Source organism: Stegodyphus dumicola, chromosome 1 (genome assembly GCF_044657685.1).
Source record: "Stegodyphus dumicola isolate Sdum_Otavi_A_Nest chromosome 1, ASM4465768v1".
NCBI lineage: Eukaryota > Metazoa > Arthropoda > Arachnida > Araneae > Eresidae > Stegodyphus > Stegodyphus dumicola.
In genome coordinates this window covers 184442928-184906564 of record NC_140768.1, presented here as the reverse complement: position 1 = coordinate 184906564, position 463637 = coordinate 184442928, and the positions used below count along the sequence as shown (strand labels likewise).

The 463637-nt window shown below is 34.2% G+C and overlaps 2 protein-coding genes and 1 pseudogene across 3 annotated transcripts; all 3 read right to left on the bottom strand.

Moving 5' to 3' along the window:
* Positions 1 to 57233: 57233 nt before the first annotated feature.
* On the bottom strand, positions 57234 to 111288 carry LOC118181832 (very long chain fatty acid elongase 7-like). The gene is made up of 8 exons (XM_035351036.2): positions 111132 to 111288; positions 80546 to 80694; positions 78225 to 78415; positions 73896 to 73976; positions 66305 to 66361; positions 63789 to 63894; positions 63416 to 63552; positions 57234 to 58002 (listed from the first exon to the last, which is right to left on the bottom strand). Exons 2-8 carry the CDS (start codon positions 80601 to 80603, stop codon positions 57490 to 57492), a joined length of 1143 nt encoding a protein of 380 aa, XP_035206927.1. The 5' UTR covers positions 80604 to 80694; positions 111132 to 111288; the 3' UTR covers positions 57234 to 57489.
* Positions 111289 to 188293: 77005 nt separating this feature from the next.
* Positions 188294 to 459109, bottom strand: LOC118181964 (uncharacterized). 2 transcript variants are annotated; one of them, XM_085823604.1, is made up of 41 exons: positions 458717 to 459105; positions 367193 to 367249; positions 360396 to 360530; positions 358327 to 358371; positions 355640 to 355702; positions 347416 to 347496; positions 346225 to 346302; positions 346063 to 346125; positions 343021 to 343098; positions 339248 to 339364; positions 338987 to 339040; positions 333797 to 333859; positions 331817 to 331915; positions 328647 to 328700; positions 323857 to 323953; positions 314857 to 314979; positions 301110 to 301286; positions 296961 to 297170; positions 295445 to 295542; positions 291595 to 291795; positions 275277 to 275445; positions 273745 to 273855; positions 272828 to 273030; positions 264389 to 264542; positions 257963 to 258076; positions 257112 to 257282; positions 256351 to 256440; positions 255601 to 255762; positions 253297 to 253482; positions 243753 to 243886; positions 242658 to 242784; positions 229360 to 229539; positions 226389 to 226442; positions 223675 to 223863; positions 222564 to 222694; positions 216477 to 216621; positions 212771 to 213007; positions 210425 to 210637; positions 203707 to 203912; positions 199298 to 199384; positions 188294 to 190189 (listed from the first exon to the last, which is right to left on the bottom strand). In XM_085823604.1, the coding sequence occupies exons 1-41, from the start codon at positions 458783 to 458785 to the stop codon at positions 189923 to 189925; spliced, it is 5292 nt and encodes a 1763-aa protein (XP_085679730.1). In that variant the 5' UTR covers positions 458786 to 459105; the 3' UTR covers positions 188294 to 189922. The 2 variants fall into 2 exon arrangements, with proteins under 2 accessions (XP_085679730.1, XP_085679737.1); XM_085823611.1 differs by lacking the exons at positions 188294 to 190189; positions 199298 to 199384 and having other exon boundaries at positions 203805 to 203935; positions 458717 to 459109.
* On the bottom strand, positions 303455 to 303517 carry LOC118181965 (U6 spliceosomal RNA; annotated as a pseudogene).
* Positions 459110 to 463637: the final 4528 nt, after the last annotated feature.

The following is a 463637-nucleotide window of genomic DNA, read 5'->3' as shown; positions in this document are numbered from 1 at the left end:
CCACAAATTTGTTCACGGCTCCCAGGTTTAAATTTTGTAAAAAAACAATATAAGTTATCAATTGCATTTTGGAAAAAAAAAAAAAAAAAAAAAAAAAAAAAAAAAAAAATGATTTTGGGCTTGTCTTCAACAGAACAGCATGCAATGGAGTATTTTCAAAATTACGGGAAAGTACGACTTGTGTGAAAATTGATAAACATTGGCTGTCCAATGTGAAAAGTGAATTACGGTTTAATATTTTATGTTCATAGCTTGTGTATTTTGATTATCTAACTGAATACAGAAAATTTCTCCCATTTCAGATGAACAGAAAGCATTTTATTCTTATTCAAAAATTACAGTACTCTCGCATAATACTTACAAGGAATAAGTTAGGTTATTTAACTAAAGTGCAATCAATTTTATTCCTGTGTAGGCTGGTGACCTAGCGATGATGACTCAAAATGCATCTCTACATTCAGGCATACACTCCTTACAAGAATATAACCATGCACTGGAGTCCTAGCTTCAGCAGGTACATTTTGTTGTGCTGTGCAATCTCTGTGGGTCCTAAATTCTAAAAACTTTTCCAGTCCTAAATTCCAAAAATTTTGCTACTTGATATTTCTGTAAATTCCAAAATTTTGCACACCTGCCATAACCGCACTGGCTGTGGCTTCAGTTATCCAAAGTTCTAGCAAAATCAAATATTGTAATGTTATTTCAGACGACTTTCTTAAACTGTAGATCGCAACCCCCATCTACAGCAGGGAGTCGCAAAAATTTTTATTAGTTTTGGTATTTCTTAAACTTAATATAATAATTTTACAATTACCCAATATTTTTACACAATGTATCTAAAAATAGATGAAGATAAGACAATACAGACAAAGAGTAAAACAAAAATGTTTCAACGCATTCTTTTTATAATATAAATGTTCATTTTACTTGCTTTGCACATGACGCTGTCATTTCATCTGTTACTTAATTAAAATTTTCACATTGTTTTATGTTCATGCGATATTGCTGTTGAATTTAATTTAATTGTTTAAGCGGGAAGAACATGATATTTAATAAATAAAAGTAGCACATGAAACTTTAAAAAAAATGCCCCTTTGGGCATAACAGATTTTTTATAAAGCTTTCAGATATTTTGTAAATTTCGTATGAACTAATTTTGCCCCTCTAGCCATTTACTTGCAGTAAGTTTCTCACTGGATTTACCCTTGTCTCGTTTCTGGCTTGATTATTCATTTCCTTTTCATTATATATTTATTTCATGGATAACTTGTATGGCGCTCCCTCCCCCGATCATAGCACAGAAGGAGAATATTTTGTCTGTTTGGTTAATTAAGTGGAAATTTTTTAAGTTAATTGCTCTTATTCTTTTATTTTCATCTTATTCAGTGTTTTATTGCCAATCAAATAACGTTACAGAAAGAGCTATTTTTTTACAAATTTTGCAAAAATTTTTAAAGGTTTAAACAAAAAGTAACAAATTATTGTTTACATTTTCATTTTTTTTATTTGTGGAGGAAATTTATTCTGTACTATTATAGCTTGCTAAAAATATTTATTCTAGTTTCTTATGACATTCGGCGTCATCCTTGGCAGACAAAATTTAAAATTTCTCGTCTCAGTTGCTATTTGGAATGATATACTGATTCATGTAAACCACGCGAGTAAATTTTGCAAAGTATAAAGACGAATCTGCAGTCAGCTGTCGGAGCTCTGCAGAATGAGAAAACATTTTTAGAAAGTTGTAGAAGTGATAATAATAATTTAATAATTTAAATAATAATTTAATAGATATCATCTCCGAAGAAAAGTAAATGGCAGAAACGTTAGAAATCTACCCTTCCTTTAGCCAGTCCATCATACCCTAAGGCGACGTAGATTGTTTGAGTACGAGGCTTCATATGAAAACATACAAAGTGTTGGAAGAGTAATTTAAAGTAGAACTGTATTGCTACACGTTAGACATTGCTATTCGTTCTGTAGAAGAAAGATTTGAACTTACTCGGGAATACGGAGCATACTACGGTACAGTTTCCTGTACGATGTAGGAACCCTCAAACATCTTTCAGAGAACTTTTGAATAGAAGCAAAGACTAGAAATTGAAACTCACAAATAAACATTCGAGTAATCTGAACGCTTCGGAACTTTGTGATGAACTGGAAGATCTGTCAAAATACATCGTTCCTGGAGCGGAGCCCTTGTCATTTTAGAATATGTATAAAATCTGGAACGTTTTGCAAATATACTGGAGTGGAACTTCGAATTTTGCTGTCCTTTCCTATAATAGCTGCAAGTAGAGAGAGATATTTTTCAAAATTAAAATACATACAAACTTGTTTAAGATCTTCTATGACGAAGACTAGGCTGACAAATCTTACTCTAATTTCTATTGAGCAAGATACACCTAAAGAAATTGATCTTTCTGACTATGTTCGAGAGTTTTCGGAAATGAAGGCAAGGATCTTTTATAAAATTATAGCTAATATTATAAAATAAAAGTTGATACCCTGGTAAAAAGAATCATTCAAAAATAAATATTTACACATATTTTGGTGCAATTGAAAAATATGACTATTCTTCAGTCTTGTAGATTTCTTTACTTCTGACGAAGAGGGACCTAAACCTGCTTGCCCTAGAAATTGTTTGAGATCTTAACATAAATCTACACCAAACTTAAGGTTATTGTGTTACTAATTTTGTTTCACTTGGCGTTTTTCTCTTCTATTTTCACAGAATATATTGTTTTCAATGGGTGGCCCAGAAGTCACTTTACATTTTGAAAATTAAATAACTTTTTCTTAAATGACTGTATTTAATTAATTCTTTTTTATTTTTTGCTTATTCACATGTCCATTCAAATGGAAATGAGCTTCATCTCCCATGATCAACTTGTGAATAAACTCATTGTCATTTCTTGCAGTTTTCTGAAACCTGACAGCATAATTTACTCGTTTCTGAAAGTCTGCTGGTTTTAAAGATTGCACTAATTGAACCTTGAAAACGCGTCACTAAGTTCCTTATTGCAGGCCTACTAGGGGGATGTCGAACATTAAAATGGCGCATATTACGATCTTTGCGTTGCAACAATTGACCGTCCATTTTCAAAGTAAAATTCAATTATCTTCACTCGTTGTTCTGTTGTAAACTTATCCATGCCAAAAATTTCTAGGGATTATATTTTTTAATTCTGAAAAGAGAAAAAGAAATATATTAATAGAAAAAAAGTTATTTAATTTTCAAAATGTAAAGTGACTTCTGGGCCACCCTATAACCAGTTATTTAAGTTTGCTAAATTAAGCGAAAAAAACTTATATTGGTGCAGATTTTATATAAAAATTCAAAACATATTTGTATGTAAAACCTCTTGGATTTTATATAAAAATCTCTGTAAAACTAAGCTTTCTTACTTTTCTTAATGCTATACTTTATGTGACATGTTCCATTTTTTTTATATAGACTTATTCATTTATTATCAGTATGTATCTCAGTGAAAGGAGAGAAAAGTCTGTCTCTCGCACGCACACAAAAAGTCTTAAATAACTGATTAAAATCATCTGATATCAAATACCCAGACTAAAGCAAATTTCACAGTTGATCAAAGGAAAATATTTTCATTTTTGTTCTTTCTTCATGTTACGTACCTTTCAACTAGTTCCCTAAGGATGTGCTTTTATTTTTTAACAAATAATCCAGATGTAATAAAATTCATCATAAAAACAATGGCTCGTGAAATCCTTGATTTTTTTTAACTTTTTAAAAATTTTAATTTTAATTTTTATGCACATTAAATTTATTGAGGGGGGGGGGCCCAGGAAAAATTTTTTGCATAGGGGTCCAAGAGTTCTAGTTACGCCACTGTATATAAATTACTGTTGTACTGTACATAAATTACTTTTTTCTGGGAGTGTAGGAGTTCTTATATATATAAAAAAAAATTTAGAACCAACTTTTCACAAAGACTAAAAAATTGAAGTTCATAAAATCCTATAAATGTAGAATAAGAATACTTTAAAATGTAAAAATTAACACGATGACTGCCGTGCGCATTTTACAAGATTTGCCCATGACGCCAACTTGAAATTTTTATTATGCGATATACAGTGTCTCAAAAAAGTGATGGGACACTTGTGCTTTACAAAAGGAAACTGCAATAAAATAAATTTAAAAAACATGTAAACTTTTTGGTGGGTGTGTTTCATACTTAAATTTAGTAACAATTATTACATAAGATACATTTTCTCAAAATATTAAAATATTAATTTAATAAAAATAAAATTGTTTAGAACGGAGCAGAAAATGGCTCACTTAAGTGATGGGACACTACGTACTATGCAACAAAAATCGTCTGAAGTAAGCAATAAAAATATCTTTTGGGGTATTTATTTTTACTCAAAAGCAATTGCCAATAATTTATAAAATCGTCTGCAGTATTTCTCTCCAGTTTGTTTTGGAATTTTTGTGTTTTTTATCTCTGTGCAGCCATGAATGCTAAACGAAAAGAAACTTTGCCTGGAATTCGAAAATTAGTTATTAATTTGCATATTGAACGTGGAAAATCTATTAGAGAAACTACTGAAACAGTTAACTTCAGTCATTCAACAGTTTTCAATATCATTAAACGATATAAAAAGAATCATATGATTCAGGATAAAAGAAGACCTGGCCGACCATCAAAGCTATCCAATGGAATAAAGCGAATTATCGTTCGAAATATTAAAAAAAAATCCAAGAATGAGTGCTCCTAAAGTTGCAACTGATTTAAAAGCATTATATGGAGTAATTGTTAATTCTGAGACTATTAGAAGAGTAATTCGATCTACTGGATATCACGGTAAAGCAGCCAGGAAAAAATTCTTCGTAAGTGAAAGAATAGAAAACTCCGACAGGCTTTCGCAAAATCCAATATAAATAAGAATTCTGATTACTGGAATGAAGTTATATTTGCTGATGAGAGTAAATTTAATATATTTGGTTCTGACGGTAGAATCTTGGTGTGGAGAAATACAGGGAAGAATTTCGCAAACAGAACTTGGTGCCAACAGTAAAACATGGTGGAGGAGGAGTTATGTTATGGGGGTGTATGTCGTCCGCTGGAGTTGGTAATCTTGTTTTTATTGACAGTATAATGGATCAGTACAAGTATATTGACATTTTAAATCAAAATTTGAAATCTTCAGCACAAAAATTGAACCTTCATAACTATTTTAAATTCTACCAGGACAATGACCCCAAGCACAGTGCTCTGAACGTTAGACTCTGGCTGCTGTATAACTGTCCTGAAATAATAAAAATACCTCCACAATCTACACAATTAAATCCCATAGAGAATATTTGGCAAGAATAGGAATCAAGAATTCGCAAACACACCTTTTCTTCAAAACAACAATTAAAATCGGTGCTTCAAGAAGAATGGGGTAAAATCACTCCAGAAATCACAAAAAAATTAGTCGAATCCATCCCAAGAAGATTAAATCATGTTTTAAAAGTAAAAGGAAATCCAACAAAATGTTAAAACCTTTTAAAAAGTAAAATTTTTGGATAAATATTTGATGGAAAAGTAAGTGTCCCATCACTTAAGTGAGCCATTTTCTGCTCCGTTCTAAACAATTTTATTTTTATTAAATTAATATTTTAATATTTTGAGAAAATGTATGTTATGTAACAATTGTTACTAAATTTAAGTATGAAACACACCAACAAAAAATTTTACATGTTTTTTAAATTTATTTTATTGCAGTTTCCTTTTGTAAAGCACAAGTGTCCCATCACTTTTTTGAGACACTGTATATTATGTTGAAATTTTATCTGCAGATGTTATATATAATCGTGCTTAATGCATTTTTCATGCTGGGGGTCACCGGAGACCCCCCAAACATCTGTAGACCATTTTTGCGATTTATAATTTAAATTTTTACAATTTATTATTCTTCAAATCATTATAGTAACAATGGTACTATTTAAAAATTTATCAGTATCAATATTTATTCTAATTATATCCGGTATCACCCACGGCGCTGTAGCCAAGTCGAGTGCTGGTCACCGGTGACCCCCACGACAGTCAATGTGTTAAAAAATACCTTCACAAGAAAAACCAAAAAATAGTATAAAAGAACAAGAAAGGTGAGGAATCCAACCAACTTCAACAATAATATCGTCAAGACGAGGTATGTCAAATTTAATTACATTTCCCCTTCTAAAACAAAATCCTTGCTTTTCTGTATCCAGAATCAGTTGATGAACCATTTCAATATATTTTTTATCTTAATAGTTCACCCGAAAATTCTAGTCCTCCTCCTCAAAGCGAAGGAAAATCATTAAAAATATCTTCCAATTTAAAAAATATTTTTCTAATTTAAAAAGAATCTTTTTAAAAAAAAAAAAAAAAAAAAAAAAAAAATGGAAACATGCCCTTAAAAATGTAGAAAAAATTAAAATCCTGCAGTGGAAAATCTTTGAAAGTTCAAAATAATCTTAACTCAAAACTTTACTAGAACCTCTTATCAAACAGCAGTAGCAAAGAAAAAGGGGGGAAGTAAAATCATTAAAATTATCTTACAATTTAAAAAGATTTTACTAGTCTAAAAAGAATATTTCATATTCCACATTTACAGGATTTGGTACAACTCTAATATACGCCCTAATTTCACCAAATGTGGCGATATATGTTCTGCGCTGGTTTTTGGCACGATTGCGTGTTCTATGGCAACCCTGTTGACGTTGAAAAATCTTTCGCTGGAGCTCGTTGATTCGCCTCTGTGTCTGAGAAGATGGGAGGGAAAGATAAAATGGTAGTTGTTGAATTGAAGTTCGGCAAAAGGAAATATCATTGGGCTATCCTGTTGAGGGGTAGTGGGTATTTGGAAGTGTGGAAAGAAGGTCTGGGAGATTATTTTTAATGGCAGTGCATGATAGAAGTAGGGATTTGTGATTTTATTTATTTGTGAACCATAGTATAAATTTTCTGGATAGTGTGTCTGGCTGTCATGTAAATACGATAGTGATTACGTGGCGGCATGTTAAAGGCGGTATGAAATTTATATTTCTGCTATTCGAAAACTCATTAATTCATGGTAAGTGCATTTTATTTTATCCTTGTTCTTATTTTGTAGAATGTTATGTTCATTGGTTCTTTAGTATGAATTTCTGTCGTTATTGTTGTTTTTTTAAATTGCTTGAAATTTACTTTAGTTTATTTTGTTGTTTAGTGTCTAGACTGTGCAATTCGTAGATGTTTTTTATAGTTGAAACAGAACGCTGTGTACATGGTATTATTTGAAATTTATTGTTATGTTATTTTATTAAAGCGAGGAGTGCGTAGATCATAGATTCCTTCCTTGCCTAAATTGTGCAATTCGTAGAATTTTTTTTAAGTTTAAACAGGATGCTGTGTACATGGTATTCTTTGAAATTTATTGTTGTTATGTTAATTTATTAAAGCGAGGTGTGCGTAGTTTGTAGATTCGTTGCCTACATTGTGCCATTCGTAGATGTTTTTTTAAGTTAAAACATGTCGCTGTGTACATGGATTCTTGTCAAATATTTTTGGTTAGAAACTTTACGTTTTTGCTATCTAAATTTTTTGTTTTTGGATTTTTAGCTAAATTGTATGTTGAAAACGTAGTTTTTGCATGTGCAAAAACCGAGTTTTTGGAGACATTTTAGACTAAAAGTTCGAAATGTAGACAAAAAATTTAGATAGTAATATGGCAGCGTGAAGTTTCTCGCCAAAAATATTTGGCGCGAAATTTGGCGACTTGAGGGCGCATATCAGAGTAGTTCCCAGGATTTTATCAAGTTAATTTGAATTTCAATTTTTATTCTTTCTGAAAAATTGGTTCTAAATTTCTTTCTTTATATGGAACAGCTTTAGTATAGCCCACCTTCAAAGTTTGGCGAATTTGGTTTGGCGCCAAAGCACATGAAACACGTTGTTTTGAAAAATGGTTGCCATCCAGATTTTCGACGAAACTCCGTGTTTCAAAAAATGGCGGCCATCTTGATTTCACCAGAAATCGTGGATAATAGAAATAAGTTTACGGCTATTATACACGATTTTAAGAGAAAGAAATATTAAGAAATGATTAATAAAAATGATTAAGGCTAAAAGGATGTAATTTTAAAAACAATACCAGAAACCTCTAGCTATTTCACCTTTAATAAATAATTTGGTGTGACGTCACAATGTATTCTCCATGCTATGCGTAATTTCTATTTTCTCTTTAAAAAAAATAATGAATTGTTTATTATTGTAAATTAACATCAAATTCTTTAAATTTACATTTCTGAGCTCAGGCGTAACTGAAAATAAGTATAATAAATTGTTTATATTTAAAATTATCATGATACACTAAGCGAATTCTACCAGTTATTACAACGATAAAGAACGTCGCAGTCTCTAATACTTGTATTTCATACAGCGTCAGTATTTTCAAATATTTTTAAGCTTTAGCATTTATACAAATAAAAAAAGTTTTCTTTAATTAATACTCTGGAACATATCAATTTTATCATATTTACAAATTAACGTTTTGCTACGTAACAACATAATCCCTTATATACCAGTAAGTAGACAATTTTCATTATTTTTAAAAAATTTTAAACTTCACATTAATGAAAAACAGGTTCTTAAATTCCTAAATCACATTATATTCTCCGTAGGCAGGCATACTAGAATTCTACACATAAATAAATAAAAAATTTATTTTCTCGCAATGAAAGAAAATATTATAAGAAAATAAATACTACAAATTAGGAACACTAAACAATGCTTCACATACACACACACATACAGTGTCTCACAAAAGTGATGGGACACTTGTGCTTTACAAAAGGAAACTGTAGTAAAATAAATTTAAAAAAAAACATGTAAAATTTTTTTGTGGGTGTGTTTCATACTTAAATTTAGTAACAATTATTACATAACACACATTTTCTCAAAATATTAAAATATCAATTTAATAAAAATACAATTGTTTAAAACGGAGCAAAAAATGGCTCACATAAGTGATGGGACACTTACTTTTCCATCAAATATTTATCCAAAAATTTTACTTTATAAAAGGTTTTAATATTTTGTTGGATTTCCTTTTACTTTTAAAACATGATTTAATCTTCTTGGGATGGATTCGACTAATTTTTTTGTGATTTCTGGAGTGATTTTACCCCATTCTTCTTGAAGCACCGATTTTAATTGTTGTTTTGAAGAAAAGGTGTGTTTGCGAAATTCTTCCCTGGATTTTCTCCACACCAAGATTCTACCGTCAGAATCAAATATATTAAATTTACTCTCATCAGCAAATATAACTTCATTCCAGTAATCAGAATTCTTATTTATGTTGGATTTTGCGAAAGCCAGTCTGAGGTTTCTATTCTTTTCACTCACGAAGAATTTTTTCCTGGCTGCTCTACCGTGATATCCAGCAGATCGAATTACTCTTCCAATAGTCTCAGGATTAACCCTTCAGCAGACGCGCGTCACTGCGTAATGTTAGTACACGCGCGGGACAAATTTTAACCCAGTGTTTGTTTTTCAGAATTCATCCCCCAATGTAGAAATAAATGCATTTTCTTTGTTTTAAATGAATGTATAAATGACTAATAGCTTTGTGAATTCTGCTAAACCTTTTTTACAGTTTTAATTTGAGATAATCTTACTTTAAGTTATACAAACATTTCCATACTGGTTACCTAAAGTAAGCCATAAAAATCGCAATTTATGCAAAATTACTAACTTATATAAGATACATATATGATTTTTATATTAGAAAAATCATATGTACATATTTTTTAAACATAAGTGTTTATTATAAAGAGTGGTTTGATAAACGCACTAGAGGAATATGAAAAGACTGCATTCTTACTAGCTTTTTTCCTTTAAACTCAATATAATGTCATACAATTATTCATATCAAAGTATAGATTCTAAATACGAATGTTAAAAAATATAAATAACACATAGGTTTTCTGTCCCCCCCGCTCCTACCTAAGTTTAATTATTCAAATAATCTCGTTTTGAACAATCCTCACATAGTGTGACAACTTATTTTTACAAACAATTTCTTAGGGTAAAGGTCTGCTGCATCTTCTAATTCTGCCAACATTTTACTCCAGTTTTCAGTTCTTTCGAGAGAGATAGAATTGCAGCCCTTTTTAGGACATGTTCTTTTACAAGATCTAATGTTAAATCTTTGAGAAAAGCTCTTCGGTTCATATTCGCTTAGTCTTTATTTGATCGATTAAAGTCTTTATTTGATCGATAAAAGCATTTATACCTGCAATGTTCATTAGTCCGAAAAATACCGTTAGAAGCCAGCGGCAGTAGACTAAGTTCCACATAACTCATCAACAGTATAAATATCACCTTTTGTAGAGTGCAAAAAGTTATCATTTCGAGCTTGAGCTTCTCGTCATCTTTCGCTCTGTTTGTAAATTTATGTCATCAAACCTAATATACCTCAACAGGAAGTGGAATCGGTTGATAGACATTGTTATTTGAAAAACAGTTATTCCGCTTCCGTCAGCTGACCACAAATCTTTGCTTTGAGAAGTGCTGCTCCCAGCACTCCAGCGTAATATAATATTAAAATGAACGCCTTCAATTCAGCTACGTTTGTCTCAGGTGCATCATGTTCTCTGGAGAATTTGTTTCTTATTGATGAAATGTAAATGTTTGTTGATTTCACTAAATCTTCCATTATTTCTTCATCAAAAATTTGCAATAAACACTCAGTTGGATTTTTCAAATTTCTAAAGCTTTTCTTGGCACCAGGTAAATGTGTCACTATATTGTACAGGCCGTGTCCAAACGTTTTTCGAGGGTAATTTTTTACTTCAAATCGTTCCATCCTTTCAAACATAAAAACCATCTGAGGTCAAAGAAGATATGCTTCCTAAATCATGTGAATCGTCATATTACTGGTCAGAATCAGTTTCGTGAGAACTTTCAGAAATATTATCGCACTCAGAATACGAATCTTCAATTTCGCTATCAGTTTCAACACTAGCGAGAAGAACCTGCAGTCGTTGCTGTTATCTCTCGTATGCACTTATCTCAATAAATGTCTCTCTAGAAGTGAAACGTTAGTACACGCGCGGGATAGCTACGATCCCATTGCACATTCCTTCCCCAAAAACACAAAATCCTAAAGACATGGGAAAAATTCCTCTGGATGACCCCTTCCTAACCTTGATTTTGAAAGGTACATGAAGTACTAGAAAGGTCATGTACGACCTTCCCTTATTTTCTAAGACAAGACTACACGTGGGGTGGATTTTACCCCAGCGCGTGTGCTGACGGGTTAACAATTACTCCATATAATGCTTGTAAATGAGCAGCAACTTTAGGAGCACTTATTCTTGGATTTTTTTTTAATATTCGAATGATAATTCACTTTATTCCATTGGATAGCTTTGATGGTCGGCCAGGTCTTCTTTTATCTTGAATCATATGATTCTTTTTATATCATTTAATGATTTTGAAAACTGTTGAATGACTCAGGTTAACTGTTTCAGAAGTTTCTCTAATAGAATTTTCTTGTTCAATATGCATATTAATAACTAATTTTCGAATTTCAGGCAGTTTCTTTTCGTTTAGCATACATGGCTGCACAGAGATAAAAAGCACAAAAATTCCAAAACAAACCGGAGAGAAATACTGCAGACGATTTTATAAATTATTGCCAATTGCTTTTGAGTAAAAATAAAAACCCCAAAAAATATTTTTATTGCTTACTTCAGACGATTTTTGTTGCATAGAACGTAGTAGTATCTAATGGTGTCCCATCACTTATGTGAACCATTTTTTGCTCCGTTCTAAACAATTGTATTTTTATTAAATTGATATTTTGAGAAGATGTATGTTATGTAATAATTGTTACTAAATTTAAGTATGAAACACACCCACAAAAAATTTTTATATGTTTTTTTAATTTATTTTATTACAGTTTCCTTTTGTAAAGCACAAGTGTCCCATAACTTTTGTGAGACACTGTATTATCAAAGAACTCATATTATCAAGTGCGATTACGATTACAAACACTACGTATTATAATAATGAGGTAAAAGTTACTTATAGGGTCAAAGTTTACAGTTACTTATAGGGTCTACTTATAGGGTCAAAGTTTACAGTTTTGCTACTGTTGAGTAGATCATCGGGCTATCGATATATATCGTAACTCGGAAAGCGTTATAAACATATCAAAACCAAAAAATTAAAAATACAATTTAAATGAAAAATGATGTCTTAAATATAATTCACAATTAAAACAACAATACAAATTTAAAATACACGAACGATATGTTAAACATTGAATATAAAATACGTTACATTACAGCTCGTCATCACACATTATCTCGTTTTCCTTTATACACAACGATCCGTATTCGCTCGAAAAACATCAAAGCTCGGTGTCCATGTACATATCCATCTATTTCCACCTTAAAAATATCAGAGAATTGCACAACCTCGGCATTGCGCACAACCTTGGCTCTGCCCATGTACACATCGATCTATTTTCACTTAAAAAAACATCCTATAATTGCACAAACTAAGCACCGCGCACAACCTCAGCTTTGCGCACTACATTGGCTTTGCCCATGTACACATCGATTTATTTTCACTTAAAAAAACATCCTATAATTGCACAAACTAGGCATTGCGCACTACATTGGCTCTGCCCATGTACACATTGATCGATTTTCACTTAAAAAAACATCCTAGAATTGCACAAACTAGGCACCGCGCACAACCTCGGCATTGTGCACTACATTGGTTTTGCCCATGTACACATCGATCTATTTTCACTTAAAAAAATCCTAGAATTGCACAAACTAGGCATTGCGCACTACATTGGCTTTGCCCATGTACACATCGACCTATTTTCACTTAAAAAACCATCCTAGAATTGCACAAACTAGGCACTGCGCACTACATTGGCTCTGCCCATGCACACATCGATCGATTTTCACTTAAAAATACATCCTAGAATTGCACAAACTAGGCACCGCGCACAACCTGTTTGATATTGTTGGGATAGAAAGCAAGCCAGCGAAATTACATATTAGCACAGTAGAGAGCAAAAGCTGAAGTGCGTAGTTATGAAGGATGGAAGCACGCGAAGAGGAAAGTTTTGTTTGCAATTCAGTGATTGGTCGTCAAGAGGCATCTGGTATTAACGGTTACGTAAGATCGCATGATTAATTTGAATGACGCAATGCAGATAAGTTATTACGATTTTAGAATAGAGAGGAAGAATTAATGCTTATAGTTATATTATAATTCTGATTCATACATTTTTATCTTACATATATATATTGCTAAGCTTCAAAATTGGCTTCTGTCAATAACAGTTACCACTATTTTAAGAAAAAAAAAGTTTTAAATAATTTTAAAACAACGTGTAGCAGTAATAATTGGTAAAATCCAAGTATACGGTGCGGCCTTGGCGCGATTTTTAAAATTGTCACCAATACCAAAATGATGCGTTTACGTTTGTCGCCAAATTTTTGGCAACCTCAAAGTAAAGCGTCGCCTCAAGTTTGAGTTGGCAAAAAAAGTAAACAAAATGATAATCATAAGATAATAAATCCTAAGCATACGGTGAGAGATACAAGAAAAAAAGCAAGCATTTAGAAATTGAAAATAATTTTTAACAGACTTTATAACAAATAAAAATATAATTTTCAACATGCATCGCAACAAATACAAAACATTCACATATCAAATATAATAAATTAAATACCATGGCTCAGTGTCACATATGTTTTAGGGTCTATATCATAACTCAAATACCATGGCCCTCAAACTCGGGTGACGGATATATTGCTTTTATTGCAAATATAAATTCTTTCATTTTTTCGGATGACGATTTATTATTTTTCAGCCGCCGCCACATCCGCCAAATAAGAGTCAAACTCTTCACTTACCTTTTTCGTCTCCTTCATCCCACGCTTAACAGCACTAAACGTTCCTTCCAAATCCTAGTATACGGTGCGGCCATGGCCCGATTTTTAAAATTCGGCAGCAATCCGACATCTACTGCCCACTGAATTACAGCAAGCTTTCCTTCCAGTTCTAACTTCCAAAAAAATTTCGTGTTTAAATATTCGCAATTCATAGCACTGCACATCATAATCGAAAAGTAACTTTATCCAACTGTAGAACAAAATACGTTAGCAAATAGAACTGTAGAACAAAATACATTAGCAACTCGAACTGTAGAATAAAAGACGTTATCAAACTAAAATCATATTCAGTATCTGACCAAAAACCGATTAATTAAAAAATATTAACCAATCAGAAACTCGGCGGAACCACTACTGTTATTTTAAAAAATATAAAAAATAAAAGATAAATACATTTTACCTGAACATACGTTATCCTTTCTCATTCAGTTCAGCCGAAGACTGAAGATTAACGGAATTTCAAACAATGGTTTGAAATAATTCTTCTCTTCCATCTTCACCAATCAAAACTTCTCAATTTAAAATATATATTGAGCATGCGCGAAGATGCTCCCAAATGCACTCACCTCCAGAGCATTCAAAATCGGCTTGGCTACCACTATTGGCGCGCTGATTAGTCTCTTAAATTCGAATTTCGCCAACTCTCATGTGCACCGTATACTAGGATTAAGCCTAATAATTTTTCTTCCAACTTTTAAATTATTAAAACGCCGTTAAGCGGACTTGTAGATACCGGCATTGCGCACTGCATTGGCTTTGCCCAAGTATATAGCGATCAATTTTCACATAGAAAAACATCCTAGAATTGCACAAACTAGGCACCACGCACAACCTTGGCATTGCGCACTACATTGGCTTTGCCCATGTACACATCGATCTATTTTCACTTAAAAAAACATCCTAGAATTGCACAACCTCAGCATTGCGCACTGCATTGGCTTTGCCCATGTACACATCGATCTCTTTTCACTTAAAAATCAGAAATTGAATAAACTCTGCATTGCGCATATACAGTCAAAAGTCGTTAATTCGGACACCCATAATCAGGAATGATCTATAATCCGGGCCTCAAAGCTACAAAATTTCTGCGCATGCGTCGCATCGACGCATGCGCAGAATGCGCCTAAGACCTTTACGGCTGCGAATATGCGTGTGCGCATACCCAAAATACGTTTACGCATGCGCGTTTAATGTATAACGGACAGTATAAGCTGAGCTAAAATTATCTAATTCAGTTAATGTTGCAGATTGCGTCGTTCCTTAATCTTCAAATTTGATCCGGCTTATTATTTTTTGCAGACTGTTAGAGCAATTTTATAAAAGTAAGCTTGAACTTTTGATTATGTCAAATAGAATTTCCGATATATATTTGCTAATATGTAAAGGATCTGCAAAGCGAAAGTATGTTTCGAAGTTCATTAAACAAAAAGTGGAATTGCTGCAAAAAATGGATAAAGGCATATCATTTGTTTATCTAACCATTCCGAAATCTGCTTATCAATTTCACGCTGCTCTGCGGCGGGGGCACGCCGCGGCGCGCAGTGAATTGGAAGTTGATCTGTTAGCACTATCCTTATCTTCAGGGCAAATGTTTTTATTTTATTTGGCTTATAATTCCTTACTAAATGTAGTATTTCATTTCGATGTACTCCGTCTTTGATATGATTTAAATCAAATTCCTCGTCATTATAATTCGCTTCCGATAGCGAAGAAAGTAAAGTAAATAAATAAATATTAAGCTTTTTTATGTAAATTTTGATACCCTTTAGATTATAATTGTTCTTTATTTCATAAATTACGGTTTCATATTTTTAATGTTATAATTTCTGCATGCCATCTTACCAGATTTAAACTGATGATCTATAATCCGGAAAAATCGATAATCCGGAATCGCCGAAGTCCCGACGAGTCCGGATTAACGACTTTTGACTGTACTAAGAAATCTGCTTTCACATAAAAGGAATCGGAGAATTGCAGAAATTCGTGCGTAAGCAACTCCATTGATTTGCGTTGTAAAAAAAATTTTTTTTTTCTAGAAAAATTGAGCTTACTACAGGCGAATCAAGATCCTAGCCTAATTGATTTCTCAGCCATACATTTCTTGCAAATACTACCATTCGATGACTTTTTCTGACTAACTAACCAGCATGGTAACTTAATTTTTCACAGAAAACGTTATCCTTCAATAATCGACAATCCATCAAAAATCCTCTATAAAGTTCATACTCTATTGTTAATTCATACATAAAATAGCTGTTCCCAAAATTTTACGCTTGTTTGGAAACTCCTACCTTAAATTTTCGGTTGATCTTTACATTATGGTAACTTGGCGATTTTTTGGCGAAAATTTGGCAACCAACTCTCCTACAGCAACCCTCTACTTTTTTTCCCCAGGCGCCATTTTGTCTTCACGAAGTAAAGACATGTTTCTTTTCTTTTTATGTACTGAACACTTCTTCCAACAATCTAGTAGCCGAATTACACTTATGCTAGAAATTTTATCAAACAAAACTGCTTAATCATGACAAATATTCACTGCAAAATTGGGAAAAAGTGCACAATACCATACTCCTTACGCGTTTTTCAAAATAACACATACACATAAACCATGTACACGCCGACTTATTTTTACTTAAAAAAACATCCCAGAATTGCACAAAAATGGCATTGCGCACACTCTTCACTATATCCATGTACACTGCTTTTTTCTCATAAATTAGAAAAATTTCACGAAAATACATGACAATTTTCTCAATCTTTAAACCCGGTAAAAAGAACATATATGAAATTACCTGATCGCGAAAAAGTATTTACCCTTTACAAATATGAACATTTCCACATATAAAATAAATAAAATATCCAAAAACTTTTACCTCTAAATCATCTATTACATTATACACGTCACCAACGAATTCATACCGCAACCATTACAAATACTTAGTAACACATACACATAAACCATGTACACGCCGACTTATTTTTACTTAAAAAAACATCCCAGAATTGCAGAAAAATGGCATTGCGCACACTCTTCACTGTTCTCACGCATGTACACTGCTTTTTTCTCATAAATTAGAAAAATTTCACGAAAATACATGACAATTTTCTCAATCTTTAAACCCGGTAAAAAGAACATATATGAAATTACCTGATCGCGAAAAAGTATTTACCCTTTCCAAATATGAACATTTCCACATATAAAATAAATAAAATATCCAAAAACTTTTACCTCGAAATCATCTATTATATTATAAACGTCACCAACGAATTCATACCGCAACCATTACAAATACTTAGTGTCAGATATTTAAATTATTTCCATGCACGTTTACGTCAACTAAAACGTATACCAAATTCCTACAATAATAAAATTCACAAAAAAACTATCATTTCATTAAAATATAATTAAATTCAAAAACACTACTTAAAATATAAATGAACACATACATTAAATTAATAAAAATTACCTTACAATCCTAATTACTTTAAACTAAATCATTGCTAATAACAATTTTCCCAATAATACCAAATTCCTTTCCACCTTACATTTAGAACAATGCATAAAAATAATATCCTCAAATAATTAAAAATACTAACTTACCTAATCTTCTTCAGAATCTTGATTACGTGGCGGATACACTTTTCTAATTCATTCAATAAAATTATTGAAAGATTTTTTCTGCGAATTTTTCCTCCATACTTCCTCCGCTAAATAAAAAGCAAACTTCTCTTTATCACAATGCCTAAATACCCATTTCGAATTCACTTTAGTTAGGGCCATGGGATCCAAAAATTAACCAACACTCTTTCACACAACACAGAATAAAGCTAAATACAAAATTTCCAGATTTTTTCCCGATTTCCCCCTTTTCCGATTAAAGAACCGTAATTCGTCCATTAATATCACATGACATATCCCAATATCTCTCATTTCCCTCACGCAAAATAATGCGTAATCGGAACTGAGTACTGCTCACATTATTACCAAAGTCCCAGACCTTTATCGCCTCCAAAATGTCGCCAAACTACCAGTTACCATATTGTAAAGATCAACCATAGCATTACATCTCTTTATATGAGGTTGTTCTCTGCTAATATTTTTGATCAATTTCCACAGTTTCGTGTCTAATGATCTAGCATCAAGTTCCTCGCATGTATCCATCCAATTTTTCCTCTTGAGCAGCACATAGATTCGTTTTATTTCTGCATTGATTTTATTCATCTCTATCCTGTTTTGCTCTATACTATTATTTTTCAATTCGAGTCGCAGGTTCTCTCTCTTCCGGAGCAAAGGCAGGAAAGCCGGCAAATTATGAGTAAAGTATGGATTAAAGAGCTTTACTTTTCCTCTAGGTATAGTTCTTTTAGCTGCCTTGAAGAGCATGTACTTGAAAGTAATCTAGTTAGTATCAAGGTCATTTGAGTGAATGCTAGGTTCAGCCAGTGTTTCAACGAGATCACCAAAGGCCTTCCAGTCTGCCTTAGCAAAATTCCAATATTTTTTACGATTGAGGAAAGTACTCTTTCTTCTTTATTTCAATTAAAATTGGAAAATGGTCACTTCCATTATTCTTCATAACTGTCCAGGTGCAAATTGGAAAGATAGTGGGACTTATAATGGACAAATCAAGGGTTTCAGACGTGTTATAGCAGTATAAGGAGTGCGTTGGAGTGCCATCATTAAGGATCATGAAACCCGAGTCATCTGTAGAATGAAGATCAATTCCTCTGATTCTGGGAAGAACATCCCTACGCTGGATGCTTAGCATTTAAGTCACCCAGAGGTAGAGGTTTCCAGATAAAAGATTATCAGAGACTCCAGGCAGATTACCAATGTTAGGAGGGTATGCATAAATTAAAGATGTTTAGTGGTTCACCTCTCCACATAACAATGATGCCTTGCAATACTAAATCTGAACCAGTGGGTGCATTATATACGTAGCTTTTGGAAATATAGTTAATATATCTGATAAGGAAAACGAGGCCACCGCCTCCTTTCTCATATCTATCTAAACGGATGATGTTGTATCCCTTAACTTTTAGTTGAGAATTCTCTCTCAATTTAGTTTCCTGTAGAGCGATAATTTGAGCTCCCTGGTCTTCAGCCAACTCCAATATTTGGTCAAGTTTAAATTTCACTGCCAATGTTGCCAAGAGTTCGTAGCCTAGGAGACTAGATTATTTTTCGTACAAGGTCCTCTTCCTAAACCTCGATTGCGCCCCTTCTGAACCTGCGCGACGGGCGGTGCAGTATGGATTATTGTTTTAGTAAATGCTCATAATGAAATTCCACGCATACTCTTAATATGCACGAACTTATAGACTGACCCGATATTTTAAGCTTTTTCGAAGGCTGCATCATTTTTTAGTGCTTCTTGTCGAGCCCAGTATAATGTAAAAACCTTATTTTGTATAGTCACAATAATCGCTAAGTTGCGTGAGTAGTAGATCACAGCGCAGTACAACGGGTCCAAATATTTTGGAAAAAATCGTTTATTCGTTCTAATGTCAGGAACTTGCCAGATTTCCGCTGTAAATAAATTTAAAACCGCTGTAAAGGTTTAAAACAGATATTTAAACCTTTTCTAAATACATACACTATTTTTATTATGTTTGAGAAAAAGGGCTTTATATTTTTAAAATAAAGGTCTATTTCCAGTTAGAAAATTTCTAGCAATATAAGTAGAATTGTTTAAAGTCATCTTCCCAACATAAGATTCTGCAAATAAATCTTAACTTTATTTGTTAGGGATACAGCAAAAGCTCTCGGTGCTCACCGAAAGCATTGAAGCAGAAACGTCGCAAGCAAAATAAGGCAAAAAGAAAACATCGCGATATAAAACATTTCATATAAAACAACGCGGGAAAAATGTTTAAATAAAGCAATTAGAAAAAGGAAAATGAGTAATTATATGAGCTTATCTACCTTAAAATTACTTAATTACTGAATTGTCTGTTCTTTGAACTAAACGATAATTCGCTTACCATTTCAGTACGTTCCTCGACATTTCATTTAACAGGATAAAAGTGAGGAACTCTATGGTTATTCCCTCTTTGAAATTCAATGACGTTGTTAAGAAGCTTAGTTGTAAGCCGACCAGCGGCCGAGCGATTAAGTCGCTGAACACTGGTAGTTCGGTCCGAGGCTCGAATCCCGCGAACGGGCTGGCTGCATGGGCGTTTTCGTGGTTTTCCCCATGTGTAACGTGTATGCGAGCCAGTTTCCCTTGGAAAGTCCTCCACCAAGGCATCCCTCCCCTTAGGCAAATAGCCCTCGAGGCCTTGCCATAATCACACACACGCCCTTGTGGATAAAGACTATCATGGGACTCTTACTAGACGCATAAGTGAACATAAAGTGCAGCGCTAGGTTGTTTATCCAGAAAAGGTTAGACCGCTCAAAGTTGTACTTCAAGGCTTACCTGAAGATTGCTCGACTAATGAAATTAAAGACGAACTCGTTAAGTAAAATGACGAACTCGATGATGAAATCAAAGACGAACTCGTAAAGTTTCAATATCCTTAAGGCTGCACAAATGATTAGATTAAAAACACGCGTTCTCATGCCAGTGTTCCAATTACAGCTAGTTAATGAACCTGGTGCGGAAAAAATTTACGATGTTGGAAATCTGTTGCTCTTCTCTATTTCTGTGAAACTTCACAAATTCAAGGGGAGCATGGACCAGTGCCATAATTGTCAATACTTTTTTTATGCCTCGGAGGAGTGTAAACTGACTAAATTTGCACTCTCGCACAAAAATTCTGACTGCCAAGCAAAATTGATCAAGAATCTTACCTGCTATAACTGCTGTGAGCAACATGCTGCCAGTTTTCCAAAATGTCCGAAAATCCCAGCTAATAACAAGGAAAAAATATTTGGAAAAACTTATGATCATGATTAATAAAATTCTCGACCACGTGGTGAAGCCATGCAAAAAAAAAAAAAAAAAAAAAAAAAAAAGTTACAAATACCAAGGAACCAGTTCTTCATAGTAAGAGAAGAAAGTACCAGCAATGCCTGTAGAAAATAAAAATATTCCGAAGGAAAAAAAGCCTAAAATTCTTAGATCAGAGACACCTGAAATCTCTACAAATAAGAATAACAAGAATTCCAATAGCATACAACCCTTGCAGATATATTTAAAGTAATTGACGAAATCAAAAAAAAAAAAAAAAAAAAAAAAAAAAAAAAAAAAAAAAAAAAATATATATATATATATATATATATAGAAAAATCAGTAAATATATACATATATGTTAGATATTCTGAAAACCATTACTTGTAAATTAGGTGAGATTAAGGTAGCTACTACATCCATTGACAAAAATACTTGTATTGTTCAATTATTATGGGAGAAGTTTTCAATGGTGGTGCTACAGGTAGTCTTACTTAAATTTTGTGTTGATAAAAAATTTTGGTATTTAGCTGGTACTTTGTTAATTCTTTAGGTAATTTTTGTGTATTTTATTATTGTTTATATTTTTCTTTGCATTTTCCCCGGAATTTTAGGTAACTGATTTTAAAATTGTTATGATGCCCTTTAAAATTTTCACACTGCCTTTATATGTGTTGTTTTGAATGTCTCCGCATCTTTACTTACCAGTACAACAGCTTTGCCTGCATTTTCTCAGTTGGGAATGATTTTCGTAAGTGACATTTACTTCAGCCTTTAGGGCTATATGTCCAACTTAGTGACTTTTATGTAGTTTACTACATCTATCTTTACTTCGTTGAGAAATATTCGCAAGATATTTCTCGATTGATATAAGTCTTAGGAATAAGGTGTATTTTGGTGTTGTGTATTTTAATTATGGCAAAGCACACTAGGGCTATCTGCCTAAGGGGAGGGATGCCTTCGTGGAGGACTTTCTAAGGGTAACTGGCTCCTATGCACGTTACACATGGGGAAAACCACGAAAACACCCGTGCAGCCAGCCCGTTCACGGGATTCGAACCTCGGACCGAACTACCAGTGTTCAGCGACTTTACCGCTCGGCCGCTGGTGGGCCTTAGGAATAAGGACTCCGGTGTTTGACACCACTCGTAGATAGGACCTATCTCACCAGCATAATCCTATGGTAAAGCACGTTTTACTAAGAAAAATACGAGATCCCCGATTGTGACGTCACATCATGTGATAATCAGATTGGAGCAGGCCAGTAGTTATCTAGTTTGTCTTGTTATGGCCCATTTATTCTAGCGCATCCTTGAGTCCAAGAAATGAGCCCGAACTTTCTCTGCTACAGAGAAAAAAAAGTCACTTGCTCTTTTCGAGAGGAAATCTCTGCATTTTCTGTATTAAACAAATAGAAGCTTAAGCAAAATCGTCTTTCAAAATTTCAAGAGTGAAATATTTCCTAATTAATCAGTTTCTTAGACTGGTGCAAACACCGGCGTACTTCGTCTGTAACGACATATCTCCCTCGAGTAAATAGCTTTCGAATGTACTGCGAAGTAACAGATGTGCTTCTAAGTGCTGAGGAATAGACACAAAAAATGGCAAAACTTCTAAGCATAAAAGAACTGCGGTTACACAGCACTTTTCTTACGAACGAAATATGTAAAGCGAGCTGTTGAACTGATGATCATGTAAAAAAAAGTTAAACATGTAAAGGCAGGGTGAGTCTTAAGAGTATCATAACAAATTTTAAAATAATACAAAACCATAAACGGTTTCAAAATGCAAACCAGGAAATCTAGATACCAAAAACACACCATCCACGTTAATAGATACGTGTGAACAAATCGTAGATATATATACACCAATGATAATTACCAAATGCATACAAAAACAACCAACTACTCACAACTTCAGTACACATGAAGTAACCATAGTAAGGGAAGAAATATTTTAAATGAAACTCTCCGAAGTTCCCCTTCCCGATTGAAGATTTCTTCCAGTATACTAAATAATACAAATATCTTCTCAATAGAAGTAGGGGGCTTCTCTTATTTCATTACGTTTACTAGTGGTAATTTTGGTTACATCAAGGTTTGAAAATTTGGAAAAGGTTGCTTTAATTACATTGTAAACTTTAAGCATATTCACGAAAGTAGCAGGAATGCTGTCTGAACTTTTATCATTTTTTTTTAAAATTAAGACTTTGGCCTATCAGAAGTTTTAGCAGCGAATAATCTACTACCAGTAATATTTATGCTTTCTCTTTGGTCCAGATTTAGACTTATCACAACGAAGAGCAGGTAGCCTCGGCGATAGTTTCCCGTGCTTGGAATGGTGGCTACCCGCCACGTGGTCCAGACCTGTTTTTGCTAGAGTCAATAATTTTCTCAGAATGATTTTTACGCATGTTCATAGGACGTTTTAGGCCCTTAGGAAAACTGTTCGTATATTCGCCGCCACAGTTGCAGCAGGTCAATTTTCGAGCCTCAATATATGAACTTAAGTATATTAAAAGCCGTCAAGTTCGCCAGCGAGGTCAAATTTCGAAATAGTCCTGAAATAAATGGAGTTTCTTTGCCAGTAATAACACAAGAAGGTACACTAAATCGGAAAATCCAATGTTCTTAAAACGCTCACGTCAAACAATATGTGTATCCATTAGAAGGTGAATAAGGACCAATTAAATCAAAGCACACGACACTAAATCTTTCGTCTGGTGCTTGATATTGAGAATATTCTGATTTTGTATGTTTAGTTAGTTTATTTTTCTGACAGTCGATACAAGTTTGAGCCCACTGTTTAATGGTTTTTTTTTTTTTTTTTTTTTTTTTTATCCGGTTGAATGAATCTTTTAGTAATTTATTTTAAGGTACTGCGGATTCCCGAGTAAGCTAAACCATGAATTGTATTAAATACTTTCATACGAAAGATTTTAGCTATAAATGGTATGATTTTGGAAGTAGAGGTATCGCAATAAACAAGGTCTTTAGAATAGAAGAAGGGAGGGTTTGCAGTTTCCTTCAATATCGGGAAATGAAATCCCGCCTAACAAGCGACGTCCATGTTTGTAATGTCAAAACATTGCATTACGGCAGTGAAACGTACGTGTTTCTAAGCTGTTCCGTGCATTTATTTTCCAGTAAAAATTTGTTAAATTTATAATGCAATGCCTCGCTATTGTTAAATTTTTGTTTTTAAGTAATAAAGATGATATCTATAATTTACTACGTACAGAAAATTATTAAGAAATGTTCAAAATCTAAATGCATGTGTATACATTAAAGCCATTTAAAATTATGTTTCTGCATATTTCAAGGATTTGTTTAGGTTTCATTAGCAACCTGTTGGTGTACTTTCCAAATTTTCCTTTAAGAAGTGATATTTTAGTGTTATTTACACTATCGTAATTAAAGAATCATTTTATCAGTTTTCTGTTCTGACATTTGTAAGAATTTATTCATCTTATATTCTAACTTTCTCCATCTATCTAAATATGATTCTGACTCATCAACCTCTTTCTTCGATAATGTTTTCAACAATAACTTGTTTAAATAGCTCTTGCTTAAAACCGTTTTCATCTGAAATCATTAATTTTGATTTCTCTTGAATAAACTTAATTCTAAAATTTTTTCTTCGTGACTTAAATTATTTTCTCTTTGATAAAATTCATTACACGATTTAGAAAATACTCTACGATGCTGCTTACGTGCTAGTTTTAAAGGTTCCATACTTAAAAAGTAATGAAAAAAATTGCTTACTTTTAGTTGCAGTTCCAATCCTTTATTTGTCAACTGGCGTCCGCAAGAATTGCCTCTCAAAAATAATCCAAAGTCAATAAGGATTCATTAAAATTCCAAGTTGTTTAATAAAACACATTTATTAGACGTAAGCACATCGAAACTCAGTATGTGCATCTTTAAATATCACAAAAAGATGCCTTCTCTTCTTATAACTCAAAAACACAGCATAAACTTTACTCTTAAAATCTCGTTTCCAAAGACCTTTTGAATTGCACATACCGAGCACCAAAGGTTTTTGACATTGAAATAATGGAAATGTCCAAAGAATTTCAAGTGATAGACTGAAACCATGTTATACCGTAACAGAAAATGATGAGCAGCTTCTTGAAACCCATAGGCAAATGGATTATCCAGATCCTCCAGATCCGCACATACAGTGCGAAACTCGGAATTTCGCCGCCGGTCAATCATACCATACCACAGCATGGAGGTAAGAAAGGAAGGAGTGGCATAACCGGCATTAGAAGTTAAGCACTGCTCCGAAGCTTCGATCACCAGATGGGGTGTTTTTTGGTTTACATTCAGAAGCTCGCTTCACAGCGCTCTGGTAGTATTTCGACACACGACAGTTCCATACAAATCGAAAAACGGGACACTTTCGCATAAAAGAAAGATTCCTAATATGATGGATAATAGCAATTTGTATAGTTTAACGACATTTACGCAAAAATCATATCTTGGTTATTTTTCGATAACTAACAACAGCGATTTTGATTAAGAATTTGTTTTATAAAATTCTAAGCTGTTGAACTACAAAAATATAGATTTTACCAAAACAGTTATGCTTAAAGAATGAAAAATACCTCACCGTACCTTTGAAATTGTATACATTTTTCGATATTCTCAATACAGTATTCGCTACTTTTATTTTATGTTCCAAACCCCAAAATGTTTTAAATAAAATAAATTATTTTCACATCCACATACTATTATAACATGGACTTTTTTAAATTAGTGTAAATTACTTTACTCCAAAAATATAGTAAATACACAGAAATTAAAGATTTCCACATGCCAGAAATGAAAAATATGAAATATGTATGGATATTTATGCATGTGCTTCGAAAAAGCACGTATTTGCCTTTAACAAAATACGTAAATATTTATAAAATTATTTATAAATGTATTTGAAATGAAAGATTTATTAATTCATAAATAACTGTGAAAGTTACTGTGAAGAAATCTAATTATTAAATGTATCTAAATGTATAATGATTATAAATATTATCTCAACATATAATAACCTTAACATTGAATTGTAAACGTAAATTGACATCCTGTTGACAAATACGTTATAAAATTATTTAAGCAATTATTGTTCGTACTGGAAAGCAATCTGTTAAAAGGTATTGTAAAGCAATTTCTATGAGATGCGTACTTAAGAAAGTAATAAAGAAGAGTTTTGGAATATGTATTGTTGAAGTTAAGGGTAAAAAATCTAATAAGTATAATTAAAAGAATTATTCCCCTTACATTTTATAATAAGTCAGTTACAAGTTTTAAATAATATTTAAAAAATAATCCTTATTTCATTCCCTTTCAGAAATACTCAGAGAAAGTTAAGTACTATTTAAAGTATTTCGCTATTAAATTAAAAGGTGCTCTCATTTGAAATGGACCGAATAGAGCATTAATTATAAATTGACTTATATTTTTCCATTTTTAAAAGATGCCTCAGAAGAAAGCATTTTAGGAAGAAGCTCTATAAATAGAAAAGAAATAATGCATAATTTTAATAATACAATAAACTTTGATCTTAATTTTTGTAATCCTTAACCGAATCAAATCGAATTAACTTAATTTTTTTCCTAATGTAATTAACGAAAACTTCTGAAAATATTTCAAATTAAACCATTCTGAGCAAACTGTTCTGTGAAAAGTATAGCATTTAATTCCGTTCAGAATGAAATGTTTAAAAATATACTTAGGACTCTGAACAATTGTAGAAAAAGAAAATATATACATTTATATGCATATTTACGACGTAATTACAAAATATTTACACCCGATCGTGTCAAAACCCGTTGAACTCAATGGTAAATTACCCAATGTTTTGGTCACCAAAGAAGGGATCGCCAGTGCTTCAAAGCAGGGTATGGGGAAACCGGTTTAGAGCCACTCCATCTAACTTTCTACCTCCATGTACCACACACACGAAACATTATACTCCGTGACCACACACAAGGGATGGACCGTCAGGTTTCCACCCCCTTTAAAGGATTGTATCTCCTAATCGTTTTTACTGGGAAGGGAGTATATAGTGTTCTCTATGTTCCTCTAAGCTTTAATTTCTGTACGTTTTAATTTTCGTAAAATGGCATCACAAAAAGAATCGAAATTTCGTTTTAAAAAGATCACTTGATATTTGTTTCAATGCTGTTTTCTTGTCAGTAAAATGGTTTAAAGAAGTTCGTTCTTTATAATGTATTAATAATACTTTAGATTTTATGCAAAGCACTTCAGTGTTAAGAGAAATACTGCTTGTATACAAACTAAACATTTTGTCACACTATTAATATGCTTTTTTAAACTTATCACAGTTAGATTTCAAAAGCATTAGAAGTTTGCAATAAGCATAAAACAAGCTATTATTAAATGTCTTTAAATATTAGGTTATAAGCATGGGATGTAATTTCAAACCAATTAGTTCTTCTGTGCTAGTTAAATATGGATGGATGGATAATTTAAGTGACAAGCGTAAAATTACGGTATGGAAATTGTATGCAGATATAACATTAATAGTACTTTTCTGACAAGCCTACAACTTCTATTGGATCTGCAGATTTTCGCGCCACTGATAAAGATCAGTCAGTGTGTGTGCGTGATTATGGCAAAGCCTCGAGGGCTATCTGCCTAAGAGGAGGGATGCCTTCGTGGAGGACTTTCTAAGGGAAACTGGCTCGTATACACTTTACTCATGGGCAAAACCACGAAAACGCCCATGCAGCCAGCCCGTTCGCGGGATCCGAACTACCAGATCAGTCAGATAAACTCAATCAGGATCCTCTCAAAACAACTAGATGTGGACGAGTGATTCGAGCCCCTTAACGATTAGACCTCATGAACTTTCAACCAGACTAGGCTGAGTTTCAACTTGGCGAAACTCATTGGGGGGGTGTAGCGAACGACGCATGCTGTGCTCTTGGGGAACGGCCGACGAAAAAAAAATTTTGAAATTTTTACTTTTGAGAACTGGCAACGAAGAGTGTACGTATATAGAACAATGACGTTAAGTAAGTTCGAAGTGCTTTTTCTTGTTGTAATGATTGAGATATTGTTACTGTTTTATTTGAAGTATCAAAAATAAAGTGATTCGTGCAAAATAGGGTCAATTTTAGATGAGTTTGAAATATCGTCACTCTAATCGGCGGACCAGAATTGAAGAACGAGGATCATAAATGTAAGCAACTTTGCTTCATTTGCTTATCCAGGCTTTTGAGTGATCTGTTTCCTGAAATAAAATATTGGCGCTCGAATTACGTACCGCCGAAATAGACTATATTGAAGTGAAAGATTTAGGAATTTTTGTAAAATATCTCCTTTTGATTTGAAATTCAAATTTATGATTCGAGAAGTTTATTTATGACTTGAGAATACTGATTTGTAATTTGAAACATTTTTTTCTAAGAACATTTTTTCATTTCAATCTTATTCTCTATTTCCTATTCAAATATTTTCTGTAAGACAAACAAATACAAGAATTGATTGCGGCTACTGAATATGAATCGGAGTTTGAAACTTGGGAAGTTTATTCCATTAAAATAATTTCCATGAAAACAAAAATAACATTTCTGTTAAAAGAGAAAGGGAAACCTGAAATTCTTGTTTCGAATACAGTTGGTAATATTGTAGGGTTTATATTTATTTTAACTAACATTTATTTTAAGTTTAAACTATCTTTCCTGTCAAGCCTTACTTTCCCCTGGAACTGCCAATGCCAGAATATGTAAATTTGAGTAGAACGCGCAAGGATTCAAATTATCAGCGGAAGTAGTATGAGTTAAATAGCAAGGAAACGAGTTCGGTGTGTGATATTCTTACTTAGCGAGCGCGGAGGTAGTTAGCGAGAATTGAAGAACCCCGCGTTGCGGCCTATGTGCTTGGCGGGAAGTAGTGGTAATCGTTCCAGTGAGCTTCAAGTCTGCTGAATTAGCAGCGGTATTGTAAAACGCGGTGAGTTAGTTATTTTAGAGAGCCTCGTAGTTAGAATCTTGTCTTTACTTTCTTTTCAAGTTATTATTTTTATTTGACTGCCAAGTTGGCACAGTCTGTGAGCGTCAAGAGCACGCAATTGTAATTTATTACGTTGAATAAAAAGGGACTTAAACCCTTCACAAGGCTCTATCTTTTATACAAGTTTTCACAGTCACCTCTTGGTTGCGTGCAAGTTGGAGGCGCGCAACGTTATATTGGCGCCCGAACACTTATCGAACTGAAATGGCCGAAAATTGGATGGAAGCCGCTGGACAACACCAAGAAATGACAACTCAGTTAGAAGGATTTGGATACCTGGTCCAGACTTTGAGAGCATCAATCAAGCCAAACGTCTATTTCGACGGAAAAAATTCGGTGGCGGTATTTCTCGAAGGTCTACTAAACCACTTTCAGCTCTACCCTGTGCCTGAAAGACAAAAAGTTGCCATCGCCACATCAGCACTAAGAGGACAGGCCACGCTATGGTGGAAAAATATAGGTAAATTTTTATTAGGGGAATTTGGAAGCCCGACATATATATTTGACAATTTCAAAAAATCGTTAGTAAAGGCCTTCCCCATAGTGAAAGATCGCGCACGGCTGGAAGCCGAACTATATAGTTTCTATCAACGGGATACAGCAGAATTGACGGACTTTATTTTACGAAAAATCAAGCTAACGGATATGCTGTATGGGAAAAAACCCGATGCGGAGATAATTGAAATAATATTACCAAGATTGTTACCCGCTGTCCAAGACTACTTTGAAATTAGAAACCCAAGCACATTGCAGGAACTTTTCGAATTGGCGGTGAAGTTTCAAAATCGCAGAATAGCGGAAAAAGCGAGAGGGGAAACATATTCTCAACATACCCGAAGGAAGGAGGAAACCAGAAATGGAAATCGCTCTTATGGGGGAAAGAACTATCAAGCTAACGCATCGAAACTCGAAGGTCAAGGCCCAAAAAGAAAATTTGAAAATAAACATCCGCGTACCCAGAAGACACAGATTGAAAGGAAAGCTTTAAACGAATAGAGGAGCCTGTGAAAGGGAGGGTCCAGACCCCGGAAGTTTTAAAAAAACCCTCAAATAGACATTTAAACACGGTCATCGTAAAAATCTCACAGCTACCAATTATACAAGTCCTGGTTGGCGATGTACCAGTAGAAGCCCTCATCGATACAGGAGCAGACGGAAATTTTATGAGTGAAAAGTTCTTCAAAAAGAATTTTTATAGGATACGACTATTTAAAACCAAAAATACGGAAATTATAGCGGCGCAAGGAAAAACATGTCACTGCATCGGGAAATTATCATTAAACTTACAGGTAAAAGAGGAAAATCTCAAAGTATTAATTTTTGTGGTGAAAGACCTGCAACACTCTCTTATTTTAGGTATGGACTTTCTAAGGGCCGCGAGGGCCAAATTAAATTTTCAAGATGGTTCCGTGGTGTTGGAGATGGACCAGAGGGTGATGGAACCTGTGGAGACACCTGAAGTGGACCTTAGCCATCTGAATGACCATGAAAGTAAAGCAATACAGCAAGTGGTGAGTAATTTTTCTCATTTGTTTTCAGAAAAACCAGGAAACTGCCAAATCGTGACTCACAAGATTCAATTAAATGCCGAAAAACCTTGTAGGACTAAACCGTATCGTTATGATAAACAAAAAGACCTAATCATCGAAGAACATATTCAGGAGATGTTGAAGAATAAAATAATAACGCCCATAAATAGTGAGTACGCGAGTCCAGTCGTACTATGTAGGAAAAAGAACGAGTTTCCTCCTTCGGATAAAAGGGCTTGGAGGTTTGCTATCGATTACAGAAAACTAAATAGTATTACTAAATTTCCAGTTTACCCTTTGCCGGTTATAGACGAGATCATTAGACAGATCAAATCGACAAGATATATGTCTACTTTGGACTTAACGTCTGGCTACTATCAAATAGCTATGAGACCCGAAGATATACATAAAACCGCGTTTATAACAAAATCGGGCACTTATGCATTTTTACGCATGGCCTTTGGGTTGTGTGGGGCCCCATCAACATTCCAGAGAGCTATGGACATTGTTCTAAAGCCTGTCCTAGGAAAATCAACTTTAATTTATCTAGATGATATAATTATAACGAGTAGTACGTTGGAACAACACATTAATGACCTCGAACAAGATTTTAAATTATTAAAAGAGGCCGGCCTTACAATTAACGCCTCAAAATGCAAGTTCGCAACTAAAGAACTTAAATATCTCGGTTATAAAATTTCGCAAAATTGTATAGAAACGCAAGATTCAAAAATAAAAGCTATTAAGAATTTCCCACCGCCCAACACCGCCAAGAAACTTTCTTCTTTCCTTGGATTATGTTCTTACTATCGATCTTTCATAAAAGATTTCGCTAATATTGTTGAACCACTCTTAGTAATCAAAAGAAAAAAGAGTAAGTTTACGTGGACAGCGGAAGCTAACACAGCTTTTGAAAGATTAAAAGAAGCGCTTATTAATGCCCCTGTTTTAAAATTCCCTGAGGGGGACGAAAACCTGGAAATTGCAGCAGATGCGTCAGACTATGCGGTGGGTGCGCTTCTTATGCAAAATAACCATCCGCTGGCATTTTTTAGTAAAACATTGAATCAGACACAAAGGAATTATACAGCTACAGAAAGAGAAACATTAGCCGTATTAATGGCTGTACACAAATTTCGAGTTTATTTCGGCAAATCGCCAGTAACAGTCTTTTCGGATCATGCGGCTGTTGGTAGACTTAACTCGGGAAAAAACCTAACGCCCAGGTTAATAAGATGGGCTTTAAAACTCCAAGAATATAATATCACAATAAAATATAAACCGGGTAAGGAAAACAATGTAGCTGACGCACTTTCTCGTATAAAACTGGACGATGAAGGAAATGAATTTAAATGCGCTGTGTTGACTTCAAAAATTTTAGATTCTAGAGATACGGTTATTACTGAACTGAAAGCTGATCCTGAATTTGGAAATATCTATGCTTATTTGAAAGACCCCGAAAGCTTTGAGCATACAGATATCGATGCGATAAGAAATAGAGCAAAAAACTATGAAATAATAGATAATTTATTATTTTATACGAAAACAACAAACGAAAATCTTGAGTATAAGCCAGTCATCCCAGCCTCGCTTCGATTAAGCATTTTGAAGGAGTTGCACGAAGAAAAAACAGCGGGCCACCTAGGGGTCAGAAAGACTATAAAAAGGGTACGCGAGGCGGTATATTTCCCGCAATTATACAAAATAGTAACGGCGTATGTCAGGTCCTGCAATCAATGTCAGTTAATAAATGATATTAATTACAGCCCGGCCGGGTACTTAAATAGCATTCGCGCTACATTTCCGAATGAAATTTTAGGCATAGATCTCCTTGGTCCCTTCCCCCAGAGCGAGTTAAATAAAAATCGTTTTCTTTTAGTAATAGTAGATCATTTTTCAAAATGGATAGAAATTGTTCCACTTAAACGCGCGTCAGCCAAAACAGTCGCAGATGCATTCTTACACAGATACATTTTAAAATACGGTGCACCGATAAAAGTCATTAGCGATAACGGAAAACAATTCATTAGTCAAATATTTGAAAACATATGCACTGGACTTGGCATACGCCATATCAAAATGGTTCCGTATAGACCACAGGCTAACATAGCAGAAAGAGTTAATAAAAACATAGTAAAAATAATTCGCAGTTACGTGAGCACACATCACAAGCGCTGGGATGGCTACATAAATGAATTAGCTTATGCTTTAAAAACGGCACATCATGATACTACGGGAAAAACTCCAGCAGAATTATTTTTAGGCAGAAAGTTAATTACGCCTTTAGATAAATTATTCTTTGTGCAACAAAGAGAGCAGGAGTTTAAACAAAAAGATGTGCAAAAGCTAATTGATCAGGAGCTTAAAACCTCGGATACGGCAAGAAATAGGCAGAAACTATATTACGATAGAAAACGCCGTGAAGCAGATTTTAAAGTTGGGGATAAAGTATTGAAGCGGAAATTTTCTTTATCAAGTGCCCCAGACAATTTTATGGCAAAGCTAGCTCCAAAGTTTGAAGGCCCCTATGTAATTCAGGAAATCAAAGGGGTAGTATTATATCTTAAGAACGAGAGAGGGGAAATCTGTAAAGCAAGTCCCGACCAGGTGAAAAAATACTATAATCCAAATGATTTTGAAATCCTTAAAAGTTTCTTGCAGGACTCAAGTCTAAACGAAATAGAAGGTCCAGAGTCTACAACAACTATTCCACCACCCAAGAAACAGAGAACTGAAGAGAAACCTAGCACTTCTACAACCCGGACGTCGGTATCAAAAAGAAAATATAATTTTCAAACTCCGGCGTTTAAGAAAAACAAAAATACAGATGCACCGGGTAAAGAAACCGTCGTAAAGAGAAAAACACCACCTACAAAGGATAGCAGGAGAAATTACACATCAAGGAAAACGCGCACACGGCCACAGAGTCAGGTGCCAGCAAGGCCGCCGTTCCGGAAACTGAAACGCCAACAGGAGGCACAAAAATACGACGAACAGAAGAAATTCAAGAAGGACTCCAGACCGGAGGACGTCAAGACCAGCCGTCCCAGGGAGAAACGGAAAGGACAACAACCAGACGATTACTCCGCCAAGAGGCCAGCATGCAGAGGACGCAAAAGAAAAACTAATGTGAACGACACTCGGAGGTCAGTAAGGAGAAGATTGACGTCCATGAAACCTCTAACTTGGGATCAATTTTGCCAAAAACGGATGACGGAGTTTCAAGCATCGAAAACTCAAAGATAAGTTAAAACCTTCTATAAATTTTTTTTTCTCTCTTTTGTTCTGAAATGTTATGCATAAGTACGAAGTTCTATGTTTTGACGAAAGTCAATATGTCTCGGTTGAGACTTAGTTTTGTTTTACTTTATTTAGCTAAGGCAAAAGTATTATTTTCTTTAAGTGTAAAAGCTAAAAACAAGCATTTTCTGTTGGTCGAAAGACTAATTCTGTTATGTTAAAGCCAGAATTTGGCCGAAGATAAAAATAACTTCGTATTCTTGTATTAATAAGAATTTTACTTTCAGTGCCGCCAGCTTGGCGAAGAATGAGTAAAGTAAAAATTTATTTTCTCTTATTCATTTTATGGTAAATTGTAAAAAGCATATGTATTAAAATTTTGTAAATGTACGTAAATCCTTGAAGGTTATGTAAAAGTGGAATTTAGTCTAGAAGCATAAAATTGTAGATGCTAAAAGTGAATGCTTAAAAGCAATGAAGTCAAAATTTAAGTAGTAAATTGTAGATAAAGTCATGCTTTAGAGCGAACGCCTGCATGTTTAAAGATGAATGAGGGGGAAGTTAGAATGAATGTGTTTTGTAGGGTTCTCCACCTACATTTGACTTTTTAAGACTATTAAAGTAGCTCATTGAGTTGTAGAATGTCGAGTAAGGTGTGTCTATTTGGTCGTTGAATTCTAACAAATCATGGTGGTTAGGGGAAGTGTTGTAAGACTAAAACACGAATATTCCCGTTTGACACCACACATGGTGGAGAGCCAGGGTAAAGTTAAATTAATGCTTGAAAAATTGAATGAATGTGAAGTAACCAATAACTAAGAAAAACGAATCGTTTAAAAACAAAAATTTATTGTGTCAAGAAAGTGTAAATTATTAAAATATACTAAATAGTGTAAAATTAAATAATAATAAATAGTGTAAATAGTGTAAAATAATAAATAGTGTAAAATTAAAATATACTAAAATTCTGTTGCTCGTTATAACTTTCTTCTTACAGCAACTTTTCCTGGACTTCATCAATCAATCTTGGTCTTTCCTTCCAGCATCTGAAAGGAATAAGTATCAGTATCTTTCTAAATACATTATAAGATACTGATACTTATTCCTTCCAGATGCTGGAAGGAAAGACCAAGATTGATTGATGAAGTCCAGGAAAAGTTGCTGTAAGAAGAAAGTTATAACGAGCAACAGAATTTTAGTATATAATTGTTACATAAGATTTTTTTGTGTAAACGAGGTTCTCGCCAATTAGTTCAGAATTAGAGAAACTTACAACAGGTCGTTTGTAGGACCTGCTTCCAAGTTTTCCAAATTCTGGCAGCGGCAAATGTAGGGTTTATATTTATTTTAACTAACATTTATTTTAAGTTTAAACTATCTTTCCTGTCAAGCCTTACTTTCCCCTGGAACTGCCAATGCCAGAATATGTAAATTTGAGTAGAACGCGCAAGGATTCAAATTATCAGCGGAAGTAGTATGAGTTAAATAGCAAGGAAACGAGTTCGGTGTGTGATATTCTTACTTAGCGAGCGCGGAGGTAGTTAGGGAGAATTGAAGAACCCCGCGTTGCGGCCTATGTGCTTGGCGGGAAGTAGTGGTAATCGTTCCAGTGAGCTTCAAGTCTGCTGAATTAGCAGCGGTATTGTAAAACGCGGTGAGTTAGTTATTTTAGAGAGCCTCGTAGTTAGAATCTTGTCTTTACTTTCTTTTCAGGTTATTATTTTTATTTGACTGCCAAGTTGGCACAGTCTGTGAGCGTCAAGAGCACGCAATTGTAATTTATTACGTTGAATAAAAAGGGACTTAAACCCTTCACATGGCTCTATCTTTTATACAAGTTTTCACAGTCACCTCTTGGTTGCGTGCAAGTTGGAGGCGCGCAACGTTATAATATTATGAATGATATGTCAAATATTTCTATATTTCTGTTTCTCATTCAAAATTTAAATTGCCCAACTTATCGATCAATAAATTTAATGGCGATCCTGTTAATTGGTTATCATTTTGGAACCAATTTGACAATGCTATACAAAATAGTGATTTAAAAGATACAGACAAATTTAATTATTTGATTTTATTTTTTATCAGGTGCTGCTTGTAATGCTGTTAGTGGTTTTTCATTATCCAGTGAAAATTATTTTACCACTATCGAGTTACTTTAAACACGCTTTGGTCGAACAGATTTAATTATAAATGTGCATATGGGAAAACTGTTAAATTTATAACCTGTTAGGAATGCTAACAACATATTTGCATTACGTAAGTTGCATGATGATATCGAAATACAAAGAAGAAGCTTGACTTCCGACACATATGGCACGTTAATGTAACTTTCGGCACATATGGCACGCTACTGAAACCAGTTTTATCAAAATGAATTCCGAATGAACTGAATCTCGATGTTCAAAGAAAAAGGAAATCTAAAGATCATTTCGATCTAAACAAATTATTAGAGTTCCTAGAAACAGAAATTGACTGCCGCGAATCTATGCTTCAAATTAGAGATAAAATAAACAATCAGAATTCGAGCCACTTTCTTAAAGAAAAAAAGAATAAATAAAATTTTTATTCCAACAGCTGCTGTAGATCAGCTGCTGCATATTTTGCGAGGATTCAGAAAAGGAAAAACATACTTCCGATGCTCGCCCGAAGTCTGTAGCAGACAGAAAGGCGTCACTTCGAAAACTCGAAATCTGTTATTTATGCCTTAAAAGAGGTAACTGTTTGGCAAAAAATTGTTTTTCGAAGAAAAAATGGGACTCATGTGGTTGGAAACACAATAGTTTAATCTGTGACAGAAATAGTTGAGAAAAAAATCAAATAAGAAAGATTTCAATTTAACGAACAAAACATGTTAAAAGAAAGTTTTATTACAAACTTTAGGAGTGCGTAGAAATGGTCTAGAAAAATACTGTCGGTGTTTAATTTGTAGAGTCATTAGGTTATTTTTTAAACAGGAAGAAGTGAAAAATCAGCAACACCTTCGCCAGGAATCGAACCACGGACATCTGGAATACGCGCCTAGCGTGTAGACCAGCACGCCACGAAGACATGCTGAGAAGGCGGGAGAAATACCTTTATATACTCCCCCTTTTAAAGGGCAACTTTTAGGAGACGGAATCGCCAAATCCTGGGTGTGGAGAATCATCATCCACTACCCTTTTAGTTCGGGCGCTAGTGTAGATGCATTAGGTTTATTGAAGCAGGAGATGAGTAAAATGAGCAACGCCTTCGCCGGGAATCTAACCGCGGACCTCTTGGAATACACGCCTAGTGTGCTGACCACCACACGACGAAAGCATGCCAAGAAGGAGGGAGAAATACCTTATAAATTGAGAGTCAACGAAGCTATGTATCTAAATTTTTAGCTAATGCTATGCAGTACGAATGCATTAAAGAAAGCAATGTGATTCATAGTCTGTTCGGAGGAACCGAAGTGGTTGAAACTCATAAACAGCTCATTGTACGCTTAAGTAGTATTAAGAACGGTTATCGGTGTAACTTTGAAGCTTTTTATCAAGCGAAAATTTGTTCGGATATTCCACAATTAATCGTCAAGTCTTATTTAAATGAGTTAAAAACCCACTATATAATTTTGAATGATGTTGAAGGTATGCATAAAAAAATTGTTGTTCGAACATTCTCCTTCTGAAATTCATATCTTTATAAGCGCGGACATAGCAGGAAAACTGCTTACAGGGAAAATAAAGAAGTTAGAATGTGGATTAGTTTGCATTGAAGCTTATTTAGGCTGGAGTATCATGGGGAAAATTCCTGTAGAAATGGAAATTAAATATGATTGTTCTTATATATTTTCTATGTTAGTATCAGATAGCAAAATTTCTGACTTATTGAAACTTGATACTCTTGGGATATTAGATCCTTCAGAAAGTCAAACTAAAAGGGAATTAGAAAAATAAACAGTGACACGTTTTCTTTCTAATGTGAAGAGAGATGAAGAGGGAAGATTTCAAGCTTGTTTACGTTGGATTAAAAATCATTCCCCACTTCCAAACTATCGGGAAATAGCAGAAAAGAGATTAAAGAGCACAGTGAAGAATTCAAAAGCATTACAAGCATTACGAGCAGCACCTGATAAAAATGAAATCAAATAATTAAATCTGTCTGTATCTTTTAAATCACCATTTTGTATAGCATTGTCAAATTGGTTCCAAAATGATAACCAATTAACAGGATCGCCATTAAATTTATTGATCCATAAGTTGGGCAATTTAAATTTTGAATGAGAAACAGAAATATAGAAATATTTGACACATCATTCATAATATTACCAACTGTATTCGAAACAAGAATTTCAGGTTTCCCTTTCTCTTTTAACAGAAATGTTATTTTTGTTTTCATGGAAATTATTTTAATGGAATAAACTTCACAAGTTTCAAACTCCGATTCATATTCAGTAGCCGCAATCAATTCTTGTATTTGTTTGTCTTACAGAAAATATTTGAATAGGAAATAGAGAATAAGATTGAAATGAAAAAATGTTCTTAGAAAAAATGTTTCAAATTACAAATCAGTGTTCTCAAGTCATAAATAAACTTCTCGAATCATAGATTTGAATTTCAAATCAAAAGGAGATATTTTACAAAAATTCCTAAATCTTTCACTTCAATATAGTCTATTTCGGCGGTCCGTAATTCGGGCGCCAATATTTTATTTCAGGAAAACAGATCACTCAAAAGCCTGGATAAGCAAATAAAGCGAAGTTGCTTACATTTATGATCCTCGTTCTTCAATTCTGGTCCGCCGATTAGAGAGACGATATTTCAAACTCATCTAAAATTGACCCTATTTTGCACGAATGACATTATTTTTTATACTTCAAATAAAACAGTAACAATATCTCAATCATTACAACAAAAAAAAGCACTTCGAACTTACTTAACGTCATTGTTCTATATACGTACACTCTTCGTTGCCAGTTCTCAAAAGTAAAAATTTCAAAATTTTTTTTTCGTCGGCCGTTCTCCAAGAGCGGAGCATGCGTCGTTCGCTACACCCCCCCATGAGTTTCGCCAAGTTGAAACTCAGCCTAGTCTGGTTGAAAGTTCATGAGGTCTAATCGTTAAGGGGCTCGAATCACTCGTCCACATCTAGTTGTTTTGAGAAGATCCTGATTGAGTTTATCTGACTGATCTTTATCAGTGGCGCGAAAATCTGCAGATCCAATAGAAGTTGTAGGCTTTTTAGAAAAGTACTATTCATGTTATATCTGCATACAATTTCCATACCGTAATTTTACGCTTGTCACTTAAATTATCCATCCATCCATATTTAACTAGCACAGAAGAACTAATTGGTTTGAAATTACATCCCAAGCTTATAACTAATATTTAAAGACATTTAATAATAGCTTGTTTTATGCTTATTGCAAACTTCTAATGCTTTTGAAATCTAACTGTGATAAGTTTAAAAAAGCATATTGTGACAAAATGTTTAATTTGTATACAAGCAGTATTTCTCTTAACACTGAAGTGCTTTGCATAATATCTAAAGTATTATTAATACATTATAAAGAACGAACTTCTTTAAACCATTTTACTAACAAGAAAACAGCATTGGAACAAATATCAAGTGACCTTTCTAAAACGAAATTTCGATTCTTTTTGTGATGCCATTTTACGAAAATTAAAACGTACAGAAATTAAAGCTAAGAGGAACATAGAGGACACTATATACTCCTTTCTCAGTAAAAACGATTAGGAGATACACTCCTTTAAAGGGGGTGGAAACCTGACGGTCCATCCCTTGTGTGTGGTCACGGAGTATAATGTTTCGTGTGTGTGGTACATGGAGGTAGAAAGTTAGATGGAGTGGCTCTAAACCGGTTTCCCCATATCCTGCCTTGAAGCACTGGCGATTCCTTCTTTGGTGACCAAAACATTGGGTAATTTACCATTGAGTTCAATGGGTTTTGACACGATCTGATGTAAATATTTTGTAATTACGTCGTAAATATGCATATAAATGTATATATTTTCTTTTTCTACAATTGTTCAAAGTCCTAAGTATATTTTTAAACATTTCATTCTGAACGGAATTAAATGCTATACTTTTCACAGAACAGTTTGCTCAGAATGGTTTAATTTGAAATATTTTCAGAAGTTTTCGTTAATTACATTAGGAAAAAAATTAAGTTAATTCGATTTGATTCGGTTAAGGATTACAAAAATTAAGATCAAAGTTTATTGTATTATTAAAATTATGCATTATTTCTTTTCTATTTATAGAGCTTCTTCCTAAAATGCTTTCTCAAATATGACATGATTTTTTAGCTTCTGAGGCATCTTTTAAAAATGGAAAAATATAAGTCAATTTATAATTAATGCTCTATTCGGTCCATTTCAAATGAGAGCACCTTTTAATTTAATAGCGAAATACTTTAAATAGTACTTAACTTTCTCTGAGTATTTCTGAAAGGGAATGAAATAAGGATTATTTTTTAAATATTATTTAAAACTTGTAACTGACTTATTATAAAATGTAAGGGGAATAATTCTTTTAATTATACTTATTAGATTTTTTACCCTTAATTTCAACAATACATATTCCAAAACTCTTCTTTATTACTTTCTTAAGTACGCATCTCATAGAAATTGCTTTACAATACCTTTTAACAGATTGCTTTCCAGTACGAACAATAATTGCTTAAATAATTTTATAACGTATTTGTCAACAGGATGTCAATTTACGTTTACAATTCAACGTTAAGGTTATTATATGTTTAGATAATATTTATAATCATTATACATTTAAATACATTTAATAATTAGATTTCTTCACAGTAATTTTCACAGTTATTTATGAATTAATAAATCCTTCATATCAAATACATTTATAAATAATTTTATATTTACGTATTTTGTTAAAGGCAGATACGTGGTTTTTCGAAGCACATGCATAAATATCCATACATATTTCATATTTTTCATTTCCGGCATGTGGAAATCTTTAATTTCTGTGTATTTACTATATTTTTCGAGTAAAGTAATTTACACTAATTTAAAAAAGTCCATGTTATAATAGTATGTGGATGTGAAAATAATTTATTTTATTTAAAACGTTTTGGGGTTTGGAACATAAAATAAAAGTAGCGAATACTGTATTGAGAATATCGAAAAATGTATACAATTTCAAAGGTACGGTGAGGTATTTTTCATTCTTTAAGCATAACTGTTTTGGTAAAATCTATATTTTTGTAGTTCAACAGCTTAGAATTTTATAAAACAAATTCTTAATCAAAATCGCTGTTGTTAGTTATCGAAAAATAACCAAGATATGATTTTTGCGTAAATGTCGTTAAACTATACAAATTGCTATTATCCATCATATTAGGAATCTTTCTTTTATGCGAAAGTGTCCCGTTTTTCGATTTGTATGGAACTGTCGTGTGTCGAAATACTATCAGAGCGCTGTCAAGCGAGCTTCTGAATGTAAACCAAAAAACACCCCATCTGGTGATCGAAGCTTCGGAGCAGTGCTTAACTTCTAATGCCGGTTATGCCACTCCTTCCTTTCTTACCTCCATGCTGTGGTATGGTATGATTGACCGGCGGCGAAATTCCGAGTTTCGCACTGTATGTGCGGATCTGGAGGATCTGGATAATCCATTTGCCTATGGGTTTCAAGAGGCTGCTCATCATTGTCTGTTACGGTATAACATGGTTTCAGTCTATCACTTGAAATTCTTTGGACATTTCCATTATTTCAATGTCAAAAACCTTTGGTGCTCGGTATGTGCAATTCAAAAGGTCTTTGGAAACGAGATTTTAAGAGTAAAGTTTATGCTGTGTTTTTGAGTTATAAGAAGAGAAGGCATCTTTTTGTGATATTTAAAGATGCACATACTGAGTTTCGATGTGCTTACGTCTAATAAATGTGTTTTATTAAACAACTTGGAATTTTAATGAATCCTTATTGACTTTGGATTATTTTTGAGAGGCAATTCTTGCGGACGCCAGTTGACAAATAAAGGATTGGAACTGCAACTAAAAGTAAGCAATTTTTTTCATTACTTTTTAAGTATGGAACCTTTAAAACTAGCACGTAAGCAGCATCGTAGAGTATTTTCTAAATCGTGTAATGAATTTTATCAAAGAGAAAATAATTTAAGTCACGAAGAAAAAATTTTAGAATTAAGTTTATTCAAGAGAAATCAAAATTAATGATTTCAGATGAAAACGGTTTTAAGCAAGAGCTATTTAAACAAGTTATTGTTGAAAACATTATCAAAAAAAGAGGTTGATGAGTCAGAATCATATTTAGATAGATGGAGAAAGATAGAATATAAGAGGAATAAATTCTTACAAATGTCAGAACAGAAAACTGATAAAATGATTCTTTAATTACGATAGTGTAAATAACACTAAAATATCACTTCTTAAAGGAAAATTTGGAAAGTACACCAACAGGTTGCTAATGAAACCTAAACAAATCCTTGAAATATGCAGAAACATAATTTTAAATGCCTTTAATGTATACACATGCATTTAGATTTTGAACATTTCTTAATAATTTTCTGTACGTAGTAAATTATAGATATCATCTTTATTACTTAAAAACAAAAATTTAACAATAGCGAGGCATTGCATTATAAATTTAACAAATTTTTACTGGAAAATAAATGCACGGAACAGCTTAGAAACACGTACGTTTCACTGGCTTAATGCAATGTTTTGACATTACAAACATGGACGTCGCTTGTTAGGCGGGATTTCTTTCCCCGATATTGAAGGAAACTGCAAACCCTCCCTTCTTCTATTCTAAAGACCTTGTTTATTGCGATACCTCTACTTCCAAAATCATACCATTCATAGCTAAAAACTTTCGTATGAAAGTATTTAATACAATTCATGGTTTAGCTTACTCGGGAATCCGCAGTACCTTAAAAGAAATTACTAAAAGATTCATTCAACCAGATATTAAAAAAAAAAAAAAAAAAAAAAAAAAAAAGATTAAACAGTGGGCTCAACTTGTATCGACTGTCAGAAAAACAAAGTAACGAAGCGTACAAAATCAGAATATTCTAAATATCAAGCACCAGACGAAAGATTTAGTGTCGTGTGCTTTGATTTAATTGGTCCTTATTCACCTTCTAATGGATACACATATTGTTTGACGTGTGTTTTTTAAGAATATTGGATTTTCCGATTTAGTGTACCTTCTTGTGTTATTACTGGTAAAGGAACTCCATTTATTTCAGGAGTATTTCGAAATTTGACCTCGCTGGCGAACTTGACGGCTTTTAATATACTTAATTTCATATATTGAGGCTCGAAAATTGACCTGCTGCAACTGTGGCGGCGAATATACGAACAGTTTTCCTAAGTGCCTAAAACGTCCTATGAACATGCGTAAAAATAATTCTGAGAAAATTATTGACTCTAGCAAAAACAGCTCTGGACCACGTGGCGAGTAGCCACGAGTCCAAGCACGGGAAACTATCGCCGAGGCTACCTGCTCTTCGTTGTAATAAGTCTAAATCTGGACCAAAGAGAAAGCATAAATATTACCGGTAGATTATTCGCTGCTAAAACTTCTGATAGGCCAAAGTCTTAATTTAAAAAAAAAAAAAATGATAAAAGTTCAGACAGCATTCCTGCTACTTTCGTGAATATGCTTAAAGTTTACAATGTAATTAAAACAACATTTTCCAAATTTTCAAACCTTGATGTAACCAAAATTACCACTAGTAAACGTAATGAAATAAGAGAAGCCCCCTACTTCTTTTGAGAAGATATTTGTATTATTTAGTATACTGGAAGAAATCTTCAATCGGGAAGGGGAACTTCGGGGAGTTTCATTTAAAATATTTCTTCCCTTACTATGGTTACTTCATGTGTACTGAAGTTGGGACTAGTTGGTTGTTTTTGTATGCATTTGGTAATTATCATTGGTGTATATATATCTACGATTTGTTCACACGTATCTATTAACGTGGATGGTGTGTTTTTGGTATCTAGATTTCCTGTTTTGCATTTTGAAACCGTTTATGGTTTTGTATTATTTTAAAATTTGTTATGATACTCTTAATAGTCACACTGCCTTTACATGTTTAACTTTTTTTTACATGATAATCAGTTCAACAGCTCGCTTTACATGTTTCGTTCGTAAGAAAAGTGCTGGGTAACCACAGTTCTTTTATGCTTAGAAGTTTTGCCATTTTTTGTGTCTATTCCTCAGCACTTAGAAGCACATGTGTTACTTCGCAGTACATTCGAAAGCTATTTACTCGAATGAGATATGTCGTCATAGACGAAGTACGCCGGTGTTTGCACCAGTCTAAGAAACTGATTAATTAGGAAATATTTCACTCTTGAAATTTTGAAAGACGATTTTGCTTAAGCTTCTATTTGTTTAATACAGAAAATGCAGAGATTTCCTCTCGAAAAGAGCGAGTGACTTTTTTTTTCTCTGTAGCAGAGAAAGTTCGGGCTCATTTCTTGGACTCAAGGATGCGCTAGAGTAAATGGGCCATAACAAGACAAACTAGATAACTACTGGCCTGCTCCAATCTGATTATCACATGATGTGACGTCACGATCGGGGGTCTCGTATGTTTCTTAGTAAAACGTGCTTTACCATAGGATTAACGCTGGTGAGATTGGTCCTATCTACGAGGTGTCAAACACCGCAGTCCCTATTCCTAAGACTTATATCAATCGAGAAATAACTTGCGAATATTTCTCAACGAAGTAAAGACAGATGTAGTAAACTGCATAAAAGTCACTAAGTTGGACATATAAAGCCCTAAAGGCTGAAGTAAATGTCACTCACGAAAATTATTCCCAACTGAGAAAATGCAGGCAAAGCTGTTGTATTGGTCAGTAAAGATGCGGAGACATTCAAAACAACACATATAAAGGCAGTGTGAAAATTTTAAAGGGCCTTATAACAATTTTAAAATCAGTTACCTAAAATTCCGGGGAAAATGCAAAGAAAAATATAGTAATAAAATACACAAAAATTACCTAAATAATTAACAAAGTACCAGCTAAATACCAAAATTTTTTATCAACACAAAATTTAAGTAAGACTGTAAGGATCTAAAGTTTTACTAACGTTTATTTTATTTTAAATCTTTACTATCACTTCTTATTTTCTACTTCCGGCCAGAATTATAGCGTTAAGGTTTTTATGCAAAGTTTGTCTGGCGAACGCCAAGTATTTAAGTTGTGGCCTTTTGCCAAGCGAGAGAGAGGAAGCAGTGAGTCAAAGCAGGCCGCTTACCTTAGAAGTTACGCAGTTGCTGTTTGCCTTCCAGGCCAGAGGTTTTTATCCTCTTGATAAATTAAACGTATTGTAGTGTTCACAGTCTCTGTGCTACATACGCTTCCTGTTATTATAAGGCCAATCTTCCACGTGTATTATTCTAAAGTTAAATTAGAGTTTAGTTTTATTTTTATACTTTTACGTTAGACCCCAAGTGGCGGGTCAGTGTATTCCGAAGTACGGAAGTTATTGTATATAGAGAAAAATAAAGGGTTTTGTATACCCTTCGTCTGTATCCTGTCTACTTACCACAATTAGTGAACATAGCTTTAGTAAGCTCTCTGTTCCGAGTCAGGTCCTTGTATGTTCCCGAAGAAGGTTAGAAGGAACATTGACCCTGATAAGACTACCTATAGCACCAGTATCAGATTCAAAGTAAGACGGAACATTGAATCTGATAGTGGCGCCCAACGAAGAAGAATAACCATGGCCGAGTTTCAAGAAGAACCTGTGCTGCCTGCAGAAACGGCTCAGAATTCAGAAATGCCAGCTGCCGCCCTGGAAGGATTTGGTTACATCGTCCAGACCATGCGCGCTTCGATGAAACCAGAAGCAACATTTAACGGAAACTCACCGGTAACCAGTTTTTTGGAAAAATTGGAAGACCACTTCATGCTCTACCCCGTGCACGAGTTTCAAAAAGTTACCTTAGCTACCAGCGCTTTGAGGGGCCAAGCGCTTAACTGGTTCAAATGTATAGGCAGAAGTCTCTTGGGTCAAGCAGGAAGTCCCACCTATACTTACGAAAATTTCAAGACTGCCCTACTAAAAGCCTTCTCTGTTGTAAGGGATCGTGCGAAATTAGAAACGGAACTTTTCAGTATATATCAACAAAGAATCGAAAACCTCTCGAGCTTTATTTTAAGAAAAATTCACGTTTTCAAGCTCTTGTATGGAAACCGTCCGGATCCTGAAATAATTCAAGTGATTTTGCCGAGGTTACTGCCCCAAGTGCAAGACTTTATTGAATTAAGAAATCCGACTACACTGGAAAAGTTATTTGAGCTAGCAATCCAGTCTGAAAGTAGAAGAACGGCGGACGTCGAAAGAAGACGCCAATATCAACAGCGAAACCAATTTGGTACGCCAAGACTACAGCAAACTCAAGCATACGGCTACGGAGAAAAAGCGAATCAGTGGGCAAGGAAACCCGAGCATTCAAAAACAGCCGGCGAACGTCGACAGTTCAATAGCAACCCAGGAAAAAAGTCTCAAGGCCAGGGGAAAAAGAAGGAAAGCACGGAAAGGAAAAATAATTTAAACTAAAACGGATTTCTGCTGACGAGAGGGTGTGGAAATCCGAAGGCCACGAAAACCCCTCTTCCTACAAGTTAAATACAGTAATGGTGAAAAATTTGACTCTTCCGAAGATTGAAGTCTTGGTGAATAATATCCCAGCCACCGCACTCCTGGATACCGGCGCGCAGTGTTCCTGTGTGGCAGAAGAGTTTTTTAGGAAGTATTTTCGCAAATACCGCATATATAATGCGGATAATACGACAGTGTTAGCGGCGCAAGGAGAAAAATGTAAAGTGCGTAGGTAAAGTACCTTTGTATATCCGTATCAAGGACGAACAAATAAAGGTGATGTTTTTTATAGTAAAGAATCTGCAAGCACATTTAATTTTAGGAATAGATTTTCTTTCAGAAGCCCAAGCTACGCTGGATTTTAATGAAGCGTCCCTTAAGCTGACAATGAAACCAGTTCGTACTGAAAACGCTGAACCACCGATGTTAAAACTTGACCACCTGCCTAATGACGAGCAAGATAGAATCCGACAAGTGGTAAGTGAATTTGCTTCGTTATTTAGTGATATTCCAGGATTTACTCAGGTTACTAACCATAGTATTGACACCGGAGATGCAATGCCAGTTCGCCAAAAACCATACCGGTATGATAAGAATAAGGAAAAAATTATAGAATGGCATATTACCGATATGCTACGTAAAAAGATCATAACGCCCATCTCAAGTAGTTATGCTAGCCCGGTGGTTTTATGTAAGAAAAATAATGACTATCCATTGACACATCCAAAAAGGTGGCGATTCGCGATTGACTACCGTAAATTAAACTCCATAACTAAATATCCGGTATATCCGTTACCTATTATTGAAGAAATTCTAAGGAACATAACGTCGACCAAATATATGACGACTTTAGACTTAACGACTGGTTATTTTCAAATAGGGGTTAGACCTGAGGACGTGCCTAAGACTGCTTTTATAACCAATTTTGGCACTTATGCATTCCTGCGTATGCCGTTTGGCCTTTCAGGGGCACCGGCAACATTTCAGCGATGTATGGACATTGTGTTAAGGCCTGTTCTTGGAAAGTCCACATTTATCTATTTAGACGATATCATTATTACTAGTGATAATCTAGACCAACATGTACAGGATTTAAGACAGGTGTTTTCTTTATTAAATGAGGCCGGTCTAAAAGTTAATGTCGAAAAGTGCAAATTTGCAGCCCCTGAATTAAAATATTTAGGTTACAAAATATCTCAGAAAGGAATCGAGACAGACGAATCAAAAATAATTGCTGTACAAAAGTATCCGACTCCAAACACGGCGAAGAAGCTCTCTTCTTTTCTAGGACTTTGTTCATATTATAGGTCCTTTATAAAAGATTTTGCAGCTATTGCTGAACCATTGTTAAAATTAAAAAGGAAAAAGGCAAGATTCTCGTGGACGGCCGAAGCCAATAGTGCTTTCGAAAAATTAAAACAAGCATTAACGCAAGCCCCTGTGTTGAAATTTCCTGAAAAGGATGAGAATTTAGAAATTTCAGCGGATGCTTCGGATTATGCGGTAGGAGCGGTACTTTCGCAAAATCAGCAGCCCGTGGCATTTTTTAGCCGAACTTTAAATCAAACACAAAGAAACTATTCCGCGACCGAGAGAGAGGCACTTGCAGTTCTGTTAGCAGTGCAAAAGTTCCGAGTCTATTTTGGAAAGGCGCCGATAACAGTATACTCTGATCATGCGGCGGTAACTAGATTGTACTCAGGGAAAAATTTATCCCCAAGGTTAATAAGATGGGCACTCAAGCTGCAAGAATATAATCTGGTAATCAAGCATACCCCTGGAAAGGAAAATATCGTAGCAGATGCCCTATCAAGAATTAAAATAGATGAACAAGGTAATACCGTAAAGGTGGCAATGCTCACAGCATGTACAATAAATTCCCGAGAAACTGTAATAAAGAACTGGGTAAGGATCCTGAGTTTGGAAGCATTTATGAGTATTTAAAGGATCCTGAAAATTTTAGCCACCAAGATATTGTGGCGATAAGAAATAGGGCGGCCCATTACGAATTAATAGATGGTCTATTATTTTATACAAAAACTACGAATTCCAACAACGAATTTCGACCTGTTATCCCAGCTAGTCTTAGATTAAATATCCTACAGGAGCTCCATGACAGCCCTTTAGCTTCTCATGCTGGTATTCGAAAAACTATCCAACGCGTACGCGAGGCAGTCTACTTTCCTGAACTGCAAAAGTTAACAAGGGCGTATGTCCAGTCCTGCCCAACATGTCAAGCAGTTAATTATATTAATTTCCGCCCGGCCGGGTTTCTAAATAGTATTAAATCCGAATTTCCAAATGAAATAATTGGCATCGATTTATTGGGCCCTTTCCCAAAAAGTCAGTTAAATAAAAGTCGCTATCTCCTTGTTATGGTTGATCATTTTAGTAAATGGACCGAAATAGTTCCCTTAAAACGAGCCTCCGCGAAATTAGTTACTGATTCTATTTTAAATAAATATATTTTAAAATACGGGGCGCCCCTAAAAGTTATATCGGATAATGGTCCTCAATTTGTAAGTCATATATTTGAAGACATGTGCCAAAAACTGGGCATACGTCATTTAAAAATGGTCCCGTATCGGCCGCAATCAAATATAGCGGAACGGGTCAATAGAAATATAGTGAAAATTATCCGTAGTTATGTTAAAAATTTTCATAAAAGCTGTGATAACTATGTCAATGAATTTACTTTCGCCCTTAGGACCGCAAAACATGATACAACGGGCAAAACTCCTGCTGAGTTATTTCTAGGCAGAAAGATTATAACACCGTTAGATAAATTATTTTATGTGCAACAAAGAGTCCCAGAATTTAAAATGGGTGATATAGAAAAACTAATAAAAGAAGCAAAAAAGAATACGGTAGTAGCACAAAGAAAACAGAAGCTATATTATGATTTGAAACGACGGGGAGTAACTTATAAAGTAGGGGATGAAGTTTTAAAAATTAAGCATTCACTTTCTTCAGCACCAGAAGATAAAACTGCCAAATTTTTCCCACGATTTGAAGGACCATATGTTATAGAAAAAATAACTCACGCTGTAGTAGTGTTAAAAGCCAGAAATGGTGAAACCTGTTCCGCAAACATTGATCAAATCAAGCCCTACTTCGATCGTAATAAAATGCAAATCTTTTCAGATCTTTTGCAGGATCCGGCACGGCAGACACCGCAGGTACAAGCTCCAGAAGTGGAAAAACGACAAGTACAAGGGCAAGCCAATGAGAGACAGAAGCAAGTGAAAAGAAAATTGCCCCGCGGAAAAATTGAAGGTAACAAGAAAAAGAAGCCGTTCCACCGTCCAGAAAAGAGAGTTCACGAACACCCCCAGAATGAAGAAGGGAGAAGGACGACGTATGTGAAGAGAACCAGGAGAAATGACGGCAACTATAACCCGGCTTTAAAACGGAAGATCTACTCATCCGACAGAACTCTCCACAGCAAAAGTCGCCGAACTGCGGAAGGGCCATCAGCGGCGGAGGAAAAGTTACAAGGAAAATTTGAACGGCCAACAACGAGGTCCAAGCAGGAACACGACAGAAGTTTCCCGGTTCCGCCAAGACCAGCTGCCATCAAACGGCCAAGACCACAAGCAGAGGAGAAAAAGAAGGTATTCAAGGGTGGCCGAACTGGTGAAAAAAGGAAGCTTCCAGAGGAAAGCACTGAAGGGCGAGCCCGTACAAGAAGGAGGATAAATCAAACTACTATCTGCAGTACCTTTAAAGACTGGGCCCAGAAAAGGATGTCCGAATATTACAAAGATAAGTAAAATTTTATGTTACTTTGCAAACTTAAGTTAATCTTTCATTCTTACTGAAAGTGGCAGATTTCAAGAAGTTTTACCTCATGCGAGGTCTACCTTTATTGCCAAAAGGGCGAGAAATGAGTTGTGACCGATTTTCTTATTATGTTTTTCAATTACTCGAGCGTAAAACTAAAGTTGATGTATAATAGCGTTGTGTAAAGACTTAAATATTGTAAAAAGTTATTGTATAAATTTTATTTAAAACATTCTAGCAAGAGAGAAGTTTTAGTCTGAAAGACTTTTTGAAATGTATTATTTCAATGTAGAAAGAATTGGCACTTGCTTTGAAAAGAATAGAAGTTAACAAGGTACTACTAATGTATGTTTTCAAATGTGTAAAATTAACAGCATGTTGATATGTTCTTATATACAATGTGAACTGTTATTTTAAATGTTAAGAAATACCGTAATATGGTAAATGTGAAAGTAATGTTAAAAATTTGTTATTCGTGTGACTGTAAAGACTAAATCATGGCGAATATGTGTTAAAGGTTGAATGATGTAGTTAGGCTCTCTGACGCTACACTTCAGAGTTAGCCACTTTCAGAATAGTACCTCAGGGTTTAGAGTTGAAATTAGGGTGTGTTAAGAGGTCTCGTTATGTTGAATTTTAACACGTTAATGTTTGGATTGTAGGAGGAAGTGTGGCACACGTAGACAGAAACACATTCGTGTTTGGTGTTCTTTTACAACACATGTCAGAGAACACGGGGAGAGATAATTAAAATAGTCATGAATGAAATAAGAATGTTAAGAGAAGTATACTTGTATATGTTACTTGCCATTTCATTGTGTAACATTTCATTAAACTAGTTTTCCTTCCAGATCTCTGGAAGGAACCAGAATTGAATAAAAGCTCCTGATTAGATGCAGTACAGATGAAAAAAAAATTTTGTATCCTGGGACCTGCTATTGTAACAAATTTCTTTCTTTTAAATTTCTAGTTTCTAGCGAAGTTATGTTTGTAAAAGATTGGCCTCGCGTTAGATTCTAGAGCTAAAAGTTTTCAACAAGGTCGTTTTAGACCTCAGTTTCAAACTAATTAAATCTGGCGGGAAGTATGTAAGGATCTTAAGTTTTACTAACGTTTATTTTATTTTAAATCTTTACTATCACTTCTTATTTTCTACTTCCGGCCAGAATTATAGCGTTAAGGTTTTTATGCAAAGTTTGTCTGGCGAACGCCAAGTATTTAAGTTGTGGCCTTTTGCCAAGCGAGAGAGAGGAAGCAGTGAGTCAAAGCAGGCCGCTTACCTTAGAAGTTACGCAGTTGCTGTTTGCCTTCCAGGCCAGAGGTTTTAATCCTCTTGATAAATTAAACGTATTGTAGTGTTCACAGTCTCTGTGCTACATACGCTTCCTGTTATTGTAAGGCCAATCTTCCACGTGTATTATTCTAAAGTTAAATTAGAGTTTAGTTTTATTTTTATACTTTTACGTTAGACCCCAAGTGGCGGGTCAGTGTATTCCGAAGTACGGAAGTTATTGTATATAGAGAAAAATAAAGGGTTTTGTATACCCTTCGTCTGTATCCTGTCTACTTACCACAATTAGTGAACATAGCTTTAGTAAGCTCTCTGTTCCGAGTCGGGTCCTTGTATGTTCCCGAAGAAGGTTAGAAGGAACATTGACCCTGATAAGACTACCTATAGCACCACCATTGAAAACTTCTCCCATAATAATTGAACAATACAAGTATTTTTGTCAATGGATGTAGTAGCTACCTTAATCTCACCTAATTTACAAGTAATGGTTTTCAGAATATCTAACATATATATATATATATATATATATTTACTGATTTTTCTATATATTTTTTTATTTCGTCAATTACCTTAAATATATCTGCAAGGGTTGTATGCTATTGGAATTCTTGTTATTCTTATTTGTAGAGATTTCAGGTGTCTCTGATCTAAGAATTTTAGGCTTGTTTTCCTTCGGAATATTTTTATTTTCTACAGGCATTGCTTGTACTTTCTTCTCTTACTATGAAGAATTGGTTCCTTGGTATTTGTAACTTATTTTTTTTTGCATGGCTTCACCGCGTGCTCGAGAATTTTATTAATCATGATCATAAGTTTTTCCAAATATTTTTTTCCTTGTTATTAGCTGGGCTTTTTGGACATTTTGAAAAGCTGGCAGCATGTTGCTCACAGCAGTTACAGCAGGTAAGATTCTTGATCAATTTTGCTTGGCAGTCAATTTTTGTGCGAGAGTGCACATTTAGTCAGTTTACACTCGTCCGAGGCATAAAAAAAGTATTGACAATTATGACACTGGTCCATGCTCCCCTTGAATTTGTGAAGTTTCACAGAAATAGAGAAGAGCAAAAGATTTCCAACATCGTAAATTTTTCCGCACCAGGTTCATTAACTAGCTGTAATAGGAACACTGGCATGGGAACACGTGTTTTTAATCTAATCATTTGTGCAGCCTTAAGGATATTGAAACTTTTACTAACGAGTTAGTCTTTGATTTCATCAGTCGAGCAATCTTCAGGTAATCCTTTAAGTACAACCTTGAGCGGTCTAACCTTTTCTGGATAAACAACATAGCGCTGCACTTTATGTTCACTTATGCGTCTAGTAAGAGTCCCATGATAGTCTTTATCCTCAAAGGCGTGTGTGTTTATGGCAGATTTAGTGTTGCAAGGCATCACTGTTATGTGGAGAGGTGAACCACTAAACATCTTTAATTTATGCATACCCTCTTAACATTGGTAATCTGCCTGGAGTCTTTGATAATCTTTTATCTGGAAATATTCTACTTCTGGGTGACTTAAATGCTAAGCATCCAGCGGAGGGATGTTCTTCCCAGAATCAGAGGAATTGATCTTCATTCTACAGATGACTCGGGTTTCATGATCCTTAATGATGGCACTCCAACGCACTCCTCATACTGCTATAACACGTCTGAAACCCTTGATTTGTCTATTATAAGTCCCACTATCTTTCCAATTTGCACCTGGACAGTTATGAAGAATAATGGGTGTGACCAGTTTCCAATTTTAATTGAAATAAAGAAGGAAGAGTATCGTAAAAAATAATCCTCAATCGTAAAAAATATTGGAATTTTGCTAAGGCAGACTGGAAGGCCTTTGGTGATCTCGTTGAAACACTGGCTGAACCTAGCATTCACTCAAATGACCTTGATACTAACTGGATTACTTTCAAGTACATGCTCTTCAAGGGAGCTAAAAGAACTATACCTAGAGGAAAGGTAAAGCTCTTTAATCCATACTTTACTCATAATTTGCCGGCTTTGCTGCCTTTGCTCCGGAAGAGAGAGAAACTGCGACTCGAATTGAAAAATAATAGTATAGAGCAAAACAGGACAGAGATGAATAAAATCAATGCAGAAATAAAACGAATCTATGTGCTGCTCAAGAGGAAAAATTGGATGGATACATGCGAGGAACTTGATGCTAGATCATCTGACACGAAACTGTGGAAATTGATCAAAAATATTAGCTCAGAGAACAACCTCATATAAAGAGATGTAATGCTATTTTAGATACAGATGGCAACATGCTGTGGTTGATCTCCTCGGGCCACATTACCAGAAGATAAGTGAGCTGACGTTTACAGAGGTTGATAAGGAAGTGGCAAAAAGGTCTAGAGATCTTGGACAGGGATGTCATAGTGCTGTGTCGGGAAATCCCCTTTTTTTAATCCTTCTCCATGCATGAATTGGAGATGGGACTCTAGGATCTTGACTGGACCAAAACTCCTGGACCTTATGGCATCTATGGCCAGATGATTGGGTATCTTGGCATTCATGCAAGAAAGAAATTTCTGAATATTGTGAATCAATCTTGGACGCCTTCCTAAAGAGTGGAAAAGAGCCACAATCATACCTGTTGAGAAAACCTGGCCAAACCGATGTAACTTCTGGGAAACAAGCGTCCTACCAATCATACTGTGGCTGCTTTTATAGATCTATAAAGGGCATTTGACCGTATATAGAAACAAACTAATTATTAAGCTATGCGATGACCTGCATCGCAGATTTCTTAAGAAATAGACTGATAAAAATAAAGCTTAATTCCACTATATCAAACACCTTTAAATTGAGCCAAGGCGTCCTCCAGGGTTCTGTGTTGAGCCTAATTCTTTTCTGTCTGTATTTGGCTGCAATTGAGAAGATTATATCAAGGAGATGTGAGGTTGGGCTATTTGCGGATGATATCGCCCTTTGGAGCTCTGGCCCAGATGCGAGTTCAACTGAGACCAATATAAATCTTATCTTTGAAGTGTGGAAATTCTCAAAAGACCACAAATTGAGTTTTAATCCAACTAAATCTACTGTTAGTTTTTTTGCCACCAATAAGAAGTTTTATAATTATCATCCAAAAGTTTTTATGAATAACTTTCCTCTTACGTATGACAAACATCCCAAATATTTGGGCTTTGTTCTCGATTCAGAGATCACTAGTAACAAACATGTGGATGCACTGGTTTTAGGGGCAGAAAACGACTAAACATTTTAAAATATATCTCGGGACGTGATTGGGGAGCCGATGCTTGCCTTTTGAGAACTACTTATTCAGCTGTCGTACGACCTATTTTGAAATAGTTTTACCGTTTATTGTTATGCCTCTTCTACCAGCCTCCAGAAATTGGAAAGAGTCCACTTAGTGCTTCTCGTATTATAATTGGCTTACGCAACAGCTGCCCGAATAAAATTGCATTGTATGAAACAGACCTTCAACCCCTTAGCCTAAGAAGAAATGCTGGCCTTGCAAAATATTATAATAAACTTTTTAGTTATGGCTCCCAAAATAGAACTTCAGAACTCCTGCAGCACTGGAGTAATAACCAAAGACTTAAGAAAAATAGCCCACTTAGTCAAATTTAGTATGCTGATATAATTGACCGTAATGTTGAGCAACATCCCTTGAAACAATGTTTAGATCCGTCTGAGGCAATCCCTAGAGTCAAGTTTCATACAGAATTTTTGTCTCGAGTTTCCAAGAAAAATTATATTTCGGCCCTGTTACGACAATCTGCCTTAGAAACTATACACGCAATTCCCGCTGAAGCTACCCTTATCTATACTGATGGGAGTAAAAGGAATCTTCCGGTAGTGGAGTTGTCATTAAATGCACAAATGGAAATATTTAAAATAAAGAGAGGAAATTCTTACTTCAGTTCGGTTTTTATGAGTGAGCTTATAGCCATCGAAGAGGGACTAAACGCTATTTCGTCCTTTGCAGATCTTAAGGAAGTATGGGTTTTGTCTGACAGTCGTAGCGCCATCCAATATCTTTCAAACAGGCGAAGAGTTGGTGATAGGGCCGGAATAACAATTCTTGCAGGCTTAAGCAGGTCTCGTCACTCTGTGAAGTGCACCTTCAGTGGATTCCTTCCCATGTTGATATATGGGGGAATGAAATGGCAGACATTCTGGCGAAGGAGGGTTCTGAAGAACCATTACCAGTTACCAATTCATTGACATATCTTGAACTGTATTCCATTAGAAGACATGCAGACAGGACAATTTGACTCGTTCCCCCGAATCATCCCTGGTATCAAGCTGATTGTCTTGGAAGATCTCTTGCTATTGATTGCGATAGATGTGTTCAGACAACACTTTCCCGATTCTTCAGTGCACATCTGAAAGGACTTACGTTTGAGAGAGGGCTCAAGATGCACCCAATTAGTTCTAAATGTCAAAATGTACCGGCATCACCGGCACATATCCTTGAATGCCTGGAGTTGTCTTTTGAAGACCTTTACAAGTCTTCTAAGCTTGTTTTCGATTTTCTGAAGGTGAATGAACTCGTGAACCTCATCTAGTTTATTCCTAGACATGGAGATTAGTAACAACCACAAAACAATTACGAACCTGTTAAAACTTGTCATCGTTTGACTAACATATTATTCAGTTCATCACCAACTTCCGTAAATATCGAACGCATTTTAATACCCATAGAAGATTAATATAAATAATCAGTACAAACGTGCTGTGCTACATTTTTTATTTTCGTGTGGTGAATCTGCCGGGTTTGCAGCGATAAGAATTAATAGTGTACAGGGTGAACACACTATTAGTGTAAGGACAGTCCAGAAATGGTTTAAAAATTTATAGTTGGAAAAAGCAGCATCGATGATGAACCCCGTTCAGGACGTTTTGAACTGTTAGAACCAAATCAAACGATTCATTCAGAAGTTTATAGTGAACAACTTTGCCGTCTAAACTCAGAATTGATCAAAAACGCCCACGATTGGTGAATATCAAGAAAGTGTTGTTTCATCATGAGAACAACGGCTCGAACAACGCTGCAAAAAATTACTGAATTTAATTGGAAAATTTTCCCACATCCTGCTTACTCTCCAGATATTGCCGGAAGTGATTTTCACTTATTTCGTGCCTTAACAAATTTTTTTACTGGGAAAAAAATTAAATTCTAAACAGGATGTACACAATGAACTTTCAATTTTTTTTTCATTAAAACCAGAATCTTTCTACAGCAATGGCATAAAAAAGCTGCCTGTAAGATGGGGAGATATTGTAGATAATGGAGGAAAATATATAATTGATTAAAATGGTAAATTGCTTTTTTTATATTATTTAAAAAGTTACCAAAACATGCGCACAAATTTATGGACTGACCCAATATTTCAATCTAATGTATTTAAAATCGCAACAGATAGTGATTTAAGTAACTTCTTCATAGATTTTTTTCATGTTATGTACTCAACTCGATAAAATTTAAAATATATTTAGTTTGTAATCCAAATGATATTTTTATAAACAATGGTAGTGTTTTAAGTTATTAAATTTCAATGAATAAATGAAAAAAAATCAGTGAATGTCTGAACTATTAAGAAGAACAAAAATTTTTAAATGAAATTTTAATGAAAAACATTTGGATACAACCTTGCATGCTTTATAACTCTAGTACCAGAATACTACAAGATATATTATCTCCATACATAAAAAAATTGCACCAAAATGGATATGTGCACTTTATGAAGACTTAAAAAACTAAACTCTAGCAAGTCTCACAAATTAAAACCTTGAACTACATTAAAAATCATTAAAAATTCAAATTGTAAATTTTTGTTTTTGTAAAAAATGTACTTTTATGTAACACAATACTTCCAAGTACTTAGTTTCAAAGTTGTATTCAATTTTAAAAAGTGAATGGAAAAACAAAATATTTAACATCAAATTTAATAGTTTTATCTTATTCTTTATGCTTTCTAAATACAATTATATTACCTCGTTCAAGATAACACTTTTGGTGTTTCCTTGCTGATATTCTCTAACTGGAAGCTTTACAAATAGACATATCTCAAGCTATCTATATACATTAAAAGAACTGTACATCAGTGTCAGTCCCCACCATAGGTCCACAGACATAGCAATTTCTTCTCAAAAATCTGTTCAGAAATTCAATTTTGTGGTTAACTTTCACAATGCTTTGAGTTTCTTGATTGCCGTAGAGGACTCTGAGTATGCAAGAGCTGTATTTTGCTTCGTCAGCGCCTGTGGTAGGCAGTAGTTGAAAGACTTACCACACTTTGTGAAGGCTGGGTCGCGACTTGCTATGCAATTGAGGTGACAACACGTTTCTACAGCTCCGCTGTCAAGTTGTCCTCGTAAGCTCTCAGCTTCGCGATTCATTTGCGATACCAAGTGACTAACGTGACCGCCATTCTTCTGAGCTTTCTGAAGTATTGCAGAGATACTTATATGCTCATGCACAGTGCCGGTGATATCTGAACGCAAGGTTTTACCTGATGGCACCGAAATAGGAGAGAATTTAAAACATGGCCTCTTGGAATAGTTTTTAACAAAGAAGTTAAGAAACAAGCCAAAAAACAACAAAGCATGGATGAAGTTCATAACGATAAAAGTTTTCGATATGTCACACTTGTTATATGACAGGGATATGGCATAAATTATCACTCCAATGAACTGCACCTGAAAATGAAAAAAAGACGTATAACTTTTGCTAGACTTCATGAAACTCAATACATTACTTTTTAAATATATTTTAAAATAGGACATCGATATTCATACGTGGATATTATAAATATCTGCCCTCTATATATGTGCAAGAATTCTAAACATTGCTCGCACTTCCTAGAAGTTGTCGAAATTGGCATGCGTGTTATCTACTTATTATTCTGAACGTTTTAAAATAAGCATTGGGTTCACAATATTTCGTTCTTTCGAGCGATTCTCATTTCCATATTTATTAGAATTATATATCTTTAAAAAACTAAATTATTATATAAATAGGAAATTGAAATTCGTTATTAAAATTCGTTCGTTTCACATTGAAAATTCGCTGAATTTGGTAAATTATTTAGCTAGCTGTTGTCGGCCATTTTCAGTGCGGCATCTTTGGATTGTTTTAAATTTCAAAATGTACACACTGTAATTGATATTCGCAGCCAAACTCTTCCCAGAGTTGTGTGATAAAATTAGTGTTTTTAAACTCACCAAATTTAGTAAAGTGACCGAAAGAAATCAGATTGCTATCACATGGAAAGAATTTAAGAAGTTTCGCATTTTAAGACGAGTCCACCTTTACAAGCTGTTGCTGTTAGTTCACCTACCTAACTATAACATCAGAACAAGTCCAAACAATTTATCAAAGAAGTAGGAGGTGTCCAATAAATATCCAAATTTGGAATTAAGATCACTTAGTCGTTTAAATCGTTTACTTTCTGCTGCAGATGATGAGGAATGCTTTTCATAAAGCAAATACTCTATTCGATTCTCCGCGCACTTTTTGATCTTTTTTAAATTGAATTGATATATCAATACCCCATTCTTTACAAATAGACTTGGCCTTTTCTATTGCCTCTTCTACACTCATGTCCATAAATTAAGGATAATGCAAAATCAGGCAAAGGAAAAGTTAGAAGCAAAACACATTTGACTTATTTGTAAAGCTTATTTATTAAACAAAAGGTAAAGAGCAAAAAAAGATATTATTAAAAAATAGCGATTTTTTCTCCCTGGAGCAAATTACAAAAAACACCTATTTACAAAAAAGAATATTACATGGTTGGTATGATTGTTAATACATTGTATGTCTCCCAGACGATGCAATACAGTCCGTACAACGCCTAGGCATGCTGAGTATCAAATTATCGATCTGATCTTGGGGGATATTACACCACTCAAAAAGCAATGCTCTCCAAAGTTCCGGTAGACATGTAGGAGGTTGACGGGCTACAACTCGTCGGCTAAGCATATCCCACACGTGCTCTACTGGATTCAAGTCCGGTGAGAATGCTGGCCAAGTCCATACGGGTGATATCCTCCAATTGAAGGCATTCGCTTACGATGTTCGCACGGTGAGGACTGGCGTTGTCATCCATAAACACAAATTGTGCGCCCATGGTGCCCCGAAACAAACGTACATGTTGTTCCAGAATGAAGTCCCGATAGATTTGGCTTGTCATGGTTCCAATTTGAACATGCAGGTCAGTTCTGGAATCCAGAATAATTCCACCCCAAACGAGCACTCCTGCACCACCGTAACGGTGTCGTTCAGAGACGTTTTCTTGGTGGTAACGGGTACCTGGAGCTCTCCATATGAAAGTCTGGCGAGAATCAGACTGCAAGCTAAACCTGGAGTCGTCGGAAAACATCACACAAGCCCACTGTTGCGGTGTCCACAATGCATGCTCTCTACTCCAGGCTAACCGCAGGCGACAGAGAGTTGCAGTAAGTGGAACGCATCTGACAGGTCTACGAGCATATAGACCAATCTGTCCTAAGCGTCTGTACATGGTCTGCCTTGAAATTGTCGTACCAGTGGCTGAAGAGAGCTAACGAGACAGGTCTGAGGCTGTGCTCCGCCTGTTTCTTTTGGCAGTAACTGCCAAATGCCGGTCCTCATTCGGCGTTGTAACTCTGGGGCGACCTGTGCTGTAACGTCTACTCACATTACCATCATCTTGGAATCGTTGCCAAAGCCTGGAGATGACACTTTGGGCAATTCCAAGTTCGTCTGATACTTCCAGTTGGGTAAGCCCACATTCCAGACGGCCGATAATTCTACCATGTAAAAAATCATCTAAATGCGTCCTTTGTGTCAAAACTATTCGGTTATTGCTCTGAAATGCTTATAAAGCGCCTGCGAACAATTTTACTTCTTTGCCTGTATTCCTTATATATCACTCTCTTACACTCTCGTCATTGTGACGTACCATCGGTGTCATCTGGTTACTTCCTGAAATTTGCATATGATTCTTGAAGATGTCTAGTGATTTTACAGGTGATATATTTAGTTTAGAGTTCGGTTTCCGCGTGACTCCGAATTATCCTTAATTTATGGACATGAGTGTAGAACTCGTATACATTCTAGTTTCGAATTTTTGCAAGTTCATTCGCTAATGATTCAAGATCATGGAACGCTTCCACAAAATTCATTTTAGGATCTTGTCTGAGCCGCACACGATCAGTTCTTTTAGCAACTAAAATATTTTGACAATTATGGATTAGTCCACGAATAATTAAATTGGAAATATCAAATAACTGAAGCGCACGTTAACTTTGACTTCAATCGTTCAAACACGACTAACAATTGTTTTTTTAACTGCATAGGATAAACCCGAAATCCTGAAAAGACAATCCTTTGCATAAAAATCTCATGTATACACCATACGACTTCCTTGTACGGAATATTAAATTATACTAATTTTTTCTTGCATCTCATTGAAACTTATTTCCTAGAGTTTCACTAGAGATATATTTCTCATTCGATTAATTCAGTTCTCACTTCGCGGCAAGGCAAAAATACGCAAAACCTCAAAATATCTTGATTAAAAATTGAAAGATATAGAGCAACACAACAGTAAATACAGTTAAAACAATTAGAAAGGGAATTTTTACAATTAAAATTAAGAGTTTCTACGCAAAAACAAGCAATTGGTCAGCATGCAAGAAAGCAGATTTTTCGGTGCACAAAATTAAAAGTTTCCTTTTGGTTCCACTCGGCAAAAAAACACTCAAGCTGTAGAAAGACTTAATTCACTATTCTGCTAAGTTTCAAACGTAAACAAATATGGCTGCTATGGTAAAAAAATAATTAACCGTACTTAAACAACTTTCTAATTGTTAATAATTCTACAACTATTGCATGCAGATTAGCTAGAGGCATAAAAACCTTAACCAGAAGATAAGAAAAACATAACTCAATCAATTTTAAAGCAAAAAAAATGCACAATTTACTAATATATAAGAATAAAAAACTGAGCTCACTGAGCCGAGAAACAGAGTCTGTACATATACATACTTTTGGTGAGGCCGATTGCAACCAAAAAGAGAGGGGAACAATTACATGTAGTAGCAGTCCTATATACAGAATTTCAACGCTCTGAGGCTACTCTTTTTAATCGTATGCGGGATACATACATACGTACAGATGCCACGAAAACATCTCTCGTGAATCCATTTTAAGACAGTTTTGTAATTCGTTTGGGGAAAAAAAAAAAAAAAAAAAAAAGTCCTTTATTCTGTCCTTACCTACAGGTATCACTCAAAAACATTCTTAAATTGCATTCGATACTGGTCAAAATGGATATCTTCGTTCAAATCTGAAACCCGGAATTTTTCGTGATTACAATACTTCCTTTACTTCGTACGAGGAAGTAAAAAGGTGAAAAGATGAGAGGTTTTGAATTTATAAACTTTTTCAGAATCTGAGGGTTTTAATGCTCCACCTCTGCAATATATACAAAACATGCATTGAAACAAATGTCTCTTTACAACAAAGAATCCACTTTTTCAGCATCTGCAGGAAAAAACCCTATTGACCCAAAACGATGCAGTAAATTAAAAACTAAAATTTGTAAGTGCAAAGCCAAATCATTTCCAGTTTTTTCCATGAACTTTTGCTTAATCATCAAAAGTAAATATATGATGTAAATCAACAATGACAGTATATATTTATAAGGAACCAATAAAATGAAATCTCTTTCAAAATAGACTTTAATGAGGTTTGAATGAATATGTTAAAAAGTTCTCAAATAAAAACCCTTAAACTGCAAACCCTTTTCAGGAAAATAAGAAATGTACTAGTGTCCCTCCAAAATGGGTTCAATATTGCACCGAAACACGAAGGTCAAGGAAAAAACGATGCGGGCAAGGACTAAAACTGATTAGTTACTTGAACATGGCAAAGCACACAAGAGATACCTAGCTACCTGGATGGATGTCTTTGTTAAAGGCATTTTAAGGGAACCTGGCCCGTATTCAAGTTACACATAAGAAAAAGCGCAAAACCAATCATACAACCAGTTTGCTTGCCTGAATCAAAGCAGGACAAGTTACCAGCATTCAGTAATCTTAAGCACTTGGCCACTGTTAGGGGCCTAAAATTGGTTAATTCAGAATCGTCACCTTATATTGTAAGGGGGAGTAAACTGCCAATTCGAGGAGCATCAAAGATGTTTAGAACATTAAGTTAAATGTTGCAACAGATCTTAAGTAAATTTTTGGCCATCTTGTGGCCATTTTGCTCCATTTGACAACAAAAAATTTACTGACGAGTATTTACCAGAGAATTGCAAAAATTGTTTTGGTAATAAAAAAGATGCATTAAATTAGCAACCTTGTGTTTGGCAAAGATTTAGTCAATAACTTAATTGATTTTGAGGTAAAGGTCCCTCAGCATCAGAAGCAAAGAAATCTGAAAGGCTGAGATGTCCGAAATCTGAGACTGAAATGACCATGAAAGCAGGTAAAAGGCTGAGATGTCAGTCTTGCAGACCTAGGTATATCTTATGTATCAGTTAAGTTTTTTCTTTGTTCCTGATGAAGAGGGTCCTATATCTGTTTGCTCTCGAAATCAATTACTTATTGACGCAAGGTTACAATTACTTATTGACGCCAAACGCAAGGTTTTTGGTTTGCTAATTTTGTTTCAGCTTGGCATGTTTCTCTTCTATTTTGAACATGCATTATTTCCTTTCTGGAATTATAAAATAAATTTATTTCTTTCTAAATATATTAAAGCATAACACTCTGAAAATTATGTATATAAAAATTGACCACCTTTTGTATAAAAGCAAATGTGATTAGGAATATCAGGAAAAACATTGTCCAAAATTGCTCCAATGCAATTAATTCAATAAAAGGGATTCTGCCATTACTTGAATTTTCAATTACTAGCTGTTTCTGTAACTGAACCTGTAACTAATGCTAATGTCATTGTGTAACGTAAAAAGGGAAGTGATTGCCACTTTGAATAAGGTTCAATACTAATGCAGAAAGATGAAGGTCAGAGAGAGATAAGCATAACTAATTTAGAATTACTCTTGTAATATTTATTGTTTCACTATTAGAAATAAAATAAATGTAGAAAGCATTTTACCATTTGGATGTATGTCATATACTTCTTCCAGAATAAGTATTTCTTATATCTCTCTCCCAGAGCTGCTAAACCGTAATAAGTGTACATGATCACGTGGACAAGGGAATTCAGGAAAGGAAAGAAGGCATTGTATCCACCTATAAAGATGTAATATTTATAATCAATAAATACAGTCATTCTTTGAAGGACTCTAATCTTAAGAGTGCAGCTCTGTTAATACATGAACTGTATGACCAAATATCTTATTGCAAGTACCTTCTAAAATTTTATGGCAATTAAAAAACACTACATAGGTTACAAACCAAAAAATCTTAAAACCTAGGTATATCTTATGTATCAGTTAAGTTTTGGCTTAAACGAATCTGTGATTTACCTGGAGCATACTTTACACCAAACCACAGACTAAAAGGTACAATGCTGTGATGAATAACATGTAGAGCCGATATTTGACTATCTTTTTTTCGCAGCACGAAGAAGATCTGAAAAACAAAAAAGTTTTTCAGTATTCTTTTAAATACGAATACATTGAATCAGACATTATTCATTATGTAGGACATCAAAACCAAAATCCATAACAAGAAAGGAAACTGATAGATTTTGTTGACTCCATCGTTTCACTACACTCCTCACAAGATATTAACAGCATGCCGTATAAACTAGGAATTATTTTTTATGGAAAAACAAGAAGGCCTTGTGTTTAAAAGAAATATAATCAAATTCTTATTTCTTGGGGTGATACTAGGGTTGACATACATTGTTAGCTCGCAGTTAATCAAAAAGCAGTTATAAAAGCACATAAGAGAAATAACCCATATTATAATTAACACAAGAATAATATTAACAATTTACCCGTATTTTCAAGCAGTTTAAGCTGGAAAATAGGTTCATTTGGTTATACAAATCAATATTCAAAATAACCAGAGTCGTAGCTAGGGTTTTCGCCGCCCAGGGACAACTGAAGATTTCGCGCCCCCTACTGCTTGCCAAGGATGGAAAACATTTAATTCTAAAATGTGGTAACATCAGTTTGGCGCCCCTTGGAATCTGCGCCCGGCGACAGATGCCCCCCCTTGCCCCCCTCTAGCTAAGCCCCTGAAAATAACAAACAATGATTTTGTTTAAATTTCTGTGGTATAGAATAGAAAATGATACTGACAGCGATGCTATAATCCTGTTATCATTATAATCATACTTAAGAATCAAAATCTGCTCCCATGTTAAAAAATCTGCTTAGAAAAATTGCTGTTTATTCAGGCAAAATTGAAATAAAGGATATGAGTTGTATTTTTATAATGTACACTAATTTAAATTCATATGACTTAAAAAGTGAAGTATTTGTATATTTTTAACTGTAGATAATATTTTAAATGAACTGAAAGCAAAACGATAAAAATGATTTCTATAACTGTGGTACAGTAGTACCATTAGTATAATAGCATTAAAATTCTACAGTAATACATACACTTCATTCTTAAACCGAAATTTTGATTATAAGTCTGTCATTTACCCATTTTTTAGCCGACCCTTGAAAGACTTGACTGCGTTTTACTGAGAACTTGATTGCATATTTTCATTGTGTCCATCCAGAACACTTCGACATTATGGGAAGTTGTCTCTAGCACCCTCTAATCTAGCATTTCCACAAAGAAAATCTATCTGAATAATTTAATGTATACAATGCCTCACTCAGCGGAGTGACTATTTAAATAATCCGCCTCTTAATCTGGAGTTGCTTTATTTCATTAACACACATTTCGAAATTATGCATTTTCTTTCCTTAACATTAATTTTACAAATTATTCGTTTGAGCAGAATCCAATTAAAGTTTTCAAGGTAAAATTACTTTTAAAAATTAGTTTTTAAAGTTTTTAAGTTACCTTTAAAAATAAATGAATGAGCAAAATTCTAGAATAAGATGAGTTTTGTAGAAATTAATAGCAGTTTATTTGGATTTTGATCAACCAGCTGAGAACAATTAAACGGAACAACTCAAAATACTCGTATAACGGTGAATATACAGTCTAATTCTTGCCGGAAAGTAACATTTTTTATACAGAGCTGTGTTTGTATATCAGCTATTCATACAAGTTGTTTTGAAGTTGAGGGGTGCCTATGATACCCAAATTGCTCAGGTGATAGTTATATATAAAGATAATTAGTATAACCCTGCAAAAAACATTAAATCCTGTCAAAAACGTACTGGTGAGTAGATGACAACTTTAGTAGTAATATTGCCTGGTTTGGGGTTAAGAATAATTTTGGCATGTTTTCAAATATTCAGAAAATATGGGTGCACAAGGTTTTCATTTTATGTGTATCGGTTAGTGTAAGGTTTCGCTTAAACAGATGCTATTTAATTTACCTGGAGAATACTTCACACCAAACCACAGACTGAAAGGTACAGTGCCGTGATGAGTATTTTTTTATATATATCTCTCTCCCATTTTCACATTTCTCGCATTTTGTAAAAGGTATAGACTACCTTCTTTACCATAGATAGTTTAAAAATATGTTGCCTTCTTTAGAAGATTGGTTTTTTTTCCTTTCTCTAAAAATGGAAGCTTTTAGTCATGATGCTATAGTAGGTTAATTTCAGAATAAGTATTTTAAGAATAAGTAGGTACCAAGTTGAATTATTATTTCCAGAATAAGTATTTGTCAAACAATTCAATTTAAAGCAAGCATCTTCTGTGTTAATGTTAAATCTTTTTTAATATTCCCTGCAGTTTAGTCACTCTAAACCCAGATTTTGTGGTGAAAAAAAACTAACCTATGCTATTTTTCATTATGCATGTACTATCTTCTAATAAAACTGATTTTTAGCTCTTTGCAATGCAAGGATTTGAAATAAAAAATCGAATATTAAAAATAAGAATCATTTATACTTACTGTATCGGCAAATTCTATAAACTTCGTAATATAAAACCAATAGCCCATTTCTGCCATCTGAGGAGAGAAATAAAAGTTTATTCAGTGTTATGCATGGTTAAAAACTTGCAATAAAATTCCCTTTCATTAAAACTCAAATACCAAAATGTTCTTCCCAGTTAATTTATGTTAATGAGATTTACATATTTTATAGTTTGATGCATTCATTTAAAAAAGAAACGAGTTAAATAATTGACCATAAATAAGTATTATACAGAACTATAAAGGAACTTATCAAACTGCAAAGAAAATTGATCAGGAATCATGAGGTGGTTAATGTGCTTATACACAGGGTTCGGAATTAACTCATGATTAATCTAAGTGCACAGTAGAAAGCATCATCTGAAGCTTTGCATTTCTGTGGTAACAGGACGTTTTCTTGGTATAATTTATATAAAAAATAATCTATCGCTGCCATGAAGATAACTCTTACATGTGAGCTTAAATGTCCCCTTTCGAAGAATAAGCCCTCATAATGGTGCTTAGTCATTGGCACACTTTAGTGCAAGTCAGACGGTATTCTATATGACAAACATTTATGAGGATGTCTCAAGATAAGCGACTACACCCTTATGCAAAAGAGTTTCTAAGTTTATAATGCTTTCAGGCCTTCTTTTATACCAGGTTACCACTATGGATATATTGAGTTGTTGCAAATGAAATAACTTGTTGAATAATGTTAGGCTTCAAATGATTGAAGAAGTAAAACACAAACAAGTTTTGGTGGTTTACAAGATTTTATTTTATGCCGAAAACCTCAAATGTAGGTGATGTGAGTGTAATGCTTGTTTTGTTCAAGAAGTATTATGCATTGAATACTATCAACATCCAAGTCAATGAAACCAGTCAGTTAAGACTCCTATCCCTTTACAGGTTCAGACTGAGAACAACATCAGTAAAACTTTACGTGGAGGAATAACTTATAAGACATCTACTCACAATTGGTTCGCAAATTAATCGCTCAAGAGATTTGGCTCATGGTCATGAAAAGAAGTCATGAGCATGAGCCAAGTCACAAAATAAAGCACATGGTTATCTTACTTCTTCCATCGAGTTTAACGAATTTAAAAGATGCAGTAATCGGATATTTTTATTTTACAAATGCCAAACATTAGCGCTTAAGCCATTAGTTCAAGGGCTCTCCAGTACTTTTTAACAATGTCCTCATCCCAAGAAAGTGTAATAAAATTATTTAAATGTTCAAAAATCATAGGCTGATTAGAGTCACTCAAAATACAGCTTGGGGAATCCACCACTCTGTAGAGTAGGTCTCGCAAACAATCATGCCCGGTCAGATGTCTAAATAGAGCTCCCACAATCGTTTTCGTAAAACTGGGAATGAAAGTTCTTTCTTCTCCCAGAACCCTCCAACTCTTATCCATAGTAAGTTGAATCACATACTGCTTAAAAATCTTCTTAAAAGTCAAGTTAACAAACAATTTAGTGGTATGAAATGAAAGCGGTCGATTAATGCGTCGCATTATGAAAATTCCTTTCTTAGTCAAAGTATCAGCTTTTTCATTTCCCATAATTCCACAATGGGCTTTAATCCACTGGAAAGAAATTCTGTGTGCCATTGCCTTAAGCAAAGGCCTACAATCTAAGATTCTTTGGGAACTATTTTGATTATTCAGAAGAGCTTGAAGGGCACTTTTGGAATCTGACAATATGACAGCCTATACAAAAGAGTGACTACGAATCGACAGTTGTTGAATAGCCACAACAATAGCTTCAATTTCCCCATCAAAGGCAGTAGTAAGAGGTCCCATTGGTAAGCAGAAACTGAAAAGCTCGCCATCTGATCCAGCACCGCGCCTTCTAACTAACACAGAGCCGTCAGTTTAGACATGTAACCACTCAATTTGAGGATAGCGAAACGCCAATAGTTTCCATTGCAATAGATGTTAACTGTGAATCGCTCATTTCGTTTATAACAACTCTTTGAATAAGATCAAGATTTATATTCAAATTCAAAAAGGTCCAAGGTACAATGGTGAGAAGGTAAAATTAGCTAATCTCGGCTCAACTCCAAAGAATCAGATTCTCTCTGAGAAGCATTATAATGCAAATAAGCTTAATAGTTTCAGTTGCTGACAGTGGTTTTATTGCGCCAAACCTTATCATATTGAATAGTTAGTTACCTTTTCCTACAATATCTTTAAATAAACCTTTATTTCGAGTCTAACGGAATCTCTAAAATTATCTCACCAGAGTATGCGGCATTTTTTGCTTGAATTTTATTTTTAAATTTAGTTTCATGACAGTTTTAAAGATAATTTAGGAGGGAATGTTGTCTCTGCTTAGTCATCCTGAAATTAGTGGTTCTAGGAATTCACCATACCACACTATAATACATACCAACCACACTACAGTACTTCAATGCATACCACACTACAGTACTTCAATACATACCACACTACAGTACTTCAATACATACCACACTACAGTACTTCAATACATACCACACTACAGTACTTCAATACATACCACACTACAGTACTTCAATACATACCACACTACAGTACTTCAATACATACCACACTACAGTACTTCAATACATACCACACTACAGTACTTCAATACATACCACACTACAGTACTTCAATACATACCACACTACAGTACTTCAATACATACCACACTACAGTACTTCAATACATACCACACTACAGTACTTCAATACATACCACACTACAGTACTTCAATACATACCACACTACAGTACTTCAATACATACCACACTACAGTACTTCAATACATACCACACTACAGTACTTCAATACATACCACACTACAGTACTTCAATACATACCACACTACAGTACTTCAATACATACCACACTACAGTACTTCAATACATACCACACTACAGTACTTCAATACATACCACACTACAGTACTTCAATACATACCACACTACAGTACTTCAATACATACCACACTACAGTACTTCAATACATACCACACTACAGTACTTCAATACATACCACACTACAGTACTTCAATACATACCACACTACAGTACTTCAATACATACCACACTACAGTACTTCAATACATACCACACTACAGTACTTCAATACATACCACACTACAGTACTTCAATGCATACCACACTACAGTACTTCAATGCATACCACACTACAGTACTTCAATGCATACCACACTACAGTACTTCAATGCATACCACACTACAGTACTTCAATGCATACCACACTACAGTACTTCAATGCATACCACACTACAGTACTTCAATGCATACCACACTACAGTACTTCAATGCATACCACACTACAGTACTTCAATGCATACCACACTACAGTACTTCAATGCATACCACACTACAGTACTTCAATACATACCACACTACAGTACTTCAATACATACCACACTACAGTACTTCAATACATACCACACTACAGTACTTCAATACATACCACACTACAGTACTTCAATACATACCACACTACAGTACTTCAATACATACCACACTACAGTACTTCAATACATACCACACTACAGTACTTCAATACATACCACACTACAGTACTTCAATACATACCACACTACAGTACTTCAATACATACCACACTACAGTACTTCAATACATACCACACTACAGTACTTCAATACATACCACACTACAGTACTTCAATACATACCACACTACAGTACTTCAATACATACCACACTACAGTACTTCAATACATACCACACTACAGTACTTCAATACATACCACACTACAGTACTTCAATACATACCACACTACAGTACTTCAATACATACCACACTACAGTACTTCAATACATACCACACTACAGTACTTCAATACATACCACACTACAGTACTTCAATACATACCACACTACAGAACTTCAATACATACCACACTACAGTACTTCAGTACATACCACACTACCTTATTATTAGTCTGAAAAGTGCCAAGCATTGCTTGGGATGGAGAGCAAAGCAGCAGTGAGCGACACATCTTGACTATTGCTAAGCTTACTTTTTATTTCACGGGATGCCAGCAAAATAGTAGCATGTAGTAGTTTTTTTATAAGGCCAAAGTTCGGGAGTCGCTTATTCCGAGGAAATTGGATAAATTTAATTAAGTTATGAGGGAATATGCAACTGAAAATTATAGTGGCCTTCTACGTGAAATACTCATTCATATAAAAGAATTAACCGAACGCAATATCCAGAGTTATCAGTGCCCTGATAAGCATAGTTCTGAAGAGCCGGATATTAAGCAAATAGCTAACTACAGAATAATTCTTGATAAGCTGAAAAAGCCATTTGTATAAGAACCATGATGGAGTTAAACATGAAATTAATCAGAGAAAAGAGTATTAAATCCCGCAAGAAAAAGTTCACTAAAACAGATTCAAAGGATTTCAAAAGGCTCGGAATAAACCACAACAACAACAACAACAACAACAACAACAACAACAAAAAAAATCATCCTAAGCAGACAACGAAGAAATCCCTACTCAAAAGAATAAATTTAAAGATATCAAATAAGACAATGAGATACAAGAAATTTCCGAAATAGATACTGAAATGCCTCAACCAAGGAAACACGTGGTCATATTCCTCCAATCATTATTTTCGACTTTGAAATAATCTGGAAAACTTAAAGGTACAGATTTAAAGTCTAGGCACAAGAAAAATATAAGAGAATTTAAATTGAGATAACATGACAATTTGAATCTAACTCAGATGAAAAAGAAGTTACGAAGATGTTCAAGGACTACTCATCCATACGTTTTTATTAAATGGCGAAAAGCCTATTAAGACTGTGCAAAAGAAATTGCTAAAAATATGATAAAATTATAGAGGAATTTTAAATTAAAGGAATACCCATTAATAAAACGAGACAGCTAACCGGATGATTCCCCTACCACACTACACAGTAGAACTCAAAAGAAGTACTGAAGAAAAGCAAATATACAGTGTTACAGTTAGTGATCTTGATGTTTATACACAATTGTATCAAACCAGACCATGGCAGTACTACAAATGACAGTGATATGGTCACACCCATTCGACCTGTTATAATAAAGATAATGTGCTTTAAAGGTGTAGGCACATATGAAATTTACTCATGCAAAAGGGAGAACTCCCAGTTCTCTGTGCGGTGATAATCATGTCTCTTGTTAGAAAGAATGTAATAAATCCCCCCCCCCCAAATCAAAGAATTATCAAAAATCAACCAGAAAATAATCAAATATTTTAAGTTCAATAGTAAAGATTTCCCCACCCATTCAGAGAATAAAATCGGAGATTCAAAACTGCAACAAACACACACGAAACCCACTATGATTGGCTCAAAATTCAGTTCAAAAAAGCTAAGAATTATGCAAAAATAGAAATCGGCATGGCTGCCCTTGATTATTTCAAGAATCTTGACCTCGAATTCTAAACTTACAGAATTATTCTGAAGTCGTTCCCTAAGGGTGTGTTATGTAAATATTATAATTATTTCATTACCTGCCAGTGCCATGTTTAACTGCAAATTGAAAAAATTCAACCAATCAAATAGTGTATTTGTTTAAAATTACATTAAAGCATTACCTAACAAAGCAAGGTAAGGACTTGCTTTGTTAGGTTAACTTGCAAATTACTGAAACTGAAATTACCTTGCAAAGCAGGATTGGACTTTGTAATATTATATGTGCATTTAATGACTAACTCGTATAATCATAGCATAGACAATCATGAACTTAAGATACAATAGAGATTTTCGTTATTCGACAGCAAACATCATGCGACATTCAGACTTGCTATTTTCTTATCATAGGATGCGAGGTGTTTCAAGACGATATTTTTCAATATATTTTAGGACATTTGTCATATTTTGATGCTTAATTTATTTTTCCTCGCACTTCTAAGTCAATTATCTTATTGATTGCAGTGAATGCATTTTGACCACAGCACAATCGAGAGACTTTATGCAAGATTCCTGTCTGTAGCCAACTTGCTTCTTTCTTTGCCTTCGGTTGAAAGGTAAAGATGGCACCTTTGTTTTCAACTACTGTGAGTGGGCGTAATGGCGAAAATTGGACTTCGAATGAAAATTATGTAGTTAAGAATCGTTTGAGGATGATGACCCATGAGGAATTAAGTTTAAAATATTTTGTTCCCTCACTAAATGGCAGTAGGAATTCCACTAGAGAAATTTAACGTTGTAGGCACACTTGGCATAATTATTAGTTACGTTTCTGCTTCATTGCAGAACAAGCACGTAGGAAGATGTGGGCTGTTTCGTCCCATCTATTTATTTTTACACCCATAAATTACAAAATAGACAGTTTGATGTCTATTTGTAATAGATCTTTTGTATCTTAAGCATATAGCAACAACTAAATACTTAAGATACTTCCATGTTAGATAAATATTTGTGTTCAAATTTTTTTAAGAGGAGATTGAGATTTTGATTCTAGTCAGAGTGATGGACAGCTTCTGTTGATACGGACCACGATGACCATCTTCATGCATTATTTTCTGAGAAGAACTTTACCATATTTATATTATACATTGTGAGAATCTCAAATATGCCATGTAAATTAGCCGGTTTAGTCATCGGGAATCGAATGAAGAAGATAAAAAGAGATGTGTTTGCTTGTGTTCTAGAAATCTCAATATGATGAATTTCTCAGTACCTTATATCATTCAATGAAAGTGATGTCAAAGATTGTTTTTCGTTGGTTGACTTTTAATGGCACAAAACCTTGAAGGCTATTATGCGCCAGACGAATGGTGAATAAAATCCAAAATGCACAAACACACTGTATCAGATTAATTGTTGAAATGAACCTGTAATGCTGATGAAGGCATGGATAAATGACTGAGAAGAAATGCTCTAGCAACAGGTAGAGCAGGATAAAATGTAGTTCAAATCATTTGGTAAAAAGAGATGTGTTTTAAAAATCTTATGAGGTTGATGTGAGGGTTTCTTCCAATGAGATCTGTTAACATTCGTAGATTTAAAATAAAATTCACGTTTCTGACTAAAAGCAGGACAGCAAAAGGAAAATGTGATTGACTGAAACAGGAACGTTGTAAATGCCACAAATAGGCTCGTTATCTCTTTTCGAGAGATACTGATGTGTCAGTTTGCAATGACCAATACGTAGGCGAACCAGTAGTACATCTTCCGTTCGATTTCCTCTCAACTCCCAATACTCCAAATTGGGCTTTACCTGCCTTAATTTGTTCAGCGTTTGGCATTCCCAGAGTTCTTGCCACCTAGACAAGATATTTGTTCTGATGTATGTTTTTCATTGGATTAAAATCGGATAATTTAAGAACTTTTATGATTTTAATGTGCATATATGTTAAAAGGCCAAATTTCATCCTTATTTCATGAACATTTTTAATATCTAAAACCAATTTCTGAAGTTTTGCCATTCGTTAGATTTCACACAAAATTCATGCTCAGTTTTACATCTAAAATGTGCATTTTGTATATGAAAATGATTAACTTTCCAAAATTTAATTCATAACTTTTCAAAAAGTAGAAATTAAGGATTTATATAGACGTCTTACCTTGACTGCACTGTGATCATTGGAATAATCCACCGGTTGACATTTCAAACTATAGCCGTTGAACCAACCGTACCAGCCAATCTATGAAAGAAACTTCGGATTAATTAAAAATCAAATAAATAGTTTTTAATTTTTAGATTCCGTAAAATAAACTGGTAAAATGTGTTTTGAGTTTTAGGAACATTTTTCCATGAAGCTGATTTTCTTTGATCCCTGCTGTTACGTACATGTTATTTTTATTCAGATTTGCATAAACAAATCAAATTTGAGTTAAAGATTGTTAACTCAGATGCATAGGGATCTGGGGAATCGTAGATCTATAACATTACATTCAAAAGTACTTGAAAAGCATTTACACCCCGTTGAATACTAATCTGCGTTTACAAAACTAGAACCATAAAAAGCCTTGTTTCGAAGATTTCGCTGAATTTACTAAGAATTAACAACTAGTAATATGGTATTTATGTCTTTAATTTGTAATAAGTCAGTAGAACACAAAAGTTCTCATCGAAGCAGTCCGATTTTAAATTTTATTTAAAGTTATCTAAAATGTGTCCGTAATTTTTTTCCAGGTAGAATGATCACGCTTGTTAAGTTTTAAGGACTCTTAGTTCTAATTCTATAATATCCAAATCGTAGGTTTTGTTTCCCGCAAAGATAAAAAAAATCTTATCGACTCACCAGTTTGTTGCCGTTTGTCAGTATATGCTATTCTAGAAGACAATCTACTAAGCCTGGTCATTGATGTGCTTGTGACGTCAGTTGATTAGCCAATTAAGTAAATACATACATGTAAAAGAATATTACAGCCTGAGGTGCCTTATACAGCCTTAGGGTGCAAAGTACTTAATCCAGTATCTGTGAAAACTGGGTAAAGCTGGCACATTATGTAGGATACAAACTAACGCAATACGTAATAGTAAGCTATTCGTTTTTCTTACAATCGATTGTTCTATCAAAATAGAAGTAGATACTTAATTTTAAAGCATTCTAAAAAAATTTAAATGTTGATTTATTGTACAGCCAGTAGTAAGCTCTGAAAATTTTAATGAAGTATCTTTATTTTAAAAAAGCAAAATATTCTAGATGTTTTTACGACAGTAAAAAATGCAGATAATTGTGTATAAATGAAAAATTATATGTTTAAAACTTAAAAAATCTTATACTATCACAAAAATTACATAAGTAGTAAACTTAATATTGTGGCACAAGTGTATGTTAGAAATCCAGCACATATTTTGTTTTAATGCAAGCGGGAATCAAATACCACGTACAGGCTGGTTTTCAGCATGTGTAATGTATATATGAGCCAGTTTCCATTAGAAAGACCTCCGTGGAGGTATTTATTCCCATAAGCAGATGGTGCTCATGTACTTTGCCGTAATCAAATAAAACAAAACAAAAAGAACTAAATCATTTCACTTAAGAGATTGGTATTAATTCTGAAAATGTAATAGAATCAAAGACAATCCTTTGAAAATGCGGTTCCAATGAGCTGAAAGCACCACTTTCTGTACTAATAGAGATAGTTTTCATAACGACTTTCTTCACATTATCAGGAATTTTGTAGTGCAATATTCTGTTAAAGTTACCTCAACGAAATATCGAAGATCATTTATTTTTATTTCTCACTTTAATATGCAGTGATTAATGACAGCACAAGACATGCACTAAACAAAGAAAAAAGGGCTTGAAAATTACAGCCTGATTTAACAAAGGGCTTGCGAAAGTCCCCATATAACTCGTATTAAGGAATCTAATTTTTTTTTTTTCATAGTCCTGGCAAATAAGAACAACGACCTATGTTGTTCATAGTCTTGGCAACAAGAACACAAGCTAATGTTGTGCAGCAAAATTATTCTTTTATGGTTTATTCAAATATGACAAAACACACGAGAGCTAATTCAGAAGTCAAACAACAAAAATCAGCGTTAATTTACAAAATTTTCACAGGACTAGTTTCGATGGTTTTACCGAACCATCATCTTCAGCTGCAAAACCGCAACCGTCCTATACTCAAGGACCCCATTCCGGATATGAATTCCTGGGGTATTTATAGGATTCCTTGCCAGTGCGGTTTAATTTACATTGGCCAAACTAAGAGAGCCTTAAAATTTCGCGTCAAAGAACATGAGGCATATGTTAGAAAAAAGGAAACACAGAAGTCTTCTGTTGCTCAACATTGTTGGTCCGAAAATCACACTTTCAATTTTTCTGCTGCCAAAATTATTCAAAAAACATCTTCCATTGGAGAACTGGATTTTCTAGAGGCATTTCACATTCATAAAAATCTTTCTGTTCTAGTTAACGATCCTAATTCCAATCCAAATTTGCCTTCGGCTTTTAGAGAAATTATGTTTTAGTTCTGGTTTCGCCAACAGATGGCGCCACTTGCTTATTCTTGTCCAGGCTTTCTTATCTTATCTAAACATTATTTCCTATCTTGTTCATTTGCGGTTTTGCAGCTGAAGATGATGGTTCGGTAAAACCATCGAAACTAGTCCTGTGAAAATTTTGTAAATTAACGCTGATTTTTGTTGTTTGACTTCTGAATTAGTATTTATTCGGCGTGTTATTGTGTCTTAACACGAGAGCTATTTAACCAGTTAACTGGGGCGCTCTCGTTTAAGAGTGCGTAGCGTTTTATATCGCCAGAATCGAGCCATGACAAGTATATTCGTTAATCATAGAGGAGGTTGCACTGGTAAGATATTGGATAAAAACATGGGTTTATTTTATAGAACGAAAAATTTTATTACTAATATTTACTTATTTGGTTAACATAAGTATATATTACATACACATTAAACTAAAAATGCAATAAATTAAATATTATACAAATAAAAGTAATAATTTAAATTCCTGCTGTGGAGTGATATTCAGCGAAATAGGGTACTATACACAATGGGACTTTGCAAATCGAACACCAGTAACGTGATTCCTTCCTGATCTTGCGTTTGTAGCAATGCGAACACCTTCACGTAGGGTTGTTTTTTTCCGATGTTCCGGGTATATAATCCGGAACACAATTCCCGCCTAATTGGCTTATATTAGGTCTAATTTTCCGAGTTTGTGTCGATTTATTTCTTTCAAATGGATACGTCACAAAAGTGTCAATAAATTTGAGCAAAAAGTTGATATGCGATAATGTTACATTATTTTTTTTATATAATATGAATGCATTCAGACACATAATGTCTAAGAAATGGAGAAATATCTTTTTGTAGTACTTTGAGTCGTTTTCTCGCTGTGGAGTACGTTATTATAATTCCATCGCTCATATCCACTCCACCCTTTTTTTTATTATAAACAATCACTAGCTCCGGTTTCTTTGTTGTTATTTTTCTTTTCTGTTTCTATTACGTTGCTTTATACGCTCGTTGTTTACACTGCTTTATACGCATGACGAGTATACTCGTCAATCACAGTTAACTGGTTAAGAGAAAGCTTGCCTTTGTGCAGAACATTGAAGGAAACTGGCTCGTATTGAAGTTGCACATGAGGAAAACCAACCGTACAATCAGTTCTTTCGCTTGAATTCGATCCCAAATCTGTATAGTAATCTGTATCATTTAAATATTCAGTGACCTTATCAATTGGCCACTGATAAGGCTTACTCTTTTATAGAAATTAAACTAACTGCACATCGTAAATAAAAGACAGGATTCAGATTCGTTCATTTTAGTCCTACACAAGACAAGTTCCCCTCAGGGCTCACTTCGAAGTGTTGGTGGTGGGCGGCAACGTGGTGGTGTCTTATATGGGCTATGTGGCTAATGAGCGTGAGACCCCACCGCAACTGTGGCGTTTATACATCAAAGGTGCCAGCTATGGTGGAAATAAACGCAATACTTTCAAGAAGACTAGAACCTTCGTTTATACAGAGACCATGTTAAACGGTCCAGGGACAGTAAAGGAACTGTCAAGTTTTAATCCCGACTGTTTCATTGGAATACATTTTTAGATTCATTGACTGAGTGGGTATCCTGTTTGGACTGCGCTTGGGACTGCCGGTTGATAAGCAAGGACTTGGGTCTGCTTTGGTAGTGCGCATTTCACAACAATTTCAAATGCAACAAATAGCTTAGTAATATATGGTTTAATGATGTCTATATATCGGCTCACCCGAGAACCTGTGGTCGTCAGACACAAAGTGAGTGCTCTCAAACTGCCGTTTTAACTCTTCTCATTACAGACCCATTTCTTTTAACATCTCATGAAAGCATATTAATCATGAGTAATGAAAAACTATTTTGCGTAATTTGAAAAAATGACTTAAAATATTACAAAACATGCACTATTTAAATGGAAAAATGGGATTTCACTTACGCCTAAAAATATCCATAAGTTGAGGAAGACAAGAACGAAATTATAGATAGCCATAAGACAGCGTAGATCATATGGGGACCTATTCTTCATGAACTGTGGCCCAGCCACTTTGACGAAGTAAATGTAAGCAGCGATCATGGCCATGCCCGGGAAGGGGGTCTTCATCATAGGCCATTCATTCACTCGGGGATCTGTAAAGAAATGGAGGGCACAAAACTATTAAATATTTTTTCCAATTCAGTAAAGGATTAATTACTGTTCAGAACTAATTTTAATAATCAGACTAATATCTGCCTTGCTTTTGCAACAAAATTATGAGTATTGTTGGTCATCAGGATTTTATACCAAAGTCGCACAACGACTAGTTAAACTTGTCCTACGACCAAATTTACTATTAACATGTCTTTTCAAATTTCAATAATTTTCTGCGTCCATGCGAGCAAGACCTGCAGCAGAGTTTTATATACTGTAAGAGTTGAAATCACGATACTTAGCAAGATAATATTTATCGATCAGGACAAGATTTTTTTACATGCCCATAATTGAAAGTGCTCTGATGAGAATATCAACTTTTATTAGGGAAAGCATACACTCTGTATTAGGTTAAGTGCTATATATCCTAAAAATGTACTCTCAAATTCGTCAAAAAAGACCCAAACGCAGTAGAAACAGCACAGAAAAACATGTCAAAGTAACTTTCAAAGTCGAAAGGGAGAAAAAGAAAAGTTCAAAGTATTTATAGTCAAGGTAGCTTTGAGATACTTTGACAAAATGAATGTATATATATTCAGCAGCATATGTTTTAATGACACGGAAGATATGAGAAAAAGATAAAGGAAAATACACGAAGAGGTGGAGAATGTTTCAAAAACCGTGTTGTATGAGTGAATGCAATGAAGGAAAAAGAAGCATGATCGCGCATGTTTTCCGGTTATGCGAAAATGCATTAAAAGGATAAAGAAATTGTATTTAATTGGCATTGCACTCTAATTTAAAATGTTGCATAACAAAATCAATACGAATAAAAACGAGATAAGCAGATTTCGAGTAAACATAGAATAATTTCTACCAAAAGATACTACTGGATTACAAAACTTGTGGATATACTTCACACAATGATATACCAATTTAGGTCGAACGCCAAAACTAGGGTCATTTTCTGGAATATGTTTCTTCCCTAAGGAGGAAAATGAACCTATCATGAAAGTTGCCCTACGGTCTAGAAGAATAAACCTAAAAGTGAGATTTCCGAGAAGTATAAACAATGCACCTGCTAAAATGTTTTGAAACGTACCCTATGCTTCAAAAGTTGTACTACACAGTTTTTTCTTGATTTCTTTGGTCATTTTAATATTACACAATAAAATGAAACTATACTTTCGATTTATAAAATATGAATCATTAAGTTTTTTTTACAACAGTTAATACCATTAATATTTTTTACAACATTTAATTCAATAAAATATGAATCATTAAGTTTTTTTTACAACAGTTAATATCATTAATATTTTTTACAACAGTTAATTCAATAAAATATGAATCATTAAGTTTTTTTACAACATTTGTTAGACGACTTCGCTTTGCTATGAAAAAAAATCGCCTGCTTAGAAAATATTTTTTGAGTGCAACTATATTTTTTAAGGTATAATGACTAATAAAAACTTTCTACGGCTTTTCAAAATTAAATCATACCGCAAAGGATTATAATGCTATTGAAGAAATCGAAAGAACGTCTTAATAAAGTATTTGCTTGAGCCAATATCAATTTAAAAGTTTCGCCAAGTATCAGAGATTATGACTTTGCTCAAGATGATACAGAAAGTGCTACATATTTATAAATTTAATTCAATGAAGTTTTAAATATTTCAGGCTAGACTAACACTTAACGATAGGGCACGATAACATCCTATGGAAAATTTGATAAGCACGAGGCATGCCAACTAATGCAATACATTTCTAAATAACGAACTTTTTTTAAATGTCTACGATGACATAAAATGCTAATTTGCGTTCCTCGTAGATAACTTTACTCAGAACACGACTTAGCATACCCATGCCTTTAAAGAGTTAAAACATCTTGGGGTCAAAGGCAAAATTATTCAGGTGTCTGTTTTTTGCCACCAATTTAACGAGGGAAAAGAATGGCGAGGTATAATGAGATGATTTGAGGACCTTTCAAAGACTAGGCTCGCCCAGGTGGTAATTATTTCTATGGGACACGAAATTTGAGCAGTGAAAACAGTTAATACTTTCATCTACGGGTTAATGGAAGTACAATGTTATCTTATTGCATTAATGGATTCTGAGGATGAAAACCTTACCTCCTTGATCAAGGAAAGCTTTGAAGCTGTGATTCAAAGTATCCAGTATTTCAAACATCTTGCTCTCTACAAATAAATGTTTGCGAGAAGTTGGTCCTCTTGGATTATCATCCACCTATGGGTAAATTTCTTCAAACGCCAGATCAAACCTAGAGAAAGAAAATTGGATAGTGGCATCTTAATATGGAAAGTGTGTGAAAGGAATAAAACTTGCTCACAAAATAAAAAAGATATAGTAAAGTTGCATCATTTACGAAAAGTATGCAAATAAGACATTTATTTATTTTCATAATTTGCAATTCTTGATGCTTTAACTCTTTCTCATAAATCTGAATGCTTTACTTTATTGTATGGTACTCTGACGCTTTATACTTCTGATTATAAATGACCTGTCAATGGACAAGTGAATAAAATCTTTGAACATCGATAGTTTATTTCAGTCCTTGGGCGAGTGAACTGGCAACGTAAATGTTTCCTCATGAAATAAATATGAAAACTAGTAAGATTCTTTTAGGAAGCTGTAATCGCTTCACAAAATCACCACCTACTTATAGCATATTAACCTGCATAAGAGGGTTATTCTGAAAGTTTTTAGAATTGGTATTGAAACAAATAAATATACGGAAGCAGCTCGTACATTTGTTAAACGACTTTGCTTTGCTATGGAAAAAGTCGCTTGCTTGGAAAATATTTTTTGAGCGCAACTATATTTAAGGTATAAGTTATCGTCTGCTGTTCGACAATTTTTGTTTCATGAAAAATGACGCTTTTTTAAAGATACAATGGTCGAAGGGCTATGTTTGAGCTCCTTTCGAAGAAAATTATTCGCATATAATTATTAGAAAAAGTTGTGAAAGCCATGATTTTTCGTTATTTAAAGCGACAATAGATAATATTATCAATAAGAACGGAAAGAAAAACGACAAAGTTTGGCTTCAAGGAGAAAAATTGTTCAAACTACACATCCAAGGAGAAAACGGAATGTTTCGAATTTTGCAAAGGTAAATTTAATGTTAAAAGAAAATCTTCGAAATATTAAAATATTCTCGAAAATATTCTCTTAAAATATTCTCGAAAAGACGAAAAGGACAGTTGCATAATCATTAAAATGCTCAGTGGCAACTGTAAACAAAGTGATTAGCCGAGTTTGAATCTTAAAAGGGCTAAAAAAAGTAATGTGAAAAAAGGAATGTTCCTCACGACATATCGCCGAAAGTATAACACGCATCAAAATTCTTTATGAGAGACAAAAATGGAGAAATGTCACTGCATAAACGGATTTATGATTGTTGTTCGTTTTTCATATGACCAATAAAAATTTAAAAGAGTGCAGAAAATTGTTAAGGTCAACTCCACATATAATCAGGAACATATTTTATACCCAGTTTTCAAATATGAAAGACCTTCTCTTTAACCACAGCGCCATCAATCAGTAGAACTGCATCAAGACAAAGCAAGCAGCCGCACATCAAAATCCACTTTTAATTTCCTGGAAAATATTAAATAAGGGCATATCCTTCATTCGTATCCCTATTAAATCTGATGTATCATTTGCGGATTTTTGAGCTTTTTTTACTTTTAAAAAGCGGATTGTCCAGATGTCAACCTACAACCCTTCTTGAACTTTGGAAAGCTGTTAAAAAGGAATGGGATAAAATACCTCTTCCGCTATCAGAAAAGCTTTATTTATTGTCTTTGAATTTACAATGTAAAAAGATAGTAAAGAATAAGGGTTATCCATTGAAACCCTTAAAACACAAAAATGTTAAGTAAAATATTTCTGTAAATACAATGAAAGTCGTCTAGCAAGCGTGCGAACAGTTTTAGTAGTGATTCCTATCACATATACGCTTGAAGTCTCTCATGCTGAATACAAATTCTCATCCTTTCAAACTACATATAAAAATTTTTCGGAGTTTGGAATATTTGTCTACAGATTCTTTAAAGACACCGACAAAACTTTAAGGTGAATGAAATGAAAGCATTTTAAATAAGATTATTTATAAATGTATATAAATAACTATTGCTTTTATTCTGCAATTAGGAAAATATATTCTTAAAGGTATTAAACGTACGATTTACTGAAACTATTTTTTAGATAGATAACCAAGTAGTTTCTTCTGTCTCCCAATTCTTTTTCTAATAAGCATTAAATGATTTTGGTTTGGTTTATTTAATTACGGCAAAGCACACTAGGGCTATCTGCCTAAGAGGAGGCATGCCTTCGTGGAGGACATTCTAAGTACGCAGTACAATCCTTAGAATAGTTGACAGTTAAAAGACAACAATGGGCACCAGAGCTTTATTATGAATTCAACGAATATTAGCTTTCAATAGCTACTTTCTGGGAATATAGTGTTTTTACACTCATGAATTCTTAAGAACTAGTACTTTCGCAGATTTTAAGAAGTTACTAGTATTGCCGTATATATATATATATATATTAGGCGCACATGAAACTAGAGAAAATGATAACGGAGAATACTTCATTAAAGATGACATAATGAAGTTATGTCGGTCTTAAAATATTCTCCACCCAGTACCTCTTATATGTTTGTTATATTATGCATGTTTTTTAAATCTATATCTCTATATGGTTGCCAATATTGCTATAGGGCATATGAAAATTTCTGCAGGCTGTATCTTGAACCTCCACTGATACAGGTATATCTAATATCAAGATATTAGGTATATCTCAGGGCCTTATTTGTCAAGCTTCCGTCCCAGTTTCGAGGACGAATAAACCGAAGGGCGGGTCTCACTCCTCTTTCCCTACCATCAGCTTCTTGACTGGACTTTCAATTCGCTGTGTATTTTAAGTGCCTCCTTGCCGCACATTCATGCCTTCTCCAAGATTCGAGGCTCATCGGTATGGCAATCAGCATTACTAACCACCATACCGGCTGAGAGGCTATTCGTAGAAATACTGAAAAATAGAACTACCAATTCTTCTTTACTCTTAATTAAACTTCATGGTTCTGGAAAGAATAAGATAAGTTACATTATACACTGTAAACTACGAAAAAATTAGTTGAAGACAAAAATATTAAAAAACTTAAAAGGGCTGTTTTAAAGACAATAGTTTGCGTCAAACAAATGAGGAGAGAATTAATATAAGACGGCCCTGCTTGGCTTAAAAAATTTTATTTATTAGAAACTTTCTTTTGATAGAGTTTAAAAGCGTTCAGTGAAATTTGAAGCACTTCTTCAACTCAACGTATTGCCAATACTATTGTATTTTTCTAATTGCTGTTTCCGACGACCAATATTTGTTCTAAAAATAACATCGGCAATAAATGGGACAAGTCGCAGAAACTTATTTCTGTGATTACTTTTGATGATTAACGCATAGCGTACAGTTTTAATCTTTAAATTATATGCACAATGAAATTTAAACATGTTTATTAAAGATTTAAAAACTTAAGTTGCCTTTTATTACAAAATGAGCCGAATTTAGCTGCAGGCACAAAATGGTTAAGATACTTTTTCTCCTTATCCTTTCTTTCTTTCATTACGACAGAAATCAAAGCGTGTCTCACATTTAGACTTCTCACAAAAGACAAGGCTGCCTGTGGTGCGATTGACTCGTTATTATAACGGAAAAAATATTTCAGATGATTTTGTCTTTAAATGGTAAAATGATCTTTTTAATTAAACTATGCCATGATTTGCAGCCGGTTAAATTTATTCCAGAGGAGAATTTATTAAACTGTGTTCCATCCATAGGTTCTATGAAACTTAACATGCTTTTGTTTCATAACATTCAATAAAGTATAGTCTATGCAAATGTGACAGTCTGACACCGCGAGTTCTGACAGTGTCGTCGAGAGAACTTTTGTATTCTGCAGCAGCAGCGCTATGGAATCCCGCTGTCGGTGATTTCCCAACTAAATTCTCTCCTACACATGGTGATTCCCTTGTGTAAATTAACCACAGATCCAGAAATACAGGGGAATCCTCTAGTTTTAAAAATGTTGTAATATCCTTTATTCTTGAATATAAAAGGGGCTGCGAGTAGCCGGGTTAATAATCACGTGGTTGATGTATCTCATAAAATAAAAATTGACTGAATACTTGTTTTAAATTTTTGCCTATTGATAACTTTATTGGTTATTTAGCATCACAACACACATACTCTTCCACAAGAGCAAAAACAGCATTTACGGAACCAATTATTTTTCGATGACAAACATTTATTTTTCAGACAAACATAACAAACATTTTTCGATTACACAGATATCATGTAAAAAATGCATTCATGTGGGTACAGATGTGCCGCTTACCAAAATATCGCCAAAAACTGTTCTAGTAATTTCTGGAGGACGCTTAGACAGATACTTGCTGCAAAAAACTATCCCAAGTTAAAAGAATGCTCTTGATGAGGTCAAAGTTATCAACTTTCAAAATCTCGGCTACTAGATAATTGATTATTCAAAATACTATGCGAGAACATGGGAAGTATACATACACCTCTTCTTTCACACCCTAAAGTCGGATGATTATCCCGAGAAAAGTTACTAAGCCACATTTTTGAACTAAGGGACGAAGATAGGGGTTTATTTTTACAAAACACAATTTCGAACTGAGAGGTCGATTATTTAATAGAAATTGGATACTTAGAATTCCCTATTTAAGAGACACGTTTAGAAAGATCAATGAACATTTCGCTGAAATTGAAAGGGTTAACTTCAGGGTAAGCAAAGTATATGCATTTACTGCTGAAGAAAAAATTCTTGCTTTCAAGAAAAAGAATTTTAGACAACTTGTGTAACTTTCCCAGACGATTTGTCTATTTCTCTTTGCCAGCCATAAAAGGCTTTTCAGAAGAGGAAGGGGTTGAAATAGGGAAGTCATTCATTGAAGAATTATTAAGCACCCGATAAGTCCGAGTGAGTCCTTTAAATATTTTCTACACTAACATCAGATTAAGTATCAAAATAAACTGTGAATTAAAAATTCATTTTTATTGCCTATGCGCAACCTTCGACTATGTCAGGAGAAGAATACGAAATTTATTGAAATGACATCTGATACATAGTTACCAGAAAAATTAAAATTGATGCCATTAGTGAAATTCTTGGGCAGTTTAAAAGTGAATATCCTAACTTTCAATCAAAAAGGTCGTGTTGGCTATTCTACCATTTGCAATTGCATGATTCTAAACTATATATGTTCAAAAAAAAAAAACACCCCAACAGACTTGATACCGAGAACATGACAAACACAACTTTCATTCACGAAGTCTGATATTAAATATATCTGCGATATTAAAAAGCAGTGCCACTCATCTCATTAATATTTAAAAGTCCTGTTTGAATACGTAATTTCGTGTTAATTTTGAACTTGCTTTTTGAAACAAATAAATATTTGAAATAATTGTCTCTTTCGTTGCAAATATTCTGTTTATAGAATGTTGCATTAAAACCATACTATTGAAGCAAACCATGGGTTCAAATATGAAAAGTGGACATTAAAATGGATTCCACTTATCAAAAGTATCGAGGAACGCTGCTCTAGAATGTATGTCACAAGTTAAAATCAATTTCAATATATGACTTATGGTGCTGCCATCTATGGATAACCATACAAACTAAATACTGACAAATCTTCATAACATAACAAGGTACTGCCATGCATGAAAATGTACATTTCTGATTTTTATATGTAAAGAAAAGATTTTACCCTTAACTGAAAACGGTACTATTGCTCGATGATGTTAACAATAGTAATAAGAAGTTGATCTGGAGATTTTTTTCATTTGGAATGAACTAGGGCATTTCAACATAGCTCTTGCACATTATCCTAGACAATGAGAGGTGTGACATTCGTCACCTCAGTTCCGTTTAACAAACATCATCGTGTAATATGAAAACCAGTATCTTTCTGCCGCCTTCTTCAAACAAAAAATGATGTCATCGCATTATTTGTTCTTTTAGCACTAAAAAGCCAGCATTTGAGTTTTCAAGCCAGATAAAAGTTTACGAACCTTTATGACTGCTATTTTGAGACACGGATTTGAAAAAACTGAATTAATAATGCTTTGCAACTGATATTTAAAGCATATTAACTGTGATTTTATGTAACAAAGCTATGTGTTTACTTTCATTTTACTTTTACTACAATCACTTTCCAGCACTTTCAGCCATCAATAAATAGTATTTTTAAGGTTTGAATTAAGTGATTTCGTTCAGCTGAACAATTTTCCTGCATCAGATTGAACGATACATTTTATTCGTTATTTTATATAATCGTATTCGTTATTTGCGTCAGAGCTAACCAGAACACAGTTTTCATGCGACAGCCAAGCTGATATATTTTATATTAGGATATTACATTAAATTCTGTAAGGAAATTTTCCAATAGCACATCAAGAGAAAAGTTTAGGAAAGAAGCCTTAATTTTTAAACGCCTTTTAATTTATAAAGGGAAGGATAAAGGGAAGAAATAAATTTAACAAAAATTTATATTTGCTCAATTTTGTAGAATTTTCTCTTAGGTCGTATTCTGACGTCAGAGCATGGTCTAGTACGAAAGTATTTTAATCTATGAATTTTTCCGAGTAATTCTTCATAACAACGTCACCAGAAGCTATTTCACGAGTGAAATAGAAAACAGTTTATGAAACTAGATGCTGATTTAAGATCAAGAATTTCACGATCCAGAACTGTAGATTATAAACACAATGAAACCTACCTGGATGGCCATTTTTGAAATTTATTAGGATGTCTGAGAATAAACACTGATATTAAATATTACGTCTAAGAGAATCATGCAAAATAACAAATTCATTTCGAGCCTCATCAGTGGTTCTGTGCTTAAGACTTCGGAATTTTGGGACTTCGAACTAGGTTCGATGCCAGGCGAACAGCCTTAGCTGCATGCATCGAACAGCCTTAGCTGCATGCCTTAGCTGCATGCTTCTGTAAGGTGAAAATGACCCAAATTTCTCATAACAAATCCTTTTACAAAGGTATTCTCTTTATGCAGATAGCACTCGTGTGTTTTGTAATGTAAGTGACTTAACCAAACTCATCTGGAATCAGAGGATGTTTGGCTATTTAAATGTACTTTGCATACGCAAGAATTCACATAGCGAATAGGATTCCATTATGGTCTTTGAAATATGTATAATGTGAAATAGATTGAAATTGGTTTTAATTCAATCTCGCTGAAAGATACAAAAGAAAAACGTTTCAATGTGTGCACCATTAATTAGCATGACGGTTGTAATGACAGTTTCAGTCTGAACTCTGGCAAAAAGAGTCCTCGTAACTCTTAAAGTTGATTGTGAGATTATCTTCTTGAGATGGTAACAATTAATAGAAATTCTTTGCTTTTAAAACTCACTTTTATAGCTCGACAGAAAATGTCTACTGCGATAAGATTAAGATATTTCGCAATGAGAGATCTTGGGAGAGATCAGTTTCTGCTAATCCACAGTCCTGAAATTCAAAGGGTCAATTCATCGTGCCTCACATATGATTGCAATGTGGGTAAATGCTTTATTTTATTAAATGATCTCTTAATTAGAACCTTCCATTCCCATTTGTTTAATAACAGAACAAAATCTGAAGTATGTTCTATTACCCATTGATGTTGCTACTACATTTCAACAATGAAAAAAAGGATAAAAGTATTGTCACTTAACCAGACACTGACCTTAGAAAAATTTCGAATCTGGTCATATGCCACAAGCGTATCTTCAGAACCCCAAATTCGGCAGCTGTAACAATCTAGACAACAGTCTACATAGAACATGGTATCATCTATCATGAATCCAAGTTCTTATGTCCATAATATATTTGAACGACTGAACTAAAGCATTTTAAAATTCATTTCACGGAATCCCACCATTCATTCTTGGAGGCCCCGTATTTATATGTAAGCATATGGCTATGAAAAGTAAAGGTAAGACTGCATTGGATCTTTATACTCGAATTCCAGTTTAATATCTAAAACAGTTTTTAAGCTGAACACTTACGACAGGACAACTAATTTAAGAACTAATCTTCAATAACTCATAAGCCAGTAAAATACCTGCCTCTAAATGCCTAAAAAGGATTCTTGAAAACTTGTACATTAATAAGAACATTATCTAACATGATCAACATCTTTTATAACCTTTGTTATGTCGTCTTAGTTTTTCATTATATTTAAAATGAGCTATTCAAAACGGCAATGTCAAACAACTGGAAAAGCCTATATTATTGTACCCTAATTAAGTTTGCATTTATTAAACAAAGAAAAAAGTCGGCAGTTTTTCAATGACTCGCACAAAGTGTTTAAATTAAATATTTCTCATAAGTGAAACAAGTTATTTTCACAAGCAACGAAATATGCAGCAAACGAAACGTGATTTTAGGTGTTAAATCTTGGTAATTTGCGCCTGCATAGATATGCCTGCCTATTATTAGACTTGTGTGCCTGCATATCTGATATATATAACAGTGATATTTTGTGCCTTGTAATCTTCATGATTTGTGTCTGCATAGAAACGTACTGGGTGCGTTTTTATGCAAAAATTCCTCATTTAATGCCACTTAGTTTAGAGATTTGTTTCTTCAGACCGCATAACAAACATTAACTAAGGCATCGGTGTAAGGAATTTAATATAGCCTCTGTCCTAAAATGTATAATTTTTTAAAAGAATATCCTAAATATCCTAAACGTTTCCGATAAAATAGTAATATTCAGATTCTTCAAAATATCGAAGATTGGGCTAGAATAATAATTAGTTCTACATTACTTCAGATATGCATTGTCAATAAGGAAATTTTACTGTTAATAATAAAATAAGCATCATTACTGATCACCACCTCTCTAAACCGACTAAAATTACCTGGAACGGTGTGTGGGCATCTCGGAGAGGCATTGTTATATATTATTTGCTATAGGTATATTTGTCTTCGAAAGGTTTTGTCTATATCACATATATGCATATAAATAGACCGTTTGATTGCCAAGAATGGATTCAGCTAAAATTTCAGCCAACAACAAAAATCCGTTCGGAATTTGTACTACACAGAAGTTCTGAGTCAGTGAAGAATTACCCTAAGAACTATTTCAAAGTATTACCAGGGAATGAATTGTTGGACCACGGACTATTTTATTGCAACTTTATAGTCATGCTTTAGTTTTTAGAAGTCATTTCAAACTATGATAAAAACATCATAGCAAAAAGCGTTTAAGACCTGGTTGAAATCACACAATCAAAACTGGCTGATAAAGTAAAATGTGAGCGTTATACAAATTCAGCGAAATAGACAGACATGCTTTATTCCTATTTATTAATTGTAATTTACATATCAAAACTTATATATTTATTTATAATAGAACTTTGATGTGTAAATAGATATATGTCGCACTGTTATGCTACATTTTATTTCATTAGCCTTCAAAACTGTTCTGGAAAACCCTAGAGTTCCCACAAATTCTCCAGGATTTATGAGAAAATGAAATTCAAAAAAGTTTAATACCTTAGCGATTATGAAGCTAAACATTTAAATTTGTTCATTGGGTATTATCGCTTAAAATAGAGAGTAGATCAGGTTTTAAAAATACACTTAACTAAGCATAAATGTTGTAACTCTTGACTACAACAAAACAGAATAATTCATCAAACTGTTAGCATGCCTGTTCATGCAATTTGCACAAAATATTTTCATTCCTATGTAACAAAAAAACTCAATGAGAATGCATTTACAGGCAATGTAAATAAAAGCCAGCCTGATATTAATCTGTACTAGATAAAACTCGAGAGCACATCCTAGTCATTAAATTTACATAACGTAAGAGTATTGGTTATTAATAAATAGTTATAACTACTAAGCTTATGAAACTTGTTGTGTAAGAAAATTATAATGAAATGTGTTTCATTTTCCCCGTAAAGTGTAAGCAATACTGCTTTATCTTCCAAGCCTTTTTCAATATTTACTCTTTTGTTGATAAGATACCACACACAACAAAATTTAATAGTTTCCTGGATGACACAGTTTAAAGGACACTACAGTATTTATCTGCTTAACCAAGTTTGATATAAATCTAGAATGGAGTAACAACACTTAAAATGCACGCGTTTGATGTTTTTCGGAAATTCATTTTTTAAGTCATCTGATAAAATGGCAGGCAAAATAGCGAAGCGTATACTATTTCTTTCGTGTCTGACTATTACAGATTATTTACATTCGCTATTACATCATTATTTATATTCAAAGTCGTGAATAAATCGTGGAAAGGTGGCATTTACGTGTTTTTAAGGCATATCTCAAATACAAGGAAATGTAAATCAAGGCCTCGGTTATATTAAAATTTTTAAAATTATTTCTGAAATTGAATGCTGGTCGATGGAGATCAAGAAAAAGCAACTTTTCCTGCATGCTGACGCATGGAAAAGAATTTTGATTTAGTAAAGTACCAGGATGCTTAACTTTGCTAAAATGCGTCAATACTTTACCTGCACTAAAAAAATAACATGATATGATCTCATTTAATTAATGCGTATTGTAGGACAGATCATTTTACGCTTTAGAAAAAACAAATATAACGAAATTTGTTTTGTAATTTAATTGCAAGGTTTTAAAAATATTTTAAATTTCTTATATACAGTACAACTCTAATTATCTGAACGACGACTATCCGAATCGCTTTCAGAATTTAGGAAAATATTAAGAGTATGGCCACATGCAACTTCTCATTGTCAAGCGGATGAGCAACTTGTCTGCCCGAAAACGGATGAAGAAAGTCAAACATCTTACTTTGACCTGAGATGTTCAGCAAGCAATGACTCAGTACTTGCAAGTACTCTGCAATATGTTGTATAACATGTATGTTAAAGTGTTGCTTTTTCATTTGAATTAAAACCACTTTCTTTAAATTTTTTCCCCTCCCATTTTCAACACACAGTAATTAAAGTGTAAGTAGACCCTTTCTTCGGAAAAAATCCAATTATCCGAAATTTGATTATCCGAATGGGGTCCGGTCCCAATTGATTCGGATAATTGGAGTTCTACTGTATTAGTTTGCTTTAGATTAGTATGGCTATGTGATAATGTAAAATTTTAGGGAGATTAAGAACCTGAAAAAGAGCAGATGAAGCTGGATATCATGTGATTATTTTTAATTTAAATATATATATATATTTTGAATAACTAACTTCACAGATGGATGCTTCTTGTTTGTTTGTTTGTGTAATTAGGGCAAAGCCTCGAGGGCTATCTGCCTAAGGGGAGGGATGCCTTCGTGGAGGACTTTCTAAGAGAAACTGGCTCGTATACACATTACACATGGGGAAAACCACGAAAACGCCCATGCAGCCAGCCCGTTCGCGGGATTCGAACCTCGGACCGAACTACCAGTGTTCAGCGACTTTACCGCTCGGCCGCTGGTGGGCCTCACAGATGGATGCATCCGATGCTTAATAAATTTACAGGTATGTTTTCACATATGCAGCTCTGCAACTAGAGAGAAAGAGCAGCAGCAGCAGATTGCATCATAGGTTGTTAGAAGCAAGTGTTGGAAGAACGTAGATTGCAAAATATAAGAAAAGTGAAGTTACGGTTTTGGTTTTTAAAACCCATTGGTTGAAAAAAAGGGGCTATTAGCCTCGAAATGGAATTTGCGTTGGTTTATTATAAACGGCGCCTCACTTTTCAAATTAAATGCCAGCAAATATTATCTCGTCCTCAATTATTTTTAAAGAAATAAAATAATGAATTGCATGCATGTTCGTGTTTTAAAAAACCGAAGGTACCTAGACCCATCGAATTTTGAATAACGTAGTCCTTCCCTTCAAACCTATGTACTTGGAAGCCCGGACTTTGACTCTAGATTTTTATTTTCACATTTTATACATTTTTCATACTTGTTTTAGTTATTTCATATTTTATAAAACTTTATCAATTTTTGATTAACAATCGCAATGATTTGAAAGCAAACAGCGGCAACACTGTTCAAAATAAAACATTTTTATCTCCAGCGTGCAAGACTGTTGCCATTCGGAAAAATATATTTGTCAGTTATAATTAACAAACTCGGCTCTATGAAAGAAATGTGTTTCCGCACCTTAAAATGTACTTTTATCTTCCATGCGCTAGCGTGTTTTCTTTCAGTAAAATCCAAGATACTTTCAACTTTAATGTGAAACATGAGTGAGTAGTAAAATAAAGCAATAAACACGGTTCCTAAGAATTTGTTTCCTGCTTTTTAATGTGATTAAATAAACACGTATTAAAATCATGAGATGTGTAATTAGAAATACTCATCACTTTTGTGAAGCTTATTAATAATATCATTATATGCTTTTTTTTCTTTATGATAACTTTACATGCCTAATGTTTAAAGAAATATAGCGAATATAAAAATATATGTGGCAACCTCTAACAATGTCGGAAATTCTAGAGATACGCTGTTTTAAAATATTTTTGGATTTTGCTGTTGAATTGTATGTAGCGTAAATGCAAAGAACGTGATATTCAATGAAATTAGCAGATAAAAAGATAATAAAAAGAAAGATTTTTCGCTAACCATCTTACTAATAAACAATATTTATATGGTAAACTAAAACACAGAAAAATATATGCCAGCATTTAACACTTTATCAGGAATTCTAAACATATACTGCTATGTAGATTTTAAAAATTGCGATTTTGTTTTTGGAGCTGTATGGGGCGTAAATGTGAAGAAAAAAAAGTGGTGTATGGTGTATTTAATTATGGCAAAGCACACTAGGGATATCTGCCTAAAGGGAGGGATGCCTTCGTGGAGGACTTTCTAAGGGAAACTGGCTCGTGTACACGTTACACATGGGGAAAGCCACGAAAGCGCCCATGCAGCCAACCCGTTCGCGGGACTCGAACCTCGGACCGAACTACCAGTGTTCAGCGACTTTACCGCTCGGCCGCTGGTGGGCCCGAAAAAGAAAAAAAAAAGATGCTTAATAATAAAACGGAAAAGAAAGCTTTAGCAGGATGGAGTGCAAGGGCAAACAAGTATTCTGTGAACTTAGCGAGAACGTAAAAAACCTTAATAAACCTTTTCGGGAACCATTAATATCTGAAGCCTTTCAGATTTGTTTCATATATTCTTTATTTTACAGCTATATATGCATTAATGCTATTAGTTTTTAAGTACACTACTTTTAGCTGGCTGCAGAAAAAGACTCATGGGCCGCATGTGGCTAGTTGACCACCAGTAGTTTACAGAAAATGAGGCGATGAGTAAAGCATAGGTAAAAACTGAGCGTGCTGAATTTAACAAAATCCAAATATGAAACGTAGTGGTTTTTTGTTTCGACATCAGATTTCGTGTGCGTTTGCGCTGGGTGGTTTACAAATGATCGAAGAAAGCTCGACTATATCTCAGTATGTGACACAAATTGAACGCAAACAGGAAGTCAGTCATAAAAAGCTGAAAAAAAAAAACAATTTGAATGCAAAACAGGAAAATAATTTAACTGTTCATTTTAAAGCACGTGGGAAATTGTTTATTCATCGTAGCAAAGTACTTAAAAGCATGCCTGCATACAAGCACGCAAAAGAAAACTAAGACGACTGGAAGGCATATTACGGCTTTTAAATGACTGTAGGAAGAATTATGGTGTTTAAATGACTCTGGGAAGGAAAGTAATTCATTAACTAAATATTCAATTTCCTTCAATTCAAGGAAGTATCACCGTAAGTATTTAATCCAGGTATGCCAGGAAATGTCTAAAATTATGTACTAATGTCATAAAACGCAAGAAAATGTTTTCAATTGAAATTCTAAGAAAACTAAAACATTCTCTATCGAGGCACATAATACTACCAATGTTCATAATTATCTATTAGGTATATTATAAATTAATTGTGCTTTAATTTTTAAATATAACTGAAATTAAAAATCGAAATTATTAAAAAGTGCAATTATTGCTTTTAACTTGCATAATTTGCAAGAACGATCATGCGGAATAGCAACTTGTAGATATGGTCTTACCCATATCTACAAGTTGGGAAAACCCAAAAGGATTGATATAGTTCATTTGATTATGGCAAAGTACTCGAGGTTTATTAGTCTCGCCACATGAAAAATACATATTTTGTGCTATATCAACATTTGTTATGCCGTGGGGCTAGTACGGTATAGTATGGCCTAGTATGATATATAATACAATGCAGCAACTCAAAATTTGGAAAGACTATCCTAAAGCTATCTCTAGCTTCAGGGGGGGGGGACTTCGATGTTAGGTCTCAAACAATGAATTAGGACATTAGGTGGAATGCCCCCGATAGCATTTATTACTCCATTTAGGTCTGCCTCACAGTGGACCTAGAAAGTGGGTGCCATGACACTCACTTTCGGGGTCCACAAAATTGTAATTGTGGTTGACAGTAAAGTGTTAAAAACCGGCATCTTGCAGTTCATCCAACTTTTATGATTTCCAGCAGTCAGTATAAATAATGCTTCCTTCTGAGATATTTTCCTGTATATAAGGTTTTCACCGATCAATCTGGAACAGCGACTAAGAAACATTCATACGATTCTCTGCATAATCCTCCGAAAACCCAATGTGAACAACACAAAATAGCACGCCCAACGTTATTCTTTCGTTTACTAAAGGCTTTTCGCCTAGTTCAATAATTTTTCCACATCCGCAGATTTTTAACTTAGGCCGAGCAATTAAAGCTGCGGCACACACCTCACGCATGTAACTGTTCCAGTCTACAACTGTATTGTGGTTCACCTTCAGCTGGAGTTTACAAAATTCGATAGATGTTGTTTCTTGACACCAAAAATAGATGAACCTAACGACTACACGGAAGGAGATTTTCGATCAGTTTTTTACTTCTTAATCCTATCTTCTCATTTCCTATTTCCTTCCTGCCCTGCCATTTCGCTACCGAGTTATCGCTAAAGCAAGCATAATTTCATCTGGTTGTTGTTCAAACAGAACATTCTATCATGAATGATGCCTTTTCTTAGAAAAATTTCTTTTGCAGAGTTTTCGTCACTGGGCAATTTCCAAATTGTTAAATCCATAATGTTATCAAGAAAGAATTAAAAAATTAAACTAGCATTTCAGCGGCGACTTAGAAATATAGAACTATCCAAACTTACTCAATTTGAAATCGGTGCATTCGCTAGATTTGGCGCGCTGTTAAATGGTCTCGTTTGCTAGATTTGGTGCTTTTGGGCATACATTTTCGCTGCAATTTTTTTTTTACGGTCCCCAAAATGGAATTGTAGCCAAATTTCTATTATAATAAATTTAAACTGCATAATAACTATTCGAAACATTTCAAGTATAATGACTAAATGCAATACAAAACGAGAACGAACGGCTATCATTGGGGACTAAATCAATTACGCTATTTAGTGACAGGGATAAGATTGAAATGCAAACATAAATAACTAAAAGTCGACTATTAACCTTTTGAACTGAGTTAACTTGAGTACACCAAACTAAATTATTTCCGTGCGCCGAGTAAATATGTTCAATAATGTTTTTTCAGATGTGAATACAACAGAATACATCCGCTACAATTTTCAGTTAAAATAAAGGTGTTAAAGGTTTTGAGTTAAATAATAAAACGGCGGAAAAAATAATAACACTTTCTGAATTTTTATTGGTACATTAAGGGGTTAGGTTCCTGATACTCTTTTTAAAAGAACCACCAACAGTTTCAAATACTTTTTAAGTCTTCCGCAACAATTTAGTCTTAAAGATGTTCAAATTTCGGTGTTTATGCTCTCATAAAGAATGATAAGTTTTATGAGGTGCCTGCTTTAGGTATGTGAAGGTTTCACTGTATTTTAAAATCGGCAAAAATTGTTGCCTCACTCAGTTGTTGATCAATCATAGGAAACTGACAAAAATCCCCTTACCATAATTTGCACTTCTGGGAGTTCGAATGGTAAGTCTGCTGTAGTTCGACGGGGGTTAAAATAAGGTGAAGGGCTGATTACATTGGAATATTCGATGCTTTCCACAATTAATATGAGCCAGTTTTCCTTAGAACATTCTCCACTAAGGCACTCCTTACTGTGAGACTTCAAAACTTGTAATGTCGTACTGCTTCTAAATGAATCCATAGCTTCTTTAAGCGCAAAATATTGTGTCGATTCGTCAATCGGCGATTGCATTACAAAACCCCGAAATTATTTGCAAAATGTTAAAAATGAATTTTTAAAAACAAATATGGTTGATCTTTGGATTATGGTAACTTGGCGATTTTTTGGCGAAAATTTGGCGACCAACTCTGCTACAGCAACCCTCTATTTTTTTTTTCGCCGCCATTTTGTCTTCACGAAGTAAAGACATATTTCTTTTCTTTTTATTTACTCAACACTTTTTCCAGCAATCTCCTAGCCGAATTACACTTATGCTAAAAATTTTATGGAACAAAACTTCTTAATCATGACAAATATTAACTGCAAAATTGGGAAAAGTGCAGAATCGCAAACTCCTTGCCGCGTTTTTCAAAATCGCACATATACAGTAACCATGTACACGTCGACTTATTTTTACTTAAAGAAACATCCTAGAATTGCACAACAATGGCATTGCGCACACTTTATCCATATAAACTGCTATTTTCTCATAAATTACAAAAATTTGCACGAAAACGCAGGAAAATTTTGTGAATCTTTAAACTCGGTAAAAAGCACATATATGAAATTACCTGATCGTGAAAACGTATATACCCTATCCAAGGATAAACATTTCCACGTATAATATAAATAAAATATCCAAAAACTTTTACCTCTAAATTATCTATTATAAACGTCACCAACAAATTCATAACAAAACATTAAAAATGGTTACAAATACTTACTGTCAAATATTTAAATTATTTCCATGCACGTTTACATCCACTCAAACGTATACCAAATTGCTACAAACATATAATTCACAAAACTATCATTTAATTAAAATATAATTAAACCATGTACACATCGACTTATTTTTACTTAAAAAAACATCCCAGAATTGCACAAAAATGGCATTGCGCACACTTTTCACTATATCCATGTACACTGCTTTTTTCTCATAAATTAGAAAAATTTCACGAAAATGCAGGAAAATACTCAACGTATTCTACTCAAACGTATTCCAAAATACTACAAACATATAACTCACAAAATCACGATCATTAAATTAAAATATAATTAAATTAAAAAACACTACTTAAAATATAAATAAGCACATACATTAAATTAATAAAAATTAGATTACAATCCTAATTACTTTAAACTAAATCATTGCTAATAACAATTTTCCATAATAGCATATTAATTTATTTACTCCTTACATTTAGAACAATGCATAAAAATAATATCCTCAAATGATTAAAAATACTAACTTACCTAATCTTCTTCAGAATCTTCATTACGTGGCACGCACACTTCCCTACAGAAAGAGTTCCAATCGGTTGCAGTACTACTGCTAATTTCTTTCACTTTACATAGCGCCATGCAATCCGAAAATTAATCAACACTATTTCACACAACACACAATGAAGCTTAATACAAAATAATATATTACTACCGATATTTTTCCAAATTTTTACCCCCTTTTCCGATTAAAGAACTGTAATTCGTCCATTAATATCACATGACATATCTCATGATCTCTCATTTCCCTCATACAAAATAATGCGTAATCGGAACTGAGTACTTCTCACATTCTTACCAAAGTCCTAGGTAGTAACCTTTATCGCCTCCAAAATGTCGCCAAACTACCTGTTACCATATTCCAAAGATCAGCCACAAAGGTTTCTAAGAACGATATAAAACACAAAATAAATCATCTTGTAACAATTTTGATAGAAAAAATGTCCAAGTAAAGATAAAACGACATCCAGGTACAATCAGACTTAGAAACAAGCACTAAAAGCATAACATAAGCCCGTTGAAAACTATCTTTCTATGGAGATGTCCCTATCACTTTGGATAGAATATTTTTAAAATTTCGCTTCGGCTGACTTTTTTTTGAAGTACATCAGACAGAAAATATGATCAGCTGTGACCGGCGTACTTTATATCAAAATGTAACAAAGAAAACAAAATAATATAACGGGATAATTATAAGCCCAAATGTGTTTGCAGTAACATTTGAGCATTATTGATTGAGAGCTCAAAGGCATCAGCAGCCTTAAATGACAGACTGCGTTTAGTTAAACGGCCAATCATCCCAGCAGGATATGAAGTTCTTAAGTAGCTCTTAAGCAGTAGGTTCTAACAGCAACCAAAGATTTAACAATACAGCATTTATTAATATATTCTCCCCCCCTCGTAGTTTAGTATTTTCTGTTTGTGATTTAAAAAGCTTCCAATTTATTTAAGCAACTCTAACCCTTAAATGCATGACTTATTTTTTAAATTTAAGTCAAAAATACATTAGAATTGATATTAAATAAAATAAAAAAATACTAAAAAAAATTTAAATTGAGTGCAATTTTTGAAAACATGTTATTGTTGCCAAATGGTTACATTATACAAGCAAATGATAGACAAGTATAATAACAATTTTATGTAATAATACTGTTGCGTGCGTACGGGTTCGTTATGAAATGAATGCACAAGTCCGATGAAAAATGAACAAAAATTTATTATTATCGCAACAAAAATGCTTAAATTTTCTCAAATTATCATGCAGTATTACAATATCTCACAGTAGTTATCTTTTAACTACTCAAATGTCCAATAGAACGTAATTCAAAACAGCTAAAGAACGCTAATCCGCGAATTCGCTACAATCAACAAGAGCAGTTTTCTAAACAACAAACTAAGCAACTACAACAAACTGAGATGTTTTCCTCCTTTTATAAGATTTTAAAAATCAAGCGCTAGAATTTTCCAGTACTTTCTCGTAATCAAAAAGAGATATTTATTTATTTAATGCACGCGCTCTTGTATTTTCAATTTTCCGGCCTAGCTTTCTTTTAATATTCGTCACGCGCTGCACTGCGCGAGAAATAAAACCATTTAATTTATAATTGGACTAACATTAGCTTTTTAAATACCAAATTCGTAACACTGCCCCCTTCCCAAGGACTGCACGTCCCGGGCAGTACAATCCTACAATCCCTGGACAGGAAGCTAAACTTACAACTGTGGCATAAATGCATTAATAAGCATTACATTACAATAATAAACAACATGAACAATAAATGCAATAAATAAAACAAATCAAATGCTATCAAATACAAATCAAATACAAAATGCAAATCAAATACTAAATACAAATCGAATCAAATACACATTTAAAAAAAGGACCATGGTCTTATACTATTTACAATTATTTACATTACGTACTATGGTTTTTATTAATGAGCTAACCTGTCGTAATGAACGACTTTAGGTTTAGTGTTCGAAGACTTACGAATCCGAACGACGACGTCATTCAGTCTGTTCAGCACTGTATATGGACCATACGAAGGTGACTGTAATTTAGGACCGAGTCCTTTTCGTTGAATCGGGTTCCACAACCACACCTTGTCTCCTTTGTTGGATCTATGTCTAGTAGCTCTCGTGTCGTATCTGGTCTTCACTTTCTCTGTCGCCAAGTTGACTCGCTTTCGTGCAGAACGGTGCATCCCCTCAATCCGGGCCTGGACATCTTGGATGTGTTCCTCAGACGATGAAGGCCATCTGTAGGGCGACCAAACAGGCGGTCACAAGGCAGACGAAAGTCTCGACCGAAGAGCTTGTAGGACGGAGAATAGCTGGTAGTCTTGGGTTTCTTTTCGACCCTAGCATGATTTCGGCGGCTTCCCGAGCTGGGTCTTTTGGACAAGGCGTCGGCATTACCAGGTGAGGATCTCTTCTGAGGATGGATAGTCATGTCACCAGATGCTGAAAGCAGTTTGTTATTTTTCAAGTTTAAGGAAACATTGTATTTCCTTAAAAAGTCCAATCCAAGTATGCATGGATCTGTAATATCCGCCACATATGCCGTGTGATGGTAGGCGGCACTTCCCAGCTATGTCGATCTTGTCACCAGACGCAGTCTGAAGGGTAACACAGGATGGCATCCAAATAAGTTTATCTTTAAACTGTTCAGCTACATCTTTCCTAATGATGGTAACATTAGCTCCTGTGTCAATGATCATATTGCAAGGAACTCCATCTATACTTCCATTGATGGACAGTCCGTTACTGCTGCCACTCACTCTAGAAATCTTGAGTGCTTTAAAACACGGTTTTTCATTATCTGGCAACCTCCGTTTCTTGATATGGTCAATTTGTTTCCTGCGTCGTTGCTGAGAAATGGTCTCAATTTCCGTACCCTGGGGTGTTCTGCAATTCTTTCGCACGTGGCCTTCAGTTCCACAGTTTCAGCACTTTCGTTTCTTGTCAATCCTTTTCTGTCCCATGGCATTTAATTGTCTATTTAACCGGGCTCTCTTATTTTCCGTGCTCTGGGGTGTTCTGCAGTTCGTATGTGGCCTTCAACACCGCAGTTCCAGCACTTTAGGGTTGGTTTCTGTTCACCAATATTCCGTCTTAAAACATTCACTGGTCTTGTCAACTCATCCGTTTTATTATCCGTGCCCTGGGGTGTTCTGCAATGCCGTCGTAGGTGACCTTCAGAACCACATCTCCAACACCTTACAGCCACTTTGTTCTCACTGCTACTTCGTATCAAAGCATCGAATTGTCTGGATAAATCATCTAAACGAGCCATCAATTGGTCCCCTGGCTCGTGGACTCGCACAGCTCTGACTGGGTAGCGATCTCTACGAGTTGCTTGCTGGGCTGCCTCCAATTTCACGGCGTACAACACAGCGCTTTTTACATCTTTAACATCCGCCATTCGCAGTGCTTTCTGTATTTCAGGGTCCCGGATGCCATCAATGAAATATTGCAGGGACAATATTTTCCTTGTTTCTGTCGAGCACTCTGAAAAGGCGTGATGTGACAGCCTTTCAACATCCGTGGCGAGCTCCTGAAGTGTTTCGGTGAGCTTCTGTTGACGGGATTTTAATTGGAGCCTGCTGTAGTCTTTTAAACATTTCTCGCCGAAGCGCAGCTCCAAAGCGCCGGATAGAGCTTCGAAATCTAGCCTTTGATTTTCGGGAAGGGTCTGCAGGATATCCGCTGCGTCTGCTCTCAGAGAAGCGGTGAGATGACAGGCCTTAGCTTGGGAATCCCATCCATTCGCATCCGCAACGATAGAAAACTGGGTCTTATACACTTGCCAGGATGTCTTCCCATCATATGTGGATAGCTTCAGAGATGGACGAGCAGGCATCGGTAAGAATTTAAAATCACTCCCGCTCCCTGCCAACGCTACGAATTTCTTTAAAGTATCCATTTCTTTGGGAACTGCAGAAATTCTCTCATCAATTTGTTGTTCAACGGAACAAACTCTTCCTTCTATTTCTTCTTTGACTGAATCAACTCTGTAACCTATTTGTTGTTCCACGGCCGAAACTCTGTCTTTATTTGCGCTTTCACAGAAGAAAATTTTCTTCAATTTGTCCAACTTTAATTTCAACCGCGTCTATTCTGCCTTCCATAGCCTCAAATTTATTTTCTATTACGCAGGTAATTTCTCTTTTCATTTCGTCCTGACCTGCTTTCATCTCGTCTTTAAGGGATATTATCTCTTCCTTAACGGATTCCTGGCCCAATTTCATTTCTTCCTTAACGGATATTTGACCAGCATCCATTTTCTCTTTAATTTCTTCTTTAAAAGATGTTTGGCCAGCTTCCATCTTTTCTTGTACCAGCTTTTATATCTTCCTTAACGGAGTTGACGGTTTCTTCCATCTTTTCTTGGAAAGCAGCAAATGCAGTCATCATTTGCATGAATTGTTCTTCCATCGCTCTTGTTATTTGCATTCAAACCCCACTCCTGACACCAAAAATTGTTGCGTGCGTACGGCTTCGTTATGAAATGAATGCACAAGTCCGATGAAAAATGAACAAAAATTTATTATTATCACAACAAAAATGCTTAAATTTTCTCAAATTATCATGCAGTATTACAATATCTCACAGTAGTTATCTTTTAACTACTCAAATGTCCAATAGAACGTAATTCAAAACAGCTAAAGAACGCCAATCCGCGAATTCGCTACAATCATACAAAATCATCGCCTTTTATCATCACAGACATTATTTCAGGTCACGAAATTCGCTACAATCAACAAGAGCAGTTTTCTAAACAACAAACTAAGCAACTACTACAAACTGAGATGTTTTCCTCCTTTTATAAGATTTTAAAATCAAGCGCTAGAATTTTCCAGTACTTTCTCGAAATCAAAAAAAAAATATTTATTTATTTAATGCACGCGCTCTTGTATTTTCAATTTTCCGGCTTAGCTTTCTTTTAATATTCGTCACGCGCTGCACTGCGCGAGAAATAAAACCATTTAATTTATAATTGAACTAACATTAGCTTTTTAAATACGAAATTCGTAACAATACATACCTTATAAACTTGTCCAAACAAAGCTTTGAATAAAAATAACACCAAATCAGGTGTGTAGTCAATTTAAGGCTATTGAATTAATTCTAACTTAATTGACGTTATTATGTATCACTTAGCAGTTACTAAAATTTAATTTATCAATTATTCTAAAGTTACACCACACGATGGTTACACTGCTACTGTTACACTGAAAATTTCAAAACTATATACATAAACAGTATGCATCTAATTGGTTACACTATGCAGTAAGTTAAAATTTGTGTTTTGATTTGATTTACATGACTAAGTCTGAGTATGTTACCAAATGTCAACTACATGCATTTAAGGGCTAATGTGAGCAAAGTAATTAATGGCGAAAAGTGTATTGAAAGTAACAACTAACCATCTTCTTCGAAATGTATAGAACAGCAATATTAGCACATATATTCTTATTTGCTTTTCAATCTAACTTCCTCCTTTAATTCACCCCTTCAGAAATGGCGGACACTAATACCTTTTCCCTCCATTTTGAAAACAAAAATCTTAAAACCAGGAAGGGAAAATACTCAAGTAAATTCAATTTATATGTGACTATTTGGATGAAAATGATAAATATCCGAGTACTTGAATTTTAGCAAAATCCTAAAATTGTCGAAATTTGTATAAATTTTACATTTCACTTTAAATTGTCGATTTCACTTTAGAATAATATTCGACATTTTGGACATTAGAAAATTTTAATAATTTAAAAATTCTATTAGATATGCCTAGTTATAATTTTCAGCATAACGATTTCAAAGAATTAAAGAAGCAACTCTTTATGTACAAAATTTTATGCTAAATTTCTTAAACTGAAAATAACATAATTTTACGTACAATAAGCAAATTTTCATGTTTAAAAATACTGTCATGTTTGATATTTATAGAAATGAAAATTATGAAATTATTTAGGGCGTCTAAAATATTCAATGAAAATGAGAATATACTTTAAAGAGTAAAATCTAAGTAATGTAAGAAATTCCTGGTGAAGTTCTTTAAAGTCTGATGTTATACCTATAAAAATTTTGCATTTCATTCATTTAAGCAGAAAGCCAAACAAGATCCTATTTCTTTACGGCGAAACACACTAGAATTATTTACCCAAGAGGAATAATGCTTTAAGGAAAACTTGAAAGAGATTCCTATTTACATTGCATATAAAGAAAATTCAGAAAAACCCTCGCAAACAGTCCATTGAAACCGTGTCTTCAACAAAATCTGGGGCGAACAGTACTGGTTTCTTAAAAGTTCTTTTTCAAATTTGCAAAAGGCATGTCTTCTGCCCAGACTGCTAGCGTTATAGTATGTTTCATGGTCATGTTTTTCTTCCCAATGTGCTATTTGATATAGAAAGGATAGTTTAATTGACTACGGCAAAGAACACGAGAGTTGTCTACTTAATAAGAAGTGGTAATCATTTTTAAAGAAACTTGCATGTATTCCTATTACACAGGAGAAACATCAAACAAAAAATCTGTGTGATCAGCCCTTTCCTAAGAATTCGAAACTTGACTGAACTATCAAGGCTCACCTGTCTTATTCACCTGGGTAACGCTACTTGTCGGTCAGAAAATAGTGGTGGATATAATACCAGTCAGAAGAACTTACGAAGGCGAAATCAAATTGGATCCCAAACTGAATATTGCAAATTTTTCAGACAATCTTTTTCAAATCATAAATAGCGTATTTGTACACAAAATCGGGCCTAATATCATAGGAAAGGCCGACTGCAGTAGGAATAAGACAACAGGAAAAGACTGAAGAAAAGGCTACGGTCTGGTAAGACGTTTTTATTGAAGACTTGAAGCCGCTAAAAACTGAAAGACAGTAGCATCAACTTTTATATTTTGACAACAGTCGCCGCATCAGTTGGAGGAAGTCGAACTTAAATCATCCAATTCCAGAAATTTAATATGAAATGTGGATCCATGGCCTCACGGTGCTGCATGGTCACAAACAAAGTTTAAATGTTTGTTCACGTCAGTTCCATTGTGATCCACTTTGTTGAAACAAGAACAGTGAGTCAACAGAAGCCTCAAGGATTTTGCTGTTAGACTAACAAATTAAAGCATATGTAAAAACAAAAACTTGAGCTAAACTATCAGTGCAACCAAAACTGTTGCCATCTGAGCATTTTACTCAAACTTGTTATACAAACATAGAAATAACGAAATAGAGCATTTAAATTAGAAAAGGGACAACCTCGAAGTCGAATCCGAAAACTTTTTCGAAACCTTCGAGAAATAACGAAAAAAATTGTTAAATAATAGCTACTAAAACAAGCTTTTAAAATCTACGTGTAATAAAAATATTAACAAATAGCGTTTCAAATATATACCTATAGCTAAAAAGTTGATAAAAACGAAAATGAAAAAAGTAGATGAAATGGATAATTAACATAAAACTTAAAGTTCATTTTCTTAATATAACTTGAGCCAAGTATTGAATACTGTTTCAAATTCGAGCATTTGAGTTTTATTTTTACATTTCTCCAAAATATTTTAAACTAAAACCAAGTATAAAAGGGAAATTGATGATTTCAAGAATTAACACAGATAAGCAATTAACTAGTTTTCTCCAAACAATTAGGAGTAGCATTTGAAACACCACAAAAGTGAGGTCCACTGAAACTGCAGCAGATGCAATTCTTCCTAATCACATTCCATTTAAGTAGAACAGAGTCTCTTCCGTAAATATTTTCAGCACCAGACTCTATTTCAAATTCAGATATGGCACAGAAAATGTTTATACACAAGTTTAAAAATCATAAACCTCATTAGTTTAAGGGCTTTTTTCAGTTTATCATTACTTCTTAACCTGTTCTGTCGCAAGTAAAACAATGTTCACATTTATATGCAAATTATCAATAAAAACTAAAACATTAAGTTTTATTCTGCAGTAACTCCATGTACAGATTTGTGCTAAATTAAACTGACTGCACGGGCACATTTCTTTGAAAGCAAATCGCAAAGAGTCAAATATTTCTATTGCTCTTCAGAAATATTAATCCTTACAAATTTCCGAGTAAAAATGTAACGAGTTTTTAAGTTAGGATTCGAATGACGAAAAATGAACAAAGATTCTAATCTTTGAAGTTTTTTCAAGGTTCATGGTATTCGAGGATTCGAATGGCCGTTTTTTTAAACACAGTAAGAACTGTACAATATCTTAAGATGAAATTCGAAACTTCAATTCGGTAATGATGTTTATACAGAATTGTAAAAGCTAAAGGCATGTAAAGGAATGCTGAAAATCTTTACATGCGAGATGTAAAGAACAATTGCCATATTCTGAATGTTTTAATTTTAAAAAAATCTGCCGTTTAGCTCTCTCGAGAACTGTTACAAATGAACTTATCAATTAGATCTATGAAAAAATTCAACGCTTTTAATAGGAAATATACAAAATGTTTCCAGTTATCTAAGAGAAAATTTTTATGAGTTCTCAGCTTTTGGAGTTTTTGTTGAACCAAACATTTTGCTGAATATGACTTCAGCTTTCGCGCGTTTGTGAAATATAATACAACTTGGATATAGAAGCTTCAATACAAAATGCTTTTTATCTTCTAAAAACTTGAATTTTAAAATTTCGATATAATGTTCAAAACTGTACACATATTTTTCTTGGGTTACTTTCCCGCCTAACGAATCCTATTCCATCACTCCAAAAACTATGAAATTTAGTAAGTTTTAAAGATGCGGGTACAAACATTCCATTTTAAGAGTTTTATTTCTTTGAATATTTTAAGGTTTCATTGATGGATCCAGCGCATGCTCTTCTGAAGACAAAGTGTGTACACATCCTTCAAATAGTACACCTGTTACTTAAATCCTGTTACTTAAATCTAAACTGTAAAATTTTCTTTCTCAGGTATGGAAAGGTCCGAAGTTACAAAATAATGACACAAGTTCCTATTCTCCAAGTATGCAGCAGTCTGTATTGAAATATTGGCATTTAATTTTTTAATTCTTTGCACTTGAAATAATTTTGACAGGCACTGCCAAAATTTGGCGTCGTACTTAAAGTGTGTCTCTCAAGCACACCAATAAACACGCAATTGTAATTTACAGCTAAATTTTAGTTGCATATGATCTGATGTTTCGTTGATTTCAGTATTTATTCATTTCTTTGGCCGATAAAAATAAAAAAAAAATACTACTAACTATGGAGAAAAATGTGATAGAAGTGTTGTTTCAAGATAATAGTGATGATGAATTTAGTGAGTGTGTGAACATGGAAGTGATTCTGATGACAGTGGCATTATTCCACCAGTGAAGAGAAAAAGGAAAGGTATTGCAATAATAGTGGTTCCAGGGAAAGTGATTCAAACGTGTCAGATGATATCGGTAATATTAGTGACGGATAGTGTTAACGGAAACTGCTTTGTCTGTTCAACCCAAAAAAACTGGAACACAGTTTTGTGAAACCTGCAAATATCAACCAGGTCTACATCCTGCTAATTGCTTTAAACGAGATCATACCCCTGAAAATTGCAAATAATTTGCAATTAAAATTTACATTTAATAAGTGCTCACATTATGATAATAATAAAAATAACGTTAAGAATAGTTTGCCTTTTAAATTTTATGCGCAAATTTTACCTTCAACTAAACAGCACATTACATAGCCAGATACAGCAAAAAAAAAAAAAAAAAAAAAAAAAAAAAAAAAAAAAAAAAAAAAAAAGCTACTGAAAGCTTCAGGCGATAAGTTCGACTGCAAAGGGTTGAAGTAATTACTCAGCATTCTTATAGAGAAGTTTTTACACAAAATAACACCTCGATTTTATACATTACGAGCAGAACTCAGACGTTCATACTTATAAAATTTCTGTATTACCTACTTCTGTAAGATAATACTACTTCTGTAAGATTCTGTAAAGATAGAGCTTGACGCCCAACAGACCAAAGCAGAACCGTCAAATGATAATAGCATTATATATATATATATATATATATAAATAAAAAAAAAAAATGTTGTGCTTCTAAACCCGTTTAATTATCGCACAAGTTACCAACTCAACCTTTCGGGCACTAGTAAAGGCTATAAAAGCTACAATTAGGGAAACCCTAAAAAGGCCTCAGTATAGCGGGAAAATCTAAACGAATTAAAATTATTAATATTCTTGTGCACACACACGTTACTTATACCCGGCTTAGAGATAATGCTTGACGCTAATAAGGTAGTTTTGGAGATAAAATATCAACAGTGATATTTTGATAAACATTATCTGTTTGCCTTTGTACTCCAACCACAGCAAATTACATCAGCTATATTTCTTTTCATTAGCCATTAGGGTTAATCTTTGGATTATGGTAACTCGGCGATTTTTTGGCGAAAATTTGTCGACCAACCCTGCTACAGCAACCTGCTAGTTTTTATTTGGACGCCATTTTGTTTTCACGAAGTAAAGGCTTTTTTTTTTTTTTACTCAACATTTTTTTCCAACAATCTGCTAGCCGAATTACGCTTATGCTAGAACTTTTATGGAACAAAAGTGCTTAACTCATGACGAAGAATTGGGAGAAAGTGCAGAATAGCAAACTGCTTACCGCGTTTTTAAGAATTGCACATACACGGTATCCATGTACACGTTGACCTATTTTCACTTAAAAAAAAATCCCAGAATTGCACAAAATGGCATTGCACACACTCTTGACTTTATCCACGTACACTGCTAAAGTCCTAGCTAGTAACCTTTATCGCCTTACCAAAATGTCGCCAAACTACCTGTTACCATATTCCAAAGATTCCAAAAGGGGCTTTAGGATGGAAACGGTGCGCCCCATAAAGGAAATATTAAACTTCTTTCATAGATAGATTCTAACAGAATATCTCATTTTTTATCAATACTGCAAAAGAGCGACTTGTATCAGTTTTAAAAGTTTTCAGGTTAACCTGTAATTTGATATAAAAAGTGAAAACAAATATCTGTAAAATTTAGTATTCCAGGTTAAAATACCTTACTTTTAAAGCTGAAACAGAAATGCTAAAGATACTGAAAATTGAATGAAATTATTCAAAAGTTGAGATGAGCGGCAAAGCTTCATGCCAAAATCATTGGTTTGGCTTTTATAAATACGGCAAAGCACTCGAGGGCTATCTGTCTAAGGGAAGGAATATCTTCGTGATGGACTTTCTAAGGAAAACTGGCTCGTATACACATTGGAAAAAACGACAAAAACGCCTATGCAGCCAGCCCGTTCGCGGAATTCGAACCTCGGACTGAACCACCAGTGTTCAGCGACTTTACCGAGTTTTCAGTGGCTTTATATCTTTCTGGCTGGTGGGCCTACATACCAAAATGAAAGACTTCACGAACTTTCTAACGACAATTAGTGCTCGTATTTCCATTATACATGAAGAATGCACCAGAAAGCGACGCAGTTTACCGAGATTCAAACCAAGAACAAACTTCCAGTATTCAGCGGTTTCACCCACTATGCCAATGGCGGATGTAAATGAATAAATAAAATACACCCTATATTGTTTAATTTTTCTTTTCGAGTACAGTACTGAAAATACTGTCGTATAGATTACTATACCGTTGTCGAATTCAAGACTGTTATTCCCAAATGTTTCCTTTCGTTGATATATTTGGAAATATCTAAGAATATCAAGGGAATTGCATTTAGGATTTGTAATATGCTATTCATTACCTTCATTATACAGAGTTAAAATACTGATAATATTTTATCTTAATATAAGTAAACTTTGTTTTGAAAAATTCATAAAAAGTATAATTTCACCGATGCTTCTATTTAAATCTTAGAATTATCACTCTGCAATAAGGTAAGTACTATCTTCGAATTTGCAACTGAAAAGAAAATTTATAGTATTTAACCAAGTTTAAGCCTTGTGTATTTTTGGCTTTCATTCTCAAATTTGAAAACATTAACTAGGGAATCAAGGCTTATTTAATAATGGAACTGTCTTTGATATTATCCTCATTTTCTGAGAGCATTTTACTTAAAACTATTTCTTTGAGTAACTACTTATATACTAGAAAACTTTCACAAAATGTACAATTTATGGTTTCATAAAACTCAACCATATAAGTTTTATTTAAATATTTTCCCTGTACGGAGAAAAATCGAATACTGTCCTTTTGATTATTGTACTATCACCAAGTCGCGTATTGAAGCTCGCAAGTTTTTCCTCCGTTCCCTAAATTCTAATTTGTATTTCTGAAATTGTGGTATGTGCATCTTCAAAGATAGGCTAGCTACCTTCTAAGAGCACTCAAGTCTTTTTTTTTTTTTTTTTTTCCTAATTTTTAAAATTTAAAGAAAATTAAGTGATTTTTTGTCAAGATGTTCCATTTTCCCAAGACTCCAGAGTTGAAGTTTATGGCGTCTTTTTAAAAATCTTATCTCTGGAAGAATATTCATAATTTACTTGAAAAAAGTGAAAAGGTATATACTAGCAACGGGCTAAAATTTCATTTGGATACAGATATGACAAATTAAGCCGACGCGTAATTTACCCCCACCCCAAAAAAAAAGGAAGTTTCATGATTTGTTTACTCCAATATCACGAATAAAAATCACAATTACGAAAATTTGCATTTGCATGCGAGCTTTTTTTCTTCTTCAGTTAGAAGATATTTCCGAAAATAACAAATAGCACTTTTATAAAAAAATTTTAAACTTTGTTAGTTTTAAAATTAGTTTAAAACTTTTAAATGAAACAAATTGCATTTGATTCCATTAGTTGATCATCATTTTAAATAAAGAATATTAAAATAATAAGTATGTTACTTAAATAGTTTTAGGATATTTTTAGTATAAATATGTTTAAATAACGGATTAAAAACTCCCTCAGAAAGCTGCTACAGAATTATAAATATTTTCTTCAACCTACAATTTCAAAATTTTATCTCCTGCATTAGAAATTTAATCGTGATTGAAAGGTAAAATCTAAACAAGAATTGGGAATAAGAGTTCAAAATATCCCCAGCATTTAAGTGTCTTTCATTCAATAAGCATTCACACTTCCGATATTAAATAATGTGATATTAAAATTCCAAAACAATGGAACTTTTTTTTTTCTTCTCCGTTAAGTCAAAAGAAATAAACGCCTCAGATTATTCTTGAATAAAAACATAAATCAGAAACACCGGATATCGAGAAGTGGAACGACGAAATCGCTTACCTGTTTGCGTATCCGCGGGCTTTTCTGCAAAACTCTCCTAACCTCGCTTTCGAATGAATCCTAGACACTACTTTCACCGCTCGAGCTAGAAGCCTGGACTCGTTTTCTCCCTCAACTACAGGCGAGAGTAGGTCAAACACGTTAGTGCTGCCACCGCTGAGATTCAGAAGGATGATCTGGTCAATGTGTCAACCAATGGGCATGCATGCCACGACCTATTCCCTCAAGTTGCGGTCACGCAGCAAAGGCGAAAATCAAACGAATGCAGCGCGTTTTTTGATTTTTAATTCTTACGATCTTTACAACTGGCAACCCCAGGAAAATGTACTTTTTGGTTTTAGCGGAAATGAAAGTATATACAGCAGCGGCTCTTAAACTTTTTGAATTCAAAAGACATATTTAGAACTATATGCATTTAGCAGGATCCCTAAATTAATTTATCATCGGATTATTATTGTACTTTTCATTGTAAAATTAAATGAGATTTCATTTGAAAAACTACCCACGGAACCTGACCATTAAGTCTGAGATCATCAGATGGGGTGCATATGATAGTTTAAGTGTCGGTGATTTAGAACTTAGCGCATACTTTTAGTTAGATATATTTAAAATGCACAATCACTCAGAATTTAATGGTTTCACAGAAAATTTAATGCCCACTCCATTGAAAAACGGAATGTTACAATTAAATACTAGTAAGCACTGGATTATCGAACGAAATCTAATAATGCTTTCAATTAAAATAAGATACCTGTGTTCTGTCCAGTATTCAATCCTTGATTTCAGTTCCCAATGATCCGTCTCGAATATACGTCTATAAATATATACGTCGGATTGTTTTTGATTACTCTCCATTTTCGAAAACATTATTTGTAAACATAGACACAGATTAACCGAGTCCAAGCCCAACACACTTTTGTCTCTTCGCCTTTTTTTTTTCCATTGCCAGTTTTTTTCTCTCCGCCTTTCTGATTCATACTAACCAAGATGCTGATGGCATATTTAACGCTAGAAATTATAACTAAAATAACAATAACTAATAATAATAATAAAGTAGGCAACTAATGCCTTGAAACTCATTCATGTCATAACATTTCAAAACTAATATCGGCACATCATAAAATTAGATTATAATAATGAGGCTCATTACTTCTTATTGACAGTATTATTGGAATCGTTTGATCTTTGATCGTATCTTTATTTCTGGCATCAACTACTAAGAGTTTTTACCAGTACACTGAAATTTATAACCATTTAGACATTTACTTGGTTTAAATAATGAAAGATGTGCACTTGTACATCGTCGCACAAGGCGAAAAATAATAATGAAAGTTCATGAATTTAGTAAAGTTCAAACCTTAAAAACATAACTCGTCGGTCGATACATTTGGTGTGGAGGCTAACCGACAAGAAGTCACGTGGTCTTGAGAGGGCACCTAATTGGTCGAGGTCGATGTTAGCAGAAATCAGTTAAAGTTCGTAATTAAGCTAAAATTTAGCTTATAATGAAATAAATTTTTATATTTTTCATTATTCCATAGTCCAAAGCAATGAAGAAAAATACAGATTGCATTATTTACACACAATTATTAATGTTAAAAATGAAATACTTGAACTTGTAGACATGGCTTGGGAGAACCAATTACACGAAAATACACAAAGTTAATAAAATTGGAATTTTAAAACTTACTATTTTAAATATATAAAAATAACATCTTACCTGTTTTCTAAAATAAGTTTCAAAACTTAGGATTTAATTTAAAAATACTTTACAAATTGTTGCCCTCCGTTTTTTTTCCTAACAGAAATTTACGTTTGTTAATATTTTGATATTTTATACTATTTTACATTAAAAAAGTAATGCAGAAAGAAAGAAAACTTAAATATAATTTTTTTTTAAGATGAGTTTTAATTTTAATCGACAAAAAAAAAGGGGGGGGGAGATAAAAATCTGAAAGGTTTCAGATTTTAAATTAGGTCCAAAGGAGCGCTTTTTTAACATTTTGTGTGTTACCTTTATTTATTAATTATCACGTTCTTCGCACTTAAACCATCAAATTCAGTTCAACAGCAATATCGCAAAATAGTTTTAAATTGAGCATATCTTTAGAACTTCCGATACAGAGTCTCGCGCACTGGAGATAAAAATGTTTTTCTGTACAACGTTGCCATTACTCGATTTGAAATCCTTGAGTTTGTTAATTAAAAATTCGTTAAATTAAAAAAAAATATGAAATCGACAATAAAACAAATTCCAAGTTTCAAATTTGGGCCTCCACATGCCCATATTCGCAGGAGGATTACGTCATTCAAAATTCGATGGCTTCCTTTGTTTTATCACAATGCGAGAAATATATATACATTTATGCATATTTTTCATTATTTAATTTCTTCAAATATAATGCAGGACTCTAGCATTTGGTGACAACAGTTTGAAAAGTGAAACGAAAATTTATAGTGAACCAACGCAAAATCGCAAAATGAAAACAATAGTCCTTCAGGGACAAAGCCCCTTTGAACTAATAAATATTTAATTTTATGAGTTGGCAGCAGTTAGAAAGTATTACTTTTATTTCAGAACAAAAGTTTGATGTTTGTATATTTTTGAAATTTTTTAAAATTTTATACACTTTAAACTGTAAATCCATCTTGGGGGCATTAGATGGTATTCTGAAGTTTTCATAACCTATAATCTGAAACTTTTAGACTCTCTTTAAGGTATTATTATTTCCTTTTCGTTTCTTTTTCTTCTCCCTTTCAATTTAGTAGCATACCCTCTAATTTTGGCTTTAGTTAAAAATTTAACTTTTTAGCACCAGAGGTGCTATTAATCTCGAACCTCGCTTTCTTTCCGTACCTCTTTTCAAGCGTTGTCACCAAATATTATCGCCGTGTATTATTTTTAAACAAACAAACAAACAAACAAAAAACTATAATGAATATAAAAATATGTATGGTAACATTTAGCACTTGAGTGGAAATTCTAAAGATATCCCAAATAAAAAAATTGTTAACTTCCACGCTCTAGTTTGTTGCCATTTGTCGAAGCGAAAGTTTCTTTTAAATTTAATTTCCCTGTTATTGAGCTAACTAAGCGAACAAACTAAGCGATTTAAAAGCAATAAACGTAGTTCTTTATCTCTTTTATTAATTATCAACTGGACCTGTGAAATTAAACTAGCCGAATTTATTAAAAGCATGTATATATTTTTTTCTTTTTTATAGCAACTACTTTAGGCGGACGCCTAGCCAAAGGCTAATTATTAGTAAAGTGAAACGGACAACAAATGTAGTGCAAAATAGGTGGTTCTACCCAAAAGTGAAGTTATAGAATAAAAGGCCTTTTATGCTAAAAAATGCATCATAATACGTAACACAATATGTCGCTTTTAAAAATTGTGTGATTTTGCTGTTGAATTTTATATCACGAAGTTTGAAAAAAGTGACGTTTAATAATAGAAACAAAATTTTTTGTGTCAGCAGGAGTGAATCCAAGAGCGGAAAGATAAATGACCAGCTCAAAGAGAGTATGAAAAACCTTAATAACCCCTCCTGATGCGACATTATAATCTGAATTTTTACAGATTTTCTTATTCCGCAATGGATTTGGCAACTGCGAAAGTATGAAAAATATAGAAAAATAAGAAAACATGACAACTGAGAAAGGAAAAGTTTTTTAATTTTTTACCGTACTCACCTTTTACTGATGAATTCTCTTGTACTTTACGTTCATAAATTCAGTCGCTAAAATAACGTTAACTAATTAGTTATAATTCATTATAAACTAGGATTATAGTAATTTGTTCTGTTCTTTATAGCTTATGAAAATTATCAAAGAAGAGGGCGGTGTAATGAGGCTTCAAATACTTTCTAAATTCTCAGAACTTCTCTAATTCGATAATTTGATTCTTCTCCAAATGAAATAACTACGTTTTCCTCGAAGCAAAAATTTGCAGATTGCAGTTTTGCTTTGATGTGGTTTCAACTTAATGTATTTGAACTGAAATACTTTCATAATAGCATATGCTATGGACAGTTATTAAGCGTTATAACCCAAGATGCGTAGCAGGCGTAATAGTTTTAAAATGCAAATATTTCAAAACAGGAAACATAATTTTTTTAAATATCACAGAGGAAATTTAGGCCAATTTTATGTAATCCTTTTTAAAACTTTTATTTTATTTTCTCTGTTTATTTTTTGATTCAGCAAAATAAGTGCTTTAATTTCAGATTGAATTTCTTTTTACAAACCTTTTTTTTTTTTTTTTTTTTTTTTTTTTTTTCCCCAGGGTCGCCCGTTTTTAAAGTTTTGTTTGCTTCTGTGGCAGGTGTTTGAATATTTCACAATACAATGCCCATCTCTGAACGGTTACAGTGAAACACGCTTTGCTGTTTTGGCATACAAAGTTAAACTCGAAACTGCCATTCCTACTTCCTGAATTATGTAAAAGCTACGTAAGGCTCTTTTTTGTGGGGAAGTACTTTTGTATTTATCTCATCAAGGTTATTCCGTAGATTCTTAATTTGCATCCATTTACCTCATATTTATAATTATACATACAGCACTAATTTGATGACGTGGCGATTGTGATCTGGGATTTATATTAACAATTTCGTGATAGAGGATTTGTAGTAATGTTTAGAAAAAACGATCTGCCAGAAATAAAGCTGTAAAATAAATAACTAATACGTAAATACGCTGACATTATTTTAGGCATTTTAAATGAAATTTATATTAATAAACTAATCAAATTCTGCAAATTTATAAATTATCGTTATTTTCATTAAAATAATTCTTAATTGGAGGATATTTTAATTTGTTACATTACACAAACAGAGATTTTGTTCATTATATAGCACTTTTTAAAAATAAATCTGATGTGTACTCCACACTTCCTTGTATTTCTTATTAAATTATACAAATTTTTGCTGTACTTCATTTAAAATAATTTCCTCTAATTATTCTAATTATTATTTATAGTCTAGCGATTATACCTACCTTAATTATTAATAATAATTTTCCTCTAATTATTCTATTGTTAGATGAGAAATAAAAATAACACATACATATACATTTAATACAGCAATAGACTCAGATGTAATGATTTAGGAATTTTGATGGCAGAGATACTGAGATCCATAATGAAGAGCAACTTAGTATATTATTGTTACGAATTAGAGCAGATTAATATTGTTACGAATTTGGTATTTAAAAAGCTAATGTTAGTTCAATTATAAATTAAATGGTTTTATTTCTCGCGCAGTGCAGCGGGTGACGAATATTAAAAGAAAGCTAAGCCGGAAAATTGAAAATACAAGAGCGCGTGCATTAAATAAATAAATATCTCTTTTTGATTTCGAGAAAGTACTGGAAAATTCTAGCACGTGATTTTAAAATCTTATAAAAGGAGGAAAACATCTCAGTTTGTAGTAGTTGCTTAGTTTGTTGTTATTTAGAAAACTGCTCTTGTCGATTATAGCGAATTCGCGGATTAGCGTTCTTTAGCTGTTTTGAATTAAGTTCTATTGGCCATTTGAGTAGTTAAAAGATAACTACTGTGAGATATTGTAATACTGCATGATAATTTGAGAAAATTTAAGCATTTTTGTTGTGATAATAATAAATTTTTATTCCTTTTTCATCGGACTTGTGCATTCATTTCATAACGAACCCGTACGCACGCAACAATTTTTGGTGTCATGAGTGGGGTTTGAATGCCAATAACAAGAGCGATGGCAGAACAATTCAGGCAAATGATGACTGCATTTGCTGCTTTCCAAGAAAAGATGGAAGGAGCCGTCAACTCCGTTAAGGAAGATATAAAAGCTGTACAAGAAAAGATTGCTGGCCAAACATCTTTTAAAGAAGAAATTAAAGAGAAAATGGATGCTGGTCAAATATCCGTTAAGGAAGAAATGAAATTGGGCCAGGAATGCGTTAAGGAAGAGATGAAATCTCTTAAAAATGAGATGAAAGCAGGTCAGGACGAAATGAAAAGAGAAATTACCTGCGTAATAGAAAATAAATTTGAGGCTATGGAAGGCAGAATAGACGCGGTTGAAACAAAAGTTGGACAAATAGAAGAAAGAGTTTCTTCGGTAAAAGAACAAGTAGAAGAAAGAATTTCTTCTGTAAAAGAACATATAGAAGAGAGAGTTTCTGCTGTCGAACAACAAATTGATGATAGGGTTTCTGCTGCCGTCGCCAAAGAAGTTGACAGCCTAAAGAAGTGCATAGCGACGGTAGGAAACAATTCTGAAGGTTTTAAATTTTTATCGATGCCTGCTCGTTCCGTTCTGAAACTATCTACATATGATGGGAAGACCTCCTGGCAGGTGTATAGGACACAATTTTCTATCGTTGCGGATGCGAATGGATGGGATTCCCAAGCTAAGGCCTGTCATCTCGCCGCTTCTCTGAGAGCAGACGCAGCGGATATCCTGCAGACGCTTCCCGAAAATCAAAGGCTAGATTTCGAAGCTCTATCCGGCGCTTTGGAGCTGCGCTTCGGCGAGAAATGTTTAAAAGACTACAGCAGGCTCCAATTAAAATCTCGTCAACAGAAGCTCACCGAAACGCTTCAGGAGCTCGCCACGGATGTTGAAAGGCTGTCACATCACGCCTTTTCGGAGTGCCCGACAGAAACAAGGGAAATCCTGTCCCTGCAATATTTCATCGATGGCATCCGGGACCCTGAAATACAGAAAGCACTGCGAATGGCGGATGTTAAAGATCTGAAAAGCGCTTTAGTGTATGCCATGAAATTTGAGGCAGCCCAGCAAGCCACCCGTCGAGACCGCCATCCAGTCAGAGCTGCTCAAGTCCATGGAGTCAGGGGATCAAGTCACTGCTCGTCTAGACGATTTAACTAGACAACTGAACGCCTTGAGACAGAATATTGGTGACAAGAAACCGACTGTAAAGTGCTGGAACTGCGGTGCTGAAGGACACATCCGACGAAACTGCAGAACACCCCAGGGCACGGATGCTAAGACCGCTCCTAACAAACAGCAGGGAAACTAATTAGTGGCCATCTCGCGGGGCGGAGGTTGCCAGATCATGAAAAGCCCCAGTTTAAAGCGCTTCAGATTTCTGCAGTGAGAGGCGGCAGTAATGGACTTTTCATAATAGGACATATTAATGGAGTTCCCGAAAATATGACGATAGATACAGGAGCCAACGTTACCATCATCCGAAAAGATTTGGCTCAACAACTGGGAAGCAAACTTATCTGGACGCCGCCCTGCGTTACCCTACAGACTGTGTCCGGTGAGAAGATCAACATCGATGGAAAAGTAAATGCTAACATCACGTTTGGAAGTGCCGCTTACCATCACACGGCATATGTAGCAGAGATGACTGATTCTTGCATACTCGGATTGGACTTTCTAAGGAAATACAATTTTTCCTTGGACTTTAAAAATAACGAATTGCATTCTACATCTGAGGACATAGCGTTATTTGGAGTCAATGATGAAGTTAAATCTGTCCATAAAATCATAGCACAAGACAATATCACAATACCGGCAAGAACAGAAATTTTACTTCCTGAATCCATAGCCGAAAATAGAAATTTCCGCTACGGCATCATAGAATATCCCAATAACTGTAATAGCCCAAAAGGAGTACTAGTAGCCTCAACACTCGTCGACCTATCCAGAACGGTTATCCCGGTGAGAGTCGCCAATGTAACTGAGAAGGGGAGAATTATTAAGAAAGGTGAAGTGGTTGCAGCATGTACTCCAGTAACCACTGTTGAAAGAAAGAGTAACATCCAAGAATCCGTGTCCTCAGAGAGAATTACATCGGAGTTATTGCAGAATGCGCAATTAAACGATAAAGAGAGGAATGCTGCCGATCGCGTCATTAAAGATCTTCAAGTTGTTTTCTCCCGCTCGTCTTCTGACGTGGGTCGAACTAGTTTGACACAACATAGAATAGATACCGGCGATCATCCCCCGATCAAGCAACATCCAAGACGTCTACCGTTTGCTAAACAGGAAGAGGTGCGAACCCTGTTAAAAGATATGGAAGAAAGCGATGTCATCGAGCCTTCAGTAAGTCCATGGGCATCTCCCATCGTACTAGTCAGAAAGAAAGACGGCTCAACAAGATTTTGCGTCGACTATCGCCGGTTGAATGAGGTTACGAAGAAAGACAGTTACCCTCTTCCTAGAATTGACGACATTCTAGACACTCTTTCTGGCAGCAAGGGGTTCTCAACACTTGATTTAAAGAGTGGGTATTGGCAGGTAGAAATACAGCCTGAAGACCGAGAAAAGACGGCATTTACTACGGGACAAGGGCTTTGGCAATTCAAGGTGATGCCGTTTGGACTGTGTAATGCACCGGCAACATTCGAACGTCTTATGGAGACTGTTTTGAAAGGCCTTTCCTACGAAGCCTGCCTGATATACCTGGACGACATCATCATCGTCGGAAAGAGATTTGAAGAACATTTAGAAAATCTTAGGAAGGTGCTTCAGAAACTGAAAGAAGCCAATCTGAAGCTGAGTCCCGCTAAATGCAAATTGTTCCGAAAGGAAGTGACTTACCTGGGACATGTCATCTCTGCAGAAGGTGTACGCACGGATCCTGAAAAGGTATCAGCCTTTAAATCCTGGAAACGTCCCGAAAATGTCCATCAGCTGAGAAGCTTCCTAGGGCTTTGCACCTACTATAGGAAATTCGTGAAGGACTTTTCTTCCATCGCAAGACCCCTACACAAGCTGACAGAGAGCAACCAAAAGTTCTTGTGGACAAAAGAATGTGAGGATGCATTTAACAACTTAAAGGAGGCTTTAACATCTGCTCCAATCCTGACGTATCCTCAGCTTGACCGACCATTTATTCTCGACACCGACGCGAGTAATGAAAGTGTTGGTGCTGTTTTGTCCCAAGAAATAGACGGCCAAGAACGTGTAGTGGCGTACTGGAGCAAGTGCCTGTCTAAACCGGAGAGGAATTATTGTGTCACCAGGAAAGAGTTGCTCGCCATAGTCAAAGCTGTAGAACAGTTCCATCACTATCTATACGGCAGAAAATTCCTGCTCCGCACCGATCAAGCATCATTGACCTGGCTTTTAAATTTCAAGAATCCTGAGGGTCAAATAGCCAGGTGGATACAGAGACTCCAAGAATATGACATCACTATCCGTCATCGTAAGGGATCATCACACGAAAACGCCGACGCCCTGTCTAGAAGACCTTGCCAAGAAAACTGTCGATATTGTTCCAGGGTGGAAGCGAAATACGAGCTGCTGACTCCGGTCGCAAGACAAATTACAACATTAACATCGGCTGATCGAGAACCGTGGAGTGATGATGAAGTCAGGAAAGACCAGCTGGAAGACCGCGACATTAAACCCATAATTGATCTAATGGAGTCGTCAAACAGAAAACCTACCTGCCAGGACATTTCTATCTGTAGTCCTACAACCAAACAATATTGGGCACTCTGGTATTGTCCAAACAATATTGTCCTACAACCAAACAATATTGGGCACACTTCACATTCGAAACGGCGTCTTATACCGGAAATTCGAATCGGATGATGGGAAGACGTTCCGATGGCAGCTGATACTTCCAAGATCCCGCATTCCTGATGTCCTTAAAGAACTACATAACAGCCCTACGGGAGGTCACTTTGGAATAATGAAGACCTTACAGAGAGTTCGTGAGCGCTTTTACTGGAATAACGCAAAGGATGACGTGCAAAAGTGGTGCCGATCTTGCGATGCCTGTGCAGGTCGGAAAGGACCTAAGAGACGCAGCCGAGGCAAGCTGCAACGTTACAACGTAGGGGCGCCTTTTGAACGAATTGCCTTTGACATCCTGGGACCTCTGCCACGAACTGCTGATGGCAACAAATACATACTCGTTGTCGTTGATTACTTCACCAAGTGGCCTGAAGCTTATCCTATTCCTGATCAAGAGGCTGTCACAGTAGCTGAGGTAATGATACAGCACTGGATTTCCAGGTTCGGAGTGCCTCTTCAGTTACATTCCGATCAGGGAAGGAATTTTACCTCGGTAGTAATCAAAGAACTATGCAAACTACTCGGCATTGACAAGACCCAAACGACGCCATTACATCCCCAGTCGGACGGCATGGTAGAGAGGTTCAATCGAACCATCCTTAATAACCTCTCATTAGTGGTTTCCAGAAACCAGCAGGACTGGGACAAGAAATTATCGCTGTTTTTACTGGCTTACCGCAGTGCTGTCCACGAGACTACCGGCTATTCTCCATCACAGATGCTATTCGGTCGTGACCTTCGTCTGCCTTGTGATCTATTGTTTGGCCGCCCTCCAGATGCTCCTTCATCGTCTGAGGAATATATTCAAGATCTCCAGGCCCGGTTTGAAGTGATGCACAACTTTGCACGAGAGCGAGTCAACTTGGCGACGGAGAAGATGAAGACCCGCTACGACACAAGAGCTACTGAACATCAGTTCCACGAAGGAGACAAGGTGTGGTTGTGGAATCCGACTCGACGGAAAGGACTTTGTCCGAAATTACAGTCACCTTGGGATGGCCCGTATACAGTCCTAAAAAGGCTGAATGACGTCGTGGTTCGGATTCGTAAGTCTTCGAACTCTAAACCTAAAGTCGTTCATTACGACAGGTTAGCTCATTACTATGGCCATAGTACGTAATGTAAATAATTGTAAATAGTATCAGACCATGGTCCTTTTTGTTTATAAATGTGTATTTGATTTGATTTGTATTTAGTATTTGATTTGCATTTAGTATTTGATTTGTATTTAGTATTTGTTTTGTATTTAGTATTTGATAGCATTTGATTTGCTTTATGTATTGCATTTATTGTTCATGTTGTTTATTATTGTAATGTAATGCTTATTAATGCATTTATGCTACAGTTGTAAGTTTAGCTTCCTGTCCAGGGATTGTACTGCCCGGGACGTGCAGTCCTTGGGAAGGAGGCAGTGTTACGAATTTGGTATTTAAAAAGCTAATGTTAGTTCAATTATAAATTAAATGGTTTTATTTCTCGCGCAGTGTAGCGCGTGACGAATATTAAAAGAAAGCTAAGCCGGAAAATTGAAAATACAAGAGCGCGTGCATTAAATAAATAAATATCTCTTTTTGATTTCGAGAAAGTACTGGAAAATTCTAGCACGTGATTTTAAAATCTTATAAAAGGAGGAAAACATCTCAGTTTGTAGTAGTTGCTTAGTTTGTTGTTATTTAGAAAACTGCTCTTGTCGATTATAGCGAATTCGCGGATTAGCGTTCTTTAGCTGTTTTGAATTAAGTTCTATTGGACATTTGAGAAGTTAAAAGATAACTACTGTGAGATATTGTAATACTGCATGATAATTTGAGAAAATTTAAGCATTTTTGTTGTGATAATAATAAATTTTTATTCCTTTTTCATCGGACTTGTGCATTCATTTCATAACGAACCCGTACGCACGCAACAATATTCATCTTTACCTTGGTAAACATGTTGCGGCCACAAACGGCTTGGCACTCTAGTTGACGCCTATTTTAAAACGTTTGCGTTTGGATAGCTTTGCAGTAAGAAGACAGCAGCAAGCATCAAACTTTTTAGGTGAAATATAGGAAGCAAGTGACATGAGTTCGTGATGAAATCCTAATCAAAATGAGTTAGTTTCAATTGTCAATGCATTTGATTGGTTAATTAATACTGCTGTAAAATTATTATTGGAACATATGACATGGAATAATCTTAAAGTGACGCCGTGCAGAAAAAGATTGCTATTTTTAGAATAGAGAGGGGAAACATCAAACTAAAACTAAGATTAAGAGGGCTATTGCTAGTTTAAATTATATTTTATTAGTTCAAATGGGCTTTGTCCCTGAAGGACTATTGTTTTCGTTTTGCGATTTTGCGTTGAATCACTATAAATGTCCATTTCACTTTTCAAACTGTTGCCACCAAATGTTAGAGTCCTGCATTATATTTGAAGAAATTAAATAATGAAAAATCTGCATAAATGTGTGTATATTTTTCGCATTGTGATAAAACAACGGTACATAGAGCCATTGAATTTTGAATGACGTAATCCTCCTACGAATATGGGCAATGGAAGTTCAAATTTGAAATTTGGAATTTGTTTTATGATCGATTTCATATTTTTTAAAACTTTAACGAATTTTTGATTAACAAACTGAAGAATTTCAAAGCGAAAAATGACAACGTTGTACAGAAAAAAACATTTTTATCTCCAGCACGTGAGACTGTGTATCGGAAATTCTAAAGATATGCTCATTTTAAAATTATTTTGTGACATTGCTATTGAACTGAATTTTACGGTTTAAGTGCAAAGACCATGATATTTAATAAAGGTAACACACAAAACATTAAAACATTTAAAAAAAAAAAAAAAAAAAAAAAAACGCCCCTTTGGACGTAATTTAAAATCTGAAACCTTTTAGATTTTTTTTTAGTTATGTTATTTTTACATATTTTTTTTTATCTTGCATACATATATGTGGTGGAAAATGATGATGGTGCATAAAAATAGCAAAGCTATAATGATCGCTTGATACTTTTAGTTATTACAGTAATATCATGGAAGCTAAATACTGGTAAATTAGTTCAAGAGGTGCGCATGATATTCACAAATTATAAGGGTATATATTCGATATGTTTACATGTTGTATATATTTATATCATGTCTTCACTACACAACTGCCGATAATAGGAAGCAGTTAATAAAACAGTTGCATGTTAGTAGAACAGAGATAGGTTGAGGATTGTGCGGCTGATGTTAGATAAGAACAAAAGCTCCTTTAATTTTCAGTAGAGGGTCCTAATATTTCTTTACAAATATTGTGCTGTTTGATTATTAATTGGACAAAAGATCTGCCCTTAGCTTTGCTATTATCTAATTTCATGCATTATTTATGTTTATAAAAGAATCATATGCTAAGAATTAATTTTGAACTGCCTTCTTCCGAAAAATTTATAATGTGCAGTTCATAATTTTTAAAATGAAAAAAGAAAATAGCCAAATTAATAATAATAATAAAAAAATCTGAAAGCTTTTAGACTTTACATTACGTCCAAAAGGGAGGGCGTTTTTTGAACGTTTTGCGTGTTACCTTTATTTATTAAATATCATATTCTTTGCACTTAAAACATAAAATTCAATACAACAGCAATATACCAAAATAATTCTAAAATGAGCATATCTTTAGAGTTTCCGATGCACAGTCTCGCGCGATGGAGATAAAAATGCTTCTTTTTCCGTACAGTGTTGCCACTGCTCGCTTTGAAATAGTTGAGTTTCTTAATAAAAACTCCTAAATGTTTTACAAAATATGAACTCGATAATAAAACAAATTTCAAATTCCAAATTTGGGCTTCCAGATGACCATATTCGCCAGAAGATTACGCTATTCAAATTTTGATGGCTCTAGGTACCGTTGTTTTATCCCAGTGCGCGAAACATACATACATTTCTGGATATTCTTCATTATTTAATTTATTTATATATAACACGGAGCGATAATATTTTGTGGCAACAATTTGAAAAGTGAACCGACATTTATAGTGAACCAACACAAAATGCTAAAACGAAATCAATAGCCCTTCAGGGAAAATTGTCCCTTTGGACTAAAAAGGAAACTTGCGGGGCTGTTACAAATTAAAGATAGAATTTTATTACACACACACACACACACACACACACACACACACACACACACACATATATATATACTGTTCTACATTTTTTAAAATATACGATTCTAATGCATACCATTATAAATTTTATACTTCTTTTAATTTGATAAGAAGTTTTTAGTAGTTTGTCACATCGAATGATAACACTTTATAAGTTCGCTGTTTTCTGCATCATATGGAAAGAGGTATAGGTTTTATGTCTCGTGCAACAATAAAATTTCTCTGTCGTGAGCTTAATAAAGACACGGTAGCATAATTTAATATAAAATAATAACAACAAAATGTGGAAGTACTCCTCTAAAGATGTTTTTAATATTAAAAGTCAAATTAAATTATCTTAAGAAGAGTCCACTTGGAAAATTTAAGCCTTATTCAAACTAAGAAACATTTTAGATAAGCCTCACAAAGTTTAAAGCACCTAATTAATGATTTATGTTGGTATTATAATCAAATTAGTGTCACTCAGAATGGAGGGGAAAGTCCTTAAATATTACAATTTCTTAATATCAGTTTGCAATAGTTTTACATTCCCTTTCCTAGGAGATAATCGTACATAGCAAACTAATAAGTAAGTTCATATATATGTAATTAGTTTCCGAATTCGGTAAGAATTATTTCTCAAGAATTTGCAGCGGCAAAATATATTTTCGAAGATCAGGTCTCAAAATATTTTTGTAAATCTTGAGAATTTCCTTAATATTATTCTAAATTACAATTGTTATTTTTAACGATAGAACTCTAGGTAATACAAAAGACACAGGTGGAGAATTCCTTTTCTTCAAGGTAAAAAATATTTGTGATTTGCAAAGCGAATCTTTCTACCTATCCCAATTAAAATAGTAAGGAAATGTTCCTTAAAAATACCATCGTAAACCTTAAATTGAATTAAACTGTAATTTTTTAAAAAAGTAACAACCATCGTAAACCTTAAATTGAATTAAACTGTAAGCTTTTTAAGAAATAACAACCATTTTGGGGTCGCTTTAGAAAGTCGTAGTTTAATTTTTTTTAGTCGTAGCTTAATTTACGACATATTTAATCTTATTTTTTCTTGTTTTCTGAATATCTGTGCTGGAACACAATGGGTAATTGACTCAATGTGTAAAGAACGCAGCGTTAAAAAGAATCATTCATTTCATGACCTGTTGCCATACTTGATAAAAAAAGTCATAAAGCAGAACAGAACATTTCTGCAGCACAGTAACTGGTGTGGCAAAGACTAAATCGGAGATTCTTGATTGCTTGTCTTTCATTAACCTCTTTTTTTACTTGGGGCGGGGAGTGTTTTTTTTTTTTTTTTTTTTCTTTTATAAAAAACAATTTACCAAAATTTACTTATACTGCTGTTATTTTGACGATAATTTTACTAGTTTGGGCCAGGAAATGTCAGCATATTTATATTGACGCGACATATTTATATGTTCATAGGAATGTTCTCATGAATAATGAACCTACATTTACTACATTTGAGAATAAGAAAACAATTATTCTGAGTTATTAAATAATGCCGATAGAAATATCTCGCATTAATTAAGCTAATGGTATAAATGTTTGTAAAACTGTATGTTTGTATCTCTAACGATTCTGTACTGAAATGCGTAACACATGGCGTCAGGAACATCTTTTATTCATTACCGTAATGCTGCGATTATTCATAAAAATTATCTGCCGGGAATATTATAAATCAAATGCACTTAAAACTGTATTAATTATTATTTTATTAAAAATAAATTAAATATTTAAATTACCGAAAATAATGGGAAGCCATTATGTTTTTTTTGAAGCAGGAGATGAGAAAAACGTGCAGTGCCCTTGGCACGTCTCGAACCCTGGATCTCCGGAATACGCGGCGAGTATGCTTCCAATTACGCGAAGGCATGCGGAAAGGCGGGATAGAACACCCTATAAGTGCCTTTACTGCTTTTGGATTGCTCAGTTAAACGGTTAGATTGAACAAGTTTAAGAAATAAATTTAAGATATTATGTTTTTCAGAATGGCAATAATCTGGATCGTATGGAAGATAAGCTGAATTACTTATGTTTCGGGAAATATCAATGCCTACAAGGTCACAGGAAGGATAAATGCAAGGTCGAGTAATGTAACGTATCAAAAGTTTTTGGTAAACTCTTCTAAAGAAATTTCTAATGTCAAAAAGTCTTTTTACGTAGCTTCCTATAAACTGCCAAGTTTAAGAAACATAACCGTCTGTATTTAAACAGGATTGTTTTTATTTCTTCTAAATCAGAAACTGTTGCATAACATTCCAAAGCTTTGTACTTTAATATGACGCAACGCTTTACCGGTTATCTCGTATCGCTGCAATCACATTGTGAATCTCGCCAACTCAAAGCCCTGGTAGACTTAACCTACACAATAGCAGCACCAGAATAAGCACGCCAGAGGGCCCTGATATGGTATCAAAGCGTTTGAAGGCCAGGCACATATTTGCGGACCTTCTTTGTTTAAAGAGCTGTTAAATTTTATAAACGTTGTCAACACATTGATGAAGGTTTAAGCTAGTTTTAAGATCTAGCAACCCACTGCAAAAAAACCTTGAAAAGTTTCAAGATACTTTTTTTTCTTCTTTGGAAAAGTGGAAAGGCTTGTTTATTGTTCATTTGTTTCCGAAGTTGTACATATAGAGAGTCGCAGTATGAGTCTCAGACAACTGTAACCACTTTTCCCTCCATTCTGAGTGATACTAATTTGATTATAATACCAACATAAATCATTAATTAGGTGTTTTTAACTCTCAACTTTGTGACGCTTATCTAAAACGTTTCTTAGCTTGAATAAGGCTTAAATTTTCCAAGTGGATTCTTCTCGAGATAATTTAATTTGACTTTGATACTAAAAACATCTTTAGAGGAGTACTTCCACATTTTGCTGTTATTATTTTATGTTAAATTATGCTACCGTGTCTTTATTAAGCTCGCGACAGAGAAATTTTATTGTTGCACGAGACATAAAACCTATACCTCTTTCCATATGATTCAGAAAACAGCGAACTTATTAAGTGTTATCATTTGATGTGACATAAGATAATTAATTTATCTTTAAAATTATAGCCGCTAGTTCAACAACTGAAAAATAGCAGACATCTTTCCTAATAATTAAAAATCTCATTAAAATATCTATTTATTATTAATTTTCTAATAAAAAATTAAATAATTGATTATTATTAAAATAATAATCAATTATTTAATTTATTATTAAATGATAATTTATTAATAATTATTAATTTATCTTAAATTAATAAATACTTTTTGTTTATTTTTAGTAATAACAATGTGTAACAGAACTATTTAAGTGTAATTGAATTATTTTATTCAACGCCATGAGCTCATGAACTGTAACCGAACTATTTTATTTAAACGCGATCTCGTGGAGATATGAGAAAACGTCAGTCGACCTCCAGCCACCATGATGATAGTTTACTATGTTATGTTATTTAAATGTTTGATGTTATATTTGGTATAAGTTTCATTTTTATGTATATTTTGTTTGTAACCGTTCCTGTGTGCTCTGTTAATAAATCCTTTTAAAGCTAGCCGGCATTAGTGTTTATTGAGGAAAGGCTACATCACAAATGTCATATAATCCATTCTAATTAAAATTAAATAATTAATTATTATTAAAATATGAATCAATTATTTAATTTATTATTAAATGATAATTTATTAATATATCTTAAATTAATAAATACTTTTTTGTTTATTTTTACTAATAATAATGTCATATAATCCATATAATATATATATAATTACAAAGAAAAGGAAAGTTCAAAAGCAATTGCTTAAAAGTATATTTGATGGTGTAGTTCCTGGGTAAAACAGTTACACCATTCATAAACAACAATGCAATACTAAAGAGGTAAAAGTTATCGCGTAAAAACTTACACAAAACGAGATAACTTCAAAATCAGAAAGGGATGAGAGAAAACTAATAAATTTAGAATCAAAATTTAAATTTTTAAATGATGCAAGCAAATAATTAGAAAACATTACAAATGCACAGAAAATATGCACAATAAATTGCAATAAAGGTAAATCATCCCAACTCGAGGTTTAATCCGGACTTTTCAAGGAAAAAGCGTCTTAAATCTCGAATCCAGCTAATACCTTTAGTGCGTTTCGTCAAACGAGAACAATAGAGACTGAAAGAGGATTCATAAATGTAATAATTAAACTAAATTATCTAAAAATAGTAAGTCTCAATGGTTTTGTTTCTTTTCCCGAAAATCTATAAATGGGGGGAGGTTCGAAGGTTGAAGACGGATGCAATTCTTACAAAATGGGGTCTTGTTCAAAACTGAGTCATGAAAAAATTGCGAAGGCGAAAAACAAAATGGGGAAAATCTAAGTAAATGCTTATCTGGCCAAAATCAGTTGAAATTGGAAAAAATTAGCAAATTTTTTGTAAAAAGTCGTAATTATTCGCCCTAGAGGGCTAACAAGCCAGTTTGAAACGAAAATAGCCCTTAAATTTAATAAAAGAATAGGCATGGCCAGAAAACAGTGATATTAAAAAATAAATTTAATAATTTAACTGAAGTTCTGTGCCAATTTAAGAACGAAAAAAAAATTGAGGCCGTATTAGGAAAATATGTTACATTTTTACATTAGATCATGTGAATTAGCCAAATTCCATTTATTTATAAATTCAAGGATTTTCCCCACTGGACGTTACGTACCACTGGCTGCCGCTTCTTTTCGTTTGTCCCCCCCCCCTTCAGCGTCGTCTTACTTAATTGGAGAATTTTGTCACTTTTCTTTTCTGGTATTCTGGTAGCACTCCTTTGGAATTCTTCTAATTACGGCAACCTTGTTCAGCACTTTTGCTCACTTCACTTTGGTCAGGCTCATGCTATGGGCGCAGGTATATTTGTCTTATTCTTCTAATAGTTATTTATGCCTTTGGTCTTAGCAGGACCCATTTTGAGACGTATTATTTTTCTTGCCTTTCTTTTAATTCTTCTCTTTAACAAAGTTTCTATTCTTCATGCTCAATGGCATCTCCCTTAAAATTGTGTAATTTTTTACTAATAGTTTTTTTAGCTATTTATTTTAATTTGTACATTTGCCTAACTAGGCTTTCTTGTATATTTTTTTCTTGCTTAAATACTAAGTTTTCCTCTTACAATTTTAAATTGCAGGCGCGTCGGGAAAAGAAACAAAACCATTGAGACTTACTATTTTTAGATAATTTAGTTTAATTATTCTATTAATGAATCCGCTTTCAGTCTTAATTGTTTTGTTTGACGAAACGCGCTAAAGGTGTTAGCTGGATTCGAGATTTAAGACGCTTTTCCCTTGATAAGTCCGGATTAAACCTCGAGTTGGGCTAATTTACTATTTATTGCAATTCTTTCTACATATTTTCTGTGTATTTGTAACGTTTTTTATTTATTTGCTTGCATCTGTGACGTCGTGGATGCTTCAGTGGGAACGGAATCAACACTGGTATTGGTGATGAATCACTTTAATTACACAACATAACACAGATACAACATTTAATTAATACATTTAAAAAAACTTGAGTACATATCCGAGTTGGTGACACGATCAGAGACGTTAACGAAGATAGCACTCGTCATCACTGGACAAATTTAGTCTCCACACCTCAGCTCGCTGGCGGAGCTTCCTAAAACTCTTCTCTCACTGACAGGCGTCTCACAGAAGTCTCATCTCTTTACGCATGCGTAATTCTCAGTTAAGTCGTTGCCATTCACAGTTCTTTAAATAAGGTGTTAAAATGAATTATAGTACTCGTAGTGTGAAGAGTTTGCTAACGACGTTCTCTCTAGTCAAGAGCATCATAGGTCTTTCTAGTAGAGTTCAGGAGCGTTCTTTACAGACTAACTCCTTCCGCCTCCAGATTTTGTTTTCCTCGGACACAGAGGAAACAAAACTTTTTTTTTAAGTTACTACAGGATAAAATACAAGTTCAGGCAGGCGTTCGCTACAAACAAACACCTTCCGCCTCCAGTTTTTGTTTTCTCCGGACACAGGAGAAGTAAACCTTCACAGTTCGCAGTTTCTGGTTTCAATAGAGATTGTTCAACATTTTACCAGTTAATTCTAAACCACGCTGTTACAAAGGTTCTCCACTCTCATAACCAGGCCATCATAAAAAGAACACATTTAAAAATACACATACAATATATGAAAAACCAAAACAAAAATTTTTGTCTTTAAGAATAAAGCTAACAATTTACTATATAGTATGAATTTAAAAAAATATATACAATATACATAATCAAATAACAAAACAATTTAAAAGAAATGATAACTAGTCTATTTAACTGGCATGTACAGAGTTTCTACTTAAGCAGTCTACATTTAAGTTGTCACTTCCCTTTTTATGATGTATCGTAAAATTATAAGATTGTAAGGCTAAGGCCCAGCGTAATAATCGACCATTTCTACCTGCATTATTTTTTAGCCATACTAGGGGATTATGGTCCGTTTGAATTGAAAATTTAGTCTGCCCATCTATATACCCTTTCAATTTTTTTATTCCATACAGAATTGCGGCACACTCTTTTTCAGTGGTGGAATACTTCCGCTCACTGTCAGTAATTTTTTTACTGAGATACAATATGGGATGTTCTTTTCCTTTATCATCCTTTTGGGCTAAAACAACACCATATCCTTGATCTGATGCGTCTGTCTGTAGTATAAATGGTTTAGAAAAATCGGGTGCATGTAGCACAGGCCTACTAGATAACTTTTCTTTTAAGGATTTGAATGAGTCATTACATTCATCATTCCAAACAATTTTACCCCTTTTGTTATTCCCTTTTAACAAATCTGTCAAAGGTGCGGCTATAGCAGAAAACATGGGTATATATTGTCTGTAGTATCCAGCTAACCCTAAGAAAGCTCTAATTTCAGTTTTAGTTGTGGGAACAGGAAAATTTTGAACCGCTTCGACTTTTAGTTTTGCTGGAGAACGTTTTCCTCGACCTACTATGTGACCGAGATACTGCACTTCTTCTTGTGCAAATTTGCACTTAGAGGGTTTAATAGTTAAATTGGCTTTTCTTATTCTTTCTAAAATTTCATGTAAATGTTGTAAATGTTCCTCCCACGTTTCAGAAAAAATAGCAATATCATCTAAATAAGTGGTCGCATATTTCTCACATCCGCACAATATTTCGCTCATCATTTTACTAAAATAATAAGGAGCATTTTTAAGCCCAAATGGCATTCGCAAAGGCCTATATACGCCAAAATTTGTAGCAAATGCAGCAATTTTCTGAGCCCTAGGGATCAGCGGAATTTGCCAATAACCTTTAGTTAAGTCTATCAAGGTGATAAATTTGGCTGCTGCAACAGTTTCAACACGTTGCTCTATATTGGGGATCGGATAGAACTCAGTACGCGTTATTTCGTTTAACTTTCTGTAATCAATACACGGCCTAGGATCCCTACCTGGTGCTTCAACAAGGATCATGGGTGAAGTATACTCAGAGGGTCCTGGTTCAATAATCTTGTATTTTAACATTTTTTCAATCTCGACTTTAAGAATTTCGTTCTGTCGATTTGTCATTCTATAAGGCTTATGCTGTACGCGTTTGTCACTGATTAGTTCGATATCATGTTCGTCTAAATTTGTTTTCCCTGGAATATTCGAAAATATAGCAGAAAATTTTACCAACAACTTTCCCAACTGCAGGATTTGTTCATCACTAAGTCTTTCTTTAAGATTATCTTTTGCTATTATTTCATTAAAATCAAACACATTGGGGTCAGTTAACATATAAGGAAAAATCCTCCTCTAATTCCGAGGGTTCAACTATCTCCTCGTTGTCAAGGAGCACCATATTCAAAAGTTCAGGTATCTTATGATAAGGTTTTAACATATTGATGTGACACACTTTATTCCCTTCCTGATTCCCTTCAAAACTAACCACATAGTTTGTTTCTGATAATCTTTTCTCTTTCCCGGCCCTTTCCATTGAGGAGCGAGTTTATGGGGTTGGTTCACTGCTAATACTAATACAGAATCTCCTTGCTGGAATTCCCTTTTCACGGCATTTTTGTCATACCATTTCTTCCTTTTGTCTCTCACCTCTTCCATTTTCTCTGTAGCTAATTCTCTACTTTTCTTTAACCTATTGATTAATTCGAAAACATATTCTATTACGGTATCTTCTTTTTCCTGAGGATCTAACCATTTCTCATACAATAATGCGACAGGTGTTCTGAGGTTGGTCCCGTACACTAACTCAGCTGGACTAAATCCTGTACTATCATGCGTTACTGTCCGCAGGGCAAAGAGAGCGGCAGGTAATTGTACTTCCCAATTTGGGGCAGCTTCAATACATAATACCTTTAAGACCCTTTTTATTGACCTATGGAACCGTTCTACAGGATTGCTCTGGGGGTGGTAAACCGAACTTCTGGAAATTTTTATACCAAACCTATTCAAAAATTCAACGGTTAAGCGACTCATGAAAGATTTTCCTTGATCAGTTTGAACCTCCCTTGGAAAACCCATCCGACTAAATACCTGCAAGAGTGCACTTACAACAGATTTCGACGTTATATCCGGTACCGGGACGGCGTCAGGATATTTAGATGCTAAGCACATAACTGTAATAAGATATTTATTACCTTCAGTAGATGTAGGCATAGGCCCGCAAGCATTTACATTAACCTTACTAAAGACTTCCGATATCACAGGTACTATTACCAACGGTGCCTTCTTTTTGTCACTTGCTTTTCCTACATGTTGACAGGAGTCGCATGTTTTAACAAATTCCTCAATGTCTTTATAACAATTTGGCCAGAAAAAATGTCTTAGTAACCGGTCTTTTGTTTTCAGAACTCCTAAGTGACCTGAAGTTCCTTCATGACAAATTGCTTTAATTTGCTCTCTGAGGTTTTCTGGAACAACAATTAAATGTTCTTCTCCTCCTAACTTATTTACCTTCTTTTTTACTAAAACCCCATTTTTAATCCCATAACTTGTTTTACTTCCGCATTTTACTAGTTCTAATAAAGGCGCAAGTTCTTTACTTTTTTGTTGTTCATCAATAAAAGTACTTGAGTCTATTTGAATCGCAGGACTTGTGGGGACACAAAGGTTGACAGGAGGTAATATCTCTCCGTTTTCTGACCTCTCATGAGCATCGTCCTCCTCTTCCAATTCTAACTCATTCTGCACAGAATTTTGATTTGTCTCACATAAATTTTCCGCTTCCTTTAATTGTCGTGCTTGAGATCGAGTAACGACCGCATTAACATTACCGGCATACGACGAATAATTTTTCTCAGTTCCTCTGAGAAGAGCCGCTGTTTGGTTGCCTAATATATATCGCACTTGGTCTAAGTGGTCTCCTATAACAGCTGCTTTGGTGGTTACTGTACCCAAATCGCATTCAATATCTACTTCAGCAACAGGTAAACAAGTCATATGATCATCCAACAAATGTCGAACCCACACATGTTCCCCCTTCATTCTATCTCTGTCTACATATTTCTGACAAATAATATCTACCGTTGCTCCTGTATCTCTTAGAATAGGTACTTCAAAACCCTTTACTCTTCCATTTAATGTATAGGGATCTAACAGATTCTTCTCTGATCTTCCGCTTATCCGATACAAATCTGCCTTTTTAGTTTTAAAATTAGGGCACTGAGGACGTAAATGGTCAAAAGATCCACATTCATAGCACTGGAGTCTTTTTCTCCTATCAAAATTCGAGTCTGACTTTTTCCCAACATTGCGTGCATCATCATCTTTTTTAAATTGTGTACCTTGAGGGTTTTTTCTATTTTTGAAAACGTTACCAGTGGACTGAAAAACACCCATTTGTCTACCTGATATTTTCGTTTTCATTTCACCCAATTTCGTTTTCTCAACCATCGTCTTTTTCGCATCTTCAAATTCCTCTATTTTACCCACCAACAGTTTTGGTGAAGTGATCGTAGCCCATTCATCTATAAAATGTTCCTTAAACTCATTAGGCGTGCGCCTTTTAATCTGATCTACCAACATTAAATCCTTGAGTTGCTCAAATGTTTCGATTTTTAATCCCTTAAGCCACCCATCTAAAAATGTCTTAATTTCGTGATAAAAATCGTACCACGTAGAATCCGGATTTTTCTGAGTCTTAACAAGAAGTTGCCGAAACTTCTCCGCACTTAATTTAAATCTTTTAAGTAGTAATTCTTTAATATGTTGGTAATCTCTAGCCTGTTCTTCAGGTTCCCTAGCAATTATATTATTTACCTCAACCGGAAGGACACCAATGAGATATGACACCCATTGATCCGTAGGCAATTTTAAAACTTTAGCTTGCCTCTCAAAAAGTTCTAAGAATAAACTGATATCATCAGTCTTTAAATTAAACTTGGGCATAAGTTTCTGAAAATTCTGATTAAATACCGTTTCACCTCCATGTTTAGCAGATTCAGTGTTCTGTTTTGCTTTAAGGCACTCTAGTTCTAACTGTTGCTTTTCAATTTCTTTATTTTGTTGTAGTATCTGAAATTCCCTCTCCCTAGCTTCCTGTTCTAAATGTAATTCATTCGCTCTTGTTTGCTTCTCTAAGTTTTCCTTTTCTATCCTATCAGTCATAATACTTTCTAACAAATTCTTAACAAATTCTTCCTCATAATTTTTACTATTCGTTATTAATTGTTTTAAATCTATCACTTTCATATCTTCTAAAGCTATTTCCCCAAGTTCTGAAGCGACAAGGAATAGATCCATTTTCTTAGCTTTCACCAAAAATGCCATTTTTAGAAAAGTAATTGCTCAAAACAAATAAGAACTCAAATAGTTATTCACAAATAATACACATAAAAATATATCAGAGATATAAAAAACATTTTCTTCTTGCTTACAAAATTAGGCAAAAAATAAATAAATAAATAAATAAATAAAAGGTTAATAAAAGCATTAATCACTGTGGATTTATTTCCATTCAAACATAAAACGAATAAACAACCTTACTGAATACTTCGTATAAAAAAAATAATAACAAATTCTTTTCATTTAGTACAGCCAGAGAAAAAAAAAAAAAAAAACCAGAGTGGCGCCAATAAATATAAACACCTTTAATTAACTATCGTTTTCATGACAGCTACTTCCGTTGGCAATACACATGGCCAACGCAATTACTACGTAAATTCGATAGGCGCAGGTTTAAATCAGAACACTATTAGAACATTTCTTTACTGCTCAAACTACTTATCCGAAAATACACATCATATTAAAATACAGCACTGGTGTGCTTTCATGAGAAAACCAAAGTAACAAGTTTTTAATATCTTCAACAACTTATTTCTTTCATAAGAATTTAACATAAATTTTCTTCTAATGACTTAGAAATGAAAATTGCAATATTGCACTGATGTGCTTTCACATATACACAAAATAAACAGTTCAGATTCTATCACACCAATTTATAACGAAATGTTAAACATAAATACACTGATGTGCTGTTTATTTACGGGAATGGATTTTTCCCATTATCATACAAAAGAAAAATATCTCGTTAGATATATAAATGCAACACTTTGATTGTTTTAAAAACTCTTATGCACTGACGTGCTATAAAATGCACTGATGTGCTACGTGTTAATGGGAAAATGTTTTCCCGAATATACCACAAAAGGAAAATATCTTGTTAGATATACTATAAACCAAACACATTGCTTAAACTCGTATGCACTGATGTGCTACTTCTGCTTCGGGAATTGATTTCCCGAATAAGTAACAAATAACTACATTATACACTTCAGGCCTGGAAATGAATATTGTGGAGAACACATACCTGGTCTCTTGTCACACAAATCTCGGTGGAACCTCCAATTTTTTTTTTCTTTTGTCTGTGACGTCGTGGATGCTTCAGTGGGAACGGAATCAACACTGGTATTGGTGATGAATCACTTTAATTACACAACATAACACAGATACAACATTTAATTAATACATTTAAAAAAACTTGAGTACATATCCGAGTTGGTGACACGATCAGAGACGTTAACGAAGATAGCACTCGTCATCACTGGACAAATTTAGTCTCCACACCTCAGCTCGCTGGCGGAGCTTCCTAAAACTCTTCTCTCACTGACAGGCGTCTCACAGAAGTCTCATCTCTTTACGCATGCGTAATTCTCAGTTAAGTCATTGCCATTCACAGTTCTTTAAATAAGGTGTTAAAATGAATTATAGTACTCGTAGTGTGAAGAGTTTGCTAACGACGTTCTCTCTAGTCAAGAGCATCATAGGTCTTTCTAGTAGAGTTCATGAGCGTTCTTTACACATCATTTAAAAATTTAAATTTAAATTTTAAATTTATTAGTTTTCTCTCATCCCTTTTTGATTTTGAAGTTATCTCGTTTTGTAATTTTTACTTTAAGTTTTTACGCGATAACTTTTACCTCTTTAGTATTGCAGTGTTGTTTTTACATGGTGTAACAGTTTTACTCAGGAACTACGGTATCAAATATACTTTTAAGCAATCGCTTTTGAACTTTCCTCTTCTTTGTAATTACTTTTAAATTTTGCAGCTCAAACGCAAAATTCTTGACCACATAAGTCTCTTTTGTTCGTCTTTTCTTTCTGTATATATATATATATAATAAAATATAATGGCTATGCTAAAAAATAATTGGCAACCTCAAAATTGACTATTATAAATTTGGAGTTCTCCCAGATTCGAGATCTTTCCAAAATCATATGGCGCTTACATAACCCTGCTTGCAAAGAGAACTAAAACCTAAAATTAACTAACGGCAGCTTAGCTGTACATATGCACTTGTTTAGTATAAATATTGCGTCGAGAGCAATTACGTCATCTTTCCTTTTCTTAACTTCTCTTGCCATGCAAAACATCCCTGCACTGCCCTGCTGAATTGTCCTCTTTTGTTCTTTACCTAAGATAACGCAGGGTTTTTAACCCCTGTAGATAAAATGTATTGTAGTTAACTATCAGCGCATGAATTATTATTATTATTATTTACGAGGTGTGACACCGAAAAAAAGAGACTAAGTGTGTAGCTTGAATTAAGAGTGGAGATGGCAACAACTGCTTTGGTGACGTCATCCCAAACACTTACTCTATCCATACGGCCAGTTTCGACTTAACCGATCACACCATTTGGGAGTACTGCGTCATTGAGTGAACACGTGAAACTGCATTCTGCCTGAAAAAATGTCTAATGTAAAAACCGAAGAGAAATGCAGTGAAAGTCTCCAGGATCCCCATGACCCAAAAAGGCATGCATGTAAAAATCAAAATTCAAGGCATGTTAATTTTCTTTGACATTAATGGAACTGTAATGATTGAGTGGGTTCCCAGTGGTCAGACTGTTAATCAGCACTACTGCACAAAAGTACTAAAAGGACTTCATGAAAAAATTAGGGAAAAAATGCCACAGGAGGGATGTATGGCTGTTGCACCAGGACAATGCACCCGCTCACACGGCCCTACCTGTCAAGAGGTTTCTGACCAGCAAAAACATTACAGTGATGGGGCATCCTCCTTATTCACCTGATTTGGCTCCATACGACTTTTTTTTTTAATTTCCTAACGTTAAATCTTGCTTAAAGGGAAGCCATTTTACCTCAGTTGAAGAGGTTCAGGCAAAAACGGAGAATCTCCTGAAGGGCCTTCCCCAAAACTCGTTCCAGAACTGTTACCAGCAATGCCAGCACCGAATTCAGAAGTGTGCGAATGCTGAAGGGGACTACTTTGCAGGTGATAATGTAACGGAGAACTGATTCTGTAAGTACAATGATTTATTGCACCAGTCTCGGTTTTTTTTTGTGTGTGTGTCATACCTTGTATATTCTCAGAGTCCGTTTTACTATGAAGTAAACCTAAGGGATCGTAAAACTGCGGTAGAAAGATGTCTTCTATTCATGGAAAAAGGAAAAGCAGATTGCTAAATCTCTTCCACGTTATGATTCTGGTAGAATGATACTTAATAAAATTTCGAAAGCTATTAACCCTTTCCGGCACGCTACCTTTTAAAGTCGGAGTTTTGATTTAAAAAAAAAAAAAAAGGTAGGCAGTGTAATCAGACCTAGAGGAGTAAAATTTTGTGAAGATAGCGCTTATCGTTTTAATTCTGTGGGTGTGCCCAAAGTGGCACACTGATTGAATAGAGCTTCGAAAAGAGTGCTGAAACGAGCATTGTTGTCAATGAACTGACCGATGAGTGCGGAGAAACAAAGAATACAGACTCTGAGTTGTCCTAGATTATCTGTGAGCCTGGTCCGGGCACACCTAGAGTTCGCCGTTTGATTTTAGGCAATATTTCAAGGTAAAAATTTAAAACTAATATGGAATAAGGCATAATAACATTAGCATACAGCCAAAAAAATAACATAGAAATTTCTTTTCAAACAATTCCTTTTATATCCTAAAAAAAATTTGGAAGATTTCTTTGAAAATTGAGGGTCTTAAAAAAACTAAACATGGCTAAAATATATGGACTGGTTTGTGTTGAGCTGCCATCTACTATAAATAAAAAAGGTTCAGAGTAACCTATAGTAACCTATAAACTTTTTTCATTCCATTTTTCTGTGCGTACAAAAGGAAATTTTTAGGTGTGTCCAGATCGGACACACTGTGTCGCAAAGGGTTAAGTTTCAGTTTTTCAGATAAATCCTAGCCTTTGCTATACTGAGATGGTAAAAATATGGAAAAGGCTTATTTTAATTGCGGGCTTTTACCAAATCATGTCAAAAAATGTGGTTAAACCATTTAATAATTCTAATTGTTAAAATTTCTTCTTGCTTATTTGATTCTGTTTTTAAAGCGCGCGCGTAACTTCATTTTTAATAATTTTCTAAACATTCAAATTTTAAAAGCTTCTAACCGTCTGCATAATCCTTCATAATTCTATGAAATTCAACTTTTTACACCATAGCTGTTGCACTTGAGTTCACATTTTTAATTGTTATTGTTTATTAAAATATAATGTAAAATGAATATAAAATTAAAATGCCATTTTTGCATAAGCTGGATAGTAGCTTTGTAAGGTTTCAGTCATCTTCTTATTTTAGCTGTAGTTTCACTTCTATTTTCATCAGATTTTACCAGAATGCAAGTATTAATAAGCGCAGATTTCTTGATATTAGAGAGAGACCAAAGTAGGCTGACCGTTAAATCTGCTTCATTTCACAACTGGATGAGTTTACTTTATTGGCTTAAGCATTGACAAGCAGCTTTTGCTTCTCGAATACTTAGGACCGAGCGAAGTAAGACATGTGAATTTGCATTTCATAATAACATGAACTATGTTCCGAATTAACTGCAGGAAATTTCTCTCATACTTTTAAATTCGCGTAATCGTCTGGTTGACGTATTAATAAATAGTTTTTATTTTAGATCTTCATTTTGGTTTTCGATTCCGATTAGTTAAAAATCCGATGTGTATATCCCATGACTTCATTGCACGGAATATTAAATTATACGTATTTTTTCTTCCATTTCATTTACACTTATTGAATTGAATTAAATCTACTTCGTCGATAGTGCATAAACCACAATAGAATAAATGCACTCTTTAAAATTCACGATATTTATCTGCCATAGCGACACTCTGGCGCCACTTAACAGCGTTACATCTCATTCATTTTTAACTCAATGCGCAAAAATTATATCATCTAAAGAATTATCTAATCGTTGCCACGTGTTCTATTCAAATGCTGTAATAAATCTAAAACGACGTATAAAAGAAATTAGATAAATAAAAAAGAAACAGTTGTTGTTGCGAAGCTTAGTTTCTTTAGATTGGCAACAAATCCATTACTCTGCTAAGTTTCAAATGTAAACAAATATGGTTGCTATGGTAAAAAAATTAGGCTTAGCCGCACTTAAACAACTTTTAAATTGTTGATAATTCTACAAATATTGCATGCAGGTTAACTAAAGGCATAAAAACCTTAATCGGAAGATAAGAACAACATAATTCAATCATTTTTAAAGTAAAAAATGTACAATTTACCAACATATAAGAATAAAAAAATTGAGTTCATGGAGATCAGTAAGAGATTGGGTATATATATAGTATTTATTTACTTTTGGTAAGATCAATTGCCACCAAAAAAGGAGGTGCAGAATTACATGTTATAGCTGACCTATATAAAACATTTCAACGTTCTGGGGCTACTCGTTTTTGAGTTATGCGAGATCCATACATACAAACGCACGTACGTACAGACGCCACGAAAAAATCTCTTCTGAATCCATTTTAAATCAGTTTTATAATTCTGTTGGAGAAAAAAAGTCCTTTATTCTGTTTCGCAAAAACATCGTTAAAATGCATTCAATAGCGTCAAAAAAATTCGAAAGCGTCAACGTCAAAATGGATATGTTCGTTGAAATATGATACCTGAAATTTTTCTCCGTAAAACTTTACTTCATACAAGGAAGTAAAAAGCAGACGGGACAGTGAGGTGTTCTGACTGGCTTTACGGTTCTAGTAGATTTGACATTTTAAAATATCGAAGAACAGTAAAACTTTATCATAACTACAATTTCCGGGACTATTTTCGCGAATTTTAGGAGATTTACTGTAATTTTGCTAATACAAATTATTTTTTCTGCTGAAAATTTATCCGCAAATTTCAAATTTTTTCATTTAATTTTTTATTTTTCTTTGAACACTTAGATTTTTTTTCATATTTTAGTAATTTTAATCATAGTTTATAGAATTCGCGTAAATTATTGTGCTTTCACAATCCGTATCAAAACTTTGAGCCTTAAATTACTACATATTAGTATTTTAGTTGCGAAGAATTCTAGAAAAAGTCGTTTTTTAAAGTTACACAAACTAGCCCTCTTTTCCCATTTAAGTAACTTTAATACTACTTTATGTTAGAATTGACGAAACCTACCGTGGTTTCAAAATCTATATTAAAACTTTGAGCTTTAACTTATTACCTATTAGCTTTTGTAGACGCCAAGAATTCTACAAAAGGTGGTTTTCTAAAGCTACACAAAGTAGCCATCTTTTCATATTTAAGTAATTTTAATTTCACTTTATGTTTAGTAAAGATCGTTTTTTAAAGTTATACAAAGTACTAATTCAGAAGTCAAACAACAAAAATCAGCGTTAATTTACAAGATTTTCACAGGACTAGTTTCGATGGTTTTACCGAACCATCATCTTCAGCTGCAAAACCGCAAAATGCGGTTTTGTCCTGTGAAAATCTTGTAAATTAACGCTGATTTTTGTTGTTTGACTTCTGAATTAGTATTTATTCGGCGTGTTATTGTGTCTTAATTATACAAAGTAGTTCTCTTTTCATATGTAAGTAACTTTAATACTACTTTATGTTAGAATTCACGAACATTACTGTGCTTTCAAAATCTATATCAAACTCTGAGCCTTAAATTATTGCCTACTAGCGGAATGCCAGTTAAGTTGGATTGAGAGTAATGCATCTAACAGACAGAGAAAACGATACCGCTGTAATCCTTCTTTAATAACGATGCAAAAGATACGATTCATAGTCATACATTTTTTAGTCTGATGCGATGTGGAACCCACATAAAAAATTTCGTTAGAAAGATAACCTAATTCTCTCTCTTATATCAGCAACAATGGCACGCAGTCTTTCTAATGAAATGGTCATAAAAGCTCAAGTTCCATCCAATGTATTTCACACACTCAACTTTAGTCGATTCAATGTGGCGAAAAATTTATCATAATTGATCAGAAATCAATAACGCGAACAAACAAACAGACATTCTTCTTTAGATGTATAGAGTTTGTAAAACTTACAATTTTTTTTTTTTTTTTTTCCAAATAGCAGATTGTGAACAGTCACCCAGTCCATTAATCTATACAGGGCCAGATGTAGTGGTCTCTTTATTATGGGGGCAACTAAAATGTGGGCGACCATCGCCTCCTATGAAGGGACGGACAGTTACAACCATGCCTTCTCGGGAAATCGAACCTATGCCCTTCGGTATCGCCGTCAGGCTTCCTTAACCATTATACCGTCTGAGCGGCTAACTTACAAATATTTGATTAACAAACTCTACGATTTGAAAGCGAGCAGTAGCGACACTTTTCGAAATGAAGCATTTTTATCTCCAACGCGTGAAACTGTTGCCACTCGGAAAAATGAGTGCGAAAATCAGTGCTTTCAGAGCTTTCAATTAATATTTCGGCTGATTAAAAGCCTACGAAGATGGAAATAGTCGAAATGGCTTCCGACGAGTTTTTGGAATCGGGCATAATGTATTTAATGTTTGGCAATGCTATTTTTATTTCATCGTAAAACTTCGAATTTTTTTATTAACAAACTCTAGGATTTGATAGCGAGGAGTGGCTACAACTTTCGAAATAAAGCAGATTTGAATCTCCAGCTTGCGAGCCTGTTGCCACTCGGATAAATGAGGGTGAAAATGATCGTTTTTTCGAGTTTTTAGTAAATATCTCTGATTTTTAGCTACTTTTTTTGGAAAAAAGTGGACGTCGACCTTTTCCAGCACCCAGAAAAGAATTGTAGAAAGTTGCAAGTAGTTCGCAACATCTATTTTCACAAACAGTAGCAGTGCATTTTTTAACATTATTTTGCTTTTAATACTTTTTACAATGACTCATAGTTGGCAACATTTTTGCACACTAACAAGCATTTTACTTTTTATTACTTTTTTTGGATTTACAACATGGTTTTTACAATAACTCTCACAGGTAGCAGCTTTACACTCAACGTTACATTGTATTAGAGACATCTATTTTTACAGTTAGCAGTACAAACTACTCAACTCAACTTATTTAGCAAATACTAGTACAGCTCAGAAATTCAAATATGTAACTAGGTAAGTTAAATTAAAACTTGCTATTTACTTGCCTTTTTATTTTTATTTTAATTGCTGTATATAGTTTATTTTAGGTTTACATGCATAATTCGTGTAGGGGAAGTTTCTTGTAAGCAAGAGTTCCTAAATTACTTTGGTTTTCTACTCTTAATTGACTTTTAATTAATTTAACTCTAGTCATTTACTTTTTTTTTCTCAAAATTCCACTATTTAAATTACTTTTTTGTAATTCACAACATTTGATTTTACTTTTGGTTTTGAATTTTAGTTTTACCTTTGCCATGGATGACGAAACACGAATTGAGTAATTGAAGAGTTAGGTATGGCGGCAACTTCCCCTTGATAAGTCTGTCCCTTGCCTGCTCAACAACTATTCACGTATGCAATTTTTAGAAATATAAATTTAGTTTTTTGGAATAATATATTCTTTATGGTTTTAGATAAGTGCAATCAATTTACATATGCTCTTAGAATTTAAATGTTATCGTAAATTAGTTCGCAGTAATATTTTTATTTTTATTTCTTTGCAATTAAAATTTCTTAATTAAATTTTAAATTTTAATATATATTTGCTTTATATGAATACAGAATATTTGTTAATTTATATATATATATATATATATATATATATACATTAGTTTTGGTAGATGCCAGTAATTCAAGAAAAGGTCGTTTTCTAAAGTTACTCATACTAACCCTCTTTTAATATTTAAGTAACTTCAAACCACTGTATGTTTATAAAAGGCCATTTTCTAAAGGTTACACAAAGTAGCCGTCTTTTCGTACTTCAGTAACTTTAATACTACTTAGAATTCACGAAGATTACTGTGCTTTTAAAATCTATATCAAAACTTTGAGTCTTAAATTATTACCAATTAGTTTTGATAGACACCAGAATTCTAGAAAAGCGTTTTTAGATGCTTTCTAAAGTTACACAATTATCCCTCTTTTCGTTACCAATAAGCGACGTCGATGTCACTTAAATCTTATTTTCTAAATTTAAAAAGTGCCACCTACTGAAAAAATTTTGTTTATGTTCATCCATATGAATTTAATTATTTGTTATTAGAATGTTAAATGTATGCATCTAATCACCGTCCCCTTTAATGAAAATTTGTATCTCAAGAAACGGCTTTGAATTATATCATCGGAGTTTGATTGATTATATAGCGTGCATTACACTGACTACCAATAAGTATTTGGACACCTGTGATAGAAAAGAAAAACTAACTTTATTCAAAATCAATAGCTGGTAGAGCCTCCATGAGAGGTAATTACAGCGTGGACCCTCCGGGGCATACTTTCCACGAGTCTTTGTATGATAGCTAGTGGTATTTTCTTCCACTCGGCTTGGAGAAGACATAGAAGTTCCTTCACCGATTTTGCACGGGTAGTGCACCCCTGAATTCGGCGATGCAACTCGTCCCAGATTTTCTTGATAGGGTTAAGGTCTGGACTCTGGGCAGGCCAGTCCATTCGATGAACTCCATTAGCACCATACCAAGCCTTGGTTAACGTCGAAACATGACAACTGGCATTGTCGTCATGAAAGTAACAAGGGTCCAACCCGTAAAACTGCCACAACGTAGGAAGCACATTGTCATCCAAAATAGTGCAGTAGGCATCGGAGTTGAGCTTACCATGAATAGGGACGAGGGGTCCCAGCCCATACCAGGAGATACACTCCCAGACCATAATTCCACCTCCGCCGAACTTGACTGTTGGCACAATGCATTCTGGCAGGAGACGTTCTCCAGGTAGACGCCAGACCCAGACCCTGCCATTAGAACGGTAAAGAGTGAACCTTGATTCGTCACTCCAAAGAACCCATTTCTACTGATCTACGGTCCAATTTCGATGTGCTTTGCATCACATTAACCGAGCAGCGCGGTTGGACTTTGTGATCAAAGGCTTATGGGCAGTAGCACGACCATGAAAACCAAGCAGATGTGCTTCCTTACGGATGGTATTCTTTGAAACAATACTCCCGGATGCCTGTTGAAACTCCTTGCGGATGAGGGCTATCGGTTGGGTGTAGTTCTTCCGAATTTCTCTGGACAGCACTCGTCGGTCTCTATCTCCCAGTACCGTTGGTCTGCCGACTCGGGGCACATTCCGACAATCACATCTCACCTTTCACTTCTTAATCACATAGGCCACTGTCGATTTTGGGTACTTCAGATTGCTAGATATGTCCTTTAAGGATCGGCCACATTTGTGATACTCGATAATTATACCTTTCTAGAAATCAGAGAGCTCCGAACTGCTAGGCATCTTGCATGCAACTAAAGCCGATGCTGTTTCCTACACGATGTATAACGGCGGAGTCCGTGACGTACCTTAGGACCGCAGATATCGTCATTTGCATAGGTGTCCAAATACTTATTGGTAGTCAGTGTATAATACTTATTTATTCAAGTGCTCGTTATTTTTGTTAATGTTGTGTTGCTAGAGAAATTTTCGCGCTTTTGTTTGCAAAAAATGATAATACAAATTTATCTGCGATCGCGAAAAGGGCTGTTTTAAAGTTTAATGTAGAGATTATGAATAGAAATGGATTAGCGTAACATTGGATTCTAAATGAATATATATTTAGACTAATATAGAAACGTGTATAATTTATAAATGAAAAAGGATGTATACTAATTTTATAAAAAGAGCTGATGATTTAAATTAGATACATCATGAATTAAAAGCATTTTAATTACAATCAATCAGATTAAAAAGTAAAAAAATAATTTTCTTAAGAACTGCATGTATTGCTTTTAAGTAATTTAATTTGCTGTTCAACAGAAGACAGATTAAATAAATATCTTACATTTTAATTAAGATAAAATATCACGCCGAACAAGTATTAATTTCAAACAACAAAAATCGGCGTTATATTTGCAAATTTTCACAGGACTAGTTTCGATGCTTTTACCGAGCCATCACTCTCAGCTGCCAAAGAGCAAATGAGCGCGATAAGATATAGTGATTAGATAAGATAAGAATGGCTGGACAGGAGTTACGCTACTGACGCCATCTATTGATGAAACGAGAACTAAAACATAATTTCTTTAAAGGCTGAAGGCAAAGATGGATTGGAATTAGGATCGCTAACTAGAACAGAAATAATTTTTTGAAAGTGAAACTCCTCTAGAAAATCTAATTCACCAATGGAAGATGTGTTTTGAATAATTTTGGCCGAAGAAAAATTGAAAGTATGATTTTCGGACCAACAATGCTGGGCGACAGAGGACTTCTGTTTTTTGTTTTTTTTCTAACATATGCCTCATGTTCCTTAACGCGAAATTTTAAGGCTCTCTTAGGTTGACCAATGTAAATTAAACCATGCTGGCTAGGAATCCTGTAAATACCCGAGGAATTCATATCCGGAATGGGATCCTTCAGTATAGAACTCGGAATTTTACTGATAGGAGAATAAACGACCCGAAAATTAAATTTCTGTAAAATATGAGCAGTTTCATAGAAAATTGATTGTGTGTTGAGATGAGAATTTTAAGCATTTTTTGGCCCACTTTGCATGTGTTAGACTCAACTGATGATAACTGAAGTCTAGTTCTGCATCTAAACAGTTCCGCATTTTGTTTCAGTAATTGTATGGACGGAAAATGCGGCTCCAGAAATATACGAAGTCGAGAAAGATAGAAATACTAATTTTGCTTTTTTAGCCAAAAGTTTAGATTCATCATGCAAATATAGCCAAAGTTTTTGAATCACGATTTTTAGTTCCCTCCGAGATGTCAAGTCTAATAAAGACTTATATTCATCTGAGTTAAAGCTGGGTGGGTTTTGTTCCCGCTGGGCGCATTCAGAATCCATTTAAAGTCATGGATTTTAAATAGCACAAGGACGTTAAATGGCAGTTGCCGATACTCTTTGTTTTGAGCTGCTGGAAAATAATGTTTATATGAGTCTTTCAAAGCTTCGAGATGTCCCTGATTATTTTTCTCTATTTTTTCTTGAATTTTGATGTTAATTCAAGAAGCTTTGTGCGAGAGAGAAGCAATCGATATATATATATTTTTTATTGCACTGCAACCAGGATATAAGTTTCCTTTTATAAGAAGACACTCTGGCGTTTCCATCAAAACTTGTGACTTTTTATGTATTAATAAATTAATTTCACTCATTTTGTTAAAAATGCCGAGCAAATATTCTAGTCTGCACTCCCAATCTTCATCATTTAAAATCACTGCCAGTAAAGTATTATGGTTCATCAAAAATGCTACTACCTCTTCACACAGTTCCTTTAATCGTGTTCTCTGTTTTTCTCGAGACAACCACCTCATCTGTAGGAGGGACTCATAATAGTTTCTCATAACTCTGCACATTAATTTGAAGAGCCTGTTATTAAGAAGTCACCATTTCATATAGTTTATCATTTTTACAGCATCAATCAACACTATCAAAAGTTCAGAAGACATTTTTCTTGAGGCTAGTGCATATCTATGAAAAAAGCAATGGCTGGCTACTACCTTATCTTTACTTTTAACAACGGCTCAAGCATTATGACCGTCATTCCCTTTTCACCATCAGCGAATACTATATTTGGACAATTTTCCGATGGTATCTCACTGAATGAAAATAATTTATCTGAAAGATTAAATATTTCATCACCCGATATGCTCTGCAAAGAAGCTTCGCTTGGCAGTTTTTGTATGTAAGCGTAAAGAACAAATACCATTAAAATTGCTAACCTGGCAACGTCAGTCGATTCATTCCTTTGCAGCGAGAATTTGGTACACCCGATGCAACTGATGAATTGTCTTTCACGGTATTAGCTATATCACTGAATTACTCAAATACGTGAGTTTTTATAAATGTGAGTTTTATACAATATAAATATCTACAACGGATAAGAAAGTTCACTTTTTTAACACTCCAAAGGAAAGGTTCACTACTTTTTAATCTTCAGGCTTATTGTAAGTGCATTTCCTTTTTCAGTTTTCATATTTCGCTTTTATTTCAAATTCAATATTCACGGTAGATTAGAAAATTTTACTACTTCAGGAAAATATACATTAGAAGCCTGGTTGCGCAAGCGATCGGGTGAAATAAGTGCGGAGTTATATTTTGAATAATTAAGTCCTTTCTTTACTAACTCAGTGCTCAAGTCTTCGCGGGGCAATAATTTACGATTTAATAATATTATAGCAGGTTCTCCCGTCCCCTACTATTTGGCTTTGTCATTTACAACAGCTTCTTTTAAATATAAAATATTATATTCTCTGCCTCTGAATCTGGAGGACTTTAAAAATAAGTCGGTAGGCTTTTCCCAACTACCTAGCATAAAACCGACTCAGCTGTTAAACAAAATCTACCTATCAAAGATCAGATTGCAGTATCTTTTCAATCTTATAATTTTTAAATTTTTAATTTTTTGAAACTTTTATAGTAAAGCAAAAGACTGAGGTATTCTACTTTAATTTTAGAAAAAAGTTTTGAAACTTTGAGTAAACGCTTCGAGACATTCAATTTAAATCTGACATTTTCAGATTCTCATTTGTACTTTTACGCCTCTCGAAAGAAACTTGTTAGATGTTATTTTCAATGCGCAAATTTTGTCTCCTGTCAAATACCAAAATAAAAATTATTGCCATTAAGGGACGTATTTGAAATCAGCCTCGTGCGCAAGCAATCGAGTGAAATAAATCCATGTTATATTAAGTCTTCTTTATATTAAATAAGCGCCTAAGTCTCCACGTCATTTCCTACCATTTATCTTTTCCAAATAGTGGGAAATTGTACAGATCATTTTAAGTAGGAAATTGAACAGCTCATTTCAAATGTAAGATTTTTTGTTCTTTAATTTCTGGGGATTAATTTCTAAACTGGTAGGCTTATCGTAACTGCTTAGCATTAAATAATTTCAGGTGTTAAACTAGCATCTGCGTGCCAAGATCAGATTGCAAACTCTTTTCCTGCTCTTAAATTTTTTATAGTTTGAAATTTTGTAAAAATTTTTCAAAGTTTCCGAAAACTTTAATGATAAACTCTTAGAAGTGTCAGGGTTTAATTTGAAATTTTATGATTCCAAATATTAGGCACTCTTGCAATGGTCTTAATTGTTTATTATTATTCTAATTATTTTTATTTACATACAATGTTATCTTTTTTTCCCTCTAACTGAGAGTATTGATATTCTCGATCTCGCAGGAGGCCTTAACAGCTGAAAAAACAAAAGCGAATTGCCCTCTAAAGAGGGAAAGTCAACCACCAGGTAAACACGTCGCATTTTTCACATGTTTGGGCAACACGCTGGGAGGCCAGTGCGGGGGCCACGATGTCAAGGCCGTCGCGGAAAGTGAGTGCCACAGTACTCTCGAGCAAAATTTCTGACCCATTTTTCCTACCTGTCAGACGAAATTCATCTCGACTGACCCACTGGCAATGACCGCTCGCTTTTGGGAATTATTAAGTCACACTAATATAAGAATTACACAAGGCTCTTAAGCAATTTGGAGATTCTTTGGAAATACAGGTCGGTTTGCGTTTGGAACAAGCATCATTTGTTGCGCAAATTCATTCTCTTGCAGTGATTCCTAAGATCTCTACAACTATTGTTCTTGCATTTCAATCCTATAAAGCACTGAGATTCACCTCACGGTGAAGGCTCTTCAACAAATGTCATTCAAAAGACGACGCTGAAATAGGGACACAATTTGAATTCGAAATGCTGTAAAACAGTCCCATTCTAACCAATTAAGTTTACAGTCTAAAACATAATTTTACCTTTACAATTTTAATAAATTAAATTAATTGATAAGTAAATCTGCCTAATGAAATTAAAATAAAAAAGTCTGAGAGGATTCAGCATTTACTGTCGCACCAGAAGGTTTGTTAAGGCTTTTCATGCTCTCACTAAATTCACTGTTTATCAGTCTGCTCTTTGACACACTACTGCTGATACAACTTTCTTTCTTTCTTTTTTTTTTTTTCCTCTTTTTTCTTTTTTTTCTTTTTTTTTTTTTTTTTTAAACTTCATTTTTTTTTTTCGCATTTACGCAATAGACAATTTAACAGTGAAATCTGAAATCACGAAATTTTTAATAGCAGCAGATTTTTAGAATTTCCAGTACTGTATTCAGTGCTGCCACTCATTCTTTTAATTGTTTCCAGTTTTTTTCTCAGTTAATCCTATCAGTGTTCAGTTTTCATAACAAGATGGCCTACACAACACTTTTTTTTTTTTAAATCTTTCCAACTTTAAACATAATTTTCTTCACCACGTACGCCACATAAAATTCAAAAGAAAATCATAAAATTTTTTTAACCAGCATATGTTTAAAATTTCCGATTACAGTGTTAAGTGTTGTCATTAATTTTTTTAGTCTTTTCTGAGTTCATTCTATCAAAGTGTAATTTTCGTAGTTAAGATGACTTATTCAACTTTTATTCTTATTAACTTTTCATTTTTTTAACTTATGTAAACATTACTTTTTTCTCATTTGTACCACAAAAATTTCAACAACAAAATCACAAAATATTTAAAAGCAGCATTTCTCTAGAATTTTCCATAGTGTGTTACTTACAATTTTTAATATTCTGTGTGTTATTTCTTCAAAAATAATGCATGGCGGTAACATTTGGTGGGTCAACATCCTTATACTTGTCCTGCCATACATTTTTTATAGTATTATTTCTTTGAAAATAACACATGCTATACTATTTAATGGCAACTTTCGTTTATTTGAAAAGCGATACATTTTGATGATAAACAGCAAAGGGAATAACAAAAAAGGGAGGTTTGAGAATATATCATATTTTGGTAATGCTGTAAAAAAGTCGGAAAAAGAAGGAAAAAAAAAAAAAAAAAAAAAAGGAAAACTAAAACGAAATCTGAAAGGTTTCAGATTTTAAATTACATCCAAAGGGGCGTTTTTTTTAAAATATTTTGTGAGATACCTTTATTTATTAAATATTATGTTCTTCGCATCATGTTAATAATATCATGTAAATATCACGTTTTTCATAAAATTCAGTTCAACAGCAATATCGCAAAAGAATTTTAAAATGAGCATATATTTAGAATTTCCGATACAGTCTTGCGCGCTGGAGATAATTTTTTTACCCGTATAGTGTTACCATTGCTCGCTTTGAAATCGTTGAGTTAATCAAAAATTCGTTGAAGTGTTACAAAATATAAAATTTATAATAAAAAAAATTTCAAATTCAAATGAGGGCTTCCACATGCCCATATTCTATGGAAGATTACGTTATTCAAATTTTGATGGCTCTAGGTACCGTTATTTTATCACAATGGGAGAAACATACATGCATTTATACAGATTCTTCATTATTTAATTTTTTTTAATATGAGCAAGTTTCTTTTAGAAAGTTATTCATGAAGGCACCCCTCCCTGTAGGCAGATAACCCTCTAGGGCTTTACCATAATCAAAATGAAACTTGCACTCTGGTCTTATTTACGTTCCAGTTTGAAGATGGAAGAGTCTCAAGACAAACGCCATGAGAGATTTGACAACGAAAAGCTAAATTTTATAATAAACTCCCAGAAATTTTAGATACATATCATGAAGTTATGTATGTTAAAAACACTAATAATTAATACGTAGCAAACACTGGCGTAACGTGCGTTTGTTAGTCTATTTATTCTTTAGGATTGTCGTTGTAAAAACATTCACTAGTTATAACTTGAAAGACTTCTTTAATGTCCTGTGCATTTAGATTATACAACCTTGTTTCATTGGCGAGCTTAACAATTTCGCCGATATCAATAATGGATTTTCCTTGGGTTACATTTTTGCTTAGCTCCAGCCATATATTCTTCCATGATCCTTTTAGACATTTCTAGGTCACTTCATTCCAGGAATGATTTTGATGTTGTCTACAGCATCCATGATATTGTAGTATTTCCAAAGATCTCTCTTATGTTATTTATGTTATGTAAATTCATCTTATTGTTTATCTATCAATTAGTTGTTGGAATAAAGATAATACGTTTTAAAATTTGATATTACGCCTTGATACATTAGCTGGATTAAAGCACTTCTTCACACTACTTTTTTCTCATTTGGTAACACAAAAATTTCAACAACAAAATCACAAAATATTTAAAAGCAGCATTTCTCTGGAATTTTCCATAGTGTGTTACGTGTTACTTACAATTTTTAATATTCTGTGTGTTATTTCTTCAAAAATAATGCATGGCGGTAACATTTGGTGGGTCAAAAGTTGTTAAGTTGGACAATGGCTTTGGATGGTTTGGAAGAAAATCAATCAAAAGTAAATCTTTCGGCTTTAGTTTATTAAATTAGCATTAGCGCTTAACTGATGGGCAAAAATGTTCGGTAAGCAAATTCTCGAAATGTTTTATAAATGTTGTTTATGTTTATTCAAGATTTTTAGCTCAAAAAGCGTTAGCCCAGAAGGGCTATTAATTTCATTTTGGCATTTTGCGTTGGTTCACTATAAATGTCGGTTTACTTTTCAAATTGTTGCCCCCAACTATTAACGCCCTGTATTAGATTTAGAGAAATTAAATAGTGAAGAATCTGCATGAATGTATGTATGTTTCTTGCATTGTGAGAAAATAACGGTACCTAGAACCATCAAAATTTGAATGACTTAATCTTCTATAGAATATGGGTATGTGGAAGCCCTAATTTGAATTTGAAATTGGTTTTATTATTGATTTCATATTTTTTAACTCTTCAACAAATTTTTGAATAACAAACACAACGATTTCAAAACGAGCAATATGCTCATTTTAAAATTATTTTGCAATATTGCTGCTGAATTCAATCTTATGGTTTAAGTGCGAAGAACATGATATTTAATAAATAAAAGTAGCACACAAAATGTTAAAAAAAGGCCCTTTGGGCGTAATGTAAAATCTGAAAGCTTTTAGATTTATTATTATTATTATTATTATATTCCCAAATTACAGATAAAGATGATTTTGAAATTCTCTTCATTCTCTTTGGGCTATAAGCGGGGTTTTACATTATTTTACATTATTTTGTATAAGATTGCTCCATTGTTTGAAGATTCGTGTTTTCGTTGGTTTTAATTTTTAGTTTCTTAGGCATTATTTTTATTACAAGCATTTCTCGGTGCAAGAAATAGTGACAAAATACTATAACTGATTGCTTTCGCTTAAGTCCCAGATTCTCTGACTGGATCCATCACAGATGCTGTTTTGCCGATACAAATACCGAAACATTGGCACCATACTAATTTTAACGTATTCACAAACAGCGTGCATTCGTAAATTTCACGCCAAAAATACGTGCAATTTACGAATGATCCTTCATATAAAAAATTAAAGCCTGAGCTGAAAAATATCATAAAAATTTTCCGAGAAAAATAATAGACATTCGCGTATATTTTTACTTTTCAATGTACGTACAGCTTAGGCATATGCGTAAGGCTGATCATACGTACATTATTCGTGCGTTTTAAGAGCGATTTTTAATATACACTGCTCGACATTGAAAATGCAACACCAAGAAGAACTTGTCAGAAGGTGAAGAAATTTAAAAAAAAGACAGACACAGCAAGCAGCGATAAGTGATCTTTATTTCAAAATGATTAGTCAGAATACAGAGCGAGAACAGCGTCGGCTCAGTAGGATGTAGGACCACCACGGACAGCGATGCCCGAAGAAACACGTCTAGGCATAGAGTCAATAAGAATGCGGATGGTGTCCTGAGGGATGGCTCTCCATTCCCTTTCAACCATTTGCCACAGTTCGTCTTCTAAATGAGGCAGGGGCAGAGTCTGCAAACGGCGTCCAATCACATCCCACACATGCTCGATTGGTGACAGGTCAAAAGAGTACGGTGGCCAGGGAAGCATCTGTATACCTTGCAGAGTATGTTGGCAGATGGGAGCACTGTGTGGTAGGGCGTTATACTGCTGAAAAATTGCATTAGGCAGTTTCTGAAGGTAAGAGATTGCCACCGGCCGCAGTACATTATCCAAGTATCGTTGGGCTGTCATAGTGCCCTGAATACGAACTAGGGGTGACCTAAAATCGTAGGCAATAGCGCCCCAAACCATTATGCCACATTGTCGCGCGGTGGGGCGTTCCACAGTTACTGCCGGATTAGATCTGTCTCCACGTCGCGCCACACACGTATGCGGCGAAGAAGCGTGACTCATCTGAGAACACGACGTTTCGCCATTCTGGCATCCACATCGCTCCAGTCTGCCACCATTCTAAACGTTGCCGTCTATGCTATGGGGTCAATGGCAGTCTTCTTAACGGACGCCGTGAGTGCAGACCACGTTCAACCAATCGACGGGAAATGGTTCTGGTGACGGGAATGAAATCGACGGGGACATCCAGGGTATCTTGCACATGCTGCAGAATCGCGGTACAAGTGACTTGCGGGACCGCCACAGCTTGTCGGCGGATGCGTCGATCCACGCGTGCTGACGTCACTATGGCTGCACCCGCACCCTTCCTTCTTGCTACATTTCCTTGTTCCAGCCATGTTCGCCATAGCCGATGCACCGTGCTCCCATCCATATGGGTATCAGCTGCGATTTGACGTAAGGACCAACCCGCCCTTCTCAGTCCGATCACCATACCCCTCGTAAAATCGTCTATCTGCTAGAAGTGCCTTCGTTGACGGTGGCCTGGCATTCTCTCCTTTTACAAGTATTCTCCGGGACAAAAACAACTTTCTTCGATAATTCGTCTGGCAGAAATAACGACACGAATATTGCCCGTTCCTTCCCTTATATCTTACTTCACGTGCGTCGGTGAGCTGCGCATTTCATATTATTCGCATAACTTAGTGACGTGCGTCTACTCTAAAATTTGCATAAATTTCTGACCACTCCTTATTGCATTTTCAATGTAGAACAGTGTATATTAGAATCTAATGGCATGACTCTGATGCTGCACAGGTGGGCTTTCTTTAAAGTATTGATTTGATTTTCTTTATTAAAATCAGAAATGTTTTCAAAGTTTAAAGTGCCAGAACTAACTAAATTTGCAAGCTATTAACATAAAAAATAATTTATTTAGAAAGGTTTATCGAAACACATAACAATAAATCGTGAGGGCAAGGTCTGCGCGCAACAATACCTCCCATTAAAGAAGAATTACGTGAGGAAGGTCAAGAAAGGTCAGGGGGGAGACTAAGAAATTTTTTGTGGTCACATGAAATGTTTGCTGTGACATCCGTGCGACATTCACATGATAATGGGACATCTCTGTGACTTTGTATTATGGTCACAAATGTAATGTGACGAAAATATAACATTGGTACGTCACTGTAATGTCACAGCCAACTGGGAGAATATACCAATTCATTTCATTACAGAAGCATTCATCTCTAAAACTTACTATATTATAAATAAAAATAATTTGTAGTATACTCCAAAATTCCAAAATATCTTCATTCATAGCACCTTTTTAACAATAATTCCTCAATAATTTTACTCTAGCTATATTTTAGATGTTTATTGATATAACATTAGGAAGTCGGCAGTTTCAATACCTGAGAAAGGACAGCTTCATAACAGTGCCAGCAACTTTACATAAATGTCGGCCACTGTTTGAAAAAAAATAAATCTTCAAAACAGTTCCCTGACCCCACATAAAGGTACTCATACCCTTACGAAGATAAGTTTTTAACTTATATAGAGCAACTGTCATAGGAGAATTTCATAACATTGATTATAGGTTACAAACTTTAGAATACATTTGCTTTACTATTCTGATTAGCAAAGCAAATGAAAAATTTACTTGCATGATAGCAGTTGACGTAAAGATGTTCATACCTTTATGAAAGTTGCTTTTCTCATGTTAGAAACTTTTAAAGGATGAACCAGACGATCTGTTCAAGGATGCCAATGCCTTTATGTCAGAGCCTTTATTATGAAAGTTTCTCTTTTGACAATGGCTGATATGTATTAAATTTATGATATATTTACGAAGGTATTTCTTCAAGAATGTCGTCCCGGCTCTCTGACATCAATTAAATCTTAAAATCTTCATTGAAATCTCTGAAACATTATATTAGTGAAATTACAATTAATATGTAGTATTTACATTAAAAAGGTTTATTTTGTTATACAGAAAGATATGTCAAAACCAATTTTAATTTGTAGAATAAAAACAGGTGATTAAAATTTCATAAAACAAAAACTTTTTTCACTTTTTTTACATGTTTGAATACTGATAAATTATTTAAAAATATATCAATTAACATTTATATACTAAACGTAAATTATAATATATGCGCATCATATTTGTAATCTGTACAGTTATAGACAATTTTCGGTAGAGTTTCTATATTGAACAAAAAGTACCTTTGTCAAACGCTATTTTATTTTTTAGAATAAGTATAAACCTTTAAGAAATACAGGGTGTTTCACATTGAATGGGACAAAAAGAAAGCAAACATGTAAAAGCTGTAATTTATTTTGATAAATCAAACTTAAGGTGAAAATATAGTTATAAGTTAGCTATAAGCTTCTATAAATGTTCCTATATGTGCCCCTACGATGACACGGCAAATATCTATGCGGTACTCCAGTTCTTGCCACACTTGTAAACACTTGTAATAGAATATCCTTTCATTCGAGCACTTCAGTTATCCGTTGCTTCAACTGCTGTAAGTTTTGGGGAAATAGAGTTACAAAAACTTTGTCTTTAAATATATCCCATAGAAAAAAATCAGAAGGGCTAGCTTTGGGGATCTCGGTGGGCAACAAAGAAATGAGATATCGTTAGACTCAGCACGGTCAGTCCAGCAATGGAGTAGGAGTAGACTATCGTTCAGGTACTGGCGCACGTTTTTATACCAGTGTGGTACAGCACCACCCTGCGGCAGAATGAAGCCGGCAAACGCTTTTTCCAGAGGTTTGACAGAAAAACCACTATAAAAGCATATCTTGGTAGATGCCTCCGTTAATCGATTTTTTTTACGAAGAAAAAATGACCCAAAATACAACAGTTGGAAATGGCACAGAAAATGTTCACCTTTGGAGAAACACACACATGGTCAATTGCACCATGTGGATTTTCCGTGTTCTCAAATCATGAATTATAGCGGTTAACTTTACCAGAAATGTGAAAAGTGGCTTGTATATTCGCGAAACCATCTACCTGTAGCTTAGCTTGCAAATTCTCACAGAAAGGCTTTACGCAGCGGTTTGTTAGAATGCTTTAACGCCTGCACCGTCTGAAAAGTGTATGGCCGGAATTGTAGAAGTTTTTTGTAAAATGCGCCACACCGTTACATGAGGCACACTAAGCTCAGAACTCGCACGACGCGTTGATTTCGTGGGACTTCGTAAAAACGTTTAAGGAATTTTTTCAACTAACTTGGTTCAGGCTGCTGTTCGTCCTGGGATGATTTTTCTTATGCAAGCAGCCTGTGTCCTGAAAATGCTTCACCCACCGTCCGATGTTATGACGATGCGGTGGTTTTCTTTACCAAGTTTCTTGGGAAGCTGACTTTGAACGACGATAAAAGTTTATGTTTGGCGTGTTCCAACACACAGTACGCTTACTCCTGCATGAATAGCGCCATTTTGATTAACAGTGCCACTAGTGGCGATTCCGTAACCGAAAGAGTTTTCGTTGTTGCCAGATAAAACTTGTATAATTGTAGTTTCAGAATTAATTAGTTTGGGCCTAATAAATTAATTACAGAATTTGTACCATGCTATGTTTTTGTTCAATTCAATATGAAACACCATGTATAATTGTATGGACTGGGAATACAAAGTATATAGTGTTACGAATTTGGTATTTAAAAAGCTAATGTTAGTTCAATTATAAATTAAATGGTTTTATTTCTCGCGCAGTGCAGCGCGTGACGAATATTAAAAGAAAGCTAAGCCGGAAAATTGAAAATACAAGAGCGCGTGCATTAAATAAATAAATATCTCTTTTTGATTTCGAGAAAGTACTAGAAAATTCTAGCGCGTGATTTTAAAATCTTATAAAAGGAGGAAAACATCTCAGTTTGTAGTTGCTTGCTTAGTTTGTTGTTGTTTAGAAAATTGCTCTTGTTCATTGTAGCTAATTCGCGGATTAGCGTTTAGCTGTTTTGAATTACGTTCTATTGGATATTTGAGTAGTTAAAAGATAACTACTGTGAGATATTGTAATACTGCATGATAATTTGAGAAAATTTAAGCATTTTTGTTGTGATAATAATAAATTTTTGTTCATTTTTCATCGGACTTGTGCATTCATTTCATAACGAACCCGTACGCACGCAAAAATGTTTGGTGGCAGCGGTGGGATTTTGAATGCCAATTACAAGAGCGATGGAAGAACAATTCAGGCAAATGATGACTGCATTTGCTGCTTTCCAAGAAAAGATGGAAGGGGCCGTCAACTCCGTTAAGGAAGAAATGAAATTGGGCAAGGAATCCGTTAAGGACGAAATGAAAGCCGTTCAAGCTGGTCAAGAAGAAATGAAAAGAGAAATTACCTGCATAATAGAAAATAAATTTGAAGCTATAGAAGGCAGAATTGATTCAGTTGAAAATAAAGTTGGACAAATTGAAGAAAAAGTTTCTTCCGTAAAAGATCAAATTGAAGAAAGAGTTTCTTCGGTGAAAGAAGAAATAGAAGAAAAAGTTTCTGCTGTAAAAGAACATATAGAAGGGAGAGTTTCTGCTGTGGAGGAAGGAATTAAAGGAAGAGTTTGTGCCGTCCAACACCAAATCGAACAACAAATTGAAGAGAGAGTTTCTGCAGTTACCAAAGAAATGGAAACTTTAAACAAAATTCGTAGCGACGACAGGGAGCAAGAGTGATGATTTTAAATTCTTACCGATGCCTGCTCGTCCATCTCTGAAGCTATCCACATATGATGGGAAGACATCCTGACAAGTGTATAAGACCCAGTTTTCTATCGTTGGGGATGCGAATGGATGGGACTCCCGAGCTAAGGCCTGTCATCTCGCCGCTTCTCTGAGAGCAGACGCAGCGGATATCCTGCAGACGCTTCCCGAAATTCAAAGGCTAGATTTCGAAGCTCTGTCCGGCGCCTTGGAGCTGCGCTTCGGCGAGAAATGTTTAAAAGACTACAGCAGGATCCAATTAAAATCCCGTCAGCAGAAGCCCACCGAAACACTTCAGGAGCTCGCCACGGATGTTGAAAGGTTGTCACATCACGCCTTTTCGGAGTGCCCGACAGAAACAAGGGAAATCCTGTCCCTGCAATATTTCGTCGATGGAATCCGGGATCCCGAAATACAGAAGGCTCTACGAATGGCGGATGTAAAGAACATAAAAAGCGCTCTGTTGTACGCCGTGAAGTTCGAGGCAGCCCAGCAAGCAACTAATAGAGATCGCTACCCAGTTAGAGCTGTGCGAGTCCATGAGCCAGTGGATCAACTGATGGCTCGTTTAGATGATTTAGCAAGACAAGTCGACGCTTTGATACGGAGTAGGAGCGAGAAGAAAGTGGCTCTAAGGCATTGGAGATGTGGTAGTGAAGGTCACCTAAGACGGAATTGCAGAACACCCGGGGTACGGAATATAAAACAGATGATTTTACCAGACAAGTCAGTGGCTTGAGACGGAACAGAAGTGAAAAGAAACTAGTTCTAAAGTGCTGGAACTGCGGAGTTGAAGGCCACATACGAAGAAACTGCAGAACATCCCGAGGTACGGAAAATAAGACCATTTCCCAGCAACGACGCAGTAAACAAATTAGTGACCATATCAAGGAATTGAGGTTGCCACAGAATGAAAAACCTTGTTTTAAAGCGCTTAAAATTTATACAGTGAGTGGCAACAGTAACGGATTGTCCATTAATGGGAATATCGATGGAGTTCCTTGCAATATCATTGACACAGGAGCTAATGTTACCATCATTAGGAAAGATCTAGCTGAACAGTTTAAAGATAAACTTATTTGGACGCCATCCTGTGTTACCCTTCAGATTGCGTCTGGTGATAAGATCGACATAACTGGGAAGTTAAACGTAAGCATCACGTTTGGACGTGCCGCCTACCATCACACGGCTTATGTGGCAGATATCACAGATCCATGCATACTCGGATTGGACTTTTTAAGGAAATACAATTTTTCCTTAGACTTGAAAAACAACAAACTGCTTTCAGCATCCGATGACATGACTATCCATCCACAGAAGGGATCCTCGCCTGTAAATGTCGACGCCTTGTCCGAAAGATCCAGCTCGGGAAGCTGCCGAAATCATACTAGGGTCGAAAAGAAACGCAAGACTACCAGCTCTTCTCTAGCCCAGATGCTCTTCGGTCGAGACCTTCGTCTGCCTTGTGACCGCCTGTTTGATCGCCGTACGGATGCGCCTTCATCGCCTGAGGAACACATCCAAGATGTCCAGGCATGTTTTGAAGTGATGCCCCGTTTCGCACGAAAGCGAGTGAACTTGGCGACGGAGAAAGTGAAGCCCCGATACGACACAAGAGCTACTGAACATCAGTTCCACGAAGGAGACAAAGTGTGGTTGTAGAATCCGACTCGACGGAAAGGACTTTGTCCGAAATTACAGTCACCTTCGGATGGTCCATATACAGTCCTGGAGAGACTGAATGACGTCATGATCCGTAAGTCTTCGAACTCTAAACCTAAAGTCGTTCATTACGACATGTTAGCTCACTACAATGGCCATAGTACGTAATGTAAATAATTGTAAATTGTATCAGACCATTGTCCTTTATGTTTTTAAATGTGTATTTGATTTCATTTGTATTTAGTATTTGATTTGCATTTCGTATTTGATTTGTATTTGATAGCATTTGATTTGTTTTATTTATTGCATTTATTGTTCATGTTGTTTATTATTGTAATGTAATGCTTATTAATGCATTTATGCCACAGTTGTAAGTTTAGCTTCCTACTATCCAAGGATTGTACTGCCCGGGACGTGCAGTCCTTGGGAAGGGGGCAGTGTTACGAATTTGGTATTTAAAAAGCTAATGTCAGTTCAATTATAAATTAAATGGTTTTATTTCTCGCGCAGTGCAGCGCGTGACGAATATTAAAAGAAAGCTAAGCCGGAAAATTGAAAATACAAGAGCACGTGCATTAAATAAATAAATATCTCTTTTTGATTTCGAGAAAGTACTGGAAAATTCTAGCGCGTGATTTTAAAATCTTATAAAAGGAGGAAAACATCTCAGTTTGTAGTTGCTTGCTTAGTTTGTTGTTGTTTAGAAAACTGCTCTTGTTGATTGTAGCGAATTCGCGGATTAGCTTTCTTTCGCTGTTTTGAAGTACGTTCTATCTATATTTGAGTAGTTAAAAGATAACTACTGTGAGATATTGTAATACTGCATGATAATTTGAGAAAATTTAAGCATTTTTGTTGTGATAATAATAAATTTTTGTTCATTTTTTATCGGACTTGTGCATTCATTTCATAACGAACCCGTACGCACGCAACAATATTTTAAATTCGAAAACGCCATAACATAAATATTTGAAAATATTTTCACTTTTTGTATTAAAGTATTTGCATATGATGATCAGTTAAGAAAAACAAAAGGCAATATAGGGAATTTTAAGGACACAGTATAATGTACCACAGTATACTATAAAACCATTGCTGAAAGTGGTAGCAAGCGAAAAACAGACAATCATCACAAATAAAATTAAACATTAATAGATTTCATTCAGCATAATTTTCAAATTTACTTGTACAAGATATAGATTCTCATTTTAGTAAGAAGTTTGATAAACCTGCTATTAAGTTGTTAACACAAAAAGTAAAAATATGAAAAATCATTTCTTCAAAGTAATTTCACTTAATAAGTAGATATTCTTATTACAGCTATATGAAAAAGAAATAATACCTAATTATGCAAGCATAACTGCATAATATCGTCATCTACTAATTGAAGTGACCGCTGAGAATCTTGATCATTTTACAAAAACAGTATTCAGTTAAAATGCATCAGATACTTTACTACACATCACACGAGCTTTAGGAACAGGAACGATTTTGTTCAAGGCAAGCAAAGATTTTAAGCAAATGTTTTACAGTTACAAATTTATCCTATAACGCAGAAGGACAAAAATAAATAGATATAGTAAAGTTTAAAAATTTACCTAGACATTAAGTTCATTTATGTCATGCTTAAACTTTAGACAGAGAAAGGGAATTTTATACTTAAAGGCCAAGAAGTGTACACAGTAGCAAATTTTATGTACCTTTTATACAGAACATTTTGGTTTGAAAAGGTGTAGACTAAAAGACGATATGCGACTGCAGTATCTTTATTTATTAAAAGAATTTCAGGATAAAGATTTTAGTCAAAATTTTAGAATGTCTAAAAATGCTGTTGTTTAAAAGCATGAAATTCAGTCAAACAACAATGGTTCTGTTTTGTACAGAATATCGGGATAAAACAACAATAATATAAAGAATATTAGGGTTTTGTAAAGAATATTAATTTTGAATATTAAGTAAAGAAAATTAGAGTGAAATTAAATTGAGATTTTACACTTAATTCTGAAAATGTTTGTTTAAACATTTATCTCTTGGAATTAAATAGAAACGCATTGATTAATACTACTGTAGAAATTTTTAAGTTCGAACTGAACAGAAAGGGCAGCTAGTGAGTAAACTCCTCTGCGTACCACTTGAGAATAACAGAAAGATGAATTAACAATTTTAAAAAAATCCTAGACGAAGTAATTGGCAGAGCTGGATGATAGAAAGTTAAGGCTGCGAACGTCGCAGCGAAAAGCTGCCTACGTAAAGCAACAAAACCCCCGCCTTAAATACTCTTAACATATTTTTATCTTGGTAAAGGCTAATGAAAAGAAGAAGTAATAAAAGATCCAAACTATAAAAAATAGTAAAACGTAAACTACGTAAACATAACATAAAAAACATAAAAATGCCTTATATACACATTTATAATAATGTAAGGAATTACCTGCATCTTTTAATTAATTCTATTTGTGGTTTATGAGGGTTCTTACAAAAAATTTCTTGTAATTTTAAAATTTGCAATTTTTTTCATGCAAAATGTGTGAAGGAGACTTCAGACTAAATGTTCTTCTCAAACGTGTTCTTAGAAATTGTTTCTGTTATTCTTAGAAGGGAAACATTATGCCTTCAGTTCATAAATTCCTTATATTCAGCTTTTTGCTATATAGAGTTGTAGAGTCATTAAGTTAATTGGAAGCAGAAAAGATGAAAAATATGCAACCACGGACCTCTGGAATACCGCCCCAGCGTGCTGAACCACTACACCACGAAGGCACGCTAGGGAAGTGGGGAAAATACCTTATAGAGTAAATTACTTCATTAAAGACTTCTTAAACTTTGGAAAACACGGCGACTTGTTTGTAATAACTGTTTGTAATAATAATAAGTTCATTTAAAAAAATTCACCATTAAGAAATATGCAATTTACAAATGCATCTTTTCTGACATGAAATTAGGTATTTAAAATGGAGGGGAAGAAATAATCGTTTACTTATGTTAAATTTCCCATTTTATTATATAAATATTTAACAGGAATGGTCAAATTCTATCAAAGAGATAAGAATCTGGCTAATGCTACTAAATACCCAAATTAAATGTAGGAAATTCAGAGAAAATGTTCCAAGTTCTTATAGAGTAAATATCAATCTAAACTACTTAAGACAAATAGGGTGACTAAATCCAGTCGGTTCAATTTTTTATTATTAATATGATGAATTAAAAACAGATTGAAGTGTTATCTGTTATAATATCATTCAAGAGCAACACCCTGATATATAAGTTTTATGCGCGTACAAACGCGTTTTGTGTTTCAAGCGTGAGCTCTGAAGAGCCTTTTTTCATTATTTTTCTGTCTTCCTATCAACGCAAAGGTTTCTGTTCGCTTAATTTTGCACACTCGCAGTTGGAAGGTGCTCTTTGCTCTTCTAAATCAGGGGTTGTCAGTGGGGTCGGCGAAATTTTAAAGGAGGTTAATGATGATCAACGGGTTGAATGGGATTCCATAGTTTAACATGTATTGGGAATTGATCGGCATAATAATCGAGATCCATCGATTACAAGAAAAAAATATGTATTCATAAAATTAATAATTAATTGTTTATTGATGTAAAGCTACATTTTGTATTAAGGAAGAAATATTAAAAAAAGTAAAAGGACATTAAGACAATAATATTTATTTTCATATAAATTTTTTATGCAATGCAATAATAGAAGAAAGCGTGATAGAATGGGAAATTAGAAACAGATTCAGTATTTTTGAACGGTGTGATTTAAAAATTAAATTAAGAAGTTTCATGCCAATTATTAAAAAACGTGCATGTTTAAATGTGCGCTGCCATCATATTAGTAACTAGCTGATACCCGCCCGCTTTGCTGGGCACACTATCTATTTGAATGTGAACCTGGACTTCTTATATGGACGAAATGTCTAATTTCGAACTGATAATTAATGTATTTTTTTTTTAATTTAAAGTCACGAAATATAGTGCCAGTTAGTGAACCTGTCATGCACAGATTTCCACATCACCTATGAAGCACTGTGTATTGGGATGCGTCTCCATTATTTAGCGTGGCGGGACCCCCAGTAGGCCTACACCACAAAAATTTGCCAACATAAAACTAAGTTATATATATTTAACTGTTATCGTAATTTTCATGAAAATAACTGTTATTATCTTTGTATCAAATTTTTTAATCAATTATGATTATTTGTCCTTGATTTTTTACGTATGGCAATTCTTATAAATAACAACAACATTTTTATTTTTCATCACAATAATTTATTTCTCTTAATAAAAACATTTATTTTCATGAAACTTATGAAAACAGTTAAATATAAATGTTATTATTAACCTTATCATTTAAATATTGTTTGTATTCATTGGATAGATGCAAGTTATTTACCAATTTTAATAATTTTAAAGGAAAATGCATTCATTGGCAACATTGTATTTCATATCTAGTTTTGGCAACAGTGAAAGAAAATTCTGAACTTAGATTTGAAAATTAAATGTAATGAGAAGCTTCTCTTGTATAACAAAAATCTATTTTGGACAGGATTTAAGTAAAATACGTTCTTAGTGTGCTTCTACATCGTGGAATAAGCTGTGCAAACTGAGTAACTATGCAAAATTTCAAATCAATCGGGTGTATAATTTCGGAGATAGAATTTTGTATGATTAGAATTAGTGGGTTAAAATGCGGTTTAGCCCACTGCTTGGCGATTGTTTTTCACTGGGCAATAAACGCGCCAACATGGCTAACCCGATGTTTTGAAGCTGTGTTGTTATTCTGTTGCCACTAAATATTATCGCCCTGTGTTATATTTAAAGAAATTAAATATTGAAAAATCTGCATAAATGTTTCTCGCATTGTGATAAAACAACGGTACCTAGAGCCATCAAATTTTGAATAACATACGTTTCCAACCTAATATGGGCATCTGGAAGCCCAAACTTGGAATTTTTTTTATTATCTGATTGATATTTTGTAAAAATTGAACGAAATTTTTATTAGCAAACTCAAAGATTTCAAAGCGAGCAACTGCAACACAGTACGGAAAAAAAAAAAAAAAAAAAAAATTACGTGCAGAGCGCAAAACTGTGTATCAGAAATTCTAAAGATATGCTCATTTTAAAATTATTTTACGATATTGCTGTTGAACTGAATTTTATGGTTTAAGTGTAAAGAACATTATATGACAAAGAAATGTAACACATAAAACGTTAAAAAAAAAACGCCCTCTGGGCGTAATGTAAAATCTAAAAGCTTTCATTATTTTTATTTTATTTATTTATTTATTTTTTACTTGTTAATTATGTTGCGGTTTGAATGTTCTTATGTGGTTTCTTTTTTTAATCGAGTGTTTTCGCCCCCTGTGGGTTTTAGCCTTTTTTCTGCATATATTACGGAAACGGCGTATAAACGTTTGTAAATTTATTTAAAGATGAGGGGGGATCCAAAAGGGTTTCCCCCTGATATAAATTCATATATAAAACCCCTCAAAAAGACTTTACATTTTTCTTGAAAAGGGTAAGTGAAAACATTTTTCTTGTACGGTTCGTTTTAAAGTTGCTTATTTTAATATTTTGTATTTCTTTTTGGATCAATCCTAGAAGATTGGAAAATTCTCTGAGGTTTTTTTAAATGAAAATAGATCGATATGTACATGGGCAAAGCCAATGCAGTGCGCAATGCCGACGTTGTGCGCGATGCCGAGTTTGTGCAATTCTGGGATGTTTTTTTAAAGTGAAAAAAAATAGATTGATGTGCACATGGGCAAAGCCAATGTGGTACGCAATGCCGAGGTTGTGCGCGATGCCGAGTTTGTGCAATTCTGGGATGTTTTTTTAATTGAAAATAGATCGATGTGCACATGGGCAAAGCCAATGTGGTGCGCAATGCGGAGGTTGCGCGCGATGCCGAGTTTGTGCAATTCTGGGATGTTTTTTTAAGTGAAAATAGATCGATGTGTACATGGGAAAAGCCAATGTAGCCAATGTTTCAAATTGTGGCCAACAAATATTATCGCTCTGTATTATATTTAAAGGAATTAAACGATTAAAAATCTTCATAAATGTATGTATGTTTCCCTCATTTTGATAAAACAACGGTAACTAGAAACATCATAGAATTACGTCATCCTCCTGCGAATATGGGCATTCTCCTGCGAATATGGAATTAGAATAACGTCATCCTCCTGCGAATATGGGCATCTGGAAGCCCAAATTTGAAATTTGGTTTATTATCGTTTTCATATTTTGTAAAACGTTAACGAATTTTTGATTAACATACTGAGGAATTTCAAAGCAAGCAATGACAATGCTCTACAGATAAAAACCTTTTTATCTCCAGCGTGCGAGACTGTGTACCGGAAAATCTAAAGATATGCTTATTTTAAAATTATTTTGTGATATTGTTGTTGAACTGAATTTTACGGTTTAAGTGCGAAGAACATGATATTTAATTAATAAAGGTAACATGCAAAGTGTTAAAAAATGCACCTTTGGGGCGTAATGTAAAATCTTAAATTTCAGATTTTATTTTGTTTTTTAATTTCATTATATTTGTTGTCTTTTTTTTAATTTCCTATCAATGACAATATTACCTATCGTTAGTGATGAGTCGGTACTACCGAACCGGGTATTTTGTAACGGGTACTTAGTTGTAACGGGTACTGAAAATCGTTACTTCAGTACCGAAATCGGTACTTTTCGGTATTTGTTACTTCTGTACTGAAACGGGTACTTTTCGGTATTCGTTACTTCTGTACCGAAACGGGCACTTTTCGGTATTCGTTACTTCTGTACCGAAACGGATACTTTTCGGTATTCGTTACTTCTGTACAGAAACGGGTACTTTTCGGTATTCGTTACTTCTGTACCGAAACGGGTGCTTTTCGGTATTCGTTGCTTTGTAACGAAAATATGCGTCTCTTCTCGGTATTTCGGTATTCGTTACAGGAGGATCGATGAGGGTTCAGCTCACTTCGGTTTTGGTACGAGGACAGTAGTATCTGTTTGTATTTGCGAAATGGTGATATGCGCTCCTTGTGTCCATGAATGGTCTGCTCCTCAGACACTTCTGTAGTTGACATGTTTTCTGATATTCAAAATCTTACTCCGTACAGATAAAATCAAACGCGTGGTGACATGGCAGAGTTCCTTCAGTGCGCAAAATCGTTAGCTGCGTATTTCGGTACTCCAAATCGTTACTAGGGCACTTCGGTACTCCAAATCGTTACTAGGGTACTTTGGTACTCCAAATCGTTACTAGGGTACTCCGGTACAGTAAACCGTTACTAGGGTACTCCGGTACAGCAAACCGTTACTCCGGTATTTCGTTATTTCGGTACTCCAAATCGTTACTTGGGTACTCGGTACTTGAAATCGGTTTTCGGTACTTTTCAAAATAACGGTTACTTGAGTAACGGGTATTTTGTACCGGGTACTTGTCTGTACCCGTTACTCTCGTACCGGGTACAAGAATGTACCGAAGTTGCCCATCACGACCTATCGTAGATATCGAAAAGCCATGGCTTTCACAGCGCTTTTTAATAACTAGATACGAATAAATTTCTTCGGAGAGAGCACAAATGTCCGAAGACAAATTGTCAATTAGCAGACGATAATTTATGCTTTCAAAACTATACTTGCAGTTAAAAAGAATTTCCAAGCAGACGATTTCTTTTGGAATTTTTACTTCGTAATTTGAGCAGTTAATTCATTTGCGGTTTGAATGTTCTTATGTGGTAGTTACCAATCGAGTGGTTTTATCTGTGTGTTTTTGCCAGTTTTCTGCATATATTTCGTTAAATAAACAATCGCTATGGATTTATCTGTGATGCTGAGAGAGGTGAGTGAATGTACATGTAAATTTATTACTTTATTGGAAATGCAAGGGAAACGTGCCGTCATAGTCAAAAAGACTTTTTATTTTCCTGAAAAGGGTAAGTGAAAATATTTTTTCTTTTTAAAATTTAATATTTTCTTATTTTTTTCATTGTGAGAAATGAGATTTTTTAAATTTATTAATGTGTAGAATTCTAATACGAAAGTATAGAACGTGGTTTAGGAATTTAAGAAACATGGAAATGAAAGCTGTGTATGATGTTGATATTCAATAATAAATATTTTCCCTTTTTTTATTAATATAAAGCTTAAAAATTTTTAGAAAATAATGAAGATTGTTTGCTTACTAGTATGTAAGAGATAGTGTCGTTACGTAGCAATAAGGTAATTTTCTAAAGATGATAAAGTTAAAATGTTCCGCAATATGAAATTAAAATTAAAAAAAAATCTGTTTCTATTTGTATAAATACTAAAGCTTAAAAATATTCACCCTGTATGAGAGACTGCGACGTTGTTTACAGTTTTAATAACTGTTACAATTCACTTACCGTATTTAATAGTTTGAAATACAAAAAATTTAGTATACTTATTTCTACATCTGTAGAGAATACGTTGTGACGTCACAATCTTAGTCCCACCTATTTATGAACGTCACATAGCTCCGCCTTCGCAACTTTGTTTATACAACGTTTACTGGCGAGGAAGCACTTCCGCAGAAAACCCGGTAAATGTAAACATCGCCACCTTTGGCGATAATAGTTCAAACCTGGTAACCCAGCCGATTTATCGTATTCGCTTGTTCGAAGTTTGCAACCATTTCTCTTGCGTTCATTTTGTTGAAATATCACTGTCGTTGTTCGCATTTGCAGATTTACATTATTCTTCTCTTATTTATTATTATTATTTTTTTTTTTTTTTGAAATTTTTAACAACGAATAGATAGAAATATTTTCGTAGATAGAGGCCAGTTCTCGGTTCGGGATGAAAGGAAGAAAATACGGCGGGAGGGGTGAATGCTATTGTAACACGGCTGTTCACGTTGTGTGTTCTTAATTATTAACAGCTCTAAGAACCATGAGGTTTCCAACCTCTAAAATAATTTGTTTCCGTAGGCCGCAAAAATATGCATGTGCATTTTAAATAATGCTTTTATTTTTATTATTGGTTATTGTCATCTAAAATTATGAGAATAAATCAATTTTTATGGCGTAAAACTTTAACAAGATAATATATTGTTAATGCTATTAAATTGAAATAAAAAAAATATTATTGATTATCTAAGATGACAGAATAGTTTGATGCATCACCATGGTCATCAAAATTAGCAAACCACTGCTGATGTAAGGAATATATTGTTTTCTGTGTTAATTGGAATTTAAGTCAAATTTTTTTCGTTTCTCACGTTTAACCGGTTAATTTCAATACATTAATACTAATTTATATTTTTAAATGAATTTTTATTTCCGTTATAAATGCTTATATATTGTCTTATGCTTAATATATTCTTTTCTGTGCTAACTTGAATTTAATTCAAATTTATTTTCGTATATCACGATTAACCGGTTAGTTTTACATCTACATGCTTATTATCTGTGAATTTTTACTACCATATGCTTGTTTTGTCTGCTAACTTGAATTTATATGCACTAAAAATCACGTTTACAAAATATCACATTTACGGCTCGGCTCATCGTCGATGAACCGCGAGCTTGGCGAGTAAAAATGCAACGGCGCCAACAGGTTCTTTCCCGAAGCGCCAACGGGTTCTCTGCGGATGAAAACCCACTGGCGATTTTAAAAAAATCGCCGCTACTGAAAATCGCCAAGCAGTGGGCTAAAGCACATTTTCACCGAATTAGTGATTTTGTTTCTGAAAATTATTTCTATTTGTGTAATTAAAAATATTAATAGTACAAAAAGAAATTAAACTTAAATCTAATAAACACTTTGCTTCAAAACTTTTATTCATTGTTTTAAACGTATTGTTATCTTTAAGTTATGTATGTGCAATTATTTGTATTGCGATTATGTTGTACGCTGTATATTATACAGAAAAATGTATGAGAAATGCTGAAGAAAACCAGTTGCTACTTTGGTAGACGGTTGCACAGATTTTTGGCGATTTACGTTGGCGCAATTGTTGGCGCGATTTTTACAATCGTCAGCCATCTTGAAAAACGCTGTTTTTACACATAGTAAAGTATTCGAAACTTAAAAAAAAATAAATAAATATCGTTAAAAGTAATGGATTAATTTTTTGTTGAAAATGTCGTTTTTTGAGATGGCAGGCAAGTGTAAATAAATACATTTACTATGAGTATAAAATACTAAAGTAAGGCTATTATTACTTTCATATAGCAAAAAAGAGAATAAAAACACCGCTATAAAAACATTGTGCCAACGTTTAATTAGATTAAAATATTACTGAAATTGAATATCAAATTAAAAACCAGCCTACCAACATTTAAAAGAAATAGAATATTATTAAATTCAAGTACTTTAAAATACTTTATATAGAATATAATTAACATTAAAACATATGTGACAATAATTATCTCAGCAATTTTTGAAAAGAGTGTATTAATTTTTTTAACAAAAATTGAAGTATACAATTATAAAATAAAAGAAAAATATGTACTTACATTTTTTTGAGTAATTTAACCTCTTGTTTATTGATAAGTACCACAAAAAAATCGAAATCATAATTGAATCGGCTCTTTTAACCATCTTCATCTGTTATCCACATATCTCGCACTTCATTGAAGAAGCAGTTAGGGAGGTTTCCTCCAAAAAATTTAAAATAAATTTCCTCTGACGCTATTAACAATTTATAAATAAATCTTTGATTAGGAAAGACAGGTTGGCCAAAATAAGGTCTCAAAGGGCAATTTTTTTATTCCAATGCCAATAATTCTTGGTAATTACCAATAACAACATTCATCTTCGAAACAGAGATATCCATTCCATTTGAAATCTGACGAATTCGAAGACATGAATAATAAAATTTTAAAATGGCGCGGTAATGCACAAATATTCAATAACCAATCAGGGAGCTGATTACATCACGCATAGAATTAAAATTATTTAAATAATCATTCATAATAAAATCATTTTTAAAACAAATGCAAAATTAAATTGTATTTTAATATTTAACAGCCGTAAATAATGTTTAAAACATTAGATTAAATTTATAGATATTAATAAAACCAATTACTTTTTAAGTAAGGTGACTTCATTGATTACATCATCAACAACATAAAATTATATAACATATTATAAACAACAAAATTTTTATTTCAACTAAAAATGTAAAATTAAATTGATTTTTAATATTTAGAAGCCATAAAAAATATTTAAAACACGGAAGTTATGCATAATAAAACGCATAACTTTTTTAATAAAATGACAACAAAGTATCGGTTACCATAAATAACTTATCCAGCAATGGGTTTACCATAAGTTGTATTACTCGCCAAAAGAAAAATCGCCAAAATCCGTGCAACCGTCTACCAAAGTAGCACCGAAAACCATTCCTTTGAAAAAAGGGGTCGATGAAAAAAGAAAAAAAAAAAAAAACTGCACTAGTATTTTACCTCTTTTACGATTTTACCACGTCGAATTATTGCATAGTACAATTCATGTGGTACATTTTAGATTATTTTGATAATTATTTCATAGATCCAATAAGCGAAATTTAGGGAATAATGATCTTTATATATAGATTTATACATGCAGTGATAGCTGTTCGTAGGCCATTTTCGGAAACTATGCAAAATTACGTAACTAATAATGAGGTATAACTATGTTACCGTGAAAGACCGAAATTGAAGAACGTCGAGTTTCACCGGAGAATGTCAACATTCACCAAATACGTCGGTGAAAGATCGAATATTGCATTACATTCTTGTACGAATTCGGACCCTCACCGGTGTCGACAATCACAGATATGCTCTGGTGTACGTCGAAAAGAGAGGAGTATATGTACACGCTGTCATTGCAAAAGGAAGCGTTCCACAAATAAATGCAGCTGTAAAAGCAAGGGCCTCTTGTGCAGTTCAATGTGTCAAAATAGTTTAAGTTGTTGCAATAAATAAGATTTGAATAACATAATTTAGTAAGTTTTTAACTTCTATTATTTTCCTTTCTCATTTTGAATGTACTGTGTGTTTTAAGTTCTTATATTCTTAAGATCTTATTTTAAGTCTCAAGTGCGTTTTTTCGCGACTGAATTACGGAGAAGAAAATATAATATTCTTATATGTTCAACATTCACCATTAGTACATGGTGAATGTCGACATTTACCGGTGTAAGTTAGAAATAAGAATATTTGGAAAATATTTCGGACATACACCAAGCGACTATGTGAATGTTGACACTCACCGGTGAAAGTCGACATTCTCCAGATTTCGATGTTTCACCGTAACAACTATACAATTACTTCCGAACATTCCATTAGATGGCAGCACCTGCAATAAATACAGCCGGAAAATAAAATTATCTCGAAATGGATTTTTTTAGTTTTTATAAGTTTTTTCGCTTCATTTTTTTTACTTTTATAAATAAAATTTTATTTTGTCTAAACGAGATATTTAATAATAAAATAAAATATTGCTAAAATAATAAATGTTGAATTTATTGCATATAATTAAATTTTTAGTATCTGAAAGACTTTTGCAGAGAACTCTTTTATATTAAAACTGTGTTCATTATTTTACATTGATAAGACCTTTGACCTAGAGTAAAATAAATCTACCTCCTTAACTAAAATAAAATTCTTGTTTTAACAGTAACAAAATAATCATAATTAATAAATAAATGGAAGAAAAGGCAAATACGAGAAGAGCCATTTTTAGATGAAATGAATATTTGGAGGAAGACGGTAAGAATAATGTATGCTTAAACAAAGAACGGTAGTTGTCATTTTCTGCAAAAGGGGTAATGTCATATAACTGCAAGTTGATCTTCAGAATTTCTTGACGCAGTAACTCTCGTGTAATGATAGTGAGAAACATCGGATAGTAATACATGTTAAATTTGCGAAGGAAATGTTGTTACCTGTTCGAAACCATACAATTATTGTTATTATAATCTATAATTATAGTAATTATTATGTTATCGTGCAGTAGTTATATTAAATTGTGCTTTCTATCTCACGCTATAGCCTGCTAGCTGCAGAGCAGTAAAATCGCAGAACACAGGTAGTTAAACTGGCTGATTACATGGGACTTTTTAAAATTTTCTTCATGTGTAACATGAATATGAGCCAATGTTTTTTAAAAAATATTCCACAAAAGTATCATTACCTTCCAGTACGTTGTCAATGAATACATTACTGAACTGTATAAGATCTTATCTGCATAAATACTCTTTATATAAGTATTGAAAGATTGCAAGAAATTAAAGAATTCATTAATGCGAATGGTGCAAGTAAACCTCCTCTTGTAGTAAAACTTTCAAATCATTTTTGTAAAAGGATTAAGGCGTCTAATTGTTTCCAAGTTTTCTACGATACACTTTTATTCCTTTCTGAAATATTAGATATCCAGTAGGCTACACATGCCACCTGTTTTAGAGTACATGTTTATGTACGTTAAAATTTTAGAGTGTCTTTAACCTGTGATAAATATTAAGAAATCAATTAAGTAGGAATGTTCTGATTGCTATTTAAAATGAAAGCAGAAAAAGGACGGAGATGTCTGTCCTCATACAATATTTCGAAATGAAATAGATTGAATAAATTCATATGATCACAGTCTTTAACTTTCCTGAAGCATTTGTCTTTTGTTTAACGGATGAAGATATCCAGTGGCTAAATTTTTAAGTCCTTACGGAGGACTTAGTTTTGCACAAAGAAATGAGCGTTGGTAATCAATCAGCGAAAACGATTTTGCACCACTTGAAGTTTATTTCAGTCAGTCTATGACACTGCGGCCAATGATGGGGATGTATACGTCATTATAGGTCTCAGAACTGAGAGGGAAATCAGTCTCTTTTTCGATAAGTTGAGCTTGGAAAAACGTCCTAACATCGGTTAAAGGAATTTCATGACATATAATGCTTTGTTTCTCACATTAACAATGTGAGTCCATGTCAGCTTACTGTTTAGGGCAATGCCTAGATATTTGGCGTGAGTCACTACTGGAATAGGTTCGTTGAAAAGAAGAAGTTCCTTCTTAAGTTTAATGTTCTTTTCCTTGCTTCTGATGATCAGGAGTTGCGATTTTGAAGCATTTATCTACACTTTCCAATTTTCACACTAGTCCTCTATGAGCGGATGTGATCTTGAAGCTTTTTAACAGCATGATTAACGTTCTCAGACTTCACTGGCAGGGCAGTGTCGTCAGCGTAGCATGCGAGCATTTAGCTGTTATTATGTACAGCTGCAGGAAAATCGGCTGCGTAGAATAGGTAGAAAATTGGGCCAAGGACCGATCCTTGTAGAATACCACTGTAAATGGGACGTTCGGTGGAGCAGGCACCATTCACTGAGACCATAAATTTCCTGTTTATAACGAAGGAGAAGATAATCTGAAGGAGTTCGCATTCGAAGGGGAACAATCAATTTAGCAATGAGACTCTCATGCCAGACGCGGTTGAAAGCTTTCGCCACGTCCAGCATGAGGATAGCTACATTTTTTTTTGCAATGCAAAACTGAGCCCGCAAACTCAGTGAGTCGGACAAGTTGTTTTGTAACTGGCAGAACTAAATATGGACCTGGGCCAAACTTAGCCAGCCTCACAGACTGCCACAATAGACAAATAGCAATTTAGTGACTGGCATCAGTATCTAATACCTTTGAATAACCTTGAATAATATTAAATGTGCATACAACACTGATAGTTCTATTACAGGTATATATTATTTAACAAAACTGTAGTATGCCACTTATCTGTATTATGTTAACTAACTGAACTGCACAATAGAATTAGCATTATCTGTATCTGCATATATTTATATCTTCTGTAACTTATATCAGTTATCTAGTATCATCCTGTATCATGGTCAACACCTTATATCATGTATCCTGACATCTGCAAATATTATCTCGTATCACCCTGTATCATGTAACTTATTCATTCAATTTATCAAGCGCCTTGTTTCAAGTATCCTGGCATTAGCATAAATTTGTACCTTCAGCACCTAGTATCATATATCTCGAAAAACTCTGAGTTATGTAACTTATTCTGGATACAGTATCTTGTATCCTGGCATCTGCATATATAATCTCGTATCATCCTGTAGCATGTAATATATTCTGCACCTTGTATCATGTATCTTGGTATCTGCCTATATTAGTATCTTCTGCACCTTCTATCATATATCTGGTAACATCATGCAATATGTAACCTATGTTGTAAAATGTAACCTGTATATTGTAACAAATATCGGTACTTTTCCATTTTGCCGGCGCAAGCGATAGTCGCCAAAAATGGCACAACCGATGCCAAACGGAATATCTTCGCTGGTAGCCTTGTACGCCTCATTTTCGAAACAAGTCGCAACCAATTTCTTATCAGATTAATTCTTTCTTTCAATACTGGCATAAAATTACATGGAATTTTTACTAGATAGTTCAATTTTATGCCCTTCGGGCTTAGGCCATTCATGGTAATTAAGTTAATTAGGATGCAATCACACTGCTCAACCAAAGGCAAAAATATAGAAAAGGCAAAGTTAAGGATTAAATTCATCAATTCTAATGAGAATGCACTATCAAAGTAAAGCATTGCGGTTTTACATAATTTCCCAATAAGTACCAAGGTATTGAAAGGTACTGAATAAGTACCAAGGTATTGGTATTAAAAAATGAGAGCTATTTTTATTTATTTAAAAAAGTTCGGTACTTTTCCGTTTTGCCGGCGCAAGCAATAAAGTCGCCAAAAATGGTACACCCGATACCAAACGGAATATCCTCGCTGGTAACCTTTTACGCCTCATTTTCAAAACAAGCAGCCATTTCTTATCCGATTGATTGTTTCTTTCAATGCTGGCATACAATTACATAGAATTTTACCAGATAGCTGAATTTTATTCAGTTAAGGATGCAATCTTACCACTCACCCGATGATGAAAATATAGAAAAAGCAAAGTCATGGGTTAAATTCATCAATTCTAATGAGAATGCACTAAAGAAGTAAAGCACTACGGTTTTACATAATTTCTGAGTAAGCTATTCGTACGAATTCAAATAATTCTTGCATTTAAAGTTGTATTCCAAATTAAGATTTAACTTGAAATTAATGTAGATAATTACTGAGAGAATTAGATTTTTGCAACGTAGTTTACGTGAGATGAGGTCGCTTGGGGTCACGTGATATGAAACGGCGAATCAGGATGTTGTACCATGAAATCATAGCAAATTCTTAAATTAATGTCTTTCAAATGTTTTCAAATTTACGGTTTTTATTTATTGTCTTTTTACAAACTTTTAAACGATATGGAAATATTTATGCCTTCAAAAATAAAAATTTCTTAGAACTAACATTTGTTAAAATTTTTTATGTGTATACTGTGTGTTGCCGCAAATAAAGTCTGTTTGGCGAGATTTGCGCCGGCGAAACGGAAGATTACCCAAATATCTCGTATCATCCTGTAATATGTAACATATTCTGAACCTTCTGTTCTTAAGTATGCGTATGTCATCTCATGTATGTCCCCTTACGTATCTATTGCACTTTATGTTCTACGTATCATGCATCCTGGCATCTGCCAATATTTGTATCTTCTGCACATTGTAACATATATTTCGTATAATCCTGTATCATGCATCTTATTTCGCACCTACTAAAATGTATCCTGGCACTTCTATATATTATCACGTAACATCCCATACCATGTAACTGACTCTATGAACCTCGTATCATGTATCTTGGCATCTGCATATATCTGTATCCACCGCATCTTGTATCATATATCTCGTAACATCCTGTAACATGTAACTTTTCTGTACTTATATATCTTATATTCATAAGTATGTATACATCACCTTAGATATGTTCTTATCTTCAGCACATTGTAACATATATTCCGCATAATCCTGTATCATGCATCTTATTTCGCACCTTCTACCATGTATCCTGGCACTTCTATATATTATCACGTAACATCCTGTACCATGTAACTCACTCTGCACCTTGTATCATGTATCTTGGCATCTGCATATATCTGTATCCACCGCATCGTGTATCATATATCTCGTAACATGTAACTTTTCTGTACTTATATATCTTATATTCATAAGTATGTGTACGTCATCCAATGTGTGTCTCCTTAGATATGTTCTTATGAATGTCACCTTATACATCTCATGCACCCCGTGTTCCTACGTAACATGTATTTAGGCATCTGAATATATCTGTATTCTTCTGCACAGTCTATCTGTAGGCACCGTATGTTCTTACGTATCATGTATCTAAGCAACTGCAAATGCTGGTACCTTCTGTAGCTCGTATCATATATTTAGCATAGTTCTGTAGCATATAGCTTATTCTGTACCTAGCATCATGTATTTAGGCATCTGCATATATTATTTCGTAACATCCTGTATCATGTAACTTATTTTGCCCCTTGTAGCATACATCCTGGCATCTGCATACATTAGTATATTCTACACCTTGTATCGTATATCTCGTAATGTGTAACTTACTCTATATGTTAGTATGTGTATGTGTAGGCCCTCTTACGTATGCTACCTTATGTAGGTTCTTATTTATGTCATCCTACATATCTCATGCACCTTTTGTTCTTATGTATCATATACCTCAGCATAGCGGTACCGTCATCTGCATATCATTGTATCTACTTATATCTGTATCAGCGTATATATGCATAATACTACATATAACATATTTTTATATTCATATCTGCATATATCTGAATCCCTGTATATTTTTATTAGTATCTGCATGTGTGACAGAAGGATTATTAGCAAGGATTGCGTAAGCAAGCCGTAAGTATCTATACACAGGCCTTACATGCACACATTATCTCGTCTCGTCCGCACGGTTATTGCCGAAATATCGCGCGTACGCGCTACTTGTTCGGCTCAAGAAAATAAAGCCCAGTGGCATTTGACATTAATCTTCATGACAATTTGGTAAGGTCAGAGTTGGTAACAGGGGGCGACCGTGAGTCGCAAAGCCTTTGAGAGGAAAGAGCAACGAGAAGTGCATGAATCAGGAGCTGTGAGGATACTGTGCAGCATGTTTGTGTTGTTGCATTAAATAATTACAGAAACACATCAGACAAATAATTTAAAGACATATTAAATGCAATACATGATTCATATAAATGCACAAATGATATAACTATATACAATTATGGAACATAGGATATTGAAATATGAGATTAATCAAATACAAAATTATGGTAAGAGTACAATAGAAAATACAAAAATATATATACAATGTACAAGATCCCTGCACAGTAGTAAGGCGAATTATGTTGGAAAATTTAAGTCCCGAGTGAGGTGGGCCGCAAGTGATCATATCATAGCGTCTTCCTTGAGAATAACATAATTTAATACATTAAGGTCAGCCATGTGATTGCAATCCTGCGCTTTTTTAGAGAAGTTTACGTTAGCTTTATGTAGATACACTTCTACAGAATCCAATTTTAAGTCTCTATGAAGCGTCTGATTTGAAACGTAATAGTGGGCATTGCACACATTATTGGATTTCTGAGTCAATAAATACTAAGGCCTGGGCACTTATGTGGGGGTGATTTCCTTGGGGGCGCTTTGGTTTGCTGGACTGCCCTCGGGGATGCATCGGGCGCTGGGTTTCGGCAAAGAATCTTTAAGGAGAAGTAAAGGTTTCCCGAGGCAAATGTGGCTCCGTCAGACTGAAGAGACACTGTGTATGTCCTTGAAGCTTATTTTAAAGGGGCAATCCATCCACCCTCCGTACCTTTCTGCGCATGTGCGAAATAGCAGGCAAGAAACCGGCATGTAGTCAGCCATATTAGCAATCTTTTACCGCGTTGTTCGAAGAGGTTCATTGAAAGTTTTTTTTCAGTCTTTTCTCTAGTTATTTAAGCAGATCATAAGATGGATGTTTCGCAAAGACGATCACCGGAATTCACCCGATTCTCTTTCTGTGAGGTAAGCTTGCTTTTTTAATGCGAAAACCTATCATAGATTTAAAAAATTGATTTTGTATAGTACATTAATTTTGATTCCCAAGCTCCAAAAATATTTTGTCTCATTGTATAACACAGCAGTTAGATTTTCATTCTTAATATATTAACTTTGCATTTTAGCATATGAATCTCAATTTATATAATTAATCATATGGCAAACAAATACTATAGTTTTTGCAGGCATATTGGTATTTCTTTCCAAATTTTTTAAATGAGTTTTAAGGTTTTAAATCAACTAATAATAATATTACGACAAAACGAGCGATCAGGAATAAATTTGCCATTTATAATAATGCTGCAGCTAAATGGCATGTATGATTGCATAAATTAATTTTATTAATAAATTGTATTATGCTTCAGCTTTAAATTTATGCTATAGATTACCAAATAGTTTATCTGAGAAAATTTATAAACTTATTTAATATTAGTGGAAACTGAAGATTATTTTTAATTTAGTATATTATATTGATAGTTATATACAATTTTTCGTATTTTATGATTATTTTTGAAAATTTTATATTCATTATTATAAAAATATAATTTTGATTTCTCTCAATATTTGATGTGGTGTGGTGAATAACAGACTAACTCAATCTATCTTTTACTTAGCAAATGTAATAAATCATATTATGTACATGAATTTTTCCTTAAATTATAATTTAATGTTTGTTCTTAAAAAATATATAACCCTTCTCGAGATTGTGTAACTAATGTATAAGGAATGTTTTTAGTTTGCTATTTTTCTACTAACACTGAAAATGGATTTATTGAAATTAAAAATATAAAATTAATGTTTTTCATTTTTATAGATCAAAACAATGGGCTGCCGCATGCAGTAATCAAGTTTAATAATCACCAACTGTTAATAAATGTTAAATAAATCACCAACTGATTTGTATAAAACTACACTAATATGTTCGTCACACTTCAAAGATCACGATTACTGTTCACCAAAGATGCGATATTTACATTCCTGTGCAGTGCCGACAAAATTTGAACAAACAGGTATCTACAGTGTTTACTGTTGTTATTTCAATATGCTTAACAATAGCGCCATCTAAGAAATAACTCATCAATAATAGTGGATCACCTGTCATGTTATGCTCAAAGAATACTGTGGAACAAAATTAATGGTTTGGATCGCCTGTCAAGACTTGTTAAATATATCACCAACTGATTTATATAAAACTGCACTAATATGTTCATCACACTTCAAAGATCACGATTACTGTTCACCAAAGATACGATATTTACATTCCTGTGCAGTGCCGACAAAATTTGAACAAACAGGTATCTACAGTGTTTACTGTTATTATTTCAATATGCTTAACAATAGCACCATCTAAGAAATAACTCATCAATAATAGTGGATCACCTGTCATGTTATGCTCAAAGAATACTGTGCAACAAAATTGATGGTTTGGATCGCCTGTCATGTTATGCTCAAAGAATGCTGTGCAACAAAATTGACGGTTATTAGTCGAAATATTGACTGTTGATTTTTGGCAAAATTAAAATTATGTAAAATCCAAGCATACAGCATTTTTAGAATTATTATATGTATAGTGAAGGTGGAAAATAGGCATTTCTTTTAATTGCTATTTAAAAGAATTAATTTCTAATTTCATAATTTGAAACAATCTTCATCAGGATGAGCTGCAACAATATTTATTTGATTCAGTGGATTATTTACAAAACTTCTTAATACCTATAGGTTTGATTTTCAAGTTAAATATTTAATCTTATATTAATAAATGTGAGAAGTATTGAATATTTTATGAACCAAAAGAATGAAATTAGTTATTTTAATAATTTTTGTGCAGTTTTTATAAGACATTTTAAATGTAATCTTGTATTTGTTAATTTAAGTGAAATGCTTTTGACTATTTTGCTTGTAAAATTTTAAATATGGAGTTATAAAAATTTATTATGAATTGTATGGTATGTGTTTTTTCTTTTTTAAGCTTAAAGAATTAAATGTACTCATTGGTCGAATAATTCGGGATTAAATAGATTTTTGCAAAATTAAAATTATGTAAAATCCAAGCTACAGCATTTTTAGAATTATTATATGTATAGTGAAGATGGAAAATAGTCATTTTTGTAATTGCTATTTAGAAAAATCAATTTTTCTAATTTCATAATTTGAAATAATCTTCATCAGGATGAGCTGCAACAATATTTATTTGATTCAGTGGATTATTTATAAAATTTCTTCCCAGGTTTTAATAACACCTGGAAGGTTTGATTTTCAAGTTCAGTATTTAATCTTATATTCATAAATGTAAGAAGTATTGAATATTTCATGAAAAAGTAATGAAATCACTTATTTTAATAATTTATGTGAAATTCTTTAAAAGGCCTTTTAAGTGTAATTTTGTATTTGTTAATTTAAGTGAAATGCTTTTGGCTCTTGGCTGCAAAATTTGCTCATTGTTTTCATAATGGTCATTCCAAATAATTGTCTAAAAAATTTCTTGGTATTTGTGAAGATGCTTAAAATTATTTTGCATATGTATATTCTGAAATTTGAGAAATGTCAATAAAAATCATTTTTTACCTCAAATGTGTTATTCTTTGTTTTAATATTTAATAATATGCTTGATATGAAAAGAAAAATAGCGTTATTTATGTAATTAATTGCAGGTTTGTTAGAAATCTAACATCACGGCAGTAGTTAATTTTGTTTTCTATTAATTCTGATGTTAGTTATAAATTAATGCTAGATATTATATCAAATGAATAACAATTATGTGAGTTTACAGAAATAAGGGTTAAGGGGAAAAATAAGGAATATAAAAATAATAAAATTTATTTATTTATTCATTTATTTTGCAATTGAATTTTAGGACGTTCTATGCGAAACATCTAGACGATTAAAGATTAGAAGATAAAAGATCAGCTACACAATTTATCTGAAATGTATGAAAATAAAACATTTTGAGGAATTTCAAAGTAAAAAAAAATTACTATCTCCTCGGACTGCGCTATTTAAATTCCACCCTGTGCTGCTGTTTCACTGCATAGCCGTGGCTCCTCGATATAGCGGCGCAGAGGCGAAACAGGTTTACATTGCGTCTATGGAAGCTTTCATTCTTTTCCTTACAGATTCTTTGGTTTCGGCGTGCCGTGCGAGGCGTCTGCAAGGCCTCTAAGTGGCTATCTAGATAAAGGTGGACGTGGCGCTATTCTGATTAACCGTATTGGTAGAGGGGTAGTGCCCACGTCCTCGGTCGCATGTAGACAGGTGAGCTCTGAATCCGAACTGCTCAGGTGGCAATAATTTGAGGTAAGACTTCATTCTTGCAAGTAAAATTCTTTCATTACTTAAACCTGGTAGAAGGCTGATAGGACGAAAACCGTCCGGTTGTAATTTTCTCTGGCTTGGGAATCATGATTATCTTTGCAATTTTTAAAGGACTTGGGTAATATGAGTTTGTAATGCAGGCGTTAAAGATGCTGGTAATTTTGGTCACAATATTTCTCAGGAGGTATTTGAAAGTATTATTTGTAATAGAGTCAATTCTCGGTGCTTTCTTAGGATTTAATTTCCTGATGATATCAAAAACTTCTGCAGGTGTGGTCAGATTTGTAATATTATTAATAGCTGGAGCATTAAGCCAGTCGCGAACTTTTAGAGTACCCATTTCAAAATCTTGGTTTGCAGCAAATCATTTGGCATGAATTGACTTTGGATGAATTGACATGAATTGACTTTGGATGAATTGACATGAATTGACTTTGGAGGTGAGACGCAAACATGTCGGCTTTATCCTGATTGGTTGTGGCAATAGAATTATTATAATGAAGTGGTCGATTGCTTGAGAATTTAGTTTTTAAATTTTTAATTCCAGAAATCCAGAAGGATGCATCGTTCACATTAAAATTTAGCATTTTGCCCGACCAGAGTTCTTCTTTATATTGTTTAACAGCTTTGCTAATACGTTTGTTATATTTTCTTTTGATGTTGGGGTCTCAAGTAACATGATAGGTTTTCCTTGATCTGTTGCGTTGTTTCATCAAATCTGTAATATGTTTAGGAAGGCGACACAAATTGTCCTCGATAGGAATTTTATCAATGGCTTCTTCGGAAGTAGACAGAATATGAGAGGTAAGCGAATTAATAGCAGAGTCAATTCCTTTCACATTATTCAAATTTTCAAAGTACCCAATACGATTTTTCATTAGGTTTTCAAAGAGACACCAATCTGTAACAGTTCTTGTTTTAACAATTTCCGGATTGGAAATTCCGAGTGTTGCGATTACAGGCAGGTGATTAGATATCTCGTGTTTCATATTAAGCATGATAGGAATAGTCATTGTAGATAGGAAAATATCCAGTCTATCTGGGTGATAAGTATATTTAATGGATGCATGTATCACAACTGGGTGACTGAGGATGTAGTCATGTAATATTTTGCCATTAGCCTTACTGCGTCGGCAATTCCAGGCAGTATGCTTTGTGTTACTGTCAAAATGACAGGGGAATCACTAGGAAGGAGATCATCCAAAATACAGTCACTAAGTCTGCTATTTGGAGGGTTATAAAAGCCGGACAAATAAATATTCCTGCAAGACGGGAAAGTGACGGGCAATGTGATCTTTTCATTGCTGTTATTTTTACATGCGTTAATGAGACAGGGCTGGTCAGTAATGGGCACAGTCCCCAGTCCCCCTAGTCGACGAAAGTCGGCCATATGACCATCAAAGGAGCAAGCCCGTCTAACACAAAAACAAGGAACCAGAGAGCCGGCCGTGCCCACACAAAAAAAGAACTATATGAAACAATAACTATATAAATAAATTTTTAACATACACTCTTAAATAAGCATCCGAAAAACCAGGCCCGAGCCCCGAGTAACATAAAAAGTTAAAAAAATAAAACATAACAAACCAAAAAAATACAATTGCAAATGGTTGCAAGCCAATAAAAATTCTCTAACTTTCATTCATACAAAACTAAATAAAATTATAATTAAACAGGGTTATTATAAGGTATAACGAAACAAAACTACACATACCACAAATAAAACACACAAACTCAAAAGTCCTATCCTGATGAATTCATTTTTATATTCCAATACCTAAAAATTCATGCATCTTTTTATGCAATATTCAATTCAATCCAAAGCATTTCCATTTCATATTTCTATTCCTATTAGTTGTCTGGAGACAGGGCTGGTAGCTTCGTTTGACATATATCACAACACCGCCACTGCGGTGACTTGTACGATCGCATCTATATGAGCGATAATTTGGAATGAGAAGACGGTGGTATGCCTGTGCACGTGTTTCCGTAATTATCCCAACATCTATATCATGTGTATGTAAAAAGTTAAGAGTTCATGGATACGGTTGTGGAGCCGGTTAGCATTCCACACTGCGAAAGCAATTGGTGTAAACGGAAAAAAGTGTAAACGAGATCTCTCTCCATGAATAGAGTTCTCGGCAGCACAGTTTTGAGATTCAGTTTAACTTTGAGTTAAAATTTGTTTAAAAAGAACAGGTAACACAGAATCCTTGATAAGAGTGAGAAACATTTTAAGTTCATTCAGAAATTGTTTCGCTTCATTAATCGATTTTAGTGCAAGTCCTGATGTCAATCCTGAAGTATGATCTGTTTGTCACAAATCCATCACTGTACTATTTAACAGGTGGGCTAGTTTTGGGCTTAGGAAACTTATCAGCCGCGGTAGTTTGCGGTGTGTCCTTCATTTAAGGAGTTTGCACACTTCGGGGAAGTGTTTTTGTCCTTAGTGCACATGTAGGAATTATGATCACCACCACATTTACGATCATGACGGCAGTTAGTTTGGGCGTGATGGAATCTTTGGCAGCGATAACACTGCAAGTGTCCAGCTCTGCCTTTGTAATTTTCTATAATGATTTTCATTCCTAGAATGAAACACTCCTGACGAATTTCTTTGTTTTTTTTCACATCTTTCTAAAGTAATAAGAAATAGAGGGAGGTTGTGAATTTTCCCATCTCTGCGACATTTAAGCTGGTTGACACGTAGAACGTCATATCGTTTTAGTTTCAGACCCTCAGCAGTTTCTCCAGTCTCGAAATATAAGGGTAGACTGCGTATTACCATTTTGATGTTCTTGCTCTCGGGTAATTCGTAGCAGTGAAAAAGGATTGCTTCATCTGTAAAGACTAACGATTTGACGATAAGTAGATGGTACTTTTGCTTGAATTTTAAAATCTCCCTGGGTTAATTGTCCATAATAATCGCTTACACAAGTGGGATTATGTAATTTCTTGATATGAGAGATATTCAGTAATTTCTTAATATGCGAGAAGTTATGTTTTCTCCTCTTTTACCGTGATCGTCGGGGGTTTTCTTTCTCATTCTTTGATTGGCTCAGCTTGAAGGCTGCTCGTCGTCGTGACTTAGTGCTATTTCCACTAATTCATTTTCGCTTTGCTGGGATGCTGGATTAGGAAATTTATTATCCTAGGATTCAGCAGTATTCGTTGTGTTAGGAGTCACGCATTTTCAGAATGGTTTTCTTGTTCTTTTAGTGAAATTGCTTCCGGGGCTGCCATCAGAATCCGAGCTCTCGTCAAGAGCCTTATACTTGATTATGCCTTCATCGGAGCGGGCTGGGCTTTGAGCTTGTCGAGCATTAGGTAGTTCCGGGAAATCTTCAGAAATAGTAGGTTTTGCAGGTTCACATTTGTCTTTACTAGCTTGAACAGGAAAATAATCAGCATTCATATGTTTATTTCTTTGAAGAAGTAATCCATTAATAGCATCTCTGATGGCGTAGAGAAACTCTTAGTTCCTCTCGTTGTGATGCAGTAACTTCGTCACCTCTGGTCTCTAAGTCGGAGATGATGGAGCTGAGAAAATTCAAATAGCTTTTCTGCCATTATGCTAAAATATAAGCGCAAAAAACAAAAAGATAGCAGAAGCCACAAGGCACGCTAGGACTTTTTACAGTACACCGAATCGAATCCATGTACCAACCCCTTTCCTCAAGTACCTTGTAGCAAAGTCACGCGTTAAAGCAGTAAGTAAATTGAAAGCGAGGGGATTAAGCCCCTTCACGCTCGAATGTCGAACTTGGTATCGAGGTTCGAACCCACGACGGATCTTGCTTTATATACCCCTACCAATGGGAAGCTCCACCCATACAGAAAAGGCTTCGAATGGCCCACAATGTTTCAGAACATTCGAGAGTGCTCTGGAATGTTCCACAATGATTTAGGATGTTCCCGAACGTTTCAGACTATTCCGGAACATTCCAGAATGTTTGGGTTCTCATCTCCAAAAGCATGCCCTTCAGATAAAAACGGGAATCTTCTTCATGGATGGGGGCATAGAGGACTGCTACACCATATAACTCCCTTGATCGTACCGGGACTCGTTTCTGACTTTTAGCGGCACGCACATTGTACACTTACTTTTATACTATATATTAATTAGTGTATAACGTTGATCAATAATTCTTATTTTTAATAATCATATTTATGTTAGATACACTAGCAAAACACTATATTCTTAATATGTTTAAAATCAAATCTGATATTTTTCTCTGCTGTTTTTCTATTTTATATAAGCTGTTGAAAAAAAATGAGTTTGTCATAAGCTGTTGAAAAAATGAGTATTGAGTTTGTTCACATTACAATTTAAGGTTCTTAATCGTCTTTCAAAAACTCTTCAACTATATATCTAATTTATGATAAATCTTATTTAAAAGCTTAAAAAATTAGTTTAGAAATGAATATTTTCACGAATTAGTATATTATTTCTTGTAATTGTAATTTGTATTTCTTCTAATATTAATAATTGTAATATTAATAATATTCTTGTAATAATAAAAATAATATATTTTATTACTTTAAATATACTCACTTTTAATTTAGAAAGTCATATTGATTTTCATAATGATCAAACTGTTAATAATTTCTACTACATAAGTATTAGAAGCAGAGAAATGTTGACAAACCAGTAAATTTTAGATTATTTGTCAACATTTTAATTTAAATTTAATTATAATTGAAAAAACAACCACAATTTTTCATCAGTGCAACTAATCTTATAAAATTATAAAGTGAATTTAAATTAGAAGTTTGTGGAAACAAATATATTTTTATACCTTTTTGGTCAAATGTATTATTAGAATATGTATTTCAATTCTGTGTACTAGCCTATATTTAGTACATGGTATTTTTTGTTACGTAACTAAAACTAGACCAGCCTTAAAATTTTATGTAAATTGGCTTAAAGAAAGAGACAAGAGACATAGCAATAAATAATTTTTACTGAAACTAATTAAAAAATTTTTACAGTATTATAAAATGATACTGAGTTTTGAAAATCAACGTAATTTTCCTTAAATAAAAATGCTGTAACTTTCACAAACAATGAATAATATGCATTTTAAAAAATAAGTTCTCAGCTTTTAAAAAAGTCACAGTACAAACATTATTTTGAACAAACATTATTTTGTTTGAACAAAACATTATTATAAGTTCTCAGCGTTTAAAAATGTCATAGTACTTTCTGATTATCTGCACTCTTTGTCTCTAATTTTGGTAGTATTGCCCATTGCCGATGATAAATAACCCAAGCAAGTGTGAATCATGTAGTACATATTTGAGTATATATAAGATTTATGTGCTTTATATTTTACGGTAATTTCACTAAATTCTTTCCCCCAGCTATTAAAATGCAAATATTTATTATATAGATTTCTCTATTTTTCTTATAAAATTTGTTCTTTATAAAACTATTCCTTTTACTATTATTTTTGAACAAAACATTATTTTGTGAGCCATTAAGTTAGCTAAACCAAAGATTTTTGCCAATTCACAAAGTCACCAATGAGTTCGCTGCTTTTTGTAGGGCTGTGAATAATCAGAAAGTACCGAAATCACATTAGCCTCAAATTTTTAAACACTGAGAGAACATAAAGCTGATGCAGAAGCAAACTAACAATACACAGTTTATACTGGCAGTGTTTTGTTTGGATAAAGCTGTTATTTTATCCTTCATTATCATTATTTTATTGCTATAACAGCAATTATCCTTCCTTTGACATAACTAGAAACATCCTTCAAAGTTCTTTTCCCCCTTCCTTTTCATTTACACCAACCTGTTCACTTGGACTTGTTTTAACATATTATATTTCATATACTAAAAATACTTTAGAATTGTAACTTTCAATCAATATAAATCATAAAAACTTAAAACAATTTAAATTCCTTCCAGAATAAAATATGTGCAAGTTTTCCCTAACTGATAATATTCTAGTGTTTTCTGAAATTTTGAAAGCTAACTAAAGAAGATTTCAGATACATTCGAAACCATAGTTGTTCTTTAAAATTTTAATTGTAATTTAACTAACACAATTTTCTTGTTCAAAGTTCTAGAATTTAATTACTTCTAATTAATAAAGTTTATAATTAAGGATAAAGTAATATGTTTGAAGGGAAAATAATGCCTCATTTCGCTTCCATTTAATTTAATAAGTTTGTCATTAGTATACTTATTCAAGCCAGTGTTTGCATAATTCGTATCTATTTCTTCAGTCAAAGAAAATAAGAAGAAATACCATCATTATATTTAAAACAAGTTGAGAATTTCTTTTCCTCTAAATCTGTAAATCTTTCCTTAAAAATAAGTTTCTGAAGAAGTACATTTTTATACTCTCAACGACCTTGTTTGTTCTTTTTATAAGCATTCTTTGCAATGAGTTTGTTAGAAAGAGTCAAAACTTTACCCATTTCCTTCATTTACATTTTGCGTTTTGGCAGTTAAATTTCGTTATGTAAAAGCAGTCTATGTCAACACTTTGATATCTTCTCAACAGAATGTTTAAATGCTGTTTATTTATCAAGCCATTTAAAATTTTCTTGACCTTTTATTGTCTAATATCCAGGAATGGGTATGCGTCGACATACCCTGCACCTTGAAACACGGGACTTTAGGTCTCCAGCTTTCAGTGTCTGTGGTTCGGGAATGATGAATTGCTTGTCATGCTTAATAGCTGCCAACCAGAAACTGTATGCAGTAGTATAGTAGTTGCATCTGCCAAGGCCTTGGCATTCAATGAAAGGATTTGGCCTAAAATCTTGCAAACAAGAACCAGGGGAAGAAAGAGGCTGTCCACTACCTTCGGCTCCAGCATCAGTATTCTAAAAGGTGAAATATATATAATTACTTTTAATTTACAATCATTTATATAATTTTGTTCTTCATATATTACAGTGGAATTTCTTTAACATTTCTTGACTACAATTTTTTGATTTTGCAAAGTGACTTAAATATCAGCAAACGTGCACAAAAATTGTTTTCAGCAGGTTTTCTAATGTATGGGTAATTCATGCACTTAGACACATAAATCGTTTCCCTCCCTCTTAAAAAATTTTATTATGCAAAATTTCTAATTAAAGTTATGTTCAACTGTTGTCTACATCTATAAAAATAATTCTATAGAACAGTCTCTTAATAAATATTGAGTGTTGCAGTCATCATAACTGAGCATTGCCTGAAAATGGCCCAAGCTGTTTGGACAATAGAATAGCATTTCTATAGAATCTGCATCAGCATCAGGATGTCATGTAGGAGTTCTTGGATGATCTTCATAGACATTACATCATCAGCCCCCAAATCACCCTATCGTCAAAATTATTGCATTTCGAGTCTAGAGATCTGTGTAACCCTTTATAATGGGTTATTATCGGGACCAAAATATGAGTTAGTGAAATCAGTACAGGGGCAACAAAATTTTGGACGCATCAGATGGACTAACTCAGGAGTGGTAGGTTGCATGGAGTGGAAAGAAAAGTTGATCCTGCTGTAGTATTTATAACGTGCTGGAATAAGTGTGGTATTTATAACATGCCATAATAATATATTAATATTATTATTACTAAATAATAATTTATATATTAATTAAGTATTACATCATATACATATCTATGATGAATAAATGTAAAATAAATTAGAAAAACTAAATTTCTAGTAAAAGCGCTTGTTTTACTGATTTATTCACAACTTCAACATACTATAATAATGGATAACTTGAAAACATCAGAATTAGCTTTCTACTGAGGCAAAACTCGAAAGAGATTCTGCAGTTTAAACAGTCCAAAGAGGTTCTACAGTTTAAACAGTATCTATTTCTGATAAATTTTCCATGAAAAAGCTGAACAGTTTCAGTTTTAAGGCAGTTTTTGCTACAGGCATCTTTCATGACACCATTTGAAAATCATGATTTGAATATTTTATATAATCATGTATTTATTATATAGATTTTTAACATTAGCTTGTAGGGTTTATATTTATTTTAACTAACATTTATTTTAAGTTTAAACTAACTTTCCTGTCAAGCCTTACTTTCCCCTGGAAATGCCAATGCCAGAGTATGTAAATTTTAGTAGAACGCGCAAGGATTCAAATTATCAGCGGAAGTATTCTCAGTTAAATAGAAAGGAAACGAGTTCGAGGTGTGCTGTTCGTACTTCACGAGCGCGGAGGTAGTTAGCCAGAAATTGAAGAACCCCGCGTTTCGGCCTGTGTGCTTGCCTCGGAGAATTGTTAATCGTTCAACGTGATGTTCAAAGTTTGCTGAATTAGCAGCGGTATTGTAAAACGCGGTGAGGTTAGTTACTTTTAGAGAGCATCGTAGTTAGAGTCTTGTTATTATTTCTTTTCAGGTTCTTATTTTTATTTTACCGCCGGGTCGGCGTAGTTTGTGAGCGTCAAGAGCACGCAATTGTAATGTCTTAAGTTGAATAAAAAGGGACTTAAACCCTTAGCAAGACTCTGTCTCTTTTCCAGTTTCAACAGTTGCCTCTTGGTTGCGTGCAGGTTGGAGGCGCGCAACTCTACATTGGAGCCCGAACTCTTATCGAACTGAAATGGCCGAAAATCGGATGGAAGCCGCGGGACAACACCAAGAAATTTTAAGCCATTTGGAAGGATTTGGATACCTGGTCCAGACTTTGAGAGCGTCAATCAAGCCAAACGTCAATTTCGACGGAAAACATTCGGTGGCGATATTTCTAGAAGGCCTAGAAAATCACTTTCAGCTCTACCCTGTGCCTGAAAGACAAAAATTTGCCATCGCCACATCCGCACTAAGAGGACAGGCCGCGCTATGGTGGAAGAATATAGGCAAATTTTTATTAGGGGAATTTGGAAGCCAGACATATGCATTTGAAAATTTCAAAAAAATCGTTAGTAAAGGCCTTCCCCATAGTGAAAGATCGAGCAAGGCTGGAAGCCGAACTATATAGTTTCTATCAAAGGGATATAGAAGAGTTGACGGACTTTATTCTACGAAAAAGTAAGCTGACGGATATGCTGTATGGGAAGAAACCCGACGCGGAGATTATTGAAATAATCTTACCAAGATTGTTACCTGCTGTTCAAGACTACTTTGAAATTAGAAACGCAAGCACATTGCAGGAGCTCTTCGAATTGGCGGTGAAGTTTCAAAATCACAGAATAGCGGAAAAAGCTAGAGGGGCATCGTATTCTCAAAGTACCCGAAGGAAATCTTCAAATGAGCAAACCAGAAATGCAAACCGCTCTTATGGGGGAAAGAGCTATCAAGCTAACTCATCGAACCTCGAAGGTCAAGGCCCAAAAAGAAAATTCGAAAACTAACATCCGCGTACCCAGAAGGCAGAACTTGAAAGGAAACCTTTAAACGAGTAGAGGGGCCTGTGAAAGCGAGGGTCCAGACCCCTGAAGTTTTAAAAAAACCCTCAAAAAGACATTTAAATACGGTCATCGTAAAAAACTCACATCTACCAATTATACAAGTCCTGGTTGGCGATGTACCAGTAGAAGCCCTCATCGATACAGGAGCAGAAGGAAATTTTATGAGCGAAACATTCTTCAAAAAGAATTTTTATAGGGTACGATTATTTAAAACCAAAAATACGGAAATTATAGCGGCGCAAGGAAAAACCTGTCACTGCATCGGGAAATTATCATTAAACATACAGGTAAAAGAGAAAAGCCTCAAACTATTTTTGTAGTGAAGAATCTGCAAAATCCTCTTATTTTAGGTATGGAGTTTTTAAGGGCCGCGAAGGCCAAATTGAATTTTCAAGACAGTTCCGTTGTGCTGGAGATGGACCAGAGGGTGGTGGAACCTGTGGAACAACCGCAAGTGGACCTTAGCCATCTGAATGACCATGAAAGTCAAGCCATCCAGCAAGTGGTGAGTAATTTTTCTAACTTGTTTTCAGAAAAGCCTGGTAGTTGTCAAATAGTTACGCATCAGATACAATTAACTGCCGAAAAACCTTGTAGGACTAAACCATATCGTTATGACAAACAAAAAGACGTAATCATCGAAGAACATATTCAGGAGATGTTAAAGAATAAAATAATAACGCCCATAAATAGTGAGTAAGCGAGTCCAGTCGTACTATGTAGGAAAAAGAACGAGTTTCCTCCTTCGGATAAAAGGGCTTGGAGGTTTGCTATCGATTACAGAAAACTAAATAGTATTACTAAATTCCCAGGTTACCCTTTGCCGGTTATAGAGGAAATTATTAGAAAGATCAAATCTACAAGATACATGTCTACTTTGGACTTAACGTCTGGCTACTATCAAATAGCTATGAGACCCGAAGACTTACATAAAACCGCGTTTATAACAAAATCGGGCACTTATGCATTTTTACGCATGCCCTTTGGGCTGTGTGGGGCCCCATCAACATTCCAGAGAGCTATGGACATTGTTCTAAAGCCTGTCCTAGGAAAGTCAACTTTAATCTATCTAGATGATATAATTATAACGAGTAGTACGTTGGAACAACACATTAAAGATCTAGAAGAAGATTTTAAATTATTAAAAGAGGCCGGTCTTACAATTAACGCCTCAAAATGCAAGTTCGCAACTAAAGAACTTAAATATCTGGTTTATAAAATTTCGCAAAAGGGTATAGAAACGCAAGATTCAAAAATAAAAGCAATCAAGAATTTTCCACCGCCCAACACCGCCAAGAAACTTTCCTCTTTCCTTGGGTTATGTTCTTACTATCGGTCTTTCATAAAAGATTTCGCTAATATTGTTGAACCACTCTTAATAATTAAAAGAAAGAGAAGTAAATTTACGTGGACAGCGGAAGAAAATACCGCTTTCGAAAGATTAAAAGAAGCGCTCATCAATGCCCCTGTCTTGAAATTCCCGGAGGGGGACGAAAAACTGGAAATTGCAGCAGATGCGTCGGACTATGCGGTGGGTGCGGTTCTTATGCAAAATAGCCATCCTCTGGCATTTTTTAGTAAAACGTTGAATCAGACACAAAGGCATTATACAGCTACAGAGAGAGAAACATTAGCCGTATTAATGGCTGTACACAAATTTCGAGTTTATTTCGGCAAAGCGCCAGTAACAGTCATTTCGGTTAATGCGGCTGTTGGTAGACTTTACTCGGGGAAAAAACCTAACGCCCAGGTTAATAAGATGGGCTTTAAAACTCCAAGAATATAATCTAATAATAAAATATAAACCGGGTAAGGAAAACAATGTAGCTGACGCACTTTCTCGTATAAAACTGGACGATGAAGGAAATGAACTTAAATGCGCTGTGTTGACTTAAAAAATTTTAGATTCTAGAGATACGATTATCACTGAACTGAAAGCTGATCCTGAATTTGGAAATATCTATGCATATTTGAAAGACCCCGAAAGCTTTGAGCACACAGATATCGATGCGATAAGAAATAGAGCAGAAAACTATGAAATAATAGATAATTTATTATTTTATACGAAAACAACAAACGAAAATCTCGAGTACAAACCAGCCATCCCAGCCTCGCTTCGATTAAGCATTTTGAAGGAATTACACGACGCGAAAAGAGCGGGTCATTTAGGGGCGAGAAAGACTTTAAAAAGGGTACGCGAGGCGGTATATTTCCCGCAATTATACAAAATAGTAACTGCGTATGTCAGGTCCTGCAATCAATGTCAGTTAATAAATGATATTAATTACAGCCCGGCCGGTACTTAAATAGCATTCGCTCTACATTTCCGAATGGAATTTTCAGCATAGATCTTCTTTGTCCTTTCCCCCAGAGTGAGTTAAATAAAAATCGTTTTCTTTAGTAATTGTAGATCATTTTTCAAAATGGACAGAAATTGTTCCACTTAAACGCGCGTCAGCCAAAACAGTCGCAGATGCATTCTTACACGGATACATTTTAAAATACGGTGCTCCGATAAAAGTCATTAGCGATAACGGAAAACAATTCATTAGTCAAATATTTGAAAACATATGCACTGGACTTGGCATACGCCATATCAAAATGGTTCCGTATAGACCACAGGCAAACATAGCAGAAAGAGTGAATAAAAACATAGTAAAAATAATTCGCAGTTACGTTAGCACACATCACAAGCGCTGGGATGGCTACATAAATGAATTAGCTTATGCTTTAAGAACGGCAAATCACGATACTACCAGAAAATCTCCAGCAGAATTATTTTTAGGCCGAAAGTTAATTACGCCTTTAGATAAATTATTCTTTGTGCAACAAAGAGAGCAAGAGTTTAAACATAAAGATGTGCAAAAACTTATTGATCAGGCGCTTAGAAGCTCGGATACGGCAAGAAATAAGCAAAAAGTGTATTACGATAGAAAACGCCGTGAAGCAGATTTTAAAGTTGGGGATAAAGTATTGAAGCGGAAATTTTCTTTATCAAGTGCCCCAGACAATTTTACTGCAAAGTTAGCTCCAAAATTTGAAGGCCCCTATGTAATTCAGGAAATCAAAGGAGTCGTATTGTACCTTAAGAACGAGAGAGGGGACATCAGTAGAGCAAGTCCCGACCAGGTGAAAAAATACTATAATCCAAATGATTTTGAAATCCTTAAAAGTTTCTTGCAGGACTCAAGTCTAAAAGAAGTAGAAGGTCCAGAAATAACGACAACTGTTCCATCACCCAAGAAGCAGAGAACTGAAGAGAGACCTAGCCCTTCTACAACCAAGACGACGGTACCAAAAAGAAAAAATGAAAACTTTCAAACTCCAGCATTTAAGAAAAACAAGAATGCAGATCCACCGCGTAAAGAAACCTTGGTAAAGAGGAAAACACCACCTACAACGTATCGCAGTAGAAATTATACATCAAGGAGAACGCTCCCAGGGCCAGAGAGTCAGGTGCAAGCAAGGCCGCCGTTCCGGAAACTGAGAAGACAGCAGGAGGAACGAAAATACCAGGAACAACAGAAGAAATTCAAGAAGGACTCCAGACCGGAGGACGTCAAGACCAGCCGTCCAATGGAAAAACGAAAACGACAACAGCCCGACGATTACTCCGCCAAGAGGCCAGCATGCAGAGGACGCAAAAGAAAAACTAATGTGGACGACACTCGGAGGTCAGTAAGGAGAAGATTGACGTCCATGAAACCTATAACGTGGGAACAATTTTGCCAGAAAAGAATGACGGAGTTTCAATCATCAAAAACTCAAAGATAAGTTAAAATCTTCTATAAAATTTTTTCTTTTGTTCCGAAATGTTATGCATAAGTACGAAGTTCTATGTTTTGACGAAAGTCAATATGTCTAGGTTGAGACTTAGTTTTGTTTTACTTTATTTAGCTAAGGCAAAAGTATTATTTGCTTTAAGTATAAAAGCAAAGAACAAGCATTTTCTGTTGGTCGAAAGACTAATTCTCTTATGTTAAAGCCAAAATTTGGCCGAAGATAAAAATAACTTCGTATTCTTGTATTAATAAGAATTTTAGTTTCAGTGCCGCCAGCTTCGCGAAGAATGAGTAAAGTAAAAATTTATTTTCTCTTATTCATTTTATGGTAAATTGTAAAAATCATATGTATTAAAATTTTGTAAATATACGTAAATACTTGAAAGTTATGTAAAAGTAGAATTTAGTCTAGAAGCATAAAATTTTAGATGCTAAAAGTAAATGCTTAAAAGCAATGAATTCGAATTTAAGTATTAAACTGTAGATAAAATCATGCTTTAGAGCGAAAGCCTGTATGTCTAAAGATGAATGAGAGGGAAATTAGAATGAATGTGTTTTGTAGGGTTCTCCACCTACACTTGAATTATTAAGAATGTTAAAGTAGCTCATCGAGTTGTAGAATGTCGAGTAAGGTGTGTCTATTTGGTCGTTGAATTCTAACAAATCATGGTGGTTAGGGGAAGTGTTGTAAGACTAAAACACGAATATTCCCGTTTGACACCACACATGGTGGAGAGCCAGGGTAAAGTTAAATTAATGTTTGAATAATTGAATGAATGTGAATTAAGCAGTAACTAAGGAAAACGAATCGTTTAAAAACAAAAATTTATTCAGTGTCAAGAAAGTGTAAATTATAATGTATTTAGAAAAATACTGATACTTATTCCTTCCAGATGCTGGAAGGAAAAGAACAAGATTGATTGATGAAGTCCAGGAAAAGTTGCTGTAAGAAGAGAGATTTATATAAGTATCGACAGAAATTTAGTATACATTTTGCTACATAAGATTTTTTTTTATGTAAACGAGGCTGAGTTAGTTCAGAATTATAGAAACTTTACAACAGGTCGTTTGTAGGACCTGCTTCCAAGTTTTCCAAATTCTGGCAGCGGCAAATGTAGGGTTTATATTTATTTTAACTAACATTTATTTTAAGTTTAAACTATCTTTCCTGTCAAGCCTTACTTTCCCCTGAAAATGCCAATGCCAGAGTATGTAAATTTTAGTAGAACGCGCAAGGATTCAAATTATCAGCGGAAGTATTCTCAGTTAAATAGAAAGGAAACGAGTTCGAGGTGTGCTGTTCGTACTTCACGAGCGCGGAGGTAGTTAGCCAGAAATTGAAGAACCCCGCGTTTCGGCCTGTGTGCTTGCCTCGGAGAATTGTTAATCGTTCAACGTGATATTCAAAGTTTGCTGAATTAGCAGCGGTATTGTAAAACGCGGTGAGGTTAGTTACTTTTAGAGAGCCTCGTAGTTAGAGTCTTGTTATTATTTCTTTTCAGGTTCTTATTTTTTATTTTACCGCCGGGTCGGCGTAGTTTGTGAGCGTCAAGAGCACGCAATTGTAATGTCTTAAGTTGAATAAAAAGGGACTTAAACCCTTAGCAAGACTGTGTCTCTTTTCCAGTTTCAACAGTCGCCTCTTGGTTGCGTGCAGGTTGGAGGCGCGCAACTCTTCAAGCTTGAAAGGAAAATTCTTTTGTTTGAGGTGTCAGGAATGCTTTGGCAATATAGTGGTAACTCAGATTGAGGTTTTGATGACCACTGATCTAGATATTTAACATGGAATGAAGAGATGAAGTTTTACTATCATATTAATCAAACTATTAAAGTTATCATTTCACATTATCATACTATCAAAGTTTTACTATCAATTTTGTTTTTCAGTGAGTGACTAAATTGCAATACTGTATGGACAAAGAAATAACTACATAATAATGATTTCTCACAGTTCTTAACCAATCAGATTAACGAAAATTTTACTATAAATACCCTTGTAATCCTACTACGCACTCTTTTTTTGCCACCTGAACTTGCTTGCTAAATGATGTCTCTTCGCTTAATCGCATTCTTCCATTGTTCTAAAATATAACTGCATATACAAAATTGTGGGGCAATTTTAGCACCTTTGTGTTGTACCAATTAGGAAAAAAATGCATTTCTGAAGAATTGCTCCTGCTCAAAATTAAAAAAGATATCTTAACTATCAAGTTAGTTGTGACTTTCCCTCCAGTCGTCATCCATACAACATTCTTCTCGGCCATGATTAAAAAGATAATTGCTACATTCTTTAATCAAGTTAGCTACAACGAAATAAATCATCACATATTCTGTCACCAATTTATACATACGTATTTTTGTTTTATATCAACAGATAGGTATGTATGGATGACTTCATTCAAAAATATTTTACATTGATCTATCCAGCTGTTACAGTTCAAAATATAAGTTTAATTATATTTATTTATGAATTTCGTTTCAAATGAGTTATGAATTTGTTTAATTACGAAATCAGAACTAATACATCAGTTCTCATTTCATATGAAATCAGAACTATACCTTCCGTTTCTTGCAATCATTATTTTGATGAAGTGATTTTTTTTCAAAGAAAATATTTATAAGATTATATTTTCTTTATGTTCATTGATTAATATCAGTTACTTCTATGTGAAACGCAAATAGATTATACCGTAACAATGCAAAAGTAATGCGAAGAATAAATAAATAGATAAAGAATAAAGCAAGTTCATTTCATATATCTGTAAGCAAAGAATTTTTGAATTATCTCACCATGAAGAAACTGTATCCATCCCATAAGTCAGCCCAGCCATTAGGACATTCTGGTACTTCAGTACTCTGGCTGTGAACTGCTATTACCTATTGAATAATAGGAATAAAATTATACATTTTTATGCTTAAATAATTTCATGATACTATTTACTATTTATTTACTTAACAGTCTTATTCAAGAATGATTTTCTAAAATGGCAATTAAATAATATTCTTCTCTGCATTAGTAAAAAGTACAGAGTACAAAAATAAAAAGGGCCAATAAAAATCCATTAACTATTATTAACTCCTAAAGAGCTTAGTGATAATATTCAAACTATTTTGTCTGACTAACAGGATTGCCGAATCTCTTACTTAAACGAATAGATATGCTCATTTTATGTAAATATGTATAAGTCTCAGTTTAGTATTAAAAATCCAGACTTTAAATATTATGAAGTGTTATAGATTATTATGTGGAACTATTTTAATTCATTGAAATTATCTATGAGTCATATTTATCTATGGTTATATTTTTAATCAATAAAGTAACCTATACGGGCTGAACTTTCTTTCTAAGAGATAAATTATCTCATTGCCCCCATATTTTACATGAAGTATCTTTTAGATTTTATCCAAACATATTTTGAACTAATGCACAGTATGATTAGAAAATCAGAGATCTGAACTACTGTATAAGATGATTAAAAAAATATCTGGAGATACAGAGAATGATTTTCGAGTGCGTCCTTTAGCTGCTCGGTCTCTGTGAGTGAGCTCTGCATTCATGTAGCGATGCATACGGCACGAAACCGCTCGGATAATGATGATTTACGTCAAATTTATCTAACACTCAGTAATCCTGTTCCATCTCAACGAATCATTTTCGCATATACATTCCATTACAAAATCTGCTTATTTTGGTTTCCTCTATGTTCCTTTACATTCCTGCGTTATATTTTTTAATCATCCCCTGTATGTCATAGGTTAACTAGAATACGTTTATGGATGGGAAAAGCATTCAACATATCCACACATCCAGCCCATGAAAAGAATTCAAAATTATGAGTTTAATTTTGTGTGAGAAATACTTTGGTCTTTTGTTATTTGCTCTTATTAACCCTATTTCAAATATGAGCTTATGGGTTACGTATAACATTCTTTGCCAGGTGACTTCATATAACAAATGGCAACAGTATTGGTAGGAGGACCATATTTTCTAATTCTCTCTAGCCAAAATTTTATAAAAAAACATTTTTAATTCTTGAAATAGGTTTTGGGCAGGATTTTCGTATTTACAAAAAATCTTACTTTTCTAGTTAATGATAAAAACTGTTTACCATTGACATTTTAAAAAATTACTTATCTGTAGTCCACATTTTAGTCAACAGATGGCATTACAGTTTCCATCTATCATTTTGTCAGAAAACTTACTAAGTTCTTTTAGTGTTCTTATGTTTCTATAGTTCTCCATTGTAGCATTAAAAGCTAATGGAATTACTCTTTGACCTATGAAACTACAGTACTACACGGGTTTACGCATTTTAAGTCCATTTGTTTTTGTTTGGCATATTGTAATAGAACTCTCTTCTAGATCAGTGTTTCTCAACTGGATTTACTCCAAGGACCGGTAAAATATTTCGGTACATTCTCGCGTACCGGTTAAGTTTAATAATTCGACCCATTGGCACAATTTTTTCACATAAATAAATCATAAAGACAAAACTAATTTTTAAAGCATTTCATTTGTATTAATTTACGTATCTACATTCAACTTACTTTAGATTTTGGACAGATAGCTGGATATTTCGCGGACCGGCAAATATTTCTTGCGGACCGGCCCTTGAGAAACACTGTTCTAGATCACGGGTTGCCAACCTGCAGTCCGCCATGTGTTAGCTGGTGGCCTGCGGAGCTCGAGTCATAGTAAAAACTTTTCAGTGTACGGTGCACGTTATACGCAAAATAACCATCATATCTTAATGAAAAACAATTAGTTTCACAACTTCATTAATATTCATGATGCCGAAATTTGTCTAATTAAAGAGACTCCTGCGTTTCCTAGGAACCGATTGAACCTTCTAAATTTCCATGCTTACCGCTGTGATCGACATAGTCGCTGTGAAAGAGGTGTCGTCAAGTACGTTAAGCGGAATCTGAGCTCATGTTGACTGGGGATGCAATTTCACAAATGCTAACGGTCACATGATTCGCCGTCTAGTGGACAGCAATCTATCTATGTTCCTAAAGAACCTGCTTACCGTCGCAATATTAATAACAGAAGACTATTTTAGACTTACTGCTGACCAATTTTAATATACCTATTCCAATAGATGTCGTGAATGATCTCTCTTTGGATAATGTTCCAGTTATCTCCATAATTGGTGGTAGAAATACCCAAAGGTTTCATTCCTCGCAACATTATAGACTGAAAATTTCTTCACAATATAGCAATCACTTCTCCTATTCATGCAGAACAGCTCAAGTGTCCCATTGAAATAGATTCTTCGGCGACTGAAGCGACATATTTGAGTTTCTTAGCAAAATGTATTAAAGAAAAGGGAATGCCAACTGAAAAATACGAGAGGCGCTAGTCACTGTCTAACCGCACTCGTGCGAAAATGAACACTGGAGTCCCATTTTATGATTTTAGGAAAAAAGTTTATGCTTTACATTTATAGGATGCGACATCTACACAAGCTAATGCGAACCTGGTAATTAAATGGTACACACCAATGCCACAATCATTGGAACGGCAAACTGGGCAGCCTAGTGTCTGGTCGAACTAGAGGTGCGCTTACAGCAACTGTGCAATGAGATGACGCCTAACACTTTGCGGGACATGTATGTCTCATGTATTCATGTTAGATGTCGCTCAACAGTGTACTAGAACTTCCATTCATTTGTAGCTTTTCCTGTAATAAATGATACTTTTGCTTTGATTCCGTAATCATTTACATATATTAATGTTGCATTCACATATGTAATATCTCGTTAGATGCTAACAATTTCTTTCAGATGCACATATTTTTATGGCAATGAATGTACATTGAAAGCAAATCTTTCTTTATATAAAATTGTAAGTCCATTCACTGATAGCTGCTATTTTAGATTATATGATTTTTTATAAGTAATCATTAATCATACTTTCTGCAGCCATTTTCTGTATAATCTTTATTCTTCAGGATATGCGAAGGTAGCAAAATTTACTGAAATTTACTCTTAGGTGATGTTTTCCCACAAAACTGGAATTTTTTGTTTTGAATTTAAACTTCAATAATCAACCATTTATTCTTTTGTAGCCATCATGTGATCGCATACAATCCAAAGAAACTATTTCACTAATGCAAACGCCAAACCGTTTTTAAATGCCACTCAATTTATCAACAGGTTCAGAAGCATACTTGTTTCTCCAAATCATAATTTTAAAAATAAAAACATTAAAATGCATGTCAGAGACTCATTTTATGTACAGTTATCGATATAAAATGCTTCTGGCATGTACAAAAACTACTTCTGGCATGTAAACATCAAAATACATCAGTAGTCATCAAGAAAATATGAACGATGCACATAGTGTATATGAAGTGTTAGGACTGAAAATTTTCACCATCTCTATATTTTTAAGTGTTTGGAAGAGCTGGCAAATAATAACTAGTGGCGATGATTTCTAATAGGTCCGTTTTTGTTTCCTTCCTTGCGTTTTATTTCATTTCTTGGTGACTTTTCTTTGGTATTTGAGTTTATGCAGTTCATGTTTGCTACTTTCAATTCAGAAGATGAAAAATAAAGTCAATATGGCTGAAATAAAAAGAGAGTAATGTCAAACGTTTTTAACAAAAACTTTATTAACGTAGAAAGTTCGTAATTTAATTTTAACCCTGAAGATAAGCCAATAATTGCCTGAATGGGAAAGGAGTAAAACTGCTTCAGTTAGAGAAATGAATTTTACAGTCATATAATACTGTATTGGCAATATTTTTCTGAATGGCAAGGAGTAGGTCAGTAGAAATTTTCCTTTAAATGGCGATATAGTCAATTTCTCCTACTGTAAAGAAATAACAAATCCAACTTCTCTCTTCAAATCCATCAGATTAGGCCATAAAAAGGTCATGTAACAGATTTTTTGTTGCCCATTAGCACAATGTAATTTACTATCAAGTTCTTGTGCGCTAATGAAGATGTAACTTATATAAATCATTACTAATCTTAGTTGTAGAGTAAGTTCTATTCTTTAATTTGAAGCTTTACATTAGAGGACATCATTTTCATATGATTTCAAATTCTAGGATATTAAAAATATATCTATAAAAATGAATATAAAATATATTAAAAGGAATGTATGTACAAACCCAAAGAGTACCTAAGTTGTTTTATTCAAATTTCAGTTTCTTATGAATTCAAACTATGAAGCAATAACAATTAATTACCTGAGTTGATGATTCGCAAACGGAGCATCTGCTAACAAATCTTCTAATGTTCCTTCCAATAATAGGTGCCATGTCCATAGGCATAGTTTCTGGCGTGCTCAACCAGTAGCTGAAATCGCTGCGTGATGCCAAATGACACACATTGTTGAGGTTACAAAACATGAAAGGCATTGTACTGAATTTACGTAAACAGCTTCCAGGACTTCCTATCAACATGTCAAACATAAAACTGATAAAAAAATTGCTTCATGAGGAACAAGATAAATCAAACATAAAACTGAAAATAAAATAAAATATATATATAAAAAGAAAATCTGAAAGCATTCAGATTTTATATTACGCCCAAAAGGATTTTTTTTAACGTTTTGTGTGCTTCCTCTACTTATTAAATATTATGTTCGTCGTACTTAAACCTCGTAAAATTCAATCCAAGAGCAATAACACAAAATATTTAAAAACAGCTAAGCAGCGACCTTTAGAATTTCTGATGCACAGTCTCGCGCGCTGGAGATAAAAATGTTTTTTTCCGTACAGTGTTGCCATTGCTCGCTTTGAAGTCGTTGAGTTTGTTAATCAAAAATTCGTTAAAGTTTTACAAAATTTGAAATAGATAATAAAAGAAATTCGAAATTCAAAATTCGGGCTTCCAGGTGCCTATGTTCGGTTGGAGGACTACGTTATTCAAAATTACATGGCTCTATATACCGTTGTTTCTTCACATTGCGAGAAACATTCATGCAGATTCTTCATTATTTAGTTTCTTTAAATATAATGCAAGACAATAATATTTGGTGGCAACAGTTTTAAAAGTGAATCAACGCAGAAAGTGAAACGACGCAAAATGCCGTTTTGAGATTAATAGCCGATTAGGTCTAACGCCCGTTTGGGCTAAAAATAAAACACTGCGAGTGAGTGATTTTAATTTCCATTTACTGTTTGAAAAATTACAATATTTATGAGCTTTAAGAGCAATGAAGAATTAATGCTAAACTGACAGTTTGTGAGAAACATTATTATAATGTAAAAATATGAAAAACTTTATCATAAATAAAATCTGATTTAAAAATGTTAACGGAAAATCAAGAAAAATTCAGAAATGGCTATTAAAATTTAATACAGTTTTAAAGAAACTGCCTTTGAGGAAGTTTAGGATGCTTAATGAAGGTTGCTTTATTTCCTTCAATAATGATTCCAGACGTATATTTTGAATTACAAATTTTTTAAACATAAATACAGTGTTTAAGAAAACCAGTTTTAGCACTGTAAATGAATCTAAATACAAATCTTTAAATGAAAACATAACATTTTATACACTTCCCATAGAGAAAAATCAGCGAAATATTCATTATGCTTTATTATGTTAAATGCAAAATGTTCGATAATACCTTTACGTGCAAAATTCAGGGAACATTCCAAAATGAATGCACTGATTTAACCAATTTTCTATGCCTATTACTGAGCAAAATTTGAAACTTTTTTGCCAAATTTATACAGCAAATAGAAAACGAAAGTTCTTCATTTTGGTGCTTGGTGGACTAGTACAGGGTAAAACATGACTTATTAATAAATTTATTGTCGACCATAAAAATACGAATTGTGTGTACACACACACACACACACACACACATATATATATTTAATTCTTCATTTTAATTTGAGTAATTTCCCTCTATGCTCTAAAAATAGCAATTACTTAATAACTTTTTCTCGATTTCGTCACTTCTAGATTAATTCATGTCATATGACTTTTACATACAATGAGACCTTATAAGGTTTATCTTAATTTATCTAACAGTTAATTTTTAGTTACATTCCTGTGTCCATCAAAAGTTACATTCCTGTGTCCTCCTGAATTTCAGCTTACAACTTTCGGCCAGAGCGTATTTTCAGAATCGCGGTCAAATGCGAATGAGGAGAAGAAGTATTTAAATGCGAAGTTCTACTGATTCGTTAGAGAGCCAGGTATTCTGAGCAGCGCGCGTTCGCCTTTTAGGCTACTCTCTCTCTCTTAAGCTATTATTACACTCCGCAGTATCTTAGGCCCTTGATAGCATCGCCGTTAGTTAGCGTTAAGGGGCCAACTCTGTTAGAATCTTAATAGCTTCAGCTATATCTTTTTAGTTAAGATTAGATAAGTTTTATTTCTTAGTTTCCTGAGTTTAAGCCCGAGTGGAGGCTTTATTGTAAACTCCAAGAAAGAGTCTTCTGTGAACTTTATTTGGAATAATAAATTGTTTTTAACGCTTCTTGAATATCTATTCTCTGTCTACCGAACTAAAGCGATTACTCGCTTTTCAGTTCTTAAGCATCCTCAACTTTAGCAGTTACTTAAAAGATGGAAATCTTACAACCTAGCTGATTCAGAACTCAAATTGAATCGAAATGAATTTGAGTTGAATAAGCATGTATTTGCTTTCTGCGCCTCGTCCTGACTATACTTTAGCATGCTGCTTCGCGCATCATTTACCGCAAAAGCTATAAAAAGTCTAAACGTTTTGAACCAGACACGATTAGAGTGCCAGGTGAATTATGGCCACACATGTCAGTTGAAATAAAAACGAATATTTTATCTGCCTCCACAACCAAGTTTATTTATTGTTCATTATGGATTATATACAAATCTTATACTTTAAAAGTATGAAGTGTTTTCACATAACTAACAAAAACGCAATGACTATTTAAAAAGTTTAATTTCTCACTCTATAGGGGGCCATGTATAAAGTCAATCACACAAAACTCTCTCACTTTCAGTGCACAAAGCATTTATATAAAATTCTCTAAGTTACTTTGAGAATAATACTTGTGGAGCTACCTTTTTCGAAGGCATTATACACTGAAGTGACAAAAGTCATGGGATAGCAATATGCAAATATACACATGGCAGTAGTATCGCGTAGAAAATGTATAAATGCGAAGTGCTTTGGCAGGGCATTCATTTGTGTTCAAGTTATTCATGTGAAGAGGCTTTGACGTGATTACGACCGCACGACGAGAATTAACAGACTTTGAATGCGGAATGGTAGTTGGAGCTAGACGCATGGGTCATTCCATTTCGGATATCGTTAGGGAATTCAACATTCCGAGATCCACAGTGTCAAGAGTGTGCCGAGAGTATCTAATTTCATGCATAACATCTCACCATGGACAGCGCAGTGGCCGACCACCTGCACTTAACGACCGAGACCAGCGACGTCTGCGTAGAGTTGTCAATGTTCACAGACAAGCAAGACTGCGTCAAATAACCGCAGAAATCAATGTGGGACGTACGAGGGACGTGTCCGATAGGACAGTGCGGCGAAATTTGTCTTCCTTGGGCTATGCCAGCAGGAGACCGACTCGAGTGCCTTTACTGACAGCACGACATCGCCTGCAGCGACTCTTGTGGGCTCGTGAGCATATCAATTGGTCCCTAAACGAATGGAAAACCGTGGCTTGGTGAGATGAGTCACGATTTCAGTTGGTAAGAGCCGATGGTAGGGTTCGAGTGTGGCGCAGACCCCACGAAGCCATGGACCCAAGTTGTCAACAAGTCACTGTTTCAGCTGGTGGTGGTTCCATAATGGTCTGGGCTGTTTTTGCATGGCACGGACTCGGTCCTCTGGTGCAACTGAACCGATCATTGACTGGAAATGGATACCTTCAGCTACTTGGAGATCACTTACAGCCATTCATGGGCTTCACGTACTCAAACAACGATGGGATTTTTATGGATGACAATGCGCCATGTCACCGGGCCACAATTGTTCGCGATTGGTTAGAAGAACATTCTGGACAATTCCAGCGAATGATCTGGCCACCTAGATCGTCCGACATGAATCCCATCGAACATTTATGGGACATCATCGAGAGGTCAGTTCGTGCCCAAAACCCTGCACCGTCAACACTTTCACAATTATGGACGTCTATAGAGGCAGCATGGATCAATATTCCTGCAGGGGACTTCCAACGACTTGTTGAGTCTATGCCACGTCGAGTTGCTGCACTTCGACGGGCAAAAGGAGGACCGACAAAATATTAGGAGGTATCCCATGACTTTTGTCACTTCAGTGTAGATTTAGTGTAAAACACAATGCAGAATTTCAGGACGTGAATACTGAAGAAAATACACCTGGTATTGCGGTCGTGGCATTTAAAAAGGTAGCCTTTGTCGCTATCATTATTATTTTTATTATTAACTAGACTAAATAGTTATTATGAAAATGATTTTAATGAGTCTAACAACTGCAATTTTGTAAAAATATTAATGATTTTAATAATAAACCAGTGTTTCTTTTCCGATTAACTAATTTAATCAGTCATTCTACTCCACCGATTCTATACTTTAGATGTAATAGAATTTATATATAGTGAGCTGCAGTATTCGTTATATAATTACGCTGATAAGACAAATACAGGGTGGCCCAAGATAAACTGAACCCAAAGCAATTATAAAGCTCATAAACTGCAAAGCGATATTATACAGTACCGTCAATGAAAATGCAACACCAAGAAGGAGTGACCCGAACATTATGCAAATTTCAGGTAGACGCATATGCGAACGATGTGAAATGCGCAGTTCTTCAGCCCACGTTGAAGAAGATATAAGAGAAGAAACCTGCACAATTTTCAATTTTCGTGCCGTTATTTCTGCTCGTAGAAAAATTGCTCTCGTCTCAGAGGACGCGTGTAATAGCATAGAATGATATGCCGTCGTCAGCGCAGGCAAGCAGCAGATAGACGATTTTGCAAAGGGCATGGTGATCGGACAGAAAAGGGCAGGTTGGTATTGCCCAGAACTATTTGCCGTCGATTGGTGACTAGTGGCCTGCACTAGTGGCGTCCATTAAGAAGATTGCCATTGACCCCCACATCATAGATGCTTACGTCTGTAACGGTGCCCGGCTCGAGCGATGTGGATGAAGAAATGGCACCAGGCCGTGTTCTTAGATAAGCCTCGCTGCTGTTTCTCCAATGATAGTTGCCGCGTACGAGTGTGGCGCCGATGTGGAAACAAGTCCAATCCAGCAGCAACTGTGGAACGCCCCACCACGCGACAACGCGGCATCATGGTTTGGGGCGCAATTGCGTACGATTCCAGGTCACCTCCAATTCGTATTGAGGGCATTATTATGGCCCAACGATACATGGATGATGTGCTGCGGCCAGTGACACTCCCCTACCTTGAGGCAGTGCCCAATGCTCTTTATCAGCAGGATAACGCCCGACCATACTATGCTCGCATCAGCCAACGTGCTCTGCAAGGTGATGCTTCCTTGGCCTCCGTTCTCTCCTGATCTCTCACCAATCGAACACATTTGGGATGTGACTGGACGCCATTTGCTGACCCTGCCATTGCCGCGTTCAGTTCCTCAAGACACCATCCGTAGTCCCATTGACTTTGTACCTATATGTGTTACTTCCTGTATCGTTATCCAAGGTGGTCCTACAACTTACTGATCCGCTGCTGTTCTCGCTCTGTATTATGCATATCATTTCGAAATAAAGATCACTTATTGTTCGTTGCTGTCTCTCTGTTTGCCGAGTTTCATCACTTTCTGGCCACTCCTTCTTGGTGTTGCATTTTCAATGTCGGGGTGTGTACAAAGTGACCCAAGATACGCAACCGAAATAGACATAGCAGACTTCCCTTACTTTTCGTTCTGTGTATCTTAGGCCAGTCAATATTTTAAGTATGTTCCAAAAAAACTGGAAAGAAAGAAAGAAAAAAAAATATTTTAAAGCATTCTATTTTTCACTATGTAAGAGAATCTTATTGTATAACAAATGAATACGGAGAATGAATACGCTTTCTTTCTTCTTCTCAATTATATTTATATTATTTTTTGTATGTTGTTCTATTTTTTCACTGTATACTGGCAGTACATATATAGCTTTAAAATCGATTTTTCATTTTCCTTTCTTTTATTTATTTATAATTAAGTCAAATGAAAATGTTTAGTTAAATCTTATTATTACTTTTGTTCATTAAAGACATTTTATAAAATTTATAAAAGTATATATATATAAAGGTTTATATATAAAAGTTTACACATATATATATAAAGTACATTATCCTTCATGAAGAAAATAATACGACACTTTCAGAACAATAAAAATTAAGAAAATATGACTTAAATACAAGGATTTTCAGTAGATTATTTTTGTTATCATAAAAAACGAGAAAGAAAAAAATCTAAATAAAAATAAAAACTCTAGTTCAAATTTGAAAACGTAAATATACTGTAGTTTAAGTAAACACCGGAGTCATCTCTTAAGTAAGTCTCAGTCATCTCTTAAAGAAATTTTGTTAATTCTAATTGTAATATATTGTTTTCAAGCATGAGGTAACTATATCAGTGTAGTGATTATTTCATGGACTTTTAGTTTATAAAATGTATATTTGTGTATATTTTCGCAGATAAAAAAACCTCTTCAAAGGGTAATCATGAAAAAGGCATCTTTGGTTACGGATGTAAATTCTAATAACGTTTCCCTAGAATAAGAATTTTTTTAAAATTCGAATGGAGATTTTGAAAAAAAAAGGAGCCGTCTGTAGTAAATCATATAAAAAGATTTCTCCCCTTAATCATGTTAAATGAAAATAATGTAACACAAACCTCATTGTATACAGTTTCTGCCTCCAAACTTACAGAATCAAAATAGCGGATCATCCAAGAACATGCAATGCCTGTAAATCTATTATAATTGAAAAGTGTTTAAGAAATACTTAGATAAGTACCAAGATCTTGGCCATGTGCTCGTTCGTTGCCTTGAATGTATAGCAAGGAATAGCCACTCCACATCAGTGTCGTACCTCCGGGACATGGAGGTATCTCAGTTGTTTGACTGTGATGGGTATAGAAGAAGCCTCTGGATGGAGCTGGGGATCCCGGATAGCCCGGCTCGCCTGCTACCCCTGGATATCCAGGACCTCCCGGAAATCCTCTGAAACCTTAAAAAAATTAAACAGTGAAATTGTTAAAATTCCTGCAAATAATTAAGCCATGCATTATAATGAGCTAACAAATTCAGTTAATAGATTCGGGTAATAATTCTCAGAAATAAAGCTGTGGGTTTCAAGTCAGGTGTTCCCAAAGCTCGAAACTGCGGGGCTGTGCTGTGAAAAAAAAATTAACTATGGAAATATGAATACATAAAACAGGGTTGAACAATAATTATTTTAATAATATTATTTCTTAACTTTAGAGTCTACAAGTGCAAAATTGTATTACAAATTGACAAATTAAAAATATTTACTGTCAATAATTACACTAATTTTCTAACTCAATGGGAATATGAGTTTTTTGCTTTCTCACAATTATTAAGATGGGGGAGAATCAATAATAACATAACCTTCTAATTCAATGAGAAATGTGAGCTTGTTTTTGTTTAAAAAATTACTCAATTCAGGCAGGAATCGCTGACAAACACACCCGTAATTCTTGAACCACATCAGAAAGTCGTTCATCATATTTTCACATGTTAATGAGGGTAGGGGGGCAAAGCAAATAAGGTAATAAATCATTCTCTTCTTGAAAGTCAGAAAACAGGGACGTTTTAAGCATCCCTCCCGCAATTTATGATATATGGGCCATCTAACGACATACCCTCTCTTCTATAACGTATTTCCTATAGCATGTTTAGACTATTATTTAATTTATTATCATCAATAATTTTATTTTGAAAACAAAACGTACAAGGATTTATTGTAATATATTTTTTTATATTAACAATTTCCAAAATTATATATTTTTACACAGCCAATTTGAATGTAAGGCTGTAATGCGACATTTGCATTACATTATTAAAAGTGCATATTTTCAGTAAAACAAGTCTTATTCTAGCTTATTTTCACTAAATTCAGTATTAGAATTTATTTATCAACTTAAACATGCAAAATTTTAAAACGTATTAAAAATGCGCTTATTCGAATTTATTATATATTACAGAATCTTCTAGCCTTTCTTAGATTTTACAATACTCTGTCATAAAATTTATTTAACATACGTTATTTTATTTTAAAACTATTTATCCTTTTTAATAAAAGTTGTTTTGCATCTTCGGAATTTTGTTACGAAGGGAAAGGAACAAATATATGATTTTATATATGTTACCTTTACCCTTTGGATCATCTTTTTCTACATCACTAAATCTTCAATTTTCTTTCCTTTTGAGCAATAAACGCCTTAACTATGTTGCAAATGTCTAATGAACGTGCAATATCTGTCTCCTGTTATTACAGAAATACCTCTTATTCATCTTTTGATCACTGAATCAAATCGCCCTTAATTTGAATCGCCCTTAATTTAATGTTCTGGTTTGACTAGAAATTTTTCCTCTGCCGATGTTCCGGTTTGATTAGAAACAACTGTAGCTGCAGCACTGTTGCATCGGAATGGCAACAGTGAGAACTTGACTTTCGATTTGTCATAACGCAGCTCGAACGCTGCTCATGAGATGTAACATTAGATTCGATTCTAGATTCTAGATTAGATTAATTTGTTTAGTATTTAATAAATCCTTTTAAAACTAGATTGAGTATTTGATCATAGAATTATAACTGAACCACCGCTTGCAGAAATTTAGATGTGGCATTTAGATACGTCGTTAGATTTATAGTTAGACGCGTAGGCAGCGTCATTCGTTGATTCGATTAGTGTACATTAGTGCGTGCATAAACATTTTTTGGTGCTACGTGCCGGGAAGTCGGCTAATATTCGAAAATATGGATTCGTAAGTATGGATTAGCAGTTAATTAAAATATGTGCTCTCGAGCTGATAACAAACAAAGGAAACTTACCCGAGAGATATTTTTAACAAGGGATTTACGTTACCTTGCAATTTCAACTACACTGAATGAAATTGTACTAGTATATTACGAAAAAATAAAATAATTGATATTTTTGAGTTGGACAAAACAAGAAAAAAAATGCTGTCCTAGGTTATTTATAAATTACAACTCGAAAAAACTGTACAGATAAATCTCTGGCAGAAATCTTTAACGATTACGTATAATTCATTATATGAAACATTCATATTAATGCTAACAAATTTAATACATTAATTAAAATGTTAAAAAAATTACCATCTAATCCTCTGTCACCAGCAACACCTTTAGGCCCTTGAGGTCCTGGTAATCCATCACGTCCAGGGTACCCTGGGCTGCCTTTAAGCCCAGGCAACCCATTTAGGCCCCGATCTCCTATTGGCCCTGCTGGTCCAGGTCTTCCAATGAATCCAGGTGGCCCAACATCTCCTGGCAAGCCAGGTATAGATAATATTTCATTCTCGGGAACTTGATCACCCGGATCTCCTCTCCAACCTATAGGTAAAATTTTATTAGAATTTATACCCACAACAGAATTCCAGTAATCCAGATTCTAGATATCCGGAACTTGCTTATTCTTATCTGGGCCAACTAAAACTAAATTTACTGTTAATTCTTTCATTTCTGCATTGTTTTTAAAATAATATAAAAATACCACAGCATATACGTTTTTTAAGATGCTGTTAAATTAATTTAACCTACGCTGTGAAAATTAAGGAGCAAATAAAAAAAAACATAAATATTAAGATAAGCAAGATCGCACACACAAACAACAAATCTAGATAATATAATCATTTACTTATCATAGCACAAATCTAGGTAAAAATATTCTTTACTTAATTAGAAGTACACTCTTTATATTTCTGTAAAAAAAAATGACACTGTTTTTTAAAAGACACACGAGAAATGCATTACGTCGCAACAACTGATCATGTTCTTTTCACTGTCCGACTGATGCGAATCCAAATAATCGAAGTATTTGGATTCATCTCTGAAAATTAGTGAATTTCATTTTTGTTTGCTTCATGCGATGAGTTCACTCTCCTCATGTAATCGACTTGGCTTCTGCAATGAAATACACATGAAAGATCTTTTAAAGAAAAATCCTTGTATGTGAAGCCTTACCTATAATTCAAATACCTTTCTTTCTTCATGTTGCTGCAAAAAGATAGACAAGCTGAGATGCAGTTACAGTTATTTTTTATTATCAAAAGAAGTTATAGCCAGCAGACAATCTTGGATCACTCTTCTTGAAACAACAAACTCTGTAGAGAATTGATTTCATAGCTTGTTGACGATACTGTGACTAATATTTTGATCTGGTGTTTCAGCATATAACAGGCCTATTTCTTTCCATCCAACTGCTTATTTTTTCAGTGAATCAAATAATTGATTTCTCAGAGACGCTGTGCACATTATTTCAGACGTAAAATTTTAGCACATCTTAAGACTTTTCAGAAATCAAACTTCTTGGGCACAGGAATGTTATCGGGATTCCACTGGTACAGATTAAACACTTATCCCACCTTAAACCACTAGTAGTCTTCCAGTTATATAAATGCATTTCTTATTAGCTTTTTTTTTTTTTTTTTTCTAAAAATTCTTAAAAATACCAAAAACTATTTATATTTTAGCTTTGTGCAAAATAAAAAGTAACTTTGGCGTTACATTTTAATGTAGCAAAGAAAGGAAAAAGTATATATTTAATTTTAGGTTTCACAAAAGTAAAAATATATACTATATATGGGCTTGTGTTCTTTGCTCCCTTTATGAATATTTGCTTTTCATTTCAAAAACAGTCACAGAAACGGATATTTTAGCTCCATGCAAGTAAAAGTAGGTTCTTAATTTTAGTGCAGCTAAAAATGAGAAGAATAAAACAATTATACGCCTAGTTTTCGGACTTAGATAAATAAAAATCAGTTTCATGGTTTTCTAACTAAACTGGGACAGAAATAGGTCGTCTGCGTAAGCAATTTATTTCATTGGATAATTTTGTGAAGATGCGTTTTGTACTTTATTTATGGAAATAAAAGTAATATCTCAGTTTGCGTTAGATTTAGTAGAGATAAAATATGATACATAAATCAACTATATAAAAGTATAAGAATTAAATTCATGGTTTTATTTAGCTGAGATTCGAATAGATCGTTTGTGTTGGCAAACAAAACATCATTTCATTACCTAATACTTTGAATAAAAGTTGCTGCACTCACGTTTTAAAGACAACAAAAATATTTTATTTCACATCAGCTTGTTAAAGTAATATACGGTACACAAAAAGAAAAAATAAAATTCCCTCACTTACATTTCAGTAAATATGTAACTGGCTATAAAAGCAACCAGTCATATAGATATTTCAAATGCCCAGAGATCCCAAATAAACTAGATATTTGAAGCTCTAGTCTATCTGATATTTTGGAAAAAAATATAAGAATACAACTTTCAAAGGAGGGGAAAACGTCATAAGAATAGCAAATACGTAAAACACAAATTACATCTAAATTACATTCCTGCTAAAAAAATAAGCAACAAAGGCAAAAACAAAATAAAACAAAAACTATTTAATGGATATACGGAAACTGATCAGAGAGCTTGTTGTGGCATTACTAGACCACATAGCAAACACTAAAGTAAAGACATACAAAAACACATATATTACGACCATCACATAACGAAAGACCAAATGGTTCGGAAGAATGTGCAACGGAAAAATCAAGCTAATAGCGTTTATGATACCCTCTAGCTGAAATGCATGCTTGACATCGGTGAGGCAAGCTGGCAATAGTGTCGTTGATCGCTTGTTGTGGCAGGAGTTCCCATTTCTGTAGTAATGCATATCGGAGCTCATGGACGGTGCTTGGCGGAATTCTGCGACCTACTGTCCGTCGTTCCAACATGTCCCACACATACTCTATGGGATTCAGGTCCCGTAACCTAGCAGGCCGCGGCAAATACGAAATGGTTTCACTCTCCAAATAGTTCCGGACCAGTCGAGCTCTATGCGTTATCGTTCGTAAACATAGCATCGGTACCCATTGTAGTGATGAAAGGAATGCAAAAGAGAGTGTAGAATTTCGTCGCGGTAGCGAACGGCTGTGAAGGAACAGCCAGAAATCACGTAGAGGTCGACGTGGCCGTTCCTTAATATCCCAGCCCATACAAGTAAGCCTTCGATGTTTGGCTCCTGATAGCGTGCTTTGGCTCTCGCCATATTATTGCCCTTCGAGAATCGTTCTAGATGTTAAATCGAGACTCATCCGTAAAGAGTACGTGACCCTTCTGCACAGGTGTTCAACTTCGATGTTCACGGGCCCAATTCAACACCTCTTTGACATGCGATGGGAACAAAGGAACATAAACCACAGGTCGTCGTACAGTTCACCTTCATACAGTAGACGCGACACAGTTTGGCGTGATATGGCTTGTCCTGCAGTATCAGAGAGATGTGACGCCAGCTGAAGTACTGTTAATGATCTACGGCGTTTTGCACATAACAACAGGAAGGGATAGTCTGCTGTTGTGGTAATCCTCCGACATCCAGACTCATGTCTTCTGTACGGTTTTTAATCCCTTCGGTAACGATTCCACAGCCTACTCATGACACTACGATGCACATTCAGTTCTCGCAACAGCGGATTGCCTTGCTCCAGCTAACAACATCCGGACAGCCCTTCAATGCATTTTACCATGCAAATGTTGCCTTCGGCTCATGCTTTTCGTTTTGGCTATCTCGGATTACACGAAACTATCGCTGTCTGCGAACTGACGCATAGTTCTGGCATACTCTTTTTGGTGTGACTGCGGGTTTGCATTTTATGCTAATTTTGTTTGCCTACTTGCATTCGGGTATGCAGCCTCTACCTCATAAGTAAATTGTATTTTTTATTTCCTCATTTTACATTTGTACCTTTTCTTTGCGTTTGTTGCTTATTTTTTTAGTATATTTATATGGAAAAATAACCTGGGAATCCTTTTGGGCCAACAGGGCCAGGAACCCCCGCTCTTCCTGGATCTCCTGAAACTCCTTTTTCGCCAAAGGGACCTCTTATTCCAATTTGTCCTTGATCACCTTTTTCGCCCCTTCTTCCTGGAATGCCATCTCTACCCTTAAGTTAAAGACAATATTATTAAATTAACATTATATCATTAAACATTAAAGGCTATTATCAGAGAATGCTGGATTGCTAAAAAATATACTTGCAGTACTTTTAGTTGATATACTACCATATCACAGAGTTAAGGATACTGCAACTAACATTCATAAATTAAAACTATTCAAAAGCTAAACATTGTACCCTTTTAAAGCATTTTTAGAGCATTTTTGGCTCTTTTTAAGGCATGTTTTGAGCATTTCAGAGCATTCTGAAGCAAGCTCTAGTAATCAAACTGAAAAATAATGCTAACCTTGAAATAATACTGTCTCAATTTCTATGAACTCATTTTTATTAGGCAGGCATGTCGTATCCACAAAAAATTGATTATATAATCTGTTACAACATAAGTACTTCAAGGCCATTTTTCCTAATCTGAGGTCACAGATTGTGTTATCACTGCACAGCACTTATTTTCTCCACCTTATTTGAGACTGTAGTTCAATTCAGCTTTTATTCGCGCGCTTTTGTCGCAGTGAAACAAGCTGAACAGAAACGAAAATGCAGGAAAACAATTAAGTGACTCAAATGCATGCAGAGAGGAAAAATGCTATTCCACAGACACGTTCTTGGAATTACATGCTCATAACTATGTGCAATACGTTTTTCTACCTCGATAAAATTCTCTCTCTCTCTCTTTTTTTCCTCCGTGCTCAGCTCTTATAGTCCATTGTTCTCTTTTTTTCCCCGTGCTCAGCTGCTATAGTCCATCGACAGTAAGTTTGCGAATGACCTTATATCTCTCCGTATTTAAAATAGGTACTATCAGATTATAAATGCCATGAAGGCAAGAAACGTTTGGCGACTGTACTTTCCGCCAAATAATTCTTTTGCTAAAAGTAACAGTGTGTTTTTAAAATTATAGAATATTCACTGTACATATTGTTACGGATTTCATATTTATTTAGCTATTTTTAGTAGAACTGTAATTAAAACTGTTTTATTTCCCCGTGCAATGCACCGCGTGACGAGTTTTAAGAGAAAGCTACGCCGAAAAATTAAAAAATACAGGAGCACGGGCATTTAAGAAATATATATCTCGTAATTGTATTCTTTTGCTTTCCAGAAACCTCGAGAAAATACCATAATGTTCTCGTGCATGATTAGAAAGCTTACAAAAGCCGGAGGAACACTTCTCAGTTCAGTTGTTTAGATAACTGTTGTTGTTTACCGTAGCGAAATCGCGGCGAGATCGGATTAGCTTTCTCTGCGTTTTTGAATTGTGTTCTATTTGACGTTTTCGTAGTTTAAAATATAAGTACTGTGTGATATTGTGCGAATATCTGTGAGGAAATATTTCAGCATTTTGTTTTATTTCTTGTGATAAGAATAAATTTTATAAATGTTTCATCGGACTTGTGCATTCAACCCATTACGAACCCGTACGCACGCAACAATATTTTGTTTAAAGCCTTTCAAGGGGCTGGGACAGAAAATGTTCCTTTACATAACAGATTCAAAATAGAGCTTTCTATTTTTAAAACAAAGCTTCCTAAGATTTCTCAGAAGGGCTTATATGCATAAGCAAAAAACCGTTTGCTATGTTTCAACACTGTTTTGACTAAAAGCTGTGGCGTCTAAACTATGGTTTTTTACATTTTATTGTATATGCACAGTTTTTCTTTATTAAATAGCTCTTTTATAAAAAATATGATTAAAAACATTTAATATACTACAAGTTTTTATTTAAAATGGATATGATAATGCACTAAAAGGAGAAAAATAATTTATCGTACAGTTTAATGGGAATAGCAGATTAAACAATCCCACTGAAGTCATCAGCAATTTTATATCGCGAACAATCGGAAACTGTTTATTATATAAATTTGGTATATATGTAAATATTGGCAGAAAACCTTTCCATATACAATAGTTTTCGAATAACATTCGTATGGAAATAGTATATAAAAACAAGGTGTACACCACATAATGACATAATATAAATATAAATTCATAATATAATATAAACACAATACATAACTTAAATATAAATACAAAGTCTAAAATATGTATTTAAATGTACTTAAACTAAGTACATATTATACATGAACTATATACATATTATCGTTTAAAATTCACTTCTTAAAAAAATTGAAGTGCTTAAATATAAAACATAGAAAAATTAATGTTTTCAGTACTAACAGTCTAATTAACCAATCTAACTAACTTAAGCTTTTATAGTCATAATTAAGTCTTGTTCTTTTACATTTACTTCTTTTTCACTTTGTTTTCATTCCATAATGTATTCATTTTACTTGACAAAGATCTCCTATAGCGTTAATTATTTTGTATATATTTTAAGCTGATGCTTTATTTTTGACAATAAATCTTTTATATGTATTCTTATTTTAAGACAGTTGATGTACACGCGATAAATAAAAAAAGGACAGTTCTTTATCTCCCGTTCTACTGGGCTGATTGACGAAATTCAAATTGCGTTTTTGAATGTCTTGAAAGCACGATTTAGGATATGTATTAGATTTATATACAGCATTATTATAATACAGGTATTTTGACACAAAATCGAACTTTTTCTGAAATGACATTCCAATTGTTTTCAATATTTCTATTCTACGACTCAAATTACGCCAAATTGCCAAGTTTTGTAAAAATCGCACCAGTAGTTTTTTAAAAATTAGTCTCAAAATTTTAGCTCCTCAATGTTATTTGAGTTTCGTATATATTTATAAATATCTCTTTTTTTATTAAACTTATATCATTATTCCTTTCACATTTCGAACACAGGGAACACTGTTTCGGTTTATGAATATTTCGGTTTGATGGTAGACAAATTATCTTCAGAAATGAATAAAGTTCACGAAATAAGGTTTCACTGCAGTTGAGTCTACGTCCCCCCCCCAAAAAAAAAAGAACGCTACAAAATCGACTGCTAATTTCCTATAGATGTAAGAAAGTTAATAAATTAAAAAGAAATATAATAGTCAAAGGGAAATTTTCTTTCAGGATTCGCCACGAAAAATATATAAAATATATTCATTTAATTTTTTTCAAAAGATTTTTTTTTATCTGCAGAATGGTACCTTTAACAAATTCCAGAAATAAATTGAAAGAATAATTTTATTACAGAAGTTTATTAATTAGGTATACTGTTTTACATTTAATCTGCCGCTCTTAAATGACAGACAACTTTTGTGGTTGAGCAACAAAATGACATAAATGACAAATTTTGTCATTGCGTTTCTTTAATGACAAATTTTGTCATTGCGTTTTTTAATGACAAATTTTGTCATTCGTTTTATGATTTTAAGTTTTGTTGATTTTTATATTTTAATTTTTATAATAAGTACACTGTGTTGCAATAAATATTTCATTCCGAATAAATTAAATTCATGTTTACAACTTATTTTCGATTTAAATAAATAAATTCATATATAAATCTAGCAGAGCCGCCCAGACGGTGCAGCAGTCAGGGGAACCAACTGCGACACCAAAGGGCCCAGGTTCGAATCCCGGAGAACGCACGGTTGTAACAGTCCGTCCCTTCACATGAGGCAAAGGTAGCGTCGGTTGAGGGCCCGCCATTAGAGGAATTAAAAAAAAAAAAAAGAAAAGAAAAAAGGGGGAAAAATCTAGCAGATGGGCTGCTGTGTTTGCCTACAAGTAACGCAGCGCACTGCTGACGTCCTATGGCGGAAAAATAATAGAACTCAGTTGCATGAGTGTCGTATCTAATACTAGCCGAAAACGACAGACCGACCTCGTATTTATCCGAAACGCAATAATTGTATTGATTAATGTGTCAATGTTAATTGCGGATATATATTTCATATGTTAATAATAAAATTTAAAAAAAAATATTTCAGAGTTTGGAGTGCATGGATTTCAGCATAAACTAAAAGCAATGTACTTGGAAAGGAAGAGCGACAATTTCTGTGGCAGCTGTTACGAGGTAAGTGAATTTAACACCTATCCTACTAAGGCAGGGGTTCTTTAACTGTGGGTCGCGGAACCTGCAGCAGGGGTCGCCAAAAATTTTAGCAGTTTTGATTATTATAATAATTTTGCAATTATCAAATATTTTTACACAATGTATCTAAAAATACATAAAGGTAAGACAATACAGACAAAGTAAAAAACGAAAACGTTTATCGCATTCTTTTTATAATATAAACGTTCGTTTTCTTTGCTTTGCAGGCGACGCTGTCATTTCGTCTGTTACTTATTTAACATTTTCACATTGTTCTATGCCTTAAAATTAGAAATTAAAGTTAATGACCTAAAACTGCAATAGTATATTACAGAAGGGGTGAAAAAATTGACAGTTTCACTCACGCGTGTGTCGGAATTTAGCAATACTTATGGGGTCCCACAAAATTTGTGTAAATATTATGGGTCCTGGGGTCGCCAAAAAATCTCAGTGATAAAAAGGGGTCGCGACTGAAAAAAGTTTAAGAAACCCTGTAACTAAAGGAATAATTTTTAAGCATGTTAAAAGTTGATAAAATTTAACAGATGGAATTTGTAATTTCACGGGAAGAAAATTCAAGCTAAATTGCAGAATTAAGCAGTCGTACCTTATGCTAATTCGCACAATATTTTTATATGGATTTCCTGCATGGGCGAATGCGTGGGAAATTTTTCGCAAAAAATTAGTTGTTCTACAAAATAAAATTTTCCGTACTATAGTTAACGCTTCCTGATTCGTGAGAGATTCCCAAATACACACCGGACTCTTCAGGATCACATTCTCACTACGGTGTACAACGATTTCGGTAAATGATGAACTCTTGATATATTGCAATAACACGAATTAACTAACTAACGAAAATACGGTCAAAAGACCAAGAACTATTCACCAAAATGCGAATTGGTAATTTTGCATATGTATCCCATGTATTTTCCATTATGCTCACGAGTTGGCTTATTCTATATCACATTTTTTCAGCATTTCTCATACTATCATGTACTAAGTGAGATCTTCATGCGGCCTAACAGCGCAGTAGAAGAGAACTTCTCTAGAAACTTTAAGATCAGGAGTTATGTACTTTATGCTGGGAATTTTGAGTTTCAACTATTATTCGGTAAAATTATCATATCTTTGTTTTAACGTATTATGTATGTACGTTATGTAAAATCTTTTTTGAACTGAATTATATCCTCAACTAAGTACCATCATAATTTCACTTTCACGCCGAAAGAGGGCGGCATTATCAGTTTCAAGATCTCATTCTGTGCATAACATTCCTTGACTTTGTCACTCTTACGACATTTCTCTTTTCGTCCATTGAGATTATTGTGCGATTGTGCATAATATTTAAATACCGTTAAAGACACCCTTACGATGGACTGGTAAATTACATACTAATGTAGAAGCCAGTAATAGTCTTACAAAATCTCAAACACGACAGACAATAAATGTTTTATATGGTGAAACATTATGCGAGTGTTTTTTCGAAGTAATGCGATTACTGTGGGGAAAGGGGGTACATAAAAGATGACGAATTTGACCTTTGCTTCTGTTGACAGAAAAAAAAAAAAAATTCTTTTGATTCTTTTTTAGCGATGCAACGCTGTTTTGGAGATTACACAAAATTTTAAAATTTCGCCAAATTTTATTAGACTATCCAAAACTCCTTATTCTCTCTAATTATATTTTGAATTACCTATAGAATATTAAAAATTAATATTTTACTGTTATATATTTCTAGATCAGTAGGTTCATATGCATACCTTTTTCAGAAAAATTTAAAGTTCATGACTGAGAGAGTTTCCATACTAAAAGAGAATGTTGGAATACGCGAGAGGAATAAAACTGGGCAATGCATCTACAAACAAACTGAAGCATAAGCATTAAACCACAAAGGATGAAAAGCAAGAATGAAGGCCTTATGTCCACAGTTTATACACATGGAAAAAATTACTGGTGTGATACTTACTGGTTTACCAGGTGGTCCTGCCGGTCCTGGAGTTGCAAAGCCTGGTAAACCTCTTTCACCTGGCAACCCGCGGGGTCCTGGATATCCAATATCTCCTTGCTCTCCTCTTGCACCTTCCAGACCTCCAATGCCTAGTTGCACAAACGTTTAATATTAATAATGTTAGTACCAATTAGTTTTATTTCTTGAAGGTGGCTTATGCAGATGTTAATGAAATTCACATGAATGGCAATGAAGTTATATGGACGTCATGTCTCGAAAAATGAAACCAATAAGTAAATTTCTACTTGTATGCTTTGTAAATATTTTCTACTTGATCAGACTATTACATAATTATATTTTCACGGAGACAGACCCTAATATAAAAACAGATGTATCGCATTTAATACCCCAGTCTGCGGCGAGGAGGTATGCAAATTCCACTCTAGTACACATCAGCATACGCATATTCGATTTGGTGAAATAAATCTCCACTATTTTTTATTTTTATAATATTAATTGTTTCTATTAAATTTTACGTATAAGTATTTTTAAATAAAATCATTTACAGTAGACTACTTTCAATTAATTAAACTATTGCTCACGATTGTGTGTACCAATCCTTCCTCCTCTACTTTCACCGTAAATGGGGAATTTGTTGGTTGACTAAAGCGAAGCGCCACACATTGTCTAAGTTACTTCACATAGTCTAGAAAAGGCTGTTTCAGGTGGTCTGTTTAGGTGGATGCTCATCAGTATCCACTGTCGTAGTCTTTCGGCCCTTCCCCTTCGTACTACTATCTCATCATTTTGGATTGCATAAACTGCTATTTTAAGCTAATATTTAAAATGCTAGTATTTCTTATAGACGTAAATTTGGAGGCATCGAATCGAACGATCGAGATGACTAGAATATTACTATGCAGCCTTTCACATTGTTCAAGATTACTTGAAAACTAAATACCTCGTTTTCTATATAGTATGGGTAAGAAACAGTTAAGGATTTTTGGAGGATTACCTAAGGGAATCAAGTCCATTTTACGAACCATACATATGGATGCCATTAAGAATTTATAAAATTGTTGAAATTTCTAATAAAATGATATTATGAACTGAAATGCGATGAACATACCGGGTGGTCCAGATGCACCTCTGTTGCCTTTCTCTCCTGGCCTTCCAGGATAGGAAAACCCTCTGTCACCTTTCCTTCCAGAAAATCCAGCTCTTCCCGGTTCCCCAGGCTCTCCTTTCAAACCCGATAGCCCAGGGCGTCCAGGAAGACCAGGAGGTCCATCATCACCTTCTAATCCTTCCTTTGCAGCTTTTAAAAATTTTTAAATAAAAATAAAATTATTATTTGACACAGCAAAAAATGAATAATAATAATAATCTAATAATAATATACATATTTTTAAACTTTTGAGAATTTTTTACTGCAAAAGTGTCTGAGGTGCACAAACGGTGCAGGATAGAATTTAATACTTTTTCACCGTAAAATGGTAAGATCATGCAGTATCGATTAATAAAAAATGTCTTTGACGAGGATGTGGCAGGTGTAGAACAAACAATGAACTAAGGAACTGCAGTAACGGTATTACAGACTTTCACAAAATCCCATAGAAAAACCATCGACACTGGATGACAGGAGACATGACATTGAGACAAACTGTATTTCCTGCCTCATGGAAATCACATCCGTAGTTTATCGATCTGTTGTTCTACAGCGTAGGCTACATAAATGTTGTCGCCAATGGTGAATGGTGGCTATTTTAGACCTCACTAACATGTGTGACACAAAATAAAAAATCCGTATTTTCTCTTATTAGCTTTTTTTTTTTTTTTTTTAATTTTCAAAAAGTGTGAACATTATTTTGGAGCATCTTGTTAGCTAGCTTTGTTTAAGAGGCTGATCAGTATAGTACAAAGTTCACTTCATGAAACAGATCTCCATATAACTCTCTTAGATTCCTCAAATAGAAAACAAAGGACCGCAGAGTAGTAAAAAATGTATTTGTATATACTGATAACTATTATATTCTCAATTATGCGATTAATGTAAATATTTTATACAAATTATGTAAATGTGTACATAACTCACGATTGTTACATTAGATTACGAAAAATTTCACATGAAGTAATTACTACTACTGTTAAATGGCTTTGTTATGTTTGCAGATATGATATTTAGAGGCTACAAACATAGGCAATAATTTTGGTATTTTATAACTTAGAATAAATTAATGATATTATAGGAATGTTAAATTAAACTAAGACATTTTCAAATCACATGAAATAAAAGAAATGAGCAAAAGGTGATTAATTTAATAAAAAGAAGGCACGAATGCCATAATGGACAAAGTCCAAAAATATATATTCTTCTTCCTAAAGCGAGAGAATTCCAAAGTATGATATTAGTTCTTCCGGTACTCAAGTTTTGCCGCGGATTTTATTCTCCCGAGGAAAAGGAAATGTATATTCCGTAGTTAGCATCAACACGAATTTTGCATTTGGCTTGTGATTCGGTTATACTATGAAGTACCAGTAAACCTGTTATCTGAGGCTACGGATAGAATTTCAGTTTCACTCACTTGATTTATCTTTATTACCGTCAAACAGGATGAAGATATCATCAACGTACACGAACTACAGAGACGTTTAAAATTTCAAATAATTTTGATTCATAATAATGCATATAGTTATCAGCAAGGTTAGGACTAAGAGGGCTTCCCATGGCTGATCCCTCAGCTTAGTTGTAATACGTATACTGGAAAAAAATGTGTGTTTGTTTCAAAAATAAAAAGGCTGCTTTGCTAGACTTCCTTCCTTTCACTGTTATTCCTGAGCACTAGCTTGTCTTCCATCATTTGTACTTCTGCAGCTGAAGAAGCAGGCTGTACATTTAAACCTTCGAAATTAGACCTGCAAACTTGTGAATTATGCTGATTCTTGTTGCTTTAACTCCTCCAATAAAGGGAACGAGTTTTGTTGTTGTGAGATTCTAAACAAAACGGAAAGTTCGTTATTTAGATCAAACAAAATGAAAAATTATTTGGGTCCAATAAAATGAAAAACTAGATTTTCTGACAAACTACATCAGAAATGCTATCAGTGATGCGGCAATGGAAATGTCTTTTTGCTAACATAGGAATAATTTTTCAAACGTTCATTCACTGTTTTATAAGTGCAATTATGTGTTTCTGATTTCTTATAATTTCAAAAAATAAAATAATATTTTCAGTTTATTGCATTTTTATGATGTTATATTTATTGATAAAATATATTCTAAAACCTTACAATTATATTCAAAGCTACGCTTTAAGCCAAAAATGTATATAAGTCTATGTTCTAGTCATAAGAAGGAAACAAAAAATGTAATAATTATTTTTTTTACTATTACTCATTAAAAATTACAATAGATACGTAATGAAATACATAATCTCCTTTTATTAAAAGATTTAAGTCTTCAATTCACTGAAATATGTTTATTTACTGTTCTTTAAAAAAACATCACTTTCTGTGGGAAAAGAGCCACACCAATAAATCTCTTAATTTGTTTTAAATATTAATTTACATTAAAAAACAAAATCAAAAATTGTAAAAAGGGAACTATCGTCTTCCGTCTTTCCAGCACATTTCATAGAATGCGCACAAGTGTCTCTTTTGCAAACTGTAAAACACAAAAAAACAATAAGAAATTACATTTAAAAAAAGGTAGTTAGGTAAAAAGAGCGAAAAACCATACATTTGTAGTTTCTTCATGATCTAACGCTACAATAAATTGATACCAGTAAGCTTAAAGTTATACTTACAAAATTACATTAAAAATGTTTAATTGCAAATAATTACCCGGAAAGCCATCTAGACCTCTATCTCCAGGTGCTCCAAGTCGACCAGGTAAGCCTGTAAATATAAACTATGACATTTAGAGCAAGCAGACACTGAATCGTATACAAATGCATTAAACTTCATTTCATTGTTAAAATATACATAACTATCGAAAGCACTCATTTGACTTACAGAATTTGATGAGATTTAGAGAATGAATTCAAATTATCTCCGTCAGTCTGTTATTGCTGTTGTTGTAAATTTTCGTAAATACTTGTGTTTATTTGTTTATAATTAAAGGTTTATGTGTTTTATGCTGTGTACTATTTTTTATATATTTTCCATTTATTTAATGCATTTGTATGGCGATTTTACATTTATTTATCACGTACGTTATTTAATATTGAATTTTGAACAACTTACTATATTTGTAAGTTCATGCTTTACGATGTAGGTATTTTAATTCTGATATTACTGACGATTGACTTGTACGAATAGCTCAAATTGAATCGGATATATGGGTGGAGTATTTTCGTTAGATGTTTTACCACATTCTTAGGCAAAGCTTTGATGGCCTTGTGGCTAATTTTGTTTTAATGCCTTGTGTTCCTGAAATCTCACAGATAGTGGTGGCGATTGTATTAACCTATATAGGAGTGAAAATATTGTAGTTGAGCTATATTTCTTGTCTGTATTACTGAAGTTTAGTAGACTTCTGTTTAAATATGAAGATGATAATTTGTTGCAGCAAAAGGATTAAGCAAGTGCCATTAGACAGCTAATTAGGTTTGGCTTTATAAATTACTTGTAATTAGCTAATTAGTTTTGGCTTTACAAATTTCTTACTAAGACTAATGTACACTGCGGGAAAAAAAAAGACAGTTCTATATCTATCTCCCGTTCTACTGGACCTATTGACGAAATTTAAATTGCGTTTTTCATGACTCGAAAGGGCGACTTAGGATATATATTAGATTTACATGTAGCATTGTTCTAACATAGGTATTTGGAGACAAAATGGGACTTTTTCTGAAATAACATACCATTTGTTTTCCATATTTCGATTCTATGACTCAAATTATGTTTAAATATTAAATTTTGTAAAATTTATTGCGAAATTTACGGAAAAATTAAAATATTTATCTTCCCTACTTTTTTTTCCGTTTGCGCCAACAATAATTCACTTGGTGAACTGCTTAATATACGGCAAACCAGTTTCCTTTCCCTTCCATTGTGAAGGATCGGAAAAAAAGTCACATCATTCCTACTTCTTTACATTGTGCATGAGCGGAAAAAACACATCATCCTCATTTCAAATAATTTTAACAAAGTGCCTAAACCACATTTGATGTTATTATCGCTTTCAACAAACATGCCAAATTTCAAAACGGGCCAATATATAAATTCAGGTATATCTTCCGAAATTTTGAATGAAAATTTTAATTTTTTGCAGGTTTGCTTAGAAATACATCTAGTTTAAGATGATGGTAAATATTTTATAGATTATTATTAAATTTTTTTTCGTAAAATTTATAAAAATTATTTTAAAATACAAATTTAAAAAATATCACAAAAAATGGGCAAATTTTATTTGGAATGAGCCTAAATTTCGAAATGTGAAAGGAAGAATAGGAACTACTCTTATATACGCCCTCTCTGGGCGACAAATTTTTGGCGAGAAACTCCACGGTGCCATATTACATATGTGAATAAAATTTCGCCAGTCATACGTCTGTGAACAAAAGTGCCACGATTTTGCTTTATCGCATGTCTTTCTGTGATTCAAAATTTCGAAAGTAACGATAAAACGTCCTCCAAAGTTAACTTACTAGGCGATGTAAGTTAACTTACATCATCCAAATCTTAAACTCCGCTGACAGCCACATGCTTTACCAGCAATCATTTGATTGCAAACCCAGACAAGTCTATCAGAAACACCATTCTTCGTCCGAGTTCTCATATCAGCTCCGCATTTCGGACATGCCAATCTCCGTTTTAAAAGTCCTGACTCCCACAGAAATTCCAAAAATGCACTTCTATCCGCAGAAACACACCAGTGAACAAAAGATTCTTTAACTCCAACATTGTACCTTTTAATACTAAATTTAGTTTGCATACAATCTAAACACGCGACTGAAATCTTGCCACCACGTCTCTCAGTGCAACATTCAAAACACGCACGACACGAACCAACGAGCAATTAAACCACTGCAGCAAAAGAGTTCAGTTTTAACGTCAAAGGGTTGCATACAAACAGCATCGTCCATCAAACCATCCCACAGCACGGAATAGCCCCCAAAACCAGTGCAGAACACATATCGCGACATTTGGTGATCTTAGGGCGTATATAAGAGTAGAGCCGAAGAATCAAATAAGTTTAGTAAAAAAGAGATATTAATAAATATACCAAACTCAATTAATATTAAGGAGCTAAAATTTTGAGAGCTCATTTTTGAAAAACTACTCGTGCGATTTTTACAAAACTTGGCAGTTGGGCATCATTTGAGTCGTAGAATCGAAATAGGAAAAAAAAAAAAGTGTCATGTCATTTCAGAAAAAGTCCGATTTTGTGTCAAAATACCTATATTAGGACAATGATATATATAAATCTAATAGATATCCTAAGTCGTGCTTTCGAGACATGAAAAACGCAAGTTGAATTTCGTCAATCGGCCCAGTAGAACGGGATATATAGAACTGCCCCCTCTTTTTTCTGCAGTGTACCTTGAATATTTAAGATAAATAAGACGCAAGATTAAAATATCGTAAATATCGACTTAATTACGTTTATGAAATTACAGAAGATCTTTAAATTAAGATAGATGAGAAACACCGCAAAGTAAAATATAAAATTAGGTAGTGTTGAGTGCAAAGCAGTTATTTACTATTTAGATATTAATTTTAGAATTTTCACATTTAAATAAATGCATGACCTTTTAATTTCACAGACATAGTCGATGGCTTCTTATAAAAGCTGTTTCACTCTTTTTACCTTTAATTCCTACTGCTCCGTGTAATCCAGGTCTGCCCTGGAATCCAGGTTCTCCCCTCACACCTTTGGGTCCTGGGAAACCATTAAAGCCATTATCGCCTTTTCCTCCAGGGAAGCCGGGAAGACCAGGACGACCAGGTTCACCTTGAATTCCTTTGCTTACTTCGAGTGATGGAATTCCTAGACAAGAGAAGGGAAGATGATGCACAGAAGAAAAATGATATAACTGCAGATATTCGATGTACATATAAAATTCCTTTCAGCGAGCTATACATATCAATTTGAGGTAATATCATGTATTGTAAAGCGTTATGATACTATTCTGTTTTGAGGGTCGTAAGAAAATTGCAGCGAAAATGTATGCGCAAAAAGAGCCAAATCTAGCAAACGCGCCCATTTAACAGCGCGCCAAATCTAGTGTACGCGTTGATTTCAGATTGCGTAAGTTTATATAGTTCTATATTTCTTAAGACGCCATTGAAATACTAGTTTATTTTTTAAATTCTTTTTTGATTTTAAATCCTTTTTTGATATCCTATGGATTTAACAATTTGGGAATTGCCCATGACGAAAATTCGGCAATAGAATTTTGGGTAAAGTGCAGAATCACCCATGCTTGACGCGTTTTTAAGAATTGCACATACTCGGTATCCATGTGCACATAGACCTATTTTCACTTAAAAAAAATCCTAGAATTGCACAAAAATGGCACTGCGCACACCCTTGACTTTATCTGTGTACACATCGACCTATTTCACTTAAAAAGTAAAAGAAAATTGACAAAAATCCAATTGTTTTTACCCTTCTAAAAAGCGGCAAACAAATAAGTGAGCGATTCTGCACTTTACCGAGAATATTTTCAAAGAAAAGGCATCATTCATTATAGAAAATTACGTTTGAACAACCAACGAGATGAAATTATGGTTTAGCGTTAAGTCGGTAGCGAAATAGCAATGCAGGCATCCATCCATTCAGTTATGTTTAGCAATTTTTATATAAATTATAATAATGATCTGAAATAGTTATTTACTCTTATGCTTCCATTCAGTCATGTTTAGCCTTTTTCATATAAATTATAATAATAAAAAAGTATTATATAAATTAACCTTTCATCTAAATTAAAACATCAATCTTAGACAGTTATTCACTATTATACTTCCTTTTTTGCCGCAATTATTAGGGTTGCCGCAATTCTTTTTGGCAGCATTGGCATCAACAATAATTTGGCGATTTTTTACGGCCTCGAAACCGAATAGTACCAACGTTGTGAACAAGTCATCTAAACAATAGGTCTCTCCGCTTACTACGTCAAAAAGGTTTCAATCGCCACCAACAGAGTTTATCAGTATCAATCGATTTTCTGAGTGTTAATTGTAGTTAATATCCTTTCAGAAAATCAAACCATACTGGTTTTAGGTAATCTACTGATTTTGGCCTGAAAAGCTTGCTGGGAAAAGAAACACTCATTGCGTCCAATTCATGGTTATTTACTGTTTAAAGATTTTTAACGCTAAATGAAAATTATTACTCACAATTTTTTATTTATTTATATATTTTACTCACTTGTGCTTGAAATGTCTTATTCTTATAACTCTAGATAACAAGTCACTCAAGATTATAGATAAACTGAAAATTTTGCTGTGCATTATTAAAATGCTTTTTAATTTATTGCGATGATTAAATCTTGAAGCATTTAGCAGTATACATAAGCATAAAATAAGCTATTAATAAATGCATTAAGAATAAGCATGGGAATGTAATTTAAAAGCAGTTATTTAAATATAGATGGATAATTCAAATGACCGTAGTAAAATCAAATTTATATAAATACATAATATTACTAAATAAAACTTACAGTAAGTTTATTTTAGTATTATATAACTTATATATTTATAGTATTATGTAAGTTACGTAGTATTATACTATTATATAACTTATAGTATTATAGTAAATGCAACATAGTTTATATTTACTATAATTACACATTGAATACAACAACTTCATTATAGTCATTCTTTTAAAATAACGAAGAATTCGCTTAAGAGCACACCATTAAATATCAGTAGGATTTTCTTGAACAATTAACTGCATATAAAATATCTGATCCAGTCGTGTAATTACACTCATGTCAATAAATTAAGGATAATGCAAACTCAGGCAAAGGAAGAGTTAGAAGCAAAACAAATTTGACTTATTTGTAAAGCTTATTTATTAAACAAAAGGTAAAGAGCAAAAAAAGATGCTCTATGTTTGATATTATTAAAAAAATTAGCGATTTTTTCTCCCTGGAGAAAATTACAAAAAAACCTATTTACAAAAAACCAATACTACATGGTTGGTATAATTGTTAATACATTGTATGTCTCCCAGACGATGCAATACAGTCCGTACAACGCCTAGGCATGCTGAGTATAAAATTTCGATCTGATCTTGGGGGATATTACACCACTCAAAAAGCAATGCTCTCCGAAGTTCCGGTAGACATGTAGGAGGAGGTTGACGGGCTGCAACTCGTCGGCCAAGCATCTCCCACACGTGCTCTACTGGATTCAAGTCCGGTGAGAATTCTGGCCAGTCCATACGGGTGATATCCTCCGATTGAAGGCATTCGCTTACGATGTTTGCACGGTGAGGACGGGCGTTGTCATCCATAAACACAAATTGTGTGCCCATGGCGCCCCGAAACAAACGTACATGTTGTTCCAGAATGAAGTCCCGATAGATTTGGCTTGTTATGGTTCCAATTTGAACATGCAGGCCAGTTCTGGAACCCAGAATAATTCCACCCCAAACGAGCACTCCTGCACCACCGTAACGGTGTCGTTCAATGATGTTTTCTTGGTGGTAACGGATACCTGGAGCTCTCCATATGAAAGTACCGCGAGAATCAGACTGAAAGCTAAACCCGGACTCGTCGGAAAACATCACACAAGCCCACTGTTGCGGTGTCCACAATGCATGCTCTCTACTCCAGGCTAACCACAGGCGACAGTGAGTTGCAGTAAGTGAAACGAATCTGACAGGTCTACGAGCATATAGACCAATCTGCCCTAAGCGTCTGTACATAGTCTGCCTTGAAATTGTCGTACCAGTGGCTGAAGAGAGCTGACGAGACAGGTCTGAGACTGTGCTCCGCCTGTTTCTTTTGGCAGTAACTGCCAAATACCGGTCCTCATTCAGCGTTGTAACTCTGAGGCGACCTGTGCTGTAACGTCTACTCACATTACCATCATCTTGGAATCGTTGCCGAAGCCTGGAGATGGCATTTTGGGCAATTCCGTCTGATACTTCCAGTTGGGTACACCCACATTCTAGACGGCCGATAATTCTACTACGTAAAAAATCATCCAAATGCGTCTTTTGTGTCATAACTATTCGGTTATTGCACTGAAATGCTTAGAAAGCGCCTGCAAACAATTTTACTTCTTTGCTTGTATTCCTTATATATCACTCTCTTACACTCCGTCATTGTGACGTACCATCAGTGTCATCTGGTTACTTCCTGAAATTTGCATATTATTCTTGAAGACGTGTGTAGTGATTTTACAGGTGATATATTTATTTTAGAGTTCGATTTCCGAGTGACTCCGAATTATCCTTAATTTATGGACATGAGTGTAGATAAAATACTACACACTACTTCTTGATATGGTCTTTTATAAGAACATCCTTTTTCGAAATCAGCTAATATGGATTTAGACACCACTGGAATATAACACGCTTTGCAGTCCAACATGTTAAACATTTTCAACAATGGTAAGATGTAATCCCTTAACCTAAGGATAATTCCTTTTGCATAAACTGGTATTCACATTCCAAGGAATTCAGACCCTTTTCTAAATATAGAAATTTAAAATTCTTTAGCTAACAATTCAATAAATGTATTAAATTCATGAATCTTTCAACCAGCAGCTAGTAGGTCATCTACATAAAGAGCAATAATTATCATTGAAGCGCTCTTTTGGAGTATAAAAATACAAGGCTCACTGCTTAGTTGCTTAAAACACAATTTTTCTATGAACTTGAAAAGTTTGTGTCGAGGTGCCTGGCTGTTTCAATCCATATAAATTATTTAAAGTCTACATTTTCTACCACTGTGGCCATCATAAGCTTTTGGCGGATATATATAAATAATTATTTTTTAAATCACCATTTAAGAAAGCGCTTTTAATACCTAAGACAAATACGTTTAAATTTTCTTGGACAATGATCACCAGAATAAAACGTAAAGCAGCAACATTAATGATAGGCGAATAATTATTGTTGTATTCAACACTTTTTTACTTCCTTGTACGAAGTAAAAAAAATCTAATGTGTACACCACATGACTTCCTTGTACGGAATATTAAATTATACGTATTTTTTCTTGCATTTCGTTTAAACTTATTGGATTGAATTAAACTTACTTCACCGACAGGTCCTAAACCACAATAGAATAAATGCATTATTTAAAATTCACTTTATTTGTTTACCATAGCGACACTCTGGCGCTAGGTTCACATTATAACTATGTCTGTCTCTATGTCTTATCACTTAGTAAGAGGCAATCGTCCATTAACGGCCTTTACCAATATATGATACTTGATTTTTAAATGCTTGAAGAATCGAGTAAGTTGTATCCAATAATATGGAAGAACTTGTTCACATGTTGTGCTAGAACTCAGAAATTACTAGCGACGGAGCACATTATAACTCAGAATGCACAAAATTTATATCATTTAAAGAATTATATAATCGTTGCCACATGTTCTATTCAAATACTATAATAAAGCTAGAACGATGTATACAAGAAATTAATCAAACAAAACAAAAAAGAAACAGTTTTTCACAGACGATTGAGTTTTCACATTCAATTAATTCAGTTCTTACTTCGCGACAATGCATAAAAACTCAAAATATCTGTACTAAAAATTACGAAGTAAATCTTAAACACTTTATTTACTCGAAAAATTTCCAGAAAGGATTAAGCATGATTTAATTGGCAGTAATAAATGAAGGCGTTATCTTTGTTGTTGCGAAGCTACATTTCTCTATATTGGCAACAAATCCACTATCCTGCTGTTTCAAATGTAAACAAGCAATGGCCGCCATCAAAAAAATTATTAGGCTTAGCGGCACTTAAACAACTTTAAAATTGTTGATAATTCTAAAAATATTGCATACAGATTTACTAAAGGCATAAAAACCTTAACCGGAAGATAAGAACAACATAATTCAATCATTTTTAAAGCAAAAAATGTACAATTTACAAACATATAAGAGTAAAGAAACTGAGATCACTGAGCCGGGTAGCAGAGTGTATATATATATAAATATATTTATATACGTTTGGTGAGGCCGATTGAAAGCAAAATACGAGGTACACATCTACATGTTATACTAGTCCTATATACAAAAGTTCAACGTTCTGAGGCTACTCGTTTTTGAGTTATGCGAGATACGTACGTACAGACGCCACGAAAAATTCTGTTCAGAATTAATTTTAAAGCAGTTTTATAATTTTTTTTTTTTTGGAGGAAAAGAGTCTTTTATTCTGCCCTTACGTACAGATATCATGCAAATACATCGTTAAATCGCATTCGAAAGCGGTCAAAATGGATATTTTCCTTGAAATATGCTGCCTGAAACTTTTCGCGATTACAATATATCCTTTTTACTTCGTACAAGGAAGTAAAAAAGAAGTATTGTAATCGTGAAAAATTTCGGGTATCATATTTCAACGAAAAATCCATTTTGACCGCTATTGAATGCAATTTAACGATGTTTTTGCGTGACTTCTGTACATAAGGTCAGAATAAAGGACTCTTTCCCCCCCAAAAAAATTATTAAGCTGATTTAAAATGAATTTTAAAGAGCATTTTTCGTGGCGTCTGGGCGTACGTACGTATGTATGTATCTCGCATAACTCAAAAATGAGTAGCCCAAGAAAGTTGAAATTTTGTATATAGGACTGTTATATAACATGTAGATGTGCACCTCCTATTTTGGTAACAATCGGCCGCACCAAAAGTATATAAATATATGTATATATCCATTCTGTTACTCGGCTCAGTGATCTCAGTTTCTTTATTCTTATATGTTTGTAAATTGTGCATTTTTTTGGTTTAAAAATGACTCAATTATGTTGTTCTTAGCTTCCGGATAAAGTTTATATGCCTTTAATAAACCTGTACGCAATATTTGAGGAATTATCAGCAATTTAAAAGTTGTTTAAGTTCGGCTAAGGCTAATTATTTTAACATGGCGGCCATATTTGTTTCCATTTGAAACTTAGCAGAATAGTAGATTTGTTGCCAATCTAGTGAAACTAAGCTTCGCAACTGCAAAGATAACGCCATCTTTTATTACTGACAATTAAATCATGCTTAATCCATTCTGGAATTTATTCGAGGAAATAAGTGTTTAGGATTTACTTCGTAAATTTTAATATAGGTATTTTGAGTTTTATGTATTTTTGCCTTGTAGCGAAGTGAGAACTGAATTAATTGAATGAGAAATACTGAATCGTCTGTGAAAAACTTTTTTTTTTTTTTTTTTTTTGTTTGTTTAATTTCTTTTATATATCGTTTTAGATTTATTATAGTACTTGAATAGAACAAGTGGGAACGATCAGATAATTCTTCAGATGATATAAAGTTTTGTGCATTCTGAGTTATAAAATGAACGAAATTTAACGATGTTAAGTGAACCTAGCGCCAGAGTGTCGCTATGGTAAACAAATATAGTGCATTTTAAAGAGTCCATTTATTCTATTTTGGTTTATGCGCTTTGGAAGAAGTAGATTTAATTCAATACAATAAGTTTAAATGAAATGCAAGAAAAATTGCGTATAATTTAATATGCCTTACAAGGTAGTCATGTGGTGTAAATATCTGATTTTTTCCCTTCTAGTTGCATGAAGTCGAGAGCTGTAATTCGGGCTTTGTGCTTGCTACCTCATTTTTGTCTAAAATCCACTTGCATGAAACTGATCGTTTTCCAGCTGATAAATCTTCTCGCATCTAAACATCACTAGCCTTTGTACTCTGCATTTCTTCATGCACGGCGTTCTTCCATACAATCTGTTCATCTTCCGGCAACATCGATTTATTCTTCGTAAGACAAAGTTTCTTGATTAGTAATTATGGATTCGTACACTCCTGGCTTAGGATATCTAACTACTGTCTTTCTTTTCTTGATGATCTTTCATCTTTCATTTTCTCACTACGTGGCATATCCACATGGGTTATATCTTTGTTAATGCTTTTCATCTGTATCTTTTATCTCATAACCTACACTCTCTGTTTCAAATAAATTAAGATTATTGAAAATAAACCTTTACCATCATTCGTCAACTGTTCTTCATTAAACTTGTCATTTTTGAATGCTATGATTCGCTTTGCCACAGGATCCACAGGCAGACAGATATCAACATATAACCGTCACAGCCAACAGTCACATGGTAAAGATTCTGATTTGAAAAATATTCGAGTAAAATATTTTTCAAATCAAGATCTTTACCATGTTTTAAACTGAACGTTCTCAGTTCTCAGTAGTGCTATTAAGAATTCTATTATGAAGATAATCTAAGTTTTCGCAACTCCCCAGGTTGTCCCCAGGCTTCCAACTTTTTTGAGGAAATTTTGATTAAGAAATTAGAACCCGCTCTTTTTACAGCAGGGTCCGGTTAGCTCTTTAAGTAAATTCTATTAATTGTCTGCTTAAACACATTTGGGCGCTGTACCGTTTAATTTTCCGTACGGAAGGATTTTATCATAACATTTCATTGTAACAAGGAAGGGATGAGGTCCGATAAAAGTAACAGAATGAGGGGTGAAATATGAATCTGCATCGTTTCCGTTCTCCTATTAGGGGGATTTATTTTTTACCTCTATGCTCAAATTACACTTAAATACAGCCTGAGAAACATACAACAAAATCAAAAAATAAGAAAAGACATTTAAGGTTAACTACACAGGTAACTAGTTCATTAAAAATTTGAGCAGTGACTTATAAACCAGAAGTGTCAACCAAAAAATTCTTTAAGAACGCTGCTAAATTTTCTGAATATTTTTCCCTGAAGACCATTTCAAAATTTATTGAAATTAAAAGAATAAAATTCTGTAGTCTGTAGTTAAGAATAAATTACAGCATGTCTGAAGCAAATTTTGTAGTTTCTCATGACCAATCACTTCTTTATCATTTGTATAGTGTGTGAGGTGGAAGCAGTGTTGCCAGAAAATTTTCAACTAAAGTAGCAAAAGAAGACTAAAAAAATCGCAAATGACCCCCTGATTTTTGTGACGTCATAGTTACGCGTGCTTATACGATCTCTGACGTTATCACAAATTTCGGTAAGTTACAGATTGTATCCGATCCTTATTCGTTGTAATTATGTTTGGTTTGGTTTATTTAATTATGGCAAAGCACACTAGGGCTAGCTGCCTAATGGAAGGGATGCCTTCTTGGAGGACTTTCTAAGGGAAACTGACTCGTATACACGTTACACATGGGGTAAACCACGAAAACGCCCATGCAGCCAGCCCGTTCGTGGGATTCGAACCTCGGACCGAACTACCAGTGTTCAGCGACTTTACCGCTCGGCCGCTGGTGGGCCCCGTTGTAATTATGTATCTTAGCTTTAACAAAATTTTAAAACTATATTGCTCATTGTTTAAATATCCATTCCTTTTGTAATTAATTCTCATTTAATTTAGATTTCTGTTTTAAAATTAATTTGTAAGATGTTCCTCACATTTAGATTGTTAGCGCTATTGTACTAAATTTTTTGTTTTAGAAATTAATTTTTTTAATGTAGTGTTTTGTTTATTATTATTTTATTTATTTATTTATTTATTTTTAATTGTGAACATTTTAAGTGAGGAATGCTTTAAGTGAGTTTTTCGTTCTGGGTGGTGGACTTCTTTCAGATTCTGATTACTTAAGAAAGCCTTGTTTGTTCGTTCACTGCTAAATTTATTTGTGGATTTATTTATAAAAATGCCGTTGCTTTGATTTTTAAGTCATTTCTATTCCTTAATTCTTAGAAATATTATAATCAGGAGGATGAATTTTATTTCTTTTCTCTGTTTGGTTAACCAATATATGGCGCGTAAACTGCAAGTCCTATTGTTCGATTCGTTATCACAATAGAACTGGGGGAGGACTGTCTTAAATACAAAATTTGTAGAGCACTAAAATCATGAATTTGTTAAGTGTTAAGGTACATAATTATGTGTTTTATAAAGTATTTTACGGTTATTATATTAAAAAAATCTTTGAAGTCGCAAAAATTTCGCAAAAGCGCAAACACTAAAATTTTAGTAGCCCAAGTTTGTCAAAAGTCGCAAATTTGCGAAAAATCGCACGATCTGGCAACATTGAGTGAAAGTGGGAGGAAAACGCACACGGATAGTATCTTATCTCATTTTTAAGAGTTGGGTGTCTCATATTAAGAAATTATCCCTTAAATTTGAGCTCGGTTTTCTCTCATCACGATGTGAGATTATATATTACTGATTATTTATACTACACTGACTGATGCACATATTTACGAGCTGAAGATTGGGTGCTACAAAAAGTCGTTTATTGCCATTAATGGGACATTCTATTGAAACTGCAAGCCTTTATTTTCGTTCATTAATATTGTAAAAATTGTGCAAATCAACGTATCAAATATCGGATTTGGAGCTCACCTTAAATAAGTTTCTTGTCTAGATAAATATTAACAAATCTTCTTAGACAGCAGAATGGTTTTAACCTTCAAATTTACCATTTTACGTAAACAGTTCTAATTTAATTATAAAAATTATCTTTATTAAATCTAAAAATTGGACTTCTTAAGTCGTTCTAAATTCACACTAATATTATTGCAATATATTCCTGTATTAAGCTTTCCATTTTTAATCATTCAAGTTATTTTAAGTTTATTTAACTTTGTTACAAATTCCATATTTTAATACTAGAAACGTTTAAATATTTATTCTGTTTTCCACCTGATGCACTTTGGCATACATTTAATTTCTAATACACATTTAATTAATAAATTAATAATTATGAGCGTCAGCAGAATTTTCATAATTAACAAAAAAAAAGTAAATAAATAAATAAGTTTAAAAAAAATAAACTCCCTTATATTCATATCCTGGGATTTTCAGTTACCTTTTAATCCATTCCTTTTTCACATATTGTTGCACTGTACTCAAGGTTTCACGCATGTAGAATTTATATACTTTGTATTGTATTTATGTCAATTTATATTTAAATGATAATTTTTACAAATTCTTACATCACAACTCTAGTTAACAGAAGATGTTTCTAACACCTTGGCAAAGCTTAATCTTCAGCATGTAGCTTATTTTCCAACCTAGTTTCAGGCTGAATTATTTGTAAAATTAATTACTTGAAATTATTTGTTAACAAAGATGGTCGCTAAATCACGCTAATAATATTTATAATTGTTGTAATTTATAATGCAACAAGTTCATGTGATTTATAATATTGTTACGGATTTGGTATTTAAATAGCTTATGTTAGTTGAATTGTAAATTAAATGGTTTTATTTCCCGCGCAGTGCAGCGCGTGATGAATATTAAAAGAAAGCTAAGCCGGAAAATTGAAAATACAAGAGCGCGTGCATGTAACATTTAATAAATATCTCTTATTGATTTCGAGAAAGTACTAGAAAATTCTCGCGCGCGATTTTAAAATCTTATAAAAAGAGGAAAACCTCTCAGTTCGTGGAGTTACTTAGTTTGTTGTTGTTTAGAAAACTGCTCTTGTTGACTGTAGCGAATTCGCGGATTAGCTTTCTTTAGCTGTTTTGAATTACGTTCTCTTGAACGTTTGAGTAGTTAAAAGATAACTACTGTGAGATATTGTAATACTGCACGAATATTTTAGGAAATTTAAGCATATTTGTTGTGATAATAATAAATTTTTGTTTATTTTTCATCGGACTTGTGCATTCATTTCGTAACGAACACGTACGCACGCAACAATATAATTCATTTATAATTTTTTCAGCAGTATTGAAAGTAATAGCAGATACTGATAATGATATACATTTAGATAACAATGATTTAGATTCCCATTGCCTTCTTCACTCGTGCTTTTATGCTACATTCCTAATATTTCATAATGGCATACAGGCAAGTTTAACTCATTCACCAAACATGTAAATCTCTAATTCAGCCCACTTTTGTTTTTACGTGTGCTGTATCTTCTATTTTCTTTAATATATTGTTCATCCTAATTTCAAAGCTCTTGTGGAAAAGTCACTAAACATTGGTAGTTCGACCTGAGTTCATAGTCCCAGTGATCCCCCAGCTCTTTCTTTTTTTGTACTTATTTACTGTATAAAAATGTAGCGTACAAATTTCAGTTCATGAAGTAAAAATACTTTTTTAATTTATTCTTTAAGAATATTGCAAAAATTTTCACCTTTACCTTAGCATATCTTTTTAGAAATCCCTCTAATAAATAAAAATAAGGAAAGAAATTAACTCAGTTTCGGTGATTGATACCTCGGTGCAAATTATATGGAACATTTTTCCAAAAGCATAGAGTTTATATGGATATCAATAAATTAAGGATTATTTCTCCATCTAATTTTCTTAGCATGTTTATTCCAGAATTTTCTTTCACACTGTAGCGCTTAGCTTTATGAGTTTTTTCAGTTATGCTGAGCTCCTCATCGATTGCTTGTTTTAGATTGAATGAAATTAAGCTTAATGTTACTGTTAATTAGCTTATTATTAATTTAATTATACATTTCTAATTAATTATATGTTCAGATATTTCAAAGTATATTACACAAACTTTTGCATCCTAATTTTTAGTTTTTGGTTAAAAAAATAAGCTTTTATTTATTGAGAGGCCTGATTGATTATATTAATTTGCAGTACTGTTTATCTAATTTTTTTCTTCTAGATAAATTTTAGAAAAACTTCTTAGCATAATAATTTAATTTATTTACACTTTATACGTCAGTGATCCAAACGCATAGTAATGTTGTTATAATAGATTTCATGCTAAGCTTTTTTTAAAATTTAACTATTAATTTCTGCAAACATTTACATGATTGCTTTAATTAACGAAAAATATTTCTAGCAAACTTTAACACACTTTGATATGGAATAATTTTTTGCACTCTATTAAATTTTCCAGTCTAGTTCAGACATCTTGACTATTATTGATGTAATTTATTAAAAATATAAGTGGTATGCTTTATAATTATTTAATTTATGATATTATTATAATAAATAAAAGATGTTTGTAATGCTAATATGTATGTTTATTACTGTTATTCAAGTAATTAGCCTGCTTGTTAGATATTTTTTACTTGTTCTTGTGATATATAATTCTATTTATTTATTTTTATTTTCCTCTTGGCTACAATTGGCTTCGAAAAGTTAAATTGTAACCCTGTAGGCAGCAGGGGGGGGGAAGAAATTTTGATTGGCGCAGTTGGACTATAACTCGACTCGGGGGGGGATTTTCATTAGCGCAGTTGGAGTACACCCAAATGATACATATCACATTGGAATAAAACAAAATACAACAAAAGATCTGAAAAGGTGTCTCATTTTTAGTTTAACAGGCCTATATAATGTATGTCATTTAATTTCCTCACATATTCTCAAGCGATATGTTAGCACGTTATTTACGTTAACTGACAAATACTACATTTCACAAACTCATTTCGATGATTTTTCGGCAACATTCATATTTACAGATACAATAATTATAGCATTTCACTTTAAATGTAACTTCTTCTTTGTTGTTATTTTAATAACCTAGTATAAATAGGTTTCCCAAACAACTGTAAGTAGAAACAAATGCACCTACTATTGTTTAAAGATCATAAGCACTAGTAAAGATAATACGAAGTTGTCTAACTCCTTCCAGACTTAGATGGAGAACATCCTGAAGAAAAGAATTTGATGGTTCTCATATTTCTCTTTCCTGTACCAAACCCTCGAGAAGATTTCTGCACTAACGGATTTTAAGTCCCCCTAGTTGGCAAAAACTGAAATTTTTAATTTGAATTATAAAAGTTCCGGGGGAAATTTTAAAAGCTTACATTATTTTAGTAAATGTACATGAATAATTAGATTAACTGAGAGAGGTGTTAGTCATATTAAGGTATGAAAAAAATTAGTGCAGTTCTGTTTCTTCGCAAATAAAGATGGCGGGCGATGCTTTCCTGAAGTGTATGAAATGTTGTTTTTTAATTCTAAAATAAATATGAGTTATAGATAAAATATTATAATTTATTAAATTTTTATTTTTAATACATTTCATATTATTTTACTTGCCTTTAGGTCCAAGCTCTCCTCTTAATCCTTTGACCCCCTGAAGTCCTGAAATACCTCGCAATCCCCTGAAGCCAATGTCACCTTTTGTACCAGGCAGTCCAATGAATCCTTGCGGGCCTCTGTCACCCTGAAATATGAGTTAAAAGATCATGGTTACCTTCTTAAAAATTAATTTACAAGGAATAGCAATTTTATTAATTTTATAAGATTCTTAAAGATTAATTTAAAAGGAATAGGAATTTTATTAATTTAATAAATATTTATTAAAGTTCGTATTGCTGACCATGAAAACACGATAACTAGAAAATTACATGAAAGATCAGTGCAATAGTAAACATTACGGAATTTTGCGACGAATATCATTAACAGTTTTAAAAGTATCATGATGACAAAGATGACACTTGGCCAGCTGACCATTCGATTTAGTTCCTTCACTGCAGGTCTTAATACATTCTGATAGTCCTTATTTAACGAAACGCTGAAATGCTGTAAACTTTCAGAAATGGAAATTTATTCTACCACTCAGAAGTATACACTGCAAGGAAGTGATTAGGAATTCATGGCGAAGCCCACTGGGGTTACGTTCAAGGGATGCCTTTGCAAAGTGTTCTTCAAGACTTTCTCGTATTCACGTTACAAATGCAGATAACCACCAAAACATCCCCGTAGCCAGCTCATTTACCGAAACTTGAAAGAATTGAACTTGTTTTCAGCTATTTTATCCATTTAGCCAATGGTAGGCGACTTTCTGTAGGAAATTGTTTCATTTCATATTAGAGGAAAACTACGAAAATACCGTTCAGTCTATTCATCGGGTTAGGAAGTACCGCTGCTCAGCGATTTTACACATTCGGTTTTTAATGAGCCTGAAAACACAGCACTTAATTTTTTAAATGATTCTGAGTAAGGAAATGTTCTTGTAGGAAACTTTCAACAGCATCAAAGTTCTTTCGTAGTTTCGAGGGCATCATATGATGATTGTTAAGCAATCGGTGTAAAAAATAAATCAAATGATAATTGAATACGTTTTATAGATATTTTTGCAAACATTTTCATTATTTTTCACATCACAAGAAAGTAAACATCATATATTACCTTAGCGCCCGGCGGTCCGTATGGTCCTACAGAACCCTTTTCTCCTTTCGCACCAGGAAAACCTGCAAGTCCTGGTGGTCCAGCTGGACCTGGACGTCCAGGAAAACCCGAATCACCTTTATCCCCAGGAAGCCCTAAATATAAAGCAAAACATTAGTATTAATAAAGATTCAAAAAGCACCTTTTGCTGTTCACTTCTAATTTATTTATATAAATATTTTAATAATTACTTAAAAACGATGGTTACAGATAAAAGAATTAAAAATGAAATACAATAATTACAATAAAATGAACATTAAATAGAGAAAAGGTGAAAAAAATTTCCAGTTAACTTTGACGTAATAAATAGAAGGTAGCATTTCGAGGATTTAAACCATGTTTTCTTCTCCCATTCCAAGTGAATGGATTGCTAATACAAATAAATTACCTGCAGAACCTTAAGACAGAAGAGCCAAACAATATCGCATTAAAAAATAAATCAATGACAATATTATAGTGTTTTAGAACTTTCTCGGGAAGTTATCTTTTGAATTCTTTCTTCACAAACCCAATGGCTAACTTATTTTGTAAATAGTCTGCCAAAGTTTACAACAAATACATTCTGTTTCAGTTTGTATTTGTCCGATTTTGTGCGAATTGTTTGTTTTTGAATTAAGGATGTAGTTACCCAATTTAATTTTCTACAGCTCAGTCTATCTACATTGTATTCATAAGTGATTATTAATTTTTGAATTTAATTTTTCTACACATTTTAAAATTTTAATTGAAGAGACAGTAGTGGGATAAATAGGGAAACTTTCTCAGATGGGATTTTACTTTTAACAGTTTTTCGAAAGATTTCCCAGTTGAGAAATTATGTTACCACTTCATTAACATTCGTGTGGGGTCACGTATACAAAAAAAAAAAAAAAAAGTATGTAACTAAATAAATTTTTATATTATACAATTCTAATTGAAATTTACATTTATAAGCTTTTCGTACATCTCCATAATATTAACCTTTTTCTGAACGCACAATATGCAGGATGTACCATAAATGTTGCGACAAACTTCTAGGGGAGGTAGGGCACATCATAAGGATTAAATATTGCATAGGAACCGATACCCGGAAATATCAGCGGTAAGTGGTAGCAGAGGTAGAAGATGGGAAAGAAAACAAGAGAGTGATTAATATTGGACATGAATTACAAATGGTGTTTCGACAGCTTGAATGTCCTGGAGCCGGTCCACAGCTTGGAACTGGTACACCACGCCGAATCCATCGATGCGGTAATGATCTGTTCAAATAGCTACGAACATTCCAGTCCAAAGTGAGCAGACGCTCCATCATGTTGGAACCACGTGTTCACAAGCTCTCCGTTCGTATATCATTCCGTGCTCTTCGTAGGGTGCCAACTGCTCGGATGAGGCAATCCTCACCAAAGTTGTATGTAGCATCTGTGATCCTCACTTTCCACTAGCAATCTCCTGTACAGCACCCCCTTGGCGGCGTAAGTGACGTTTCTGGGCATTGGTTCCTATGTAATTCTTAACCCTTATGATGTGCCTTACCTCCCCTAGAAGTTTGTCGCAACATTTAGGGTACACCCTGTAGAGCGTTTGGGGTTGCCATACAATGAGATGAAGAAAATTTGTCGGCTATTTTACTGCTTATATACCTTTACCATCATTTTCTATTCGACAGGTTATTAAGGCATTTAATTTAACATATTTTCGTTAATCTGTGTGCAGAATAACCGAAACGTAAAGAAAAAAATAAAAATTCAATAATTCACAATAATTCTAAAAATATAGATAATAGCTCTAAAGCGATCAGAACGCCAAAATCGCGAAATTAATCGCAGAAATTCGCACTACAATAAATTTATTACCCTGATGATGCTACACGTTTTAAAGAAAACAGTATGTTTTAAACATTAAATAGAGATCCAGTTTTATAGAAATTATGCTAAGCTATAATTTGATATTCCAATTCAAAAAAGAGAATGCGAATGACTTAAGACACCCAGCAAACATTAAATTGGCAGAAAGCATTATTTGCCAACTCTCCCTGTATATGCGAGTTTTATACTCGTATGATGCGAGTTCACAGAAATGCTCAGAAAAACAAGATTGTCTTTTTAATAATCAAATATTTTATTCCCATAATAGTTACAATTTTGGCTGACAGGTGGCTGTGGCAGTTTCGGAGACCTGGGATATTTATAGCGTTGTGTGACTATCAGTCAGGATCATCTTTAAGGTGCAGCCTTACAAAATCCAACATGTACAAGGGGGGATAGTTCTATATCTCCCGTTCTACTAAACCGATTGACGAAATTTCCATGTCTCGAAAGCGCCACTTAGGATATATGTTAGATTTATATATTGCATTGCTCTAACATGGGTTTTTTTTTTTTTTTTTTTTTTTTTTTTTTTTTTTTTTTTTTGGGGGACAGAAAATCGGATATTTTCTGAAATAACATAGCAATTTTTTTCCCATATTTCGGTTCTACGACTCAAATTATGCCTAGATATTAAGTTTTATAATTTTTGGTGAGACATTTATGGAGTCAAATGGGCAGGACATCAGAATTTCACCATTCGTCGCATAGTTCTGTACGAACTGTGGAGTTCTGCCCCAGTTTTCATAGAAAGCACCCTGGCAGACGTTCCGAGGTTCTCATATCCTTCTTTTACAAACATCAAACTACTTGAGAAAGCTTTTGACTCGCCAGTATCTTGAGTGCCCCCATGCCGCACAGACACTAACAAATATTCACGTCTCCTCTGAGATTCGAACTCGGGCAAATAGGTACGGCAGCGGGAGTCTTTAGCCACTATGCCGTTCAGGGTGGCTGTTTCTATCACTGCCTAACACTATGGAGTGCTTTTAAAAGACAGCAGCATTCTCTCCTTGCAACAGAGGCTAGTGCAGGATGGAGAGCCTATGCACAGGTCCTACTCAGCACTTGCAGCAATCGACAATCGTGGCATTAGTCGCTCTTCTCGCCAGAATGACAACCAAGGTATCCAGACCTTACACGCTGTGACTTTTGATTATGGAATTATTTGAAGTCACATGTGTGCAGATGTCGGCCGAAGTTAATTTCTATATTAAGAGAAGTTATTCACCGTCATGCAATAGGAATTACAGCTGAACCTTTTTCGATTCTGTTCAGAATCACGCGTGATGGATATTTTCCTGAATGACGACCGTCACGCTGAAAGTTTTTAATTTTAACTGCGTTTCGAAATTTACTCGCCACAGTAAGAACTTCTGCTACAAATGAACCCCCAATTATCTAGGGGGGGGAGAATTTAAGTATACTAACATTAAAAAATATTTCATTATTAAAAAATATCCCATGTAGCTGTGTGCATTTCCGTGAAAACCGCATCGTGGTGCTGTCATTAACTTTCAACTTATTTAATTTTTACTTTTTCAGTTACTTCTGAATCACTTGGCGCATCTTCCCGTTTCCCCTTATCTTTTCCATTGTGCAAGACTGGCCTTTTTTTCTGAAGGTAAATCATATGAGTTTCGTCCCACAATGAGTTGTCGTGAAGAGCCTAGTGTGATTTATTTTTGAATTTATTTTTCCTAGCGTTGTTTTGATTTGTTAAAATTATATTGTTACTTTGATTTCTGATTAATCTGTACCCTTTGTTTGTTTGAGATGTTTATGTTCTCCCCCACCAAGTTTTTGCTGATTTGAGATGTTATTTTGAGTTGTGATTTTTTTTTCCTTTGTAGCATTATTTTGAATTGTGATTTTGCCATTTTCGTTCCTGTTGTTTTGTCCAGTTGTTGTTTTGATTTGCGATATTATCATTTTATATTTTTAAAGGTGTTGCTTTGATTTGTCATTGATTTATTTATTCACTTTTTTGCGCTTTTGATACTGCTATGATTCGTAATTTTTTTTTTTCATTTCTTAATTCCTTAGTGGCATTATTTTGATTAGTGTTCTTTAGAATTTTTCCATAAAGATAGTAAACATGCCACGCTGGTTTGTGAATAGTTTGTTTTCATCATTTCATCATACTGATCAAAATCATATGATAAATTTAATAGAAATACTACAGTTAGTGGCTAAACTAATACTAACTACACTACTTGTATACTAAATGATGATAGAGAGATTGATTTAACCGTTATTAAAAGCACTACACATTTTTATACCTGAGAACTTCGCATATTATTTGCTACGTTTCAAGTATTCGCTACGTTACAGGTATATAATGCATACCTTCAAGTTTTTATTCACAAAAATGAATAACATTTTTGATTTATATTATATGTTATTTGTTCAGAAGTTCATTACGTCTTGAGGGTCGAGAGGCTGATACTTCATAGACACTTCCAAATCGGCATAATCGCTGAGGTTGTCATCAAGGCTAGGTTGTCATCAAGGCTATATGTCCTATAAAAGGACATATTTCCACAAGCGACAAGCGACGGAGGACGTGGACACAGTCCCTTTACCATAATGGTTAATCAGTACAGCACCACGTCCACCATTATCTAGAGCGGCCTAGAGGAAGAACTGTAAAATATAGTACAAAGGACTTAAGACTTTTCTAGTTTACAGTGCAGATGACATTGCTGTGCATAATGCGCCACAGGTGTCCACAGATACCCGAAGGTAACACTATAAGTAGATCAGAATCAAAATTAGAGAGCAACTGCACTAGCCGGCCTACTTTTACTGAGCCAAGCGCGCGAAGAAGCAAAATTTCTGAATGACGGTTTAGTTGCGTTATTTGATAAAAGAATTCTAATGTTGCTTTATGAGCGAATATTAAAGATCAAATGATTATGATACAACTACATGTCAAACAAGTACTGATTTAGAAGTCAAACAACAAAGTCCAGCGTTATATTTTCAAATTTTCACAGGACTAGTTTCGATGGTTTTACCGAACTATCAGCCTCAGCTGCAAAAGCGCAAATGAACGAGATAAGATAAGACAGAACGGACAAGAGTCAAGCTACTGGCGCCATCTGTTGATGAAACTAGAACTAAATCATAATTTCTTTAAAGGCTGAAGGCAAAGATGGATTGGAATTAGGGTCGTTAACTAGAACAGAAAGATTTTTTTTAATGTGAAATGTGTCTAGAAAATCCAGTTCACCAATGGAAGAAGTTTTTTGATTAATTTTATCTGCAGAAAAATTGAAAGGGTGATTTTCGGACCAGCAATGCTGGGCAACACTAATTTAGAAGTCAAAACAACAAATATCAGCGTTATATATTCAAACTTTCACAGGATTCTTACAGAAGTCTTCTGTTGCCCAGCATTCTTAATGACCCTAATTCCAATCCATCTTTGCCTTCAGCCTTTGAAATTATGTTTTAGTTCTGTTTCATCAACAGATGGTGCCAGTAGCTAGACTAGCAGCACCCACAGTAGCTTGCCCGCTCTTTCTTATCTTGTCTCATCTAATTACTATATCTTATCTCGGTCATTTGTGCTTTTGCAGCTGAGGATGATGGTTTGGTAAAACCATCGAAACTAGTCCTGTGAAAATTTGAAAATATAACGCTGATTTTTGTTGTTTGACTTCTAAATTAGTACCAAATGATTAGTTAATTATTCGAACGAATAATCACTGATGCAATGCTGGTTTTGATATTATTCTACATTAGAAAGTAATGTAACTGCTAGAAGTGCATTGGTTTTCTCTACATAATTCTAAACTTTTAACTCTAAATAGTAATTACTTTTATTAATAAATAATTCGCAGTGATTGGGTTTTGACAATTTATTTATTATTACATTTATAACTGCTCCCTTTTATTCTTTTATTTATTTATTATTTAAATTTTGCTTGCTTGCTTTAAACATCACCATCATTGTCTTTATTAAATTGTTCTGAAACTTACTTTTAAGCTTTAAAATGCAATAAAAATTAAAGCTTTTTAGTTTAACTTTTACAGAAGGTGGATCAATGAATGCCTTTGTTAGCCCAAAAGGGTTATTAGTCTCGAAACGTGATTTTACATGGAATAAATGCGCCGTTTCACTTTTCATTCGCTGTTGCCATTGGGCAAAATTTAAGATATTTATCTTTCAAATTGAATTTTTCTTTTATGGATTACCAAATCAAGTTATTTGAAAGTAATACATGCAGTTCTTAAGAATGTTCGTTTTTAAATTCTGAATCGCTTGGTTTAAATAACAAAAAGGCATTTAATTCATCATCTATCTCATTAAAATATTCAGTACTTTCACAGAATGACATTATATATATATTTTTTGTTTATTTCCTAATTTCTAAAACTTTAATGAATTTTGGATTAACAGGCACAACGACTTGAAAGCAAGCTGTGGTAACACTGTTCGAAATAAAACACTTTTATCTCCAACGGTCGATGCTATGTACCGGAAATTTAAACATGTGCTGTTTTTGAATATTTTGCGATTCTGCTGTTGTGTGATTGCTGTATTTGCTGTTGTGTATATGAATTTTATGTGACGCAAATGCGAAGAACGTGACATTTAATAAACAAAGGTGACACACAAAACATTATAATAATAAAAAGGCCAAAAAAATTGTAATCTTACTAAGAAAACGGAGTCTTGATATGATAAACTGGGAACAGACAAAAAATTAAAAAAAAAAAAAAAAAATTTTTCCCAACACTTCACTGTACCGAGGAAACATGTGCATGCTGCTTTCAGAATTTTTGTGATTTTGCTGTCGAATGGTACATGGCGTAGTTGCGAAAAAAAGGATGCTTATTAATAATGCTACAAAAAGATGCTTTTTTTTTTGGTCTAAAAAAACACAAAAAAAAAAAAAAATGAGTTATCAGAAATGAATGCAACAGCAAACTGCGATTTCAGTGAAAGCATAAAAAACCTTAACAAATCCTTTTGGACGACCGTTAAAATCTGAAACTTTCAGATTTGTTTAAAAATCATTTCAGCTTGAAGCGAAAAATTGCGAAAATCGGCTAGTAATAAATAAATAAATTAATTAAACATATCCTTACAAATATAGCTTTGTACGTTAAACTCGGTTAGTAATAAATAAATTAAACATATCCTTACAAATATAGCTTTGTACGTTAAACTCGGCTTTGTTAAAAATTGTTAGAATTCTCTTTTTTGATTGCAATTTACTAGTATCTAAAGCAAGGAGTACGGGTGTTAGACTTTCTGATTTCCGGAGAATCAAAGATAATTTAAATAGCATTTGCAGGGTACACAAAATCTTTCTTTTATTCTTGGAAGGCTTTCAAAGAAGATGACAAAAGTTCAAATATTTACATAAACCCCGGAAGTTTCTTTATTATACGAATAGGGTAGAATCGTCTGCATATTTCTTATCCGATGCAGCATAATATATATTTCTTTTTGCACTATTTCTTATGCTCTAATTAATTTCTGTCTATCATTTTAATTTAATTATTAACACAGTGGATGCTAGTTATGCGAGCACGTGCGGATTGAGAAAAGTTCGTAAACTTAAATATTAGCAAAATGAAAGTGTCATTGAAAAAGCTTTATGGAAACAACAAATAGTTTATGAAGCATGTAGTTTTAAAATTAGAGACTTGTAAAAATGTAAGTCCACTGCATTGTTAGTAACAAGTTTTGATTGATAATATATGCCAATAACAAATGGCTAAAAGTCAAAAATTTTAGCGTTAATTTTGGATGAATATTTTATATAAAAGCCCAGGTCAGATTTAAAATAATTACAACCGAAAGAATTTAAAAAAAAAAAAAAAAAAAACATAATTTTTAATTCAAGTTTCTCACTGTCTAAGAGTGTTTACAAACGCATAATGATGTAAACTGTTTTCCTTTATTTTGCTCAATAGGCGTTAATTAGAATCATTGAACCATTCCTCTTGAGTAAAATAATTGTCTCTTGAATGAAGACTAAGAACTGCATCTGTCTCTCGAAATGACTGCATGTTCTAATTTAACACCTAACGTAGGCTGAATTCTTCTAATCATCAAAATTTGTTTTTCTCATTTTCATCTGTTAATAAGTGGAAAAGAATGTGAAATGTATGTTATAGTTCTGATTAATTTATTACATAATATTTAAAGTAATGTTAGGAAAAATTTGTTGCTTTCCAGATAAATTCTTGAAATGAATCCAGCACCAAACTTAAAATGAAGCAGCATTTTCCTCTCATGAAAATGTACGTGCTCGTGAATGTATTTTACAGGTCTGGAGTTGTTCGATTAGTTTAGTTTTTACTTCATTGTCTAGAATAGCAGATATCAGCTTTCTGAAATATTTTTTTTTAATCTGTACTTAGGCGAAAATGGTGACTAAGCAATTACCTATTTGTTTTATTACGAATTGCAGGTACAGGTTCGTTACACAAACTATACGTTACACAAACACGTGTGAGCAAGCATTGGTAACTCCCACCAGTTCCTTTAAGTTCTAGGAAAACGGGGACTTTTAAAGTAAAATAATACGATCTTCAGAAAGAAAACCCGCGGGAGTTTTATGGCAGTTAGGGTAAAATGATCAACGAGAGCCGGTGAGGGACAATTTTGGCAGTTTAAAAAAAGTTTGAAACATAATTCGTATTATTTCAATCAATCAACACTTTTAACTGGGTTTCACTCGCTCACATTTTACACTGAAACCACTCAACAACTCACTTTATAGTTCTAAACGACTTCGGTGCGGTGAAGTTGCTAGCTTTAGAGAATATGATTACCGATGACTTTTAATACTCGTGCTGATTTACGCTGAAATACTGTCCACTTTTAGAGACAATCATCACGATAGCTTTCACTCCCGTAATATATGCTGTTGTGACTTATCTTACTTGTGTGACAGTAACTTCAGTCCACAATTTTTATCGTGGCAAGAAGCGCCAAATAGCGCCTAGCGTTAACACTGGTCTTTGTAATTTCATAGATAAGTGACATTACGACTTTGCTCATCTCCGTCCCACCTTTAACAGAGAATTCCCAGGGGACGGTTCCACGAATCTCCCACCCCTACCACCAAACAACACGAGATGACCTTGGATTCGCCACGCCTTTGGCAGTTAGCAACGCTAACCGTTATACCGATCAGGACAGCTATACCTACACTGTATTGCTGTAATTATTTCTAATCAGTGGAGTTGAATTATTTATAATTTAGATTTGAAAGAAACATGATCACTCTGATCTCGCTCTATTTCTCCCAATTTCATTTTTAAACATTTTAGACTTAATTTTAATTTTACTACGCTTAAATAAAGAACACGCATGTCGGATATTTAAAATCCAGATAATTGTAGTTCTGGTAAAATATGGAGCCACAGATTTACTTTAAACATATAAACTGAGATGCCATTGTTGCAGACTGACGCAATTTAGTTGCATTCAAGACTGAAAATATAAATGAAAATTTATATAGTAGTTCTTTGAAATGTGAAAATCTCAAAATCATACATTAAAAAAATAGTCACCTCTCATGCATATTGCATGTTAACTTACCCTAGAATACAATGTTCATTTACTCTACGATGTTAAAATAGAAATAAATGTCATTATGTACTACGAGCTTCTAATCTATTTCAGTGCTTACCTGGCACACCAGGTACTCCCATCATTCCTTTAACTCCAGGTGGTCCTTGTGGGCCTGGATATCCAGGTAACCCTCTTTCACCTTTAGGAGCTGGAGGACCAGGGTACACTAAACCAGGTTTACCAGGCGGTCCTTTTCTACCAGGAAATCCTGGAGTTCCTCTTAGTCCTGGCAATCCTTTAGCACCTACAAGAAATATATTTAGACTCTATAAAGATGCTGATGAAACTATTAGCTTTTTTTTATTTCTTTCTAATACAGATTTTTTTTATTTGTTTGTAATAGTTTTTGTTTTTTTAATAATAAATAATAATATATAATTTTTAAAAAGTAGCTATTACTTTATTACATTCGTTTATAAGTAATAAAGTAATAGCTACCTTTTTAAAATTATGTCTCTTTCTCTTTTTTAAAAAATTTAAACCTCTACCGTCTTTTATCCGAGGAGTTTCACTATTAGTATATAACGCTTAGCACAAAGGCTCCCGCCAAAAGTTTAAGGCTGAAAATGGCAAAATTCTGTCGCTATGCTTAATGTACAAAAATATTTAAAAACTGTACATTTGAAGTGTTAAATAATTCTCCCTGGGTGATTAAAAGTTTAGTTATGTTATTTATTCAAGTGTAGTATGGTGTGGCCCCAACTTGTCAGCAACTGTGGTAGTGACTGCTACGAAATGTAAATTTACACAAACACGTGAGAAGGGTTTAAAGCCCTTTTTATTCCACTTTAAAAATAACAGCTGTGTTCACTTAACGCTCACAAACTACGCCGACCCGGCGGTTTAACTGAAACAGAAATGTGAAACTAAAAAAGAATGACTAGATGAATAAATAACTAGATCACTATCCACGAGGAGGCTCTGAAATCTTAACTAACCTAACCGCGTTCTAAAATACAGCTGAGATTCAGCGAGCTTACTGATTAAGCAGTTGAAGGATTCAGCAAAAACTGCCGAGATGGGCACACAGGCCGAAACGGGCGATTCTTAAATTTCTACCTAGCAACCTTCACGTTCGCGATTCAAAAAGCAGACCTACAATCTCGTTTTCCTTCTATTTAAACTCAACTTACTTCTGCGAAATTTAAATATACTGCGCGCTCTACTAAAATTTACATACTCTAGCATTGGCAATTCTAGGGGAAAGTAAAGGCTTGACAGGAAAGATAGCTTAAAATAAATGTTAGTTAAAATAAATATAAACCCTACACAAGTATGAATTTATCCTGTCTGCTACCACAAGCCTGAAAAAAACCTTAAAATTTCGTTCTGTGGTAACCAGACTTTTGTTTAGACAATCGTTCTATTTACAGTTCTCTTTTTTCTGACTATGCAGGCGAAAAAGTATCTTCTTTTTAAAAACTGCAACGAACATTATTTGTTATTCGGATACAAATTTAATGTCGTTTGGAAACGCTAATAAGCATCCATCGTCTTCTTAGCTGTCGTATTTCCTGCATTTGCGTGGAGTACGCATGCGCGGTGGAGTTTTTTTAGGTATATCGAAGCAAGAAATAGGAAAATCAGCAATGCCTTTAAACTCCGGACCTCCATAATCCTAGACGAATGTGCTAGGAAAGGAGAAAGTTACTTACATTTTCTATTATTTTTAAAAGGCGACTGGGGAGGAGATGATCCACTTACCAAATATAGGTGGCGAAGAATTATTGTTGGAATATTATGTTAGTTCAGTCCGCACTTGTACAGTCGTTTAAAAAATGTGCAGGAATTGTGAGAAATCAGCTGCGCCTCCACATTCGACTTTCCGACTGCCCTCTGGACATGTTTCCAATTCCACTACGAAGCCCGCGGTAAGGAAGAAGAAATTCCTTACAAAGCTTCAGCCATTCACAAACAGTGAAATATGATGGCAATGGATGGTAAAAGCTTACAATTGGGTGCCTTTGGTTTCTTAGCGATTCTTTTTTGACGACAAGATCGGCGCCAGGAAGGCGATATTTCAAGATGGCCGCTACACAAAACCAAAATAAGAAGTCAAAGAATTGCACAAACTCTGTGTCCATCTATTTATTTTCAAAAAAAAAAAAAAAAAAAAATTGCACAGACTAGGCATTGCGCACTGCCTTAACTTTGTCCATGTACATATGAATCTATTTTCATTGAAAAAAAATCAGGAAGCTAAAACAAACTTAAAACTATCATGGTAACCAGAAATGAGATTTCATCGCCTAAATTTATCGCTAATCGAAGGGGCACCCTATTCTACACTAGAGCTATACGGATAAAGTTATCTAAAATTTTAGTGGTGTATTAATTATGTCAAATTAAATTAAAATGCTACCTGGTATTCCCTCATCTCCAGGCTCTCCTTTCTGGCCAAACTTAGCTGGCTCTCCTTTTTGCCCTGGAAAACCTGGCGATGCAGTTTCTCCTCTTTCTCCTGGAAGCCCAGGCATTCCTGGAAATCCTGGAAAACCACGATTACCTACTTCTCCTATAATTCCTGAAATGAAAAACTATACATTTTTTATCATTTTCATCACTGATAAGAAAGTGTACATAATATTAATGTTTACACGAAATATAATTTATGTTTACATGGTCATTATGCATTAACAATCTAATTTTACTTTTAAGAGAAGATTTATAAAATGAAAATTCTAATTTAATAGAAAATTTAATTAATTTTAATTTAAAATATCACATGAAAGATTTAAAAATACTTATGATTCTGATTTACTGACATTTTTAGCGTCGCTGTTACACGCGTAAACGTTACGTGCTTTAAAATACATTTAAACTGTCATTGCTTGTCATGATTTCACTTACTACATTAAAAAAAAAAAAATTATTTTTGTAATTATTAATATATATGCCTAATTATCCGACTACTGGAAGATATTTCCTAAAGCTAAGGCATGTCTGTATAGATATTTAGATCATTAAAATAGAAAGAGTCAATACCTGAATGTGCTACAAACCATTAATTTTGACTTTCAGTGATATGTACGAGAAATTACAACATTTTCAATCAAGTTTTATTTAGAAATTACATTATTTTCAATCAAGTTTTGTATGTTCTGAAATATACCTTTCAGTCCAGGTAATCCTCTTTTTCCCGGCACACCTGGAAATCCTACTGGGCCCGGATATCCTTGCTGTCCAGTTTCTCCTTTCTTTCCTACAAAGATTAATGACATATCTTTTCTATATATCTGTTCGTAAATTTTTCAAAACCTGAAAATAGGTATTATTATTAACATTTCCTCGAATCATCGTTTCGATAAAATGGTGTTTGGAATAAACAGATGTTATTTAAGATCTTTCTTTTATCTTCAGGTTTGTTAAAGTGCATTATTCACATCAACATACGTTAATCACTTAGAAAGACATTTTATCTGGGCCTCTTAGAAACAATTAGCAATAAATGCTATTTTACACTTTAAGTGTTGTAAAAAATAAATGTTTAATAATCTATAAAAAATCAATTGCAATATTTCAAATTTGTGCAAATTACCTTTATCACTCGAAATAAATTCTAATGGCTGTTATGAAATTTTGTTTTATACGTCACGGAAATTAACAAAAAATTTTATGTTAGAAATATTCGTTGATTCACTAGATTAAACAAAAATCTGTAGAGAACTTTAAAATTTAAGGACAATAATTATTTTATAGCAACTTCTAAATAAAATCCATTAAAAATTCACTGAATTCCTTTTGATAGGCATTTAAGATCAGTTGAATGCTCATAACATCAATGAGAGAATAATATATCGAAGGAAGGCTATTGATTTTACTATAAAAGCTCATAATAATAAGAAATTTAGATATTTCACTTAAAATTCAAACCTGGAACTCCATCAAGTCCATCTTTCCCTTGCCTTCCAGGGGATCCGGGAAAGCCTTGCAAGCCTGGACGGCCTCTATTTCCAGGTAAACCAGACTGTCCTCGCTCGCCTTTCAATCCTGGAGGTCCGGGAAGTCCTGCTACTCCTCTGTCTCCTTTATCTCCTCTGGAGCCTGTAAGCCCAGTAAATATCTAAGTTAGTAATTTTTAAACTTTATGAACTCAGGGTGCCCTTTAGAATAGAATTCTTTTCTCGTGGAACCCCTACCAACTTCGAAAAAGTAAATGTAGTAAAGTATTAAAAGCTATAATAATTTTCCATGCCCTTTACGTGGAACATATTACCCTCAAATTAAAATCAATATCCAGGCTGCACATAAAATCAAAAGTGATATTCTCATATCATACTAATACACGTAACGAAGGATATACGTAAAATGAAAGTGAGATTCTAATTTCATATTGATATACCGTAATAAAGTGTACTAAAAAGCTGGATAATTTCAGATATTCATTTAAGTTCATTTATCAATAAGCTGTTATCAAATGTTAGTGATTAATGTTAAATTAAGTTAATGATTTTAAGAAATTATCAGAAAATTCAATTAATGAATTAATTCATTTTCATTAACTTGCAAAATTTGAGCTCGGAATCGAATTGTCAGCATTCAACTTCCATAATCACTTCGCCATTGGTTGGTTCGAGGTTATCTTAAAGTTTTTCAAAAGAGGAAGCGATTTTCATAGCTTTTTGTTTTATTTACTAATTTTTGGCTTTGCAAATTTTAGTTTTAATGGACGTAGAGTTTTTTTAAAAAAATTCAACAAAAAATAACAAACCAAAAAATATTACCTGGTAATCCGGGTTCTCCTGGAAAACCAGTTTCACCTTTCGTTCCAGGACCAGAATCGCCTGGTTCGCCTTTCGGTCCGTCTAGACCATACCCTCCTGGTATTCCTGGTAAACCTGCATTGTATTGAAAACAATATTCTGTCAGTTATATAAATTCATCAATTAATAATTAGTACTAAAAGACAAGCTTACGGTTTCTAAAAAACATAAAACTAAAAAACATTATACTATAGCCAGCAAAAGCAAAGTTACATTAAAAAAAAGATCATAACTGCAACACTATTTCATGTGTTACATCCAGAACATATAAATAAGCCTTTTTTCGCTGCAAAAAATTATCTGATCCAAACCTAGGTACTAATTCTGATTAGAGCTTCCAGACTGGCAGTTTTCAAGCTGAACTGCAGAAATATATAAATTATTTTATTGTTTCTGAAGACAAAATTTTTATTGTTACGAATTTGGGTATTTCAGTATCAGTATCAGTATCAATCTTGCCTTTTAGACAAGAAGAAAGATGATGAGGACTTTGGCGAACGCCGTTTCCTCCAATTCGTGAGGGTTAATATTGAAATTAACCACAAACGTTTTTACAAATTTTTATTAAACATATACAAACATCCATGCCTTCTCCGGGATTCGAACCCGGACCCTTCGGCACGGTAGTCAGCAACGCTAACCACTATACCGGTTAATTTGGTATTTAAAAAGCTAATGTTAGTTCAATTATAAAATAAATGGTTTTATTTCCCGTGCAGTGCAGCGCGTGACGAATATTAAAAGAAGAAAGCTAAGCCGAAAAATTAAAAATACAAGAGCACGTGCATTTAACATTAAATAAATAAATATATCTTTTTGATTTCGAGAAAGTACCAGAAAATTCTCGCACGCGATTTAAAAATCTTATAAAAGGAGGAAAACCTCTCAGTTTGTTATCTCACAAAATTTGACAAGTTTCGCCTAGTTGGCGCGGCGTAAATCGCCTTAATTAAAAGCTTAAGTACCAACGCCTTAGGGCAATTTACCAACAGAGACGGTTAAAGTAGCGGTTGGCTACTAATTGCCGCCTAGCCATTGACTCGATTTCGATTTCAGTTTGTTGTTGTTTAGAAAACTGCTCTTGTTGATTGTAGCGAATTCGCGGATTAGCTTTCTTTAGCTGTTTTGAATTACGTTCTATTGGACATTTGAGTAGTTAAAAGATAACTACTGTGAGATATTGTAATACTGCATGATAATTTGAGAAAATTTAAGCATTTTTGTTGTGATAATAATAAATTTTTTGCTCATTTTTCATCGGACTTGTGCATTCATTTCATAACGAACCCGTACGCACGCAACAATTTTTGGTCTCAGAAGTGGGATTTGAATGCCAATGACAAGAGGGATGGAAGAACAATTGAGACAGCTTATTACTGCTTTTGCTGCGTTCCAAGAAAAGATGAAAGCTGGCCAAACATCTTTTAAAGAAGAAATTAAAGAGAAAATGGATGCTGGTCAAAAATCCGTTAAGGAAGAGATGAAATTGGGCCAAGAATCCGTTAGGGAAGAGATGAACGCCATTCAAGCTGGTCAATTAACTTTTAAAGACGAAATAAAAGCCGTACAAGTAAAGATTGAAGAAAGTGAATACGAAATGAAAAGAGAAATTGCCTGCATAATAGAAACCAAACGAAAACAAACGCCATACGTATTTGTTTGGAACATCAAATACGATGCTATGGAAGGCAGAATAGATGTGGTTGAAAATAAAGTTGGGCAAATTATAGAAAAAATTTCTTCCGTAAAAGAAGAAATAGAAGAAAGAGTTTCTTGTGTAAAAGAGCATATATATAGAAGAGCAAGTTTCTGCCGCCGAGCAAAAAGTTAATGATAGAGTTTCAGCCTTTGCGAAAGAAGTCGATACTTTAAAGAAATTCGCAGCGACGGCAGGGAGCAATTCGGATGGTTTTAAATTTTTACCAATGTTTGCTCATCCCTCTCTGAAGCTATCGATGGGAAGACCTCTTGGCAGGTGTATAAGACACAATTTTCTATCGTGGCGGATGCGAATGGATGGGATTCCCAAGCTAAGGCCTGTCATCTCGCCGCTTCTTTAAGAGCCGACGCAGCGGATATCCTTCAGACTCTTCCGAAAACAAAAGGTTAGATTTCGAAGCTCTGTCCGGCGCCTTGGAGCTTCGCTTTGGCGAGAAATGTTTAAAAGACTACAGCAGGCTTCAATTAAAATCCTGTCAACAAAAGCCCACCGAATCACTCCAGGAACTCGCCACAGATGTTGAAAGGCTGTCCCACCTCGCCTTTACGGAGTGCCCGAGAGAAACGAGGGAAATCCTGTCCCTGCAGTACTTTATCGATGGCATCCGGGATCCCGAAATACAGAAGGCTCTACGAATGGCGGATGTTAAAGATTTGAAAAGCGCTTTAGTGTACGACATGAAATTCGAGGCAGCCCAGCAAGCAACTAGTAGAGATCGCTACCCAGCCAGAGCTGTGCGAGTCCACGAGCCAGTGGATCAACTGATGGCTCGTTTAGATTATTTATCCAGACAAGTCGACGCTTTGATACGGAGTAGCAGTGAGAACAAAGTGGCTCGAAGGTGTTGGAGATGTGGTTCTGAAAGTCACCTACGACGGCATTGCAGAACACCCCAGGGCACGGATAATAAAATGGATGATTTGACAAGACCAGTGAATGCCTTGAGACGGAATATTGGTGAGAAGAAACCAACCCTAAAGTGATGGAATTGCGGTGTTGAAGGCCACATACGAAGGAACTGCAGAACACCCAAAAGCACGGAAAGTAAGAGAGGCGGGTTAAATAGACAATTAAATGCCATGGGACAGAAAAGGATTGACAAGAAACCAAAGTGCTGGAACTATGGAACTGAAGGCCACGTACGAAAGAATTGCAGAACACCCCAGGGTACGGAAATTGAGACCATTTCTCAGCAAGGACGCAGGAAACAAATTAATGGCCACATCAAGGAGCGGAGGTTCCCAGATAATGTAAAACCTTGTTTTAAAGCACTCAAGATTTCTAGAGTGAGTGGCAACAGTAACGGACTGTCCATCAATGGAAATATCGATGGAATTCCTTGCAATATGATCACTGACACAGGAGCTAATGTTACCATCATTAGGGAAAATGTAGCTGAACAGTTTAAAGATAAAATTATTTGGACGCCATCTTGTGCTACCCTTCAGACTGCGTCTGGTGATAAGATCGACATAGCTGGGAAATTAAACGTGAACATCATGTTTGGAAGTGCCGCCTACCATCACACGGCTTATGTGGCGGATATTAATATTACAGATCCATGCATACTCGGATTGGACTTTCTAAGGAAATATAATTTTTCCTTAGACTTCAAAAACAATAAGCTGTTCTCAGCATCTGAAGACATGACGATCCATCTTCAAAAGGAATCATTGCCTGGAAACGCTGACGTCTCATGTGAAAGACCCTATTCAAAAAGCTGCCGAAATCCTACTATGGTCGGAGAGAAACATCAGACTACCGGGTATTCACCATCACAGATGCTCTCCGGTCGAGAACTTCGTCTGCCCTGTGACCGCCTGTTTGATCGCCATACGGATGCGCCTTCATCGCCTGAGGAACACATCCAAGATGTCCAGGCCCGTTTTGAAGTGATGCCCCGTTTCGCACGAAAGCGAGTGAACTTGGCGACGGAGAAAGTGAAGACCTGATACGACACAAGAGCTACTGAACATCAATTCCACGAAGGAGACAAAGTGTGGTTGTGGAATCCGACTCGACGGAAAGGACTTTGTCCCAAATTACAGTCACCTTCGGATGGTCCATATACAGTCCTGGAGAGACTGAATGACGTCATGATCCGTAAGTCTTCGAACTCTAAACCTAAAGTCGTTCATTACGACATGTTAGCTCACTACAATGGCCATAGTACGTAATGTAAATAATTGTAAATAGTATCAGACCATGGTCCTTTATGTTTTTAAATGTGTATTTGATTTGATTTGCATTTAGTATTTGATTTGTATTTGATAGCATTTGATTTGTTTTATTTATTGCATTTATTGTTCATGCTGTTTATTATTGTAATGTAATGCTTATTAACGCATTTATGCCACAGTTGAAAGTTTAGCTTCCTGTCCAGGGATTTTACTGCCCGGGACGTGCAGTCCTTGGGAAGGGGGCAGTGTTACGAATTTGGTATTTAAAAAGCTAATGTTAGTTCAATTATAAATTAAATGGTTTTATTTCCCGCGCAGTGCAGCGTGTGACGAATATTAAAAGAAGAAAGCTAAGCCAAAAAATTGAAAATACAAGAGCACGTGCATTTAATATTAAATAAATAAATATGTCTTTTTGATTTCGAGAAAGTACCAGAAAATTCTCGCACTCGATTTAAAAATCTTATAAAAGGAGGAAAACCTCTCAGTTTGTTGTTGTTGCTTAGTTTGTTGTTTAGAAAACTGCTCTTGTTCATTGTAGCGAATTCGCGGATTAGCTTTCTTTAGCTGTTTTGAATTACGTTCTATTGGAGATTTGAGTAGTTAAAAGATAACTACTGTGAGATATTGTAATACTGCATGATAATTTGAGAAAATTTAAGCATTTTTGTTGTGATAATAATAAACTTTTCGTTCATTTTTCATCGGACTTTTGCATTCATTTCATAACGAACCCGTACGCACGCAACAATATGTTTGGCGCTTTCGACTGCTGTTCCATTTGTTGGCAGATCTGTGCAATCGTAAAACTATTATAACCCTAGAAGCGATGTTGTTTAGTTATTCATTTACTAATGTTTATGAGTGATCTCAATTTTCCACAAGTTGGCAGTCATGCGACAATAAAAGGAAAAAACAACAAAAAAATGTTTCGTCAGGTCCAATGTCAGAATGTACTGTATGTACGGAATCCGTGGTGAACTTTGGTAGGGTATTTCGTTTTGAGGCATATGACAAGCTAAAGATGGCTACGGCAGAATTACTGATAATATAGATTTGTGCCGATAAAAGAATGTATTTCTTCAATATGGAGGTGTCGTATTTAGTGATTACTGCATTTAGTGAAATTAAGAATCAGGACCTTTTAGATATAATACGGCTAAGGCTCTGTTTTAGTGTTTTTTAAGTGAGCTTAGCACAGATATGTTAGACTCTGTTATATTTCTTGATCCATTTAGGACATTTAATAACACAAAGAATCAATTAAAACTTCCATGAACGCTTAATTTATTTTCCCGTTTATAAGTATTTTATTGTTATACGTGTACACGGGAAACATAAAACAAGCGTCCAAGGAAAGTATATTTTGAAGGGCAGATTTCATATATATATGTAAAAAAAATAAAGAATATGTAAAAGATTAAATTAGCAGCGTAAAATTCTAAAAATAGCAACATCTATTTGCACTGCGTCATTTCGAGAAAAATCTATGTCATATGATTCTTACGTAATTCTAGTGATGTAAATTGAACTAAAACTCAAGCAGCCAATAGTAATTTTACACCAATATTAACTATCCAATCAAAATGTTTTGAGAACCAAAACTAACTCAGTCTGAATAAGATTTCACCTTGAAACTAACGCACTTGCTTTCCACGCTTTGGCCTGGCGAGAGTGCTGGCTGTATGCTGCTGCTACAAAGTTATCAAAAATGTAAGCCTTTTAGAACAGGCACATATAATGTGCCGACTTGTGTGTAGCCACTACATGTTGCTGAAAATAAAACTGAAGATTTAATCTGCCTTCGCCTCCAATTTCCTAGTCATTATGGATCAACACTTATACGCCATCCAAATTCCTGCTCCTGAATTTATTACATATATATATATATATATAATTAGAAGTTTCTCCTTTATATATTTCAGCATAAAAACTGCAGCAATACTGCAGGACAGAAATCGAGGATATTATTATTTTCAAGGAGAAAAGCCCTCTATGAATAATAAGTGTGGTATTTATTTTTAGAGAAGTATTTGGTGTTTTCTTATATTCTTGAATATGCTAGTCACTTTAGAGATGGTTGTCTTTATGAAGTAGTCGTCATGATAGACTTTATTGTATATTTAAATTTAAAAGTAAAATAGTTAGTATCAGAAAATTGCTGTCACTATCGTCCTTGAGAATAAACGAATCGCAGAAAATCGCACTTGAGAATAAACGAATTGGATCTTACAATCATATTAATCTATAAACTCAGATAAATAAAAAAATATCAAAGCATTTGATTAAAACTAAAATAATTTTATATTTAGAAGCTAGCCTAAATGCAAAGTAACTGATGAAAAATTACAAATGTCTCAAGAGAAATTTAACGATAAAATACATGCAAACTCAACTGCAGACTTATTTGTTAGCTGAACGTACAAGATTTTGCAAAGTTTAATGCTTAAAGTCATTCTTTTGAAGATCTTGTTACGAATTGCTTACCTTTTAAGCCTTTCTCTCCGAATGATCCTGGCTCTCCTGTACGTCCTTCCAATCCAGGAAATCCTAAATTTCCTCTTTCACCTTTTGCTCCAGGTACTCCTGGGAATCCAGATGGTCCTTCAAATCCATCAGGACCAGGTTCCCCAATATTGCCCTGAGAAAAGGAGCAGCATTAGATTGTTTTTAATGAATAATATGTGTAGTTAATATGTATGGTGTATATATTATTTAAACGTAATATACGTTGAAATAATGTTAGGATTTTAAATGTGTATATTATATCATGTGGCCGACCGGTTTGTTGTCGAGATCGACATTTTTGCATTAAAAAATTAATTGCGAAATTTAACGTATCAAACGCCAAAACTACCTACTCATGGAAGAAATATACATGAGGAATAAAACAATCCTAAATAATATTACTGATAAAATTGCTCTTTGTGGTAATTTACGTATCATAATAAAATAGAGAATTTTGTAATAATAAATCAGGAAATAACTGCATGAAAACAAAATATTATTTAAATTAGCAAAACTCTAATTTACATTTTAGCTTAACACGAAAATGAACACAAACGAGCGTAATGTTTTCCACCCTAGACGTGAAGACACATGGGGACACATGGGGAACTCCACACTTTTAAAACGTTTAGAAATCTGCGGCCTGGAAAAAATGAGTTGTCATCATAGTACTGGGCCTTCTAGAATAAAAGTAGAATTTCATTAAGTATCTGTAATGTTGGTCTTACATAAATTGGATTGCAATTGCTTCTATTTAATTCAGTCATTCCCTTTCCCCCCCCCAAAAAAAAAATCGAAAAAAAAAAAAAAAGGTTCTGAAAGGTTTCAGATTTTAAATTACGTCCAAAGGGACTTTTTTAAATATTTTCTGAGTTACCTTTATTTATTAAATATCATGTTCTTCGCACTTACAGTTCAACAGCAATATCGCAAAATAATTTTAAATTGAGCCTATATTTAGAATTTCCGATACACAGTCTCACGCGCTGGAGATAAAAATGTTTTTTCTGTACAACGTTGCCATTGCTCGCTTTGAAATGCTTGAGTTTGTTAATACAAAATTTGTTAAAGTTTTACAAAATATGAACTCGGTAATAAAACAAATTCCAAATTTCAAATTTGGGCTTCCAGATGCCCATATTCGCAGCAGGATTAGGTCTTTTAAAATTTGATGACTTTAGGTACCGTTGTTTTATCACAATGCGAGAAACATACATACATTTATGCAGATTCTTCATTACTTAATTCCTTCAAATATAATGCAGGGCGATAATATTCGATGGCAACGATTTGAAAAGTGACACAGCCTTTAAAAGTTTCAACGTAAAATGCCAAAAAGAAATTAATAGTCCTTCTAGGCAAAATGCCCGTTTGGGCTAAAAAGAAAAAAAGAAAGTGAGCACACAAGACGCCTATGGACGACAAACATTTGCCAATTCGAATTTTTCATATTCCTCAAAAGACAATTTCGTATCATGATCAATAATTATAGTTTTCTAAATCTGAGCTCTGTATGCTACGTGACAGAAACTAAGATTACATCTCTATAAAATGCAACTGTTGTATTAAGTCGAGTCGCAGGACAAGAAGTATAGAGTTACCTGACATTATAGAATTGAATATTTCTCCCTTTAATATCGGCACTAGCACTTTTTTTAAATGCATTTAATGGAGTCCCCCCCCAAAAAAAAGAGAATTATGAACGCCTTAATGCTGATATGGAAACATTGTAGAAAAATAAATGTAATCTTAATTTACAGAAGAGTAGCTTGCTTTGGAACCTAAGGAAGAAGATATAATAATTTCAATATCTGAAATATGCAAGTTACAAACTACATGTTTAAAATTTTATAAACATGCCACAAACGCATAGTGGTAATGACATCCAGAAAGCGCAACTAGCATACTTCTTCCATATACACATTTGTATAAAAAAATTTCGGGACTGGGTCTGCAACGCTCCAGTAAAAGACAACGCTAAGTTGCGCTTGCAGCTGTAGTGACCTCCAATCTTAATAAACAATGTGCCAAAGACATTGCTGTGTGAATGGTAAGATTTGTTACAGTGTTTTTTGAGGTGGTAGTCTGTGATTTCATCGTGGACAGAAAAGTGGAATAGCGAGCCTACGTGAAACTTAGCGTTAGACTAGGCAAATCGGCTGTACAGAAATTGGATATGCTTTGGTGAACTTAAAACAATAAGGCAATCAGTCGTAGGTAATGTTCAAGTAACCTAAATATTTCAAATGTGTTGCTGAAAATGTGTCTTGAAGATGACAAATGATCTGGGAGGCTTTCTAAATGTATCACTCCTCCAAACACGTAAAAAGAATTCTGGAACCTGCGCATGAGAATGATGGGAGGAAGATTAGTGATAATGAAGCATTGTTGGGTGTGTCAGTGCGACAATCGTAACATCGATCTGAACGTATGTTTTTTGTCTTCTGACTTTTGATCCCTGAGCAGACGATACATCTTACCGCATTGTGTCAAGATCGTAAGCATGCCGCAAGTAATCTGCCCTTCACATCCAAGATCATTACGGTGAGATTCAGCGAGAATCGCATTGTACATTTTTATTAACAGAGCTAGTGGGGGAACGTTCTAATAATTCCTTGTACAGATATCAATGTATCTTGCCATGGATCTGTGCGTACTTTGTCAGGTTCATTATTGTAAATGTAGTTAGAAGAATTTCATTATTATTAGTCTTTCCAAATTCCAAATATAAGTTTTAGTTAACTATTCGATGCAGCATTAGTGCAACACACTTTCAACAATTTCAATGCTTATCAATCAGTGCTTGCATCTCAAATTTGCAGGACACCAAGTACATTATTATTGCAAGAGTAAGAAATGTTTAACGAACTCCAAGAGGATACCATTAAAACTAACTTCGAAAAAGGGGTCGCGAGTTGAAGACAGAGATGAGAAATTATGCTCTAAAACAGTGTTTCTTAACCTTTCTAGCGAGTCGCACCCCATTGAATCTGAAAATATATCTCCCGCACCCCATTGAAAAATGTGTTTTAATTTTTTTAGTCTACAAAAATAAATTTTTTGCGAAAATTATTGTTTATTGAAAAACATTGTACATTTTATATAAATACAAAACAATATTATTTTTATTAATGACTAGTCTGTTGTTGTTTGTTCATTATTATACTGGCGAAGCGAGGTTCATTTTTGAAAGACATACGCGTAAGTCACCACTTGCATTTAAGCGATTTCTCGCTTTAGATTTTATATGCAAAAGCGATGAAAATCTCATTTCGCACAAGTAGGTGGTAGCAAAGGGTAAGAGTAAATGCAGTGCTCCGTTCGCCAATTCTGGATAACGTTGTAACTGTGAACACCAGAATTGTTGCAATTCTAATTATTCGAATTCCATTTGAACATGTCCACTTGCTTGCATTTTAATAAGTTGATCTTTTTTCAGATCACTATCATCCATCAAATTTAAGTCAAATAGAAATGGATCCAGTTTCCATCTCTGAGTTTTGGTAATATTTCCGGTAGAAAAATATCCATTGAATGATTCTCTCAATCGTCTCAAATGTATTACAATGTCGGGTAATGTCGTCTCAAATGTATTGTATTCTTTTCATTTTTCACAATAACAGAATCAAGCAAGGGAAAGTTTGCAAAATTACCCTTTTCTGCTCGACGTATCCAAATTTCTAATTTTGCGATAAATGAAGATAATTTTTCACTAGATATTATTATATTTATACCAAATCCTTGCATTGATAGATTCAATTCATTTAAATGGCTAAATATGTCTGTTACGCAGGCCAGCCTCAGCATTGCATCATTACTCTCAAAATCTTTTACTAAATAACAATTTTGACTAGTCAGTAATTGAATAATTTCCTCACGCAATTCAAAAACTCTGTTAAGCATGAGACCCTTAGATAACCATCGTATTTCGGTGTGATATAGAAGCACGGTATGATCAGCACCGATTTCTTCGCCAAATGCACGAAAAATGCGATGATTAAGCGCTCGCCGTCGGATCTATTTTACTACATTTACTGCTGTAGTTAGATGTTGTTTTCAACTTTCTGGCAATGCTTTCGACGCAAGTGCATGACGATGCAACATGCATTGCGTTATTATAACTTCCGGTAATTCTCTTTTCATGTGTGAAAAAAATCCTGAATTTTTGCCTAACATTGCTGGAGCTCCATCAGTGCATACTGAGCCAATCACATTCATTGGTAGTTGATATTTGGTAAAAAAATCTTTGATGCGATTGAAAATATCAATTCCTCTCGTATTCACCTCCAGTGGCTCACAAAATAGAAATTCTTCTATCACTTTTTTTTCCTTCACATACCTGACAAATACCAAACGTTGGCTAAAATTATCAACATCAGTTGACTCATCCAGTTGCATGCTTATTTTTAGTGGACTGATTTTTATTTATGTCTTTAATTACTTGCATTAAAATATCTTCACTGAGATCTTGTATTCGCGATCGTATAATCATTCGATAATGGAATCTGTTGGATTTTTTTATGTGCTTCCGAATCTAAAACTATTTTAGCAATAATTAAAGCAGAAGGTTTAATCAACTCTTCAGCGATCGTGTGAGGTTTCTTTTTACTTCCTTGTACGAAGTAAAAAGGAAGTATTGTAATCGCGAAAAGTTTCAGGCAGCATATTTCAACGAAAATATCCATTTTGACCGCTATCGAATGAAATTTAACGATGTTTTTGCGTCATATCTGTACGTAAGGACAGAATAAAATACTCTTTTCCTTCAAAAAAATTATAAACTGCTTTAAAATTAATTCTGAAGAGAATTTTTCGTGGCGTCTGTACGAACGTATGTACGTACGTGCGTACGTACGCATCTCGCATAACTCAAAAACGAGTAGCCTCAGAACGTTGAAATTTTGTATATAGGATTGCTATAACATGTAGATGTGCACCTCGTATTTTGGTTGCAATCGGCCGCACCAAACGTATATAAATATATTTATATATATATCCACTCTATTACCCGGCTCAGTGATCTCAGTTTCTTTACTCTTATATGTTTGTAAATTGTACATTTTTTTCTTTAAAAATGATTGAATTATATTGTTTTTATCTTCCGGTTAAGGTTTTTATGCCTTTAGTAAATCTGTATGCAATATTTTTAGAATTATCAACAATTTTAAAGTTGTTTAAGTGCCGCTAAGCCTAATAATTTTTTTGATGGCGGCCATTGCTTGTTTACATTTGAAACAGCAGGATAGTGGATTTGTTGCCAGTATAGAGAAATGTAGCTTCGCAACAACAAAGATAACGCCTTCATTTATTACTGCCAATTAAATCATGCTTAATCCTTTCTGGAAATTTTTCGAGTAAATAAAGTGTTTAAGATTTACTTCGTAATTTTTAATATAGATATTTTGAGTTTTTATGTATTTTTGCCTTCTCGCGAAGTAAGAACTGAATTAATTAAATGAGAAATACTCAATCGTCTGTGAAAAACTGTTTCTTTTTTTGTTTTATTTGCTTAATTTCTTTTATACATAGTTCTAGCTTTATTATAGTATTTGAATAGAGCATGTGGCAACGATTAGATAATTCTTTAAATGATATACATTTTGTGCATTCTGAGTTGTAATATGAATGAAATATAATACTGTTAAGTAAACCTAGCGCCAGAGTGTCGCTATGGTAAACAAAGTGAATTTTAAGGAATGCATTGATTCTATTGTAGTTTATGCGCTGTCGGCGAAGTAGGTTTAATTCAATCTAATAAGTTTAAATAAAATGCAAGAAAAATGCGTATGATTTAATATTCCGTACAAGGAAGTCATGTGGTGTACACATCAGATTTTTTTTTCACATAAATATGCCACTTGATATGACGCTTCTAATAAAGGTTTTTGAATTGCTGGTCCGCACAAATTTAGAATAGTTCCACTAGTATCAAACCGAGCCTTCTTTGACTTCAAGCTGTTCATGCTATGCGCTTTTTCGGCACCATGCACATTGTTGAAATGCTCTAATTACCTTGATGGTTTGAGATTGCTGTTTGAAAATATTTTGGAACACAAGATGAATTGCGGTCCTTGCATGCCATCTTTTTCGGTTGTGCAGGTAAATCCATAAACTGCATACTTATCGTTCCATACTTATATCCACATTTTTTTTTGAAATAGTGGGCTTCACTATAATCGATTTAATTATTTAGAAATAATGTAATATAATATATATAATGTTCTTACATTTGTAATATCACTGAATTCTATTCGGCTTGAACGGGTAATTAAGAATCTATTAGTCTCATGAGGTTTCTGGACAAGTCAGAATACATAATACACATGGCGCAGACACAATAGTTGACTCTACCTAACACAGGCGCAGTAGATGCAGATACAAATCTGTGAATCCGTAGATTTCATTGGAGTAGCACATGTTGAACTCAGCGCATGCGCAAGCTGGGATAACGTTCTCCGTTTGTATCGTCGCTTCGTGGCCATCGAGGTTTCTCGAAGGTCACGCTTGTATTCCCACAAAGATTTTTTTTCTTTTCGCCGTCACCTAGCTGCCTGTTCACGTTCATTTGTAGCGTTCCATGCCTTTTCGTAGCGTATTGTATACGCCCATCGGCACCGGCTCTTTCCTTTTTCTTTTGCCGATAAGTGAGCTAGGTGCTACCAATTTTTATGAGCTTCAGTATTGGGGACACTACTGCAGATTTCAAATCTTTTATTATAAGAAATTTAATGAATGATATTTAACAATTTTTATGGTTAGGTAGGGGCTTCTCCCGCCCCCCCAAAATACATTACCGCACCCCAGGGGTGGGCACCCCCGGTTAAGAACTACTGCTCTAAAAGAATGCTCTGGTTATTAAGATGTCAACTTTGTTCAGCTTAAATGTTTTCCTACCAAGGAATCTTCGTAGACTAAAACGTTTTCCTAATACGAAGCGTGGTGCAATCGGAGCACTCTTAATTAAATGCAACAACGTAACCTAGAAATTTTTAATGGAAAGATACAAAATACTGATTTTTAATTGCACAATAAAGAAAAATATGCATCTGTCATGATTGTAATATTATACAACACAAATATTCTCATAATTAAATAATATAACATAATGTCTTTTCTCTATTTCTCTGCTTCGGCAAAAGCATTGAGCAAAAGGTAATAGTGCGACTGGGATCCGAACCTAGGACATCTTGATTTACTCACAAGAATAGCTCTGGTGTCGTGCTATCATAGCCGGTAGCCAGCTTCACATAATGTTTTACTAAAGATTAGGATTTGAGGAAAGTCCTCTTAACTAGAATTTGACTGCAATCGGATTAGCTGCATTTTTCGCATTTTCCCCTTTTTGTTTGAAAAAGAATGTATCCTGACCAAGAGTTAGGAATATTGTCGATTAAAACGATATTGTAAAACATGCACTTAATATAGGGAATAAATACGAAACTCTGTTTCTGAAGTTTAAGTACGCTGTTTATTGTTCTAGTAAGGGGCCAACTTCTCATAATAAGTAGACGAATATTAGGATTTGAGGAGATTCTTGTCAGAACTGAATTTGACTACGGTCTTAACTCTTTCCGGAACGCTACATTATAAAGTCGGATTTTTGATTAAAAAAAAGGTAGGCAGTCTAATTAGACCTAGAGGAGTACACAAGTAAAATTTTGTGAAGATAGCACTTATCGTTTTAATTCTGTGGGTGAGCCCAAAGTGGGCACACTGATTGAATAGAGCTTCGAAAAAGAGTGCTGAAACGAGCATTGTTGTCAAAGAACTGACCGATGAGTTGCGGAGAAACAAACAATACAGACACTCAGTTGTCCTAGATTATCGGTGAGCCCGGTCTGGGCACAGCTAGGGTTCGCCGTTTGATTTTAGGCAAGATTTCAAGGTAAAAATTTAAAACGAATATAGAATAAGGAGATTAGCATACAGCCAAAAAAAATAACATAGAAATTTCTTTTCAAACAATTCCTTTTACACCCTAAAAACATCTGGAAGATTTCTTTGAAAAATGAGGGTCTTAAAAAACTAAACATGCTAAAATATATGGATTGGTTTGTGTTGAGCTGCTATCTACTATAAATAAAGAAGGTTCATAGTAACCTATAGTAACCTATAAATCCTTTTTCATTCAATTTTTCTGTGCGCACAGAAGGAAATTTTTAGGTGTGTCTAGACCGGACACACTGTGCCGCAAAGGGTTAAGAGATATTTCTCACACCAGATAATCATGAAAAATCATAAAGTTTGTAAACTCACTCAAAAACAGAATATTTGAATGAAACTTAGTATATTCGGGTACAATGCTATGCATACATTTTATACTTGCATTGCTCCCTTTTACTAAAGTATAAAACTGGAGAATTCTCTTTTGAACATATATTAAAAGCTTTGGTCTGAAAAATTCTATATCGCATATACTTTTGAGCCAGGGAATCCGGGTTGTCCAAGTGGTCCACGGGGTCCTTTAGGTCCTGGAGAACCATTGAATCCGGCATCTCCTGGTAAACCTGGATAACCTTTCAAACCACGTTCTCCTCTAAAGCTCGATCCTGGGAAACCAGACTCTCCCTTTTCACCTTTCCTTCCTGGATAACCAGGAGTGCCATCAATTCCTTCTGGGCCTGAAACAAACAATATTCTTAAAGCATCTGTATTAAAGGCAAATACTTATCTTATCTAGAGGCAAATACCTTTATCGCACTGAAATAACAAATTAAGAAATTGTAATTCCCTTTTAAATCACGGATATTACCAAATTTGGCTCCTAAGAGTAACTGAGACATAGTAACCATCTGAAGCCCAAAACCTTTACTGTGCTCAAATGAAAACGATTCGCTAACTCTTTATGGTTCTAAAAATGAATTTTCAATAGGTATATTTAGCTACTTTTTAAAATTTAAATCATCAGTTTGACATTGAATGATACATTATATAAAACTTCTAGAAATAATGGCGAAAGGACCGTTGTCAGCTTTTTATTTTTAGATATGATCCAATAAAGACTAAACTATCCCCCAAAACATGCCAATATCTAGTTAACACGTTCTTCAGATATTTGATGTGATATATTATCAGATACTCTGTTTTTATTCAGAGAGAAAAATCTGGTGATAGGATTATCTAATAAAATATATTGCAGAAACTTTCTGAAGGTATTTGTTGCAATATATTGCTGGGAATTTTGGCTTTATCTATACGTTCTTCAGACGGAACGCTAATGAGTAACTCAGAGAGTAATTCCTCCCCAAAACAAAAAACAATCTGAATATATGAGATATTACTAAATCTTTTATTATCTAGTTTGTGAAATATAATATTCTTAAAACATTATTCACCTTCTCTCCCTGGTCTTCCTGCAGGGCCGGGAGCACCTCTTTCTCCAGGATCGCCAACATATTTTTCTATCCCGGTGATATTTCTTGCATCAAAAGAATCTCCTTTATCTCCTACAGGAACACATTAGAATATAATACACTTTAATATTCTTACTTTACATAAAAGATCACGGAAGTTACATATATATTTTTAAGCACCTGAATTTAAATTACACATCTATTCAGATAATGTAGCGTGTTCATAAAAATCAGAAAAATTAGTTAAAGAATAAATCATTTGCATAAGACATAGAATAGAAATCAAACGACATTTGATAGTCAATGGATGATTTTGAACCCTATTGTCGAATATGATCACCAGTAGCCTTACAGGGTGACTGGACACTAGAAAACAACACTACAAATGTAGATACAAAGAACAGATGGCATATTAAATGTAATGTTTAATTGTTAAATTGCTTGCGCTTTTAGGCTGTTTGCAGTACTTTAAATTCACCATCTGTTAACTGATATTCCGCAAGCTACGAAGACTTAAATTGTAAGCATAAATCATGAATTTATTCAGTTTAAAGTTTTAAATAAAGAAATTGCTTAAATCGTCTTCTGTTTCAGTAGTTATTACTCTAATTAGTTAGAGAGAGAAATCTTAAGAGTGGTTGATAATTTAATTCCTTACCTTTATCTAATCTTAGTCCAATTACCAAATTTTGGTGCTGTGAATTTCTTACAAGATGTATTGCCCAATGTGGCGTTAAAATTTATCAAAATACTAATTTCTAATTTGACTTTTATTTAATTTTTTTTAATTGTTATACCTTTGTTTTTATTTAGTTATTTCGTGCATTTTATATGGCAATTCAATGTTTACTTGTTGCGTATTTTAATTAATTTTTTAATTGTGGCCAATTTAGTTTCATGCTCATCTATATTTTGTTTCATGCACTATTTTCTAAAATGTCTAATTCTGGTCGACTGACATTGAAATTGTAGAGACCAGCAGACCAGCAAATACAGACAGAAACTGCTAACTGGAACTTGGTAACAATTTTTATCATTCGTTTGGCTTATTTCCGCGAATTTTGCTTGTCGATATTAAGGACATTTCTGGTACCCCTAAGAACGAATTTTTCGGAAAGTTACAGAAGTTTTAGCCTGTTTCCCTTAAGAAATGGTATAAATTGGAAGTTCTGAGGAGCCGTTGGCCAGTTGAGTTGAGACTTGGTTTGTTAAAGATAACTCCCTTTTCTAGCTTCTTGTTCAACCATTAATGTTTCACGTTGTGAGCAATTTTGGCATTCTGAAACATTCTTCGAATATTCCATCAGCTATTTATAGCTATTTATCATCTGCGTAAAAACTGCTAATTAATGTCAAATTAAAAAAAAATTTCAAGTTTTCATTGTTCATCTGATCCAGTTATTTTAGGAGAACTTTACGAAATCATAGCAGGCTGCAAAATGTTGGAGATGTGTAGCATATGACATAATTTATTAAGTTTAAAATAAAAAGAAGCGCCATGCAGATAGCAAAACCTTTTCTTCCTTTAAGTCCAGAATAACCCGGCCGGCCAGAGAATCCTTTCTCGCCTTTTCTGCCAATTATTCCATAATCAAAATCTCCTTTGTCTCCTTTGGATCCTGGGGGTCCTGTAAGTCCACGGTTTCCGTCAAAACCGGGAAACCCAGGGTCTCCAACATCCCCCTACAATTTAAGAACATAAGAAAAAATAAAAATAATTTGAAAAATATACAGTATGTTTCAAATTTAAAAGAAATAAGCAAAAGAGTTCTTTTGATAAAGTATTTCTTCTCAAATATTTGTCATTCTTATAGGAAGTGTGTATTAAAGTGTTCGTTATAGAAGTCAGTGGATTTGTCCTGTTAGCTCTAAGGATACCCCTCATATCCATGTAATGAATGCAATATTAAGAAGATAACTACAGATTCCTAATCAGTCTCAATTCGTTAAGATAAAGATTTGGGTTCGATTTCTAACAAAAGTATATAGTTCATATTTCCAGAAATTCTATTTCGAAACTCCTAACGCATCCTAAGGATAAAATCATATAATGAAGAAGTTGAAAAATTACGTATACATATATATTATAGCAAAGCCACTAGAAGGCGATTTTAAAGCCAAAGATGAGAAGATGAAAACCTTCGGGTTATTATAGATCGTAAACTCGGGTTCCATTGACAGCATACAGCAAACGTAATGATTCTCATTCATCCATGTGGGTCTTGATCGACTTGGGTCCAGATCTTCTTGATATGAATGAAGTGTCCTGAAACTGTTTCCACAAATTACAGGCACACAATTCAGTGTTACACTGAATTCTGCAGCAATATGTGCTCGTGATTGTCTGCTTCCAATCTACTATCAATTCTCCATCTCATTCCGTCATTCATACATTCGTGGTTACTTATTTTATCCAAAACCGTATAAAATTTAACGAACTTTTGCAAGAAACAAGGCAAATGTCATAAAGGTCATAAAGAAATAGAAACACACATTTCACCGACTCCCCCCCCCCCAGCGATTATATCTCCTTCACATTTACAACTCCACAGATACGCACGTGTTTCGTTTACGTATTTGACTCTGAATATCTGCATAATTCTTCAGTGATTTGAGCCTATTCAATATTTTTTGTAAAAATAGTACAATATTTTAATTATCTTAATTCTGTACCCGAGTGTATACGTATATGTGTGTTGCTTGTGTATGTAATGAATTAGGCAAGTTGGATTTGATGTTTAAGCAAATAAAAAGAAATACAGGTAACGAGCAGATGTGGCAGATTTGAACTATCCTCTTTACTGTAGTTGGCATCTTCAGCCACAAACAACGTAATAAACACACCTGTTGCAGAACTTTGTACATTTCTGCTACCGTTACGGTAAGAAAAGAACAGCGAGGCAGCGTCTAATTATCAATAGAAGCGGAAAGCAAGTGTGATGTATTCCAGATGGAATCTCACTTCAGTCTGAGTTAGCTTCGATTTTGATATCATTCGATTGGTTGATTAATAACTCTAACATTATTATTATCTGGTTGAGTTTCAGTACGCAAAACCCTCTACATCATCAAGGGTGATGTAGTAACACTTTTGCGGTAGTAAATGTCATACGGTGGTGTTAATTTTGAAATGATGCAGATTTGTATTTAAACGTGTTTTATGTTACAATCCTCTCCCCCACATATACACACAACGTTTGGTCGCAGACATATATTTCCAGTAACAAAAGTGTTTTAAATGACGCAAAGAATCATGCTCTGGCATTTTTAAATTAAAGAAATCAGTTTCGTAAAGATTACGAAATCTAACTTCTATACGTTCCTTCGGTCCCTAAACTTGCACTTAAAGCTTTGTACTCATTGCAAAAAATAAAAATAAAAAAAAAACACAATTTTCGTCAATCTTTCTCCCAGAATTCTAGTTCTAAAAAATCTGATGTGTACATCACCTGACTTCCTCGTATGGAATATTAAATTATACGCAATTTTCTTGCATTTCATTTAAACATATTGAATTAACAGTTAACGAATTTTGAATTAAATCTACTTCGTCGATAGCGCATAAACCACAATGAATAAATGCAGTCTTTAAAGTTCACTATATTTATTTACATAGCGACACTTCGGCTCTAGGTTCAACTTAACAGCATTAACATTCATTTTATACCTCAGAGTGCACAAAAATTACATCATCTGAAGAATTACCACAAGTTCTATTCAAACACTAAATCTAAAACGACGTATAAAAAAATTAAACAAATAAAAATGAAACATTTTTTCGCAGACGAATCAGCGCCGCTTACCTAATGCGCATGCGCTACTAATTAACTCAGTTCTCATTTCGCGGCAAGGCAAAAATATATAAAGATTCAATATATTTTCATTAAAATTTGAAAGTTACAGAAAAACATAAAGCACCAAATAAAGTTAAAGCAATTAAAAAAAAAACAATTTTTATAATTAAAATTACAGCTTCTAAGCCAAAACAAGCTAATAACTTAAATGTTAATCCCAGAATGAATTAAGTAAAATTTAATTCGCAATAATAAAAGAAGACGTTACTTTGTTGTTGCGAAGCTTATTTTCTCTAGACTAGCAGCAAATCCACTATTCTGCTAAGTTTCAAATGTAAACAAACATGGCTGCCATGGCAATCAAAAATTAGGCTTAGCCGCACTTAAAAACCTTTTAAATTATGGATAATTCCACAATTATTGTATGCATCTTAACTAAAGGCATAAAAATATTAACCGGAAGATAAGAACAACATAATTTAATCATTTTTAAAGCAAAAAAATGCACAAATTACAAACATAAGAATAAAGAAACTGAGCTCACTGAACAGAGTAGATATTTATATAGTTTTGGTGCGGCCGATTGCAACTAAAATACGAGGTGCATATCTACATGTTATAGCAGTTCTGTGTATAAAATTTGAATGTTCTGAGGCTACTCGTTTTTTCAGTTGTACATACATACATAAGATTCATTTCAGAATTAATTTTAAATCAGTTTTACAATGCTTCGGGGGAAAAAAGAATTTTTTATTCTGTCTTTACGTACAGATGTCACGCAAAAACATTAAATTGCATCCGATAGCGGTGAAAATGGATATTTTCGCTGAAGTATGATATCCGAAAATTTTCGAGTTTACAATACTTCCTTTTTTACTTCGTACAAGGAAGTAACAATGCTATCAGGCCTCACTACTGGCATCCAGTCAACTCATAATATTATTTGCATTAGTTAAGAATGAAAAATATTTGTACTTGTATTTGTAGTGAATGCTTCATTACCAGGTTATGATTCTTAAGCCACAAAACTTCAATAAAAATATCCTTAATGTACTTTTAGAGTTTGAAAGCTTATAAATTACTTGTGCGAAATTTCTTTCGACTTACCAAATGTAACAAAATTGTAAATAAAGACACTAGTAAATCATAAAACAATATCATTGAATGGGGCATTTAAAGGAGAAAAATCAATTTTAAAATTTTATGTTACTTTCTCTTCCTATTTGATAAGTATAAAAATTCTAGATTCGGAATTGTTTTACTGAAATGTATCATCTGATATGAAATCGTACAAAAAAAAAAAAAAAAAAAAAGTAGCAATTTTAAAGTTTCCTTTGATTAATTTCTTAGTCAAAGTAATTAATTAATTTAACTGAAGCTGTAGATCGCTCACCAATGATTCAACAGCTATTCAGTATAAAATTTGTCTCATTATATAATTGCTGAAAGAAGATTCATTCAAAATATATTTAATTATATCAAATATGAATTCACTATTAAATATGCTCAAACTTTACTTTTTCTTATATTTATAGTGGTAACGGAACAGAGTTTAATTAATGTGTACAGCAAATTTTCCAGTGAATCTTTCTTAAACACTCTTTATTATGCACATAACAGCTGCATACATAAAAAGAATTAATAAATCATAGTAATAATAACAAGATAAATTCCGCATTGCACATCAAACAATAAAATATTCATCTGTTAACACAGTACGTATGAAAAATAAAACCAGAAAATATTTAAAAACAAATTCTTATTTGAGGAGAAGATTGCTACTTGTGTATCGTGAATTACTTCTGTTATTATTTTTCACCAGCTTATTAGGCAGTCAATTACTTTTAATAAACAGTTTGTCAAACAGTGTCAGACAGTTGGCAGTAAGAACATTTGACATGAAAATGACAGCCGCATGAGTAGGTGGGGATTTTGACCTCAAATTAAATAAGGCTTCAGAGGCTATTTATATTGTTGCGTTTTTCTTTTCTGACACCAGTTGTTACGTTATTTTCTTCCTTCACGTTCGTACGGGGTTCGTGTGGATTTAGAGTGAATAACGACGACACTTGATGAAGTATCGAAACACACTTTATTGGCTAGTATTGTCAAGGCAGCTCCAAAACACGTTTTTACAGTCGTCGATGAACTACTATAAAGACGCTGACACGATCAGCGACACAGCCTCTAGGTTATCAGGCTATCACGGTGGAAACACCTTCACTGCAAAGCACCAGAGTACAGCTCCCGACTCTGCTCGGTCGTTCTCGGAACTCCACGTACTCTCGAGACTCTCCACGCTACAATTCGCGATGCACTCGACGACACACAGGGCACGGCTTCCGACTCTTCTGTTCAGTCGTTCCCGGAGCTCAACACGCTCTCTCGACGATGCACTAACCGCGATACACTAACAAACTCCTTCGGTGAACTCGAAGACCCACTCGGCACTCGCTGCCCGGCTGTCAACTCGGATCGACTCCGCAGAGATTGACTCGCTAGACGAGACACCAACTCGATATTAACTATCTCGCATTCGACGAGGCACACTCTATCAGCTCGCTAGGCGAGGCACACACACTCGATGAGAGACACACACGAACTGACTGCGGACCAGCAGGGTTTATATAGCTTTCGGCTTGTGTTCGAGAACATTCTGGGCTAAACCGGTAAGAATTCGTTCCAGAAGGTTCTCCATCCGTCCATAATATATCACCAATTTTGTCGCGAAATATCGCCAAATGGGCGATTTCTCGCTAAATGTGACAATGCTGCCTTCCTTGCTATTTTATTTTATGGCAACCCTAAAACTGCTTTGCGGGGAAACCATCTTACCGCGTCTGTACATTTCGTAACAATATGTTTGTTCTTTAGTGTAGATATTTGCGATATTTTTTATTATTACAAACGAATAATCAGAAGTTTCTTAATTTTTAATAAAAAGTATATTTGACCTTTTCACTTATTAATGCGATGTTATCAACACATCATTTAAATTAAAAATATTTCTGGTCCGACGGATCACTTTCTTAACTCGACGCGTATATTCCTAGATAGCTTCATTTTAAGCATCTTATCAGATTATATCATGATTAAAAACCATCCAAGGCGTTCAAAATCTTATTTCCCTTCAAATTATACTCAATTAATTTCGAAGAAATAATTTCAGTGAATCGATGATTCATTCACCCATCTTTTTCCAACTTATCTATAATTTAGTTAACGCTACAGTGCTACTGAAAATATGGCAAACATTTTATTCCTACAGAAAAAAATACAATTTTTGGGTGGTCGCGAGGTTAAGTACTGGCATTCACGAAACTTTCGGGGTTTGAGATTTACACTAGTATTTTCAAGGCTAAAGATTTTAAATTAATATTTTGAGAAAGTGTCAGGCGAAGTATACAGAGTTTGAACGTGTACGTAATTAACTAAAAATTATTATGTACATTTTAACTGTTATTTTTAGTTGTTAATGTAGCTGTAACATTTGTAAAGTAATCAAAATTTAGAAACATATTTAATTTTAGATCAATTACCATTTAATTGGAAAATATTCTTAGCATTCCATTGTACATAAACAAATTTTTTCATTAAGTAACACCTTTTTTAAAAAAATAATTGTCGGGCATTGAAACCATTTGTCGGTAATGGTAAAAAAAAAGAAGGGCAACTTATGTAACCTCAAAAAAGTGTGTACGTATTTAGTATATTTGCATGCCGCCCAGAAGGTATAGATCCGGATTAGCTAAAAAAGATCTCTGAAAGGGAATGCTAACAAAGTTCAGTCATTCTTACGTCAGTTCATAAAGTTCGCGCCTTTTAGTAACTGTTGAGTTTATGGAAAGCTTATAGAACTGTCTCATTCTCTCCACTGTTTCATGAAACATGTCTGATCGTCTTTTACTTTCCGTTCCATTTATAGTAGTTAGATAAGCTGACTACTTACCGAAGGGTCCTAATTCGCATCCTGGAGAAGGCATCGATCTTTGCAAGCAGATAGTGCCTGTGCGGCAAGGCGGCATTAAAAATACACGGCTTTCTCAAAATCCTCTCGGCAGGGTGGTGGTAGAGGAAAAGGTGTGGGGCACACTCAGACCATCGTTTTCCCGGGATATTGTTTCTCAGAATTCCAAATTGAGACGGAAGCTTAACAATTAACTAGGACAGCAATACTTTAGACACCTATGACACTACAGAGGTACTGGCAAAGCTTCTACCTGAATTTTCCGTTCACAGAGATTGGGTGGCTCCTAAAATTGATGATTAACACTGCAGAATACTCTGGTGACTCTTGGCGTTTTGGTATTTGCTTCTGAATGCATGATAAATTACAGTAAAACATGAAAAAACAAAAACACTTTTCCTATAGTGTCACAACTTTGTAAAGGCACTAAACTCGTTCTTCTCCTGTCGTGTCATGATGAAAGCTTTTGTGCTATGATTTGATGTGCGTCATTCAAAACTTAAAAACCTTTCATACAATAATAATTAAAGTATGCGTAACGCTTTGAAGAATACTCTGTTGTGTGATCCCCTGAATAATTTTTCTATGCATTAAATTCTGCTTTCATATTAGTCTGCCTTCGAATTCCACATTTTAAATATGTACAAGAGAAAATTTATTAAAAGGTAAATTTTTATTATTCTATTTTTATAATTTGAATTCTGCAAAACAAACTGATTTCCAGACAGATACCGAATACAAATGAAGGGTGCTCTAAGTGGATACGTTTACACTGTTCCTAATTAGTGGTTGCAATTATTCTCAAGTGTTACTAACAGCTAGATTTGAGTTAAACTCTACCTTATTCACTTGGCTTTTGTCATACCCTTACGACAGGTGACAGGTGACAGCAGGGCCGGACACCCGGACGGCTTACAATGACTACTCGGGTGCTGTCCGGACCCTGCAACTATCTGTAGCTGAAACTTTAAATAGACATAAATATAGTAGTTTACAAATAGACCTGATCTTGTAATCGCACAATGCGTCAATGTACATAATGCAACACACTAAGATACTGTAAACTCAAAGATAGACACAATACACCAATACACATAATTGTGACACACTAATACGCTATACACCAGTATTCTATACACTAATATACTATACACCAGTATACTATACACCAGTATACTATACAATAATTCACTAATATACTATACACAATACACCAGTGCGCACAAATGCGACACACTAGTATACATTGACACTAATACATAAGTACCATGTACACAAAAATACACATAGGTAAGATAATACAATTATTCTATTACACTACTGTAACATACACGTGGATACAATACACTGAGATAGGTAGAAACTTACGCTAAGTTACAATATATAAAAAAGTTAAGTATTGATACACATAGATACTGCGTAAATTCTACTATATATTTTAAAATACACTTTTGTGTAAATATTAATAACACACAGTACTACTACAGGTGTTACTCTGTATGTTCTTAGATCTTGAAACATGACAACATGATGCTAGAATATATTTATAGACACAATAAACCAATGACACGATGCGTCAATATACATAAATGTTTCACACTAATATACTATACACTAAAAGATAGATACAATACACCAATGCGCATAGATGCGACACACTAATATACTATACACGTATATACTAAACACTAATACACGATACACTAAAATATAGACACAATACACCAATGCACATTAATGCGACACACTAATATACTTTACACTGATATACATTGACACTGATACGTAAGTACCATGTACACAAAAATACACGTGAATTAGATTATACAACTATTCAATTATACTATTGTAACATACACGTGGATACAATACACTGATAATACGTGAATACAGTACACGTAAATAAGATTAAATAATTATTCTATACTACTGTTACATACACGTGAATGCAATACACTGAAATATGCAGGCACATACGCATATGAGAACACTAAATACTACGTGGATTCGACATACGAGTATTATTCGAGTATTAGTGGATTCGACGGTCTCGTATTATGAAGTGCACATTAATGTGAATATTTAATACATGCCTACTACAGGGGCTGAGCCTCTTAAAAACTTGACAACATGATAATAGAAATTTACACTTTGGCTGGTAGATGTACATAAGAAACAGGCGGACATAAACTGTAAGAGAATTCTAGACTGCACTATACACTTGTCTATGCATTATTCTCTTGGTGCGTGTACGATGGGTACAGTGCATGCTGAGGTACGTTGTTAATGCGTCTGTGGCACGCTGAGCATATATGCTAGCGAGGTACTCACTTTGCCACGTATGTTACAGAAACTGGCATGTGCGGCACCTATGCAGGGCTGCAGAGCTCCTGCCCCAGTACTTCTAAGTGATCCATGATCTTTTTGATTTTGTCCATAAGTCGTGGTTGTTTCAGCACGAATCTTTTAAAGGCGGCCACATTATTCGACGGGAGTTTAACGTGCCATTGTGTGGTGAGTTGACACTCCGTCAGGTAGTGGTCGGGGGACCCGATTTTTCCGCAGACACATAGGTCTGTGGAGGATATATTTCTCTCTGCGAAGTAGGTCGGAAACGGCCCATGTCCTGTGATGAATCTTGTTAAGAAGGGCGCAGATATGAGTCGTTCCGTGTCCACTTTTCGTATGAATTCGAAAGTTCGCCGACTCTGTGGTGACGTGTTCCATTCCTGCTGCCACTGCGACAGAGCTGACTGCCAAGTCTGCCGCTTGAGAAGTGACTTTGGTAAAGGTGGGTCTATTTGCGCCGCGTCCCGGTCCTGTGCTGCCTCTTTTGCCAGGGTATCTGCGCGTTCGTTGCCCTGGGCACCAACGTGCGCTTTTACCCAAGAGATTTCAATTTTTTGGACCGGACTCGTATTTCTTAGTGTCTTCTGAATTTGGGACACGAGTGGGGAGGTGTGGCGTGGGTCGTTGATGGCGTATAGTACCGATAGGCTATCAGTATAGATTGTAAAATATTCTGCTGTGGTAGTTTGTGCCCATTCTATTTGCTGAAAGCCCATTCTATTTGCTGAAAGGTCTTCCGCCTGGAAGACCGAATTGTGAGGAGACATATGGCACTTCCAGGTTTGCACTTCAGTGCCATTATGGAAAACTGTATATGCGCTGCCGACTGCATTGTCCATCTTCGACCCATCCGTGTAAATCATGAAGCCCGGGCCCTCTATGGATGGTGGTAATTCAGGGGCGAAGTGAGTCACAACACCTTTCCCGTAATCTGAAGGGTGCGTTTTAAGTTTTGAACTTTTAAACTCGAAGTCTGCAGGGTCATAGCTGAACTCCCCAAATCGTGCTTTTCTATGCAGTTGGGAAAACATTGTAATTGCGGCTTCCTGCTGTGCTTTTATTGGTAACGGGATTAGTCCCGCCAGAACTGCTGCGGCTGCTGTCGACGTTGTTCGACATGCCTTTGTAATCGCCAGTACGAAAGGTCTTTGGGAACTTTGAAGAATTTTTTGTTTCCTGCAGGTCATGGTGTTTGCCCAGATTGCCGCCCCGTAGATCATGATCTTTTCTGCTACTGCAGAGTATAGGATCTTTAGAATATGGGGACGCAGTCCCCATTTGGAGCCTTGCATTTTCCTTATATTCATGGCTATTTTTAATGCTTTTGTTCTTTGCGATCTTAAATGGGGGATCCAGGTAAAGCCTTCATCTAGTATAATACCTAGGAGCTTCATCTCTTTAACTCTTTTAATCCTGTGACCTGCCACCGTAATTGTCGGGTTTCTTTGTAAGGTCTGGCCCGGTTTATGGTAGATGATATATTTAGATTTTGAATGCGAGATGTTAAGCTTCTTAGCCTTGCAAAGGTCATAGAACATGTCAATGACTTCCTTGCAGTTTTATTCAAGGATGACGCGGCTTTTCCCACTGACCACGAAAGTGGCATCATCTGCGAAGGCTGCGACTGTTGTGTGAGCCGGCCATTCTGCTTTTAGAATCGAGTTAAATGTTAAGTTCCACAGGTCTGGACCTGCGCATGATCCCTGTGGGCAGCCTCTTTGCTGTGGCCTGGTAATTATTCCACTATTGTGAACCGCGATGAAGCTGCGGTTACTGAGATAACTTTTAAAAATCTGTAGGATGTTATTTGGGATGTTAGCTGCATGTAAAGCTTCTAGGATTGCCGGCCACCACAGGGAGTCAAATGCACTTTGCAGATCCAGACTGAGGACTGCCACATGCTGTTGTTCTTTGCGCAGTCGCTTGACTTCCTCGCAGACGTGCTCCAGGACATTAAGCGTAGAGCGATGTTCCCGAAAGCCATATTGTGCATCTGAGAGAACACCGTTTTTTGCTATATGATGCTTCAGCCTGAGAACGAGAAGATTCTCGAAGAGCTTTCCCAGGACTGGCAGAAGGCAAATTGGTCTAAAGGACGAAGGATCATTGGGGTCCTTGCCTTCTTTCGTAAAGAGGACCACTTGGCCCGTTTTAAAATGTGTTGGAAAGTGCTTAAGACTTAGAAGTTTGTTGAAGTAAGCCACTAGCAGTCTTGGACAGGCTTTGTAGGTTGTCCTCAAGATCCGGTAGTCTATGAGTCCGGCCCTGGTGCCTTTTTGACCGGGAGAGTTCGTATAACAGTTGTGACCTCCTTAACTGTAAATGGGGGATCATCTGGGACTGTCGTGGACAGGCTGTATGCCTCTTGTTCAGAAGAAACATCATTCCCATCATGTGGGAATACTGCGTCAAGGATGTGTTGAAGTGTGGTGGCCATGAAGCCTTGTGACCCTATGTGTGAACCAGCATACGTGCGATGTAATGGTGGTATGAATACTTTGCTGGAGGCTATCTTGTGTAGTACGCCGAAAACTTCAGTGTGCTGTGTGCAGAAGTTCCTCCAGCTATCGAGCTTTGCCTTCAGAATGTCCTTCTTGTACTGAGCCTGCGCTCTTTTGTATTCTACGCTGAGTTGTTGTCTACGATCCGGGTCCCGTTCTTTTTTCAACCTTCTGCGCATCGCCCGCGTGCGGCTTCGCTTGGTCCGTAGCTCCTTTGTCCACCAGCTGGCAGCTTTAAGAATTTTGGGAGATTTGATGCTCATCGTACCGTCGCATGTTTGCTGTATTAACTGCACCAGGTTACATGTGATGCGATCTGCGTCTTGTGCCGTGGAACAATTGTTCAGTTCATCTCCTTGCTGTTCCAGGACGTCTCATTTCTCGGGTGAATTTCTTTAAGTTATGTGCCGAGGTTCTATATCGTTTAAGTGATAATCGGGAATGGGGATGCATGAGGCTGAAAGTGATGTATCGATCGTCTGAGTTTGTGGGCGTATCCTGCACCTCCCAGTTCTGGATTTTTGTAGCCAACTCTACTGTGGACAGCGTGAGATCTGGCCATCCCTGTCCAGTAGTTGTCTCGAAAGTGGGGAGGCATCCTTGGGTGTTGTGTAGAATTAGGTCATGACTCGCTATAAAATCCTCAACAAGTCTACCACGTGGATCAGTAAATGAGTAGCCCCACACTTCAGAGTGGGAGTTAAAGTCTCCGACTAAAAGGTGGTTGCTGGAGGGATAGTCTCGGAGTGTTGTCTGCAGCTGGTCAAGATATTCTGCGGCTTCCGCTGTGGGTGGGATGTAGGTATTCGTAATCAGGAGACTTAGTCCCACTGCATCAATTGCTATGGTAACTTGGTCTCTTGACAGTGAGATACTTGTAAGTGACCATTTGTTACGGCAGCAGACTATGGCAGCTCTTGACCCTTCTCTTTCCGGGTTCTTGAAAATGGTCCAGGATAAGGGGAATTCTGCCACCCTTCCTGCTTGGATGTATGGTTCTTGTATGAGCAGAAGGTCAGCCTCTGTTTCCATTGCATAGTGGACTAATTGGGCGGTAGCTGCCCGAGCTCTCTGGAGGTTCACCTGTATGATCTTAACCTCTTCTTGCGCATCTAGGAGAGAGTTAATGTCCTGTCTTTCGGTACTATTACTTTGTTGTGACATTCTGTAAGGTTAGAACGTTGGGTGACGATGGAGGGAAAATGAGACAGATTAGAGAGTATGCTTTTGGTGTCACCATTATGCAGTATAGGTACACTTGGTATTCAATTGGTGACTGAGGTACCGTAATCCGTCCGGCCCTTGATCTTAAGCACTTGCAAGTGAAAGGAGGGGCAGTCAGGGGCATATGCGGCATGCACAGTGTCGAAGTCTCTCCCCGAGTGCTGGTTGGCAATTAGACAGTTTACACAGCTCGGGCTATCAGCCATACATTTTTTGACATCGTGGTTTCCACCACAATATGCACAATGATACCTAAATTTACAGTCTCTTGCCGAATGTTCGAAGTCCTGGCAGATGAAGCATCTGCGTGCCCCTGTAAACTCTGTCACACGATGTACCCTCCATCCCTGGAACGAAACTCTTTGATCCATCAACGTTTTAAAGGCTGTTGGTGAACAGTCTAAAATCCATTTAGCCGCCTTGTTCCTCCGATCGCTGATCCTGAAAGAGACCTTGAAATCATCTTTACTGATAGTAAAGGTCCTAGAGACAAGGTCTGCTACCTCCTCCACCGGGGTACCATTTGGAATATTATCTATCGCGCACTTTGGGGACCTTTTATGTGGAATCCTCGTGCTGATCTTATCTTTGATGTTAACATTCTGTGCCAGGGCATGGTGTAACTTTGCCACATCCTCCTTCGAGTGACAGCGCACTGCAACTCCTCCTTTGCTAAGCTTCTGTATTCCTTTCAGTGACACCCCCATATCCATTAAGGGCGCATGCCTTTCCAGTTCCATTTGCAGGTCTGGTGCATGTTCGTCTTTCGTAGGAAAAATAAGGAGCGTGGGAAAATCCTTAATTTTCGGTCTTAGGTTCCGCTGCAGTGTCTCTGCATATGAGCGTCTCTTTGCCGTGCCACCTAGATGTGTGTCCTCAGACTGAATCCTTCCTTGAATGACACTTTCGTGAAGCACTGTCGAGCCCGTCACTTTAGCGTGCAAGCCTTCACAGCACTGATATGCATAATTAAGTCGCTTGTGGGCATCTGTAAGCGTGTCCGTGTGCTTCGTCCCTAAGAAGTGCTCTATGTACTGTGGCGAGGGTGAGGACCCTATGGGGTTAAACTCTGTAGTGGTACCAACTTCCATGGTTGGCAATTGGGGGTATTCATTCGGGCCTTTGTGGGCCAAATGCCTGAGGACTTCTAGGATCTCAAGCATGCGCTCTCGCAAATCTTTAGGCAGTAAGTGCCGATTTCGCCGTTCTATAGTGCTTACACTGATAGCTTCCTTAATTAGGGCATCTATTTTTTCGGCATAGCTGAGAGAATCACTGTCGTAGAGGCTCTGCGGGTTTAATACTGCTGCACAAATCGAGGTGCCTCCGTCATTCATGGTGGAAGTTCCGTGGACACTGGACTGTTGCACAGATAGAGCACTACAAGCCCTGAATGCTGATTAAAAACACAAGATTGCACTTGAACTATGAGATTCAACTAGACATTGAAGCTTCACTAAAACGCAGATGCTAAACACTGAGCACTATAAACTGATGCTATAAACACTAGAATTCACTAGTAAAATGCTAAAACGTTGGGAAATCAGACGTTGGGTATTTCTCTGTAGTCTCTTTAAAAACACAAAAATTCACTTGAACGTCGAGATTCCACTAGACATTGAAGCTTCACTAAAACGCAGATGCTAAACACTGAGCACTATAAACTGATGCTACAAACACTAGAATTCACTAGTAAAATGCTAAAACGTTGGGAAATCAGACGTTGGGTATTTCTCTGTAGTCTCTTTAAAAACACAAAAATTCACTTGAACGTCGAGATTCCACTAGACACTGAAGCTTCACTAAAGCGCTGAAGCTAAACACTGGTCACTACAGACTGAAGCTAAAAACACTAAAATTCACTGACAAAGCACTTAAACATTGGGAAAATGAGCGTTGGGTGTATCTCTGTATACTCATAAAAACAGAAAAATTCATTTGGACTCTGGGATTCCACTAAACACTGATGCTTCACTAAACACTGATCTCTACACACTGATGCTATACTCACTGATACTATGAACACTAACTTACACTGTGAAAGCACTGAAGCGTTGGCAGAACACTAACACACTGTAAAAACACTGAGGAATCACTGATGGTACTGAAGATAATACTAAATTGACACTGAAAACTATACAGTCAGTGCTGGTATTTCTCGGTAGTACTTTATAACAATAATTACAGTATTAATTAATTACGAGATATAAACGAACAGGAAATAGTATTCGAAGAATTGTTATAACCTGTGTGCAAAGGGTATAGGAACCAATATACACAAATTATAAACAGTAATTAATAAGATGAGATCAGTTCATACATATAATTAATTAACACAAATATCCTATTAGTAATTATGCTAAAATGGGCATAAATGAGAGTCAGGAAGCCATGCGTAGCTTAATGTAGACTATTTAATTTCACTGAGGCAGGCTATGCTTGAATTTATTTGGCAACAGGGTAATTAATAAAAGCTGTTAATTAGAGGTACTGAAACAAAATTCCTACCTTAACAGCTTAACTTCTTCTGTTTTTCATCTGTTAAAGAAGAGTAGTAAGTAATCCGAGGTATCAAATTAATTGCATTAATTACACTGACACGCACACACACTATAGCTTGCACGGTAAACACGAAGATGGCAAAATTCCTTAAGTCTAATAAATTCGACTTTAAATTAATAACTTCTGAACAAATTGTCCTAATTTCACAAAATTTAAAAACTTGTAGCGCTCTCTGGGTGACTGAAACAATGGCACTAGTGCTGGAGTCGTCGCTTGTTAATTAGCCGCGTAATTACAGCTGAAACAATACTCCACTTGTCGATTTTCATATTTAAAGGCAAACGGCATAGTTTAAAAGTAGGAGGTTAATCTTAACATTAAGCATTATTGGAGCTTCCGGCTGCATGAGTGTTGACTGAATAAACTTTCTTGTGATAACTGTGAAGTGAATGTTAAAAGTTATTTACTGCGCTTGTTAAGTTGGTTTTAGAAAAGAAGATCAGACCCAGGGGTTGTAGTCTTGAAAGCTGAGGCTTGCTTTATAAATCGACTGAAATTTCAAACGAAGAGGAGCATGCCAATTTAAAATTTTAAGTTAGGGAAAATATGAATCTTAGCTTGGCATAGATTTTGAATTTTTGAAAACTCAATTAACTTCGATGATAGTCAGAGACAGTTCCATCTTCTGAAGCAGATAAAATTCTATATAAAATCTATTGTGGTAAAAAAAATTTTGCTTCTGATAAAGAGGGAGCTGTATCTGACCGTCCTCGACATTGTTAGAGTTTTGTTCAAAATCTACCTCAAGCTAAAGTCGATTTTTTGCCTACTTCAGTTAAAACTTATCCACTCCGACAAGTCGCCTCAGTCTGTACTTTATACATAGCAAGGAGTTACAATTTTATTTTGCATTTTAAATTTGTGAAACCAACAGGGGTGGATAAACACAATCTAATTAAAAATAAAGCAGGTGATTTTAAAATTGGAATGTGTTAACAGTTAAGCATTTGTTAAGGGACGATACTGGCCAAACCAGTTATTTGATTCCGATTACCGATGAGTTGCAAAGTTTTAATTAATTTCATATCTCTGAAGTTACATACTTTCATGCGATAACTTCACCTATAGTTATTGCAATACATAAAGTACAGCAATAACTATATTGCTGTATTTTATGTACAGCTGTATGATAATATGTACTTTTTGTATTATATATTATTGACAGTATATAAAGTAAAAGCCAACGCAAGCTAGATTCTATACCTTAGACCCAATTAGCTTAGTATATAGCCATCTAATTACTTAATGTCTAAAATATTCTGCATAAATTACATTCAGTAAAATTTGCCTGGGATTACTTTCACTATCTCCTTTATTAAACGGTTTCGTATTGCAAGAATATTTTCAAGGAGTTATTAATTTTAATATGATGATATACTATTTTAGAAAAATATTACAAAAAATAAACGCAATTATTAATGGAAATTGAATTTACCTGTTCGCCCTTTCTGCCAGGAAATCCAGGAAAACCCTTTTCTCCAGGAGCACCATTTAAACCACTGGGGCCTGGAAATCCTGGGTAACCTTTGTCACCTTCCACTCCCTTTTGGCCTTTTGTGTAAGGAGGTAAAACTAAATCGCCCGGATTGCCTGGTAGACCCGGTGTTCCATCGAAACCATCTGTACCTCTAAGGCCCTGTTAAAGAAGATCCTTAATGACTGTCATTTTAAACTGCCATTACACAATTAATATGCATGTGTAAAACATGCTGTAGAACTGAAATTATACAATTTGCTTATTACTGATTATAAACTGAAAATCAATACACACACATGTCCAAAAAAGACATGTACATGAGAAAAAAATTGAAACGCAAGCCACACAAAATAAAGAAATAAGTATGAACAATTAGACAAAATGCATTGAATATCATTCCCCCCCCCGGAAAAAATTGCATACTTGAAAAATTTGCCGACAGCTTCGAAATTTAACACTTAAATTTCTTAGCTGAATGACAGAAAATTAGCAGACAATAAACGCATACAAAGAGCGCATAACAACCCCTAGTCTACATACATTTACAGAACTGTTATAGAATATTTTACATAGACTGAAACTTTAATAATGGCAACAATGCTATATATTGCCCATGAAAAAATAACCAGTGCTTCAGATTTACACCACACCATTAATGTATATTTATTGCGAGTATTACACATTTATGCTGTGTATTTATTACAAGGTAGGTTTATTCGATACCTACCTACCTCGCAATAAATGGGCTCTCAGATTAACTTGTGAGTTGCCTGTCTAAAGTTATGTACCCGCGATAATTTCGAAATCGGAACAATAGATCGTCAGTAAAGCAAAAACGGCAGCTTAAACCTTTATGGAAAGCTATGAACGGGAAGGGCAAGATCATTAAGTTGGGCCATCATTAATTTCATCCCGTCATTAAGTTGGACCATATATGCACCAGATCGCACAAGCCAAAACTAAAATGCCAGTTCTAAATGTAACAACATTGCGAACAATAACGAAAATCGAAAATTTATTAGAACTCTCAACTGAGAGATGGTTACCATAATTTTTAAGTAGAACGTCATCCTAACGTACACTTGAACGTTTTTGGAAATGAACCTTTTACTTGATTACGGTAAAGCGCTCCAGAACTATCTGCCTTAACCTGCGAGAAGCGTTACAAAAGAAGTGGAGACAATTTCCGCAGAATTCTTTCGTCATTTCCAGGACGAAGCTTGAACGTAACTGCAGCTAATTTATTGGACTTGATTTTATGGGGCTGAAAACTGCTCTGCTATCCACAATACATACCGGATTTAAGCTGTCATGATTATCATTTGATTCCTATGATGAAGGAACACTTTGCGATATTCGTTTCCAAAAGGTTCCAGAGATTAAGGCAACAGACTGCTCTATTCGAACCACCAATAGATCAGGCATTGTTACAGATATACTACGATATTTATGTCGGGGTCTACGGACTTTATGCAACTTTGGGAACTACATCAAAGAACAGTAAGAAATTTCACAGAGGTACTATAAATAAATAGTTGTCATTATTTAAGTTCCAACCTCCACATAGCAGGTGCACTGGATGATCAATATGCTAATTTAAACTGCTTATGGTGTACAGTGTTTTGTATTAGCATGTGACAAAGCCTCTAAGATCTATGTGAAGTTGGTACAACAACCACGTCAGCAGTTTTGACAGAGTTTTGACATCACCGCTTTTAGAGAACTGATTGGTCCTACCAATCACCGAAAATGAGGGAGAAAACGAGGGCACAGCTAGGTGCAGCTCTCACACCTGGTTCCAACAAGGCGTCCGTAACCATCACGAGGGCAACGAGAGGTCTAAGATTCTATTTTCTGCATCGATTGTGACTTACACCACACCATTAATGTATATTTATTGCGAGTATTACACATTTATGCTGTGTATTTATTACAAGGTAGGTTTATTCGATACCTACCTACCTCGCAATAAATGGGCTCTCAGATTAACTTGTGAGTTGCCTGTCTAAAGTTATGTACCCGCGATAATTTCGAAATCGGAACAATAGATCGTCAGTAAAGCAAAAACGGCAGCTTAAACCTTTATGGAAAGCTATGAACGGGAAGGGCAAGATCATTAAGTTGGGCCATCATTAATTTCATCCCGTCATTAAGTTGGACCATATATGCACCAGATCGCACAAGCCAAAACTAAAATGCCAGTTCTAAATGTAACAACATTGCGAACAATAACGAAAATCGAAAATTTATTAGAACTCTCAACTGAGAGATGGTTACCATAATTTTTAAGTAGAACGTCATCCTAACGTACACTTGAACGTTTTTGGAAATGAACCTTTTACTTGATTACGGTAAAGCGCTCCAGAACTATCTGCCTTAACCTGCGAGAAGCGTTACAAAAGAAGTGGAGACAATTTCCGCAGAATTCTTTCGTCATTTCCAGGACGAAGCTTGAACGTAACTGCAGCTAATTTATTGGACTTGATTTTATGGGGCTGAAAACTGCTCTGCTATCCACAATACATACCGGATTTAAGCTGTCATGATTATCATTTGATTCCTATGATGAAGGAACACTTTGCGATATTCGTTTCCAAAAGGTTCCAGAGATTAAGGCAACAGACTGCTCTATTCGAACCACCAATAGATCAGGCATTGTTACAGATATACTACGATATTTATGTCGGGGTCTACGGACTTTATGCAACTTTGGGAACTACATCAAAGAACAGTAAGAAATTTCACAGAGGTACTATAAATAAATAGTTGTCATTATTTAAGTTCCAACCTCCACATAGCAGGTGCACTGGATGATCAATATGCTAATTTAAACTGCTTATGGTGTACAGTGTTTTGTATTAGCATATGACAAAGCCTCTAAGATCTATGTGAAGTTGGTACAACAACCACGTCAGCAGTTTTGACAGAGAACACATCACCGCTTTTAGAGAACTGATTGGTCCTACCAATCACCGAAAATGAGGGAGAAAACGAGGGCACAGCTAGGTGCAGCTCTCACACCTGGTTCCAACAAGGCGTCCGTAACCATCACGAGGGCAACGAGAGGTCTAAGATTCTATTTTCTGCATCGATTGTGACTTACACCACACCATTAATGTATATTTATTGCGAGTATTACACATTTATGCTGTGTATTTATTACAAGGTAGGTTTATTCGATACCTACCTACCTCGCAATAAATGGGCTCTCGGATGAACTTGTGAGTTGCCTGTCTAAAGTTATGTACCCGCGATAATTTCGAAATCGGAACAATAGATCGTCAGTAAAGCAAAAACGGCAACTTAAACCTTTATGGAGAGCTATGAACGGGAAGGGCAGGATCATTAAGTTGGACCATCATTAATTTCATCCCGTCATTAAGTTGGACCATATATGCACCATTTCATTAACTTCTGGGCACCGCCAGAAACATTTATCGTCGATATCTATGAAGTATAATATCTCGTCTGCTGAATGTAAATATTATATTAGAGTTGTATCGTACTCTATGATGAGTCATTTCTTTCATTTGGCTCAGATGATAGCAGAATTCATGCGCAGAAGTGGCAAGGCCAATGCTAATCACCTTACGGTCATTGTGGAGCGGCATACATATACCCACCCGTAACATGAGCTGCAGAAACTCCCTCTCTAAAGAAAATTTAATATGTGTTCAAAATGGATGCATTTTTAATGTTTTTTAGAAGTTACTGAAGAATTAACACCTTGAACATGCGAGATATAATTCTGATTCAATAATTAAGTCAGACACAGCTAAGTAATTTATTCATCAGCCATTATGCTCACCGCTGCTCCTTTATATCCTGGTACACCAGGTAATCCTGGTGATCCTGGTAATCCTGGAGGTCCTCGGTAGCCGGGATATCCTTGAGGACCTGTTTGACCTAAATAAAGTGAGATTACCATACATGAGAAATTCGTATAAATTATTTTATGGTTTAATTTTTAGTTTCATGATATAAAAATATCAGAGCTACAAATATACTCTTCACTATTCTAAAGAAGATTCAACAAAAAAAAAGTTATTGACATAAAAGTCCTTTCCATACATCTCTCAAAAGATGGCATTTTGTAACAAAGAAACGGTACACGTGAAATAATTATAACATTAAATGTCACGCTGTTTACAGATAGAATAGATAATGAATCTACAGTATAATTAATTTAATTTTAGAGTATTCTAAAAGTATATCTCATCATATAATCTAGAAGATGTATCATGAACTATTAACCCATGTTAAGTTTTTCAGAGACATACAGCTGATGCATGATTTGTGGTATAGCTGATGTGTAAGGAATGAAAACAGGACCGCTAGCTTTCGAAATCTCAGTGATTATTCAAAGATGACGCATTGCGTAAATTACTATTATATCCCATTAACTACTAACACTGTTAATAAATAGTTGACAGTTAATAAAAGTTAATAAAAGCATTAGACAATGTGCAGTATATTCCACTGCATCGGCAAATATTGCTGATATCAAGGCATGTGCAATGAAAATCATCATTTAACCGTGGATGACTGCCATCGTGTGGGCCGGTCGGACGGATTCCGAGTTTTTTCGAGCATGTGGGCGTATTCGTATGTAAAGGTGGCAGCATGAAACTATGACTGAATTCTCTCAGCAAGACACTGAGCAAACTGGTAGTGGTTCTTATAATTGGCTTGATATGTGTTTTCTTTGAATACGTATGCAGGGAATACTAGTGCAAACAAATGGAGTTTCTTTAAGAGAAGTGACGTGCATGCAATTACATCCTTTTATGAATTCATGTTCGCTGGTAGCATTATAAGCAGATTCATGGCAATAGGATAGCAGATAAAAGTTCAGTGAACATTCAGATGAATTTTACTGTATGTAATGATAAATACATTACGTAAAAATGATAATCACATTTATCACTGAATGTAATTTCACTACTTCACTGTCCCAAATACCGAACGACTATAATACCATTATATTAACATTATATAGACTGACGAAAAGGCCTACAGTGACAAATCACCAAATAGGGTTATATTATGGCTGCCTATAGAATATGCTTAATCTAGGATACCTTTGCAATAAATCGAAGCCATACTGACTCACCGATACATTTGCTAGTCTGGTTATGCGAACGCATGGAGGAACTAGGAACTAGATGATCTAATATTTTGATAATTTACAATTAAATTAATATAAGTTGTTTTAATTTAATTTTTTAATATGTAATATTTCTTTTAGTGAATAACGAAAAATCCCTTTACTCGCCAGAAAAATATCACTGACAAGTGTTGAATTGTTTTAAATTTCATTTTACCTCTCCTCCCTTCATCGCCTTTCTCTCCTCTAACACCAGGCAGCCCTGGCCTACAGTAACCACAATCATCTCCTTTAAAGCCTTTCGGACCTGGTGAGCCGTTTGGTCCAGGTATTCCTGGCTCTCCTGTTTCGCCTGGAAATCCAACTCTGCCTGGTGGTCCCGGAGGGCCCCTTCCAGGTACACCGATGCCTGGATAACCTTTCTCGCCTAGAAAAATAAAGAATTATAAGATTTGATAAAATTAATCAGGCCCCTTATTTTCTTAGATTTTAAACTTTCAATTATTAAAAAACAATAAAATTCAATGACGGGTTTCTCAAAATATTTGCATTGCTTTAACTGTACGTAAGATCTTAAATAAGTATTTCAAAAGATACTATTAAAATTATTATTGATTTATTGAACTATCATAATTTGATTTATAAAACTGAAATTGTATACATTTATAAGGTATTCCTTCCGCTTTCCTAACGTGCCTTCGTGGTGTAGTGGTTCTGCACACTGAACCGATATTCCAGAGGTCCGCGGTTGATTCTCGGCGAAGGCGTTGTTAATTTTTCATCTTGGCTGCTTCCAAAAATATACCTAATGTCTCTACACATTTATTTACACTTATCAACGCCATCAGTAATTAATGCGACGTTTCCAATGAATGGTTGTATAAATGGTAGCTTTAATTAAATGCCCAGATTTTCTAGTACAATGCCCCACTTTCGCATATGGTTTGCATTTTTTTTTCTTATTCTTATCTCTATTATTGGAGGATTTTGTAGTCGACATGGAGTTTACTAATGCTGCTCTATGTAGTCATGAAAATATTTTTGTCCGAGCAAAATAAGAATACGTTCATTAGCTTACGTTTCAGGGAACTCGAGTAGTCTTCAAAAATAATAATTTGCAAAAGAATTCTTACGATTCTATTAAAATTGTGTTTCAAAATATATTCTGTTCCATTTGCCAATCACTTATGAAAAGGGATGTGTAATTAAATTAAGTTTAAATCCATAACTTTAAAAACATTTATGTGATAGAAAGCTCGAGAGGAAACTTAACTTTCTCAAAGAAGTGTTTTGGTGAAGGAGAGTTAAAAAAGTATTGAATAAAACTATTGTATTTAGAAAAATGCAAAGCAGTTGAAAACCTAAAACAATGAATTTGCATGAAACTAATATTAAAGTATAGAGAACCAAGGTTTTTATAAATTTATGACTAATCATGTTTCTTTCAATTCTGTAACATTTTTAACTGATTTCTGGCTTTTGAGCTATGTATCGTAGAATATCGTAGATCATTCTGAAAAATATTGTAGCACATGAAAACGATATAGGAAAGCTTATTTCATAAAGAAATTTTTTGATGACAGATAGTTATCTGATAACAATTTATTCAAGAAAATATTGCAAGTAAAGAAAAGTATAACAGCTGAAAAATTATACAATGGTAACAGTATAAAACTGAAATGATGCGAAATAGGTCAAGAGTTTCCACATTTTCAGAGTACCATTCTTTCTCTCAAGCTTGGGATATTAATACACTGACAGGAAAAATTAAAGAAACAAATATAAAAAATCCAAGATAAACGATCACTAGCGCAGTGCGATGGTAGATCGTTCATTACGAGAAGGTAATTATTAACTGCGCTCCCAAACAACCTGAAATAAAGACCAAGGAAAAAAATTAAAGAAATAGCTATAATATTTCTGTATATTTCAGAATTCACAAATGCACTGGTAAAAATGCGTAGGTCAGTGTGACCATTCAAATTGATTCTCACCCATATCATGATTCCGCCACCTCTCTACTAATGTGTTTCCGTGGATGTTTTCAGGCTTATTGTTTGTGCTTTGATTCCTTCAGATTGTAACGCGTCCGGAATCATTCTCCAAACAAAACAAGACTCACCAGTAAAGAGAACTGGCCTCCAGTTTGCGGTACTCCAACCACAATGATCTTTGCATCATTCCAAGCGCAACCATTTCATGGCTCGAATTAGTGGGACGCAAATCATGGGTTTCCTAGCATACAACCCTCTTTTATGCAATTTATCATTCTCGAAATATCAGGGTAGTCGAACTTCCATAATTTCAGCGAACCCTCTTGGAATCCGGGATAATGTCAGGATCAGTCTTTGGTAAATAAAAGTCCTGGCACGTTTGCGATCTTAATCTGGTTGTTTTCATACACTGTAAGGTTCTGCCTGTATAGATGCTTGAACAGATGTTAATGATTTTCAGGCACTGCAAGACTGACAAGCGAGTTATTGCAATTCTCTGAAGCAAAAAGGCAAGATTGAAAGTTAAAATAACCTTTTTAGTAACGTCTTAATTTATTAGATGGCACTACTTGTGCTACAAAATGAAATTCCGCCACTCGCGAGTAAATAGTCTACTTAATATGGCTGAAGTAATTAACACCAGGTATTTAAAGTTGGATAATAAAATGGCTAAAGCCGGAATAATCTTTGACAGAGCTGGTGATAGGCGTGAACTGCAAGCGAGGTTGATCGAAACTCTAACTCTTAAACAGTCAAGCCATTGGACTACAAGCCATGAGGACTACGGAAAGAAGTTGCGTAAAGTTTGAAATCATATTAGCTGGTTAATTAGCATTAAAATCCTATAACATCACAAGTGTCTTTACATCGTCACAAATGTAAATACTTTCCACATTCTTGACACGACGCTTTGAGCTATTTTTAGGTCTTTACAGACCTATATCAGTGTCTATCCTACTTCCACTCTTTCAATCGCACGCCGTTTCTCTCTGTAACATACTCCATATTTAGCAAGCAAAGCTTTTATTCAGTTGATCGCATAGTACTTGAAATTAGAATATGAAGCACCCTGTTGCACGCCTTTCCATACTTGCCAAATGAACGGGCGTAAAAACTTGCATATTTTTATGTAGTAAAGGTGAACTGCGTTTAATTCAGTGATAAGTTTGACCTTTAGCTACCAGCCAACTACCTTTATTTAATTTCTGTTAAATTATGTAATTTCACTTAATGGAACTAACACAAGATATTCTTTAGTTGTTCCTCTAATTTTTACGCCAGTGTAATGAACTACGCTTAATAACTGCAGCAAGGCAAGATGTAATTTTACTAGAAATTAATTAATTTTAGGTTACATGTTAATATTTGAAATAATAAAAACATGCTTCAAACCAGTCCTTCTTCCCCGAAAATAATGTAGTGTCTCCAGTTGCCTTGAAATGGGGCAATTATTTTTTGTTGTCATGTTTTGGGGCAATTATTTTTTGAAGTTTTTCAAAATTTTAATTGTTTAATTTGTTAACATTTTAATGTAAAATAAATGCATGTTTTAAAATTTAGCATTAATAATTAACATTTCCTATTATAATTATATTAGATATGCAAAAACTTAATCCATTTTACTTCCTAATTTTTATTACCACAATAACACATGTTTCAAAAAGAAAGGAATAAATTTTCCTTGCTTGCAAAAATTTTATTTCTTGCAATTATAATATCTAAATACAAAAAAGATGGAAAAGAATTAATATTATTATGCTGTAGTTCAATTCAGTTTGTTACCTGAATATAACTCTTCCTCACCGATGAATTATTCGAAGTACGTGCAATGACAAGCTATTGTGCTCCTGATTTCTGGAATCGTCAAACCTAAGTGATTGTTTTCTCCATGCCTTTTATTAAAGAAACTGTTGTGTGCTTTTCTATCATATTTCAAGAATTCCGGCAGCCAATTGTTGTAGTCATTTCACTAACTATAGTCAGAGAATCTGATACAAAAGTAATATCGTTCTCATATTTCAACTTAATAGAAAAGGTGTCTGATATATGCACGCAAGTAAAGTATGTTGTTACGTTTAAAAAGAATTCATATTTATATTTTTAAAAAGAAAAAAATTTAGTAATAGAACTAATTTCAGTTAGAAATTTTTGTATTAAATTTTGTTCATAATTTCTCAAAGCAAATAAAACATTTAAAGTATATTGTAATAAATTTCTTAAACAGTGTTCTGGATATCTCCATATACTATATCCTTTTTCTCCATATACTATTTCTAGGACCCTGTAAACACGTAAAAATTTTATTTAACAACTAAATTATTTAACTCGCAAAAATAATATTCACTCTAAACAAATAAACTATAATATTAAACCTGGTAATCCTGGATCTCCTCTTTTTCCTGGTAAGCCTGCACTTCCATCAACTCCTGGTCTCCCATCTAATCCAGGTGGTCCGATAACTGTTATTCCTATTTCTCCTCTTTCTCCTGTCTTTCCTTGAAGACCAGGGAATCCAGGAGCACCTGGGCTTCCTGGCTGTCCAGTCGGACCTATAAAAAAGAATTAAATTATATTGATTTAAAATCCAACAATGATTTAAAATGGATGATCTCATACTACGAATTTTGAACCTGTCAATAAAGGAATAACATAAATTACATTTTCTTTGCCAGTTTTATTAGAGTAATTCTACGACAGCTATTTGCCCTTTTTTTCTATAGAACAACCTTTACTTATACTTTGCACAGGAGTTCAAAAGCTAGAACTGCGGAATAATTAATAAAATTTGATTGTTTCTTCTTCTCCCTCGTGGCAGCTTAATCAATTTACTGTATGTATAATTTGTAAACTGGTAAATATCCAGATAATTTCAAATATAAGCACTTTTTTCGATTTACTGTATTTGCCAGCGTATAAGACGCACCGGCCTATAAGACGTTCCCCCTTTGTAGTATTTTAAATATAAAGTAATACAAATGCAAATCAATATTTTCTGAAAATACCCGGCCTAGCTGGGAAAGAACACCTTTCAATACCCTTCGTCAAAACCCAGGCACTCATCTCCAGAGCTAAATGAAAAGTCACTTGAAACCTCTTCTAAATCAGCATCTGAATCCTCATATAAAAAATTGTCCTCTGTATCATCCAGAGCATTACTAATGCCACACTTCTTAAATGATTTAACCACTGTCTATGGTTTCACAGCATCCCATGTCACATTCACAAACGACGTATCGACATATAAGACGCACCCTGTTTTTCAAACCTATTTTCATAGAAAAGAACTGCGTCTTTTACGTCGGCAAATACGGTAACTGATCTTTAATACACATTTCACTGATGTTTAGCTTCATATACTTCTATTCCAGTTACAGCCTGTTTATAAAAAATGAAGAATAATTAAAAAATATTACATAATTTTTATTGCTATACAGCGTTGCTCTGTATAACAAAAATGGATGGTATTAATTATAGAAAATGCCCGCAGTAACTCGTGCGGATAATCTTAACGAGTTCTCAATACTTGTATAAAATCGTGCAAAAACGTCAAGAATGTTGGAAATGTTGTGAATTTAGTCGTTCTAAAAACATTCACATACATTATCGATGGTGTCAATAAATTTTAATTTTAGTTTAGTGGGAGATTTCTTCTGTTAAACTGAACTGAAAAACTATCAAAATCCGTCTTTCACTGAAGGTGAGTAACTCAACTTCTTTGTCTTTCTAGCGCATCGATGACTAAGAGCAGAACATAGACTACTTGTGTTATTCCCGAGGCTATCTTATGTTTTATCAAGAACGGCTTACAATTCTTTCATGCTACTATGCCAATACTCTGTTATGAATTATAGTTATTTATTTGCCACTGTTCGATGTCTTTTTATGCAAAACCTATTTTTCTGTGTTTAAACGCCTTTACACAGAAGAAAAATAGCTCCGTGTTTAACGAGTTAGTGACGTGTTACGATATTCGCGTGCGATTTTAAATGCGAGGTCACATTTGTTATACGGAATACTTTTTGCATTTCTTATGCAATATGTTCGTTGTGCGAGGCATTTGCAATGCTTAATACAACTTTATCAGTTTTAATTAACGCATGGAGAGATGCTAAAAATTTTCAACACCACTCGTAGTAATCTAAAATAATTCTTCACTTTCACACAAATATCTAGTAGAATATTCGCCACATATTTTTACATACAGGTTTATAATACAGAGAGGGTGAAGGAGTAGGTTATTAAAAATCTATTCAAATAAACTAACTTCTTAACCTTTGACTTATAAATGAACTTTTTTCGTTTAAATTCGGATATTGTAATAACCTAAATTATGTACCAGAGTGAAATCTACGAAGAATCGTTATAATTTATGTGTTAACTATATAAATGCGTGCAACAGCAAAACGTTATTATACACTGCTCGACATTGAAAATGCAACACCAATAAGGAGTGGTCAGAAATTTATGCAAATTTTAGAGTAGACGCACATCACTGAGTTATGCGAATGATGTGAAGTGCGCAGCTCTCCGATGCACGAGAAGTAAGATATAAGGGAAGGAACGTGCAGAATGGGCAATATTCGTGTCGTTATTTCTGCCAGACGAATTATCGAAGAAAGTTGGTTTTTGTGCCGGAGGATACATGTAATGGGATAGAATGCCAGGCCGCCGTCAACGAAGGCACTTCCAGCAGATAGACGATTTTACGAGGGGTATGGGGGCCATGTTAATCTTCTCTGTATCGTTCCAATTTTAGTATATGTACTGCCGAAGCGAGTACTGAGGAGTATGGGGATCGGACTGAGAGGGGCGGGTTGGTCCTTAAGTCAAATCGCAGCTGATACCCACATGGATGCGAGCACGGTGTATCGGCTATGGCGAACATGGATGGAACAAGGAAATGTGAGAAGAAGGAGAGGTGCAGGTGCAGCCACAGTGACGTCAGCACGCGTGGATCGACGCATCCGCCGACAAGCTGTGGCGGTCCCACAATTCACTTGTACCGCGATTCTGCAGCATGTGCAAGATACCCTGGATATTCCCGTGTCGACCAGAACCATTTCCCGTCGATTGGTTGAACGTGGCCTGCACTCACGGCGTCCGTTAAGAAGACTTTCATTGACCCCACAGCATAGACGCCAACGTTTAGAATGGTGCCGGACTGGAGCGATGTGGTTGCCAGAATGGCGAAACGCCGAGTTCTCAGATGAATCACGCTTCTGTTTATCCAGTGACAGTCGCCGCATACGTGTGTGGCGTCGACGTGGAGACAGATCTAATCCGGCAGTAACTGTGGAACGCCCCACCACGCGACAACGTGGCATAATTGTCTGGGGCGCTATTGCCTACGATTCCAGGTCACCTCTAGTTCGTATTCAGGGCATTATGACAGCCCAACGACACTTGGATAATGTACTGCGGCCGGTGGCAATCCTCTACCTTCAGGTGCTGCCTAATGCAATTTTTCAGCAGGATAACGCCCGACCACACAGTGCTCGCATCTGCCAACATACCCTGCAAGGTATACAGATGCTTCACTGGCCACCGTACTCTCCTGACCTATCACTAATCGAACATGTGTGGGATGTGATTGGACGCCGTTTGCAGACTCTGCCCCCTGCCTCGTTCAGACGACGAACTGTGGCAAATGGCTGAAAGGGAATGGAGAGCCATCCCTCAGGACACCATCCGCACTCTTATTGACTCTAAGTCTAGACGTGTTTCTTCGTGCATCGCTGTCCGCGGTGGTCCTACATCCTACTGAGCCGACGCCGTTCTTGCTCTGTATTCTGACTATCATTTTGAAATAAAGATCACTTATTGCTGCTTGCTGTCTTTGTCTTTTTTTCCAAATTTCATCACTTTCTGACTACTCCCTCTTGGTGTTGCATTTTCAATGTCGAGCAATGTATAATGAAAATAAATAGAAATCTAGATCTCTTGTTCCGCAAATTCCTGTTTACAATCTTTCAATATATTTTTGCCAATTTATGATGTACAAGGGCTCTCAAAGGTGTTCGTACACTTACAAGTTTCAGTTAAATATTGTTTTAGTCATTAATAAAAATTAATATTTTAGAATTTAAATTTTTTAATAATATTTATCAATTTCTCATCGTTCAGCTATATTAATTATTTTAAGAACATATTAAAACTTTTGTTTGGAAAGTTAGTAATAAAAAAATAACAGAAAAGTTACCTCACAAAGGTTGTACCCTTTAAAGAAATCTGCATATATTAGTAAATATTTTAGTAGTTCTGTCAGCTGGTATTTTGTAGTATATCCTGCAGTATTCATGACAGCTTTCAAACGTCTGGACATAGAGTTAACCATTTTTTTAACAAATATCTGCATCAATGCGTTCCTCTAGTCTTCCATCATTATTGATTTTAGTTCGGTTTCTGTTTTAATGTTGTGTCTTCGTACTCTAACCTCTAATTCTCTCCAAATGTGTTCTATCGGGTTATAATCTGGTGAATGAGGTGGTGTTTCAGGAACGTGTGGACAATTATAGACACCCAAAAGGCGAACGTTGCGGGCCATGTGCTTAGGTTAGTTTTCCTTGTAGGGTTTATATTTATTTTAACTAACATTTATTTTAAGTTATCTTTCCTGTCTAGCCTTTACTTTCCCTTAGAATTGCCAATGCTAGAGTATGTAAGTTGTAGTCGAGCGTGCAGTATATTCAAATTTAGCGGAAGTAAGTTGAGTTTAAATAGAAGGTATTGGATTGGATTACTCAATTATGGCAAAGCACACGAGGGCTATCTGCCTAAATGGATGGATGCCTTCGTGGAGGACTTTCTAAGGAAAACTGGCTCGTATACACGTTACACATGGGGAAAACCACGAAAACGACCATGCAGCCAGCCCGTTCGCGGGATTCGAACCTCGGACCTACCAGTGTTCAGCGTCTTTACCGCTCGGCCGCTGGTGGGCCCTTAAATAGAAGGGAAACGAGATTGTAGGTGTGCTACTTGAATCGCGAACGTGAATGTTGCTCGGTAGAAATTTAGAACCGCGCGTGTCGGCCTGTGTGCCTATCTCGGCATATTTTGCTAGATCTCTCAACTGCTTAATCAGTAAGCTCGCTGAATCTCAGCGGTAATTTAGAAGCGGTTAGGTTAGTTTAAGATCTCAGAGCCTCGTGGATAGTGATCTCGCTATTTATTCATCCAGTCATTATTTTTCCGTTCTACGTTCTGTTTCAGTTAAACCGCCGGATCGGCGTAGTTTGTGAGCGTCAAGTGGACGCATCTGTTATTTTAAAAGTTGAATAAAAAGGGCTTTAAACCCTTCTTACGTTTCTGTGTAAATTCACACTTAGTAGCAGTCACTACCACAGTTTGCTGGGGCCTCTCGATATCACATTTGGCGCCCGAACATCTTACGAACTCAGATGGCCGATAATTGGATGGAAGCTCCTGTACAACTCCAACAGCAAGAAATGGCCAACCAGTTAGAAGGGTTTGGATACTTGGTCCAAACTATGAGAGCATCTATCAAGCCAACCGTCAATTTTGACGGAAAACATTCGGTGGCGATATTCTTAGAAGGCCTCGAAAATCATTTTCAGTTATATCCTGCGCCCGAGAGGCAAAAAGTTGCCATTGCCACGTCTGCGCTAAGAGGACAGGCATCAGTATGGTGGAAGAGTATCGGGAAATTTTATTAGGAGAATTCGGAGGCCAAGCATATACGTTTGAAAAATTTAAAGCATCGTTATTAAAGAATGAAAAGACCGAGCAAAGCTAGAAGCCGAACTTTATAGTTTTTATCAACGTAATATTGAAGATTTGACGGATTTTATTCTGCGAAAAGTTAAGCTAACAAACATGCTGTATGGAAAGGAACCCGACACTGAGGTAATTGAATTAATTTTACCAAGATTTCTCCGTGCTGTCCAAAATTACTTGGAAATCCGAAATCCAAGCACCTTGCAGGAACTCTTCGAGTTGGCGGTCATGTTCCAAAACCGACGAATAGCGAAAAAATCTAGAGGGGCATCGTATTCTCAAGGTTCCCGACGACAATTCTCAAATCAACCGGCCGGTAAAACAAATCGCTCTTATAGGGGAAAGAGCTATCAAGCCAACGCATCGAAGCTCGAAGGTCAAGGCGCGAAGAAAAAATTCGAAAAAAACTGTCCGCATATCCAAAAGACTGAAGTTGAAAAGAAATCTTTAAATGATTAGAGGGTCTTGTAAAAGCGAGAGTCCAGACCGCTGAAGTTTCGCAAAATCCCTCAAGAAGGTACCTAAACACGGTCGTGGTAAAGAATTCACAGTTACCAGTCATTCAAGTCCTGGTCGGCGATGTACCGGTGGAAGCGCTCATTGACACAGGGGCAGAAATCAACTTTATGAGTGATAAATTTTTTAATAAGAATTTTAATAGGTTACGGTTATTTAAAAAATTAAAACACAGAAATTATAGCCGCCCAAGAAAAAACTGTCGGGAAATTATCATTAAGAGTACAGATAAAAGAGCCTTAAAGTATTAATTTTTTGTGGTGAAAAATGTACAGAATCCAGTCATTTTAAGCATGGAGTTCTTAAAGGCCGCGAAAGCCAAGCTCAATTTTCCGGATAATTCGATCGTGCTGCAAATGGTTCGGCGAGTGGTGGAGCCGGTGAAAGAACCTCAGGTGGAGTTAAGCCATTTGAGGGTCGAGGGAAGCCAAGCCATCCAGCAAGTGGTGAGTACTTTTTCAAACTTGTTTTCAGAACGGCCTCGTAACTGTCAAATTGTAACACATGATATACAACGAACTGCCGATAAACCCTGTAGGGCTAAACCCTACAGGTATGATAAACAGAAAGAACACATTATTGAAGAACACATTAAACAAATGCTGCAGAACCAGATAATAACGCCCATAAATAGTGAGTACGAGAGTCTAGTCGTACTATGTAGGAAAAAGAATGATTTCCCTCCTTCAGATAAAAGGGCTTGGAGGTTTGCTATCGATTACAGAAAACTCAATAGTATTACTAAATTCCCGGTTTACCCTTTGCCGGTGATTGAGGAAATTATTAGAAAGATTAAGTCTACGAGATATATGACTACGTTGGACTTAACATCTGGCTACTATCAAATAGCTGTGAAACCAGAAGATATACATAAAACCGCGTTTATCACAAAATCGGGCACTTATGCATTTTTACGCATGAACTTTGGGCTGTGTCGGGCCCCGTCAACATTCCATAGAGCTATGGACATTGTTCTAAAGCCTCTCCTAGGAAAATCGACTTTAATTTATCTAGATGATATAATTATAACGAGTAGTACGTTGGAGCAACATATTAAGGACGTATAAGAGGTTTTTAAATTATTAAAAGAGGCCGGTCTTACAATTAAAGGATCGAAATGCAAGTTCGCGACAAAAGAACTTAAATACCTGGGTTATAAAATTTCGCAAAAGGGTATAGAAACTCAGGATTCAAAAATAAAAGCCATCAAGAATTTCCCACCTCCCAATACCGCCAAGAAACTTTCTTCTTTTTTTGGGTTATGTTCTTATTATCGGTCGTTCATAAAAGATTTCGCTAATACTGTTGAACCGTTGTTAGTGATTAAAAGAAAATAAAGTAAGTTTACGAGGACAGCAGAAGCAAATACAGGTTTTGAAAAGTTAAAAGAAGCGCTCATCAATGCCCCTGTTTTAAATTCTGGGAAGGGGACGAAAACTTGGAAATTGCAGCCGACGCGTCGGACTATGCCGTAGGTGCGGTTCTCATGCAGGAAGAGCATCCTTTAGCATTCTTTAGTAAGACCTCAAATTCTACTCAAAGGAATTATACAGCTACGGAGAGAGAAACATTAGCCGTATTAATGGCTGTACAGAAATTTCGAGTTTATTTCGGCAAAGCGCCAGTAACAGTCTTTTCGGATCATGCGGCTGTTGGTAGACTTTACTCGGGGAAAAACCTAACGCCCAGGTTAATAAGATGGGCTTTAAAACTACGTATGTCAGAATATAATCTAATAATTAAGTATAAACCAGGAAAGGAAAATAATGTCGCTGACGCACTATCCAGAATAAAACTGGACGATGAGGGGAATGAACTCAAATGCGCTGTGTTGACTTCTAAAATTTTTGATTCTAGAGAAACAATTATTGCTGAATTGAAAGATGATCCTGAATTTGGAAGTATTTATGCTTATTTAAAAGACCCCAAAGTCGTTGAACATACAGATGTCGCCGCAATAAGAAGTAGAGCACAACACTCTGAAATAATAGATAATTTATTGTTTTATAAGAAATCAACAAACGAAAACTTCGAGCATCGGCCAGTCATCCCAGCCTTGCTTCGATTCAGCATTTTGAAAGAATTACACGACGCGTCAACATCGGGTCACTTAGAGGTCAGAAAGACTATAAGAAGGGTATGTGAGGCGGTATATTTCCCGCAATTATACAAAATAGTAACTGCGTATGTCACGTCCTGCAATCAATGTAAATTAATAAATGATATTAATTACAGCCCGGCCAGGTACTCAAATAGCATTCGCGCTACATTTCCGAATGAAATTTTAGGCATAGATCTCCTTGGTCCTTTTCCCCAGAGTGAGTTAAATAAAAATCGTTTTCTTTTAGTAATTGTAGATCATTTTTCAAAGTGGACAGAAATTGTTGCACTTAAACGTGCTTCAGCCAAAACAGTTGCAGATGCATTCTTACACAGGTACATTTTAAAATACGGTGCACCGATAAAAGTCATTTGCGATAACGGTAAACAATTCGTTAGCCAAATTTTTGAAAACATTTGCTCCGGACTTGGCATAAACCATATCAAAATGGTTCCGTATAGACCACAGGCAAACATCGCAGAAAGAGTTAATAAAAATATTGTAAAAATAATTCGAAGCTATGTTAGCACACATCACAAGCGCTGGAATGGCTACATAAATGAGTTAACTTATGCTTTAAGAACAGCAAGTCATGATACTACTGGAAAAACTGCAGCAGAATTATTTTTAGGACGTAGATTAATTTACTAGATAAATTATTCTTTGTGCAACAAAGGGAACAAGAATTCAAACAAAAAGATATACAGAAAGTTATTGATCAGGCGGTTTAAAGTTCGGATACAGCAAGAAATAGACAGAAACTTTACTATGATAGAAAACGCCGTGAAGCAGATTTTAAAGTAGGGGATAAAGTGTTAAAGCGGAAATTTTCTTTATCAAGTGCCCAGACAATTTCACTGCAAAATTGGCTCCGAAGTTTGAAGGCTCCTGTGTAATACAGGAAATCAAGGGAGTCGTATTGTACCTTAAGAACGAGAGAAGGGAAACCTGTAAAGGAAGTCCCGACCAGGTGAAAAAATATTATAATCAAAATGGTTTCGAAATCCTTAAAATTTTCTTGCAGGACTCAAGTGCAAAAGAAGTGGAAATTCCAAAATTAACGCCGCCCGCTCCACCACCCAAGAAGCAGAGAACAGAAAAGGAAACTAGTTCTTCTACAAGTCATTCTAGGGTCCCGAAAAGAAGGAAAGAGAATGGTCAGACTCCAGCAGTCAAGGAGTGCAGGAAATCAACGCCGCCTCGTAAAGAATCTTTGGTAGACAGCAACAGGAAAAGTTCAGGTACAAAATCCCACAGCAGAAAATCTGCGTCAAGGAAACCAATTCCAGGGCCAGCTAGTCAAAAGCAAACAAGGCCGCCGTTCATGAGAAGAAAGAGACATCAAGAGCAACGAAAAGATTTAGACCAGGAGAAAAAATTCAAGCAAGAATCCAGACCGGTCGCCGCCAAGAACAGTCGTCCAGGGAGTCGTCCAGGGGCCAAGCGAAAAAGACAGGAACCCGAAGACTACCACCCCAAAAGGCCGGCGTACAGAGGGCGAAAGAGGAAAGTGACCATGCAGGAAAATGGAGGTTGACTTCCATAAATTCTGTAACTTGGGATCAATTCTGCCAGAAGAGGATGTCGGAGTTCCAAGCATCGAAAAGTCAAAGATAAGTTAAAATCTTCTATAAGTTTTCCTTTTCTTCTGAACTATTATGTGTAAATACGAAGTTCTATGTGTTGACGGAAGTCAATTTGTCTCGGTTGAGACTTAGTTTTGTTTTACTGTATTTAGCTAAAGCAAAAGCATTATTTTCTTTAAGTGTAATATCTAAGAACAAGCAGTTCATGTTGGTCGAAAGTCTGGTTCTGTTATGTTAAAGCCAAAATTTGGCCGAATGTAAAATAGCTTCGTATTGTTGTATTAATGGAAAATTTAGTTTCAGTGCCGCTAGCTTGGCGAAGAAAGCGTGAAGTAAAACTTTATTTTCTCTTATTCATCTTATTGTAAATTGTAAAACTCATATGTATTAGAATTTTGTAAATATATGTAAATACTTGAAAGTTATGCAAAAGTAGAATTTAGTCTAGAAGCGTAAAATTGTAGATGTTATAAGTAAACGCTCAAAAGAAACGCGTTAAAAACTAAATGTTAAACAGTAGATAAAATCATGCTTTAGAGCGAAAGCCTGCATGTGAAAAGATGAATGAGAGGGAAATTAGAATGAATGTGGTTTTTAGGGTTCTTCACCCACACTTGAATTTAAGAATGTTAAGCATAGCTCATCAAGTTTCAGTATGTTGGAATAGGGTGTGTCATAATTGGTCGATTGAAGTCTAACAAATCATTGTGGTTAGGAGAAGTGGTGAAATACAAAAACATGAAGATTCCCGCTTGACACCACACATGGTGGAGAACCAGGGTAAAGTTAAATTCATGTTTGAATATTGGAATGAATGTGAATTTAAGCAAAAGAGTCGGCAGAGAATTAAGCTGTTAAATAAGGAAAAGAAAATGATCGTAAACTAAAATACTACCGAGTATTAAGAAAGTGTAAATCATAATGTTTTTGGAATATACTGATACGTATTCCTTCCAGATGCTGGAAGGAAGAGTAATGAAGAAGATTGAATGACGAGGAACGACAGCAGAGAGGATCCTGTAAGAAGATATTGTATTGTAATCGTCTACAAAAAATATTGTAAAATTTTGTTAGGCAAAAGTTTGTTTTATGTAAACGGAGCTCTTGAATCTTAGGAAAGAATGTGGAAACTTTTCAACAGGTCGTTTCTAGGACCTGCTTCCAAGTTTGCCAAATTCTGGCAGCGGCAAATGTAGGGTTTATCACACTTAGTAGCAGTCACTACCAGAGTTTGCTGACAAGTTGGGGCCTCTCGATATCACATCCTGATAAAAAATAAAATAAAGTAAAATTTGGATAGTGGAAACACCACTATCCACATTTTCGACCGATAATTCTAAATTATCTTTTAAAATATTTAAATAAAGAGCATGGTTCATTGTACCATCAATAAATACTAAATTATTTAATCCTGCTGCTGTCATGTACCCTCACACAAGAACACCTCCACCGTCATGCTTTTCTGTTCCAACCAAGGTCTTGGGATTAAGCTCCTCATTTTTATTTTCTCCATACAATTATACGCCCATCGGAACCGAAAATGTTTAAAATGTTCATCTGCAACTAAGGCATGATTCCAAAGCGTTTAGGGCCTATTAACCATTGATGTCGAGAAGAAAAGCTTGATTTTGGTCACAGTAATTGCCACATGGGCCTGCTTTTGTTAATAAAAGTTTTTCTAATGTGTAGTTATTAATATCGTATCTAAAGTTAGTCCTTGTTTTAGCAATAACACTGAAAACCCTCTTGCAGTCTGCAACACTATGGGGAATTGTCAGCATGGCTAATTTATTCTAAAATTCCATTAGCACCTTTTAGTTTTCCAATTAAACTCCACTGAGTGTCAATCATTGCTGGTTTTATAACTTAAGTTTTCTAATTGTAAATTGCAAAATTGCTACTACGATTTTTCAGTTGCAATATCAATATCATCATTTTTCAAAACTAAATGAAGTAAAACTAAAAATCTATTCAAAATATCTTAAACTTATTATCAGAACAAAAATGCATTTGCTACAGCGGAAAAATACACAACTTTGCATGTAAAATCATTTTATCATTGACTGGAAATATATACAGTATGTAATTACATACTCATTGCAATCAAGAACTGAATATCTGTTTTTCCACAGCCATTTCTTTAGAACAATCCTTGCACTTGAATATTTCTTAGCGATTTCGCTATCGGGAAACATTTTTTCTAAATGAAGCTGCAGCGTGATCCGATGCTTGTGGGAGGTTGTGCTCCAGTAAAAAAGCAGAGAACAGGCTTTCCGAATTAATAACTTTTGTGTCCTTTGTTTACACAGAAAAAGTAATGTTTTGTTTACCTAATAAAACTCACGCAGTCCTTGTGTTTTGCGTACGCATATATATAAGGAGATTGGTCCTGCTACCGTGCGAAATCGAAAAATCGCAATGACAAAAAGAAAAGTTTCTCGAAATCAAATGAAACCCACAGCGCTGAAAGGCGAGATGAACGAAATAACAATCGCGATCTCGCTTTGTGCTCACTGGCCAGATAATATACCAGATAACCCGAAGCAGGGCTTGATGCTCATTGGAGAACTAGAACACGAGATGTACGGACACATGTGCTTTCACACACAAAGTCATTGTAAGAATTCTGAAACGTAGGCGCTTTAAAAATCCTATTTCTCTTCTTATTTGTTAAGGCTGCCATATGATTTTGAAACTTTTAACTGAAATATCTAATGTAATCCGAATTACATATTTTGGAAATTTTTTTCCCGTCATCTTCAAACTTTGTCGGTTTAAGAATATCTAAAACTAACATTTCATTTTGTGGAACCCTTAAAATGTTTTTTGGTGGAAGCTCTACTTTTCCAGGAAAGTAAATGTTAACAAACATTGATCATATATTGAAGTTACATATACTTTTTGGGAAAATGAAAGGAAAATCATTATTTTATAATAATATTACTCATAAAAACATAGCTACTTGATTTATTCTTAGGTAACAATAATAACAGAAAAAATACTTTTAATTTTTAATGAAATAAACTTAATTAAAAATACTAAATTAATATACACTACCCGATATTGCATATTCAACACCAAGAAGGAGTGGCCCAAAACTAATGAAAATTTCAGGGTAGATGCACGTCACCGAGTATGAAAATGAAGTGCAGCTCTCCAGCACACATTAAAGAAGATATCAGGGAAGAAATCTGCAGAATGTTCAATTTTCGTGCCTTTATTTCTGTTAGAGAAATCATCATAGAAAATTAGTTATTCTCTCAGAGGATGCATGTAATAACAGAGAATGCCAAGCCATCAGCAACGGAGGCAGTTCCAGCAGGCAGACGATTTTACGAGGGGCATGGTGATCCGAATGAGAAGGGCAGGTTGGTCCATACGGCAAATCTGCGGTGGCACACACCTGGACGCGTCCACAGTGCACCGGCTGTGGCAACAATGGTTGGAACAAAGAAATGGTGGCAAGTTCGAGGGGTGTCGGTGCAGCCAGAGTGACGTCAGCACGCGTGGAGCGATGCATCCACCGACAAACGGTAGCGCACTCGCAATCCACTTCTATCTCCATTCTGCACCCTATTCAAGACACCATGGATGTTACCATATCGCTTAGAACCATTTGATGTCGATTGGTGGCGCCCGTTAAGAAGACTACCATTGTCCCCAAAACATAGATGCCAACGTCTGCAACGGTGCCCGGCTCCAGCGATGTGGACGACATAATTGCACACGTGCAATTCCGTCGTCCACATGAGTTCCAGATAAGTTCCGCTTCTGCTTCTCCAATGTTAGTTCCCCGGCTCGAGCGATTTGGAATGGAACAGGGTCGTGTTCTCAGTTGAGCACGCTTCTGTTTCTCCACTTTATAGTCGTCGCGTACGAGTGTGGCGTCGATGTGGAGACGGGTCCAATCCGGCAGCAATTGTGAAGTGCTCCACCGCGCAATAACGCGGCATCATGGTTTGGGGGGGCAATTGCGTACGTTTCCAGATCACTTAAGTAACAGGGTATTGCATACCACTTGGCATTTCTTACTTCGTTCGCAGATCCCAGCTTCGTTCCGGGAGTGTCCATAACGTATAAATGTTGTAATTAAAACCACTCCATGGTATCAATGGCAGAAGACAAATGACAGGCTATAATTAGATGAAAACAGAGCGTCAAACTTTTATTCCAACTTACCATCTTCTCCAGGCTCTCCTTTGAAACTCATACCCGATGGTCCCAATTCTCCTCGTGGTCCGGGTTCCCCTGGTGCTCCAGGTAAACCACCGTAACCTACTGGGCCAGGAAGACCAGGTCTACCTGTAAAACAGAATCAATATTCATATTTTTATTAAAATAACTCTGAAATATGCAATTTAAATTAGAAGCATAAATTACTGTCGCACCTGGTTAGATACCATTTAAAAAGGGAGTAGACAAGTCACCAGACAATGCATTTGGAGAAGTAGCTATATTACCTTAAAAAATTGAAAGCGATTTTTTAGATAAGAAATTCTTAATTGTGTTCGGAAACGATCCGGCTGAACTCTGTGTACCTCTATCGACTAGATTTAAACATCATATGAAGATCACAAGTAGATGGATTTATCTGTGAGGGCGTATCGAGCGACACGAATGAGCAATCGAATATACATATAAACCGGCATGTTGAAACAAAGTATTTCAGTCGTAATTTTCATGCCAAAATCAAACGTACATTCTTAAATACAGCCAACCAGTCATACCGACAGTCTACTGGAAAGTGCCGTAGTGAAGGTTTCCGACTCAGTGACACCCACCCGAAATGTTGGAAAAAATATAAGTATTCACGGTTTTACGAAAGTTCACTTTCATACTTCTTCGTTTTCAGGAAACTCACGATCACTTTATGCCACTTCGGTTTCACGAAAAACGTTTTACATATTCATTTAACACAAGAAATCTAAATAGAATTTCTCTTTTATGAACACAGCGACTAGAGTTATCTACGTAATAACTACAGAAGAATATAACTTTGAGTAATAGATTTAGCACAGGGTTGCAGAACATTTTGAATACCTGCAAAGAACTGTATGGAAGAAAATGGACAGTCAGTAAATATTTAACCAAGGTTACTAATATTTATTTCAAGGCTATCAGACGTAATTAATGATAAATTTAGATTTTTCAATATTGAAGCAAGTAGACATAGGGAATTTGCAGACATTAATGACCTGCCTGTCCTAAAAGGATGCCACTCAGACAGGATAGTGGTTAGTAATGCTGATTGCCGTACAAAAGGGCCCAGGTTCGAATTCAGGAGAAGGCATGGATGCTTGTAAGCGTATGGTGTCTGTGCAGCATGGCGAGGTGAAAGTCCTCTAGGTAGGTTGGTGATAGTGAAAGAGAGGTGGGAGGCCCTCAGACCGCCCCCGGAATATTATCCCTCAAAACTGGAACGGAAGCCTAACATTATCTATGTTCAGCAATATCTCATCACCTGTGGTACTACAACAGAGGTGCTGGCCTAGCGTCTACCTGTACTTCTCTTAATAAGATTCAGATAAAATGTCCTCCTCATCTTTTTACTATAATGCAGATATATATAATGCAGATTCCGCTATCTACCATTCCATCAGACTTCCTCATCCTTGCCTTTCTGATTCTGCAAGGTGAAACTTAATGAAAGTAGAAATGTTATTCTCATTTCATATATATTTATTATATAACTACTACTTTTATTATGCGTTACTATTATTTTAGATTTTGTTTGTTGTTAGGTTTGCTTGTTGTTTGTTGTTAATTTTATACGTTACATTTTGGACATCTCTAACATGAGATCACTCAAAATCTTTCATAATATAAATTAATAGTAAACGCTTTTAGTTTCAGCTTATTTCGCTTTTTAAGTTTATATAAATTTCTTAAGAGCTCTCTGTTTTTTAAAAAGCGAAGGAAACGTATCGTGAAGGACTTGGAGACGCAAAACCTTTAATGTGCAACACATGGGAATATATATAAAGTATAGTATATTCAGTATAGTATAAGGACTCAAAACGGCTTGGTATGGATCAGCAGTAGCATTTGGAAGAATCTGTGAAATGGCATATCGTCGGCCGTTTAGAAGCAAGGTAGACAATCTTGAAATCAGTAATATGTGTGAATATTTCAAGACAGACCGTCTTTACGCTACTGAAACAAATTCAGAACCCTAGAACTGCTATAAATAGACCTAGAGAAGCCATAAACGAATAACAACTGCTTCTTAAGATCGACATCTGGCAATAACTGCCCGCCGCAGCAGGAAGTCTGCTGGTCAGCAGTTAAGTTCAGAGCTTGGAGCCACTACCGGCAGTGTTGTATACAGCAATCTATGTAACACTTAATAAAAAGCCCTTTATGCCAGAAAGCCAAGGGTATATGTCTCACTGTCTTCACAACAAAAGAGGGATTGCTTTCCACCAATAAAGGCCATCAGAACTTAAGAGAACACAAATGGTCTCATGTTATATTTACTGATAAGTGGAGATTTAAGTTAAGATCTGATTATATGTGTGTTCATCTAGAGGGAGCCAGGCACAAGAAGTCGTTTTTCGAATATTATGGAATGTTGACCGTTTCTGTAATGTAGGTATAATGGTATGGAATAAAAATGGACGGTCGTACGCCCCTACACGTTTTCAACAGCTGATCTGTAACAGGTCAGAGATATCGGGATGAGGTCTTAGAATTTTGTATAAAACTGTGGGTATGGACCTAATATTGTATTTATGGACGATAATGCTCGTCTACATCCAGAAAACCACGTTGACGAATTTCTTGAAAGTGAAGACATTGGGCGAATACAATGGCCAGCAGAATCTTCTGATCTTAACCCGACAGGCAAATGACTAGGCGAACTTAATTCCCCAAACTGTGGTTAACAACATACTTGTCAGCATGGAAACACGTTATGATATATGTTTACAACTCAGGGGAGATAACATTCCATATTTAATATATGAGCCTTACTTTTTTCTAAAATTTTTAACATTTTATTACCGTTTTTATTGTTTTTAGCTATAGTTTTATATCATATACCATGGTCTTCCTTTTCTCTTTTGTATTTATGTGCTATGATGTAATGTATCATTCCACACAAATTCATGAAATTATAATTCTCAGTTTTTGTGAAATCCGCGATTTCATGCATGTAAACATAATTTTGAAAATAAGGAAACAAATATAGTATAAAAATTCATCATATGAGAATTTTAAATGATATCGTTCAAATCTGTTCCCCCTATAAAAGTTAACTGATTAATAATAAAGATGCAAATGAAATGAAATTCCATCAGGGTTAAGCATATCCAGCATTTCCTATCCAAAATAAGTTCAAAAATATTCTAACGGCACTGAAGTTTATGAATAATTCATTTCTACAGATATTCCCGAATAATTCATAAATATTTCAAATAAGCTGACACGGAGTAATAACACATATTAATAATTCATACATATTTCAAATAAATGTAGTGCATATCAGCGTTTCTCAAACTTTTTTCAAGTAGAGACTATTTTTATAAGTTAGAATACTTTGTGTAATTTTATAACCTTCGAAAGCAAATTTTAGCATATGGATATATATTTTTTTTAAATACAATTAATTTTATTTTATTTTATACTGGTAGTAAGTAGTTAAGACAATAGAAGACAATGTACATTTGTTGTTAAAATTCACGCTATTTAAGTTTGGGTATTATTTAGTTTGTGTATTTTATTAGTTTGGGTAGTTTATTTGTAGAGATTAGTTATTTCGAGTTATTAGGATAGGCCTAATTAGGAATATTAGGTTATTTCGAAGTAGGGACATGAAACATGAGCATTGCCCTTACCGGGACTCGAATCTCGGACCTCTCGAATACAGGCTAAGGATTTTCAGCTATAGTATGGTATACGCAGTCAATTTGATTTAGTTTTTCTTTCTCTCTCCCTTTTTAAATCTATAGGGATCATAAGGCCTGACTTGAGGACCACAGACTGAGAAGGTTAGGTTAGATGCCTTCGTGGAGGACTTTCTAAGCCACAGACTGAGAAACGCTGGTGTATGTTAACAATTTATCAATATTTCAAATAAACATGATATTATATTGAATAAAATATGTTAATTTCACTCTTAGCTGTAATTCGAAATTTATTTCTTTTTTAATCTGGGGAACAGTACTGTTTGTAACAGAACGGATTTTAACAGATTTGAAAGAGATTAATATTTTTTTTTTTTTTTTTATGTTAAAAGAGTTTTGACATGAAATACTGCCGTTTTCGCGAATCCTAAAGACTTTTTGTTGCCAAAATGTCCATAAAAATAGCGAAACACTTTTAAAAAATTCTTTTTTTCCCTTAAATGCTTTGCAGTGTTTAAAAGAAAGGGCTCTCAAAATTCACTTGCCTCTTAGACTTTAAAAAAATGCAGATGAAACAGAAAACGTTTGGCACGTTCGAGCTCTTGAAAAGCCTCGTTGAGCAAAAATGCATGCACGGGATAGTAACATAGTTATTTCACTATTAACCCGCCGAGCATTGCTAGTTTAGCCCTAAAATTTCCAAGTTTCTCAAAATGTCATGAATAAATGGTACTTTCTTGTTTATAATTCAAAAAACGACTCTCTCATTTTGTACCTTGATTCCTTTTCTTTCAATATAAAACTTCCAATCTGAAATCGAACGCAATTAAAGCTGGCAGAAATTTTTACGTGTAAATGAATACGAAAGCCACCTTTCTAAGCATGGAGTATCATATGAAACTGTGCTAAATGCACCTCAACATGAAGTAATGTAAGAAGTTTAGTTTGTCATGCAAGTACGTACACTTCAAATACTAGAAATTATGCTGTGGGATAACAAATCAAGTATTTTCACACTGGATACAAGATTTGGAATTTCCAGTTTGAGCAAGCAGTGATGTCAGTGAGAGAATAGACTAATCTTGTTCAATAAGATATGCTGTATTGGTGTGTAGATGAGCTTTACCCTACTAGCAGATCACGCTCTATTTGGCATATAAATAAGCGAAAACAACTTTGCAATATCATTGAGATGGAAAACTGTCCGAGAGTATTTTTGGCGGCTTTGCAGTATTTTGACGGATGGCTAGTATTTATGCAAATAACTTTCAGCTTATCTGTATCAATATTAGTTATAAATGAAAATTGTTCGCGCCTGCGCACCTGTAATGTAATCCGCGCATGCGCATCTGTAATGATCAGACGAGTTTGAGAATTGCCATCGACGGTAGGGCTGGTCACAGCTATGAGTTAATAATGAGCGATAGTAATTAATTATGAGAATTAATAAAGAACCGAACCAGCGAATTTATTATGGTGTGTGTTATTTGGGATGAGACCCAAACAAAAATGATATATCTAGTTGCTCGGTTACCGGTGAAAACATCTACGAGAAAAGAACGCAAAATGAAAAAAACAGGGATGTAAGAGAAGGCAAGGAGAAAACTTAACGGTTTTTAAAATATCGCAATGCAAAATATCGTTGTAGAAAACAGATAAGTGATAGAATTTCGCAATTTGAAATTATCGCCGCCAAAGTATCGTCGTAGAAAACAAAGCAGCTACATAAAAAGTGAAGTGAAAACATTGCAAAAATATGCATTTTTTTTGCGTCATGTTTACAGTTCTAAGAAATATAATTTTTGTGCTAGCAGCAAATCCTCTTTTCGACGACCATTCACGGCTTCGGATGATTTTGGTCTTCTGTCGCTGATTTTCTGTGATCTTGCCTTTTGTGGCCTCGGATGATTTTGATCTTTAGGAAGGCAGAAACAGAAAGAAAAGAAAGAAGAAAGTGAAGAAAGAAAGTGATATTTAATAAAGACGTTAATTTCTTTTTTAGAATTACTGGTTATTTTAAACGGTTTTCACTACGATAGGGTTCGCTGCATTTAAATTCGAGAGAAAATATAAAGATTTCTTTCATTTATACTTTTAGATATTATTGCTTGCGTACGGGTTCGTAATAAATTGAATAAAACTTTGAACAGAACTTAAAACAGAGGAAGTTAATCCGATTTCACCACGAATTCGCTACAGTAAACAGCAACAGTTATCCAAACAACAACTGAATTGAGGTGTTTTCCACCAGCTTTTATAAGCTTTTTAAACCACGCAAGAGGATCTTCTTGTATTTTCTCCACTTTTCTTGACAGCGGAAGAGTAAAATTACGAGATATCTATTATTAAAATGTTCAATGCGTGTGTTCCTGTATTTTAATTTTTCGGGCGTAGCATTCTCTTCAAATAAGTCTCGTGGTGCATTGCACGGGAATATAAAACAGTTTTAATCATAATTCTACTAAACATAGCTAATTAAGTACAAAATCCGTAACAATATTATTTTAATGTACAGATCAAAATTACTCATATAATTCTCTCTTTTTTGCAATGGAAATAAACAGGATCAAACGATTATGTTGAGTGATTTCGATTTTCATATTAAATAATGTCCAAACTCCACAGAGAAAAAAAGCATATTTTAGAACTTTCTTTCTAATTAAAATGCAGCAAACCCTTTCGATAGCGACAACCTTCCCAAGATAATCATCTCTGAAAGTAACCAGTATTTCTGAAAAAAATTAATTAACATCTTTTACATCACCACCCTAAAATGACCGTATCCACAGAAGACCAAAATTACCTGAAATCGTAAGTGATTGTCTTAGACAGTTTTCGATTCCTGCAATGTATTTGCTATTCAGTGTTTTGTAGCTGCTATACGTTTATACATGATGTGTTGTACGACGATGTTTTCAAAGTGTTAATTTTGTCTCCACTTTTTTCCTACGACGATATTTTGCACTGCGATATTTTAGAAACGCAAAGTTTTCTGAGATTTATTCCTTCTATGATTATTTATTTCTACGACGATGTTTTCTCCTTGCGTTGTTTTCTTCGTGATTTTTTCGTCCGTGCTGCTTTCAGCGGACATCAATTGTTCCAAAATTTGAATGACAGGTTTAAAAATATCCTGCTTTCTTTTATTCTACGATATATATCCTTTAATTTCAATCCAATCAACCAAGAAAAAAAACTTTGATTCTAAGAAAATAAAATGAATAAAACGAAATGCTCAAATACATGTAATGAATACTTTTTTATTAATTGAATTTAATTTATTAATAGTAAGGAATGTCACAGAGCCCAATCCATTCTTCGAATGAATAATTATTGTTTGAGAACTTTAATGAAGTCTTACATATCAGTGGAAAGTATATATCAGTACTCTTACTTACAGAAAATAAATTCATAGCATTTAGGTAAACAGTTATCGACTTACAGAATCTGTGTTTTACAATGCTGCCACCGTTTATATTGACAAATTTCTAACGTGCCTGTCTTTCACTCGTCTGCAATTGTGAACATGTTTCTCTGACCATCAAACATTAAAAATAAATTACTGTTTATACTACTTATTCATATGAATGAGTAATTTATCAAAGAATCTTCCTCTTTTTCTGAAAATTGAATTCACCATCTTACTGAACTGTCTTCATTTCTTAAAAGTTGTCCTTTCTCCAAAGAGAACTAAGTAATGTAAATTGAATTCAATTTGACGTATCCACTTCTATCAATTAAGAAAATAAGGGGATCACACCCTTTTAGTTCGGCTCCGTATAATGAGAGGAACGAATTCGACAATGAAGCCTATTTTAGGGACTCGAATGGCTCGAACCCTTGCTGGCCTAAACCTGATCACGGATTATTCTATATTAGCTATATATGCTCTTCATACTATTAAGATCTCTGCAGTCCTTGTTCAGCAATGTAAATGTAATTGCAATTTCTCAATTACCTCCCGATGGGACATCTTTAAGGGCATTACGGGAGGCGTTGTATCTAGACAGTGGAGAACGAGGGATATATACTTGCTTATCATTAGTAGCCACCAGGTGTGCCCTACCTATCTCCCGATCACGGAAAGGCAGCCTTCCTCAGCATACATGGAAGAATATTCTAACGTGATGATCGTCTGCCGAGTCGAATACACTCAAACAGATACTAATTAGAGACGCGTTTCGTGATGCTTCTCCTGGAATCGACGCCTCTTGAATACAGATCTCAACAAACACGATAAGGGACACAAGGGGAGTAGATTAAAGGATATAAATTAAAATGAATGATTGATTTTTAAATATCACGCTTTGAAATATAAATACTCAATCAGTTAATCTAGTTTTCACCTTTTTCTCAGTTATCATTTCATCCAATTAATTTTGGAATACTGATCATAATTTCATAATAATTCGTTTTTTATTTCTCGCGAGTTTTGAAAAAATGTTGTGTAAGCTTTATGAAAAGTTGCAAGTGAACGAGAAAAGGACAGAATGCTTAATGAAACAATTTAATGCTTTACCCAATGCAATTTAATGAAATTTTGATTTTTCAGCTAGGAATATCTAGCTGAAAAATCAAAATTTCAAACTAGTGCAAAAACATTCGGTACTTAGCTTTATTTTTCACAAACACACACACACACACACACAAAAAAAAAAAAAAAAAAAAAAAAAAAAAAAAAAAAAAAAATACAATAAATAAATAAATAAATAAATAAATAAAATAAAATAACTGAACTGATAAATGATTTTTTTTGTTTTTTCATGTTTTTTTGTTTGTTTGTTTTTGCATGTTAAATTGATACATTTTTATTAATAGTCAGTTTCAGTATAATTATGTAAATCTCCATACTTTTTTATGCACATTTGAACGAAAGACTAACTGCATATTACTTCAGAAATCTACTATATTGTAATGTATCTAATGTAAATAACATGTCTAATGCACACATAAAGTGCATATTTGTTGTGCAATAATATGTTTAATGTGTAATAAATGCTAATAATGTTTAATGTGTTAATAATAATGTTTTCTGTGGAAAGACAGTACTGTGATAAAGACAGTAATAAAAGACAGTAGTAATAAAGGCATACTGTGTACACACACAAGTACAGCAGTACAAAGGATTGGACAATGATTCTGAAAAAGGGTGACAGTGACATGAAACTGCATAGCTGTGCAACGAAAATAAAATATTTTTATAACAAGGAGAATCTAAAAGAGCACCTCAAATAGAAAATGTGCTGCGATGTGATATAGTTTTGAAAACATTGTTATACGATTGATATACCTTATTTAGAGAGTTGTACGTTACTGGAAACATAAGGAATAATACCTGGAGTCCCTGGAAGACCTGTATCACCGGGTTCTCCTTGAAGTCCTCTAGGTCCTGGTATTGGTTTTCCGAATTCAACGATAGGTCCTCGAGGCCCCTAAACGAAAGAATTTATATGTTTAATGTAAGCATATAACATTTCTGTTATTATTATGATTAGTAATTAGCAATTAGACACAGTAATTTAGTTATGCTAAGAAATAATTCATAATTAAAATGACAATTAGTAATTATTAATCACACAATAATTAATTAATAAACAAATGATAACTTATAAAATGAAACATTATGTAATAAATTATTAAATAATATACAATAATAATTTATCAGCAATATTAAATAATTCATGAAAGTATTTAATAACGATAATTAATAAATAATAAGTAAAATGATAATTATCAAAAGCACTACAGTGGATTCCAGCGCACATAGATATTTATGGCAATCAGCAAGCCAACTACCTCGCCAAAGAAGCCTGAAATGGTACTCAACTTTCCAACAGCTTAACCCTTGCCGATCCAAATGCCATAACTAGCTGAAGACTCATCTCCCAAGAAGTTAAGAAAAAGATCAATTCCCGAGCTAAACTGCAACTGAATTATTTCATCTAATTTTTGCCAAAGTGAGAATAAAACACTTTAAAGGAATGAAAATATCCCCTGATGGTCAGCGAAGATATAATTGCTGCCCTCACTGTCCTGGTACACATCTTTGACTGTCCTGCCATATTGGTCAGGTTTTTCAGAATTGACTTTGTCCACCACAGTGAGAGCTCCTATATTCTTCGAGGATCGTCAACGTCGCTAGGGCTGTTTTAGATACTTTTGGCCCTAGCTGACCTTTCTGCACTAACTTTTGGACAAGATAACAATAACAGCAGTCCGTTGTGTAATCGTAACTCAATAATCATCCACACTGAGATGAATCTTTTGCTACATTTATGATGCAAAATTATTTTGAAATCTGAAGCCAACTTGATGAAATTTTCTATTAAATTCGGAATAATGCATCCTTTTATCATACATTTTGAACTGCTTTTAATAGAGTTTGTTTCATGCCAAACTTGCTTTATTTTATGCGAAGATATTTCCAGAAGTATACTATCTGGTTACCATTAAGTTTAAAAGAAATACTGTATGTGTAATTAAAGAGCTAAATTTCAAAAACTGTTCAATTACGACCGATTGAAGCTATGATTTTGCATATTTTTTTGCTACTACTATGTATCTGGAGAAGCATCATTTAGGCTAAGTTTACCTCTTATTTGAAAAAAGAACGTTCTGCTCTGAAGAGTTTGCTATGTTTAGAGTAAAGTATCATTTATAAGCTTTCAAAAGACAGTTAAAAAGACCTCTAAATGAGGAAGAAGTATAATCAAAGTTTTAGTTTAAGCGTAATGTGTTGTATTTTTAGTTGTAACATTTCTATGCTACTACTATACTACTGCTAAAATAAAAATTTAAAATTTTAGTTTTAACTTAAATGCGTATATTTTAGTTGCAACATTTCTATGCTATTACTGTACTACTGCTAAAATAAAAGATTCAAATTAAATTTTATCACTTTAAATATTAATTTTTTTAAATACTATCTGATAAAACTAAACTAACTAATGAAAGCTAATTTTAAAATGTTAAAGCAGTGGATTTGTTTTAAATAGTAAAAATACAAACTACTTAACATTTAACATCAAAATCTCAAATATTATATCTTTATTTCAAATGCTCATTTTGAGAAAATAATATTTTTTAAAAAAATTTTAATATAAATACAAATTTTAATTTTTTTAAAATAATCTTCAGGTGTCGACTGAGGTGCGGTTTGATCTTGAGCCTTAAGTAAAGGACTACGATCGAATTATCTTTTTGAAATATTGTCGCAATATACTGTCGCTTATTATATCGGATGTATACAAATTTCTGAGTGAGTCAACTCCATCATACGATATTTCTGAGTGCGTCAACGCACAGCATTCTGAAAAAAAGGTAGGATTAATTCTTTACTCTCAGCTTCATTGTCGCTGCTTAAACAGTGATGGAAAAGACTTCCAGAGAAACAATTTAAATAACGAAAACAAACGTCGACGTATAACCGAAGTTATGCGTCATATAAATGAAATATTTTATTGTGAACACGAATAAAAATTAACTGAGGTGCAGAAGAAGCGACGTATAAATGTAAAAGACACGTCAATAAAAAACATAAGCAGTGGTTTTTTATTTTATTATCAAAAAAATAAATATAAGCATAAGCAGTGCCATTTTGCACTATTTTATCACAATCGTATGCCTGCGAAAACGACATACGAGTACTTTACTTTTATTTTATTTGGCAAGAAATCTGGCCTCTTATTAGTAATGTTTAGCATGATGTCTAATGTTGTCTAGCGTGATTCTCCATTATAATTGTGGTTTTATTAAAAACATTTTCTTTTATTTCTATTATCATTTAGAAACATACTATTTCTTAAATTGCAGGCTTTTTAAAATATTCCAATAACTTTAAAAATTATGAGTCTATATTCTCCGTTATCTACTGATGGATTATTTTACGTATTTTTTAAACATGAAGTTTTAAATGAAGACTTATATTGAAATGAAAATATCACAAAATAGCTTTCTAAAATAAAAAACTAAATTTCGGAAGAGCAATTTCATGATTCGCAGCAGTTTAAAATATAAAAATATTATGAAAATATAAAACTGTATTTATTATAATCTATTACAATATTGATGCTTATAATCTATAAATACAAGAATAAAGTACGTAAAACTAAGTAGTTATAAAATGGCACTCCAGTCCAAATTATTTTTTCAGAAGCGATTACATAACATAAGACAATAACACATCTGAGAAATTAATTTTATAATTGACTTATAAACAGATATTTAAATAAAAGTTATTTTTGATTATTTTTGTTGTTATTCTATATGTTTATGAACTTTTTTATTTTCTACGAAAAGGAGTTCCACATTAATCAATAAATATATAGTGCCACAATAAACACACGATCACTTCACATAAATCTTTCATTGATATACTTCTGTCTTTATAATTAACAGAGGAGATTCTAGTTCTAATATTATGTAGTAATCCTGAGAAAGAAAATGCGAGAGAAGAAGACAAAACAATCAACAATAGAATAAATGCGAGAAAAATTGCTCAAATTCTTTTAATAATTTGGTATTCAAATAAATCTAAATTAAAAGATAAGCTACTTCCTACATTCTCTAATTTTACTTAAACAATTTTACATAAATTAACAGGTACAGTTTTTTCAATCATTCAATATTTACTGTCACAAGCTTAAAGATGCCATAAGGTAGCATTTAATCATTAATTCTTAAGCCGGAAATTGCCTTCAGTTTCACATTGTTTTCGAAATACATTACACTGTTTAAAAAAATTAATAAATTTTAATAATCATGCGAAACTGTTAATGAAAAAAATTAAACATAGAAAAGTATAAACATCTCTTTTAGCATCGCCTTCGCCCCTTCTTCAGAAAGCAAAATTAAAATTTGTACAAAACATAGAATACAGTGAGTTCTGCATTCAAATTCTGAAACGTCATTGAAACAAATTCAGCTTCAGTTATCATACAGGATGTCCCCGGAAACGTGCGACACCGTTACATGTATATTCGGCAGGTTAGACGAAATACAACGTCGTTAAAATGATTTCGATACATAGCTTCGTTCAGAAGATCTGTGACTCAAATCCAGTGGCATTACTTCCAATTACCAAATGAAAGAACACTCGTGACCAATTCTCAACCATGTTCTTTTTATGCAAATCGTCAGAATTGAAACCCATCTATGGTGCCAAAATCACTTGTATATGAGGGGTCCTTGAAAACTGCAGAGGACTTTTGTAGGCATTCACGTCAGCTTTAGATAACATTCGAACGAAGTCCATCTTTGAACGTCCTCAGGGGCAAAAACTCATATTAAGAGCCATAAGGCCCTCTTCAGAATCAAAACATTTCATTCTGAAGAAGGGTAACTTATGTCTAATCATCATCTAACTGATAGTGTTTATTCAATTTCCCAGTCAATCTAAAGCCACTATTTTGCCGAGTTTAAAATCTCGTTTTCTTTCATGCATAAACATATTTGCTACCTTCATGTGCAGTTTGGTGATATTCAAAACTGTAAAATTTTTTTTTGATATTACCGTCACGTACTTAACATTTGGAAACCACCGTGTATATACAAACACATATGTGTATATGCAAGATAAAAAATACGTAAAGCAAAATTATACATTAGCAATAGCACATTAGTTCTTCATTTTAATTACAGCATTTCCTCTCTCTGTTCCAAAAATAATCTAATAATTCAAATTGCTTAACGTAACCTTTTCTGGATAAAATTCTCAAAAAAATTTAAAAGTTCTTTACTTAAAGCAAATTATTAAAATCCAAATGCCTGATATAAAATTTTAATAAAACAGCGTTACATATATTAAATCTAATATAAAGAAATATTGCATGCTCAAATTTCAAAACAGAACCAATTATTGAGTAAGTTGTTTTGTCACTAAGGATCTCTTATGTGGTTTCAAATGATTTTGCGCTGCGAAGCAGATAGCATATACGAAAGACCTTGCAATTTGTATTTGCGCACTATAATCTGTTAAAAATGTATCAAAATATACACGGATTAAAATGGTCGCTATAATAAACATTAATAATACATCGCGGACCGAAAAAAATTATTTCATGTGGCCCTCGGCCCACCACTTGGTTATGACTCTTTCAATAATAAATAGAATTTTCAGATAAATACCTCTGGACCTTGAGGACCAGGTTGCCCTATTCTTCCTGGATCTCCAGGTAGGCCCTAAAATAAATAATAGAATGTAAGTAAAAACAAAACCTGATTTCAAATAAAAATAATTATATAAAATTTCAGTATACATTTTACATAATAACAAAGCCTGAATAAGGATAAGAAGATTTCAGTTATACGGAAAAATATTTCAAATATCATTACATATTATTTATTTTTAAAATGATATACAGCATTAGAAAAACATTGAATAAAAATGTTGCTATAGTCTTCTAAAATGATCAAATAAATAAAATTTTTTTTAAATATATTAAATTTATTATCTATTCATAGAAAATTGAATTTTATTTATGTAATCTTTTTAGTCAAGCGGGAAAAAACAAAATTAATGAAGTAAAAATTGTGAAAATCAAATGTACATGTTAGTAATTTTCTCAAGATCTGCTGCAAGTATCAAAAGACGACATGTTATACCTTTTTTATTTTAAATTGCAGTTTTGGATGGCATAGCAATACCTTCTATTCTATTAGCGCATAAGACAAAAGAAATCAAGTTTGAAATAAAGCTCATGCTTTCAAATGAATGAATTTAAATGCGCTTAGCGCCGCAAATGCCCTTAATAGCTTTTAAAATTGAATTTTAGAAATATATCCCCCAAAACTACCATTGGGCTAAAAGTATATGCAACAAACGCTAAATGAAAAAGTACGATTGTAAGAAAGCGAATTGGCTAACAAAATTAGAATAAAATGCAATCCTACTTTCACACCACAACGCCTTGAAAAGTGGCATGCCGGATCTATGCGTCAGTTTTCAAGCAGCGACAGTTCTGTGTAATTCGAGATAGCCAAAGCGGAAAGCGTTAGCCTAAGATACCATTTACACCATGAAATGCGTTGGAGGGTTATCGAGATGTTGCAAGCTGATGCAAGACAATCCGATGTTGCGAGAGAGCTGAATATACATCGTGGTGTCATCAGTAGGCTATGGAATAGTTACCAAATGGATCAAAACCCCTGTAGAAGACGTGGGTCTGAACGCCGGAGAATCACCACAACGGCAGACGATCGCTTTCTGTTGCTATGTGTAATACGCCGTAGATCACTAACATAATGATAACTGGTGTCGCATCTCTCTGCTGCTGCAGGATGGCTCATATCCCTTTAAACCGGGTCGCATCGTCTGCATGAAGGTGGGATGTACGTCCGACAACCCGTGGTTTATATCCCTTTGCCCCATCGCATGTCAGAGTGCAACTGAATTGGGACCCTGAATATCGCAGTTAAACACCGGAACAGCGGGGCCACGTATGTTTTACGAATGACTTTCGATTTAACATCCAGAACGATTCCCGAAGGGCAGAGATATCGCGATAGCCATGTACACGCTATTGGGCGCCAAACATTGTCGAAAGATTCTTTTACAGAGAAGGTCTTTTTTATCTGTATGGGCTGGGATAGCAAAGAGCGGCCGCACTGAGTTCTAAGTGATACCTGAAGGTTCCGTCACAGACGTCTGACATCGCGGCGAAATTCTACACCCGCTTGTGTGTCCTTTTATCGCTGCAATGGACGCCGATATGATATTTATGGACGATAATGCCCCCTCGGAATTACAGTGTGGCCATACCACATCAGCCGTGGCCTGCTAGATCACCGAACCTGAATCTCATATAGCATGCATGGGACATGCGACGACGGATAGTCTGCCGCCAGGCATCCCCCATGAGCATCGACATGTATTACTACAGGAATGGGCGCTACTGCCACGAGAAACGATCAAAGACACAACTGTCAGCTTACGTTGCCGTTGTTGAGCATGCATTTCAGCTACAGGGTAACATACCTATTATTAGCGCATGTTTCCGTTGAACATTCTTCCGAAAAATTTGGTCTTACGCCATGTAATGGTCGTAATACATGTCTGTTTATATGTCTTTGCTTTATTGTTTGCTGTGTGGTCTAGTAATGCCACACTAACCCGTTGGATCAGTTTCACGCATATCTACGAAACAGGTTTTCTTTAATTCTGTATTTTGCCTTTCTTACTTATTTTTTGAGCAAGAATGTACTTATCAGTTAACTTACTTTTACTTCCAAATATTCATAGATATATGTTTTAAGATAGAGTTTCAGATGAACAAAAAGATGCAAATTTTAATTAAAAATGCATATATATAGTAGTTTATAAGTTCTTTAATTTATGTTATAAAAAGTCTAGCGCATAATACAATCTGAGATGTTTAAGTGAACGAAATTGCTACGTTCGTGCTTTAAAATTATTTCGAACAGGGGCTAAAGGAGTTCAGCGACTTTGTCGAAACTTTTAGCCCATTCAAGAAAAAAATAAAAAAATTCATCTGCCGTGTAACTGTTAAACCATCAGAAATGACTGGTTTATGATACGACAGCAAATTATGGATAAAATGTATTTTCATATCTCATGAGTATTACTCTTTGGTAATGAATATAACTTCACAAAATGAGTATTACTTGAAGATTAATCCCATCCCCAGTTTACTAATAAACAAATGAAAAGGTTCAATGTAGAAAATACCACAAATAAGTATGGAAATTAAAAAACTGTCGCTGGCTGCAATTTCTTTGATGTTCAGTTAAATTTAAGGTCAGTAAACACAGTAAAGCTTTGTTGTACCCCATATAGAAATACTAGTGCTTAGTCTAGAGTGTGATAAGAATCATAACAGCAGGTCAAAATTATTGCTCACACTAATTCTCTCTTCAGGTTGGATTTCTTAAAAGAAATCGAAGTTTTCATTTATGGGAATTTTGTTAATTATTTATCTTCCACTGTGTCCCAACCGGAGATGCAGAAAACCTTGTGCCGAGACCCACCTATCTTTTCTCGACCAAAAATTATAAGTTGTTGCTGCGTTCGCTAATAGCAGCAAGATGGTATGAGCTTCAAATGCAAACAACGACAATGTTTAAATTTTTTGCTTGGTTATGCTAATTTTAGCATTGAGCTTTTTGATATGTTTATGGTTAACTCTGTGCCACTGAAATAAAGTTATTAATACTCTTTATATTAATGCACATAATTAATTACCTATGTAACGACACGAAAGAAGTTCTTAATATTTATGAATTCGAAGGAACAATTTCTATTGCATTTTACTTTTATTTAAAATCGAAAAAAATCTCACCTTTGCTCCAGGTCTTCCATCAACACCTGTAAGCCCTGGATTTCCTTTTTGTCCTTTTTCTCCGGGTGAACCTGGATATCCTGTCCTACCCCTTTTACCCTATAAATGAAGAATATCTGTCACAGTTCAGTACCAAACACAAGGAATGAGAAATTTTGAGCAAGAAATGGCTATTATTTATTTGAAAAAGAGTAAGCCTTATTATGTCCAGCATCACAAATATTAATCGTTAGCATCCAGGACACTGGTTAGGCCTTCAGATAAGTAGTCCCCACAGAGCCCATACAAGATCAGTGCTTGACTTACCAGACAAGCACTGGTCTTGTATATAACTAATATATATATATATATATTACTTATATACAAGTCTCTATATATTTTTTATTATATATATATATATATATATATATATATTAGTGATATATGTCTTGTATATAGCTAATATATACTTGCATTATAACTAAGATAGGTTAGACTAATTTATTCTTAATAATAAAGAATAAATTAATAATAAAATTTTCTTTATTTCTTAATGATGAAACATTTTAAGAATGCAATAAGTATACAAATTGCAATTGACGCAGTCTTTACAAATTAAAGTTAGACGACAAGACCAGTGTCTATCACGTATCTTACAAGTTTTGCTTTAAGCCGAAACAAAATAAGATATTTTTTTCAATACTTAGAAGAAAGGATCGATCACATTTATTCTCAAATTGATATCTTAGCTGAGCAGTCATAGATAAGGCTCTAATGCATTTATCAAAAACGATGGTCAAAAATAAACCATTACGTCAAATTAATCGTTATCATGATCCTGTTATGACGTTTCTAAATGTCTGTTACGATGTCTGAAGTGGTAGCACAGAGAGAATATGTAAATTATAAACAAATGAAGTCATTTTGAAACGTTTCTATAAATTCAACATGATGATAAAACGCATTAAATTTCGTAAACGCTTCGGGAAAATGCAAAATATCTCATATGTAGTGAACTTAGATCTACTATAGTACAAATTATTCTTAAGAATAGTTTTTTCCCACGAAAAATGCTAGGGCATATTCTCATATATGTGATTAAAGAAAATTATAAAAAATTAATGACGACATCTGAAGCTTAGAAAATAGTTTTTGTTTAAAATGTGTTTTGATTATGAAATTTTTTCTTATATATCAGAAAGAAATTTATTTTCTCTAAGAAGAATAGAATTTTTACCTTAAACATATTACGTTTCTGCATAGCTCACTTTACGAAACCTTGTAAATACAAACTCAATCTTTAATAACAATGTTTTCGAAAAAAATTGAAATTTTCTAATTTTTTTCGATAAATATAAACCAATCATCTAGTAATGTAGCGTTGTCAAGAAAATGCTATCTCATAAGTCGAATTAATAAACTATACTTAATTTTATGAACTACGCGTTATGAATTACTCATTATTACGAATGAATTATTTTGTAAAGCGTCGCATTTTTGCACAAAGTTTCTCTAAAATATTTAAAATCTATTACTATAGCATGTCTTCATACGTTTTATATAACTAATATAAGTTAGACTGATTTATTATTAACAATAAAGAATAAATTAATAATAAATTTTTATTATTTCCTAATGATGAAACATTCTTAAAATGCAATAAATAATTAGAATACAAATTGCAATTGACACAGTCTTTACAAATTAAAGTTACCAAAAATGGCGCTCAGAAATTTGCAGTTTTAACTAATAATACTAGTAAATACAACTCAACACGTATCACTGTTACAGAATATATCTCCTATAAAAATTTCTTCGTTTTTTTTAAATTTGTAGTTAAATTGTCCATTAAAAGATAAATTCGTATCTTTCGTACACGTATATTAAAACATAGTAATAAATTTATTTAGCAAAAGTGCTAATTGCTTATAAATATTATAATTGCGACACAAGTTATATAATGGCATTATATTGCGAATTCTGCATTAACGTAGAACATACCCTTGGTCCCGTATTTCCTCTTTCACCTTTATCACCATCAGGACCTTTCTGACCTTTTTGACCCTAAGAAATATAAATAAATAAATAAATATTAGCTCTAGATTAATATCATCAAAAACTAAAGGGTTCACTTTAATAATTTTCTTATACACACGTTAATAAGTTAACGGAAGCCTTATCAAAATATTTTGGTGATTCGATTATCATACTTATATACTGTGCCTTCTTATTCGTGTCTTAAATTTAATCGTTAAAGTTGGAATGATGTAAAAATGAACTAAATTGTTTGGGCTGTTTTTTTATCCGGTTTTTTAAACTTGGTTACTCTATTTAATTCGATTAAATTTTAAAACTCAATTTTTATTTCCTTCAATCGGGCCGATATTCCTGAAATGTTACTCAGAAATGTATTTGCGATGCCAATATAATATTTTACATGAAAACTTTCAAAATTCGATATGGATACTTTTTAAATTACTGCTGAAGTTTTCTCATAAATCGCTGTTTAATGGTCAGAATAATTAGCCCAGAAGTTTTTATCTTCACGCTATTGAACAAGGAGAAAGATATAAATTTAGGCAAAGATTAAACCACGTATTTGCTGGTAAACCATGGGCCTGTACCTGTCCACCCTCGAAATCAATAGAGCTTCAATTAGATTTAATTGAAACTCTATCGATTTCGCCGGCGGACAGGTAAAGGAGGAGCAAACAAATTCTGCGAAGAAGATAGTCCAATTGTCAAATGAATACGTTTGAAAGGCCAAAGTTTAAGCTAAGCTGGAATGATGCCGCCTGGGCACTTGATGTGAGATAGAGTGAAATGTAATTCTCCAAGGGAGGAAGCAGGAGGGACGTAGGCAAAAGGGGGAGACCATTGTCTCATGAACCAATACATGAACGAAAGTCATTAGAGATTGCACGCTTCCTGGGTACAAAATAAACGTGAAAATCAAATAGAAATAGGAAATAAATCAGTGCAGGGTCTCCCCAGTGATCATAAATATATATATACTACTTACAGAGACACTGAAATATAGCAAACCGATACTAGTACATATGATGCAGCGGTAAATTTAAAATAAATAATTAAAATATGAAAAAAATTGCGCATGAGCTATAAAGATTCACTCCTATTACAGATGAAAGAGTATAAAATAAAATATGTCTAAAAATGTTTTTTAAATAACAAGGTTTTATTTCAGTTCACGAAAATAGAAAAATATCGAAATCTGAGTCTTGAACAGTTTTAAAAAATTTAATCATTTTATTTTAAAGGCTAATAATAATGAGATAAAAAGTATAGACTTGGAGTTATGTAGTAAACGGAATTCGTCCTTGAATCATGACGCAAAAAATTCAGTTGGATAAGTAACCGAGATATCTGAGGCCTTAGAAATAGGGATATGATAATCTAAATTAAATAACTTGTTACCCAATTGACGTCTTAAAAAAGATAATGCATAAAAATAGCTAAGAAATTGGGAAACTGATGGCTGTGATCATATTCAATTCATTATTCTGCATTGAAAATGAAAGATATTTAAGCAAAAAAATGTTGCTCGTCCTAGCGATAAATGTTTACCAAATGGATAAATAGAACTCGTTATTGAATTTGCAGTAAATATTAATTACATATATTTCTTATGCACTTAGGACTGGATTATTTAAATTACGGCAAAGGCAGGCGCAAGAGCTATCTTCTATGGATAGGAATGCCTTCTTGGAAGTCTTTAATAAGGGACTTAAGTCTTTTTAATGCTTGTATTCGCAATACACGTCTGTTGTTAATAGAGATATGGAACATTTTTCGACTCGGCAGAGCAAGGATCGGCAACACGGTGCCCAGAAGAAAATTTAATTGATTTTCCGTTCCAATACCTTAATTCTAAATTTTAGATATTTGGACAAGAAACACTCGTAATTGTAATGCATAATTTTAGTTCAAATTCTTATTTTATCTTTGCCATTTTAAAAAATTGTATGAATATTAGCTTTTAAACTTTTAACAAAAATTGAATCTGAGCAGATGAGTAAAGATGATCAACGACAGCTAAATCAATTTCCGACTAATAGAGACATGATCACACATACATTGAATCAAAAGGTGTATAAACAAAGTAATGAGGCTTATGTTTTACTAGCAACTTCGCTGCCAGCCTTCGTCTGGCTTTTAAATGTACCGAAAAAATGGTTGAAGGGAACACCAAACGTTTAATTTAAAAACTGCGTAGAATTTTACTCTGCAGAACAACTTCATAAAAAACGTTATTACGTATATCAAAATTGCAATGAAATAAGCAATATCCCTTAATACAAATATTAATTATCCTAATAATATATTAATCAACTTCCCTTTGTAAAATCTTAAGAACTCAAATAGTATAAAGGAGGTCAAGAATCTTCTTTCCTAAAAAAATCACTCAAAACTTTTCAATATCTTAAAAACAGTGAAATGAGCGATAAATAACATAAAAGAATACAAAAAAAAAAAAAAAAAAAAAATCAGAAAAGCAAAGTATAATTAATAATATTTTATCTTATATTTTCAAGAGAAAAAAATTACAAAGAAATAAGCTATATCCCTTAATACAAATATTAATTATCCTAATAAAAAAATTAACCAACTTTCCGTTGAAGAAAAAAAATCATGCAAAGCTTTTCAATATCTTACAAACAGTGAAATAAGCAAAAAATAACATGAAAGCAACTCAAAAAACATAAAATTCCGCGCAGAATTTTACTCTGCAGAACAACTTTATCAAAACAAAATCAATAAAAATGTATTATATATATATATAAATGACAATAAACTATGTCAAGCTCTTAAAAACAGTGACATAAGAAATACGATGAAAAATTGTTGCCAAATCCAGATTTCTAAAAGAATGAAACTATTCAAAATGATGCGATTTCATCAAAAATCTATCAACAACAATAAGACAAGAAAATTGTTGCCAAAATCACATTTTTAAAGATGTGAGAAGTGTACTCAGAAGCTTCATTTTAAAAAAATCTTTTAAAAATACAAAATATTATCATTTTTCCAAAATTCTTTTTGTAAAAGCAGTCTCAAGGATGAAAGTTTAACGTGTCCAAAAATCAAAGAAAAATAAGCTATACATTTTTTAAAATAAACTTTTTTAGAAAAAATCCCGTTGAAAAGGTGTTAAGTTCCCTTTGTTAAATAAATTCGCATTTAATCGATTTAGTGAAACACGAAATTAATTTAAGTTCGTAAAATAGCTAAGTACCTACGTTTCACGACGATGTGAAAATGGAGTGTGTAGAGTAAAATCTCGCTTTCATATAGCCCATTATGTCTCAAAATGACGCGATTTCGTCACAAAACCTAAAATAAAAAAAAATTCTAAATGTACCAAATTTCGTAGCCGTGGGTCTATTAGCTTACGCGCAGCGCGAACGAAAGGCACACACAAACACACACACAGACTCTTCTTTTATTATATGTAGAGATAATGTTTTATTTAGATTAAATTAAATTCTCACGCTATTTCAACGTAATTACTTGGAGAAGCCCCACAGAGTTGGAGACGTCTTTTCATAGCGGTGCTGGAACTCATATATTAGAATTGCCTCAGTTGCTCGTTTACGGTCGTTTTAGTATGTTTTATTGTCCCAAAATGCCGTCCTTTGAGGTAGGTTTCTAATATTAGAAACAGAAAACGTCGCATGGACTCAAGTCACAATATGAAAAGTGGACAGTGTAGCCACAAGGATATTTTTGCGTGCCAAAAGATCACTAACTGAAATTGCAGTATGACATGTCGCATTGTCGGGTGCAGCACTCAGTTGGACTTGATTCTCCGCCTCACACTCATGACACTCTTTCGGAGTCTTTCAAGAACCGTTTGGCCTAGAGGCACAACTGTTTTAGATGACTAGCAATTCAGCATGCTTTTGATCTTTGATTTGCTCATTCTTGTTTATTTTGGTCTTTGCGAATTTGAAGTGTGCCATTCCTGGTTCTGAAACTTCGTTTCTGGGTCGTACTCAAACATCCAAGACTCAGCACCAGTAATGACATGTTCCAGAGAATGAGGATCAGTTTCAGTCCGCTCCAAAAAATCAAGGCACTTGTCCCTCCTATTGTTCTTTTGTTCCTCCGAAAGGTCATTCGGAATTCAACTTTCGCATAGATTTTCCTCATCCGCAATTCATTCATTAAAGTCTGCTAATGGTGGCGTGATTCAAATCTTCTCCGATCTTTCTGATTGCCAAGCGTTTATTCAGATTCTGGCAAAATGTTCTTTAATTGCTGGAGGCCTTTCCCTCTGAAGTTTGTCTTCAATTCATTCCCTTCCTCCTAAAAACACCTTACCACCTGAACCCTTGGCAAAACATTGTCTCTATTGGCAATGCTCATGTTTCAGCAAAAGTTCTTATGCAAAATTTGAGAGCCCAACGCTGATCAAAATTGGCATCACTCAATTTCAGAACGCACTAGAAAAAATCAGTTTACGAAAAATAAATCTTGATAACTACGTGACTCTACGCTTTAATACTCATACTGCTGTGCATCGGATGTTGTCTCACCGTTCCCATCGAACTGGAAGTCCACAGTGTTGCCTACACTATGGAATTATAGTTACGAACGATACGCTTAGAGTGTCATTACTTTATTTACACATCTCGAATTTTCTGTTCCAATTATCCATTATACTCTGTTCAAACACGGCATGGAATTCAGGAGGAATCGACGCCTCTTTATTTAACAAACAATAAGTATTCGACCAGCTCCTGGTTTGAGCTCCGTAAAAGGCTTTTGTCAATTTCTGCTGTTTTGTAAGGCGCTCCGATTATTGGGAGCTTTGTTTAGCACACTATGGGAATAAATTTACCGCAGGAATTTGAGACTCCTTTTATGAAGTTTCCTTATTGTGAGATTGAAACTAACTTTGTAAGTACATGTCTGAGATCAGTATTTAAAAAAATAAAGTCTGTAGTTATCTTATACAAACAACCTCTCTGAGCAACTGCACTATGTTTTCAGAGATTTAACATTTCTCTGCGAATAGCTCTGTTTGTTTAGTACCTTTCACAGTGATAATTTACGTATGTTATTTTAATAAATAATCACAATTATCATGAACTATCCATATAATCAAATTCTGTTACCTTTTCAGTGTACTATGCACGCAAAAATAAAATAATAAGGAATTTATCTTACCTCACTGCCTGGTCTTCCATCAAACCCTCTCGGGCCTTCAGCTCCTTTTTCGCCCTAATAAAATTTTAAAAAGTGTCAGAAAATAAAAATCGTCGATCAAAGTTAATTATTTATCTGATACACTATTAAGACGACATTCAATTCTAAAATGCAGCCCATTTTTAATGGCTTCTGATGGGGAAAATATGCATCTTATAATGGAAGAAACACGGAAAACTACTAAGCAAAGAACTCATCTAGAAGACAGCCAGAGTGTCATACCTTCTCTCCGGGTCGGCCGGGAGGTCCTGGAATTGGTTCAATGGTTTCTTCATCTGGCCTTCTTGACTCGGGCTCCCTACCAGGTCTCCCGACATCACCAATAGGGCCCGGTTCACCCTAAAATCATAAATGTTAAAAGAAATACTAACTATTTACAAAAGAAATATGAGCATTCTCAAGTGTGACTATGAATATTTAACTGTGACACTTATTCTTATTATCATCTTGATAACAGTAAAATTATTATCATTATTTTAATAACTATAAATAACAAAATGCAGGTATTATTTAGTTGAAAACATTATGTTATTTAAATTCACAAACATAACTCAATGTGTTGAAACAATCTTAGAATATATACATTAATACTTTTGCATCTGACGTATAATAAGAATAATGTTATTACGGTAAGTAAATTAAACCAGGTAAAAAGTATGACAGTAATAACAGACTGTAAGATAATACATAAAATGCTTTAAATTAATATTAATATGAATAAGCGATTTTCGGAGGTTTTTGTTATAATTTAAATCTTACAAGTGTATTGACCGGATGCAAGAATACTAATTTCACTATTTTATTTTACAGCATGATTAGTATTCAACTTCCTGTTTTAATCGAAATAATATTTGTTAAACCTTAAATTCTTCAGAAAATGAGACAAACCTCAAACTTTTCTGAATGTTGTTAAAAAATCAGTATAAATAAAATTTAGTTCTGCTGTGATTAATAACAAACCAATAAATTCTTTAAGCTTCTTTAAGTTAAGAACATGGACCCTGAATTTGAGGAAGAAATTAAATCAGTGAGATTGTAGGGTTTATATTTATTTTAACTAACATTTATTTTAAGTTTAAACTATCTTTCTGTCAAGCCTTACTTTCCCCTGTAATTGCCAATGCCAGATTATGTAAATTTTCGTAGAACGCGCAAAGTATTCAAATTGTCAGCGGAAGTAATTTGAGTTAAATAGAAGGGAAACGAGTTCGAAAGCGTGCTTTCTTGCTTCACGAGCGTGGAGGTGGCTAGGTAGAATTTGAAGAACCACGCGTTTCGGCCTGTGTGCTTGCCTCGGCAGATAGTTGAATCTTTCAACTTAATATTCAGAAGTTAGCTGAAATATCAGCGGTATCTTAGAACGCGGTTAGGTTAGTTACGTTTAGAGAGCCTCGTAGGTAGTAACTTGTTATTATTCATTTTTAGTTTCTTATTTTTATTTTACCGCCGGGTCGGCGTAGTTTGTGAGCGTCAAGAGAACGCATCTGTAATTTCTAAAGTTGAATAAAAAGGGATTTAAACTCTTCTCAAGACTTTGTGTACTTTCCAGTTCATAGCAGTCACCACTATTGTTGCGTGCAGGTTGGGGCCGCGCAACATTACAAGATAATGGATGAAATAAATGTACAATGAAACTTCTCGCTGCGAGTATCTCTCTATGAAGATCATCTCAAAAAGTGACAAGTATTAAGAACGTGATCTCTGAAATAACCATTTCCACAAGAGATCAAAATTATCTGGAATCTTAGAGATATCTTAGAAAGAGTTTAGAAGTTTAGTGTAATTTTATAACAACCGTGTTTAGTGCCCTAGAATAAGTAATGTTAGGGTACCTGCTTCACAAAATAAAACACAAGCAGATTAACTTCCGAAAGACAAAAATTGACGCAGCTTTGATATAAAAATCTGCCATTTTAGATGTTATTTTCAATTTTCCTTGAAAGGTCGTTTAAAAATAAATTAGAATAATGGAAGGTTGATTTTTTCCTCTTTAATATCATTCAGCGATATTCTTCTAGGGTGTAACTTCTTTAATTTAACAGTTCGTTCCATAAGATACGCCAAAACAATTTTCCCACGAGCAATTTCGAAACATTATTCATATTCTCATGCATCATGAATTCTATAGCCAATGGCTGCTAAATTAAAGATCTCATAAAACTTTCAGTGAACACTGTATATAAACAAATAAATATATATATGGGGTGTCAAGAATTAAAGAACCCTGTTTGAAAGTTGCCTGCTACGAAACAGTCATCAGAAAATTGTGAAACTGTATGGCGGACTTAATGAAGCGATGGGGTATCTTTCAGGAAAAAAACAAATTAGTTACGAATAGTGACCCCATAGGGGTCCACAGGGTATTAATAAATTACATATCTAGCTACAGATTTATAATAGTTTTTAAAACTTTACAAATTTTTTATTATAACAAAATATGTTACATATGATGGCCATCCTTTTCAGCTACCATCTGAAATTACAAGATGGTATGTTCCACAGTCGACCGATGTATGTGCTGGGAAATGCTGAGCACGTGGCGTGAAATGCTGAGCACGTGGCGTGAAATGCTGACTTTCAGATTAGGTAAATTTCTTGGACTGTCACGGCTTACCAGATGTTTCAAATGCTCCTAAAACCCAAAATCGCATGGATTGAAGTCTGAGGATCGAGGAGGCCCCACATTATGAACGTTTCGGATGATGACATCTTAAATGTAAAATGACATTTAGGAGCATTCGGCATTCGTAACACACCGTGTAATGTGTGAAGAAGCTCCATCTTGCATAAAAATTGCGCGTGCAAGGCACTGACGTGCTTACAGAGACGAAACAAATTTCTTTCTCTGTCAGCGATGTATACCACTGTCCGGTGATCGAGCATGTCACTAGACTTGTAGAACGTAACTCCTTGAAGAACTACGGGCTGAGAAAAAAATGACGCAGAGAAAAATCCATTTTGGTGATAAGTCACTTTTGGTGAATGCAACAGTATCTCTAAGACAGGGCGCTGAATTTCTGGTTCCCAAATTCAGGAGTTATTATTCACTGCACCGCCCAAATAAAAATCCGCTTCCTCTATCCAGAGGATATTCCAAGGCCATCTTGAATCAACCTCAATGCAGAAAGAAACTAAAGTGAGAACCGGAGTCGAGCGTCAAAATCATGTTAAAGCAGCCGTTGCACTAGTGAAAGTTTGTAAGGATAATATGAGGATATTCCCTAAGATCTTATAGGACAGTTGAGAATGGCCTATCCAGCGCCTTTTCTACACACCGCACACTAGTGCTGACTTAAAGATACTGCCTGAAGCGCAACCTTCTGTATTGCTTCTGGAGAAACGGGTTTTTTCCCTCTTACACAGAAAACGATCTTGTTTCTTCAAATTTCGTTATCATTTTCCGGAGGTTTATAACAGTCATTGAATCTCTTCGAATACTCTTCAAAGTCTGAAATTTCCGTAAAGCATTTACTGCGGAATAAGTGTCTTGGTAAGACAATTTAACTCACAAAGCGCGATCTTGTTAACTCATCATTATGAGCTTCAAGGACATTAAAAATAAAACCTCCGCGAATGTTTCAAGTTTTTATAACAGCTGCTGCGTGATGTCGACAAAGATTTGCCTTTTTACTATAGGTTTTCAAAGTAAAACACGCTCTGGTAAAGTTATTTATAACTTATCTTTTCTGAAAGACATTCCTATTCCTTGATTGAGTCGGCCATAAAATTTAACAATTTTCCTGATGAGTGGTTTCCTTTATAGGCAGCTTTGAAATAGAATTCTTTGATTCTAGACACCCTGTATATGAAGCTTCATGCAAACAAAGAAATAAAGTATTATGAACAAAATACAAATTTTAAATAGAAGTTCGAGAAACAAAATACTATGAACAAAATGCAAACAAGAAAGAAATATAAGTTCCGAAAAAGACATTATTACGCACATAATTTTAAAATACTGAAAAAGATTTTCCAATGGGTTTAAACATACTTACTTTTTGACCTTTCTGACCTCGAACTCCTTCTCCCTGAGGACCTCTTGGACCCAAATCTCCCGAAAATCCAGTGAAACCCTATAAAAATAATTTTAAATTTATCTATTTTGAAGTCCCTACCAGCTATCATTAGACATTAATGTAACTTTATTCCATAACAACTAATGTGAGATAACTAGTAAAACAATTAAATATTTTGGAAGCATTGATTTCAAGGAATGCCTCCACGATGGACTTTCTTAGGAAAATGGCCACGCGAAAAAACATAAAACCTACGCCAACCCGAGGCATGAACAATCGCATTGCGAGTCCCGCCTTTCATCTTTAGAACAAATATTACAACATCTCCTGTATTTACCACCATAACTGCAAAGATTGCAACGAAACTGCAATCAGCGATCAATTTCTGCTTATTTGTGCTAATTATTATCTTGACTCCGCCTATTACTAATGTGATGTTTTGCACTTCTGTCATCCCGTCTCTTTCATTTGTTTCATGATTGCATATCTGAAGCCTTCCCCCTGGAAATACCTCTCACAGTCGTCACGGCATCGGGACAAAGATCTCCACTCTTTTTTCAACTCCTATACTTTGGAGCATTCACCTCATCGAACTTTAGAGTCATGACATTTTACGCAAAATTTTTATTGACGGCCCAATTGAGTCACAGATTCGCATAGCTATAACATATCCGTATATCAATAATTATTACACAGAGATTCTTCAATTGTTTACATTCATATATAAATGTGAGCATCAGATTAAAAAGGCGCAGTATGATACTAATTTTTTAATATAAATGAATTTAAAGTTACATTCTATTTAGCTATATATAACATATTTGAATATGTCATAAGCGTACCAGGGCTGCCTGCCTAAGTGGAAAACTTCCAAAGGAAAACTGACTCTTATTCACATTCACCACAAAACCATGAAAACCAACCATGCAACCAGCTCATTAGCCGGCGTTCGAATACAGGTCGAATTGGATTTAGTGGTCTTAACGACTTTATCACTGGAGAGTTACTTAGCTCTATTACTACTTTGCATCTAACAGACGCTTTTTTTTTTAAACTTTAGTAAAATTCTAAACGAAGAACATTTTTTGAAAGTATTACTACCCAAAGTATTATAAAAGATATTATGTAAATCCTTTCCAGCTATATATTACGATTTCGTATTTATTCTACGAATATAGAGGGTGTTTACACATTTTTAGTACGATTTCAAATTTTGTTTAAAATAAAAAAAGTTTGTTTTTAAATGTTCCATATGATAACCTTTCCTCTGGACTGTAAGTATGCATCATGATTTCCAACATAGAAGGGCTTTTCGTAAAATTTCCCAGGGGTACTGATTTCCATTTATCTTCCACTCGTTTCTAGAGTCGGTTAATAGTGCTAGGTTTGCACTTAGAAAGGGCTCTTTTTAAGAGACCAAAGGCTAGTTGTGTCCATAATTGAAACATCAAGGGACTTTGCAGCAGAACGGTGAAAAGGTATAGATACAATACCTGGATCAGTCTTCACACTGTCAAGAAATGCAATCGTACATTTCGAAGTAAGACTTGTTGCTTTGCCTTGATGAAATTTCATTCTTTAAAAGTCACTGAGATAAAGAAGTTGAATTTCTTTTATAAATATCGGACGTAAAACTTTCTCTCGACAGTACGTTGATTTTAACAGTTTCTTCTACTTTTCTTATTTTGAATTTCCCATTGTATAAGAATCCTGCGACAATCGTAATCCTTTTACTAAAACTTTCTTTGCGTCGGCGGAACCAAATTTGTACATTTTCGTTTTCGATAATAATAAATAGATATTTTTCTGGGGCAGTCATTTAAGTAAATTCATGATTCATCAAAGGCCCTAATGTATTTCTATTTATTTTCGGCTTAATAGTTTTCATTACAGGGATCTATAAATTGTACTGCATTGAACCACATGCTTTCGCCAAAGGAGGTGAACATTATAATTTTTAGCGTTTTTAAATTGTAAATCTCGTTTTATTAGTTTATTTATAATTGATTTCAGAGTCGGCGAATTTTCTATTGTTACCAATGATTTAAATTAAGTACAAACATTACGTACCTTTTTCAGGTATTTGTTTGGAGTCATCTTTCCATGTAGAAGTAGCGAGTAATAGTTTTTCTCCATTCCGACTAACGACGTTGTTCATTTTGCAGTTAGAAATTTTAATATCAAAGATTTTTAATTATGAAATAGGAATATTTCTATTTGGAAAGAGCACAAAGTATTCTTCAATTCATAGTTTCGTTACACGAGGCATGTTGAAAGAAAAGAAGATGATGTTTCTCACTGTAATATTCTTCCATTGCTTTTAAATAAGATACAAATAATTTCTATACAAAATAAGAATTTTGCTAAATTTACAAATGTGCCAATTAATTTTACAATGCATATAGATTTAATCATTTATTATTAGACATTAATCACATAGGTTTGTTAGCAGTCACTGTTCATTGCAATGAAACCCTTGATTTAAAATAACAACGCTGATTACATTACCAGACTTTGACTGATTAAAAATGTATAATATTTTTATTACATTTACTAATTATATGTGAGCTTTTTTATTACCCCGCCCCCCGATATGCCAGAACAAATCCTTGACGGCACTGAATTTTTTCGTAAAATGTTTAATATATACATATATATATATATTTACTAGGCCAGAACATTTTGTGATTGATATTGCGATAGCTCCGTAAATTATCCTTCTTTTTCTGCAATAAATTTGCTGTAGTAATTCTGATTTATATTTTAAGGTTTCATTTGCGATTACAGTTTTGAACGGTAATAATTAAATTTTTAATTTTTTAATAACTTTTTTATAATTAATTAATATTTTTTAATTCAATTTTTTTAAATTTTTTATTTTAGATTTAATTGGATAATTAATTTTTTTAATAATTAATTTCAAGGTTTCATTTACGATTACAGTTTTGAACTGTAATAAGTTTAATAAATTTAACTGTGCTGGTACAATTTAAAACAAATATTAAAAATTTAATAACTTACCCTTGGTCCAGGATCCCCTTGCATTCCTTTTTCTCCTGGAACTCCTGGGTAACCAGGAAGACCCTGAAATTAAAAATCATATAATTTTCATCAATAGATTGCCATCTTCACTGTAAAACCGCATCTTCAGATAGAAAAATATAATTTTGTTATAAAATTTACCGAATATCCAGGTCTTCCAGGCTCCCCTGGGTCCCCTCTAATGCCTAAAGAGTTGATTCCGCCATCTCCTGGATCACCCTAAAGGAAAAATAAATAATTAAAAATTTCGAAGAGAAAAAGCAAATATTGGGTTGCTGGTGAAATTCTTGGCAAAAAGATTTTTTTCCTGGAACTTTGCTCAATATTTCTGCTGTAGCGATATGATATAATTGGATACGGAAAAAAAAAACATTATAGATTAAACTCATACTTTAAACACCCATTGTAATATCCTTTGGATAATTATTGTCTGCTATATATGACTTCAAATCTGAGTTAAATGCTGTCAAGATATACTGTGGTGTCATGAACGTACTGAGAAGATGAACGCCCCCAGCATCAGTCAAAACAAGAATCCTCTTAAGCATAACCGTAATCCTCTTAAACATAGGAATTCACGTCGCATAATGCTTTAAAAGTTGCTCCTGCTAGTCATCGGCATTTTCGCCAAATGTTGATGTTAGCAAATAGTTTTGTCAAGAAATTCGTGAAGATGCGACCGTAGCAAAGTGCTGTCCAAGGTAAGCTATTTTATGGCTTGTGCTTCATTTCAGAAGCTGATAGAACTGGCGCGGAAATTTTGCCTTATCTTCTGTATAGCAACTTTGCACTAATAGGCTGCCTATATTTCTCAGTCGTTGAGTTGCTTCCTTGACAGACCAGCCTCTGTGCACCCTGCTTCTATCACTGCACTATTGTCGCGCCCAGCATTTGTTTAAATCGCTCCTAGCAATCGTCTTGAGCACAATATGTACCAAAGTGTGTTATGTGCACCAAGTTAATTCCGTCAGCGAGGCTATTTGGCCGATATGCTAACAGCCCCAGTGGATCGGCTGCCTCGCTGTCGGTGGAAAGAAAGAAAGACAAGCCTCTGTAAAAAAAATTAAGATGAATGATGGATATACGACATATTTTTGTTTTTAACTTGCTCATATCCATAAGGACGTAACTATATACCTCATCGGATGTTAGCCGAAAATCATCGATATAAGAAGTACTCAGTTATCGCAAAAACCGGATTTTAGTTTTCAATGAATTTATAGCATGGTCCTAAGATCGCTAGAACTCTTTCAGCAACCCAATATTATATATAAATATCCAATGATTTAAGAAGGTAGAAGCAATAAGAAATTAAAAGCAGAAATTTAGTGCCTTCTCTCCATTATAGCCTGGTGATCCATCATATCCTGGTGGTCCTCTTCGTCCTGGTAAACCTGGCGGTCCCGGGCGACCCTACATAAAAGAAAATTTACAATTAAATAAATATATGTTAAACAACAAATTGGATATTCAGCACCCATTCACTGTTAAAGCTCAGTGTGTAAGGATCTTAAGTTTTACTAACGTTTATTTTATTTTAAATCTTTACTATCACTTCTTATTTTCTACTTCCGGCCAGAATTAAAAGCGTTAACTTATTTATGCAAAATTTGTCTGGCGAACGACAAGTACTTAAATTGTGGCTTTTTGCCAAGCGAGAGAGAGGAAGGAATTAGTCGAAGCAGGCCGCTTACTTCAGAAGTTTTACTCAGTTGCTGTTTGCCTTCCAGGCCAGAGGTTTAATCCTCGTGATAATTTTAAACGTATTGTAGTGTTAACAGTTCTCTGTACTACATACGGCTTCCTGTTAATATACGGCCAATCTTCCTTGTTTATTATTCCAAAGTTTAGTTAAATATTTTTATATTCTTACGTTCAGACCACAAGTAGTTGGTCTCTGTATTCCGAAGTACGGAAATTATTGTAAAGAGTGAAAAATAAAGGGTTTTGTATACACTTCCTGTGTATCTTGTCTACTTCCCACAGTTATTGAACATAGCTTTAGTAAGCTCCCTGTTCCGAGTCAGGTCTGTGCATGTTCCCAAAGAAAGTAAGACGGAACATTGAACCTGATAGTGGCGCCCAACGAAGAAGAATAACCATGGCCGAGTTTCAAGAAGAACCTGTGCTGCCTGCAGAAGCGGCTCAGAATTCAGAAATGCCAGCTGCCGCCCTGGAAGGATTTCGTTACATCGTCCAGACCATGCGCGCTTCGATGAAACCAGAAGCAACATTTAATGGAAACTCACCGGTAACCAGTTTTTTGGAAAAATTGGATGACCACTTCATGCTCTACCCCGTGCACGAGTTTCAAAAAGTTACCTTAGATACCAGCGCTTTGAGGGGCCAAGCGCTTAACTGGTTCAAATGTATAGGCAGAAGTCTTTTGGGTCAAGCAGGAAGTCCCATCTATACTTACGAAAATTTCAAGACTGCCCTAGTAAAAGCCTTCCCTGTCCTAAGGGATCGTGCGAAATTAGAAACGGAACTTTTCAGCATATATCAGCAAAGAATCGAAAATCTCTCAAGCTTTATTTTAAGAAAAATTCACGTTTTCAAACTCTTGTATGGAAACCGTCCGGATCCTGAGATAATTCAAGTGAATTTGCCGAGGTTACTTCCCCAAGTACAAGACTTTATTGAATTAAGAAATCCAACTACACTGGAAAAGTTATTTGAGCTAGCAATCCAGTTTGAAAGTAGAAGAACGGCGGACATTGACAGAAGACGCCAATATCAACAACGAAACCAATTTGGTGCGCCAAGACCACAGCAAAGTCAAGCACACGGCTACGGAAGCAAAGCGAATCAGTGGGCAAGGAAACCCGAGCATCCAAAAACAGCCGGCGAACATCGACAGTTCAATAGCAATCCAGGAAAAAAGTCTGAAGGCCAGTGGAAAAAGAAGGAAAACATGGAAAGAAAAAAGGATTTAAACTAAAACGGATTTCTGCTGACGGGAGGGTGCGGAAATCCGAAGGCCAAGAAAACCCCTCTTCCTTCAAGTTAAGTACAGTAATGGTGAAAAATTTGACTCTTCCGAAGATTGAAGTGTTGGTGAATAATATCACAGCCACCGCACTCCTGGATACAGGCGCGCAGTGTTCCTGTGTGGCAGAAGATTTTTTTAGGAACTATTTTCGTAAATATCGAATATATAATTCGGATAATACGACAGTGTTAGCTGCGCAAGGAGAAAGATGTAAGTGCATAGATAAATTACCGCTATACGTCCGTATCAAGGACGAACAAGTAAAGGTTATGTTTTTCATAGTAAAGAATCTACAAGCACATATTATCTTAGGAATAGATTTTCTTTCAGAGGCACAAGCAACGCTGGATTTTAATGAAGCGTCCCTTAAGCTGACGATGAAACCAGTTCGAGAAGAAAAGGCTGAACCGCCGATGTTAAACCTTGACCACCTGCCTCATGAAGAGCAACGAAGAATCCGATAAGTGGTAAGTGAATTTGCTTCGTTATTTAGTGATATTCCAGGATTTACTCAAGTTACTAACCATAGTATTGACACCGGAGATTCAATGCCAGTTCGCAACAAAGCATACCGGTATGATAAGAAGAAGGAAAAAATTATAGAATGGCACATCAGCGATATGCTACGTAAAAAGATCATAACGCCCATCTCAAGTAGTTATGCTAGCCCGGTGGTTTTATGTAAGAAAAATAATGACTATCCATTGACATATCCAAAAAGGTGGCGATTCGCGATTGACTACCGTAAATTAAACTCCATAACTAAATATCCGGTATATCCGTTACCTATTATTGAAGAAATTCTAAGGAACATAACGTCGACCAAATATATGACGACTTTAGACTTAACGACTGGTTATTTTCAAATAGGGGTTAGACCTGAGGACGTGCCTAAGACTGCTTTTATAACCAAGTCTGGCACTTATGCATTCCTGCGTATGCCGTTTGGCCTTTCAGGGGCACCGGCAACATTTCAGCGATGTATGGACATTGTGTTAAGGCCTGTTCTTGGAAAATCCACATTTATCTATTTAGACGATATCATTATTACTAGTGATAATCTCGACGAACATGTACAGGATTTAAGACAGGTGTTTTCTTTATTAAATGAGGCCGGTCTAAAAGTTAATGTCGAAAAGTGCAAATTTGCAGCCCCTGAATTAAAATATTTAGGTTACAAAATATCTCAGAAAGGAATCGAGACAGACGAATCAAAAATAATTGCTGTACAAAAGTATCCGACTCCAAACACGGCGAAGAAGCTCTCTTCTTTTCTAGGACTTTGTTCATATTATAGGTCCTTTATAAAAGATTTTGCAGCTATTGCTGAACCATTGTTAAAATTAAAAAGGAAAAAGGCAAGATTCTCGTGGACGGCCGAAGCCAATAGTGCGTTCGAAAAATTAAAGCAAGCAGTAACGCAAGCCCCTGTGTTGAAATTTCCTGAAAAGGATAAGAATTTAGAAATTTCAGCGGATGCTTCGGATTACGTGGTAGGAGCGGTACGTTCACAAAATCAGCAGCACGTGGCATTTTTAGCCGAACTTTAAATCAAATACAAAGAAACTATTCCGCGACCGAGAGAGAGGCACTTGCAGTTCTGTTAGCAGTGCAAAAGTTCCGAGTCTATTTTGGAAAGGCGCCAATAACAGTGTACTCTGATCATGCGGCGGTAACTAGATTGTATTCAGGGAAAAACTTATCTCCAAGTTTAATAAGATGGGCACTCAAGCTACAAGAATATAATCTGGTAATCAGGCATACCCCCGGAAAGGAAAATATCGTAGCAGATGCCCTATCCAGAATAAAATAGATGAAGAAGGTAATACTGTAAAGGTGGCAATGCTCACAGCATGTACAATAAATTCCCGAGAAACTGTAATAACCGAACTGGGTAAGGATCCTGAGTTTGGAAGCATTTATGAGTATTTAAAGGATCTTGAAAATTTTAGCCACCAAGATATTGTGGCGATAAGAAGTAGGGCGGCCCATTACGAACTAATAGATGGTCTATTATTTTATACAAAAACTACGAATTTCAACAACCAATTTCGACCTGTTATCCCAGCTAGTCTTAGATTAAATATCCTGCAGGAGTTGCATGACAGCCCTTTAGCTTCTCATGCTGGTATTCGAAAAACTATCCAACGCGTACGCGAGGCAGTCTATTTTCCTGAACTGCAAAAGTTAATAAAGGCGTATGTCGAGTCCTGCCCAACATGTCAAGCAGTTAATTATATTAATTTCCGCCCGGCCGGGTTTCTAAATAGTATTAAATCCGAATTTCCAAATGAAATAATTGGCATCGATTTATTGGGCCCTTTCCCAAAATGTCAGTTAAATAAAAGTCGCTATCTCCTTGTTATGGTTGAACATTTTAGTAAGTGGACCGAAATTGTTCCCTTAAAACGAGCCTCCGCGAAATTAGTTACTGATTCTATTTTAAATAAATATATTTTAAAATACGGGGCGCCCCTAAAAGTTATATCGGATAATGGTCCTCAATTTGTAAGTAATGTATTTGAAGACATGTGCCAAAAACTGGGCATACGTCATTTAAAAATGGTCCCGTATCGGCCGCAGTCAAATATAGCGGAACGGGTCAATAGAAATGTAGTGAAAATTATCCGTAGTTATGTTAAAAATTTTCATAAAAGCTGGGATAACTATGTCAATGAATTTGCTTTCGCCCTTAGGACCGCAAAACATGATACAACGGGTAAAACTCCTGCTGAGTTATTTTTAGGCAGAAAGATTATAACGCCGTTAGATAAATTATTTTATGTGCAACAAAGAGCCCCAGAATTTAAAATGGGTGATATAGGAAAATTAATTAAAGAAGCAAAAAAGAATACTGAAGTAGCACAGAGAAAACAGAAGCTTTATTATGATTTGAAACGACGGGGAGTAACTTATAAAGTAGGGGATGAAGTGTTAAAAATTAAGCATTCACTTTCTTCAGCACCAGAAGATAAAACTGCCAAATTTTTTCCACGATTTGAAGGACCATATGTCATAGAAAAAATAACTCACGCTGTAGTGGTGTTAAAAGCCAGAAATGGTGAAACGTGCTCCGCAAACATTGATTAAATAAAACCCTACTATGATCGTAATAAAATGCAAATTTTCAAAGATCGTTTGCAGGATCCGGCACGGCAGACACGGCAGGCACAAGCTCCAGAGGTGGAACAACGTCAAGCACAAGGATAAGCCATTAGGAGGCAGGAGCAATGGATAAGAAAGTTTCCCCGTTGGAAAATTGAAGGTAACAAGAAAAAGAAGCCGTTCCACGGTCCAGAAAAGAGAGCTCACGAACACCCCCAGAATGAAGAAGGGAGAAGTACGACGAATGCACAGAAAGCCAGGAGAAATAACGGCAACTATACCCCGGCTCCCAAACGGAAGATCAACTCATAGGACAGGACTCTCCGCAGCAAATGTCGCCGAACTACGGAAGGGCCACCAGCGGCGGAGGAAAAGTTACAAGGAAAATTTGAACGGCCAGCAACGAGGTCCAAGCAGGAACGCGAAAGAAGTGTCCCGGTTCCGCCAAGACCAGCTGCCATCAAACAGCCAAGACCACAGGCAGAGGCGAAAAAGAAGGTATTCAAGGGTGACCGAACTGGAGGAAAAAGAAAGCTTCTAGAGGAAGGCACTGAAGGGCGAGCCCGCACAAGAAGGAGGATAAATCACACTAGAATCTGCGCTACCTTCCAGGACTGGGCTCAGAAAAGAATGTCCGAATATCACAAAGATAAGTAAAATTTTATGTTACTTTGCAAACTTAAGTTAATCTTTCATTCTTACTGCAAGTGGCAGATTTCAAGAAGTTTTACCTCATGTGAGGTCTACCTTTATCGCCAAAAAGGCGAGAAATGAGTTGTTACCGATTTTGGTATTATGTTTTTCAATTACTCGCGCGTAAAACTAAAGTTGATGTAGAATAGGAATGTGTAAATACTTAAATATTGTAAAAGTTATTGTATAAATTTTATTTAAAACATTCTGGCAAGAAAGAAGTTTTAGTCTGAAAGACTTTTTGAAATGTAGTAATTCAATGTAGAAGAATTGACACTTGCTGGGAAAAGAATAGAAGTTAACAATGTACTACTAATGTATGTTTTAAAATGCGTAAAATTAACGGCATGTTAATATGTTCTTATATACAATGTGAACTGTTATTTTAAATGTTAAGAAATACTGTGATATGGTAAAAGTGAAAGTAATGCCAAAAACTTTAAACTTATTCGTGTGGCTGTAAAAAGACCAAATTATGGCGAATATGTGTTAAAGTTTGAATGAATGTAGTTAGGCTCTCTGACGCTACACTTCAGAGTTAGCCACTTTCAGAATAGTACCTTAGGGTTTAGAGTGGAAGATAGGGTGTGTTACGAGGTCTGGTTATGTTGAATTTTAACACGTTAGTGTTTTGATTGTAGGAGGCAGTGTTGAACACGTATACATAAACACATTCGTGTTTGGTGTTCTTTTACAACACATGTCAGAGAGCACGGGGAGAGATAATTAAAATAGTCATGAATGAAATAAGAATGTTAAGAGAAATATAAATATGCATGTTACTTGCCATTTCATTGTGTAACATTTCATTAAACTAGTTTTCCTTCCAGATCTCTGGAAGGAATCAGATTTGAATAAAAGCTCCTGTTTAGATGCAGTACAGATGAAAAATTGGGTGTCCATGGAGCTGCTATTGTAAAAAACAATTTTTTTTTAATTTCTAGTTTCTAGTAAGAAATGTTTGTAAAAGATTGGCCTCGCGTTAGATTCTAGAGCTAAAACATTTCAACAAGGTCGTTTTAGACCTCAGTTTCAAACTAATTAACTCTGGTGGGAAGTATGTAAGGATCTTAAGTTTTACTAACGTTTATTTTATTTTAAATCTTTACTATCACTTCCTATTTTCTACTTCCGGCCAGAATTAAAAGCGTTAACTTATTTATGCAAAATTTGTCTGGCGAATGCCAAGTACTTAAGTTGTGGCTTTTTGCCAAGCGAGAGAGAGTAAGGAGTTAGTCGAAGCAGGCCGCTTGCCTTAGCAGTTTTACTCGGTTGCTGGTTGCCTTCAAGGCCAGAGGTTTAATCCTCTTGATAATTTTAAACGTATCGTAGTGTTAACAGTTCTCTGTACTACATACGGCCTTTCTGTTAATATACGGCCAATCTTCAAGTAGACCCTTGTTTATTAATCCAAAGTTAGTTTAGTTAGAATTTAGTTAATATTTTTATATTCTTACGTTCAGACCACAAGTAGTTGGTCTCTGTATTCCGAAGTACGGAAATTATTGTAAAGAGTGAAAAATAAAGGGTTTTGTATACCCTTCCTGTGTATCTTGTCTACTTCCCACAGTTATTAAACATAGCTTTAGTAAGCTCCCTGTTTCGAATCACGTCTGTGCATGTTCCCAAAGAAAGTAAGACGGAACATTGAACCTGATAAGTGTAATAAATACATACTTTTATATAGAAAAGCTTAACTTTGTAAAATTATCAGAATAATCGTCTGCTAATTGTAGAGCGAAACAAATATTAAATTTTGAAAATGAAAGCATTAAATTTCAGAAGAAGGCTCAGTTAGGTAACAAAAATATTCGGTGCACTCGAAGTGAATTATGTCAAATAAGGCGAAATGAGTTATTACAAGAATGCTTTTGAATTACAATATTACAAATTTCTTCACGTTATGCCAACACCTAATGATTATTATTGATCGCTTTTATATTTTCGAGGCTTGTTTAATTGGATTGATTGACAATACGGTTGATAATGGATATTCACCCACTTTTCTGTATTTAACTGTCATTCTTAGCAAGTACTCATCTTTCGTAATATGTATTCAATAGTCTTCTGTCGGCAGTTTAAATAATTTGATAAAGTTGAAAGTATTCTATCAAGTTTTCCTTCGGGTACAATAATGTTTTAACAAAACAGCATAAATCTAGCGTTCGGAAAACAACCCATCATACAAAATTAAGTTAACTAAAATAGCGTTATGCAAAATATTACTACATTTGGAGTCTAATGCAAATATTTAAATGTCACATAACTTATTTTAAAACACGGGAAGCAATCAATGAATATTAGTTTCTGTTACTTTAAAACAGACACTTCAAGGTCCTAACAATCCTGTCTCATTTACGACCGTAAAGTCTGACGAGCTATAAGGCGTAAATGGCCTTGAACAGCCTATTTTAAGGTAAAAGACTACAGAGTGAGCAATCGTGGCGGGCTGTTTCAGCATCGGATCCTGAGACTAGATCCAGAGTGGGAACAGCAAACCCCGTACGTTGGACAATTAAGTCAAAAGTACGCTTAGGTTCGAAAGGTAAAGAATGTGTTTTCTGTCGTAAATAAGTCTCCGTTTTTTAAAAACTGTGGTAGTTCTTTGAGATATATCAGAGTTTTAAATAGAGAAATAACTCAGATCGAACTGATGAACAGAAAAATATGCTGAAAAATGTACAGACAGTTACGTTGGATTAATTTACGGACAATACATTTTTTGGACTTTCAGTATTATCAGATAATAAACCAGGTAACACTTACATCTGTACCATTGCAACCGGGATAGCCTGGCTCTCCTGGTAAGCCTTCGGGACCTGGCAACCCCTAAAAACACAAATGTCGAAAAAAGACAATAATGAAAAAGAAATACAGATTTTAAACTGCTAAAAAGGATACATAGGTAAAGATTTTACATATGGGAATTGGCTTTTAACTTTATAATAACGAACAGATATTATAAAGTCTGTTAATTTTCAATAAGGAAAAATTATGGATTATAAAATCATAATTTGACAAAAGGTATTTTTAGAAAGCATTCTAGTTAAAGCTTAATACCATTTTTTTTAAGGAAATCTAATCTTTAAATAAATCTCAGTAGTTTTGTTTTTGAGTTAAAATTGCATAGCTCAATGAGTGAAGGATCTTAACTATAGTCTCAAGTGTTCTTCTTGAATGCATTCCTTTTGAAGTAACGCAAAGATCACTTTAAAAAGCACAGAATAAGGGAAATTGATCTTCACCATTGTGATGAAACTTGTTTAAAATAAGAGTTTCTTTCTGAACGACATGTAGTTTAAACATGCAGAAAAGCTCTGCTGCTTAAGTGAATAAAGGGTTCATTATGAGAATGCACAGAAGAAAGAGTTATTAAAATTTTATACTTTCTAAATGCTTAAAATTTTAAATAAATAAAATAATCCATATTTCGTATTTTAATATCTGGGAAAACCGATTTAAAATAATGGCTAAAAGTAGAAAGAAAATGAAGCAAATCATTTTTAAAAAGATCCGGAAGTGCTGAGATTTATAAGTAGAGATAAGCAATACAGATGGTCCAAGCGAACCAGCGAAACACGCAGGATAGTAGATAAATAAATATACATTTAGACTAGCATATTTTGTTCATATTTGAAAAATGAAAAAATTATAATGCATAAAAATATTGAATGTATTAATTAGATATATCATGAATACGTAGAATCATTATAGTTAATCATAAAAGATCTATATTAGGTTTAATCGATGCGAAAAACGTAAAAGATGTGCTATGCCCTCGCCGAAATTCGAACACCAGACCTTTCATTTAACGTGTCGGGTGTGCTTCCAGTTACACCACGAAGCACGCGGAAAAGACGGAGAAAATAACCTTATAAATGAAATGCATTTTTGTTTAATTCCATCATATTAAAAAGTAAAAAAATAGTATTTATAAGACTTGCATCTACTGCTTTCAAATAGCTTAGTTTATTTATTAACAGAAGACACTTAAAATTTGAAAGATAAATAGTTTATATTTTGCCTAGTGTCAACAGACTCGACTGAAAAGCGAAACAACGCAAAATCGAGTTTCGAGTCTAATAGCCCCTTTGGGCTAAAAACGTTTATACAGCCACCAAAATAAGCTGCCTAAAAAATATTATTCTGAATGAATTCTTAGAATTCTACTTTTTACAGACTTTATACTATCCAATATCATGTATTTCCTATACTGTAATAGTTAGGAACTGTGATATAATTCGATAGGATATAGGTAGCACATTTTTGCATCCAAAGTTTTAAATCCTAAAATAAATTTAACTTTTTCTGAAATAATTTTAGTAAGCACGTTTAGAATAACCCTTAACAGAACAAAATAAAGAGAAGCACCGTGTACACGTTTCTCATTTATACGTCACTTCACTGCTGCCCTGTTTTATTTCAGTTCATGTTAATAATAAAATATTTCATTTATACGACGCTTAATTTCGGTTACACGTGATTTCTTCCGTGACTTATTTATCGATATTTCATTTCACAGCTAAAAATGCATCTCCGAAAATCATTTCTTTCTTTCGACAGCATTTGTAAGTTGTATAATCGAATATGAGGAAAGAAAGAAGACGTGAAATATTTCCGACTGATCAAGGACTCAAATCCGGACGGTAATCTTAAGAACGTTCACTTAAAATAATAGAATAGACAATGAAGTCTGATGAGGAGCCACGTCTTTTGATCGGAGACATTTCCATCCAGTTTTATGTGACTGCTAAACAGTTGTTTGCCCCTCACAAACTTAATGCTTTGCTAAAGACTCAAAATCAAACGACGCACTAGCTGATGTTTGACGATTCTTTTTCCCTTATGTTAAATTAAAATGTACAATCTATTATTGACATGTACATTTTAGCTAATTAAAAGATACACTTCTGAAACTCCATCTAAAACAAATATCTGTTTTGAACAATGGTTTTCATTTTTATATTAAATATTATTTTAAGTTTTATTGTAAAAATTAAATATTTAATAAAACAAATTATAGATTGCATTTTACACAAATAAATGCAAAATGATAAATTTAAATTTCCAGAATGGAAATGATAAAAGAATAGATAAGTAACAGTATAAAAAAAGCATTAAAATTCTATGGCTAAAATATATATATATATCATAGTCTAAAACTGATTACATGTCTTTTTCATTTACACATCTTTCTTTGAAGATCTTTTGAAAACCATATAAATTGTACTTAAACGACGTATAAACGATATAAACGGCAACGTATAAACGGTGACATATAAAAGTTGTTTAATGTACTTTTATTAAGAATGTATGCCATACAGTGTCTTTTATCAAATTAATATATTTGATAAAACTTAAAAAATAAACAGACTATTGAAATTCACGAACAAAGACTTCAGAATTAAATTAATTCTTAATTTTTAAATCATTAACAAAATTAATTTACTTACTGGCAAGCCAGGCGCCCCTTCAAAACCAGGCATTCCATCTGCACCCTAAACAGAGCAAGCAAATTATTATACGTCGATAAAGTATAAATGATAATAGCATATACTATATACCGATTCCCTCTTAAAAATTTCAATATAAGATAAGACGACTCAGTATTTTAAAGATGTTTCGCAAGAAAAGGAATATTGCATGTAACACGAATTCGTAAATTGAGTTTAAAGGTCAACCTTTTCTTTTCATTCCCCCCTAGAAAGACAGTTAAATGCTCATCATATCATATTTTGAATAGAACTACATCAATACCTTTTCCTTAAAGGAAAAGCTATGGGATGGATGGATCATGAAGAGACAGCCATAATTACAATACAATACATTAAAGAATAAATGGTGGGATTTCATGAAGTTTATATGCTTTTAGTGAATTAAGTGCTTTAGTGAATTAAGTCATTCAAACCAATTAGATGCATGTGCTTTTATTACCTATAACCGCGAATATGAGGTTGCTGAAAGTGTCTGTGTGACACAGAAACATATCCGAGATTCTCCTAATGTCAATATCTGGTGTAGCCTATTGATTAACATGATTTTGGGCCTGTTCGTCGTTACCGAAACTAATATCGACTTCAATAGGTACTTAAACATTTTTCCTGTTCTTTTAAATTGAACAAAGTGGAAACGGAAGTTATTAAATTGCAGATATGGGATATGGCAATAATAAGTTTACTTTTCCATGGTTAGGCAAAAAGTTACAAAGAACTAAAATCTTATAAATAATGCAATTAAGAGCAAAAAAGACAGAAGTCATTGCCTAAAGACCGTTCTTGCCTTCCAGTATCTCGACTCCTCTGTAAGACCACGAAAAGCCCCACATCTGAACAGGTGGTCCCTGTCCATTTCTTCTCCAGAATCACTAAGCGGGCAGATATAATCCGTTGAAATAGCTATGCGGTGCAAATGGGCTACAAAGCAATCATGTCCTGTAGACAGACGGAAAAAAGCAATGCATTGTGTCTTGGACTATCGGGCACAAGAGAAAGACTTAACTTTCTCCAGCATTTTAAGGCTGTACGAGTCTGAAGATCTCTTAAGATATTATATGGATATAAATTAATAAATTGAATTATCGACTTGCATGGCAGTGGATCAGCAGAAATAGACCATTTCATGGCCTGCAAGAAGCCCAGATCTGATATCATTTCTCCCTTTGGAGTTACAATAAAAATGAAATTTATATTGAAAGAATTAATCTTCACCATCTCAAACATAGAATCACACAAGTAGTTACAAACGCTACATTACATACTTTTACACATTTTTGCCATGATACTATAAGGTAGACATAATGAAACATATTAATTTTGTTCATTAATTTTTTTTGAGCGCTTGAGTTAAACAAAAGTGCTTTCAATCTATTTACAACAATCCATTTCACTTTTCACAACGTATATCTCCTGGTATAACAGTTTTGAAAACACTAGAAGATATGGATTTACAAGAACATTTTTCATTTAATGATTTTAATTCTAATTCACAGTTCTTTCCAACAGTTTCAAAACTCTAATATTCTTGCTTCTATTTCAATTAAAATAGGGATGTGAAATTAATTGTAACTCACGTATACCCTGAAGCTACATACATAACCTCGCTTTTATTTTTACTGTACCGATTTTCAACAGAAAAGTTATAATAACTATTATTTCCTCTTAAAACGTATAACCTTTTTTGTCTTATAAAAAATAAATAGCTTTAAAAAAATATAAGATGTTATGTTTTTATAGATGAAAAATAATAAATTCATTAATATAATGTACGTTATTAATTTAATAGCTTCTTAAAATACATTGTACTGTATTACCTTTTTATATTGTTGAATTAACGGAAAAATAGAAATGTGCAAGTAGAATATAAGTTTAATTTTGCTGGGTTTAATAAATATCAGGCCTAATATTTTTGTCATGAAAGACAAACATAACACATTCAGAATATTCTGCTAAAATTAGCAAATCCTTTATTAATATCATCACATTTTTTCATGAATGTAAGCTAACAATGTAAAATATCGACTTACTCTAATACCTCTTGGTCCGTCTGCTCCCGGATATCCGATATCACCTCGATTACCTCTGACGCCTTGTGGACCCTCTGGTCCAATTGGTCCCGGATGACCTGGTGGTCCTTGCGAGCCTGGTAAACCTCGTAGACCCTAGAAAACATGCATTTTCTCAGAAGACAGAGAAAGTGAGCGGTGTCATAAAACTCAAATACATTTAAAAACAAAAACATAGGTCTTTAAAGCTTCATTTGTTTCCTCTGTTAAATGTCTTTATTATTGCCTCGCGCAAACCTTTATAATTGAAATTTGAAATCCATTTCAAAATTTACTGATAGTATCAGAAATCTAGTAAAAGTAACTTAATTTTTTATGCGCTTATTCATGCTAGTTAACGTAAGGAGTAAGTTAATTCGAATTAAAAGTCTTTACCACGGGAAGAGTTGTTGAAACTCCTTTCAATTACCGCAAACGAACACGCATATTTTTCAATGTTTTTCATATTATAATGCAACTTTTATTCAGGTTAAAGAGTAATATTTCCCCAAAACAGCTATTCTGACACAATTTATGATTAAAAAATTATTGCTTAGAATGAGCGTTTAAGATGAAGAGAAAATTCTTTAAAAAAGATAAATCGTGAAAATCTGCAAAATGAAATTAATCATGTTAAAATAATGGTTAAAATTTAATTGAAGAGTATTGGAGATAATGCGTATATAATCAATTAGGTTTAAAATAAATTAGCAACTGTTTAAACATACCATTTTATAAGAAATCAAATTGAACTTAAGCACAGAATCTAATTTGGATCGTAAACGAGGGATCATTTTTGTTCTACTAGAAACATTTAAATCCAAGAAAGTTTTTGGTATCAAACATATCCAAGCTCGGCGTTTGATACATAATTTCAATACTAGATAAATGTTTAACAAAATTATTTTAAAACAGCTTTAGAATAACTGAGTTACACGCTTCACAAATTTTGCAAACTAACACATTTTTTGTACTCTTTGAATGCATATGAAGTGCTAATTTGTCGCTTGGTCATTAAGTCAATGTAATTGTCTTTATTAACATCACTTTGTCATATTAACAATAATCGCCATCTTAATAATACTTTTTAACATAAAATAAACATACTTCTGCCTTGTAAAAATCTCATGTAGTTTAGTGTAAACAATATTACTATTAAATTTATTATATATAGTATGTATTTATTGCATATATATATATAAATTATAAAATCAATATATGTTTAGAATTTATATATAAAGAGATAGGTAGATATATCTATATCTATCTTTATCTTAAAGAATCTTAAAGAAAGACTTATCTTAAAGAAAAACAAGGGAGAAAACTCTAAAATTAATGAATTTTAAAATTTACATATAAAGGACTTTAAAAGGTAAACCTTGTGCTGTTGCCGCAAAGACAAAATTTAATTTAATAGAGAATAAGTAAACGAAAAATTACCTCCTGTGAAATGTGGAATGAAATTAAATACTAAATGGGTACTATTGTGGAAATTAAAAATTGGAATTTGTGAATAATTAATCTGGAATCTTTTATAAAAATGCAAAAATAAAGATTAAATTCAAGACTAAAAACAATAGAATTATTGCTGATTCCAAATAGAAAGATCTCGACTTATCAAGGGGAATTGGAACCTGTTCGTGCAATCACCAACAATTCATGAGAAGCGCGTTTTGTTCTTTCGCATATTTATATAAAATCTCTATTCCAATTTTAAATTTCCATTTCATTTTATAAAATCTGAAAAAAGTTCAAATATGTGAAAGCATATTTGAGAGTCGGGGAATTATTTCACATTTCTTATCTTTTTTAAGATTTAAATGCGGATTTTATAAAACTGGACAGAAATTCGAAATTGGAATAGGGATTTTGTTAAGATATGCGAAATTACCAATTCTCCTCGATTAGCTGAAATCTGTCAACGGAATCAGCAGTAATTCCATTTTTTATTTTAGTCGTTATTTTTGCATTGTTTCCACTCTTTATTTTTGCATTTTATTAACGTTTCCAGCTTTATTCTTTATTAAACTTCCACAATAGTACGCATTTATTTACTATTTAATTTCACTTCATATTTCATAGCATATAATTTTTCATTTACTTACTGTCTATTATTTATATATATTATTTATTAAATATATGTTTTATATTATTGTTAGTATTATATATAATATATATTTTATAATATTCTTAGTATCTTAGCGTGTATATATATATATATATATATATATATAATATCTTAATGCAGTCGTAGTGGCTGAGGGTGAAGGCTTGATGCAGCAGCTAACAAGACTGAATTGAAGAATCACCATCTTTATTTTCACACATTTGTAATCATATCTTTGGCAGAAAAATTACTTTTCAATCATCGTTGAATACAAGAATTTTTTAAGTGCACTGATTTGAAAAGTACACGACGTAAGCATTTTAGACAGGCAAACATAGCGGCGCAGAGTTGTTTGCAAGGCAGAAATCAGGAAAAAAGCGTAGATGCTTGCGAGCACTATTTATACTACGAAGATGCATATGTAAAGCTAAACCGTGATTGGTTTAGTTTTAGTTACTTTTTTCAAGCGGTGTTATGCTATTAGGAAAGATCTCGATTTGAGGAGAAACATAAAATCTAGAACAGCCAATTCTGAGGTGGCTAATTATTTCTGAACACAGCCATCGTATTTTATCATATCTTACATATATATATGTTACGGTGAAACACCGAAATCTGGAGAATGTCGACTTTCACCGGTGAATATCAACATTCACATAGTCGCTTGGTGTACTTTCCAAATACTCTTATTTCTGACTTACACCGGTCAATGCCGACATTCACCATGTACTAATGGTGAATGTTGAACATATAACAATATTATATTTTCTTCTCTGTAATTCAGTCGCGAATAAACGCACTTGAGACTTGAAAAAAGAACTCAAAACACACAGTACATTCAAAATTAGAAAGGAAAAAAAAATAGAAGTTAAAAACTTACTTAATTATACAGTACGTTCTAAATGAGAATATAAAATAATAGTAATAAAAAAACTTAATAAGTTACGTGATGCAAATCTTATTTATTGCAACAACTTAAACTATTATGACACTTTATAACCTCTCTTTTCGACCTACACCAGATCATATCTGTGACTGTCGACATACACCGGTGTGGGTCCGAATGTACAAGAATGTAATGCAATATTCGATCTTTCATCGACATATTTGGTGAATGTTGACATTCTGCGGTGAAAGTCGACATTCTCCAATTTCGGTCTTTCACGGTAACACACACACACACACATATATATAATATAGTACTCAAATAATATAGTACTCAAATGCATAAACATGAAAGTGTCGGGGACGGTTACTCGAGTTAAATAGGATTTCTCTACAGTAATTGATTTTTACTCCAAATTGAATTGACTAAAATGCTTCATAAGAATAAGTTCTTTGAGTATCAACATTGGTTCATAATTCCTTCTATTCGCGGAAATATTTGGCCTGACTAGAATTCCCGGTTTGGCTTTAACTTATAACTCGAGTAAAGACGAAACACTTTCGTATTTACGTATTTTTATCAATTATTGTTCATTGAACGGGAGTTGGTTTGTTCCCCTTGAAAAGTCAACTAATTTCCGATCAATGACAATGATTACATGTTTTAATTTTTCCTTTTACAATTGAAATTTTATTCTTCGTGATGATTTAACTCCAGTCCCCGTTAAAACATTTTTTAACATTTTGCTTTCAAATTACTTCAAAACATCTTTCAAAATATAACTTACCAGTATGGATTCACACTTTTAAAATAATTCTACTTTAATTAAACTTTGGAGATAATATAATCAATTAATCAATACTGTTTAGGAAATAAATTATATATATATATATATATATATTACGTTTATCCTATTCTTCTGACACTAGTTGTTGCGTTATTTTCTTCCTTCGCGGTCGTACGGGGTTGTAGATTTGAAGTGAATAACGACGATACTTGATAAAGTATCGAAACACACTTTATTTAGCCAATATTAATCAGGACAGATCCAATAACACTTTTTACAGTCGTCGAAGATCTACTATAAACATACTGACACGATCAGCGACATAGCCTTCACACTGTCAGGCAATAACGGTGGAGACAACTTCCTGCAAAGCACCCAACTCTGCTTTCCGAAATACAGCTCCCGACTCTGCTTGGTCGTTCTCGGAACTCCACGTACTCTCGAGACTCTCCACGCTACAACTCGCGATGCACTTGACGACACACAGAGCACAGCTTCCGACTCTTCGGTTCAGTCGTTCCCGGAGCTCAACACGTTATCTCGACGATGCACTAACCGCGATACACTAACAGACTCCTTCGGTGCACTCGACGACCCACTCGGCACTCGTTGCCCGGCTGTCAACTCGATCGACTCCGCACTGCTCGCTAGACGAGGCACACTGTCTGAGACACACTAACTGACTGCGGACTAGCAGGGCTTATATAGCCTTTGGCTTGTGTTCGGGAACATTCTGGGCTAAACCGGTAAGAATTCGTTCCAGAAAGTTCTCTAACCGTCCATAGTATATCGCCGATTTTGTCGCCAAATGGGCGATTTCGCGCCAAATGTTGCAACGCTGCTTTACCTTGCCATTTTATGGCAACCCTATAACTGCTCTGCGGGGAAGCTATCTTACCGCGCCTTTACATTTCGTAACAATATATACATTTCTTAGTTTATTTTCCATGCGAATGCTTCTGTTTTTTCGACGTTTATTGTTAATTTTATAAAAAGTATCACGAACGACCATATATATATAAATATTTACATAAATAAATGGGATGATTAGTAACAACGAAAAAATTCTCGAGACTTTGAATTTGCTTGAAATAGAACATACTCAATGTTACGACTTCGAAAACCTGTATACCACTTTACCTTTAGAAGAAATTCATAGTAGCCTACTTACTCTCCCCAGTTTCTTTCCGTAGAGTCTTACAATAATTTCTCTAGAAGAATGGAAACTTTTCCTCAAAAGTGTACTTTTTAACAATTATTTGCAATTTGATAACACAATCTTCAAGCAAATACAGGGAATACCTATGGGCGGAAACTGCTCAACTGCATTCTGTGGGCTATTCCTTTTCACGCAAGAATTTAAGTTTGTACGTTCACTTGATCTTGAAGAACGAAAATATTACCAACACATCTTTCGATATATTGATGATGTTATTGCCTTTATAAATTTAACAAACTAGAAAATGTAAATATTTACCCTACTTGCCTCAAACTTAATGCCACTAATGCTATTCAAAATGATATTGTTTATCTAGATCTTCAAATTCTTAATTACAGTCTTATTAAAATATTTGACAAATGCAGAGACTTCAATTTTCATGAACTAAAACTTACTAACTGGTTTTCTAACATGTCTAAAAAAGTCATTATCAATACAATTAATGCACAACTTCTTAGAATTAAAAGAATCTGTAATGAAGCAGACCTCCTTCAAGAAGAAATACTCTACTTCATTAAAATCTTACAAAGCAATCTTATTCCAAAAGCTATAATTAAAAATTCTTTAAAAAAACCTGGCATTTACCTCTTATTTTAGATTATTTGAATAAAATAATGAAATTTTTACTTAAATCCCAGGGGAAGGTAACTGATGGATGGCTAATTCAATTGATCTAATTTAAAAATGTAACATAGTTTTTTCTCTACTGCCTCAGTTTTTCTCTTAATTGGCACAGTCATTCAGTTAAATTATTAAATTTGTTATTTAATATCGCTGTTTTCTGGCCGTACCTGTTCTTTTATTAATTTAAGGGCTATTTTCCTTTGAAAAACGCTTGTCCGCCCTCTAACGCGCAGAATTAGGACTTTTTGTAAACAAATTGCTAATTTTTCCAATTTCAACTCTTTTCGGCCAGATAAGCACTTTCTTAGAAGTTAGCCATTTTTTTTAGCTTCACATTTTTTCACGACACAGTTTTGAACAAGACGCCATTTTGTTAAAAATAGCCAACGTCATTCACCTTCTTGCATTCCCATCTAAAAATACAAGTACTTTCTCCTTTGGCCGTTGCTTACCCTTGGCTATTGCTTCTTTACATTTCTCTCTTCTACGAAGCTTCACCGTATTGGAGAAATTTAACTACTTTACTTTTCTGGTAACACTCCTTTAGAATGCTTATTTTTACGGCAACTCTTTGCAGGCATTTTGATCATTTTTAGTTGGATTATTCTATTAGTGAAATTACGTTTATAGTCTCAATTATTATTGTTTGACGAAAAGCGCTATGTAAAGAAGCAATAGCCAATGGTAAGCAACGTAGGTATTAACTTGGTTCGAGTTTTGAGCTGCTTTTCCCTTGATAAATCCGGCTCAAACCTCGAGTTGAGCTATTTACCATTTATTGTAATTTTTTGTACATATTTATTTTGCATTTGAAATGTATTTAATTTTTATAAGAGTTCCTTTTAAAATTGTTTGTGCGTTAACATTTCTTATTTTTTTCTCACTCTTTTTGATTTTGAAGTCATCTCAATTTGTAATTTTTACATTTAGTTTTTACGAGATAGCTTATACTACTTTAATATTGTTTCTAGTTGTTGCATGATTTTGCATTTTTGCTAAGGAACTATAGTGTCAAATGTATTTTTTAGCATTAGCTTTTAAACATTCCTCTTAATTATAAAATTAAAATACTTACATATATATATCAGAAGCAAATTTTAAAGTACCAATAAACTAATTACATAAATTTATAAGAATAAATGTACTTCAAACTTACCGGTGGTCCTTTTTCTCCTGGGCATATGCATGGTTGAATAGCGCATCCTTTACATGCCTGCAAATAATTATTCTTATAAATACAACTTAGGAATGCAAAAGTTACACATGCTCCATTAATTTCAAACTAAAAATGAAGTAGAATGAAGCTTTACTTGAAGCCCCCAGGAAAATTTCTTAACAAACTGCGAAATCAGCAATATCGAGACATGCAGCACCTAACAAAATAAGGAATGTTAATGTTTTTAAACCAACGAATGACCAACCTATCGATACGTTATCATTTCTGTAAAAATGACACTATCCGATTAATCTTCCATTGGGTTTAGATGTTTGCGGCTTTTAATTCACTGTTAAAACCCTACGGCAGATTCGTCGCTTGATTGAAACACCCAAACTAATTAGTAGTCGACTAACTTCCCAGAAGTATTTAACTGGCATTATAATTTGGATTTTTTAACAAGTTGCAAAAATGTATGATGTAAATGCAGCTATGGCTAATTAATTATAAGGCACTGTCAATTTTACTATGTTACTTAAGTTGCAAATGCTATTTTATTTAAGTATGCACATTTAATGTTAAAAATTACACACATCACCATGAGGAATGCAAGAATGTCTTTAACTATTGTAACTTTAACTATTAACTTTATTAACTTTATTAATTATTTATTAACTTTAACTATTGGTAAAGTCATTCTGGACGGGATGGCCTTCCTTTTTCTTCTTCGCAGCTGTAATATCTGTCTCCCCATGCTATGCGCCCTGGTCAACATTCTCGTCGAAGAAATCGATGGTTCTGATGGAATCGGTGTCTCCTAACAAATGCTTCATGAGAAAATAGAAATCATGGTAAAGTAAAGTCATTCTCGGCCAATATGGATACAAGTCAGATTTTTTAATGATTTTAAAAATCGAAATATTCACATAGCTCGAACGAGCAAAGTCTACAAATACAGCAGTTAATGAAGCATTTAATAGATTGATTTTATTCGCAATTTCCTTCGGAAAAATTCAGTCACGAGCTATGAGTCTTGAAATGAATTTCTTGATTCCTCTCTGTTAAGTAGCCTTTTTGAACGAAGAGATCTTTAGATTTGATGGAAATGACATGATACATAAGACTGCAGAGAAACTGAATGTCAGAATTATTCCACATTCACGCTATGCAGCAGCAGGAACTGCTATAAAACTCGGTCAATGGCTGACGGACGAACTTATCACGGAGGATAAAATATGTTGTCTCGAAAGTTATTCTGTTTTAAAGAGAAGTAAACAGGATGAATTACAGCGTGTAGTAATATGGATGGATATTGTATAATAATCTCATACGTTCTCCTCAATACTTATTGGAGATAAGAAATACAATTGTCAGTCTAAACAATTAAAACAGCACAGAGTCAAAATATAGTGAATATCTATCTGGTCGGATCATCCTTTCTTCTTCCTTAAGATGATGGTCATATTGTAACACCGGATCGATATAGTGGAAATGGATAACAAATGAATGGAAGTTGTGCATGAAGCAGATAGAATTCGTCAACAGATGTAATATCCTATTATTTTAAGATTCAAGATACAGTGGAGGACGTAAAAATTTAGACTTTGCCACTTCATGCTTAATCTCTGGAACTTTTCACAAACGTTTGCAGCTTCTTTCGCCATATGGGACACTTTGCTATCTCAAAAGACTCTCAATAACTGTTTAACATACTTAGGCATTACAACATGCGCTTACAATAAATGAGTTACTTTTCCCACGAGAAAGAAAAACAATCTATCCACCTAAGGTGTCTTCCCTAAATCGAACTAATGACTGAAAAGGGAAGTTCCAAATGGGGTTTTGGATCTGATCTCGCCAGTGTTTGTTTACTCGTTAAAGAGTAGGAAATATGAAGGGATGAAAAGATTGGAGACTTGCTGCTGTCTACTATTGTCTTGCTACGTTTTACGTCTGCAGGGAATATTACTCTCTGTAAAAGAGATGTTATTCTGAGATATTTAGCATGTCCTTCAATAGATAAGTTTTAATAAAAATATAAAATACACGCACTATTGCCCTTTTTTCAAAGCACAATGCAGAATAGCAAAATAATAAAAATAATGAATTTTTTTTTAAATTTCATTTAGCGGGTACTAGCTGTTAGAGGCGTTGGCTAGAATTAAGGCCGGAAGCGATGGTCAATTTATTATGGATGCACCTAATAGGTGACTTCCTACGAGGGGAGAAACAATTTACATCCATGCCTTCTCCGGAATTCGAATCCGGTCCTTCGGCACGGCAGGCAGAGTCACTAACAACTTTCCCGTGTGAGCGGCATAAAAGTAATGGTAATTTCGTGCTTTAACTGTTTAAATCAAAATGGATATAGTAATATTTTAATATCACGCCTAGACAGTTGTGAGCTATAGAGCAGCTCGGGCGAGCCCTTTATTAAATTTGTCTCTAATTGGCAAGGCTCCTTAATTTGCTTGAAGCAAATAAATTAATTCTACAAAATGTTAAAGCGAAAAATTAATTAATGATATGTGTTGTCAACTGTTCTAAAGTTTATTTATCTTTATTAAATGCGGCTTAAGTGTCTGTTTGTCGCCGATAGTTTATTGGTTGCTTGCATAACTGTACTAGCCAATGGGGTGAAATTGCCACGCCATTCAAATAGTCCATATACACTGATACCAAACATGCAGTTACCATTATTTTAATTAAATTATCATGATATTTAAGAACATTTAAATATTTTTAATTAATACAATTGTTGCTTATTATGCATTTAACTATATTTACATATGGATTACCTAGAAACTTGCAAACGTTGAGAAATTAAACGGGACGAAACCAACTAACGAGTTGCACGTAGTACATCTCATCGAGTAGATTTACCCAAACTCCTATGCTAAATATCCTTTCGCGTAAAGAGTTTAAAATTTAGCCCGATTTTATTCTGACATTGTATTTTAAACTGAATTTTCAGCTGAACGGAAATTGAGCGTGTCAGGGGAAACGTGAATATTTGTTTGAATTAGCAATCATCTGTTTTTGAAATGGTTTACAACTGAACGCAAGAGTTCGTGAAAAAACGGACGTAAAGTTAAAAATAATGGATGGTCCTCTGCAAGGCGAGTTTAAAAATGATGGAAAGATCTAAACAAGAAATGTTGTGTACAAAAAGATCTTTTTGAATTAACATTTTATTATTTAAATCACCTTTATTGAGCTAGCTGTGGCTCTTAAGAAATGTACCGCCAGTGATTTCCTTCAATGCACTCTACTTTAAGCAATTAATCAAGTAGAAGGGGGGAACCCCGTGAAGCAGTAAGCAAAGGAGCGTTCTCGCCGCCTGCCCTGGGTAATACATTTTGAATTAGCAAACATCTTTGCACAAATCATTTTAATTACAATTTATAATATCTAGAACAGCGGTCATTTTGTATAACCGCTGAGCTTTCTAGTTTTAATATAAGCACGTTAGTTTTACATAAATGCAATACAACTTGTGAATAGCAACGATGTTTAATTTCAGTTTATGTTTATTCTAAAAGGAATAACCTATAAAAAGTTATGTTAGAATGTGGAATTCTTCCGATTAGCCTGGTAGAATCATATACTGCTAAACAAAACCTTTTTATTAGATAATTGATGTGTAATGTTTCTTTATTAAAGCCTCTGTGGAGCATGGGACTCAAAGATAAATAGCTTAACAGCGGGAAATTCGGTGGATTCTTCAGTTGCATCTAGAAACTGACTCAGGATTTGTTTACAAAACAGTTTACTGCAGCAAAGTAATTATTAAATAAGAAATTAAAATAATGAAGAGCTCAATGATTAAGAATGAAAAGTATATATGTGTAAAATATATGTATATATAACATACAGCGCCCCTTTTACCAGGCTGAGTGAGCTCTGTTTTTACTTCCTTGTACGAAGTAAAAAGGAAGTATTGTAACCGCGAAAAATTTCGGGTATCATATTTTAACAAAAATACCCATTTTGACCGCTATCGAATGCAATTTAGCAATGATTTTGCGTGACATCTGTACGTAAAGACAGATTAGAGGACTCTTTCCCCCCCAGAAAAACATAAAACTGATTTAAAATGAATTTTGAAGAGAAGTTTTCGTGGCGTCTGTGAGTAGGGTATGTACGTATGTATGTATGTATGTATCTCGCATAACTCAAAAACGAGTAGCCTCAGAACGTTGAAATTTTGCATATAGGACTGCTATAACATGCAGATGTGCACCTCTTATTTTGGTTGCAATAGGCCGCACCAAACATATATAAATATATGTACATATATATGTAATGATATTTTTAAATCAATTGATTAAATTAAATTCTAATAATATTGCTTAATAATGTGTTGGCAATTCTCTACCTAAAATTGCATCCCTGTTCCTAAATTTTGGCGAAATCCTTTCTTTAGTATAAAATATATAAAATATATTAACCTGTTGGCGCCCGCCAAATCGCCAAAGTCATAAATCTGTCATATTACATAAAGTCCTTAAGAACACTCCTGATGAGAAGATAGCGTCACCTCGTGATTTCAATTAATATCGCTGATTGGATGAGCCTCGTGACGCACACATATGTATAAGTAGGGCTTCTGCTCAAGGTACGAGGAGAACGCTTGTGAGATGGATGCTAAAATAAACCTAGCACTTTATATTCCAAAATTTGTCTCATTCTTGTTGCCCCGGCTGCACAAAACAAATAATGTATGAGAAATTACATTTCATATATATATATCCACTCTGTTATTCGTCTCAGTGATCTCAGTTTCTTTATTCTTATATGTTTTTAAATTGTGCATTTTTTGCCTTAAAAATGATTCAATTATGCTGTTCTTATCTTCCGGTTAAGGTATTTATGCCTTTAGTAAATTTGCATGCAAAATTTGTCAAAATTTTAAAGTTATTTAAGTGTGGTTAAGCCTAATTATTTTTACTATAGCAGCCATGTTTGTTTGCATTTGAAACTTAGCAGAAAAGTGGATTTGTTGCCAATCTAGAGAAACTAAGCTTCGCAAAAACAAAGAAAACGCCTTCTTTTATTATTGCGAATCAACTCATGCTTAATCCATTCTGCAATTGATTCGGAGAAATAATTAAGTTTTACTTCGTAATTTTAATATAGATATTTTGAGTTTTTATGTATTTTTGCCTTGTCGCCAAGTGAGAACTGAATTAATTGATTGAGAAATACTGAATCGACTGTGAAAAACTGTTTCTTTTTGTTTGTTTAATTTCTGTTAAGTCATTAAGACTATTTAACTGTAAGATTACGTCATTTTTTCTCTTCTTGGCGCCTTGCATGGCGCAGATGTTCATTACAGCAACCCTGTAAACGCTTACTCAGTTTTATTTTTTATTGCTGTTGTTGTTAGTAGTAAGTCATCGCTTTAAAGATGGCACGCATTTGATTAAAGTTGTCGAATAAAATATTTGGTACAGTCCACTTTTAGTTAATTTGAAATTGTTGTATAACAACGCACGCATCGCATGAACACTTTATGGCCCGCCGAGCCACAGGTAAAAGACATCGTTGCTAAAATTAACTTTTTAGAACATTTGTAATACTTTCGTTTGGTTGTATTACGCATAACTTCATATAGAGTGTTTGGAATGCTTTCGTTTTCGTGTGGATTACGCAATTAAAATTGGATAATGTGTCATCGTTCATTTCCGGTGTTGCTGTCGAGAAATCTGCAATCACGGTAAGTGATAAATTATTTATTTGTTCATGATGAGTGAATTGAAAGCAATTAAAGCTAACAAAAAAGTTTAAAATGCAGTATCAGAAAGTTTGAAAATAAGGTAAATTCTACAGTGGATGAAGCAGATATTTCCTTATTGGAGTTATACGAATCAAAAATATTAGAATTTAAAAAGGAATTAAGTAACATTTTCGATTCTTTATTTGTACATTGTGAAGAAAAGGACACTGACGAATTCATTAAGGAAAAGGAAAATGTAGTAGATAATCTCGTTGAAATTCATTTGAAAATTAAAAGAAAAATTTCTGAGATCCGTTCTCAAAGGAATAGCTGCTCAAATGAAAACGGTTGGAGTAAAGACATAATTGTTTCGGATATAAAATTGCCTAAATTGTCTCTTCCAATATTTAGTGTGAAAATCGAAGAATGGATTGAATTTGAGGATTTATTTTCCGCAGCTGTGCATAAAATAGCAAATTAACTAATGCGCAAAAATTGCAATATTTAAAGAGTTCGTGTAAGGCAGACGCTTTAAATATTATTCAGTCCATTCCAATTTCAGATTCGAATTATGACGTAGCATGGAATCTGTTGGTTGATCGCTATTGCAACAAAAAAGATTTGATCAATTCTATCATAAAGAAATTAATTTCTATACCTCAAACGAGTGATTCTACTTCGTCACTTTTAAAATTTATCGATAAGGTGCATGAATGTTTACGATCCTTGGAAGCATTGGAGCAAAAGGTGGAAGAATTTTCAGACACGTTAATTGTTTATTTATTAGTTGAAAAGTTGGATAGAAATACTCGGTGTTGGTGGGAAAGGTCACTTAAAAAAGACGAGATAGGAACGGTTAAACAACTGACATGTTTTTTGAAGGAACACGCTCGCACCCTATCACATTACAAACCTCCGCATGGGGAATCGAAACGTTCATTTAATACCAAAGCTCTTATATCACTTTCGGAAAATTCAAAAAGTTGTCCTTATTGTAAAGCTGATCATTTATTGTTGAAATGTGCGCAATTCTTAAATCTAGCAGTCAAGAAACGATTTGAATTTGTAAAGACAAAAAAACTATGTTTCAATTGTTTATCTTCGGTCCACACAATCAAGGACTGTAAAAGTTCTAATACATGCAGAAAATGTCAGAAATTTCACAATTCGCTCTTACATTTTGATCGAAATGAAGAAAATTTCGATAAAGCAAATGGCACATCGAATCAAATCATAAACAAGACTAATAAATTAAGCAGTAATCTTTCTCCAAATGCTGATACATTTACTCCAATGGCAAACAGCCAAAAGGTTAGTGACACTAATGAAACCAACCAAGCAAAGTCCATTAACGGTACAGCGCTGAATATTTCCAGTTCTTTTAATAAACAAGTTCTACTTTCAACTGCAATTATTTTCGTTAAGGGTAATGAGGGAAAATTTATCTCGCTGAGAGCCTTGCTGGATTCCGGTTCTCAAAATAATTTCATTACTAAACAAGGTGCTGAGTTATTGAATTTGAAGAAAAGAAAAATAGACGCTTCTATTTCAGGTATCAATGGTACAGTTATGAGTGTTAAGGAAAAAGCTATAGCAACCATCGCTAACGCTACTAGAGATTTTATTCGTACCTTACAATTTTTTGTTGTTCCAAAAATAACTCGCGTAACGCCTGCTAGATATATAAACATTCCTGATGTTAAGCAGTTGCAACTCATTGGTTTAGCTGATCCAGAGTTTTATAAACCTGGTCAAATACATGTTTTATTATCTAACGAAATATTTTTTGATTTACTGGGAACAAATAGAATAAATATGCAAGAACTGTTTCTCCATCAGTCAGTTTTTGGATACATCGTTAGCGGATCAGTACGCATACCGCAGCAAGGCAGTGTTGATAATTTTTGTGGGTTTGTGGAAAATGGGGATAATTTATCTGACAACATGAGAAGGTTTTGGGAGATTGAAGGTATTAATGAAGCAAAAAAAGTGAAAAGTCAGGAAGAGGAATTTTGTGAACAGCACTTTCTTCGTACACACGCGAGGCAAGGTGATGGCAGATAGGTAGTGGAAATGCCAATTAAGGAGGAAGGACTTAGCCTTCTAGGGGAATCGAGAGAAAACGCTAGCAAAAGACTGAATTATCTACTTAAACGCTTCACTCGCAATCCCGCAATGAAACACTTATACGAAGATTTCATTAAGGAATATAATAAATTAGGCCATTCCGAAGAAATTGATGAAGGGGATAGCTCTAGTTTCTCATATTATCTTCCTCACCATGGGGTTTTCAGGCCCGAGAAACCTAGCACTAAACTTAGGGTAGTGTTCGATGCCACTGCTCCTACGACTACTGGAATTTCGTTAAACGATATTCTGCTGAATGGAGGGTTAGTTCAAGACGAACTATTTGATATTATTTGCAGATTTCGAACGCATAAAATTGCCTTCACAGCAGACATTGTAAAAATGTATCGTCAGATTTTGATTAAAGAACATCAAAGAGATTTATTACGCATCTTATGGAAGAGTAGTGAAGAAGAACCAGTTAAGGTCTATAGACTGAAGACTATAACTTACGGTACTTCCAACGCACCATATCTAGCAACACGCACACTTAATCAATTAGCAGAAGACGAGAAAAACAATTTTTCGTTAGCAGCGCCAATAGTACAAAGGGATTTTTATGTCGATGACGTACTCACAGAAGCCCATACTCTAATAGAGGCTAAAGAATTACAGTCGCAATTGATTAACCTATTATCACGTGGAGGAATGTGTCTGCACAGATGGTGTGCTAATCATCCTGATCTTTTGCAGTTTCCGGATAGACAAGAGGAATATTCTTTCAGTAATTTCGATGACGATCAGAGCATCAAAACTTTAGGATTATTATGGAATCCAAAGATAGATTGTTTTTCGTACAAATCAACGATCAAGAAACCAACTACTTACACAAAGAGAACAGTGTTGTCTGATATTGCTCGCATTTATGATCCATTAGGACTGCTTGGTCCAGGGATAACAAAAGCAAAAATCTTCATCCAAAGACTTTGGTTATTGAAGCTTGATTGGAACGATCCGCTACCCGAAAGGATAATTAAGGATTGGCAACTTTTTATTGATTCAATGCAATCTATCAACAATTTGAAAGTCAGTAGATATGTTTTACAGGATAGTTTTTCTGATATACAAATTCATGGATTTTCAGATGCATCAGAACACGCATACGGAGTAGCCATCTATTTACGCTGTAGAAGTGACAATAATTTATCTTCACATTTGCTTTGCAGCAAGTCCAGAGTAGCTCCACTAAAACCGCTGACTGTACCTCGACTGGAACTCTGCGCAGCTGTACTGCTAGCACAGCTTGTTGCAAAGGTGGTGCCTTTATTGAAATTGGACATCAGCAAAATATGTCTGTGGTATGACTCAACCATAGTGTTAGCATGGCTTCAGAATCCTCCGCATGTACTAAAAACTTTTGTTGCTAATCGAGTGTTGCAGATCCAAGAGCTAACACATACATGCCAGTGGAATTATGTACGTTCAGAGGAGAACCCAGCAGACCTTATTTCCCGAGGACTGAGTTTTGACAAGCTGCATGATGCTGATCTGTGGTGGAAAGGTCCTCCATTCTTGAGTGAGGGTGTCATACCTAACAAGAACATTGACTTTGAACAATTAGAAAAAACAGAGACATTTTCTAATGAACTGAGAAAAAGAACTGACATTGCTTGTTTATGCACTTTGCCTTCAAAATTTATTGATAATGTCCTAGATATCACTAACAATTATTTAAAATTATTACGTATTGTTAGTTATATTTTCAGGTTCATTTGGAACTCTAGGTGTTCAAAACAGAAAGGAGCACAGAGAAGAACAGGAGGAGTAAGTTCAAAGGAGTTAAATGAGGCAGAATCCTTTTTAGTAAGAGAGGTTCAAAAATGTAGTTTTTATTCAGATTACAACTCCCTCGCACAAGGTAAACCCATTAATAATAAAAGTAATTTACTTTCTTTGAACCCTTTTTTGGATGCAAATAATGTAATGAGAGTAGGAGGCCGATTACAAGGGGCCAATGTAATGTTTTCACAAAAACATCAAATAATTTTGCCTGTTAAATGCAAACTAACTAAGCTGATTGCTGAGCATTATCATCAGAAATATTTACACGTAGGTTCGCAAGCATTATTGTGTTTTATGAGACAGAAATTTTGGCCATTACAAGGTAGGAATTTAACTAGAAAGATTACCCATGAATGTATAATTTGTAGAAAAATAAACCAGATTTTTGCGGTCCATTTTTTATTAGGTACAAGGGACAGAGGAAAGGAACTCTTCATAAGGTATATTTAGCTCTTTTCATTTGCCTTATAACAAAGGCAGTGCATCTCGAACTAGTGAGTGATCTCACCACTGACGCATTTATTGCCACCTTAAAGAGATTTATTGCTAGGCGCGGAAAATGCTCAATCATTTTCTCAGACAATGCAAAAAACTTCGTTGGCGCAAATGCCGAATTGCAAAGAATTAACAATTTAATTAGAAATCCTGACAAAAAATTAGCAGATTATTTAGGTGAAGAAGGAATAGTATGGAAGTTTATTCCCCCACGGACACCTAATTTTGGTGGGCTATGGGAATCTGTAATAAAATCCGTGAAATATCACTTAAAGCGGATTGTAGGTAATGCAAGGTTGACTTTCGAGGAGTTATTAACTGTAGTAACTCAGATAGAGTCTGTTTTAAATTCTCGCCCTATTACTCCCTTATCTTCCGATGTAAATGATTTAGAGGCATTAACACCAGGTCATTTTGTCATTGGAAGACCCTTGAATGCTATAGTAGGACCCGAATTAATTGATATACCTGAAAACAGACTCTCAAGATGGAAACGAACTACCAGATTTGTCCAGTTGATATGGAATCGTTGGCATAGGGACTATTTAAACACACTACAACAGCGTTCAAAATGGAAGGTAGAACAAACGAATATTAAAATAGGTATGCTAGTACTAGTTAAGGAGGATGAGCTTCCTGTCTGTAGATGGGTGTTAGGGCGCATTACAAGAATTTTTCCTGGAGTTGACGGTAAGGTTAGAGTAGTAGAAATACAGACAGCAAAGGGCACCATTAAGCGTGGAATTACAAAAATTGCAATTTTACCCCAAGAAGAAGCTTCCTAAGTTAGTTAAGTGTTAGCTTATTATTATAAAACTTGTATTGTACATTGTATTGTGTATAAAATTTTGTATTGAAAATTGAATATTATTATATTGAATTAAGAGATATTATTCGTATTGCTTTATTGTATAAGGTAGTAATTGTACAATTTTGTAGGTTATTATGAATATTATCGCACGAAATTATTGAAGTAACCCTTCAATGCCGGGGGGTATGTTAAGTCATTAAGACTATTTAACTGTAAGATTACGTCATTTTTTCTCTTCTTGGCGCCTTGCATGGCGCAGATGTTCATTACAGCAACCCTGTAAACGCTTACTCAGTTTTATTTTTTATTGCTGTTGTTGTTAGTAGTAAGTCATCGCTTTAAAGATGGCACGCATTTGATTAAAGTTGTCGAATAAAATATTTAGTACAGTCCACTTCTAGTTAATTTGAAATTGTTGTATAACAACGCACGCATCGCATGAACAATTTCTTTTATACATAGTTTTAGATTTATTATAGTATTTGATTAGAACATTTGGCAACGAATAATTCCTCAGATGATATAAATTTTGTGCATTCTGAGTTATAAAATGAATGAGATGAAACACTGTTATGTGAACCTAGAGCCAGAGTGTCGCTATGGTAAACGAATATAGTGAATTTTAAAGAGTGCACTTATTCTCTTGTGGTTTATGCGCGATCGACAAAGTAGATTTAATTAAATAGAATAAGTTTAAATCAAATGCAAGAAAAAGTGCATATAATTTAATATTCCGTACAAGGAAGTCATATGGTGTACACATCAAAATTTTAATGTTTGGTATCCGGAGGTATGGGATATGAGAGAAGAAACATTCCCAGGGCTAGAAGGAAATACTAAAATGATAATGGCAACTCTTAAGATAATTTAATCGTAATCCTTATGTAAAAATGTTTTTGGAAAAACATTATCGCAAGGCCTTACTGGAAAATCAAGCAAAACGAAAGAAGAAAATAATGTGTATCAATATCTGGCATAAATTGTACCGCAAATTTAAATTTATTCGTTATTTTATGTGATTTCTGTAATATTTAGCAACTTTTTAAACATTTTAATTCTTTTCTATTATTTTTTCTTCTCCAATTCTTTTTAGACCAGGCAGAATTATATTTGTTATCTCTTTTTATAAAAAAAAATACTTAACTATAATTTATTATTTTGTTTTAAGATAAAAATTAAGCGATTTCTTTAAACTTTAATAGCCCACCATTAATTTATTAATAAACATGTAATGTTGCACGCTTCCAACCTGCACGCAACAATAGTGGTGACTGCTATGAACGAGAAAGTACACAAAGTCTTGAGAAGGGTTTAAATCCCTTTTTATTCAACTTTAGAAATTACAGATGCGTGCTCTTGGCGCTAACAAACTACGCCGACCCGGCGGTAAAATAAAAATAAGAAACTAAAATGAATAATAACAAGTGACTACCTACGAGGCTCTCTAAACATAACTAACCTAACCGCGTTCTAAGATACCACTGATAATTCAGCAAATTTCTGAATATTACGTTGAAAGATTTAACTATCTACCGAGGCAAGCACACAGGCCGAAACGCGCGGTTCTTCAAGTTCTACCAAGCCACCTCCACGCTCGTGAAGCAAGAAACCACACTTTCGAACTCGTTTCCCTTCTCTTTAACTCAGATTACTTCCGCTGACAATTTTGAATACTTTGCGCGTTCTACTAAAATTTACATACTCTGGCATTGGCAATTCCAGGGGAAAGTAAGGCTTGAAAGGAAAGATAATTTAAACTTAAAATAAATGTTAGTTAAAATAAATATAAACCCTACATTTGCCGCTGCCAGAATTTGGTAAACTTGGAAGCAGGTCCTAGAAACGACCTGTTGAAAAGTTTCCACATTTCTGAACTAAACTTTAAGAGCCTCGTTTACATAAAAAACTGTATTCTCACAAAAGTTAGAATAAATTTCTGTAGATACTTATTTAACCCTCTCTTCTTACAGCAACCTTTCCTGGACTTCAGCAATCAATCTGTTCTCTTCCTTCCAGCATCTGGAAGGAATAAGTATCAGTATCTTTCTAAATACATTATAATTTACACTTTCTTGACACTGAATAAAGTTTTTGTTTTTGACCGATTTATTTTCCTTAATTACTGCTTAATTCACATTCATTCAAGTATTCAAACATGAATTTAACTTTACCCTGGCTCTCCACCATGTGTGGTGTCAAACGGGAATATTCGTGTTTTAGTCTTACAACACTTCCCCTAACCACCATGATTTGTTAGAATTCAACGACCAAATAGACACACCTTACTCGACATTCTACAACTCGATGAGCTACTTTTAACATTCTTAATAATTCAAGTGTAGGTGGAGAACCCTACAAAACACATTCATTCTAACTTCCCTTTCATTCATCTTTAGACATGCAGGCTTTCGCTCTAAAGCATGATTTTATCTACAGTTTAATACTTAAATTCGAATTCATTGCTTTTAAGCATTTACTTTTAGCATCTAAAATTTTATGCTTCTAGACTAAATTCTACTTTTACATAACTTTCAAGTATTTACGTATATTTACAAAATTTTAATACATATGATTTTTACAATTTACCATAAAATGAATAAGAGAAAATAAATTTTTACTTTACTCATTCTTCGCCAAGCTGGCAGCACTGAAACTAAAATTCTTATTATTACAAGAATACGAAGTTATTTTTATCTTCGGCCAAATTTTGGCTTTAACATAAGAGAATTAGTCTTTCGACCAACAGAAAATGCTTGTTCTTTGCTTTTATACTTAAAGCAAATAATACTTTTGCCTTAGCTAAATAAAGTAAAACAAAACTAAGCTCAACCCAGACATATTGACTTTCGTCAAAACATAGAACTTCGTACTTATGCATAACATTTCGGAACAAAAGAAAAAATTTTATAGAAGATTTTAACTTATATTTGAGTTTTTGATGATTGAAACTCCGTCATTCTTTTCTGGCAAAATTGTTCCCACGTTATAGGTTTCATGGACGTCAATCTTCTCCTTACTGACCTCCGAGTGTCGTCCACATTAGTTTTTCTTTTGCGTCCTCTGCATGCTGGCCTCTTGGCGGAGTAATCGTCGGGCTGTTGTCGTTTTCGTTTTTCCATTGGACAGCTGGTCTTGACGTCCTCCGGTCTGGAGTCCTTCTTGAATTTCTTCTGTTGTTCCTGGTATTTTCGTTCCTCCTGCTGTCTTCTCAGTTTCCGGAACGGCGGCCTTGCTTGCACCTGACTCTCTGGCCCTGGGAGCGTTCTCCTTGATGTATAATTTCTACTGCGATACGTTGTAGGTGGTGTTTTCCTCTTTACCAAGGTTTCTTTACGCGGTGGATCTGCATTCTTGTTTTTCTTAAATGCTGGAGTTTGAAAGTTTTCATTTTTTCTTTTTGGTACCTTCGTCTGGGTTGTAGAAGGGCTAGGTCTCTCTTCAGTTCTCTGCTTCTTGGGTGGTGGAACAGTTGTCGTTATTTCTGGACCTTCTACTTCTTTTAGACTTGAGTCCTGCAAGAAACTTTTAAGGATTTCAAAATCATTTGGATTATAATATTTTTTCACCTGGTCGAGACTTGCTTTACAAATTTCCCCTCTCTCGTTCTTAAGGTACAATACGACTCCCTTTATTTCCTGAATTACATAGGGGCCTTCAAATTTTGGAGCTAACTTTGCAGTAAAATTGTCTGGGGCACTTGATAAAAAAAAATTCCGCTTCAACACTTTATCTCCAACTTTAAAATCTGCTTCACGGCGTTTTCTATCATAGTATAATTTTTGTCTATTTCTTGCCGTATCCGAGCTTTTAACCGCGTGGTCAATGCGTTTTTGCACATCTTTTTGTTTAAATCCTTGCTCTCTTTGTTGCACAAAGAATAATTTATCTAATGGCGAAATTAACTTCCGTCCTAAAAATAATTCTGCTGGAGTTTTTCCCGTAGTATCGTGATTTGCCGTTTTTAAAGCATAAGCTAACTCATTTATGTAGCCATCCCAGCGCTTGTGATGTGTGCTAACATAACTTCGAATTATTTTTACAATATTTTTATTAACTCTTTCTGCTATGTTTGCCTGTGGTCTATACGGAACCATTTTGATATAGCGTATGCCAAGTCCAGTGCAAATATTTTCAAATATTTGGCTAACGAACTGTTTACCGTTATCGCTAATGACTTTTATCGGTGCACCGTATTTTAAAATATATCTGTGTACGAATGCATCTGCGACTGTTTTGGCTGACGCGCGCTTAAGTGGAACAATTTCTGTCCATTTTGAAAAATGATCTACAATTACTAAAAGAAAACGATTTTTTATTTAACTCACTCTGGGGGAAAGGACCAAGAAGATCTATGCCTAAAATTTCATTCGGAAATGTAGCGCGAATGCTATTTAAGTACCCGGCCGGGCTGTAATTAATATCATTTATTAACTGACATTGATTGCAGAACCTAACATACGCAGTTACTATTTTGTATAATTGCAGAAAATATACCGCCTCGCGTACCCTTTTTAAAGTTTTTCTGACCCCTAAATAACCCGCTGTTTTTGCGTCGTGTAATTCCTTCAAAATGCTTAATCGAAGCGAGGCTGGGATGACTGGTTTGTACTCGAGATTTTCGTTTGATGTTTTCGTATAAAATAATAAATTATCTATTATTTCATAGTTTTCTGCTCTATTTCTTATCGCATCGATATTTGTGTGCTCAAAGCTTTCGGGGTCTTTCAAATATGCATAGATACTTCCAAATTCAGGATCAGCTTTCAATTCAGCAATAATTGTTTCTCTAGAATCTAAAATTTTTGAAGTCAACACAGCGCATTTGAGTTCATTTCCTTCATCGTCCAGTTTTATACGAGAAAGTCCGTCAGCTACATCGTTTTCCTTACCCGGTTTATATTTAATTATGAGATTATATTCTTGAAGTTTTAAAGCCCATCTTATTAACCTGGGCGTTAGGTTTTTCCCCGAGTAAAGTATACCAACAGCGGCATGATCCGAAAAGACTGTTACTGGCGCTTTGCCGAAATAAACTCGAAATTTGTGTACAGCCATTAATACGGCTAATGTTTCTCTCTCTGTAGCTGTATAATTCCTTTGTGTAGGGTTCAAACGTTTTACAAAAAAATGCCAAAGGATGGCCATTTTTCATGAGAACAGCACATACAGCATAGTCCGACGCATCTGCTGCAATTTCCAGGTTTTCGTCCCCCTCCGGGAATTTCAAAACAGGGGCATTGATGAGCGATTCTTTTAACCTTTCAAATGCGGTATTTGCTTCTGCTGTCCACGTGAATTTACTTTTCTTTCTTTTAATTACTAACAAGGGTTCAACAATATTATCAAAATCTTTTATGAATGACCGATAATAAGAACATAACCCAAGGAAAGAAGAAAGTTTCTTGGCGGTGTTGGGAGGTGCGGAATTCTTGAGGGCTTTTATTTTTGAATCTTGAGTTTCTATACCCTTTTGCGAAATTTTATAATACAGATATTTAAGTTCTTTAGTTGCGAACTTGAATTTTGAGGCGTTAATTGTAAGACCGGCCTCTTTTAATAATTTAAAAACTTCTTCTAGGTCTTTAATATGTTGTTCCAACGTACTACTCGTTATAATTATATCATCTAGATAGATTAAAGTCGATTTTCCTAGGACAGGCTTTTGAACAATGTCCATAGCTCTCTGGAATGCTGACGGGGCCCCACACAACCCAAAGGGCATGCGTAAAAATGCATAAGTGCCCGATTTTGTTATAAACGCGGTTTTATGTATGTCTTCGGGTTTCATAGCTATTTGATAGTAGTCAGACGTTAAGTCCAACGTAGTCATGTATCTTGTAGACTTAATCTTTCTAATAATTTCCTCTATAACCGGCAAAGGATAAACTGGGAATTTAGTAACACTATTAAGTTTTTTGTAATCGATAGCAAACCTCCAAGCCCTTTTATCCGAAGGAGGAAACTCGTTCTTTTTCCTACATAGTACGACTGGACTCGCGTACTTACTATTTATGGGTGTTATTATTTGGTTCTTTAACATTTCATGAATATGTTCTTCTATGATTTGCTCTTTCTGTTTATCATAGGGGTAAGGTTTAGTCCTACAGGGTTTGTCGGCAGTTAACTGTATCTCATGCGTAACTATTTGACAACTACCAAGCCGTTCTGAAAAGAAGTTTGAAAAAGTACTCACCACTTGCTGGATGGCTTGGCTTTCATGGTCATTCAAATGGCTATAGTAGACTTGCGGTTGTTCCACTGGTTCCACCACCCTCCGATCCATCTCCAGCGCAATAGAACTTTCCTGAAAATTCAGTTTGGCCTTCGCGGCTTTTAAAAACTCCATACCTAAAATAAGTGGACTTTGCAAGTTTTTTACTACAAAAATTAATACTTTAAGGCTTTCGTTTTGAACCTGTATTTTTAAAGATAATTTTCTAATACAGTGACAAGTTTGTCCTTGCGCTGCTATGATTTCTGTGTTTTTATTTTTAAATAATCGAAATCTATTAAAGTTCTTAAAAAAATATCACTCATAAAATTACCTTCTGCTCCTGTATCGATGAGGGCTTCTACTGGTACATCGCCAACCAAGACTTGTATAATTGGTAATTGTGAGTTTTTTACGATGACCATATTTAAGTATCTTCTTGAGGGTTTTTTCAAAACTTCCGGGGTCTGGACCCTCGCTTTTACAGGCCCCTCTACTCGTTTAAAGCTTTCCTTTCAACTTCTGCCATCTGGGTACGCGGACGGTTGTTTTCAAATTTCCTTTTTGGGCCTTGACCTTCGAGCTTCGATGAGTTAGCTTGATAGCTCTTTCCCCAATAAGAGCGGTTTGCATTTCTGGTCTGCTCATTTGAAGATTGCCTTCGGATACTTTGAGAATACGATGCCCCTCTAGCTTTTTCCGCTATTCTGCGATTTTGGAACTTGACCGCTAATTCGAAGAGCTCCTGCAATGTGCTTGGGTTTCTTATTTCGAAGTAATCTTGAGCAGCAGGTAGCAATCTTGGTTTCAATAATCTCCGCGTCGGGTTTCTTCCCATACAGCATATCCGTCACCTTAATTTTTCGCAGAATAAAGTCCGTCAACTCTTCTATATTCCGTTGATAAAAACTATATAGTTCTTCTTCTAGCCTTGCTCGGTCTTTCACTATGGGGAAGGCCTTTAATAACGATTTTTTGAAATTTTCAAATGTATATGTCTGGCCTCCGAATTTCCCTAATAAAAATTTTCCTATATTCTTCCACCATAGCGAGGCCTGTCCTCTTAGTGCAGATGTGGTGATGGCAACTTTTTGTCTTTCAGGCACAGGGTAGAGCTGGAAGTGATTTTCGATGCCTTCTAGAAATATCGCCACCGAATGTTTTCCGTCGAAATTGACGTTTGGCTTGATTGACGCTCTCATCGTCTGGACCAGGTATCCAAATCCTTCCAATTGGCTTGCCATTTCTTGTTGTTGTCCAGCAGCTTCCGTCCAGTTTTCGGCCATTTCAGTTCGACAAGTGTTCGCGCGCCAATGTAATGTTGTGCGCTCCCAACCTGCACGCAACAATAGTGGTGACTGCTATGAACTGGAAAGTACACAAAGTCTTGAGAAGGGTTTAAATCCCTTTTTATTCAACTTTAGAAATTACAGATGCGTGCTCTTGACGCTCACAAACTACGCCGACCCGGCTGTAAAATAAAAATAAGAAACTAAAAATGAATAATAACAAGTGACTACCTACGAGGCTCTCTAAAACGTAACTAACCTAACCACGTTCTAAGATACCGCTGACAATTCAGCAAACTTCTGGATATTACGTTGTAAGATTTAACTATCTGCCGAGGCAAGCGCACAGGCCGAAACGTGCGGTTCTTCAATTTCTACATAGCCACCTCCACGCTCGTGAAGCAAGAAAGCACACTTTCGAAGTCGTTTCCCTTCTATTTAACTCAGATTACTTCCGCTGACAATTTTGAATACTTTGCGCGTTCTACTAAAATTTACATCTTGCGCGTTCTACTAAAAATTACTCTGGCATCGGCAATTCCAGGGGAAAGTAAGGCTTGACAGGAAAGATAGTTTAAACTTAAAATAAATGTTAGTTAAAATAAATATAAACCCACAAACAAATAAGGAAAAAATTTATTTAGAACCTTTTGTTCTGTCAAATAATGTTCATGTCATTCCCTACCCCCACTCCCAAATGCTTGCGAGTTAAAAGATTTTTGTTCGGAACTGGAAAACCGCAGATCAAAAAACAAATATTTTTGAGAATTGATTCTGGAGACGTTTTTAGTTTCGTGATTTCTTGCGATGGGATTCTCAAGTGCAACTGCTAAAGATTCAAGAAGAATTCCGCTTAAGAACCTTATTCGAAAAGCTAAATGGTGAACACTTAACTGCAGTGGTCTCAAACTTAAATTGCATGCAGATCAAATGCAAAATCTAAAAGCAACCGAAAGGCCGGAACTTGTTTTTGTTTTAACAAAATGAAAAATTTTACTAACCAAATCAAAAATATTTAAAAGAAATTCTAGTTTGTTTACTACATATTTTCAAGTTTTGATAATTAAATATTTATCTAAACATAAGCAATAATAATAATATCGCAGAGAAAAAAAATTGTATTTATGTTCTGTCTGAAAGTCTAGTACTGTAAGGCATTTTGTTGGTTACACTTTGTAATTCAAATATACTGAGAACTAAATATTAAAGACTTAGACTGGTATGTCTTTCAAATAATTATAACGTATTTAATAAATTATTAAACAACTTACTTTAATTCATAATAAAAATGAACAAATTATGAAAACTTTTTAAGCTTTCAGAGAAAATGTGGTGGGAAATGTGTGGTAGCAAATAATGGTAACTTAGTTCACGTTCTCTTATTTATTAAATTTTGCTTTATAAATAAAGATACACCTTCCTGCGTGCGTACAGGTTCGTAATGGATAGAATGCACAGAGATACGATGGCAGCTTTATAAAATTTATTTTCCCGAAACAAACAATTTACAAGTCTGGAACTTTCCACACACAGAAAAGAAAAAAACTCGTGCAGCTCTTCTCAGTATGACAGAGTACAGTAACAATTTCAAATTACCAAGAACGTTTAACACAACACAGAGCAAAGCACACCTAAACAGTGAAGTTCACCAGAAATCTCTCAATACTCTAAAGTCAACTCTGAACTAACAACTGAGAACTGTTGCTCCCTTCCGGCTTATACAGTTTTTTCTCCGGCCGCCGAAAACTTACTAGTACCTTCCATATCTCGAAACTGCTGGAAGGCTTATACAGTTATATTTAAATATAGTGCCGGATACAGATACATAGGAATCAAATCAATCACAGTTATACAGGAATCATAGCAAAATGTCGCTAAATGGTCGCAAGATTGGCGACTGTCGGCGATTTCTCGTCACAATTGACGACAAAAATTATTCGCCCAAACCATTCCGCTCCGCGGCGCTAAACCAAACCATTCCGCGGCGCAAGCTGGACCGCAGTCTCCAAAATAGCCATTTACCTCAATGTTAAATGGACTTGTACCAGCAACCTTACTTTCCTGGCAGAGCTCCACTCTCGAGGCATTTCGTATTACGTTATACAAAAGGTACTAAAGTTTTACATAACATTTCACCAAAATTGTTTACATATATACAAAATTCGTAACATTGCATCTTTCCCAAGGACTGCACGTCCCACGCAGTACAATTCCTGGACAGGAAGCCATAATTACAAGTAAGGAAAATCAATACAATACTAAAATAATAATTTCAATTATTTAACATTCAACCAGGAACTAAAACGTCCAAAGGAACAAAATCTGAAATCTTTCCGATTTTTTTAACGTTTTGTGCTTTTTTTACCATTGTGTTACCTTAATTTATTAATTATCATGTTCAATTAATAATTATCGTTATCACTTAAGGGGGCTCATACACCTTAAACCCCTTATAATCTACGAATATGTGACTGTTGCAAGAATTGGGATGACTTATTTATTTTAAATGCCATTACTTCCAACCTTTTACAGCTGACTACATAATATAGCTGCTTTGGAAACTAGTAACAAGAAAGTTTCTGTTGCCACAAATAGTTTTGTAATTTAATCCTCTTTGTGACAAAATATTTCGCCATGTTTCCACCTTGCGCGTATGATATTTTAAAAATGGCTAATGGTACCTGCTTGAAATTCGATGGAATTCTTTATATGGGCACTATTTTCTAGCTGAACCAAAAATCTGATGAATAATTTAATATTGAAAAATTTTATGGACGAAAACCTTACAATTTTTTTAATAAAATACATTTTATAAACTCAACTCAAAATAAAATAAAAATTTAACATGAAATTTTTAGAATTTTAGGTTCACAGTAGTCTCCAAATGTTATAAAAGTTATATATTAAATATGGAATTAAATTATGCAATAGAAGTTTTTAAACTGTGCGCGCAAGGTTGAAACATGATGAAAAATGTTGTCACAAAGCGGATTAAATTATAAAAATATTTGTGGCAACACAAACTTTCTGATTACTATTTCAGAAAGCAGCTATATTATGTAGTCAGGAGTGAAAGGTTGGAAGTAATTGCTTTTAAAATAAATAAGTTATCCGAAGATCTTATGGGTTTTAAGGTGTACGAGTCCCCTTAAAGCATAAAATTTAATTCAAGAGCAATATCGCAAACTAATTTTGAATTGAGATTATATCTTTAGAATTTTCGATACGCAGTCTCACCCGCTGGAGATAAAAATGTTTTTTTTCTGTCACTGTTCGCTTTGAAATCCTTGAGTTTTTAAATCAAAAATTCGTTAACGTTTCACAAAATATGAAAGCGATCATAAAACAAATTCCAAATTTCAAATTTGGGCTTTCAGATGCCCATATTCGCAGTAGGATTACGTTATTCAAAACTGGATGGCTCTAGGTACCGTTGTTTTATCAGAATGCGAGAAACATACATACATTTATGCAGATTCTTCATTATTTAATTTCTTCAACTATAATACAGGGCTATAATATTTGGTGGCAAAGTGAAACTGACATTCAGAGTGATTCGACGCAAAATTCGCAAAACGAAAACAATAGTCCCTCAGGGACAAAGCGCCTTTGGACTAAAAATCAAACTAAGTAAAATAAATGAGCTATGAGATAAATTTTTAAAGTTATTATTTTTATTGCTTCATTATTCATTACTTATATCTGTAATTAAATAATAATTTATTAATTATATCGTCATATTAATTAACTGATAAACAGCGCTTCTCGTTCAGTATTTTTTCTTCACAGAAGCCACCAGCCTTAAATAAGATAAACCACTGTGCAAATCGGTAATTGTCACACAGAGTCCTGTTTTCTAAAGTATAAATTTGTAGTATCTGTATAATTATTTGACAATCTCTACCGAAACAGTTACAGTTGAAAATATTTTTGGTTCGATCAGTAACGGATATATCAAGCAAGGGGTTCATCTCACTTAAACTTTTAGGTGTCTCTCGTCTTAAGACACACGGTATGCTTACTATTTCAAAAATTTATTAATAATTTTGGAGCCCTTCTCCATTAAAAATTTTACTATCCAATAAATCCACCTCTGAATTAGACTTGGGTTCGAATACCGACGCTTGAATTGGTTCCATGGAAGCTTTCGTTATTTTATTTAAGTGTAACGTAAATGCGAGCCAATTTTTCTCAGAAAGTTGAATGTCCGTCACGAAACCATCCTACAGTCAGGTAGCCCTTATGACTATTCAAATAAGCTACAGCTTCGTGCAACCATCTTATTTTTAACTAAATATATTTAGAACATTAGGGTTCTCGTGAATTTCGAAAGGAAATCTCGAGTGTTGAGAAATCTCGAGTGTTTTCTACTTCAAAAATTTCCAAATTTCAAGACATTCACTAACTGTAAATTTATAAGACATGAGGAAATAATTGAAAATTTAATTATGTGTAAAGGCTGTGGTTGTAAACGGTTTAAAAAAGTAAATCATCGAGAAGCGAGGAAATCATATGTAACCAATTCATGTACTATAATTTTCATTTTAAAGTATAAATTAATTGCAAATTTTCTGATTTATAGAGATAAAATGAATAATAGTTCAGTTTTTAATAAAGAATATGCATCTGGTTAAAAAAAAACTTCAAATCTTCCTCTAGTATTATAACGAAATTTATTTAGAATTTATATCAATTCTGTTATGCGTAACTTCAGTGCTAAATTTGTTAATTTAACTTTTGCTCTGGGAACAAAAAATGAATGCCACGCTTTTTCTTTTCGTCCAATAAAATAATAGGTTAATATCATCATTTTCTTAAATTTAAATTCCGTACAAGCTACGGATTTCGGGAGCCTAAACGGTATTTGCTAACGTCAACACGATTTCAAATTTCTGCCGAAAGACATTCTTCAGTAGGAGGTGTTTAGTCTGAGAAGGTATGACCAAGCATGAACGGCCTCATTCAAGACTCGCGCAGCTGTGTTTCGTTTCCGTTTGACTTTTCTTTGTTTTTATCCATGGCCTTCGAACACTTTTTTAGGAAAAGCAGTTCCTTTACTACGTTCTAGAAGACTGAGAACGTTGTCCTCTGATGACGTGGAGTGCATTTTTAACCATTTTTAACTTCTATCTGATAACTTATTTAACTTTGCTTGGATGGACAATCTCTTCACACAAAAAATCCGTGGGCGAAAAGTAGATTTAATATTTAACTTTTCCTGCCCTTACTTTTAACTCTCGAATGCGTTCATAAATCTTCAAAAATTCATAAATTTATTAAATGATAACAGAAATGCCAAAAATGAAAATAATGTTGAATTTGTAGGGTTTAATGTTTCTTAATTCCTTTCCTTATTATTTTTATCTTTACTGTCACTTCTATTTTCAATGGCTCCCAACAGGATGCAAATTAATCGACGTATATAACAACACACTTTTTAAGCTGAAAAGATACCTTTTGCCAATGATCACTGACCGTTTCCAGACTGCTTTTTGCCCACCTTCTTCTAGCTTTACTTGAATCGGATTTAGCCTAGCCGTGATCAGATGGCCTCAGCCAAAACTTATAGATCGATTTTGCCTTGTGAAATTTCACACTTCAATTACTTAAGTTCTACCTTGACATTTATGCTCAGTTGATCGCCTGGCTCCGTTTACAAATATTATGACTAGTGTCTACTACATGGCAACACTCACTTCTTCCATATTCTTTTACGATTTATATGTGCCCAGTGGCAACGTAGATTAATCCGATATATTTAAAGGATTACTTTATTCTAAAATTAACTTCTCTCTGTATTAATTCCGAAGTCAAACAACAAAAATCAGCGTTATATTTTCAAAATTTTCACAGGACTAGTTTCAATGGTTTTACCAAACCACCATCCTCAGCTGCAAAATCGCAAATGAACGAGATAGGATACAATGATTAGATAAGATAAGAAAGCCTGGACAAGAATAAGCAAGTGGCGCCATCTGTTGATGAAACCAGAACTAAAACATAATTTCTTTAAAGGCCGAAGGCAAAGGTGGATTGGAATTAGGTTCGTTAACTAGAACAGAAAGATTTTTTTGAATGTGAAATGCCTCTAGAAAATCCAGTTCTCCAATGGAAGATGTTTTTTGAAAAATTTTCGCAGCAGAAAAATTGAAAGTGTGATTTTCGGACCAACAATGTTGAGCAACAGAAGACTTCTGTGTTTCTTTTTTTCTGACATATGCCTCATCTTCCTTGACGCGAAATTTTATGCCTCTATTAGTTTGGTGAACGTAAATTAAACCACACTGGCGGGAATCCTATAAATACCCAGGAATTCATATCCGGAATGGGGTCTTTGAGTACGGAACTCAGAATTTTATTGATAGGAGAATAAACGACCCGAAGGTTAAATTTCTGCAAAATATGTGCAGTTTTATAGCTAATTGATGGAAAGAAGGGAATGACAACAGAATTTTTATAAACTCCTAAAACAAGAGTGTGCCTTTTAGTGTGTTGAGATGAGAATGTTTTAACTGCTTGATTAATAATGTTGGCTGAAAATCCCCTGTTAATAGCTATTGCTTTTAAAAAATTTAGTTCTTCAGGGATATCAGAAACCCCTATACCGACAATGTTAAATTGGCCATTTTCGATGTACCTTTTCTCAAACTCTGCTGTAGATACAAGCTTGAAATTTTTTCTGTAATTAAAGTATACCTATATGATTATACTGAAATGAGCTTTTGAAGCATTTTAAATTTTAGAGTAAATTACAGAATATTTTGTTAGGATAGTAAAATTTAGCACTTTTCTCACACAAAAAAAATTTTAAAAAAATGTTTTTTTCTAAGTCATTTCAGTAAATATTCGGGAACCTAATAAATAAGCCATAAAAAGTTTAGATACCTGTGAGCAGTAGTTCCTGAGAAAAGGTACATCGAGTATAAAAAAATCACGTTTGGAGAAAAACGCGTTTTTATGTAAAAATCCTCATTGATCAAAGCAGTAGATGACAAATTATAACTAGATTTTTTTACAGTTCTAATATTCATAGGGATTAAAGAATGGTATTTTTAGAAAGATAAAAGTCTAGAGAATTTGAAAATGTAAAAATCCGAAATCATAATTTTTTGAAGATTTTGGGGTTCTAACACCCCTTCATCAAGGAATAGTTTGGAGGAGAAAACTTGAAGAGCACGGAAAACATAGAAATAAAATGAAGCTAACTTTTGTTTAGTAGGATGACATGATTTAAAGTGTGCTGGAAGGCAAACCGATGGAGGTTTACGGTAAACCGTAGTACTGAAGTTGGATGTGTTACGTGTGACCAGAATGTTCTCTCTGTATGCTTAAATTTGTGGTGTTGATTTCTAAAATACAAGGTGACTGCCATACGACATCGTTAAACTTGGCGATAAGGATGGGATTTGAAACTAAGCAGGCAAAATCTTCAAAAAGCACCCTTCATTCACTGCAGATTTTAAAGAAAAAAAAGGTAACAGTGAAAGTTTAAATAATTAAGTGAGCGAATTGCGTAATTTAGCGGAATGTTATAATTTCGGAATTACTTAAAAGCGTTTACGAGATAAATTCGGTTGTGGAATTTTAAATTAATCAATTGAAAGATTTCTTCTTTCGGAATCGAAACTTATAGGGTCTTAACTATAAGTTTATTGCAATATTAACTCAAAACCCATCAGACCTTATTCAACTGCCAAGCGTGTTGCCACGCTGAAAATGTTCGACAAAGTCTTCAGATAAACCTTTTTATTTTTGAATTGAACACAATTTATCAAATCAACAACTCGTCAAATGAACGTCTCAATCAACAGTCAAAATTCTGCCACTTGCGAGTATTAAAATAACTTAAAGTTAATTTTAAAAATTATTTAAAAAAAGGATCGCAGCAGGAGTCTAAACATATTTGGCCTAACTAATGCTCTGTTTAGTCTGCTAACTATTTCTGTGTTCTGTTCTATATAATAACATGAATTAAAAAATCATTTTAGGTATCACTACTATCATATCATTAATTTAGCTAGAAAAATAAGTTTCACGAGTTTTATGTTTCAAAATTTGCTGATGCCTTTATTTAAAACTGAGCAGAAGTTTAGTATTCCTATAAAATGTTTTTAATTCTTCGAAAGAATAAAGCACTGAATTCTTTCACAGTCTTAATTAAAGTCTTTAAAATGCCATAAAACTTCTTCAAAAATTGAGAAATTTTGCTAATGTTCTTTTTTATTAGTTAAAGAAACGCCAGGTGAGGAAAAAACATCATGACGATATTCATTATTTTGCGATTTAAGGAATGCACATATCGATTAGTTTTAGCTTTCTATTCCTTGTTATCCTTTATTTAGTATATGTTTTGCTTTTATATATGCTTATTCGTTACAGTACATATAAGAATACTTGTTTTTGCTTTAACGAAGCACTAAGTTTTCTAAATCTCTTTTTTCATTTCCACATTTTTATGATAGTCCGTTTCCTGTTTTCTGTCTTTTTTACAGTATCAGAATGGTGATTACATACACGCTTTTTTTAACTCAATTTTTCTATTTGTCAGAGTCAAATCTTGAAATTAATTTTTGACTCTTGCTATTAACTCTTTTTCTTAAAAACATTTCACCAGTACGTATTTCAGCCGAAACTATAACAATTGTTGCAAATTTCCACTGCAATTTTTCAAAATTTCGCACAGATTTTTGTTTACTTAACGTTGAATTTTCTAACGTTTTTCAGTCTTATGTAATTTGATGTTCTTAAGTGATAGAAATTTAACTTGTCAGAATTCTTACATAAATTCATGTATAGTATTAACTTTTCTTGTTGATACTATACATGAATTTATGTATCTGCCTTGTGACACTATGTAGGATATTATTTCGAGTAAAATTAATTTACATGTTTCTTAGATCTTATGCCGAAATGGCTAATACCGAAATAATAAGCGACAGATACTAACTGACAGAAAGTAAAACTGCGAGCGTCGCTGTCAAAAGCTGTATGTATGAAACATTCAAAATAATTGCCTTAAATACCTTTAACTCATTTGCATTTGGTGATCGATCGTACACAATGTAAATTTTGTAATGTTTTAAGTATAAATGAATGATCATTTCATGAAGGTTTTTCGCTCAAAGATATACAGTAATAAAAGGTGTATTCCACATTATTCAGAGCAGGATTAAATCCTTGAAATAACTGAAGATTTTAGTGATAATGCAGATAAGTTAAAAAATTATGTTAGTAAACGAAATGTTTTATTTTTCAGGGAAAACGTAACGATTTTTAGTGATGAAAAAAAGGATGTTATGCAGTATAATTCAGTATCTTTTTATTCAAATATTTCTTATAACATCTTCAATAAATATCTCTCTAAGGAAAAAAACAATTCTTATTCTTGTGTTTGTAAAATTATCTGATTTCTGAAGATATTCCACTGAAAGATTTGTTTGCTATTAAAGTAGCTCCCAGACCGACAAGGTTCAACTTCAGTTACTTATTGCAGACAAAAAATGTATGAGAACAAAACTGTCTTATACTAGGTTATGACTAGCTCTTTTTCTTAGCAATTCATCCAGTGGTTACAAATTCTGTTAATCTTTAGACGATTGAGAATGCAATTAAAGAATTCAATTATGTGTTTAGCAACACATTAGGCTCTTATAAATGACCTTTAATTCCACATTCGATTGATCCTGCTGTGAACAAAACTTGCTGTAAAGTGAGATGTTGCTCTTGCTATGCATTCAAAAATTAAGATTGTTTTAGATAAACTTCTGACGGAAAATGTCATTGAACCCATCGCTAATTCTTTTTTGTCAACACCAATTGTTTTTTCAAAGAATAGCATCAACCATCTGGAAGTGTTTAGGCTGAGATAATAGTATAGTCTACAAAACATTCTTTAAAACGTTTCTTGCAGAATAAGTAGAAAAAAGATAATAACTAATTTCTTGTTAAGACAGCATACGACATCATCTTCTACAAGAATAGCATCTTCAGAATTATTGATGCATCAAAGATTAAAGACATATTTAAATAAAATGCATCAGTTTCTGTGGTTTAAATTCATCATACAGTGGTTTAAGTTAAGTAACACGTGTCCTTTGCAAATACGGAATCTGAAAACCATCATCAAACTCATTTGATTCAAAAATACGGATTGATTTTTGAATCAAAATGATCCAGCTTATATTCAAAATAAGGGCACAAGCCCCAGCATGGATAACAGCTACGATTATAGAATCTTCATGCCCTGCGTTATATAAAGCTCAGACCTTATGGGTACAACTGTGAGGTAATATATCGACCAAATGCGCCCCAAATATGTATCTGACAACCTACAGTCCTCTTCTCCAGACTCTTAATAAAGTCCCGTTAAAGTTGAAGCCTTCTCTGCTACATTGGAACCAACTACTGTTGGCGCTGCTTACTGTGATCACGTTTGTCCACGGCTATTTTGATTCGAATGGTAACATTACACGATGAGAAAATATATCCTTGAAAACAATAATGGAATTTAACTAATTTAATAGAAATATAACTGGAAACATAATAGCATTTTAATTAGGATGTAGAGTCATTAGGAATTTTGATGAGGGAGACATGAAAATGAACAACGCCCTCGGCCTGAACTCGAACCTGGACCTCTCGATTACGCGCCGAGTGCTCTACCGTTACACCACTAAGACATGCAGAAAGAAGGGAAAAAATACCTTATATACACCCCCTTTTATATGGCGACTGGGGATTAGGGGACCCAATCGCCAAATCCTGGTGGTGAAGAATCATTATTCACCAACTTTTAGTTCGGATGCTACTGTAAAGAAATTAGGTTGTTTTTATGCTGGAGATGTGATAAATGAGCAATGCCTGGAATGGAACTCGAACCTGGACTCTCGAATATACGCCGAGTGCGCTACCGTTACACCACGAAGGCATGCAGAAAAAAAGGGAGAAAATACCTTATAAGAAAAACACAAAAATTTGTTTATGAACTATTCATAATGTCTTTAATGCAAAATTTCATTTATATACTGTTCATAAAGTTTCTGGAAATTATTTAACCGATTATTTGACCCCTAAATCTTTGAACTTGGAGTGCATCTCTCGTTAACTATGAAGAAAATATGCCAATTCAAAATTAAACAAAAATGCAAACCTAGTTTTGCATAGATATTTTCTCTTTTATTTTTAAGAAGCAGGAGGGGAGCCAAGACTGCAGAAATATTTTTGCTACTGAAGAAGAGAGACCTGCATCTGATTACCTTAGATCGATGGAGTTATTAAAAATCTGCAATAAATTGGGTTTGCTCTTTTGCCTAATTTGAAATGGTTAATAAAATCTAAACCAAGCTGTCTGTTGACTTAGTCCTTTATTTGGCTACATTCCTTTGTCACTTGACAATTTTTATACTTTATTTTGACCTTACTTGATGACTTTGCTTCAGTTTAAAAAATGTATTCTGCATAGTTAGATAATATTAACCGAATTTCGATCACGATAAGCGATGTATTTTCCATGTTTTTGTATAGAAGCGAGGGGGAGGGGGCTTCGGCAATTCGCTAACCGCGATCGTTACTGAAGAATCTCATGATCCTTAGTCTGAAACTCCGTTTTGGCTATGTCAAAATATTGCATATCCCAAACGTTTTAAAGGCTTTGTTAACACCTTGGGAGAAACATTGAGATGATTCATATCTGCTATGTGGCAACACTCATTTCTTTCATATTCTATAATCTGTATCTGCCATGTGGCTACATTGACTAATCTGATATTTTTAAGGATGGCTGTACTCTAAAATAATCTTTTAAGTACGTTTAACTTTCTCTTCTGTCATTTAAATTATATTCAAAAGATATTCGCGCTTTTATTTCTGAAATACAAGCCGGCTGCCATACCATTTTAAAAATGTGTATCATACATACACGTACATTTGTAACACATATTCTAACTCTGTATCAAGTGTTTCTTAGTCCATGTATGGAAGTTTTATTGCACTGTGTTTTAGCTCCAAATAAACAACGAGGAAATTCTGGAAATAAAAACAAATCACTCAATACAAACTCAAAAACAAATACGCATTTTTTTTTTTAAACATAAGCAAACACAAAGTGGTAAGAGAGAGTATTTATAAACACTGTAATGATCGATAATAAAAAGCAACAATTATTTCACATAAGCAACATACTTAAGAACATCTATAAAATGTTTTTTGCATTTAAGCATGAAACTGCTGTGTTTCTCAGCTCTTAAATATTCATAAATATTTATCAGTAGCAGCGGTGATAATATCTTCTGGAAAATGGCTTTTCTTGACTTTTCGAAGAATTAAAATTTCTGAATTATGGATGTAATCCATAAGCGGCTAAAAAGGCTGAAGCGTCACCATCGAAAGAACAAGGCCTTTGCCCTGGGATCGTGGTAGTAGTACTAGTAGCCAGATGAAGGAAAGACGCACTCCCACCTCTAAATGTCGCATAAGTTAGAAGTAAGACTGTTTTGTTTGTTAAAAATCCCCCTATCCCCCAATATCGAAATGAAATATCAATTGAGCGTGTTTCCGTATATTTTAAGACATTTACTGAAGTTTTTTTCTAATGAATTACTATAAATTATTTTTGAAACTTTATGCTGTTTTAAATTATTCACATTTTATTGTAATGCATGTACGTGATAAACAGATCTATAGCATAACAAATCTTACATGATTCGTAAAAAGTGTTTATTGAAACAACTTGATACTAAAAAATATTAAGATACAATAACAGGCCGAACAAATACTAATTCAGAAGTCAAACAACAAAAATCAGCGTTATATTTTCAAAATTTTCACAGGACTAGTTTCGATGGTTTTACCGAACCAACATACTCAGCTGCAAAACCGCAAATGAACGAGATTGGGTATAATGATCTCATTCATTTGAGGTCATTATATCCAATCTCGTTCATTTGCGGTTTTGCAGCTGAGGATAGTGGTTCGGTAAAACCATCGAAACTAGTCCTGTGAAAATTTTGAAAATATAACGCTGATTTTGTTGTTTGACTTCTGAACTAAAACACATGTTTTCATTATAACATTATTTATTGAAACATTGCACTAAACTAGATTTAATGAATAGTAAATAGATTTAATAAATCTATATATATAAAAGAAGAAAGTCTGTGTGTTTGTCCTTTAATAAGTCAGTCACTAACTATAACTGAGTCACTACTATAGCTATCGTCACTTAACTTTCCACAATTCTTTTCTGGGTCCTGGAAAAGGCAGACGTCCACGTTTTTCCAAACAAAGCAGCTAAAATCAGAGATGTCAATTAAAAATTCGGAAAAACGATAATTTTCTCCCTCATTTTTACAAGTGGCAACAGTCTCGCAAGCTAGAGATGAAAATGTGCTTTATTTTGAAAACTGTTGCCGCTGCTCACTTTCAAATCCTATAGTTTGTTAATAAAAACGATTTTTTTTGTTAATAAAAACGTTTTACGATGAAATAAAAATAACATTTCCAAACATTAAATACATTATTCCCGATTCCAAAAATTCGTGGGAAGCCATTTCGACTATTCCCATCTTTGTACGACTTTAATCAGCGAAATATCAATTAAAAACACTGAAATCGTAATTTTCGCAGTCATTTTTCCGAGTGGCAGCAGTCTCACGCGTTGGAGATAAAAATGCTCTATTTTCGAAACGTGTTGCTACTTCTCGCTTTCAAATCGTAGAATTTGTTAATCAAAAATTTGTAAGTTTTACAAAATCTATATATATAAAGAAGAATGTCTGCTTGTGTGTTTGTTTGTTCGCGTTATTGATTTCTGATCAATTATGATTTTTTTACCATATGTAATGGACTAAAATTGAATATAAGTGAAATATTGGCTGGAACTTGAGCTTTTACGGCCATTTGATTAAAAAGGCAAAAATCATTAACAGCTGCGATCCATTGTTGCTGATATAATGAGAGAGAATTAGCTTATTTTTGTATCGAAATTTTTTTGTGGGTTCCATATGGCATCAGACTGAAAAATGTATGACTATGAATCGCATTTCTTACATTGTTATTATAAAAGGATTTCAGCGGTACTGTTCTCTCTGTTGTTAGATGCATTACTCTCAATCTAACTTAACTGCCATCGGGTACTTCCGTTAGTGTAATGTAATTTATGCAGTTTTGAACTTCGAGTACTAGTTTCAAAATCATCACACAATTAGGTCCATTAAGAAAAATACTTGAATACAAGAAATATACTAAAAAAAGCTTTGTAAAATTACTTTCAAAATGTTTAGATGTTTCAGAACCATCCACGATCTGTGTTGATTCACTTCTAAAAATTTGTATGCATAGGGACATATAGAATATAAAATAGCGAAGAAAATATAGGTATGTCTTGAATAACGAATATTTTCCTTTTTAAAAATAAGATTTGAAAGTTGTTCTATAAAGAATTCTATAATTTTCTGCTTATCATTATCATCATTTTCCATAGTTTTGAATACAGAAATAAGTATTTTTATAATATTTTAAAAAAAATATTCGTTTTGTGGTCTAGAAATATTTAAAAAGTATCTCAAATTTTATAAAAAAATATTTATATTATTTATTACAATTACTTATATATTATATTTTTAGTAGCTAATAAGAACACTACATCTTATTTTTATATTATTATTATTTTAGGTTACAATGATAGAGAAGCTTCAGTAATCGATGCAGAATTAAGTATCAATGATAAGAGAAGGACTTTACCATCTTCGAAAATAATTGCCCAAGTATTAGGAAGTGTTTCAAGTTTTATGCACAACAGAAATTGTGAAAATGCGTAAAAACATTTTTGATGTCATAAATTGTTTTACTGGTAAGACAAGTGCAAATTGTCAATTATTTCTATCCATTCTGTCTCTTCTCTCATCAACACTTTTTCTATAAGCTGGAGATTTACTTGATAAATATTTTGGGCTGTCAAGCAGTTTGAAAGCAAAACATCCTTCCGAAGCCTTGGACGAACCAAACTTATTTTTGCAGAAATTCCTTTTTCTAATCAAAATTCTCGATTACTCTTAGAATATCTATAAAGGCAATATTTTTCTCAAATTAAGAGTAAAAACAAATTAATTCAATGTCGATTACCACTCACAAAGGACTCTTACAAATAGATTTCCAGTCAGAAATAAATTTACGGAACTGAAAAATGCTATATAGCTGAATTTCAGGATATATACATTTTATCTTGATAGTCTGAAAAGCTTGCAAGTAGTCAAGAAAAATTTATGAGCTCCTTCTTACATATTATTAACTAAAATGTTATACTTTACTATATTTATTAATTAAATTTAAATAATAATTGCTTTGATTTAAATAATTGCTTTGGCACTGATAACTAAGCGTAATGTTATTTGTTAGCACATAATTAATTTCAGATTTTATTGAATTCAAAATATTATACAAATTTTATGTCAAACATTATATAGGACCTAACTTTTGAATTAACCAGAGATACATATTTTATTAAAATACACTAATTAGAGTATTTTTCATAGTATCTTTTTCAATTAAAAATTTATAAAGAATATAAAACAGAATTTCATAAAAAAGATCTGATATATTTTAGAATACTTTGATGGATTCAAATTGTGCCGCTGAATGATACGTAACCATTCCTTGTATACTACGGGAAAAAAAAAAAAAAAAAAAAAAAAGGGAGGACAGTTCGATATCTCCTGTTCTACTGGGCCGGCTGACGAAATTCAAATTGCGTTTTTCATACCTCGAAAGAGCGACTTCGGATATATATTAGATTTATATATAGCATTGCTCTAACATAAGTAATCTGACACAAAATGGGACTTTTTTGAAATGACATATCAATGTTTTTTCATATTGAGATTCTACGACTCAGACTTCGCCTAAATATTGTATTTTGTAAAATTCGGTTCGAAATTTACGGAAAAATTAAAAAATTTATCTTGGCGAATTTTTTTCATTTTGGGCCAAGAATAATTCATTTAACGAACTTCTTAACATATGGCAACCTATTTTTTTACGCTTCTATTGTGCAACATCGTTCCTACTTTCAAGTAATTTTAACAAAGTGACTAAACCACATTCGATGTTGTTATCGCTTTCAACAAATATGCTAAATTTTAAAACGCACCAATATATAAATTCCCGTATATCTTCGGTAATTTTGAATAAAAAACAAATTTTTTCCAGGTATGCTTATAAATACATCTACTTTAAGATGATGATAAATATGTTATAGCTTATAATTAAAAAATGTTTTCGAAAAATTTATAAAAATTATTTTAAAATACAAATTTTAAAAATAAATCATAAAAAATAGGCGAATATTATTTGGAATGAACCTAAATTTTGAAATGTGAAAGGAAGAATCAAATAAGGTTAATAAAAAAAGAGATATTAATAAATATATACAAAACTAAAATAACATTGAGGAGCTAAAATTTTGAAAGCAAATTTTTCATGCGATTTTTACAAAATTTGTCACTTTTGCGTAATTTGACTCGTAGAATTGAAATATAGAAAAAAATTGGTATGTCATTTAAAAAAAAAGTCCGATTTTGTGTCAAAATACCTACATTAGAAAAATGCTGTTTATAAATGTAATATATATCTTAAGTCGCGCTTCGAGACATGAAAAACGCAAGTAGAAGTTGAATTTCGTCAATCAGCCCAGTAGAACGGGAGATATAGAACTGTCTTCCCCCCCCCCCCCGCAGTGTACATAAACTACGATTTCGGAGATGAAAGCTAGTCAAATGCTTCAGTATCTGGGTAATTTTCTGCGCAATTAGGAACAGTATAAACCAGCGGTTCTCAACCTTTAGACTAATGCGTAGCATCTAAATTAAAAACTGAAAAACTTAAGTACCACCGCTACATTTTACGATGATTAATTTTCAATTTCTCAATAGAAATATTAAAAATAAATATATTTTGCCATTTGCACATCCTACTGGCTATTCGTATTAAATATGCATACATAAAAATATATTCAAAATCTAAGTTATAATAATTTGTAGAGACATTAGGTATTTTGTAAGCAGACAAGATGAAAAATAAGCAATCGCCTTCGCCGGGAATCGAATCACGGCCCTCTGAAATACCAGCGCAGCGTGCAGACCACTACACCGCGAAGGCACGCTAAGAAAGCGGGAAAAATACCTTATAATTTTAATTCTAAATTTTAGTGCGAAATTTGGGTCTGCTTAAGAGAGACAAATTTCTTTGTGTCTGGTGTTATTTCACTTAATTTTAACAGAAAATTAGGATCCACTTTTAATTTTATTCTGAATTTAATTTTTAAATATAACATGGAAATAAATCCTTGTTCACACAAATAGGTTGTGCAAAAAGGGAATAAAAATTTAATAGCTTTATTTGAAATGCCTTTAAAGTTATTTTTCGGTTCAAATAAAAGTTAACAGTGTATTATTTTTGAAATCTTCAGTTCGAGTTCGATCACATTAAATTTCTATCAATTTTTCTTCTTTTTTCACGAGATTTTAGAATTTAATAGTTAAAAATACTTTTTATTTGCGTACCACCTGTTTTCTCTTGCGTACAACAAGTGGAACGCGTACCACCGAATGCTAACCCCTGGTATAAACTATGCTTTATCAGATTATCAGTAGTCATCAAGTGAAATACTTGTCAATACTTAATATAAATATGCATGCAATATATGCAAAATATCACGCTGTAACTGCAAGTACGCGGTACCCCAAGGTAGGTTTATTATGCGAACTAGTTCCCTTACTAGTGACGTCAATTGAAGCAGAAGGAAGACCTTATTTTTCCGGTGGTGACGCCTGAAAACACTGCTTCGCATTTTCGAGATTTTCTCTAAGTGTAATAGAAATAAGAGCCACTTTCTCGCACATTTATGGCGTAAGTGTCAGCTGGCATTATTTGAAACACTGGGAACCTTCTCATGACGAATACGACCCTCAGAAGACCATCTCTGAAACAGATAGTATCCTCCACAGATACCTAAACCATCTAGAATTGTGGATGGTCGTCTAACAGAGGGTTTACTCTCACAGAACAGAGGGTCTAACTCTTGTAACTAGTATTTGGTTTCATTTGGAGCGCAGAACTCCCTTAAGAAGATTGATACTTTCGAATTAATAACTTAAACAGGTACACTGCTCAAAAAAAAAAAAAAAAAAAAAAAAAAAAAAAAATAGGACAGTCCTATATCTCCCGATCTACTGGGCCGATTGACAAAATTCAAACTGCGTTCTTCATGTCTCGAAAGCGCGACTTAGGATATATATTAGATTTATATATAGCACTATTCTAACATAGGTATTTTGACCCAAATCGGACTTTTTCTGAAATAACATACCAATTTTTTTACATATTTCGATTCTACGACTCAAATTACGCCTAAATATGAAATTTTGTAAAATTTGGAGCAAAATTTACGGAGAAATTCACAAATTTATGTTGGCACTATTTTGTTAGTTTGCGCCAAGAATAGTTCACTTGGCGAACTTCTTAATATATGGCAACCTAGTTTCCTTTCCCGTGAGAGGAAAAAAAAGTCACCATCGTTCCTTTTTTCCAAATAATATTCTTTATATTGTATTTTTAATTATAACTTATTATTTTAAGTAATTTTTTCTTTATCGAATTTCATTTTAATTGTTTAAGTTGCATGGTTTTTTTCGAATAACTGTTTTAAAAATTTCTATTTACCTATTCGAAATGCGTAAATAAAGGTGCAGCGTTTATTTTTTTCAAATAGTTTTCTTTATATATATTTTTTGTCATAGTTATTATTTTCGGTAATTTTAAAATTCTTATACTTTTATTTTAATTGTTTGTGTTGTATTGTCTCTTAAGATAATTGTTTTAAAATTTTCTATTTATTTCTTCGAACTGAGCATTTTAAATAAATTTTCCAGAATTTGATTTTATTTATTTGAATTGCGTTTCTTTCGGAGGAATACTTTGTAGCCTAGATTACGATGCGTTTGAAAACTGCATATATTAAAAGAGCAAATACAGTAAAGCATAGTTAACACGCCTTTCAATGTTCCGTTCAGAAAAGATATATATAAATAAAAGAGATGTATAACAGACATTTTAACTTAGGATGACTTGCATACACTGCTTTAAACAGTTTTATCATTGTGCCCATTGCTTTACACAATTTTATCCTACATTTGGTTTCTTAAATGTTATTCATATTTTAGTCAAATATTTTATTTTTGAAATCGTAAGAATCAAATATCATAAGATTAAAAAGTTTTAAATTTAAAAAAAATACAAATACTAAATTTTACTCAAAAATTTGTTTTTCCTTTTCTTTTTCTTCAGGCATTCTACTTTATTCTTGCTCTTTTTCTTTAGGCATTCCACAAGTATATTAAAAAGCATCCAACTTTTCGAAATATCTTGATATTTCTGACAATCATTTTAAATAAAGTTATCACCTTCCATTTCATAAAGGCCCACAAATGGCCATTGCGGTAAGTCGCTGAACACTGGTAGTTCACTCCGGGGTTCGAATCCCGGTAAACGGGCTGGTTGCATGGGTGTTTTCGTGGATTTTCTCATGTGTACCGTGTATGCCAGCTGGTTTTCCTTTGAAAGTTCTTCACAAAGGCATCCTTCCTTTTAGGCAGATAACCCTGCTTTGACGTAACTTAATAATCCAATTTAATCCATTTCATCAGTATTTGGTCAGAGCCTTTATCAGTCTTTAGAGGCTAAACATTTTGAAGGTATGAGATGAAAGAAAAGACTGGTTTCATCAAGAGGTTTTGGTTTATTTAATTATGACAAAGCACACTAGGGCTATCTGCCTAAGGGGAGGGATGCCTTCGTGGAAGACTTTCTAAGTAAAACTGGCTCGCATACACGTTACACATGGGGAAAACCACGAAAACGCCTATGCAGCCAGCCCGTTCGCGGGATTTGAACCTCGGACCGAACTACCAGAGTTCAGCGACTTTACCGCTCGGCCGCTGTTTCATCAGGAGGGAAAAAAACGCCTTTAGGTGACATTCACATACAATAGTGGATAAACTCCTGAATTTTCAAATAATTCGACTGAGAAAATCATGGGATTCTCCATTTATGGTACGATATGATGTTCTATAACGTAATTTAAATTTATACAACCATATAGTCTAAAACCAGTCGCTCTTCACTTTAATCTGCAATGATATCGTTTTTGTCTTGTCTGATAACACAAGCTCAATTGATGGTATTTGCTGGTGTACACGCCCAAGTGTTTTCTCTTTGAACGCCTAAATTCTTTGAAGTAACCTGAAAGTATATTCAAAAGCGTCCAACTTTTTGAAACATCTTGGTATGTCTAAGAGCCAAATTTTCCCTGCAAATTTTTGCTTGCTTTTCTCCCTAATTTTCTTCTTTCCTTCTACAGTTATTTTAAGTGTTCACACAAGAAAATTAAGATTTTTCGATTGCTAGATTTTCATAAATTTTGCATTCTTGTCAATTTTTTAAAATATCAGTTGCATCAACTGTGTTTCAGCTGAAGACAGCTTTTCATTTTCTAGACATTTTAACTATAAACAAAGTATAGAGCAAAGTCCAAAGGACAAATATTTTAATTAAAAGATTTTTTGCTAAATGACAAAGAAATAAAACAGTCCAGCAGTGTTTATTCTTCACCACCGAGTCACCCGATTCTTATATCGGCTGAAACAATCTAAATCATATTAAAGATTATGTTTTTTTTTTATACAATCTATAACGCGAGGGAAAAATTAGCTTCTTAAAACATTTTTTCTAAGAAGATTAATATAAACGATTATATTTATATATATATTTTTAAAGCTCGGACTTGAACCAAACTGTCAAACTTTTAAAGTTTAATTTACATGGTGGTTATAATTAAAGTTCCAATTTGAAATGGTCATAAAAGGAAAACTACCGGACCAAATGTTATCAAACTTGGGAATCGTGTAAAGGAGGTTATGGGAATTTATTTTCCGCGGGAAAAAAAGAAAAAAAAAAAAAAAGAGTTCAAAAACTCAGCACCAGGGGAAAAATGGCGCTGTATACAAGGTTGATAAACGAAATAAGACACGAAAACATCTGTTTAAAATGTGTTTAATATTTTCCGAAACGTGTTACAAAGTATGTTCAATGTAGCGTCCAGCATTTTCCGAAAGCAAGTTAAATCCTGTTACTGCATTCTCAAGAGCAGCTCTTAGCATATCAGGAGGAATGTTACGGACATGTCAGTGTATCACATTTTTCATTTCTGCCCAACTGTTTAGATTATCACCATAAACAGTGCTTTTGAGAAAACCCCATAGCTAAAAGTCACAGAGGTTGAGAACTGTTGGGAAGAGGGGAAGTGTTGGCCTATAAGACGTTCATTCGTGAAATGTTGCCTAAGTAACTGTGCGACACACGTGAGGTGGGGCCCAGCCCTGCATAAAAATCGTAGTATCTAAAATGCCACGTTACTGCAGTTCATGTATCACGAAACATTTTAACATTGACTCTAAGTGAGCTGCAATCACAGTGGTCCAGCTGTCGACTGCTCTTCAGAGAAAAATGGTTCAATTATAATACTAGCTGTCATTTAACACTAAACGGTGTGGAATGACTGCTGTGCAATCGAATGCAGTAGGAGAATGCAATGGAACTAGATAGATAACATGAGAGATTTCTTTGGCCCAAATCGATTAAAAGCGTTTTGAATCAGTATCTTCATGTTTTAGTGCCGAATTCAGACTTCAAAAATTACTAATTAGCGATCTGTAAGAAAACGATTTCCAGATTGTACGCACTTGTGCGAGTGATTTGCGATCTCACATTTTCTAATTGCTAATTCGTGGTTTTCACGGACGAATTTCTCACTTACACGGATGACGCACTCGACTTTTATCGAATTTAACGCCTTTAAATGGTAATTTGCCTACTTCAAAGTTTCTTAAGGGTGTACAACATATTAAATCCGTGTAACAAAAGGTTAAGTTAGATTCCGACCCATATTTCGTTTAACAATATTGCATACAGCGCCATTTTCCCCCTGGTGGTGAGGTCTCGAACTTCCTTTTTTCGCGGAAAATAAATTCCCATGACCTCCTTTACACGATTTCCAAGTTTGATAACATTTGATCCAGTAGTTTTCCTTTTATGACCGTTTCAATGTGGAACTTTAATTATAACCACTCTGTATATTATTAAATTTTAATTTGAAGCTATGCGTTATATGTATACCATGCGTAAAATTTTCGCTTTTATGGAAAAATAAAGAATCGAAGCAAATATACTTGGTATAATGGACCAAAACTGAAAAAATTTTCCCTCCCTCCGAAAATAAAATATTGAAATTTCGACCTTGATATTATTGGGTTATCGAAATATTTAATTTGACTTATCTTCTAAGTCCTAGTTCCGACAGCAATTTTGTCAAAAATTCCGAATTACTTAAGCTGAAGTAAAAGATTTAGTATATATTCACTGTATGTTAATAAAGTAATAAGAGTGTAACAAAAAATAGATTATAGAATTTACGCTGATGCAACTATTTATCTGAATGCACAACATGTAATGGAAGAGAAGGCTTGTAGAGATCTGTTTTTGACATGCCTCTAGAAATAGATGTCATACTCCTTTTGTCTCTTCAATGTCAAAAAACTTTCCTTTGAGAGGCCTTTAGTTTTGGGGAGGAAAAAATCATAAGAAGACAAATTTGAAGAACATGCAGGACAATTGATTACACATACTTATTTTCGGAGCACAAGCGGTTCTCCGATTGGTTATTGAATAATGAAAAGATGCATTGTCATGCAATACAAAACATTTGGAATACGTTTTCTGACTGAAAACGTAAGATTAAAAGTCATCTGCTTAATTCACAGCCATTTACAAGTCAACTACTCGGGCAACTGCAGAATCGTTTTGATCCTAAGCTTTTAAGACAAACGTAATATCACTGGATTTAAACACTTCTTTAATCTTCCGAGAAAGTTCCTTCTTTAGCTCATATTCCAAGAATATTAAGTGAATACAATTATTGCAAAAGAAATTGAATATTCATTTGCACTACGGCTTGGTAGTTTACTAACAAGTTAACAAAACTTAAATTCTGCTTTTTGTGTCTAAGAATACAACAATATTTTAAATATTTACAAATAAAATATTAAATTGGAGATTTAATTGGAGTCTCACCAGTTGCTTAGCATTTGAAGATTGTTAACTACTAATTGTTTGTTGCGAAGTCTAACCCAGGCCTGCATGGTTGGTTTTCGTAGTTTTCTAGGTTCTCTTTACAAAGGTTCTCTATGAAAGCATCTTAATCAAATAGCTCCCATGTTCTTTCTATGTTCAAATAACCAACTAACCTAGTTTAAGCGCGATTTCCAAGGGAAGTTACTAGCAAAACCCGAATACTCATTAAAAATCATGTAGCTTGCCAATCGGGAGTAACATAAAAGATACGGCGCCAATAATTGAATTTCTGTTACGGTACGCTGTTTCTAAACTTAGATGGTCATTCCTTAATTAAATAGCCCACCAGCGGCCGAGCGGTAAAGACGCTGATCATTGGTAGTTCGGTTCGAGGTTCGAATGTCGCGAACGGGCTGGCCGCATCGGCGTTTTCGTGGTTTTCCCCATGTATAACATGTATACGAGCCAGTTTAGCTTAGAAAGTCCTCCACGAAGGCATCCCTCCCTTTAGGCAGATAGCCCTCGTGTGCTTTGCCATAATTAAATAATCCAATCCAATCCTTAATTAAATATAATTGATTTGTAACTTCTACTGGAACTAACGGTAAGAATCGAAGTGCAAATAAATAATGTCGTGTGCAATCTTGATTAATATAAAATTTAAAATATTTGCATAGAAAAAATATTTGCATTCAGACAGAAAGTTTTTTGAAATATTTGCAATTACTTTATAAGAAGGATTTATCAATAACCGTAATAATTACTTATTATATTACTGATGATTAGGATTCAGTTCTTGACAATTACATTCTAAATGAGAATTTTAAGAATATAATGAAAATACGCTACGCACAAAAATACATTTTAGGATAAAAATGAGTTGGTTTTTTATGTTTTAAAATTCATTTAATAAACATCGTATCCTCTTTGTTAATTGAATCCTGAATGTTGGGTGGCGTTTATAGAATTATTCTTACTTGTCCACAGAATCTGCTGACTTATCCAGCCATTAAGTAGCTGCAGATCATTTCTACATAACCATTGAACTTCCATTAATTCAGTATGTAGAGGGCTGTATGTTTATATCATAATTTGTTTTTTATAAAAATGATTATTCTAAATATTATGTTTCTATAAAAATATACTGTGCTTTAAAAATGTGGATGATAGTATCAGCCGCTCTTTCAGCCACTTCTAAAGCAACAGTTTGTTTAGAAATAAATTATGCAGTTAATGTCATAAAATTCAAATAAATATCAAACGAAAATTCTCAGTTTTAGACAATTCGATTTAAACGAAGTAAAGTAGCAGACGATAAAACGCCGAAGGTAAAAATTTACTCTTATTTTTTTTTTTAAAAAAGGAAGATAGAGAGAAATTTAAAAAAAAATAGTTCAAAATTTGAATAATATCATCTATAATTAAAAAAAATAGCTTTTCATACAGTATTAATAAATATTTATTACGCTTCATTGAGGGAAAAAATGTAATATAATTAATTCTTCGTAAAATCTTACTTGAAATTTAAGGTTAAAAATAGCTGTGGCAATTCACTGTAACAAAAATCCATAGACCACATTTGGCGTTATTATCGCTCGAAAAAAAGATGCCAAATTTCAAAACTCGAAAATATGTAAATTCGTGTATATCTTAGAAAATTTTGAATAAAAAAGTCTAATTTTTTGCAGATATGCTTAAAAATACACCTACTTTAAGATGATGGTAAAAATTTTATAGGTTATAATTCAAAAGTTTTTTCGAAAAATTTATAAAAATTATTTAAAAATAGAAATTTAAAAAATAAAACACAAAAAAATGGATAAATTTTATTTGGAATGAACCTAAATTTCGAAATGTGACAGAAAAAATTAGAAAAGTTTAATAAAAAAAGAGAAATTAATAAATATTTGCCAAATTCAATTAACATTGAGGAGCTAAAATTTTGAGAGATAATATTTTAAAAACTACTCGTACGATTTTTACAAAACTTGGTATTCTGGCATAATTTGAGACGTAGAATCGAAATATGGAAAAAAAGTGGTATGTTATTTCAGAAAAAGTCCGATTTTGTGTCAAAATACCTATGTTAGAAAAGTGCTATATATAAATCTAATATATATCCTAAGTCGCGCTTTTGAGACATGAAGAACGCAATTTGAATTTCGTGAATCGCCCCAGTAGAACGGGAGATATAGCACTGTCCCCCCCTTTTTTTTTTTTTTTTTTTTTTTTTTTTTAGCAGTGTACATAGGAAACTCCCATAAGATGACCATTTAATAGTTGCAGACAATTTGGTCTTCTATGGAGATAATTACAGTACTGATCCTATGAGCCTCAATCGTAATTTCTTATGTTTTAAGAAGTGTTGGTTACGCCGAAGGGTAATGTTGCGCTCTAAAAGTTTTCACAATGCAGTAAAATATTCCCAAGAAGGCGATCCACTGTTCTAGACGTCTCGGGTTTTCAGGTAGGCGGTTGTCTTACGTAGAATAAGATTACCGGTGATACTCACTACTGTTCTTAATGATATTCTCATAACGACTGGCCACTTTCAGAGGTAGTTTCTTTAGGATCACAATCCTTGTGAGAGATTTTATTGCATTACAAGAAACCCGATTTTCATGTTAGTTACTAAAATATATGATATGCACACCGTGCTTTTATATATGTTAGTTACTAAAATATATGATATGCACACCGTGCTCATCATGCGAGTTTACTCGTTTTACTAAAAGTTAAAGAAACATTTATTTCATAGATTAATTAATTATAGTAATTAATTAATACTAAAAGTTAAAGAAACATTTATTTCATAGCTTAACAGCATGCATAACTATTAACACGATGAAGCGCAGTTTCGATGTAAATGTATAACTAATTGAAGGATAATAGTGATTTTAGTACTACGTTTCAATCAGTTTAAAGGAATAGTTTCAGGTAGGAGGAAAGGCGTAGTTTTGTTGTATGTCAAGGGCAGAATTAATTAGGTCGTTAGGTTAAAGCTCCCAAGTGACAATTTGAAGTTAGAATGTGTAGGTTGGTCTAATTAATAACAGGGAAGACAAACTTGCAATTGGTTTCTTCCACAAGAAACGTGACGCGGAGGAACACTGACAATTGGAAATCCTTCGTTAGACGAAACACTTTACAGTTGAGTTTTCCGACAAATTTTATTGTATAGACAGGACAAATGTACAATGAAAGAGATGCAAAAAATGAGTAATGCGTATTTATTTTTAATTCGCAGTTTTAACGAACGAATTTGAGACTAATGAAAGTACAAAATAAATAAATAAATAAATAAATAATAATTTAGCACGCATGAAGCACACAGAAACCTCTCAAAATCCTTCTTTGCGTCTTAGACGCAAAGTTGGTTAAAAAACTGCATTTTCTTCCTATTTATTAAATATAATATTAAATCGTATACCATGTTCAGTCTTTTCCCTATGTACTGTCGTTGAAGCACGACTGTCTTTCCATAAAATCAAAACTTGGTCACCATAAACTTAAACGAAAGAATCAGCTGAATAATCATCGATACTATTTATATCACTTTAAATATAATTTTGAAGCAATTATCTCTCTTATACCATCATTTAAAAGTTGCCTCGCAGAGTTATGGCTATGAACACATTTATTACTTTTCACAGATTTTGATGCAATCTGTCAGATAAATAAGGAATAATGATTTTTTTCTTTTATATTAGTTTTAAAATCTTTTATGACGTTGTACAGACATTAGGTTATTTTTGATGCGGGAGATGTGAAAAATGAGTAATGCCCTCGCCGGGAGTCTAACCTCTCGAATACGCGCCGAGCGTGCTGACCATTACACTACGAAGGCCTGCTAAGAAGGCGGGGGAAATACCTTATAACGTATGATAGATTGCTGGCAGTAACATATACAATAGAATTTACTAGGTCCGAATTTTGAGTTGGCCAGTCCATATGCTTGGAGATTTTAGTTTATGGCTTTCCCAGATTCGCGTTGATGAATGTTATCGTACTATGATAGTTTGGATAGTTTGTCTTGTTGCATCTCTATAAACAAGTATATAAACGTCTGAAGTTTATTTCTTTACTTATGCGCACTGAAGTTCCCACATGGTGTTACACAGAGTCACGTGGTCTAACATGCATGTCTGACTAAATAAATACTACTACAGACACACATGGCATATAAACCAGCCACAATTAGTTTAAAAACAATACAGTAAAATGTCTCGTTGCGACCACTTGTGAAAGTAGCCAGTATTTCTGAGAACATAAAAAAGTATAATTATCCTCTCTAAAACAACCATCTTCCCAGAAGATCAAATTTGTCTGGAATTGTGGGCGCTAACCTTGGAGAATATTCACCGTTCATCAGTTTGTCAGTGAAAATCATAAAAAACATAAATATTCCTTAGTCTTCGGACCAGTTTTTCACAACTGCGCAACAAAATAAGTTGTTTTTTTCCTGCGACGTAAAATGACAACTCTAAATAGTCCCAGTGTCTAGATTCATTCTTTCAAAGATTCAAAAAATTTTTCAGATTCAAATATTTATTGCATGATGTTCCATGTGTAACTAACATATCCTTTATCTCACTTGAAAAGATTGGTTCCTCTACAATCTCTTGCAGAAATTCCATTTGTTGCTGCGTCTGTAGAACTTCTGTCGTCCAGTTCTTCAGATTGTGTGGTGACCAATTCTTTTTTTTATCAACCTCATCCGCTTCGGCTCATGGACATTTTATGATGCACAATCTCTTCCAGCAGTGTTCAGGTGTAAATCATTCAGAACTTCCAGATTCAGCCAGGTTCAGATCTCTGAGCCCTGGGCGCACTAACTGTTGTCACGTCACCGACGCTAGATCGTGATCCTAACGACGCTACATAGTATTTGACTCGTAACTCAAACGTAGTCACTGCTCGTATCTATCTAAAGAAAATCGTACGCCCCGGTTATCGTATCTCAAGGTGCCACTGCATATATTTAACAATTTTTTATATTTGTGGTTGTTTCAAATGCTTCTTTAAGTAAATTAAGAAGATACTGGTAAATTCAATGAAAAATAAGGAAAACACTATGCATTTGTTTCATAAAAGATAAATTTAAATGAAATCAAATCTTATGTTCTGCAGAAAAAGGCGTACAAAAAGGTTAAAAACATTCGCAAACAAATTTTAATATTTATATTTATTCATATCTCTTTCTAATTCTGAAAAAGAATTTTTATAAACTATGATTCAACGGCTTTGAACATTCTTTTGTGGAGAAACAAATTCTGTAATAATATTAAGTAGTAACATCATTACAAACAACAACGTATTCATTTACTTCTACATTTGTATTCCTTTTGCTATCTATGTTAACGTTATTTACAGGAAACTAATTAAGATAGCAGTTGTCATCGAACAGTATTTACATTTGAGGAAACTTCAATAAATATTAAAACTCTACATCAGTACGTATTTTATGCAAAGAAACTTTTTTTCAATATGTTTTTAGTTTTAGATTTTTTTGGGCTATGTTTAGTTTAATAGTGATACATATTTTATACACTTAACAAAGACAGTATAAAAGTCATTTCATTTTTTCAACAAGATTCCAATGCAATATCCAGCACAAATGCTTGTGATATACAGAGAAAGGAGTAGAGGTGCATGTCTGTCTATTGCTTTACGAATGACATTATTTTTCTGTTAAGGGAGTTAACATAATAACGACAATAATCACTTGCAATTTTTCTTTTAGCTTCTGCTGTTGGTAGATCAGTTTCAGGTTGTTTCAGAGATTCGTCGGCAGAAAGATCCGTATTACTTTGTTCTACATTCTGTTTTAAATTTCCTTCAGCGTATTTATTCGCGTTCGCGTTTACAGGGAAAACATCAAGAGGATAGTCTTCAGCGTCTAGAACAGGGGTCTCGAGCTTTCTCAGATTAGTTTCAATAGGAGTAATATCTTAAATAATAATAGAAAGTTTCGTTACTTGAATTATTCTCATGTTTGTGCTCGTTAATTACATTACCGCGAGAATCTGGCAATATATTCGAAATTCCGTGAGCGATGATTTCTATCGTTGTTACTGTATCGCTTCCAAAAAAATAATTTCCACCTTTCGTTGTAAGCTGACTAGCGTCAGAAGAATTCGTTCTAAAGTGTTCTATCGATAGTTCGGTTAAATTGCTATCATCCTGTTTGTGCATACTTCCATTATTTGTGTTGATGCTCTTCTCAGTTTTCTCAATGGGATTCTTGCCTTCAATATCAGATTCGATCTTAGTGGATGCTTCATTTTGTGTGTATTGATTATTTGGTTCTTCACAGTTTTCAGCATTTGTACCAGCGACTTCTTCGGATTTAGTATAGCCAGATCCATGACATGAATTATTCTCCAATTCTTCACCATTAATAACATTTTCATAAAAATCCGGTACTTGAATGTAAATTTCACTGCTGATGTCTTCTTTAACCGTTGTTAGTTCGCTTGCTTCAAAACATTCATTCTTGCCCTTTTGAGGAATTTGACTGTTTGCAGAGGAAACACACATTCTGTCCATAGATCTATTAAATTAATGTCATCTTGCCGGTTCATGTTTCTAATGATGATGGTGCTCATGCTTTTCTCGTTATGCGAATGGAATCTTACATTGAATACGAGATTTATTTTCATCCGAAATTCCTTCAAGTGTTTCTCTACTTTTTATCAAAAAGCTTCTTATGCTATCATTTGCATCAACATCAAGTAGTTCTTCCCTTTCATCAATTTTCATTTCGTTCACCGAGAATAGTTTCTCAGAAATGTCTTCATTTTTATTAACAGCAGAAATTTCGTGAGAGATATTTCTTTCTTGATGATATACATCACATTCCGTAGAAAAGTTAGAAAGGACAATATCGTTTTTTCCCGGAAATATATCCGGGAAAAATGATACTTTTCTCAGTTGGCATATCCATAATATTATGTGCTACATCAAAATTTCTTTTTTTTTATTGAGTTTCAAATTATATGCATTAGTTTTATTACTTCTATTTGCACAAAATGTTACATAAAACATTGTCTCATAAAACAATATAAACATACAGCTTGCCCTCAATCCAAGGTAGTTAAAAATACTGGGGGCCAAAGCATTCGCTGGCACGAAAACCCCAATCGCTGTTGGTATCAAGGAAAAAAATGCGAAAATTTTTTTACTCAGCAATCCACGCATTATGCACTACAATCGCCGTTTTACGGCTCACTCTCACCACCTAAAACAGTTTCTAAGTATCAAATCGCTTTTCTAAGCTTTAAAGTAGCAGACTAAATCACTTTATGAAAGCAGTTCATTTCAGAAAGAAAATACACCTTTATTTGAAATATATTGCTCAGATTAGTTTTCTAACAATATCGCTTTCTAATGATTTCCTTAACAATGCAAAAAAATTGTTGGGAACTTCAAGAGCAAACCTTTTGGCTTGTTTCCAGTCTTTTATCTTCTATATACATATAAAAGGAAGAGTCTCTCTGTGTGTAGGCATGTCTTTCGTAAGCTAATAGGCCTAGGGCTACGGAATTTGGTACATAGGGGTGCATCTAGACAAGTGCCAGTGCACCTGGAAGCGATTTTTTTTTTTCCAAATTCGAATGCGTTTTTTTTTTAATTTTATGTTTTTTGATGAAATTTCATCAAATTGATAATTCTCTCTCATTATATCAGCAATAATGGTACGCAGCTATTGATGCTGATACATCACTGTCGCCATTGTTGCTGATATCAGCACCGTTGCCATTCGGAAAAATGAGGGCGATAATTCTGTGCAGTTTTTCAATTGAATGTTTCTTTTGGATACTGGACGTTTGTCGAGAGAACGCAGCGGGAAGTTGGTTAATTTATTTATTAGGATAATTAATATTTGTATTAAGGAATATTGCTTATTTCATTGTAATTTTGGCTAAAATTCCATAAGCGGGGTAAGTTGGCGCCAAACTATTTTGGCCTTCAAAATTTGGCGAATTTTTTAAGCGCACTAAATGAAAGCACTAAAATGTTATTTTTAAACGTAAACAGAATAGTAACTTTTAAGTTTTGCAGTAGTTAAACGCCGTTATTTTACGTAAACAGAATAGTAAAATGAGATGATAAAATACTAGATGAGTAAAACAAAGTCCAACAGCTTAGCAAGTAAAAGCATAGTCACATATATATGTAATAGTGAGTAAATAAATATATACACTTATCAGATCAGAGCACTGCGAAATCAGTTTTAAACGTAAACAGAATAGCAAATTATGTGTATTCAGCATCATAAACTAACTAAAATATTCAAGTTACTATCGTCGTGGAATTCAACACACTAAACAACTTTCGTTCAAAGCTTTAAATATTTCACATCTTTCAAATACCACATGCAAGAAACAAAACTTAAAAAAAAAAATTAACTAAATAAAATTAAATGAAAATATTCATAAATTAAAAACTTCGTGTCATATGAAATCCAACATTCTCCCACCAACAGCTTAACCTTTTGCAAATATTTATATAAATATCTAGGTTTGCCACAAGAAAACATGCAGCCGGAAACCACAACCAAATTAAAATCGCGCCAACTAAAAAAACTCTCGCCAGGCTTGGCGCTCACCCCGATTATGGAATTTTAACCGTAATTTTTTTATATGCAATACATTTTTTTTTTGATAAAGTTGTTTTGTAGAGTAAACTTCTATGCAACTTTTAAATTTATGTTTCCCTTTAAGCATTTTCCCGGTAATTTTCTGTAACAGAATACGACAGAGTAATTATAAATATATTCAGAGTACTTAATGACAATTATTTGTATAACCCATCATAGCGTCAACATAACATCACCTCACCACAAATATCCAACTAAGTTGTTCAGAAATAATAAGAAATATCAAATGCCAACACGCATATTGGTAATGTTTGTTTATTTTTCACTATGAAAACTAAGCGTGATTTATATAATTACATACGGGGAATGGAAATTATCAGGATCGAATTTTGTTTGTTAATATGTGATTTTGTAAATGTTATTAGCAGATAATTCAGGAATTAAATATTGCATTTATCAATAAAAAAACTGCATAACAGGCAACTTCAAACGAAGTTTCTTATTCATATGAGGTGCATCTGAGTAAATGCAGGTCCTAAATCAAAGATGCTTGGGGGTCACTTAGGTACTGTGTAAGAACTGGCATAATACAGGCATGGTGTATCATGGAACGTTGTCATTTAAGCTCCAATCTATTGCAGTAAAGTAACCATTACACTACAGCGAATTATACGAATTTTTCGGTTTCCCAGTGCACATAAGTTCGTTATTCATACAGGGTGATTCAAAATTGTTTTCACAAATTAAGAAGGGTGATAGTCTCATCTAAATGAGCAATATTACCATAGAACATAGGGTTGCATTTGAGTCTGAGAGGCAGAAAAGAGGAATATTAGAATTACAACCTGAACTTACAACAGCGTTGGGACAGCGAATGAACGAGACCAAAAGCTGCGCAATCAGTTTAGTGAAAAACTCACAGAGAGTGAACAAAACGGATAAAAACAAAAAATTGGCCCAGACTTTGATGGCAAACACTGTAATGCACATCTTTGGTTCGCAAGGTCTCAACCTCGCAACCGATTGCAACAAGTTAATTATCTGAATTAATACTGAATATTATCAACTAACTTCAACTCTAGGTAGGGTATGATACTATCAAGGTAGCAGTTTTTCCCACCTTCACCATCTTCTATCCTGTTCTCCTGGACTTAACTGTGCTGCGCTCATCCTACTTGAAGCGCCTGTCCATAGGTCACGAAGTTCCGACAGCCGGAACGCAGCATGAACTTTTTATTCTAATCTCGGCATACAGCGGAAGTTAGAGTTAGTTGAAGGCCTTGATTAGATAATTAACTTGTTTCAATCGTTTGCAAAGTTGAGACCTTATCAACCAAAGATGTGCATATGAGAGTTTGCCATCAAAGTTTGAGCTTGAATTAACACTCGAAGGCCAAGTTTTCGGTTGTATCCGTTTTGTACACTCTCTGTGAGTTTTCATTAAAGTGATTGTGCAGCTTCTGGTCTCGTTCATTCGCTCTCCCAACACCGTTGTAAGTTCAGTGGAATTATAATATTCCTCTTTTCTGCCTCTCAGAGTGGAATGCGACCCTATGTTCTATACTAATTATTGCTCATCTGGATGATTATTATCACCCCTCTTAATTTGTAAAAGCAATTTAGAATCACCCTGTATATTCGCAGAGTATCCATTAATGGCAAATTTTTTATCGAGCTGTTTGACGCAAAAGATATAGGTTTCAGTTCTCTGACGCAAAAGATATAGATTTCAGTTCTCTCTCACCGTTGGATGCGTCCTTTCTTTAAAATACATGCACTTCTAGATTTTAATTAAAAATATTAGATGTCAGATGCTTCTCTACCTTAGAGTGCATAATTCCATTTTGTGATTGCTTATCGCGCTAAACTCAGATTAATAGTATTGCAAAAGAGCTTTAGGCAAAAATTAAAGACGGTCAAAACATTTTGCAGCAGGACAAAGATAAAGGTATAAAAATTCATCTGAAGAATGAAATACAGTTTAATCTCATGGTCTTATTTAAATACAATAATGATGAAAATTTTCGAAATAATAAGAGAAATGCAGGTGCGCTGTGCATAAAATATAAAGGGTTAAAAAAGGGCAGCAAAATGGCAAAGATTTGTCTATCATTTCCAAAAACCTCTGCTTTGTAGAAGCTCACAATACCTTGCAAAACTCAATAAAATGAAGAATATCTACGTTGTTTCAAATTTCTGTACATATGCATTAACTTATTTCTGAAAATAATGCTATTAAAATGTCTGGAAATACGATTAAACACTTCCGGCCATTCCGCAAACATATCACAAGGAACTGGCTTTCAGCTAAATATGTCATCATCTTTAATCGCAATCAGAAATTACGCAGCAGGTTGAAAACTCCAACATGTACGGTCATAGAGACAGTCGGCAGGATGAAACATCTGGTTTAGCTGCAGTACGAAGGAACCGAAACATAAACACTGAAGCGTCTCGAGGACAGACAGACACCATTCTATTTTTTTTTTTTTTTTTTTTTTTTTTTCTATATAAAGAACTCCTTTCATTTTACGGTGATCTAAAAATGCAACCCGTACCTCAAAATCACGTAGATGCATGCTACGTTAGGCTGGTTGTATATGTTTTGTGTAGTTTAATTTTTACGATGCCTTCCAGTGCCTGCCGGTAAAATTGGAGCCCCATGCTGGGATTATGTTATTCTCACTAATAATAACTTTCACTCTTCCTTCATTTTTATTCTTTTAGGATACACATTTTTTATTCTTTTAGGCGATTTAAAAGAAACAAAATTCATAAATTCTTCATTAAAAATGAAGTAAAAGTGTAGTGACCTGAAAACAGCGTGATGTTTTTCTTTAAAAAAAAAAAAGACTTTCTTGAAACTGTACCCATTTTCATACGTAGAATGACATTTAAAAATTAATTAAGCTAATTCACTACTTACCAACTTTCAAGTTAAAAGATACTAGCTCGGTTTAACTTGTTAACTAAAAATTCATTGTAGCCTACAGTGAGAATTCTTACAATGATAACCTTTTTGAGACGGCACAGTATAAAAAATAATTTAAACCTATGTTTGGTGTTCTCGATATGCATATCTAAGGCATATTCAACAGAACAGGCAAAATGTAGCTCGATCAATATACAACGTTCAGCTTGAAGAGACATTAGGTTATTTGGAAGCAGGAGACATAAAAAATGAGCAATGCCTTCGCTGAGACACGAACCACGGACCTCTCGAATACGCGTCGAGCGCGCTGACCACTAAACCACGAAAGCGGGAGAAGTACCTTATATACCCCATTTTTTTTAAGGGCGAATGGGGTTTTAGGAGACCTAATCGTCAAATCCTGGAGGTGAAGAGTCATCATCCACCACCCTTTCAGTTCGGGCTCCACTGTAGAGACATTAGGTTATTGGAAAGCTAGAAACATGAAAAATGAGCAATGCCCTAGCCGGGACTCGAACCACGGACCTCTCGAATACGCGTCGAGCGTGCTGACCACCATAAAAGCATTCTAAGAAGTCACGAGAAATACCTTATAAGCTTATGTGACTAATTGTATCAAATAAATGAATTACGATAAAAAAATTTGAAAATTTAAAGGAAACAATAAAGAAATTCCTCCACCAGTTTCTCTACTGTATGTTAGTGTGCCACACTTCCATGTCTTCAGAATGCCAAATAAAAACTATGATTTGAAGCTAAACAAAGTAATAAATAGTCAGAAAAAGATAAATTTAGATACATTTTTATACTATCATTGCATTAAGAATTTCAGATACTAAATTTTGTCATCACCTATTGAAAGGTCATGTAATGTTATTATTTTCTCATATCGAATGACATGACAAGGGTTCATTTCATTTGTTTGATAACAGCAGTTCTGTTCAAATTTTTTCCATAATAACAAGATGATTCAGGTTCATTTTGTTTCTTGCTTCTTCTTTAAGAAGGATTCAAGTGAGAACAATATTTGTACTTAAACCATCATTGTGATATTAGAAAAGTAAGAACGGAATTGATGAAAAATATATTATCCATGGTCTATTTGCGTAATCGTGTATCATATCCTGACACTTCGAAGTTCAACACTAAACTGGATTCTGAATTTAAAATTTCAATGGCTTCATTTCGGAAGTAAAGTCCTTTTCACATGTCATTGACCCCCAAGAAAACTTTTTTTTGAAGAAAAGTTAGAAAAATGCATGTTATTGTGATTTATATAATTTTAGCATAATAATAAAAAAACCATGAAAGAGCAAAAGAATTAATGAATGAATTTTCTTACACTAAGCAAACTATAAAAGTACAATTGGAGGAGAAATATACAAATATAGAAATTAAAACAAACAAAAAAGCGATCTTCGATTGTTTCGGATTTTGAATTTACTCCAATCTAAGGTTGCGGTTTGACTAAGAAAGGTCATGTAATGGTATGGTATGGTCATGTAAAAAAGGTCATGTAATAATATAAAATGTAGTTTAAAATAAAGGCAAGGCATGCTTAACATATTCTAGGGAAAACATGAAAGCCACTGAAAACTAGCTCAGTGATATTTATAGTATTATTTTAAAACATCCACTTACGGCTGTATAGTCAGTTTCATTACATGAAAATAAGTGCAAATAGATAGTTACAGACAATTCAAACTGTTTGGATTGCTTAAAGCGCTTTTAAAAGTCGCAGACACACAACAGCGCTTCATTGCTGCAGAGAATTCTTATCAGACGTGACATAATGTAAAAGAGTAACGCTGATCCTTGCAAATAAAAGAACATCATTTTTTCAGAAGATGTCACAGCGTTCTTTCATTTTGTCCGCAGAAGCCCACACCTTCTTTTTCGAGACATTGGTGCGATGATGAATTCCTTTTTTCTTTTCTACCAGTGACCGGGTTCCATTTGCGAGGGCGATAGAATTACGCGGGCCACTTAAAACTGCTCTTTGACCTCAATGCACTTTCGACTCTTTTTCCCCCGGACTATAAAAAAAGGATGCTTTATACCGTTTCGTTCGAACTTTCTTTATTCTTTCAGCTTAGTAATGATCTGCGAAATGTGATGTAATACGCAGGTGGTATTTATTGTTTTTCATTCTGCCGTCAGTGCTGCTAATAAGATTCAGTTCTTTACAATTTATTGTGGCAGGATTCTTTTTCCCAGAATGGATGTCGACTGCTGCAATCTGGACGGCAGAGATGAAGTCGATAAACATGATGACCAACCATTTTTTTCTGCATTAGATGCCTGGCCTGGTTTTTTCCGAACGCATAAAATCTATTTAATTTGGATTGGCCTTGGAGGGTCACAATTTAAATGCAAGCATTGATCGGTGACTCTCAGCCGTTTTTAACATCATGTCATGGCTATTTGGAATAAAACTCTTGCGCAATAATTTATAATGTGCTATATAATTTTGTTATTCTAAAGTAATTTTCTTAAAAGAAAAAATTCCAGATAAATGCGGAGAACAGCTGCCAAAGACAATTGGACAAAGAGATTCGTTGTACATGATTATTTACTCTATGTCTCGTTAGCCCTATAATCAGAAAGCTCCATGCTAACTCAACTCTACACTGAGCACTGTCCTACACCGGCGGTATTTTATACAAGATATCGACGAACAAAACAAATAAACTATACCACCTTTCACTCGCAACCTACACAAACCAGAAACAGTAGCACACAACACACACTTAACACACTACTGGATGCTGTATTTCTAAATGACACTCCCAACCGACACAACGCGATTGTAACATTCCATGCAGATGGAAGCCCCCAAGGTTAGTGAAACATCGAGCATCATGCTTATGAAATATAGAGCAACAAGTTGCCTGTCAGAGGAATCTGCAGGAGATACATACATATCCAACAACAGTCTACCACTCACAATACAAAGTTTCAGTTCTATACAGGGCGGTTCAGGCCAAGATACTGGAATTGGCTACGCCTTTGTTCAGTACACCAATGCAGAAGAATTCTATACATGAAAAGCACAAATTTCGCCCAATAATCTTATCTTCCAGGCAGAAGTGCACTCACTTGCAATATCATTAACTCCTGCAGTAAGTAACGGACACTACGACGGCAGTTTCTATAACGACAGTCTCTCAACACTACATGCATCCTAAATCCTGTCCATATTTCTCATACCTTCCTCAGTAACATTTATAGATGGATCTTCAGATGCCTTAATTTTCACCTTCGTTGAAACAAACACATGTCGGAAATCAAGGATATAAGCGAGCAGACTCACTTTAAAATCACAGCGAGCAGATTCGCTGCTTCGCTACTTCGGAGCTAATTCCCATGTGCTGCAACCATACTCTAACCTCAAGGCGTCCCAGACTGTATAGTGCTTACGGGAGCCTGACTGTGATAACGAAGGGTCCGGGTACGAATCCCGGAGAAGGATTTTGATTTTTTAAATTTCTCTGTCCCTTCATAGGAGGCAAAGGTGGCATACCAATTATGTGCCTCCATAATAAGCACACCACCACATCTGGCCTTAGGAGTGGCCGATGCCGACATCGGCAAGTGCTCGACGTTAGAAAAAAAGAATACTCTAACCTCAAAGAGTCGTCAGTAAACTGGATAAAGCAAAATGCCAAGATGAATGGGATCATGCACTACAAGGCCGTCACGCATATCTATTCTTTTTCAAAGCCAACAACAAAAGACATAGTTCCACTGCTCAACTAACACGCTATATTACAGGTCATAGGCTATTCCTAATCTAGGTAAAAATAACACGCCTATAAAAATAACAAATATTACTTTAGAAGTCAAACAACAAAATTCAGCGTCATACTTGCAAATTTCCACAGGACTATTTTCGATGGTTGGTTCTGTAAAACTTCTTTGGCAGCCAAAGATGATGGTTCGGTAAAACCATCGAAACTAGTCCTGTGAAAATTTGCAAATGTAATGCTGACTTTTGTTGTTTGACTTCTAAATTAACATTCCTAGTCTATTTTCATAAGCGTTGCCTACATCTTTGCATTTTTACTGAAATAACAGTGTGAAGCGGATTATGGTATAGGCACAGGTACAGGTAAACGTATGAAGGACACCAGAGATATATAACAGGTCAATTGATAATGCCTTCCCCTACTAACCTTCCCCCGCTCCCCAAAAATATGAAAGCTTTATAAGAGTTTAGAAAGAAAATTTGAAGAGATGAGCAACTGAAGCTTTCTAAAGGATCTAAAAAAAAAAGCGTTTACCTATGACGGCACATAGCGCATTCCTATCGTACACCCCGCATCCAGTATTTATTAAAAAATGATTTAGGACAGGGTTTCTTAAACTGTGGGTCGCGTGACCTGCAGCAGGGGGTCGCCAAAAACTTAGCAGCTTTGATATTTCTTTAACTTAGTATAATGATTTTACAATTACCAAATATTTTTACACAATGTATCTGAAAATAGATAAACATAAGACAATACAGGCAAAGAAAAAAACGAAAGCATTTCGACGCATTTTTTCTTTAATATAAACGTTCATTTTCCGTGCTTTGCACGTGATGCTGTTATTTCGTCTGTTACTAATTTAAAATTTTCGCATTGCTCTATATCTTAAAATTAGAAATTAAAGTTAATGACCTAAAACTGCAATAGTATATTACAGTACAAGTGAAAAAAATTGACAGTTTCACTCACGCGTGTGTCGGATTTGTGCAATACTTATGGGGTTCCAAAAAATTTTTGTAAATATTATGGGTCCTGGGGGTCGCGAAAAAATCTCAGTGATAAAAAGGGATCGCGAATTAAAAAGTTTAAGAAACCCTGATTTAAGACATAAAGAGATTACAATATGGTTTCAATACAATTTGAAATTCCCAAATTAAATCGAGTTTTTGATATAACAAAAATAATAGATAAACATAATGAGATAAATATAAAAAACACAATGTTATAATGAACTGGTAACACAATACTGGGAACAATGTTATAATGAAATGTATTAATAAGTAGTATACTACAGAGGTATGCACGGGATCAAATTATTTGAGAATAACTAAAAACACTGTGGGTAAGAATCTGAGAGCTCACGGATTTGAGAATGCAAATACTGAGAATACAGAAAATAATTTTGACAAGTAAACAGCATAATTTAAAAAAAAAAGCATATTTAAAAATGCTGCAGCAGGTTATTACAATTTACAAAGTTCACAAATGGAATCCTTTTGAACATATTCACAGGATGAGAGGTGACAATAAGATTTTGTTCAGTTCCACCCCAGTTTTGAGGGAGACACTTTAGAGGGTGGGTCTGAGGGTTTCCCACCCCACTATCTCACTTCACGCTATACCACCAATCTCATGCAGGTAATACTATTTCCTACCTCCATGACCAATCCATGCGATAGGACTTTCAGCTCGCCATATATTTAGATTTCATTAAATTTATGCAATATGAGGAAATTATACTTGACAAAGATCTAGGCCGTAACGCCAGAACGTATTCTAGCACAGCGGAAAGTGTGGAGGTACACCTGTCTAATTATAATACCTGTCTATCAAACATAATGGCAAAGTGCTGGTGTGCCAGTGTTCCGTTACCTGTCATCAACTCTGCATCGGCTTATCTGCATAGGTTAGGCCTTAAGGTTGCATAGGTTAGGCCAGCACTGGTAACTCGGATTAGTGCTCTTGTGATAAAATGGGCAAAATGAGATATTATTCACACGAATGCTTTCTAACACAAGACATGGAGAACTTTCTGAAAGAAATCATCAGACCTGGAGAGCTTGACTAGTGGAAAATGAAAAAGGTATAAAGAAAGCTCTCAGGCTATTTGCTCATATTAACGCTAATGCTGATAATGTTTAGGCCTTTCGCATAACATATTATTCCTAACTTAGAACTCCTTATTAACAATGCAAAGTACATTGTTCAAGCTTACATAATCTTTATCGTAGTTCTTATTTATTTACATTTTAAAATTATCATTATTTATTTACATAATCTAAGCCGTGATCTTGCAAATATTATGTAAGTAATTCGGTTAATTATTATTTTGATATTTGCATATATTGAATTTCCAGCACATTATGTGTTCTAAGAAACCGATGTAATAATCTTATAATTCATGCAGTACAATTTGAAGTACTATCATTATTTACTTGTTATATTTAGATATATTATATGTTATTGTCGTTATATTATATAAGTTATTGTCGTTATATTATTATTATATAAGTTATTGTCGTTATATTATATAAGTTATCATTATTCACTTGTCACAATGTATTCCAATGTATTTCCTTCAAGGGCCATGTATGTTCATGCAATTCAATAACATTCGTTTAAATTATGTCGTTTAACCTCAACCGCGGTACACATTTAGTAGATTTCTTCTCCCAAAGGAAACCTAACAGAGTGAGTCTGTAGCTTCTCCCAGTCGCTCCTACAAATGCGTGGGGAGGAAAATGTGAAGAACGCATGTGCTGTTGTGATGTAAGTGGGTTGCTCATTCTGTTAGCAATTCGAAGGTCACGGTTCTAATTTTAGGGAAGATACAGTTGATTTTTCATGTTTTTACTCTGGTCTGTAAACTGCTAATTCAAACCAAGAGCTGTTAAAGGCAAAAACGTTTGAATGTTCCTTGTTCCCTTAAGGTCATACTGTAAGTCAATTTCTTTTCTTTCAATTCACTGCAACGCGGAATACTCCACCATCTCATGATTGCACGAAGTTCCGAAAACTGCTGTTGTTGTGACTACTGTAAGTCACTACTATCACACTGTAAGTCAATTTCTTTTATTTCAATTTACTGCAACGCGGAATACTCCACCATCTCATGAAGTTTCGAAAACTGCTGTTGTTGTGACTAATCTTGCTTTTCTGATATCGGGACAAGTCCACGCGGCAAATTCATCGCGGCAAGGAGTACAAGATTACGCCTATCGTTCGCAAGAGCCTTGAACATCATATAGATAACAGTATCATTTTGCTCAGTTCTACCCCAGTTTCGAAGGAGACAGCTCAGGGAGTGGGTCCGAGGATTTCCCATCCCTCTTCTTTGCCACCAATCCACACGAGAGGACTTTCGCCTTATATTTACAGTGATGCTGCAAGACACTATACATGCCTTTTCCAGGATTCGAACCCGGGCCCATTGGCACGGCAGTCAGAGTCATTAACAGCTATCCCGTTTGGGCGGCCCAAAAACTGTTTTAAAGTTTATCTAGTTCTCGTTATCTCAAACTCCTTAAACAGAGATAACAAAGTAAAATAAAACCATTCTGTAAATACGTAAGAACTGAAAAGGGTAATCTCATGTTACAAAATTCAAATCACAGTTGAAAGATTAGGTTTATTTCGGCTGAAACTAATCTTCACTTTATTTATTTATTTATTTATTTTTAGAGTACATTTCTTTGGAGTTAAACGGTCAACTGGAAGTTCCGCAATCGATAACATAGTGTTAGAAATTTTTTATCGCATTAGAAAATCTGAAATATGACCGAACAACTTTAGTGAAAGCAGAATGATGAATGAAACAGAAATTTGTAGTTTCTCTGATAACTGTACGTGAAGATAACTGTGAGTATCAACAATCTTCCCTTCTAAGCAAATATAGCTCTAAATGAACTGCTCTAAACTGTTAACATTTATAAGGAGTTATTCCGAAATGGACTATGTCTAATTTTTTTTTTTTACTTTTCAACAGTAGAGTTTCCTATGAAAATGAATGCTTCAAACAAATTTTCTGAAAATCAACAATAAATTACATTTAATTCGCTCTTTTCCATTAATAATTCTGTTATGTTGAATGAGTTTAAGTAACCAAGCCAACTAAGCAACACAGAATACTACATTGAACAAGATGAGAAATGAAATATGAATTATATACAATAAATAATCACACATAATTACGTACGGCAGATATTAATAACATAACATTTGAAGCATAAATTATGTATATCTAGAAAGAAACGCCTTTCCGTAGCGCAAAAAGGCTGATTACCAAATATGATATATTTAGGCTGACAGGTTTGTGAACAAGTATGCCAAGAAAACGATGGAATGCTTCTAAAAACAGTTTTAGCGATGTCTAGAACGATAGAAACATAACAATCGTTTACACTTCTTGCAAGTCAGGCGATAATTCTACTTCCTGGATTTCGAACTCACCGTTTATCAGTTCTTTCTTCCGATATGCAAAAAGGTTTTACACCAGAAGGGGTTATTAGTCTCGAAATGGAATTTTGGTTTGTTTACTATAAACGATGCACCACTTTTCAAATTTTTGCCGCCAAATATTACCAAACGGTATTAGTTTTAAAGAAATTAAATAACGAAGAATCTGCATGTATGTATTTGTGTTTCTTGCACTATGTAAAAACGACTGTACCTGGAGCCAGGAGGTTTTAAATAACGTAGTCCTCTACCCGAACATGGGCACCTGGAAAACCAAATTTTGAATTTCGAATTTGTTTTACTATCTATTTCATATTTTCTAAAACATTAATAAGTTTTTGATTAAGAAATTTAACGATTTCAAAGCGAGCAATGGCAACACTGTACGAAAAAAAAAAAACCATTTTTATCTCTAGCGCGCGAGACTGTGTATCGGAAATTCTAAAGATATGCTCTTCTAAATATTTTCTGATATTGTTGTTTAATTGAATTTTATGGTTTAAGTGCGAAAAACATGATATTTATTAAATAAAGGTAATACACAAAACGTTGAATAAACGCCCCTTTGGGGCTAATATAAAATCTGAAACATTAGTAACACCACTAAATTCTTAGAATTTTCTCTCTTAAACTCGTAACATCTTCTCAATCTACTTATTTCAATTTTTCACTCAATGATGTGGAGTTAATTGTAATTTTATTATAAATGTAAATAAAACGTTTCGGTACTTGGTCCTAACTCCCATTTCTTATAATAAGTTTTTAAAAAAAAACAGTATTTGACGTCGATATATTAAAACTTGAATCGATCAGTTTAAATGTTATGTATCTAAGTGGGTAATAATAACAGAAGTATTTAAGAAAATATAAGCATATAAAATGGAAAAAAGAAAGAAAAACGAATTTGCTTTAACGAATTTAGACTTTAACGAACTTTAAAATTTAACGAATTTTTGATTCACAAACTCAACGATTTGAAAGCGAGCAGTAGCAACACTGTTCGAAATAAACATTTTTATCTTACGCAAGACTATTGCCATTCGGCAAAATGTAAAATATTTATCTTTCAGTTTTAACTAGCAAACTCTGCTCTGTGAAACACTGGAATTTCCGCCAAAGAACGTTCTTAATAAAGTTAGAGAAAAAAATGAAAGCACTATCTTTAGTGCGAGCAGTAATCACCAGAAATATCTACTACTCTCTGCCACCGTTTTGGTAGTTTTTCAAAGCCTTCGGCCCAGAAACTTGGTGGCTGCGAGTTCAAAACAGATCAACCTCATTTCGAACGTCCTGTGCAGAATGGAAGATAACACCAGCAAGATGTAGCTGGAGGTGTGAAAAAAAGTTAAAGTTCGAAGAAGCGATGTCGATGCATATGGTAAGTAGCAAAACATCCCATTCGAGTCCGCAAAGAGTAATCGTTTTGTAATGTTATTATAGTTTGGAAAATTACTGTCTGAAAATGTTCATTAAATTAAAAAAAAAAAAATTATCAGATCTTGTTTAATTTTACCTTATTTATTTCAAAGCATGGCGTATTATCAATCTTATTTAATTTTACTTTATTTTTACGCAAAATTAAGTTCATAAATTTTGTGCTTAGAGTTTTTACCGTTTTACCAAAGTAAAGATGTTTGTACAAGAATTACGCGTGAAAAAAATGCGCGAAATGCAGTAAAAAGTGCTTTAAAGAGATATATTAAATCCTATTCGGAAAAAACTGTGGCTTTCATAATTTCATCACTATACAACGTATCACATTTAATAATTAAAAAGAGTTAGGTGATACAAACGCCATAGGTTTCAGTGTTAAAGTAAACCAGATCGTCCCTACTCTTTCTTGAGGACATGTCGGTGACGCGCGCCCCGCCCACTGGGTTAGTCTACCTCTTATAAGGTCCATGCCCCGAACACGGATGTCTGTCCTTGCTTGAGTTAGCTCATGTGACACCTAACGACTGAGCTTGTACGTCAAGTTTATGCGATATATATCTCGATTAATGGACATGGTACTAAAGTCTAACTCCTTAGCAAGCTCTCGAGTGGTTGCATACTGATCTTCTTCCACAAGTCCTTGAAGGCAGGTCTCATCAACATCAGTAGGCGGCCGGCCAGAGCACTGTCCTTCTTGACTGTTACAGTCCTTGTTTTTGAACATTCAGTATCAAACCTTCACAGTGTCATATGATACAGTATTAATACCTAAAGCTATACACGTGATTTAGTGACATTCTGTCATTTTGCAACAGCTAATCTGGTAGCGTGATAGTTCCATTTCAGACACCTTGTATTCAATGATAGCGATACTTGGTTACAAATTTCACAACACAGTGTTCTGAAGCAAGCTTTTTTCTTTCAAATGCCAAAAATCGTTTGACGATATTTGCGGTGGCGGAAAAGTTTCATTAAAACACAATACTTTCAAATCTAATCTGGAATCTAATAAACTAAGCGATTTTAAAGCATTAAACACAGTTCTTAAGAATATTTTTTTTTCTACTTTTTATGTGACAGATTTAAATAAACACGTATTAGAATCATGAAATAGCTAACTAAAGATATTCGATATAGTTAAGAAATTGAACTAGCTAAATTCATTAATATATTATATAGTTTTTAAATAGTTATTTTAGGTGGCTGGACGCGCTAGCGGCTAGGTTTTCAAGAAATAACATAATGAATATAAAATTAGATATATGGCAATCTTTAACTCTTTTTTTTTTTTTTCACTCTATCTGGAATTCTAAAGATATACTGTTTCTAAATATTTTGTGATTTGCTGTTGAATTGGATTTTATGTGGTGTTATGTGCAAGAAAGTGATATTTAATTAATAAAGTTAATATATAAACGGTAAAAAAACAGAAAAAAAAAAAGTTTTTTTAACCGTCTTCTAATTCTCTAGTTCTAAATTCTATTATTTTGCATTGCTTTACAAAAAGATTTTACAGAACTGTGAACTTTCTTGAGAAAAATTAGGACATTCTTTACGATGTACTTGAAAACTTTTAATTTTCAATTTGAATTTATTGTCATAAATAATATCTATAAGATTTTTTATTTTAAAAAATTATTTTATATCAAAATTTTATGATTTTTCTCTCTGTTGTATTTCCCTAGTTTTGCTAATTCTACAATGTTTTCTTCTGAAAAGGCTTTTCTGTCACCAAGCCTTTTTCTCTTCGAAGGGGATGAATATGTAAGATAAAAAATATATAAACAAAAATTATAATTTAAACTAACGGTAAAACATTAATTCTCTCTCTCTTTTTAAAAAATCGCAATAACTTCTCTGGATTGCGTCATTTCTAGATCATTCTATGGCCTGCGCAGCTCATGGACCTTATAAGAAATACACTAACCCAGTGGGCGGGGCGTGCGTCACCGACATTTCGGCAAGAAAGAGTAGGGACGATCTGGTTTACTTTAAACCCATGGCGTTTGTATCACATAACTCTTTTTAATTATTAAATGTGATACGTTGTATAGTGATGAGATTATGAAAGCAGCAGTTATTTCCAAATAGGATTTAATATATCTCATTAAAGCACTTTTTACTGCATTTGATGGACATCGAAACATGCTTTCGCTTTGTAGATCCTTTGGCAGCTCCAGAATCGGAAATTCTTTTTGACATAATCGAAAGTTCAAGCTTACTTTTATAAAATTGCTCTAACTGTCTGGAAAAAATAATAAGCCGGATCCAATTAGAAGATTAAGGAACAACGCAATCTTCAACATTAACTGAAATAGATAATTGGATAATTTTAGCTTAGCCTATACCTTCCGTAATACATTAAACGCGCATGCGTAAAGGCATTATGCGTTTACGCACGCGCAGAAAGTTTGCAGCTTTGAGGTCCGTATTATGGACGTCTGGATTAAAGACTTTTGACTGCATATCAAACTGCATTAGTTACTGCAGTATCTATCAAAGCAACATTTTAATATGTACTGAAATTATTTCGTCTGTCTCTTAAGGTATATTGAAATTATTGAATTTCGCCAAACATCACATTAAATCGTACCAGCATATCTAAAATCTAAAATATGCTAATATTTTAGATATGCTGAGCTGAGCTCAAAAAATACATTATTTTATCACTCGGAATGTATTAATTAAACTGCTGTGATATTTATGTGTTTTAAGTTCGCTAATGCTTGCATTCGAATTTTATTTCTTCATTCAAACTGCCGACCTTAGCACTGAAAAAAGGAAATCACCCAATTATCAGCTATAGAGAAAATCTTCAAAACGATTGCTGGCAACTTTTTTTGCCAATTGCCAAAACATTTTGCTACTTTTAGCATTGAAAACAAAGCCTCTCAAAATTTCACTGATAGAAAAATGCTGAAATTTTTTCGCATTAAGAAACTAAAAACACTATAAAATTTTCATTTATCATTTCAAGTCATTTATTTCTGATATTACTTCTGGTGATGAACTGTAATCTGTAGCAAAATCACAATTTAAGCAAAATAGCACATTAGTACTACCCGATTCTTTGCTTAAGCTAATAAGCCTAAGTATTGATTAGTAGGTTAGATTAATTAGTTTAAGTATTTCGATTAGCCTTTTATAACATTAATATTTTAGAACTTATTAAATATCTTGCAATAAATTATAAAAAATGCATTTGACATGTCAGAAAACAGAAATACAAGAGTACTAAAAATACAAACTCATCACATAACATAAAGTTGCAAAACAAGCAAGCAAATGGAATAAATAGCATTCATTCAGTGTATACATTAAACATCCTTTTGCAGTTTTTGATTCTCGTTTTTGCCCATAGAAGACCTTATTTCTGTTGCTTTTGTTTCTTAATCATTTGCTTACTTTATTTTCACTTATTTTAAATTAAGTATTTTTGGTTTACAGCATGCACTAATTTTTGTCCCCTCAAAATAATAAGTAAACAAATAAATAAATAATAAAATAATAAAATAAAATATAAATAAAGGGGAGGTAGTGCTGAATTCTCCCCCTGAGCTTTTCTACACACCACTGTCAGCCTAATTTTGAATTTCATTCTGCAGTATATCTTTTTCATGTATCATACATAAGGTGATTTAGCAGCTGGGTAAAATCTAATTCTTGAAATTCTTAGAAAAACGGGGGGGGGGATAACTGTATTGCTACTCAACAAAAGAAAATCTTTTCGAATTACATAATATTGAATGAATAATTAATACAACTTACATAAAATTTTAATTACATGTTGAATCATTAAATTTCAACCAAATAACGGCGCAAATATTGTTCGCTAAATGCGACAATTACACATGTGAATATTAATTTTTGAAAATAAACCAGTTATTATTTTAATTAATTTACTAACTCAAAGATATTTCAGCCTATTCCTTCTTCCTTCAAAAATGCTACACCAAATTAAATTCTACAGAAAGAATCTGTAGTCAGCACACAGGATTACAAATGCATATCATTTACTGGTCATTAAAACCTAATGAATTTTTGCCCATAAACTATTATCTTCTTTCAGTTCAGTCCATGGACCTTATAAGAGATAGACCAACCCAGTGGGCGGACGCGCGTCACCGCCATGTCCGCAAGAAAGAGTAGGGACGATGTGGTTTACTTTAACACTGAAACCTATGGCGTTTGTATCACATAACTGTTTTTAATTATTAATTGTGATACGTTGTATAGTGATAAGATTATGAAAGGCACAGTTTTTTTCAAATAGGATTTAATATATCTCATTAAAGCAGTTTTTACTGCATTTCGCGCATTTTTTTCACGCGTAATTCTTGTACAAACATCTTTAGTTTGGTAAAACGGTAAAAACTCTAAGCACAAAATTTATGAACTTAATTTTCCTTAAAAATAAAGTTAAATAAGATTGATAGTACGTGGTGCTTTGAAATAAATAAGTAAAATTAAACAAGATCTAATAATTTAAAAAAAATTAATGAAAGTTTTCAGGCAGTGATTTTCCAAACAATAATAACATTACAAAATGATCATATTTATTTGATTATAGGATCATTAAATTATTAACATTAAAGTGGATTAGTTGTTTTAATAATTCATAAAATTCGGAGCATAAAATTTTCTAAGCGTAATGAAGGGGAAAAAAGATAAAATCTAGAAGCACTCAAATTTTATATTACGCCCAAAAGGAACCTTTTTTTAAAGTTTTGTGTGTTACCTATATTTATTGAATATCATGTTCTTCGCCCGTAAATCAAATACATTTGAAAACAGCACATCTTTAGAATTTCCGCACTGGAGATAAAACTGTTATTTTTAGTATAGTGCTCGCTCTGAACTCGTTGAGTTTGTTAATCAAAAATTCGTTAAAGTTTTACAGAATATGAAATAGATTAAAATAAATTCGAAATTCGGCCGTCCAGATGCCCATGTTCGGTTGGAGAATTACATTATTCAAAATTTGATGGCTGTCGTTTTTGTCACAGTGCAAGAAACATACATGTATTCATGCAGATTTCTTCATTATTTAATTTCTTTACATATAATACAAGGCGATAATATTTGGTAACAACAATTTTCAAAGAGACGCGGACACTTATAGTAAAACAGCGCAAAATGCAGCTTTGAAACGAACAGCCTTTCTATGCGACCGCCGCTTTGGGTTAATAAATTAAATTAACAGTGAATAAAAAAAAAATCTTATGCAGAACTAAAAATAAATTTAAAAAAATAGTCACTATAAAGTACAAGCAAAATTAATTATTACGGTTAAATACAATTTTAATATTAGAATTAAATGTATAAAATTTTTAAGGGGTCAAAAGTGTTTATCACTATGATGTATTATGAAAGATAATTGAAATAAAATTCCTTTATAGAAATTGTACTATAATACTCATCTATAATTTTAAAAAAGCAGCACAATTTAGAATTTTAAACAAAACTTTCAAAAGTTCGTTTTTAAATATTTTAGTACTTTTTACTTATTTACACCAATAAAAAGCATAAAAATTGCAAGAGAAAATTGCTTGTTTGAAATTTTCTATTAGTTCAGATTTAAAATATTATTTTCTAAAAGATGTAGTTACATATTTCCTTACAGCATAGGAAAAGCTAAAAAATATCCAGCCCTGAAAGCATGCAATAGCTTTATAATTATTTGAAACGTTAATTATGCTTGATAAATATGCTGAAGTTTTAAAAATTAATCTCAATTTCAAAAATAAATATATAGAGAAATTCTAATTTGTGAAATGAGGCGCTACATACAGCTTTTTCTTGATAATTATACGCGCTGCAATAGGCAACCAATGTTAAATTTCTGCAAGTCGTCCCTACTCCTCCGGATGTGATCAAGGTGACAGCCGGCAACGCGTCAGACAAGGGAGAAAACCCGTTTGGGTTAGTCTATTTCTTATAAGGTCCATGGCGCAGCTCTGATGACGTAATAATTGGGAAGTGAAACTACCATCGTAAACCAAAAACTTATCACTTCGTGTGCTTCCATCTTGCATAACTACTCACTTCAGCTTCTGTCTGTGGTGTGCTTGGACGTAATTTCGCTATGCTGCTTCCTATTACAATAATATAAAAAATGTAAAATTTCTTAAATAGGAGCGAATAGGTGATTGTGGCCACAAGTGATTGTGGCCACATATGTCAAATGGAATTAAAATCGCCTCGACTGCCAAGTTTTCTTTACGAACTCAGCACAACAGCATATAGGAGATAATATAATCAATTAATCAATATTGTTTAGGAAATAAATTATATATATATATATATATATATAGAATCTTATATCTTAATTAAGATGACTTCTCCCACTTAATGTATACTTAAATTTATTTGTTTTTGAAACTGAAATCGTAAGGTAAAACTCGTGAGAAAGGTCGCAAAGAAAATAAAGAAATTCACGGAAAGGTCTCAGAGAAAGAAAGAAAAGCTAGAGAGACTTTGGCAGTTTGGAACTTATATAACAATGTACTGTTAAAGATTTTGCGGTCGAAGATTTACATTAATATTTCGAGGGGGAGACTTATACCAGAAACGAAACAATGATAAAATAATTCTAATTAAAGAAAAATTGTATCTAATTAATGAAAATTTATTATGCTCTATTAAAATTTTTCATTTATAAACCAAAAATATCCTGGAAATATATTCAGCAATTCTAAAATTTGCAAAAATAATGACTTGAAGCATAGCTAGGCGGCGCTATTATACGTTTTTTTATATATGCACAGATCTTTTTTATTAAGCTGCATTTTTCTAGAAAGCTATCGTGGGAAATAAACTTTTGTCGGCATTGACAAGCAATGCAGGACTGTTACATGTACCTTGGGGAATGATCATTTCTTGTATTTCAGAATATAGCAAAATTTATATAATTCAAAGTTTAATCTTCCAGTTTGTATTTTGGAACAGCAATGCCCTGCAGAGTATTTCAGCTGAAATTCTAACGGAAACGAGAAAAAAATTTACTTAAACATAAGAATTATCTAACAATTGTAATCGAAACTAAAAACTGTAGAGACATTAGGTATTTTTTTGGAAGCAGAAGACGTGAAAAATGAGGAACGCTCTCGCCAGGAATCGAACCACGGACCTCTGGAATACGCGCCCAGCATGCAGACCACTACACCAAGAAGGCATGCTACGAAGGCGGGAGAAATACCTTATAAAACTACTACAGAAACATTTGAAATTTTCGGACTTATTTGTCATTCGCGAAATTTTATAAAATCCTCCAAAATTCGCAAAAAGAATCACTGAAATTCGCGCCGCGACAAAATTAATTCCTTTCCCGGAGTAACTATACAGTATTCTAGTACAGTATTAGTTGCTGTCTATACGAGTTAATCAAGTTAAGAAAATGTGCTGTTGTTATTTACGCTCACCTCTCTGACAGTAACTTCAGCCCAAGCCCACGAAAGTCCTCGTGACAAACAGCGCAAGATATACCTGCCGTTGGCAACAGTCTTGAGCACCTTACAGATGACAGTGCGATTTAGCAAAGTTCCGCCTCCATTCTTGATGGAGAGCACCCCGAGGTTGGGGGACAGGTAAGAGGGTCTCCCGCCAATCTCCCCTTCCCCCAAATCACACAAGAGGACTTTAGGTTCGCCGCATATTTAGAGTGTCGCCATGCCGCACAGACACTATACATTTACAAACATCCATGCCTTCTCCGGGATACGAACCCGGGCCCTTCGGCATGGCAGTCAGCGACGCTAACCTCTATACCGGTTTAACGAAAGACGATAAATGTAAATAAAAGGCTTTTCGAACTTCATAAATTTTCAATCGAACTTTATTGCAGAATGTATGAAACTGAGAAATTAACAATTTCGCGAAGCAGTTTAATAGTAAGGTCGCTTCAGTGAGTCACCTTCGATGTTTTCCTCATAATACATATGATTTCTTATGCCATACAACGCCGCAATCACGAGAAACTAAGCCCTGGTTTTGACAAAGAGAAGAAAACGTGCAAAAGGCGTAAAGATACAATGCATAGAAAATAAAATTTTCCAAATATATCAAATTACAAAATTTCACAAGTAAGTAACAACTGAAAATTTGGAAAAATGAGTGAAAAGTAAAGACAAAACGATAAATGGAATAAATAACAATTGAAAAATAAAAGACTTGAAGATTATATATAATTAAAATACAAAAGAAAATATAATTATTGAAGTTAGTCAAATAGTTAAAATAAAACATAACAATAATCAAAATAATAAATAACAGCAATAAATAAACAATAATTTGGAAATGAAAAACGAAAATAGATAATATGTATGATCAATATGGATACCTTTCAAAAGATAACACTGCAAACCTCCGTGTTAGAGTACCAAGACAATAGATAATGAATTGTTATTGAAAAAAATTGGCCTTATTAAAAGTGGAATTATCTTCTTCGAAAGTTCATTTTTCTTCTAAGAATGTATGTAGTACAAAATATTTTTTTAAAAATTTAACAAATTAACATTTAAATTTTTATAGTATGCACTTAACTTCTTTAAAAGTCGCCATGCCTTAAAGCAAGGTTTCTTAAACTTTTTCAGTCGCGATCCCTTTTATCACTGAGATTTTTTCGCGACTCCCCAGGACCCCATAATATTTACAAACATTTTGTGGAAACCCATAAGTATTGCGCAAATCCGACACACGCGTGAGTGAAACTGTTATCTTTTTTTACTTGTACTGTGCGAAGTTTTAGGTCATTAACTTTAATTTCTAATTTTAAGACACAGAACAATGTTAAAATTTTAAATAAGTAACAGACAAAATGACAGCGTCACGTGGAAAGCAAGGAACATGAAGTTTACATTATATAAAAAATGCGTCGAAACGTTTTCGTTTTTTTCTTTGTCTGTATAGTCTTATCTTTATCTATTTTCAGATACATTGTGTCAAAATATTTGGTAATTGTAAAATTATTATAATAAGTTAAAGAAATATCAAAACTGCTAAAATTGTTTGCGAACCCCTGCTGCAGGTCCCGCGACCCACAGTTTAAGAAACTCTGCCTTAAAGGGTATGAAATGTCATGAGCTGATATATTTCCGTTATGAGTTGATGTTATTTTTTCGAAGTGTACTTAAATGGTAGTTTCGCTGTAATTTTCTTCATCCTCTCAACCATTACGAATTATTAAAATTGCTCAACGTTTTTGGGACATAAATAGGATAGCAATCATTTCCATGCTACTCAATCAAAGTTCTGCTTTACTTAGGTCTAACAATTTTTTCCCGTACTCGTAATTTGCGCATCCATCCATCAACCACAGAACGGCGGACAACAAATGGTCCTCCTCCCTGTCTTACTGTTAGTAAGAAGGCGGTTATTAATCTGCCAGGGTGGAAAATCCGTGGGCTTTGACCCTCCAAGTTATTAAGGCTGAGTATAATCACTGCAGCTTACGCGGAATATGGAAAAAGTCTACACCAGAAATACGTAAGCAGCTATATATTCACAAATCTTAAAATCTTGCTAGTGTTATCACTTAATGACTTTTTGTTCTTGAACACAGTTGAATAAAACATATGAATAAATTGTATGAATTAAATACTGATTGATTTGTTTTTATTTTATAAATTATGTCTGCTATATTTCCATTATGGGAAAAAACACTTCAAATTTTCTTCCATATACAGACTGTGCGAATTATGTTAATTTCTTTAACAGTTAAATTTTGAGTTAAAGTTCCTTTCCTGTCTTCCTGAATTTTAACTTACAACTTCCGGCCAGAACGTAGTTTTAGTATCGTGTTTTAATGCAAATGAGGAGAAGTATTTAACCGTGAAGTTCTACTGACTTCATGAGAGAGAACTAAAGATTCTGGCTAGCACGCGTTCGCCTTTTAGGCTACTCTCTCTTACGCTCGGCCGTACTTTAGGCCCTTGATAGCTTCGCCGTTATTCAGCTTTAAAGGGCCAACTCGGTTAGAATCTTGATAGCTTCGACTATATCGTTTTTAGTTAAGATTAGTTAAGTTTTAGTGCTTACGTTCCTAAGTTCAAGCCTGAGTGGCGGCTTTATTGTAAAACTCCAAGATGGAGTTCTGTTAAATTTTATTGGAATAATAAAGAGTAATTTCACCCTTCATACGTGTTGTCTCTATCTCACGAACTCAAGTGATTATTCGCTGATCAGTTCTTAAGATTCTTCAACTTTAACTGTAACTTAAAAGTACACAGAACAGAATCTTACAAGGTAACACGCCATAACACAGCATTCCTATAATACGTTCCTATAATATGTTTTTGTGTTCTAAGACAGGGAGAGAACAGGAGAACAGCCCTATAGCACGGCATGTCTAGTATACAATAACATTTCACTACAGTATGGTTCGAAAACAGAAATACTTGATTATACGAGTACATTAAATTTAGTCCAATTCATGCACGGAGAAAAGCTAAAATAAGTCACATACCCTTTGAGGTCATATTAAGTTTATACATAGGTATCGTGCTTATCGGAACTACTTTTCGTTGATCTAACAGTAATACATATTATGTAAGGTTATGAAGCTTGTCCACTTAGAATAAGATCTGTATGTTTCTTTGCTGTGGTGGCGTAGAGCAAACATACGACCGCAAAGTGTTAAATATATTTTTATTGAAATAAAATGTTTCCGTATAACACTGAGCGAAAAGTAATTTACTGTGGAGATGCAAAAAGTCGAGAATAATTTAACTTCAGTTTAATTTAGAGAGCTTTATTGATGAAAATTCCAGAGATAAAAATTTTATCCTAAATAGCAAACATCCAACCGACAACTCCATAAAGGCTTAACTTCGTTCTTTGAATTTATAAAGTTTTGTAAATATATGTAAATAAACAAAACAAACAAATGAAAATCGGAGAAGTATAGCAAAGAAATCTAGATGAAACAGAAGAAGAAAACGTATTGTTAGAACAATAACACTCATTATCAGTTGTGTTTAGAAATTACAATACGAAAAAAGTATAAAGATGTACTGCAGGTTTACTGCAGATGATTCATTCGGACTCAGAAGTCCTGTCTGTATTTTCCACGTTATGAACCACGCATTTTCTTGATAATCAAATAACGAAATAAGATATTTAAAATTTTTAAACTCGCGCATGCATGGAACCAATCCACCGAGCGACCAGAGCATTCCGTTTAACTCGTCTTCTGCGTTGGCCTTTACTGGCAAAATAAGGTATGTCGTCACCTGAATAATCAGCTTCCATATCGCTGGATTGGCCACACAAGAAAGGTGGTTAGTAATATACAGAGGCCCATTAAAGGTCTCCTGCCATTATGCCCACTGCCTCTTTTAACTTATCAGGTTCAATGTTTCGTCTAACCTTCTTCGGGAACATGCAAGGACCTAACTCGGAACAGAGAGCTTACTAAAGCTATGTTCAACAATTGTGGGAAGTAGACAGGATACACAAGAAGGGTATACAAAACCCTTTATTTTTCTCTATTTACAATAACTTCCGTACTTCGGAATACACAGACCCACTACTTGGGGTCTAAACGTAAAAATATAAAAGATAAAACTAAACTCTAATTTAACTTTAAAATGATAAACGTGGAAGATTGGCCTTATGTTAACAGGAAGCCGTATGTAGTACAGATAACTGAGAACACTACAATACGTTTAGAGTTATCAAGAGGATTAAACCTCTGGCCTGAAAGGCAACCAGCAACTGAGTAAAACTTCTAAGGTAAGCGGCCTGCTTCGACTCACTGCTTCCTCTCTTTCGCTTGGCAAAAAGCCACAACTTAAATACTTGGCGTTCGCCAGACAAACTTTGCATAAATACTTTAACGCTTATAATTCTGGCCGGAAGTAGAAAATAAGAAGTGATAGTAAAGATTTAAAATAAAATAAACGTTAGTAAAACTTAAGATCCTTACATACTTCCCGCCAGAGTTAATTAGTTTGAAACTGAGGTCTAAAACGACCTTGTTGAAAACTTTTAGCTCTAGAATCTAACGCGAGGCCAATCTTTTACAAATATTTTTCGCTAGAAACTAGAAATTTAAAAGAAAGAAATTTGTTTTTAAAATAGCAGCTCCCAGGACACAATTTTTTCATCTGTACTGCATCTAAACAGGAGCTTTTATTCAAATCTGGTTCCTTCCAGAGATCTGGAAGGAAAACTACGAGTAGTTTAATGAAATGTTACACAATGAAATGGCAAGTAACATGTATAATTATATTTCTCTTAACATTCTTATTTCATTCATGACTTTATTTTAATTATCTCTCCCCGTGCTCTTTGACATGTGTGTAAAAGAATACCAAACACGAATGTGTTTATGTATACGTGTTCAACACTGCCTCCTACAATCAAAACACTAACGTGTTAAAATTCAACATAACAAGACCTCGTAACACACCCTATCTTCAACTCTAAACCCTGAGGTACTATTCTGAAAGTGGCTAACTCTGAAGTGTAGCGTCAGAGAGCCTAACTACATCATTCAACCTTTAACACATATTCACCATGATTTAGTCTTTTTACAGTCACACGAATAAAAAAAGAATTTTAACATTACTTTGACTTTTACCATATCACGGTATTTCTTAGCATTTAAAATAACAGTTCACATTGTATATAAGAACATATTAACATGCCGTTAATTTTATACATTTGAAAACATACATTAGTAGTACATTGTTAACTTCTATTCTTTTCAAAGCAAGTGCCAATTCTTTCTACATTGAAATAATACATTTCAAAAAATCTTTCAGACTAAAACTTCTTTCTTGCCAGAATGTTTTAAATAATATTTATACAATAACTTTTTACAATATTTAAGTCTTTACACAACGCTATTATACATCAACTTTAGTTTTACGCGCGAGTAATTGAAAAACATAATACCAAAATCGGTAACAACTCATTTCTCGCCCTTTTGGCGATAAAGGTAGACCTCGCATGAGGTAAAACTTCTTGAAATCTGCCACTTGCAGTAAGAATGAAAGATTAACTTAAGTTTGAAAAGTAACATAAAATTTTACTTATCTTTGTGATATTCGGACATTCTTTTCTGGGCCCAGTCCTTAAAGGTAGTGCAGATAGTTGTTTAATTTATCCTCCTTCTTGTACGGGCTCGCCCTTCAGTGCCTTCCTCTAGATACTTTCTTTTTTCTCCAGTTCGGTCACCCTTGAATACCTTCTTTTTCGCTTCTGCCTGTGGTCTTGGTCGTTTGATGGCAGCTGGTCTTGGCGAAACCGGGAAACTTCTTTCGTGTTCCTGCTTGGGCCTCGTTGCTGGCCGTTCAAATTTTCCTTGTAACTTTTCCTCCGCCGCTGATGGCCCTTCCGCAGTTCGGCGACATTTGCTGCGGAGAGTCCTGTCGGATGAGTAGATCTTCCGTTTTAGAGCCGGGTTATAGTTGCCGTCATTTCTCCTGGTTCTCTTTGCATACGTCGTTCTTCTCCCTTCTTCATTCTGGGGGTGTTCGCGAACTCTCTTTTCTGGACGGTGGAACGGCTTCTTTTTCTTGTTACCTTCGATTTTTCCGCGGGGAAACTTTCTTTTCACTTGCTCCTGCCTCTTAATGGCTTGCCCTTGTACTTGTCGTTTTTCCACCTCTGGAGCTTGTGCCTGCGGTGTCTGCCGTGCCGGATCCTGCGAAAGATCTGAAAATATTTGCATTTTATTACGATCATAGTAGGGTTTGATTTGATCAATATTTGCGGAGCAGGTTTCACCATTTCTAGCTTTTAACACTACTACAGCGTGAGTTATTTTTTCTATGACATACGGTCCTTCAAATCGTGGAAAAAATTTGGCAGTTTTATCTTCTGGTGCTGAAGAAAGTGAATGCTTAATTTTTAAAACTTCATACCCTACTTTATAAGTTACTCCCCGTCGTTTCAAATCATAATAAAGCTTCTGTTTTCTCTGTGCTACTTCAGTATTCTTTTTTGCTTCTTTAATTAATTTTTCTATATCACCCATTTTAAATTCTGGGGCTCTTTGTTGCACATAAAATAATTTATCTAACGGCGTTATAATCTTTCTGCCTAGAAATAACTCAGCAGGAGTTTTGCCCGTTGTATCACGTTTTGCGGTCCTAAGGGCGAAAGCAAATTCATTGACATAGTTATCCCAGCTTTTATGAAAATTTTTAACATAACTACGGATAATTTTCACTATATTTCTATTGACCCGTTCCGCTATATTTGATTGCGGCCGATACGGGACCATTTTTAAATGACATATGCCCCGTTTTTGGCACATGTCTTCAAATATATTACTTACAAATTGAGGACCATTATCCGATATAACTTTTAGGGGCGACCCGTATTTTAAAATATATTTATTTAAAATAGAATCAGTAACTAATTTCGCGGACGCTCGATTTAAGGGAACAATTTCGGTCCATTTACTAAAATGATCAACCATAACAAGGAGATAGCGACTTTTATTTAACTGACTTTTCGGGAAAAGGCCCAATAAATCGATGCCAATTATTTCATTTGGAAATTCGGATTTAATACTATTTAGAAACCCGGCCGGCCGGAAATTAATATAATTAACTGCTTGACATGTTGGGCAGGACTGGACATACGCCCTTGTTAACTTTTGCAGTTCAGGAAAATAGACTGCCTCGCGTACGCGTTGGATAGTTTTTCGAATACCAGCATGAGAAGCTAAAGTTCTGTCATGGAGCTCCTTGAGGATATTTAATAACAGGTCGAAATTCGTTGTTGGAATTCGTAGTTTTTGTATAAAATAATAGACCATCTATTAGTTCGTAATGGGCCGCCCTATTTCTTATCGCCACAATATCTTGGTGGCTAAAATTTTCAGGATCCTTTAAATACTCATAAATGCTTCCAAACTCAAGATCCTTACCCAGTTCGGTTATTACAGTTTCTCGGGAATTTATTGTACAAGCTGTGAGCATTGCCACCTTTACAGTATTACCTTGTTCATCTATTTTAATTCTTGATAGGGCATCTGCTACGATATTTTCCTTTCCGGGGGTATGCTTGATTACCAGATTATATTCTTGTAGTTTGAGTGCCCATCTTATTAACCTTGGGGATAAGTTTTTCCCTGAGTACAATCTAGTTACCGCCGCATGATCAGAGTAGACTGTTATTGGCGCCTTTCCAAAATAGACTCGGAACTTTTGCACTGCTAACAGAACTGCAAGTGCCTCTCTCTCGGTCGCGGAATAGTTTCTTTGTGTTTGATTTAAAGTTCGGCTAAAAAATGCCACGGGCTGCTGATTTTGCGAAAGTACCGCTCCTACCGCATAATCCGAAGCATCCGCTGAAATTTCTAAATTCTCATCCTTTTCAGGAAATTTCAACACAGGGGCTTGCGTTAATGCTTGTTTTAATTTTTCGAAAGCACTATTGGCTTCGGCCGTCCACGAGAATCTTGCCTTTTTCCTTTTTAATTTTAACAATGGCTCAGCGATAGCTGCAAAATCTTTTATAAAGGACCTATAATATGAACAAAGTCCTAGAAATGAAAAGAGCTTCTTCGCCGTGTTTGGAGTCGGATACTTTTGTACAGCAATTATTTTTGATTCGTCTGTCTCTATTCCTTTCTGAGATATTTTGTAACCTAAATATTTTAATTCAGGGGCTGCAAATTTGCACTTTTCGACATTAACTTTTAGACCGGCCTCATTTAATAAAGAAAACACCTGCCTTAAATCCTGTACATGTTCGTCGAGATTATCACTAGTAATAATGATATCGTCTAAATAAATAAATGTGGACTTTCCAAGAACAGGCCTTAACACAATGTCCATACATCGCTGAAATTTTGCCGGTGCCCCTGAAAGGCCAAACGGCATACGCAGGAATGCATAAGTGCCAGACTTGGTTATAAAAGCAGTCTTAGGCACGTCCTCAGGTCTAACCCCTATTTGAAAATAACCAGTCGTTAAGTATAAAGTCGTCATATATTTGGTCGACGTTATGTTCCTTAGAATTTCTTCAATAATAGGTAACGGATATACCGGATATTTAGTTATGGAGTTTAATTTACGGTACTCAATCGCGAATCGCCACCTTTTCGGATGTGTCAAAGGATAGTCATTATTTTTCTTACATAAAACCACCGGGCTAGCATAACTACTTGAGATGGGCGTTATGATCTTTTTACGTAGCATATCTCACATATGCCATTCTATAATTTTTTCCTTATTCTTATCATACCGGTATGCTTTGTGGCGAACTGGCATTGAATCTCCGGTGTCAATACTATGGTTAGTAACCTGAGTAAATCCTGGAATATCACTAAATAACGAAGCAAATTCACTTACCACTTGTCGGATTCTTCCTTGCTCGTCATTAGGCAAGATTTAACATCGGCGGTCCAGCCTTTTCTGCACGAACTGGTTTCATTGTCAGCTTAAGGGACGCTTCATTAAAATCCAGTGTTGCTTGTGCGTCTGCAAGAAAATCTATTCCTAAAATTATATGTGCTTGCAGATTCTTTACTATAAAAAACATCACCTTTACTTGTTCGTCCTTGATACGGACATACAGCGGTACTTTACCTATACACTTACATTTTTCTCCTTGCGCCGCTAACACTGTCGTACTATCCGAATTATATATGCGGTATTTCCGAAAATACTTCCTAAAAAAATCATCTGCTGCCACACAGGAACACTGCGCGCCTGTATCCAGGAGTGCGGTGGCTGGGATATTATTCACCAACACTTCAATCTTCGGAAGAGTCAAATTTGTCACCATTACTGTATTTAACTTGAAGGAAGAGGGGTTTTCTTGGCCTTCGGATTTCCGCACCCTTCCGTCAGCAGAAATCCGTTTTAGTTTAACTTATTTTTCATTTCCGTGCTTTCCTTCTTTTTTCCCTGGCCTTGAGACTTTTTTCCTGGATTGCTATTGAACTGTTGACGTTCGCCGGCTCTTTTTGAATGCTCGGGTTTCCTTGCCCACTGATTCGCTTTGCTTCCGTAGCCGTGTGCTTGAGTTTGCTGTAGTCTTGGCGCACCAGATTGGTTTCACTGTTGATATTGGCGTCTTCTTTCGACGTCCGCCGTTCTTCTACTTTCAAACTGGATTGCTAGCTCAAATAATTTTTCCAGTGTAGTTGGATTTCTTAATTCAATAAAGTCTTTCACTTGGGGCAGTAACCTCGGCAAAATCACTTGAATTATCTTAGAATCCGGACGGTTTCCATACAAGAGTTTGAAGACGTGAATTTTTCTTAAAATAAAGCTTGAGAGGTTTTCGATTCTTTGTTGATATATACTAAAAAGTTCCGTTTCTAATTTCGCACGATCCCTTACAACAGGGAAGGCTTTTACTAGGGCAGTCTTGAAATTCTCGTAAGTATAGGTGGGACTGCTTGACCCAAGAGACTTCTGCCTATACATTTGAACCAGTTAAGCGCTTGGCCCCTCAAAGCGCTGGTAGCTAAGGTAACTTTTTAAAATTCGTGCACGGGGTAGAGCATGAAGTGGTCATCCAATTTTTCCAAGAAACTGGTTACCGGTGAATTTCCATTAAATGTTGCTTCTGGTTTCATCGAAGCGCGCATGGTCTGGACGATGTAACCAAATCCTTCCAGGGCGGCAGCTGGCATTTCTGGATTCTGAGCCGCTTCTGCAGGCAGCACAGGTTCTTCTTGAAACTCGGCCATGGTTATTCTTCTTCGTTGGGCGCCACTATCAGGTTCAATGTTCCGTCTAACCTTCTTCGGGAACATGCAAGGACCTGACTCGGAACAGAGAGCTTACTAAAGCTATGTTCAACAATTGTGGGAAGTAGACAGGATACACAAGAAGGGTATACAAAACCCTTTATTTTTCTCTATTTACAATAACTTCCGTACTTCGGAATACACAGACCCACTACTTGGGGTCTAAACGTAAAAATGTAAAAGATAAAACTAAACTCTAATTTAACTTTAAAATGATAAACGTGGAAGATTGGCCTTATATTAACAGGAAGCCGTATGTAGTACAGATAACTGAGAACACTACAATACGTTTAAAGTTATCAAGAGGATTAAACCTCTGGCCTGAAAGGCAACCAGCAACTGAGTAAAACTTCTAAGGTAAGCGGCCTGCTTCGACTCACTGCTTCCTCTCTTTCGCTTGGCAAAAAGCCACAACTTAAATACTTGGCGTTCGCCAGACAAACTTTGCATAAATACTTTAACACTTATAATTCTGGCCGGAAGTAGAAAATAAGAAGTGATAGTAAAGATTTAAAATAAAATAAACGTTAGTAAAACTTAAGATCCTTACAAACTAACTAAGTTAAACAAAATGTTAATATGCCCTTACTGCCATCAACACTAAAAGAGCTCTCAGACCACATCACAACTGCTCTGATAATCATCAGCACGAAATATTACAATTAAATGAAATATAATAAAATTTTGTGGGTAGAATTACTTGTCCTTTATCACCATACTCATGACAAATTTTTATTTCCTGTTGTTGCACCTAAACTACCATAGATAATCAACGTGGCACCCTACTACAGCATCCCTATGGATTTATAGAAAGCTGCTGCCAGTCTGTGAAGAAAACACAATGAATCGAAGTAACGTGGGTGAGAGGTTTCCGGGTGGTGACTGCAACACCCATTAAAAGGCACGGTCATCTATACCTTGAACTGCCACAAACGATAGAAACGCAGCAGTCATTGAAGAACTCATCCAAAACTAGTGATTCGTGATCATCCGTGATCTGTCTCATTATGATACAATGTATCATCACGAGACACATCACAGAGCATTATAAGGATTTGTGATAATGTTAATCCAGCCAGTGGCCATACAGAAAACTTTTTTCTAGCTGATTTCCAAATCTCTTGACAAGGAAGATGACGCAAATCAGGAAGAATGTTGTATATTTATCTTTCTAATAAAGTTTCTTTTGGGATTATCCAGAATACTTTCATCGAGTCATTATGTGTGATGTAAACCTGACGGTTTCATTTCGATCTTGACAGCAAAATTCAGCCGATGGATTAGATTCTTAGATTCTTATAGATTCTTAGTCATGCAAGCATTTAAGTACATCAGTGACTATAGTAATTGTTTACAATCAACAAATGTAAACATCTTCTATTGCTTTAAATCTGTAACTATAAATTTAAAACAAGTATAATCTGATAAGTTTCCAGAAACACACGAAATAGATTGTTTATCTGAATGAAAAAAGAATGTTAAATTTACTCTTTACAAATCATCGGTACTTATGCACTTAAACTTACAATTTTATAAATAGCAAAGCAAGATGCAACACAACCAAAGTTTTATAGCTCTTGAGTATAATGACAGGTATCAGGGTATAAAAAATATTATCTAGGCAGAAAATGAAAAAAAAAAAACCTATTTATTAAGAAATAAATTTTTTAAAAATGAAAGGTTTCCGATTTTAAATTACGTCCAAAGGGGCGTTTTTTAACGTTTCGTGTGTTACCTTTATTTATTAAATATCATGTTCTTTGCATTTAAACCACTAAATTCAGTTCAATAGCAATGTCGCAAAATAATTTTAAAATGAGCATATCTTTAGAATTTCCGATAGGCAGTTCCGCGCGCTGGAGATAAAAAGTTAGTTTTTATCCCAGTAGAGTGTTGCCATTGCTCGCTTTTAAATCGTTGAGTTTGTTACTCAAAAATTCGTTAAATGTTTACAAAATATTAAATCGATAATAAAACAATTTCCAAATTTCAAATTTGTTCTTCCACATGCCCATATTCGTAGGAAGTTTACGTCATTCAAAATTCGATGGCTCTATGTACCGTTTTTTTATCACAATGCGAGAAGTATACATACATTTAATGCAGATTTTTCATTATTTAATTTCTTCAAATATAATGCAGGACTCTAACATTTGGTGGCAACAGTTTGAAAAGTGAAACGGACATTTATAGTGATTCAAAGCCCCTTTGGACTAATTATCTCAATACTTTTATATTTTTTTAATTACACCTATTGTAAATACTGTTCATAATCTAGAAGATGGATGAACCAGTAACACACCTAGGGAAAAATACCCACTACTTAGCCTCACAATACTTAAGTAGAGGAACCGTTTGCTCGATCGTCCAAAGGCGAGGTTTGAAATACACGTTTCCCTGATGGATACCAGATGAGAACTTTCCCTTCAGAAACGGCTAATTGCTAGCCTTGTCCGTTTACTTGACATAAAACCAATGTGCAAGCGACTTCTTATTTTGCCAGAACGCTAAATTTTTTTCAAGTACCGGATACGAAGCTTTCACGCAATGAAAGTAATAATACCAATTTTCAAATATTAATAACTGACATAAATTTAACTAAATGATCCTGCAGTTATCCAAAATGATCCTGCAGATAAACGATACTCCCTACTGGACATAAATATTCCAGAAAATAAGACAAGAAGAATATCATAAAACAGGGAGACACACATTTTCACAGAAAAGAAGAATGTCTCAATGGAAATTTGTGATATTGTTTATTTTTGTGATATTTGCGATTTATATTTTCTGATATTTAATTTTGTAATTTTTTTAAACTTCGTCAGATGAACTAAACATAATAAAATACTTCCGTGGTAACTTGCTAAGACTTTCGGAAAGTCTAGGTGAAGAGCCATAAACTGTATGAGATGAACATTTAAAGCTCCTTTGATTTTATATATCATCTTTGAAACATCATCTTTGAAATAGGTAAGATTTAAGTAGGCATATACTGCTAAGAACAACAAATTGAGGGATTCAACGTTACGGGAATATTTTTAAAGCGGAACCTCGGAACTTACCCGCGCATTTCTGCTCTGCAGTAAACAGAGACCTTTTAGACCAGTCATTTTTAACGAAATAGAAACTACTATTTCTACTATGTGCAAAAAATGCCCAACAGATATTCTAGAATGTGCTCCTTTAGATTCTAACATTCGCCTTTTTTGAACAATTGTGATAAATGGTATTAAAAAAAAACATGGAATTAAGGGGACGGTGGACTTTAAAAATTAGTTTTTTAAGTTTTTGTGTTTGCAACAAGAAATTTTATACATATACATATTATAACATCAGTTTATAAAATATAAGTTCAAAATTTAAATTTATTTTAAATTAAAAAATTTTGAAACAAATAATTAATTATTTTAATTAAAGGTTTAAAATGCTCTTTTCGCGCTAATTTTCAATATTTTTCCTAATATCTCATATGCACCATGCACTATATGAGTATATTTTAGTTAGTTATATAGACTTGAAAAAAGTTTTTGTGTATCCGTTATTGAATGTGATGGATCAGAAATTTTTAAAAAGGGTTTTTGTGAACTTAAACCCAGTTTTTGGAAAAATGTCATCCCTTGTTAAATATTATTACAAGTTTAAAATTCTTAATAAACTCTTATCCAAAAATGCATACTTAGATCTATTTCAATATATAACAAAAAAGTTTCTTGCAAATATCGTTCATTTTTTACAAAACATGAGACGCATGGAGCATATTTGAGACCTGCGAAAAATTTTTTTTTTGAGAAAACCGAATTAAAACTTTTTCTTCAAACTTTCCTTTAATACATGGTCATGAGAAACAGCAAATTAACTTTAAATATGAATATGTAAACACTAGATTACATTTTCGTATAATTTAACTATTTTTAATCCCATAATATTAAATATATGAGAAAAATTAACATATCGTAAATTGGCATACGATTCGAAGTTATAGGTAGAAACAATTTATCATTATATCCAATGAAACTTTTTAAATTCACCCGCATCATATGTTTTACCTTCATTTGTTGCATTTGCATTATCTTTTAATACTTTACTACTTTTTTTTTTTTTTTTTTTTTTTTTTTTGCAAGAAGGTAAATTTCTCTTTTTGCTTTGGTTCAACCGACGTTGATCACGCTTTTTTTGCAACGAGTGGGGAAAACGCGTTTGTTTTCTCCTGTTCTCCGCGTATAGCATTTACATAACCAAAGTTAAATTCATTAATAGTTGTCAATACTGACATTTCTAACATTTTTTTTAGAAATAAACACTTCTTTTGGTCAAATATATTAATTATAAGATCAGTAAATAACTGTTGTAATACTTTTTTTTTTTTTTACGTTTTCTCCAAAATTTACGTTGTTTACATATTTTAAATGCTTGTAACTTCTTTAAAAATTAGAATATATGAACTCTTTTTTTTTTCTTACGATGTGGTTACGTATATGGAATATTACGAGAGTAAAAATAAAATTCAATATTTTGGTTGAATTTTAGCTATTTTAAAGTCCACCATTCCCTTAAATGTTTTGAATGTTGATCTCAGAGTTGTTGCAACTGAGCTGATACTTGAACTTGAGTCCTACATCCCTAACTAGACAATTAGCGTTACGTTATCACTATGTCTGGAAATATATAACAGAGACTTGCGACGGTTAAAACATTTTCATTAAACTGAACTTTTAACATAAAAGGCATGACTTCTGATGCAAATAAACCACTACTTGAGACGATGTAAATTAATCATTAACAGTTACTTATATTTAAACGTTGAGATGAACGTAGTCTAAGGCTACTCAGGCAATAATCTAAGCTATATGCTGGCTCAACTACACCAGCGCTTATGTTTAAAACAATCAGCCGCGAGAAAAAAGTCGGGACAATATCTTTTTGACAGAGCTGGCAAAATTTAACATTGCAGAAAGACTGCCAGAAACTGTCTGTCTAAGATCCAGAATCCTCAGTTTAAATACATTGAAAGCTAGAGGAATATGGAAAGAAGAAATCATAGTAAAGTTCAAACGTAGTAACTGGGTAATTAACATAAGAACCTTAAAGATTCATGGTTCCAGTTTCAGAAAAGAATCAAATAAGATTTCCCTTCATACAAAGGGAATTTCGCTCACGTGGTAAGTAAATATATAGGGAAGTTCACTTTTCACACTGGTTCTTCAAAGGAAAAACTTAAGAGGTCAGATTATTGAGGAAAGTGTTTTTCCTCAATGGAAATAGTCAAATATGACTAAAATGTATTTCTTCTTACGCGCTTATAGTTATTCAATTATTAAATATTTTGTACCAAGTTAATGTGTTCAGTTTTTTGAGAAAACCTTTAAAGAACAGCTTTTTACTTAAAAAAATATATTCATTTACATGCGCTGATTTCAAATTATAATTTTAAGAATTCGAAAATTCGGAATTTTGCATTTTGCACTTAAATGAATTCAGGTTTTACCCGCGAGCTTAACCGATCCTTCTGTTTAAGAGGAAATGGTTTTAATATTTAAGAAAAAATGTTTTTCTATAAATCTGACGCTCTTCAGGAAGGTAAAAATGCTTTATTTTGAGTTGTGGTAGTACATCGTGTTTAAGTCACTAAGTTTAATCAAAGATTAACTGAATTCGCTCAAAATATGAAATAAATAAAAACGAAATTCAGAATTTAAAATTCGGGCTTCGCGATACATACACTTGAGTGGAGAACTTCGCGTGTTACAAATTTGGTGTTTTTATGTGCAGTTTTTCTACAATGCGACGAACAAACTTTTACTTACATATATAGATATTTTTCATTAGTTCTAATGGAGACAATTAATTTCTTCTTGGTTATGTGGAAATATTATTTAAAAAGATATCCACGAACCCACAGTTTGCAACAACATTGCTTTGCAGATTATTTAATTAGCTAAGCTAATAGTTTATGTAATATGAAAATCTTATTAAAAATAAAATTATTTTGTGATGAGTGAAGTCACTGTTTATATCAAAATTGCTTCCAAGAAAGTGGTCTCCCCCGCCCTCCTACTAAATTCTCTTAACTTTCAAATCTTAGTTCCCTTAGTATTCAAAATGTTTAGTGAAGAAATTCAGTTTAATGAGAATTAAACCAGTTCAATAATAATATGCACCATGCACCATTTGACAGTGAAATAATTCATAGCAGTTACAGAATATGAAAATATTTTCGTTCTTCGCATTTAGAGTAATAATAATTTTTTCTAAACTAAAGTTGGAGTTATTTCAATTTTAAGCATTTAAAACAAACTAAAAATGCTCACAAGTTGTGTTTCTTTAGGAACAAACCTATATCAACAATTAATGAGTGAAGGTTCTTTAGTTGTTGCCAATTTTTTTGCTTAAGGAAGCGCTTTATTATTATCTGTTCCAAAAATAAAATCTAAACCGAAAATTACATTAACGAAGCATTAATTGGTGTTAGTTAACACGCTAACTAATTAACGTGACATTTACTATAATCTCAGAGGTGAAACAGGATTTTTTTCTTCTTCAGTTGCGACAGAAAAAATTAATTTTCCCGTGCTTTTAATGTTACATCAATTTGCTAACGTTATTTTATTCGTTTTAACCAAAAGGAGCATTAGCTCAGAAGGACTATTAATTTCGTTTGGTATTTTGCGTAGGTTCACTACAAAACGGCGTTTCACTTTTCAAATTGTTGCCACCAAATATTAGAGCCCTGCATTATAGTTAAAGAAATTAAATAATGAAGAATCTGCATGAAGGTATGTATGAACAACGGTACCTAGAGACATCAAATTTTCATTAACGTAGTTCCTCACTCTTTAGCCAATGCTTTTCCTACTTGTTTTAATTTTTCACTTCGATGATGTGGAATTAATTGTAATCTTATTATAAAAGTACACTGTAAATGAAGGGCTTCGGTACTTGGTCCTAACTCCCATTTCTTATACTAATTTTAAAAAACAACATTTGACGTCCATATTTTAAAATCTAAATCGATCAGTTTAAATGTTATGTATCTAAGTGGTTAATATTAACAGAAGTATTTAGGAAAATATAAACAAAATACAAAAAGAAAGAAAAAAGGGAAAATAACGTATACAGCAAAAGCGGGAATGTTTGAGATAACGACGAACGCTTGTTAACTGTTGCACATTTGGAATGTACGTCAAGTTCATTCACAAAGCATGGAGGGCGAAGAAAGCGAGAAAAGAATGCAGAAAAATGTACTTATTTTGCTACCTTTGCTATAGCTTCTAAAAATTTAAGAATTTTTAGAATTTTTAGAAGAACTAATTTAAGAAACACGCTTATTTTTCTGAAATTTTTTTGTATGAACGTTTTTTTTTCTTTCTTGGGTCCAAGAACAATTACGCTTTTCATAAAAAATCGAACGAACTTCAACGCTGTGTCCCCCTCTCCACGAAAAGGTAGAACAAACCCATAAATAAAGCTTACATTAAGCACTTAAGATCGAGCGGGAATGAAACTCATTTCTAAAATTGCATTTGCACATTAGAAAGATCTCTTGCTGATAAAGCAGAATTCGCGAAATCCCAATGAACGAACACACGAAATTTTCATTTAACCATGAAGAACAGGCGTGTTAGGTGTTATCTAACTTGACTCTACCGATTGAATGCACTCTGTTATTTCTTTAATTTTAATTTACTAATGTTATATACTTTTTGTAAATTTATATCCAACCTTTTTCTGGGAGATCGAACACATTACCCATGCACACTCGTAGCTCTCTCACTCTCAGGAGCCTGTTCTCTCTATTGGCGTCTCTTTAAATGTTGCCAGCTAAAGGCAGATTATATTGCACGATATTTGCTTTTGACTAAAATTAATGCATTTTTAATTCCGTTACTGATAAATTAATGGCAGCACGTTTAGATGAATCAAAATGCTTTCGTGACTCTATTGTTCGTACGAAGTAATTGTCGTATTATAATTGTTGTATTGTATTGTTCGTAAATTGCAAAATAGTTTATATAGCGATTTGATTTAAACTAAATAAAGTTACATAATTCATAGATTAGAAGAATTCCCAGTATACAAAGAAATATAAGAATATTTTATTTAAATAAAAATTTTAAGCTACTTATATTTCCGTAAAATAAAATATAAAAACACTTTTTTTACAATAAAACGAAACAATCAAATAATTTTTATTAGTTTAAAGACACGACTCATTTATATTTCAAATAAACATAATTTTACATAACCTAAAAAGACAAACAGTAACCCGGATAGAAGATCTGCATATCTAAATCAGTGGGAATTCTGCTATAAAATCATTTAACTGAAATTAAATAATTTTGCATGATACATTTGAAGTAAAACCGCATTTTTGCACTTGCTCTCACGTGTTTACCACCAACGTCGAAATCTTCAGATTTCAAAGGACTCTAAATCCTGCTTTCTTCTAAAACGACGAAGTAAATGGGCTCTGAAGATCACGAATGAATTCTGCATTTAGCGTTCGAAAGTGCCTTTATTCGGTCGTGCTGTGGATTAGCTAACATAAACTTTATTGAGGATATTCTAGCCTTCCTTCGTATGATGCTTAAAAAACTTTCAATGGCAAGAAACAAACAATAGGAAAATCTCTATATAGAACACTTAAATATCTTAGTTATTCATTTCCCCCCCCCCCAGTAAAGTCTATATTTCAAAACATTTTGTAAACAAAATTACCATTTTCGTTAAAATTTGTAGAGAAATATGTTATGGCAATGGAAGCTAAAAAATCAGCTAGAAAGAAATTACATTATGTATGTCAGTGTCATGGACCTCACACTACAGGTATTTATGACATGTTACAATATTACAAATTACACACGTAATTGCAATATTTTGGAACACATTACAATAACAAAAAATGGTATTCCAAATTGTATTTGAAAACAGACCTGCAGCGAGAACAAATATAAAAATTGATCAGAATGCTGTAAGCGTTTATGGGAAATAACACACTTATTATCCATCAAATATCTGCGCGCATGCACTTGTATGTCTATGTACTTTACATTATCAGAAAAATCTATGAAAATTTATGAGGTCTAGGAAGTCCGTAACGTGCAATAAGTTTTGTTAAACTAGCTGCGGGCCACTATGCAGTAGGCCATTAATGAATTATGCAATGAAACATTTTATTGTGTTGTGATAAATATTCCATTTGTTAGTTGAAAAGATCGTTTTTACTATTATTATGCTGTGATAAATATTCCATTTGTTATTTAAAAAAATCGCTTTTCGCTGTTACTATTGCTCTTGTTAGATGAATTTTCAAAACATACATTAATTACAACTTCAAAGAAATTACGTTAATTAAGCTTCAAAAACTGCTGCAAGATAACGTAAATAGGAAACTTTGATTTTTTTATCTAAAGCAGAAATAGGAATTTTACAAAAATTTCATAAAGACGTAAAAGTAATCCAGTTTCTTATCATTTGCAATGGAACTTCAGGATTAACTAGGATTACAGTCCATACTGTACATAGTTCGATTGGGTGTTTTCTATACAACAAAAACGCACTTAGTGTAAAGAAAGACAGAATTGTTTTCCTTATCATACTTTAAATAAAAATTATGTAGCTGACAAGATATGTTTTAAATAGTAAATTAAATAGTGAAATAATGTTTTATTCACTTAAACTTTCTTACATAATTCTAATTAATTCTGACTCTACAGAAATTTAAAAAAGAAAAATCTTTTTGTGTTTGTAAAAAATAAAAATTGTAACGTTCAATTAAAATTAAAGTATTACATTTTTTTACTTCGGTAAAATAGTAAACACAACATTATGACATATATTATTAAATTTCTCAACTTGCTTATTGCAATAAAACTAATGATTTTAACGGAAAAAAGTCAATATTTTTCAGCTCTTTGATATATCTAAATTAATTTAACAGCTCTTGAAAAACATATATTATATTGCCTGATATTTCTATAAATTAAAAAAAAAAATTAAAACTCGTAAATACACTGGCAGCAAATTTAAACTTACTTTGTCTTGAAGTGTAAAAATATCTGGATAACCGAATACCTGTTATCCGAAAATAAATAAACGCAGTAACATTATTAACATAATTATGATTATCGAAATTGTAAGCTTTTAAATTAAATATTGCATATTTGCAAAAATAATCTTGAATAGAAATACATTTTATAAACAAAAACTAATCCCATGTTAAGATTGCAAAAACTTAAATATTGTTTTCGAAAGTATTTTCTCTTTAGCTTCTGTCTTAAAATAAATAAATAATGTAAAAGAAACGGACATTTCAAGAAACAAACTTCAGTTGCAACGTACAAATTTGTTGAAAAATTTACTTTAGTAATTAAATAATAAATTACTGGAATATGTGCAATATAATAAAATAAATAAATAAGAGAATTAAACTTTTTGATGTGCTAACACTGATCCGGAAATGCGGCAAATCGGAGTCAATTAAATTTCTGCGAAAAATCGTCTAAAAGTTCTTTAAACTATCAATGTTTTCACTGGAAACATAAGCAAAATATTTTTCATAATTAATTTTCAACAAATTATTTTTAATAATTAATTTTCAACAAATTATTTTTAATAATTAATTAACAAATAATTTAATTATTATTACAAATTTAATTATTATTACAAATTATGTACAATTTTTTTTAATAATTAAATTATTTTTAATAATAATTTTTATGTAAACTCTTTTATTTCAAACAATTTTGTGAAACCTATTTATTATTACTGTAACTTCTTTGAGTATACAAATTCGCCAAAACATGCTTCCGGGTTAAAAATAAAAAATTCCACTTTAAACACATTGTTTGGAACACACGCGAATATTAATACAACTATCTTTGCTAAAAAATGTTTTTGATAAATGCAGTAAAATTACTTAAACAAAAGAGAAAGGCAGATTTTGAATTCCAATCGTCTCCCAAAATAATATAATTTTAACAAAGCGTTCAAATTTTAAAACAAAGTCGTTCGGAACTTACCGCAGCTTCGGAAGTTTTCACGTGGAACAGACAAATGAAACAAACAGCAAAAACCCAATTCGAAAGCATGTCCAACCCTCCAGACCAGGGGAGGGAATCCCTTTTTTATCCGCACACGTGATTTTGATCCACAATCTGACGCAAAAAATATTCTCCCGCTCCGTACTTTCACTGACCCTCAAACATGAGAACTGTCCGCGTTTGAAACTCTGCTGCAGACGCGCGTTGTGCACATCCGCCGACTGTAAAGAGTTCCACGCTCGTGCGCCGTGCTTTTGTTTATGCAGTTTTCTTTTTCGGTTATGAAAACGGTGCGGGTATGATGATCGGTGAACCCAAGTCAGCTATTCCATTGAGAATTGATAGACCTGGCGGATTCAGTTTACAGGCATTTTTCAACTTCGCTTTCCCTTTTTCGGTTTCCACTGCTCTAATCACCACGCGTCGCCCTTGGCAACTATCAGTAGAGCTATTAAAATAATGCTCGAACTTTGGCTGTTATCAATAAGAATGTTTATTTTTATATTTTTTCCCCGCTATTTTTTTTTAATAATCACAGCCTACTCATCTTTTACCTTCTAGTCCTTCCTAAAAGTATTTCGTATGTCTTCGGAAACGAAAAAATGGGCTTGCGTAGTATCTGTACGCCGTATTATTCAATTGAGTAGATATTTAGATACTAGTTCGAGGATCGGTAAATCTTAGAAAAGTATGTAGGTATTTGAAGCATTGACCAATATTGGTTCCGAATCCGAAACAAATATTGGTAGACCATTTAAATTTGTCATTTTTTACTAGAAAATGAACATAACTGTTGACTTTTAATCGAAGCCAGATCAAATATCAGTGTGGGTTTCGCTTTCTAAATCATGGATGCATTTTATTTTTTAATGTTTATAGTAACATTTCCTCTTGCTTTCAGCATGTTAGCCAAAAAAGTCAGAAAAATTATAATACTGGAAACCAATGAAAGTGCTTATGCAATTTTCCGTAATAATATTTTATAACAGACAAGCTGATGTTTCCGAAAGCTTCTTATGTACCAACAGTGTCATACACATTTAATAAAAAAAACATTTCTTTTCTTTCAGATGCTAATGCTGTGAGTGTATTCACTTTAGCACTGATGATGAAACTATTATACCAGTTCAAATATTTTAGAGAAAGTGTGGGCGGAATACCAAATTTTTTGAAGCTCTTGAATTCTTCAGTTTTTAAATAAAGCAAAATTTTAAATCTGTATTTAATGAAAAATAAATTTTAAACAACGGTTTTCAAAAATACACCAATGTTTATTAAGGAGATAGATTTTAAATTTAGTAAAAGAAATGTATAATTAAAATTTTGCATTTCAGATTAAATTATTAAATTATCTAATAAATACGAAATTCAGATTAAATTGTTAATTAAAATTATGCATTTTGAGTTTTTAGAAGTTTTAGATTTGAATATTTCATTACATTTCCCTTTTTCATGTTAAAATTATTAAAATTCTTTATCAATAATTTTGTAATAATATTCTTTAATATGTTTTTAACTTGGGAAAAGTTGTGCAGGAAAAGCAATGATTAGTGATTGAGAAAAAAAGTCATTTGTCAGTTTAAAAAATCAGTCTTTTTTCTTTCTCCCTTTATTTAGAAGTAAATAAAATTGTTTAAAATCTCAGTATATTGTTTACAAAAATAGTGGAAGAAATCTTGTTTCTTCTTGTAATAATTGCGAAAGAAATCTTGTTTCGTCATGTATTCATGCAAGAAATCTTGTTTCGTCATGTATTCATGCAAGAAATCTTGTTTTGTCATGCTTCTTGGTTATTTTTTAAACGGCTGGGCACTTGCTTTTTAAGCATTCACCAGGAACAGCCGAATTCATCAGTCATTTAGCTGTCGTATCACCAAGGGCTTTGCCTAAATAGCACTTCAATACTGTTACGAAATGTACAGGCGCGGAAAGATGGCTTCCCCGCAAAGCAGTTTTAGGGTTGCCATAAAATGGCAAGGGAAGGCAGGGTTGCCACATTTGGCGAGAAATCGCGCATTTGGTGACAAAATTGGCGATATACCATGGACGGATGGAGAATCTTCTGGAACGAATTCTTACCGGTTTAGCCCAGAATGTTCTCGAACACAAGCAGAAAGCTATATAAATCCTGCTGATCCGCAGTCAGTGAGTGTGAATGCCTCAACTAGCGAGCTGATAGTCACTCATTGGGCATGTGCCTCGTTGAGAGGGCGAGTCAGAGTGTGTGTCTCGTAGAGTGTGTCTCATCTAGTTAGTCCGTGTGGAGTCGATCGAGTTGACAGCCGGCCAGCGAATGCCGAGTGGGTCGTCGAGTGCACCGAAGAGAGTCTCTTAGGAAGGAACCGAAGGAGTGCATCGTCGAGAGAGCGTGTTGAGGTCTGTGAACGACTGAACCGAAGAGTCGGGAGCTGTGCTCTGCGTGTCGAGTGCATCGCGAGTTGCAGCGGGGAGAGCGTCGAGAGTACGTGGAGTTCCGAGAACGACCAAGCAGAGTCGGGAGCTGTGCTCTGCGTGTCGAGTGCATCACGAGTTGCAGCGGGGAGAGCGTCGAGAGTACGTGGAGTTCCGAGAACGACCAAGCAGAGTCGGGAGCTGTACTCTGGTGCTTTGCAGTGAAGCTGTTTCCATCGTGATAGCCTGATAACCTGAAAGCTGTATTGTTCCAGCGTATATTTATAGCAGATCTTCGAAGACTGTAAACGTGATTTTGGAGCTGTCCTAATCAGTATTGGCTAAATAAAGTGTGTTTCGATACTTATCAAGTGTCGTCGTTATTCACTCCAAATCTACGAACCCCGTACGAACGTGAAGGAAGAAAATAACTTAACAACTGGTGTTAGAAGAAGAAAAACGTAACAATACTAATACTCTCAGAGGTGAGGGGAAATACAGAGCAGAGAATATACAACTAAGCCCTTTCGTAGCAGTTGAACTCTCACCTTTGATTTAAAGCTAACAGTCATACTCCGCTTGAAATTTCAAAGATTCCAATCAATTATAAATTTTGCAGCAGTTCAATAAATCTTGCAGAATATTTTAAACGATTCTTTTATGAGAAATTTGTTGGGGGCCGACAAGGCACCCACTAACTTTTCCTATTGGGACTATTTCAGGAAAGGAATTATATAATCATGGAAAACTGGAAACATGTACGTGGTACGTTATAAGTTAGCATCTACATATAAGATAAATAAAGTCTTCCTTTTTTAATTTGTTTATTTTCCCTTTAAGTCCTAAAAATAATGAAATGCTTAAAGCAAATCTTTCTGAATTGCGCCATTTCCAAATTAATCCTGGTTGCATGAGTCTTAAATAATGTTAATAACGCTCGTACATATGGAAAAATGAAAGTAAAAGTAAAATATTTTATTAAATTATCTTGCCATTCAATTGAGTCCAAACTGAGACTTTTAATTAACTGATTTAAGCTTTTAATTTAACTTTTAATTAATTTAATTTTAACTAAGCAGTGTTACATCTCTCTGTCGGACTCTGTCACGGAAGCAGCACTCGTGAGGAGCTTCGGGTTTCGAGAGGCCACCAAATCCCTAACTAATATTTCAAATACAATAAACATACTCAATGTCTGAAGACAAGCCGGCCCTCAAATGTAAAAATTTAGTGAGATGGGTTCCTCACTTCATAAATCCTACACTGCCAATTATGATATTCTTAATCTAGCGTAACTACGTGATATCTGTTCTTAAACTTGTTTCCTTCCGGCTACCTGTAATTTGCTACTGCTCATGATCACTAGTTATATAATATTATGAAGGCCGCGTAACCAGTATAGTGGTTTGCGTTGCTGACTGCCGTGCCGATCGGCCCGATTTCGAATCCCGGAGAAGGCATGGATGATTGTAAATGTATAGTGTCGGTGCGGTATGGCGTCACTCTAAATATGTGGCGAGCCAAAAGTTCTCTCGTGTGGTTTGGTGAAAGGAGAGAAGGGTGGGAGACCTTCGGACTCGTCCGCCCCCGAGGCGCTCCCCATCAAAATTTGGGGCGGAACTGAGCCAATTTGCACCGTCACGTGTTAGGTGCTCAAGGCTGATGCCAACGACAGGCGTAATCTAGCGCTGCTTGCCAAGAGGAATTTCGTGGGCTTGGGTTGATTACGTCAGACAAATGAGCATAAGCAACAATAATAACATAATATTATGAGAAGCAAGCCATTCGCAGCAGTCGCATATGTGTTAAAAGCCAACAATTTATCAACCGAACCGTCAAAAATTCTATCAACCGCAAAAAAAAAAAAAAAAAAAAAAAAAAAAAACTGCATTTTTTTTTAACCATACTATTCTCATCATCATCTGTATCAGACCCAAAGTTTCATCACGCACACACATACAAGAAATGGTTGGTCACTAAACCAATAACAATAATGACAATTAAAGGACGGACGGAGGTTCGAATCCCGCGAACGGGCTGGCTGCAAGGGCGTTTTCGTGGTTTTCCCCCCATGTGTAACGTGTATACGAGCCAGTTTTCCTTAGAAAGTCCTCCACGAAGGCATCCCTCCCCTTAGGCAGATAGCCCTCATGTGTTTTGCCATAATTAAATACACCAACACCAACACAATTAAAGAAAGATTGAGTAATATATTTTATACGACTGGAATATTATTATTGGAGACGAAATCTTATTAACACGTATAGTGTTGATTTTATTGAATGTTTATCTTTTGTTTTTCATTCGTTTCTTTCTCAACATCACACCTTGCAACTTTTGTTAATGGGAGAAGGTAAAGAACTGCTTTTATACAGTGAAACTAAGAAATCTTTTTAAATTTATTTTCGCATACACTAGAAAATATTATTGTCGAAAATGCTATATTCAGGAATGCGATGCCTGATTTCCTCAAGTTATTTCTACAAAGGAAGATTCAAATAAAGCAACA

Bases quoted from the DNA above. Each gene is read 5' to 3' on its own strand.
- LOC118181964 (XM_085823604.1), bottom strand. From the start codon at position 458,785: ATGCTTTCGAATTGGGTTTTTGCTGTTTGTTTCATTTGTCTGTTCCAC. The intron at 258,077-264,388 runs GTAAGCAATTCG...AATACAATGCAG, and splicing joins CGGAGAGAAAGGCTTAAAAG to GTTTACCAGGAATACCAGGA. The intron at 242,785-243,752 runs GTAATATATGAT...CTCATATTTCAG, and splicing joins ACGGACCGCCGGGCGCTAAG to GGTGACAGAGGCCCGCAAGG.
- LOC118181832 (XM_035351036.2), bottom strand. From the start codon at position 80,603: ATGTTTGAAATACTGGATACTTTGAATCACAGCTTCAAAGCTTTCCTT. The intron at 63,895-66,304 runs GTAAGTATAAAT...TTTGTTTTTCAG, and splicing joins TTATAGAATTTGCCGATACA to ATCTTCTTCGTGCTGCGAAA. The intron at 58,003-63,415 runs GTAAAATGCTTT...TTTCATTTTCAG, and splicing joins ATATGACATACATCCAAATG to GTGCAGTTCATTGGAGTGAT.